Source organism: Microcaecilia unicolor, chromosome 5 (genome assembly GCF_901765095.1).
Source record: "Microcaecilia unicolor chromosome 5, aMicUni1.1, whole genome shotgun sequence".
NCBI lineage: Eukaryota > Metazoa > Chordata > Amphibia > Gymnophiona > Siphonopidae > Microcaecilia > Microcaecilia unicolor.
Window position 1 is genome coordinate 217,947,460 of NC_044035.1, and position 420,137 is coordinate 218,367,596.

At 45.2% G+C, this 420,137-nt stretch overlaps 1 protein-coding gene across 4 annotated transcripts; it reads right to left on the bottom strand.

Annotated features, from left to right (window-relative positions):
- Positions 1–84,457: 84,457 nt before the first annotated feature.
- Positions 84,458–366,536, bottom strand: PDXK (pyridoxal kinase). Of its 4 annotated transcripts, none has more exons than XM_030203775.1 (11): positions 366,173–366,536; positions 347,243–347,297; positions 287,307–287,411; positions 274,383–274,466; positions 270,452–270,498; positions 232,997–233,082; positions 193,648–193,693; positions 190,804–190,915; positions 181,821–181,957; positions 118,164–118,230; positions 84,458–84,725 (listed from the first exon to the last, which is right to left on the bottom strand). In XM_030203775.1, exons 1-11 carry the CDS (start codon positions 366,254–366,256, stop codon positions 84,613–84,615), a joined length of 936 nt encoding a protein of 311 aa, XP_030059635.1. In that variant the 5' UTR covers positions 366,257–366,536; the 3' UTR covers positions 84,458–84,612. The 4 variants fall into 4 exon arrangements, with proteins under 4 accessions (XP_030059635.1, XP_030059636.1, XP_030059637.1 ...); XM_030203777.1 differs by lacking the exon at positions 118,164–118,230 and adding an exon at positions 179,857–179,912 and having other exon boundaries at positions 84,675–84,725; XM_030203778.1 differs by lacking the exon at positions 84,458–84,725 and adding an exon at positions 179,857–179,912 and having other exon boundaries at positions 118,181–118,230.
- Positions 366,537–420,137: the final 53,601 nt, after the last annotated feature.

Consider the following 420,137-nt stretch of genomic DNA (forward strand, 5'->3'; position numbering starts at 1 on the left):
GCTATTTTAGCTGTCTGTGTCTTAGGTAGTGCAGGTCTTTATTAGCCCACGTAGGTTCCCGTCACTCCTTTGGTTATCAGAGCCAATATCTCTGCCACAGGTATTTGCACCAGGATGCAGGTCACGAGGTTGATATCATACAAAGTCTCTGGCTCCCCCGAGCCTTGCTGGATTTCTCAGGTCCTCTTACCAGTTGCCCCTCTTCCAAGGGTCTCCGACTCACTTCTGTTCTGTTCCCGCTTTCCCCGTACCTCTCGGTCAGGTGACGGTAGGAACCAATCAGGATCTTGTCCAGTTCAGTACATGGGCAAGAAGAGTTCTTTGTTTTGTGACCTTGGAGAACGGTAACTTCTGGAGCCATGTCTGCCTCCCTACTCCGCTCTCAGGGTGATAGAAGGGGGTGTTTAGAACACAGACTGTCCTTGGCTTTAGCAAGCCTGTCGGTGATTTTCCACAAGCTGAAGCTGGATCTTGCTGACACAGAGAGGTTGCAGCAGCCATCTTATTATACCAAGATGTCATAGGCTTGTATAGGCCAAGACCAGCTTAGGCTAGATCACAGGGAAATACCCCTACAGTAGATATGGAGACCGGCCGGGAGGTATGCTAGCACGATTAATCAAAGGAACCCGTAGGAAGTCTATTGTTGCTAGGCTGCACAGTCCAACTGGGAAATATACCTCTAGGCCACAAGAGATTGCAGATATTTTTAAACAGCATTTTGAAAGATTATACTCAGAAGAAAGCTTGGGATCGGGGATGCGCGATAAGATCAGAATATATTTACACCGGTCACCACTCCCACAGTTAGAGCAGGAACAGATAGATTTTCTGGATTCCCCTCTGAGTTCCAAGGAAGTGATGAAGGCCATACAAGCATTAAAGATGCACTCGGCTCCGGGCCCGGATGGGTTTTCCGTAGAATTCTATAAGATGCTTAAAATACAGGTAATAAGCCCATTGATGAGCCTCTATGAAGAGGTGACTGAGGAGGGACAGTTCCCCAGATACGCTAATGAAGCGTTGATTAGCTTAATACAGAAGCCAGGGAGAGACGCCACGGACCCAGCGGCCTATAGGCCAATATCATTAATAAATGTGGACATTAAAATTTTGTCGCGGGTCCTGGCAGAGAGGCTGGCACAAGTGTTACCATCCATAATAGGAGGAGAGCAAGTAGGTTTTGTCCGAGGCAGGCACTCTATGATTAATGTGAGGAAACTGATAGCAGCCATGATAGAAGCTCCTGAGAGGACACCTAAGGGCATAGTCATCAGCCTAGATGCGGAGCGCGCTTTTGTCATGGTGGTGTGGCACTTTATGTATGAGGCCTTACATTGGATTGGAATGCGGGGATGGGCTGTGAAAGTCGTACAGGCGCTATATGCAAACCCGAGGGCAAGACTAGTAGTGAATGGGGTCCGAACCGCAGAGTTCCAGATCATGAAAGGAACAAGACAGGGCTGTCCACTTTCCCCCTTACTGTTCTTCATAGCACTAGAACCATTATTATGTATCATTAGGAGAGTCCCAGGGATCAAAGGGATGCAGACGGGAGGAGAAGAAATAAAATTATTAGCATACGCAGATGACTTGCTGCTGTTAGTAGATGACCTGCAGCGTTCAGTAGCCTGTTTGCTGGGAGAGATTGGGCAGCATGGGGAAATCTCAGGATTTCGGCTAAACCTATCCAAGTCTCTGGCGCTCCCAATAACAGATACCACCAGACGTAAATGGGAAGGTCCCTTTCCCTTTAAATGGACAGAAGGAAAGCTGAAATATTTGGGGGTGGAAGTGTCAGTTAATTTGTCCATGCTATATAAAGAAAATGTACGGCCACTATTAGCAGATGCTAGGCATCTGATGGGTATCTGGAGCTCCTGCCCTCTTTCCCTGACAGGGCATATAGCCCTTTATAACATAATAGCCCCCAAATGGTTGTATAGGTTTCAGATGCTGCCGTTGCACCTGCGAGGGCGAGAGGAAAGGGAGTTAAAGGCAATGCTAAGAAAATTTTTATGGAATAATAAGCGCCCAAGACTCCCTCTGGAAGTGCTATATAAACCCAAAACGCATGGGGGCATGGGACTGCTCAATATTCGATACCTTACCATTGCTTGTACCATGAGGCACGTTACAGATTGGCTGGCGGGCAGTAGTCAATTTACGAACACACAGTTGGAAGCCTCACTCTCGCCTGGAACGCATTTGAGTTGTCTGCTGTATACCATAAAGAAAAGACCAGCGAACATGCCCGCCATGAACTGTTTCATACGCTCGGCCAGGGCAATGTGGAGGTGGTTGTGTCACAGACATTGCTTCTCGGCAGCAGCTACCCCTTTTGTCTCACTGTGTTTAAATCCTGAATTCCCAGCAGGGACCATGGGCAAAACGTTTGCACTCTGGAAGCAGAAGGGCATCTGCTACTTATATCAGCTGTTGAATGAAGAGGGACAACTCAAGTCTCTTGAGGAGATACAGAGAGAGTTTGATTTACCATCTGCAGACTTTTATGCGTATGCTCAGGTAAAACACTATGCGCACTCTTTGGGAGCGTTTAATTTAAGTGAAGATGTACAAGACACGCTTTCGACTGCGCTCACATTGGGATCTCAAAATACAGTACCTCTACGCTTTCACCACAGGCACCTCTTGGATACTACGGAGGACATTGACTATTGTACAACGGCGGGGAGCTGGACGCGAGAGCTCAGGATAGAACTTACAGTAGAGATGCTTCAGAACTTTCTGCAATCTATTTTGCACAGGGTCCCTTTCATCAGGCAGTGGGAACAGCAGTATAAGTTTGCCATGCGAGCATATATAGCCCCGATCAGAGCGCAGAAAGCGGGCTTTGGAACGGGAGACTGTCCTAAGTGTGAAGCAGGCATGGCAACCCTGGGACATGTGTTTTGGGCCTGCCCAGCCGTCAGACAGTTTTGGATACAATTGTTGACAGAAACTGGTCACTGGTGGAAGCAAAAAGTAGTGATTGATCCTCTGATTTTGTTTGACATATTCACTATGGAGAAGCCCATACCATCAGGATATGTCGGATTTTTACAAAAAGCAGTTTTGATTGGGAAGACAGTGATTTTACACAAATGGAGGGAAGAGCAAGCACCCACCAAAGAGCTGTGGAAGTAAAAAATGACAGAGCTATTGCACCCGGAATTATGTGGATATACTCTCTACAATGGAAGGGAGAAAGATTCGTCTGCCTTCAGGAAAGTGTGGGAGAGATATTGGAATACACTCCACCCCACATCAATGCAGCGAATTTTGCAAAAGCTGGCTGGTGGAGACCGACCCAAGAATAGGCCTACCACTGGGAAAGATAGCGGAGGATACCCTGACCACTCAGCCATTTAAAAGCAAGGGGGGGAGGGAGGGGGGTGGGAGTGAGGGAAGTTAGCAAGAGGGAAGGGAGGGGAGAAGGAAGGTGGGGTAGGGTTGGATGACTACTCCCAATAGAATAACTTTCACAAAATGTGCCAACTACAGGGAAGCCGCATTTTTATCTGTTTCACAGTATATTTGTTTTGTTATCATCAATAATGTATGGTAAATATAGAATTGATAAGGGATGTTAGTTGGGTAGTAGGGAGGAGGGAGGGTGAAGGGGAGAAAACTAAAACTATCTAGTGATCTTAGATCAATGGTAGGATTTATTGCATTTGTACTCCTTATAGAATTGTTGTGATGTTACTACTAATAAAAATGATTTAAACATAAATGCATTTATGCATATAGACGGTCAGAAATGGGGATTACCCTGCTTGAACACTTGGTAAATGAAGAGGGTGGTCTGTATGGCTTCCAGGACTTGCAGCAAAGACTCTCACTAACCAATAAAGATTATTATTCATATAGACAATTACATCGTTATTGGTTTTGTTTGGACCAGGCAGCCCTGGGCACGAGGATGGGACAGAGGCTTCGCGACTTCCTGAGGGGGGATGCACATGGGCAGGTGTCAATCTCGAGTTTGCATAGAGCTCTGGTGTCGCTCATTCCCCCATGCACATATGAGACATTAAAAGAGACATGGAGCAAAGATTTGGGATATGAGCTGAAAGGCATAAATTTTGCAAAATTGATAAAAGATATACCAAAGCAAGTAGGTGGGGCAGAGTTGCAGGAGATTCAATATAGGGTAATCCATAGGGGTACATAACACAGGTACAAGCGGTAAGAGCAGGATGGACACCTGATGCCCAATGCCCTAAGTATTGTAGAGACAGTAATACCTTTATGCATGCATTTTGGAGATGTGATAGAATAAAATTATTTTTGAGAGCGATGCAGAAATATCTTGAACATCTATTAGGGCAAAGATTGATACCTTCCTGGAGAGGAGTGCTTTTGAATAAAAGTGATGCTTATGGGATTTCAGACAAAAATATGGAGATATTTCTATGCAAGGCATATGCAGTGGGGAAAAAATGTATATTAAGACACTGGTTGCAGGTAGATCCACCCTCCTTTTGGTATTGGAGAAATAGACTGCATGAATTAATGCTTTGGGAGGCCAGGGAGGCCTCTGGCAATCCCAAGAAAAAAAAGAGGTTTATAGATATATGGGTTAAGTATTTGCAAAATATCTCCCACAAAGCAAGAAGTGCCGTGCTCAATAAAATTGTCACGCCCTAGCAAATGGGACGCTCAGCAGAAATGTACTCATGTATAAGACTGGAAAATTCCTGTAATAGCCTCTGGAAGGAATAGGTACCATGAAGTAAGAAGTTCAATGTGAAGCTGCTCCTGGGGGGGTGGGCAGGGGGGGAGAAAATGTAAAAATTTATATGATGCAGTTAAGATGTATGTATACACATATGACTTGTTATTATGATCACAAAGGGTTTGACTTTATTGCTTTTATTCAAAATGTTGAATCATCAATAAAAACCGTTGAAATGTAAATGCATTTATGCATTTTTATAATATACCACTGCATTCCACAAAACAAAAGGAGCAAGTTCCCACAAACCATCTTTCTGTTTTGATCTAGGCACAGAAAAAAAACAAGATTTTAAATGCTCACAGGTTTCAACCTAATTCATGTTTAATGTGTGATATAAATGGCATGGAGGAGTGGCCTTGTGGTTAGAGCACTGGTCTCATCATCCAGAGGTGCCTGGTTCAAATCCCACTGCTGCTCCTTGTGATCCTGGGCAAGTCACCTAGGGGCCCTTTTACCAAGCTGTGGTAAAATGCCTGCAGCAGTGTAGGCGCAATGATTAGGTGCGCGCCAGGCCAGTTTTTACCGTGTGTGCAAAAAAGGGTTTTTTTATGTGACGGGAAAAGGGCCTATGGGAAAACTGAAACCAGCACATATCTAAAACCAGCCTGAGCCCTTAATGCCACCCATTGATCTAGCAATAAGGGCTCACACGTGTGGTGACCAGTCGGCGTGCGCCAACTGCCGATTATCGCCAGAAACAACGTGCATGGCAGGAAATAAATCATCTAGGTGTTAATGGGCGCACACCAAATCTGAAATTACTGCCAGGGGGCGCGATGGCCTGGTGGTAGTCTCATTTGGGCACCTACCGCAGCTTAGTAAAAGGGCCCCTTAGCCCTCCATTGCCTCAGGTGCAAACTTAGATTGTGAGCACTCCTGGGCCAGGGAAATACCCAGGGTACCTGAATGTAACTCAACTTGAGTTACTACTGAAAAAGTTGTGAGGAAAATCCACATAAGTAGATAGATAGAAACTCTGAATGTTGAGCACCTGATTCTCATAACACAGTGTCTGTTTTAGTGGCCTTTTACCAGGAGAAAAAAAATCTCTGCACAAATATAACACCTGCTAGGGTGTTCCTTATAACCAGCCCATCCAAATGACACACTGATTACAATTTATAACAAATTACTACTCTACCTATTAAAAGTTAGTCCATCGTTATACTTCCTCTGTGCACATCTGTATGCTGTACAAGCTGGCATGTTTGAAAATATAAGTGAGATTAAATAAAAATGCTAACAACAATAAAGAATGACATCATGGATGCAGAGCTCATAGGTTTGTTTACTGCACGGGAAAGGGGAAACAGAGATTAACCTAAGTGGCTTTAATTTTTTAACAACATGCCGTCTCCTGTTCTCAATCAAACCTCCTTGTAGATGTCAGATGGTGGGGGGGGAGACAGAGGGAGAAATGCCTTTACCTTAAAAGATGTGTTTCTCCATAGAGGGCCCGGGGCAACATTTGCAATTCACATGTGGGTAGCATGCATCACAGAGCGGGCTATGGAGTTTGCGGCAGACAGCTTATCCTGCCCTGAGCCCTCTAGAGAGAAATGGAGTTGGAGATGTGGGGGCATGCCAGCATCAGGCATCAAGGACTACTGCATCAGAGTCAATGAAACTGGGGTTTTTCAGCAGCTATATTTTCATCGACCCTGATGCAGCAGTATATACAAAGTAATTATGCGAAATGCTGGCCATCATTGTTCCTGGGGATACAGAGAAGTTGGCTCACGAAATGCACTCTGAGATAAGTGTGTTTGTTGACTATCAGGGGCATAATCGAAAGAGAAGTGAAATTGGGTGGCAGAGCAGGTGGGGGGAAGAGGGGTTGGTGGTTGGGAGGCTAGGATAGGGGAGGGCAGACTTATACGGTCTGTACCAGAGCCAGTGATGGGAGACGGGACTGGTAGTTGGGAGGCGGGAAATACTGCTGGGCAGACTTATACGGTCTGTGCTCTGAAAAAGACAGGTACAAATTCAAGATATGAGTTTATCTTGGGCAGACTAGATGGACCATGCAGGTCTTTTTCTGCCGTCATCTCCTATGTTACTATTTTACTATGTAAGTGCACCCATCTTTCGGGAGATGGGCGTCCTTCTCTCAGGGTTGCCCAAATCGGCATAATTGAAAGCCGATTTTGGGCGTCCCCAACTGCTTTCCGTCGTGGGGACGACCAAAGTTCACGGGGGCGTGTCGGCACTGTAGTGAAGGCGGGACTGGGGCGTGATTAAGAGATGGGCGTCCTCGGCTGATAATGGAAAAAAGAAGGGCGTCCCTGACGAGCACTTGGCTGATTTTACTTGGTCCATATTTTTTCAGGACCAAGTCTCAAAAAAGTACCCGAACTGACCAGATGACCACCGGAGAGAATCGTGGATGACCTCCCCTGATTCCCCCATTGGTCACTAACCCCCTGCCACCCTCAACAAAACAACTTAAAATTTTTTTTTGCCAGCCTCAAATGTCATACTCAGGTCCATCGCAGCAGTATGCAGGTCCCTGGAGCAGTTTTAGTGGGTGCAGTGCACTTCAGGCAGTTGGACCCAGGCCCATCCCCCCTACCTGTTACACTTGTGCTGGTAAATGTGAGCCCTTCAAAACCCACCCGAAACCCACTGTACCCACATCTAGGTTCCCCCCTTCACCCCTTAGGGCTATGGTAGGGGTGTACAGTTGTGGGGAGTGGGTTTTGGGGGGGGGGCTCAGCACCCAAGGTAAGGGAGCTATGCACCTGGGACCAATTTGTGAAGTCCACTGCAGTGCCCCCTAGGGTGCCCGTTTGGTGTCCTGGCATGTCAGGGGGACCAGTGCACTACGAATACTGGCTCCTCCCATGACCAAATGCCTTGAATTTGGTCATTTTTTAGATGGGCGTCCTCGGTTTCCATTATGGGTGATAAACCAAGGACGACTATCTCTAAGTTCACCCATCTCGACATTTAGGTCAACCATCTCTAAAGTCGACCTAGATATGGAGATTTGGGCGTCCCCGACCGTTTTATCGAAACGAAAGATGGACGCCCATCTTGTTTTGATAACATGGGTTTTCCCGCCCCTTCGCGGCGCCATCATTACAGATGGGCACCCTTAAAGATGGTCATCCCTGTTCAATTATGCCCCGCCACATAATTATAGCTTGCACCTTTACTTTTGGACACTGAAAGTTTATTGATAAATTAGTTGAAATGGACATGTGGAGGGGCATAATCAAAAGGGACCACGTTTTGCTGAGGATGTCCTCGCAAAACGTCCTGGAGGGGCGGGGAAACCCATATTATCGAAACAAGATGGACGTCCACCTTTTGTTTCGATAATACGGTCGGGGACGACCAAATCTTGAAATTTAGGTCGTCCTTAGAGATGATCCTTAGAGATGGTCGTCCCTAGACTTGGTAGTTTCTGATTTTCGGCGATAATGGAAACCAAAGACGGCCATCTCAGAAATTACCAAATGCAAGCCCTTTGGTCGTGGGAGGGGCCAGCATTCCTAGTGCACTGGTTCCCCTGACATGCCAGGACACTAACCGAGCACCCTAGGGGCACTGCAGTGGACTTCAGAAATTGCTCCCAGGTACATAGCTCCCTTACTTTGCGTGCTGCTGAGCCCCCCAAACCCCACTACCCACAACTGTACAACACTACCATAGCCCTAAGGGGTGAAGGGGGGCACCTACATGTGGGTACAGTGGGTTTGTGGTGGGTTTTGGAGGGCTCACATTTACCACCACGTGTAACAGGTAGGGGGGATGGGCCTGTGTCTGCCTACCTGAAGTGCACTGCACCCATTAAAACTGCTCCAGGGACCTGCAAACTGCTGTGATGCAGCTGAGTATGACATTTGAGGCTGGCACAAAATATTTTGAAAGATGTTTTTTTGAGGGTGGGAGTGGGTTAGTGACCACTGGGGGAGTAAGGGGACGTGATCCCCGATTCTCTCCGGTGGTCATCTGGTCAGTTCGGGCACCTTTTTGTGGCTTGGTTGTAAGAAAAACAGGACCAGGTAAAGTCATCCAAGTGCTCGTCAGGGTCGCCCTTTTTTTCCATTATGGGTTGAGGACGCCATGTTTTAGGCACGCCCAAGTCCCGCCTTCGCTATACCTCCGACACGCCCCCATGAACTTTGGTCGAGCCGATTTGGGCGACCCTGTGAGAAGGACGCCCATCTTCCGATTTGTGTCGAAAGATGGGCGTTCTCTTTCGAACATATAAAGAGGAATCCTTCTCTTTCGAAAATGAGCCTGTTTGAGATGTACTTGTGTGGTATGGAAGGTTTTTGCAAATGATGATAAGCAGATCAAATATGATCATTTTATCTCTACAAGTTGGTTTGACTTGGAGCTCTTTGAGGCTTTTCCTTCCTAGTCTGGAATTGTTTAAATATACAAAAAAAAATTATGTTTGATTTGTAAATGTTTTTCCTTTTGTAAATGGTACAATTTTTGTATATTTTGATATGTTTTGATGTCACCACCCCCATTTTGATTTTTGTAGTGGATTTATTTATTTATTTATTCAAAACTTACTATTCTGCTTTAATAAACCAGCAGAACCAAGCAGTTTACAAACTTAAAACACAAATTAAAGGAACTACAATATTATGCTAGGAAAGATAAAAATACAGCCAGGCATAAGATAGGTTCAACTGTTAACATAAGGTGCTGTCCAGCCTGACCCAACCCGACTCAGGCTCCGAAGGCCTGCTGAAAAAGACATGTTTCAGAGCGAATTTCAGAGGGCTGGGGCAGTAAAATAAAAGGCACTGTGCCTTGCAGACTTATGTTGGGCAGCTCAAGGCCCTGGCAAGACCATACAATGGTCATTAACAGGCTTATTTTCGAAAGAGAAGGGCGCCCATCTTTCGACACAAATCAGGAGATGGGCGTCCTTCTCCCAGGGTCGCCCAAATCGGCATAATCAAAAGCCGATTTTGGGCGTCCTCAACTGCTTTCCGTCGTGGGGACGACCAAAGTTCACGGGGGCGTGTCGGAAGCATAGCGAAGGCGGGACTAGGGCGTGCTTACCACATGGGCGTCCTCAGCCGATAATGGAAAAAAATAAGGGCATCCCTGACGAGCACTTGGCCGACTTTACTTGGTCCATTTATTTTTACGACCAAGCCTCAAAAAAGTGCCCCAATTGACCAGATGACCACCGGAGAGAATTGGGGATGACCTCCCCTTACTCCCCCAGTGGTCACTAATACCCTCCCACCCTAAAAAAATGTTACAAATATTGTTTGCCAGCCTCAAATGTCATACCCAGCTCCCTGACAGCAGTATGCAGGTCCCTGGAGCAGTTTTAGTGGGTGCAGTGCACTTCAGGCAGGCGGACCCAGGCCCGCCCCCCCCCCCCCCACCTGGGAGCAATTTCTGAAGTCCACTGCAGTGCCCCCTAGGGTGCCCAGTTGGTGTCCTGGCATGTCAGGGGGACCAGTGCACTATGAATGCTGGCTCCTCCCACAACCAAATATCTTGCATTTGGTTGTTTCTGAGATGGGCGTCCTTGGTTTCCATTATCGCTGAAAACCGGGGACGACCATCACTAAGGACGACCATCTCTAAGGTCGACCTAAATGTTAAGATTTGGGCATCGCCGACCGTATTATCAAAATGAAAGATGGACACTCATCTTGTTTCGATAATACGGGTTTCCCCGCCCCTTCCTGAGGACACCATCAGGAAAACTTGGGCGCCCCGTTCGATTATGCCCCTCTAAGTGATCTAAGAACACGTGTTGGAGTGTAGGGAATGGTCAGGGTGGAAAGATATGAAAGGAAATACCTGCTTGTTGAATAAGGAGTGTGAGTGGACCTAGAAAAAGGTTGAATAACATAGATGATACAATGGAACCTTGGGGCACTCCATATCCAAGAGATTTACAGTAAAATTCTGAAGATGCAGTGGTAACGCTAAATAATCTGTCAGATACAAAGGATTTAAATACATTTAGCACAGTGCCAGTCAGATTCAGCATGTACAGTCAGGATAGAAGAGAATGGTGCCTTTCCACCCACCACAAATGGACAGACTATAAAACAACAGCGTGGATGTAGCAGATCAAAGTTTTACTTTCCATGCACTGAATGAACACTGATGACGGCTGCGCGATTGCAGTGGAAAGAGAGATCAACCAAGTACTTCCCTACTTGTAGTGTACTAGAAAGCCTCACTTCCACTCCAATATAATAAACAGTGCAATTTTTCCTAGCAAAAAGGTGCCGGTACTCAAATGCAAGGCCACACTCTTCAGGGGCGGGGTGATCACTGAGGGATCCACCCCACAATAGCCAAGTCCCCTGCAACCAGTCACAGAATCTATGACAAGGCAGAATTGGTGGGTAGAGCCTGAGCTCTTTCATTTAAAACTTGGGGTCCATGGGTCAATTTTAGCAGACAATGGAAAAGGTGCCTGTACTCAGTACCCCCAAGTACCCCCTCAAAAAAAAGCCCTGATAATAAACCTACCTCAAGATTTACAAACTTATAAAATCACTTGTTCTACCTTGAGTGAGCACTGAAGATGGCGGAGCGGGGCAGTGGAAACAAAGACTAACATACTGACTTCCTACCTACAACAAAATAATCAAGCTTGCTAACACTCCAGCCATAAATCCGCCATCTAAATTGCCAGTTAAGAGAAGAATAGAGAACTGCAGTGCAGGGTTGCGACTAGCGATCATCACTGCTTCTCCTATTCGTCATTCCTACCTCATTTCTATATCTATTGACCTTATAAAATGAATATAGTCAAATTTCTTTTAGTAACTTATTTATTTATGTATGTATTTATTTATTTGTTGCATTTATACCCCAACTCTTTCCCGCTCGGTAGCAGGCTCAGTGCGGCTTACATAGATGGAATTACATAGTATCACAGAAAGAACACAGCTGTAGCTATAGTAGATGTATGATGTGGTTGTTAGGAAATAGGTTGAGATAGGTGAAATGGGCAAGGGATGTAGGGGTAGGAGAGGTAGGAGTGGTGTAGAGTGGGTTCATAGGTTAAGTCTGGTCATTTGGGTAGGCTTGTTTGAAGAGGTAAGTTTTTAGCAACTTCCGGAAGAGTAGATGGTCGCTAACTGTTCCCTTCTATTGATCCACCTAACATCGTCCACTCCAATTACTGGAAACCACATTAAAACCATCATCCATAATCACCAAAGACTGACCAGACACCCCACTCCGCACCACAATAGCAACCATCAAAACAAAGGTAGAACTTCCAAAGATGGACAGTACCAAAAGAATGGCCTTAACAAATCTACCCCAACGAAGGAACGGGTACTTACAAAAATTTAAACTTTACCTTACTTAGAAGATCCCTTTCAAAATTTCCAAGTGGGCTATATTAATGCCAGATCTGCAGTCAATAAAGTAACAATAATCTCAGATTGGATCACCTCATAAAATCCCCTCCTACCCCTCCCACCGTGTCCTTTGCAGCTGGTGCTGCAGGGGAACTCTGTTGAGAGTCCTCCTCTGATGAGCTCCCACTCTCCTCCTCTGTGTCCACAAGGCAGCCTGCTACCTTGGTTGCCCTGTGGAAGTCTGGCCACCTTGCGGTCTGTGGCTTGCCCTGCAACCTGGGCACAGGACCCAGAAAGGGAGCTGGTGTGGTGGCTGTTGGACCAGTGGCTGGAGAGGCTCAGGATCTCAAGCTCCTCTTCTTTGCGGGTGGTTGCTGTGCAGTGGTGGAAGTAGACGCCACTTGTTGCTGCATCAGGGCTGTACTAGGTGCTTTCAGGTCACAGCTTAGGCCCTCGATGCTGTGCTCCAGCCATTGGAGCTGCTGTACTACTTCACGTTGGAAAATGAACAGAGCAGATCGTTAACAAGCAAAACGTAATTTATTAATAGAAAACAAATTGCAATATATGTATACACACAAACAGCCCAACACAGGCCGTGTTTCGCCCAACAGGGCTGCTTCAGGGGCTATAAGAAAATAATAAAAAAACATATATATTGTCTGTTATATTATCAAGCCACATATATACATGACATATATATATCCATAAAACTAAAATTATATAAAAAAATTATATGTAAAAGATTAATTTGTATAAAACAATTATTAATAAAAAAAGCTTATTATTAATAAGGAAGCACACAAATAAGGTATACACCAAAATCCCATCTACAAATCGTTGGCAAAACATACAGAACAGCTATGCCCTATAATGAAATCTGTAAAAAACATGACTGATAAATGTAAATGATATAATGACTCATATATAAAAAATATCTAAATTATAATGACTCATATATAAAAAAATGACCCATATATAAAAAAACATGTATAAACCACCATAGACAAAGGCACCCACCTATACGATAGTCCTTCGCTATCAAATGTGAAGGACAAATGTGAAATGTCCTGCCAATAACTGAAAAAAATCAAAAAATAAAGGACATAAACATGTGTACAAATAAAGAATCATAAAAATATATAGTAATTGATGAAAACATTTTTGACTCACATATAAAGAAGATCACTTTAATCTGAAAAAAACAGCTGGATCAGAGATGCCAAAACATAAACCGCTGACCTAATGAAACAAAAGTAAATTTAATAAACAAATAATAACAAATAATAAAAATGTAGACTCATGTTAGAATAACTGGTAACTTTTAAAATTCAGAGGGAGGGGGGCCTTGGAGCTGGGTGGGGGGCCTTGGAGCTGGTGGGTGGGAGGGAGAGAGAGAGAGAGAGAGAGAGAGACAGGCCTTGGAGCTGGTGGGTGGGAGGGATGGAGGGAGAGAGAGAGAGACTGGCCTTGGAGCTGGTTGGGAGGCCTTGGAGCTAGGAGGGAGGCCGGGAGGCCTTGGAGCTGGGAGGGAGGGAGCTGGGGAGCCCTTGGGATGGCCCAGGAGCTCGGAGGGAAGGGTGGCCGCCCTGGAGCTCAGAGGGAGGGGTGGCCGGCCCTGGAGCTAGGGTGGGAGCGGGGCTAGGATGGGGCCCCATCAGATTGGTCTGCATAGGGCCCCGCACTTGCTAAGACCGGCCCTGCTTTCAAATCATGCTATGACATCCACTAAGAGCAGGACCTCTGGCAGGACTACCATGAAACAGTATCCATCCCAGAAAGGGGGATAAAGAAGTGAGGCACCCTTCCCTGCCTTAGCTGTTGCAATATCAGCCATTCCTTTGCATATCATCTCATTCATCTCAGAGGAGGTTAGTTGGAAGTTGCAGCCATACTCATGGGAGGGTAGCTGCAACCTCAGGCCTTGATCTGGGACAGAGGTGTTATGACTTACTATTTGCCTATTAGCCACATGGAAATTTATATTATACATGACATTTGCATTATTAAATAAATACATTTACAAATGATTACAGGTGCCCTGTTTATAATACTTAGGCCGAGCCCTGAAGTGCTATCACATGCTTCGTATTATTTCCGGGCTCTCTCTCCATATTTGGCGGAATCTCTGCCTTAGGGATTCAAGATCCCTCCATAGTCCAAATCTTCTGCAAGATACAAGTTTGTACACCAGGAGTCAGGGGATGGCCCTTCTTGCCTTCACAACACAAATTCATTTGGAAGCCAAATTGGAGAGACACACAACGCTGATGGGGGGTGGGGGTGGGTGGAAGGGACATTACATTGGTACAGGTGATGTCATTGAGGTGGACACGAGGACAGAGATTACCGTTTGTGTGCAGTATTGTAGGGATGTGGGAATGGTTTTCCTTTCTAGTATATTGATTCTATTCATGAATGTGCATGTGCACATATCACAGATTACACTTGAATGCAAACTACAGTTAGTGCTTACATTGCTGAGGGAGCTCTTATGTGGTGCTACAGGAGGGGGACCTTATAGCCCATGAAATGTCTGTGAGCCTTAAATAACTGAACACAGAAATAAATGTAAAGAAACATCACATTTTTTAATTTTAGCTTTTTCTCTCTCTCTCTCTCTCATTTTGAGACAATGGTCATGCCTTAAATCTCTTTTAGCGGGTTTCCCTTAAAATTTGCTGTTGAACACGATAAGAGACGTTTAAATATCTCAAGGGCGTTTATGTACAGGAAGAGAGCCTTTTTCATCTGAAGGAGAGCTCTGGAATGAGAGGGCATATGACAAAGTTAAGAGGAGTAATCTAAGGAAGTACTATTTCACAGAAAGGGTGGTGGAAGCATGGAATGGCCTCCCGGTGGAGGTTGTGGAGTCAAGGACTGTTCCAGAATTTAAAAAGGCATGGGATAAGCATGTGGGATCGCTTAGGAGAAGGAAGAGTTAGGGGTTAGAAAGGATGGGCAGATTGGATGGGTCATATGGCCTTTATCTGCTGTTATGTTTCTATGTTTCTAATTCTTTGCAGACACAGAAATATCTTTTTATTGGACCAGTGTAAATATTTTCCAAGAATGTTACTGTATAAGAGTTTTTCAGGCTTTGTGGTTCCTTTCTATGTGCCAATTTTTCACCCTCCTTCATACAAAACAACATAATTCAGTTTTATTTTAATAACTATTGTGTTTTTTACTCTTTCAATTTTCAGAACAGGTTTGCCAAGAGCAAAGGTTCACTGACTGCGAGTTGTTTCCTACAGTATACAATGTCAAGATGAACTGTTGGTCAGAAGTGTTGGAGGCATCAGTAGAAGGTAGCCAGTCTGTGGGAACAATGCTTACTTTGTTTCACACCAATTCCAGTACAAGAAAGGAGGAACTTATTCCACTGGATCAGTGGAAACACAAACCATGGATCGTATCATCTGATGAACTTGACAGCACTTTAAAAAAGGCTATGGAAGATTTCAAGATAATGTAGAGTTTCCCATATGGGCAAACAGGTCATGGGGCCCATTCCAACATTTTATTTGCAAACATGCTTGTGAGGTAAACCCAAAACAGAACATACCTAATAGAGGGAGTCTTTTACTAAAGATTAGCTTGAGTTAACTGCAGCAAGGCCCATAGGAATAAAATGGGCCCTGCTGCAGATAACTCGAGCTAATCTTTAGTAAAAGATCCCAGAAATTGGAAAGGACCATAGAAGCACTTCAGTTAGCTAACTCCAGTATTTCAGAAGTAAGGCTTGTGCTGGGCAGACTTCTATAGTCTGGGTCCCATAAGTGACAGACACATCAGGATCAAGTACACATATTTTATATCACATTCATATCTTTTGTGATGAGTGTGGGTGCTGGGTATTGGGTTGAGGGGGAGAAGACATCTTAAGTTTGAAAGTAGCATGTAAAATGTTAACAATATTGTTGGGCTGTTGTATTGATAATGAATGTGACTGTGCTGTAGACATAATAAAACCACTTTTTGGACTATTGACATATTATGGTGGTATTGTGTTCCAAGACTGGATCGTATACTCATTTAACTGCCTATATGTGATTGGTAGGGTGGCAAATTGCTGACTTTGCTGTTGACGATACCAGTATTTAATCAAAAAGGAGAGTAACCTGTATGGGGTGGTGGGTGCTGCTCTGGCCACCTTGTTGGACAGACTAGATGGACAATGCAGGTCTTTATCTACTGTTGTTTACTATGTTACAATGAATGGAGGAGTGGCCTAGTGGTTAGGGTGGTGGACTTTGGTCCTAGGGAACTGAGGAACTGAGTTCAATTCCCACTTCAGGCACAAGGCAGGTCCTTGTGACTCTGGGCAAGTCACTTAACCCTCCATTGCCCCATGTAAGACACATTGAGCCTGCCATGAGTGGGAAAGCGCGGGGTACAAATGTAACAAAAACAAACAAAAAAAAAAGAAATAAAGTCAGAGGTACTGTTTCAGAAATAAAAGATAACTAATCCACAGTAAAAACTCTCTGCACAGCAGGGAAGAGCATCCTAGCTCCTGTTGTTTCTCATCCTAATTATAGAAGATCTTTCTCGCAGCAATACATCCACCAGTTTTAGCCTTGAAAAAGATATCAGCTGTTTATTCATCCACAACTGCAATGCCAACCTTCTATTGCCTGCTCTCAGAGACAGGTATAGAGAAATAAACAACAGTTTATGGGCACTGAGTCTGCATTGAAACCTTTGTCTGTTTTTTGTTGTAATTATTATTATTATTTCCCTTTGGGAGGCAGAGTCCACTTTTTTTTTTTTTTTTTGAAAGGCTTGGTATGCTATTGTAATGGAAAAGTAGGTCCTGTAAATCATAGATAGGATAAATCCCATAGGTACTGCAAACATCCAAAAATACATTCCAAAATTCCAGACAACTATGCTCCTATTTTACAAAAGAAAATAGATACATTAGTTTCAAACTGTGCTGTAGTATAAATACCTCAGGACTAAAGGGGAAATGGATTTTACTTCAATGTCTTTCTAATTCCCAAAAGACATGAGGTCCCAAACCCATTCTTCACCTAAGAAGCCTAAATTTGTCTGTCAAGAAAGAAAAATTATAAACAAGCACTCTTGCCTCTATTCTTCCTCTTCTCAGGAAGAACGATTAGTCAACCTCACCAGATCTAAAAGATGTGTACATGCACATTCCCATTCATCCAAGTTACTGGAAATTCCTTAATTTCACCATCATGGGAAAACACTTCCAATACAAGGTGCTGTCATTTGGCCCATCTTCTTCCCCCAGGCTGTTCACAAAATGTCTAATAGTGGTAGTGGATAAAAAAAACCCCAAGAGACAACTGCACCACAGAAAAGCTGGGGAAAAGGAAGAGTATAGACTACAAACTAAAAACAGAAAAGTATATTTATTGACTTTAAGGGCCCTGTTTACTAAGGTGCATTAGTGTTTTTAGCGCACCTACACTTAGCTCACGTGCTAGACATGAAGGCGCCTATAGGGCTATTGTAGGCACATACATGGTTAATGCGCATACATGGTTAACGTGCATTAGAAATGTTAACACGCCTATAACACTGCTTAGTAAACAGGGCCATAAGTGACCATATGGAACCCAACATGGTTCACTGACAAGCTGTGTCAGAGGTTAATGCAGAAATTTAAAACATACCAGTCAATATTCAGCCAGCAGCAGTCAGCATTTTTTTATGTTATTTGTAAATGTTGTTATTTATATATTTACAAAATATCACAAGCTAAACACTTGCAACAGAAACACAGATGCAATATACAAGAAATATTCAAAAATAAAATAACAAAGAAATATTTTATTAATCTTCCTTAGACCACAATAGCTGGGGGGTGGGGGGGGGGGGGGGGGGGAGAAAGAAAGAAAGTAAGGAGATACAAAAGGAAAAAAATGAAACCATAGTTTAGCTAGAAAGTATTATAAAAAAAATCCCATCAACTTCAAAGATCAAATCTTAAATAGGTTAAGCAGATCCTTTAATAATCCTTTTAAAATCTATAAAGGCTCTCAGCTGCTCTGGTTCATAATACAAGTATTTAACCCCCAGGTATTTAATAAGACATTTACAGGGATAAACCAATAAAAACTATACTTCTAGAGCAAGGTATCCTGTCTTTATTGCCAAAAAAACTTTTCTTCTTTCCTGAGTTTGTATTGTAACATCCTGATACACCTAGACTTTTTCGATGGAATAGTTTCTGGGAATTACGAAAGTACAACTTCATTACTGAATTAAGGTCCTGTTTGAAAACGAAGGAAGAAGAGTACATCTCTCAGACTCCTCAGATAAGGAAGATTCCAGGACGGCTGAAACATCCAAAGGTTCAGAGCTTATGTTCTGAAATGCATTTTTAGAAGGAATATAATAAACTTTAGATAAAGCTGCTGAAGAAAAACGCAAAACATCCACCAGGTATCTCTTAAAAGCCTCTATAGGAGAAATCCCTAGAGACTTCACAAAATTAAGGAACACAAGTTCAATCTTCTGTTACAATTTTCAATATGCTCCACTGTCCTATGTAAAGCCATTTTATCCTTCATAATGATTGCCATCCTACTTGCAGATCCTTAACTTCTTCCTTAAGAGTTTCTATTTGAATAGAAAATTCCTTCTTAGTACCATCTAAGGACTCAGTTAAATTGTCCGTTTTACTCACAAGAGCTGAAACATCCTTTGCAGTCTTCTCCACTGTTCCACTCAACCTCCGGAGAGCTTCCCATATGCTCTCCAAGGACACCGCTGATGGAGTTTTTGCTGGGCCTGAAGCAACTAGCATATCCCCCAAGAGCTCATATGTTCTGCCGACTCCTTGGGCAATCTCACCCCAGGGACCCATCCTGGGTCCTGCTCTTGCGATAGTTCTGCTGGGAAGGCACCAGAGATTGCCTGTTCACTGGTCAGACACGGCAGTGGTTCAAGCACCGGAGGGGAGAGTGCCACCTCTAATCCAAACACAGAGAACACTTCTTCTCCTTGTGAAGCCAGATTCACCTCTCCAGATCCAATTGGAGTCATCATGGCAATGCAGTCAATTGTTTACTGCACTGGTGAGGAAGTAAGTTAGACCAAGATATTAAAGGCCAGGCCTTCTCAGGGCACTGGCTTTGAATATCTAGGTCTGCTGGACTGCTCCTGGCCGCCCGCGCTTAGTGGATCATGGCAGAATATCAACTGGGACCCACATAAGTGCCTCTGTCAGTTTCTCGATTCCACCCTCTTCCCAAGATTCCACCCCCCTCCCTCGGCATGCAGACCCCTCCCTTTAGGGCTTATCTACATCCCTTGTGGTCCAGTGGGGGTATCACAAGAGAGGTCCCCACTCACACCTGATCCTAGTGGCTTCATGTGTTAAAATGGCTGTTGCAAGCTCTAGCAGTAGCCTGGAGGTACTATTGCTAGAGGTCAGCTTTACATCATGTGCTTAAACTTAGTATAGGAATCTGTTACCAGAGATTGATAATAGGATTGTGAAAAAATGTGTTAAGTTTAATTGATATTTTATGACAATGTATTAGACAATAAGAAACTGCTTCATAATAACTTGTTTAGGTTGGTTCATTCTTTAGATGATTAAGGGGTCCTTTTACTAAGATGTGCCAAAAAATGGCCTGTGCAGTTGTAGGCGCAAGTATTGGACGCGCGCGGGTCCATTTTTCAGCATGCCTGCAAAAAATGCCTTTTTTTGGGCCGAAAATGGACATGCAGCAAAATAAAAATTGGCGTGCGTCCATTTTGGGCCTGAGACCTTACCACCACCCACTGACTTAGTGGTAAGGTCTCATGCGTTAACTGGGCAGTAATCATCAGCATGCATACGCTGCCGATTAAAGCCCGGTTAGTGCCACATGGTAGAAAATAACAAATATTTTCTGCCACGTGTATTGGACCCATGTAAAAAGTGTAACTACAATCCTGGGCACACAGTAGCGGGGCGGTAGTTCCAAGCTGACGTGCGTTGGACCCGTGTAGGCACCTACACACCTTAGTAAAAGGGCCTCTGATTTTCATGTGGTCTTTTTACTACATTACTTGGAATTTGAGGGGTCCTTTTATTAAGGTGCACTGAAAATGGGCTGCACTAGTGTAGGCGCATGTTTCGGGTGCGCGCAGATCCATTTTTTCAGCACACCTGTAAAAAAGGCCTTTTTTAAAATTTTTTGCTGAAAATGGACATGCTGCAAAATAAAAACTGGTGCACATCCATTTTGGGTCTGCGACCTTACCGCGTGGTAAGATCTTACGCGGTAACTGTGCGGTAATTGTCTACTCGCGTAGAATGATGATTACCGCCCAGTTTCCGCCGCATGCAGGAAAGTAAAAATTAGTTTCCGGCGCACGTAGTGGACACGTGTAAAAAATGAAATTACCGCCCAGGCCACGCAGTAGCCGGGCAGGAACTCCAAACTGATACATGTAGGACGCGCCTAGGTGACTTAGTGAAAGGGCCCCTGAGGGACTCAGAATTGTCTAAATTTGGATTAATGTTTTCTCTATATTTACCATGGTGGTGTAACAATTGACAGAACTACTAATGGGATTTGGTAGCTTTTAGTGAAATAAAGTTGGTACTGGGCTTTGGAAAGCAGTCAGTTTTTAGTTACAAAGTTTTTCTACACTGCCATTACAATGCTACATTTGCTCTAGGCAACACCTAGTTTTTTTATAGGCTGCACCCCGAATATGAGGTCATCTTGTTAGTAACCTGTGGCACAAAAGCACCTCTATTGTTCAGGGGGTTTGTTGCCTTCATTTACACTTTGCTGTAGTGCTTGCACACCGAGATACTCTTCAACAGGACCGCTCTACCAAAATATAGTCTAACCGCGCTAGGGTACCATGAGCGCGTGATCTGTGCGTGTAATCTTTTTCTCCTGGGTGCAGTGCCCTCCACGCGTCTACTAAATTTAGTGTTTTTGCAAGGATTTTCAGTTCTCCCGCCCTCTGTCCAGCATAGTGTGCCGAAGTCGGATTTGAAGAGTCCTCCTTTGGGTCAAAAACTAAATTAAAGTCACCCATAACTAGTAACTTATCCATTCCATGTTGAAGACAGCGGCTTCCCAAGGACTGGTAAAATTCCTTATCACAGTCGTTGGGGCCATACACTCCAACTAACAGGAAGTTAAAGCCCTGTACCCACACCCGCAATGTAATGGTTCTACCATGCCCTCCTTTCTCCACCACCGTTACTTTACAGGCTAACCCTTTACGAAAAAGGACTGCTATACCGCCCCTGCGCCCCTTAGAGTCCATGGCATAACACTCCCCCACCCAAGATCTCTGCAACTTAGCATGTTCCGCTGCACTAAGGCGTGTTTCCTGTAAGCAAGCTATATCGGCCTTATGCCTTTTAGGGGTAGTCAATATTTTATTCCTCTTTATTGGGGATGTTATACCCCCCACATTCCAAGATATTATTCTAATAGGCATATCTCTTTATTGTTATGGATATTCCAACTGCCCCTGCTCTCTATACAAGTCAGATGTATGATTCTACAAGTGCCTAGTCCCAAGCAAGACCTTCACCTTCCACATGTTTGTATGTTCCACCTGCAGAAACACCCGCACGCTCCTAATGCTAAGAGTTAGGAAAGAGTCTCCCCTCACCCCCTCCACCCCCCTCCCGTTCCTTAACCTCCCCTACCATACAGATACCCTGCTTCATTCACATGATCTAGTCAGACGCTGAAGCTAAGACCCCAGTGCACACTAGAGACCCCGAACTCCATATTACAATGAAACATTATATATCATACATACATTTTACTCATATAACTTTGAAGGGGATGTGGCCCCCACTGAACGCTCCTCCACTTTGTCATTAAGTTCAATGTCAGACATCATCAAGAACTTTACTTTCCATTAAGCATTGTTTTGCAGATGCTGGTGTGGTAAAGGTCTGCCATGTATTGTGTACATGAACTCTCAGCTGAGCAGGATATTGTAGCGCAAAACGAACGTTCTTTTGTACCAGCTTTGAGCACAGCGCATGGTATTGCTTTCTCTTTTCCTGTACCAGCGTAGAAAAATCTTGGAAGATCAAGATGTTCCTATTATTGTATTTCAGCGAGTCGCGCTTGAGTTTAAATCCTTGGAGAATTTCAACTTTATGGCGATAATTTAAGATTTTTGCGATGACCACACGTGGGCGAGTACGATCTTCTGGTCGGCGGCCCACGCGGTGCGCCGTTCAATCACTAAGGGGCCCATCGTGTCTGTAAGTGCCAGTTCTTTAGACAACCAATTTTCTAGCCAGGTTTCTAGATTCCTCTCAGGCAGCGCTTCATCCAGACCAACAATCCGTATATTATTCCTACGCGCTCTGTTTTCATAATCATCAAGTAGATTCCTCTGTTCTTTTAGTTGGCAGCGCATAGTGGCAATATCCGGTCTGAATCCGCGCGAGTCATCCTCCACCGCCGAGACTCGCGTCTCCAGGTCTCCTACGCGGATTCCCATCCCATCCAACGCTGTCTGGTAAGACTCTAATTTGCTGGTGAGCGCTACCCACCTGGGTTCCCATGCTTTCTCAACCGCCGAAGTCAGTTGTGCTAACTGGGTTTCTGTAAATGCGGGTCCGGTAGCCCCAGCCTCTTCCACCATTTTAGCTTCCCCGCTACTCGCTTTACTCTTGTCTTTCTTCACCGATTTTTGAGCCATATCTGCCGGTAGTACTGTTAAGTATTTTTCCATATGATGGGGCGATTCCGTCGGTTCCACCACGATATTTATCACTTTAGTGGAGGTCGGGGTCTCGTAGCTTTGGTAGCACGCTGCTCCCTAGCTCATGACGTCACCGGAAGTCATGATTTTTTTGATTTAAACTTTATACGTTTATTTTATTTAGGATTCGGGGTGTTGATAGAGTCTGTATCTGTTGCACAGTTCTCTAGCATTATGGAGATGCATTCTTTTGAGCTCATTATGTTTAAATCTTAGCAAAGTTGCTCCTGTGTTTGAAAGCAGCTAGTAGAGTGCTTTTTGCTTTCAGTTTCATGTTGCTGCAGTGCTTGCAGGTAGAGAATATGTGATAGAAAATAAAAGGCGACTAGTGATCCTGGGAAGATCCAAGATGGTGGCGGTGTGAGCTGTCTCGCCCGACGCGTCTCTGAAGCAGTTACCTTAGTCGCTGTATCGAGCGTTTTGCCGGTCGGAAGGATGGGCAAAAGGAGAGGCAAAGTCCGGGAAGTTCCCTCTACCCAGGTCGGTGTGCCTCCGCTTGTACAGACAACGCTGGAGCAATTCAGATTGGCATCGGGTCCTGGGATGGTTTCTACCCCTTCTGTCGGAGCCGGCGCGTTGGCGTTGGACAACAGTGTAGACAGGGCTTCCTTAAGCCCTGTCGAACGTTTGGCGCCCCCACAACCCGGAAGAGAAAGTCTCTGTGCAAGCCCTGACGCCTCAGCCCGAAGTGGAGAGCAGTGCGAGCAGGGAGGGAGCCTGCATACGACGGGGAACATCGCTGATGGCTTGGAAATGCCAGAAATTTCATCTGCTCATATTGTTATTCAAACAGTGAGTATCCTGGAACAAGCTATCAAGGCCCCTCTACCGGTTTTTTCAGTGGGGAAAATGGTGAAACCAGCCGTAGTGACCTTAGAGTCACTCTGGGACCAAACTTCTACAATTTACTCAGCTCTAAAACTTTAATTTGTAAAAATGTGGAAACAATTAAAGTTTTATCTGAGTCTACATTGAAACAATTGCATATTAATGAATTCCAGGCATCTGAAGTTAAAAGACTGACCGAAAAGACTGAAAAAATGGAACTTGTGGTACAAACTTTAGTTAAGGAAAAGAATTTTACTTCAAGACGTCTGGAATACTTGGAAAATCAATCGAGGAGATTGACTTTGCGTTTCATAAATTTTCTTAGATCGCCTTTGGTTTCCCCAACTCAAATGGCAAAGAAATATTTGGTTGAGATCCTGGGAATGCCGGAGAACTCATTGCCACCCATAACTCGAGCTTTTTACCTTCAACCTGATGTTAAAAAATCAGAAAATTTACAAATTCAGGGAGCAATGGATCTCACTACATTCCTAGAATCCTCTCTTGAGGTTATAACACAAAGAATTACATTGCTTGTAACTTTTGCATTGGAAATGGATAGGGACGCAGTACTCAGACTTTCCTTAAGACACTTGGATACCATGTTTTGGGGTTCAAAGATTAGAGTTTTCCCTGACTTATCCAGGGAAACACAGAGGAGACGTAAGGCCTTTTTATTGCTACGGCCTAGGGTGGTAGTCATTGGGGCTGATTTTCTTCTGAAATTTCCCTGCATTTGCAGAGTAAAATTTCAACTTAAACAATATCAATTTTTTGACCCGAAACAGTTGGAGGATTTTTTAGTATGTAGAGAAGAAGTAAAAGTACAAGTTTAGTCACTTATGTAACACTGTATGACAGGCTGGAGTAAACCACTTGGGAATGATACAGCTTTTTTGATTTAGATGCTTAATAGTAAGTAGAGAAAGTTTCCTATTTCTTGGATCCGTTTCTTACTGTTGTGGTCGATGGTTTAAAAATTAATGGAGTAATTAAGTTTATTTTTGTTTCCTTCTTGATATATTGTGTAATTTGTGTGTTATCAATCATAAACTAATATGTTTGTTAAAAACTAATAAAGAAATAAATACATAAAAAAGAAAAGAAAAGAAAAGGCATCTTTGATGTTTACTGTAATTTACCATCAACTGCATCTGCGAGGTTCTTGTTAGTAGAGACAGTGCTGATGATACTAGTAGTCCATTCATTATGTTTCTGCCTTGATGGGTGTTTGATTTGTGCTCATTCCTGTGATTTTTCATTTAGGAATCAGCACAATACAGTGATAAATACTATGAGGCTCATTTTCAAAGTACATAAACGTACAAGTTCTTTGAAAATCAGTACCTGTATATGTTTTATTCTAGGAAAATACTTTATTAGTGAATGTGGATAAAAGTCTTTTTTTTTCTTTTGTGGAGAATATATGCTATATGAAATCATACAGTATGGGCCTTGGGGTCCTTTTACAAAGGTGCGCTGAAAAATGGCCTGCAGTAGTGTAGGTGCGGGTTTTGGGCGCACACAGAATCATTTTTCAGCACACCTGTAAAAAATGCCTTTTTGTTTTGCTGAAAATGGATGTGCGGCAAAATCAAAATTGCCGCGCGTCCATTTTGGGCCTGAGACCTTACTGCCAGCCGTAGACCTAGTGGTAAAGAATTTTGGCACTAATGACCTATGTGCATCAGATGCCATTTGGCATGCGTCCGCTACGCGCACCAAAAATAAAAATATTTTTCAGACGCGCGTAGCGGATGCACGCCAAAATTGAAATTACCTCAAGGGCCATGTGGTAACCGGGCGGTAACTCCAATTTGGCGTGCATTGTGCGCATGTAGGCGCCTACGCGGCTTAGTAAAAGGGGCCCTAAGTTATTATTTTACACAGTACTAAGAAGTCTTCAGACCTGACCAGAAACAATGTCACCAAAAACGCAGATCCCAAATCCAAATAGGAATAGGAATGTTCTTTAATAATAAAAAAAAATCAACAATGAATGTTCAAGCAATGGCTTATTTATTAACTGCCTATTAATAGCAGTACGGTGTTCAATAATTCTCTTATTAAGTGCACGCTTGGTTTTACCTATATACATAAGCTTGCTTGGGAAGGTACACATGTACACTACCTTTTTTGTTTTGCAGTTTGTGAAGTGTTTCAGTATAAATTGCCTACCTCTGACAGGATGTTTAATAGATTTAATCTTATTATTAACTGAACATATGGAACAGCTACCACAGGGGTAGTGTCTGTTAGGTGTTACTTTCTTGAAGGCCAGATTGCTGTCAAACATAAAGACATCAACGTATCTTTAAGTTTCTTGCTTCTTTTGCATGCAGTCATCAAATCATTGTTGGAAAAGGCATCAATTGTTCTAACAACCTCATTTGATAAGTGATTGAATTTTAACAGATAACCTTATTCTTAACTTCCTTGTTGTTTGTCCTCAAAAGTTCATCCCTAATTTTAGATTGTGCTCTTTTATAACACTCATGAATGCAATTAGCAGGGTATCCCTTCTCCAAAAATCCACATTTCAAATCTTCTACCCTTTCCTCATATGTAGATGTCTCTGAGCATAATGTTTTTTTATCCTTAAGATCTGAGGCTCTGATACTAAGAAGCAAACGTGGGCGCTAGAGGCCATTAGTGCTGGACTAGTGCCCATATTTGCCAGAACATCATTCTGGAAGGTCCTCAGCATGGGGAATAGTGAACATGTCAAGGGATAGTGCATCAAGCATGCAAATGCATGCTGATGAGCTAATTCCCTATTCCTCCCTGTGATCAGGCAGCACGCCAAACAAGGGTGCTTCTCCCACGGCAAACCGTATGCCAGCTTGGAGCTAGTGTTAGGGTTTGCCAGGGTATTGAAGAGGAATGGAGAGCCTCAAAGATGGGAGGACCTGGTAGTCCGGTGGATCCCAGGCCCCCCAAACATGTGAGGGCTTGGTAGCCAAGTGGACCCCAGACCCCCAAAGTCATAAATCTCCTGGCCAGGACCCCCAAAGACATAACCCCTCCAGCCAGATCCCTGACCCTTCCACCCCGAGGGCTAGCCCAGGTGGTCTACTAGTGGCCCCCAACCCCCTCCTATCTCAAAGAAAGAAAGAAAGAAAGAAAGAGGAACTGACTCCTTCCTACTTCTGGGTACCTCCTCAAAATGGTGGCACCTTACCTGGTGCATCCTGGGATGCACTGGGTGGGGCTTAACTACCATATATGGGAATTTCTCCCTTATATGGTAGTCAAGCCCCACCCAGTGCATTGCCATTTTGAGGAGGAACCTAGCAGGAAGAGGGAGTCCTAGTCCTGCCTCCTTTCTTTGAGGTAGGAGAGGTTTGGGGGGGGGAGGCACTGCTAGACCACCAGGGCTAGCCCGCAGAATGGGACCTGACCGGGGAGGGTTGGTTATGTCTTTGGGGGGTGGGGGGTGGGGGGCCTGGGGTCTACTGGATCACCAGGCACTCATGTCTTCGGGGGGGGGGGGGGGTTCATGGGGTCCACCAGCACACTAGGGCTTTAATTTTGTAATTTTTTTTTTACAGGGCTTTGACAGGTCAGGGCTATGCCTGGGCATGTGTTCAAGAGGTGTGTTTAACACACAGCTCTTGAGTGCATGCCTAGGCACAATTCTACTGCAGTTGTCCCTCATGCTGAACACTATGACTGCGCTTAAATTTGCATGTCATTAGCACTGAGCATGAGGGAGCTGCTCAGCCGCTCTGTTTGCACCGTATTTCTCCAGTGCTGTTCTGAAAAGTGCCTGAGTTTTGAGCATCTGGGTATGACTGTACAGTAAGTTATTTTTAAGAGATCTTCTATGGCAGCTGTCATAGTGTAACAATTTGTTGACATCCATTGGTTTTCTATATAGGTCAGTACTGAACGTCCCATCTCTACTGAAAATGAGAATATCCAAGGCAATATTCTCTCTACTGTAGTTCATTTGGAACTTAAGGTTCCTATCTAGGCAATCAATCCAATCAAAAAAAATCCTTTAACTCTTCTTCTGTGCCCTGCCAGATTATAAAAACATCATCAATGTACCTCTTCCAAATAAACAATTGTTCACGATATGGATGTGCAGTCAAAAAATTCTTCTTGAAATTAGCCATATAAAGATTTACAATAGAGGGCGCCATGGTGCAACCCATGACCGTCCCCCAAATCTTTTGATAAAAATATTTTATTGAAACAAAAATAATTCTGTTTGAGTTCAATTTCTGACAAGGGCATCAAAAATGATACTGGAATTCTTTTCAAGTGTGAATTATTACACAGGGCTTCACAAATAATCTTTAAAGCATCATCCTGTGGGATAGTTGAGAACAATGTTTCTGTATTAAGGGTTGCTAAAATGCATTCTTTCTCAACTCATATCGGAGGAATCTCTTACATAAAAAGGGATAAGAGTGACCAATGGTCGTAAACATTTGTCTATAAAAATAGAAAGTGGCTATAAATAGACTAATTTCTAGATAAAGTAGGCCTACCGGGGGGGGGGGGGGGGGGGAACCTTCAAAGATTTATGTATTATTGGAAAAACATATAAACTTGGAATACGCAGATGTTGGACACTCAAAAATTCAACCTCTTTACTTGTTATATAACCACTTGCTAAAATAAGAGTCAATGTTCTTTTAATATTATTATTAGCATTTGTATAGCGCTACCAGACGCACGCAGCACTGAACCCCTGATACAAAGAGACAGTCCCTGCTCAAAAGAGCTTACAATCTAAGTAATACAGACAAACAAGACAGTTACGGGTGAGGGAAGTAACGGGTGAGAAGGGAGGAAGGGACAAGGGGAGGGCAATTGTGGCTAGGAGCTAAAAGCAGCAGTAAAAAGTAAAAGTAAAAGTTGAATTTTTTTATGTCCTTGGCAGAAATTGCACTCACACAGAATTATTTATGTTTTAATGAAATATTTTATCAACAGATTAGGGAGATGGCCATGGGTTGCACCATGGCACCCTCTATTGCAAACCTTTTTATGGCTGATTTTGAGAAGAAGTTGTTGACTTCACATCCATATAGTGAACCATTGTTTATTTGGAAGAGATACTTTCACGATTTGTTTATAAGAGAATTATTTTTAGTTATTTATTTTATTTGTTACATTTGTATCCCACATTTTCTCACCTATTTGTAGGCTCAATGTGGCTTACATAGTACCGGGGAGGCCTTTGCAGGTTCCGATGTGAATAAATGCAGGGTGATGTTGTGGTAAGATCAAGTTCATTGAACACCATAGTGCAATTAATAGATAAGCCTTTGGTCGAACATTCATTGTTGATGGGGTTTTATAATAAAAAATATTCCTATTTCTATTTGGATTTGGGGTTTTGCTTTTTTGGTTATGATGTTATTTTTTTTATACATGTTCTGTAATGAAATGTCAGGGACACAGGATAATCAACAATGATAAAAACACTTTATTGCTGATACATGTAAGATCATGTATTGCCCGACACTGCACTGTGTTTCAGCACTAAGTGCCTGCCTCAGGGGTCAAAATGTGTTGTATCCAAGAGAACGTTTGAGTCATACTCTTGAGAACTCACTTTAATGAATGTCTGGCTGGTCTTCCTTAACCAGCCATGTCCAGGGATTTCTCCTCTCGTCCCTGCCCTCCCCTCTGCTCCATGTCCAGCAATTCTCCTTTGCCCCCTATCCTCCCCTCCCATCCATGTCCAGTGACTCGCCCCAGCCTCCACCTGCCCCCCTTTTCAGCCCCCAAGTTCCAGTTCCACCCGCAGCCCCACCTGCCTGCCCTCAGCTCCCTGACTTTCTGTTCCTGCCGCCCTGCGTTGAAATCTTTTATTTTACCTCAAGTCGCAGCGGCACCAGTGGCAGTGAAGGCAGTGAGCAGGCTCTCCTTCTCCTTCCCTTCCCTCTCAGTGTCCCACCTTCCTCTGATGTAATTTCCTGTTTCGACACTGAGAGGGAAGGGAAGGAGGAGGCAAACCTGACTACTGCTTTTACTGCTGCTGGCGCTGCTGCAACTTGAGGTAAAATAAATTTAAACGCAGGGTGGCAGGAACGGAAAGTCAGGGAGCTGAGGGCGGGCAGGTGAGCCGGCCCTGGGAAAAAAAGGTGCCGGTACGCTGTACTGGCACGTACCGGCACAAAAAAAGCACTGAGAATAAGTAACCACAAACTAAAAGTAGAAATATGTAGACAAAAATGAAATTGAACCTCCAAGAAGCAAGACTTTTTCATACAGTGCAACACCAGAGAAATAGAAACAGAGATGCATGTCCTTCTGTACTGAGCAGATATAAAGACAGCAGATGTAAATGTTAAAAGCTGACATATTCTAATTGCTACATTACAAATTAACAAATAAAATGAAAAGGAAAATAAGGTACCTTTGTTTGAACTACTAAATACATGTTTTGACTAGCTTTCTTATACCAAAATCTCCTTCAGGTCTGAAAAGTATACCACTGTTACAGTAAGCTTGTCTTGACTTAGGAAGGAGGTTTTGGCTTAAGAAAGCTGGTCAAAAAATATATTTAGTCCAATAAAAAAGTGTCACCTTCGTTTATGTTCTTTTATTTCTATATATTAATTTTTAAAGTGGACTAACACAGCTACCACATTCTTCATTCTAAATTAAAAATAAAATTATTTTTTCTCTCTTTGCTGTCTGGCCATTTAATTTTTCTAATTGTGTTGGCCCCAGTCTCTGGTTACTGCTTTCCTGTCTTCTTACCATTTTTTTCCCAAAGGTCTCCTGTCCATGTCATTTTTTATTTGCCACTGTGTTCTTCACCTATTCCACTACATTTATTTATTTTATTTTTATTTATTTATGTATTCTTGTATCCCACTATTTTCCAAAAACAAGTTTTGGTTCAAAAGTGGCTTACAAGTTACATTCTGGTCTACATTACAATGAATGTTTACAATTGTCTTCTGGCGGAGGTTTCAGTATTTAGGAAGTGATTAACAATTAAGAAACAACTAGAAGTGGGAGTTTACAGATGGGAAGCAGAAAGTTCTTTGACGTTTGGTTTCTTAGTTGTAGAATTTTTTGAAGAGGTGGGTTTTCTGTTCTTTTATGAACTGGAGACAGTTGGTGATGCTTCTTGTGATCCTTGGTATCAAGTTCCACCATTTGGATCCTAGGGGGCCCTTTTACAAAGGTGTGCTGAAAATGGGCTGCGGTAGTGTAGATCCGTGTTTTGGGCTTGCGCAGAATCATTTTTCAATGCACCTGTAAAAAATGCCTTTTTAAAATTTTTGCTGAAAATGGACATGCGGCAAAATGAAAATTGCAGCACATCCATTTTGGGTCTGAGACCTTACTGCCAGCCATTGCCCTAGCGGTTAGGTCTCACGTGGTAACTGGGCGGTAATGGTCTATGCGCATAGAATGATGATTACCGCCCGCGCGCCAGAAAATACCGCAAGGGCCAGCGGTAGCTGGGCAGTAACTCAAAATTGGCGCACATTGGGCGTGTGTAGGTGCCTACGTGGCTTAGTATAAGGGTCCCCAATTTGACCGCCCCTATTTGACTGACTGTACATTTGTCCTTTAGATTGTAAGCTCCTTGAGCAGGGACTGTCCTTCTATGTTAAATTGTACAGCGCTGCGTAAAGCGCTTTAGAAATGTCAAGTAGTAGTAGTAGTAGTAGTAGTAGTAGTCCCTGGGTAACTAAATCCATCCATGTACAGTGGGGGAAATAAGTATTTGATCCCTTGCTGATTTTGTAAGTTTGCCCACTGACAAAGACATGAGCAGCCCATAATTGAAGGGTAGGTTATTGGTAACAGTGAGAGATAGCACATCACAAATTAAATCCGGAAAATCACATTGTGGAAAGTATATGAATTTATTTGCATTCTGCAGAGGGAAATAAGTATTTAATCCCTCTGGCAAACAAGACCTAATACTTGGTGGCAAAACCCTTGTTGGCAAGCACAGCGGTCAGACGTCTTCTGTAGTTGATGATGAGGTTTGCACACATGTCAGGAGGAATTTTGGTCCACTCCTCTTTGCAGATCATCTCTAAATCATTAAGAGTTCTGGGCTGTCGCTTGGCAACTCGCAGCTTCAGCTCCCTCCATAAGTTTTCAATGGGATTAAGGTCTGGTGACCGGCTAGGCCACTCCATGACCCTAATGTGCTTCTTCCTGAGCCACTCCTTTGTTGCCTTGGCTGTATGTTTTGGGTCATTGTCGTGCTGGAAGACCCAGCCACGACCCATTTTTAAGGCCCTGGCGGAGGGAAGGAGGTTGTCACTCAGAATTGTACGGTACATGGCCCCATCCATTCTCCCATTGATGCGGTGAAGTAGTCCTGTGCCCTTAGCAGAGAAACACCCCCAAAACATAACATTTCCACCTCCATGCTTGACAGTGGGGACGGTGTTCTTTGGGTCATAGGCAGCATTTCTCTTCCTCCAAACACGGCGAGTTGAGTTCATGCCAAAGAGCTCAATTTTTGTCTCATCTGACCACAGCACCTTCTCCCAATCACTCTCGGCATCATCCAGGTGTTCACTGGCAAACTTCAGACGGGCCGTCACATGTGCCTTCCGGAGCAGGGGGACCTTGCGGGCACTGCAGGATTGCAATCCGTTATGTCGTAATGTGTTACCAATGGTTTTCGTGGTGACAGTGGTCCCAGCTGCCTTGAGATCATTGACAAGTTCCCCCCTTGTAGTTGTAGGCTGATTTCTAACCTTCCTCATGATCAAGGATACCCCACGAGGTGAGATTTTGCGTGGAGCCCCAGATCTTTGTCGATTGACAGTCATTTTGTACTTCTTCCATTTTCTTACTATGGCACCAACAGTTGTCTCCTTCTCGCCCAGCGTCTTACTGATGGTTTTGTAGCCCATTCCAGCCTTGTGCAGGTGTATGATCTTGTCCCTGACATCCTTAGACAGCTCCTTGCTCTTGGCCATTTTGTAGAGGTTAGAGTCTGACTGATTCACTGAGTCTGTGGACAGGTGTCTTTCATACAGGTGACCATTGCCGACAGCTGTCTGTCATGCAGGTAACGAGTTGATTTGGAGCATCTACCTGGTCTGTAGGGGCCAGATCTCTTACTGGTTGTTGGGGGATCAAATACTTATTTCCCTCTGCAGAATGCAAATAAATTCATATACTTTCCACAATGTGATTTTCCGGATTTAATTTGTGATGTGCTATCTCTCACTGTTACCAATAACCTACCCTTCAATTATGGGCTGCTCATGTCTTTGTCAGTGGGCAAACTTACAAAATCAGCAAGGGATCAAATACTTATTTCCCCCACTGTATATAGATTTGTATATTATGTTCCTGCAGTTGGGTAGGTGAAGAAGTAGGTAGCTTCTAGTTTCTGGGCTTGTGTTTCTTAGGGATAGTTCAATCATATCTATCATATATTCTGGGGTCATGCCAAACATAGTAGTATTTTGTATATGATGGTGCTAGCTTTGAAGATTAGTCTGGCCTTGATTGGCAGCCAATGCAGTGTTTTGAGCAATGGAGTGACTCTTTCATATTTTGACTTTTTGAAAATTAGCCTAGCTGCTGTGTTTTGGATGGTTTGCAGTGATTTAAGTGTGCTTTCTTTGCATCCTACTTATACTGCATTGCAATAATCTAGATGTGATAGTATTGTTGATTGTACTATTATTCGGAATGATTGTTTTGGAAAATAATCTCTGATCCTCCTCAGTTTCCATACCATTCTGAAGCACTTTGTTGTTACTGCTGATATTTGACTGTCCATTGATAAGTGTTTAGTTGTGTTTCTATTTGGTATGTTTGATGGTTGATAGTGAAGTTTTGATCTGTTCCTTTTAGATTTCTTCCATTTTTATTTTCTTTTTGCCTATCAATTCAAATTTCAATCTCTCTCTTTTTACTGTGTCTACCTGCAGTTTTCCATTTATTTCCCTCACTGGCCCTCCCATTCTTCTTCCCCAGTCTTTCAATAATTCTTTCCTCTTTCCCTCTGCCATCCAGAATCTTATCTTTCTACCTCTGCCATTAAGTATCTCTGTCCTCTATGTCTCTACCATCTGCCATCTAGCATCTTGTCCCACTCTCTCTCTCTCTCCCCCTGCCATTCAACATCCTCTCTCTTCTCTCTTTCCCCACCCTGCCATCCAGTATCTCCTCTGTCTCTTTCCCCTGCCCCACCATCCAGTATCTCTTCTGTCTCTCTACCCTGCCCCGCCATCCAGCATTGCCTCTGTCTGTCTGTACCTGGAATACAGCATTGCCCCATCTCTCTTCCTTCCCACCTTCCCCTGCACCATTCAGCATTGCCCTTATCTCTCTCTGTCTCTCCTCACATCCAGCATTGCTGTGTCTGTGTGTCTCTCTCACCCTCCATAGAGTATTGCTGGATGTCAAGGTGAGAGAGAGAGAGAGAGAGAGAGAGAGAGAGTCATCTCTCCCCCTAGCATGCAGCAGTGCCCCTGCTTCTCTGCCCCCTGCACCATTCAACATTGCCCCTCTGCCTATCTCTCTTCCCCCCATCCAGTCCTACCCCTCTTTCTCTCTCTCTCCTACCCACCTGCCCGCCATGCAGAAGTCTGTCCAGCCCATTCAACTTTGTCTCTCTCTCTCCCCCTATCCAGTATTGTCCCATATTTCTCTCCCCTCATCTAGTATTGCCTCTGTGTTCTCTCTCTCTCCTTTTCCCCCTTTCATCCAGTCTTACCCTGTTTCCCTCCCCATCCATGTACCGTCATCAAGCCGCCCAATTTTCCTCCGTCCGTCTTTCCTCTTGCAGCTCTGCCACCCTGAGCTAATAAATAACCCAAAGAAGATGCACAGGACCGCGGCTCTCTGCTTGCCTGCTACTGTTTTCCTGTGTCAGTCCTTCCTCCTCTCATGTACACTTCAGGGACCGGCACAGGAAACAATAGCCCCCTAAACCAAACTTCCTGAAGCCCAATTCCCAGATACTTCCAAACAACCCTGTTAAAGGCTTTTCCTGCTTCTATTGAGACCACCACCACCACTGTTTCCTTCTTTTGCTGAGTTGACCAAATTAACAAGGTCCTCCAAGTACTCCAGGAAACCAGGCGGGAAATAAAACCTATCTATATGTATCACTTTTGTAATTTCTGCAGCCAGATGATAAGTACATAAGTATTGCCATACTGGGACAGACCAGTGGCGTAGCCAGAAAACCAATTTTGGGTGGGCCTGAGCCCAAAGTGGGTGGCACAAAAGTTTCTCTGCCTCGCCCTACCTTCACCTCAAAATATAAATACTTTAGCTAATGAGGATCCTCAAACTCTGTCAGTTGAAGACTTCCTCTGAAAGTGGCCAGAACTTCCCTTTACCAAGCTTGGCAGGCAGCAGCAACATCCCTAAGCGACCAAAGCTGGCACCCCTTGCATCCTTAGTTGTCAGTAACTCAAAGATGCTGTCGCCAACTGCAGAGCTTGGTAGAAGGGAGCTCTGACTGCCTTTGTAGGATGGATGCTTGGGGAGCCCCACCAGCTATAAAGCAAGGGTAAGGGCCAATGTTAGACATGCTCTGACCCAGGTCAGAAAATAAAGGAGGGCACTCTCTCCAATCCCCTGTCTTCACTGCCTCCCTTCCGATTTCTGTACCTACCATTACTATCACACTGACAGACCCTCACCAAAAACAGAACAAGGGATCACAAGTTAGAAATAAAAATATTTACACAAAAATTGAATTGAGAACCCCAAGAAGTTAAACTTAACATGTACTACAACCCTGAAGAAATAAAAACAAAAATGCATTTCTGAACACAATGCAAAGACATTTGCTATGCACTTTTCACAAAGCTAACATATTCCATTTAAATATTCAAAATAAAATGCTTTTTTCTACCTTTGATGTCTGGACATTTTATTTTTCCATTATGTTGCTTCTAATTTCCTGGTGTCTACTAATTCTCCTTCAAGTGACTGCTGTGCATTTGTCTTTTCTCCTCTCTACTGTCTATTCCCTCACTACATCTACCTCTGACATACTGATCATTCCTTTTTAGCTGCTTCCTCTTTTTTTTTTTTATTTTCTGCCTCTCTGTCAACTCAAATGTTACTCTCTTTCTCGCCTTTCTCCTTCTTTTTACTTTACAGCTGCCTATCAGATCGTCATCTTCTTCTCTCACCCACTACCTCTCCCATTACCCAACTCACTCCTTCTCCAGCCATTCCCATTCATCTTTAATCTACTCCCCATTACTATATTTCTATCTTCTGTAATCACTATCCTCTCATCCATTTCCTTGCCACCCTCTTCCTCCCCCCCTCCAGCATCTCCCACATGGTTCCACTATTCCCAGCATCTTCCTCCATCCACCCTTCTAGCTCCCAGTCCCTTCTCTCCTCCCCATGGTCCAGCAGTTCTCCCTCTTTGTAGCTTAATCGCATGCTCCCTAGTCCTAGTATTTTTGGAAAGCGTAAACAGATGCTTCACGTCTACCCGTTCAACTCCACTCATTATTTTATAGACCTCTATCATATCTTCCCTCAGTTGCCTTTTCTCCAAGCTGAAGAGCCCTAGCTGCTTTAGCCTTTCCTCATAGTGAAGTCGTCCCATCCCCTTTATCATTTTCGTTGCCCATCTCTGCACCTTTTCTAATTCCACTACATCTTTTTTGAGATGCGGTGACCAGAATTGAACACGGTTGCACCATGGAGTGATAGAAAGGCATTATAACGTCCTCATTTTTGTTTTCCATTCCTTTCCTAATAATACCTAACATTCTAATTGCTTTCTTAGCCACAGCAGCACTCTGAGCAGAAGGTTTCAACGTATCATCAATTACGACACCTAGATCCCTTTCTTGGTCAGTGACTCCTAACGTGGAACCTTACATGACGTAGCTATAATTTGAGTTCCTCTTTCCCACATGCATCACTTTGCACTTGCTCACATTGAACGTCATCTGCCATGTAGACGCCCAGTCTCGTAAGGTCCTCTTGTAATTTTTCACAATCCTCCTGTGATTTAACGATTTTGAATAACTTTGTGTCATCAGCAAATTTAATTACCTCACTAGTTATTCCCATCTCTAGGTCATTTATAAATATGTTAAAAAGCAGCGGTCCCAGCACAGACCCCTGGGGAACCCCACTAACTACCCTTCTTCATTGAGAATACTGACCATTTAACCGTACTCTCTGTTTTCTATACTTTAACCAGTTTTTAATCCACAATAGGATACTACCTCCTATCCCATGACTCTCCAATTTCCTCTGGAGTCTTTCAAGAGGTACTTTGTCAAACGCCTTTTGAAAATCCAGATACACAATATCAACCGGCTCGCCTTTATCCACATGTTTGTTCACCCCTTCAAAGAAATGTAGTAGATTGGTGAGGCAAGATTTCCCTTCACTAAATCCATGTTGGCTTTGTCTCATTAATCCATGCTTTTGAATATGCTCTGTAATTTTAGAAGTGAGAACCCCAGACCTACTTCTTTTCAGGCCCTGCAACTCCATCCAAACCAGTCCGTGTGCAGAAACCAGTTGTGGCTCAGTTTCTGCTCTATCCATCTCTGGAAACAAATTTCTTCCCACCAAAATATAATCAATTCTAGACTATGTCTGGTGCACCCCCAAATAAAAAGTATAATTTTTCTGACTAGTGTGCAGGTGCACCCCCAAATAAAAAGTATAATTTTTCTGACTAGTGTGCAGCAGACACCATCCATTCATCATATGCAATATTACAAATACACTTTTCAAACTCTTTCTATGCCTTTGTGTTAGATCACCTCCCTCCTCTTCCCCCCCCCCCTTCCACCAATGATCAAACTTAGTTCTAATGTCAAATTAAAATCCTATTCAATATGTATAAATTCTGTTTGATGTGAATTGGGGGAGGTGGTGTTATATGAAAACCTTTTTGAACAACTAAGATAGGTGCTTTATATTGATCTTTAAATTAAAATTTAATATTATAATTGAAGAAATAGTTGAAAGATTAAAAGTGTTGGATCAATGAGGAATTTGGTCATTGTTGAGCAAAAGAGCTATATGTGCTCACGGGCCGTCTGAGGACCCATCTATTCTAATATTTCTATGATGGTACCTTATTAATATCCAATGTTTGGTGTACCGGTCCATCAGATTAAGAGAGACACTGGGGTGATATGAATTTATTTATTTGCTGCATTTGTATCCCACATTTTCCCAGCTATTTGCAGGCTCAATGTGGCTTACATTATATAGCAACTAGTGGAACCAAGCCCGTTTGAAACGGGCCCTAGGAAGGCTCTCGTGTAAGCAATTTTTCCTCTCTCCCCTGCCCTCCCCTCCATGTCCAGCGATTCTTTCCTCCCCTCCCATCCCCTCAGTGTCCCATGTGTGTGTGTGTGTGTGAGAGAGAGAGAGACAGAGAGAGAGAGAGAGAGAGAGAGACAGAAAGAGAGAGAGAGGTGCTAGGAGATCTTGTGACAGTGGAGGGTCAGTCGCTCCTTATAGCCAGTTAAGAGAGAGTGAGAGTGTGTGTGTGTGCTGGATTCTTTCCTCCCCTCCCACCCTCTCCGTGTCCTGTGTGTGTGTCTGATTAACATGGGCAAGATTTTTTTATTTCTGAGAGAGTGTGTATGTATATGTGTGTGTGAGAGAGAGACAGAGAAAGTGTATGTGTGTGTGTGTGAGCGAGAGTGAGTGTGTGGAAGAGAGAGACCAGTGGCGTACCTAGGGTAGTTGACACCCGGGGCCGGTCATTTTTTAACACCCCCCTCCAAAATCCAGTACGAGGCATGCCGAGAATACAAAACACTCAGGACCTATAGAGCAATTCTACCATACCCCATAAGCAGTCATTTCTACAAGTCACACAAGGAAAAGGAAAGCATCTTAAACACTACAGTGAGCACTAGAACATCAATTCACCTATTGTAAAACGAAACCAGACAGAATAATACAGATTGTAGATCCTGCACAGTCAATGCCAACTGAAAGCCATGTCTTTTTCACAAACACAGATACACTCTAATCCACTATAGAATAAGTAATAATAAACTTTCTATTTAGACAAAAATTAAACTGAACCCCCAAGATGCCAGACTCTGCATACAATGCAACACCACAGAAACAGAAAATGTCCCCTGGTACTGTGCAAAATATAAAGACAGCAGATGTAAATTTGAAAAAAAACTAGCAAGTACCAATCACCACTTTACAAATTAACGAATAGAAATAAAACAAATATAGAAAATAAAATAATACCATTTTATTGGACTAATAGATTTAGCTTTCAGAGGCCAAAACCTCCGTCCTCAGGTCAATACAGTATAGTGCTGTTACAGTATCCTATCCTGACCTGAGGAAGGGGGTTTTGTTCTCCAAAAGTTAGTCAAAATGTATTAAAATTAGTCCAATAAAAAGATTACCTTGTTTATATGTTCTATTATAAACATTTATTAACACAGCTACAATACTACTTTATCCTAAAGCAAAAAAACAAAAATATATATTTACAGTTTGTTGTCTCTGGTTTCTGCTTTCCTCATCTTCTTTTCACTGTCTTCCTTCCATCCAGCATCTGTCTTCATTCTCTCTCTGCCATCCAGTGTCTGCCCTCTCTGCTGTTCCCTCCATCCAATGACTGCCCTCTCTCCCTGCCTCTTCCATCCACATCTGCCCTCTATCTCTGCCCCTTCCATCCACCATCTGGCCTCTCTCTCCCCCTTCATTCACTGCCTGCCCTTTCTATCCCTTCCATCCACTCCACTGTCTGCCCTTTCTCTCTGCCCCTTCAATCCACCATTTGCCCTCCCTCTCCCATCCATCCAGGGTCTGCCCTCCCTCTCTCTCCCCCATCCATCCAGGATCTGTCCCCTCTCTCTCTGCCCCTTTTTTCAGCCCCCAGTTCCAGCCCCCTTATCCCACCTGCCCGTAGTTCTAGCCACAGCCCACATCTCCCACCTGCCCCCCTTTTCAGCCCCACTATCCCACCAGTCCGCAGTTTCAGCCCCAGCCCTTTTCTCTCACCAGTCCCGAGCTTCAGCCCCAGCCACTTCTCCCTGTCCCCTTTTCAGCCCCCAGTCCCCACAGTTTCAGCCCCTGCCCCTTTTCAGCCCCCCAGTTCCAGTACTAGCCTCCTTATCACCCCTACCCTTCTTTTCAGCCCCCAGTTCCATCCCCCTTCATCCACATGCCTTGCATTAGGGACCCCCTTTTCAGCCCCAGCCCCATTTTCTCACCAGCCCCAGGCATGGCCCCCATTTTCTTGCATGGCCCCTTCTCAGACCCCGTCTCCCCTCTGAACACCCCCACCCCAGTCCTCTTCTCCCCTCTGAGACCCCCCTCAGTCCCATTCTCCCATCTGACCCCACCCCCCGACCACCAGCTCCGTCGAGAGAAGACAGCCCTGTTCTCCTGCCACCACCCTGCCTTTCAAGAAAAATCAGCGAAGCAGCGTCGCAGGCAGGGCCGTGCCAACAGTAAGCGCGGTAAGCGCCACAGGGGGGCGCCTGCCTTCAAGGGCGTCGAGCTGTATTAAAAAAAAAAAAACCTTACTCCTCCACTCCATCCCCGATTCCCCGGAGCTGTAAATTTACCTCGCTCCGCCTCTGACATCTGCGCAGCATCAGTGAAAGCGCTGCCTGTCTGACGTCTCTCCACCAGCCTTCCCTTCGCTCGTTTGTTCCCTCTGTGTCCCGCCCTCAAGGAAATGACGTCAGAAGAAGGCGGAACACAGAGGGAACGAATGAGCGAAGGGAAGGCTGGTGGAGAGACATCAGACAGGCAGCGCTTTCACTGACGCTGCGCAGACGTCGGAGCCGGAGGCGGAGAGAGGTAAATTTAAAGTGCCGGGGAATCGGGGATGGAGCGGAGGAGACTCAGGCCAAACCCAACCATTTCCTCCATCGCGTCCCATACAGCAGCTTGGGGGAGCAACGCTTGGCTCTTTGGCACCGCCCAGCTCTTCATGTGCCTTGGAGCCAGGCAGGTCTGGGGGGGGGGGGGCACACACACGCCCCAACTGATAGTCTTCAGGGGGGCGCCAACTGATGGTCTGCAGGGGGGCGCCAGAGACCCTAGGCATGGCCCTGGTCGCAGACAGCGCCTCGCGTCTGCCCTACTTGTAAAAAAAAGCAAATCTCCTTCTCCTCGTCTTGACGTCTTCGTCGGGCCTTCCCTTACTACGTCCCGCCCTCCTCTGAGGTAACTTCCTATTTCCGCGAGGGCAGGACACAGTAAGGGAAGGCCCGACGAAGACGTCAAGATGAGAAGGAGATTTGCTTTTTTTTTTACAAGTAGGGCAGACGCGAGGCGCTGCCTGCGACACTGCTTCGCCAATTTTTCTTGAAAGGCAGGGTGGTGGCAGGAGAAGAGTAGCGGGCCGGGAACGGAGCACCCCCCCACACCCACTGACACCTGGGGTGGACTGCCCCCACCGACCCCCCTTGGTACGCCACTGAGAGAGACAGAGAGAGTGTGTGTGTCTGTGTGAAAGAGAGACTGTGAGAGTGAGTTAAGAGAGTGAGAGTGTGTGTGTATGTATGTGTGTCTGTGTGTGTGTGAGACAGAGAAAGTGTGTGTGTCTGTGTGTGTGTGTGAGAGAGACAGACAGAGAAAGTGTGTGTGTGTTTCTGTGTGAAAGAGTGTGTGCAAGGCTAGGGTCAAAATGGAGAAACAGGAGCAAAATTTGGCACAGCACAACACATCCATTTGAGCCAGTTCTTGCCAGAATATTCTGGAGGATTGGCCATAATTATTGTTGGGGGCGGGGAAAGGGGGTCGCAAGTTTGTATTGGTTTTTTTTTTCGGATACCTCATATTCTTGCACTGACCCTGCTCAATAGGCTGAATTTAATACACTTCCCCCTTCAAAAAAACTACCAAAGATATACCATATCACAACCTATACAATCACAAGTGCGCTAAGGAAGGAGGCTAATGGAGGAGAAAACGGATAGGAGAGATCTGTATGGTGCATTTCTGACCACAATCTCAAAGCTAAGCACGTCCTCTTGACACCAGTCCTCTCTCTCCCGCCAGTTTTTGTACAATGCTACTTCCCAGCAGTCCGAGTTCTCCAATCCCGATGTGGTACTACGATTTTATATACGCCCTCTGAGCCTTTAATGGGGAAATGGGGCTGAGCTTTCAGTAAAGGAAAGATTAATGCGCGTCGCTAGTCGACCGTCAGCTTCCAAGTCAGATGACGTCATTTGTTTTGTTCCTCGAAAGTTTGCTGCCCGTAGGTAAAATAGAGCGGTTCCTCGAACACGTGAAGCTGAGGAGTCCAGAGTGTATCCATTGATAAGTGATGCTTTTCTCAAACGTGTCTTAACAATGCAATATTGTGGGACTGTCGTGCTCGCTCGCGTTCTCTCCGCTGCCCGGCTGTTCTGGTTCGTCCTGCCTCTAAGCACGTCGACGTCGGGAGTGATCTGTGACGTGCCGCGCATGCGCAGAACAGCGCGGCACGTCGGTCACTCTTCATTTATATAGTAGGATGGCATCACCATTAACAGAGTAAGAGGTTCAGCATATTGTTACAATTAATGTAGGGTAGGTAGGGTAAATAAAATGATAATACATAACATACAAGTGAGAGTAGGAAATAATGATAATAATGATAATATGATAAATAATGATAATATGATAAAATAATCAAATCAGAAGGGATCAATATTGGTTGGTTCTGGTACAGATTAGGAAACAAGTCATTAAGGAGGATTCTTTTGTAAGTCTCTTTGAACAGGTACGTCTTCAGTAACTTCCGGAAGGTTGTCAAGTCATGCGTAGTTTTTATAGAATTCGGTAGTTTATTCCATAATTGTGTGCAGAGGTAGGCGAAGCTAGATGCATGTATTGATTTGTATTTAAGACCTCTGCAATTGGGGTAGTGGAGGTTTAGGAAAGTACGTGATGAAGTTTTGGTAGTTCGTGTTGGTAAGTCAATTAGGTCAGACATATATGATGGGGCCTCTCCATGAATGATTTTATGAGTTAAGGTGCAGATTTTGAATGCAATTCGATCTTTTAATGGGAGCCAATGTAATTTTTCTCTAAGAGGTTTGATGCTTTCATATTTTGTCTTTCCAAATATGAGTCTGGCTGCGGTGTTCTGGGCAGTCTGGAGTTTCTTAATGGTTTGCACTTTGCATCCTGCGTAAATGGAATTGCAGTAATCCAGATGGCTCAGTACCAATGATTACACCAGCTTGTGGAATATCTCCCTTTGGAAAAAAAGGTTTCACTCTTTTACGTTTCCACATTGCATAAAACATTTTCTTTGTAACATTTTTCACATGGCAATCAAGGGTAAGATTTCGGTAAATAGTAACACCCAGGAGTTTCAGGGTATCCGCAACAGGAAGAGTGTGGCTTGGTATATTTATATTGGTGTAATTGGTCTTGTTATACTGCGATGAAAGGATAAGACATTGCATCTTTTCTGCATTAAGTTTAAGCTGGAATGCATCCGCCCAGGAGTTCATTATTTGGAAGCTGTTATTAATTTTGTCTGCAATTTCTGATAAGTTGTTCTTAAACGAAATATATATCGTAATGTCATCAGCGTAAATATATACGGGTTTAGGCCTTGATTGGATAGTGATCTGGCCAATGGTAGCATCATTAACAGGCTTATTTTCGAAAGTGATCACTGGCCATTTTCCGACATAAATCGGGAGATGGCCGGCGATCTCTCAAAAGCAGCGAAATCGGTATAATCGAAAGTGGCTTTTTTGACAGCATAGCCGCTTTCCCTGTCGCCTCGCTGGTGAAAGCTCAAGGGGCGTGTCGGTGGCGTAGCGAAGGCGGGACTTGGGCAGGCATGGGCGTGGCTACCAGATGGTCGGCTTTTGCAGATAATGGAAAAAAAAAGCGGCGTTAAGCAGTATTTCGCCGGGTTTACTTGGTCCTTTTATTTTCATGACCAAGCCTCAAAAAGGTACCCCAACTCACCAGATGACCACTGGAGGGAATGGGGGATGACCTCCCCGTACTCCCCCAGTGGTCACCAACCCCCTCCCACACTAAAAAACTAAAACATTTTTTGCCAGCCTGTATGCCAGCCTCAAATGTCATACCCAGCTCCCTGACAGCAGTATGCAAGTCCCTGGAGCAGTTTTTAATGGGTGCAGTGGACTTCAGGCAGGCAGACCCAGGTCCACCCCCCCCCCCTACCTGTTACACTTGTGGTGCTAAGTGTTGAGCCCTCCAACCCCCCCCCCCCCAAAACCCATTGTACCCACATGTAGGTGCCCCCCTTCACCCGTAAGGGCTATGGTAATGGTGTAGAGTTGTGGAGAGTGGGTTTGGAGGGATTTGTGGGGCTCAGCACACAAGGTAAGGGAGCTGTGCACCTGGGAGCTATTTGTGTATTTTTTAAACATTTTTAGAAGTGCACCCTAGGGTGCCCGGTTGGTGTCCTGGCATGTGAGGGGGGCCAGTGCACTACAAATGCTGGCTCCTCCCATTACCAAATGCCTTGGATTTCACTGGGTTTGAGATGGCAGGCATTTTTTTCCATTATCGCTGAAAAACAAAACTGGCGATCTCAAACCCGGCGAACTCTGGCATTTGGCCAGGCTAAACCGTATTATCGAAAAAAAAAGATGTCCGGCCATCTTTTTCGAAAATACGGTTCTGGCCAGCTGTTGCGCCACCGCCAAAATAGATTGCCGATGATCTATTTCGCCGGCGACGTTCGATTATGCCCCTCTAAGTTAAAGAGAATTGGTGAAAGCGGCGATCCCTGAGGCACTCCACATCCAGGTCTCCATGGTGATGATATGATCGACTTAGATATCACCTGATATGTTCTTGTGGTTAGGAAGCTGTGAAACCAATTCAATACATTTCCGCCAATTCCAAAGTATTCTAGGATGTTTAAAAGAACACCATGGTTAACCATGTCGAACACGCTGGACATATCGAACTGGAGGAGGAGAACATTATTGCCAGTTGCAATAATTTGTTTGAATTTAGTCAGGAGTGTTATAAGAACTGTTTCAGTACTATGATTAGCACGGAATCCAGATTGGGATGCATGTAATACTGAGAATTTGCTTAAGTAATCAGTAAGTTGTTTAGTTACTAGGCTTTCCATTAACTTCACTACAAGAGGGATGGATGTAACTGGGCAATAATTGGTTATATCATTTAATTTAGATCATATATATACAGTGGGGGAAATAAGTATTTGATCCCTTGCTGATTTTGTAAGTTTGCCCACTGACAAAGACATGAGCAGCCCATAATTGAAGGGTAGGTTATTGGTAACAGTGAGAGATAGCACATCACAAATTAAATCCGGAAAATCACATTGTGGAAAGTATATGAATTTATTTGCATTCTGCAGAGGGAAATAAGTATTTGATCCCTCTGGCAAACAAGACCTAATACTTGGTGGCAAAACCCTTGTTGGCAAGCACAGCGGTCAGACGTCTTCTGTAGTTGATGATGAGGTTTGCACACATGTCAGGAGGAATTTTGGTCCACTCCTCTTTGCAGATCATCTCTAAATCATTAAGAGTTCTGGGCTGTCGCTTGGCAACTCGCAGCTTCAGCTCCCTCCATAAGTTTTCAATGGGATTAAGGTCTGGTGACTGGCTAGGCCACTCCATGACCCTAATGTGCTTCTTCCTGAGCCACTCCTTTGTTGCCTTGGCTGTATGTTTTGGGTCATTGTCGTGCTGGAAGACCCAGCCACGACCCATTTTTAAGGCCCTGGCGGAGGGAAGGAGGTTGTCACTCAGAATTGTACGGTACATGGCCCCATCCATTCTCCCATTGATGCGGTGAAGTAGTCCTGTGCCCTTAGCAGAGAAACACCCCCAAAACATAACATTTCCACCTCCATGCTTGACAGTGGGGACGGTGTTCTTTGGGTCATAGGCAGCATTTCTCTTCCTCCAAACACGGCGAGTTGAGTTCATGCCAAAGAGCTCAATTTTTGTCTCATCTGACCACAGCACCTTCTCCCAATCACTCTCGGCATCATCCAGGTGTTCACTGGCAAACTTCAGACGGGCCGTCACATGTGCCTTCCGGAGCAGGGGGACCTTGCGGGCACTGCAGGATTGCAATCCGTTATGTCGTAATGTGTTACCAATGGTTTTCGTGGTGACAGTGGTCCCAGCTGCCTTGAGATCATTGACAAGTTCCCCCCTTGTAGTTGTAGGCTGATTTCTAACCTTCCTCATGATCAAGGATACCCCACGAGGTGAGATTTTGCGTGGAGCCCCAGATCTTTGTCGATTGACAGTCATTTTGTACTTCTTCCATTTTCTTACTATGGCACCAACAGTTGTCTCCTTCTCGCCCAGCGTCTTACTGATGGTTTTGTAGCCCATTCCAGCCTTGTGCAGGTGTATGATCTTGTCCCTGACATCCTTAGACAGCTCCTTGCTCTTGGCCATTTTGTAGAGGTTAGAGTCTGACTGATTCACTGAGTCTGTGGACAGGTGTCTTTCATACAGGTGACCATTGCCGACAGCTGTCTGTCATGCAGGTAACGAGTTGATTTGGAGCATCTACCTGGTCTGTAGGGGCCAGATCTCTTACTGGTTGGTGGGGGATCAAATACTTATTTCCCTCTGCAGAATGCAAATAAATTCATATACTTTCCACAATGTGATTTTCCGGATTTAATTTGTGATGTGCTATCTCTCACTGTTACCAATAACCTACCCTTCAATTATGGGCTGCTCATGTCTTTGTCAGTGGGCAAACTTACAAAATCAGCAAGGGATCAAATACTTATTTCCCCCACTGTATTTATTGGAGCAAACCATTTCCCTTTTAATAATCCTTTCACTGCCAAACATCTATCCTCCTTATCCTTCCATACCCCTTCAATCTGAAATGGCAAATCATCCCAAAATAGTATGGCTACTCCTGCAGTATTTCCTTCCCATTGTCAGTCCCATCTTAATTATTCCACATTAAGCAATGAACCCTCACAAGGGGATTTTAGCAGTATATAAGTCCTAACTTGATTTGATTCCCAATTATTTGAGCTACAAAACACCTGCTTATACTTCATTCCTTGCACCAGCCCCTCCTCATCTCTTTTTGTAATATGTTTCCTGAAACATTGGTATCTTACATTGCAATCTCTGCAATTCTTTAAAATCTTGCTACTCTTGTTTGAATTAATCAATTTTCATTAAATAACCCATGCTCTCCCCCTTGTCTCCTCCTCACTTCTTCGCCCATTTCTCTAGTCATTCCACCCATTCCTTGAGCCCCCTCAATCACTAGCCTTTTGGTAGCCATAATCAGATTGAGTCCGCTCCTAGGAAGTCAATTTTGCCTCACTGCACTTGGGTTATTAATTTTCCTCCACAATTTATAAACCCTTTCCTCTCTCCAGTGTCAACACTCTCCCTAACTCTTCCCCCCTTCTCCAACCCATACACTCCCCTCATGCTCATCACCTATCTGTAATGTGTTTAAGGCGTTTTTATTTATATGTTCAGTGAATAATATCTTTCTTTTCTCCCATCCTGGTGAATTGACTTAGTTTTTTTTTCCTTCTTTAGCAACTCTTTTCTATCCAGTCATTTTCGTCTTCTGCACATACTCCAACAAGATCACTGCTTGATGATCTGCTGCTTGCACTGATTTTCCCCCTTCTTCTACAGTCTGGATTCTATATTCTTTACAATACAGTACAATATACTCTAGATCTTATAATCTGCAAGTAACATAAATATAGTTCAATGTGGTTCACAAAAAGAAACTAGTCCAATCACTAGGAATAAAAATAAAAGTAGACAGTTTGGTTAAACGTTAATGAAGGCATCAACAAATACTGAACATCCTTAACATATTGATATTTCAAATTATTTAAACTCCTCCTAATATAGCAGATATTTTCTAAATAACTAGGGGCCCGATATTGAGACCAGGGGAGTTAGCCCGACTAACTCCTGCAGTCAGCACTGAGCCTAGATATTCAATACTGGACTGTTTCTGATGACCGGCATTGAATATCTGGTTTATTTTTGGTCAGTTCAATACTCAGCGTTAGCTGGTTAAGGGGTCCTTTTACAAATGGTTTGCGGTAGTGTAGGCGTGGGTTTGGGGTTTGTGCCGATCCATTTTTTAGCATGTCTGTAAAAAAGGCCTCTTTTTTTTTGCCGAAAATGGATGTGCAGCAAAATCAAAATTTCTGCGTGTCCATTTTGGGTCTGAGACCTTACCGCCAGCTATTGACCTAGTGGTAAAGAATCTAGGCGGTAATGACCTATGTATGTCAAACACGCCAGAAAATAAAAAATATTTTCCAGACGCGTGTAGCGGACGTGCGCCAAAATTGAAATTACCGCAAGGAATACATGGTAACTGGGCAGTAACTCCAATTTGGCGTGTGTTCAGCACATGTAGGTGCCTACGCAGCTTAGTAAAAGGGCCCCTAAGTTTGAACCAGACAAAGACAGGTGTGGTATTCACACTGCCAAATATGGCCGCCAAACTTAGCCAGCAATGCATGAAAAATCAGCAATAGCTGCTATCTATGAATTTTCAGCGGGTCACGGCTGGCCGTGTCCTTCTGAAAATTCATCGTAGCCGGTTATGGGGCATTTAACTGGCCAGGTGCCGATCCTGGCTGGTTAAATACTGTTGAATATCGGAGGATAAGTCCAGGGCCACCAAGAGGGAGGGCAGGGGCAGTGAAATTCCCTGGGCCCCGCATCCAGGGGAAGCCCAGCACCAGAAGGTTCTACTTCCTTGGTCTGTCTTTCTCCTGCTCCTGTGTAACGGGAACCGGGTGACTGTATTAATGCGATAACCCAGGTCCCGGCACACAGGAGCAGGAGAGTGACAGACTGAGGAAGAAGTAGATGCAGGAAGGTAAGGGGAATGGGGGGGAGGGCAACAGTGGCCCGAGGGGAGGGGGCAGTGGCAGCCCTGCTCCATGCCTTGCTGGGTAGGTCTTCAAAGTCATTCTAAATGTCATAAAATCCATTATAGTTCTGATATTTATTGCCATTGTTTCACTACTCGAAAATGAAAGTGTGAGCAAATATCTTTTTTTTTTTATTGTTACATTTGTACCCCGTGCTTTTCCCACTCATGGCAGGCTCAATGCGGCTTACATATACAGGTACTTATTTGTACCTGGGGCAATGGAGGGTTAAGTGACTTGCCCAGAGTCACAAGGAGCTACCTGTGCCTGAAGTTGGAATTGAACTCAGTTCCCCAGGACCAGAGTCCACCACCCTAACCACTCCTCCACTCTTCTTATATCCAATACCATTAGGAGATGAAAAATTTAATCAAAAGTGATTTTTATGTAACATGAGGCTAAACCAAACAATAACCTATGGGTCAATGAGCATAGCCTGAAAATCACCCTTGCTTCAATAGGAAAGTGGTGTAACTTCTACAGTAAAGGAAAAGCCCTATCATATTTTCATGCACTACAAATTAATGTGGCTGCAGTGTTCTGCAATGTCTGTAACCTTTTCCATGTTTTTGCCATGCTTCTAATATCCAGAACATTACAGTAATTCAATTGACTGAAAACTGGTGATTGCACCATAATTTTAAATTGTTCAAATTCTAAAAATGTTGAATTTGCCTCCAGTTTTTTAGTCTAAGAAACCCCTTTTTGATTACTATATCTGTATATCCTAAGCCATAGTAATGTCTAATACTACTCATAAGATTTTTAAGGTGGATTCTAATGGAAACTTTAACATTAATTTTTAAACTAACATTGGGTTCCCATGACATTATGAATTAACATAGTAACATATTATATGATGGCATATGTTTCATATAGTTTACCCAATAAGGCGGCCAGAGCCATACCTTCCACTGCATGCAGGTTATACTCCATCATGATCAAATACTGGCATAACAATCAAGGCAGAATGGTTTTATAATTTTGAATAGTCACATTTATTGTCAATACTTGAATAAACCAGCAGTCCAACAATGTTGCAAACTGACATTTTACTTGCTATCAACCTTTTGGTGAATGTGACACAAAAAAAAAACCCAGCACATTTGTTCTTGATCTGCCCCTGTTGTCCTTGGGTTGCAGACTATAGAAGTCTGCCATCATATACTTTGTTAATCCATAATGTTATGGGAAGCCAATACTCCAAAGTCTACCACCCTGTAACCTCATTCCATGTTTTCTAGTTCTACTGCTTCCTCCAGGGTAAACATATTCAGGTATCTTCTCACATGGCTTTGGAGCAAACATACCATTTTTGCATTTCTTTGGACCGCTTCAAGTCTTATTATGTTCTTAGCTAGATACAGCTTGCAAAACTGAACACAGTACTCCAAGTAGGGCCTCACCAATGACTTCTATTAACACCTCTTTTCTTCTTCTGGTTATACCCCTCTCTATGCAGCCCAAGCATCCTTCTGGCTACAAACACTGCCTTGTCACATTGTTTCACTTTCTTCAGATCCTTAGACACTATCACTCCAGGATCTCTCTCTTGAACCATGATTGTCAGTCCCTTACCCCCTATCGTAGATCTCCTGTAGATTTCTACACCCCAAGTGCATCACTCTGCAGTTTTCTTTGCATTAGATTTTAACTGTCAGACCGTAGACCATTCTAATTTTTGTAGATCCCTTCTCATGTGTTCTATCCCTTCCATAGTGTCCACTTTGTTGGATATTCCTGTCATCTGCAAAAAGATAAACCTTTCCTTCTAATCCTTCGACAATGTCCTCACAAATATATTAAATAGAGTCGGTTCCAGTACTGATCCTTGAGGTACTCCATGTACCAAGCCCTGGTTTTATTTGCCTCCCAAGAGAACAAATACCCCTCTGTTCTGTTTCATACACCTGGCAGCTTCTTGTCTGCTAAATGATGCAGGGTCTCCTATATGCTTTACTTACTTTCCCTCTCATATCTCAAATTCATCAGAAGATAATTCAGGAAATTCTACAGTTAATCTAGTAGCCCTCATTTGGCTGAGACAACCTTGGTTTCCTCAACTCTGATTCACTTAGGAATCTCCCTGTCTCTAATAAGTCAGCAGAATAGGAAGTTTCTTTACATAAACATACAATCACTACGTTGGCAGCCTAAATGCTGAAACCAGAGAATTAGCTCACTTGCAATTCCCACTCGAAGTGAAAGAAATAATTCTTTCCTCCAGAAAACCTTTGACTAAATCATACAAGTTTAAAATTCTCACCCTGATACATCATGCCTTTTACATAGGGATACCAAGTGACTTGCATACTTATAGTCCTGCCCATACTCTTCGATCGTCTCAAGCTAGTTTATTAGTAGACCATTTAGGTTAAAAGCCACCTGAGAGAAGGCTTATGGCTGTATATTTCCTGTCCTGTGGAACTCATTCCCTTTCAGACATTAGGCGAGAGCGCTCACACAAGAGATTTAATCTAATCTAGACATTTTTATTCCGCTTTACTGAGGTGGCTCAAGATGAATCACAATCAAGATACAGACCAGATAGATAATCCCTCTTATAACAATATATTTCCATTATGGCTATCATAATTCATATTGAGTCTAGATACCTGTCAAATATAAGATAAAAAGAAAGCCTTTAACAATTCTCCTAAAGGTATGATAACAACTGATATTATGGATATTACACAGCAATTCATTCCACAAAGCTGGGCCCCTACCAATCAAAGTTTTCTGTCTGGTAGTCAATTGCTGGCAAGTTGATATAGCTGGAATCAGGGCATAATTTGTGCTGGAACAGCATTTCCACATTTCTTTGGGCTTAGGAAGTGATGTCACCACCTATGATTTCCTTCTCTCCCAGTAGTCGGTCTTCTTTTCCTTTTGTTCTTTCTCTAATACCCCATGGCATTCCTCCCTCCCTCCCTCTCCCCACCCCACCCCCATACCTTTTCAAAGCTGTCTTCGAGGTTGCTAGCAGCGAGCAGCGATTCACAATGCACTGCTCATGCTGACATCGGAGCCTTCTCTATGATGCAACTTCCTGTTTCTGTATAGGTAGGAAGGTCAGACATAAGGCTCCGATGTTGGCACGGGGAGGGGGTGGGGAGGGAGGGAAGCTGTCATGCATTAGATAAGGAACAAAAGGGAGAAAAGCCTGACTGTAGGGGGGGGGGGATAAGAAATGCAGGACTGATGGTGGGTGGAGAGGGGGAAAGGAGAAAAGCTGAACCAGTGGTAGGTGGGTGGGTGGGGCGGAGAGGAGAAAAACTGGACCAATGCTGGGGTGGAGGCTGGCTGGAGAAAGAGAAATGCTGGACCAATGGTGGGTAGGTAGGGGAGGGAGAAGGAGAAAAGCTGAACCAAAGGTGGGTGTGGTGGGGGAGAAGAAGAAAAGCTGGAGAAGTGGTGGGGAGGAGCAAAGCTAGACGATTGGTTGGTTGGTTGGTTGGTTGAATGCTGGGGGGTAAAGAAGGAGTAAAGGCTGGACCAATGGTGGATGGGAGGAAAGAAGGAGAAAACTGGACCAGTGGTTGGTTGGTGTGTGCGTGGGGAGAAGGAGAACAGCTGGATCGATGGGTGAGGTGTGGTAGGGGAGGAAAAATATTGGACCACTGGTTGGAGGGAGGAGAAATGTTGGACATGGAAGAGAAGGCATAATGAGGAAAAGGGGAGGGAAGAGACAGCGGGTTTCTTGATATGAAGTGGGAAAAAGTGGGGAGATGCTGACTATTGGGGGATAGGAGAAAAATGGGAGAGAAGGGGAGAGAGAGGGGGAGAGATGCTGACTATGAGGGGAAGGAGAAGAAAGGAATAGAGAGGGGGATTCTGACTGTGGGGGGAAGAGAGAGTGTTGAGTGCTGAGTTGTGACTTCTTGGGGTTACCAGTTCAATTTTTGTTTTCATATTTCTATTTCTAATTTGTGTTCTCTATTTGATCAGGGTCTGTCTCGCTCTGTTTCGCCTGTGACCAAGGTGTGGTATGTTGTTTGCATGTAATTTGTGTAGATATCTATAGAAATCCCACTTGTTCTGTGTGACCAGTAGTAGGTGTATTGGTGTTCTATTGCCAGTGTAATATTTGAAGTGTTGCCTATTCATAGGTAGGGTTCTTGCTATTTGAATCTTAGGAAGTTGTACTACTGTTGTATGTTAGGTTTGCTACATGTATGGTGAGTTGGATTTTTTTTTTCAGGTTTTGTATTTCAAAGTGTGCCTGGTAGTGGAGAGGTTTATGTTGCTGTTGCTCAGATGACATGAGAATCAGAATATTTTTTGTTTGGTGACTTCCAAGGAGAAATGTCAAACCTGTTGTTGGGAAGAGGTTGGATTTTTGTTGCTACAGAGCATGTTTACATTTAACTCATAAGAACTGCTGTACTGTGACAGACCAAAGATTTTTGGAAATGTAAGCATTCCTCTGCCTCAGCCCATCTTCTCTGCCCTGCAATGGCAAAAGGAAGCAAGTTCTTCAGTAAAAATAGACACTTGCTTCCTTTTGCCATTGCAGGGCAGTACTCTCCTTCATGCCACCTGGCTGCCCAAAATTTCTGAGGACAACATTATGGTTTCAAATGTGTAAGTGTTGAGAAAAACACTGATTAGTTAAAGATTTTGTTGATAAGGTTGCAAATTTGTACTACTGTGGGTGATATTCCTTAATAACTTTTTAAAAATTAAATATATGAATTTTACAAGTATATGTACATCCAGCTTCCTTTTAACCCACAAATGAAGTATTGTGGATGTAGGGGTAAGTTAACTGCCAGCCCTGGCCCCACCCACTTCTGGTCCTGGCCCCACCCACTGCTGAACTTCTGGGAGGAAAAGAAGGAAGGGGCTGGATTGAAGAGAGAGAGAGCTGTTGGACGTGGGAGGAAGAGAGGGCTGGAGGGAAGGGAGAGAGCTGCTGGACTGGGAAGAAGAGAAAGAGGGGCTGGATTGAAGGGAGAGAGGTGCTGGACATGTGAGGAAGAGGAGGTGAGGGTTTGGATTGAAGGGAGATAGGTGCTGGACATGGGAAGAAGAGGAAAAAGGGCTGAAGGGAGAGAACTGCTGGATGCAGTGACATAGCGAACAACAAAAACGGAAGATGTCCAGAAAGACCAAACTCAAATCACAGATGTAAAAAAGCCCAATTCATTTATTAAGACCCTACATGGTCCGTGTTTCGGCCAAAGAGGCCTTCTTCAGGGGTCTACAAATTGGCATATACAGATATTCTTCCAAAGGTTCTCACAAATTGAGACAAATCTCCAACGTTCTGAGGCTGCCTGGAACCGTGGAAAAGGCCACGGTTCCAGGCAGCCTCAGAACGTTGGAGACTTGTCTCAATTTGTGAGAACCTTTGGAAGAATATCTGTATATGCCAATTTGTAGACCCCTGAAGAAGGCCTCTTTGGCCGAAACACGGACCGTGTAGAGTCTTAATAAACGAATTGGGCTTTTTTACATCTGTGATTTGAGTTTGGTCTTTCTGGACATCTTCCGTTTTTGTTGTTTTCTTGTGTTTTTTTATAGGAGATTTGGACTCTCTTTGTTGTGGTTGCAGTGGCATAGCTACAGGAGGCCACGGGGGCCTGGGATCCCTCAAATTGGCTCCGGGGCCTCCAGTTTGGCTGACAGGGTTCCCTAACCCCCGCCAGCTAAGGCGTCAGTCCTGGTGCCCTGTCCTGTTTTTCAGCACCATGCATGCTCGTTTTAATGAGAGAAGGGAGAGAACTGCTGGATGTGGGCGGGGGCTGGAGGGAAGGGACATAGCTGCTGGACTTCTAGGAGGAAGAGAAGAAGGGGGGGGGCTGGATTGAAGGGAGAGAAGTGCTGGGCTTCTGGGAGGAAGAGGAGGAGGGGAGCTGGAGGGAAGGGAGGGAAGGAAGGAAGGGAGAGAGAGAGAGAGCTCCTGGAACAGTACAAGGGCGGAGGGAAGGGAAACAGAGATGCCAGACCTCATAGAAGGAGAGAGGGTGGACAGGCAGGCAATCAAGCAAGCAATCAAACCAGATGCTGGAAAGGGGGGAGAGGGAGAGAAGCTGGATGGGGATAGGGTTGGAGAGGAGAGAGATATACTGGTATGGGGAAGAGAGGGGAGAAGCTGGACAGGGAAATATAGGGACACAGAGAAAGGGAGGTACTGAACATAGGTGAAGGTAGAGGCACAGAGATGGAAGAAGATGGATAGTGGACATGGAGACAATAGAAATGTCAAATGTACAGGAGATCTTTGTCCAAGAGAAGACAGAGGGAAGCAGAAACCAGAGCCTGGGGCCAACATTATTTGAAAATAATCAGACAACAAAAGGTAGAAAAATAATTTTATTTTTCCATTTTGTGATTAGAATATGTCAGATCTGAAATGTACATCCTACCAGAAGCTGGTAGTAGATATGACCGGGGCCCAGTGCAGAAATTTGGGAGGAGACCCCAAAGCTTACTGCTAGGTGCACCTTATTCAGCTTCCAGCTGGCCTGTGGTTCTCTATGGCGAGGGGGCCAAGGGCAGTTGCCCTAGTTGTAATCTTTAACACCATCTGTGGCATGTGCTATCATATTTTGCACAGTGTAGGAGAAAATGCATCTCGTTCTATTTCTCTGGTGCTGTACTACATGCAAGTTCTGGTCTCTTGGTATTTCGATTTGTTTATGGTTTGTGGTCACTTATTCTGTGTTTGCCATTTTTGTTCTGTGTGTGTGACCAAAGTATTGTTTGCATTCATTTTCTATGTAGTATTCTGTAGTAATTTGGTTTGTTCAGCTTTTTCAATAGATTTATTGATATTTTAGAGCCCCACTGAAATATTTAGGGCCCTAAAATATCATAGGTAGGATCCTTGTTTTGCATGTATGTGCTGGCATGATAGATTTTCTCTAGGTACTGAGTGACTTTTTGTTTGATAGATTTTTGTACTATACAATATGCCTTGTTATTGAGATAACGGTAGCTGGAAGAATGGTCCAACGTTTGGCAATTAAAATTCAATGCGAAGAAATGCAAAGTGATGCACTTAGGGAGTAGAAATCCAAGGGAGACGTATGTGTTAGGTGGGGAGAGTCTGATAGGCACGGACAGGGAGAGGGATCTTGGGGTGATAGTATCTGAGGACCTGAAGGCGACGAAACAGTGCAACAAGGCGGTGGCCGTAGCTAGAAGATTGCTAGGCTGTATAGAGAGAGGTGTGACCAGCAGAAAAAAGGAGGTTTTAATGCCCCTGTATAAGACGTTGGTGAAGCCCCATCTGGAGTATTGTGTTCAGTTTTGGAGGCCGTACCTTGCGAAGGATGTTAATAAAATGGAAGCGGTGCAAAGAAAAGCTACGAGAATGGTATGGGATTTGCGTTCCAAGACGTATGAAGAGAGACTTGCTGACCTGAACATGTATACCCTGGAGGAAAGGAGGAACAGGGATGATATGATACAGACGTTCAAATATTTGAAAGGTATTAATCCGCAAACGAATCTTTTCCGGAGATGGGAAGGCGGTAAAACGAGAGGACATGAAATGAGATTGAAGGGGGGCAGACTCAGGAAAGATGTCAGGAAGTATTTTTTCACGGAGAGGGTGGTGGATGCTTGGAATGCCCTCCCGCAGGAGGTGGTGGAGATGAAAACGGTAACGGAATTCAAACATGCGTGGGATATGCATAAAGGAATCCTGTGCAGAAGGAATGGATCCTCAGAACCTTAGCTAAATTTGGGTGGCAGAGCAGGTGGGGGGAAGAGGGGTTGGTGGTTGGGAGGTGTGGATAGTGGAGGGCAGACTTATACGGTCTGTGCCAGAGCCGGTGATGGGAGACGGGACTGGTGGTTGGGAGGCGGGGAATACTGCTGGGCAGACTTATACGGTCTGTGCCCTGAAAAAGACAGGTACAAATCAAGGTAAGGTATACACATATGAGTTTGTCTTGGGCAGACTGGATGGACCATGCAGGTCTTTTTCTGCCGTCATCTACTATGTTACTGATGCAGGAATTACCACTATTGTTAGCAGAATTTGTGGTACTTCAGGAGTCAAACACCACACACCAGAATGAGAGAGAAGTCTTCTTTATTTTCCAGCAAAGTAGAACATCAGCGCTAGCTCTCTCCTTCTCTTCAGCTCTCTGTGTCTTCTCTCTCTGTGTCCTGCGTCTCCTGTCTCTCTCTCTCGTCTCTAACGTAAGCTGCTTCTGTTCTCATTTATATAGGGTCCTAAACCCCTCTAGCCCCCCTTTCTCACCAGATGGTAAAGAATAGATTGATTACCCTGTCTTGAACTAATTATCTCTACACATTTACTCAAAATATCAGTTACATAGGTTTCAGATATTTCCTAAACTGACCTATGACCTGGGGCCTCTCAAACTAGACAATGTGGCACCTATCTCCTGCATTTTATTATTATTAAATTCTCAGATTCCCAGCTAACTTCATACTAACTGGGCTCTGGCATTCATTAAGGGGCCAAGGGGCCAGTCTTGCTTAATGGCACACAGACATGGTTTGTTATTACTTTCAGAAGTCCAGTCCTACACTTAGCTATAATCAATCAAGGAGAAGAGTTGACTTTTCCTGACCTCTTTCACCTAGCTAGGACTGTGGATAATTCAAACCAGATGATGACCTCTTAAACTGCAGACAAATCTCACTTGAAAGTCAGACACTGAATTGAAAAGATATTTTACATAGAGAAATAGAACTTATTAATTAAACAGAATAAAACATATTTTAAAATAAGCAGAAATCAGAATTCCTTATAAGACAGAATCTAAATTATCACCTATTTCCTTCTCTCTAAACAGCATTCAACCTAATTGTCTAAAACTGCCTGCTTGCTGATCCCCTCGAGACTGTCCAGTATGCCTTGCTAAAATGGCATCCAGATGTGGTAAATAATACCTATGAACTAGCCTTAACAATCCATCACTCAAAAAGGGACAAAGAAAGTTTTATTTCTCTCTGACCTTTCTAACCTCTAGTCTAGTAAAAGCTAGACATTTGAGTAATTAAACCCAGATGGCATTCTACCACTTTCAGGCCTGAACCAAAGTTAAACAGAATTAACAAATTAATATGATTTCTCTGTCCAGGCTGCCTCATTACTATGTAAACAAACATTTTTGTATGGTGAGTTTTATAGGGACATGTCCTAGTTCTGCTCTGCATCCCCTGCTGAGGGAGGGCCACAGGGTTCTGTGGATACAGAATATTTGGAGGAATCATTTGTGTGTTGGAGGACTGTGGCTCAGTGAAAGATGAAGAGTGTACCCTCTTGTACTTCCCCTAGCTCTCAACATGGCCTGAAGCCACTGAAGCCAAGCACTGCTACCTCTTATCTGTCCGCTGTACTCCAACCCCGCTCGTGAGCCCTTGAGCCCAGACCCCCCCTCCCCCTCCCCCAACAGTAAAGAAGTCAAGGGGAGCCCAGGGTAGACTGAACCACAGTAGCAAGAGCCCGCCTTCAGTGTACTCACCAAGGACACCAGCTTCGAGGAGAGGAACAGGCTTTCTCACAGGTAGAGGACACAGGAACCAGCCGGCAGCAACCGGCACTCCCCACGGAACAGCAGGCACAGAGAAACTGGGGCAGCTAACCGTCTTCACCTGCACGTAGCTAACATTCAGTAAGAGTTGAGCCCTTACCTGCAGTCAGCCGGCAGGGCTTAGGAACTCCCGAACCAGCAGCAGCACTAGGAGAAGCTGGACCCCACTGAGAATCAGATCTGGGCAGACAGTACCCAGAACTAAACCAAGAAATACAAGCCAGAGGCAAGCTACTGGCTACAGCACACAAACACACTCAGAACCAGAGACCAAAGGGTTAACACACACACCAGCTACAGGAAAAGGGGAGGGGCCACAGCAGGGAAGAGAAAATACCCAGGAAGACAAACACTGCTCAGAAACCCAAAACTACACTCAGCTGCTCCCTCCCAGGGAAAACAACCAGAGAAGGGAAACGAAGAGAAACTAAACCCAGCACAGACACACAGCAAGGGAACACAGAACAGAGAGAGAAAGGGCAACACAGAATACCCCTCCTCCACAGCACAAGCTCTCAAACACAGATATCTAACAGGCTAAAGGCAAGCACATAGCTCAAACGCCAAAGCACCGTACCCTGGGCTAGCAGGTAACAAATAGACCCTGGATACTGACGTCAGCACTGCAAACATCAGCTACACCTCGAGCTGACCAATGACAGGTAAGTCCCTCCCAGATACTCTAGCAGAGATCTTCCCACCCCTCCCCAGCCTACTAGCAGAAACATAACATCACCTCATTGAAATATTAGGAGTGGGGTAGGTATGCGGTAGGGATAGGAGCATGGGCAGGGGCAGGGCATGGGTACATCAGGTGTTTCTCTAATGCCCACCCATCCAACCTGTTAGCCCACCCAAAAATTGCCTTCTGGCTACGCCACTGGCCCAAAGGTCTACTACTTTGAGGAAAATTGAATGATGTTATAATAGCATCTAGCGTATGTCCAACCTCGTGTGCTACCTTCATTTATGATCTGCAAATTGAATTTCTGTAAAAGTTACAGAAATTCTACTACTCATTTATCATCTTACATCTCTAGATGGATATTAAACTCCCCAGCAATAAGTGTACATTGACATTTAGAGGACTGCATTGAGCAGAGATCTTCAAGACTCATCTCCCAACTTCCTGGTGGCCTATATAAAACTAATATTCCCACTGCAGTCCCCTAAGAGGGTACTTTAACGACCATAGCCTCCATCTCATTTTTCTTAATTACCTCAACTGACTCCACCTGTAAAAGTTTGTTGTAGATAATTACTAGGCCCCTACCTCTTATGTTTTCTAGCAGCAAAATGAATTGCATAGCCATAAGGACACAATACATTCGCTATAACCTGATCAGCTTCATTTAGCCAAGTTTCTGACGGTAGGAAGAGACCAACTCGATTATCTGCCACAAGTTCTCTAATAATATCAGTTTTATTTGCTACTGACCTGATATTAATATACTAGATGGGTACTGGTAGCAAATCCTTTCTACACATTCAGGGGTCCTTTTACTAAGGTGCGCTAACAGATTTAGCATGCGTTAAATGATAAGATGCCCATTACATTTCTGTGGGTGTCTTATCATTTAGGGCCCTGTTTACTAAGCTGTGCCATAGGCATGCAAACTTTTTAGCGCGCACTAACGCTAAAGACACCCATAGGAATGGGTGTCTCTATCATTAGCGCACACTAATTTTTAGCTCATGCTAAAAGGTTAGCGCACCTACAGTGCAGCTTAGTAAACAGGGCCCTTAGTGTGCACTAAATCTGTTAGCACACCTTAGTAAAAGGACCCCCCTCAGCCTTTTAAGGTTTAATTTTTACAAGGCAATGCTTCCTTTTCTCATAAAATTTCCTAGAAAAATTTTGACTTTCATATTTACCACTATTATTTATTTATTTATTTTATTTATTTGCATTTGTATCCCACATTTTCCCACCTATTTGCGGGCTCAGTGTAGCTTACAATACATTGTAAAAATGGAAGTGCAGTTGGTTGCAGTACAATTATGGGTTACATTGTGAAGAATTATATAAGACAGAGTAAGTTCAAGATATTCTTAGGGGATCGAATAGTGGATTATAATGTGGGTGAGTTGAGAGGGGGGAAACATAGTCGAGGGAATAGGGAGGTCTGACAAATTTGGTCAGTAGGTAGGGTTTAAGAGTGGTGAGAGCGTGGGAGTAGAGGTTCAGAGAGTGTATTGGTGCGTGTCTATGAGATTGCATGGGCTTTATGTGTTTTGATCCTTGCCGTAGATTTTCTCGAAGAGATAAGTCTTTAGTAGGTCATTTTCAGGCTGCGGGGTAGTGTATTCCAGTATTGTGTGCTCATGTATGTGAAAGTCGATCCGTGCAGTGCTTTGTATTTTATGCCTTTGCACTTAGGGAAATGGAGATTGAGGAAGGTTCGGGACGATCTTTTAGCGTTTCTGGGTGGCAGGTCAATTAGGTCGGACATGTATGCAGGGGCTTCACCGTGAATGATTTTGTGGACTAAGGTGCATACTTTAAAAGTGATGCGTTCCTTGAGTGGTAGCCAGTGTAGTTTCTCCCGTAAGGGTTTTGCACTTTTGTATTTTGGTTTTCCGAAGATGAGTCTGGCTGCTGTATTCTGTGCTGTTTGAAGTTTCTTCAGTATTTGTACCTTGCATCCTGCGTATAATGAGTTGCAATAGTCCAGGTGACTGAGTACGAGTGATTGCACTAGACTACGGAAGACAGATCTTGGAAAGAATGGTCTAATTCTTTTCAGTTTCCACATGGAGTAGAACATTTTTTTTGTTGTGTTGTTTGCATGAGTCTCGAGAGTTAGGTGGCGGTCGATGGTGACTCCAAGGATTTTTAAGGTTTCTGAGATTGGCAGATTTAGTTTAGGTGTGTTGATGGCAGTAAATTATCCAGAACAACCTCAATTTCATGATTAACCAGCACACAGTTGATTAACTTATCCTTGGTATTATAATGACCCATATGATCAAGCTTGTTTTGTGATCTCTCTAAGGGTAGCCTCTTAGTCTCATTATCTCCCCAGTCTGGGACAAATAGACTCCATGGAGAAGGATTTCCTTTCCCCAAATAATCTAAACCCAAGTTACACTTACGAGACATAATAATAGAACCCCTCCACCCAACAGTAAATCCCATAAAAAAGATCCAATGGATCAATGACCATTTTATTTGTTTATTTAATTTATGTATTTTTTTACATTTGTACCCCGCGCTTTCCCACTCATGGCAGGCTCAATGCGGCTTACATGGGGCAATGGTTACATTTGTATCCAGGGGCGTAGCAAGACACCTAAGTTTGGGTGGGCCTGGACCCAAGGTGGGTGGGCATAACTCCGCCTTGTCCTACAAGTGATTTGGTTTCTCCCTCTCTCGCCTGCATGACATATGCTCTTTCAAACATCCCCTCTCCCCCATATACCTTTTAAATAGCAGATTTTCACCGGCAGCAAACAGTTGTTGGGAGTTTTTGGCTGGTGAGGCTTGGGGTCCCTGCCAGCCACATTATAGGTGTGCTGCTACTTGGTGGGCCTGAACCTAAAGTTGGCGGGCCTGGGCCCACCCCGGCCCACCCTTGGCTACGCCACTGTTTGTATCCCACATTTCCCCACCTATTTGTAGGCTCAATATGGCTTACATAGTACCGGAGAGGTGTTTGGAGACTCCGGTGTAAACAAATACAAAGTGGTGTTGTGGTAAGATAAAGTTCATGTGGCACAGCCATATTAGGGAATCGTACAATGGAAGAGTGTCCATTATGTACTTTAGTTTTCTTGTGGTTGCAGAGATCAGGCATTTATGTTGGATTGGTAGGGTATGCCTTTTTAAACAGGTTAGTTTTTAGGTTTTTCCGGAAGTTTAGGTAGTAGTACATAGTTTTCAAGGCTTTTGGTAGTGCGTTCCACAGTTGTGTGCTTATGTAGGAGAGACTGGATGTGTAAGTTGATTTGTATTTGAGTCCTTTGCAGCTTGAGTAGTGCAGATTTAGATATGTTCGTGTTGATTCGGATGTGTTTCTAGTTGGTAGGTCGATTAAGTCTGTCATGTATCCCACGGCTTCACCGTAGATAATTTTGTGAACCAGAGTGCAGATTTTGAAAGCAATGCGTTCTTTGATTGGGAGCCAGTGTAGTTTTTTGCAGATGGGTTTTGTGCTTTCAAATCGCATTTTTCCAAAGATAAGGCTAGATGCCGTGTTTTGAGTGGTCTGAAGTTTCTTTAATGTTTGTTCTTTGCATCCCGCATAAATTCCATTGCAGTAGTCTACATGGCTTAGTACCATTGATTGTATCAGGTTGTGAAATGTTTCCCTCAGGAAGAATTGTTTCACGCGTTTCAGTTTCCACATTGAGTGGAACATTTTCTTTGTTGTGGATGTCACTAGGCTCTCTAGTGTTGTGTTAGGTTGCGGTCCAATGTAACGCCGAGGATTTTCAGGCTGTCTGAGATAGGGAGGGTGTAATCTGGGGTGTTGATCATTGTGGGGTCGTCCGCATTGTGTTGGGATATGAGGATAAGACAGTGTGTTTTTTATTTGTTGAGTTTTAGTTGGAATGCATTTGCCCAAGAGTCCATGATGTTCAAGCTGATCTTGATTTCGTTGGTGGTTTAGATTTGTAAGGAATATATATTGTGACATCGTCTGCATAGATGAAGGGGTTAAGGTTTTGGTTGGATAAGGATTTGGCTAGTGGGGTCATCATTAGGTTGAAGAGGATCGGTGATAGCTGTAATCCTTGTGATACTCCACAGGCTGCTTCCTATGGTGATGATATGTTTGAGTTTGATTTTACTTGATATGTTCTTGTGGTTAGGAAACCCTTGATCCAGCTAAGTATGTTTCCACCAATCCCAAACTTATCTAGTAATCTTATTAATATATTGTGGTTTACCATGTCAAATGCACTAGAAAGTCGAATTGGAGGAGGAGGAGGAGGATGTTTTTGCCTATTTCCCGCTTGAATTTGGCTAGGAGAGTGAGTAGTACTGTTTCTGCGCTGTGGAGGGGGCGAAAACCTTACTGTGATTCGTGTAATATTGTTTATATAATCTGTAAATTGTTTGGCTACCATGCTTTTCATCAGTTTGACTGACAACGGGATGGATGCTACTAGACGGTAGTTAGTGATTCATTTGTTTTTTTCTTGGTGTCTTTTTGTATTGGGGTGAGTAGGATATTGCCATTTTCCTCAGGGAAGAGACCTTGCTGTAGCATGTAATTTAAGTGGGATGTAAGGTCTACTATGAAGCGGTCAGGGGAGGATTTCATTAGGTAGTTGGGACAGGTATCTAGTTTACAGTCAGTGTTGGAGAACCTGCTGATCACCTGTGCAACTGTATTGACGGTGAGGAGGGCATAATTTAACCAGGTTCGGTCAGCTGGGTATTCTCCAGTGGTTGGGTCCAACTCATTAAGGAAGTTTTTGATGTTGGTGTTGTCCTGAGGTAGCATGTTGTGTAGGTTTACAATTTTTTCATTGAAATATTTAGCAAGTTTATCTGCAGATGGGATGTCTGTATTCGATGTTGTGACCAGGTTGGTGTCTAGGAGTTTGTTCACGATTTGGTATAATTTCTTCGTGTCTTTGTAGCCTGTCCCTATTTTAGTTTTCTAGTATGATCTTTTGGCCTGTCTTATACCGCATTTGTACTTTCTTTGTGATTGTTTCCATGTGTTGAGTGTGTGTTCATCTTTTGTTTTTTTCCATGCTCGTTCGAGTTTTCTGGATTGTGTTTTTAGCTTTTTCAGTTAATCGTTGAACCATGGTATTGAGTTATGCTTACGTGAAGATCTTGTTCTTAAGGGTGCTATTTCATCTAGTATGTATTTGCATATTTTGCATTAAAATATACCAAAATAGGACCCACCTTCCATCATTACTATTAAAAGTAAGATAAAAATGGACAGAACAAAACCTACTAACAAGTCCATTAAAAAAAAAAAGTAGTGCCTTGATTGCCTTGGTCTGCACGCATAGGCGTAGTTTGACTGTTTCATTTGAGGGAGGGGGGGCAAAGGAAGGGGTGGGGCATATTAGCATATTCATTTGCATATATGTATATGCAAATTATGCTAATATGGAGGAGGGAAGGAAGGGAGCAAGAGCTGGCTTTTTTGGGGGGGAATAACCATAATGAATATGTATGAGATCTCATATATATACATTATGGTTATTCCCAAAAAAGCCAGCTCTTTCTCCCTCCCTTCCTTCCTTCCTTCCTTCTTTCCTCCTTACCCGGCACTCCCTCTTCCTCTCCAGTAGTATTTCCCCACCCCTTTCCCATACCACAGATGCACATTTCCAAAAGCTGACATATTCCAATTAATAAATTCTGAATAAAATAATTTTTTCTACCTTTTGTTGTCTTATCATTTCGTTTTTCACCACTTCCACCTCATCAGAGGTCACACGGGAGTTGCTGTCACCAGTACTGGAGATGCAGGTCAACGTGCCATCCAGGACGATGCTGGAGAAGGAAACATGGGGATAGTCTGGACAAAGCAATGATTTCAGCACTCCTATGATGTAGTGGTGCACAGCACCACCACATGACATGCTGGGTCAGGGTATAGCTTCCGAAAGGCAGCAACACAACTCTTCACATCTACAGATTTGCGCCCAAAGACGTACATGATGGGTAGCCTGGTGCAGGGGCTGAGACAGCCGGTCCATAATGTACCATAGCATTAGCTCCTACGTGTTCTGCGGCCACCTCATCTACACAGCAGCTGCTGTAGGAGGTGTCGCCAAGAATGTACACTTTGGTACCAGAAGCTTTTTCCAGTTTTGTTGCAACAGTGACTGAATCCACCAGCAGCTCATCAGGGAACTGGAGTGCCACCTTGCTATACTGATGCTGTGCAATGAATGTAGTTGTTCTCTCAATTTCATAAACCTCATCAAGCTCCTCAGGAACAGTCAGACTGTTGCCCACTGGTGTGGCAATCAGGGGCCGCTGGATTGCGTCTGCACCATCACTGCTGAACTGCACTGCCATGGATACCTCAGCACCACGTTTGTAGACTCTCCACTAATGAAGTGTGAAATCCGCCGTGTAGAAGCCGGAAACGAACAGCAGTGACTTAGTGCACACAGAAACCGCCGACTCCCTGTCTCCACTGACCGCCATCGCCTCACTCGGTACAAAAAAACTCTATTCCCGCTCCACCTCACGCTCCCTCACCGACCGTCAACAACATCGCAAGCGCGGGAGTCCCAGGACACAGCGGGCGACGCGTAAAAGCAGCAAGCAAGCAGCCAGGCTCGACTCCGTCCTTCGCTTCCTGAATCCTGCCCTGTCTGCGTCCCTCCTTCCTCTGATGTCATTTCCTTTCAGGCGGGCGGGACGCTGAGAAGGCAGGATTCAGGAAGCGAAGGGCAGAGTCGAGCCTGGCTGCTTGCTTGCTGCTTTTACGCGTCGCCCACCCGTTCGCCGCTGCGGGAAAGTAGATTGTCGTCTTAGTCATTTGGGGGGGGGCACTGCCCCCCCTCGCCCTCCCAGTCTATGCCCATGTCTGCACGAAAGGCCTTTTGGTGGGGCCCGCAGGCGAGTGACCCACCTTCTTCTCAGTCCTCTTGAACAGCTAATAACTCTGGCATCTGACGTCAGCATCAGGGTGAGGCTTAGTGCCACAGATGCAAGTATTTAAAAAATTGCAAGGGAGATGAAGGCAACTCCAGAGGGATAAAAAGATGGAGGAAAGATAACAGCAAACGCCTCCTTACCCAGCTGGACCTGGCTACACTGCCTTTCCAGGCAGCAGGGGTCAAAACTTGTCTTTATCAAATTGCTTATGGAGACCACTGCTCAACCTGTTCCTCATCTTTTTCTATTAATATGTACAGCGTCTAGGTAATATTTGTTGTACTACTACACCTCCCTACCTAAATGTTGCAGTTCTGTTGAACGCTTTTGTTGTTTTTATATCGATAATGTGAGATCCATTTTTTGTCCATTCCACATTGTAAACCGCCCTGTTACTTTTTGTTGAGTGGTACGTCAAATAAAGTAAACAAACTTAATCTCATATCCAATAAGTGCTGAATTTCACCTAAATTTATTCCACCTAACTAGAGCTGTTAAACTAGGCTTTCATTGTCAAATCCCCAAGTTGAGTTGCCAAGTTTTACATGAACAATCAAGGAGGACTGGAATCACTCTGTCTCTACAGAGAAGTTGTAAGAGTTTGGAATTTAGCTCTGTCACTGCAAGGAACTCCTCAGGCAGTTTATATCCCAGGAAACAAAAATGAAATAGTGGGTTCCCTAATTCAGGGGCCCTTTACTAAAGGGTTGCCGTGTGGCAACCCATTATTGCCGGCTCAACGCAGCCGCTGGTGGTAGTTTTGCCTCGAATGTGTACTATTTCTGGTGCTACGGAAAATAATTCTGTAGTTTCTAGTGCAGCACTAACTCAGTGGTAATCGGGCAGTGCCGTGCACTGCCCAGTTACCGTGAGAGCCCTTACTGTCACCTCAATGGATGGCGGTAAGTGCTCCCCCCACACATGGCCACATGGCAAGAATAATCTTACTGCATGGCCATGTCTTTTTTAGGGTTTAAAAAAAAATGTACTGTGTAAATAGGGCCCTAGTGCGCGGCAAAAACAGCCTCACCATAGGGCCTTTTTTAACCGCAGCTTGGTAAAAGGACCCCTCAATAATTAGACCCTCATGAATGGTCTTTTGAGGTCACAGTGCTTCACTACAGCTTTCAGGAGAGGGGCACACTGGAAGCGGATTTGCCCCCCCCCCCAAAAGAACACCAAATACCCTTAATTCAGTTCCAGGCACCTAGCTGCTGCTTGTCTACTACATGATGGAAGGTATTTAAGGGCTAGTTTTATTAATTCATACCTGGAATTGATTAGGTATGAATTTGTTTTAATTTTACTAATTTGTAGCTTAATTGCGTGCCCCCTAGTCCTAGTACTTTTAGAAAGAGTAAACAAGCAATTCACGTCTACTCGTTCCACTCCACTCATTATTTTATAGGCCTCTATCATATCTCCCCTCAGCCATCTTTTCTCTAAGCAGAGGAGCCCTAGCTGCTTTAGGCTTTCCTCATACGGAAGTCATCCCATCCCGTTTAACATTTTCGTTGCCCTTCTCTGTACCTTTTCTAATTCCACTATATCTTTTTTGAGATACGGTGACTAGAATTCCACACAGTCTTTGAGGTGCGGTCGCACCATGGAGTGATACAAAGGCATTATAACATGCTCATGTTTGTTTTCCATTACATTCCTAATAATACTTAACACACTGAGCAGAGGGGTTTCAATATATCATCAGCAATGACACCTAGATCAGTTTCCTGGTTGGTGACACCTAATGTGGAACCTTACATTATGTAGTTATAGTTCGGGTTCCTCTTTCCCACATGCATTACTTTGCACTTGTTCACATTTAACATCATCTGCCATTTGAATGCCCAGTCTCCCAGTTTTATAAGGTCCTCTTGTAATTTTTCACAATCCTCTTGCGATTTAACAACTTTGAATAACTTTGTGTCATCAGCAAATTTAATTATCTCACTAGTTACTCCCATCTCTAGATCATCCTATAATATAATTCTCATCTGTGCCTGGGACCGTGGATCCGTGGTCTGCGAGGCACCATCAGTGACGTCCCACCTCATGCCCCTCCCACACTCTGTGATGTTCTCCCTCATGCCCCTCCCACACTCCGCCCCCCTCCGCGTAACCTAACCGCTCTCACGCCCCTCCCACCCAGTTCAACACTTGACTCCGCCCTCAAAAAAACGCTGCCGCCCTCCCTCCCCAAGATTCGGCTGTCGGAGACGGAGAGGACGAAGAGGGAGGGCGGCAACACGTCGACCAAATGGATGCGGTGACAGGTGAATCGGAATACAGGGGGGAGGGAAAGAGCAGTGGGTCCGACCGTCGGAGACGACGAAGAGGGAGGGTGGCGAGGCAAGCAAGGAAGCACATTGGTTGATCTCTGTTTCCACTCCCCTATGCAGCCATCATTCCTATACACTACAAAACAAACAAAACTAGGAGCTGCTGCTTCACACTGTCGTTTTTACATTGAGGGAGGGAGGGGGGGCCCTGCAACTGGGAAAAAGGGAGGGAGGGGAGGTAAGCAAGGAAGCACATTGGTTAATCTCTGTTTCCACTCCCCTACGTAGCCGTCATTCGTATACACTACTAAACAAGCAAAACTAGGAGCTGCTGTTTCACACTGTCATTTTTAAATTGAGGGAGGAAGGGAGGGACGGATGCAGGGAGGGGGAGGGGAGGGGGGGACCCCCCAACTGGGAGACAGACTGGGGGGGCGGCCACCCTGGAACTGGGAGGGAGGGAGGGGGGACCCTGGCACATACTCTCATTCTCACACACACACTCGCACCCAGTCTCACTCTCTCTCTGTCACACACACACACTTGCACATTCACTCTCTCTCACACAGTCACTCTCACACACACTCTCTCAAACATACACACTCCGAGGAAAACCTTGTTAGTGCCCGTTTCCTTTAAAACAGAAACGGGCCTTTTTTACTAGTTTATAAATATGTTAAAAAGCAGAGGTCCCAGCACAGACTCCTGGGGATCCTCACTATCTACCCTTCTCAATTGAGAATACAGACCATTTAACCTTACTCTCTGATTTCAATCTTTTAACCAGTTTTTAATCTACAATAGAACACTACCTCCTATCCCATGACTCTCCAGTTTCCTCTGGAGTCTGTGCTGGGACTGCTGCTTTTTAACATATTTCTAAATGATCTAGATATGGGAATAACTTGTGAGGCAATTAAATTTGCAGACAACACAAAGTTATTTGAAGTTGTTTAATCGCAAGAGGATTGTGAAAAATTGCAAGACAACCTTACGAACGAGACTGGGAGACTGGGCATTCAAATGTTAGATGATGTTTAATGTGAGCAAGTGCAACATGATGCATGTGGGAAAGAGGAACTCAAACTATAGCTACGTGATGTAAGGTTCCGCATTAGGAGTCACCGACCAGGAGACGGATCTAGGAGTCATCGTTGACGATACTTTGAAACCCGCTGCTCAATGTGCTGCAGCGGCAAAGAAAGCAAATAGAATGTTAGACATTATTAGGAAAGGAATGAAAAATTAAAACGAGGATGTAATAAAGCCTTTGTATTGCTCCATGGTGCGACTGCAGCTTGAATACTGTGTGTAATTGTGGTCACTGCATCACAAAAAAGATATAGTGGAATTAGAAAAGGTACAGAGAAATGATAAAGGGGATGGGATGACTTCCCTATGAGGACAGGCTGAAAAGGCTAGGGCTGTTCAGCTTGGAGAAAAGATGGCTGAGGGGAGATATGATAGAGGTCTATAAAATAATGAGTGGAGTGGAATGGACAGACGTGAATCGCTTGTTTACTCTTTCCAAAAATACTAAGACTAAAGGGCATGCAATGAAGCTACAAAGTAGTAAATTTAAAATGAATCGGAGAAAATATTTCTTCACTCAACGTATAATTAAACTCAGAAATTCATTGCCAGAGAATGTGGTAAAAGAAGTTAGCTTAGTGGGGTTTAAAAAAGGTTTGGATATCTTCCTAAAAGAAAAGTCCATAAAACCATTGTTAAGATCGATATAGGGAAAATCCACTGCTTATTTCTAGGATAAGCAGCATAAAATGTATTGTATTGTTTTGGGGTCTTGCCAGATACTTGTGACCTGGATTGGCCACTGTTGGAAGCAGAATACTGGGCTTGATGGACCTTTGGTCTGTCCCAATATGGCAACACTTATGTACTTATGTAATAAATAATAAAATATCAGCTGCGTTTGATACAGTCAATCATACATTATTGCTGAAACAGTTAAACCAGATAGGATTTGTAGGACCTCTGTTTAAATGGTTCAGGGAATTCCTATCTAATAGGATTTACTCTGTAAAACAAAATAAACAACTCTAAATATTGGTTTCTGGAATGTGCGGTCCCTTGGTAACATAGTAACATAGTAGATGACGGCAGAAAAAGACCTGCATGGTCCATCTAGTCTGCCCAAGACAAACTCATATGTGTATACCTTACCTTGAATTGTACCTGTCCTTTTCAGGGCACAGACCATATAAGTCTGCCCAGCAGTATTTCCCGCCTCCCAACCACCAGTCCCGCCTCCCATCAGCGGCTCTGGTACAGACCGTATAAGTCTGCCCTCCCCTATCCTCGCCTCCCAACCACCACCCCCTCTTCCCCCCAACTGCTCCACCACCCAATTTCAGCTAAGCTTCTGAGGGACCATTCCTTCTGCACAGGATTCCTCTATGCATATCCCACGCATGTTTGAACTCCGTTACCGTTTTCATCTCCACCACCTCCTGCGGGAGGGCATTCCAAGCATCCACCACCCTCTCCGTGAAAAAATACTTCCTGACATCTTTCCTGAGTCTGCCCCCCTTCAATCTCATTTCATGTCCTCTCGTTCTACCGCCTTCCCATCTCCGGAAAAGATTCGTTTGCGGATTAATACCTTTCAAATATTTGAACGTCTGTATCATATCACCCCTGTTCCTCCTTTCCTCCAGGGTGTACATGTTCAGGTCAGCAAGCCTCTCTTCATACATCTTGGAACGTAAATCCCATACCATCCTCATAGCTTTTCTTTGCACCGCTTCCATTTTTTTTAACATCCTTCGCAAGATACGGCCTCCAAAACTGAACACAATACTCCAGGTGGGGCCTCACCAACGTCTTATACAGGGGCATTAAAACCTCCTTTCTTCTGCTGGTCACTCCTCTCTCTATACAGCCTAGCAATCTTCTAGCTACTGCCACCGCCTTGTCGCACTGTTTCGTCGCCTTCAGGTCCTCAGATACTATCACCCCAAGATCCCTCTCCCCGTCCGTGCCTATCAGACTCTCCCCGCCTAACACATACGTCTCCCTTGGATTTCTACTCCCTAAGTGCATCACTTTGCATTTCTTCGCATTGAATTTTAATTGCCAAACGTTAGACCATTCTTCTAGCTTCTTCAGATCTTTTTTCATGTTTTCCATACCCTCCGGGGTGTCCACTCTGTTGGAAATCTTGGTGTCATCTGCAAAAAGGCAAACTTTACCTTGTAACCCTTCGGCAATGTCACTCACAAATATATTGAACAGAATCGGCCCCAACACCGATCCCTGAGGCATTCCACTACTCACCTTTCCCTCCTCCGAGCGAACTCCATTCACCACCACCCTCTGGCGTCTGTCCGTCAACCAGTTCCTAATCCAGTTCACCACTTCGGGTCCTATCTTCAGGCCGTCTAGTTTATTTAAGAGCCTCCTGTGGGGAACCGTGTCGAAAGCCTTGCTGAAATCTAAGTAGATGACGTCCATAGCACGTCCTTGATTTAATTCTCCTGTCACCCAGTCAAAGAATTCAATGAGATTCGTTTGGCACGATTTCCCTTTGGTGAAACCATGTTGTCTCGGATCTTGCAACTTATTGGCTTCCAGGAAATTCACTATCCTTTCCTTCAGCATGGCTTCCATTACTTTTCCAATAACCGAAGTGAGGCTTACCGGCCTGTAGTTTCCAGCTTCTTCCCTATCCCCACTTTTGTGAAGAGGGACCACCTCCGCCGTTCTCCAATCATACAGTTGGGAATGGGTGAACTTATATTATCTTATGCTGATGACATTATGGTTTTGTTACCAGTACTACCTTTATATCAAGATTTGATTGCTTCTTGAACAGCTGGGATGAAGCCTAGGGAGTAGATTTATTGTAATGGCAGAAAGTTTACCCAACCACGAGAGTTTGGCTCTACCCCATTTTCTAAGTCCTCTGTTATCTTTCCCAAGAGTAGGCCATAGTTAACTTTGAAATGCACCTCAAATATGGCAGGTATACGCACAAAACACAGCGAAGGTGACAAACTCACAATGTGTAAGTAATCAAGGTGTCAAGTAAATCTTTAATAAGTAGGTAAATTCAAGACTTGAGTTGTGTTTTGGCCACAAGGCCCTCATCAGGAGTCTCTGGAAAAACCAATGTGAACACCACTAAAAATAGCACTTCTGGACTAAGCCAACTTGATAACTCTAAAAATGACACCACACACTTCAAATATAAAACCAATCTAAAATGAGGCGCCGAGTAATAGGTAAAAATTGGATGCACAGCCTTCTGTCAGCTACTGATTGCAACCAGTGCATGGCATTATTTTTAGAGCTATCAAGTTGGCTTAGACCAGCAACGCTATTTTTAGGGTTGTTCATGTTGTTTTTTCAGAGACTCCTGATGACAGCCTTGCAGCCGAAACATGACTCGTGTCGAGTCTTGAATTTTCCAATTTATTAAAGATTTGACTCCTTGATTACTTATACACTGTGAGTTTGTCGCCTTTGCTGTGTTTTGTACTTCTGGTGTAGTGTAGAGGACTGTTCTGCTTTTCTTTCTTGTTTGCCTGCAGGTTAGAGTATATAGTTACCATTATACTTTAATTTGGGACCTCCTTTGGACCTCGTCAGTTTCTTTTTCACTTCTCTCTGCAGCAACAAGAGACAATAATGATGTTATTTTTGAAAGAAAAACATTTTTTTTGTTTAAAGTGGATATCAAAGCACAATTTAGATTCTTTGTTGCTTGCAAAATTGTCAGTAGAGGTAGCAAACTCTGATAGCTTCCATTTTGTTCAAACACATCTTTACTGGTGAAGAAAATATTAAAAAGGTAAAATATTTTCTTTTTCTTTATAATAAATTACTGCTTTTCTGTTGTTCCCACTAGTTAACATACAATGAATGAGATGCATATGGGGCATGAGCTGTATTATGCATCTAGAGTATAAGCTGGACTAGTTTAAACAATAAAAAAACTATTTTGACTAATTGTTTCAAAGAGGTTTGCAACTTAGGGGGATATTTACTAAAGTACAGTAAGTGTTTGCACTTACTATACTTTAAGTACAATACTCATGGCAAGGTCAAGGCAAAGCCTTGGCAATAAACATCATGCATCTCTCTTGCATTTACTATACTGGGCAATTACCACATGTGCCATGTCTCTGCAAATAGCTTGGATACATCCATGCTATCTGCTGATGCATGTATTGCTGGCCCCAGTGCCAAAGAAACTATCCTTGCAGCACCACGACTCAAATGTTTTTTTTCATGAGGTGACGATAGGGGAAAAGGTGGATCTGTGGAGCTAGCTTAAACTGTGATCACATGAAAACAGCATGTTTGTGCAGTGGCTTCTGCACTCTCTTGCATTTTAATGTTTTTTTTCTATGTACCATTAAGTTAAATTAATCAAGAAGAAATGAAAGTATTACAAACCACACAAATTTTACTCTTAAGTAATCCTTGGGCGATGCTCTACTGCTTACGATATCTAAAGCCCAACATCCGAGAGAATGTTGGTAACAGCATTTCTGTTTGCTTCAATATGATACCTTTAGTTTAGGGGAAAAATGAAAACAAACTTCAATCTGTACTTTACTTCGATTCCTTCCCTTCTTGTCTCTCTTGTGAGATTGTAACTTTTTGAGTGTCACACTTTTAAAATCTGTTAAAAGGTTAAATTTAATCATTGAATTGGCCCTGTTCCGGTAAAAAGGGCTTGTCAGAAACAAAGCCCAATGGCTCATAGAGAGCCGTATGCTTAAAGAAAAAAATTCAAAGGGTTGTATATGACAAATGGGTTTTGGTTCAAAATTTTAGCACGTTGCCGTACAGCTACTGATCATACCCACACATCTTGTGTATTGTACTCAAAAACTTCTTTGCATGTGTTTTGCTTAACTTTATTTGTTAAAAATTTGTGCCTGTTTTTATTGTACTCATAATCTTTTTACTTGTATTTTACACAATGCTTCTTATGTTACAACAATTAGAGCAAGCAATCCATGCATAAAGTGAATGATACATACCTGTAGCAGGTGTTCTCCGAGGACAGCAGGCTGATTGTTCTCACGACTGGGTTGACGTCCACGGCAGCCCCCACCAACCGGAATAAACCTTCGCGGGCGGTCCCGCACGCAGGGCACGCCCACCGCGCATGCGCAGCCGTCTTCCCGCCCGTGCGCGACCGTTCCCGCTCAGTTGAATGACAAGCAAAAATGATGAAACGCAACTCCAAAAGGGAGGAGGGAGGGTAGGTGAGAACAATCAGCCTGCTGTCCTCGGAGAACACCTGCTACAGGTATGTATCATTCACTTTCTCCGAGGACAAGCAGGCTGCTTGTTCTCACGACTGGGGTATCCCTAGCTCTCAGGCTCACTCAAAACAAGAACCCAGGTCAATTGAACCTCGCAACGGCGAGGCATAACAGAAATTGACCTACGAAGAACAACTGAGAGTGCAGCCTGACCAGAATAAATTCGGGTCCTGGAGGGTGGAGTCGAATTTACACCCCAAACAGATTCTGCAGCACCGACTGCCCGAACCGACTGTCGCGTCGGGTATCCTGCTGGAGGCAGTAATGTGATGTGAATGTGTGGACAGATGACCACGTCGCAGCCTTGCAAATCTCTTCAATAGTGGCTGACTTCAAGTGAGCCACCGACGCTGCCATGGCTCTGACACTGTGAGCCGTGACATGGCCCTCCAGATTCAGCCCAGCCTGGGCATAAGTGAAGGAAATGCAATCTGCTAGCCAATTGGAGATGGTGCGTTTCCCGACAGCGACCCCTATCCTGTTAGGGTCGAAAGAAACAAACAATTGGGCGGACTGTCTGTGGGGCTGTGTCCGCTCCAAGTAGAAGGCTAATGCTCTCTTGCAGTCCAATGTGTGCAACTGAGGTTCAGCAGGGCGGGTATGTAGCCTGGGGAAGAATGTTGGCAAGACAATTGACTGGTTAAGATGGAACTCCGACACCACCTTCGGCAGGAACTTTGGGTGAGTGCGGAGCACTACTCTGTTGTGATGAAATTTGGTATATGGAGCATGAGCTACCAGGGCTTGAAGCTCACTGACCCTACGAGCTGAAGTAACTGCCACCAAGAAAATGACCTTCCAGGTCAAGTACTTCAGATGGCAGGTATTCAGTGGCTCAAAAGGAGGTTTCATCAGCTGGGTGAGGACGACGTTGAGATCCCATGACACTGCAGGAGGCTTGATAGGGGGCTTTGACAAAAGCAAGCCTCTCATGAATCGAACGACTAAAGGCTCTCCAGAGATGGCTTTACCTTCCACACGATAATGGTAAGCACTAATCGCACTATGGTGATTCCTTACTGAGTTGGTCTTGAGGCCAGACTCTGATAAGTGCAGAAGGTATTCAAGCAGGTTCTGTGCAGGGCAAGAATGAGGTTCTAGGGCCTTGCTCTCACACCAAACGACAAACCTCCTCCACTTGAAAAAGTAACTCTTTTTAGTGGAATCCTTCCTAGAGGCAAGCAAGACACGGGAGACACCCTCAGACAGACCCAACGCAGCAAAGTCTACGCCCTCAACATCCAGGCCGTGAGAGCCAGAGACTGAAGGTTGGGGTGCAGCAATGCTCCGTCGTTCTGCGAAATGAGAGTCGGAAAACACTCCAATCTCCACGGTTCTTCGGAGGACAACTCCAGAAGAAGAGGGAACCAGATCTGACAGGGCCAAAAGGGCGCGATCAGAATCATGGTGCCGCGGTCTTGCTTGAGCTTCAGTAAGGTCTTCCCCACCAAAGGTATGGGAGGATAAGCATACAGGAGGCTGGTCCCCCAATGAAGGAGAAAGGCATCCGACGCTAGCCTGCCGTGTGTCTGAAGTCTGGAACAGAACAGAGGCAGCTTGTGGTTGGTCTGAGAGGCGAAAAGGTCCACCGAGGGGGTGCCCCACTCTCGGAAGATCTTGCGTACCACTCTGGAATGGAGCGACCACTCGTGCGGTTGCATGACTCTGCTCAGTCTGTTGGCCAGACTGTTGTTTACGCCTGCCAGGTATGTGGCTTGGAGGAGCATGCCGAACTGGCAAGCCCAACGCCACATCCCGACGGCTTCCTGACACAGGGGGCGAGATCCGGTGCCCCCCTGCTTGTTGACGAAATACATTGCAACCTGATTGTCTGTCCGAATTTGGATAATTTGACAGGACAGCCGATCTCTGAAAGCCTTCAGTGCGTTCCAGATCGCTCGGAGCTCCAGGAGGTTGATCTGAAGATCCTTTTCCTGGAGGGACTACGGTCCCTGGGTGTGAAGCCCATCGACATGAGCTCCCCACCCCATGCGAGATGCATCCGTCGTCAGCACCTTCGTGGGCTGTGGAATTTGGAATGGACGTCCCAGGGTCAGATTGGTCCGAATGGTCCACCAGTGCAGTGAAGTGCAGCAACTGGTGGAGAGGCGGATGACATCTTCTAGATTCCCGGTGGCTTGAAACCACTGGGAAGCTAGGGTCCATTGAGCAGATCTCATGTGAAGACGAGCCATGGGAGTCACATGAACTGTGGAGGCCAAATGACCCAGAAGTCTCAACATCTGCCGAGCTGTGATCTGCTGAGACGCTCTGGTCTGGGAAGCCAGGGACAGGAGGTTGTTGGCCCTCACTTCGGGAAGGAAGGCCTGAGCCATCTGAGTATTCAGCAGAGCTCCTATGAATTCCAGAGACTGGGCTGGCTGGAGATGGGACTTTGGGTAATTTATCACAAACCCCAGCAGCTCCAGGAGGTGAATAGTGCACTGCATGGACCGGAGAGCTCCTGCCTCCGAGGTGTTCTTGACCAGCCAATCGTCGAGATATGGGAACACGTGCACTCCCAGCCTGCGTAGATATGCCGCTACCACCATGAGGCACTTTGTAAACACCCGTGGGGCAGAGGCGAGCCCAAAGGACAGCACACAATACTGAAAGTGCCGTGTGCCCAGGCGGAATCTGAGATACTGTCTGTGAGCTGGCAGTATCGGGATGTGAGTGTATGCGTCCTTTAAATCCAGGGAACATAGCCAATCGTTTTTCTGAATCATTGGCAGAAGGGTGCCCAAGGAAAGCATCCTGAACTTTTCTTTGACCAGGAATTTGTTCAGGCCTCTCAGGTCTAGGATGGGACGCATCCCTCCTGTTTTCTTTTCCACAAGGAAGTACCTGGAATAGAATCCCTGCCCTTCCTGCCCGGGTGGTACGGGCTCGACCGCATTGGCGCTGAGAAGGGCGGAGAGTTCCTCTGCAAGTACCTGCTTGTGATGGGAGCTGAAGGATTGAGCTCCTGGAGGACAATTTGGTGGCAGGGAGGCCAAATTCAGGGCGTATCCGCACTGCACTATTTGGAGAACCCACTGGTCGGAGGTTATGAGAGGCCACCTTTGGTGAAAAAAGTTTAACCTCCCTCCGACCGGCAGATCGTCCGGTACGAACACTTTGAGGGCGACTATTTTCCCATGGATCCAGTCAAAAGCCCGTCCCCGGCTTTTGCTGTGGAGGCGCAGGTGGCTGCTTAGGCGCACGCTGTTGACGAGAACGAGCGCGCTGGGACTGTCCCTGTGCCTGACGAGGCCTTCGAGCCGGCTGGGTGTACCTATGCTTGGTAAAGGCATAGGGCGCAGCCTGCCGGGCCCGGGAAAAACGTCCACCTGCTGAGGCGGATGCTGAAGGCGGCCGGTGGGAGAGCTTGTCGAGGGCGGTTTCCCTCTGATGCAGTTGGTCCACCAGCTGCTCGACCTTCTCGCCAAAAATATTATCCCCCCGGCAAGGGACGTCGGCCAGTCTCTGCTGGGTGCGGTTGTCCAGGTCAGAGGCACGCAGCCATGAGAGCCTGCGCATCACTATACCTTGGGCCGCAGCACGAGATGCCACGTCACAGGTGTCATATATACCCCTGGACAGGAACTTTCTGCACGCCTTCAGCTGCCTGACCACCTCCTGAAAAGGCCTGGACTGCTCCGGCGGGAGCTTGTCAACCAGATCCGCCAGTTGCTTCACATTATTCCGCATGTGGATGCTCGTGCAGAGCTGGTAAGACTGGATGCGGGTCACGAGCATGGAAGATTGGTAGGCCTTCCTCCCAAACGAGTCCAGAGTGCGAGACTCCCGCCCCGGGGGCGCCGAGGCGGTATCCCTCGAATCCGTGCCCTCTTGAGAGCAGAGTCCACGACCGCCGAGTCATGAGGCAATTGGGGCCGCATTAACTCTGGGTCCGAGTGGATTCTGTATTGGGACTCTGCTTTCTTGGGGATGGTGGGATTAGATAATGGTCTCAACCAGTTCCGAAGCAGTGTCTCTTTGAGGACATTGTGCAACGGTACCGTGGAGGACTCTCTAGGTGGTGATGGATAGTCGAGGGCCTCGAGCATCTCAGCCCTCGGCTCATCCATAGAGACCATGGGAAAGGGAATGCAATTAGACATATCCCTGACAAAGAGGCAAAGGAGAGGCTCTCAGGTGGCGAGAGCTTCCTCTCTGGTGAAGGAGTGGGGTCGGAGGGAAGGCCCACAGACTCCTCTGAGGAGAAATATCTGGGGTCCTCCTCCTCCCCCCACGAGGCCTCTTCCTCGGTGTCGGACATAAGCTCGTGCAGCTGAGTCCTCAACCGGGCCCGGCTCGACGTTGAGGCACCGAGGCCTCGGTGGTGTTGTCGAGCGGTGGACTCCCGCGCCGGCGGGGATGAAGCTCCCTCCATCGACGTCGACTCCACCTGCGTGGCGGTCGAGACCGGCGCCGCAAGCGGCGTCGGCGGCCTCGGCACCGGGCTACAGCTCGCCGGCGCCACAGTCAACGGCGCCGAGCCGGCACAGTCTGGCGCATCAGCCCTTCCAGGATCCCCGGAAGGATGGGTCGGAGGCACTCGTCAAGGCCCGCTGTCGGGAAAGGCGAGGGGGCCGGTAGAGGCGTCGGTGCCGGAAGCTGTTCGGGTCCAGGAGACTGCACCAAAGTGCTGGGACCCTGACGCGGCGGTACCTCTACTACAGAGGGGGACCTCTCCTCTCGACGCTGTCGCTTCCTCGGCGTCGACTCCTCTCCGGCGCTGGGAGCATCGATGGCGACCGATGACGGTGCTTCTTCATTTTCTTGCGGTGCCCGTCATTGGCGCTTGGTGGAATGGAGGAAGAGGAGGTCGATCCCCCTCGGCCTCGAGGGACCGGGTCTGACAGGGTTCGGTCCCGAGGGCCCTGGGTAGAGGGAGTGACCGGGGCCGATTGCCCACGCGGCCTCTCACCCCTGCCGTCACCGGAGGACCGGCGGGCCGACGGGACCTGTGCTCCTGGGGTCGATGCCATCGGTGCCGATTTCGTGTACATCGATACCGGTACCGAAGAACCGGCCGTCGATACCGACGAAGTCGACGTCGAGGGGCCGGCGCAAGTTCCAAAAAGACGGTCCCGAAGAACTTGCCTCGCTACTTGTGTCCGTTTCCGGAGACCGAGACACAAAGTACACGACTTGGTATCGTGCTCCGGCCCGAGGCACTGGAGGCACCAAGCGTGAGTGTCGGTCTGCAAGATATGCCGGCCGCACCGACCACACTTTTTAAATCCACTCGGGACCTTCGAGGACATCAACGGAAAAATCGCGTCAGCGAAATCAAAGTCGTCGATGGTGGAGGTAAAAATCACACCTCGAAAATAAATCAACCGCGCGGCCACAAGGCCGCAACGCGACGCCCCCGCTAAGAGACGAGGGAAAATCAAGTTCAGCGCGGTTTTTTTTTCAAAACTAAAGAGAAACGCGGCAACGAAAAAAATAAGAAGATTCGCGAACAACGCGATCCGGTTTCTGGGGCTGACCGAGAGACGAACACGGCTCTCTCCAGCGCGGAAAAGACTGAGCAGGAACGGTCGCGCACGGGCGGGAAGATGGCCGCGCATGCGCGGTGGGCGTGCCCTGCGTGCGGGACCGCCCACGAAGTTTTGTTCCGGTTGGTGGGGGCTGCCGTGGACGTCAACCCAGTCGTGAGAACAAGCAGCCTGCTTGTCCTCGGAGAAAGTATTGTTCTGTAACTATTTTTTTTAAAGCTTGCTTATCTGTAACCTTTTTATCCAGTCAATAAAAACATTCAGTAGTATGAAATGCTTTTTCCAAATGTCCGGAAGCTGCTATACATTTGATTCATGTGACCCACTTCCCTTTCTGGCTGACTGCTGCCTGCTGGGATGAGGAGGGGAGGGGGCTGCATGTAGTCTTCTCGGTTAAGGGAACTCCTCTACAAGCTTGTCTGTGTTTTGTATGACTTGTGCCGTAGCTCCTTACAAGTTGAGACAGAGAAATGGGGTTTGGAAAAATAAACAAACATAAAGCAGGCTATGCACATACTGCTATGCAAAATTCTCCTGGAGTTCTGAATTAAAGTCTTTACCCCTGAGGGTACTCCAGCGCACTGTTAAACAATACTTTTTAAAACAGCCCATATGAGAAAGAGAGTTTTGCAAAAACATGACACAGGGCTGGATAAGATGCATGGATATTGTTCATCTATAAAGGCAGCTTTTTTTTCTTTTGGTCTGGATGCAGAAAGGAGGTGGGGGGGGAAGTGAGGAGTGCATTCACTCTGCAGCTTAGTACCTCTCCACACTTATCTCTCCCTACACTCATCCCTGGGAACTCCGTTCACTGGGTAAATCTCTCTTATCTGCATCCTTCTCCTCCACTGCTAACTCCAGACTCTGGTCTGTTCCTTTTATCTTGCTGCACCATATACCTAGAATAGACTTCCTGAGCCGGTATGTCAAGCTCCATCTCTGGCTGTCTTCAAATCTAGGCTAAAAGCTACCTTTTTGATGCTGCTTTTAACTCCTAACCCTTACTCACTTGTTCAGTACCCATATTTTATCATTCCCACCTTAGTAATTCCCTTATCTCTTATTTGTCCTGTATGCCTGTCCTAATTAGATTGTAAGCTCTGAAAAGCAGGGACTGTCTCTTCATGTTGAAGTGTACAGCGCTGCGTATGCCTAGTAGCGCTACAGAAATGATAAAAAGGAGGAGGAGGAGGAGGGGGATTGGGGATTTCCTCATTCTCTCACACAATACAGCCCATTGCTCTGCCAACAGGGCTTGCTCCAGGGCAGTGTTTGGTTAAAAAAAAAAGGCTTTTTTTTTAGTATTAGGGGTGGAGAAGGGGGGCTATGGGGGTTATCAGCATGCACACACAGATGGCACAAGTTGTTCAAAGTTTTGTTAAAAAAAATAAAACCTTTTTGCTGCTAGCTCTGGACTGTTCAGAAAAGGAGCTTAAAAAAAAGCCATCATGATTTGAGAGATATTAGCAAAAGCCTGACAAGCCAGACCCGACTTGGGTTTTGTGAAGGTTATTTTAAAACAGCTTCATGTCTGCTTACAGAGAGAGACTCAGAATGCATGTTGTTTGCTGCTTCTTTCATCAGGGAAACTGATACATACTGATTTTTTTCTGAAAGGAAGGTGATGCCCTTGAGTCTATGGAATCAACATTTTTGCTGTAATGGACTTCTGCCCTGTTGCCATGTGTTATAAAACAGAGGAATGAAAAAACAAGTGGGGGGAGTGAACAGATTACAAAAAAATGGTTTAAGGACAGGGATAAAACAAACTGCACATGCTCCTCCGGGACTATAGGGGCCAGTGTCAGGGGCATAGACATCACTTCCTGTCACGTAACTCACCCAAGATGACAGCAAGTTGTGTGAAAAAGGACATGTAGGGGTGGTCCAGTACTTGCCGCCACCTTAAAAAGGGGCATGCCCTGGGTGGAATTATGACATTATTTCCTGCAACATCACCTGTCAAAAATATGCAAACTAGTTTTGACAAAAGCCAGTGAGGTAAGAAGACATAAGCATCGCCACACTGGGACAGACCAAAGGTCCATCTAGCCCAGCACCCTGTCTCCGACAGTGGCCAATCCAGGTCACAATCAACAGAAAAGATCCACGGAGCAAAGCATTTTGTACTGCTTGTCCCAGGAACAGTGGATTTTCCCCTACGTCCATTTAATAACATTCTATGGCCTTTTCCTTCAGGAAGCCATCCAAACCTTTCTTAAACTCTGCTAAGCTAACCGCCTTAACCACATTCTCCGGCAACAAATTCCAGAGTCGAATTATGCGCTGAGTAAAGAAAAATGTTCTATTTGTAATTATTTCACTTTTTTCCTTAAGGGCTCCCTGCTATATTTTTTTCCCAGTGACTCTACTGTACTTGGCTAATACCAATTCCTACTACTAAAGACTGCCGTTAGGGAACCCTTTGATAGTCTGTTTGCATTTGGAATGGAGCTTTGAGGAGACTGGTATATTTTAGCCACAAACCCAATGGAACTGTTTGTGCACCAGCCTCTAGGATATCCCTCAGCCCCACTACAGGAGAAAAAGGTGGAGAGGATAGTGTGTGTGATATAACATAAACATCCAACAGCTTCATGAAGAAAACCATAGAATCTGTCCATTTTTTTTTTAATTGTGAAAGAATGAAGATACTGAAAATAAGGAAAACAGCTTTTTATAGCATCTCACTATAGTGTTTAACTGAAAATTTTATTATCCCACAGTACAGAAATTAAAATGTATTCAGTACAATCATCAATAATTAACAGGCTACCAGATGAATTAACCCCATCAAACAGAGGTACAGCTAAAATACTGTGAGCAGTTAAAGTCCCTTCCTCTGCTAGTACATGGGGGCTTTGTACAGTACACTGGATATTTACTATTGACGACGAGAAAATTCAAGATTTTTAATTTAGAATGAGACATGATAATAAACAACAGAATCACAGCAGGTCACCTGAACAGATTTAGTTTCCCATGAACAATCTCACCCACTTCCCCCATCTAAAAATAGGATTCATATAGAGTAGGGGGCCATGATTGACCTGTGTCTTAAATCAGCAGAAGCTCTGAAGATTCTTAAGGAGAACTTATCTTGGATTAAAATAGTATACCCATGTTAAGAGTATCATGAGGACCTATATCTGGGAATAATTATTGATTACTTCTTAAAAAAAGAAATCCCACATGAAAGTTCTCTCTCATGTACCACAGAGGTCACCATTATCTTACACGTGCTTAATATAATCATTTTAAAGATAGAGCAAAAAAATAACCTTTTCTCTCTTTCTTGACCCTGAGGACAAATGTACTTTAAGATTTGCATGTTTGTAAAGGAAAATCCTTTATGCTGTCCCTTGTGTCTTACTGCAAATAGTAACACACTCTTTGCCATACTTTACTGCAAGGCAAGCTTATTAACCTTACCACAAATCTGGCAGTCTGCCATAATTCACAACTTATTATGAGTCTAATTAAGTACTCAACATTTATTTCATAGGGCAAAGGAAGAAAATCTTCATATTAATCCTGCGAGGTAAAGGAAGGAATGCTTGACATTAATCTGCTGACAAGGAACAGAAACTATGCGAGACTGGGAAGTCATAGCTAGTATGAAGAATGCTTTTTAAAGCATAAAAATATTAAGTGTGCCACTATTACATATCCTTGTTCACTTCCTACAGGGTACTCCATAGGAAAGGACATAGAAAATGTTATGTAAATAGAAGAACAAGATGGATACAAGACAAAGAACCAGCTACAGCATTCTCTCAAGCAAAATTGTTGACATAATTCCAGTTAAAAAAAAAATTTAGATCATGGTAGGAACCAAAACAGCAGAACGTAAGAATGAAGGGAAAAGAATTTGTGTTAGGTTCATAATTTATAAACACGCAATAAGATCTCCGCTCTTGTTCTCATTATCAGACTCAGTGCAGTATTTAAGGGGCTGATATTCAGCTGCCAGTGATATGCCCTGAAATTCAATGCCAGGCCATGTCTGGGCTTCAGCACTAAATTTCTGGGTTTGTGGAGCCAGCTTGTTCTATATTCAGCACTGAATTGGCTACGGGGCACCACATAAAGATAGGACTGACTTTTATGCGGTACTATTTATGCGGTTATCTGGCCAGTTAAGTGCTGAATATTGTCTCCTAGAATGTCCCCAAAATAGTCAAGTTCTGCATTAGGTATTAACTGAACATTTTCAGTGGCCCTAAATAGTTAAGTGCCGCTGAAGATGACTGGTTAGCCCTAAACAGGCGATTTAACCGGCCAGCAGCCGTTTCTGGCCAGTTAAATAGTTTTGGATATCAAATCTTTATTTTAGAAGGTATTGTAAAATTCTGAGTCTGAAGTACAGGTGATTAAGGAAAGAGCACTGACAAAGACACCTCTGACCTAGACTTACAATCTAATGTCTTAATCCCCACCTTCAGTTTCACTTCCACAGCCAGCTGAGTTTCCACTTCTATTCTCACATTAAGTTAAACCTTGAGTATGTGGTTGTGAAATGGGATCCTGTGACAAATGTACAGACAACTCCTTATTAAAGTTCATACTATTTTGGCACAAAATAATTTAGAAAATCCAAAACCAGTCATTTGCCTCTCAAAATACTGAGTTACCAGGCATGGGAGGTACCATCATCTTAATATAACCTGGCACTGGATGTGGAAGGTATCTCCCTCTCATTCTAAGAATCTAGCCAACTTGGTGATATTTAACTTCTGGTTTCAGAGAAGTAACGTCTTGATCCATTGTTGTCCTTCCTCTTCATATTTCAGATTCTTTAAAGTAAATAAATGGGAATCTTGCTGGCTCGAATGAATATGATGTATTTCTATCCATACAGGCAAGAGTGCAGGGACTGCAGGGGACTCTGGCACAAATCCAAGGCAAACACTGCACAGACAGGATGAAGAGAAGAGGAAATATGTGTTCAAAGGAGATACCCCCAACTTTTATAACACAGTTGCCTTGATTATCAGCTCCGGGTTTTCTATGTCCTTCTTGCTCTGCACCATACGTAGCTCCAGCTGAGCAGAGGATGGCTTATTCCCTTTCCCAGCCATTGCTGAAAACAAATAAATAAAATCTCAGGTCTCACGACTACTTGATCTTAAATTTTTAAAACAATACCAGTGATCAGGTGTCTATTGTAACTCCAAGCAACACAAGACAAGACTGCATATCACAGTACATCAGCACAGTATATTGGAGTTATTGTATGCAATACCGTGAACTAAGCCATGAAAATGTGCTAGCAGTAAGAGTCTTGCAATGCCCTGCACAGTTCACATCAGCCTGGCTGCTCTAATAAAAGTAAGATGCTTTATACACAGCAGGATATTTTTTGTGTGATCATTGGTTTATACTGTTATATAGTCCCTTGCCATTCTCCTCTTTACCCCTTTTTATATATAAAAATATGGTTTATACATTTCTATTAAAAATACGCTCCCATCAACAGATTCAAAGTGGATAATACACAATACAAATGATAAGTTATAAAAGAAAAATACAGGAACTAATTATATGTTTTAATGGGCAACCAATGCAGTTTCATCAAAGATCTTTTTGTTCCAGAATCATCTTCACTGCAGTATTTTGCATTACCTGTAATCTGGCAATCAGGTTTGCCAGAAGCAGACAATATAACCCATTACAGCAGTTCAATTTAGAAAGTATCATCGCCTTGACTAAAATTTAAAAATGCTTCTCTTCAAAAAGCAGAAAAAAATCTTCTAAGACAATGTAATTAAAAAAAATAGTTTTGATAACTGCATCGACATGTGGTTTCAAAGATAAGGATGTGTTTAAAATGACTCCAAGAATCTTAGAAGTATTTTCAGCTTTTAAAGTAAAACCATCAGGGAAAGACAATTCTGTAAGGATACTATGGCCTACTCGGTCTAACCAAAGTAACTTAGGGGTTCTTTTATGAAATGGCGGTAAAAGGTGGCCCGCGGTGGTGTCAGCGAATGGGATTTCTGCGCACAGAGGCCACCTGTTACTGCTGCTGGTAAAAAGGCCTTTTCTTTAAACGGCCAGTAAATGGCTGTGTGGTAATTAAAAAATTGCTGCACGGCCATTTACTTCCGGAGCCCTTACCACCTATTTAGGAGGCGGTGAGGGATCTGGTGCTAGAACATACAAGCATATTTTCTAGTGCCAGAAATGGCGCACGAGAGACCTGGAACTACTGCCAGGCTCTTGAGTGAGCCCAGCAGTAGAGCCACATCATCGAGCGCCAAGCCAGTGCAACCCCTACCACCCTTTAGTAAAAGAGCCCCATAATCTTGTCTCTATTAAATTTAAATCCATGCACTGAATTTTCTTATACACGATGTTATCAATGGTAAAGATAAATTTAATATATCCTGGATCGGTATTAATAAAAACATGTTGGCATATGAAAAATGTTTTTGACACAATAGACAAGAAATTATAAGAAAAAAAGATGCCATATAGTTCACTTTATAATATCTATTTTACCAAGGTGAAAACCTTGCCAGAAATTCCTAGTGAGTTCAATTTATATAACAACTAGTAAAAAAAGGCCCGTTTCTGATAGCAATGAAACGGGTGCTAGCAAGGTATTTGTTTTCTGCAATGAATGTTGTGAAAGGGATTTTTAGGATAATTGTGTTGTGTTGGTAATGAATAATTTACATTGTTTTATTATGTGCAATATGTTTTTTTTTTTTAATTTTGTTTTTTTGTAGTGTTGGTTGTTATTGTATTTGTAGGGTTTAGTAAAAGGAAGTTACATACCTGGGAGTCCAGTGTTCCAGATTTCTTGAGTTTTGTTCTGTGTTTCACAGTGTCACTCCGTTGTGGTTTCTTGTGTGTTAGGAGACATTAAGTTTGGCAGTTACATGAAGTGAGTTTGTGTGTGTCTAAGAGTGATGCATGGGAAGGAGTATGTGTGAGAGAGAGATGATGTGTGGGTAAGGGGCGTATGTGGTGATCTGTGAGGCGGCATCACTGTGTGTGTGACACAGAGAGTGTGGCTGTGTGTCACAGAGATAGTTCGTGTGTGTGTGAAAGTGAGAGAGGGTTGTGTTGACTGGGAGGTTGGGTGTGAGTGTCTGTGTTTGTGTGATTTTGTGTTTGTGCCTCAGAATGTCGTGGGGGGGGGGGGGGAATAGGGGGCGGGGTTGGTGAACTGTGAGGGTGTGGCGGGGGAGAGAGTGAGTGTCCATCTCTCCATGTTGTGCATCAGTGTGTGTGTGAGTGTTGTGTCACACAGGTAGTTTTTGTGTGTGAGAGTGTGTCTGTGTCACAGTTTGTGTGTGTGTGTGAGAGAGGGTGGGGCGGTCTGGGTGTTTGCTGGCAAATGTGTGTGTTTTTGTGATATTGTGTGTGTGTGTGTCTGACAATAACGGGGGGGGGGGGGGGGGGGGGGGCGGGGGTAGTGAACTGTGAGGATGTGGCTGGGTGCTTGGAGGGGGGTCAACGTATGTTGAGGGGTGGAGTGGGTTTTGACCGTGTTGTTGCTGGCTCGTATTAGTGTGGGTTTTTTTGGGGGGGTGGGGATGTGTTGTGCTGGCAAAGTTGGAGGAAGTGTCAGTTGTCTTTGAGGGTGGTGGTGAACTGAGAGGGTTTTGCAGGGGGGTCAGCGTGTGTTTTTTTTTGGGGGGGGGGGATTCATCTTCACTCTCATCGTCAGTGTTACGGCGGCTGGCAGCAGCAGTCCAAAGCGTGTAGACTCGGCCCTTTTCTCTCTCATGTCCTATTTCCGCACGGGCAGGACTAGAGCTGTGAGAGAGAGAGAGAGAAGGGCCGAGCTTGGACGCTTTGTTTAGCTGCTGCCATTCGCCGTAACACCGACGATGGAGAGGGATGGTGCCTGCAAGTGAAAGGGAGGTAGGGTGTAACGGGGGGACGACGACCCTTGAACGCGGGGGGAGAGGGTGGGGTCCTCTACGTCCAGAGGCGAGTCATGACGGGAGGGGGGAGAGTATGGGGGGATTGAACGGCGATTTGTGAGGGAGTTGGTCGGGGAGGAGGGGGAGATCCGAAGTCGGACAGGAGAGTGAGGTCTGTGGCAGTGTGCATTGGGGAGGAGAGTGGATGAGGGGGGCTGTGGCTGGGGCCCAGTGGCACAGCACCGGGGGGGGGGGGGGGGGGGGGGGGGGGTGTTGTCGAGTGTGTCTGTGAGGTGGGTTTACCGGCAGTGTTCACAGCGGTTGTGTGTCGTTGACGTTCGAGCACGCTGTTTGGCCTGTTTTTTCAGTCCGTTGGTGTGCCTCATGCTGCTTTCATGCGGTTGGTCAGTGTTGCTGGTGACGTACCAGGAAGTACTGACGTCAATTCATGAGATGGAGCGCACGAATGCCTCAATGTTTAAATGCCACAGAGTCAGCTTCAGAACGTTGGAGGTGCTTTTTATTATACAGGATATATTGTAATCTACATATCAAATGCTGCAGGTAAGTCAAACTGGAGAAGAATAGCAGTTTTGTCATGAGCAAATGTTTTAATCTTAGAAACAATAGCCAGTAACACTGACTTTGTATGTCCTGAATCCAAATGGCAGGGGATGTAGGCAATCAAATTTTGCTAAGAAATCTGACAACAGTTCTGCAACATAAGCCACTGCTAATTTAGCCACTAGAGGGATACTTGCTTCTGGTCTATAAACTCACTGGAAGAAATGATATTGTGAACTACTCAAAGAGATGTTTCTTTCAGGCATGGGGTGAGAGGGCAACTTGTGGGACTGTCTACAACCTTATTCTCTAGCGTTTATTATCCAGAGAATGAAGTCAGGGTTGAGCATACAACAGATAATGCTTTGGAGGAAAAAAGCCCCTCTTGGGGTAATTCATGTAGCTGCTGGAGGTAGGTGAATCAGAGGTGGCATCATCTGAAATGTTAAACAGTGGTCTTTTATTAGATCTATTGTTTTCTTGACTTTAGAGAGACTCTCTGCTATATGGCATACCTGTGAACTTCTCAAGACAATAAGGGCTGTCGTGCTAACCCGGTGGTAACTGTGGCAGCGTGCGGCGATACTAGATTACCGCCGTATTATCGCCGTGCAATCCATTTCTGAGGGGTTTTCTTTTTCTCCTGGAAATTGCGCACGCTCAGGGCGGGACTACCACCGGCAGCCACATTGGGCTGGCGGTAGTTCTGGAACAGCGAGCAGTAAGCCCACGTTGGGATTACTGGCACTCTGCAAAAGGGCCTCTATGTGCATAATATTTGATTAAGTATGTTCTGATATGCTATGTGGAAACTAAGGGGCCCTTTTACAGAGCGGCGGTAAGTCCAAAGTGGGCTTACTGCTCGCTCTTTCAGGGGTACTGTCGGCCCTACGTGGCTGCCGGCGGTAGTCCTGCCCCGAGCAAATGCCACGTAGGACCGGCAGTACCCCCAAAAGAGCAAGGTAATGATTATCATGCGCTAGACACTAGAGACGCCTTATGAATATATGGGTGTCTCTAGCATTTAGCGCATGCTTATTTTTAGTGTGGGCTAAAAACCCTAGTGTGCCTTTGTAAAAGGACCCTATAGTATTTTAAACAAAATTTGCACAGAGGCAGGGCCGTGCCAACACGGTAAGCGAGGTAAGCATGGCAGGAGGGCACTATCCTCTGGGGGGCGCCCCGCCACACCATGCTTACCTCGCCCTCTTCTCCCCAGATCCTTTTCCTTTTTTTTTGTTTAAATTTACCTCTGTCCGGCGGCAGCGTAGCGTCAGTGAGAAGGAGGCGGCGCTCCCCCGCCCCGACGTGTCTACTAGTCTTCCCTTCGCTGTGTTCCGCCTTCTTCTGATGTCAGAAATGATGTCAGAAGAAGGTGGGACACTTAGCGAAGGGAAGAAGACTAGTAGACACGTCGGGGCGGGGGAGCGCTGCCTCCTTCTCACTGACGCTACGCTGCCGCCGGACAGAGGTAAATTTAAACAAAAAAAAAAAAAGGAAAAGGATCTGGGGAGAAGAGGGCGGGCAGTGTAGCGATCGTTTTCGGGGGGGGGGGGGGGGGGGGGGGGGGGCGGGCCAACGGGGGGGGGGGGGGGGGGGGGCGCCGGAGACCCTAGGCACGGCCCTGCACAGAGGTCAGGAGCCAATACAACTCTGTAAATATAGATGTGATCTTCTTTACACTGATTAGCCTAGCTGCTGTATTTTGGATGAGCTGTAGCCTTCTAAGATTATCAATACATGACACAGTTAATTACAGTAATCCAAGTGGCTCGTAACAGCTGTCTGGACCATCTTAGTCAATTAAGAAGTGATTTCAACTGGCAAATCATCTGAAGCTGATCAAAACAAGAACACACAACAGCCCCAAATTGTGGAGATAACGATAAATGTTTTTCATAATTGAATTCTAACATCACAAATATTTATAAGACACATCAATAATAAATTATGTTTCCTGGAGATCCACATTGCTACTTTCTGAGTTTAAAATGAAATTGTACTGATATAGCTACTAGTCTCTAAAGTTCTGTTGTTGTTTTTTTCCCTTGGTTTCCGTAATTTTTATTGAAAAAACTGATAAGTACAAGGTGTCAAAGGCTCAAAACACATAGGGTCCTTTTACTAAGGTGCACTGAATAATGGCCTGCGGTAGTGTAGATGCGTGTTTTGGGCGTGGGCGTGAAAATTGCCGAACATCCATTTTGGGTCCGACACATTACCGCCAGCCATTGACCTAGCAGTAAAGTCTCACATGGTAACCGGGCAGTAATGACCTACGTGCGCCAAATGCCACACGTCCGATACACGTGTCCGAAAATAAAAATGATTTTTCAGACACGTGTATCGGACGTGCGCCAAAAATGAAATTACTGCAAGAGCCACGTGGTAGCCAGGCAGTAACTCCATTTTGGCACGCATAGATGCTTACGCAGCTTAGTAAAAGGGCCCCATAATCCAAAAAAGGTAAAAATAGCTTACTGCCCCACCTTTTGTTAACAAGAGAAATAACTACAAAATTATTTCTAATGAAGCATCCCTCCCACCCTGTCCCCTCCCATTAGTAACAACTTAAAAAGGTCTAAATCCAGTGGTGTTCCTTATGCCATGAGTTGGACCCCCCCCCCCCTCCCAAAACAAAACAAAAGACCTTCTGAGTTAATAATTAAGAATCCATCTGCGTGCCCTATGAAGCATCTCCTTCCAGATTGGCTCCCTTATTTTTTGAAACTTGATCCAACATCTAGCTTCATTCCAGCCCGCTCTATGCCTCTCAGAAACCATCATAGCACAGACCAGGTTCAAACACTGTGCCATATTTGGCGGGTCAACTACACCACTGCAAAAGTATACATTTCCTGGTGAGAAAGAACAGAAAGTAAAATTGATTTTCTGGAGCAGAGGTAGAGCGCCTGATAGCTGTGTCCTATATGGATTTTATATATATAAGACTCTAAGTACAGAATGATGTCCCTCAGTCCCAAGAACTTTGGATAATGCTATAAGACCAAAATAAATGGCCCAATGTGGCCCCATATAAGCCACATTTTATATATTTATTATCAGCAGCAATGCCCATTTTAAGAGCTCTATCAGGTGCAGTATAAACTTGAAAAGCAAACTTATAAATCTGTCCCTTAAGGTTAGCATTCACCACTTTGGCTAAAGGAGTAAAAACCAAACCTTTAAGCATTGTAGGAGTGACCACCAATCCCAAATCCTGAGTCCATTTTTGTTCCTAATATTCTAAAGAGGGTTGTTTAGCATGTAACATGTTATAATAAAAAGAAATTCTAGTCCAATCTACTTTAGCAAGTAAATAAGCCTCTTCAATTTGTTCTATTGCATCTTCTGTAAGACATTGGGAATGTAGAGAATGAAAGTAGTGTTTAATCTGTAAATTTCTGTGTTGGTCCATGTGCCTCAGTTGGAGGTCATCTTGTAAATGATTAAGAAGTTGCACCCGCCCATCAGCATCTACTACATGATGAACGTGTTACAGCATCCTGGTGCCCATCTTTGAAACACTCTACAGTGATACCCACTGGAAAGTTACTACAATTACACCCTATGGTCTGAATCTTGATTTCTCTGTATTCCTATGATGGTTTTTTTGGCTATATCTGTAAAATCTTCTATGATAGTTTCTGAATTCTGTATTTTAACAATTTAACAAGTGTTTGAGGAGACAGGATGAATCCCTTGTTGTTTTTACATTTTAACCTTGTTTTTCATTAAGTTTGTTTTGTTTTTACACTGGCAGATTCTTTCTGTAAGGTTTTTATGGGATGGCTTACCTGCATTTTTATCACGTTTTTGCTCTTTATTTTAATTTTTATGGGTTGGTAGATTCGATAATTGGTCATTTTCTTCTGTTTTTATTAGTTTTAGTACACTAAAATGTATTTAAGATATTCCTCGTGGTTTATGGAATTGTTTAGACTCTGAGGTTTCTTCTGTGGTTGGAACACATTGATGATGTCAGTGAAATGCACTGACATCACTGGAATGCACAGTATTGTCTTCAATGCGTTCCACTATGTTTTTTCTTTTTTAATCATTTCTGAGGACTTTAAAGATGTTTTTCACAGTGATTTTGGTTCCAATGGATTTTAGAACATCTCAAGATGTTTGTTTTGTAATTTGGGTCTTTTTTTTTTTTTTTTAGCAATGCAAAATCTCTAGTCCACATTGTTTTTTATCATCACATCATGAATATTTTTTAAGCAGCCAGTACTGTTTTTATCATCTTTCTACATATTCACCACTGTTTTTGTGTTGAGAATCACTTCATTTACCATAAAAGATGTTTTACATGGTTTTTTTAAATTCCATCATGGATAAATTACACTATTGTGCATATAAGTTAGGGTGTTACACTAACTGTTTTTCCTAACTACCTAACATTTCCAGGCACAGAAGCATGTGAGTAAACTTTTTTTTAATGCCTGATATCTTGTCCTTGAGATTTCTTCTAGCACATATTTGTTTTGAAACTATGGTGGACACTTATCTTTGTAAATCCAGTGCTTGCAAAGTTTGATCAGTTGGCCAAGATAACATCTGAAGTTTTACACCTGCTGAATAAGCCTCTCACCCACTTTATAAAGTTGTTTCAATGATTGTTTTTTACTGGGCAGTTCATTTTTAAATTGGTATTAAGTATTGATGGTTTCCATTTTTTAATACATACAGAGCTAAAAATTAGCACACACTAACACTAGACACACTCAGGAATATATGGGTGTACATAAGTAATGCCACACTGGGAAAAGACCAAGGGTCCATCGAGCCCAGCATCCTGTCCACGACAGCAGCCAAACCAGGCCAAGGGCATCTGGCAAGCTTCCCAAACGTACAAACATTCTATACATGTTATTCCTGGAATTGTGGATTTCTCCCAAGTCCATTTAGTAGCGATTTATGGACTTGTCCTTTAGGAAACCGTCTAACCCCTTTTTTAAAACTCTGCCAAGCTAACCACCTTCACCACGTTCTCCGGCAACGAATTTCAGAGTTTAATTACGCGTTGGGTGAAGAAAACTTTTCTCCGATTTGTTTTGAATTTACTACACTGTAGTCTCATCACATGCCCCCTAGTCCTAGTATTTTTGGAAAGCGTGAACAGACGCTTCACATCCACCTGTTTCACTCCACTCATTATTTTATATACCTCTCTCATGTCTCCCCTCAGCCGTCTCTTCTCCAAGCTGAAAAGCCCTAGCCTCCTTAGTCTTTCTTCATAGGGAAGTCGTTCCCATCTCCCCGCTAGCATTAGCTTGCACTAAAAATGCCAGCGTGCCTTAGTAAACAGGGCCCAAAGTGAATAAACATTCTAACATTGTCTTTTAAATATTTTAACATTTTTACATAATCATCTTTACATTTAAAAACTCAATACTTTATTTTAAATATTTGGAAAATATTTTAAAGAATATTTTAACACTTTTCCATCCTCTTATTATTTAAAAAGGCAAATTTTATAAGTCAATGCCATTGTTGCTTTACAGTTCTTTACTCTTTGATAATGTTGGTGCTTCTTAAAAGTGAAAACGTATATACAAAAGTTGGACAACAATGTAAATATGAGTACCTAGCTCAAGTGTTTTTTTATGATTCGGCATGCTGTTCGTGGATGAACCTGAGGACTTTTGGCAAAGGCATACATAGCTTGCACTTCACTGAAAGGTTTTTATCAACTTTATAAATGCAAAAAAGTTCTTTCAGCTACCAGAATCGAAGGCAGATTTTGAAGAAGTTGTTTCAGATATCGTTCATATTATTTACATAGTGCAATAAGGGGCCCTTTTACAAAGGTGCCCCAAAACATGGTCTGCGGTACTGTAGGTGTGTGTATTAGACGTGCGCTGGACCATGTTTTCACCATGTCTGGAAAAAGGTTTTTTTTGTGTGTCAGGAAATGGACGTGCAGCAAAATGAAAACCAGTGCCTGAGCCCTTAATGCCACGCACTGACTTTACGGTAAGGGCTAACGTGTTACCCATACGGTAACCATCCAGCACTCGCCAACTGCCGACCACTCAAGCAGTACAAAATTATTTTCTACTGAATGTTTTCAGCGCGTGCCAAATTCAGAATTATCTGCCGGGGCATGTGGTGCTTGGGTGGTAATTCCAATTTAGCGCATGCTGGATGCATGTAGGCACCTTTGTAAGAGGGCCCCTAAGTATGGACTGAAACACAAAATCAAGTGACTCAAAGAAGAAACTTCTAGAAAGCCATCACAGGAATATTTGGACTTATAAACACACAGTGACCATTTTACTGGACCAATCAGGTGCGTTTTAATGCAACTGTTGGTCCGCCATTGACTGGGATTATCCCCTCAAACTGCACAAAGACAACCGCCCTAATCCTGGATTAGTTGATACTTAGAAATCTAGTTCCACTCAGCCCACCAGCACTAAAAAATCTTCTATCAGCAACATGTGAGAGCAGACTTAGCTTTCAAAAAAGCGGCAATGGTGAGGCAACCTCAACAAAATTCTTGAATAATACTATCCAAAGAAATAACTCCAAATAACACTTAGGTCACAGATGAAAGTGAATATATTTGGGAAGTTCACCAATAAAGGTATTTTAAGGAAAATTGATGTAAAGTCTGGAGGTAAAAAAAGGACTTAGAAACTTTATACTTGTGTCCATGGTTTCAAAGTTTTCCCCCCTCAAATCCCAGCCAAATCCCTAGCACAGAGAGATCCTGAGGGCCATGAAACATTTTGGAATACTAGTAACTCTGCAGTAACAGTACCTCCCAGAGGAAGACATTGTATAGCACAGTGCAAGAGCCCTGACAGCTTCCATGCCTAAAAAAGGGGGCATATTTTGTGGAATGGCTGAAAATACAAAGCCAACTACATAAACCTATACAATACTCTTCGGGCAGCCTGCAAAGGCCAGGCAGTATTTGAAGTCTTTATAAGCAACTTGTGAGAGGGGACTTCAAAGTCTTTGTGAGAGCATAGATGACTGAAATACATTAGAGGCTCTGTACATGTAAGGGTTCAATCTAATTCTTCCTGAAGAATAATGTTAAATTACTTTGAACCACATATTTAATTTGTGTTCACTCTGACTGCATTTTTCACTACATAAAAATAAAGAAATCTTCATGCAAGCATTGTGTAGCTGTGCAGAATTTCCTGAGGGAGTATTCGATACTATGGAGATCCCACATGCATGATACGAGTACATAGGTGCCCAACATTTCAACAGGATCCTCAGTTTAATAACAAAAAAAAAAACTTAAAAGAACATTATAACCCACAATTCCTTAATTGCCACTTAGCAATGTGAATAAAGAGAACATCTTTGAACTGATTTATCCTCAAAATTTTGCTGCTCACTATGAAGTACAAATGCCATTATTCCAAAGAGGGGCCCATATTTCTAGAAATATATGATGCTTTCCTATGAGCAACCAAGTCATAACACTTACCGCTTTGGTGGCAAACTACGGAACACACAGTTAACTGGCACTGTGCAGCAACAGCAAATCCTCGGTAAACTGGCACTTTGCAGTAAGTCCCCCAAGTCCTCGCTTCAATAATTCAGCACAGCCACCTTTGCTCTCTGCCCAGACTGATGCAGCAAGGCTCACAATGACCCAACATGGGCGAGCAGCATCAGAGGTCAACTGTTCTACTGTTACGTGCATGAGCTGACCTGCATGTGCAGCGATCTTCTGGTTGCATGTGGAGGTCACCCCACGCCAGTAGATCAGGTGACCTCCGATGCCGCTGGCCCGTGCGTGTGTCAGCGTGAGGCCTTGCTGCATAAGCCTGGGCAGAGAACAAGTGTGGCTGCGCTGAATTATTGAAATGAGGAGGAGGCGATACTTGGACATCTTGGAAGATCTTAGGTAGCACTAGTGGTCACTGGGGCACATACACTCCACGGGAACCACTTGCTTCCTCTATCCCCGGGAGGAAAAGATGCCGGGTGAGTGTTGGCTTCTACCTTCTTACTCCTTTGTTCTTTGAGAAGCAAGGAAAAATACTGCTGGTAACATGAAAAGAAAACATCTTTCAATTACCATTCAAAATGTAATTAAATATAGTAACACCGTAGAGAGTATTTGATTACTCGGAAAAAGTAATCAATTACAGTAATGCTTAGCTACAATTGGGTGGCAGAGCAGGTGGGGGGAAGAGGGGTTGGTGGTTGGGAGGCGAGGATAGGGGAGGGCAGACTTATACGGTCTGTGCCAGAGCCGGTGATGGAAGGCGGGACAGGTGGTTGGGAGGCAGGAAAAACTGCTGGGCAGACTTATACAGTCTGTGCCCTGAGAAAGACAGGTACAAATCAAGGTAAGGTATACACATGAGTTTATCTTGGGCAGACTGGATGGACCGTGCAGGTCTTTTTCTGCCGTCATCTACTATGTCATCTACTATGTTACTATGTTACTAGTAATGTGATACCACACAACACGGACCATCAGATGGTACTGGGTGCAGGTGGCGACATCATAGCAGCTCTGGTTCCTAAGCAAGATCTTTTTCCAGCATGCAATTGCAGATGCAGGGCTGCAGAGTCATGCCTGAAAGCACTTTTGGTCACGCACGTTCAGAGCCACTTTGGAACATTTGGAAAAAAGAGGGTAGCCTTCATAAACTACAAGAGATAAAAGAAAGAGGAAGGCAGGCAACAATATCTGGAAAAGCTAAGAAAAGTTGGTAAAGTAGTCAGGAAAGCAAAGATGCAAATGGAAGAAAACAAATAACCAGTAAGGTAAAATTGGGGGGCATGTGATTATCTTAAGGTAGCCAAATGGTAGAAATGGTAATACCAAATGCCAGAAGAATGCTTGGGTGCATAGTGAAAGGCACAGCCAGTAGGAAAAGGTTGGTGATAATGCATCTGTATAAGTCTCTGGTAAGACCTCATTTAAGGTACGATGTACAATTCTGGAGACCCCATCTTTAGAATGGGGTCTTTAGGATGGAGTCAGTTCAGAGGGTAACTACTAAAATGGTCAGTAATCTTCATCATAAAGTTTATGGGGACAGACTTAAAGAACTCAAAATTTATATTCTGGAAGAAAGGCAGGAGACGTGAGATAGCGAAGTTACTTACCTGTAGAGGTGTTCTCCAAGAACTGCAGGACACATTTTACCACATATGGATGGTGTAATCTGACGAAGCCCCAGCAGAGATGCTCTAACCTCTAGAAGCTTCTGCCAGCCCCAACTGTGCATGTACCTTCCCATCTGCCTCAGCTGCATGGGACCAGGCAGTTGAATATAAAAGCTTAAAGAACGCAACTCGAAGGGAAGTTGGGAGGGTAAGTGGTAATGTGTCCTGCTGTCCCCAGAGAATACCTGATATAGGTGAGTAACTTCACTTTCTCTGAGGACAAGTAGGACATCAATTACCACACATGGGAATTCCTAGCTATCAGGTTCACCAAAAACAGTAGACAATAGGGGCTTGCAATAGGCAAGACCAACCAGAAACCAATTAAACTAAACTTTTATGCATGCTACTGTTGTGTAGTTAATCAGGCATCTGGGACCCAGCAGACAGGTGGGGTTTTCGGTTCAAAAAATCTATAAAGATCCTGTGGGGGGGGGGGGGGGGGGGGGGCTGTGTGGCCATTAGAGGCATCTATCAGGGGAAAGAGATGACATTTGTGAATTTATATGTCCCTAACTCAGGGCAAGCGGAGTATTTTAAAGGGATCAAAGTGGATCTACAAAATTTTGTCCATGAGGAAGTGGTGGTGGTAGTGGTGGGGAGGGATTTTAATGTGGCCCTGGATGCTTGTCTGGATCATTCTAAGGGAGGGGGGCCAATATAGAAGTGTAAGAACAAAACATGTAGCACTACAACCAAACACTATTCTACCTTGGGACCTGACTTTTCATAGACTTAGGCCATGTCAGTTTGTTCCTGTAATAGGCCTCAAGCACACTGAGGACACATCAAGGCTAACAGAGGCAAAACAACTGTTCACAACAACCGTTATTTACTGTACTGGGAATCTACATGGAAAAGAAGAAAACATTTAAGGCATCAAGAGCTGGGTCTTTGGGCCCCCCAAAGTCACAACATTGTAAAACCTCAGACTTTGTTATTCTAGTCAGCATGGCACCAATCCAGAGGAAAGGGTATAAGACTTTCTTTTCTAAGCTAATAGCTGGCTGGTTGTTATCTTGGGCAGTTCACACAAGAGCTGCTCTCAGCTAGGCTAAGCCAGCCACGTGATGAAGGCTCGTTAAAGATATGTGCCCTCCCCCCCTTCTCACTTGCATGCTCATCTGCCTAGGTAGAGTTACCATCTGTACCATCTGCGAGCCAGCCTGGGGTCTGTGCTGCTGCCTTGCCAGATCGTGAGGTGAAACCCATTTTCCAGCCTCTGTCTTCAGTCCCTGACTTCCTCCGGATTCAGTGTTCGCGATTGCTGTCATCTGTCAGGTTTAACTGGTTTCTCCTTAATGCCTGGGGTGTCAGGTATCCTATAAACTTTAGGACTAGGGCTAGTGTGTGTTATCTTTGCCTTGACAGGTACATGAAGTCATTGTTCTACCATCCCTATGGGTAATTCTGCATAAGTATTATCTCTGATTATATTTGCTATTTGCTGCCATTACCTTTAATAAAACAGCTTTTCTATTTTTCTAATACCTAAGCCTTGCGTCCTTTCCTCTCAAGAGTTCATCATTTAGACAATTCTGAATTTGAATTGCATGAATGGGAAGTTTGTGATCTAATCTCAGAGCACTAAATTACCGAAATACATTGTTGAAGTTTTGAAATATTCCTCTGACCTTATTCCTCCAATTAATTGAATTTTCTATATTCCAAACAAGAAAAAAATGGATGCAGATTTGGATGTGAATACTCAAATACAAAGGAAAGAGCCAGAAAATTTGAATGTGACTGATATGTTAGAACTTACATATACCGAAGAGAAAACGACATTGACCCAGACTATCTCCCACCTTACCTTCCTCTCTATCACCTATCTCTACCTACCTATCCACCCTATTACTACCCATCATTACTATGTTATACTTAATTTCCTACTTTACATAACAAAATTCTGTGTTACCTATGTAAGCCGCATTGAGCCTGCTTTTAGTGGGAAAGTGCGGGATACAAATGTAATAAATAAATAAACTTTCTATGTCAGAAGTTTCTGATCGTATGACTTTAATCGTTTCCTTCATATTTGAACAAGACTTAGAAGCAGTTAAACGCTTATTCTTTAGAAATTCTCAATCCTTATTTTATGGTGAAAAGATTTGGATGCATAAGGATGTAACCAGACAAATGCAGGATAGAAGAAGAGCTTTTCTTGCTATTAGGAAGAATGTTTTGGCATTAGGTGCTTCATTTTATCTTAATTATCCTTGCAAATGTGTAATAAAATATTCAGGTTTTAAATACAACTTTTTCTATCCAGAACAACTAAGAACTTTTGAAGAATCTAAGAAATTAGTAACAGCTTGACGTCTGAGATTGAGATTAAGATTATAAGGTCTGAGTAAAAATGTGCAAAACAATATTCACTCATGAACCTATTCCTAAAAGTTTTTCTCCTGAATAATATGTTAACTCCTCCCTTATTTTTGTGGTCTAAAGAAGATTAACAGTGTTTTTCTTTATTATCTTATTCCTTTAATTGCTGTTAAAATACAGAGAATGTATGTCTGTTTTGCTTATCAAATATTCACTTGTAATGTAAATTATAATTTTGCAAAATAAAAATTAAAAAAAAAAGTACTAAATTACCATTGTCATCTTTGTACTTCTCTCTCTTTGCCGGCCCTCTAATGAGGCACGGTTATTGTGTTTAGTCCCCATAGTAGGAGACACTGGAGGTCTTTGTTAGATCTAATGAGTAGCTTAGAGCTGTTGGATTGTTGGAGGCTTTTTCAGGGGACTCAACAAAACGATACTGCTTGGCAGCCTACCAGATAAATTAGTGCCCAATCCTATCCCCATAATGTATAACCCGTCTAGAAAACCCTGTACTAAGAAACAACCTAATTGTAATGTCAGATATCTGCTAGACAATGCTAATATATATCATCAGAACATTTCTATGGTTACAGACCAGAACCAAATAGCTAACATTCGACGGCCTAAAAAACCTCTCTACCTTTTGCAATTATCCAAACAATTCTCCCCTTTGGAACAAAGTCTCAACTCACGCCTGTCCCCGTCATTTATATCAATGCCAGGTCTGTGTGGAACAAGGTTCTCTTATTCAGGGATCTGCTAGAATCTTCAAATCTGGGCTGTTTATCTCAGAAACATGGCTCACAGAAGTTGATAATCTGATACTGCCCTATATCTATCCACCTGGTTATGGTATTCTTCATTCTACAAGACAGGGTAAAAAAGGAGGCGGACTTGCTCTTATTTTTAAGAGTTTTTTTTCACATGTCTTTAGTTAGTTCTGGGGTTTTCCCTGAACTAGAATACATGCTGTGCAAGTTCTGCAATGATTCAAAAGAGGCAAATCAAATTGCTCTGCTCCTCATTAACCATCCTCCAGGAGCTTGGTCCAAGGCAGAACTTCTACTTGAAGAGAGTATGTCCTCTGCCATGTCACAGTTTTCAAGGATTATTTTCCTGGGAGACTTACACTTAGAAAATGATGCAGACACTGATATCCACAACTTCAAATCATTTCTGAAGGACTGAGAACTAACTTCATTCTCAGAGGATGCAACTCATGAAAAAGGCCATATGTTAGACTTCATGACTTCCTGCCCTAATAGCTTGATTAGTTCATTCAAATGGAAGCCAGTACCATAGTCTGACCACTTCCAACTGGATTTCATCATTGATATCTGTATGTCAAGCTTAACCAGACACAAGTAATCGAAACTCATCTCAACCAGAAGTAAAATCAACAAGGACACTTTCTGGTCTGAGCTAACAGATTCCCTCACTACCGCATCTCCTACTCATGGTTCGATCAGATCCCGCCAGGACACCAAGGTGAAAGCCATACTAGACAAAATTGCTCCATTTACCACTAAAAAGATCAAGACATCCAGATATTTGCCATGGTTTACAGAGGAATTATTCATCCTAAAAAAGGAATGTTGACGCCTTGAAAAGTAATGGAAAAAGAACAAAGATACTACTGATAAATCCAAATGGAAGTCAGCTTTCTGATAAGGTGGTAGTGGATTCAAAACACCAATACTATAGCAGCACTAATAAGGATGAGCATTTACAGAAAACATGCTGATCATTTCGTGAACAAGATCCTTCAAATTAGGTCCAAACTATCTAAAGCTACACCAACAGAGGAAAATAGTCCAATCCGTAGATCGGCCTTAATCGCCGGAGATCCTACAACCCAAGGACTTAAAACTGATGGGAATCTTTTCAACCAGTAACAGTTGAGGATATAAGATCAATGCTGTTGAAATGCTCCCGAGCCAACTGCTCCCTGGATCAATGCCCAAAACATACTCAAATCCATCCTTATGGAAGCAGTAAACTGTTACTCGATAATCTCAATGAGCTGTAAAAATCTGGCTCTGTTCCTCCTAATATAGGTGAAATTGTTCTCTGGGCTAGACATAACGTTGCCTGCAAACTACCATCCAGTGGCAAGCATACCCCACCTACATTAGTAAACATCTCTCTTTATATCTGGAAAAATTCTCTATTTTACACTGGTCACAATTTGGCTTCAGATTGTCACATAGTACGGAAACACTGCTGCTAGTTCTAACTACATGTATCAAACAACACCTATGCAAAGGCGACCAAGTAATTCTTCTCCACTTTGATATATTGGCAGCGTTCGATGAGGTTGACCACACATTGCTAGTCGAACACCTGGATCAGATAGGAATAACAGGAACTGTGTTCAAATGGTTCAGTGAATTCCTATCAAATCAAAGCTATTGCCTCAATACACCTGGGACTTAATGAATTATTATTATCCTATGCAGATAACATCCTGCTTCTCTTACCAGTGACAGTTTCAAACATAGATCCAACTCACTCTGTAGCGAATGGTATGACTGCTGTTAGCACCTGACCAATAAACTGAAATTGAATGTGCAAAAAAACAAGGTCCTGTGGTTCCGAAATCAGGGAGTTGAGGTCCCATCATCAATATCTTTGACCAATGGTCAAATCTTTACAGTCGAATCTGAAACCAGAATACTAGGGACCTTGCTTGATTCTTCACTCACCTTCTCTTCCCATATTAACCAGCTATGGAAGAAAATACCATTCAAAATGAGACAGCTACTTCTACTCAGATCATTCTTCGACCAAAAAGCCTTTGCACTACTAGTCCAAATGTTAGTTCTACCTCGCTTGGATTACTGTAATGTTCTATTTCTTGGTATTAAGTGTCAATATCAGAAAAAATTGCAAATCATATAGAACACAGCTGCTAGGCTTATATACAGATTGAATAGATATACTAGAGTTTCAACTCATCTAAACAAACTACATTGGCTTCCCATAGCAGAAACACTCAGGTTCAAAGGTGCTTGTTTAGTTTTTCAAATCCTACAGGGCTTCACCTCTGAACTGCAGACTAAAACCGCTTCGCTATGTCTGGTACAGTCTAACAGACTGAAACAACTGATGCATCACCGTTCCAAAAGACAATTCAAAATCAGAAGATTTTCAGCTCTCTATTCCCCATTCTTGGAGTCAAAATATGGAACTCTCTACCTATTCCCATCAGAACAGAAAACCTCAACTTCAGGAAGAGGCTAAAAACCTTTCTTTTCCCAAAGATTGCTTCATAACAATCCAGCATGACTTCTACCTCCTAGTATCATCCATTATCCTTTCCTTAATGTTTTTAGTATCATGCATTACACCAATGGTCTCTAATGTTTCTCATATCTCACACTAACACTAGTTGCTTTTGTCTCACCCTGGAAAGTCAATATTAGCGGTATACAAGAATTGATTTGAATTGAATATGTATTCTTTGAGTCTCAACAATTGTCTGTTTTCCTTTAATGCTGAATAATCTGATTGTCAGGCTTCAATCCCTGCTGCTGTTTATATAGCTGAAGCTGGCTCTCCTTTACCATCGTAAGAGTTGGAAATAGCTCACATAGAATACATTTTATATTACTATTTCATTTGATTTTGTCTTTGGAAACCTTTCCTCTATATAGTGTCTTGGCTACTCCTATATTACTGAGGATTGATGGAGGATTTCTTTGATTTTCCTTATTGATATGTTCATTTTAATTATTTCCTGATTTTTTCACTTTGCTGTAGCAAGATTTATTGTATGGGATAACATTTTGAAAATTCATAAATATAAATTTAAAAAATGCTTTTACCATATCTACCTATAGATACTGTCATGAGCTACAGCCACAGTACCCTCTCAGGCAGCAAGGAGAGGGCTTTCCCCTTCCTCAGGGAAGCCTTCATCACTTTTTTGAACCTGTGCTTATGAGGCAAATGCTAAGGTTTGTCACCCTGCGGTCCCAGGGTCCTCTCCAACAGGGCTTCTATCCATGGGGGAGTAATTCCCAGAGCTGTCCACGAGTTCCCCGTAACGCCTCCGGGCCTCCAGACAACCACAAACGCAAATGTACTTCAAATTTGGGTTTATTCACCTTTGTATGGACAAGGCAAGGTAACATCACTTCCAAAAAAAAAGGGTCTTTCCTGGCTTCTCTGTAGGGACACCGGACCGTCACCTATCCCAGAGAAGGGCAGTTCACATCACAGTTCAGACCCCAGCAAAGTACTGTTCATGTCCCAGTTCAGCCCAGCAAGGTATTGTTCATATCACAGTTCCCAGCCCAGTCTTGGGGTAAAGGACTGCTCACCCCAGGCTCAGCCCTTACTGCTGGGCAAGATTCCTACCTTCCCCCACTCTTCCTCCTTTTGGTGATTGGAACAGCTGCTTAATTCTGCCTCCACGCTCTCTCAGCCTTGAGACCAGGCTAGCTATCAAGCCTTTTAGCTTCTTTCCTTGTACCTCTGCCAATGCAGTCAGATCCATGGGTTCATTTTCCCCTGGCTCCTCCACTGGTCTCTCCGCTCCTCTTTCTCTCTCCTCCTCCCAGTCCACTAATTCCTCTCCTTTTATCTCCCCCATCTGTTCCTCTTCCTCCTGATTATTTCTCATTAACCATTCCCTCCCTTCTCCCTCTGCATCCTGGGACTTGTAGTTTCCTTTCCTTCTCCCTTCCTTTTCCCTCGTGGATTGCTGGGGCTCCTGGGACCGCTAGTTTTCTTCCTCCCCTAGCCTCTGGAGATCCTTATACCTCCAGAGGGGAGTGACTCCTTTCCTCCTAGGCACCAGGGACTTGTAGTTGGGCACCGGAGGTGTACCTGCCTGGCTCCTTTCCTCATAGGTTGAGTCAGTAAGATACATGTTTAAAAAAAAATCTTAAGTATCACATCAAATATTCTCCCCTTCATAAGATTACAAGCAATCAGTCTCTAGATGTTTCCTACAATCATAGAATAACTGCCTCCCAAGCCTTACCATAAGTCACATAGTCCTGAATAATGACCTCCTCCCTACTTTGTGAAGTATTAACTTTTTCATCCAGGTCAAAGACATCTTGTTTAACCAACGTGATATCATGTTATAGGTCAAAATCACAGAAATAGGCCCATCAATTATTTTTGCAAAACCATGATTCTGAACTGACAATGCTTCCATATGGCTTTAAGTTTAAAATGGTTAGACCTCACCGATGCCATCAAAAAAGAAGTTTCCTCAGCTTCCAGCTGGGGCATTGAACCAGATATATTTGGTAAAGATAAGATTGAGAGCCACTTCCTTCACTGCTGAGGCTAGGAACACCCTTGCTGCTCCATTTCAGCTATTCTCCACCTCGCCTTCCTCACTGGCAGAAGCCAATGCTGCTGTGATCATGTCTTTACCTGTTGGAGATGCTTCCACAGGAAACTGAACTTCCATGTCTCCCAGTGGTCTCTTCCTGGGCTCACTCCTCTGGGCTCAGAATTAGATCTAGCCCAGGAGAAAGGATAATGTCTCCTTCTATACTCACTGGTCCAAACTGGTTACCCAGAGGATGAGAGTACAAAAGAATATATTCAAGAGTATTTCAAGAATAATGGAAATATGGAACAATGAAGTGGAGATGATAGAAACAAGGACACTATTAGGATTCAGTAAGGCACAAGACAAGCACTGAGGATCTCTGAGGAATAAGGAGGCATAGAGACTGGGCTGCTGGTTTGGATGGGCAGACTGGGTATTTTTTTGCTCCAATGATCTAGGCTTCTATGTAATTGAAGGGTGTGAAGGAAAGGGTTATCTGATAAGCCTGCTGATATATCTACTACTACTATTTAGCATTTATATAGCGCTACAAAGCGTACGCAGCGCTGCACAAACATAGAAGAAAGACAGTCCCTGCTCATAAGTGATGCATAAAAAGTGCTTTCCCCAAAGAGCTTATATAATGATAAGATAATTGAACAATAGGAAGCACTGCATAATGATGAAAATTCTGCTAATAGAAGTGACTGACCTAAAGTGATTGTCTGGTGTACCTGATCAAATCTTATGTGCACAATCATGCTCACACACATATTTTTGTGCTAAACACCATTTTTAAAAATAGCGAACTTACTTACCTGTAAGCAGGTATTCTCAGAGGACAACAGGCCAATTATTCTCACATGTGGGTGATGCCATCCACAGCGTGTGGAAACGCTGCCTAGCGTACTATCTTCTTAAGAGCTTGAGGCACTGTTCCCACTGTGCATGCACAGGTGCCTTCCCGTCTGAGTTGCGAGCATGGGACCAGTAGTACAATTACATAGCTAAAACTAAATTTAACTCCTAGGGGAGGTGGGAGGGTATGTGAGAATAATTGGCCTGCTGTCCTCGGAGAATACCTGCCACAGGTAAGTAACTTCGCTTTCTCCAAGGACAAGCAGGTCATATAATTCTCACAAGTGGGAATCCCTAGCTATCAGGCTCACCAACAACAACAACATCAGGACAACAGGAACTTGCAATAGTGAGGCCAATGAGTTCAATTAACCTGAAACTATATACACACTGGTTGAGAAGGTGCAGCCTGGAACAGAATAAAATGGGCCTAGGGGGTGCAGTTGGATTCTAGACCCCAAACAAGTTCTGCAGGACTGTCTGACCAAATTGGCTGTTGCGTCGGGTGTTCTGCTCAAGGCAGTAGTGGAATGTGAATGTGTGGACGGACCCTTGCAAATCTCGTGACATTATGAGAAATGACATGACCCTCCAGAATCAGCCTAGCCTGGGCATAAATGAAAGAGATATAGTCTGCCAGCCAATTGGAAAGAGTGTATTTACCAATAGCTACCCCCATCCTGCTGGGAACAAAAGGCCGGGTGGACTATCTATAGGGCTTAGTCCGTCCAGGTAGAAGGCAAAGGTTCACTTGCAGTTCAAGGTGTACAGTGTGCTTTTGCCAGAAGGGCATGAGATCTGAGAAAGAATGTTGGCAGAACAATTGACTGATTAAGATGGAATTCCGATACTACCTTAGGAAGGAACTTAGGGTGAGTGCGGAGAACTACTCTGTTGTGATTAAATTTCATGTAAGGTGGATCCGCTAGTAGGACCTGAAGCTCACTGACCCTGCTGAAGTGACTACCATCAAAAACAAGATCTTCCAAATCAAGTACTTCAGCGGACAGGAAGCTAGTGGTTCAAATGGAGCTTTCATCGACTGGGTAAGGATGATGTTGAGGTCCCATGACACAGGCTGAGGTTTGACAGGGGGCTCTGACAAAAGCAAACCTCGTGTGAATCGAACAACTAGAGGCTGTGCACACAGTGATGGTAAGCAGTAATTGCACTGAGGTGAACCCTTACGGAAATGGTCTTAAGATCAGACTCAGAGAGCTGCAGAAGGTATTCAAGTAGGTTCTGTGTAGGGAAAGAAAGAGGATCTAGGGCCTTGCCCTCATATCAGATGGCAGACCTCCTCCATTTGAAAGTATAATACCACTTAGCAGAATCTTTCCTGGAAGCCAGTAAGACTACTACTACTACTAAGACCCTGGAGACACCCTCTGGGAGATTCAAGGAGGCAAACGCTATGCTCTCTACATCCAGGCCGTGAGGGCCAGGGACTGGAGGTTGGGATGCAGAAGAGACCTTTTGTTCTGAATGATTAGGGTCGGAAAACAGTCCAATCTCCATGGCTCTTCAGAGGATAACTCCAGAAGTGTGAACCATATCTGCTTGGGCTAATATGGGATGATCAGGATCATGGGTCCCAAGTCCTTCTCGAGTTTCAGCAAAGTCTATCTATCCCTATGACAGGGATGGAAGGATATGCATACAGAAGACCTGTCCCCCTGCAGGAAAAAGGCTTCCAATGCTAGTCCTGATGCAACCTGAGCTTGGAGCAGTACTGAGGGGCTTTGTGGTTGTATTGAGTGGCAAAGAGATCCACCGAGGGGGTGCCCCACTCTTGGAAAATCTCACGGGCAACGCCCATTCTGAGTGACCACTCATGAGGCTGCATGACTCTGCTCAGGCTGCTGACCAGGCATGTGGCTCTGAGAACCCCAACTCCACATCCCGATAGCTTCTTGACACAGAGGGTAGGAACTTGTACCCCACTGCTTGTTGACATAATACATTGCAACCTGATTGTCTGTGAAAAGCCGATCTCTGAAAGACTTTATGTTTAAACTGTTTTATTAACGATTATCACAATACAAAGTAATGTAGAATATGCATATAGCATTGCTTGATATACAAAACAGCATTCTTGCAACATATTCAACTTCGCCAAACACTTTTCATCCCCATTTTTCTCCCCCCTCCCCTCTTAACGATTCCTTGGCCCATGTTAACATTAGATTTTAAATGACTCATGTTCCTAATATCATACACTTGAATACTTCATTAGGTAAGATAGTGCTTATCACAAATATCAGAAAATGAAACATTAAAGCTCTAGAGCATTGCCCGGCTTTAGCCATATACTTCACACTCAACCCCTCCCGCCCCCCACCCGGTCCCTCCTCCCCCTTGCAAGCAGATCCACTCTAGACTAATTTGCTACTACATGGTGCCCTAACTCTCCAATATACCGCTATTTATCAGGCATTGACAAGCAGACTACGTCCCCTTGGGCTGAGTATTTGCAGATATGGTGTCCAAATCTGTAGAAAGCGCACTCTACGTTTAGGCGATTGTTTGAATCCCTAGCCTCCCAAGAGGCCAGAAGATGCACCTGATTGCGCCAATGCCAGTAAGCTGGTCCTTCCGATGAGACCCAGTATTGCATAATGCATTTCCGCGCTACCAAGCTCAGCTTCCTGCATAACATTATAGCAGGGGCGCCTAATGGAGCAAACGCTCTTGGTTGATCCAACAGAAACTGCCGCTCCGTTCCTTGAACACTGTTCCCCAATCGAATCAAAAACCCTCTTACCCTCTGCCAAAACATGCGCACCTTGGGGCATTGCCATAATGCATGATATAGCGAGCTGGGACCCCCTCCGCATTTAGAACACCCCGAGTTGTCCGGCCCCAACATATGAGCCAGTTGTGTTCTAGACATATACCCCCGTAGGACCACTCTATAACCACACTCCCTCAGCCTCTCATCTGTTACCAACGCCCGGATGCCCTTCAAGGTGGCTGACACATCCCATGTTGCCAGGGAGGTCCCCAGATCTTGTTCCCATTTTCGCTTAAGATCAACATATTGCCTCTGGGACTTACGCCTAGCCAGTGCCCCATACAATGCTGATACAGATTGTTTCTCTATCTGTAACTCCTCAAAAAAACCCTTAGCAGCTCCCCCATCCGCCCTCTCAGGGGTACTTGGCTCAAGGATTTCACATAGTGTCGGACCTGTGCATAGGCAAATCTATTTCCCCAAGCTGATCCCACTTTATCCTGAATGGCGTCAAATGTTATCATTTCCCCATTGTCCAATAATAGGTGTTCCAATCTTGTGATGCCCAGCCCTTGCCATCTGCCAAATGTCGGGTTATCTATCCCTGCTTCAAAAACAGGATTGCCTACGATTGGGATTTGATCTGTAACGTGTGGGTGGCCCCCCATTTGCCGCATCCACCACTGCCAAGCCTCCCGAAGGGGCTGTAGTATTATACTTTTTTTAAATTTAGTAGGGAGCTGACTACGAGGTAAATGGAGCAATGCTAATATGTCATAGGGAGCAAAAAAAGCTTCCTCCAAGCCCATAGGTGTGTAATATTGTGTGGCATTCACCACATCACCTAAGTGGCGCAGCAAACACGCCTGATTATATAGAAACACATCCGGGATACCCATTCCCCCCTGTCTCCAGCTCCCTATTAACAGATGTTGGCTAACTTTGGGCTTTTTGCCTGCCCAACAAAATCTACCAAAAAGACGCATCATCCGCCTCAAATCAGACCGCGATAGGCGTATGGGTAAAGTTTGAAGAACGTACAACCAGCGCGGAAACAACACCATTTGTACTACATGTATCCGTCCCATTAATGACAGTGGCAAACTCATCCAAGAGTCCAATTTAGCTTTAGTATATTCCAGTAAGATTTTAACATTCAACTGATATAAATCTAATGTATTCATTGTGAGTCGGATTCCTAAATATTTAAAAGACTCTCTAGCCCATCTCAACGGAAATTCAGGGACCCAATCCCTCTGGTTCACCTCTGGCGAAGCCAGCGCTTCTGATTTGTCTAGATTAATACGGAAACCTGAGTAATCGCCATATTCACGAAAGGTTTCCAGTAACGTGTCTAAGGATTCCCTTGGGTTTATGAGATGTACCAAAATGTCATCCGCAAATGCTGCAATCTTAAACATGTGGGTCCCTAAGCCAACTCCCCGGATCAAAGGGTTTGCCATGATATCTCTGATAAGGGGATCTAAAACCAAAACAAAGAGAAGAGGGGACAATGGGCACCCCTGCCTTGTGCCCCTCCCAATACAGAAACTTTCCGATTCTATCCCGTTTACTCTCAGGGTGGCACATGGGTTGGCATATAAAGCATGAATTGCCTCAACAAATCTCCCTGAAAATCCATAATGTTCCAGCGTATCAAAAAGGAACTTCCAGTGAACCTTATCGAAGGCCTTTTCCGCATCAAAGCTGATCAGCAATGATGCTACCTTCGCCTGCGAGCTGTGTTCTAGTGATGTCAGTATTGCTCTCAAGTTTTTACTCACTGCTCTACCTCCCACAAATCCCACCTGACTTTCATGAATCAACCTTGGGAGCAGCCTCGCCAGTCTATTAGCCAAGATTTTTGCCAACAACTTGGTATCATAATTTAATAGGGAGATAGGCCGGTACGATGTCGGCTCTAGAGGGTCCCTCCCCGGCTTCAACAAGACTATTATTTGAGCCCTATTCAAGTCTGGGGGTAACCTCTGTCTCTCTATCAGTTGGTTCAAAAATCTAGTAATTGCAGGTATAACTCCTCCTTCCATTAATTTATAGAATTCTCCTCTTAAACCATCAGGTCCCGGGGCTTTTAGTCGCGGGCTGCGGGCAATAACTAGACTGACTTCATCCTCAGTAATTAATTGATTGAGACTGTCCAACTCTTGTATTGTAAGCTTTAGTAAAGCCAGATTTTCTAAATACATCTGATTTAACAGACCGTCTTCCTCTGGGGAAGCGTACAGCCCTTGATAAAAGGCCCGAAAAGTTTCACATATTGCTTTATCTGATGTGTGGAGCCCTCCCCCCCTTTGCCTCAGTGCCAAAATGTTCTTAGTCCCTCCCCGGGGGTTAATTATTTTTGACATTAACTTGCCTGCTTTATTACCGTGTTTATAAAGCATATATCTATAGTAGAGCTGTGACTTGTGTGCCCTTTCTTGCAAAAGTACATTTAAGGCGGTTTGAAGCTCTAACACTTGTTGTTTATCACCTATCGCGTGTGTCTCCCCATATCTCCTCCGTGTCTTACAAAGTTGGTTACTTAAACGCAAGATCTTTCTATCTCGTGTCTTCCTCACAAAGTGCGTGTGACTTATAACTTCGCCTCTAAGAACCGCCTTAGCCGCTTCCAAAACAAAACTGGGTCTTCTATGTGTTCTTGATTATGAGTGCTATATTCCGCCCAGCGAGCTTGTAATCTACCTTTAAGCACTGGATCTGAGCTGAGCTCCAGGGGAAATTGCCATTTATATTCCTGTGGGGTCGTACCACTTGGTATCCATTCTATCTTAACCCAGGCATGGTCCGACACCATGTACGGTCCTATCTCTGCTGTTGTCACTTCCCCAAACATCTGACGTGATGTCAGAATATAGTCAATTCTCGACTGAGTGGAGTGAGCCCGCGACAGGTGTGTATAAGTCTTTCTCACCTGGGTGCAGCACCCGCCACACATCAACCAGGCCCAGCATCTGGCTCAATTGTAAGAGGCCTCTATTATTATAACATGAAGAGGCCGTCTCCGGGGCTGATCTGTCCAGAGAGGGGTCCCAAGCTGCATTTAAATCACCCCCCAGCACTATAGCTGCGTGCGGTTGCCTGATCAGAAAATTAATCAAAGTTTGATAGAACTTCCTATCGTATTTATTTGGAGCATAAACATTACAGATTAGCAGTTTCTGTCTCCCAACTACCACTTCCATTATAACATAACGGCCTTCAGTATCAATCAGAAGTGGATTAATTACCGAGGCTATGCCTTTTCTAATTAGTATCGCTACTCCTCCCTTTTTACCTTGTGCATTTGCTGCTATACAATCCCCAACCCACCAGGTGCTGAGCTTGGCATGTTCAATCTGGTTCAGATGCGTCTCCTGTAAGAGTGCTATGTCTGCTTTCTGCCTATTTAGTTGTTGTAAAATCTTAGAGCGTTTGATTGGCGAATTAACTCCGCCTACATTCCACGTTAGTATTCTTACTCTTCTTGGATTTGAAGGTATGTGCCTATATCCACAGATGTCCACTGTTGTAATCGAGGGGGACATCCCAGCCTCTGCCCCCCCCCCCACTTGCACCTCCACTGTGCCAGCTTCACTGTTATGTTCTACATCCTTTCTAATTAAGACTTGTGTCCTGCTTGCATCCCTCTTCCCTCCCCCCCCCCTCCCCCCCCCCCCCAAATCCTGTATCCCTTATTCTCAGGTCCACCAATTAGGACCTTGACTTCCTTACGTCTCTCCCTCCCCCCTCCGCATTATACGTTACATTAAACATAACTTTCATTATCAGGCTGATCAGACACTTACGGGGTCTCACCCCTCTTACCAGGGGTTCAAACCGGTTCACCCACTGGCCATGTCTGCCATATAGTGTCTTAATCAACAGCACAAGATGAGAAAGAGAAAAAAAAAAAAAAAAGTCAAGTCTAACTCACAAACCATTGAACCTTAACTTTCCAACTGCAGCCATCTTGCCAAGCCTTCTGCTACTATAAGTGGTCCATCTTTGTTCTTGGCTGGGAGATTGCTGTATTGTCATATATTGACCAGTCAGGTCTCTGCTGACTTTTCCTTATAACATTACTCAGTGTTCTCAGAGTGTTCTCTTTTCTATGCTGTTCAACTTGCATCTGAAGATATTGTTCCCAGCTGTTGTAGAAATTCTTTAGCCGCCCCTGCCGTCTCATATGTCTTAGTAATACCGTTATGCGTGACCCGCAGTTTGGCAGGGTATTGTAGTGCAAATCTTATTTTCTTTTGAAATAGTGTTGAGCAAACCTCCGAAAACTGTCTCCTCCGTGTTGCTACCCCTGCTGAATAATCTTGGAAACATCTTACTGGGATTCCATCATACTCCAATGCTTTTCCAGTTCTCAGCAGCTTCATCACTTCTTGTTTTTGCGCATAATTCAAAAATCTTAGAATTACCACTCTTGGTTTATTGGTGCCAGTCATTTTCATCCCGATGCGATGAGCCCGTTCTATCTGTATTGGCCCCGAGGCTTCTGGGAACTGTAGTTCACTGGCAAACCAGCGTGCCAAAAAGACCTCCAAGCCCCGTTCGGGTAACGCTTCTGGCAGGCCCACCACTCGGATATTATTTCTCCTGGACCTATTTTCTAAGTCCTCAATCTTTTCCTCCATCGCCTGCAGCTTTTTTTGAGTTATATCTTGTATTGTCTCCACCTCCGTTACTCTATCCTCAATTTCACTCACACGTGCTTGAAAGCCTGCACAGTCCCGAGAAAGATCCGTGAGCTGTTCTTTTACCTTTTCCAGGTTAGTGTTTATGGGGGAGAGCCGGCGATCCAACATGTCTTCTAACACTGAGGACATTTCTGAAGTTATTTCGGCGATCCAGGCCGATGACACTGTCGGGCCCGGCGGGCTTGCGGGCGGCGCCATCTTGTCTTCTGCTCCTCTACCACGGAGCTTGTCTTTATGTATATTTTTCGCTGCCATCACGCCGCCAATTAATTTAAAATGTTCGTTGCCGGCCTCTCTAGCGATTCAGGCTGCGGCGAATTTCAATTTTAGATCGCGGTTTGTGAGCTGATCATGCGGAGGGGGGATTGAAGCCGGAGAGATCTTTTTTCTTCAACCCCTCGCGGTCATGACGTCACCGGAACTCTCTGAAAGACTTTAAAGCATTCCAAATTGCCTGAAGTTCTAGAAGGTTGATATGAAAATTTGTCTCCTCTGTCTGTTCTCCTCAAGAAAATTGACATGTATCAAATTCCAAGTACACCTGGATTTGATAGGCCACAGTTGCCTTATCACTCCTTGGTGGTTGAATCTGTGCTCAAACGAGCTAGGAGCACAAAGGATTTTGGCTTGGCTGTCCCAAGCAGAGAGGCCCAGATCCTGGATTCATTTGGTGTGTAAGATGTACAGGCCTTGATACTTATTTCCCATATACAGTCATTTATACCAGCTCTACATGAGCTTTTACTTGTGTCTTTTGTGTGCAGTCTATCTGATTTGGCAGACACGCTCCCTCCTGAGCAGGCTGAGCCATTTTGCCAGTTGCCCAAAAAGCAGAAAGCCTGTCATAAATTTCTGGCCAGGGGCATTTTTGACAGTTTTGATATAGCATCCAGGATCTCTGCCCAAAGTATAGTGATGTGTAGACTCTCATGGCAGGGAACAGAGAAGGGGTGGGGAAGATAGGCTCTATCCAAACAATGGGGGAGACGTATAATTTAATTAAACAATGATATTCATTGTTTAATTAAATTATATGTCTCCCCCATTGTTTGGATAGAGCCTATCTTCCCCACCCCTTCTCTGTTCCCTCCTATTTGTCTCGTGGGGATTAAGTGCACCTCCACACTTTGTGTGGTTTTTCTCTGGCTAGACTCTCATGGCTGCATGTCTGACTTGATCCCAGTGGTGTAGCAGAGGTTGGTGGATACCACTTGCCAAGAAGACAACCTTTTTGGGTAAAAAGGTGGTCACTGACCTTATCAAGACACATACTGATACAATTGATACCCTCTCCCGGTGAGCGCCTTCCTCCTCCAGGAGGTTTTCTAGCAAGTTGAAGTGAGGTACCTACTACTCTCAAAGGCATAGGTACACTCCTTCTAGCCCTGCTCAGTCAGCTCAGCCCCAGCATGCTCATTTCCGTCAACAGCATGCGCAAAAGGCCCACCGGCTCCCTAGTCAAAGCAGGGGATGAGGTTTTGACTGGCTTCAGGAGAGCATTGCCACCATCAAAGTGACCATCCTGGACATCCTTCTGGTAGGGGGAGGCTGTGTTTTTTCCAGGAAAGGTGGCCCCTTGTAACCTCCAACCGGTGGTGGTTACAAGTCCATCTTGGTTACACTCTGCATTGACAAAAGAAACCACCAAATTGCCCGCCAAGAGCATCTTACCCAAGCTCTCTGACCAGGGAGGTACTTGTAGAGGAGCTGTACGCCTTTTCTAAGCCCATTCAGTGGAACCCCTTCTACCAGGGGAAGAGGAGAAGGCATTCTATTACAGATACTTCTTTGTGCCAAAGAAGACGGGAGGAGTGCATCCCATGCTAGACCTAAGGGCCCTGAACAAATATCGGTCAAAGAAAAGTTCAGGATAGCTTTGCTGTGCTCCTTTCTCCCCATGGTTCATGATCAAGACTGGCTATGCTTTCTGGATTTAAAGGATGCCTACACTCATATCCCAGTGCTTCCCAGTCACATGAGGTATTTGGGTGTTGGATCGACTAGGATTCATCATCAACTACCCGAAGTCCCATCTACCACAAGTTCATAAATTGTAGTACATAGGAGCCCTGCTAGACATGGTTCAAGCTCAAGCCTTTCTCCCTCTGGCATGGGCAGACATCCTTGTTGCCATTTCTGATCATATTTGCAGCAGCCAGCAGGTCATGGCTTGTCTCCTGTTGACATAGCCTCCACTGTTAATGCCATTCCCATAGCACATCTCTATATGAGATCTTCCCGGTGGACCCTAGCTTCCCAATGGTCTCAGGCAATGGGGAATCTAGTGGATGTCATTTGGATCACCCCAGAACTGACTCAGACCTCTCCTCTGGTGGATAATTTGGTCCCATTTGACCTTGGGACTACCATTTCAAATTCCTCCATCCCAGATGGTGTTGACAATGGATGCATCCAACTTGGGGTGGGGAGCTCATTTGGATGAGCTTCACACTCAAGGTCTATGGTCTGCCCAATTCTTCACCTGAACATCTCAAAGAATCCTGTGAAGATGGACAGCCACAGCTTCTCTAGATGAGGAGTTGCAGTCTAGAACTCAAACATCTCAGCTCTGGGCTCATCCTCCATTTCCAACTTAAAGGGGAGGGCAGCCGCCATCTCCTTAACAAAAGCAGGGAAGGAGAGACTCTCAGGTGGAGACTTACACCTGTCCTCAGGAGGAAAGGGGTCTGATGGAATTCCACAGGACTCCTGCTCTGAGAACTACCGTGGATCATCATCAGACTCCCATAAATTGTCCAAGTCGCAGTCAGCAAAACACTCTGCATGGAAGGGCTAAGTCTTCCTCTGCCGAGAGGAACCATGTCCTCGCCTGGAATGGCACAGAGATGCAGGTTTGCCTCTAGACTCTGGTGAAGCTCCTCCATTAGGTCAAGGGTGTACTCGCATGGGCAGGTGTCGACACCGATGCCCTATGTGGCACTGGTGTCGGTGACTGCACCACGGGTTCAGAGTCCTGTGGGGTAGAGTCATGGCTGGTGAAAGTTCCCCCGGTGCCAATGGACTCTGCATCTGAAGTAGCATGGCTAGGATCTGTTCATCGAGGGCCAACATCAGTAAAGGCTGGGGTGCCGGTTTGGAGACTGCTTGTAGCATTGTCAGTGCCTTAGAAGAAACTGGGTCCCAGCTCCCAGGAGATTGGCACAAGGGCCCCTCTTCAAGAGCGGCAGCGCTCTTCCCGACACTGATCCTTCTGAGGTACCAAAATTCAATGCCCCAGAGCTCCCAGCACTGTGCATCAAAGGGGGACTGATGCTGGTGTTTCTTGGCCTTTGCCCTCGATGCTGATGAGGACGAAATTGAATCCCCACAACTCCTTGTCAGGTTCAATGCTGACTGGTCCCAGAGGCCCTGCACAGTGGTTGGTGCCAAGGTAGGTGGAGACTTACTCAATGCACGTCTATTCCCAGTGTCAGATACAGGCTTGGTAGCCATAGGGATTGATGCTGGTGCAGACGCCAAGGTCGATACTGATGCCAACCTCTAAGGTTTAGACCTGGCTCCAAAAAGTTTCTCTTTCTGAGCCTCTCTAGACTTCTGGGTTCTTTTCTGCATACGCAAACAAAGAACACAGTTAAGATGGTTATGGTCTGGACCCAAACACTTGATATACCAGGAATGGGTGTCAGCCCCAGATATGGTCCAATTGCACTGGGTACAGCGCTTGAAACCACTGGGAACTTTAGAGAAATGCTTCCCAAGTCTGGTCCTCGAGTACCCCTTGCCAGTCAGGTTTTCAGGATACCCACAATGAATATACATGAAAGAGATTTGCATATAATGGAGGAAGCATATGCAAATCAAGTTCATACATATTCATTGTGGATATCCTGAAAACCTGACTAGCAAGGGATACTCCAAGATTGGACTTGGGAAACACTGCTTTAGAGGACATGGAAGGGAAAACTGCTCAAGCAAAATCAAACTGCTCAATGGTTAGGGGAAAAAGGGGTATAAGCTCATTTGAACCTAGAAAAAAGCACAAACGGGCCTCCAGGAACAGCACAAAGGTAGACTTTATATTATAAACACCTGACATGGGCCGTGTTTCAGCATCCAAGTGCCTGTGTCAGGGGTTGTGAAAATAAATCCTATGATGGTAATGATGAAACAACACTCAACTTCTTTGTATTGCACAGACCTCGGTCCATCATAGGATTTTTTACGACCCCTGACGCAGGCGCTAGGATGCTGAAACACGGCCCATGTCGGATCTTTGTAATAAAGTCTACCTTTGTCCTGTTCCTGGAAGCCCGTTTGTGCTTTTTTCTTGGTTTGGTTTTGTGGTGTACTTGGAATCCTCTCTTTTACTCTCGTATCGCTCATCTGAAAAATACTCGAAGTATCCAAGCTGGTGCTCAGGCCTAAAAGGGCCTCTGGAGCCGAAAAATAAAAAACTTAAAAGTGAGGAAAAAAAAGTCCACTAAGGGTACTAGGAGAGTTGAACTAGACAAAAAGGTAGAAATAAAGTTTAAGGGGGAAAAACCGCAAGGGAAGGCACCTGAATCAAGAGAAAATATGAACGCACTAAAAAGTGAACTACAAAAACACAACCTCTTGTCTCCACGGATGAAGAAAGATTGATGGTCCTCGCACATGAGTCGGGTGGGAAAGCACCTGCGTATGTACGGTGGGAGCCTTGCCTCGAGCTCATAAGAAGACAGTACGCGAGGCATTTCCATACCGGGCGCCATGAATGACATCACCCACATGTGGGAATTATATGGCCCACTTGTCCTTGGAAAAGCTATTGCAATTTGCATGCATTATGTTACTGCATTGGGAGTTAACTCAATGAGTAAAAATATGCACTAAATTTAGTGGGGTTTTTTTTTTTTTTTTGCATTTTTCATGCATGAACACCCAGTCAATAAGTTCCTCATTTCAAAGTTCATGGTACAGTGTAATCATTAATATAAATCATGCAGCCATGGAACAGCTGTGTACAGGGGGGCTCTTTATCACACATTACCTTTTGCACTTCGAATTGTCCTTTGCAGAACAAGCTGCATAGCAGACACAGTCTTCTCACAGGCCATCTGCAATCCAGGAGAGAAGCAACGCATTATTGTTTCTCACACACCAGCCCACCGACACTTTATTAGAGCGTAAGAGGAGTTTCACAGCTACATAGAGTTGGAAGTATCATCACAAATCCTATCCTGTGATTTATTCTCAGATTGGAATTACTATCTCAATATCCAGAATTGATTTAAAATTAAAGAAATATATATTTTGATTCTTCACTTTAACTGGATCTTGGATAAAGAACCAATACATTTTTCAGACAGTATGTTTTGGAATGTGATTTACTGCTTCATCATAAATCAAGCCATAAATACAGTAATGATCTATGCAATACTGAGATTTTGCGAAAACTATAAAGATGAGCTGTTTTTGCACATGCACCTTAATTAATTACATTAGTACAGAGGAGGCAGTTGTTACCATGGGCTGGCAGGTTGCAGACCCTGGGTATGATAATTTCCCTTTGCAAAGTATGTGATAAAAAAGAAACCAGCAGCACTGCAGACCTCTAGATTTTCAAAGCATGTCGGTTAAATCCATGCACACCTGGGGGAATTCTGTGCAAAAGGTTTGAAAATGCTGCACACAATATTTAAAAATTCTGCAAAATTCTACATTGTTTAATTGTAGTGTTTTGCACACAATTTCTCCATTATAAGGCCTGAAATTCCCTCCTGCCTTTTCCCTCCTCAGGCTCCAGCCTCCCCAGTAGCATCTCTCATTCCAACTGCACTTCTCTTTCTAGCTCTCAGAAAGATCCCTAATTCTGCCCCAAAGTCTTCTCCCACATGCAATACTCTCAAGTGTCTTCCCCCCAGGCACACAACTTCACCTCTCATTGTTTCTGCTCCTCTCCCCAGCTATCATTCTGTTTCTCCCATCCTCAAGCTTGATTTCCACCCACACCAATGGCAAAATCTCAACTTGTTCATTCTCTACCCCATGGCATAATCTCAGCTTTCTCTGCCCCAACCCAAGAAAAATCCCCATGGCATACTCTCACCTTGCTCTGCCCCCCTCCCACATGGCACAATCAGTTTGCTCTGCCTGGCCCCCCTCTCCATGGCATACTCACCTTGCTGTGCTCCTTCCAACCTCCCCATAGCTCACTTATCTGGCACAGCTGCTCACTCCCCCTCCCCCGTAGAGACTGTGCAGCAGGTGGAGAAAATGAACCCCTGCATATCAGGTTACATTCCCCCCCCCCTGCCAGTTTAGATCCGATTGTATATATGAACTGTACATAGAATTTCAATTAGGAGTGTGTGGAACAGATATAGACATTTCAGCAAGATCATCCTCATAAGAGATTCAATCCTGTCCATCTAGGATAGACTCATCTCATCCTAGTGTGCTAACTCTTGTGATAGGGATTTCAAAAGTGGAATATAGTTATATTGGTACAGCTTAGGTGGGGTTTTCAACCCAGTCCTCAGGGCACAACCAGTCAGTCAGGGTTTTTAGGATATTCGATAGTCTGAAAACCCTGACTGGCTGGGTGTGCCCCAAGGACTGGGTTGAAAACCTCTGGCTAAGGTATATAGTAACATAGTAGATGACAGCAGAAAAAGACCTGCACAGTCCATCCAGTCTGCCCAACAAGATAAACTCATATGTGCTACTTTTTGTGTATACCTTACCTTGATTTGCATCTGCCATTTTCAGTGCACAGACCGTGGAAGTCTGCCCAGCACTAGCCCTGCCTCCCACCACCGGCTCTGCCACCCAATCTCGGCTAAACTGACATTCAGCGGCACTGCCCGGTTAAGGTAAAATTATGTATCATACCTGATAATTTTCTTTCCATTAATCATAGCTGATCAATCCATAGACTGGTGGGTTGTGTCCATCTACCAGCAGGTGGAGATAGAGAGCAATCCTTTTGCCTCCCTATATGTGGTCATGTGCTGCCGGAAACTCCTCAGTATGTCGATATCCAAGCTCCATCCGCAGGACTCAGCACTTAGAGAATTACACCCACAAAGGGACACTCTGCCCAGCTCACCACCGCCGAAACGGGGGAGGGGAATAAACCCAGCTCATCCCCACACAAGTGGGGGAGGGGAATCCGTCCAGCTCATCCCCGCGGAGCGGGGGAGGGACACCACCCCGCCGATGCGGGGGGATCTGGCTTATCCTGCAACCGCAACCGCGGGAGGAGCTGACTGACCCTAACACCGCTGAAGCGGGAGGGGTACAAAGCTGCCCTACAGCCGCACGAAGCGGGAGGGAGCGCCGGCAGAATTTAGGTCTCAATCCAGCCCCGTAAAACGGAGGGGAGAGGAATGCAGCAGCTCACTGTAACACAAACTCGTCTCAACTCTTGAAGAATCCAATTGAAAAAACTTGAACACGAAGTCCTCCTGAACAGGAACTGAAGACTAAACTTGAATCTGAAATGCAACCAGAATATAAACAGTACAGATATCTGGGAGGGGCTATGGATTGATCAGCTATGATTAATGGAAAGAAAATTATCAGGTATGATACATAATTTTACCTTCCATATCATCATGCTGATCAATCCATAGACTGGTGGGATGTACCGAAGCAGTACTCACCCAGGGCGGGACATTGAAATCCCTGACCGCAACACTGAAGCTCCAAACCGGGCCTCCGCCCGAGCAGCCACAGTCAAGCGGTAATGCCTGGAGAAGGTATGGGCCGATGCCCAAGTTGCCGCCTTGCAAATCTCTTCCAAGGAGACGGACCCGGCCTCTGCCATCGAGGCCGCCTGAGCTCTATTGGAGTGAGCCTTCAGCTGGATAGGCGGCACCTTCCCCGCGGCCACATAAGCCGCTGCAATAGCTTCCTTGACCCATCTTGCCACTGTAGGCTTAGCAGCCTGCAGACCCTTACGAGGACCTGCAAACAGGACAAACAGATGATCCGATTTCCGGAAATCATTGGTCACTTCCAAGTATCTGATGATGACTCGTCTCACATCCAGATATTTGAGAGCAGAGTATTCCTCTGGGTAGTCCTCCCTATGAAAGGAAGGGAGACAGAGCTGCTGATTCACATGGAAGCGAGAAACAATCTTGGGCAGGAAAGAAGGCACTGTGCGAATAGTCACTCCTGCCTCAGTGAACTGCAGAAAAGGCTCTCGACATGAGAGTGCCTGGAGCTCGGAAACTCTTCTGGCTGAAGTGATAGCCACCAAAAAGACTGCTTTCAACGTCAGGTCTTTCAGAGATGCCCTCGACAAGGGTTCAAAAGGCGGCTTCTGCAAGGCTCTTAGCACCAGGTTGAGATTCCACGCAGGCACCACTGAGTGCAGAGGAGGGCGCAGGTGATTAACTCCCTTGAGAAAACGTACCACATCTGGCTGCGAAGCCAGGGAAGCACCCTTCAGGCGGCCCCTGAAGCAAGCCAGAGCCGCTACCTGGACTTTAAGGGAACTGAGCGACAGGCCTTTCTCCAGACCTTCTTGCAGGAACGCCAGCACTGAAGAAATTGGAGCAGTGAAGGGAGAAAGTGAGCCTGCTTCACACCACGCTGCAAAGGTACGCCAAACCCTGGCGTAAGCAGTAGAAGTAGAGCGCTTCCTCGCTCTCAGCATAGTGGCGATGACCTTGTCTGAGAAGCCCTTCTTCCTCAGACGCTGCCGCTCAATAGCCAGGCCGTAAGACCAAAGGGGAAGGGATCCTCCATCACCACGGGACCCTGATGCAACAGGCCCTGCTCCACTGGCAGCCGCAGAGGGTCGTCCACTGAGAGACTGATCAAGTCCGCATACCAGGGACGTCTGGGCCAGTCCGGACCCACCAGGATTATCCGGCCCGGATGCTTTGCCACCCGGTCTAGTACCCTGCCCAACATGGGCCAGGGCGGGAACACATAGAGAAGCTCTTGTGTCGGCCACTGTTGGAGAAGAGCATCTACTCCCAGAGATCGAGGGTCCCGTCCTCTGCTGAAAAAGCGCGGCACTTGGCAATTGGCCGATGACGCCATCAGATCTAGGCTCGGCTGGCCCCAGCGCTTCGTGATGTCCAAGAACGCCTGAGCCGATAACTGCCACTCTCCGGGGTCCAAGGTATGGCGACTGAGAAAGTCCGCCTTGACATTCATGACTCCGGCAATGTGGGCAGCTGACAGCTGTTCCAGGTTTGCTTCCGCCCACTGGCATAGATTCATGGCTTCCTTGGCTAGAGGGGCGCTCTTGGTACCTCCCTGGCGGTTGACATAGGCCACAGCCGTGGCACTGTCCGACAGGACCCGTACTGGCTTCAACGCCAGTACCGGGAGGAACTCCAAAAGCGCCAACCGAATGGCTCTGAGTTCCAGGAGGTTGATAGACCACTTTGCCTCTGCAGGAGACCAGAGCCCCTGCGCTGTCCTTCCCAAGCAGTGGGCTCCCCAGCCCGTCAAAGAGGCGTCCGTCGTGACGACAATCCACTCCGGGGTCACAAGAGGCATCCCTGCAGACAACTTTGTCTGTGTTCAGCCACCAGCTCAGCGCCTTGCGCACTGCTGGGTCCAAGGGAAGGCGCACAGCATAATCCTCCGACACCGGAGTCCAGCGCTGCAGCCGAGAGTGTTGTAGTGGTCTCATATGAGCCCTGGCCCAGGGCACTACTTCCATCGTGGCCGTCATAGAGCCCAACAGCTGCACATAGTCCCAAGCCCGAAGCGGACAGGCTACTAGGAACTGGTCCACCTGAGCCTGAAGTTTGACAATCCGATTGTCCGGCAGGAACACTCTGCCCACTTGGGTGTCGAATCGAACTCCCAGATACTCCAGGGACTGAGTCGGGCGCAGCTGGCTTTTCTCCCAGTTGATGATCCACCCCAGGGAGCTCAAAAGAGCAATCACCCGGTCCACAGCTTTGCCGCACTCTGCATAAGAGGGGGCTCGGCTCAACCAGTCGTCCAGATAAGGATGGACTTGTACTCCTTCCTTTCGCAGGAAGGCCGCGATGACCACCATTACTTTGGAGAAGGTCCGCGGAGCAGTAGCCAACCCGAACGGGAGGGCTCTGAACTGGAAGTGTCGGCCCAGGACTGCAAAACGCAGAAAGCGTTGATGAGGAGGCCAGATGGGAATATGCAAGTACGCTTCCTTGATGTCCAAGGATGCCAGGAACTCCCCTGCCTTCACTGCCGCTATAACAGAGCGGAGAGTCTCCATGCGAAAGTGCCGAACTTTCAAGGCCCGATTGACCCCTTTGAGGTCGAGGATAGGCTGTACAGAACCTCCTTTCTTTGGTACCACAAAGTAAATGGAGTAACGTCCCTTGCCAAGCTGATTTTCTGGCACCGGAACGACCGCACCCAGGCGGATCAGATTGTCCAAGGTCTGCTGCACTGCCACAGCTTTGACCGGAGACTTGCAGAGAGAGAGTACAAACCCGTCTCTTAAGGGTCGGCAGAACTCTAGCTTGTAGCCGTCTCTGATGACTTCCAGCACCCAAGCGTCTGAAGTTACCCTGGTCCACTCGCCCAGAAACTAGGACAGGCTTCCTCCAATCTGCACTGGGCCATGGACCAGGACCCCGTCCATTGGGTACAAGACCCTGGGGGAGGACCGGAGGGCGCACCTCCGGGACGGCGGTCTCTGCGAAAGGAATGCTGCTTGGGGGAGAAATTCCTCTTGAAGGAAGAGGGGGCAGAGGAGCCCGACTTGCCCGGGCGGTACCGACGGGCTTCCTGAAACCGTCCTCTGGAGATACCGGGGCGAGCACTGGCCCGAGCCCTGACCTCTGGTAACCTCTTGCTCTTAGACGTGCCGAGATCGGTCACAATTTTGTCCAGCTCGACCCCAAAGAGCAGCTTGCCTTTAAAAGGCAACTTAGCCAGGCGGGACTTAGAGGCGTGGTCAGCAGACCAATGTTTCAGCCAAAGCCACCGCCGCGCAGAGACTGTCTGAGCCATACCTTTAGCCGAGGCTCTCAAGACATCATACAGTAAGTCTGCCAAATAAGCCAAGCCCGATTCCAGGGCCGGCCAATCAGCCCTCAAGGAAGGATCCGAGGGGGAAGCCCGCTGCACAATCGTGAGGCACGCCCTGGCCACATAGGAGCCGCAAACTGAGGCCTGCAAACTTAAGGCAGCCGCCTCGAAGGACGACCTTAAGGCCGCCTCCAATCTTCTGTCTTGGGCGTCCTTTAGGGCCGTGCCACCTTCCACCGGCAACGCCGTTTTCTTAGTCACCGCAGTGATTAAAGAATCCACGGTAGGCCAAAGAAAGGCTTTCCGTTCACTTTCAGGCAGAGGATAGAGGCGGGACATAGCCCTAGCCACTTTGAGGCTCGCTTCCGGGACATCCCATTGAGCCGAAATTAAGGTGTGCATGGCATCATGCACGTGGAAGGTTCTAGGCGGGCGCTTTGTCCCCAGCATAATGGCGGAGCCAACAGGGGCTGAGGGAGAGACGTCCTCTGGACAGAAAATCTTCAAAATGCTCATGGCCTGCACTAACAGGTTGGGCAAATCCTCTGAGCGAAAGATCCGCGCTGCAGAGGGGTCATCCGCTCCATCCGAGCGGGAATCCGTCTCCTCCAAGGAATCCCCAAAGGACCGTTGGGAGAACTCAGATACGCTGCCCTCATCTACATCAGAGAAAACAGAGTCCTCTAAGGCCTGGGAATCCACCCGAGGGCGTTTACTTCCGGGGGCCTCAACCCCTTTATCGGACAAGGGAGAAGGGGCAGCGTTTTGCATAAGGAAGGCCTGATGCAGCAGCAAAATAAACTCGGGGGAGAAACCCCCCAGACTGTGCACTTCAGCAGCCTGGGCCACAGCCCTAGACGTACCCTCAACCGGTGCTCGCAAGAGCGGGGGAGAAACATGTTGCACATCCAAGATGGCGTCCGGCGCGACACTCTGCGAAGGAGCCGCGCGGGAAGAACGGCGCTTAACTGTAGCTGCTTTTTTGCCGTCGCCCAAATCAAGGGCGGCCATGGCATTAACGTCTCCCAGCTCAAGGGCGGCCCAAGAAGAAGCCGTCCGAGCAGAGTGGCCGGCCAAGATGGCGGAGGCGAGCAGCGGGGGATCGGCGTTTATGGCGGGAAAAACCGCCGCACCGGAGGAAGACCCGGGACACTGACCGGCCTCCGAACTGACACCCAACAAGGGCGAATCAGACTTTAAGACCCCCGCATCCCCGCTAGAAGCGCACACGCGGTCCGGGGAGCGATTCTTCGCGCCCTCGCCCTCCGACGCCATAGGCCACGTGGAGATCGATCGGGGAACCCCCTGCCCGCTATAAAAAGGTAAAAATTACCTGCTTCTCGCTCCGAGCTGTAACGACCTGGTGTCCCAGTGAGTAGCTGCAATAAACGTTTAAATAAACGTCGAAATAAACGCCTTTAAGGACGTCCAAAAATTTTTTTTTTTTTTTAAACGGAGCCAGCGGGAGGGGGGAGAAAAGGAGGGACCTGGCGCCACCAGGTTTGCACTTGCTCAAGAAGAGCCCTCAACCCCAGGTACTCAACAAAACCTAAAAATTAGGCTTGGAGACCTAGCCAGAGCTGCTGCTGTGTGTGACCACCACCTGCTGAGATAGAGAACATACTGAGGAGTTTCCGGCAGCATATGACCACATATAGGGAGGCAAAAGGATTGCTCTCTATCTCCACCTGCTGTTAGATGGACACAACCCACCAGTCTATGGATTGATCAGCATGATGATATGGAAGTGCCACTTAAATATCAGCAGTTGGGCGGCCCCAAGTGATTTAAGCAATCCGGAGCCACTCCTGCTTACTTAGACCGCTTTGAAAAATTTTGAAGTGATTCGTTCCTCCCTGTTCGGCCATGGTCAGAACAGAACATATCTCCTGTTAAATTAACTGCCAATGATTTTTAGCTGACCCTTGCCATTTAAGTTAGTGTGCCATCTCCTCTGGAACAGTATGATTAAAGATTTCAGACTTAGTCAAGTTGATTTAGAAACCAGATACTCCCTCATATACCTTAAACTCCTGAACAGGAGGGGGGGGGGGGGGTTGGAGGCATCTTATAGTTTCTCCCTGCCACTCTTAACCTTTATCCTCTGAGTGAAGGGTTCTATAACTAAAGCAAATAGCAATGGTGACAAAGGACAACCCAATTGGGTCTCTCTCCCCATAGCAAAGGTTGGAGAATAAGTTCCATTTACTTTCAAGCAACCTAGGGGCTCACTATACACTGCCCTTATTCAATCTACAAGATCCCAATCCCACCTGCTCTAATATGCGAATTGGCCTACAGGAACCACAAAGCAAGTTATCTTTATCCTTTTTAATTATCTTAAACGCCTGCTGTCCCCATACATTAAGTTAACAAATCGCCTGCTTGAGTGACTTAAATCCTGCTGCTAGTGGGTCCACTCTCTAGTTTCTCTCTATCTAATCCATGAGCCTGCTCCATGGACAACTGGGGAAGGTTCACCCTGGCTAAGTATTCTTCCATCTCTTCTGAGGCAGGATCTGATTCAGGGCTGTACGGTTCCCTATAATACTCCATGAATCTTTCCTGTATTTTCCTATCTTCTGTCAGAACCTCCCCTTCTTTACTTTTAATACTGAAAATGTTGTTTTAAAATTTCCTGAATTTTCAACTTATGGAGCTAGTAATTTCCCAGCTTTGTTGCAGAATGCAAAATATTTCTGCCTAATCCTATCCAAATGGTACTGGAGGAGGTGGCCCAGTTGGAAGTCTTGCAGTTTCTTTCTTATATCTAAAAGCCTACACCACACCACCTTATTTTGAGAATTACCATTTATGGTGCTGCAATTTGGGTTCTGTTTTAGTCACAACCTTTTTTTAAAAAAATGTGTAGCCAAGGCTATCAACTTGCCTATAGAACTTCCTTTAACCTTTCCCAAATGCTCATCAGAGACACTACCCTTGGGCTATTAATACCCAAATATTCCTTAAGGTTCCCCCCCACCCCCCCAACTGTTTCACCACTTCCAGGTCATCATTTAAGCCTCCAGTATCTTGTACCTGTGCTGTGAGCCCACTGCATCCAGACCCACTCTGGAGCATAGTCCCACCAGTGGCATAGCTATGGGTGACACTGGTTGGGCTGGGGCACATCTACTTTAGAGCTCAGGCCCCCCAGCAACAGTACACCCTTCTTGCAGCTGGCAGGTGAACAGCTCCACATCCTTAACTTTCTCCCCTGCAGCTTGGTAGTCACTGACAGTTTTGGTGAGATGACACCAGCACCTGGTGCATGCTCAGTTCAGCTGGGGGGGGGGGGGGGGGGGGGGCAGACTGCTAAAAGGACATTATACCCACCCATTCTGGTAGTAGGCCTACTCAAAATTGGGGGTCTGGCTATGCCGCTAGTTTAGACTACACTCTGTAACATTCAAAACAATGTATTTATAAAATTTAAACGCTGCCTAACATTAAGCGGCTTACAAAAGAAATATATATAAAATTATTCACTCACAAACAAAGAATTAAATAAACATCAAAAAAATAAAAACAAAAAAGCTGTTTGTTTGAAAACCCAACAAAACATTTAAGAGCATACATCTTAGCATTCAGAAACATTTCAATATAACTTTTAAACATTCTTTTTATATGGGAACAACTACTACTTTAGACAACAAAACCATGTCAGTCCCTGCCCCCAGTTTTATGGTTGGTCCACTGCCAGATTCCAGTAGCATCCCCCTCAGCTCATTCAGAAACCCTTCCTGAACAGAATCTGATTAAAAAAAAAAAAAAAAAAAAAAAAAAAAGGAATGTAGCAGGTGGTTTGCAGATGCCAAAGTAGCAGAGGAAATAAGCAAACCAAAATATGTAGAAGTCTAAAAGAAACTTTAATTCAACAACCCTTGAGGATGTAACAAACAAATCACCTGACATGTAGAGTTTGTTTAACCAGTTTAGTGAAACCAGTGAAAAACACCTTTCTGATATTAATCACCCTGATACAACCTCTTAGTGGCTGAAACGTAGCCACATCAGGCGCTTTGTTTGTTACACTCTCAAGAGTTGTTGAATTAGTTTCTTTGGAGGCATATTTTCAAAGCACTTTGGGAGGCTAAGTTCCATAGGTTTCTATGGAACTTTGGGAGGCTAAGTGCTTTGAAAATGAGCCCCTTGGACTCCTACATATTTTGGGTTTGCTTACTTTGAGAATTTGGTATGTAAACAGTGACCTCGATCCCGAAATACACATTTTGGTACATATACATTGACCTCGATCCTGGAATATTTTTATGAAGTTGCATCATTAGAATCTTTACCCCCTCCCCATTCTTGTCTCTCAAGACGTTTGATGCAAAGAATCTGTGTGGATATTCCTGTGTTATGTAGAACTTCTCAAATGTATTTCTTGAATCTAACAAATATGAGCTCCATGCCTTTTCAAGTCCTGAAATAGCATGCTAGTTTTTTTTTTTTAAGGCAATACAACTTTTTGTTACGAAAGTAAATAGAGAAAAAGGAGACCATTTTGGTTCTCAAAAGAACATGATGAAAAGGTAAGAAAAAAATTGTTTGCACTCAAATAGCCAACACAGTAAAATGGGAGACAAGACATTTTTTTAGAAGATAAACAGAAATAAGAATGCAAACGAGGTACTCCTTGAATAATTTTCAGAAAACTATATTTATGAAGCAATGTGAAGGGACTGGATGGGATTAATCCAATTTGGGGAAGTTCTGCCAGCTCTTTCTGACCTTTTCAATGCCTTTTAGAGTCAGGAGTGGTCCTGAAGAACTAGAGAAGGATGTAGTCCTCCAGAAATGTGAAGTAAGGAGGAAACTGAGAACTACAAGCCGGTTAGTTTTACCTCTATGATAAGTCAATGACCACTATGATAAGTCAATTAATAGACACAATTGGAGAGGATAGTGCAGTTTCTGGAATTCAATGGATGGTTTTACTAGAGGTAGGTCTTGTCAGCTGAATCTGATTAATGTTTTTGCTAAACAAATACTTTTGTTCTGTTTTCACTGAAGAAAATCCTGGAGAAGGACCACGATTGATTGGCAAAAGTACATACGAGTATGGAGCAGATATAGCACCATTCACAGAAGCGAGTGTATGAGCAACTTGAAAATCTAAAGGTGGACAAAGCCATGGGACCGGACGGGATCCACCCCAGGATATTGAGGGAGCTCAGAGAGGTTCTGGCGGGACCTCTTAAAGATTTGTTTAATAAATCCTTGGAGATGGGAGAGGTTCCGTGGGACTGGAGAACGGCGGATGTGGTCCCTCTTCACAAAAGTGGTAATAGGGAAGAAGCTGGAAACTACAGGCCGGTAAGCCTCACTTCGGTTATTGGAAAAGTAATGGAAGTGATGCTGAAGGAAAGGATAGTGAATTTCCTGGAAGCCAATAAGTTGCAAGATCCGAGACAACATGGTTTTACCAAAGGTAAATCGTGCCAAACAAATCTCACTGAATTCTTTGACTGGGTGACCGGAGAACTGAGTCAGGAACATGCTATAGATGTAATCTACTTAGATTTCAGCAAAGCTTTTGAAATGGTTCCCCACAGGAGGCTCTTGAATAAACTTGACAGGCTGAAGATAGGACCTGATGCAGTGAACTGGATTAGGAACTGATTGACAGACAGACGCCAGAGGGTGGTGGTAAATGCTATTCGCTTGGACGAGGGAAAGGTGAGTAGTGGAGTGCCTCAGGGATCAGTGCTGGGGCTGATTCTGTTCAATATATTTGTGAGTGACATTGCCGAATGGTTAGAAGGTAAAGTTTGCCTTTTTGCGGATGACACCAAGATTTGTAACAGAGTGGACACCTCGGAGGGAGTGGAAAAAACATGAAAAAATATCTGCAGAAGCTAGAAGAATGGTCTAATGTTTGGCAATTAAAATTCAATGCGAAGAAATACAAAGTGATGCACTTAGGGAGTAGAAATCCACGGGAGACGTATGTGTTAGGCGGTGAGAGTCTGATATGTACGGACGGGGAGAGGGATCTTGGGGTGATAGTATCTGAGGATCTGAAGGCGACAAAACAGTGTGACAAGGCGGTGGCCGTAGCTAGAAGGTTGCTAGGCTGTATAGACAGAGGTGTGACCACAGAAGAAGGAGGTGTTGGTGCCCCTGTACAAGTCGTTGGTGATGCCCCACCTGGAGTATTGTGTTAGTTTTGGAGGCCGTATCTTGCTAAGGATGTAAAAATAATTGAAGCGGAGAAAAAAAAAGGCTATAAAAATGGTATGGGATTTGTGTTACAAAGCGCATGAGGAGAGACTTGCTGACCTGAAAATGTATACCCTGGAGGAAAGGAGAAACAAGGGTGATATGATACAGACGTTCAAATATTTGAAAGGTATTAATCCGCAAACGAATTTGTTCCGGAGACAGGAAGGCGGTAGAACTAGAGGACATGAAATGAGGTTGAGGGGGGGGGGGGGGGGGGCAGACTCAAGAAAAATGTCAGGAAGTATTTTTTCACGGAGAGAGTGGTGGATACTTGGAATGCCCTCCCACGGGAGGTGGTGGAGATAAACGGTAACGGAATTAAAAAATGCGTGGGATAAACAAAGTAATCCTGATCAGAAGGAATGGATCCTCAGAAGCTTAGCGGAGATTGGGTGGCAGCACCAGTGGTTGGGAGGCGGGGCTAGTACTGGGCAGACTTCTACGGTCTGTGCCCTGAAAATGGTAGATACAAATCAAGGTCAGGTATACATATAAAGTAGCGCATACGAGTTTATCTTGTTGGGCAGACTGGATGGACTGTACAGGTCTTTTTCTGCCATCACCTACTATGTTACTATCAGGCTTATTTTCGAAAGAGAAGGGCACCCATCTTTCGACACAAATCGGGAGATGGGCGTCTTTCTCTCAGGGTTGCCCAAAATGGCATAATCGAAAGCTGATTTTGGACATCCCCAATTGCTTCCCGTCACGGGGATGACCAAAGTTCCCGGGGGCATGTCAGAGGTGTAGCAAAGGCGGGACTGGGGCGTGCCTAACAGACGGGCATCCTCAAGCGATAATGGAAAAAAGAAGGGCGTCTCTGACGAACACTTGGCCGACTTTACTTGGTCCTTTTTTTTTTTACGACCAAGCCACAAAAATGTGCCCTAAATGACCAGATGACCACCAGAGGGAATCGGGGATGACCTTCCCTGACTCCCCCAGTGGTCACTAAGCACCTCCCACCACGAAAAAAAACTTTAAAAACTTTTCTCTTTTTTTTTTTTTTTTTTTAATAGAGGATGGGTGAAGGATCTCCATCGCTATGCCTCTGTCCCTGTGATGGCAGTTGAGGACGTCCTTTGCTATTTATTTATTTAGATTTTGCTCACACCTTTTTCAGTAGTAGCTCAAGGTGAGTTATATTCAGGTACACTGGATATTTCTATGCATCCGTTCCTGCGACGGCAGTTGAGGACGTCCAAAATGTGGATGTTTGTGAGAAGGATGTCCATGCCTGAATGTTTCTGTGAGAAGGACGTCCATGCCTGCTATGCCTCTGACACCCCCTTTATTTATTTGGATTTTGGATCTAAAGTAGCAGCTGTGGGATTTGAACCGGTGACCTCTGGATTGTAAGACCAGTGCTCTAACCACTAGGCCACTCCTCCAATCCACTCCCTTGAAATTTGGCCATCCCTGCGGAGGGGGGGGGGGGGGCAGTATGCAGGTCTCTGGGGGGAAGGTATGTGTGTGTCAGCAGAGGCATAACGAACGTGTGGACATCCTTCTTTCAAACATTTTGGACGTCCTCAACTGCCCCCTCCAACCTGTATGCTTCTACAGATTCTGGCTGTTAGTTTGCCAGTTCAAGTGGGCGAAGCTGGATCTCAAGTAATGCCTGTGGGTTTGAATGCAGAAGGATATTCTGGAATTCTTAGGAACCGAATGATATCTGGGACTGGTGACTCACTCCGGACTGCATTGGGAGTAAGTAACACAACAAGTTGACTCACTCCACACTGTATTGGGAGTGAGTAATGCAACAAGTATTGGAAGAGAATTAAAGGGATTCAGGAAACCTAACTGAAAATTAAGCTTGTGTTGGTTTTCGACGTAAATTGGAACTGATGGAAAATCATTTAAAAAATTGTAACCTTAGGTTCTTGCATTTCCCTAGAATTAATATGTTGCTATCAGGAGAACTATTTAAGAAATATATGTTGGATGTTTTAAAACTCACAAATGAAGCTCTTTCTCCAGTTAATAAAATTTATTATCTGCCGTATGCAAAGAGTCAACCTGTGGAATCTGAGGAGCCAGCATTTAGTGGAGGGTTGGAACTAGTTTCCCCAAACAGTTTAAATGTGACTGTGATACTGGAAACATCTTTGGATTTGGTTGATACTCATGCTACTCTATTAGTGTCCTTTGTGTCTGAGTCTGATAAAAATTTAGCACTAAAAATGTTTGTCAGAAATAGCGAATGCTACATACCTGTAGAAGGTATTCTCCGAGGACAGCAGGCTGATTGTTCTCACTGATGGGTGACGTCCACGGCAGCCCCTCCAATCGGAACACTTTCTAGCAAAGTCCTTTGCTAGTCCTCGCGCGCCGATGCGCACCCGAACCGGCTCGTGCCGGCCAGTCTCATATGTAGCAAGACAAAGACAAGGGAAGACACAACTCCAAAGGGGAGGCGGGCGGGTTTGTGAGAACAATCAGCCGGCTGTCCTCGGAGAATACCTTCTACAGGTATGTAGCATTCGCTTTCTCCGAGGACAAGCAGGCTGCTTGTTCTCACTGATGGGGTATCCCTAGCCCCCAGGCTCACTCAAAACAACAACCATGGTCAATTGGGCCTTGCAACGGCGAGGACATAACTGAGATTGACCTAAAAAATTTACCAACTAACTGAGAGTGCAGCCTGGAACAGAATAAACATGGGCCTAGGGGGGTGGAGTTGGATTCTAAACCCCGAACAGATTCTGAAGCACTGACTGCCCGAACCGACTGTCGCGTCGGGTATCCTGCTGCAGGCAGTAATGAGATGTGAATGTGTGGACAGATGACCACGTCGCAGCTTTGCAAATCTCTTCAATAGTGGCTGACTTCAAGTGGGCTACCGACGCCGCCATGGCTCTAACATTATGAGCCTTGACATGACCCTCAAGAGCCAGCCCAGCCTGGGCGTAAGTGAAGGAAATGCAATCTGCTAGCCAATTGGATATGGTGCGTTTTCCTACAGCCACTCCCCTCCTGTTGGGATCAAAAGAAACAAACAATTGGGCGGACTGTCTGTTGGGCTGTGTCCGCTCCAGATAGAAGGCCAATGCTCTCTTGCAGTCCAATGTGTGCAGCTGACGTTCAGCAGGGCAGGAATGAGGACGGGGAAAGAATGTTGGCAAGACAATTGACTGGTTCAGATGGAACTCCGACACAACCTTTGGCAAGAACTTAGGGTGAGTGCGGAGGACTACTCTGTTATGATGAAATTTGGTGTAAGGGGCCTGGGCTACCAGGGCCTGAAGCTCACTGACTCTACGAGCTGAAGTAACCGCCACCAAGAAAATGACCTTCCAGGTCAAGTACTTCAGATGGCAGGAATTCAGTGGCTCAAAAGGAGGTTTCATCAGCTGGGTGAGAACGACATTGAGATCCCATGACACTGTAGGAGGCTTGACAGGGGGCTTTGACAAAAGCAAACCTCTCATGAAGCGAACAACTAAAGGCTGTCCTGAGATCGGCTTACCTTGCACACGGTAATGGTATGCACTGATTGCACTAAGGTGAACCCTTACAGAGTTGGTCTTGAGACCAGACTCAGACAGGTGCAGAAGGTATTCAAGCAGGGTCTGTGTAGGACAAGAGCGAGGATCTAGGGCCTTGCTGTCACACCAGACGGCAAACCTCCTCCATAGAAAGAAGTAACTCCTCTTAGTGGAATCTTTCCAGGAAGCAAGCAAGATGCGGGAGACACCCTCTGACAGACCCAAAGAGGCAAAGTCTACGCTCTCAACATCCAGGCCGTGAGAGCCAGGGACCGGAGGTTGGGATGCAGAAGCGCCCCTTCGTCCTGTGTGATGAGGGTCGGAAAACACTCCAATCTCCACGGTTCTTCGGAGGACAACTCCAGAAGAAGAGGGAACCAGATCTGACGCGGCCAAAAAGGAGCAATCAGAATCATGGTGGCTCGGTCTTGCTTGAGTTTCAACAAAGTCTTCCCCACCAGAGGTATGGGAGAATAAGCATACAGCAGACCCTCCCCCCAGTCCAGGAGGAAGGCATCCGATGCCAGTCTGCCGTGGGCCTGAAGCCTGGAACAGAACTGAGGGACTTTGTGGTTGACTCGAGATGCGAAGAGATCCACCAAGGGGGTGCCCCACACCTGGAAGATCTGTCGCACTATACGGGAATTGAGCGACCACTCGTGAGGTTGCATAATCCTGCTCAACCTGTCGGCCAGACTGTTGTTTACGCCTGCCAGATATGTGGCTTGGAGCACCATGCCGTGACGGCGAGCCCAGAGCCACATGCTGACGGCTTCCTGACACAGGGGGCGAGATCCGGTGCCCCCCTGCTTGTTGACATAATACATGGCAACCTGGTTGTCTGTCTGAATTTGGATAATTTGGTGGGACAGCCGATCTCTGAAAGCCTTCAGAGCGTTCCAGATCGCTCGTAACTCCAGAAGATTGATCTGTAGATCGCGTTCCTGGAGGGACCAGCTTCCTTGGGTGTGAAGCCCATCGACATGAGCTCCCCATCCCAGGAGAGACGCATCCGTGGTCAGCACTTTTTGTGGCTGAGGAATTTGGAAAGGACGTCCCAGAGTCAAATGGGACCAAATCGTCCACCAATACAGGGATTTGAGAAAACTCGCGGACAGGTGGATCACGTCTTCTAGATCCCCAGCAGCCTGAAACCACTGGGAAGCTAGGGTCCATTGAGCAGATCTCATGTGAAGGCGGGCCATGGGAGTCACATGAACTGTGGAGGCCATGTGGCCCAGCAATCTCAACATCTGCCGAGCTGTGACCTGCTGGGACGTTCGCACCCGCGAGACGAGGGACAACAAGTTGTTGGCTCTCGTCTCCGGGAGATAGGCGCGAGCCGTCCGAGAATCCAGCAGAGCTCCTATGAATTCGAGTTTCTGCACTGGGAGAAGATGGGACTTTGGATAATTTATCACAAACCCCAGTAGCTCCAGGAGGCGAATAGTCATCTGCATGGACTGCAGGGCTCCTGCCTCGGATGTGTTCTTCACCAGCCAATCGTCGAGATATGGGAACACGTGCACCCCCAGCCTGCGAAGTGCCGCTGCTACTACAGCCAAGCACTTTGTGAACACCCTGGGCGCAGAGGCGAGCCCAAAGGGTAGCACACAGTACTGGAAGTGACGTGTGCCCAGCTGAAATCGCAGATACTGTCTGTGAGCTGGCAGTATCGGGATGTGCGTGTAGGCGTCCTTCAAGTCCAGAGAGCATAGCCAATCGTTTTCCTGAATCATGGGTAGAAGGGTGCCCAGGGAAAGCATCCTGAACTTTTCTTTGACCAGATATTTGTTCAGGGCCCTTAGGTCTAGGATGGGACGCATCCCCCCTGCTTTCTTTTCCACAAGGAAGTACCTAGAATAGAATCCCAGCCCTTCCTGCCCGGATGGCACGGGCTCGACCGCATTGGCGCTGAGAAGGGCGGAGAGTTCCTCTGCAAGTACTTGCTTGTGCTGGAAGCTGTAAGACTGAGCTCCCGGTGGACAATTTGGAGGTTTTGAGGCCAAATTGAGGGTGTATCCTTGCCGGACTATTTGAAGAACCCACTGATCGGAGGTTATGAGAGGCCACCTTTGGTAAAAAGCTTTCAACCTCCCTCCGACTGGCAGGTCGCCCGGCACTGACACTTGGATGTCGGCTATGCTCTGCTGGAGCCAGTTAAAAGCTCGTCCCTTGCTTTTGCTGGGGAGCCGAGGGGCCTTGCTGAGGCGCACGCTGCTGACGAGAGCAAGCGCGCTGGGGCTTAGCCTGGGCCACAGGCTGTCGGGAAGGAGGATTGTACCTACGCTTGCCAGAAGAGTAGGGAACAGTCTTCCTTCCCCCGAAAAATCTTCTACCTGTAGAGGTAGAGGCTGAAGGCTGCCGGCGGGAGAACTTGTCGAATGCGGTGTCCCGCTGGTGGAGCTGCTCTACCACCTGCTCGACTTTTTCTCCAAAAATATTATCCGCACGGCAAGGCGAGTCCGCAATCCGCTGCTGGATTCTATTCTCCAGGTCGGAGGCACGCAGCCATGAGAGTCTGCGCATCACCACACCTTGAGCAGCGGCCCTGGACGCAACATCAAAGGTGTCATACACCCCTCTGGCCAGGAATTTTCTGCACGCCTTCAGCTGCCTGACCACCTCCTGAAATGGCTTGGCTTGCTCAGGGGGGAGCTTGTCCACCAAGCCCGCCAACTGCCGCACATTGTTCCGCATGTGTATGCTCGTGTAGAGCTGGTACGACTGAATTTTGGCCACGAGCATAGAGGAATAGTAGGCCTTCCTCCCAAAGGAGTCCAAGGTTCTAGAGTCCTTGCCCGGGGGCGCCGAAGCATGCTCCCTAGAACTCTTGGCCTTCTTTAGGGCCAAATCCACAACTCCAGAGTCATGAGGCAACTGAGTGCGCATCAGCTCTGGGTCCCCATGGATTCGGTACTGGGACTCAATCTTCTTGGGAATGTGGGGATTACTTAATGGTTTGGTCCAGTTCGCCAGCAATGTCTTTTTGAGGACATGATGCATGGGTACTGTGGACGCGTCCTTAGGTGGAGAAGGATAGTCCAGGAGCTCAAACATTTCAGCCCTGGGCTCGTCCTCCACAACCACCGGGAAGGGGATGGCCGTAGACATCTCCCGGACAAAGGAAGCGAAAGACAGACTCTCGGGAGGAGAAAGCTGCCTTTCAGGAGAGGGAGTGGGATCAGAAGGAAGACCCTCAGACTCCTCGTCAGATAAATATCTGATGTCTTCCTCTTCTTCCCACGAGGCCTCACCCTCGGTGTCAGACACAAGTTCACGGACCTGTGTCTGCAACCGTGCCCGGCTCGACTCCGTGGAACCACGGCCACGGTGGGAGCGTCGAGAGGTAGACTCCCTCGCCCGCACCGGCGAAGCTCCCTCTGCCGACGTAGTTGGGGAGCCTTCCTGGGAGGCGACCGCAGTCGGTGCTGGAGACCTCACCCCGGGCAATGGGCCAGCCGGCGCCTCACTCGACAGTACCGGAGGCGCAAGCACCCCCGGTACCGAAGGGGTAGGGCGCAACAGCTCTCCCAGGATCTCTGGGAGAACGGCCCGGAGGCTCTCGTTCAGAGCGGCTGCAGAAAAAGGCATGGAAGTCGATGCAGGCGTCGATGTCAGAGTCTGTTCCGGGCGTGGAGGCTGCTCCGGGCTGTCCAAAGGGGAGCGCATCAACACCTCTTGAACAGAGGGCGAGCGGTCCTCTCGGTGCCGATGCCTACTGGGTGCCGACTCCCTCGGCGACCCAGAGCTCTCGGTGCCGACACGGGAAGGAGACCGGTGACGATGCTTCTTCGACTTCTTGGAACGAAGCATGTCACCGGAGCTTCCCGGCACCGACGAGGAGGACGTAGAATCCAGCCGTCTCTTCCTCGGGGCCGAGGCCGAAGGAGGTCGGTCTCGGGGGGGCTGTACCGCAGGAGCCCTCAGGGTGGGGGGAGACCCACCCGAAGGCTCACCGCCACCAGCAGGGGAATGGACAGCCCTCACCTGCACTCCAGACGAAGCACCACCGTCCGACGACATCAGCAGACGAGGAGGTCTCGATACCACCGACGCCGACGCAGCCTTCCGATGACGCCCCGATGCAGAGGGCCGATGCCTCGATGCACTCGGTGACGAAGATGAAGGTCTAGGCGCCGACGACGTCGATGCAGTCGATACTCCCGGTGCCGATGCCGACGAAGAGCCCGAGAACAAAATGTTCCACTGGGCTAATCTCGCTACCTGAGTCCACTTTTGTAAAAGGGAACACAGACTACAGGCCTGCGGGCGGTGCCCAGCCCCCAGACAATGAAGACACGACGCGTGCCTGTCAGTGAGCGAGATTACCCGGGCGCACTGGGTGCACTTCTTGAAGCCGCTGGAAGACTTCGATGTCATGGGCGGAAAAATCGCGCTGGCGAGGTCAAAACTCGAAATGGTGAAAAAGGCACCGCAAAATTTAGGGGGAAGAAAAACTTCGACCGAGGCCTAAATAGGGCCTACCCCGACGACGAAAGAAAACTTACCGGGGCAAAAACTGGAAGTATGGGAAGGGAGAAGACCATAAAGGTCTCCCTCCGACACCTTTTTTTTTTTTTTTAAGACACAGTCGATAAACGACGCGCGAGGTCAACTTTTTGGGGCGCGAACGGCGAAACACGACCGTACCGAGCGCGGACAAAAGAAGACTGGCCGGCACGAGCCGGTTCGGGCGGGAAGACGGCCGCGCATGCGCGGTGCGCATCGGCGTGCGAGGACTAGCAAAGGACTTTGCTAGAAAGTGTTCCGATTGGAGGGGCTGCCGTGGACGTCACCCATCAGTGAGAACAAGCAGCCTGCTTGTCCTTGGAGAACATATGATAATGTTCATGGGCCAAAACGTTTGGCATTTTCCTGACATTTGCAGAGAAACCCAAGAAAGTCACAAGTCCATTCTGGCTCTCTGTGAACAAGTCTTGCAAGCAAATGGTGAATTCTTTTTGCAATTTCCTTCTAAATGTTAGGTTAAGGTATAAAATGTATGATATGTTTTTTATTACCTGTACAGCTTAAAATAGTTCTTGATAACAAATGTTCATCCCAGATAAAATAAATGCGATTGCTCTGTCTGATTGGGTGTTTGGTTATTTTAGTGCTCAGGTAATTGCTATGATTAATTTTCCTTTTTTTTTTCTCTTAAAAATTACTGTTGGATTTCCTATATTGGGGACTGGATATTTGAAACTGTTTTTTATATTTCCCAAAATTGACAAACACTGCTTTGTTGTCCTATTTACTGAAGAAAAATTTTGTTTGCTTGTCACATCTTTCAATTTTAAATAAACAGAAAATAAAAAAGGAAGGTAACAAAGGTAGTGGTAAATGGAGTTCACTCTGAAGAAAAGGAAACAATGATGTGATACAGGGATCAATTCTTTGTCTAATTCTTTTTAACTGTTTTGGGGATTAGTTCTTGGTCACGCTCTTTTTAACATTTTTGTAAGCAATATTTGGATTTATTTGGATTTTGCTCACACCTTTTTCAGTAGTAGCTCAAAATGAGTTACATTCAGGTACACTGGGCATTTCTCTGTCCCTGGAGGGCTCACAATCTAATTTTGTACCTGAGGCAATCGAGAGTTAAGTGACTTGCCCAAGATCACAAGGAGCAGCAGTGGATTTGAACTGGCCACCTCTGGATGTCAAGAGTGGTGTGCTAACCACTAGGCTACTCCTCCACTCCATATTGCAGACAGGCTGGTAAGGTTTGCCTCTTTGCAGAGGATACCAAAATCTGCAACAGAATAATTTGAGATCCATTCCAAGTGTGAAGGAGCTTGTACTCATCAGATTCATGGGCATTCAGCTCATCTCTTGGGCAAAGTGGTGAAAGCTCAGACCCTTTCTCACCTCCTCCATGGGCCACTCCCTCAGTGAAAGTTGAACTGGCCACTCTCTGACTTCAGGCTCTGATAATTCACTGCGACTAATGGCTGAGGAAGAGGTGGTCTGAAGCAGCATACCCATTCACCACCTCTTCCTTCTGTTAGTTCTGACTAGACTAACTGGAAAGTGAGGAGTGAAGGAGATTTAAGGAGATAGATGGTGCCCCAGGGTGAGAAAATGAGGCCATGAGCCTGGGGAGGAAGGTGTCATTCTAGAGAGAGGAAGGGGAAGGAAGAGGACAGACAGAGATAGAGAATGAGTCTAAGGAAGAAGAAGTGGAAGAATGGATGGGTGAGTGGGGGGAGGGATGTGAGCAGAGAGCGAGGGGTCAGCATGGATATACAGAAAAGATGAACCAGAAAGGAGAGAAAGAAGGGATGAGCATGGGTGGGGAAGAATAGATAAGTGGTTCCACCTGTGGGAGGTGATCCTAGAAGTGATGACAGTGGATGAGTCTTGGGAGAAGAAAGGTTCAGAGAGAACAACCTTGATTGCTAGTTGATAGATGGGATGAATTTAGAAAGAAAGCCTGGGACCAAGGGATGAGTCTGGAAGAAGTGAGAATGATGGGATGAGTCTGGCAGGGATGGCGGAGGAGAGGAGTGGTTGAGTCTGAAAACAGGAAAGGGGAAGCCCCAGCCACTCAAATGCACTGCACCTAGTCACTCTCACCCACACCCCAACACCTCATATATACCCTCGCACTCATAGATAACCCCATGTATTCAAACACAGTACACTCAATCACTCGCTACCAATGCTGTCACATCTGCATTCACTCTATCAGTGATGAACATCTTTGAGCTTTTGCACAACAGATCTCGACCACAAACTGGGAGAGGTTCCCTGTTCTACTACTACTACTTATCATTTCTATAGCGCTACTAGACATACCTATAGCTCCTACTTCCAAGTTGCAAGCCTGTATTATCACAAACATGCTGAGTACTTCAGATAATAATTACTTATAAATATGTAAATCTAAGTTTTAAATCTTACAAAATTCAATAAATGTATTGCTTATTATATTTTTTTAGATGGGGTTATGTGGGGGCTACTGTGCTCCTGTAATTTGTGTGGTGCTTTGGAACCACCAAACCTCCCTTATATAATTGTTGTTCTCACGTCAGGGGCTGCCAAGATCCCCACTGTGCTTGGGGACTATAATGCTTCTGCCCTCTAAGTGGTACACAAGTCAGTTCATTTATTTCTGGAATCTGTGATTTTTCTCTAACTTTAAGTATAATTATGAGAAGGTCTGGGGGGGGGGGGGGGGGGGGGAGGGGAATTCAATGCTGCTCTTCTGTTGGGTGGGGCTAGGTCACCCAAGGGGAAAGATGGTATAGGGATCTATAGCAGTTCTTCTTGTTCTGTTTTCCCAATATGAGGTGTATAGCTGTTCTGCAGCCAATCTGTAATATTTGTAATGCAGCCTTTTCATAGACAAGATTGATGCTGTTTGAATTCTGTTAATGCTACTACAGCAGGTTTTCTATAGTTCCCAAACTGTGGGTCATGTCATCAGCGGATGGGGATGGGGCACAGAAGCAGGGCCACTCGCCCTCCCTCTTGATTTTCTTTGTGATGTATGCTCAACAGTGGCAGTCAGAATGGGGCCTGTAAGTCATTCAAAGGCCTCCACCTCCTCTTGTGTTAGGCTTCCTGTTAAGACTGGAAACCCATGCGGCATATAGCGGTTTGTGAGAACACACTGATGCATATGTGACTCTTGCCACCACCACCCCTGTTCCCTCTAAGCTGAGTGAGTATCCTTCTACTGCACTGCTTCCAGTAGGGGGTGGTGTCTTCCAATTGCATTGCTATCAGTATGGGGTGGTGTGTTTTCAATCACTATGGACAGGCAGGATCCCTGGAGTCCAGCAGTACTTGCTTGTCCCTCACTATTGAAAATGTGATAGTGAAACATCACCCCCCCAACTGGCAGGACTGTAGGTGGAGGTCTCCCGCTCAGCTTAGAGAGACCAGTGGCCACCACTGCTGCTGGCGCCTTCCTGTTTTGGATGGGAGGGGGGAGAGAGAGAGGAAGGAAAGTGGAAATCCGCTAGCTTGTTTTCATCATCCGGGGTCATATGAATATTTAGTTGTTAAAATAGGGTCATATTGGATAAAAGTTTATTTAGTTTATTTGGGCTTGCTTGCTATACTGCCTTTGCCAGCTAGCAGATCAAAGCGGTTTACACAAAAGGAGGAAGTTAAAAGCCTAGGCCCAGAAGGAAGCATGGAGGCCCAGAGTAGGAAGGAAGCTGTCTCATTGTATTTCATTTATTATTTCTTACATGTGTAATAACCTTGAATTCAATATAGAATCAAACATATAAACGGCGAGTGACCGAACTCACTCGCAAATGCGCAGTAAAGACCCTCTCTGTCCCGCCCCCGCGTCAATACGTGATGACGGGGGCAGGACAGAGAGGGTCTCTACTGCGCAAGGGGAGGGACGAAACCGCCGTCGCTACCGCTCCCCCCCCCCAAGGTCGCCGCCGCCACCCACTCTTCACCCGGGCCGGGCATTCGCTCTGCTATAGAAACAGCGCGGGAACGGAGCACACAGCTCAGCTGCCGTCGCCTTCCTTCCTGCCTGTGTCCCGCCCTCGCCCACGAGGGCGGGACATAGGCAGAGAAGAAGGACGGCAGCTCATCTGAGCTGTGTGCTGCGTTCCCGCGCTGTTTCAATAGCGAAGCGAGGGCCCGGCCCGGGTGGAGGCGACTCCGGGTGGGGGGGGGGGGGCGTAGTGGTGACCTCGGAGGGGTAGTGGCAAGCTGGGCAGCGGGGGGGGGGGCCTTTCAACCCCCCCCCCCCCCCCCCCCCGTCCTATACTAGCCCGTTTTTACGGGCTCAACGGCTAGTATAAAAGTAAACAAAAAATGAAAACATATTTAACAGATTAAGGGGTCCTTTTTTTTTTTTTTTTGTTACATTTGTACTCCGCGCTTTCCCACTCATGGCAGGCTCAATGCGGCGGGCAATGGAGGGTTAAGTGACTTTTACAAAGGCACGCTGAAAAATGGCTTGTGGTAGTGTAGGTGCGGGTTTTGGGTGTGGGCAATTCATTTTTTAGCACGCCTGTAAAAAAAGGCCTCCTTTTTTTTGGCCAAAAATGGATGTGCGGCAAAATCAAAATTGCCGCCCGTCCATTTTGGGTCTGAGACCTTACCGCCAGCCATAGACCTAGTGGTAAAGAGGCTGGGCGTAGCAGACGCGTGCCAAAATTGAAAATTACTGCAAGGGCCACGCGGTAACCGGGCGGTAGCTCCAATTTGGCGCGTGTTCAGCGCACGTAGGCGCCTACGCGGCTTAGTAAAAGGGGCCCCCTAAACACACACCCCATTCCATCAAGAACTGATAAAACAACTCTCATCAACAATACTTGAAAAAGTTACTTCATCTCTACAGTAAAAATACTTAAAAGCTAATTCAAATAAAAAGCCCGATGGGGGAAAAAAAGAGCACTTTTAGCTTCTTCCTAAAATTATTATTATTATTAGCATTTGTATAGCGCTACCAGACGCACGCAGCACTGAAGTACTTCAGTGCATAAAATCACCGGCAAAGAACTCTAAACAATGGGACCAGTCACACAAAAGACTGTAGTATGAATCTTACTCTGTCTCATGTCAGAGACTGATGGAGCAACTAGCATCCTTGTGCATTTAATCTCAGATTAATGGTAGATTTGTTACCTCTCAGCAAAGTGCACATATAATCAGATGTTCTCTCTAACAGTATTCCAGAAGAGATGCTGTGAGAAGACTTCCAGAGATGACATCATCTAATATGCACATTTTTTAGTATGCTCTATTTTTTGATGATTAAGTTTATTTTACATTTTGAAGCTTGTCCAGGTGTTTTTTTTTAAAGATTCTAGTTCATGCTAACCTTTTGTTACAGGCGGATTTAGACGGTTTTTGAAGAGATGACATCACCTAATTAAATATGCACAATTTTTGATGATTTCTTTGATTTTTAAGCTTATTTTATATTTAGCTTCTCAAGCTGTTTTTTTAGATTCTAGTTCATTTTAACCTTTTGTTAGAGGCTTGTTTTAGAGGTTTTTTTAAAAAGAGATTACATCATCTAATTTAATATGTATGTTTTTGTATATTCTCAAGTTTTGATGACTCTTTTGGTTTTTCAAGCTTATTTTACATTTTTAAGCTTGTCTAGCTGTTTTAGGTTTTGGAGGCTTTGTTTACCCTTCTTTTCTAATTTTTTTTTTGGAGAGAGTGACCTGCAACAGGTAGTTAAATTCAGCCTCTTGGCACAGATGCACACTGTATACTATTAAGAAAGGAGACAACATTCTTTTTATCTTGCTGCTAGCTGTGAGTATTTTGTGCTTCCACATGTGTCTTTTGACATGGCTCTCTTATTTGATTTTTTACATTGATGTCCTTTTTTTTTTTTTTTACTGTTCTTAGGCTGAGCTGTTTTCATTGTTACATCTACCAACTATTAGGTATTTGTGCCCTTTGGGACCCTAATAGGTATGTGTCCCTTTTCATGTTTTTAAGTTTTCAAAATGACTGAGTTTTATTTAGATACCATTTGGATTTCAATGTTCAGATGTCTATGATTTAATTAACATAGGGGCCATTTTACTAAGCTGCGTAGGCGCCTATGTGCACCCAACCTGCGTCAATTTTGAGTTACTGCCCGGCTACTGGGTGGCCCTTGCAGTAATTTCATTTTTGACACGCATCTACTATCTATAATTTTTATTTTCTGGTGCGCAGCAGAAACCAAGCAGTAATCGCCATTCTATGCATGTAGACAATTACAGCACGGTTAGCGTGTGAAACCTTACCGCTAAGTCAATGGCTGGTGCTAAGGTCTCAGATCCAAATGGATGCACACCAATTTTTATTTTGCCGCACGTCCATTTTCGGCAAAATTTTTAAAAAAAGGCCCTTTTAAAGGCGTGCTGAAAAATGGATCTGCGCGCACCCAGAACACGTGCCTGAACTAGTGCAGCCCATTTTTGGCACACCTTAGTAAAAGGGACCCTCAGTTCTTATGCATTGTTTTTATATTGTGCCTTTGAATTTATGTGTTGAGTGCTTGTGATTTTTATTATTATTAATATTACATATGTATTAACATTTTTGAATTATATCAATTATTACTATTTCTCTATTGAAAATTGATAATTTTGAGACAGTATTTTATTTTATGGTTTAATTATTATTCAGTTTTAATAAATGTGTTTTTTATGTTTTGCCACACAGTTGATAATCCCTGACACAGCCTCTAGAGAGGTGAAACATGGCCATGTCAGGTTGTGTTTTAAAGTGGCAAGAATAAAAGCCTTTTTAACTATTAGAAGATGTATATTCTGCTTCTGTGGACTGTATTGCTCTTTCTGCAGAATAGTTTTCCTCTTCTGGATTTCTTTGATATAATTATAGAGAAATTCAGGTACCCATTGTTAAGTATTGTTACCACAACGTATGGGACATTTATATGACTTGGAGGGCAGCTGCCCAAACCTCTTAGACTATATTATTTTTACTTTGTCTTCCTGATTTGCCTTGGCTTACCCATGACCCTTGTTCTACTGTGTAATTTAAATCTGGAATTTGTTGCAGTTAGCTTAGCAGGGTTTAAAAAAGGTTTTGGATAATTTCCTGAAAGAAAAGTCCATAAGCCATTATTAAGATGGACTTGGGAAAATTTACTGCTTATTTCTAGGATAAGCAGCATAAAGTCTGTTTTACCATTCTAGGATCTTGCCAGGTACTTGTGACTTGGATTGGCCCCTGTTGGTAATAGGATACTGGGCTTGATGGACCGTTGGTCTGTCCCAGTATGGCGATGCTTATGTTCTAAAACACGAACCAGCTCAATGTAAATGGAATATTATATGGTGAGGAAGCAGGAGCCAATGTAATCAATCTAAATGTGAAGAATATGGTAATTTAAGGCATATCCAACCACTAGCCGAGCTGTAGCATTTGTAATCATCTGTACAGCTTTAAGAACATATTTAGGCAAACCTAAATAAAAATATTACAATAATCAATGGAATTTTAGCCTGTGCAGCATCCACAATTTGAAAAAGGAGGATATAACAATCAACTTTATATGTTTTACACATAACTACCTATCAATACCAATATCAAGACTAAGGACTGCCAATGAGATAGGAAATTCCCCTCAAGACATTTTTTTCAGTTCAGTATCTTTGACTTTTTATAGATGAAACAATGAGAACTAAGTAGACTATCAGGCTTATTTTCAAAAGAGGACGCCCATCTTTCGACACAAATTGGAAGATGGGCGTCCTTCTCCCAGGGTCGCCCAAATTGGCATAATCGAAAGCCAATTTTGGGCGTCCCCAACTGCTTTCCGTCGCGGGGACGACCAACGTTCCCGGGGCATGTCGGAGGCGTAGTGAAGGTGGGACTTGGGCATGCCTAACACAGGGGCGTCCTTGACCCATAATCGAAAAAAGAAGGGCGTCCCTGACGAGCACTTGGATGACTTGGTCCTTTTTTTGTTACGACCAAGCCATAAAAAGGTGCCCGAACTGACCAGATGACCACTGAAGGGAATCGGAGATGACCTCCCCTTACTCCCCCAGTGGTCACTAACCCCCTCCCACCCTCAAAAATTTCATTAAGAATATTTTTTTGACGGCCTCTATGCCAGCCTCAAATGTCATATTCAGGTCCATCGCAGCAGTATGCAGGTCCCTGGAGCAGTTTTAGTGGGTGCAGTGTACTTCAGACAGGCGGACCCAGGCCTACCCCCCCCCCCACACCTGTTACACTTGTGGTGGTAAATGTGAGCCCTCCAAAACCCACCAGAAACCCACTGTACCCACATCTAGGTGCCCCCCTTCACCCATAAGGGCTATGGTAGTGGTGTACAGTTGTGGGTAGTGGGTTTTGGGGGCTCAGCACACACGGTAAGGGAGCTATGCACCTGGGAGCAATTTTTGAAGTCCACTGCAGTGCCCCGTAGGGTGACCGCTTGGTGTCCTGGCATGTGAGAGGGACCAGTGAACTATGAATGCTGGCTCCTCCCACGACCAAAGGGCTTGGATTTGATCGTTTCGAGATGGGCGTCCTCAGTTTCCATTATTGCCAAAAATCAGAAACGACCAAGTCTAAGGACGACCATCTCTAAGGTCGAACTAAATTTCCACACCGTATTATCAAAACAAAAGATAGACGTCCATCTTGTTTCGATAATACGGGTTTCCCCGTCCCTTCACGGGGATGTCCTACGAGCACGTCCTCAGAAAAACTTGGGCGTCCCTTTCGATTATGCCCATCCACGGGTCCTGTTTACTAAGCCGCGCTGTAGGTGCGCAAACAGCGCATGATAATGAAAGAGACGCCCATAGGAATACAATGGGTGTCTCTATTGTTAGCGTGCGCTAATTTTTAGTACGCGCTAAAAGATTGTGTGCCTACAGCGTGGCTTAGTAAACAGAGCCCTAAGCACTATACATATAGGGGAATCAGTAAGTAAATAAGTTGGATATCTGCCACAGCAGAGTTCAATAGTAGTATGAAAATAATCCTGAAACCATGTGCTGCACCACACATTACAACCTCTCTCCACATTAGAGTAGAAAAATGTTTTTTTCTCTTTGACAAAATACATATAGAAAAGTGACCATGTCACAGCATTATATCAAACTTTTTGACAAAAAAAAGATAACAGTCTGTTACTTCTCTTGGACTATTTCGGAATTGGTGGAACTGTACTGGAATGGATTAAGTGTTTTATTTCATTTAGATCCTATTGAGTGAAAATGAACTCAACCTTATCTTTTTCATAGAACGCAGTTTGCGGAGCCCCTCAGGGATCACCACTGTCCCCCATATTGTTTAACATAATGATGGCCCCACTAGCCAATGCCCTATCCAGGTTAGGTTTAAATCCTTTTATTTACGCAGATGATGTAACAATTTATATACCATTTAATAAGAATTTGGATGAAATTACCAATCAAATCACTCTTGGACTGTCCACAATGAACAAATGGGCCAAATCTTTCCACCTGAAATTAAATGCCAAAAAGACCCATTGTTTAATTCTATCATCGCAGTATAACAAATATAATCCTACCACTTTAAACACTCCCAACCTTTCTTTACCAATCTCAGATAGTCTGAAACTTCTAGGGATCACAATTGATCGACATTTAACATTGGAAACTCAAGTAACCAACACCATAAAGAAAATGTTTTATTCAATGTGGAGACTCAAGCGAATAAAACCATTTTTTCCTCGTGACGTCTTCCGTAATCTGATACAATCTATAGTTTAAGTCAGATGGATTACTGCAATGTTATATATGCAGGATGCAAGGAACAACTAAAGAAATTTCAAACGGCTCAAAATACTGCGGCTAGACTGATCTTTGGAAAACCCAAATTTGAATCTGCAAAACCACTTCGAGAGATTTTGCACTGGCTCCCCATTAAAGAACGAGTAGCCTTTAAAATTTGCACACTAATCCACAGGATAATCTTTGGTGAAGTTCCAGAATACATGCTCGAGTTGATTGGCTTACCACTCAAAAACAGATCTAATACCTCACGATCATATCTGAACTTACACTATCCAGACTGTAATGGCATTAAATGCAAATCAATTTACGCCTCTAACTTTACTTACATAGGCACTCAACTATGGAATGCTTTGCCCAAATCAGTAAAATCTACCCAGAACTATCTAAACTTCCGGAAATTATTGAAAACAGTATTGTTTAAGAAGGATTATTCCCCAGGTTTAACTTAACTCGAATTAACTCTTACTATAAATTAAGATCCAAGGACAATAACTATTTGTTACTATCTCTTGCCTTTTTGCTGTTTAATTGTTATGTTATATTTTATTCTCAAATTGTATAATTATTCTTATTGCACTGTAACCTTACTACAGATCTTATGTAAGCCACTTTGAGCCTGCGATCAGTGGGAAAATGTAGTAATAAATAAATAAATACATGAACTTCTTGCGAACATATCTGCTAATGGCTTCCATATTTCTTCCACGGATCTTAAGTGATGAATTTTACTTGCTGCTGCTGCTCTTTCATACCTACAACAAAATTGTACAGTATTCCAACAAAAAAAACAGTGATACTGTCCCCAGAACTTTTCTAATTGCCCAGAATTTGTTGCAAGGCTAGAGAGATCAAAATGTCAGAAGATAAGTTGTGGATTTTTAAGAAACGAATGGAAGATAATAACTGATAAAGTAGGGACACGAACTGAGGAAAAACATTTTCCAATTTTTGTCCAGATAGCTTGCCAAGAAGTATGAATATTGGGATAGACATACAGCCTATGAATTAAAGTTCCTCTAGCTTGGCCACAGTTCCAGCAGGATGCTGTCATCTTAAATACTGCCCTATTCATTTTACTAGGCGTCCAGTGCAATCTGTGTGCAATAAATAATAACATTTACTTCAGATTAGCAAATAAAGTTGACCTCTTTACTGATAACAAAAGCGCTCCCAGTCTACCTCTGATGAGGCAACTTGAGTCTACCCACATATTTTGTGCCCCTGGGATTTTGTAAACAGCAAATTGATAAACTTTGTAACGTAAGGAAGCAGTGTGACTGAAATGCTCACTTCTCGCAAGATCATCTAAAATACACAGGATGGTTTGGGCACCAATTTAAAGACATAAGTGGATGCAACAGAAGCTGGATCCATTGACAGTACACAGTGAGGCATATTTTCAAAGCACTTAGCCTCCCAAAGTTCAATAAAAACCTATGGAACTTAGCCTCCCAAAGTGCTTTGAAAATATGCCTCAGTATCTGGTAACACGTTAGTAGCTTGAACTGTAGAAAAGCTCACAAATCCTAAACTATCGACAAGTTGCCCAAAACCATTCTTGAGCCACATTTTCTAATAGATAACAAAATCTTCAACAAGGAGCGCTGCTAAATAGGTGCTGCCAGGCTAGCTACCATTTACAGTATTTGTCTATAGCCATCTGCTGCCTGAAGAGCACTCAGTGGTCATATAGAGGCTTAGGGGCTACTATGTCCCAAAAATATTCTAACAGAACAGAGCACACCACTGCTCCTTCACGCTGTAACCAGGTAGGCTCTTTGTCCTCAGAGGTCACAGAGTCCAGCCATCACAGACCATATTGAAGTAAAAAAAAAGCCTGATACACAGAAAATTCAGGAAGTCTCTCCCTCCCCCAAATTATTGCCTTCTTTAGTTTATTCCTTGTGGTTTTTGGAATCTTGTTCACCCAGAGAAACTGGAGTAAAATCATTTTGCATGTTTTATAAAACTCGAGGAGATACAGGAAAGGAGAAGTACTAAGCATATAGTTATCTTGTGGAACAACTATCATTTTTATGCATCCAGTTGACCCCACCATGTAAGATGTTTTGCAGACCATGTGCTCACTGACTGAATGAGCATCACTTCAATCTTCACCATTCCTTGCTTCTTATTCTCCTCAGCATCACCAGTAAAGATGAATCACAAAATACTTTATTCCAGTTGCTGCCCAACTGAAACTAAACTGGACTAATGACAGCATGCATGCAGCGCTCATTCAGCAGCACGAGCTGATTTTGCTTTAGTTGATGTTGTATCTCAAAAAAAAACAACAAAATGAGATATTATCCGACTATCAATGGCACCCTTTAGGACAGGAAGAGCAAGATATCATATGCATATGTGTCTAGTTTGCACTCTATTCCTACTACATGTATGCCTACAACTTCAGCATCTTAACAAAGTAACATAGTAGATGACGGCAGAAAAAGACCTGCACGGTCCATCCAGTCTGCCCAACAAGATAAATTTGCACACGATTTCCTTCCTAAGGAGGGGAAGCCAAAGACGGCTTCATACATGCAGACAAACTGCATGTATAATAGCAGTCTACAAGCTTAAATAAGTTGCTGTCTACAACCTTAGAAAAACACAAGTCCAGGTGAAAACGTCCAAGTGCTTGTTAGGGACGTCTTTTTTTTTTTTTTTTAAAGAGTATGGGTGAAGGACGTCCTTCGCTATGCCTCCGTCCCTGCAACGGGCAGTTAAGGACGTCCAAAATGTGGATGTTTCTGTGAGAAGGACATCCATGCCTTTGCTATGCGTCCGACACCCCCTTTATTTATTTGGATTTTGGATCACAAGTAGCAGCAGTGAGATTTGAACCGGCCACCTCTGGATTGCAAGACCAGTGCTCTAACCACTAGGCCACTCCTCCACTCCCTTGAAATTTGGCCATCCCTGTGGGGCGGGGTGTAGTTCAGGACGTCCAAAATGTTTGAAAGAAGGACATCCACGCCTTCGCTATGCCTCTGCTGACACACAAACATCTCCCCTCCCAGGGACCTGCATACTGCTACAATGGACCTGAGTATGACATTTCAGGCTAGCAAAAAAAGTTTTTAAAGTTGTTTTTTTGAGGGTGGAAGGGGGTTAGTGACCACTGGGGGAGTCATGGGAGGTCATCCCCGATTCCCTCCGGTGGTCATCTGGTCAGTTTGGGCACCTTTTTGAGGCTTGGTCGTAAGAAAAAATGGACCAAGTAAAGTCGGCCAAGTGCTCGTCAGGGACGCCCTTCTTTTTTCCATTATCGCTCAAGGACGCCCATCTGTTAGGCACGCCTCAGTCCTGTCTTCGCTACGCCTCCGGGAACTTTGGTCGTCCCCGCAATGGGAAGCAGTTGGGGACGCCCAAAATCAGCTTTCGATAATGCCGATTTGGGCGACCCTGAGAGAAGGACGCCCATCTCCCGATTTGTGTCAAAAGATGGGCGTCCTTCTCTTTTGAAAATAAGCCTGTTAATTGCAGAAGCTATTTCTGAGGCAATAAAATGGTGTGTTCAAGTTTGGCCTCTGTGTATTGTTTATCACTAGGTGCTCTAGATTCTCCAAAAAGGAGGCTTGATCTTCACTATCCATTAGCTCAGAAGGGTAGAGTAAGTAGTAATAGTGTATGAATTGAGCAGCAATGTCTTGGTCCACAGTACATGCTTTCCCGGCCTGATTCTTTAGCCCTATAATGCGTTTACTGATTCTTTTGGTCCTCAGTCTTTGTGCCAACAAGTGTCCAATCATATTGTCAGTTGCATGACAACATACCTTTTGAAGAACACTGAATGCCCTGCTTGCTGACTGAACAAGGGGTTGTAGATAAATTTCTGTTTTTGTGGGCTCTAGAAAACTTGTAGATTTTGATTTTGCACATAAAGATGCTCCAACTCATTGAACGCAAGCTACATATCTTTAATACTACTCTCGCAAACTTTATTTGACCAGGCCACATAGCTGATTTCACCATATATACCTGCCTTTTATGCTTCTCAGATTATATTTAGACACAGGGCATCTGTTATTTTATCATAATAATCTTCTGTGGCCTGCTGCATTTTTCATTTGCAATAGCTCTGCATTCAGGCTTCAGGAGGGAGTTCTACTCCGCCAGGTCAACACCTACAGCAGCATGGTCAGATATCAAGATGGGCCTTATAAATGGTTCATTAACTAAAGGAACCAAGTCTTTAGAAAGTAACATGTAATCAATTCTGCTGTATGTTGAGTAAGGATAGGAATATAATGTGAAGTTTCTTCCAGCTGGCTGTAAAATATGCCAAATATTGACCACTCCCAATCTATCATTAAAACTTTCAAAACTGGGCGTGTTCTGGAAGAGGATGGTCTGCATTTAGATTGCAATCCAAATGCTGGTCTAATAGAAGAATTCTGCGTCATCCACTGTAGGTACATAAACATTACAGATCAAGAGGAAGTGACGTCACGGGAGCAATGGCAGCTTAAATGCTGAGCTCCTGTCTGCCCATAGCAAAAACAGAACGATTCCCTACCGTACTCGAAAATTAAAAAACATCTACCGGAGGGCGCAGAGCCTCTGACAGTGCAGGTGAAAGGAAAACGGCTCCGATCCACTGTCAATAGCAAACTGTGAAGTTTTGCCCCGGGCGCGACGGAGAGGTGGAGGGGTGACGGAGGGAGAAACATCCATCGGCTCCGGTTTAAGCAGGCGAAAAGAACGCGGGAGAGCGGACCCATCAGCACGATTGAAAAACAAAAATAAAATAGCAACAAGGGAAAAAAAAAAAAAGCGATGGAGCCCAGCGCTACGACGCCAAGCCTCTCCCAATTCGCATATGCGGGAGCCACGAGGCAGAACAATATGGCGGCCAGTGGTGAGGAAATTGTAGCAAGCGGGGATCGAAAACGCAACCCCTCTACTGAAGATATGTTCCCGACGCCAGAACAAGTGAATCAAGAGGAGGAGTCCCTCCCAGAACTAAGAACTTTGCTGAATGAAATTCGCTCTGATTTAAAAGCTATGCGAGCTGACCTAGCTAAGATGGGGGCAGACCTCAGAAGCGAAATCAAAGAACTTGGGCACAGAGTGGAGGAAACAGAGACCAGACTGGAAGAACAGGGGGAGAATATGGGGGCCCTGGACCGGAGAGTTCATGATATAGACCTGGGGCATGAAGCACTAGCTGACAAGATTGAAGACCTGGAGAATCGCAGCCGGCGGAACAACCTCCGATTTCGGGGGTTGCCGGAGTCACCCACTTACCAAGAAACGGAAATGGTGGTACAACAGATAGTATGTGCATTGGTGGCAACTCCCGAACAGCCCCTGGAGCCTGAGCAAGTGCTATTGGACAGAGCTCATAGAGCCCTTGGGGCTACAAGAAACAATCTTCCCAAAGATTTGATTGCCTGTTTCCGGGATTATAAGCTCAAGGAGCGAGTTCTCCAAGCAGCACGCCAAAAACAAGATTTTAGATGGGACACATACAAAATCGAGATCTACCAGGACCTGGCGGCAGCAACACTGAGGAGGAGAGCAGACCTGAAACCGGTCACCAGGAGATTAAGGGAGATGGGGCTTCAATATAGATGGAGGCACCCGTTTGCTCTGGTATTCTATAAAGATGGGAGACAACATCAGGTGAAAACGCTAGCAGAAGCACGGGAACTGCTGCCCGAGGATATTCCAGTATCAGCATCCACGGATGTGGAAACGAGACGCTCCCAGACGAACATGAGAAATTATCCGAAATGGCAGCGAGTAGGCCGCAAACGCCTTCAACGCCAGCAATCAGCTGGACGCCTCACTTGAACACAAATGGCAAGGGTAATGTCAAGGACTGACATATTCAGTGGTTGATATGGTTAGAGATAAGGCTCTGTTTGGGGGAGCATAACATATAAGGGAAATTGGGAATCTGGAAGATCCACTCAAGCGAGGGGAGGGAGACAAGTAGATAAGGGGAAAGAGCAGAGGGGAATGATAGAACTACATAAAGATCGGGGAGGGGGAATCTAAAAAGGTAATGTCTAATTAGAGAAGGGCAAAGGGGGTCACTTCCTCTCTACAAAGCACCGTTTTTTTTTTAGATGAAACGGGTGCTCTGGATTTGGGGAAGGGAGCTGGGGGGGGGGGGGGAGGGAAGTTTAGAGGGGGGAGCGGGGGGAAGATAAACCAAAGGGGAGAAATACAGGATGGGGGGAAGGAAAAAAGGGGGACAGGATGTTATGATGTTACAGTATGGTGATAAATATATTGAAGGGTTATTATTACAAGTTGTAAAATGTTTAAATGTATAACACTAAATGTAAGAGGCCTCAATACACCGCAGAAACGTAGACAGGTGTTTAGAGAGCTGACCCGACAAAAGTCAGATGTTGCGTTTCTCCAGGAGACCCACCTGAGAAGAAACCATGAACATCTGATGAAACATAAGAGATATCCCACTGTTCAATGTGCTTCCAATAGGGCGAATAAAAAAACGCATGGAGTCCTGATAGCTTTGTCGGGATCCCTCCCATGGCAAGTACATACTACAGTGAAAGATAAAATGGGACGATATATATTGATGACAGTATCACTATATAAAGCGAATGCTACATACCTGTAGAAGGTATTCTCCGAGGACAGCAGGCTGATTGTTCTCACTGATGGATGACGTCCACGGCAGCCCCTCCAATCAGAATCTTCACTAGCAAAGTCCTTTGTTAGCCCTCGCGCGCCCGCGCGCACCGCGCATGCGCGGCCGTCTTCCCGCCCGAAACCGGCTCAAGCCGGCCAGTCTCATATGTAGCAATACAAAGAGAAGGGAAGACACAACTCCAAAGGGGAGGCGGGCGGGTTTGTGAGAACAATCAGCCTGCTGTCCTCGGAGAATACCTTCTACAGGTATGTAGCATTCGCTTTCTCCGAGGACAAGCAGGCTGCTTGTTCTCACTGATGGGGTATCCCTAGCCCCCAGGCTCACTCAAAACAACAACCATGGTCAATTGGGCCTCGCAACGGCGAGGACATAACTGAGATTGACCTAAAAAATTTACCAACTAACTGAGAGTGCAGCCTGGAACAGAACAAACAGGGCCCTCGGGGGGTGGAGTTGGATCCTAAAGCCCAAACAGGTTCTGAAGAACTGACTGCCCGAACCGACTGTCGCGTCGGGTATCCTGCTGCAGGCAGTAATGAGATGTGAATGTGTGGACAGATGACCACGTCGCAGCTTTGCAAATTTCTTCAATGGAGGCTGACTTCAAGTGGGCTACGTAGCCATGGCTCTAACATTATGAGCCGTGACATGACCCTCAAGAGCCAGCCCCGCCTGGGCGTAAGTGAAGGAAATGCAATCTGCTAGCCAATTGGATATGGTGCGTTTCCCCACAGCCACTCCCCTCCTATTGGGATCAAAAGAAACAAACAATTGGGCGGACTGTCTGTTGGGCTGTGTCCGCTCCAGATAGAAGGCCAATGCTCTCTTGCAGTCCAATGTGTGCAGCTGACGTTCAGCAGGGCAGGAATGAGGACGGGGAAAAAATGTTGGCAAGACAATTGACTGGTTCAGATGGAACTCCGACACGACCTTTGGCAAGAACTTAGGGTGAGTGCGGAGGACTACTCTGTTATGATGAATTTGGTGTAAGGGGCCTGGGCTACCAGGGCCTGAAGCTCACTGACTCTACGAGCTGAAGTAACTGCCACCAAGAAAATGACCTTCCAGGTCAAGTACTTCAGATGGCAGGAATTCAGTGGCTCAAAAGGAGGTTTCATCAGCTGGGTGAGAACGACATTGAGATCCCATGACACTGTAGGAGGCTTGACAGGGGGCTTTGACAAAAGCAAACCTCTCATGAAGCGAACAACTAAAGGCTGTCCTGAGATCGGCTTACCTTCCACATGGTAATGGTATGCACTGATTGCACTAAGGTGAACCCTTACAGAGTTGGTCTTGAGGCCAGACTCAGACAAGTGCAGAAGGTATTCAAGCAGGGTCTGTGTAGGACAAGAGCGAGGATCTAGGGCCTTGCTGTCACACCAGACGGCAAACCTCCTCCATAGAAAGAAGTAACTCCTCTTAGTGGAATCTTTCCTGGAAGCAAGCAAGATGCGGGAGACACCCTCTGACAGACCCAAAGAGGCAAAGTCTACGCTCTCAACATCCAGGCCGTGAGAGCCAGGGACCGGAGGCTGGGATGCAGAAGAGCCCCTTCGTCCTGCGTGATGAGGGGTCGGAAAACACTCCAATCTCCACGGTTCTTCGGAGGATAACTCCAGAAGAAGAGGGAACCAGATCTGACGCGGCCAAAAAGGAGCAATCAGAATCATGGTGCCTCGGTCTTGCTTGAGTTTCAGCAAAGTCTTCCCCACCAGAGGAATGGGAGGATAAGCATACAGCAGACCCTCCCCCCAATTCAGGAGGAAGGCATCCGATGCCAGTCTGCCGTGGGCCTGAAGCCTGGAACAGAACTGAGGGACTTTGTGGTTGGCTCGAGATGCGAAGAGATCCACCAAGGGGGTGCCCCACGCTTGGAAGATCTGGCGCACCACTCGGGAGTTGAGCGACCACTCGTGAGGTTGCATAATCCTGCTCAATCTGTCGGCCAGACTGTTGTTTACGCCTGCCAGATATGTGGCTTGGAGCACCATGCCGTGACGGCGAGCCCAGAGCCACATGCTGACGGCTTCCTGACACAGGGGGCGAGATCCGGTGCCCCCCTGCTTGTTGACGTAGTACATGGCAACCTGGTTGTCTGTCTGAATTTGGATAATTTGGTGGGACAGCCGATCTCTGAAAGCCTTCAGAGCGTTCTAGATCGCTCGCAACTCCAGAAGATTGATCTGTAGATCGCGTTCCTGGAGGGACCAGCTTCCTTGGGTGTGAAGCCCATCGACATGAGCTCCCCATCCCAGGAGAGACGCATCCGTGGTCAGCACTTTTTGTGGCTGAGGAATTTGGAAAGGACGTCCCAGAGTCAAATTGGACCAAATCGTCCACCAATACAGGGATGCGAGAAAACTCGTGGACAGGTGGATCACGTCTTCTAGATCCCCAGCAGCTTGAAACCACTGGGAAGCTAGGGTCCATTGAGCAGATCTCATGTGAAGGCGGGCCATGGGAGTCACATGAACTGTGGAGGTCATGTGGCCCAGCAATCTCAACATCTGCCGAGCTGTGATCTGCTGCGACGCTCGTACCCGCGAGACGAGGGACAACATGTTGCTGGCCCTCGCCTCTGGGAGGTAGGCGCGAGCCGTCTGAGAATCCAGCAGAGCTCCTATGAACTCGAGTTTCTGCACTGGGAGGAGATGGGACTTTGGATAATTTATCACAAACCCCAGTAGCTCCAAGAGGCGAATAGTCATCTGCATGGACTGCAGGGCTCCTGCCTCGGACGTGTTCTTCACCAGCCAATCGTCGAGATATGGGAACACGTGCACCCCCAGCCTGCGAAGTGCCGCTGCTACTACAGCCAAGCACTTTGTGAACACCCTGGGCGCAGAGGCGAGCCCAAAGGGTAGCACACAGTACTGGAAGTGACGTGTGCCCAGCTGAAATCGCAGATACTGTCTGTGAGCTGGCAGTATCGGGATGTGTGTATAGGCATCCTTCAAGTCCAGAGAGCATAGCCAATCGTTTTCCTGAATCATGGGAAGGAGGGTGCCCAGGGAAAGCATCCTGAACTTTTCTTTTACGAGATATTTGTTCAGGGCCCTTAGGTCTAGGATGGGACGCATCCCCCCTGTTTTCTTTTCCACAAGGAAGTACCTGGAATAGAATCCCAGCCCCTCTTGCCCGGATGGCACGGGCTCGACCGCATTGGCGCTGAGAAGGGCGGAGAGTTCCTCTGCAAGTACTTGCTTGTGCTGGAAGCTGTAAGACTGAGCTCCCGGTGGACAATTTGGAGGTTTGGAGGCCAAATTGAGGGTGTATCCTTGCCGGACTATTTGCAGAACCCACTGATCGGAGGTTATGAGAGGCCACCTTTGGTGAAAAGCTTTCAACCTCCCTCCGACCGGCAGGTCGCCCGGCACTGACACTTGGATGTCGGCTATGCTCTGCTGGAGCCAGTCAAAAGCCCGTCCCTTGCTTTTGCTGGGGAGCCGAGGGGCCTTGCTGAGTCGCACGCTGCTGACGAGAGCGAGCGCGCTGGGGCTTAGCCTGGGCCACAGGCTGTCGAGAAGGAGGATTGTACCTACGCTTGCCAGAAGAGTAGGGACCAGTCTTCCTTCCCCCGAAAAATCTTCTACCTGTAGAGGTAGATGCTGAAGGCTGCCGGCGGGAGAACTTGTCGAATGCGGTATCCCGCTGGTGGAGATGCTCTACCACCTGTTCGACCTTCTCTCCAAAAATATTGTCCGCACGGCAAGGCGAGTCCGCAATCCGCTGCTGGAGTCTATTCTCCAGGTCGGAGGCACGCAGCCATGAGAGCCTGCGCATCACCACACCTTGAGCAGCGGCCCTGGATGCAACATCAAAGGTGTCATACACCCCTCTGGCCAGGAATTTTCTGCACGCCTTCAGCTGCCTGACCACCTCCTGAAAAGGCTTGGCTTGCTCAGGGGGGAGCGCATCAACCAAGCCCGCCAACTGCCGCACATTGTTCCGCATGTGTATGCTCGTGTAGAGCTGGTAAGACTGGATTTTGGCCACGAGCTGAGAATGGTAGGCCTTCCTCCCAAAGGAGTCTAAGGTTCTAGAGTCTTTGCCCGGGGGCGCCGAAGCATGCTCCCTAGAACTCTTAGCCTTCTTTAGGGCCAAATCCACAACTCCAGAGTCATGAGGCAACTGGGTGCGCATCAGCTCTGGGTCCCCATGGATCCGGTACTGGGACTCGATCTTCTTGGGAATGTGGGGATTACTTAGTGGCTTGGTCCAGTTCGCAAGCAATGTCTTTTTTAGGACATGGTGCAAGGGAACAGTGGACGCTTCCTTAGGTGGAGAAGGATAGTCCAGGAGCTCAAACATTTCAGCCCTGGGCTCGTCCTCCACAACCACCGGGAAGGGGATGGCCGTAGACATCTCCCGGACAAAGGAAGCGAAAGACAGACTCTCAGGAGGAGAAAGCTGTCTTTCAGGGGAGGGAGTGGGATCAGAAGGAAGACCCTCAGACTCCTTGTCAGAGAAATATCTGGGGTCTTCCTCTTCCTCCCACGAGGCCTCACCTTCGGTGTCAGACACAAGTTCACGAACCTGTGTCTGCAACCTCGCCTGGCTCGACTCCGTGGAGCCACGTCCACGATGGGGGCGTCGAGAGGTAGACTCCCTCGTCCGCATCGGCGAAGCTCCCTCCGCCGACGTAGTCGGGGAGCCCTCCTGGGAGGTGGCCGCAGTCGGCACCGCACGCGGTACCGACGTCGGGGACCTCACCCCGGGCGATGGGCCAGCCGGCGCCACGCTCGACGGTACCGGAGGCGCAAGCACCGCCGGTACCGGAGGGGTAGGGCGCAACAGCTCTCCCAGAATCTCTGGGAGAACGGCCCGGAGGCTCTCGTTCAGAGCGGCTGCAGAGAAAGGCAGAGAGGTCGATGCAGGCGTCGACGTCAGAACCTGTTCCGGGCGTGGAGGCTGTTCTGGGCTGTCCAGAGTAGAGCGCATCGACACCTCCTGAACAGAGGGTGAGCGGTCCTCTCGGTGCCGATGCCTGCTGGGTGCCGACTCCCTCGGCGATCCAGAGCTCTCGGTGCCGACGCGGGGAGGAGACCGGTGTCGATGCTTCTTCGACTTCTTCCGAAGCATGTCACCGGAGCTCCCCGGCACCGACGAGGAGGACGTAGAATCCAGCCGTCGCTTCCTCGGGGCCGAGGCCGAAGGAGGTCAGTCTCGGGGGGGCTGTACCGCAGGAGCGCTCAGGGTAGGGGGAGACCCACCCGAAGGCTCACCGCCACCAGCAGGGGAATGGACAGCCCTCACCTGCACTCCAGACGATGCACCACCGTCCGACGACATCAGCAGACGAGGTCCCGGTACCACCGACGTCGATGCAGTCGCCCGATGCCTCAGCGCCGATGCAGAGACTCGATGCCTCGATGCACCCGATACACTAGCAGCCGAGGAAGAAGGTCTGGACGCTGACGACGTCGATGCACTCGATGCCCCCGGTGCCGATGCCGACGAAGAGCCCGAGAACAAAACGTTCCACTGGGCCAATCTCGCTACCTGAGTCCGCCTTTGTAACAGGGAACACAGACTACAGTTCTGAGGACGGTGCTCGGCCCCCAGGCACTGAAGACACGACGAGTGCCTATCAGTGAGCGAGATTACCCGGGCGCACTGGGTGCACTTCTTGAAGCCGCTGGCAGGCTTCGATGTCATGGGCGGAAAAATCACGCCGGCGAAATCAAAAGCCGAAATGGCGAAAATGAGCACCAAAACTTAGAGGGAGAAAATCTCGACCGAGGCCGAAAAGAGGCCTACCCCGACGACGAAAGAAAACTTACCGGGGCAAAATCTGAAAAAATACGGGAAGGGGCAAACGAAACCCGAGAGGGCTTCCGGAGCACTTCCCAAACAGTTTTTGAGGATTTTCCGAAGAAAAAACACGTCGAAAAAAGGACGCGCGAGGTCGACTTTCCGGGGCTCGACACGGCGAAAACACGACCGTACCGAGTGCGGACGAAAGAAGACTGGCCGGCTCGAGCCGGTTTCGGGCGGGAAGACGGCCGCGCGGGCGCGCGAGGGCTAGCAAAGGACTTTGCTAGTGAAGATTCCGATTGGAGGGGCTGCCGTGGACGTCACCCATCAGTGAGAACAATCAGCCTGCTTGTCCTCGGAGAATAAGCAATATACTCTAGTGTGCATGTATGCCCCTAACGTGGGGCAGAGAGAATTTTTAGATACAGTGGAAAAGGTGATAAAAGAAAATATACAAGGAGAATTGTTGGTGGGAGGTGATCTTAATCTCACGATAGATCCTAAACTGGACAACTCAGGAGGGAGGGTAGAATATGCTAAAGCAGATAGGAAAGCCCTCATAAGGTGGATGGCCCGATGGGACCTAGTAGACATATGGAGAGAGAGACATGGGACAGAGAGAGATTACTCCTTTTTCTCCCCCAAACATAGTACCTACTCACGAATTGATTATTGGCTAGGAGGCAGAGGGCTGAGAAATGATATCAAACTAGTGGAGATAGAGCAATGTAGCTGGTCTGACCACTCGATGGTGCTATTGGAAGTGGTGGGAGGGGGAGGGAAGGCAAGGAGGAGAAGATGGCGCCTAAATGAAACACTTTTGATGGACCCACAGAGTGTCCTAGAAATAGAAAACAATATAAGAGAATATATACAGTTCAATGATAATGAAGAGGTTAAACCGACAAGTTTATGGGAGGGTCTGAAAGTAGTTATTAGGGGCCAATGTATAGCGAAGCAAGCCTATATCAATAAGAAAAAAGCAGAGGCAGAAACTAATTTACGGAAACAAATAACGATACTAGAGAACATGCATAAGAAAGACCCAACAGATAGCAAAAAAATAGAAGAAATACGCCAACTTAAAGCTCAACTTAATGAAATACAACTGGCGGATATAGCCGGACAGTTAGAACAAGTACAACAGGAGTATTATGAATTTGGAAATAAAACAAGCAGATTACTGGCTAATAAGCTTAAAAAACAGGCACAGCGTAATTATATACATGGCATACACAACCTCTCAGGGGAGCTAATAACACAAACAGAGGAAATGGCAGGGGTATTTTGGGATTTCTATAATCAGCTATATCAAGCAGAACATGATACATCAAGGGAGGACATGGAACAATACGTGCGGGACCTGGGGATGATTAGAGTGACGGGAAGGGAGCAGGAAGCTTTATCAAAGGCCATAACATTAGAAGAGATAGAAGAAGCAATAGCAGATTTACCAAACAACAAATCCCCTGGGCCGGATGGCTTCCCTTCTAGATTTTATAAAAGATTTGCAAAATACTAGCCCCTGTACTACTGAAAGCTATTGCCGCCTTCGAGGAGGCACAAGAGTTGCCATACTCATGGAGGATGGCTGAAGTGACCATACTCCTAAAGCCAGGTAAAGATCCGTTACAGTGTGGCTCCTACCGGCCAATATCTCTCCTGAACACGGACTATAAGATTTTTACTAAAATAATGGCACGCCGCCTACAGGAGGTAATGCCACAATTGGTACATGAAGACCAGGCTGGCTTCATTAGGGGACGCCAAACACATGACAATACTCGGACACTGTTACACATCATACAACAAATACAGGATGAAAAAACACCAACAATAATATTCTCGGTCGATGCTGAAAAGGCATTTGACCGTGTAGATTGGGAGTTTCTCTTTACAGTAATACGTCAGATAGGTATAGAGGGACGATTTATGACATGGCTGCGCCTATTATACACGAAACCGATGGCGGTATTAAAGATAAATGGGACGCATACTAACATATTAGAGTTGCACAGAGGCACAAGGCAAGGATGTGCAATTTCACCATTATTATTTGCATTATCAATCGAACCCCTAGCTAGGATAATACGGGCACACAAAGATATAAGGGGAGTAGTACGGGGGCAAAGGGAGCATAAAATAATGCTTTTTGCCGATGACGTTCTCCTGACATTAACTCATCCATCACAATCAATACAAGAGACAATGAAGGTGATGACAAACTATGGAAGGATCTCAGGATTTAAAATTAACATAAATAAATCAGAAATATTAAATCTCACAACGCCACCTAGGGAAGTACAAGAGATAACAGATAAGTTTCCGTTCACATGGGCAACTAAGTCAATTCGCTATCTAGGGATACAGATTACCCCGGAAATAGGGGGACTATATCAAGCAAATTATCCCAAAAAAGTCAAAGAACTGTTTGAGGAAGTGGATAGATGGGAAGGACTCACTATATCATGGCTGGGAAGAATCCATGCTATAAAAATGATACTCTTACCAAAGATATTATACTTGTTCATGGCCATCCCGATACCTATCCCACAAAAGTTCTTCCAACAACTAAATAGGAAAATGTTTGTCTACATCTGGAGGAAGCGACCCCCCAGGGTAAATAGGGATATGATGTTTCAGCTGCCCGTGGAGGGGGGAATGGGAGTACCAAATTTCCATTTATATTATCAGGCAGCCCAACTAAGAATATTAGCGGAATGGACTCCTAGAAACAATAAAAAATGGCTACACTGGGAACGTTCATGGTTGAGTACCCGCTATATAGGAGATATACTATGGAGGGAGGGGACTGAACTTATGTCTCTAACTAAAAGGGTACCAGTGGGGATTGGTCTCTTACTGGAGACATGGTTACGGATACGACGAAAGATGTTTCCGGAGAAAAGGGGACTGGGGTGGGGATCTCAGAGGGGAGAAGGGGACTGGGGTGGGGATCTCAGAGGGGAGAAGGGAAGGGGAGGGGAGAAGGGGACTGGGATGGGGGTGTTCAGAGGAGAGAAGGGGACTGGGGTGGGGGTCTCAGAAAGCGAAGGGGAGAAGGGGACTGTGGTGGGGGTGTTAAGAGGGGAGAAGGGGGCAGATCCTAGATGAAAGGGGGAGCGAGAGGGAGGGCAGACCCTGGATGGATGGGAGAGGGAGGGCAAATGGTGGATTGAAGGGACAGAGAGAAAGGGCAGGCAGTGGATGGAAGGGACGGCAGAGAGGGCAGACACTGGATGGCAGAGAGAGAGAGAGAGAGAGAGAGAGAGAGAGAGAGAGTGAAGACAGATGCTGGATGGAAGGAAGACGGTGAAAAGAAGATGAGGAAAGCAGAAACCAGAGACAACAAACTGTAAATAAAATATATTTTTTTGCTTTAGGATAAAGTATTGTAGATGTGTTAAATGTTTATAATAGAACATGTAAATAAGGTAATCTTTTTATTGGACTAATTTTAATACATTTTGACTAACTTTCGGAGAACAAAACCCCCTTCCTCAGGTCAGGATAGGATACTGTAACAGCACTATACTGTACTGACCCGAGGACGGAGGTTTTGGCCTCTGAAAGCTAAATGTATTAGTCCAATAAAATGGTATTATTTTACTTTCTATATTTGTTTTATTTCTATTTGTTAATTTGTAAAGTGGTGATTGGTACTTGTTAGGTTTTTTTTTCAAATTTACATCTGCTGTCTTTATATTTTGCACAGTACTAGGGGACAGTTTCTGTGGTGTTGCATTGTATGCAGAGTCTGGCATTGGGGGTTCAGTTTAATTTTTGTCTAAATAGAAAGTTTATGATTACTTATTCTATAGTGGATTAGGGTGTATCTCTGTGTGTGAAAAAGACATGTCTTTCAGTTGGCATTGACTGTGCAGGATCTATGATCTGTACTATTCTGTCTGGTTTCGTTTTACAATAGGTGAATTGATGTTCTAGTGCTCACTGTAGTGTTTAAGATGCTTTCCTTTTCCTTGTGTGACTCGTAGAAATGACTGCTTATGGTATGGTAGAATTGCTCTATAGGTCCTGAGTGTTTTGTATTCTCAGCATGCCTAGTACTGGATTGGGGGGGGGGGTGTTAAAAAATGACCGGCCCCGGGTGTCAACTACCCTAGGTACGCCACTGCGCCAGGTACAAAATAAGTACCTGTATAAAATATATAAACTGCTTTGACTGTAACCACAGAAAAGTGGTGCTATCAAATACCATCTTTTTCCCTATTTAACATGCCATTTCCCCACCACCCAATTAAAATCAAACTGCAGGCAGCCCTGAGAAGGTATATATGGACCCCAAACAATCAAACTTCTTCCTGAACTTGAAAGTTAATGTGGCATCCTGAAATTCCAGAGGAAATGCCTTGGGGTCATGTAACTGAAAGCAGTAGTTTTTGGTTCTTTAGTTCATTGTTCTACAATTGTTGGTGTGCATTTGATGTACTACCTGCAGAGACAGAAGAACGAAAGGTGCTATGCATGCACTATCATTCAGATATTGACAGACTTCTGATGCAGGCGCTATCGCCGAAACACGGTCATGTCGAGTCTTTTTAACACACTGACTTTTCTAAATAAAATTATATTTGTCTTTACACCTTTGATTCCTTGTTTTGTTGGACCTCACTTTTTTTGGTTTTGGCTGCTGCTCACCGTGAGAACTTGTTGCTCCGTTACTCCTGTTGTAATCTTAGTGCACCTCCATAATGAGTGTATAAAAGTGTTATCCTTTGCTCTACATTTCAGACACAATGGGCACTGGCATGCACCCTGAGAGATATGCTTGTACTTGGGTAAAATAGGCATGTAATAGTATCTTAAAGTGATTCTCCTGTAAGTCAAAGCTGTACACTATTTGGATAAATTTCAACAAAGGAAGTCGTGATTGATCTATCCCTAAATCTCTGCTCCATTTTTCAGTCTAGAGTTGAAATTCTTTAGCTGGATATAACTCAAACAAAGATGTCTGGGAGAACAAGAATGAAGTCTCTTGTCTATATCTTCCTTCAGAAGTTTCCTAAGTCTGTGCCTGAATTGTAAGTTTAACACTCGTTGGTCCAGCAAAGTCAAAGCTGACAATAAGCAAACTAATCTCCTGGCCAGATTTTAGAGTGCCTCTGCAAATCTGCATGACTATTTAGAGATGAGGTATGACCACCAAAGGTGGAGGGACCCTCAAAACCTACGTAAAAGTAGTACAGCAAAAAAGGAGTAGGGTGGTCTGGCTCTTTCAACAACCCAGGGACACGTATGTGGTTACAAAGTCTTTATTAATGGTCATTAAATGACTTGACACAGCAGCCGGTTTTGGCGCTTGTGCGCCTGCCTCAGGAGCAAAAAACATACAAAAGTCATACAACAATCATATAAAAGGGATCATGTTTTTAAAAAATCATGTATGAAAAAAATCATATAAAAACCTGAATCATGAGTAACACCATATATATCAAAGAGAAGATTAAAATACAAAACTTTATATATAATAAATGATAAAAATAAAAGTAATTAGGCATTTCAAAAACATATTACTTATATTAATATTGTGACATTTAAAATCAAACATAACATGTAAAAACATGTAAAAACCTTTGACGACTTTAAAAGGGCTGCATATAAACCTTTTAAGATCACATGTTTAAAACAGAATTTTTATTATTTTATATTTATTATTATTTATATAAATGTGCTCTAGACTGATAACGACTAACCTTATGATGTTCCAAAAGATTTGAGAGAAAAACAGATATTCTTGTGTAATAATAAAATAATGGGATTTCAACAATCCTATAAAGAGAACAGCATAGAGATATGGATGACACTTTTGAAATGTGGAGAAGAGACAAAAGGTGGAATAAAAATATGCATATGTACCTCATGAATAACTAAAAAGATACATACAGTGGGGGAAATAAGTATTTGATCCCTTGCTGATTTTGTAAGTTTGCCCACTGACAAAGACATGAGCAGCCCATAATTGAAGGGTAGGTTATTGGTAACAGTGAGAGATAGCACATCACAAATTAAATCCGGAAAATCACATTGTGGAAAGTATATGAATTTATTTGCATTCTGCAGAGGGAAATAAGTATTTGATCCCCCACCAACCAGTAAGAGATCTGGCCCCTACAGACCAGGTAGATGCTCCAAATCAACTCGTTACCTGCATGACAGACAGCTGTCGGCAATGGTCACCTGTATGAAAGACACCTGTCCACAGACTCAGTGAATCAGTCAGACTCTAACCTCTACAAAATGGCCAAGAGCAAGGAGCTGTCTAAGGATGTCAGGGACAAGATCATACACCTGCACAAGGCTGGAATGGGCTACAAAACCATCAGTAAGACGCTGGGCGAGAAGGAGACAACTGTTGGTGCCATAGTAAGAAAATGGAAGAAGTACAAAATGACTGTCAATCGACAAAGATCTGGGGCTCCACGCAAAATCTCACCTCGTGGGGTATCCTTGATCATGAGGAAGGTTAGAAATCAGCCTACAACTACAAGGGGGGAACTTGTCAATGATCTCAAGGCAGCTGGGACCACTGTCACCACGAAAACCATTGGTAACACATTACGACATAACGGATTGCAATCCTGCAGTGCCCGCAAGGTCCCCCTGCTCCGGAAGGCACATGTGACGGCCCGTCTGAAGTTTGCCAGTGAACACCTGGATGATGCCGAGAGTGATTGGGAGAAGGTGCTGTGGTCAGATGAGACAAAAATTGAGCTCTTTGGCATGAACTCAACTCGCCGTGTTTGGAGGAAGAGAAATGCTGCCTATGACCCAAAGAACACCGTCCCCACTGTCAAGCATGGAGGTGGAAATGTTATGTTTTGGGGGTGTTTCTCTGCTAAGGGCACAGGACTACTTCACCGCATCAATGGGAGAATGGATGGGTCCATGTACCGTACAATTCTGAGTGACAACCTCCTTCCCTCCGCCAGGGCCTTAAAAATGGGTCGTGGCTGGGTCTTCCAGCACGACAATGACCCAAAACATACAGCCAAGGCAACAAAGGAGTGGCTCAGGAAGAAGCACATTAGGGTCATGGAGTGGCCTAGCCAGTCACCAGACCTTAATCCCATTGAAAACTTATGGAGGGAGCTGAAGATGCGAGTTGCCAAGCGACAGCCCAGAACTCTTAATGATTTAGAGATGATCTGCAAAGAGGAGTGGACCAAAATTCCTCCTGACATGTGTGCAAACCTCATCATCAACTACAGAAGACGTCTGACCGCTGTGCTTGCCAACAAGGGTTTTGCCACCAAGTATTAGGTCTTGTTTGCCAGAGGGATTAAATACTTATTTCCCTCTGCAGAATGCAAATAAATTCATATACTTTCCACAATGTGATTTTCCGGATTTAATTTGTGATGTGCTATCTCTCACTGTTACCAATAACCTACCCTTCAATTATGGGCTGCTCATGTCTTTGTCAGTGGGCAAACTTACAAAATCAGCAAGGGATCAAATACTTATTTCCCCCACTGTATATATATATACCTCATGAATAACTAAAAAGAGATATATATATATATATATATATATAGAGAGAGAGAGAGAGAGAGAGAGAGAGAGAGAGAGAGAGAGAGAGAGAGAGAGAGAGAGAGAGAGAGAGAGATATGTACCCCACTAATAACTAAAAACTTATTTATGTAATATGAAAGTATAATTGTGAAATAAAAAATGAAAAAAAAATTAAAGAATAAGATATTAAATAAATGGTAAAAAAAAAATTGAAAATAATAAAAATAAAAACAGACAACTAATGTCACTGCTATTGGTGAAAAATAAAAAATGGACAGCCATCCCTGCTGTTTTTAAATGAGATGGACCTCAGGCAGCACAACAACAAAATCAGTATCACAACAGATGTCAGTATCAAAAAAACAACAAAGGATCTTGTCTCTGGATATAAAAAAATTTCAACGTTTCTTGGAAGGATCTGTTATGTTTTACTACTGATCTGAGTAGCGATACATAATTAAATGCCTCCGTTCTTAAGATATATGTCATGTTTCATTTTTACTTAATTTTTATTTTCTATTTATTTATTTTTTATTTTACCATTTATTTAATATCTTATTCTCAAATTTTTTTATTTTTTTTTATTTTTCATTTCACAATTATACTTTCATATTCTGTTTAATATGATGTATTATGAATTGTGAATATTACTAATCAGTAATAGAGGTACTGGGGGAGAGAAGGCATTTGGTGTAGCTGCACCAGAGTGACACAATGGAAGAAGCCTTTCCTGCTGGATTCAAAAGTGACCTGCTGTTGATTTACTACTGACATAGAGGGGCATAATCGAACGGGGCCGGCCATATCTGGGGCAGACTCCTTAAATGGGCGGAGCCGGCCATCTTTTCTTTCGATAATACGGTTGGGGCCGGCCAAATCTCGACATAAATGTTGAGATCGCCAGGTTTGAGATGGCCAACTTTGGTTTTCGCCCATAATGGAAACCGACGCCGGCCATCTCAGACCCGGCAAAATCCAAGCCACTTGGTCATGGGAGGGGTCAGCATTTGTAGTGCACTGGTCCCCCTGACATGCCAGGACACCAACCGGGCACCCTAGGGGACACTGCAGTGGACTTCAAAAATAGATCCCAGGTGCATAGCTCCCTTACCTTGTGTGCTGAGCCCCCCAAAACCCACTCCCCACAACTGTAAACCATTACCATAGCCCTTAGGGATGAAGGGGGGCACCTAGATGTGGGTACAGTAGGGTTTTGTTTTGGGGGGTGGGGTTGGAGAGCTCAATATTTACCACCACAAGTGTAACAGGTAGGGGGGGATGGGCCTGGGTCCACCTGCCTGAAGTGCACTACACCCACTAAAATTGTTCCAGGGACCTGCATACTGCTGTCAGGGAGCTGGGTATGACATTTGAGGCTGGCAAAAAATTTTTTTTTAATTATTTTTTTTTTTGGGTGGGAGGGGGTTGGTGACCACTGGGGGAGTAAGGGGAGGTCATCCCCAATTCCCTCCGGTGGTCATTTGGTCAGTTGAGGCTCCTTTTTGAAGCTTGGTCATGAAAAAAAAGGGGACTAAGTAAAGCTGGCGAAATGCTCGTCAAGGCCGGCTTTCTTTTTTCCATTATCGGGCGAAGCCGGCCATCTTGTGAGCACGCCCCCATCCTGCCTTCATCACCCTACCGACACGCCCCCTTGAAGTCTGGCCGGCTTCATGACGGAAAGCAGTTGAAGCCAGCCAAAATCGGCTTTCGATTATACCGATTTGGCCGACTTCAGGAGATCGCCGGCCATCTCCCGATTTGTGTCAGAAGATAGCCGGTGATCTCCTTCGAAAATAAGCTGGATAGTGTCACCCTCCCCACCTCAAGGATTTTAAATTGCCCCGCCCTTGCATCACCCTAGCTCCACCTCAGCCCCAAACATCTGAGTCACTGACAGTCTATGTCAATAAGCAAATTCTGCACTTGACTCTTTAGTGACATAATTTAACATTGAAGCTGCATTTCACAAACCTCTGCTCACACTTCAAAGTTAGCCACAAGCTCATCACAATAAACCTCACTATCGAGGTCAAGGATATATAGTGCCCATTTTAGCTGTGTCTGTATCAAATTTTATTTAGCTTCTTAATTCTTCCATTTTTCAACTGTGTGTGTGATTGATCATTTTAACATGACAGTCATACATGCTGGATATAACAGGCCAGACTGTGCACCCAGTGCTTTCAATTGCAGTTGCAGGCTCAACAGTTCCTTTTGCCTCAGTGCAGTAGCTGCAATGAAGTCTTGCACTATTGTAAATTTATGGCCACTCACTGCTAGCGATGGTTGCCATCATTCTGCTTGTAAAATTACCTGAACCTATGAATGCCAGAACAGCTTTGCCACTACAGGTCTTGGGTGTGTTCGTATCCCACATCTACTAGCTGGAACTCTATGGGCCCTTACTATTTCCAGAGCTAGTGAGAAGAAGAGATTAAATTATTTAGGCAGCAAATTCTCTAGGTACTTGATCATGTTTTTTCCCTTATGACCTTCTACAAGGCCTAATAGCCAGATGCTGTTCTTGCAGCTCCAATTGGGAAGATCCTCCAGGCCACTATGCTGTATCATGGTAGTATTCTACAGTATTGGCTACTGCCTACTCTCCAATTTATGAAAACTCACACCTAGCTGTTTGATTCAGTTCTGCAATGCCTGTACCTGCTGTGCAAACGTCTACAAATCATACTTAATATCCCCATAGTCATTGAGTTGTTTTTGCATCATAGCTTTAATACTCAAAAGTTTCTCCATCATAGGGCTCAAGGTCACTGCTTGATCTTTACATATAATACCTTTCTCTGGTGTTGGGGTGGGGGATCTACTTTATGCCATTTTAGGCCAAATATCAATATAAAAGCAGATTCACCCTTGCTTGCTTGCCATCATTCTACAACTGTCTCACAGCAGGAAGAAATAGTGATTCTTGAGTGTGGAATGGTACCTTTTAAGGGTGCCTCACTGTAGATGAAACAGTTTAAGCAGCATCGCTCGCTGCTTCCCAGGCCAGGCCAGCAATGCGAATGCCCCCACCCATCTTGATCAATTAAAGGATGGTGTAACACAAAACAAATTTAGCCTGATCACCTCTAGAATTCTGAACTTCAGCAAATGCTAGCCACAGTCTTTGAAATTCTATACTATTTTTGACGAATTAATCCCTATAGCCTGCAAACATCTCAGAAAAAGGAAATGATTAATAGTGTTAAAGGGAGAGGAAACATCTAAAAGAACTAACAATGCTGAGTTATTTTCTGAACTATGTAGGTATTTCCTTTTTTTAACATTTATTACATTTTTAACAAAATAATACAGGAATAATTTCTTTACAGAAAACTATTTTGAGGACAAACAGACACACAAAAGTGCAACAATTTAAAGAAGAAAAAACAGAAATTTCTTAACAAATCATTCAAAGTCCACAAGGTTTGGGAGTCCAAGAGATCAAACAGTTTAAAGAAATGTTAACCAAGAGATGAAACAGTAAGAAATATTAACCAAGGCTAACAATAAAAGGAAATAAGTCCTACAAGCGAGAGGTAACAATACTCCTAGATGGGTATAGGTAAACAACAGTGCTACTCAAACTGCTTTCACAAGGTGAGACTGAGCTAAACCACCTGCTTCTACAACCTTGTTACTCAAATACATCACTAGTTGAGAAGGTTCAAAAAAAATAAACATGGAAACTTAAGCACAAAAAGCTCTAAACACTAGGGGCGCAGAAGCCAAAATTGCTTCCCATGCCACTGAGAGTCCTTAGCTATGTCAGAAAACATTCTTAAATTACAGGAAAGAAATGGGGAATTTCTATAGCAGAAATACAATCACAAAAGCCAGTCCCTATAAGGATCTAAGGCCAGTGTCACCACAAGAATAGTAGGTATAACCAGTTCTTCTCTTGAAGATTCTAGAAAACTCTAAGCTATCTTGAGAAATTGGTGGCAAAATGTCTTGACCTTCATTATCAGAGTAAGCATCTCACCTCCGGCAACCTCCAGCAAGCCATCCCTGGATGACAAACCTCGAACCACAAAAGCATCCATTGTAAAAGGAGATGCAATAGAGGTAGGTGAAGCCACTGCCACAACAGTGTTTGACTTCCCTCTCTTCTTTTTTGCAGACATAGTTCCAGGAAAGGCGCTCAAGAAGTAGCATCCTCCCCCTAGGATGCCATCTTGGACATGTAGATATTTTCTGACACTCTCAGAAAATGAAAACATAACAGCTTCAATCAGTAGTTTACTCGATAACCACTCTGGTTACTTTCAAGGATTCTGTGATCTTCAAGAAATCTACTAGATTGCACAGAACAGTTTTCTCAACAATCTTTGCCAACACCGGAAAGTTGGACACTACTCTACTGCTTGATCCAATAAGAGAAACAGCAGCAAGCTTAAGCTGTGTAGGATAACTGCCAGAAGACAGTAAATGATTAAAAATTACAATGAAAACGGACAGCAACAAGTGCTTTGACTTTACTTAGGAGCCATGGTCAGAATTCTTAACTCACTTCTGTTGACAACTTGTATGAGAGACTAAAGAGCTAGTCAAACTACCCTGAGCTCCAGAAGACCGATTGGCCAGGACAAGTCCACATGCCCTGGCAACACACTCTCCAACCATGTGAGTTGGCATCTATCATTAACACTATCCATTTGGGCAAGTACTGGCTTACTCCCTGAAGCAGACTGCAAGGCTGTAGCCACCAGCTCATGCTGACCTTCGTCTGATCTATCCATGATATTCAACACTTGAGACCCTGCATAATGGCTGATGAATGGTTGAATGTGAGCCTAATGTGACAGCTTGAGATCCAAGGTCACTGCCATGGATCCTAGAACTTTCAGCCAGCCCAAAATAAACCGTTCCTATATCGGTTTTGAATTTTGCTTCTAAGAATTCCAGTTCTTCAGTGGAAACAAAAGTGCTTTTGGTCAAACTGATCATCCATCCATGTGACAGATGAAGCTGAACTACCTGAGCCTTGGCTTTCTCAGATTCTTTCAGAGTAGGAGCTTGGATAAGCCAGTCATCTAAATATGGGTGTACTGTGATATCTTGTCAATGAAGATATGCCACAATCACAATTATTACCTTGGAGAAGTTTCTGGGAGCTGTTGCTAACCCAAAAGGCATTGCCCAGATCTAGAAATGCTCTCCCAGAATTGCAAATCTCAGGATTCTCTAATATGGCAGCCATATGCAGGTACGTTTCTTGGCAGTTTAATGGAGAAACTCTCCTGGTCTCACAGAATCAATCACCAATCTTAAGGTTACATCCTGACATTCTTGATCTTTAAGGCATGGTTTTACTCCTTTAAGATCCAAAATTGGATGAAAAGTTACCTCTTTCTTTGGGACAACAAAGGAGATTAAATATTTTCCTGTCCCTCTTTTGTTTTGAGGAGCTGGCACCATGGCTCCTAAATCTAAAAGATTTTGAAGCAAGATGAGAAAATTCCACTTTGTAACTATGGAATTATTGTGTTTTATTATCTCCAGAGCACACTGTTTGAATGCAATTTGGGTCAGAAACTTCAACATGCGACTACTGATCTGTTCCCGAGAACTGTGGACTCAAACTGAGTTGATCTCACGGCTCCAGTAGAATGAGGACCCTGGAACTTCCTTTTTTGTATCTGTTTGATAAGAAGTATTAGAGGCTTGAATTTCTGAACAGTGACAAGATACTGATTTTACTGGACTATGTTTTTTGGCCCCTCTAAATCTTTGTTGTGAAGAGCCCTACTTTGAAGGTGGCCTGGGTCTGTTTTCAGGCAACTTTTGTGGTTTGGTATTACCCAAATCTTTGACAAATTTCTCCATATCTTCACCAAAGAGAAGTTTACCTCTAAAGGGAAGTCTGCTGAGATGAGGTTTTGAGGCATTACTGGTGCTGGGCAAACTTCTACGGTCTACGCCCTGATTGTGACTGAATAGATATGGATGGGCTGGAATGTAAATTTTAAGGGGTTTGACATTAGCTTTAGAACTAAAGCCCATCTCGCCCGCTTGTATCTTACCCTCCACTATCCAAACTGCACTGGAGTCAAGTACAAAACTGCATACGCCACCTCCTTCTCTTTCCTTGAGACTCAGTTTTGGAACTCTTTACCAAGGTCCATCAAAACCACTGCAGATCATCCGACATTCTGGAAATCACTGAAGACCATGTTATTCCGGAAAGCCTACCCTGCTGGCTCTCACAGTGACTCCACTGCAGGAAGCCAACCAAACTGAAGACATTTGGACGTATTCCCTTCCCTAACAGCTTGCCCTCTATCGCTCTGCCTACCTATTTATCAGGTTTAAGATTGTATTTATATTCCCTTCCTTTATCTCTCTGTTCCTTCTACCCTCTCAGTTCTCATTGCATTTATTTTAATGGTTCATTGTAAGCCGCTTTGAGGCTGCAAAACTGCGGCAAAGGCGGGGTATAAATGATCAAAATAAATAAATAAATAAATAAACTTAGTTCAAGAACAGTGCTGGGCAGACTTCTACAGTCTGTGCCCTGAGAATGGCAAGGACAAATCAAACTCGGGTATAAAGTATGACATACCATGTAAAATGAGTTTATCTTGTTGGGCAGACTGGATGGACCGTACAGGCTTTATCTGCCATCATTTACTATGTTACTATGAGGCACTATCTGCAGAACAGTTCCATAATCAGAGAAGCCTGTAGGAAGAGACAAGCTAGTGCCATTCCCTTTGCATAAGTTTCTAACGAAATCATGAAGTGCATCTGCTATATAGGCCAAGCTTCTTTCCAAATTAAAGGTAACCAATGAACTTTGTTCCGCTTCTTAAAAAAAAAGTATCTGAACTCTGTTCTACGTAGAGAAGACAGGTTCTTGATACATAAGCAGTACAAACTAATACTTGAAGGCTCAGAGCTGCTTCATCAAAGATTACAGATGGAATGGTCATTAAATGATAAAGAGTTTGCCATGTGGAAAAAGGAAGATAATCTACAAGATTACTTGTCATCATTAAATAAAGAACAGGATAGGCTGGTGATGGATGAAATTAATAAATCATTGCTTGAATGCAGTAACATTAGATGAGGTAGAGAATACTAGATGAACATAAGGTTAAATCTTGTCTACTCAGTCTTGTTCCTGTTGGATATTTGTTATGAAGAAGTTAGTACTGTTACAAAAATTTTAGTGAATGCTTCCTCAACACAGTTATCTTTATCTTCTGTTTTAAAACACGCTATAATTCAGCCTATTTTTAAAGTTGAGAATGAGGACAAACTGCCCCGTACTTTCCCATCTTATCACTCAGTCTCATAAATACTATTTGTGGGAAAATTTATTGAGAAATTTGTCCATTGCGTTGTTGGATTTTATTGAAATGTCAGGAATATTAAGTACCCAACAATTTTGTAAGTCCCATAGTAATGAAACTGTATTGGTTTCTTTACTTAATGACATTCAACGTGGTCTAGATAAAGGAAATGATGTTCTTTTAATTTTATTAGACAGCAGCGTTTGATACTGTAAGCCATCAATTGTTATTAAAAAGATTTGGAAAACTGGGAATTGGGAAGACAGACAAAAAAGAAGCAACCCAAGCTAATGCTGTTTATTGGGATGGTCAGCTTTCTGATTCTGTGATTCTCACTAGTGGACTTCCACAAGGTTCAGTACTATCACCACTATTTTTTAATTTGTATTTATCTCCTGTGGTTGCTAATACAGAAAAATGTGGGCTCTCTTGTCATCCCTTATGCTGTTGATATACAATAATGGATGGAGATTGGTGAAGTCCAGCATATAGGTTTAATTAAATTGGATCAGTGTTTGCAGGAACTTTATAATTGGTTCCAAAAAGCAGAATTAAAGCTTAATTTGGATAAGACATACTATATGTGGTTTTGAGAGAAAATAGTATTTTGGGGTTGTCTCCTTCTAGAACTGGTATTCCCCCAACTTAAAAAAAATCAGTAACTTGGAATTTGGGAGTTTTGATAGTGATTTGGCATGTTTCATTCATTACATTGAACTTCCTGCTCATAATTCCAACCGAGGAACCAGGGACTTTCTCCTTATTCATTAACCCAAATGTAAGAAAATCTAATATAATAATTCGCACCTCCAACGTTCTGAAGCTGACTCTGTGGCAGCGTAGCAGTGAAGCCGTGTAGTATTCGTAGGGTTCGTAATCGCCCGCCCTCGAAACAAAGGCGACGTCAGAAGAAGAGACCAACCACAGGCAATCGCAATCGCTGTCAGTGCCCCGCTCTCTGAGGGCAGGGAAGGCTGCATGGTAATGTGACGTCAGAAGGAGAAGGGACCAACTACAGGCAATCGCGCTCGCTCTCACTGCCCCGCCCTCGGAGGGAAGGGAAGGCTGCATAGTAACGCCACGACCAGAGAACCACGATGGCGGGAAGCACACAAACCGCGTGACAGGAAAGTTGAACTGCGAGATATGGACAGTGCACTACAAATGCTGGCCCCCTACCACGACCAAATGCCTTGGATTTGGCCAGGTTTCAGATGGCTGGCATCAGTTTCCATTATTGGTGAAAACCGATGCTGGCCATCTCAAACCCGGCCATCTCTGACATTTGGCCGGCCCCAACTGTATTCCCATGACCAAATGCCTTGGATTTGGTTGGGTTTGAGATGGCCGGCATAGGTTTCCATTATCGTCGAAAACCGATGCCGGCCATCTCAAACCCGGCCATCTCTGACATTTGGCCGGCCCCAACCGTATTATTGAAACGAAAGATGGCTGGCCATCTTTTTCGATAATATGGTTCGGGACCGCTCTTCACGGTGCCGGCCATATAGATGGCCGGCGCCGTTCGATAATGCCCCTCCACGTGCATCTCTCTCTTCCACTCTCTGAAAATGAACTCCAAGGTACCGACAAAGGAAGAGGCAAGTGGAGAGCCCTTAAAAACATTAATGGCAGAAGGTCATTACCTTGCTAGTGCCCGTTTCATTTCAATGAGAAACAGGCTTTTTTTTACTAGTTATATACAAAATCGGTCCTTTCAGCTGACTTTTTGTATCAATGTACTAAGTGGTAGAATTCATTACCAAAAACATCAAAGGTATCGCAGATTATACGAGTTTCTGGAAATCACTAAATACCTTTCTTTTTAAAAAGTTCTTACTACATAAAAACGAATTTGAATCCAATCTTATACGGTCTTTGAATATTTCTGTATACCTTTATTAACACAAACTGAAATTTAATCAATCGTTCTGTAACATTGTGAAACAATTCACATGTTTTTCTGTTTTGACTTAAAAGATTTATCGTAAAATACATTATGCTTAATTGCAGTCAACTGCACTAATATTTGTATCTGTAAGCCACATTGATCCTAAACATTGGGAAAATGTGAGATATAAATGTCAAAATAAATAAATAAAATATGGCTGCTAGACTTTAATTTATAAAACAATCATATGTACAACCAGCTCTTACCATCATAATGGCAATCAAAACCCTGGGTTCTCCTGAGAACAGCCTGCTTAAGGAAACTGACCATGGGCGCCCGATATAAGAGGCTTGGGGAGGCTAAGCCTCCCCTGCTGCAGCAGGATGGATCAGCTGTGGAGTCCCGCTGCTCTGGGGGGTTTAAATTGTTGATTTACCTCCATCCTCACAGCAGGAGCTGCAGTGAAAGCCCGTCTCTAGCCTTGTGTAACCAGTTGTAGAAATTGGTTTATGGTTTAATTTGTTTACCTTACTGCTGAGAGAGCGGGGGGGGGGGGGGGGGGGGGGCGGTGTTGGCTGGAGGTGTCCTGGGTTGCCAGGGAGATATTTAACGAGGATGACTTCCTGACCTGCACATGAGCAGTTCATACCAAAGAGACTTGCACTGACACCCAAGGACAGATAGCAGCAGAATCGGATACTGGGCCAGCATGATTAGAAAAAGTCACCAGACAACAAAGGTAGAAAATATCATTTTATTTTCATTATAGTGTTTGGAATATGTCCACTTTGAGAATCAGGTGCTTAACATTAAAAGTTTATATTTATTTACTTATTTATGGCATTTTATCCCACATTAAACATGAATTAGGGTGTTTTGTGGCTCTACATGAGAATTGTGATGATATGATCCCTTGTTTCATATTGTTGACGGTCTGCATTTTCCGTATGAGTGGTATATTGGTGTATTAGGTTCTGCCCAGTGTAATATTTATGGTACACTAAGGTTCTGAGTGTGTTTTTGCACAAAGTTGTGCATAGTGTTTTGCAGTTAAACGATTGTGGTTAGAATATGCTTTGAGCAACCACTTTATTCTTTGACATATGATACATATCTAATATCTAACTTTAATAAAATGTATTAATTGTGACTTATTTATTTTTTCTGTGTGTTATCAGACAATTACGGATTTAAGCTCCACCCCTGGCCCCACCCCTAACCCCACCCCCTTTAGCCTCCCCAAACAGTTGGGCCACCGACCGCCTATGAAACTGACTTTTGAACAGTTCTCTGTGAGGAGGGAAGGTAATTATGCTGTTTAAGCTGCTCTAATCATGCAGCCAGCTCTGATAAATCATGAAGCAGAATGAGTTCGGATGTCTCTTTTTTTTCTTTTGAGTAGAAAAGAAAATTGCTGTAGAAATATAGCAGTGGAGGGGTGTGAGGGAAAAAGAGTAGAAATTCTCAGACTCCTCTAAGATGTTCCTTAAGGCTGCACAGTGCACTTATAGGGAACAGCTCACAAGTCTATAATCCCTGTCTCCATCTTCTGTCTGATGGATACAACCTAGAAGTTCTGGATTGGTCTGGTAAGGATGCTAAGGAAATAGATGTTAGAGCTGCAGCTCCAAAGTTCCTACAAAGAATTCAAGAAAGGGAAAGGGGAAGGGCATGGGGCTTGATATACCGCCTTTCTGTGGTTTTTGTAACTGCATTCAATGCGGTTTACATAGTATATACAGGTACTTATTTGTACCTGGGGCAATGGCGGATTAAGTGACTTGCCAAGAGTCACAAGGAGCTGCAGTGGGAACTGAACCCAGTTCCCCAGGATCAGAGTCCGCTGCACTAACCACTAGGCTACTCCTCCTTCTCAGATCATCCATAATCACATTAGCTTTCCTCATATATGGTGGAATCCTCAGTACACACACACAGTAACACAGTAAATGATGGCAAATAAAGACCTGTACAGTCCATCCAGTCTGCCCAACAAGATAAACTCATTTTACATGGTATGTGATACTTTATATGTATACCTGAGTTTGATTTATCCTTGCCATTCTCAGGGCACAGACTATAGATATCTGCCCAGCACTGTTTTTGTGCTAAAAGTTCTGAAGCTAATGTCAAAGCCCCTTAAAATTTACATTCCAGCCCATCCATATCTAGTCAGTCACGATCAGGGAATAGACCATAGAAGTCATGCCCAACACATGCTCCTGGGCATGTGATTCATAGCTTTCTTTTCAAATGCCCAGGAGCTTCAGAATAGGCGGAGACAAAGGGGATATCCCAGGAAAGTAGTCAGAACAGCATATAAGAGAGCTGCCAATGTTCATTGGCATTGGCTCCTTAGGGATAAACCAAGACAAGAAGAGGAAAGACTGACATGAGTATTGTCATACTCCACACAATCTAAGAGAGTTAGACAAATTATTCAGAAGCATTGGCCATTGTTAACTTTACATGGAATTACTGAGCCACCCTGATTTGCTTATAAAAGAGGGAAAACTTGGTAGAAATATTAACTAATAGTTATGAGTTACAGAAGGACAATCAACAATCTCATACCAAAGAAACGGGGCATGACAAGTGTGGTAGATGTGTATATTGTAGTTTTGCATGGATTACCTCAACAGTAATTAATCCAAAAACAGGGGGACATTTTACCTGAGATCCTCAACAGATTGTAACACCACTCAAGTTGTCTATGGTATCAAGTGCCCCTGTAATAAATGGTACATAGGGCAAAGTAATTGTTTAGCACGTTCGCTTTACCCTCATCACTCTTCCACATAGCCATTCTCATTATCTTTCAGTCTTGCAAAAACTAGCAAATCTCCTTGTTCCCGCTGCCTATGTATTTTTTGGTTAATATATTGTGTTAAATACTTATGTTTCTTTTATTACTGCAATATTTGTTTTGCTGTACACTACTTTGCTGTCTGTCATAATGAAGAGCAGTCTATCAAATGCAAAAATAAATAAATAAATAAATATGCTGTTGAAGTCTGTGAAGGTAATATAGACATTCCTTTTGTGTTCTAAACCTGGGCTCAGCTGGTCAGTTATCCCTAGGGCTTCATCACAGGCCCAGAACCTGAGCCACTTAATTAATTAGGAGGACAAGAATTAGCAAATGTTAAAGCAGGAAAGAAATCTAGAAGTAATAATCTCAAATGAATATTGAAGGTTACCAATCTGTGAAATAAAGCAACAAAACATGAGGAACTATCACCAAGAAAATGGAGGTAATACAGAGACCGTTTGATAACAGGAGATAGCATGAGCCTATCTGGCTCACTCTGTGGGCTGAAGCCAGTAGGCAAAGCTTGTCACCCTATCAATTTAATTGTTTTGGGTGTACCAAGATGGAGGCAGCTGCATTAGGGAGAAATAAAACCTCCTTGGGTGGAGACTAGCTTCAGCTTTCTGACATCATGCCATCTCCTGTTCTCAAACCTCCTTGTTTGAAACCAACATCTTGAGCACTGTGTTTGGTTCCATTTCTTGCCAAAGTCATTGAGAGGGTGGAATCAGTTCAGTGAAGGCCTACTAAAATGGTAGTTCTGAAATGCACACCCAATTTTAGAAAGACTGAAGACATTCAAAATATACTTCCTGGAAAAAAGGCAGTACAAGAGTATGTAAAAAGTATTCAAACAGTGAATTTAATAAATTACAGAAAAGTGCAATTTTCCATACCAAAAAGATATTCAAGGGCAAGGGGTAATGATTTAAGATGGAGGAAAGATGGCTCACAGGGAATACTTGTTTGCTGTAAGGGTGATATATGTCAGGAACAACATACCAAAAGAGATGGGAGAAACCAATACTATGACAGAATTTAAGCTTACTTGGAACATATATGGAAGACAGTGATAACAGCAGGGATGAGAGACATATGGGTAGCAGATGCTGTTAGTTTTCATTCAATATAGAAACTCGTATACTTTATCTAGAAATGGAAAGACAACACAACTGACTTGGGTAGGAAACACTGCAGACTGTCATGCTTGTACAGCAGACAGTGGGCTATATCCTTAGCTTAAGCTATCTAGTCATGATCAATTAGACACTTTGGGTTTGCCAATTGGTCCTTATCTGCCATCATCTATGTTACGATATTGAGACACACTGTTTTGTTAAATTAATTGAACAAGGGGTTTAGAATCCTGGAAAAAAGAATTCTAGTTCTTACAACACCTATCTCAGAAAGGAGTCAGGAACCAAGGCTCTACCTACCTTAACTATATGAGAAAAGAATAAACTTGGGCCCCAATATTCAAAAGCACTGATCTAACTGAATATCAGCGGGGTATTCCACCTAAGTCCATGGATAGTTGGCAATATACAGCTGCTATTCAGACAGCTGTGTGATTTAATTTAGGACAGCAAAAAGGCTGTCCTAAATTAAACCATACAGCTATATGGATAGAGGCTGCCTGTCAGTGTTCTCCAGCGCTGAACATATGTAATCTATTTAAACATCACAGCTGATATTTTAAAAAAAACAAAACAAAACACATTGACCATGGGGTTTAAATACTGACCAATAGGGTCCCAGATCATACTTTGTTTTTCCAAAACAGTAATCTACCTACAAATTATCAAATTCTTGGAATTTACCTCACCTTAAGGTTATTAGGATATTGATGAGTCCAGGCAAGGAGCATGGCAGCAAACAAATCTCCTGTGCCAACAAAAACAGCATCCACCTTGGGTATCTCCATGCGAATTCTCTCTGTCATTATGGTGCCGTTCACGTTAGCTGAAGGATGAAAGGAAGGCATAGGCCCCCAAAAACAAACAAAACTACAGATTACATGCAGTTCCTCCAGCTAAGCTGCATCACTGTACATAACAAAATACAGCACTTAAAGAAATGAATATACCACATGTAGACCTTTAAAAATATACTTTATAGGTTGCACTGACAGCAAAGAACAAAAGAGTAGATTTTCAAAAGCACTTATCCGGTTAGCAGATGCTGCTAACTGGATAAGTATCGGTGAGAGGGATATTCAGCAGCATCACCCAGACAATGCTGTTGTATATTTCCTCTGACTTGGCACTATCTGAGCAATCCCATATACATCACATTGCATTCTGGAGTTGGGGTCCTTCTGGGAGTGATGGCCGCAACAGGCAGGAGATATGAAAAATGTTTTAAAATGTTAAAATGTGTTATGTATAAGTTTATTTAATACTAGTATAAAAGGCCCGTTTCGGTAGGCAATGAAACGGGCGCTAGCAAGGTAATCCCCCCCCCCCCCCCGCAGTGTCCTTCCTGTCTCCCCTGCCCCCCTGCAGCCACCCATTTGGTCTCAGAACCCCCTCCCCACCAACCCTCCTCTGCCCCTGCAGCCATGCATGTGCAGCAGCCCTCCTCTCCCCCTGCCCCCCCTGCAGCCACCCATGTCCAGCAAACCTCCTCTCCCCCTGCAGGCACCCATGTCCAACGACCCTCCTCTCCTTTCCCCTTGCCCCCCCTGTAGCCACCCATGTCCAGCGACCCACCTCTCTTCCCTGCCCCCCCTGCAGCCACCCATGTCCAGTGACGCGCCGGGGGGAGGGTCTTGGGTGATGCGTTGGGGGGGGGGGGGTAGGGGCTTGGGTGTTGCGCCGGGGCGGAGGGGCTTGGCTGTTGCGCCGAGGGGGGAGCACTGAGAGCTGATTGGTAGGCAGGGGAGGAGTAGGGAAACACGCTTACTCCTCCCCCTGCTTGGCTCGCGGTTTTGCAGGGCAGGGGCTTGGGTGTTGCGCCGAGGGGGGGCACTGACAGCTGTTTCCCAGGCAGGGGGAGGAGTAGCCTCCCCTTGCCTTGGAATCAGCTGTCAGTGACATCACTGATGCAGTGCATTCTAAACTGCCTAGCAGACCACCTCCGAGGAAGCCATGGTCCCAGGCACATTAGAACGTTGGAGGTGAGAATTATTATATAGGATGGCTGGAGTGTCTTTAGCTTATGCTGAGTGTTTGTCTTGTGTTGTTTTATGCTGTAGCGGTTCCTTCTGACTAAGCAATTTGCAAAACTCTGCATGAGTTAAGGAAACGCCTTTGTGGTTTTAAGAAAATAGGCTACTGCAAAAAAATTTTCTGTAACAAAATAACACCCAAGAGAGGAAGTGACGTCACCGTCGGGGATGGAAGCCTGAATCCAGAGCTCCGTCGGGGCAGTGAAGAAATAAGCGCTATTTCCTGGTTCCCTAACCCCCGAGATTGGTGGTTTTGAGGTGAAAGATATAGAGAAGTAATGGCGACACGAAAGCGGCTGGAAAAATTCAAGTTCGCCGCGGCACAGAAAAACGAGGCGGCGAACACGAGCCGCTCCCAGCAGAAAGCTCACAACAAAATGGCCGCCGCGGATTCTGGCTCCGAAACGGAGGACCCAACAGATCAACTAGAAAGTGATACCGAGCTGACTAAACAAGAGGTAGCGAGGTGGTTTAAAGCCTTAAAGGCTGAAATGTCGGCGGTTCGGAAAACTATCCGTGAGGCGGTCACAGATATCCAAAAAGAGGTGAGAGAGATTGGAGGACGGGTGGAGCAGGTGGAAGAAGGGCTGGAGCACGTGGAGGGAGAAATGGAGGGCCTGCGTACTGCTCTCACGATCGTGCAAGCTGAAAAAGCAAAATTGCAATTACAGGTGGAAGATCTGGAAAATCGCTCCAGAAGGAATAATTTGAGATTCAAAGGGGTCCCGGAAACGGACCAGAATAAAGACTGTGCACAGGTGATTCGTGAAATTTGTGCCAGAATATTGGATATAAATTCTGAGGGGCAGACTAATATGGAGGAGTCTGAAATAAGATTTGATCGGGTACATCGAAGTCTGGGGCCCAGGAGAGACCAGCAACCCAGGGACATTGTTGTATGCTTTAAAGACTATACTATCAAAGACAAGATCTGGAAGAAAGCCAGATCCCAGGGGGAGTTACTCTGGGACAATAAAAAAATTCTGGTGTTTCAAGACTTAGCGCTGGGCACTCTTCAGAGGCGTAGAGAATTCAAAGACTTAACCACATATCTCCAGCAGTCTAATTTCAGATATAGATGGATCTTCCCTTTTGGCCTCCAGTTTACAGCGGAAGGTATCACCAGACGAGTGGTTACGCTGGGAGAGGCTTGGAAGGTACTTACAGAGCTGGGATATACAAATCTGCCTCCGGCAGCTTCGGAGGGGAGATCAAGTATAACAGCAAAGATAAAAAAAGAGTCATCCTGGCATAAAGTGCGCCCACGAAGAGAGAATACTTCACAGCTATCAACAGAGGAGAAAGTACCTTGAATGGACACGAGAGATACTCAGGATTTCAGTTACCTCAAAGGTTTCATGGGGTTTTGTTAAGAAAAAGATGTTATGCAGTTGGGGGGATTGTTCTGGAGTTGTTACAGGATGTCTATTTATTGTTTGAAAGGGCTCTGGGAACTCAGTAAAATCTGTGAAATATGGGGGGAGGGGACCGGGAAATGTTGTTGGGGGGGAAGAGGGCGATGAGCTCCGGCGGGGAGTGATTTCCTCATTACTAGCGGCTGGCGGCTAATGGCTCAGTCCAGCAGGGGGGGAGAGGGGGGGGAGGGAAGGGGATCAAGGGTCTTCACATTGGGTCATGGAATGTTAATGGTATGAACTCTCCACAGAAGAGAAATTTGATACATAGAGAATTGCAGAAACTTAAGTGGGATATTATATTATTGCAGGAAACACACATTCAGAAGAGGGATTTACACCTACTTAAACATAGGGGGTACAGCGACTGTATCTCACACTGTGATGCTAGAGGGGGCAAGGTGGGAGGATTAGTGATTTACATCCGTAGACACATCCCACTGGTCATAGAAGAAACATATAGGGATACTTTGGGAAGGTGCCTGGCGATTAGGGGTCAGCTGTATGGCAAGGAGGTGACCATAGTAAATATATACGCCCCCAACTCAGGACAAGGAGAATTTTTTACTCGGATTCATAAGGAGCTCTCCCAGTTCCAGAAAGGGGGGATGGTCCTGGGTGGGGACTTTAATACTAGCATGACATTAATGGATCATTCAAAGGGGCTGATGGATAAGTCCCCAGCACACTGTACACAGTTAAAATCACTTGTCTCTGACTTAGACTTAGTGGATGTATGGAGGCTGAGACACCCAGGCCAGCGGTCCTATACCTTCTTTTCTCATTCTCAGAATACTTACACAAGAATCGATATGGTATGGTGTAGCCGCCAGTTGTGGGATCAGGTGGTTGATTCACATGTTGGGTCCATTTCCACCTCTGACCATGCCCCCGTGGAGCTTGAGCTCAAAGGTTTGACTGAGGAAAGGCGCCAACTCTTTTGGAGATTAAACGAATCGATTCTTGGGGATAGTGGGGTGCGGGATGACATTCGTCGGGTCATTCAGAATTATATGTTGGTGAATGACACTGGCGAGGTTTTGGATGGCACATTGTGGGATGCCCTAAAGGCAGTGGTGAGGGGTCACTTCATCAAATGGGGAGCCCGGAAAAAGAGGCTACGAGAGAAGAGGGAGTTGGACCTCCGGGCACGATTAGTGAAATTAGAATGTTGTCACCAAGAGGGAGGCTCTGGGATAGTCCTGAAAGAATTAAGACAGTGTAGAGCAGAATTAGAGAAACTGCAGGTGGAACACGTGGAGTTTTTACATACAAGACTCCAACAGAAGTTTTATGAATTTGGAAACAAATCTGGACGGATGTTGGCTCATCTTTTGAGGCAGAGACAAAGGAGCCACACAATAACAAAAATAAAAGGGGCGGGCGATAAGATGTACTATAGAGATGGAGAAATCAGGGATCAGTTTGAAAAATTTTATCAGAAGTTATACAGCAGTGAGAGGGGGGCAGGGGGGGAAGAAATCAGGAGGGGTTTAGGAAAGCTGCATCTCCCAAGGTTATCAAGTTTGGAACGCAATCAGTTAGAGGCCCCATTTCGCCTTGAAGAGATCCAAAGGGTGATTAAGGGTCTCCAGGGAGGGAAGGCGCCCGGCCTGGATGGGTATTCTGCTCGGTTTTATAAGACTTTTGTAGGGGAGGTGGGGCCCATGTTGTTGAGGGTTGGGAATGCATGCCTGGCTGGCCAATCATTGCCGGGGAGTATGCATGAAGCGGGGATCTCCGTGCTTTTGAAACCAGGTAGAGACCCGGCGGTATGTGCCTCCTATCGCCCCATATCACTAATAAATCTAGATATTAAGATTCTATCTAAAGTAGTTGCTGATCGGTTAGGAAAGGTCCTGCCTTCATTGATTCATACTGATCAATCAGGGTTTGTCATGGGGCGGCAGGTAGCGGATAATATTAGACGCACCTTACATGTGATGTGGGTAGCCCAACAGAGGGGGATTCCAGTGGCCCTTTTGAGTACGGACGCAGATAAAGCGTTTGACAGGGTGGACTGGCCTTATTTATGGGAAGTTCTAGAACATCTAGGGTTTGGCCAGGGTTTGATAGGATGGATACAACGACTATATGAGAAACCAGTGGCAAGAATCAAAGTAAATGGGGGGTATACATCTGTTTTCCAGATTGAACGGGGTACCAGACAGGGGTGTCCGCTGTCACCGTTACTGTTCGCACTCTCGATTGAGCCCTTAGCTCAGAGGGTGCGTGAATCGGTTGACATTCCAGGAATAATGATAGGTGGCTCTGAACACAAATTGGCATTATTTGCTGATGATGTCTTATTTTTTGTAAATAACCCGGGGCTGCATCTTCCTATATTGATGGCAGAACTGAAGGAGTTTGGTAGGCTCTCGGGTTTTCAGATAAACTATGATAAATCTGACATGATTGGGGTATCCATAGCACAACCTAGGATGGAGGAGCTCTCTCGAAACTTTCCTTTTAAATTAAGGAGGGATAAAATTAAATATTTAGGAGTCCAAATACCAGCTCAGATTTCTCAGATATATCAGCTAAATTATATACCGTTATTCCGGCAAATACGCAAAGACATGGAGGGTTGGACGGGAAAGTGGTTGTCATGGTGGGGCAGGATAGCATCGATTAGGATGAACGTATTGCCCAGACTTTTGTTCTTGTTTCAAACATTACCGGTAGCAATCCCTGGGAGGGAACTGAGAACCCTACAACAGGCTATAGTGAAGTTTGTTTGGGGAGGGAAGGCCCCCAGGCTTAGCAGGAAGCTGCTCTGGCGTTCGACAGAGTTGGGTGGGAGAGGGGTTCCTAACCTCGAATGGTATTACTGGGCAGCACAAATGAAACTTATATCCCTGTGGGGTCAGGAGAAATGGTCAGTGGTGGCACACATGGATCAGGAGATGGTGCAGCAGCATAGCCTGCAGTCAGTAATATGGGCATCTTCTGCTTATCCTACTATTGGCAGGCTTACTACCAATCCGTTTGTTGGGCACTTGTTGGCACTATGGGGTTCCCTTAGGACACGCTTCTGGAAAACTAGAAAAACATCTACATACGCGTATATTCAAGGGGAACCTACTTTTAGAGTGGGGTTGGGAAATCCGGTAGCAAAGAGGTGGGCTGAGAGGGGCATATTGAGGTTTCGAGATTTATTGGAAGATGGGAAAATGAGATTGTTCACAGAACTCAAGGAAGACTATGGGGTTATGGACAGGGACAGATTCTTCTACTTACAGGTTCAACATTACATTTACACACAAGGATGGTTGAGAAACGATCCAGAGGACTATGAAGTCTTAGAAAACATGTGGGGCTCACTGGGAACAATGAAGGGAGTTATATCCCGGTTATATAAATTTATAAGGGGAGGGAGTTTTGAAAAATGTTTATATATGACTAAATGGGAAAGAGATTTGGAAAAGGAATTGACAGTTCATGAATGGAAGGCCATTATCTCGGAGGTCAATAAAGCATCAACATGCGTGTTATTGAAAGAAAATGCCTTCAAGGTACTCTCGAGATGGTATTTTACCCCATATAGACTACATATGATGTTTCCAGGGGCCTCCCAGTATTGTTGGAGATGTTCAACAGATGTGGGAACTTTTTTGCATATCTGGTGGTCCTGTGGGAAATTACAAATGTATTGGCAATCTATAACGGCAAAGATAACTGCCCATACAGGCAAAAACTTTTTGTGTGAGCCTCAATGGTGCCTGCTGGGCCTGGGGAACAGACGAGGAGTCAAATGGCAAAGACGTTTGAAGAGGATGTGCTTGACAGCTGCAAAGAGTGTCATTGCTCGGTTGTGGAAACAGCAAGCGGCACCAACAGAGCAAGACTGGACTCTAAAACTTTCTCTAATTGAGGAGATGGAGAAATTAACTGATAAACGGTTGGGAATTTATAACAGGCAAGATGAACTCTGGAAACATATTAGAGCAATGACCCAAGTGAGTTAGTAATAGGCGTTTGATGGGGGGGTGGGGGGGGAGGGGTAGGGGTGGGGGGGGAGGGGAAATGAAAAATTAAAGTTTGTCAATGTTCAATTATAGATTTACAGATGATGGACAAAAGAAAAGGTGTAAAGTGAGAGAAGTATAGAATTGTGTATCAGAGAAGAAATAGTCAAATGTCTACTGTGAATTAAGGAAGTAATGTTTATTCTGTTGTTTAACAATAAAAATTATTGAAAGAAAAAAAAAAACAAAATAACACCCAGGATTTGTTCCAGTCAGTAATGGCTAAGGATTGCAGTTGCGATCTTAATGACAAACAACAGTTACCATAGGATGGAGTTGTTTTTTGGGAAAAGAACTTGGTTACCGTCAATGAGTGACTGTGGATTCATCTGGGATGTGTCGCATATCTTCACCACTTTGTATGCTTATAGCATTGGATATTTGAAAAGTGAACTTCACCAACACAGAGTTAAAGAAGAATTGAACTATTTGGACATAACGTTCTTAATATGGACTTCCTGGAGTCTGTCAAAATATTCTTTAGGTAAGTATCTGTATGTACTTTGCTACAATGTATATATAATAAAAAAAAACTGCATGCCAAGTATTTTTTGTATGCTACTGAAAAAGTCCTTGTGACATGAAAGTGTCTTTGTTGTAGTTTCTGTATAAGAAGTGGTTGTATGGGGTACTCTTCAATTAAATTAAATATAAAGTGTGCTGCTCTTAGATAACTATCTGAACAATGCCAGGCTGTTGGAGGAGCCAGATTATCCTGTTTAGCAACCATATGCAGACTGCAAATCAGATAGCTAACCAGATAAAGGGCTAGATGCACTAAAGTTAACGAGCCAGCAACCTGGTTTTAAACTGATTCTAGCCAGTTTAACGTGCAAGTAGTAAACAGGGACATGCACAAAAGGGCATTTTCCTGTCACGGTAGCAGCTAACGAAAACGGAATGGAAATGATCCAAAGGCTATTATAATGAGCTGCACTACCGTTGCAAGGCTATTATAATGAGATGCACTACCGTTTTCCGATCCCCTTACCGTGGAAAACCTAACGGGAGGTCTACACCTCTCTTTGGGGCAAAGGAAAGAATCGGAAGAAAAAAAATGTTGTCAGGGATGTCCTTTTTGGACGTCCTTCACTTATTATTATAATAACAAAAAAACCCACTCCAAAAAGACGTCCTTTTTGGACATCCTTCACTGCATGATCCCGTTTAGCTCAGCTGAGAGAGACCTGGAGGTCTCTCAGCCAATCACAGCGCGTTTAGCTGAGCTAAACACGCTGTGATTGGCTGAGAGAGACCTAGGGGTGGAAGATGGACGGGTGTCAAAGACGTGGACGTCCTCAACTGCGCTCTGCTGCTAAGATCACGGAAGGGAGGAACCCGAGCCACATCGAAGCCTTCCTGCAGCAGGCCATGGAGGGGGTGAGCAGTGCAGTGTCTTCCTTTCCCGGGCGATACAGGGAGGTGCAGGGACGGCCACAGGCAAAGCGGAAAAGGCGGACGTCATCAGGGACGTCCTTTTTGGATGTATTTGGCATGCGCAGAGCAGCCAGCATAACGCTTGGCTGCTCTGCACATGTTCGACCGGCCGACTGGCTTCTGAGGGAATAGAGAATGCATAGCCGTTCCCTACCGATTCGCTATGGAATCGGTAAGGGAAGGGCTCTTCCGAGGACCTTAGTGCATCTACCCCAAAGTCATGACAGCAAAAATGCTGTCCCAACTTTATCAGGTTACCTAGCCAATTAATAGTCAGAATACGGTTGCTAACTGGATAGCATTTGCGGGTCAGCACTGAGAACAGATATTCACTACTAGCTGGTATCCTAGTACTAGAACTGAACATCTAGTTTTATTTTATCAGCAGAAGCTGGTGTTTTCCCTAAATGTAGACTTCCATATTTAATTATCAGGCAGAAATTCTTTACATATTCACCATTCACCACTCTAGATGCAGTTCCTCTAGCAAAGACTACACATCAACAAAAATACATTATATCTTCTCATGGAACACCTATTAAAACATTCATCACGTGCAACAAAAAACACATCACAAGAATTTACAAAAACACACATTATATGCAGCAGAGAATGCATGCTTTAAGCAGAATAAAGGTGCAGTTGGGTCACTGCTCAACTGTAATATCTCTAAGGCAATCTTAAGCTGGAGATAACCTAAAAACTAGAGAAAGATGTCTGAAAAGCTAGATCATCAGCTAAGATGCGATAGGTACTCACATTTCTTCTGACTTCCAAGGGCAATCAAGTAATCACTTCCTAATGGGGCTGGCAAGTCTGAGCTAGTGATCACCACGGTTTCTGGTCCCATGTCATGAAGCATGTCCATTACCTACTCCAGCAAAGAAAGATAACACAACAACAAAAGCATCTCTACGTGTAAATAATGGTATTTACACTATAGATCACATACATGTGTAAATGGCAGTTTTAGAAAGCCACAGTTTACATATGGAGATCTACACCATGCAGAGATTTCACAGGGGCATTGTGGTCTGTGTGTGGCTTAAAGAGGCCAAAAATCTACATATGAATAGGAATTCATGTACAAAAACATTTCTCCACTGCAGTTTTTACACCAGCTCAAATTTGTAAAAAGCGTTCATTTCCGTAAGGGCTTTACTGGAAGTATAAAGGGCATAATTCTCCTTAATCCCCAGGGTTAATTTCCACCCCCCAAAATGCAAAAACAACAAAAAAAACCCCAGATTGCAGTCTTAATATATAAACAATTGGCATTTATACATATAGGTTTGTAAAAGTGGCACTACCTACATGTAGAAATCTGCAAGATTGTGATTTCCATGTGGAAGCTATTTTGTGATGTTCGTCCAAAAAAAAACATTAAATTGCTTAGGGTCAAAAAACACATATTTTACAGAATTTAATTTTACAACACATTTGCATGGGAAATTTAACCAGAAAAGAGCGCCCAACTGTTGTACCTTTGGGTGTAATTTAAGAAATTCTTTACGGCGTTTTTGGGTTGCTTTAGAGATATCCGGATATATTCTTATTTTATAAGTCAAAAAAAAGTTGTTCTCTATGTATGAAATATTGCTTAAGAATCCAATCTCTGTCTGGTTGTAATACAAAAGAGACTATTAAGGTTGATGGTATTAAGCCTAAGTTATCATCTTCTATAACTTGTGTTAAGTTCAGTTCCAAGGTATCAAATGGTATTTCTGTTCCTGGATCCTCCAATTGTCCTTTCTCCTTTTTAAAAATATGGTAACAGGTAATATATTTTTGATATAGGAGGATATGCATTTTCTAGAATCTTCAGAACCTCATTTAAATATCTTTTAAAAGTTATTAACAGGGCTATCATAGCCTGTTTTGGAAAGTTTATCAATCTAAGAGTGTTAGACCTTTGTGCGTTTTCCAATATTTCTATTTTGTTCTGAAGGTATTGATTTTCTTTTATTAAAGTGGCTTGTACCTGTTGAGAGTGTTGGTATTTCTTTCATATTATTCTCCGTTGATTTATCCAACATTTGTAACTTTCCATCTAATACAGGTATTTTATTTAAATACGGTCTGAGACTGATCAACAAATGAGGAAAATTGCTGTGAGAACAAAGTTTCCAGTTTCTTTAGAGCCTCCCAAATGGCTTCCAAGGTTATATTGTCTGGTTTCTCCCTCAATAAAGACTTACTTGATGAATCTGCATATATGGTTCCTTCTATCGGCCCCGTTGCCTTCACCAGTTGATCTCCCGTCAGGATTTTCCCTTCCATTGTTTCCAGCACTGCTTGTGCGTTCTCTCTCAGCAGAGCTCCATTCGAGTTGGGTCCCGTGCCGGTAAACCCCTTCGCCTCTTGGGTACTAGGGGTTTCCCGGTCCCTTCTCGGCGTGTCTGCCGGCATGGGAGGGGCTGACCATTGTTCGGGGTGGTTCTCCTTCCCCTGCTCTCTCCGTAAGCGGAGCTCCAGCACCCGACATAATTCCTGAGCCAAAGAAACGCTCCAACGTGCCAACCGATGGCAGAACAGCAGCCGCAGGAATCACTCTCTGCCTGCCTCTTTTCTTTGGCATCTTAGGAAAAAGTTCAGAAGGAAATTAAGATAAGTGGAGAAGAGCGTCTTCTCAACGCTCCCTCCCTGTCGCCATCTTGCCTCCTTCGGGTTATGTTGACCATGGTTGAGTTTTCTAATGTTAAGAATTAACCTCATAGCAATGTTTTGTACAATTTGAAGTCGACGTAGTTCTTTAAGCCTGAGTCACTTATAGAGTGAGTTGTGATAGTTTAACTGGCTGATCATGAGGGCAGAAGGACAGATCAGAGAGTGGATACAGCGAATAAGTTGGAGTTTATAGAAGGAACGCTGAACAAACTGTGCGATTTGAGGCTTGAAAGAGAGACTAGTGTCTAGGAGGATACCAAGGATGCGTATTGTGCTATGGACCGCTATTGGAAACCACGGTACTGATTTAAGAAACCACAGTACTGACTTAAGATTTTAATTAACTTTTTTAGATTGGACTTCTCCTTCTATGTTTTCCTCACTTTTTCATCATCTTATTTTATTATTTTCCTTACTGCTGTCACTCTTTTGCTGGGGTGACTTCCTGAACTTACCTGCTTCTGTTTGCCAACTCCACTTACTAGTTTAGATGCCTAGATATATTGTCTGGAATTTCTCACTAAAGATTCTCTTTCCTGCCACAGAAAGATGTAGCCCATCATTACAGCATAGCCTTTTATTTTTCCTTATATTGTCCCATTTTTCTATGTATCTAAAACCTTTTCATTGACGCCAGGTTTTGAGCCACCTACTGAAGTTCTCTATATTACATAGACTTTCTTTTCCAATTCCATAGGCAGACAGTACTTTAGCCCCTCTCCCAGCTTCTGGGAAGCTGTCTGTGCTACAAGTGAGCTATTTTTGGTCAGGTCATTTGTCTCCAGATAGATTACATCAATTTTAGAATCCTTACTCTCTCTCCAATCACACTCAGTATTCGATTTGTATTCCTCATAGCTGAGAAACCTGATCAGTCTATAATAGAACATAAAACATTATGTGACATTTTCACAAAGCATTCATTCACTCACTCACCTCTAATGCCTCTTGCTGTGTGTGTATCTTCCTACCAGTAAGTAGCCTGTAATATATAAAAAAGGAAGCATATAGGCATTATTCATATTTCTTTTTCTCATTGTAAAATCAGGTTTTCCTTCACAGAATTGATTATTTGGAGGAGGATTCTATATAGTTTAAAAAAGTAATGGACTTCATCACCTTCTTAGGTATTATAGCTAAGAAAGCAGAGTTGCTTATTTCTAACAGGTGGTTTCTAAGGACAACGGGATACCAGTCCACATATATTAGGGATGTTATCAATGAAGCTTGGCACAGATCGCTTCCTTAGAATACTGTAGCGCTATATTCGTGCTCTTACTAAGTATATGCAGGAAGGTCTGAATGACTTGCCATCATATGGGACCCTCTTCACTTCTACATAGGAGGCAATTTTCAAAAACCATTTATCCATGCAAAAGTACTATCTGAAAACAACCTACCCCTTACTGCATCATTCCACAATATGCACACTTTAATCTGAGTGGAGTAGCCTAGTGCTTAAAGCACTGAGCAGACAACCAAGGAAGCTCAGTTCAAATCCCACTGCTACTCCTTGTGATCTTGGGCAAGTCACTTAGGGGCCCTTTTACAGAGCGGCGGTAAGCCCAATGCGGGCCCAACGAGGCTACTGGCAGTAGTCCCGCCCTGAGCATGCTCCATTTCTGGGGAAAAACAAAACCCCCGGAAATTGGTTGCGCAGCAGTAACCGGGTTAGCGCGGGAGCCCTTATCGCCACTTCAATGGGTGGCGATAAGGGCTCCCCACCGCATGGCCATGCGGTAAGAGTTCTCTTACCACATGACCACATGTGTTTGGGGTCTTTTTACCCACTGTGGTAAAAAGGGCCCTGGCGTGTGGGAAAAATGGCCCCAATGCTAGCGCAGGGCCCTTTTTCCCGCAGCTTGGCACAGATGCCATTATAGAATAACTAGGAAAAAAGGCCCGTTTCTGAAACCAATGAAGCGGGCGCTAGCAAGGTTTTCCTCGGAGTGTGTATGTTTGAGAGAGTGTGTGTGAGAGTGACTGTGTGAAAGAGAGAGTGAATGTGCGAGTGTGTGTGTGTGTGACAGAGAGAGTGAGAGACTGGGTGTGAGTGTGTCTGTGAGAGAGCGTGTGTGTGAGAATGAGAGTGAGTGCCGTGGGCCCCCCTCCCTCCCAGTTCCAGTGTCTCCCCTCCCTCCCTCAGAGTTCCATGGTCATCCCCTCCCTCCCTCCGAGTTCCAGGGTCGTCCCCTCCCTCCCTCCAAGCTCCAGGGTCCCTCTCTCCCTCCAAGCTCCAGGGTCGCCTCCTCCCTCCCTCCGAGTTCCAGGGTCGTCCCCCCTCCCTCCCGCCCTCCGAGTTCCAGGATCGTCCCCCCTCCCTCCGAGTTCCAGGGTCGTCCCTTCCCTCTCTCCGACTTCCAGGGTCGTCCTCCCTGCCCTCTCTCCGAGTTCCAGTGTTCCGCATCATTGTATGTATGTGTTTGTTAGCGTTGTTTTGGGAGGGAGGGGGTCGGTGGTTGTGTGTGTGAGAGAGTGAAAGATCATGTGTGTCACATAGATAGATTGTGTATGTGAGACTGTGTCTGTGTGTGTCTCACAGAGAGAGTTAGTTTGTGTGTGTAGTTCATAGAGTGTGTGGCTGACTGGGAGGTTGGGGACGAGTGTTTGTGTTTTTGTGTGTATGTCTCACAATGACAGGGGGGGAAGGGGGTCCGGTGGTGCTGAATGGAAAGAGTGTGGCATGGTGTTTGGAGAGGGTCAGCGTTGCTTGGGGGGGCAGGGGGTTGCGTTTTGGCCGTGTTGGTGGCTGGCATTATTGTGGTGCTGTTCAGGGTTTTTTTTAGGGGGGGGGGGGGTTGGGGGGTGTCCCGTGCTGGCAAAGTGGGAGGAAGTGGGGGTGGAGATAGCGCTGTTGGTGAGCTGGGAGGTGTGTCTTGTGTCAGGGAGGTGGGTTGAGAGGGACGCGGCGAGTGGTTTGGTTCATTGTGTGTTTGTGTGCTGGGAGGGTGTGTCGTGTGCGTGTGGGAGGGGGGTTGTGAGTGAGGCAGCGAGTGGCTTGCAGGGGGGTGGATCTTGTGCCTGGTTTTTTTTGGGGGGGGGGGGGGCTTGCTGGCAACATGTGAGGGTGTGTCGTGTCTGTGGGAGGGGGTTTGTGACTGAGGCTGTGAGTGGCTTGCAGGGGTGTGGAGCTTTTGCCTGCTTTTTTGTGGGGTAGTGGGTCATTGCTGGCGAGCTGAGAGGGTGTGTTGTGTGTGTGGGAGCGGGGTTGAGAGGGAGGTGGGTGAGTGGCTTGCAGGGGGGGTTGATTTTGCTTTCAGGGGGTGGATCTTGTGTCTGTATTTGTTTTGGGGGGGGGGCTTGCTGGCGAACTGTGAGGGTGTGTCGTGTCTGTGGTGGTGGTGGAGGGGGGGGGGGTTGACTGAGGCGGCGAGTGGCTTTCAAGGGGTTGGAGCTTTTGCCTGCGTTTTTGTGGGGGAGTGGTCCGTTGCTGGCGAGCTGGGAGGGTGTGTTGTGTGTGTGGGAGGGGGGTTGAGAGGGAGGTGGCGAGTGGCTTGCAGGGGGGTTGATTTTTTGTCTGCTTCTTGGTGGTGGTGGGTGTTAGCGTTGTTCGCGAACTGGGTGTGTCGTGTGTCTGGGAGGCAGGTTGAGAGGGAGGTGGCAAGTTCTTTGCAGGTGGGTGGATGTTGTGCCTGGTTTTTATTTTGTGGAGAGGGGCCTTGCTGGCAAGCTGGGAGGTTGTGTCATGTCTGTGGGAGGGGGGTTGTGGCTAAGGCGGGTTTAGAGGCAGGCGGCCAGTGGCTTGCAGGGGTTTGGTAGCAGTTCCGGCAGTGTTGGGGGTGCGGCGTAAGGTATCAGGAGTGGTTTTCTCCAGCAACGGTAGCGGTAGTGGTGAGGTTGTGGGTGTGTCTCTCTGAAAGGGGGGGGGGTACCCGGCGGTACCGGTTGTGTTGATGGCGGTTGTCTGTCTGCAACGGTTAAGTTCTGTGTGAGAATCTGTTTCTGGGCACGCGGTGCTGCTGTCGTGCGGTTGGTCAGTGCTGCGTGTGACGTACCCGGAAGCACGCTGACGTCAATTCAGGAGATAGATACAGCAGGAGCACAAATGCTTCAAGGCTTCACTTTCTCAGCTTCAGAACGTTGGAGGTGCTTTTTATTATATAGGATGTGTGGCATCAGCATCAAGTTCTAGAACTGCCCTTTGAGAATGCAAGTCCTCTGGGGACATGGAAATACCTAGTGTACTTGAATGTAATTTGCATTGAGCTACATACAAATAAATAAATAAATATTGTGGGCATAATTAGGCCAGTGGAGGAAAAGCAAGCAAATAGATTAGTACTTCCACCTATTTCTATAGTGGTACTATACATATGCAGTGCCATACACAAATTGTGGTACAAATGCCCTGTGTTACACAAAAAATAAAAACAAACAGTAGAATGAATGGAGGAAGAATGCTGCGCCATGACCAATATATACCATTGAGAACATCTGTTCCCTTAAAAAAGCCTTGAAGAAACATAGGTGAAACGGGACCCTGTCAGACCTTGAGTTAAGTGTGCTGTAAACGATAAAATTATGAAAATATTCAATAGTTTTGAAGAATAAAGAACAGTTAAACGACAAAAGAAAGAAAGAGTGGATGGAGGTTTTTTGAGCCAATGATGAGTTGAATAATCATACTGTGTTGATGAAGATATAAGTACCAGAGATTGCAGAGGCTTTTTCTTCCATTCTGCCGTTTTTTTTTTTGTGTAATACAATGCATTTGCAACACAATATAAAGTGTAATGAAAAGATTTTTCAATTAGTTTGTGGAGTGTTCTTGGGTTTGGAAGGGCCGTACACAAACACATAAGAGGCAGTCATGTTTCATAGAGCTTACAATCTATTCAAGACAGATTGCATTTGTAAATCTATAGGGCATATTTTGCACTTAAAACATCTTAAGTACAAAAAGTGCAATATGTGCAAAGTCTGTGCAGTAAATGTCAGGGGTGTACCCAGCATCTGTGGCTGCCCAAAAAAGAAAACGACAACCTAAATCGTGAACACTATACTTATACTCCCACCAATACCAAGCTGAACCGTTCATTCACATGCCCCTTCAGATACTTCCTTTCATATAACCTCCCCATCTCACACTCCTACAGGACCACCATACCACCCTTTCCCCATGGCACTTACTAGAGTAGCCCTGGTAGGTTAGTGGACAGAGCTTCATCCATGTCTCCAAAAGGCACTAAGTCCCAAAGCCAGGGAGGGTATGTGAAGGGGGGAGCTGATATGATCCCAGGAAGGAGACTGTGAAAGTGGTAATGAAACTGCTCTTTGAAGAGCACTGCTTTCACCTTATATTCTGCACTGCCACAGCTTCTTCATGCAACACTATATAAGAGTAATAGCCAGAGCTCCCACAAAACAGAATTACAAAGCAGGAGATACTACTACTACTATTTAGCATTTCTATAGCGCTACAAGGCATACGCAGCGCTGCACAAACATAGAAGAAAGACAGTCCAAGCTCTTTGAGCAGGGACTGTCTTTCTTCTATGTTTGTGCAGCGCTGCATATGCCTTGTAGCGCTATAGAAATGCTAAATAGTAGTAGTAGTAGTAATAGAAAGAATGTGCAAGTGCCTGGCATGTGGCAACTAAAAGGGAAAGGGTCAAGGCTAGGCTATTAAGAGTCATCCTGTTGCCCGACATGCACATTGTATTTCCAGAAGGTATCACTATGGTATTGAACAGCCATACATGCTATGATGGAATGTGCCATCTTCGCAGTAGGCCCTACAATATGGTATGAAGGATCTTCAAAATTCACTGTAACTCACTTCTCTTCCCCCCCCCCCCCCCCCCTCCAATGCAGATTAAGGAAGAAGTGAGGCAGGTACTTATGCCTGCATTACAGAAACTATTTGGAAAAGGTCTGGGTATAAATGGAGGAGCAAGCAGGTCATGGCCAAGGCTCCACATATGCCACCACTTTTAGAGAATAGCTAAATGAATGCATATATCCCCTGCAGCCTTTAGTCATTGCTTCAGCAGGTCACAGCACATCAACCACCAAACTGCCAGAGCGAGAGCTCCTTTCACTTGTATCGCTGATAGGACAATCTGCAACACCAACTACAAGTGACATTCTTGCCACCTCACTGCAAATCTCTCGATTCATTCTAGACTACTTACAACACTGATTTGCTCCCCTGTTCTTGGGGCAGGGGAACATCTTGTTGTTTTAATGGGACCACATAAAAGTCTGTCCTATTTTTATGTGCTACCTCATGGCCATTATTCACCTAAGCAGCTATGTGTTAGCTGGCTCAAAAACAACCACCAGCTAAAGACAACCAGATACTCAAAGCCCAGACAGAGGCCAGCTTTGAATATCCAGGAATAACTCTTGTTGGCGGTGAGCAAAATGCTCACCACCACAGGATGAGTATAAGGTCCTTCACTGCTAAATCTGTAAACTCAGCCAAAGATAACTTCTCCCTCTTTCATTCATTGACCAGAAACCTCACCAGAGATTATATTAGACCTACTTCTACAGCAAACAGCCTAGTCACATATTTTCATTTCAAGATTATCACTACAATCTTCCCTACCTATTAAAGATGCTAACCCTACCAGAGGAATGAAAAACACTGATATAAATGTAAACCTCAGTATAGGCAGCGCCATATGGTTGTTCCTCTTTTCAATTACAAATACTACCTTCTCTTTCTAATATTTTGTCATCATTGAGGACCACAACATGCTTGCAGGACTCAATTCCATCATCATGGATTACGCTCCCTATCCATGGCCTTCTTCCTGTTTCAGGGGGTCCTTTTAATAAGCTGCGGTAAGAGGGAGCCTGAGGTAGCCTGGCGGTAGTTCCGGATTGAGGCACGGCAAGCCAACCTTTTAGTGAAAGGGCTCCTCAGTTAGTTAATTTCAGCTTCTCCAAAACTAAGGAAAGCAGCAACAGCTCGTCCAGTCCTAAAGAAACCTATTTTAGATGCAACTTTGCTAGCGCACCATTGACCCATATCAAACATGTTTTATTAAAAAAGTTTGATATCCTGCTGTTTCTGCGCACAAAGGGAAAACGCACAAAATCAAGCCATTGGGATGTAGGAGGAGCCAGCATTCTTAGTAAACTGGCCACACAGACATTCCAGTAGAGCAGTGGGACACCCTAGGGGGCACTGCAGTGGACTTTGCATAAAAGCTCCCAGGTATAAGTACATAAGTAATGCCACACTGGGAAAAGACCAAGGGTCCATCGAGCCCAGCATCCTGTCCATGACAGCAGCCAATCCAGGCCAAGGGCACCTGGCAAGCTTCCCAAACGTACAAACATTCTATACATGTATTCCTGGAATTGTAGATTTTTCCCAAGTCCATTTAGTAGTGGTTTATGGACTTGTCCTTTAGGAAACCGTCTAACCCCTTTTTAAACTCTGCCAAGCTAACTGCCTTCACTACATTCTCCAGCAACGAATTCCAGAGTTTAATTACGTGTTGGGTGAAGAAACATTTTCTCTGATTTGTTTCAAATTTACTACACTGAAGTTTCATCGCATGCCCCCTAGTCCTAGTATTTTTGGAAAGCGTGAACAGACGCTTCACATCCACCTGATCCATTCCACTCATTATTTTATATACCTCTATCATGTCTCCCCTCAGCCGTCTCTTCTCCAAGTTGAAAAGCCCTAGCCTCCTTAGTCTTTCTTCATAACCGCACCACACCTAACTATACATCACTACAACAACCCTTATTTCTGCAGGTGTCACCTATATATGGGTACAGTAGGTTTTTGGTGGGTTCTGGGAGGCTGACACTTTCCACCACAAGTCTAATGGTTAAGAGTGGATTATGGGCCCGGGTCCCTTTCTTCACAGTGCACTACACTGACCACCAGGCTATTCCATGGACCTGCTTGCTGCTCTAATAGAAGTTGCCATAACATCTGAGGCTGTCATGTACTGTTTCTTTCACATATTGGGGTGGGAGGTCAGTGACCACTGGGGAGTAAAGGGGTGTCATTCCTTTATTCCACCAGTGGTCATTTAGGGAACCTTTTTGTGGCTTAGCCATTATTAAAACAGGGTCTAACTCAAAATGTCTTAGTCCTGGACATTTTAGTTTTATTCCATTATGGCAGAATAATGTCCACGTGTTAGGAATGCCCTAATCCCACCCCAACGGCCCTTGTGATCTGGACGTACTTCACATGACCTACATACATAAATGTCTGCAAAACAGATTTTGAAAATAGCAATTTGAACGTTTTGGCAAGCAAAATGTCTAAATTCTGCTTTAAGCCACTTTTTAAATGTTTTTTCTCTTTTGAAAATGAGCCCCAAATGAGCAAAACATCTAAATGATGTTTTTATGCCACTTTTTAAATGTTTTTTCTCTTTTGAAAATAAGCCCCAAACGAGCAAATATAAATTTACTCATATTACACCCCCCCACACAAACACACTTTTTCAAGAAATACTACTGGCTTCTCATTGAATGTCTAGACTCAAAACCCGAAGAATGCCCAACAGATCGATCACGGACCAACTTTGACATGCTCTCATCAAATGAAATCTCACATTGGCTCGGAAAATACACCAAATCGCATTGCAAATTAGACATTTGCCCTACTAGTCTAATAAGATCTGCACCCAAACAATTCAAAACAGACCTCACGAACCACGTAAACCACAGACTTCAAAATGGGCTCTTTCCCATGGACAAAGGAAACATCCTACTTACTCCGCTGCCTAAAGATACTAAGAAAAGCACAATGGACCTAACCAACTATCGCCCAGTAGCATCGATTCCACTCATAACCAAACTCATGGAGGGCATAGTGACGAAACAACTCACTGAATACCTAAATAAACACTCAATTCTGCACGAGTCTCAATCAGGATTTCGGTCAAGGAGTGGAGGAGTGGCCTAGTGGTTAGTTTGGTGGACTTTGGTCCTGGGGAACTGGGTTCGATTCCCACTGCAGGCACAGGCAACTCCTTGTGACTCTGGGCAAGTCACTTAACCCTCCATTGCCCCAGGTACAAATAAGTACCTGTATATAATATGTAAGCCACATTGAATCTGCTATGAGTGGGAAAGTGCGGGGTACAAATGTAACAAAAAAAAAAAAAATCACAGCACCGAAACTGTTCTAGTGTCTGCAATGAACTCATTCAAACAAGCAATTGCAACTGGCAACAACATACTCCTCCTACAGTTCAACATGTCCAGTGCCTTTGACATGATCAATCATGAAATACTACTACATATACTAGAACTTCGGAGTAGGAGGAACAGTTCTCAAATGGTTCAAAGGATTCCTGACCACAAGATCATACCAAGTAACAACGAACGCGGACAGATCACCCCCATGGATACCTGAATGTGGAGTCCCTCAAGGATCCCCCCCCCTCTCACCAACCTTATTTAACCTAATGATGATACCTTTAGCCAAACTTCTAGCCAATCAAAACCTCAACCCTTACATATATGCAGACGATGTCACAATTTACATCCCGTTCAAACATGATCTAAATGAAATCACCAACGAGATCAACCAAAGCCTCCAAATCATGCACACCTGGGCGGATGCATTCCAACTAAAACTTAACGCAGAAAAAACACAATGTCTTGTACTTACCTCACACAACACAAAAAACTTCTCCACCATAATCACACCATACTGTTGTCTTCCTGTCTCACAAAACTTGAAAATTCTTGGAGTTACCATTGATCGAAAACTCACTCTCGATGCCCATGTGAACAACACGACGAAAAAGATGTTCCACTCCATGTGGAAACTCAAAAGAGTAAAACCTTTCTTCCCGAGACACATCTTCCGTACCCTGGTACAGTCAATGGTAATAAGCTATCTGGACTACTGCAACGCACTATACGCTGGCTGCAAAGAACAGACTATCAAAAAACTCCAAACAGCCCAGAACAATGCCGCCAGGCTCATATTTGGAAAAACTAAATTTGAAAGTGCAAAACCCCTAAGAGAGAAACTTCACTGGCTCCCACTTAAGGAACGCATTGCGTTCAAGATCTGTACGATTGTACACAAAATCATTCACACAGACGCTCCAGTCTACATGCTAAACCTCGTGGACCTACCTCCTAGAAACGCCACAAGATCATCACGCAAATTTCTCAACCTACATTTCCCCAGCTGCAAAGGACTAAAATACAAGCTGATGCATGCCACTACCTTCTCTTACATGAGCACGCAGTTATGGAATGCATTACCTAAAGACCTGAAAACAATCGACGAAATAACTAACTTTCGCAAATCTCTGAAAACATATTTCTTCAACAAGGCCTACAAAGAGAACCTATAACCTCACTAATCCACCTCACCAACCCACCCAGTTATGAAAGTTCACCTTCTATACTTACCCTAATCACTTCCTTCTCTCTTCCCTACTTAATCTCTACACATTACTAATTGTATCTGATATCCTGTAATGACAATGTCATAACAATACTATGTAAGCCACATTGAGCCTGCAAATAGGTGGGAAAATGTGGGATACAAATGCAATAAATAAATAAATCCAGAATCAAATTTAAGGTGCTGATATTGATATTCAGGGCCTACCAAGTGGGTATACCACTAGACCTGAATTCACTAACTATTCCATATGTATTCTCCCATCATTAAGTGATCATAGGTTGCCAAGACCTGCACTTCTACAATTAGAATTTATCAGAAACAATGCTTTTTACTTTGTTGTTCTTTTATTCTGTAAAAACTACTCAATTATTCATAGCGAGTTAATCATTTTAAGAATTTGAAGAAATTTTAAGGTAGGGATCAAAACTTGGCTGTTTGGCCAGACTCATGGGCCCTAGGTGGATGAATACACTCATGAAACAAATCCTCTCTGTTGTATTGTTCTTCTACCTTTACTTCTAAGTCTGTGTTAGGATCTTTCCTTTCTGAAAATGTGCATTTCCTTTCTTTTCTTTAAATTTTATTGTGTAATCCGCTTTCACCTGCCCATCAGTAAAGGGTAGTATAAGTGAATCAAGTATAACTATAAAGGCTACTGATAACAGCCCTGTCACCTCCTGAGACCAGTCTTCCTCTCCCTGGGATGGCTTCTCTCCCTCCCTGTTCCTCTTTTCCTTCTCCTCACAGAAATAAAAACATCCAAATAAAAAATGTTTTAATATCTTTGTTGTCTCTTTTGTAGTAGAGCCACGTGTCCCCACTCCCTCTGCCTTGTCCACATGCAAACCCACTGGGAGATGGGAGACAGTCCTCCTCCATATCTAATGGATATAGCCCTATAGGACATGAGGCAACTCAAGCATGTTGCAAGTAATCCCTTTCCAAACTGATCGCACAGACTCTACATGGCTAACTCTCAATTTGGCTTCAATTCTGACCCATTTCATATGAACTTGTATTGAAGGAGGGTGACAGATGCAGAAATCTGTTCTTTCCCATGGTTCTTGTAAATATGACTATCATGCTGCTTTTCCTCATTTGCAAACATAGGGGTTAATTCAAAACTTTAGGCATGACCACGTACACCATGTCTATGGGTGATGTAAATGGTGTCATCTAAATGCAGCAGTTGGGCACATTAAATGCAACTATTCCATAAAGCGTATGTGTTAGTCAAAACGCCCTTGACATGCCCATTTCTCTCTCACATTAACGTTCCCTTTGCAGTTGCATGCAAGAGAAATTAGATGCTCCGTTTACAGAATAGGGCATGTGTAAGTTACATATGCAACTGATAATTAGTGCCAATTAAGGCTTGTTAATGACAATTAATGGCACATCTCCAATTATATGCCAATTTACTACCAATTAACTAATTATGTTACATGTGCAACCAACCCCACCCTATAACTGGGTAAGAAATTATACCCCTTTTAGGTGCCATTTATAGAATTTGTGGATAACTGGATAGTATCTGAAGGCAGGAATTGCAATGTTTAACCCACTGCTATCATCTAAATATATGTGTATATAGTCCACATCAACTCTGTTCATTCCACAATTGTCATCACTCCATTCACTACATTCTTTGCCCTCCTTGTATGGACATGTATGCCCCATGTCTATAACATGTCACACCAACCGCCATACTGGACCCTCCCCCTCTTAAACTATGGACACACATGAATGATAAAAATTCCTAAAAGGAGACCTTTATTTGTATAGAAACAGAGAAACAATCAGCAGAAAAAAACCACATGGTGTATCAAGTCTGCCCATCCATACCAATTACTAACCTCTACTATACGTTCATCTGCTTTAGAGATCCCTTTGTGCCTACCCCATGCTTTACTGAATTCAGATACAGTCATTTCCACCCCTTCCACTGGGAAGCTGTTCCATGCATCCACCATCTTTTCCACAAAGAATCTCCTTAGATTATTCCTGGGTTTATGCTCTTTAATCTTCATCCTGTTATGGTTAGTTTTGGGATGACTTTGGGCCTGTAGGCTATATGGAAGTTAAATTAGGTTTTTTTTTCCCTAGCTGTTCAGACTAAGCCTGAACTGTATTTTTAATATAATTAAGCTGTCAGCATTATAGATCCAAGCTGGTGTACCAAAGAGCATTGCAATGTGGAGCTGGACTGTTTATTCTAGGTGAGATCATGGGGTAAAAGAATGACGATACATTAGGTGACCTGAGTACAGCTGAGGAAATGACAATCCATCCCAATTATGCCCACCCAAGGTGGTGGTCAGAGGATAGATCTATGGAGACTTCCTTTGATGGACCTATCAGAAAATGGGTTGTATATGTATTAACTGACTAGGCCTTTGCATCACAGGACCAATCCCCATGACATAATTCTCAGTAAGTTGGACAAATCATGAAATGCCAAGATCCATTACTTCCATGTCAGCTGGATATGAGAGAGAGAGAGAGAGAGAGAGAGAGAGAGAGAGAGAGAGAGAGAGAGAAAGAGAGAAGAGGTGTGAAATGCTGCTTACAGTGAAAATCTGTTTTTAAATCAGACTGTTTTTGGAGCAGTACTGGTCTGACAGCAGCTAGCAAAGTCTAGGTCCATTCAAACAAAAAGGGGTAAGCTAGAGAAAATATGTAGTATTGACTCTGTGTGGAAACAGTAAACATCTTAGTGAGACACAGAGACTGTAAATATCTACATATTTTTTTAATCAGAACATTATTAAAATTGCTAATCAATCTAAGTAACTATTAATTTGAGTTAGATAAAAGCTATACAATCATTCCCAAGCAAAGTTTTATTCACTACTAGTAAAACAGGCCCGTTTCTGACACAAATGAAACGGGTGCAAGCAAGGTTTTCCTCGGAGCGTGAATGTTTGAGAAGAGTATGTGTGAGAGTGACTGTGAGAGAGAGAGAGTAAATGTGCGTGTGACAGAGAGAGATTGAGACTGGGTGCAAGTGTGTCTGTGAGAGAGAGAGTGTGTGTGTGTGTGTGTGAGAGAGTGCCAGGGGCCCCCGCCCCTCCCTCCCAGTTCCAGTGTCACCCCTTCCTCCGTGTTCTGGGGTTGTCGTCATCCCCCCCTCCAAGTTCCAGGGTCGTCAGACGCACACACACAAACAGATTGCAACTTGATCAGATCGTTCGTCCACGCTGTGCGGCCGAGAAGAGGACTTCGGCTGGCAGGGGTTGGGGTCCCCCGCCAGCACAGGTATGCGACGGCGGCGGGGGAGGGTTGGTGGCGGGAAGGGGGGCTTGAGAGGATCACGGCAGGGGGATCCAGGAGTCAGGAACTTGGAGGGGGGGTTTGGAAATCGGAGGGAGGGAGGGATTCTTCTGACGTCGCGTTACCATGGGCGGAGTGATTCTGAAGCCTACAAACACTACAGGGCTTCACTGCCACGGAGCCAGCTTCAGAACGTTGGAGGTGCGAATTATTATATTAGATGAGCATCTCTCACTTATATAAGGCATAGCATTAAGAGGGTATACAGGTACTGCCTATTAAGGTATAAACAGATCTTCTATACACCTCATTCTAGAGCTTTCTTATAACTGAAAGCAGCCCAACCCCTGTGCATTTATGCTATGGAAGAATTTAAATGTCCCTATCATATCTCCTCTCTCTCATCTTTTCTCCCAAAGTATATATATTGAGGTTTTTAATTCTATCCTCATAAGCTTTATGCTAAAGACCACTGATTATTTTAGTAACCACTCTCTAAGAGGAGAGGACTCTGTGTGGGCATACCGCCTGAAGGAGACTGAAAGTAACAATCTACTATTCTGTGTGGGTATACTGTGAACTGGGGCATCTGACATCTTCATAAGGTGCCACTTTCTTCCTTTTCAAAATCAAGCTGCCACTGTGACGCACGGCTGCAGGGCATGGCCAAAGAGGTGTGCCCTAAGGAGCACACCAAGCCCCCTGGAATATTAAGAGACATTGTATTTGTTAGCAATTTTAAGGAGCTGCTTTGAGATCTACAAAACGGCTGAGCCCTATTTTGTGACATTCTTGTGTATTTATGGGGAAGAAAAGGAAGAATAAGACCAAAGGGGTGGGTTCTTTTATACCCAAAATCATAGGTTCCACTGATAAATATTTGGTTTCAGGCACCAAGACTGGGGATTTCTCACTGTCTTCTTCCTTAGAGGGAACATCTTTGAGCCCTCTTGCCAGAACACTTCCTCTCCAGCTGACTTCACTGGTTTATTCACTGGGTAAAAGGGGCGATCAAGGAAGATAAAGACGTAGTGGAGAGATTGAATGAATTCTTTGCTTCGGTCTTCACTGAGGAAGATTTGGGTGGGATACCGGTGTCGGAAATGGTATTTCAAGTGGACAAGTCGGAGAAACTTACTGACTTCACGGTACACCTGGAGGACGTAATGGGGCAGTTCAGCAAACTGAAGAGTAACAAATCTTCTGGACCGGATGGTATTCATCCTAGAGTACTGATAGAACTGAAAAATGAGCTTGTGGAGCTACTGTTAGTGATATGCAATTTATCCTTAAAATCGAGCGTGGTACCGGAAGATTCGAGGGTGGCCAATGTAAGGCCGATTTTTTAAAAAGGTTCCAGGGGAGATCCGGGAAATTATAGACCGGTGAGTCTGACGTCGGTGCTGGGGAAAATGGTAGAGGCTATTATCAAAAACAAAATTACAGAGCACATCCAAGGACATGGATTACTGAGACTAAGTCAGCACGGCTTTTGTGTGGGGAAATCTTGCCTGACCAATTTACTTCAATTCTTTGAAGGAGTAAACAAAGGGGACAAAGGGGAGCTGGTTGATATTGTGTACCTAGATTTTCAAAAGGCATTTGACAAGGTACCTCATGAAAGGCTACAGAGGAAATTGGAGGGTCATGGGATAGGATGAAATGTCCTATTGTGGATTAAAAACTGGTTGAAGGATAGGAAACAGAGAGTGGGTTAAATGGGCAGTATTCACAATGGAGAAGGGTAGTTAGTGGGGTTCCTCAGGGGTCTATGCTAGGATCGCTGCTTTTTAATATATTTATAAATAATTTAGAGATGGGAGTAACTAGCGAGGTAATTAAATTTGCTGATGACACAAAGTTATTCAAAGTTGTTAACTCGTGACAGGATTGTGAAAAATTACAGAAGGACCTTACGAGACTGGGCGGCTAATTGGCAGATGAAGTTTAATGTGAGCAAGTGCAAGGTGATGCATGTGGGAACAAAGAACCCGAATTATAGCTACGTCATGCAAGGTTCCACGTTAGGAGTTACGGACCAAGAAATGGATCTGGGTGTCGTCGTCGATAATACACTGAAACCTTCTGCTCAGTGTGCTGCTGCGGCTAGGAAAGCGAATAGAATGTTGGGTATTATTAGGAAAGGTATGGAAAGCAGGTGTGAGGATGTTATAATGCCATTGTATCGCGCCATTGTGCGACCGCACCTTGAGTATTGTCTTCAATTCTGGTCGCCGCATCTCAAGAAAGATATAGCAGAATTGGAAAAGGTGCAGCGAAGGGCGACTAAAATGATAGCGGGGATGGGACGACTTCCCTATGAAGAAAGACTAAGGAGGCTAGGGCTTTTCAGCTTGGAGAAGAGACGGCTGAGGGGAGACATGATAGAGGTATATAAAATAATGATTGGAGTGGAACAGGTGGATGTGAAGCTTCTGTTCACGTTTTCCAAAAATACTAGGACTAGGGGGCATGCGATGAAACTACAGTGTAGAAAATTTAAAACAAATCGGAGAAAGTTTTTCTTCACCCAACGCATAATTAAACTCTGGAATTCGTTGCCAGAGAACGTGGTGAAGGCGGTTAGTTTGGCAGAGTTTAAAAAGGGGTTAGACGGTTTCCTAAAGGACAAGTCCATAAACCACTACTAAATGGACTTGGGAAAAATCCACAATTCCAGAAATAACATGTATAGAATATTTGTACGTTTGGGAAGCTTGCCAGGTGCCCTTGGCCTGGATTGGCCGCTGTCGTGGACAGGATGCTGGGCTCGATGGACCCTTGGTCTTTTCTTATGTACTTTATTCTACAGCTCAAAAAGGGCCAAATCAGGAGCTGTTGGGTTCTTCTTTTGGGTCTATGGCTTTACCAAAGGAAGTGATTTTTCCATCTGAATTGGTTGCTAATACTTTGTATTGTTATATTTTACTTCGTATGTACTTTTTGTATTCCGGTTTGAATACTTCAGATATTCTGACCAACAGGAATCCCCTTCAAAACACAAAGGGGATCCCTCAAGTCCAGGCCCGTATATAAAGAATGGGTGTCTGTGGCTCCGCAGAGCTTAGTCTCCATTCAGTTCCATGTTGGTCACAGAAGCTGAAACACAAGAGTTCCATAAATGTTTGCTCCATAACCGGATCCCTAGAGCCTGCATGTCAACCACATTATAATCCACTAGATGCCAGAAAATTGACTCAATGCTGATATCTCCAAGAGATCAGATATAGGCCAAGCTACACCACTGCATCCCATACAGCTTATCCGCGGATCCTCTTCATTTGAAGTCCAGATAGGAATCAGGCTGCCTCCTTTATAACTTGATGGCAGCCCAGTCCAGGAGGACGAAGGCAGTCAGACCACTCCACTATAGCGTTATATCTCACATAAGACAATCCTCCAACACTACAGGTCCTCAGCTTCTCATCTGTGTCTCTTGGTTGTGATTTAATGAAGCAATAAGTCTGAGAGCTTGGACATTAATGTTATATATGCTAGAACAATGTCAAGCCAAACTTGAAAATCAGGCACTCTCCTTTTGTGTTGCAGCCTCCAGGCCATCCACGTACTTTACTGCATCAAAGTACTGTACGTGTCCATTATACATGATCTTGAGTTTTGCCGGGTACAACAAGCTCAAACGCACCTGAATTTGGATTAGGCAAGTACAGAAGGGTAAGAAGGCTCTGAGTGCTAAGGAAACTTTATTAGAATAATCTTGGAAGCATAACATGCACTTGCTCTGATATTCCAGAGACTTCCTAGTACGAACAGTATGCAGTACCTCCATCTTGTGAGCCTGATTTAGCACTCATGGTTGGTCAGCTGGGTCTCTCTCCCCAAGCAGTGAGCCCTCTCTATTCAAAGCGGGCCTGCAGACTTCGTTAGAGGTAGTAACTTACTTAACATCATCTCTCATACTGTCACCTCCTCCATCTGTCATATCCTCAACTTCTTTCTCTCCACTGCAACTGTCCCTGACACCTTCAAGCACGCCGTAGTCACACCTCTCCTCAAAAAACCATCACTTGACCCTACCTGTCCCTCCAACTACCGCCCCATCTCCCTCCTACCCTACCTCTCCAAAATACTTGAGCGTGCCGTTCACAGTCGCTGCCTTGATTTTCTCTCCTCTCATACCATCCTCGATCCACTCCAATCCAGTTTCCGCCCTCTTCACTCGACAGAAACAGCACTCTCTAAAGTCTGTAATGACCTGTTCCTTGCCAAATCCAGAGGCCACTACTCCATCCTCATCCTCCTTGATCTATCCGCCGCTTTTGACACTGTGAATCATGACTTACTTCTTGCCACACTGTCCTCATTTGGGTTCCGAGGCTCTGTCCTCTCCCACCGCACCTTCAGTTCACTCTCACGGATCTTCCTCCACCCCTATCCCCCTATCTGTTGGTGTTCCCCAGGGATCGGTCCTTGGACCCCTTCTCTTCTCAATCTACACCTCTTCCCTGGGCGCCCTGATCTCATCATGGTTTTCAGTACCATCTCTATGCTGATGATACTCAGCTATATCTGTCCACACCAGACATCACCGCCAAGACCCAGGCAAAGGTAACAGCCTGCCTATCTGACATTGCTGCCTGGATGTCCAACCGCCACCTGAAACTAAACATGTCCAAGACCGAGCTCATCATCTTTCCACCAAAACCCACGTCTCCTCTTCCTCCACTTTCTATCTCAGTTGATAACACCCTCATCCTCCCCGTCTCATCTGCCCACAACCTCGGAGTCATCTTTGACTCCTCCCTCTCTTTCTCTGCGCATATCCAGCAGACTGCCAAGACCTGCCGCTACTTCCTCCTTAACATCAGCAAAATTCGCCCTTTCCTCTCTGAACACACCACCCGAACTCTCGTCCATGCTCTCATTACCTCTCGCCTTGACTACTGCAACTTACTCCTCACTGGCCTCCCACGTAGCCATCTATCCCCCCTTCAATCTGTTCAGAACTCTGCGGCACATCTCATATTCCCCCAAAACCGTTTTACTCATATCACCCCTCTCCTCAGGTCACTTCACTGGCTTCCAATCAGATACCGCATTCAATTGAAGCTTCTCCTTCTTACCTACAAATGCATTCAGTCTGCTGCCCCTCACTACCTCTCCTCCCTCATCTCCCCCTATGTTCCCGCCCGTAACCTCCGTTCACAGGACAAATCCCTCCTCTCTGTACCCTTCTCCAACACCGCCAACTCCAGGCTCCGCTCATTCTACCTCGCCTCACCCTATGCTTGGAACAACCTTCCAGAGCCCTTACGCCAAGCACCCTCCCTGCCCATCTTCAAGTCTTTGCTTAAAACCCACCTCTTCAATGCTGCATTCGGCACCTAACTCTTACCATTCACTAAATCCAGACTGCCCCAATTTGACTGCCCCTATCGGACTGTCCGTTCACTTGTCTCTTAGATTGTAAGCTCCTTGAGCAGGGACCGTCCCTCTATGTTAATTGTACAGTGCTGCGTAACCCTAGTAGCGCTTTAGAAATGTTAAGTAGTAGTAGTAGTAATCCAGGTTTCCAGAAAACTCCTGAGGTCACAGTCCACAACGGACTCAGGTAAACCCACCAATCTAAGACTGTTCCCGCATGAGTGATTCTCTATATCCTCCATTTTGTTTTCCAGCTCACGGATACGGTCAAGCATCGGGGGCCTCGCTGACTCCACTAACTGAACACTATCCTCCAAGGGCCCAACTCACTGCTGGACAGCTTGAAGCTCTGCCAAGATGGTCATAAAACGTTGTTCCATACCATCTTTGTCCAAAATTAGTTGTAGTTGCCTGCCAATTATATGTTCCAAGGCTGCCCGTACCTCTGTTGTCATATCCGTTGTTCATTCTGAGCTCGGTGTTGGAGATGGTGGAGTGCTCTATCTGCCATCTTAGATTCGCCCATCCGACCCTTCTCCTTCTCTCTCTTCGATAACGTTAGAGGTCATCCGCTTGTGAGAAAGATCTGAACAGAGGATGTATGCATCACACACATTTACCCTGACAAAGCAGGTAAAGAAATTGGGATAGTTTTGGCGTTTTCTAGTGCCAATGTAGCGATGGACCTCGGGGGCACCAATCCAGTGCTGCCTCACTGCTCCATGACTCAACCAGAAGTCATCTGGGTTAATGTTTAAGATGTTCATATACATTGTTGGAGCCCATAAAATCAAAGATATGTTGTTTTCTTGGGATTTTTAAAAACATAGTTATGATGTTTATTTAGTCCCCATGATGTGGGCTAATTTCAAAAGATGTTTATGGTCAGGGAAATTAAAATTTTTTCTTGGTTATTGTATTATGATATAGATATCTGTTTCCTTTTTGTTTCTTCTTGTAATTATTGGCAAACAAAAATTTCATAAATGCACATAAAAAGAAAGCCACTCTCTAGACTGACTCCATTCTGTTTTTATAGCTTTTTGAAGTTCTGATCTCCAGCACTCTACACAGTGCTCTACTTGAGGTCTCACCAGATACTTACACGGAGGCACTATCACCTCTTTTCCTGCTGGCAATTCCTCTCTTTATGCACCCAAACATCCTTCTGGGTTTCACTGCTGCCTTTCTTAATTTTTTGACCACCTTAATATCATCAAGTCACCCCAAGTCCTGATCTTTTTTTCTGTGCAAAGAAGTATTTCAACCCTCTAAAACTTACCACTCCCTTGGGTTTTTGCAGCCCAAATGCATGACCCTGCATTTTTTCGCATTAAATCTTATCTGCTAAATTCTAAAACATTATTGAAGCTTCACTATATTCCTCATGTTATTCATACCATATGGTGGAGTCTATTCTATTGCAGATTTTGGTACTATCCCCAAAGAGGCAAAATTTTCCAGATAGCCCTTTTGCAATATTGCTTACAAAATTGTTAAAAAGAACTGTATGAAGAAACCATACTTGCAACATACCACTGGTAGTGCCCTTTTCCTCAGAGTGAACTCCATTTACTGCTAGCTTTTGTCACCTTTCACTCAACCAGTTTCTAATACAGTAAGTTAGGTTAGGGCCCATACTGAAGGTACTCACGTTTATATAAAAATTGCCTATGTGGAACCATTTCAAAGGCTTTGCTGAAATCTACACATTTCCAGTGCCTTCCCTTGAGCCAACTCTCTGGTCACCCAGCCAAAGAAATTAATCAGATTTGTCTAACAAGACCTCTCTCTAATAAAACCAGGCTGCCTCGGGTTGTGCAGTACATTGTGTTGCAGAAACTGCACTGTCATCTCTTTTAGGAGCATTGCCATTAATTTACTTACCGCACAGTACAGACTAACTGGGCTTTAGTTCCCAACCTACTCCTTGCTTACACTTTCGTGAGAAGGACCACCACATTTGCCCTTCTCCAATCCTCCGGGCTCACTCCCGACTCTAAAGAAGCACTGAAAGGGTCAGAGAGCAGAGCTGCCAGAACTTCTGCTAAATTTCTTCAGTACCTTCAGATGTATCCCATCTAGCCCTATCATTTTGTTTACCTTTAGTATTGGTATGCCTTAAACACAGTCTTCTGAAAAGGTCTACCTCAGTTCCATTCCTATTTATTTATTTTCAGCACTTGATATACTACTACAAGTGATCCCTGAGACAATTATGCGGTTTACAATTTCTAATATTTGGGATTGTCTTCTGCAGTCCTACTCTTGGCCCTTCATCTATGAACATAAAACAAATATTTGTTGGTGTGCATTTCTGCTTTTTCCTCATCTGCTTCTTTATATTCCTCTCCTTTACCTTTAAATCTCAATACTACTTCCTTCTATCAATAACACATCTAACAAGTGCCCCATCCCCAAATTTTGTTGTATTGTTGGGGACTATTTTTAATTCCATTTGCATCTTTGCTTTCCTGACTCTTCATGAGCTTCTCTTAGCTTTTCCTGATATTTTTACATACCTTCTTCTTTCTGCAATCTCTTGTAGTTTATGAAGGCAAATTTCTATTTTCTTACCTTAAAACTGCCCCTTTCAGTTTTGACCACTGCTTTTCTATTTCCCCTAGATCAGTGATGGCGAACCTTTCAGAGCCCGAGTGCCCAAACAGCAACCCAAAATCTAATTATTTATCGCAAAGTGCCGGTACTCATTATGGGCGGAGTCACCACATATGACTCCACCCCTATGATAGCCACACCCCTTACACCAGCCATGGCGCATATAAACAGACATCATTGAAAATATTATACTAGTATAGGAGAAAAAAATAACATGATTTTCTTCCATTATAAATCATTTCTGTAAGCTGTTACAGCTCCAATATACCCAGTGCAAAATAAAACAGCAGATGTAAATTCTCAAATTGGACATATTCCAAACACTAAAATGAAAATAAAATGATTTTTTCTACCTTTGTTGTCTCTGATTCTGCTGCTCTCTTAACTCCGTTTCCAGGGCTTCCTTTCCATTTCTTTCTTTACTTTCCTCCTTTCTTCTTCATTTCTTGCCCTCCATCCATGTCCAGCCACCCTCCTCTCCCCTCCAGCCACCCATGTCCAGCCACCCTCCTCTCCCCCCTGCTTGCCCTCCCTCCCACCCAGCAGCACCCAGCTCCAGGCCTGCCTCCCTCCCTCCCAGCACCAGGCCACCCACCCACCTAGCACCAGGCCAACCTCCCAGCATCAGGCCTCCCTTCCACCCACCCAGCACCAGGCCTGCCTCCTTCCCATCCAGCACCCAGTAGCACCCAGCACCAGGCCTGCCTGCCTGCCTCCCTCCCAGCACCAGGCCTGCTTCCCTCCCAAACCGACGAAGCACCAGGCCGCCCGCCCTCCCTCCCAGCACCCAGTAGCACCCAGCACCAGGCCTGCCTCCCTCCCTCCCAGCACCAGGCCTGCTTCCCTCCCAAACCGACAAAGCACCAGGCCTGCCTGCCTGCTTCTCTCCCTCCCAGCACCAGCGCTCACCCTCCCTCCCTCCCTCCTCCCAGCACCAGGCCTCCCTCCCATCCAGCACCCAGTAGCACCAGGCCTCCCTCCCTCCCTCCCAGCACCCAGTAGCACCCAGCCTGCCTGCCTCCCTCCCTCCCAGCACCAGGCCTGCTTCCCTCCCAAACCGCCGAAGCACCAAGCCGCCCGCCCGCCCTCCCAGCATCAGTGCTTGCCCTCCTCCTCCGAAATTGAAAAGGCGTCGGCAGCTACAGCGAAACGCGGCATAGTCTTCGCTCGGCGCGCCTTTGCTTTGCTTCTGTCTCTCAAGCTCTGATCCCGCCCATGGGCAGATAAAGGGGAGCAACGGTAATTTGGGACAAGCAGCAATATCATAATGAAGCTATTAGACAACTGAGTGATCAGGTGGCATACAGGAAATTATCTGGAGATCCTATAGAGGCATTACAAGCTCGGATTAAAGGGCTAGTAACAGTTGCTATGAAGATCAATATGCTTACTTCTAAAGAAGGGAAATTTTTGATTGAGGAGAATCCTCAAACTCCTAAGATATACTTCTTACCAAAAATACATAAAAGTTTGGATTCGCCACCGGGTCGTCTGATTGTTTCCACTAGGTCATCAGTATTAGAACCGTTATCCATCTTTATTGATGTATTTCTGAAGAAACATGTATCTGAAATGAAGTCTTATTTGAAAGATTCTTCACATTTTTTAAGAGAGCTTGAAGAAGTAGATGGAATATCTTCAGATACAGTATTGGTGACACTGGATATAGTATCCCTTTATACGAAGATTCCTCAATCAGGAGCTCTTCAGATTATAAAAGATGTGGTGGAAGCGCAATCGGGACCTCAGCGGATATCATCTGAGTTTATTCTCTTGCTGGCAGAACTGGTGATTTCAAGCAATTATTTTTGGTTTGATAAGAATTTTTATCTACAAACCGAGGGAGTAGCGATGGGGGCGACTTTAGCCCCTTCTGTGGCCACCTTGTACATTACTCAGTTAGAATCGAAGAAAATTTATGGCTCTCAGTACTTTAAATTAGTATCTATGTGGAAACGTTTCTTAGACGATATTTTCTTTCTCTGGACTGGGTCAGAACAGATTTTGCAGGATTTTGTGGAATGGTTAAATACACTTGATGTCAATATTTCCTTCACGATGTCATCAAGCAAAGTAGCAACTGAATTTCTGGACTTGTGGGTATATAAGGAAGACAATAAGTTATTAACATCTCTATATCGTAAACCTGTTAGTAGGAATACGTTCCTATAGTTTGGAAGTTTTCATCCATATCAGTTAAAGTTTAATCTTCCAGTAAGTCAATTGTTGAGGATCAGGAGGGTCTGCTCCTCTGTTGAAGAATTTAAAAAAGTCAGTCACAAGAATTAAAATCGAGATTTCTGTCCCGAGGCTACCCTCGTGCTGCCATTAAAAAGGCATACACTAGAGCGAGATATGCTCATCGATCGTGGCTTTTGATGGAAAAGAATGTCAGTGTGGAAGCTGATAGTCTAACTTGTGTTTTACCTCTTACTGATATTAGTCAAAAGGTAGCACAGATTATTAAAGCCCACTGGCATATTCTCCAATTATACCCTTGCTTTATAGAAAGACCGATAATATCTTACACTAAAGGTAGATTTATTGGGGAGCGTTTAGCGTTTAAAAAGTTTTACGATCTAGAAGTACGAGCAGTGGGAGGTAATCATGGTACATGTGGGCACTGCCAGTGGTGCTCTTCGTCAATTACAGGTAGCTCTTGGGTGGCTCCGGGGAAGAATAGAACTTTAAAGTCTAATATGTACACGAACTGTGAGAGCAAGAATTCTGTGTATGTTATTGTATGTCCTTGTGATTTGATCTAAATAGGAAGGAGTTCAAGATCAGTTAGAACTCGTCTCACAGAGCATAAATCTCGTATAAATACACAAAACCTCCAAGCTCCTCTGGTAGAACATTGGCTCCAAATGAGACATCAAGTTGATGACATAAGGTGGAGGATTATTGAACATATTAAAGGGAAGAGAGAGGGAGAATCTACTGATAGGATCTTAAACTTTAGGGAACAGTGATATATCTATTCTTTGCAGACAGTTTCCCCTAAGGGATTAAATGGTGAGCTTGATTGGGCATCGTTGATTTAGGCTCTGTCCAATAGGAGCAGAGGGGGAGGGGCTACATACGTCATCAGGAGAGGGTATTTAAATTAATTGAAAAGACGCTGTCGCCATCTTGTTCAAATTATATAGGGCAGAGCTGGCGCTAAAATACTCCTAGGGTAAGTGTGTTTTAATAGTATTTTCCTTGCTTATATCCCATAGAAGTATAATTGGGTTATTTGCATTGGAGCTAACAAGTCTTTTTTGTGTTTATAGGGGTGGTCCTTGAGACAGCTCGGTCTTGGGCGAAACATATGTCGGGCATTTTACCCCCTGAGTTTGAGGATAGATGGACATTTAAAAGCTAAGTTAAATATATATATATAAAAGTCTTGGAAACAATTTATAGTTGACCTATGAAGATGATTGATGTTTAACGTCGCCATTACAATAAATATAATGGCAACGGACATCGCTGAGGTCATTTAATTATGAATGATTCAAGTGACAGTGGCTTGGAAGTTATACATTAAATCGTTGATAGTTGGATATACTGTAATTATTTCTGATACAAATATAAGACATAAAGCCTGCAAAGATTGTTGCAAACTTGTTATGTAATTTATGCAATTATTTGCCCTTCCGATTTCATCTACATTGGACACACTACTAGTAATATAAAACTGACTTACTGAACACAAAATGAAAATTTCAAATAGAAACCACTCTGCTCCATTAGTAAAACATTGTCTCCAATTTTGTCATACGTTAGATGATTTAAGATGGACTGTGACTGATCATGTACTGATTAAAGAATAATCAGAGACAATATAGTTTATGTCACAAAGAACAATGGTACATTTACACACTAAACACTTTCTATCCTGAAGGTTTGAACATTGAAATTGAATGTTGGTTCAAATTGAGTAATAATGGTGCTATGAATCATGTCGTTTTAAGATGTTGTTGCCATTTTCCTTTCAGCTTTTGAATTAGAAGAACAGAACTTGAAGAGAGATGGCATTTGGCTATTTATATCTTAAATTCCCGACTTCCTGGTGCAAATTAACAAAACATGATCAAGTCGAATGGGAATTCATTTAGCTAAGCTACTTTTGATTGATTAAAAGTTTAGAAAAGTGTTTTGAAAGACTGAAAACATTTTCAATATAGTTATCACAGAAAGCACTGTTTTTCACAATTGACTTTAGCACTTTATGGATTGATGATGATTTTTGGCCAAATGACAAGGAAAATGTGAGTCAGGCAAGTTGAAATCCATATCTCTATGATACTAAAATTAATGGTCAGATGTGGTGAAGAGCATTGAACACTCTTGTCTTGGGTATTTTCTTTATGTCAGACATACTGGGACCTGTGTTACCCAAAGAGTTCCACATTTCACTCATCTGCCCATAGAACATTTTCCCCAAAACCTTGGGGATCATCTAGATGCGTTTTTGCAAATGTGGAACAAGCAATGGATATCTCTTGGATAGCAGTGGTTTCTACCTTGCTAATCTCCTATGAATCCTGTTTTTACCCAGTCTCTTTCTAAAAATTCTGCAGGACATGAAACACCTCTTAGAATCCCCATGGATTGAATTTCCATGTGTAAAGAGGAAAAGGATAGTGATAGGAGTGTACTATCTTCCACCTGGTCAGGATGAACAGACAGATCTACAAATGCTATCAGAAACTAGGGAGGCTAACAAACTGGTGAACACAATATGAAGAAATCAAGGACTGTTTTATGGAGAAGCTGGTTCAGGAGCCAACAAGAGGAGGAAGAATTCTAGACCTAGTCTTTAGTGGAGTGCATGATCTGGTGCAGGAAGTTATGGTGCTGGGGCTGCTTGATAACAGTGATTATAACATGATCAGATCTGATATAAGCTCTGGAGTTAGTACGCACAGGAAATCCAATGTAAGCCACATTGAGCCTGCAAATAGGTGGGAAAATGTGGGGTACAAAGGTAACAAATACTTCAGCATTTAACTTTCAAAAAGGAGACTATGATAAAATGAGAAGAACGGTTAAAAAAAACACTTAGAGCAGCTGCAAAGGTCAAAAATTTACATCAGGTGTGGATGCTGTTCAAAAATGCCATCCTAGAAGCCTAGACCAAATATATTCCATGTATTAAAAAAGGAGGAAGAAAGGCCAAACAACAGCCAGCAAAGTTAAAAAGTGGAGGTGAAGGAAGCTATTAGAGCTAAAAAAAAAAAAAAAAAAAAAAAAACCTTTCAGAAAACGGAAAGAGGATCCGAATGAAAATAATAGGAAACAGCATAAGGAATGGTAAGTCAAATGCAAAGCCCTGATAAGGAAGGCAAAGAGAGACTTTGAAAAGAAGATTGTGTCGGATGCAAAAACACATAGTAAAAACTTTTTTTTTAAGGTATAGTAGAAGCAAAAAGCCGGCAAAAGAATCGGTTGGACTGCTAGATGACCGAGGGGTAAAAAGGACACTCAGAGAAGACAAGGCCATAGCGGAGTGATTAAATAAATGATTTGCTTCGGTCTCCACCAAGGAAGATGTGGGAGAGATACCAGTGCCGGAAACGGTATTCAATGCAGACGAGTCAGAGAAACTGAATCAGATCTCTTTAAACCTGAAAGATGTAATGGGGCAATTTGACAAACTGAAAAGTAGCAAATTGCCTGGACCGGATGATATACATCACAGAGTACTGATAGAATTGAAAAATGAACTTGCAGAACTATTGTTAGTAACATATAATTTATCTGTAAAATGAAGAATGGTACTGGAAGATTAGAGGGTGGCCAATGTAACACTGATTTTTAAAAGGGTTCTAGAGGTGACCCTGGAAATTACAGACTGGTGAGCCTGATGTCGGTGCCAGGCAAAATGGTAGAGCCTATTATAAAGAACAAAATTACACTAACTGATTTCACCACACTCTCTGGCAAGAAATTCCAGAGTTTAATTACACATTGAGTGAAGAAATATTTTCTCTGATTTGCTTTAAACCTTCCTAAAAGATAACTTCCTAAAAGAAAAGTCCATAAGCCATTAACAACATGGTCTTGAGGAAACTACACTACTTATTTCTAGGATAAGCACCATAAAATGTATTCTACTGTTTTGAGGTCTTGCCAGGAACTTGTAACCAGGGTTCGCCACTGATAGAAACAGGATACAAGCCTTGATGGACCTTCAATCTGTACCAGTATGGCAAACGCTTATGTTCTTATTGTGGAGTTATGATCACTGACCTTAGCTGAGGCTAGAGAAGCCTGCAGTTGTTTGGGTATTCTTCTGGGATGTTTTGTGATTACCTAGATGAATTGTAGCTGGGCCTTTGGAGTAATTTTGGCAGGCCAGCCACTCCTAGCAAGATTCACCACTGTTCCTTGTCTTTTCCATTTGAAGATAATGGCGCTCACTATGGTTCAGTGGAGTCCCAGAGCTTTAGAAATGGCTTTGTAGGGCTAATATGGTGATTAACTAATAATTACTCTGGTTAGAGTTTGTGGCTTGTCTCATCTGTTTGGAGTATGATTTTGCCGTAAAGCAGTCCCAATACAAAGAAAAGGGTTCTTCCGAAGGTTCTGCTGGCAATATAAAAGAAGAATGCCACACTTTGGAAAAGTGTTAGAATTTATTGGTAATATTAAAAAATATATACTTATATGTATATATAAAATAGAAGGTTAGATGTATTAGTATGACAACACAATAAGGAAACCTTAGCAGCAAAACTTATCACTACATGATAGAACAGTAGGGTAACAGAACTAGGCTCTTCAAAAAACAGACCAAAGATGTACAATATTCAAAATATGTTTATTGACAGAAGACTCTACAAGGTACCCTGTTTCGGCACTTTTTTGAAGAGCCCAGTTCTGTTGCCACTCATCTATCTGCTCCTGAGATTTTTCGTGGGACATCATTGTTCTCTTCCACCCTGGCAGTTTTACAGACGTACCGACGTGTCACACCAGGGCAAGCATGGACTAAGAGGTGGACGAGGGTTGAGCTCGCGAGCTGCTCCGGTGGTCCCCGGCGGGCGATCACCCTCACACGTGGACGACTGCGGCCGACCCAGCCAACAGCCAGACGCTGCATCTCATGGCTGTGCCGACGTGTCACACCAGGGCGAGCGTGGACCAGGAGGTGGATGAGGGTTGAGCTCGAGAGCTGCTCCGGTGGTCCCCAATGGATGATCACCCCGACCCAAACACCCTCACACGCAGGCGGCCGCGGCCGACCCAGCCAACAGCCAGACGCTGCATCTCACAGCTGTACTGACGTCACACCAGGGCGAGCGTAAACCAAGAGGCAGACAAGGGTTGAGCTTGCGAGCTGCTCCGGTGGTCCCCAGCGGGCGATCACCCCGACCCGAATACCCTCAAATGTGGACGACCGCGGCCTACCCAGCCAACAGCCTCACACTACCACTCCCGCGCGCCAATAGAGCAGCTGACGAGGAGCAACCGCGCCTGCCCGAGCGAGTGCGAACGGGAGAGAGCGCCGACCTCCCCAGAACGGATGAGGACATCCTGCTAGAAACACCCACGCAGGAAGGCAACCGCAGACAGTCCCCAGACGACAGTCGCTCCACTGAGCTTGGCCAGAAACGAGCGAGTCTAGCAGAGGTCGACTGCCACGGAGTTACCAGCTAGTCCAGCGGATCTGCCCACAGCAACGCCTGCACGAGCCAGAACCAAAGAAGCCACCTCGCAACACTGCCACCCGGACCCTGCCTGCCCCCAACAACTGAAAGCTAGAGGCCGACGGAACAACGGAATACTGCCGATCAGTCTCGCCACCCGGCTGCCGCCCCGGACACCCGTGGCCCATACTCCTTCCGCAAAAGGATCCAGCTCCAAGACACTATAAGACCTTCCCCTCTACGGATAAGTAGCTCCTGCTCTGATCTAAGCTTGTTTTCTTAATTTTTTACCTCTTCATATCCTTCTGTCATCATTTGCACTAAGTTTATAATAAGCCTTTGATAAGTTCGTGATAAGTCTCTCATTTTGCACTAATCCATCCTTTAGCCATTATTTGCACTAAGCTTGTGATAAATTTATAATATGTTTCTCACCTGCACTAAGCCTGTGATAAGGAGCTCACTTTATTGCTGAATGTGTATATCTTGATAACGAATGTGTATATCTAGCTACTGAATGTATATACCTTGTCGCTACTTAAGGTAACTCTTTTACTCAATCCACTGTTCCCCTACACCCCAACCCAACCACACCAACAAGAACAAACCCACTCCTAATCCTCATATCCCCCAGGGGAAAAAAATATCACATCAACATGATATTCCTAAAAATACTTATCATCCACTCATTCTCCTTCATTCATGCATCACTCAATGCCCCATCATCGGATAACAACAACATCATACCAGTTCTTCAATACCACAAAAGAGCAACTAAGCTTACCACATCCCCGCGAACCGACAACAACCATAGACGACCAACTAAACCAGAAACAATCTCATCTAAACCCAAACCACAAAAAGCGAGACAACTTATCAACATCCAACCATCACCCCAGATTGACGATATACACCTAACCGTCAGAGTGGGATACAGCAGTCAACAAAACTGAAATCATTACAGACTGGAAGGCATCAGACAATATTGATCTCCTATTCATCATGGAAACCTGGCTCTGTGACTCAAAAGATCCCATCATACTTGACCTATGTCCACCTGGATATAAAATCTCACACTGGACAAGAAAAGAAAAAAAGAGGTGGCGGTATAGCGCTCATCTATAGATCCAACTTCTCCACTGAACCCATCACAGAGACCATCTCACCATAACTTGAAATTGCTTCAATCAAACTTCACTGTCCCACACTAAACGACCATATAACCTGTATCCTTTTCTACAGACCCCCTATCAATTGGAGCAACAACCAATCCACCTTCATGGACTTTATCTCCAACACATGCATCAATAATTCCAATGTATTACTAATAGGGGACTTGAACCTACACTTAGAGGATCCCAACTCTGCCTATACTTGCGAATGTAAAGACTTTCTTCACCTCTGTGACCTCAACCTTCCTCCAACACAACCAACTCACATCAAAGGCCACTCACTCGACGTCATCTCTTACAAATTCTCTGCAGACCAAACCTTCCTCTTGTCCGATATCCACTGGTCTGCTACCCCCTGGTCTGAACATCACAAACTAACCCTCTCCTTACACTGGCATAAGAAGGGCCTACCTAAAAAACCTGATCCTATAACAATCAATACAAGAGGATGGATAGACTTCTGGCAACAAATCTACGACGGCAACTGGACAGCGCACCCAAACTCAATCCACTTCCTCACGGAATGGGATAACAGATGCAAACTGACGCTGGATGAAATTGCTCCACTACGCACCAAAAACATGCATAGGCATAACCCGTCACCGTGGTTTGACGACCTACGAAAAAACCTAAAATCACAGACCAGGAAGCTAGAGAAAACATGGAGTAAAACAAAAAACAACCTCACTCTCAATGCATGGAAACAATCTCAAAATACCTACAAAAATGCCATTAAAAGAGCCAAAAGATCCTATTACACACAAAAAATCACAACCTGCGGCACAGACATAAAAAAACAATATCAAATTATAAAGAATCTTCTTGACACCACTCCAGTCACATCCTCACCTTCAAACGGCCCAACAGCCGACCAACTGGCCAAGCATTTTATTGACAAAATCATCAAACTTCGCAACGTGATCCCCCTAGACACTGCTAACATAGATTCCTTTCTTGACAAATTAGATCCCAACATGGACAAAACTCCGGCTGACCGATCATGGTCAAACTTCACCCTCCTCACTACCGAAGAAGTCTACAAGACAATCTCCAAACTCTCCAAATCCCATTGCCACCTGGACTCATGTCCCAACTACCTAATGAAAGATGCCCCAGAACGCTTCATTACCGATCTTACCACCCATCTAAACTTCCTTCTTCAACAAGGCTCCTTCCCCACCGAGCATGGTAAAATACTTCTCACACCAATACCAAAAAACCCAAAGAAACCGGCAAATGATATCACCAACTACTGACCTGTTGCCTCCATCCCTCTACTAATTAAATTGATGAAAAACAGAGTGACCTCTCAAATCAGCGAATATATACAAAAATTCTCCATCCTACATGAGTCACAATCAGGATTCCGCCCGGCCCACAGCACAGAAACGGTACTACTCACCCTAATATCCAACTTCAAACATGAAATAGCAATTGGGAACAATATCCTACTTCTACAATTCGACTTATCTAGTGCATTTGACATGGTAAATCATAACATTCTAGCCCAACTATTGGATAAACTCGGAATCAGCGGTAATATCATTAAATGGATAAAAGGCTTTGTCACCACAAGAACCTATCAAGTTAAATCAACTTCAACAATCTCATCCCCCTGGTCGTCAGAATGTGGCATACCTCAAGGATCTCCTCTATCCCCGATCCTCTTCAATCTTATGATGATCCCCCTAGCCAAGTCCCTGTCCAAACATGGCCTCAACCCATTTATCTACACTGATGATGTCACCATATACATCCCCTTCAAAACCAATTTAACAGAAATTACTGATAGAATAACTACTGGAATGAACATTTTAACCGCTTGGGCCAACGCTTTTATGATGAAACTAAATAAAGAAAAAACACAATGCCTAGTCCTTTCATCCCAATACTCTACTCTCCTCCCAACTACTCTCAGTACCCCTGACGTTATACTCCCCATATCCGATAACCTGAAAATTCTTGGAGTGACATTATATCGCAATAATAGGTTCAAATTAGTGTGGGGGGGGGGGGGGGGTGGTTAAGCTATACGTTAAAGAGGGAATTGAGACAAACAAAATAAATATTCTAAATGAAAACAGATAACAGTGTATAATCCTTGTGGATAGAAATTCCATGTGTGAAGGGGAAAAGTATACAGGTAGAGCTGTACTCCGTCTCAGGACAGAATGCACAGACAGATGAAGAAATGTTTACAGAAATTAGGAAAGCTGGCAAATTGGGCAACATTATAATAATGGGTGATTTCAATTATCCCAGTACCAACTGGATAAATGCTAATTCAGAGAGCGCTAGGGATGTAAAATTCTTAGATTTAATGAATAACTGCTTCTTGGAGCAACTGGTCCAAGTACTGACAAAATGGGAGCTATTTTAGATCTATCCTTGGTTGAGTGCAGGACATGGTACGAGAGGTAACAGTGTTGGATCCGCTGGGAAACAGTGAACTCAATCAAGTTTGAGCTGATATCTGGAGTGAAGTTACTAAAGAAATCTACTGTAGCAACATTTAATTTTGGAAAGGGAGACTATGATAAGATGAGAAAAATGGTTAAAAAGAAGCTAAAAGGGTAGGCCGCAAAGGTTAGGACTTTAGATCAGGCGTGGACGTTGTTTAAAAATACCATCGTGAAAGCATCGAACAGATGTATTCCACATTTTAACAAAGGTGGAAAGAAGGGCAAATGACAGCCAGCGTGGTTAAAAGGTGAAGTGAAAGAGGCTATTAGAGTCAAAAGAGCATCCTTCAAAGAATGGAAAAAAGATCTGAATGAAGAAAATAAGAAGCAGCATATGCACTGTCAAGCTAGATGCAAAACATTCATCATGAAGAACAGAGTATGAAGAAAAACTTGCTGTGGAGACAAAACCCCATAGTAACAACTTTTTCAGATACATCAGAAGCAGAAAGCCTTAGAGGGAATCTGTGGGACCATTAGATCATGAAGAAGCAAAAGGGGCACTCAGGGAGGACAAAGCCATAGCAGAGAGATTGAATTAATTCTTTGCTTCGGTCTTTAAGGAAGACGATGTAAGAGATTGACCTGTACCGGAAAGTTTTCAAGGGTGACAATGCAGAGGAACTGAAAATCTCTGAGAACCTGGAAGATGTACTGAGACAAATAGACAAGTTAAAAAGTGATAAATCACCTGGACTGGATGGTATACACCCCAGGGTACTGAAAGCACTCCAACATGAAATTGCTGACCTGTAACCTGTCATTAAAATCATCCGTAGTACCTGAAGATTGAAGGGTGGCCAACGTAATGCCAATTTTTAAGAAGGGTTCTAGGGATGATCCGTGACATTACAGATCAGTAAGCCTGATGTCAGTGCCAGGGAAAACAGTGGAAACTATCATAAAGAATAAAATTACGGACAAATACACAAACAAGGTATAATGGGACACAGTCAACCTGGGTTAAGCCAAGGGAAGTCTTGCCTCATCAATTTGCTTAATTTCTCTGAAGATGTAAATAATGTGGATAAAGGTGAGCCGATTGATGTGGTGTTCCTCATAAGGGACTCCTGAGAAAATTAAAAAGTCATGGGATAGGAGGTAATGCTCTTCTATGGATTAGGAATTGGTTATTGGACAGGAAACAGAGGGTAGGGTTAAATAGCCATTTTTCTCAATGGAGGAGGGTGAACTGTGAAGTGTCACAGGGATCTGTACTGGGACCGGTACTATTTAACATATTTATAAATGATCTGGAAAACGGGATCACGAGCGAGGTGATTAAATTCACAGATGACACAAAATTATTCAAAGTTGTAAAAACACATGTGGATCGTGAAAAATTGCAGGAAGACCTTAGGACTGGAAGACTAGGCATCCAAATGGCAGATGAAATTTAATGTTTGTTTTGTTACATTTGTACCCTGCGCTTTTTACCCACTCATGGCAGGCTCAATGCGGCTTACATGGGGCAATGGAGGGTTAAGTGTCTCGCCCGGAGTCACAAGGAGCTGCCTGTGCCTGAAGTGGGAATCAAACTCAGTTCCTCAGTTCCCCAGGACCAAAGTGGGCAAATGCAAAGTGATACACATTTATTTATTCATTTCTATCCCACATTAGCCCAAGTGGAACGCAGGTTCAATGTGGCTTACAATATAAACATAAAAGAAAAGAAAAGAAAAGAAATAAAATAGAGTTACATTTAAAGAGTACATCATAAAAATATTATATAAGAAGTGATGGGGCAAATTCAGTGGGACATCAGAAAGAAGTGAAATATATGGAACTAAATAACATTGAGCACCGAGTTCTAACACTACTGAAGATTGAGCTAAAAAAGTAAGTTATTCATTGGGAAGAAAAATCCAAATCATAGTTACCTGGTGCTGGGGTCCACCTTAGCAGTCGGCATTCAAGAAAAAATCTAGGTGTTATTGTAAACAATACTCTGAAATCTTCTGTCCAATGTGAAGTGGCGGCCAAAGAAACAAACAGGATGCTAGGTATTATTAGGAAAGGGATGTAAAATAAGACCAAGAATATTATAATGCCTCTACACTGCCCCACGGTGCAACCTCACCTTGCATATTGCATTCAGTTCTGGTCGCTGTATCTCAAAAAACATATAGCTGAATTAGAAAAGGTTCAAAGAAGAGCAATCAAAATGATAAAGGGGTTGGAACTCCTCCTGTACAAGGAGAGGCTAAAGTGGTTAGGGCACTTCAGCTTGGAAAACAGATGGATGAGGGGAGATATGATTGCGGTCTATAAAATCCTGAGTGGTGTACAACAGGTAGAAGTGAATCGATTTTTCACTCTTTCAAAAAGTACAAAGACTAGGTGACACTCAATGAAATTACATGGAAATACTTTTAAAACAAATAAGAGGAAATATTTTTTCATGCAAAGAATAGCTAAGCTCTGGAACCCGCTGCCAGAGGATGTGGTAACAGCAGTTAATATATCTGGGTTTAAAAAATGTTTGGACAAGTTCCTGGAGAAAAAGCCCATAGTCCACTATTGAGAGACATGGGAAAGCAACTGCTTGCCGTGGATTTGATAGCATGGAATGTTACTACTATTTGGGTTTCTGTCAGGTACTTGTGACCTGGATTGGCCACTGCTAGAAGAGGGATACTGGGATAGATGGACCATTGTTCTGACCTAGTATGGCTATTCTTACGTCCTGTAGGCTGCCTAGAAAAGTCCTTTGGCTCCTTCTGTGTGCAGGTCTCTCCTTTCCCTCTCGGACTCCAAGCTGAAGTTTCCCAGCTGGCTCCTGGACAAGGCAGTGTACATAACATGCTTGCTCCACTGTGTCTTCAGTCTGTGTTTATTGTGGAAGGCCATCAGCAACGAAGCTAGAATGCACACAGTTCTTCTCTGGAACTATCTTAGTTGACACTAAGATGCAATCCAGTACTGGTTCTTACTTAGCAAGACATATATTCGTAGTTCAGTTCCTTTATGAGCACTGGGGACTTTAGCCCCGAGGGCCTACATGTTGACTAGTGAAATAATACCCATCAAAGAAAGGTATTTGTCTCTCAGTCTAACTGCCTGTGTAGCTCTTGTGTATAACTCCTTGAGTAGACTCCCCTTCTCACAGTCAGTGTCCCTCATATAGTCCATATCGTATCACATGTGTAATAGTTTTCTGACTGGATGAGCTGGGCAAAGACTGCTGGCATGAAGTGTGCATGTGGACAGCGGATGATAAAGCTTTGATCCACCAGGATCACTAAGCTAACAAGATGGTAACTGTCATTACTTTGGCAGAGGAATCCTATGCAGATGATATAATGAGGCCCTTGGCCTTGGGTGTTGGTCCTCCTTATCAGAGCTGGGTACTGCATGGTGCCTTTCACAATGCTACACTAGAAAATGGGCTAGTGGGCCTTTCCCATGTGCTAAGTCTATTTCTACTGCAGCCGTAAAAGAGGTAATTTTCTATTATATTTTTTTCTGACCATGTGTTAATATTAGCATCAGTGTGCAGCCATTTAAAAAAACTACTGTGGGAGTACTTATCTCCTTTTTAGGGGGCGCTGAGGACTCCAACCTTATGGATGTTCTAACAAATTAGATCGGAGGTAATGTCAGCGTGCTAGCACATCCACACCCATCCTCTAACCTTACTACACCCCTTTGCCCCACAAAAATACAAAAAATTAAACAACACACACAATGCGTGTGCAGGTGGCAAAATAAACGTAGAGTGCTTTAGCGTGACCGGCATTAGGTCATTTTTGCTGTGTTAGGTGTGCAATAGTACATAATGCAGCTTAGTAAAATTTCTCCTTTGTTCCTTAAATAAAAGTAGAAATAATTTTAAAACTGTGTTAACTGTTTGTTCAAGTTTCCTTTCTCCTTTTGTTCAATGATCAGAAATCATTCAGTGTGACAAATATGCAATACTAGAGGAAGTCAGGAGGGGAAAAACTTTTTCACATCTCTGTGTAAATTTTTTTCAAATAAATGAATAAACAAATCAAAGGGCTGTAGTGGCTTTGTACATTATTCTGCACAGAAGATAATGGATATGGCAGGTGGTGTATGAGGCAGGTATATTGACCTGCTTCCTGCTCCAGCTCCACTCTGACTTTCTCCAGCCAAGTGGTCCTCTTCTTTCAGATCCTTAAATTATACAGAAAGAAAAAAAAAAAAAAAAGAGCAATTTCAGTGTAAGAAGAACATGTTGGTAGCATGAAGCCTATGTATGAAATGGGCCCTCCTTATCTAGTGTGAGCCCTAAACCAGATCAGTGGCAAGTCTTTCCACCATTGTAGCATAACTTGACCATGCCTTCAGCGAATATAAAAGCAATGTATTGCAAATGGACATCCATATGGATCTCTGTATAGCTAAATATCACCCATTGTTTGCATAGGTGCTACGTGCTGCCAGCAACTGCTCTATGAACTCCATGAAGAGTCTAAGCATATATTTTGACCAACTGTGAGCTATGTGCCTATTTAGGATAACAGTTTGGTGTTACATCTTGGTCAAGCTGCATCCCTAGTTCTAAAATAGAGCTTACATCCTATTAAAACCCTCTATGTCCCACTTCCCTATCAACTCCCCTCCCCACCTTTGGCTTTTGAATGTATACACGTGTGGGTACTTACCTCTCAGAGGCAGAAGGAGCTCCTATTGATGAGGTGCACCCAGACTCTGCACCTCTTTCCTTTGTCTCTCTCCTCACAAGCTACTAGGGCAGCAGAAAGATGTCTTTAGACCCAAAATTTGGCTTTCATGCTCTAGTAGCCATGTTGCCTGTGTCTTGATGTCAGCACACTTATTACATATTTTACACAAATATTCATCTTTCTATGCACACTGTGGGGGGTAATTTCACAACAGAAAACTTATTTTATTTTATAAAAGAAAGGCACCTATGTACTTTTATAAAATGTGCTTTCAGAAGTAGCCCTAACAGCATCCAAATTCTTGTGCTAAAATTTGCTTTATGTGTACTCGTACTTGATGTAATACTCCTGGGAGAATTCTTGGGGCCGGGGGGGTGCAGGTCACAAAAACAGTAAAGCCAAATCGGCAGAGGAGGAGGAAGTGACACAATTAATACAGTCCACATAATCTTACAAATCTAATCTTAAGGCACAATCTGGACCTCTTCTTTCAATATTAGTCTCTTTAAAAATGGCTGTGGCATCTACGAGTCGGATATCACAGAGTCAGCTGACAGTGAATGGCCCATCACTTCACGCCAAAGTCATCCAATCCAATTCTTCATTGAATCTGTCCAGTACGACAGTACATAATTAAAAAATCTATCGCTGGTCCTTATAGTTTATTTATTGTTCATAATTCCCTCCTTACTACCCTCACAAAATCACATCTATAATATGCCAGCGTATGTCTGCCATTGTATGCTGGAATTGTAGCCAATTTGACAATAAAGGTGCTGTAGTGGTTTTTGTACTGATTTTCGATTTATGTTGCCAATACCATGAAATAAAAAGCATACTTGAGAGTGCGCTTTGCACATCATCATTTATTCCTACAGTATGCATGCAATGAACAAGATGACTCTTTAACATGTGTACTGCCCTATTCTAGATTGTCTTCAATAATTGCTGGGATTAACCATTGGCACCTGATACAATTATTATCACTCCTTTAAGGCCACCAATTATGGCATTACAGTGAAGCAAGTCAATTAGAGAATTACGGAAGCCCTCATAAGGTCGTAAACAATTTAATCCTATACATAAAGTTTATGGTCAATGTATATGGCGTCATAATATGATTGAAGGACAGGAATGACATGTCCCACTACAAATCGCCGCTTTACAGTGAGAGTAACTACTACCTGTGCTACTACCTACTACTACTACTTATTTCTATAGCGCTACTAGACGTATGCAGCGCTGTACATTTGAACATGAAGACACAGTCCCTGCTCAACAGAGCTTACAATCTACTACCTATGGGATGTATGCGATCATTTGTCCCTGTAATAAAGTATACATAAGTATAACGATTCACACTATTAAATTGAGTTTGAACGAACATAAAAATTGAGAATCAGTACGGAAACCACTATGGCACCTTCAGTGCCACACTGGCTACAATTCCAGCATACTATGGCAGACATATGCTGGCGTATTACAGATGTGGTTTTGCGAGGGCAGGACGGAGGGAATTATGAACAATGGTTAAACTATAAGGAACAGTGATGGATTCTTGAATTACATACCATCATACCAGACAAACTCAATGAAGAATTGGACTGGATGATTTTGGTGTGAGGTAATTCAAAATCAGCTGACTGTGAAATCTGACTCTGGTAGACGCCATGGCCATTTTTGAAGATACTGATATTAAAACATAAGGTCTAGATTGTTCTTTAAGTATGATGAGATTTTATAAGTGTAAGTGAACTGTATTATATAAATTGTGCAAGGAGTGCTGCTCTTCTTACATATGAAATTAACCCATTAGTGCCCAGTGTTCCCATATAGGATCAATTTGTTTCCATATGGCTTATTATGAATTCATTGGGCACTAATGGGTTAATAAAGTTTATGCTTCACAGGAATAATTTTCTATGAAGTGAACATAGTGCTATGTTCTACTCATAAGCTGAAGGGCCACAAAAAAATTTATATTTGAGTGAGAGTGTTTGGTAGTGGCATTCGTTATATAATTTGCACATATAATTCAACTACAGTTCAGTCCAAGCTATGCTCCTGGGATCCCGCATGCACAGTAGTACACATGCTCCTGTCAGCACATGTACTTTACATGTTTCGTATCCTCACATTATTTTAAAGTAGCCATTATCAACTTACAAAGTATACTTTACACATACAAACTGTATATGCATGGTTCTGGGGAGACAGATACATATTTTCTAAACAGAGTAACCCTTCAGTTTTTTAAAAATATAGGTGTAAATTTAGGATGCCCCTTTTCAGGCACAGTCATCTTACTAGCTAAGATACAGATTATATATGTATATATATATAAAATTATGCCCTAAAAGGCAGATTAGCACTACTGCCTTTATAGCTTATAAGTAGTTTTCAAATTTACACCCACATGACAAGTGTTAATTGAATATTCTTTTTAAAAAAAATGTACAAGAGACAGACTGAAGAAAAAAGAACTAAAATCTGAGCTAGGTAAAAAAAAAAAAAGAGCTAATTATAAAGAAAAAGGAAGCAAAGCTGAGTAAAAAAACTAAACAAAAAATATTGAAGCAAACAAGGCATAAGGAGAGAAAAATGTAGAAAAAGTACTAAGAGGAAAATGGAGAAAAGATTTTGACAGAGAAGCTAAATATTAGTTTTATATTTTAATCCTTTGTGAGTTGGCAGGAAGCTCAAACTTACAGAAATATTCTGTACTTACTCAGCTTCAAACTGGTTGGGAGTAATGATGTCTGCAACTGGTACCACTTTTTCTTTGTAGACAGGAAGGAGGTCCCTGGGAACATACTGAAGATGAGAGGAAATGTTAAGTGCACAGTCTAGAAGAGGCAATGCAACTAAAAAGTTCCAAGAACTACACAAGAACATAAGCTTTGCCATACTGGGACAGACCAAAGGTCCATCAAGCCCAGTATCCCGTTTCAAACAGTAGCCAATCCCAGCCCTTCCTGCCCCGATGGCACGGGCTCGACCGCATTGGCGCTGAGAAGGGCGGAGAGTTCCTCTGCAAGTACCTGCCTGTGCTGGAAGCTGAAGGACTGAGCTCCCAGTGGGCAATTTGGAGGTTTGGAGATCAAATTGAGGGAGTATCCTAGCTGGACTATTTGAAGAACCCACCTGTCGGAGGTTACAAGAAGCCACCTTTGGTGAAAAAACTTTAGCCTCACCCCGACTGGTAGATCGTCCGGCACGGACACTGTTATATCGGCTATGCTCGCCTGGAGCCAGTCAAAAGCCCGTCCCTTGCTTTTGCTGGGGAGCTGCAGGGGCCTGTTGAGGCGCACGCTGTTGACATGGACGAGCGCACTGGGGCTTAGCCTGAGCAGGCTGTCGGGAAGGTGGATTGTACCTACGCCTATTAGAAGCATAGGGAGCATTCCTCCTTCCCCCATAAAAACGTCTACCTGATGAGGTAGATGCTGAAGGCGTCCGGTGGGAGAATTTGTCGAAGGTGGTGTCCCGCTGGTGGAGTTGCTCTACCACCTGTTCGACCTATTCACCAAAAATATTATCCCCCCGGCAAGGAGCATCCGCTATCCGCTGCTGTACTCTATTCTCCAGGTCAGAGGCACGCAGCCATGAGACTCTGCGCATCACTATACCTTGAGCAGCGGCCCTGGATGCAACATCAAAAGTGTCATAAGCACCCCTGGACAGGAATTTGCGACACGCCTTCAGCTGCCTGACCACCTCCTGAAAAGGCTTGGCCTGCTCTGACGGGAGCTTATCGACCAAGTCCGCCAGCTGCCACACATTGTTCCGCAAGTGGATGCTCGTGTAGAGCTGGTACGACTGAATCTTGGACACGAGCATAGCAGAAAGGTAGGCCTTCCTCCCAAAAGAGTCCAAAGTTCTAGACTCCTGCCCCGGGGGCGCCGAGGCGTAATCCCGAGAACACTTGGCCCTCTTGAGAGAGACAACTGGGTCTTCATCAACTCTGGGTCCCCGTGGATCCGATACTGGGACTCAATCTTTTTGGGGATGGAGGGGTTAGTTAATGGTTTCGCCCAGTTCGTCAGCAATGTCTGTTTCAGGACATTATGCAGAGGAACAGTGGACGATTCCTTAGGTGGCGAAGGATAGTCCAGGACCTCGAACATCTCGGCCATGGGCTCATCCTCAGTAACCACAGGGAAGAGAATGGCCGTAGACATTTCCCGGACAAAGGAAAAGAAAGCTTTCTCTCTGGCGAAGGAGTGGGATCAGAAGGGAGACCACACGACTCCTCATCCGAGCTGGTAATTCTAGTTAGAAGAGTAGTAAATAATTCCTTCATTAATCTGGCAGGACAGGAGAGTTTGGCAAATTTCTTGGCTAGTTGCGATATTGTTTCTTCTATCATCTGAGAAAAAATATATCAAAAGTGATCTGTTGGACACCATCTTGGCTAGCCTCCTGGACAGTCGCAACTGATTCAATGAAGGCTTTAATCTCCTTGTTTAGGGAATTTTGGATCATAGTAATTTTGCCTTGAAAAAAACAAAAAAAACAAACAAAACAATGAAGTGGCCCCTCAGATGAAACAAGAGCCAGAGGCGGAGAATGTAGACGTCAAAGTTTATTCAAGGACCGGACATGGCCCATGTTTTGGTGTTCTTGCCTGCGTCAAGAGTCTAAATAATATTATAAAAACAATGTTCGGAATATCAAAAATGCATTATTCATAACACAAAACAATTTAAAACACAGTGAAGTAAAAAATAGATTAAAAATGATTGTCAGATACCAATAAAGATCTCAAAGTGGCTTCCCTAAATAATCAATCAGTTATAATTCCAATCCTCATTACAACGAACATCAGGAGAAGTGAGTGCTTTTGAAAAAAAATTCCAAGAATTGAATTTTAAAGTTGACCAGTTAAAAACAGATTTTGCTGAAAAAGTAATTGATCTTCAGAATAAAGCAGATTCTTTTCAAGAATTTAAATTTGGTTTGGTTAAAGACAATGCAGATATTCGAAGAAAGTTGGAACAAATTGAGAACTTTAACAGAAGATTAAATTTGCGTCTGTTGTATTTTCCCAAACTCCCGGGGATTAATCCTTATGACTTGTTTAAAAGATACTTAAATGAAGTCTTAAAAATGCCCCTGGAAGCGATGCCGCCTGTAAATAAGATTTACTATATTCCTAATCCCAGAGGAGAGAAAGGGAAAAAACAAGACGAATTACAAGCTAATTTAGACCTTGAAAATATTTCAGCAATACTAGAATCTACAGTGGACGAAAAAACAGAGCGGTCAACTTTGATAGTTTCTTTCATTTTTGAACAGGACTTGAATAATATTATGAGACTCTATTTTAAAAATTTACAAACTTCTTTTGGTGGGGTAAAAGTACAAATCTTCCCTGATGTTACAAAATCGACCCAGCAAAGAAGGAAAGCCTTTTTAGCATTGAAAGTAAGAACTTTAGAGATAGGCGGGTTGTTCTTTCTCGCTTACCCATGCAAATGTTTAGTTAGGCTGGGTCAGGTTAAATATACCTTTTATTCACCAGAAAGTCTTAAATCATTTCTAGATTCTAAGCAATTGTAAACAATTTAAGTAAATGGGAGTATTATGCCACCAAGTTTCTTCTGTATATAGAAATGAAAAATTCTTCCCTAACTCTGATTGCCTCATGATTTTAAATGGGGTCTAAGGAAGCATGATTATTTTGTTTGATAAGATTCTGAAAAGTATGTTAATATTTTCTCTTGCTTATTGTTTATATGAAGAGTTATAATACTTTGATTAACTAATTATTGCTGTATTTCAAAACAAGTGTATTCTTGTTAAAAGTGAAAATTAATAAACAAATTGAAATATAAATATAATTCCAATCCTAAAAAAAACTACAATGTCTAATACAATAAAATCAACATAAACAATTACAACAACTTATAAAAAGTATTTGTACAAGAAAAGTCAGCTAGAGGTCTTGCAGTAAAGATATCACAACCAGTGTCTAAAATATTTGATAATGCGGATGATAAAACATTGCATACAAGTTTGGCTCATGTTAACAAAGCAACTGTTACGATCTTAAATAAGTACATAAGTATTGCCATACTGGGACAGATCAAAGGTCCATCAAGCCCAGCATCCTGTTTTCAACAGTGGCCAATCCAGGTCACAAATACCTGGCAAGATCCCAAAAAAGTACAAAACATTTTATACTGCTTATCCCAGAAATAGTGGATTTTCCCCAAGTCCAATTTAATAACGGTCTATGGACTTTTCCTTTAGGAAGCTGTCCAAACCTTTTTTAAACTCTGCTAAGCTAACCGCCTTTACCACATTCTCTGGCAACGGATTCCACAGTTTAATTACACGTTGAGTGAAGAAATGTTTTCTCTATTCGTTTTAAATTTACTACATTGTAGCTTCATCGCATGCCCCCTAGTCCTAGTATTTTTGGAAAGCGTAAACAGAAGCTTCACATCTACCCACTCCACTCCACTCATTACTTTATAGACCTCTATCATATCTTCCCTCAGCCATCTTTTCTCCAAGCTGAAGAGCCCTAGCCACTTTAGCCTTTCCTCATAGGGAAATCGTCCCATCCCCTTTACCATTTTCGTTGCCCTTTTCTGCACCTTTTCTAATTCCACTATATCTTTTATGAGGTGCGGCGACCAGAATTGAATACAATATTCGAGGTGCGGTCGCATCATGGAGCGATACAAAGGCATTATAACGTCCTCATTTTTGTTTTCCATTCCTTTCCTAATAATACCTAACATTCTATTTGCTTTCTTAGCCACAGCAGAATTGAGCAGAAGGTTTCAACGTATCATCAACGACGACACCTAGATCCCTTTCTTGGTCAGTGACTCCTAATGTGGAACCTTGCATGACGTAGCTATAATTCGGGTTCCTCTTTCCCACATACATCACTTTACACTTGCTCACATTAAACGTCATCTGCCATTTAGACGCCCAGTCTCCCAATCTTGTAAGGTCCTCTTCATTGTTACATGATAATAAGTAAGACATCCCTCAATATGCCCTGACAAAGTCAAAAACTATTATCAAGTACATAATGGTGCCAAAAAAATGATAAAATATAAAATATAAATTTCACAATTAGTTCGCAGCTTTAGCAACACAATTAAATGATTCAAACCTAATTAAATTGTTTATCTATTTATGTGTCAACAAAATACAATGGAGCATATCTATAATCTAAAGATATAGTAAATGCACTAATATGTTTAGAAATGTTAAAAAAGGCTTTCAAACTTTTGTAACAATGTTAAGGAGTATATAATATGCTTACTAAAAGCATAAAACTCATTGTGCGAACATAACTCACTATCAAATTTAAATTAGTATGAGTCATTAAAACACTAAAAAAATAAGCATGCATAAAAATGCGTACAAACTCGGTTACAGTTCCATAAGCTAGCATTTAAGGGGTGGCGGTGGTGGGGGGTATCTTACAGTTACTATAGAATCAGGGTAAAGCACAGTTAATAGACACAAGAAGCCTCAGTTTAAATTCCCTGGCCTAATCTCTGATTTATAGGCCCTTGAACTAATTAGGATACATTTAATTAGGGCGGAGGGAAGTGACGTCACGCAACGAGATTGGAAGCTTAAAACCGAAGCTCCATCAGGTCGCTGTTTAAAGAAAAAAGCTTTTTTCCTGTGCAAAAACGCTGCCCCGAGCGGGGAACTGTGCATAGACTTTGTTTAAATCATGCCTACGCGAAAGGGGCTGGAAAAATACAAATTTATTGCCACTCCGGGGAAAAAAAACGACGGATAAGGTGGCGGGAGCGGCGCAGAGAGCCGAAAAGATGGCGGGAACGGCGCGGAGTGCCGAACAGATGGCGGAGGTCCCGGCGGAGAGGGCGATGAGGAGCGTTGCAGAAGAAGGGAGTCCCCGACAGCTGGCCACGGTGGTGGAGTTCTCTGGAGCACCGGAGATGGAGCGGAGTGCGGAGGGGCGCATGGTCAAGATGGCGGCTCCTCTGAACCTGGCGGGAGCAGAGCAGGCTACAGACAGCTCTCAGGAGGATGGATTATGCAGGTTGGAGGGGATTGGGACTGTTATGGAGGTAATACAAGTCCCTGAACAGAGGTTGGAGGAGAGCACAGGCGGGAGGGAGGCAATGAGCCCCAGCCCGGGGCAATTGCATGTGAGCCCCAGCCCAGAGCCATTGCATGAGACCCCTGACACAGGTCAATTGCATGTCCCCCCCAGCACAGGACAATTGCATGTGGTGGAGAGTGCCTCGGAGGGGACTGAAATGGCAGGAAAAGTAGTGGAGAAATGGTTTCAGGACCTGAAAGTGGATTTTGCAGGGGTCCGGAGAGACATTCAGGTGGCCATGAGGGATTTTCGGGCAGAGCTCTGTGACCTGGGTTCCAGGGTTGGAGAGTTGGAGGAGGAAGTGGACAGCCTTAAGAAGAATATGGGGGAAGTTAAAAGCAGGTTTCAAAAAGAGGAGGCAGACTGGCAAGGGATGAAGGATCAACTGGAGGACCTGGAGAATAGGTCTCGAAGGAATAATCTGCGATTCAAAGGGATTCCTGACCTAGAGATTTTTACTAACTGTGAAGTAGTAATCCAGGAGTTGTGCGAGTACATACTACATCCTGAAGGAAATGGTGAGCGGCAGGATTTCCATATACAAAGGGCACATCGAGTGGCGGGGCCCCGCCGGGATTCTAACCCAAGGGATATTGTGGTCTGTTTTGCGGATTTTCCTTTGAAAGAAAAGATACTGGCCAAGGCAAAAAAAATGGGAGAAATTAATTGGAAGAATTGTAAGATTGGGGTGTTCCAGGACTTGTCCGGGACAACGTTGCAGAAGCGTCGGTCCTTCAGAGAGGTTACCCAGTTTATGAGATCTAAAGGGATCAGATACCGCAGGCTTTTCCCTTTTGCTATGTGGCTAACTCTGCAGGGAAAATCGCGCAGGGTGCAGAATCCAGAAGAAGCATGGACAGCCTTGAAGGCATTGGGCTGCAGAGGGGTCCCAGGTCCTGTGGAGGAACGAGAGAAGGCCATGAAAAAGAGAAGGGCTCCAGAGTGACAGAGGGGGACGCCTGGGAATTTTCGGCAGAGGAAGATGGTGAAAGGACTTGTCAATGGAGTGGAGGGGATGTGAAGCTGGCAAAATCTGATTGAAGGGGTCTGGAAGTTGTATTAACTGTAGGGAAATACAGGGGTAATGGTTGTGTTGTGCAATGATTAGGGAGGGGTAATGTAGGAAGTAGATGGGGATGCATTAAGGGAGGGAGGTTAGAGATGTAAAGGTTGCTTAGGGGGTACTTCATTAAAAGAAATTTGGGGGGAGAGGGGGAATACAGGATATAATGACTGAAACATGGATGCAGCCCTAAGGGTGTGTGTCACTTACTTCAAATTGGCTGACTTGCAAAAGGACAGTTCAGGGGGGGATGGGGGGGGGATAGGGGAGGATGGGGAGGAAGGGGTGGAGCAAGGGTGGGACAGGAAGGGAAAGACAGGTGGGGAGTGGGGAAGGGAAAGGGGTCGGGGAGGACATGGGGGAGGGAGGGGGAGTTTTTGGTGTTGGGCACTTGAAATGTGAATGGATTAAATAATAGAGGGGAAAGGAGTAGAGTGTTCAAGGAGTTGGGGAGGTTGCAGTGGGGGATTACGTTCTTGCAGGAAACACATTTAAGACCTAGGAATGTGCATTTGTTGCAACGCAGACAATATAGAGAGGTACTGATACATCAAGGGGAGGGGCCCAAGAAGAAGGATGGGGTGGCTATTTTGATTCGTCATAATTGTGGATTCGTTCCCAAACAAGTGTTTAGAGATAAGGAGGGGCGATGTTTGGCAGTCAGAGGGTGGCTGCAGGGAAAAGAACTGACATTGATCAATGTTTATGTACCGAATGGGAATCAGAAGGATTTTTATAACAAGCTGGGGGAGGATCTAATGGATTTTGTGTGGGGGGGGGGGGGGGTCACGTGATAGGTGATAGTGGGGGGGGGGGGGGGATTTCAATATGGCACCAGATGCGAGATTGGATCACTCAAAGGGGGGAGGGATGCAGAGTAGGCCAGGGAGGGGTGCTCTGAGGCGATTCATGAAAGAGTTGGGGGTGGTGGATTGTTGGAGACTTTTACATGGCACACAGAGGAACTACACTTTCTATTCCCATGCAGCACAGAGTTACTCTAGAATAGATGGGATATGGATCCAGCGTAATGATTGGCATGGGGTGGAGGCGGCGGAGATTGAATCAATTTGTATTTCAGACCATGCGCCCACATGGGTTAAATTGAGGGGAGGTGTAGGAGGTGTTGGTAAGGGAATTTGGAGGTTGAATGAGACTTTGTTGGGGGATGAGAATATATGGGAGGATATTCGCCATACCATTCAGGAATTTATGCATTTTAATGACACGGGGGTGGTGTCTGATGGTATATTATGGGATGCACTGAAGGTTGTGGTGAGGGGGGTATTGATTAAATGGGGGGCCAGAAGGAAGAGGGATAGGGGACAAAGATCCTTGGAGTTGAGACAGAGATTGCTACACATTGAACAACTACATAAACGGAATCTGGGAGCTGGGCTTTGGGAGGAGCTTAAGCAAGCAAGAGAGGATTTGAAGCAGTTGCAAATGGAGGAGGTGGAATTCATGAGAACTCAACTTTGCAACAATACTTCGAGTTTGCTAATAAGTCTAGTACATTGCTAGCTAGATATCTCAAGGCTCGGAAGGGGCGCTTCCATGTGCAGAGGATAAGGGAGGAGGGGGGTGAATGGCAATATACGGACTTGGACATAGGGGAATGTTTTCTGAGGTATTACTCAGAGTTATATAGATCTTCTGAGAATGTCACAGAGGAGACTATGGTTCAGTATTTGGATCGCATCCCATTACAAAGGTTGGATGAGGGAGAGAGGACTCGTCTAGATGAGCCTTTACGTTTAGGAGAGATACAAGGGGTGATTAGACGGTTGCCTAATGGGAAAGCTCCGGGAGTAGATGGGTTCTCGGCCAAGTTTTATAAGAGTTTTGTGGGAGAAGTGGGGGATTTGTTAGTAAGAGTGGGCAATGGTGTGTTAGAGGGAAATAAGCTTCCGGAGTCCATGTCAGAGGCGGGAGTGGTGATCCTTCCTAAACCTGGGAAGGATCCAACGCTGTGTGGCTCTTATAGGCCCATTTCCTTATTAAATGTTGATGCTAAAACAGTGGCTAAGGTTCTAGCTAACAGGTTATCACGGGTGCTTCCGAAATTGGTGCATGCGGATCAAGCGGGTTTTATTCCCAGGCGGCAGGTAGGGGATAATGTCAGGCGCACTTTGCATTTGATTTGGGAGGCCCAAAAGAGGGGTGAGGATATGGCTCTGTTAGCAATCGATGCGGAAAAGGCCTTTGATAAGGTCAGCTGGATTTTCTTACGGGCAGTGTTACAGTGTATGGGTTTGGGAGGGGTCTTTTGTAGTTGGTTAGCGGCCTTATATGATCAACCTAAAGCGCGCCTTAGAATTAATGGGGGCTATACCAATTTTTCCCCAATAGGGCGCGGGACCAGGCAGGGGTGTCCGTTGTCCCCTCTTCTGTTTGCTTTCTACATGGAACACCCAGAGGTGAGGGAAATAAGGGCTGGAGGGAGGGATCATCAAATAGCCCTGTTTGCAGATGATGTGTTGTTGTATGTGACGGATCCGGAGCAAACGCTCACTAAAGTAGTGGATATATTGAGGGAATTTGAGAGTTTAGCAGGCTTGAAGGTTAATATGGACAAAAGCGAGTTGTTGGGGGTTTCACTGTCGGGATAGGAGGAAAAGAGATTGGCCGAAAGATTTGCTTTTAAATGGGCAAGGCAGAAGATCAGATATCTGGGAATCCAGATTCCCAGGGATCTGAATAGAGTGTTTCGTGTTAATTATGGGCAGTTAGTGGGGCAAATTGTCTAGATGGAAGGGTTTGTGGCTGTCCTGGTGGGGAAGGATGGCTGTGATAAAGATGAATATCTTGCCAAGATTGCTGTTTTTGTTTCAGACACTACCGGTGGAGCTTCCGCAAAAGCTGCTTAGGAAGTTACAAGGGATGGTGATGCAATTTATTTGGGAGAGTAAGCATCCTAGACTTGCAGGTAGAGTTTTATGGGGAGCGCTTGAGAGGGGTGGTCGAGCAGTCCCAAACATCGAATGGTACTATCTGGCTGCCCAGGTGAGGATGATTCTGGATTGGGAAATAGGGCCTAATAAGTCCGTGTGTCAGGTGGAGCAGTCCTATAGTACACTCAGGTCCTTGAGTTCATTCTTGTGGACCACGGAAGGGAAAAAAAAGACGGTTGGAGGAGTTTCGGAATCCGTTTCTGCGACAGTTGTGGGGAGTGTGGGAGCTAGTTAAGCGGAGGAGGGGACAGAGGGATCAGGTATCTACGCTATCATCTCTGAGGTGGGAACCTAAATTTGGGGCAAGGAGGGAGAATATCACCTTTGGGAGATGGGAACGATTGGAGCTGAAAAGCTTTCGTAATGTGCTGCATGGGGGTACAGTGAATAGTTTTGAGGAATTGAGTTCCAGGTATGGCTTGACAGAGGGGGATAGATTCTCATATTTGCAGATCCAACATTTTGTGGGGTCACTGGGGTGGAAGGAGGGTAAACCACAGGAGAAAGAAGAATTGGAAAATTTGTGGCTAATTTTGCAAAAGGTCCCCAGGCCTATTTCAGTGCTCTATAGATTTTTTAGGGGTAGTGACCCTCTGCCCTTTACTTTTCAGGGGGAATGGGAAAGCGAATGCTACATACCTGTAGAAGGTATTCTCCGAGGACAGCAGGCTGATTGTTCTCACTGATGGGTGACGTCCTCGGCAGCCCCTCCAATCGGAATCTTCCTAGCAAAGTCCTTTGCTAGCTCTCGCGCGGCCGTCTTCCCGCCCGAAACCGGCTCGAGCCGGCCAGTCCAGTATGTAGCAAGACAATACAGTTCAAGGGAAGACACAACTCCAAAGGGGAGGCGGGCGAGTTTGTGAGAACAATCAGCCTGCTGTCCTCGGAGAATACCTTCTACAGGTATGTAGCATTCGCTTTCTCCGAGGACAAGCAGGCTGCTTGTTCTCACTGATGGGGTATCCCTAGCCCCCAGGCTCACTCAAAACAACAACCATGGTCAATTGGGCCTCGCAACGGCGAGGACATAACTGAGATTGACCTAAAAAATTTACCAACTAACTGAGAGTGTAGCCTGGAACAGAACAAACAGGGCCCTCGGGGGGTGGAGTTGGATCCTAAAGCCCAAACAGGTTCTGAAGAACTGACTGCCCGAACCGACTGTCGCGTTGGGTATCCTGCTGCAGGCAGTAATGAGATGTGAATGTGTGGACAGATGACCACGTCGCAGCTTTGCAAATTTCTTCAATGGAGGCTGACTTCAAGTGGGCTACCGACGCAGCCATGGCTCTAACATTATGAGCCGTGACATGACCCTCAAGAGCCAGCCCCGCCTGGGCGTAAGTGAAGGAAATGCAATCTGCTAGCCAATTGGATATGGTGCGTTTCCCTACAGCCACTCCCCTCCTATTGGGATCAAAAGAAACAAACAATTGGGCGGACTGTCTGTGGGGCTGTGTCCGCTCCAGGTAGAAGGCCAATGCTCTCTTGCAGTCCAATGTGTGCAGCTGACGTTCAGCAGGGCAGGAATGAGGACGGGGAAAGAATGTTGGCAAGACAATTGACTGGTTCAGATGGAACTCCGACACGACCTTTGGCAAGAACTTAGGGTGAGTGCGGAGGACTACTCTGTTATGATGAAATTTGGTGTAAGGGGCCTGGGCTACCAGGGCCTGAAGCTCACTGACTCTACGAGCTGAAGTAACTGCCACCAAGAAAATGACCTTCCAGGTCAAGTACTTCAGATGGCAGGAGTTCAGTGGCTCAAAAGGAGGTTTCATCAGCTGGGTGAGAACGACATTGAGATCCCATGACACTGTAGGAGGCTTGACAGGGGGCTTTGACAAAAGCAAGCCTCTCATGAAGCGAACGACTAAAGGCTGTCCTGAGATCGGCTTACCTTCCACATGGTAATGGTAAGCACTGATTGCACTAAGGTGAACCCTTACAGAGTTGGTCTTGAGACCAGACTCAGACAAGTGCAGAAGGTATTCAAGCAGGGTCTGTGTAGGACAAGAGCGAGGATCTAGGGCCTTGCTGTCACACCAGACGGCAAACCTCCTCCAATGGAAGAAGTAACTTCTCTTAGTGGAATCTTTCCTGGAAGCAAGCAAGATGCGGGAGACACCCTCGGACAGACCCAAAGAGGCAAAGTCTACGCCCTCAACATCCAGGCCGTAAGAGCCAGCGACTGGAGGCTGGGATGCAGAAGTGCCCCTTCGTCCTGTGTGATGAGGGTCGGAAAACACTCCAATCTCCACGGTTCTTCGGAGGATAACTCCAGAAGAAGAGGGAACCAGATCTGACGCGGCCAAAAAGGAGCAATCAGAATCATGGTGCCTCGGTCTTGTTTGAGTTTCAACAAAGTCTTCCCCACCAGAGGAATGGGAGGATAAGCATACAGCAGGCCTTCCCCCCAATCCAGGAGGAAGGCATCCGATGCCAGTCTGCCGTTGGCCTGAAGCCTGGAACAGAACTGAGGGACTTTGTGGTTCACTCGAGATGCGAAGAGATCCACCAAGGGGGTGCCCCACGCTTGGAAGATCTGGCGCACCACTCGGGAATTGAGCGACCACTCGTGAGGTTGCATAATCCTGCTCAACCTGTCGGCCAGACTGTTGTTTACGCCTGCCAGATATGTGGCTTGGAGCACCATGCCTTGACGGCGAGCCCAGAGCCACATGCTGACGGCTTCCTGACACAGGGGGCGAGATCCAGTGCCCCCCTGCTTGTTGACATAGTACATGGCAACCTGGTTGTCTGTCTGAATTTGGATAATTTGGTGGGACAGCCGATCTCTGAAAGCCTTCAGGGCGTTCCAGATCGCTCGCAACTCCAGGAGATTGATCTGTAGACCGCGTTCCTGGAGGGACCAGCTTCCTTGGGTGTGAAGCCCATCGACATGAGCTCCCCACCCCAGGAGAGACGCATCCGTTGTCAGCACTTTTTGTGGCTGAGGAATTTGGAAAGGACGTCCCAGAGTCAAATTGGACCAGATTGTCCACCAATACAGGGAGTCGAGAAAACTCGTGGACAGGTGGATCACGTCTTCTAGACCCCCAGCAGCCTGAAACCACTGGGAGGCTAGGGTCCATTGAGCAGATCTCATGTGAAGACGGGCCATGGGAGTCACATGAACTGTGGAGGCCATGTGGCCCAGCAATCTCAACATCTGCCGAGCTGTGATCTGCTGGGACGTTCGCACCCGCGAGACGAGGGACAACAAGTTGTTGGCCCTCGCCTCTGGGAGATAGGCGCGAGCCATCCGAGAATCCAGCAGAGCTCCTATGAATTCGAGCTTCTGCACTGGGAGAAGATGGGACTTTGGATAATTTATCACAAACCCCAGTAGCTCCAGGAGGCAAATAGTCATCTGCATGGACTGCAGGGCTCCTGCCTCGGATGTGTTCTTCACCAGCCAATCGTCGAGATATGGGAACACATGCACCCCCAGCCTGCGAAGCGCCGCTGCTACCACAGCTAGGCACTTTGTGAACACCCTGGGCGCAGAGGCGAGCCCAAAGGGTAGCACACAGTACTGGAAGTGGCGTGTGCCCAACTGAAATCGCAGATACTGCCTGTGAGCTGGCAGTATCGGGATGTGAGTGTAGGCATCCTTCAAGTCCAGAGAGCATAGCCAATCGTTTTGCTGAATCATGGGGAGAAGGGTGCCCAGGGAAAGCATCCTGAACTTTTCTTTTACGAGATATTTGTTCAGGGCCCTTAGGTCTAGGATGGGACGCATCCCCCCTGTTTTCTTTTCCACAAGGAAGTACCTGGAATAGAATCCCAGCCCTTCTTGCCCGGATGGCACGGGCTCGACCGCAGTGGCGCTGAGAAGGGCGGAGAGTTCCTCTGCAAGTACCTGCTTGTGCTGGAAGCTGTAGGACTGAGCTCCCGGTGGACAATTTGGAGGTTTGGAAGCCAAATTGAGGGTGTATCCTTGCCGGACTATTTGCAGAACCCACTGATCGGAGGTTATGAGAGGCCACCTTTGGTGAAAAGCTTTCAACCTCCCTCCGACTGGCAGGTCGCCCGACACTGACACTTGGATGTCGGCTATGCTCTGCTGGAGCCAGTCAAAAGCTCGCCCCTTGCTTTTGCTGGGGAGCCGCGGGGCCTTGCTGAGGCGCACGCTGCTGACGAGAGCGAGCGCGCTGGGGCTTAGCCTGGGCCGCAGGCTGTCGGGAAGGAGGATTGTACCTACGCTTACCAGAAGTATAGGGAACAGTCTTCCTTCCCCCGAAAAATCATCTACCTGTAGAGGTAGAAGCTGAAGGCTGCCGGCGGGAGAACTTGTCGAATGCGGTATCCCGCTGGTGGAGAGACTCTACCACCTGCTCGACTTTTTCTCCAAAAATGTTGTCCGCACGGCAAGGCGAGTCCGCAATCCGCTGCTGGATTCTATTCTCCAGGTCGGCGGCACGCAGCCATGAGAGCCTGCGCATAACCCCACCTTGAGCAGCGGCCCTGGACGCAACATCAAAAGTGTCATAAACTCCTCTGGCCAGGAATTTTCTGCACGCCTTCAGCTGCCTGACCACCTCCTGAAAAGGCTTGGCTTGCTCAGGGGGAAGAGCATCAACCAAGCCCGCCAACTGTCGCACATTGTTCCGCATGTGTATGCTCGTGTAGAGCTGGTAAGACTGAATTTTGGCCACGAGAATAGAGGAATGGTAGGCCTTCCTCCCAAAGGAGTCTAAGGTTCTAGAGTCTTTGCCCGGGGGCGCCGAAGCATGCTCCCTAGAACTCTTAGCCTTCTTTAGGGCCAGATCCACAACTCCAGAGTCGTGAGGCAACTGAGTGCGCATCAGCTCTGGGTCCCCATAGATCCGGTACTGGGACTCGATCTTCTTGGGGATGTGGGGATTAGTTAAAGGCTTGGTCCAGTTCGCCAGCAATGTCTTTTTGAGGACATGGTGCAGGGGAACAGTGGACGCTTCCTTAGGTGGAGAAGGATAGTCCAGGAGCTCAAACATTTCAGCCCTGGGCTCGTCCTCCACAACCACCGGGAAGGGGATGGCCGTAGACATCTCCCGGACAAAGGAAGCAAAAGACAGACTCTCGGGAGGAGAAAGCTGTCTTTCAGGAGAGGGAGTGGGATCAGAAGGTAGACCCTCAGACTCCTCGTCAGAGAAATATCTGGGGTCTTCTTCTTCCTCCCACGAGGCCTCACCCTCGGTGTCAGACACAAGTTCACGGACCTGCGTCTGCAACCGTGCCCGGCTCGACTCCGTGGAGCCACGTCCACGATGGGGGCGTCGAGAGGTAGACTCCCTCGCCCGCATCGGCGAAGCTCCCTCCGCCGACGTAGTCGGGGAGCCCTCCTGGGAGGTGGCCGCAGTCGGCACCGCACGCGGTACCGACGTCGGGGACCTCACCCCGGGCGATGGGCCAGCCGGCGCCACGCTCGACGGTACCGGAGGCGCAAGCACCGCCGGTACCGGAGGAGTAGGGCGCAACAGCTCTCCCAGAATCTCTGGGAGAACGGCCCGGAGGCTCTCGTTCAGAGCGGCTGCAGAGAAAGGCATGGAGGTCGATGCAGGCGTCGACGTCAGAACCTGTTCCGGGCGTGGAGGCTGTTCCGGGCTGTCCAGAGTGGAGCGCATCGCTGTCCAGAGTGGAGCGCATCGACACCTCCTGAACAGAGGGTGAGCGGTCCTCTCGGTGCCGATGCCTGCTGGGTGCCGACTCCCTCGGCGACCCAGAGCTCTCGGTGCCGACGCGGGGAGGAGACCGGTGTCGATGCTTCTTCGACTTCTTCCGAAGCATGTCACCGGAGCTCCCCGGCACCGACGAGGAGGACGTAGAATCCATCCGTCGCTTCCTCGGGGCCGAGGCCGAAGGAGGTCGGTCTCGGGGGGGCTGTACCGCAGGAGCCCTCAGGGTAGGAGGAGACCCACCCGAGGGCTCACCGCCACCAGCAGGGGAATGGACAGCCCTCACCTGCACTCCACTCGATGCACCACCGTCCGACGACATCAGGAGACGAGGTCCCGGTACCACCAACGTCGATGCAGCTATCCGATGTCTCGGCGCCGATGCAGAGGGCCGATGCCTCGATGCACTGGCAGCCAAGGAAGAAGGTCTGGACGCTGATGACGTCGATGCACACGATGACCCCGGTGCCGATGCCGACGAAGAGCCCGAGAACAAAACGTTCCACTGGGCCAATCTCTCTACTTGAGTCCGCCTTTGTAAGAGGGAACACAGACTACAGTTCTGGGGACGGTGCTCGGCCCCCAGACACTGAAGACACGAAGAGTGCCTATCAGTGAGCGAGATTACCCGGGCGCACTGGGTGCACTTCTTGAAGCCGCTGGAAGGCTTCGATGTCATGGGCGGAAAAATCACGCCGGCGAAGTCAAAATCCGAAATGACGAATTTGGAGCACCAAAACTTTAAGGGAGAAAAATCTCGACCGAGGCCGAAAAGAGGCCTACCCCGAAAACGAAAGAAAGCTTACCGGGGCAAAAACTGGAAATACGGGAAGGGGCAAACGAAACCCAAGGGGGTTTCCGGAGCACTTTCCGAATGAAAGAAAACTTTTCCGAAGAAAAAACACGTCGATTAAATAACGGACGCGCGAGGTCGACTCTCCGGGGCTCAACACGGCAAAAAACACAGCCGTACCGAGTGCGGACGAAAGAAGACTGGCCGGCTCGAGCCGGTTTCGGGCGGGAAGACGGCCGCGCGGGCGCGCGAGAGCTAGCAAAGGACTTTGCTAGGAAGATTCCGATTGGAGGGGCTGCCGAGGACGTCACCCAATAGTGAGAACAAGCAGCCTGCTTGTCCTCGGAGAACGGGATTTACACTATGCATTCTCCGAGAGGGAATGGGAGGTGTACAAAAGCCTCCGTGTGTGTATTGGTGCAGGAGAATGCTTCTAAGGTTTTAACTAGATGGTACTACACACCGGAGAGGTTACAGAAAATGTACCCGGGGAGTACGGGGTTGTGCTGGAGATGTGGAACACAGAGGGGGTCATTTCTGCATATTTGGTGGACTTGTCCGAGGGTGGAGGTGTTCTGGCAGGGGGTTATGAAAGCACTTGTTAAAATAACTGGGCAATCGTTGGTTTGTGGTCCTAAGGAATGTTTGTTGGGCTTGTATAATGAACGGGGATCTTGGGAGTTTACTAGATGGCTCCGATGGGGGTATGCCGCAGCTAAGTGTCTAATAGCTCAGAGGTGGAAAAATCCAGACCCACCGACTTTAGGAGAATGGAAAAGTAAGCTGAGTCACCTTATACATATGGAACGCCTCACAGCATATCGTAGGGAGGGGTTAAAACGGCATACAGGGGGATGGGATTGTTTACAGAAAAAAATACGGGATATATAAGAAGCTATGTTTATGCTGTTATGTTATCAATAGTATTGTTGGGGGGGGGGGATGTGAAGAGGTAGGCCCCTGCATGGGCGGATATATGTGCAGTTTGTGCTACTGGTTTTGTTTATATTTGTGATTGGTGATTATGCTAAATCAATAAAAAGTAAACATTTAAAGTTTAAAAAATTTTTTAATTAGGGCATCACTATCAGCCAGTAATTAGCTCATAGAAATAGTCTACATAAATCCATAGAGGAGAACCTACTAAAAACATTGAATAATAATAGTAACATAGTCAATGACGGCAGATAAAGACCTGTACGGTCCATCCAAGATAAACTCATTTTACACAGTAAATCTTTATTTGTATACCCGAGTTTGATTTGTCCTTGCCTTTCTCAAGGCACAGACTGTAGACGTCTGTCCAGTACTGTTCTTGTACTAAGTTCTGAAGCTAACATAGAAGCCCCTTAAAATTTACAATCCAGCCCATCCCTATCTATTCAGTCATGATCAGGGCGTAGACGGTAGAAGTCTGCTCAGCTCCCGTTTTGTTTCCAATTACCGGCGTCGCCACCCAATCTCCGCTAAGATTCCACGGAACCATTCCTTCTAAACAGGCTTCCTTTGTGTTTATCTCACGCATGTTTGAATTCCATTACCGTTTTCATCCCCACCACCTCCCGCGGGAGGGCATTCCACATATCCACCACCCTCTCCATGAAAAAATACTTCCTGACATTAGTCCTGAGTCTGCCCCCTCCTTAAACCTCAATTCATGTCCTCTAGTTCTACCGCCTTCCCGTCTCTGGAAAAGGTTCGTTTGCAGATTAATACCTTTCAAATATTTGAACGTCTGTATCATATTGTCACGTCTGTGGCTGTGACCACCCTCATTCTTACCCTGTTTCGGGGAGTCAGTGGCTGTGCTGGCTTCTGCGTGTCTCTGTGTCTGTCTCTGTCTTAGTTTCTCTCTGGCTGTGTGTGCTGATTGCCCTACTGAACCTCACCTGTGTGGGCTATGCCTCTTCCAAGATGGCTGCCGACTCCTCTGTGCCAGTATCCAAGATGGCTCCCACTGTTCCTTCCTGTGGGCTGACTTCTCTGTGTGTCAAGCCTCTGTTTGGAGGCAAGGAGATTGCTGCAGCTGTGCCTCTGGTGTTGAAAGGCTTTATTAATCACTTAGAGCCTGCAGCCCTTGCCTTTGCATTTCGTCTAAGGGCCCTGGTATGTGGAGTGCTCTGTTCACTGCTACACTGTTTGCTCTGTGTATGTTTCCAGTGTATGACTTGTTAGCTTGGGCACAGCTTTGTTTGTTAGCTTGTGTACAGCTTTACTAGTTCTCCTGAGATTGCTCTGTGTATGTTCCTAGTGTATGACTTGTTAGCTTGGGCACAGCTTTGTTTGTCAGCCTGTGTGCAGCTGTCCTGTGTTTGCTTAGTGTATGTTTCTTGTGTATGACTGGTTTGCTTGGGCATAGCTTTCCTACTAGCTTATGTACAGTTGACTAGTCTTCTTGTGTTTAGCCTGCTGGTTTTCCGTGTGTGTTTTCTTTTGCTTCTGGAGCTTCAGCCCTTGTTCAATCTGTTGCCAGTACTCCTTGATACTGAGGCTCCAGCCATAGTCTTGTTCCTTGACCTGACCATTGCTTTGAACCTGCCTGCTGCTGGAACCCGGACATTCTCCGCCTGTCTGCCTTGCTTTTGCCTAGGTGCCTGGGGGCACTTCTGGATCCTGATTCCTGCTGTTCCTGATTGCAAGTTCCAGTTCCGGTCTTTCCTGTAAGTCCTGCCGGCTGCCCGAACCTGGGGGCTTAACCCTCGGGGAAAGGCGGCTAAGCGTAGCTGAAGCCTAGGTCCAGTGTGTTCCAGTCCAGCGGGTTCCGGTCCCGTGGGTTCCCGCTCCAGTGTGTTCCAGTCCAGCGGGCTCCACTCCAGTGCGCACCCGTCCGGTGCGTTCCAGTTCCATGTATTCCTGTGTAGAACTCCAGTCCGGGGTTCCGGTCCAGTCTTCTCTCATCTCTACCTTAAAGGTGATCTTGCCTGCCACTGCCGCTCCACGGTAGTGGCCCAAGGACTCACGAACCCAGTGCTCCCGGGGAAGAAGCCTGACAGTATGCCAAGGTCCTCGAGAACGCGACAGGATGCAAAGGCCATGAGTTCGGCGAGATCATCGGTCCAGCCGGGCTGCCTGCCCATGACTTCGTTCCCTATGAACAATCTGGGTTCCGACCCCGGTGTAGCTCCTGATTCCAGTTCAGATCCCAGTTCCGACCTGATTTTTTCTTTGGATTCGTTAATGACCCTCCAGGATTACCGGGTACAACTTTTGTCTGATCCAGCCCTGAAAGATACTCCTGAGGCAGCAGTGGAGAGAGAGCGCGTTTCTGGGCGAGGATTTTTTGAAGACCCAGTTTCCGCTATGGATCCCTCTACGAAGCTCTTCCTTTACCGCTTCCAACTTCTCTCGGTTCCAGCGCTGCGGGATACTCCTGAAGCTGAGGCCGAAAGGAGACGCCGGGGAATTCCTCCACTCCGGTCTCCTCAGCCTCCTCAGCCGAGCAGCCAGCGGTACCATGGTGGGTTAGCTCCTTTTCGGGATTCCAGTCCACCCGCGCTGAGTCCAGTCCAAGGAGAGTTTCAAGCGGAGCCTTTGAAGCCTCTAGCTAAGCCTCTGAGGTCAGCCCGAGGGACGGTCCTGGCCATGTCTCTGAGGTCAGGCCGAGTGAGGCGTCGGACCAAGCCTCTGATTCCAGTCCCAGTAGTGCCGTCACCCAGGCGCCTGAGTCCAGTCAAGGGGGTGCTTCATACCGAGTCTCCGCTGCCAGTTCAAGTAATGACTCCACTTAAGTCTCCGAGTCCAGTTCGAGGGAAGCTTTCGATCGAGCCTCTGATTCCTGCGCAAGTGGCGCTTCGGGCCGAGCCTCCAGTCCTCCTTCAAATGGCATGCCCTTTGAAACTTCTGAGTCAAGTCCGAGGGGTGCTTCTGACTGAGTCTCCAAGGCCTATGCGAGTGGCACTCCGGGTCAAGTCTCCAGTTCTTGTCCAAGTGACCCGTCCAGTCAAGCCACTGGGTCCAGTTCGAGGGGGGCTTCTAACCAAGCCTCCGGTGCCAGTCCACAGGGTGGTTCAGGAGGCACCTCCGCTTCCAGTCCAGAGGGCACCTCCAATCAATCTCCGAAGGCCAGTTCGAGTGGCGCTTCAGATCGAGCCTCCGATCCTTGTCCAAAGGGTGTTTTCGGCCAAACCTCAGTTAAAGTTCCGTCCCTGCCAGGAGGCAGAGGGTGCCTCGAGTTCCTGTTCCAGCCAAGACTCTGATTCTAGTCCGGGTCCCAGTCCCGGTTCAGAGCCTGTTCAGAGTTTCTGTTCCAGTCAAGACTCTGATTTCAGTCCGGGTCCCAGTCCCGGTACAGCTCCTGTTCAGAGTTCCTGCTCCAGTCCAGACTCTGATTCCAGTCCGGGTCCCAGTCCCGGTCCAGCTCCTGTACAGAGTTCCAGTTCCACTTCAGACTTGGATGCCAGCCCGGGTCCTAGTCCCGGTTCCGATCCTGACTCCAGTGGGGGCGGCCAGCCCATAAGTTTTGCTTCTATTACTGCTCTTGAGGATGAGATGACGTCCCAAGAGGACTGTGATAGACCTTGTTCTGATTCAGCCTTGGAGAAGAACCCCGAAGCTATAGCTGAGAGAAGGTGTGTTCAACGGCTTGGGGTCTGGAGAAACCCATTTTTTGTATTTCACCCTGCTCGCATGCTCTGGGGATACCATGGTCATTTCCCCTTGGACCCTGCTCGGCAGACGATTTCTGAAGCTAACGCTAGAGAGACATCCCAGTCCAGCCAGAGGGGTGCGTCCAGCCCGGCAGCTGAATCTCTTCTAAGTTCCAGTTCCAGCCAAGATGCTGAGTCCGTTCCGAGTTCCAGTGCCAGCCAAGATGCTGAGTCCGTTCCGAGTTCCAGTACCAGCCAAGATGCTGAGTCCGTTCCAAGTTCCAGTTCCAGCCAAGATGCTGAGCCTGCTCCGAGTTCCAGTTCCAGCCAAGATGTTGAGCCTGCTCCGAGTTCCAGTTCCAGCCAAGATGCTGAGTCCATTCCAAGATCCAGTGCCAGCCAAGACGCTGGGTCCATTCCAAGTTCCAGTTCCAGTCAAGCTCCTGACGTCAGCCCGGGCCCCAGTCCCGGTCTGCTTCTTGACTCTAGTCCGGGTCCCAGTTCCGGTTTGCTTCCTGACTTCCGTATGGGTTCCCTCAGAGAAGGGTTCCTCTTGAATTTTGTTCCTCTTGCGGTATCCAAGTTCCTGAGTGGGTCCAGCAGTGAGTCGAAGGAGCCTCCTGTTTACAAGCACCGTTCCTGCCTGCCAGTGCTGGACTTCCTTGTTGCTTCCAGTCCAGGGATCCATGTTCAGGTTTTGAGACCCATCAGGAGGTTTCACCACAGTTACTCCTGGACACCTGAACTCCTCGGGGAGACCGATAGGGGGGTCTTGAGGAGGGGGTCCTCTCACGTCTGTGGCCGTGACCACCCTCATTCTTACCCTGTTTCGGGGAGTCAGTGGCTGTGCTGGCTTCTGCTTGTCTCTGTGTCTGTCTTAGTTTCTCTCTGGCTCTATGTGCTGATTGCCCTACTGAACCTCACCTGTGTGGGCTATGCCTCTTCCAAGATGGCTGCCGACTCCTCTGTGCCAGTATCCAAGATGGCTCCCGCTGTTCCTTCCTGTGGGCTGACTTCTCTGTCTGTCAAGTCTCTGTTTGGAGGCAAGGAGATTGCTGCAGCTGTGCCTCTGGTGTTGAAAGGCTTTATTAATCACTTAGAGCCTGCAGCCCTTGCCTTTGCATTTCGTCTAAGGGCCCTGGTATGTGGAGTGCTCTGTTCACTGCTACATTGTTTGCTCTGTGTATGTTTCCAGTGTATGACTTGTTAGCTTGGGCACAGCTTTGCTTGTTAGCCTGTGTACAGCTTTACTAGTTCTCCTGAGTTTGCTCTGTGTATGTTTCCAGTGTATGACTTGTTAGCTTGGGCACAGCTTTGCTTGTTAGCCTGTGTACAGCTTTACTAGTTCTCCTGAGATTGCTCTGTGTATGTTCCTAGTGTATGACGTTAGCTTGGGCACAGCTTTGTTTGTCAGCCTGTGTGCAGCTGTCCTGTGTTTGCTTAGTGTATGTTTCTTGTGTATGACTGGTTTGCTTGGGCATAGCTTTCCTACTAGCTTATGTACAGTTGACTAGTCTTCTTGTGTTTAGCCTGCTGGTTTTCCGTGTGTGTTTTCTTTTGCTTCTGGAGCTTCAGCCCTTGTTCAATCTGTTGCCAGTACTCCTTGATACTGAGGCTCCAGCCATAGTCTTGTTCCTTGACCTGACCATTGCTTTGAACCTGCCTGCTGCCGGAACCCGGACATTCTCCGCCTGTCTGCCTTGCTTTCGCCTAGGTGCCTGGGGGCACTTCTGGATCCTGATTCTTGCTGTTCCTGATTGCAAGTTCCAGTTCCGGTCTTTCCTGTAAGTCCTGCCGGCTGCCCGAACCTGGGGGCTTAACCCTCGGGGAAAGGCGGCTAAGCGTAGGTGAAGCCTAGGTCCAGTGTGTTCCAGTCCAGCGGGTTCCGGTCCCGTGGGTTCCGCTCCAGTGTGTTCCAGTCCAGTGGGTTTCACTCCTGTATGTTCCAGTCCAGTGGGGCCACTCCAGTGTGTTCCAGTCCAGCGGGCTCCACTCCAGTGCGCACCCGTCCGGTGCGTTCCAGTTCCGAGTATTCCTGTGTAGAACTCCAGTCTGGGGTTCCGGTCCAGTCTTGTCTCATCTCTACCTTGAAGGTGATCTTGCCTGCCACTGCCGCTCCACGGTAGTGGCCCAAGGACTCACGAACCCAGTGCTCCCAGGGAAGAAGCCTGACAGTATGCCAAGGTCCTCGAGAACGCGACACATATCACCCGCTTCTCTTTTCCTCCAAGGTATACATGTTCAGATCAGCAAGTCTCTCCTCGTACGGTTTGCAACGCAAATCCCATATCACCTTCATAGCTTTTCTTTGCACCGCTTCCAGTCTTTCTACATCTTTAGCAAGATACAGCCTCCAAAACTGAACACAATACTCCAAGTGGGGCCTCTAATAATAATAGAAACAAGTGGGGCCTCTAATAGTACTAGAAACAAAATATTAGCATAGCATATAACTAGTAATCTTAGGAGACTTTTTATATATTCTCACTCCATTAGCAACTTAATTAAAGAGAGAGGGTGTGGTAGCCTTGTTAGTCCACTCTTAAAGGTTATCAATAGAAATCAAACAAAATAAAACATGGAAAAGAAAATAAGATGATACCTTTTTTATTGGACATAACTTAATACATTTCTTGATTAGCTTTCGAAGGTTGCCCTTCTTCGTCAGATCGGAAATAAGCAAATGTGGTAGTAGATAGTATATATAAGAGAAACATCAAAGCATTACTTTGACAGTCTGACAGAGTGGGAGGGTGGGGATATGCATGGGGACATCAAAGCATTCATTGATATTCTAACAGGATGGGTGTTGGTAGGTGAGAGGAGGGTAATAGAGAAATAAACAGAGAAATACAACTTTATGGTTTATAATGGGTTAGAAAACCCAGATCCTTATTAAGTCCTGTCTGTTGGGTGTTAAAATATTCAATCATTCTTATTTCAAAGGTCTTACGTTCCTGTATTGTTTTAAAATTGCCTTTCAGTATTTTTACTGTGAAATCACTGGTGCAGTGTTCTGGTCTTGTAAAGTGTTGGCCCACAGGGGTGGGGGCTTGACTGGCACCGGCTATTTTCATGTGATGTCTGTGCAGATTGAATCTTGTCTTAAGCATCTGGCCTGTTTCTCCAATATAGCATCCTTCGTTACATTTTTTACACTGAATTATATATACCACATTGGAAGATGAGCATGTAAAATAGTCCTTTATGTTGAATATTTTTCCCTTGTGAATGACTGTGGGGTCTTGTGAAATGTTTTGGCAAAGCTTGCAGCTGGATGTGTTACAGGGAAACGTGCCCTTTTCTTTTTCAGTCTGTGTTGGGAGTTTACTTCTGATCAGCTTGTGTTTTAAGTTTGGTGGCTGTCGGAAGTCCAGCACTGGTGGGGATGGGAATATCTCTTTCAGTAATTCATCCTCCTGGAGTAAGGGCTGTAGGTCTCTTATGATTTTCCTCAGTTTCTCCAGCTCTGGGTTGTATGTCACTACAAGGGGAATTCTGTCTGTGGCTTTTTTCTCTTTGTACTGTAGCAGATTTTCCCTGGGTGTTTTGAGGGAGGAGGCAATATTCTTGAAGATTATTTTGGGGTTGTAGCCTTTCTGTTTGAAGGATGCAGTCAGGGTTTCAAGGTGTCTGTCTCTATCCTCTGGGTCTGAGCAGATACGGTGGGGTATCCGTGTTTTATTTTGTTTGATTTCTATTGACAACTTAATTAAGAAATTAACAATAATAAGATGCAGGCAGCAGTCGAGCAGCGAGATGGGGGCTATCCAGTTTTTTGTATTGAGTGTCACATGTTTGATTATCTCCCAGTTAGTGAGAAGTTGTATGTGTGTACTCAGCACAAAGAGCTCCTAGCACTCAGGAACGGGTTCGATCTCTGGCAGCTAGAATAGTAGACTTGGAGGAGCTGAAGCAGACAGAGAGGTTTATAGAGGAGGCCTACAGGGATATAACAGAGAAGGCCCACTGCCAGTCTGGCAAACTCTGTGCTGAAATGGAGGAGAATGGTTTCCAGAAGGAACAGCATCACTGTGGAGTGGTAGGAGCTCTCCAGGGGACGTAATATCCTCCCACACCGAGGACGAGTCTCCAGGGGCTTCTGCCCAGGAAGGAAGGGTTAGGACGACCATTGTAGTTGGAGATTCAATCATTAGGCATGTAGATAGCTGGGTGGCTGGTGGAAGTGAAGATTGCTTGGTCAATTGCCTGTCTGTTGTGAAAATGGCGAAACTTGCAGCACCTAGATAAGATTTTAGACAGTGATGGGGCGCAGTCTGCTGTCTTGGTGCATTTGGGTACCAATGAAATAGGAAAATGTGGGAGGGAGGTTCTGGAAGCCACATTTAGGTTCTTAGGTAGAAAGCTCAAATTCAGGAGCTCCAGGATAGCACTTTCAGAAGTGCTTCCACACGCTGAAGAGACAGAATCCCAATGCATGGATGAGGCGATGGTGCAGGAAGGAGGGTTTTAGATTTGTTAGGACTCTGCTTTAGCTGCTGCCCTGTGTCATGGAGGTAACCTTTTCATCCACTTGGCCCCAGAGGTGGGTTCAGGCTGCTACTCTCACCCTCTTGTATATTTTAATATCTTCTTCTACCTCAGTCTCACTGCTTTTCTTCCTTCGAAGTCCATGCCATCCATCTATTCACTCCTCTACCTTTCCGAGTAGCAGTCATTCATTGAGCCCCTGATAAGCCCCTTTCTTCCTTTCTCATTGATTCTGACTCCTGGCTTTCCCTTCTTCTTGAACCTTTCATCTCCTTCCTTCATTCTTTGGGATTTTAACATTCATGTTAATGATCCCTCGACTCTTATGCCTCTCATTAACGCCACTGAGGTATTTAAACATCTCTATCATATCCCCTTCTCTCCCGCCTCTCTTCCACTGTATGCATGTTGAGGTTCATAAGCCTGTCCCCATATGTTTTATGACTGAGACTGCTTACCAATTTTGTAGCAACCCTCTGGACTGAATCCAACCTGTTTATATCTTTCCGTAGGTACAGTATCCAGAATTGTACACAGTACTCTAAATGGGGCCTCACCAGAGACTTATACACTATCACCTCTTTTTTTCCTGCTGGTCACCCTCTCCTTATGCACTCAAGCATCCTTCAGGCTTTGACCGTCACTTTTTCTACCTGTTTGAAGATCTTAAGATCATCAGACACAATCACCCCAAGTACTGCTCCTCTTTCATACACAGAAGCACTTCACCCCCTATATTGTACCATTCCCCTTGGATTCTTGTAACCCAAGTGCATGAACCTGCATTTCTTAGCATTAAATCTTAGTTGCCAATTATCGGACCATTCTTCAAGCTTCACTAGATCCTTCCTCATGCCATCCACACCCTCCAGCAGTGGCATAGCCACAGGTGGGCCTGGGTGAGCCAGGGCCCACCCACTTAGGACTCTAGCCCACCTAACAGCAGCACTCATTTTGTGGTAGCTGGTGGGGATCCCAAGCTCTGCCAGTTGAAGACCTCCCCCTGATGGTGCTGAAAACATTGCTCTCCACTTCAGCAGTCTGAGCTTCCTAAGCTGGCACCTGCACATGCTCAGTTTTCGGCGCTGCAGGCTGCCAAGGTGGAGAGCAGTGTTTTCCGCCAGCTGAGATATATTTTTAAGTTGGTGGGGGAGGGAGTAGAACACTTGGTGCCCACCCACTTGTTGTCTAGGCCCACCCAAAATCTGCAGTCTAGCTACGCCCCTGCCCTCCAGGGTGTCTACCCTATTTCAGAGTTTGGTATCATCCGCAAAGAAACAAACCTTACCAGACAGCCCTTCCGCAATATTACTCACAAAGATGTTAAAAAGGGCTGGCCCGAGGAACAACTCCTGCGGTACACCACTGATAACATCCCTTTCCTCGGAGCAAGCTCCATTTACCACTACCCTCTGTCTCCTTCCATGTAACCAATTTTTAACCCAGTCAGTCATTTTAGATCCCACACCGCGCGCACTCAGTTTATTTATCAGTTACCTGTATGGAACCATGTCAAAGGTTTTGCTAAAATCTAAGTACACCACATCTAGCGCACCTCCCAAGTCTAAACGTTTGGTCACCCAGTCAACGAAATCAGATTTGTCCAACATAACCTGCCTCTAATGAAGCCATGCTGCCTCAGGTCCTGCAGTCCATTCAATTTGAGAAGCCTCAAAAATCTCCGCTGTAAAAGCATTTCTATTAGTTTACTTACCACCGAGGTCAGGCTGACAGGTTTGTAAATCCCAACCTCCTCCTTACTTCCAGTCCTCCGGTACCACTCCAGACTCTAAGGAAGCATTGGAAAGGTCAGACAATGGAGCCGCCAGAACCTCTCCGAGCAGGGACTGTCTCTTACATGTTTAGTGTACAGCGTTGCATATATCTAGCAGCGCTATAGAAATAAATAGTATTAGTAGTAGTGGTCTTACTACTGGGTGCAATATAGCAAGTTTTACCAGTTAGTTCTGCAGGACTAAAGACTACGTCAACAGTTCTAAGAGAACAAAGACCTTTTAAAGTTGTAAATTCAGATCAGGCCTGGGAGATTAAAGGCTTCCAGTAATAGAAAAATCAAATAACTGTACTTCACAGTTTTGGTTTAATGCAACGAGAGTTGAGGAACTTAGTTTTAACAGAATCAGAATCTTAAAGATAGTTATGTAGTTAAAGATGAAATGTCTGTGTTAGAGTTAAGATAATTGTTCCATTCTGTGCTGAATTGTGCTGAGTACTTTGTGTTCTGTATTATTAATGTTCAATAAAAACTTCTAAAAATTAAAAAAAAAAAAAAAAGATGAAATGTCAACCCATAGACTTGAGGTTTCTGGTTCTGACATCTTTGGATGGTCCAGTTGATTCAGGTTGCTGTTGTTGTACAGGAAGAGGATTACATATAGACCCAGCTCAGATCACACAACGTAAGAAGAGTTGTTTATAATATGCAGGGCAGGTTAAAGTTTCCTTTCTTTAAACAAAACAAATAGAAGAAACTCGAAGTGAAACTGAGGACTGGTGCCTCAATATAGAATGAGCAGACATTTGTAAGAATTTGAGTTGTAAATAAACAAAAGTATATTTAATATAAGCTGCAGGAGCCTGATGTGAACACAGCCTAGCCCCAGTCAGTCATCCAGGTAGGGAAACATACGCACCCTCAAGTCTGTGTAGAGACAATGCAATGACTGCTAAACACTTTGTGAACACTCTTGGGTGCTGACATAAGGCCACATGTGATCCTGGAAGTGGTGCTTCCTTACTCAGAATCTGAAATACTTCCTGTGACTTGGATGTACCTGTTTGTGGGTATAAGCATCCTTCAAGTCCAGAGAGCATAACCAATTTTCTTTCTGAATCATGGGAATTAGAATGCCTAAGGAAACGATCCTGAACTTTGCTTGGCCAGGTAACTGATCAAGACCCTCAGGTCTAGGGATAGGATAAACCCCCTCCTCATCTTTTTTTTTTTTGGTGATCGGGAAGAACTTGGAATAAAACCTCTTCTAGTTTCCCTTGATGGAACAGGTTCAACTGCATTGGTCTGTAAGAGGGAAGAGAGATCCTTGGGAAGTAATTCCTGATGCTGAGAGCTTAACTTTGATGCTCTCGATGGGCAATTTGAAGGACATCTTTCCAAATGCAGACAGTAACCTACCTAGACAATTTTGAGATCCCACCAGTCTGACATTATGAGGCCACCCTTCTTGGAAAAAATTTAGCCTCCCTCCTATCGGAAGGTTGTCCAGAATGATTACTGAGATTGAGGTTATGCACTCCTAGAACCAGTCAAAAACTCATCCCTTGTTCTGACTGGGGAGCTGGTTGGAAAAGTTTTTTTTGTGGGGGGAGGGGGGGATACCTATACCTTTGAAAGTAGTAGGATCTGTTGTCCTCTGATTAAATACCTCCTGGAAAAGGTGGCCAAGCTGGGAGTAGGCCTGGATAGTGACTTCAGCATGTCAGAATGCTGCTTGATGAGATTAGCACCAAAAGGTTATCTCCATGGCACAAAAAACTGTCAGCTTCTCCTGCACTTCAGGCTTAATGTCTGAAGCCACAGCCAAGTGAGTCAGCTGATCTCAATCCCCACAGTTCAAACCCTTTCTTTACTGTAAATATCATAGATCATACTGACCCATGTATATTCCAGAGGTGACTAAGCATGTCAGCTTTCTCCTGAGGGAGAGTGTCAGCAAACCCTACCACACTGCGCACTATATTCTGCAAGTGCATGCTCATGGTAAGAAAGTATAGAGGATATAAGCACAGCATTCTGAAAAACCTTTTCCCCAAAGATTCCATGGTCTTCATCTCCCTCCACGAGGGCACCAAGGAGTGAATCTTTGAACTCTTGGCCCTTTTGAGAGTGGATTTGACCACCAGGTAACGGTGAAGCAGCTAGAGTTTCTTGAATGCCGGAGCCTTCTCGTTCATTTGCTCTACGGGGTAGGGGGCCTTTCACATCTTCAGCTGTACGTGTTTAAGAATCTTACACACAGTAGGAAGTCCAATGTTTCTGTCTTGGGCTCATCCTCGGTTTTCAACTGAACTGGGATGGATTTAGTCATCTCCCTAACACAATCAAAGAAAGAGCTCCTCTGGGGGAGATTTTTGCCTCTCATGTAGGGATCTGAAGGTAGACCATCGGACCCTTCCTCGAAGAAGACCTCTGACCTTCTCCAGATACCCAGAAGTGCTCAGAATCTGACTCAGAAGTACTCAGTAGGAAACTGAGTCTCTGCCTGCCTCAAACAACAGACATCATGGTCAGAGTGGGGCATGAGGTGTCGAGCAATTGGGGGTCTCTGGTAGATTAGGGAAGCTTCTTCCCCCAAAGGAGTGGAGATCGACATTATCACTGTACTGCCTCAGCAACAATGCTCTCAAAAGTCATAGATTCTTGTCGTGCAACTCCATACAGTTCTCAAATCTGCCCATGAGATACATCTGAGGACCACTACTGACAAAGATAAAGACCCATATGATCCATCCAGTCTGCGCAACAAGGTGGTTAGAGTCGTTCCCACCACTCTGTGTGGGCCCCAGTCACCCATGCTTAAATGGCTGTCAAGTCTCCACCAGGTTCCCCTAATGCTGGAGTTGCTGAATCATCTTTCAGTATTTTTCCATTTGCGGGACACAGACAGTAAAAGTCTGTCCAGCACTGGCCTCCGTTCCAGCTACTCCTACCCAAGGAAACACCACGTGTTTCTATCCTCTTTCTATTTCAGGTATCCCCTGTGTCTATGCCACTCATTTTTAAATTTGCTCACCATTTTTGACTCTAATACTTCTCCTGGAACAGCATTCCTGATGTTCACTACCTTCTCTGTGAAAAAGTATTTCCTGACGTGACTCCTAAATCTATCTCTCTGCAACCTCCATTCATGTCCTCTAATTCTACTGCCCCTATGTCTCTGGAAGAGGTTTGTTTGAATATTAATACGCTTCAAGTATTTAAGTGTCTGTAGCACATCACCTCTCTCCTTTTCTCCAGCGCATACATATTCAAGTCCTTCTGTCTCTTCTCATAAATCTTAAGGCACAAACCAAATACTATTTTTGTCACCTTTCTCAAGTCTTATGGCCTTGAAGAGATACAGCCTCCAAAACTGGACACAATAGTCCAAGTGGGGCTTCACCAATGACTTTTACAGGAGCATCAACACCTCCATTCTCCTGCTGGTTATGCTTCTCTGTGCAGCCTAGCATTCTTCAGGCAACCACCACAGCTTTGTCACATTGTTTAGCTACCTTGCGATCCTCAGACATTATCACCCCAAGGTCTTTCTCCTGATCCATGCATGTCAGTCTCTCACCCCTAGCATACACTGCTCTTTTGGAGTTCTATACCGCAAGAGCATCACTTTGCAGTTCTTTGCATTTTTTAAAATTTTTATTTATAAATTTTCAAAAACTTACAACACGTGAAGGCATATTTTCAAAGCACTATGTAACTTTGTAAGTCTACGTGCTTTGAAAATATGCTTACAAGTGAAAATGAAAAACGTTAACAACTATAATATTAAGTGTGGTTGAGGGACCAGAACAAACAAACATATGAGGCAACAAAAATAAACAAACAGTTTGGCAATCTAAGTGCTTTAAAACAATTACACAGTACAATTATTTAAGTGATAGGCAATTACTGAAGCATGTGAAAATTTGGGAGTGCTGGATATGAGGCTGGAGAAAAGTCTCACATTTTCAATGCTGAAGAAAGATGATTGTCCAGAAGAGGCCAGGATCTAAACGCTGCAGCCTTTTCGTACTGTCTGTATGCATAATGTATTCCACCACTCGTGGTATGAGATATTAGTATTGTCCTTCCAATGAAGAACCAGGTGTGGATGAACGTAGAATAATGATCTCATAAGTTATAGAGTCTGTAACTTTAACTGCCAAACATTTGACCATTCTTTTAATTTTTGTACATCTCTTCTCGTGTTGTCCACTCTGTTGCAAATCTAGGTGTCAACTGCAAACAGGCAAACTTTTCCATCTAATCCTTCAGCAATGTCACTCACAAATATGTTGAATAGAATTGGCCCCAGTACCAATATCTGAGGCACTCTATCCTCTGAGTAGACTCCATTTAACACCACCCTCTGCCATCTTGTCAGTCAACCAGTTCCCAATACAGTTCACCATTTTATGTCATAATTTTAGCCTCCTGAGTTTATGAGCCCCCTATGAGGGACTGTGTCAAAGGCCTTACTGAAATCCAAGTAGACTATATCTAGCCAATGTCCACTATCCAATTCTCTACTCATCCAGTCGAAGAAAGCAATCAGATTTGTTTGGCACGATTTCCCTTTGATGAAACCATATTGCCTTGGATCTTGTAACCCACTGGATTCCAGGAAACTCACTATCATTTCCGAGAGCAGCGCCTCCATAACCTTTCCAAACAATGAAGTAAGGCTTACCAGCCTAGAGTTTACCACTTCTTCTCCATCTCCACTTTTGTGAAGAGGGACTACATCTACTCTTCTCCAATCCTGCAGAACCTCCCACCATCTCCAAGGATTTATTAAACAAATCTTTAAAAGGACCCACCAGAACCTTTCTGATCTCCCTCAAGATTCTGAGATGGATCCCACCCAGCCCCATGGCTTTGTCCACTTTCTATTTTTAAAGTTGTTCATAAACGCTTTCTTCATTTTCATTGTCATCTTGGGAATCAGGAAGTATCTGGAATAGAAGCTCCAACTACTTTCCTAAGGTGAAACAGGTCCTATGACATTTGATTGTAGAAGGGAATGACTTCTCTCTGAAGCAGGTGGGCATGTGTGTGAAGAAGCTGAGACCAGATTTGGGGTCTTTCTGGCAGAAGTGACAGAAACCTATAATGATAGCCTGTTTTGAAAAACAAGATTTTCTTCCATTCCTTAAGAAAAACCTGTACATGACCCCCTATAGGTACAACAGGATGTATATTCTGTAAGGAAACTGGCTGTGATCAGAAGAGTAAAAAATGTCTACTTTAGTTGTCCTCTTTCTCATTGGTGAGGTTTAGCTAAAGATTGATGCTGGGCTTGCTACGGTATTCTGAAAAAGGACAAAAAAACCTCCTTTGATGGTAGAAAGTTGGCAACAGTGAGTTGTGCCAGTTCATCTAGAGAATAACAGATGATAGAACTATTGACGAAAGGTGCTCTAAAATAGAACAATGAGCTCTAATGGCGTCTACAATCCTTAGCCTTATCAAAAAGGGAATCAGTAGCGCATGATGCATCTGCTGAGTTACTATTGACGAAAGGTGCTCTAAAATAGAACAATGAGCTCTGATGGTGTCTACAGTCCTTAGCCTTATCAAAAAGGGAATCATTAGCGCATGATGCATCTGCTGAGTTAATATGAACATCTTCACATCTGCCAGATGACAGCCCTGCGAGTCATCTGGCAGTAATGGCAGCTGCTTTTTACACATGAAAATAGCATATAACCCTTCTAAAATCACTTTCATGGTGTACACGGCTAGACTGTAAACTCAAAAAGAAAGGAACTGTCCATTCTGGGGAAACTTCAGTAAAAGTCACCTAAAGTTAGACAATAAGATGCTGCGCGCTAAACGCAAATTCTATAAAGATAGTTCCACGTAGAACTGTCTTTATAAAATATTAGCTTAGTGTGCAATTTCACACCTAAATTTCGGTGAAAGCACTTATGCCAGCTAAAGGCTGGTGTAAACGCTTGTACCCAACTACTATCACTTAAGCATGCAAATTCAAATATTCTATACTGTGTGCCTAAATCCTTGAAATGCCCCTGATCCACCCATGCCCCCTTTGGACTTGCACGGAAGTTAGGTGCACAGGTTATAGAATAGGGGCGTAGGGCAAATCCACAAGTAACTACTAAATGCCAATTAGCATTTTTTTAACGACAATAACTTGTTCTAACCTAATTAGCCAATTAGTTTATGTGTGGATCTCTGGTCTGTATCCAACTTTGGGTGACGAACATAGAATCCGGCAATATATGTGTATATTCAATATATGTGTATATTCAGCTCTGGTGTCCAGTTATGGCCCAGTACTGAACACCTGGGTATAATAATGTTGAGTATTATTAGGAAAGGGATGGAAAACAAACATGAGGATGTTATAATGCTGTTGTATCGCTCCATGGTGCGACCGCACCTTGAGTATTGTGTCCAATTCTGGTTGCAGCATCTCAAAAAAGATATAAAGGAATTAGAAAAGGTGCAGAGAAGAGCGACGAAAATAATAAAGGGAATGGAACGACTTCCCTATGAGGAAAGGCTGAGAAGGTTAGGGCTCTTCAGCTTGGAGAAAAGGCGGCTGAGGGGTGATATGATAGAAGTCTACAAGATAATGAGCGGAGTAGAGCAGACAGATGTGAAGCATTTGTTTACACTTTCAAACAACAACAAAACCAGGGGACACAAGATGAAGCTAGAATATGGTAGATTTAAAACAAATAGGAGAAAGTTTTTCTTTACTCAGCGTGTAGTTAGACTGTGGAACTCGTTGCCGGAGAATGTAGTGACAGCAGCTGGCCTTATGGAATTTAAAGGGGGTTTGGACAGATTCCTGAGGGAAAAGTCCATTGAACATTATTACATTTTTTTTTTTGGGGGGGAGGGGTTGCTGGGTTCTTGAAGCCTGGATTGGCCACTGTCAGAGACAGGATGCTGGGCTTGATGGACCTTTGGTCTTTTGCCAGTATGGCGGTACTTATGTACTTATGCTAACAAAATAAATAACGAAGCAAAAACACAGAAATACAGGAGCAGATGAGACTTGGGAACTGGGAATCTAAATCACAGACTAAAATTAACATAGATAAGTGCAAAATGATGCACATAAGGAAAAACAATCTAAACTACTGTGGATATTTTCAAATCCTCAGCTTATTATACAACAACAGCTAAAAAAAGCAAGTAAAATGCCAGGAATTATTCAGAAAACAAACAACAAAAAAACAGGAATACAAAAATTTCCAATATCAGTTTAGTTTGTTATAAATTTTAACTGTAGAGCTGTATTTAATTTAAGAGCTCCAGTAGAAGAAGTAAGGTGTTTCTGGCTTAGGGTCTACCTGGTAGCCCAGTGGAACACAACAAACCAACTTGGTGTCCCAATTAAAACTGAAACCTAAAATATGCCATTTCTACCTCATCCTTAACAACCAAGCAGAAAGCACCAGTATGCTAGATCATATACTCTACCTCGTCGGTATCAATTTATGACAGCATGTAGTAGTGAAATCCCTGTATGGTACTGATGATTAGTAAAGCAGCATCTCCCCTTACGTTCCCGCCCGTAACCTCCGTTCACAGGATAAATCCCTCCTCTCAGTACCCTTCTCCACCACCGCCAACTCCAGGCTCCGCTCATTCTGCCTCGCCTCACCCTATGCTTGGAACAACCTTCCTGAGTCCTTACGCCAAGCCCCCTCCCTGTCTTCAAGTCTTTGCTTAAAGCCCACCTCTTCAATGCTGCGTTCGGCACCTAACCCTTACCGTTCAGTGAATCCAGACTGCCCCAATTTGACTGCCCCTATCGGACCGACCGTTCACTTGTCTATTAGATTGTAAGCTCTTTGAGCAGGGACTGTCTCTCTTTGTTAAATTGTACAGCGCTGCCTAACCCTAGTAGTGCTCTAGAAATGTTAAGTAGTAGTAGCATTCTGATTTACTTTAAATTCACAATGTGGAAATATCTATAAGCCCTTTTACTAAAGCTTAGCATGTGCTAAATGCTAAGAAGCCCATATGTATAAAATGGGCTTCTTAACATTTATTGAGTGCTAATTCCATTAGTGCATGCTAAGCTTTAGTAAAAAGGCCTTATGTTAGAAGTGGTTGCACAACCTTACAAATAATAAATGTCACTCACTAGGACCAGCCACTGATTTTCAGTGGCTTTATCTGGATAATGGTACTGAAAATCTTCATAGACCTTCCAGGTTCCATTCATATAGTGCCAGAGCTGCCTGAATGCAGAGCCAGAAGTTATCCAGGTAATGTTGATATTCAGAACCTGTACCTAGATAACTATCCAGATAAGTTAGGACAGCAATATAGCTGTCCTATGTTATTGAGTTTTATGGGTACTGGTGCTGAAAATAGGTGGTATCCAGACAGTTTCTGGTGGCTGCCTCACACCCTGATATTCAGCTCTGGTGTCCAGTTATGGCCCAGTACTGAACACCCGGGTATAAAGTTAAATACCACAAACAGTGTTTGAACTCAATGCTGACCGTGGCATTTACATATTGGATGTAAACTAATCACCATCTTAAATTTCTTAATTTTTGTACACTGCACATATTTTAGATTTTTAAAGATTTCTTCTGAAGCAAATTTCAAAAACTGGCCCTTAGAAGACCTGATAAAATTTCTCTAAATTACTCTAGTCTGTAATGGATTTAAACTGGAGCTGTGCACTTCACTTGAGAGCTCTACTTGAAGGAATAAGGTGGTTCTGGATCAGGATCTACTGGGTAGCTCAGTGGGATGTAAAGAAACAATCTGATGTCTCAATTAAAGGCTGAGGCGTCGATGCATAAAAGTCCCTGGAAACAACAGCTCGCTATTTCCACCTTGGTAACTTTTACCAAGATGGAAATAGCGTGCAATTCCCAAAGGAAATCACATACAAATGAGTTGCTTGCAAAAATAGCAAGCAGCTCGGTAGGGAAAAAGCCAGTGCGTGTGTACAGCAGCCACCTGCTAAGCAGCACCTGCTTAGAACAGCCTCCACTGCTTCACATCCCCCCTCTCTCTTTTTTAAAGAAACAGACAAGTGATCTGCTTTGCTGTCATATGTGTCAAATATGGTAGCAAAACAGATCACTCATCTGTTTCTGACGTGTAAAGCTGGTGTGTATGAAAGTCATGTATGGTAGTACTTTAAGCTGGCTGTGGAGGGTTTTCTGAGCAAATGCTGCTGGAGAGAAAGCTCCTGGAACACTAGTTAGAGGTGAAGCAGCCACGGCTGGTTCTCCCAAGGGTGAGCTCCCCCTGTGCGCCAGTTTGTCCACCCTCCCCCTTGGCCTACTACCCAGAACAAAAGCGAGGAAAGGAGTTGCAAGGTGACTCTAAAGTGATGCTTTCGCAGTGCAAAGTGAAGCAAAGCAGGACAATCAGAGAACCAGCAAAGATTGGGGGGGGGGGGGGGGGGGGGGCTCAGGAGGCAGCAAGAAAAAGGCACGAGAACCCACCCCCGTTCAAGGATATACAGAGCAAGCATTACGCCCAATCCTGAACGAGATGTGGGGGGGGGGGGGGGGGGGGGGGGAAGGAGCAGACCGCACATACCAATCGCCAAGGCAGAAGGGAATGGAGAGCAGATCCAGAAGCCACCGTCATGCTACGACTGCTCCAGACTGCCCGTAAAATTTCTCTCACTCAGAATGCACATTTACATACTAATTAGCTCACTGTAATAGTTTAGCATACAATTCAAGTTGGCTGCTACGGCAAACGGAAAAGGGCTCGCAGAACCCCTTTGTGCATTCCTCACTGACAACCGTGCATGCTAAACCGGCTAGAACCAGTCAAAAATCACATGTTGCTGCCCCGGTAATTTTTGTGCATCCTTAAGAACCAAGCAGAAAATACCAGCGTGCTAGATCCACCACCCCACCTAGTCCATATACCATAGCACCACAGTTTATGACAACATGTATCAGTGGAATTCCTATATGGCACTCATGATCATTAGGAAAGCAGCATCATGATTTACCTACATTCATAATGGTGGGAATATGTATGTTAGAAGTGGTTTCACAACCTTTCAAATACTAATATCTACCCAGTAATAAAATAAAAATCAGAACAGAAACAAGGAATTAACTATTTTAAATGTGAACTGAACTATCAAAAAACAATCGTGCCAGTAATTTTATTATCAAAACAATTACCATACATACTTGCCTATAGGTCGCCCCATCCCGACTTTTTCTCTTAATCTCTATGTCTATGTGAATGACTCGCGTATAGGTGCCCCCCCCCCCCCCGACTTCTATGGGTCCAGCACTTTCCTTCCATTCCCTACCCACGCTTACAAGTTCCAGCATTCACTCCCCCATCCCTAAGGCCTTTCTTGGTCCTATGAGCAGCAGTTGCAAGCATGGTAGCCCCCCTCCCTTCCCCAAGTTATTGCTTTCATTCATACCTGCTCCAGGAATGTGCCCTCTGCCTGTCATGAAATGTATCATGGGAGTTCCAGTGATGTACTTCCTGAATGAAAGCAGCAGCATGGGGAAGTTAGGAAGGGTATACTATGCTTGCAGAGTTGCTGCCGGTGGAACTGACATGGGTGAGAAGAAAAGGCTGGTAGACTCATGTACAGGTCATCCCCCAACTTCTGACCTTAAAATGATTAAAAAATTTTGTGACCTATACGTGAGTATATACAGAATTGTTTTGATAAGTTCTGTGATTTTGTCAGGAATAGTTTGGGAATATAATGCTCCTTATATACAGTAAGTTTCACAGTATATGAGGCTTTCAAGTAGGGAGCTTTCAGATTCTCAGCAGAAAGAATTTACCAACCATAGAGCCTTCTCCATTCCATTTGTCTCCCATCACCGGATCACAAACTGCAAGAGAGGAAGAAAAGTCACCTCAGAAACCAGCCAACAGAAGCTGGCCCCTGGTGCAGGAGACTCATATTTAAGGTTCCTGGTTTTTTTTTTTAGAACCAGCAGTGTATATGGACATCAGAGGTGATGTTTTCAGGCCCTGGAGAATTGGGGGGGGGGGGGGGGGGGGGGGGGGGGGGGGGTGACTGCTGCTGCCAGGAGGAACCATAGGCGCCCGGTATAAGAGGCTTGGACAGGCTAAGCCTCCCCTGCTGTGCTCTGAGGGGTTTAAATTGTTTTTACCTCCATCCTCACAGCAGGAGCTGCAGTGAAAGCCCTCTAGCCTTTTTAAGCAGTTGTAGAAATTGGTTTATGGTTTGTTTACCTTACTGCTGGAGAGCGGGGGTGGCTGGAGGTGTCCTGTGTTGCCAGGGAGATATTTAAGGAGGATGACTTCCTGACCTGCACTGAGGACAGATAGCAACAGAATTGGATACTGGGCCAGCATGATCAGAAAAGGTCACCAGACAACAGAGGTAGAAAAGATCATTTTATTTTCATTATAGTGTTTGGAATATGTCCACTTTGAGAATCAGGTGCTCAACATTAAAAGTTTATATTTATTTACTTATTTATGGCATTTTATTCCACATTAAACATGAATTAGGGTGTTTTGTGGCTCTACATGAGAATTGTGATGATATGATCCCTTGTTTCATATTGTTGACAGTCTGCATTTTCCGTATGGGTGGTATATTGGTGTATTAGGTCTGCCCAGTGTAATATTTATGGTACAGTAAGGTTCTGAGTGTGTTTTTGCACAAAGTTGTGCATAGTGTTTTGCAGTTGAGCGATTGTGCTTAGAATATGCTTTGAGCAACCACTTTATTCTTTGACATATGATACACATCTAATATCTAAATTTAATAAAAGGTATTGTGACTTTTATTTTTATTTATTTTTTCTGTGTTATCAATTATGGATTTAAGCTCCACCCCTGGCCCCACCCCTAACCCGCCCCCTTTAGCCTCCCCAAACAGTTGGGCCACCGACCGCCTATGGGAGGAACCCTCCTGAATTAAGAGTGGCATTTATGGGCAAGTCTGAGGAGACTTCTCTTTCAACCAGTGGCTAGCAAAGGAAACGGTCTCTGTCACTTCCTCCCCCCCCCCCCAAAAGCAAATCAGTATAAGGCTCAATTAACTGTATAGATCAGGATAGGCAACTCCAGTCCCTGAGTGCCACAAGTAGGTCAGGTTTTCAAGACATCCACAATGCATATGCATGAGATAGATCTGCACACAATTGAGGTAGTGCATGAAAATTTCTCATACATATTCATTGTGGATATCTTGAAAAACAGTTCTACCCATGGCACTTGAGGACCGGAGTTGCATATCCCCGATATAGATCATGTTATTTAGGAAGGAGAGGCATAACCAGGAAGTAGATCATAACAAAGACCACTAAAACATTAGCAGAAGGAGTGAGAAAACATAGGTGGCAGTTACCACATGTTCACAAAAATTTGCAATAGCTTACAAGGTAGATCAGGGGTACCCAACCTCAATCCTTAAGGACCACAATCCAATTAGGTTTTCAGGATTTCCCCAATGAATATGCACGAGATCCATCTGCATGCATTGCCTTCACTGTATGCAAACAGATTTCATGCATAATATAGAAATCCTGAAAACTTGACCTGACTAGGGCTGAAGTTGGAGACCCCTGAGGTAGAAGATGGGTCAGGCATTTCCTTCCTGTTAATGTTCTACTGGGCTTAAGAAGCTCAGTTCTGCATTTAAATTCAATTTTGATCTCTGGTTTCTCTCTCCCCTGGTGACTATCCAAAGCTTACTTAAATTCCTTCACAATTTTAGTCCCTACAACATCACTAAAGTCTGTTCTAGATATCCATCATCCTCTCAGTTAAAAAGTATTTTTTCACATCCCTTTTGAGCTGCCCTCCATTCCGCATTATGTGTCTTTATACTTACTCTATGTAAAATCATACCCACTGAATATTTGAATGCTACTGTCATATTTCCCTTTCCCTCATTTCTTCCCTAAGTACACTTTCAGCTCCCTAAAATTCTTCATGTAAGAACTGTAGTACATAGGAAACATCATTTTTATGGCTGTCAGCTGAATCACTTCCATCGTATCATTATCCTAGTGATATGGTCTTCAGACTGACATAGAATTCAAGTTGAAGTATCACCAGAGATCTGTATGCTGTACTTCTAATTAGGCACCCAAACATATTATCAGCCTTCCCGCTGTTTTGCCCCACTAACTGGTTACCTTCAGGATGTCAAGCATTAATGATCCCAAATGCTAAACTCATAAGCCCAAAAATTCATTGTTAGCAATATACTGCATCGTTGGCCATAATTATATACATGGAAGGATAAAGCTGGTATTTCCCCTGTATTTTAGGAGTCGACATTCTGGGTAAGAGCAGCTCCTACCCAGATTAAGTGCCGCTCAATGTGGCCAGCCCAGCAGATAGAGCCACTGAAAATCTTTACTGATTGCCCTCGCATCTATTTGGATAGTGTTGTGGTGGTTTGGGAGAACAGCCAATGCAGAGCTGGAAGTTATCCAGGTACTTCCAATATTCAGCGTCAACACCCAGATAATTATCAGGATACGTCAGAACAGCTATTTTGCTCTCCTAACATATCCTGATAGTTATATGGGTATAGGGGCTGAATACTGGCAGTACCAGTTAATTTCTGATGACCACCTTAAGCCCAGATATTATATTGTTTATATTTATTGTATTCATTGCCTTCATCCGTGCATGGCATGACGCTGAATATCTGGGTAAAGATTTAAACATTGTGATCAGCGTTTGATGTGAATGCTGACTGTGGTGTTTTTAATATTTTACATTCAAAATAGAATATTGAAAAGACAGCTGTAAAAAAGATTAAGATGAACAAAAGTTTCGAGTTGTAAATGCTCCGGAAGATTAAGAGGAGTGCTTTGATCATCCTCATTCCTTCCAAACTGCCACCTGGGTCAGTGCCTCCTCCAAATTGGCATTTGCTCCCTAGAAGTGGTTGGCTGGGCAATAGAGGGGCAGGATTTTGCTGTCAGAGGTGGGGCTTCATGTCAGGGAGTGGAATCAAAGGGGAGCTCTTAGCAAGTGGGATTGGAGAGCTTGTTCGTATATGGGGAGGGGAAATTGGAGGGTTGCTTCATGTCTGAGGACGGGAGATTGGAGGGCTGCTTCATGTCCGAGGTCAGAATCAGAGGGATTCTTCATGTGGGATCGGAGGGCTGATTAATGTCTAGGGTGGGGTAAATCAGATGGGAGAAGGGGTACAGATGAGGGAATGGGTGTGCCGCTGCATCAGTTCTTTATTTACTTCTTTTCAGTGTCCTGCACCACATTACATGTAGCACCTGATAGCATGGGTGCCTGTGCTATCGGGCACTACCTGTAATGTGATCCCTGTACAGTAACTCTGCCCTGAGAGGTAAATACAGGGCAGATGCTGACCAAGTCCCCTGCATTTACTACAAAGGTTCTGCACGTACCGCAAATTAGTTTTTGCGTTAAATGTAGGGTAACTGCAAAATTTACTTACTTTACTAAAAGGGTCCCTTATTTAATAAATGATTTCGGTATAATTGCTTGAATTTTGTTTACCACAACCAAAAGAGTAGTACATCAGAAGGAACAATAAGCATGGGACTGAGATAAAAGCAACTAATGGATCACACTTAGCACTGAGATCTGAATTAGCATTCCTTACTTACCTTCCTCTACATGCTTCATACTGTGAGACATGCACAACCCACTCTCTGCCTACATTAGTTTAAGGATGCCCTCCTCCACCACATTCTACTCTACTCCTCAAGATATGAAAGAATATCCACATCATTCTTACCATATACTAGCCTTGGATTCTGGCATTTCAACTCTTGCACTATATCCACCACCATTGCTAGGAAGGATTTGTCTCTGGTGTAACCTTTAGAAAAGAGAAAGAAATAAATGTAAAATTAATTAGCTGGGACAAAGATAACATCAAAAACCAAGAAAAAGAGGAAAGAATAGAGGATGGCAGCAGTGCAGAGGTGGAAACATAGCATCAATGTGCAGCAGTCAAAAAAGGCAAACAGACTTAAGAATTTGTCAATAAGAAACAGAAAACAAACCGTAAATATCATAATTAGGATGCTATTTTTAGGCGTCTATAAGTGTTAGAGAGGCTGACCAAAACCAGTGGTTTGGGTTCCAACTGAAACTGAATCCGCAACCAAAATTTGTCACTCTGTTTCAGTTGGAACCATGGTCTTGCACCCCTCCAAACTATACTCACCACCCTGAGCCAGCCTTCCCACCTGACAGAAAATCCATCCTCCCAGGTCAATCACCATCCGTAGGCCCATCTTCTAAAAGCCCTGGTGGTCTACTGTTATCTACTGCTCACTGTGCTGTTGTCACCTCTGCCTGTGCTCTTTCACCTCCCAGATTGCACCTCGCTCTTCTGCTCTAAGACCGCCGCAAAATAACAGTTGCTTACCTGTAACGGTAGTTTTCTGTGGACAGTAGACCTTGTAGCAACACATGTGAAGTTATGTAATGCTGATGTGACCGACTCAGTATTCTATACGCATAAACTCTAGATTCAAATCTGAGCATGCTCATGAATTCCCACCTTATTGCGCAGAATATATACCGTGGAACACTATAGACACCTCAGTTTAATGCAAAAATCGAACGCCGAGGGAGGGAGGGATTGTGTGGCTACAAGATTTACTGTCCACGGAAAACTATCGTTACAGGTAAGCAACTATTATTTTTCTATGGACAAGATCTTGTAGCCACACATGTAAGACTCCCAAGCTTACACAGGTAACATTAAATAACTTTTTAGGAAAAGTAAAAATGTATGGAGGAGGAGGCAAGGTATTGTTCAGATCGCATTATCAAGAATGGTCTGACCAAATCTGGAATCGTCTTGTGAAGCCACATCCAAGCAGTAATGTTCGGAGAAAGTGTGTATTGAGGACCATGTTGCTGCTTGGCATATATCCAAGATTGATGCTCTGTGAAGATGTGCAGTTGATGCAGACATAGCTCTAATCTTTTGAGCTGTGATACGAGGAATAGTCTTCAGATCTTGAAGAGAAGATTTTGTATAACAATAGTGCATACAATTAGCAATATATCCAAATAAAGTACGCTTAGAAACTGGTTGATAATGATCTGAGCGGTGAGAAAGGAATAGCTGAGGTCTATTTGGATAAGTCATTTATTGCAAATATATAGTAAGGGCTCTGGTGAAGTCTACAGTATGTAAACGTTGTTGTCTTGGTGTTTGGTGTGGTGGTGGATGAAACACTGGTAGTAAAATAGGCTGATTGATATGAAAAGCAGAAACAATTTTTGGTAGAAATTTTGGATGAGAGGAAGTGACGTCAGCGCTACGAGATGGCTGCCTGAGTGCGGAGCTCTGACATAGCCAGAGATATAAGCGATCTACCTCCCGAAAAACTAAGCGACTACACTCCAAATAAAGACTAATAAATGTCTAAGAGTATGGCGGCGTGAAAACGATTAGCAAAGTTTAAATTTTCGTCTGAGACGCCGGGAACAGGGAAGAGTGCAGGCTCAAGAATGGTGGCAAGAGGAGTCAAAATGGCGGGCGGTGATTCGGAATCATACCCAGACCCTGAGGAGCTATTCAAGCAGGAAGTCGAGCTCAGTAAGATGGAGTTTATCAGATGGTTTAAAGAATTAAAAGCGGAGATGATTACAACCAGGAAAAGCATTCAAACGGCGGTGGGAGAGCTACATGAGGAAAGAGATTGGCAACAGCGTAGTAGAGACTGAAGAGAAGGTGGAAATCATGGCCGAGGAGGTGCAAAGTCTACAGAAGGCACTTAAGAGAGAACAACAATCGAGAGGGGAACTAGAGCTACAGCTGGAGGACTTGGAAAATAGATCCCGTAGGTGCAACCTGCGCTTTAAAGGGATTCCAGAGGAGGATCAATTCAAGGACTCGATGAAAGTAGTTCAAGAAATCTGTGTGTTTATTCTGGGGGCAGGAAATAATGGAGAAGAGACGCAAAACCTCAAGCGTTACAAAATTGATAGGGCTCATCAGAGCCTAGGCCCCCAGAGAGGAGGGCAGCCCAGAGACATTGTAGCTTGCTTCCACGAGTTTGAAATCAAGGACGCAGTATGGAAAAAAGCCTGGGCTCTGGGTGAGATTACGTGGAAAAATTGTAAGCCAAGGTGTTCCAGGACCTGGCCAGAAAGACGCTGGATAACTCTATACTTGCAAAAAGCAGGACTGAGATATCGATGGCTATACCCGTTTGGAATGCAACGGTGGGGGGACAGAACCCGGAGACTACAATCATTGGAAGGAGCCTGGAAGACACTGAGTGATATGGGCTGCACCGATATACCTGGTGCAATGGACACAGAGCAATCACAGAAGCAAAGAACCCCAACGGCCGACAAGTAGGGCTGTAAAAAAGCGGGAGAAGAGAGGGGATGCGTGTCCCCGAAGGTGTCAGGTTCAGGACTTGAATTGAGCAGAAAAGACTGAGCATGGTGGATGGAGGGACATCAGGGATTCTTTGATACTAACGCTGCCTAAGACTGATTACTGGTAACAGGGTGACGGGAGACAGGTTGGAGGGACAATGTAAGATGGAGACATTGGAGAAGGGGGGAAGAGATGGGGAGGATGTAACAGGGGGGCGCATTTCCTCAGGGACAGAACTGGCAAAGAGGGACCAAGGCTGGTTGAAGGGGTCAAGAAGGGGAGGGGGCAGGGGGCAAGGGAGGGAAGGGAGAGGGATGGCGGGGGGGGGGGGGGGGTTACGGGTAGGGACATGGAATGTTAATGGTCTGAACAACCCCGGGAAGAGAAGTATTATATTTAAAGAGCTGCAAAGGTTAAAATGGGATGTGATATTGCTCCAAGAGACTCATATTCACAGACAGGATGAATCCTCGAAAAGGCATAAGAGACTGGGAGAGTGTTTTATGCTTGCAGATCCTAAGAGAGGCAAAACAGGGGGGTTGGTGATATATGTTAAAGAAAATCTGCGTTTTGAACTGGAAGTATACAAAGGGAGGGAGGGTAGATGTTTAGCAATCAAAGGAAAGATTTCCAACCAGCCCATTACATTTATTAATATATATGCCCCAAATGGAGGGCAGGGAGTGTTTTTTTTAAATATACGATCTGAACTGGGCTTGTTTGGAAGGGGCCAGATAATCATGGGGGGAGATTTCAACTTTCCGGCCTCAGGAGTAGACCACTCGACAGGGAAGGAATGGGGGTACACGACATATTAGGGGGAAATTTCTTAGATTAATGAAAGAGCTAGATTTGGTGCATATTTGGAGACTACAACATCCAGGGCAAAAATCCTTTTCATTTTATTCACACACCCAGCAGATATATACCAGGATAGACGCGATATGGTGCAGTCGCTCACTGGGGAGGGAAGTGAAGGATTCAAATATTGAAAGTATACATGCCTCGGATCATGCCCCAGTGTTGGGCAGAGGGGTGAGGGGGAATGTATGGAGGTTGAATGAAACATTGATAGAAGAGGAGGGGGATTGTCAAGAAGTGTGGAACATAATAACAGAATATCTGAAGTTCAATGATAATGGGAAGTCTCAGAGGGAATCCTGTGGGACGCCCTAAAGACTGTAGTTCGGGGTCATTTAATACTAAAGGGGGCCCAGAGGAAGAGGGAAAGGAAGGCACATGAAATGCTAATAAGGCAGAAGCTAATAAAGCTCGAGGCAGTACATCAAGAGAGAGGGACCATACATAATCTCACAGAGTTACTGGAATGTAGGACGGAACTACAAAGAATCCAACTGAGAAAGATGGACTATAATAGGAGAATGTTGCAACAAAAAATTTTGAATTTAGCAGTAAAATGGGGACTTTGCTAGCGAGGGGCCTACGACAAAGGCAAATAAGGAACACGATTACAAAAATTAAAACCCCGGGGGATGTGGTAGTCCATCAGGATAGCGACATCCAGGCGCAATTTGTGCAATACTACACAAAACTTTATTCTAAAGGTGAAGTGGCTTCTCAAGGGGAGATACAAGAATATTTACAGGATTTAGACTTAAAGAGGGTAACAGCTGCCCAAAGGGCTGAATTGGAAGCAGAGATAACATTGCCAGAGGTCCTTAGGGTCATTAAAGGGTTAAAAGGAGGGAAGGCGCCAGGCCTAGATGGGTACACGGGGAAATATTATAACATTTTTGGGCGGGAGCTGGCCCCTCTATTGGTGAGGGTGGGTAATGCTTCATTTTTCACTTTAGTAAGCCTTAACTCAATATGAAGATTCTTCCAGCCATCATTTGCCGTATTACATCTCTTTAACCTGTATTTTGAGCATTTGCTTGGTATCATTGCACATTAGGTACTATTTTATTGTCCCTTTTCATCATCTCTTTTATCATATGGTCCCTTTTCATCATCTCTTTTATCACACGGTGGTGGGAGGCAGGGATAGTGCTGGGCAGACTTATATGGTCTGTGCCAGAGCCGGTGGCGGGAGGTGGGGCTGGTGGTTGGGAGGCGGGGATAGTGCTGGGCAGACTTATACGGTCTGTGCCCTGAAGAGCACAGGTACAAATCAAAGTAGGGTATACACAAAAAGTAGCACATATGAGTTATCTTGTTGGGCAGACTGGATGGACCGTGCAGGTCTTTTTCTGCCGTCATCTACTATGTTACTATCCTATATAATAATTCTCACCTCCAGCGTTTTGAGGTTGCCTGGAACCGTGGTTTCCTGCCAGAACTGCTCAGGAAAGTGGAGTAGATAAAAGTGACATCATTCCTGAAGTGCCACTGATTGGCTGCTATGACATGCTGCAGGACATTCAATAGGCAGGAGTGGAAGTGAACAAAGCAAGTCTATGGTAAGCAAGGAAGCCCATTGGTTAATCTCTGATTCCACTCCCCACAGCAGCCGTCATTCCTATACACTCAAAAAAAAAAAAAAAAAAGGAAACCTAGGAGCTGCTTCTCATTGCCGTTTTTACAGCTTTTTCCACTGGACAAAAGGAGGGGGGAGACACACAGACTCCGCAAGTGGGGGGGGGGGGGGAGGGGGGAGACACACAGACCCCGCAAGTGGGGGGGAGGAGGGACCCTGGCACATACTCTCATTCTCACACACACACTCGCACCCAGTCTCACTCTCTCTAACATACACACTCTGAGGAAAACCTTGCTAGCACCCGTTTCCTTTAAAACAGAAACGGGCTTTTTTTTACTAGTGTTACTATATATTCACAATCTATTTATAGTTTCAGTTTTAATTAATGCACTCATGTGTTTTATAGATTTACATTGTCTTTTTATGGAAAAATTGGGAGTTACCTGATAATTTTCTTTCCTTTAGTCGCAGCAGATGAATCCAGGAACTGGTGGGTTATATTTGTCTACCACAGGGGAATAGCTATGGGTGGGCCTTTGCCCGAGGCCCACCCTAACTACCCCCAATCCAACATCCCTCTCTGCTTTTCCTCCCACAGGTCCAGGTCCGGCCGTCTGGGAGCCTTGCCTGCCTCTTTCTGCTCCTCCCCGCTGCTCCCGCGGTGTCTGTAGCTTTCTTTTTGGTCCATCGCTGGCAGCAATTCACACAGGCATTTCCCATGCTGCGTCCATCCGGCCCTCTCTGATGTAGGAAGCTGCATCAGAGAGGGCTGGATGGACACAGCAGGAGAAAAATGCCTGTGTGAATCGCTGCCAGGGACGGCCCAAAAAAGAAACTGCAAGCACCGCAGCAGCGGCGGGGAGGAGCAGAGTTGGCAATGCTTCCGAATGGCCAGACCCGGACCCATGGGAGGAAAGGGAGCAAGGGATGTTGGATTGGGGCAGGCTGGATTGGAGGAAGGCAGAAGTGCTGAATATGGGGGGGAGGAGGGAGGCTGGAGGGAAGGGACAGTGCTGCCAGACTCGTGGGAGGAAGGGGACTGGAGGGAAAGAAGAGAGCTGCTGGATGTGGGAGGAAGAGCGGGAGGGGATATGAATGGAAGGGAGAAAGCTGCTGGACATGGGAAGAAAAGGATGAAGGGCGAATGGGCGGGCAGGCAGGCAGGGAATCATGCAAGCAAACCAGATGTTGGAAAGGGGAGGGAGTGAGAGGGAGAGAAGCTGGATGGGGTAGGGTCAGAGGATAAATGGCACTGGAGATGAAGAGAGGGGAGAAGCTGGACAGAGAAATACAGGGTCACAGAAAAAGTGAGATACTGAACATGGAGGAAGACAGAGGTACAGAGATGGAAGAAGATGGATAGTGGACAAGGAGAGAGTAGAAATATCAAATGGACAGGAGACATTGGTGAGTGAGTTAAGAGAAGACAGAAGGATGTAGAAACCAGAGCCTGGGACCTACATGACTTGAAAAATAAAATGACCAAACAAAAGGTAGAAAAATAATTTTATTTTTCTATTTTGTGATTAGAATATGTCAGATTTGAAATGTACATCTTGCCAGAGCTGGTGTTAGATATGGCTGGGGCTCAAGGCAGATATTTGGGAGGGGACCCCAAAGCTTACTAACAGGCTGCATCTTCTTCATCTCCTGGCTGGCCTGGGGTTCTCTCTGGCTAGGGGGCCAAACACAGCAGCCCTAGTTGTACCCCCCTAACACCATTTTTTGCATGTGCTATTATTATATTTTGCACAGTATTTCTCTGTGCTGTGCTTAATGCAAGGTCTGGCCTCTTGGAATTTCAATTTAATTTGTTTATGGTTTATGGTCACTTATTATGTATTTGGCATTTGTGTTCCGTGTGTGTGACCAAAGTATTCTGTTAAGTATTCTATAGTACTTTGGATTGTTCAGTTCTCTTGATAGATAATATTTAGGGCATGTTTGGGGGAAGCATATGTGTGTTGGAGGACTGTGGCTCAATGGAGGATGAAGAGTGCACCCTCTTGTATTTCCCATAGCTCTGAATGTGGCCTGTAGCCACTGAGGCCAGCACTGCTACTCCCATTGAAGTTATTGGGAGTGGGGTAGGGCTTGAAGAAGGGCATGAGTGCATCAGGTGGCAGGTGTTTCTCTAGTGCCCATCCATCCAACATGTTGGCCCACCCAAAAATTGCCTTCTGGCTATGCCACTGGTCTATCAGCAGGTGGAGATAGAGAACACTGAAAGAAGGTAGTGACTTTGGACCTCCAGCTTCTTACCTCTTCAGTATAGATCGCAATCCAAAGCAGAGAAAAGAAGGAACACCAACAAAACTTTCCTCACAACAAAACTTATTCACCTAGCTGGAGTGAATAGAAACATCAAAGAAGGGAAATTCAGTCCTCTTCCCTTTTTTTTTTTTATTTACTAATCCAGATTTGACAAGAAATACTGGAAACTGAACAAAGAATGACAGGGAGGGATCCTGAATTCATCTGCTGCGACTAAAGGAAAGAAAATTATTAGCTAAGTCCTAATTTTTTCTTCCTTAGCCTCAAGCAGCAGATGAATCCAGGTGGTGGGATGTACCCAAGCACTCCCTAAACTGGGTGGGAAGCCGCCACTCCTCGCAAGAGGACAGCCGCCCCAAAGCGAACATCCTTTCGCACTGCCACATCAAGTCTATAATGCTGCACAAATCAGAGATGGGACGCCCAAATAGCTGGCCGACAGATATCCTGAATAGAAAAATGCTTGTCTCCACCAATGAGGACGTCTACGCTCACATGGAATGCACCTTTAAAGCCTCCGGCAGAGATCTACCTGTCACGATGTAGACAGAAATAATCGATTCCTTAAGCCAGCAACCTATCGTGGCTTTAGACACTGGAAAACCTTGACACGGCCCTGACAACAGAACGAAGAGGTGATCAGTGCAACGGAACTCGCTCAACATCTGCAAATACTGCAGCAGAACTCTACGGATATCCAAAGGCGCAGCTGCCAAAATGAATCCGGAAAGTCCTCCTTCAGAAAGGAAGGAAGGAAAAGAGGTTGATTCAGGTGGAAAGCAGAAACGACCTTAGGCAGGAATGAAGGCACCGTCCTGACTGTAACCCCGGATTCCAAAAACAGCAAAAAGGGATCCTGACAGGAAAGTGCCTGAATCTGACACTTTACACACCAAAGCCATGGCCATTAAAAAGAACATCTTGAGCATAAGATCTTTCTCCAAGGCCCGTCAAAGCGGCTCAAAAGGCGCCATCTGCATAGCACGCAGAAACACACCCAAACTCCAAGAAGGGCACAGGTTGCGGAATGGAGGGTGAAGATGCAAGGCCCCATGTAAAAACCGGATCACATCCAGATAAGCTGCCAGCGAAAATCCAGCCACACATCCCCGAAAACATGCCAACACCGCCACCTAAACCCGAAGGTAATTGTAAGCTAGACTTTTCTCCAAGCCCTCCTGGAAGAAGGCCAACATCTGCAATACCGAGGCCCATAACGCCAACCAAGCGTGAGCAGCACACCAAACCTCATAGGTTCGCCAAACTCGGGCGTAGGCCGTAATAGTGGACTGTTTCCGGGCCTGCAGCAAAGTAGCAATGACCTCGTCAGAATAGCCCTTCTTCCTCAATTTCAGCCTTTCAAGAGCCAAGCTGCAAGACCAAAGCGGCAGGGATCTTCCATAGCCACCAGACCCTGGTGTAGGTCTGGCAATGGAGGCAGCCGAAATGAAGCCTCCACCAGCAACCGCATCAAATCCACATATCACAGCCAGAATGGCCAATCCGGAGCCACCAGAATTACCAACCCCAGGTGAAGGTGAATCTGGTGAAGGACCCGTCCGATCAAGGGCCACCGTCCGATCAAGGGCCACGGTGAAAACACAAACAGGAGTGTTGTCGACGGCTGCGGTTGAGACAGGGCATCCAACCCTGCTGACCTGGGTTCCTTTCTTCTGCTGAAGAACCGTTGCACCTGGCCCAGCGCAGAATGCTGGCCGCCTCTGTGGCCAGCGCTGTACTCTGAGTGCCTCCTTGGCAGTTGATGTAAGCCACCGCCGTCGTGTATCCTCTCGCACTGAGGATGTGTTTCCAGGAGCTTCTGCCCAGGAGTTAAGGGTTTGGACGGCTGTTGTAATTGGTGATACGATCATTAGGCATGTAGATAGCTGGGTGGCTGGTGGATGCGAGGATCACCTGGTCACTTGCCTGCCTGATGCGAAGGTGGTGGACCTCATGCGTCACCTAGATAGGATTTAAGATAGTACTGGGGAGGAGCCAGCTGTCTTGGTATATGTGGGTACAAATGACATAGGAAAATGTGGGGGAGAGGTTCTGGAAGCCAAATTTAGGCTTTTAGGTAGAAAGCTCAAATCCAGAACCTCTAGGGTAGCATTTTCCAAAGTGCTCCCTGTTCCACATGCAGGGCCCAAGAGACAGGCAGAACTCCGGAGTCTCAATGCATGGATGAGGTGATGGTGTAGGGAGGAAAGTTTTAGATATTTTTTATTTATTTATTTAGATTTGCTCACACCTTTTTCAGTAGTAGCTTAAGGTGAGTTACATTCAGGTACTTTGGATATTTATCTGTGCCAGGAGGGCTCATAATCTAAGTTTGTACCTGAGGCAATGGAGGGTTAAGTGACTTGCCCAAGTTCACAAGGAGCAGCAGTGGGATTTGAACCGGCCACCTCTGGATTGCAAGACTGGTGCTCTAACCATTAGGCCACTCCTCCACTATATTATATTATAAAACATAATATAATGTTTTATATTATGAGTGTGACATTGTGATCCACTCAGAACTATGGATTAAGCAGAATATAAGTTTTGTAATAAATAATAAGTTTTTAAAAAGTACTGGAATGGTTCAGTCAGCACTTGTCACAGAAACACTCCTGCAGCCAAGATGAATGCAAAGAAATCACTAATTATTAAGAAATGGAGGCAGATGCAACTTTAGAAACAAGTCCGACAGTAAGAATGATGAGAGGGCATGGAGGTTTCTCTAAATTGGGAGTCCCCACACGACAGCCTCAGAGCACAATTTTCTGGCGCATCATACGTTACCTAGAGGTCGCAGTTTTCATTTGTTTTTCACGTGAAGTCAGGCAAGGCTGATGGAGTTCCCAAGTTTCAGCAGCCGAAGGAGAATGGCTCAGTGGAAACCCTGCAACTTCCACCAGCCCGGCAGTGCTATCCTTTAGTGCAGCAGTTTACTGAAGGTGTTTTTGGCTAATCTTACCCTTGAAGCAGTAAGAAATTTTAATACAGGAAAATCAGTGTTAAAGCCAGTGTGTTTTTCTAGCAAAAAAAGGTGCCGGTACTCAAATGCCAGGCCACCCTTCAGGGGTGGGGTGATCACTGAGATTAGGGGGGGGTCTAAATCTGGCTATCACCCTTTGCCCTTTTCTTTATAGGGATGCTCACATAAATAAGTCTACTGCATACAATGCCAGGTAACTATGACTGCAAATTTAATAGCAACGCAATGGGTTTAAAGTTTAGGAACAGTCATTGATCAAGATGAATAGTAAAACAGGGAACAGTGGAAGTAGCTGTGGATTCTTTGATGGATATACAGTAGTATTTACAAGAGTACTACTCTCAGTGGTGTGCTGGTAAAATGTTTAACATGCTCTCTCCCCGGTCCCCCTCTGCGCCCCCCCCCCCCAAAAAAAAAACTGCAGAGCTGGCTATAGCCGGGGAGAGAGCCTTGGGGGGGGGGGGGGGGGTGGCAATGCATTACTCCAGGAAAAAAAAAATTAAATGATCCCAGATTCCAATCTAATTCATGTTTTATGTGCAATAAAATGCCATAAATAAGTAAATAAATATAAACTTTTAATGTCACCTGATTCTCAAAGTAAACATATTCTAAACACTATAATAAAAATAAAATGATTTTTTTCTACCTTTGTTGTCTGGTGACTGTTTTTCTGACCATGCTGGCCCAGTATCCGATTCTGCTGTTATCTGTCCTCTTAACTCCGTTTCCAGGGCTTCCTTTCCATTTATTTCTTTCCTTTCCTCCTTTCTTCTTCATTTCTGGTCCTCAGCTTCTGCCTATTTTCTTCATCCATGTGCAGTTTTTCTCCTCTCTTCCTTTTCCCTCATCTCCTTCCTCACTCTTCCCTCCCCTCCATCCATGTCCAGCATTTCTTCTCTCTCCCCTCCTCTCCCCTGCCCTCCATCCACCCATGTCCAGCGACCCTTCTCTCTCCCTGCCCTGCATGCACCCATACCCAGTGACCCTCCTTTCTCCTGCCCTCCATCCACCCATGTCCAGCAGTGACCCTCCTCTCCCCTGCATGCACCCATACCCAGCGACCCTTCTCTCCCCTCCATCCACCCATGCCTAGCTTCTCCCTTCTCTCCCCTGCCACCCCTCCCGAGTTGTTCACCGGCGACTTCTCCTCCCTCCCTCCGGATCCGTTCCTCACCGACCTGTCCTTCTAATTCTTCGGGGCAGGCAGTCTTGCCTGCCCGCTACCAGCGCTGACTCTCCCCTGCCGTTTTGCGCTTCAAAATGGCCGCCGAGACTTCAGCAGAAGTCTCGCGAGGCCGCCTCTGGAAGTCTCGGCGGCCATTTTTAAACCGCGAACCGGCAGGGGAGAAGGGGAGAGTAAGTGCTGGTAGCGGGCAGGCAAGACTGCCTGCCCCGAAGAATTAGAAGAGTCAGGTCGGTGACGTGAGGGACCGGATCGGGCGGGCGGGAGGAGAGCTGGCTTGCACTAGGGAACAACCGGCTCGCAAGTCGGTACAAAATTTAACCGGCTCGTGCGAGCCGGCTCCAGCACACCAGATTACTCTCCTCCTTCTACAGACACTCGCCCAATATGCCCCACCCACTGTTCTGCTCTTCTAGGAAAGTACTCAGTACTCGTTGCCTGACAATGTGGTAAAAGCAGTTAGCTCAGCAGAGTTTTTAAATGGTTTGGATAAATTTCCAAAAAGAAAAGTCCATAAGCCATTATTAAGATGGACATAGGAAAACCCACTGCCCACCTCCAGGACAAGAAGCATAAAATCCGTTCCACTCCTCTGGGATCTTGCCAGGCACCCGCAACCTGGATTGGCCATTGTAAGGAACTGGGCAACATTCTGGGGAAGGGAGAGCCTATTCCAGAATGATGGGCTCCAACTTAACCAGGGTGAGACCAGGCTGCTGGCATCGGCAGTAGGTTTTTTTTTTTATGATGTATTTTACACATTTTAGTTATTGAAAAATTGCTTCATCCCAGTAAACAATACACCATAGTCACGTGTACAAACAGAAAATCGTTAACATGTACAACTATACGGTCTGTGCCCTGAAAAAGGCAAGGACAAATCAAACTCGGGTATACATATAAAGTATCACATACCATATAAAATGAGTTTATCTTGTTGGGCAGACTGGATGGACCGTACAGGTCTTTATCTTCCGTCATTTACTATGTTACTATATCCAATATCTTCAAACAACCCCCCACCTTTAACTCTCCCCATAACCTCCCCCCCCCCCCTATTTTCTATAGCCTATAACATCTTAACAGAATAGCGAGCATTTCAGGACAGGCAGAAAAATGTAGAGCCTAAACATTAGACCTAGGTGATTTCCAAGCCTCTTAAATATCCCACACTTTATCGAATTTCAGCAATTGGCCCTTATGTATCACTGGGTCATCTGGTATATACAGTCTAGCTTCTAAAAGACCTTGGGGAGTGCCGGTTGCATTGGCTGAAGGAGAATACGATGTGCATATTTTGAATATTGAAATACACACGTACGGTTTCTCCTATTTAAACAGAAACAGCATGCTTCGTTGTTGTGCATGTTTTCAAAAATAACTGCTTTTATATAGTTAACAGAATGTTTACTCATTCCTTTTTACCTGTCAGAGCGTAGTCATACTGGTTAACATTGTTCAATTTCAGACCATCATAGAGTTCATGAAGTTCACCTGCATTTAAAACTTGTCCCTTCCAATGTGTGTAACCTAAGCCAGGAGAAGAGAAGATTCATTAGCAATCAAAAAGGGGGGAAAAAAACCCCAAAAATGGTAGAAAAAAATAGACCATATGCAAGGAAAGATATGAAAGAAATTCTCTCTTTGCATTCCTTTAACTAAGGTGTGCTAAAAGATTTAGCATGCACTAACGAATTAACGTGCGTTAAATGCCATCCAGCCCATTTTATTCCTATGGGCTTCTTAGCGTGCACTAAATCCATCAGTGCACTTTAGTAAAAGGAGTCCTTTGAGACAAAAGAAGATAAAGCTTTACTTTAAGGGTTCAGAGTTAAAGATCTTCATAATTCAAAAAACAGCAAACAGGCCCATCAACAATGTAAGGAAATATGATCATACAACACCTCACCTAGAAAACGACCACTGGTTACCTGTACCTCACCGTATTACTTCTAAGATACTACTTCTGGTTTTTAAAATATGAACTTCCAGGGAGCCAGCCTCTCATTCCACCTAACACCCTATTATGGAATTCATTATTTCTCCACTTGAGTACTCAACCTTCTCTTGATTGATTCAAAAGTGATCTTAAGACTTTTCTTTTTAAAGATGCCTATTGTTCATATTACAATACATCTCCTCTTTCTCTGACTATAGCTTTGCTAGCTACGATGCCCAGATGCAAATTCCTGGGCACACATATGTTGACGTTTTGTGCTTCCCCCCCTACTTTCCTATTGACATTGTAGTTCTACCCTCCACCCTACATAGTCCTGTCTTGTTACGTTGTACTATCCCATCTTTTAGGTTCTAAGCCACCTAGATGGTTCGTCTGGTAGGCAGGATAGAAAATTCTGATAAACTTGAAACTTACTTCAAGTGCTAAGTTTGTGGGATAGATCAGGGAGGCAACAGAATGAGGGTTCAAAAGCACACAAATTCAAACAGCAAAACAAAGCACAAAAGGGCCTCCAAGATAGGGCCAATGGTGCAAACTTTAATAGAAATGACCTGACAAAGGCTGTGTTTCGGCGCCACAGGCGCTTGCCTCAGGGGCCCGAAGTTAAAATCCTGGATACAAGGCAATGGTCTCAAAGACAACCTTTTAATGCACAATGAATAGTCCCACAGATCAGGGAGGACATGCAAACACAGAACTCAATATTCAAAAAGGGTTGGGTACCTAAGTTAGGTTCCTATAGTTACAATAATTGGCAATAGCAAATGCTGAGCCTACACAGCTAACAGCTGCTTAAGCAGTGGTCTCCGATGAAAAAATTCATAAAAATGAAAAATTTCCTGTGCATTTAACTTAGAGCATCATCCTACGTTATCTGTTCTCCTGTTTAAAAGGTAATTACATCTACAAATCCACATTTTTAAAAACTGCCTAACACCCTGTCAATTTAGATTTTTTCCTTATTGAAATTAACTAGCTTTTCTGCCTTTAATCCGCAACTGTAAAATATTGTCCAGTTTTCTCCCAATATTAATTTGCAGCTTTTTTTTTTTTTTTTTTTAAATTTGACCGTGCTTTTATGTTTAAATCTTTTTATTGACTGAAAGATCAATACAAACAAGCAGAAAACTTCAACATGAACATTGCTCAAGTTCAAGAAAATCATTCAGCTTTCCACAGTCAATGAAATTTTCTTTTTTATCCCCAAACACCCCCACCCCGTCCCTTTTTCCCTCTACTTTAAAGTTAACGATTTTCATTGATGACAAGTCTAAAAGTACAGTTCCATCTTAACATGGCAGCATCAATGCAATTTACAGAATTCAGTGGAGCAACAGTTCAATATACAACTTACGTACAGTCTTCAAAATTTTTTATATATAACTGTTATCCCCTCCCTCCCCCCCCCCCCCTTGTTTCTATTATGGTGCTCTATGTTTAATTTTTTATTTGTGGTGAATCATTTTATTGATGATCAACAAAAGATATGAGTTAGTTCCTTTCTGAATCGATACGCAACACCAACTTGGCAAACTATACAGAGTACATCCTTGCTTTGTCATCATGAATTTTAATTTCCCCCCCCCCTCCTTCTTCCCCCCCCCCTTTTCCCCTTTTCCTTTTATAGGTAATCCTCTCTTAGGACCTCCATTTAGGCTTGATACTTATACATCTCATAAGATCTACTATTACTACAGTGCCCCAAAAAAAAAAAAAAAAAAAAAGTTCAGAGCCTATTTAATATTAAACTCCGTGCTTTAGGTGACAGCGACTGAATATATGGTTCCCACACATCTAGAAATGTCTTTCGTCTCTTGGGGAAGGATCCCACCCCCCTACGCTCCATAACCATGGTCTCATGAAACTTGTTCCTCCAATGCCAGTATTCTGGAGACTTCTCACTCTTCCATGCGCCCATAATAAGTTTTTTACCCACTATGCTGGCCTTGCGTATAAGCTGCTGAGCCCCTCTACCACAAACTCTAAATACTTCATATTTATCCAAAATTATTCCCAGTGGTGTAAACGGAATCTTATGCCTCACCAGGGATTCCAGATACTTGAATATCTGTTTCCAAAAGATCTGAATCATGCTGCACTTCCAAAGAGAATGAAAGAACGTGCCTTCTCCCCGTTTGCACTTGGAGCAGAATGGGTCCTCGACACCTCCAAATTTAAACACTTGGCTCTTGGCCATATATGCTCTAAAAATTATTCTATACTGGCATTCCCGCATTCCTGCATTTACAGAAATCTGCGGAATACGAGATATCAATTTCCGAAAATCCAGCTGTAATTGGGGTTGCTCTAGGTCCACTGCCCACCTTTGACTAATTCGTCCCATATCTTTGCCCCCCTCAAGTTCTCCCAGAGCTTTCTGTAATCCCGATACAGACAATCTATCTCCGGGGATGTCCCCAAAAAAAGCTCTTGATCTACGCCCGTGACCTCCCTCCAACTTACTGGGTTCCAATGATCTAACATAGTGTGTCAACTGATGGTATGCAAATAAATGTGACGGAGTGATGCCCACCCCCAGTGCTCCCAGAGATAAAATCCTCCCTCCAAAATCCAAAACGTGTTCAAGTCTAGTAATCCCCAGCTCTGCCCATCTACGAAATATTGGGCTGTCAGAGCCTGGTGTAAACTGTAAATTCCCCTGAAGCGGAAGTAAGTCGGAGGTATCTACTTCCAGACCCCACAGTCCATTTAGGTCCCTCCACACTTCTCTCAAGGGCCCCAGTAGTACGCTTCTACGCACATGCTCTGGTATTTCTCTTCCCGCGCAATGTAACAAATAATATGGATGAGTTGGACCAAAGTAATCAAATTCCATATTGCGCGGAGTGTAATCTTGCCTCCCCAACATCCAATCTCCTAGGTGTCTTAACAGACACGCTTGGTTGTATCTCCGCATATTCGGGAGCCCCAAACCCCCCTCTCTCCATGGTCCGAAGAGGCATTGCAATGTTACCTTGGGCTTCGCATTTCTCCACACGAACTTCCGCAGGTATCTATACAACTGGCGGAGATCTTTTTTCCTGAGTCGCAAAGGCAATACCTGAAATGCATATAGCCATTTAGGAAATTCCACCATGCGAAACAAGTGAACTCTCCCATGTAAAGTAAGCGGCAGCGTCTCCCATTGACCCAACCGACCCTTCATCTTATCTAATAAATTTGTGTAATTCAGTTGATATAATTTAGTCGTGCTCATTGCAACTCTCACTCCCAAGTACGGGAGGTACTCTGTAGCCCACTTGAGTGGGAACCCAGACTCCCATTCCCTCTTTACACTTGCGTGTGCTGTTAGTGCTAAGGATTTAGAGTAGTTAATCCGTAGGCCCGCAAAATCCCCATATTCCTGGAACAGTTCCAATAGTGCTCGTAAAGAACGACCCGGTTGTGTGAGATGGACTAATATATCATCTGCAAATGCAGAAACTTTGAATGAGGAAGCACCCCAGGTCACCCCCTCCACCTCTGGATGTGACTCGATCTCCCTAATTAGTGGGTCCAATGCGAGTACAAAAAGCAGAGGGGACAACGGGCATCCCTGCCTCGTACCCCTCCTGATTTTGAACAATGAGGATTGCTCTCCATTTACCCATAAAAACGCCCTGGGGTTGTGATAAAGCGCCCCCACCGCCCCTCGAAACATTCCCTCTATACCAACTCTTTCCATCACCTGAAACAGGAAGTTCCACACTACGCGATCAAAGGCCTTCTCTGCGTCAAAACTGACCAACAGAGAAGGCCTTTTCCTGGCCTCTACGATTTCAAGAGACGCCAACAGAGCCCTTACATTCCTCGCCACTGATCTACCCTTCACAAACCCTACTTGTGGGGATGCAATCAAATCTGGCAATACTCTAGACAGTCGATTTGCCAGGATCTTAGCATATATCTTAACATCGCAGTTTAGCAATGATATGGGTCTATATGACCCTACTTCTAATCCATCTTTCCCAGGTTTTTTAAACACTATCACTTTCGCTATGTTCATGGCATCCGACATTTCTCCTGTATTGGCCATCTCATTGTATAAATTTAACAAAGGAAGTGTCACCCGCTCCTGGACTATCTTAAAGTAGGCCATTGTATACCCATCTGGGCCTGGCGCTTTTTGTATCTTGCTTTGTTGTAATGCCAACATCACTTCACCTTCTGTTATTGGGCTGTTTAGATATTGCTTTTGTGAATCTGATATCTGGGGCAGGGTATGATTAAGCAAATAAAGCATACTATCTGGCACTATATCCGTGGGCTCCCGATATAAACATTCATAGTATCTTCTAAAGCGCTCCGTTATGTCTTTAGCTGTCCTAAGAAGTCGACCTCCCTCTTCCCTTAAACCCAAAATGCTCTTATTACCCCCTTCCCCTCTTAACAATCTGCCCATCAGCGCTCCTGCCTTATTCCCATGGATAAAGTATTGATATTTATAATACATATGCGATTTCTTTGCCCTCTGATGGAGCAATTCATTCAAGGCCTGTTGTGTGGCTAGTAGAGCTCCTTTCCCTTCCGGTGTCATTTTTGCCCCACATCGTACCCTTTGCCAACGGATCTCTTTTTCCAATCTAAGAATCTCCTTATCTCTCATCTTCTTGACCCTGGCTCTATAGGCTATGATCTCACCCCGTATCACTGCTTTGGAGGTTTCCCAATATAAACGAGGCTGATTTTGATGTTCCTTATTATGGTCTGCAAATTCCCTCCATTTCCCATCTATGTACTCCTTAAACTTAGAATCCCAGAATAATTCCAATGGAAATCTCCAACCCCCTCTACTCCCCACTACCCCTAGTCCTTGCATCTGTATCCAAATGAGCGAGTGATCCGATATTTCACACGGACCTATCTCTGCAGCTGATATTTTAGAAAATAGATCTCTGGAAATAAATAAGTAATCTATGCGTGACTGCGTGAGGTGTGCTCTAGACACATGCGTGTAATCTTTCTGGGTAGGATGCAAAACTCTCCATGCATCAATCAAGTCTAGTGTCTTGCAGAGAAAAGGCAGGCCCCCAGCAGCATGACCCAGATTCGTCGCCTGCACACCCGTTTTATCCATCTGAATATCGTATACTAAATTAAAATCTCCACCCAGTATGACGTTTTTCCCCTGATAGGGACTCAGCAGCTCTAGAAGAGTTTTGTAAAATTTTTTATCCCAGACATTTGGCGCATAAACATTGCAAAATACATATGTGACATTCCCCAACTCCACTTCAGCCAGCACAAATCTACCCTCTGGGCTCCGTTTGACTCTTGTGATTTGAAATTGCAGGCCTTTACGGAACATTATAAGTACTCCCCCTTTCTTGCCTACTGCCGGAGCGCCCACTACTTGTTCTATCCAACCTTTCTGAAATTTACTATGTTCCAATGCCGTCAAGTGCGTTTCTTGTAAGAACACTATATCCGCCTTATGACGGTTCATGGCTTGTAAGACTTTGGTGCGCTTGATGGGTGAAGAAATCCCCCCCACATTCCATGATATTACTTTAACCATACCTCATTTGTTCTCAAGCTTCCCATGTAGACTTGATTTTTAACACTTTGGTACGGGACACGCCCCCCAGCCCCTGGGCGTGCTCCCAAACTGAGGATGCACCACAGCGCTGCGGCCCAAATCTGCTCTGATGTGAAAGAACTGGCAAGACCAAAAAAAAAAAAAACCCATCCCCACAACCCTTGGCTGTTGATTCCCCCCCTTCCCTCCCCCCCCCTCCCTCCCCTTTCTCCCCCCCTCCCCCCTCCCTTCCACCCAAAACATTACTTGGGTCCTCTATGAGAACCGGTCACGTTCCCGCCCCTCCCCTCACCCCGCGACGTCTTGTATCCTATTAATTTATATGACCCCCTACTTAACATGCTTCTCCCTCTCTCGGGAGTGAATAACACACAGTCTCTCCCTCAATTCTCAACATAGGTCATACCTCAACCTGCATTTATAATGTTCAATGTAGCTGCAGGTTTGCGTTTCGGCCTTCTTCTTCTTTTACACTTATACGTGCTTCAGACAAATCTTTCTGTTCCTTTTTCCCCACTCAGTGCTCTGGACTGCTTCTGGGGTCCACAGCTGCGTTACTCTCCTCTGGGTGAATTGTCAACCTCTTAATAAACTCCTTTGCCTCCTCTGGGGAAGTAAAAACATGTAGCTTGCCATTATTCTGGACTCTCAGCTTGGCTGGAAACATCAGGGCAAAACGTGCTCTTTTCTCGTGCAATTGCTTGCAGACCTCTGAAAACCGTCTGCGCTGGGCTGACACCGCCGCCGAGAAGTCCTGGAAACATAGAACTGTTGACTCTTCATATTGAATCTTTCCCTTTTGTCTCCAGGCACGCAAGATTTCCTGCTTGTGGTCATAGTTCAGCACTCTGCAGATCACAATTCGTGGTCTCTCTTCCCCTTGTCTTCGCTGCCCCAGGCGATGCGCCCTTTCTATCTTAAAACAGTTCTCCAGTTGTTTCAGGGCAAGTGTCTGAGGCAGCCATTTTTCCAGGAACCCCCGAAGGTCCACCTCTCTCAGGGACTCTGGCAGTCCCACCAGCCTTAGGTTGTTGCGTCTGGACCTATTCTCTAGGTCCTCGATTTTTGCCTCCAGACTGTCCAGCTTTTTCTGCATAGCACTTTGGGCTGCCACTTGCTGTGTTGATTGGTCTTCTACTTCTGATAGGCGCTGTTGAAAGTGTTAATATATGGCCTAGCTTTAAGGCTACCACTGGAATAGTGATGGCCAAAGCTATGCAGCCTAGAACAACTGAAAAAAATACTGACTAGGCCAAACAGCAAGCAAGTGAATTAATATTTGAGAATCTGCAAAAAGCAGGTCTGAACAATGAGTCCTGATACAAACTTGGTACAACCTTTAAATCAAATATAGCACCTGTAATGAAAGATCAGATGAATAAAATGGAGCTTATTAGTTTTGGTATACAATGATACAGAGGTAATACAGAGTTCATGAGATGGTATGAAAAGTATTGCAGCCGGAAGATGAGAAACTGTTATCTCAACGCTTCCCAAAACATGTTGATAATTAGCAGTAGCTGAGAACGGAAGGAGTTGGGTACATCAGATAGCAGATCGCATGGGAAAGTATGCTCTCAGAAATTGCGAAATATTAGGAGCTAGGTATCTCACCATTCACTTCTATGGAGAGGATAGAGTATAAAAGATGGCAGATTTTGGCTTAGTTTGAGAGTCCTCTCCAAAGCTTCTGTCAGACGGCGAAGCCCTGTGCGGCTGAAACCAGAATCTGATGTCTGTATTTGTATCAACTTGAAGACTTGTGTTTGGGTAAGAAATAAAATGTACTTATCTATCTAAACCTATCTCTGTCTTTATTTTTATTGATTCTTTCTTCTCTTTACCTAACATTTAGTCTACAAGGCAGATCACATACAAGTGACACTCAGTCTTTGCAGAAACTTAGACAGATGTTTAGTAAGATTTATGTGGGAACATAAATGGCCCAGAATATACCTAGATCCAGAAAAACAGAAAGCAGTAGTTATGGGAATTAGTTTTCAATTACAGCTCCTAATGCCACCCCCTTATGATTGGGTGACAATGGAGGTTAGAGAAACTATACAGAACCTGATATATGAACTAAGTACCTTTAGTCCCCCGTGTGACGGAGTCAGAAAGAGGTCTATAAGAAGAGGTAATTAAAAACAAAAGCCTGCCATATCCGTTTTTAATCCCTCAAGTTTCCCGTCCATCTTCTCAATTTGATCGGAGATCCGTTGTAGTTTCCTGTCGACTGAAGCCTCTAGGTGGCTCGAGACTTCTGCTGCGATCTCAGCCGCCCAGACCGAACCAACCGATTCTCCCGAGGAGGCCGCGTCCGCCATCTTGTTCTCTCCCACGCGGCTCCTCGTCCCGTCTTTCCTGTTTGCTTTTGTTGCCATCGTGGTTAAAGCCGAGTTCGCGGCCGATTTATACTGCTGGTAGGTTCCCACAGCTTTCTCTGCGCTTTTTTGGAGGTTTTTTTTAGCTGATTGCGACGTCGCTAAGGGCAGATGTTAACGAGGGTCCGCGGAGCTCTAACGTGCGGCGTCCTCCCCTTAGCCTAGCATCACGTGACCTGTTCTTTAATTTGCAGCTTTAATAAGTTGCCTTACCTTTGGCCTGTACTTTGTAACAGCCGATATCTTTAATTCTTCAAATCTGCTTGTACCCAAAAAATGTTTAGTAACTGATCACCCAGACACCCTATAACTTGGCTTTTCTTAGTCTTCCTATGATGCATAACCAGCTTTCTTCAATTAAACTGAGTGATAATCAACTAAATTTACCTTTTCTTACTATTCTAAATCATACCAATTACAGTGACTATTATTAAGTGAAATAACTGTGGTGCCTTAGTCATCAGGAGGCTTACAGCTTAAGAGGTTTTCATTTATATTGAATCGCTTGAGGTCTACAAGATCAATACCGAGCCTTATATATTTCATAACTATTGCTCAAGCTGGCCTAGTGGCCTAGTGGTTAGGGTGGTGGACTTTGGTCCTGGGGAACTGAGGAACTGAGTTCGATTCCTACTTCAGGCACAGGCAGCTCCTTGCGACTCTGGGCAAGTCACTTAACCCTCCATTGCCCCATGTAAGCCGCATTGAGCTTGCCATGAGTGGGAAAGCGCGGGGTACAAATGTAACAAAAAAAAAAAAAAATATATATATATATTTCAGAACTATTGCTCAAGCTGTTTTATTATCTCATCTACATTATTGCAATTCTTTATACTGTTCTCTTACCTTACAGCTTTGAAGGAAACCAATTACTTCAAAATACTTCTGCCCGATTGATATTTTGTGCAAGGAGATATTCTGAAGTTTCTCCACTGTCAAATGATTTGCCGCATTGGCTTCAGATCAACAGCCATATCTTTTTTAAACATGTCTGGTGTACAAAAGTTTTTACAGTAGGTTAACTTAATCTTTTCTAACAGCAGACCTCCCATCGGGTATCCCAGACAAAGACATCAATACTTTCTTGGCAAACTCAAGCTTAAAGGTCAAAGATACACTCTTCCGATCCAGGTACAAAAGGGATTTTGGTGAGAGGGTCCGACAGACATGGCCTCAGAGCTTACCCCGATGACTCATGATCTCTTTGGGGAAACTAGAGGCCTCCTTAGGAGGGGGTTCAAGTACTCTGTATATAGCACCATGTCATATCTTGCTTGTGGCTTATTGTAAGCAAATCACTGAAACTGTCGGTCAAGTCTGGCTTTCTCTTCAGCTGGATGAAAATAATAGTAAAACACACCCAGTAATCCTTGCTAAGTATGCTGGAGAAGAGTTGCTCATCAGTAATGAGCTTCTCAAAAGACTTAGAATACATCCAGGAAGTATTCTGGACACCGGTTAGGTACCCTATTATATATGAAAGGATGAAGCAGGGTAAAGGAGACGCCATTCAAATTAATTTTCATAGCTCAGCGGATCCTTGTATTCTGGAGCTCAAATCAGACGTAGCTGCAAATCAGGAACTGAAGGACTACATGTGATATCCATCTGAAGGGATTTGACAGCAGATGTTGTACTTAATTCCCACAGTTAACAACCTGAAAAACGCTCCAGTTCCACAAGGTCTGTCTGAATGTATGTCTCAAACAAATGAGGTAAGTCACTCCTCATACCCTGGTTCACACTGGTCTCACCCTTGCAAACCGGCTGAGATATTACGAGGAAACAACAGCAGTGTACCTACTTTAGCAGCCATCTGGGGCAGAGCACCCCTCTTCTATGAGCCTAGCTGTCGGCTCTGCCACTCCCCTGCCCCAGAACAGGAAGTTGCAGTCAGAGGGGGCAGGGGACTGGCACAACCAACAGCCTCATGCCTGCTCCACCCAACCCCTTGCTGCCTGCATCCAGCGCGGACCACCCCCCACGCCCTGTCCTTGGTACTCTAGAGAGAGAAAGCTTGGGTGTAGTGGTTCAACTGGGAAGTACAAGGTAAGGTATAGCCTATCTGTTGAAACCATTCAACTTTTCGTTCATTTGTGAGACCCTCTTCTGCCAGTTTCAGACCAAGATGCTCCTGGAGTTTGTGAAGCAAAGGTTCGTGTTCTTTCCCATACCTAGTTTAAAGGTCAAGGCTGTTGTGAGAGTTTGTAACAACTACATGAAACTAGAAAATAAGAACTTCACTCAAAGCTTCTCCATTGTGAGGGGGCTCCAACAGCTTTTATTCCTTGGCTCCAACTGTCTTGTCAGATTGGGTACTTTAGTCAATTGTGACACCTAAGGGGGTCACAGGAGCGGTCACGTGGTGAACGGAGATTGGGGTTAGCCCGATCAGAGTCCAGGTATAAGGAAGGTATAAGGATTCCTGCCTGGGACAGCAGCAAGGCAGTGCTCATCTTATAGAAGAAAGCTGTATGACTGAGATCAATGGGGGAGGGGTGAATAGACTTTCAGAACACCACAGTAGCTAGAGCCTAGGGAATGGAGCTAGGACCTGGGAGTTATAGTCTAGCCCTATTCCCCATAGAACAGGGCTGATGATGATCTCCCTGAGACAGAAGGGCAGGGTTCAGAAAGCACCCGGTAGTCCTTAGCCCTACTACTAATCATTTCTATAGCGCTACAAGGCATACGCAGTGCTGCACACCATACACAAAAAAAGACAGTCCCAGCTCAAAGAGCTTACAATCTAGAAAAGACATGAGACAGACAGAACAATTAAGGGTAGGGGAATAAAGAGGTGAGGATAAAGGATAGGGCAATAAGTGAGGGTACTGAGTAAGAGAGTCATGGTTAGGAGTCGAAAGCAGTAGCAAAGAGGTGGGCTTTAAGCCTAGATTTGAAGACAGGCAGAGACTGAGCCTGACATACCGGCTCAGGGAGTCTATTCCAGGCATAGGGAGCAGCGAGATAGAAGGAACGGAGCCTGGAGTTAGCAGTGGGGGAGAAGGGGGACGACAGGAGATATTTACCCAGTGAATGGAGTTCACGGGGGGGAGTGTAGGGAGAGATGAGAGCAGAGAGGTACTGAGGAGCTGCGGAGTGGATGCACTTGTAGGTCAATAGGAGAAGTTTGAACTGTATGCGGAAGCGAATAGGGAGCCAGTGAAGCGACTTGAGGAGAGGGCTAACATGAGTATAGCGACTCTGGTGGAATATAAGACGCGCAGCAGAGTTTTGGACAGATTGAAGGGGAGAGAGATGGCTGAGCAGGAGACCAGCGAGAAGCAAGTTGAAGTAGTCTAGGCGAGAGGTGATAAGGGTATGGGTAAGGGTTTTGGTAGCGTCCTCGAAAAGGAAAGGGCGAATTTTGTTGATATTATACAGAAAGAAATGACAGGTTTTGGCAATCTGCTGAATATGAGCAGAGAAGGAGAGAGAGGAGTCGAAGATGACTCCAAGGTTGCGCGCAGACGAGACAGGGAGGATGAGAGTGTTATCTACCGAAATAGAGAACGGAGGGGGGGAGAGGAGAGGCAGGTTTAGAGAAAGAGTTTCTTCAGACAAAAGAAAGAGAGAACGGAGAGAGAAGAGAGGAGGGAACTCCCTAAGATCTGGCCAGTGAGAGTGCAAGCAGGTTCTCTTATCCCAGGCAGTGAGGACCCCAAAGCACCAACTGGACCAGACGAGTATTCCCTAAAATGTGTCGGGATATTTGTTTGTTGGGCAAGATACACTGAGAGTGGGAGTACATATGAACATAAGAGTAGCCATACTGGGTCAGACCAATGGTCCATCTAGCCCAGTATCCTGTTTTCCAAACCGTGGTCAAGCCAGGTCACAAGTACCTGGCAGAAACCCAAACTGTGGCAACACTCCATACTACAAATTTATTTGTAGCATTTATATCCCACATTTTCCCACCCATGGGCAGGCTCAATGTGGCTTACATCGGTTTAAAAAGGCTTACATCAGTGTAAAAAGGCTTACATCAATCTAGTAACAATCAGATACATTAAGGTTGAAGTAGTTGGTGAGTAAGGACAGAGTGGAAGAAAAGAGAAAAGGTGCAGAAGAGTTCAATACATCCGTATAACAGTAACAGTTCAGGAGTCACTAATGCAATGCGGGACTTTAGCGTAAGCTTTTCTAAATAAGGTGGTCTTCAGTGACATTCTGAAAATCGGTTGATCGTAAGTAGTTTTTACTGATTTGGGTAAACCATTCCACAATCGAGCGCTGATATAGGGAAATGTAGATGCGTAACTGGTTTTATACTTGAGGCCATTACATGTGGGGTAGTGGAGATTTAAGTACGAATGAGAAGATTTGTAAGAATTCCTGGGTGGTAAGATGGTAAGATTATACATATAAGCTGGAGCTTCGCCGTAGAGGATTTTATGCACCAGGGTGCTACGATCCTTGACAGGTAGCCAGTGCAGTTTTTCACGTAATGGTCTGGAACTGTCAAACTTCGATTTACCATAGATCAATCTTGCAGCTGTATTCTGGACAGTTTGTAATTTTTTGAGAAGCATTTCTGTGCACACTGCATAGATTCCATTGCAGTAATCAAGATGACTTAAAACTAGCGAGCGCACTAAATTGCGAAATACTTCTCTAGGAAAATAAGGTTTTACACGTTTTAATTTCCAAAGAGAGAAGGATACCTTTTTGACGGTTATATGTTTTAATTTCCAAAGAGAGAAGAATACCTTTTTGACAGTAGTGTTTGTTTGCTCCACCAGTGTTAGATTTCTATCAAGTACTACTCCTAGAATTTTCAGAGTCTCAGAGATTGGTAGGACAAGCTCAGGAGTAATTAAGGTGGAGGGTTTGAACTTGTTATAGAGTGAGGTGAGTAGAGGGCAATGAGTTTTCTCTGTGTTGAGTTTTAATTTAAAGGAGTTAGCCCAAGCACGCACGGTGTGTAATCCAAGTCTGATTTTGTCATCTATTACTGTTAAGTCGTGTCTAAAAAGAATATAGATTGTGATGTCATCCTTGTAGATGAATGGCTTGAGCCCAAGTTTGGATAGAGCTACGGCCAGAGGAATTAGCATTATGTTGAATAGTGTTGGGAAAAGAGGCGAGCCCTGTGGCACACCACAGTCGGCTGTCCAAGAAGGTGACAAACTTGCTTTGGAGTTGCCTTGGTAGGTTCTGGATGTTAAAAAGCCTTTTATCCATTTTAGTACATTTCCGCTGGTTCCAAAGTAATCAAGGAGCTGTAGTAGGATTGTGTGGTTCACCATGTCAAAGGCACTTGACATGTCGAATTGTAAAAGTAGAATGCTCTTTCCTACTGCTATTTTCAGTTTGAAGTTTGACAGGAGTGTGACGAGCACAGTTTCTGTGCTATGGAGTGCGCGGAATCCTGACTGTGATTCATTCAAAATGTTGTCCAGATACTCATTGAGTTGTATGTTCACCATGCTCTCCATTAATTTTACAAAGAGCGGAATTGATGCAGTGGGCCGATAGTTGGTAAGATCATTGCTTCTTTTCTTGGCGTCTTTAGGAATAGGGGTGAGTAGTATATTTCCATAGTTTTCAGGGAAGATTCCATTACTAAGCATGAAGTAGCGTCAGATCAGTAATGAAGCAAGTAGGTGCACATTTGAGTAAATAGTTTGGGCAAATATCCAGTTTGCAATATTTACTGGAAAATCTGCGCAGCTCCTGCTTAACAGAATCAACTGTTAGAGGTGTAAAGAGTGAAAACGTTCGATCAGCTAGATGCTCTCCCGGAACAGGGTCTAGGCCACTAATAAAATCACTTATTCCTAAATTGTTCTGTGGTAAGGAATTCTGTAACTTTATGATTTTTTTCTTTGAAAAACTTTGCCAGATTTGCTGCAGATGGGATGTCTGTACTGGTGGTTGTGAGTGTAGTGGTATCAGTTAATTTGTTAACGAAAAAGTAGAGTTTTCTCAGGTCTGTATAATCCGGGCCTATTTTGGATTTATAAAAGAGTTTTTAGATTGTCTAATAGCATTCTTGTATTTTCTGTGAGATTGCTTCCATGCACTGAGGTGTTGAGCATCCTTTTGTTTTCTCCATGCCCTTTCTAGTCTTCTCGAAATGGTTTTGAGTGCCTTGAGATCGTCATTAAACCATGGCGTTACGGCATGCCGTTTTGTTGTCCTTGTTCTGATTGGAGCTATGGTATCTAAAATTTTCATGCATCGCTCATCCCAGATGGAGAAGAAGTGTACCGAATCCACTGGTTCAGGCCAATATGACTCGTAGATTAACTGCCAAAATGCTGATGGGTCTATACGTCCTCTTGTACTATATGTTGTTTGGGTTCGGATGTTCTGCTGACCTTTTCCTGCTATGAAATGGTACAGCGTAACTGGTAGTGGTCTGACCAAGGGATTTCTGACCAATTTACACAGGGTAACTGCAAATTAAGGCTATCGGCCAATTTATGTGAGAGTAGGTCAAGTGTGTGACCTTTAGAATGGGTTGCCTGATGATTTCAATATGATAAGTCCTAAGAATGGAGAAAGTCCAAACAGTAACGCGTGTTGATTAAAGAAGAGTTTTCCAGATGTAGGTTTATACCTCCTAAGATGAGTACACTGGGACTTGCCATACATGTGTTGGAGATGAAATCCATAAAGGTAGGTTGAACTTCGTTCCAGTTGCTAGGTGGCCTATAAAACAGGATACAGGTCAGACGATCATGCAAGGCTTTATTATGGATTCTGATAGAAGCGATTTCTAGTTGCGGTGTGATGGATTCCGCTATGGTTTCTATGACGAACCTAGATTGATAAATAAGCACAAATCCCATGGCAAGCAGTTGCTTCCCATGTCTGTCTCAATAGCAGACTACAGACTTTTCCTCCAGGAATTTGTCCAAACCTTTTTTAAAACCAGATACACTAACCACTGTTACCACATCAGTTACAGAGCTTATCTATTTGTTGAGTGAAAAAAATATTTCCTCCTATTTGTTTTAAAAGTATTTCCAAGTAACTTCCTTGAGTGTCCCCTGGTCTTTGTTCTTTTGGAACAAGTAAAAAATCGATTTACTTCTACTCGTTCTACACCACTCAGGATTTTGCAGACCTCAATCATATTTCCCCATGCCATCTCTTTTCCAAGCTTAAGAGCCCCAACCTCTTTACCCTTTCCTTATACGAGAGGAGATCCATCCCCTTTATCATTTTGGCTGCTCTTCTTTGAACCTTTTCTAATTCCACTATATCTTTTTTGAGATATGGTTACCAGAACTGAATGCAATACTCAAGGTGCAGACGCACCATGGAGCGATACAAAGGCATTACAGTATTTTTGGTCTTATTCACCATCCCTTTCCTAATAATTCCTAGCATCCTGTTTGCTTTTCTGGCTGCGGCCGAAAACTGAACAGACTGTGGTTTGAAATACTAATGCAAGAGGAAGCTTGTATTTGTTTTCTGCCTAAAGCAATGAGGAGGATTCCCAGAGAGAGTAAAGAAGGCTTACTCTATGCTTCTGTAAAGGCTCCACAGGAGCAGAAGTTGGCATGAGGCATGGCAGTCCTTGAGAGAAGGGAAACCTGACCTTAAAAAGCTATTCCAGAAGTGGGTGAATATCATGTCCTAAACAGAAGAAGACTACCTGCTGTACATTGAGTCTGCAAATAGGTGGAATACAAATGCAACAAATAAACAAAATAAAATAAAATAAATAAATAAAAATAAACAAGCATTAGTGAATGTATTATCCTGGATACTGCTGGGCTAACTCCACTGCTTAAGTCTGCGTTTTATTGTGGGAAAAAGTATAATAAACTTGGCGTTGTTTGAAGCGGAAAGAGCGGTTTTTCTAAACTTGTTTATGGGGAAGGAATTATCAGTACCACGGCCGGCATGTCTATGACACAACCTAGTGAAAAATGTCCTCTGGAGTAGGATGGAAGAAAATCTTTAAAGTTTACCTGGGGTGCGCACGGAACTCTTGGCAAGTCAGACCATTTCATAAGTCTGTGAAATGGAAAATGCTATGGGGGTCACAAGAGAAGGACTTCACTGCTGCAAGGTCAAAAGGCTCTCAACAAAGGTAGCTTTTTCCATCCAAATTCATGTTTCTGGGAATTGCCATTGACCATCTGTACATTACCTTGTATGGACATAACTGAGACCACCATGTACTTACTAGTTACTATTCTGCTACTAGAAGCAATTACGATCCAAAAGGGAGAAGCAATAGGATTTCTGGTTGGGGAATCATTCACTGGTGTAGAGATTAATCTACCCATTATTGGTCCAGTTCACAGAATCTAGGGGGGGGGGGGGGGTAAGGTACAAGAATGTGTATACACTCCCCGTAAGAGTAACATAGTAAATGACGACATATAAAGACCTGAACGGTCCATCCAGTCTGCCCAACAAGATAAACTCATTTTACATGATATACCCGAGTTTGATTTGTCCCTGCCTTTCTCAGGGCACAGACAGTAAAAGTCTGCCCAGCACTGTTCCAGTACTAAAAGTTCTGAAGCTAACGTCCATCCATATCTATTTAGTCACGACCAGGGCACAGACCGCAGAAGTCCGCCCTGCACCGGTTTTACTCTCCAAATACCGGCATCGCCACCCAATAGAACTGAAAAATGAGCTTGCAGAGCTACAGCTAGTGATATGCAACTTATCCTTAAAATCAAGCGTGGTACTGGAAGATTGGAGGGTGGCCAATGTAACACCGATTTTTTAAAAAGGCTCCAGGGGAGATCCGGGAAATTATAGACCGGTGAGTCTGACGTCAGTGCCGGGGAAAATGGTAGAGGCTATTATTAAAAACAAAATTACAGAGCACATCCGAGGACATGGATTACTGAGACCGAGTCAGCACGGCTTTTGTGTGGGGAAATCTTGCCTGACCAATTTACTTCAATTCTTTGAAGGAGTAAACAAACATGTGGACAAAGGGGAACCGGTTGATATTGTGTATCTGGATTTCCAAAAGGCGTTTGACAAGGTACCTCATGAAAGGCTACAGAGGAAATTGGAGGGTCATGGGATAGGAGGAAATGTCCTATTGTGGATTAAAAACTGGTTGAAGGATAGGAAACAGAGAGTGGGGTTAAATGGGCAGTATTCACAATGGAGAAGGGTAGTTAGTGGGGTTCCTCAGGGGTCTGTGCTAGGACCGCTGCTTTTTAATATATTTATAAATGATTTAGAGATGGGAGTAACTAGATAGGTAATTAAATTTGCTGATGACACAAAGTTATTCAAAGGTGTTAAATCGCGACAGGATTGTGAAAAATTACAAGAGGACCTTACGAGACTGGGAGACTGGGCGGCTAAATGGCAGACGATGTTTAATGTGAGCAAGTGCAAGGTGATGCATGTGGGAAAAAAGAACCCGAAATATAGCTACGTCATGCAAGGTTCCACGTTAGGAGTTACGGACCAAGAAAGGGATCTGGGTGTCGTCGTCGTCGATAATACACTGAAACCTTCTGCTCAGTGTGCTGCTGTGGCTAGGAAAGCGAATAGAATGTTGAGTATTATTAGGAAAGGTATGGAAAACAGGTGTGAGGATGTTATAATGCCATTGTATCGCTCCATGGTGCGACCGCACCTTGAGTATTGTGTTTAATTCTGGTCGCCGCATCTCAAGAAAGATATAGTAGAATTGGAAAAGGTGCAGAGAAGGGCGACTAAAATGATAGCGGAGATGGGACGACTTCCCTATGAAGAAAGATTAAGGAGGCTAGGGCTATTCAGCTTGGAGAAGAGACGGCTGAGGGGAGACATGATAGAGGTATATAAAATAATGAGTGGAGTGGAACAGGTGGATGTGAAGCATCTGTTCACGCTTTCCAAAAATACTAGGACTAGGGGGCATGCGATGAAACTACAGAGTAGTAAATTTAAAACAAATCAGAGAAAATTTTCTTCACCCAACGTATAATTAAACTCTGGAATTCGTTGCCGGAGAAAGTGGTGAAGGCGGGTAGCTTAGCAGAGTTTAAAAAGGGGTTGGGCGGTTTCCTAAAGGACAAGTCCATAAACCGCTACTAAATGGACTTGGGAAAAATCCACAATTCCAGGAACAACATGTATAGAATTTTTTACGTTTGGGAAGCTTGCCAGGTGCCCTTGGCCTGGATTGGCCGCTGTCGTGGACAGGATGCTGGGCTCGATGGACCCTTGGTCTTTTCCCAGTATGGCATTACTTATGTACTTATCTCTGCTAAGATTCTGTAGATCCATTCCTTCTAAACAGGATTCCTTTGTGTTTATCCCACGCATTTTGAACTCCATTACCGTTTTCATCTCCACCACCTGCCGCGGGAGGGCATTCCACATATCTACCACCCTCTCTGTGAAAAAATACTTCCTGACATTACTCCTGAGTCTGCCCCCCTTCAACCTCAATTCATGTCCTCTAGTTCTACCATCTTCCCTTCTCCAGAAAAGGTTCGTTTGTGGATTCATACCTTTCAAATATCTGAACATCTGTATCATGTCACCCGTTTCTCCTTTCCTCCAAGGTATACATGTTCACGTCGGCAAGTATCTCCTCGTATGGTTTGCAACGCAAATCCCACACCATTTTTGTAGCCTTTCTTTGCACTGTTACATACAGTTCATCTGGCCTTATGACAGCAGGTCAACTCACGTGGAGATGGAGAAGGATTACCCGATTCTCTCACAGCCACATAAAACATCTGGATCTCCTGCTGCTTAATTGGAGGACTCGCCTAAGGTGGTACAGGCCATCAGCACTACCTCCCTACAAAAGCAAGTGAAGGAGAGTTTTGAAATATCACCCAACCATCCATTTCCTGGATTCAAAGAAACGGTCAAAGAACAAATTGCTATAACAGATGCATGTACCACCGAGATGGAGAGATGTCAGTTAAAGGAACTGATTTATCAGTACAAGGGCCTCTTTGCTGTTGATTCCTATAATTGTGGCTTGACGGATCTTCATGTCACTCACGTGCCCACCGCTCCTAACAGTGCAGCAATATAAAATTCCACTGATGTCCTATGAATCTGTACCTACAACTCACCACTGTGGCTCATCCTAAGAAAGTACAACTGGGAAATACAAAGCGAGATAGGACCTATCTGATGGTACCATATGACCTTTCACTCAGTTTCTAATCCACCACTTTTGAGTCCTAACTTCAGCCCGTAAAAGTGTTGAACTGGATTAGAAACTGGTTGACTGACAGTTAGAAGGGGAGGGGGGGGGGTATCATGGAATTCACTCAGAGAAAAGAAAGATAAATAGTGGAGCGCCTCAAGGATCGGTGCTGGTGTCAAGTCTATTCAATATGTTTGTGAGCGACATTGCTTTTTTTGCAGATGATACTAAGATTTGCAACAGAGTGGACACCAACAAAAGATACAAGATAAACTATGTTTTCAGCTGGTGGGGTTTGCCTATGCAAGTAACTTCAGAACAGCCCAATTTATAAATCAAGCAGGTATGGAAAGTACTGGTTGTGGAAAATAGGTATCCTATCATATATCATCCCCAGTCTTCTGGTCAAATCAAAGAGGCTAATAAAACTATATCATCATCTTGAAAAAGTATGTATCAACCTCCAGTATAGAGGCTGGGATATGAAGTTTCCATTGGCCACCAAAACTGCACATCACTCCATGGGAGTGTCACCATTTGAAATGATGATAGGTAGTGATATGATACTTCCTATCCATTTGCTTTACCGGGCTCAGGATGTAAATATTACCAGTACCACTGCAGCATATATTACTCACTTACAGTCAGGGGCAGACTGACTATTTGGGCAACCGAGAAGTACCCGAGGGCCCAGAGGCTCTAGGGGGCCCATAGCCTCTGCCCGGTTGCTCTTGCCTGCCACCACCGCACACTATAACCACCCTGGTGGTCTAGCGGCCGCTGCCAGTCTGCCACTATTCTTACCAGCGCCACCAATGCAGACATAGCAAGTCGTGGGCCCCCTCCTCTCAGGTGACTTTGCCATGCGTCTGGTCTGGCAGCATAGCAGAGATGCCTTAATCTCTGATTCGCTGCCTGCATCCTGTGCTGGCTCTTCGGTTTAAAATGGTGGCCGCAAACTCCAACGACTACCGTGAGAGGTTGCAGATGCCATTTTAAACTGTGGAGCCGGCGTGGGCTGCAGCAGCAGTTGGATCGCTGTTGCTCAGAGGCAGAATGGAAGAACGTGGGAAGGTGAGATTGGAGGGACACGCTGGGCATGGAGGAAAGTGGGAAGGGAGAATAGAGGGACACACTGATTAGGCAAGGAGGAAGGCGAGAATAGAAGATCAGGGTGACATTCTGGATACAGAGGAAGGTGGGAGGAAAGACTGGGGGAACATGCTGGATAGAAGGGGAGTTTGAGGGTATGCTGGGCACAGAGGAATGGGGGAGGACTCAGAGACTGGGGAACATTCTGGGTATGGAGGGGTTGGAAAGGGAGATTGAGGGACATGATGCAAGTGGAGATCATGGGACATGCCGGCCACAGAGGAGTGAAGGTGGAAGGAAAGATTAGGGAGTGGTGCTGGAGAGGAAGGAAGGTGGAAAGAGTTATCGGGGAGATGCTGGATAGGAAGAAAGGTGGAAGGGAAAACCAGGAAGAGATGCTGGGCAAGAAAGAAGGGAAGACAGGAGAGATATCTGGCATACTACTACTACTTATTTCTATAGTGCTACTAGATGTACACAGTGCAGTACACTTGATGGAAAGGAAAGAGGAGAGGGGAGATGTTAGAAATGGATGGGGGAAAAAGATGGAGAGCTAGACAGAAGCAGTAAAAAGAGGGAGCTGGAAAACTGGAGGATGAGGGAGGGATAAAATCTGAAATGCAAAAAAAATGTATCAGAAGATGCTGAGAATGAAAAAAATCAATGTCTGAGGGGAAGAAATTAAGAAGATAGGAGGAGAAGAAAACATGGCAAATGAACAGGAGGACCTGGACAACGATCTAAGAGATGATAAGGAGCAGAGACTGGGACCACTATGCTTAAAACAAATAAAATTACTAGGCATAAAGGTAGAAAAATAATTTTATTTTCCATTTATTGATTGTGGTGTGTCAGTTTTCAAAATTGAATCTGCTGTCTTTATATTTTGCACTGTATATAAGGAAATGCAACATTTTCTGTTTCTCTGGTGTTGTGCTGCATGTACAGGCTGGCGTCTTGGGCTTTCAAGCTAATTGTGTTTACATATTTCTACTCTTAGGGGCCCTTTTACTAAAGCTTAGTATGCGCTAATGGGAATTTGCGTGTGCTAAGTGCCCTGTGGCTCATAGGTATAAAATAGGATGTGCAGCATTTAGAACTGCTAATTCCATTAGCACTCACTAGCTTTAGAGAAAGGGCCCCTTAGTTTGTGGTCACTTATCTTGTATTTGTGTTTGTAGGTGTGAGTGTTGATTGCTTGATGGGACCTGTAGTAGTAGTAGTAATCCAGCTTTTTCAATTTTCCCAATAAGTGTATTGATGCTCTAGGCTCACCGCAACATTTCCTATGCTGCCTTTTTCTAGGAAGCTCCTTGTTGGTGCTGTTATGGAATGGTAGATTTGTGCCATACAGGTCCCGAGTGACTTTTGTAGGGTTTTGTATAAATTCATAACATGCCTGCTACTGGAGAGAGGTTATGTTGTTGTGTTCCTTAGATTAATGTTTGTTTTTCTCTTCTTCTCCTCAGTTATGTAGATTTTGTGATATTTGTCAATCTCTTTTTAAGTACTGTTTAGTAAATTTTCAAATAAAAAACAATTCTTATTAATTAGAATATGTCAGTTTTATTTTAAGAATGTAGATATGCTAGAGCTGGTTTAAGACTTGGCAGGGACCCGTGAGAAAAATCTCACTCATGTGGCTTTAAATCTCCAGCATTGCGGTGGTAAATCTCCAGCACTGGGATGGGCCACCCTTGGCATCTCTGCCGATGTGTTTTAAAAATGGCTGCCGAGACTTCTTGCAGAAGTCTTGCAAAATTGTCGAGACCCACAAGACTACCACAGGAAGTCTCGACAGTCATTTTGAAAACACAGCGCTGGGCAGAGTAGCGGTAGCAGGCGGGCAGGAAAGAGTGGGGTTCTTTCCTGCCCCCAAAGAAGCCACTAGATCACCAGGGCTCTTCAAGGTAAGGGCTACAGGGACAGCGGTAGTGTGTGTGTGTGGGGGGGTGCAGTGGTAGTGTGTGTGTGTGGGGGGGGGCAGCAGTAGTGTGTGTGTGGGGGGGCAGCAGTAGCGTCTGTGGGGGGTGGCGGTGGTGTGGGTGGGGGGCAGGGGCAGCGGTGGGAGGGAGCCCAGAGTACTCTCAGTGCCCAGGGGCCCAGAGTACTCTCAGTCTGCCCCTGCTTACAGCAACAAGTGTTTTTTTTTCTTTTACCTGGAAAAATCTCGAAAGTTCTTCTAGAGGCAAGAAAGCCTAATATGATTTGAAAATAAAAACTAAAGAATATCAAATTGGTGACAGAGGAGCAGCTTAAATAAGGGCAATCCTGTGCAGGATATCAAATAGCATACAAGACTTATTGCCAGTGTGAGTAATCTGCTTGCAGAAAAATACCTTCCATGTAAACAGCCTTTCTATAATCGTTCCAGTTGATATTCAGCCGTTGGTGGTCAGCGATTTTTTTTTTTTTTTAAACGCTGACTGTCAGTAGCTACATTAGCCCCAGATATTCAGTGCTGGGCCATGTGTGGGCACTAGCACTGAATATCCGGGACTAACTGGAAATCCAGTGGCCCCCAGAGATTATGTGGGTCCCAGCTGATACTCAGCCTGGGTCTGAATAAGAAAACTATGCTGGGCCCTGGCTGAATATGGGCCAAGACCTGCATAAATTTTAAAAAGTTACCCAGCCTCCCCATCCTCTTCCTACCCCCATTATGTCACCCCTTCCAATCCCCCTTCCCTGACCCAGCAATACCCCCCACTGCCATTATGGGCCTCCCCAGTCGTCCAGTGGGGGCTTTGGTGGGCAGGTGTGGCTGCCTCATCAAGATGACTGCCGCAACCTCTCCCAGTAGCCTCACAGTGCTTGGTCCGAGAAATGCACAGATTTTGGATAACAGTTTCTTTTCACCCTCCCCTTCAAATAACACCCTCTCTAACTGGGTAGGGATTCAGGGCACATTTATCAACTGGGGTTTTCTCTGTCAAAAAGTCCCCAAACTGGAAGTACTGATAAAACTTACTATTCACTAAATTCTTGTAGCCACTCATGAGACACACAAATGCCCTGCGGCAACAGGTCTTTGCAGAATCAAATTCCAGCTCCTTCCTTAACAGTTGAAAACATGAAGTTGAGACAGGGTGAAAGTCCCTAAGTAGGCTATAAGGTGACACTAGACCTTCTATAACCTTTGTGTGCAAAGCTTTCTTCCAACTCTGAATAATAGGAATAATCAAACAGTGCCCCTTCCAAGCCTGATATTCTTGTAAGTTCCACAAGTTCCATCAACTTACCGATTCTCCTATTGAGAAAGTAGCCAGATGTGCTTTTTCTAGCTGTACACAGTGTGTCCTAGGATCAACTTGGTAATATCCAGAAGTATTGTTGCCTCATAATACAGTTTCTGAGGCATATCCATCCTTCCCCCGCTATTCTGCATCTTCAATCACACAGTTAATTCTCCCTTTCTTATCCTTTCCTAATAAATATTTAAAATAAACCTCACCTATAACGGAATCTTTTCACAAGGATTGTGATTGGTAGACTCATAAAGAGAAAAAGTTACATTAGTAAAATAAGTATTTTAATAAGAGCAATACAGCCCCACCGCTTAAGAACTAAAGATTGCCAAATAGTAGCCAGATCCAGTTCTGTATTGTTCACTAGAAGCTGTAGTCCCATCCCTGGAGACTTACCAGCTTCATTGGGATTACTTCTCTCTATATGCTACTATATATTCGTCCTAGAGTTGTATTCTCTTTTCTGGAACCTTATCAGCTTCCTTGCACCTACTGTTACTCTATTTTCCACTCTGTATATATTCCCGGATTTGGTACTCTCCTCTCCGGAACCTGTAAACCATATTGAGCCTACTGCTATGCGGGAAAATGTGGGATACAAATGTAATAAATAAATAAATAAAATTCTAAACTCGTTACCCTTCCATAATTAAGAGCATAGAGTTCATCCAAACTGGTGGAAACACAGATTCCTAAATATCTTAGACTACCTTGAGCCACTTTAAAGGGAAAACCTGAACCCAACACTGCTGGTGACAGATTGAACAGTAAAGTCTCAGTTTTATCCATATTAATTTTAAAAACAATCACATGCAGCAAAGTGGGCACTGAGGTCCATAGAGTTTAACAAAATCTAGAGTAGAGTATCAACCGTGTAAAAAAATCTCTTGTGCTCTGCCCCCTGGACCTGCACTGGCACAATAGCAGCATTTGCCTGAATGTGACATGCAAACAGTTCCATGGCTGCAATCAGTAACATAGAGGAGAGGGGGCAGCCTTTACAGGTCCCTCACTACAGACAAAATTCTGCTGAACAAATCCTGTTCACTACTATTGAGCTCCTCGGATCATTATATGCCTGCACCCACGGTAAAAGTTAGCCCCCACTCCCATGCTGCACAATGTCTGAAACGAAAAGGCCCATTTGATCCGACTGAATGCTTTTTCACCATCCAATGCCACACGCAGAGTGGGAATTCTTTCTCTGGTGACTTCTTCCATTAAATCAATGAAATGCCTGACATTATCTCCCACAATCTGCCCTTTTTCAAAACCAATTTAATCCCAATGGACCAGATTAGGCAGAACTTCTTCAAACTGAGAAGGGCCAATACCTTTGCATATATTTTGATATCGATGTTGAGAAGTGCACATTTAGAATCACTCCTGTCAGGTTTTGACAACACCACCACATTTGCCCCTTAGATGGAAGGGGAAAGAGGTTTGTCGGACAACACATTGTTATACAGGTATGCTAGAAACTCTACATCATCATCGCTCATGATTTTGTACCATTTCCCCAGGCGGCCACTGTTCCTCACGGTCTTCCCTATTGGCAGCTCCTAAATAGATGCTCTGACCTCCTCTACCTCTGTCTGCCAGCTCCTTTGTACATCAGGAGAGGAGCTTCCAGAGTGCAGGCAGAAGATGCCTTTCAAACCACACACTGGTGGGTGACATCATTAAGTTGTGCCGCCTCCTGAGTTCTCCACCTGCTCCAATTCTTTGGCATGCCAGCTATTTGTACACCGGGAGAACAGTTTCCAGCGTGCAGGAAGAAAAGGGAGAAAGCAGCCTTTCAAACCAGACACTGGTGGGTAACATTAACAGTATTATTTAAATGTATGCTGCTTCCTGAGTTCGCCACCTTGCTCCGTCTGCCAGCTTTTTTGTACATACATCGAGAGAGCAGTTTCCAGAGGGTCCAGAGTGAATTCAGAAGAGGGAGAAAGCGGCCTTTCAAACCGGACACTGCTGGGTGACACCATCAGTGGCTTAATAACTAATTCAGAGACTGTATATGGTTCTATATTTCACAAATGATCTAAGGTTAGCTCTGCACGTCCCTTTCTGCAGTGCTTAGGTGGCACCTGGTAACCCTCAAGTCATTATAATTTCCTATACTGGTAATTTGTATTTTACTTCTTAACTCTATTCAAATGTTTTCTATATAGCTAGACATTTAGAACTTACCTAAACATATTCACAACACAATCCATTAAAACACATGGTGCTTGTAAATCAACTGAGAAATCTCTCTTCATCAGAATAAGATTATTTCTCAGTTATTATCCCCCTTAATTTCACTTCACATCCTTTAGTTCTCTCTATGCTTTCATTAAAGTACTGATCTATAACATTCACAATGGGCTCATTAAAAATATTACTACACTGGTTACTATAACTACTTATTTTGTCAAGGTATAACTCATTTCACTAAAGTTTTCAAAGCCTTCTGTAACATCTCAGTGATATATACTCCAAGACTATATCTACACTGAACACCAAATAGGTTCCAGCATAATCTATCCACATTAGAATCCAATCATGTGGCCCATAATGTTTTTAAACACAACACTTCCTATTACCCACTACAATAAAAAAAGGTTCAAAAATCACTCATAATAAGCGACAATTAACTAAAATCCCACTGTCAAACCTTGACAGGCACTCTTATTTACCTCTACCTATAGGCTATATTAACACTTGTTCAGTAGTTAACAAACCTGAAATCATTAAAAGACTGGATAAATGATGCTCAATTTGGTATAGCGCCAATTGCCGAAACTTGGTTACATACGAAAGATGATCCAATAATTCTAGATATCTGCCAACCTGGATATACCATTCTTCATCGCCCAAGAGTCAAGAGAAGAGGGGGCATCCTAGCTATTATGTACAAATTGTTTTTTGAGGTAAAAATAATTTCAGAATTGCAAACTCCTTAACTGGAAATAGTTACTTGCTCCATAAAAGATAATTCCCTAAGCCTATGTGCTTATTATTACTACAATTCCCTCCAGGAAGTTGGAACCTAGCAGAGGAAGAGCTAAATGAATTCATTGCCAATGCTTGTGTTAACATTGTCAATAATGTGATAGTTGATGATATAAATTTACATTTTGAGAGCATCAGAATACTAAAAACTTCCTTGATTTCCTCAATATGTGGCAATTCTCATTCTTCAATGGATTGCCCTCCCACACCAAAGGTTATCAATTAGATTTCCTAGCAACCAAATTCAGAGACCCAAGCAACTTTCTCATATCTGAACCTCTGTGGTCTCCAACTCTTTGCTCGGACCACCGTAATCTAACATTTAAACTTAACTGGAAAGAAAGTAATTAAGTACATCAAAACAGTCAATAATTCACATACCTTTAAAACTAGAAGTAAAACTGACCTTATTAACTTCTGGTCTAAAGAATAATTCAGCAACTTGTTCATTTCCAAATAATTCAGCAACTTGTTCATTTCCATTCCATCCACAAATTTCATTCAGCAATGGAATGATATGTGTAAAGTAGTTCTAGATGAGCTAGCTAGCACCAGTAAAAACGTAATCCAGACCTAAAAAGAATATATATCCTTGGATTAACTATCTTTTGTAAATGAAGCACAAATGCAAGAGACAAGAAAGAATCTGGATTAAAACTAAAACCACTGAACAATGAACTCATTGGAAAAAAACTCCTAAAAGATTACAAACATATGATTATTAAAGCAAAAACTATTAACAGGCGACACAAAAGTCAATCTAAAAAAACTATATACTTTAGTCAATAACCTATTAAATACTCAGCCTGTAACCAATACTAATAAACCTATTCCATCAGCAGATTAATTGGCAAGCTATTTCAAACATAAAATAATTAAAATTAGACAAGAACTAAATAACTCCTCTACATCAATAGAGTATTTCCTAAATCTGCATGCTCAATCACCCCTATGCTCTCAAACAGATAGAATCTTGTCTACATTTCATCCATTCACAACTGATCAGGTCGAACAATTCTTACAAAAATAAGCTAAATCACAGTGTTGACTTGACACCTGTCCTAGGGCCGTTTACTAAGCTGCTCTGTAGGTGCGCTAGCATTTTTAGCGGACGCTAATGCTAGAGACACCCATATATCCCTATGGGTGTCTTTAGCATTAGCACGCGCTAAAAACGCTAGTGCACCTTAGTAAACATGGCCCCCAGTTACCTACTTAAATCAGCCCCTACTTTATTCATCGATTATATAAATTCAAATCTCACATTAATGCTACCCCAGGGTTTATAGCCTTCTGAAAATAGCAACATTATCCTGACCCTCATCCCAAAGAATACCCAACCAGCCAAAGCGTAGTTTCCAATTTTAGACCAGTAGCTTCAAACCCTTTATTAGTAAAGGTAATGGAGGGACTGGTCACACATCAGCTAATGGACTAACTCCAACTCCACAAGTCACAATCTGGATGTAGACCTTCTTACAGTACTGAAACTGTTCTTACCATCCTCCTAGCCAACTTTACATGAGAACTAAGTACTGGCAATAAAATTATAATACTCCAATTTGATATGTCTAGTACATTTGATACTGTAAATCATAACATTCTTCTAAATATCATTGACCACTATAGGATCTGTGGAGCTGTTCAAAAATGGTTTTCTGGATTTTCAAAATCAAGATCATATCAAATCAAACAGGCATACTTTCTACACCATGGCCCTCTAGCTGTGGTGTACCGCAGGGTTCTCCTCTATCCCCTATCTTATTCAATATCATCATGATGCCCATTGGAAATTTACTGGAAAGAAATGTTCTTCCAACATTTATTTATGCCGATGATGTTACTATATACATCCCATTCACCAAGAATCTAAATGAAATTATACATAAAATTTGATTAGGTATAACACTGACGGAATCCTGGGCATCCAATTTCAAGTTAAAACTTAACACAAAGAAAACTAAGGGACCCTTTTACAAAAGTGAGCCAAAAATTGGCCTGTGGTAGTGTGAGTGCGTGTTTTGGACGCGTGCTGGACCATTTCTCCACCGCATCTGGTGCAGCAAAATTAAAACCAGAACGCGTCTATTTATGGCCTGAGCCTTTAACAGTACCCACTGACTTAGCAGTAAGGGATCACGCATTACCCGCACGATAACTGTCCAGCAAGCGCCAACTGCTGATTACTGCAGGGAACGCCCCTGCGGTAGAAAACAGAAAATTATTTTCTACCGCGGGTTTTCAGTGTGCGCCAAACTCTGAATTACCACTAGGAGAAAAGAAGGAAGACAGACAGTAAGTCCTCTCCTACCTGTACAAAGCCCATGTAAGCTCCTCAACCGCTCCTGCGGGAGGGAAATAACAGAAGGTTCTCTTTATGTTTTGAATTGTTTGCTTTTTTTTTTTTTTTTGTAGCCAAAAAATCAAATGAAGGAATCTGATAAAACTGAAACAAAACACTCAACCCAGAACAACAAAGGGTGGGCCTCTGGATCGATCTGTTGGTACTAATGGAAAGAAAATCATCAGGTAAGGACTAATTTTACCTTCCATAGCATCCCACAGATCAATCCAGAGACTTGTGGGATGTACCAAAGCAGTCCTCAAGTGGGGCGGAGTACTACAAGCTCAGCAGACAAAAGGTCTGCTCCCCCTGACATCAAAACCATTACGCCTGCATCTGCCATTCTAAAAATGGTGAGCCAGTTTGGCTTTGGAAACTGCACTACCTTCCTAAGGCCCCGAGCAAAGCATGAAGCAAAGATTTGACCAACGGAACTAGCTGGTCACTTCTAAATAGTATAGGAGTACATGGTGAACATCCAAGAAGAGGGAAGAGACAAAGGTGGAATGGAATGGAATGGAAGGTAGAAACCACCATCAGGATTTTGAACAGATGAAGTTGGGAGTTCTGAGACAGTGCCTGGACTGGATTGCTGAAGAAAGCTAGGCTATCCCAGACAATAGTCCTGGTGTCAAAAAGATAAGGGCGAGCCTGACCTGACCGAAATGAACGTGTAGACATGTTCTCAGGAAGACGCTGAGTCTATGAGTCACTCAGATCTTCTGCCAACTTCACTGAGTCCTTGCCCTGAAAAGGGAGCTGAACCAGCCGCTGTTAGAAGCTGCATCTGCCACCCAGCAGAGCAACCACATCAAATGACAGGCTGTGACCACCAAAATGTAGCACCCCACTGTGTGTCCCGCAGTTTGAGCTGGAAATCCGATTATCTGCTATTTATAGTGATACCAAATTTTCAGGATCATATCCTCCAGGCCAGAGGTGTGTACAATTCACTATCCATGTCTCTCACCCTCAAAGAATGAGAGAGGAAATAAAACTAATTGTAAGTTTTTTCCCTGATTTCTTTTTAAGGAAACCAAACTCAAGATGTTATGCAATATCTTTATTCTTTATATATATTTTTTATTAAGATAAATGTTTAAAACAGCTAGCATATTAGTGTATTAACCACTTCTTTCTCCTAAAAATCTGTGTATAAATATACCACCGTGGAATTAACAGAATTACTTTCATACCATTTTTTTTCTCTACAGGATAATTTCCAATAACAGATAACTGACTGGCATCAGATAAGTATATTTCTCTTTAACAACAATATATAACTATACTCTTGTTGAACTTTTAACCTTTGTCTTATATATAAAGAATCTGATTCTTTGTGAATCAGATATGTTTTTTACAGGATCTTCACTGTACAGGATTTTGGATGCCAATGCATCATCAGGTAAGTGTCTCTTTCCTGTTAGTAATTATCCAAAAATCACTTAGCTGTGGAAGATTTTATTCAGTACCTTAGACAGCGAACAACGAAGCCTTTCTTGCGTGGGGGCCCAGGAAACTTCTCAGAAGGCTGTTCTTCAGGATTTTCTTCTTCATCCTACTCCTCACTTAAAATAAAACAGGAGGCAACACCCTATCTCCCTATTTCTATAGAATCTATTATTCTATATGACATTTAAATTAATCAGTAGAAAAACTGTGGCCAAGACAATTATTTTAAAAAAAATAATTAAAATTTTCTTATCTTCCAGGCCTGCACTTACTTTAGCTTCCCTATCTTCCAGGAGTGGACAAGACATCACACTGCTGCACTGTTTCTCATTCATAGGCATGATCAAAAGCAGACGCCGGCGCTAGAGGCTGTTAGCACCATACTAGCGCCGGCATTTGCTACCGCCCCATGATCAGAGCACTCGAGCGCGTGAAACAACGCGCTCGAGGGCTCTTAGCGCAAATAGCCTACAAATGCATGCTAATCAGCGCTTAATGCATTCATCCCCAATGATCAGCATCCAGCGTGCCAAAGATTGGGTTGCTGGCCGCAACAAACCCTACGCCAACTCCGAGCTGGCGTTAGGGTTTGCAGATCATTGGGGAGGAATGGTGAGCCCTGTCCAACATGCATTTGCATGCTGGCAGGCCCCCGTTCTCCTCTACAGCAAACCTGCCAGCAAGTACAGTTGAGAACATCCAAAATTTGGCCGTTTCTGTGACGGGGCAGTCGAGGACGTCCAAAATGTGGACGTTTCTGCAATGGGCAGTTAAGGACGTCCAAAATTGAATGTTTCTATGAGAAAGACGACTTTCTCATAGAAACATCCAATTTTGGACGTCCTTAACTGCCCATTGCAGAAACGTCCACATTTTGGACGTCCTCAACTGCCCCGTCGCTATACCTCCGACACCCCCTTGAAATTTGGCCGTCCCTGCAACAGGGCAGTTGAGGCCGTCCATCTTCCGATTTAAAGATGGACGTCCTTCTCTTTTCATTGGTCTCCAGCCCAGACCTGTCAAACACGTGCGGGAGGATTGTGCTGAGCGCATCTTCTGAAATGCCTGCACATAAAACTGCCGGAATCGCATGCAAATCAGGCCCCAAGGGAGCGCCGGTGCTTCAGCCTTGCCATGTGCTGCGGCAGGAAAGATGGCATACCCAAGAAAACAGCTGCCTTGCACCCGCCAAAACGAGCCGGGAAGGAGCACAACACTTACGGAGTCGAGCTGTACAGTGGAGCTCCGGTACAGAAACAGTGAGAGCCGCTTTTGCTCTCCCCCACTGGTGCAGGTAGGGTAATGACTACTCACCCCCTCGGGAATCGCTATCACATGCCAAGTCGGTCCTCACACCACTCAGCCGGAACTGCAAACCAGCATCAGCTCCCCGCGCTGGACGAATCAGACTGAGAAGGGTTTTTGTTTTGTTTTTTTACAGTGCTCAAATGGCTTTTTCTTTTCTTTTTTTTTTTTTTTAAAGGCAGGAGAGGACGCCAGAGCAAAAGAAACTTTAGACTCTTTCTAAAGTCAGGAAAGTCAGACCCACAAACCACGGTCAGGCGGACAGGAAGGGAGGGACCTCGCACCACTAGGTGCAAGTCTCAGAAGCTCGACTCAACCCAGGGGGCCAGGCCAGGCGCCAATCAATCCAGAGTTGCATGGTTATGACCATCCACCTGCTAGATAGAAAGAATACTGAAGTTAAGGTGGTTGTACATGACCACATATAGTAAACCTCTGAAAATTTCTATCTCCACCTGCTGGTACAGGGACATAACCCACAAGTCTCTCGATTGATCTGTGGGACACTATGGAATTGACAGACTATTTTTCTTTTCAGTAACGTCTGTACAGGTTTATTTAAAAACTCTTTACCTTTGTTTGTAATTTTTTAGGCAAGCGGCCTAAACTAAATACCTTTTCAAAGGCTTCAACCACTTCACGACCGGTTTTTGTTTTTAAACACACGGTCTAAGCGTATTTTAACGTCGATAATCGTCAGTGTGTATTTTTAGCCGTAGTTAAAAGACAACAGAGACGACAGATCCACCGAGTCCGTTTAACATTGAGCGTCCACCTCTAAAACTATGGTTGTTTCCTTGCAAATGAATGTGAGCAGGTCGGTGTAAGGTATAAGGGTTTTGCTCCCTGAGCCATTCTTCAACCTGTATTCTATCAAGAGTTTTATTATGGGTTTTTTTTTAGGCCCTGCGTACAGGCGTGATGCCTCCTAAACTCCAGACTGCCTTCAGATCGAAGTAAATTCTGCTTATGATTTTCTTGTACTTGACTTCATAGGGCAGTGTGCATTTCAACACTAGTGCTATAGGGTGGGGGGGAGCCATATAAGGGGAGTGAATAGGGGGCATATGATTAGCCACACATTGCATATCTCTATGCACAGTAGCCTAACGTTCCTGGGAGGGGAGGAAAAAATTACCCGTGTATAATATATAAACCACTTTGATTATAACCACAGAAAAGCCATATATCAAACCCCATCCCCTTTCCCTTTGTTTGTTGATACGCAGGACAGAGGCAATCAAACCAAAGCACTGTGATCTTAAAAAGCTAAAAAACAAACAAACCCCAAAACAACAGCAGTTCACACTGAAGTATAATGGTTTCTTAAAAAAGCAAGGAGGAGATCCAAGATGGCGACTGTGTGACTGATGCTAACAGACGCGTTTTGAGACGGGCTCTAGCGGATCCTGAAAGAGCGTTTTTACCTGTCGGTTAGATGGGTAAGAGGCGAGGGAAAGTCAGGGAGACTTCCTCTCTCCCTGGCGGGAAACCTTCGCTCCAACAGCCGACGCTTGAGCAGTTCGGAATCGTGTCTGGCTCGGCGATGTTTTCTACTCCTGTTGCTGGAGTCAGCTCATTGGAGCTGACCGACAGTGTCGACGGGGCTTCTTTGAGCCCTGTTTTACGTGCAGTGCCCCCTCAACCAGGAAGCGAGAGTCTTCAGGGGAGTCCTGGCGCTTCAACTCCTGGAGGTGCAGGGAGCGTACAGGGAGGGAACCCGCCTGCAGCCGGTTCAACAGCTGAACGCTTCAATATACCAGAGAAAAGTGCAGCTCCTGTTGTGGTCTCTTCAGCTGTGAGTATCCTGGAACAAGCGATTAAAGCACCTATCCCGGTTTTTGAGGGGAATTTTGGAAAATCTGCTGTAGTGAGTTTAGAGTCACTTTGGGATCTGAACTTCACGACCCTCTCAACTTTGCAATCAGTGATATAAAAAAATTCTGAAACCATTAAGGTTTTGACTGAGACTGCACTAAAACAATTGCAAATTAATGATGTCCATGCTGCTGAAGTAAAAAGTCTGTTAAACTTGAGAAAATGGAACTGGTGGAACAATCGCTGATTAAAGAAAGAAACTTTGCTTCTAGACGCATGGAATATTTGGAAAATCAGTCCAAAAGACTTAACCTACGTATTATAAATTTTCCAAAATCACCTTTAATCTCTCCTCTACAAATGGTTAAGAAATATTTGGTGGAGATTTTGGGGATGCATGACACTTCATTGCCACCTATTACAAGAGCATATTATCTTCAATTTACTGGTAAAATACCAGAAAATTTGAACCCTCAAGATTCAATGAACTTGACAGCATTCCAGGAATCATCATTAGAAGTGGTTACACAAAGAACCACTTTGTTGGTAACATTTGCCTTGGAGTTAGATAGAGACGCAGTACTCAGGCTGTCTTTGAGACATTTGAATTCTTTATTTTTGGGTTCAAAAGTTAGGGTTTTCCCAGACTTGTCTAGGGAAACCCAAAAAAGACGTAAACTATTTCTTGTATTGCGTCCAAGAGTTTCAGCCCTTGGAGCAAATTTTTTGTTGAAATTTCCTTGTGTTTGTAGGATATTATTGCAAGCAAAACAGTATCAGTTTTTTTGAACCCAAACAATTGGAGGATTTTCTAAAAAGTAGAGAGGATATAAACGTGAAAGTTTAGACCTTAATGTAACACTGTATGGCAACTTGGAGTAAACCGCCAGAGCTTGGCGCAGTCTTTGGTTTATTAGGTATGAGGATAAATCTAGCTATTAGGGTTAGAATAATATATTTTTTTTTCTTGTTTTCTTGGATCAGATTACTTTGATTTTGTGGTCGATATTTGTGAATTTATTTCTATATTTTTTTCTATTTTACTTATGATGAAGATTTGCATATATTGTGTATTATTATTCAAGATTGAATATTATGTATTATAAAATTCTATTAAAAAAAAAAAAAAGCAAGGAGGGCCCTGCAAGTCTGCTTATCTGAAACACTAAAAAAACACTGTATAAAGTGGAGGAGTAGCTTAATGGTTAGTGCAGTAGGCTTTGATCCTGGCAACCTGGGTTCGATTCCCACTGCAGCTCCTTGTAACCTTGGGAAAGTCACTTAACCCTCCATTGCCCCAGGTACAAAAAACAAAACTTAGATTGTGAGCCTCCTAGGGACAGAGAAAGCACCTGTATATAATGTGTACAGCGCTGCGATGTCTAGTAGTGCTATAGAAATGATTATTATTAGTAGTAGTAGAAAGCATTTTTCTGTTTGACTGCAGCTGGTTAGGGAGTCTGTGTCAGGGGTCAAATGTGTAGTGACTTCTAATTCATGAAATGTGCAACGATGGAACTTTCTCCCTTGCACATTTGACTTGGCCCGTGTTGGGTCATTTATGGAAAATTGATATTCAAGTCATATGATTAAAGGAATTGTGTCCTGATTTTGAAGGCTCTTGGTGCTTTTTTTGTTATTTGGACTTTTATACTGCTTATCCTAGAAATAGGCAGTGGATTTTCCCAAGTCCATCTTAAAAATGGCCAAACCATTCTATCTTGCTAAGCTAACCTTCTACCACATTCTCTGGCAACGAATTCCAGAGTTTAATTACATATTGAGCGAAGAAATATTTTCTCCAATTTGTTTTAAATTTACTACTTAGTAGTTTCATTGCATGCCCCCCCCAGTCCTTGTATTTTTGGAAAGAGTAAACAAGCGATTCACGTCTACCTATTCCATGCCACTCAGTATTTTATAGACCTCTATCATATCTCCCCTTAGCCATTTCTTCTCCAAATTGAAGAACCCCAACCTTTTTTGTCTTTCCTTGAAAAAGGATGGCCTTCTGGACAACTGATCGCTGAAACTCTGTGAGGGATATAGGTCATCGATGCCATGTGGCCTGGCATTATCAGCATTCAACCAACTGATTTGCTGACTCCCTTGAATTTCTTTCACATTGCTGACTCTATCACATTTTAAATGGCATTCTAATCTTTATTTATTACTAGCAAAAAAGGCCCGTTTCTTTGAGAGATGAAACGGGCTCTAGCAAGGTATTTGTGTCCAGCGACCATCCTGTTCCCCGGCCCCCCCTGCAGGCACCCATGGCCAGGGACCCAGCTGTCCCCCAACCCCCCTCCAGGCAGGCACCTGTCCGCTGCTGTCGCTGGCGCTCCATCCCTCGGCCCCCCCCCTGTAGCCACCCATGGCCAGAGATCCAGCTGTCCCCCAACCCCCCTGCAGGCAGGCACCTGTCCGCTGCTGTCGCTCCATCCCCCGGCCCCCCCTGCAGCCACCCATGGCCAGGGATCCAGCTGTACCCCAACCCCCCCTCCAGGGACCTGTCCGCTGCTGTCGTTGGCGCTCCGCGATGCGGTGTGCATGTGCATGTGAAAAATGGCCAGCGAGGGGCAGGGGGAGATGGCGTTTCGTGGAGTGTGTTTGCTCCGCCCTCGTCGTCATCACGTTGTGACGCGAGGGCGGGGCACACACTCTTGGGCAAACCGGATATCTCGCCCCTTTCACACTTCTGGCTGGAGGCTTCATAGAATGTTGGTGTTGCCTTTTATATAGAGAGATAATTTTGTGCACCTCTTAAACCTGCTTGTCAGATTAAGTGGTATATCAAGTTCTGTATGGGTATTTCCCTGTGATCTCACCTGAGCTGGTCTTGGCTCATGCAAGCCTAATGCAGCCGGTTACAAACAAGATGGCTGCTACAACCTCTGACCTGAACCTTTCTGTGTCAGCGAGATCCAGCTTTTCAGCTTGTCGAAAATTACTAGCAGGCAGACCACAGCCAAGGACATTCTGTGTGACAACAACCCTGTTATCACCCTGAGAAGCTGAGAAGGGAGTGAGACCTGTGGCTCCAGAAACCCTGGTTAAAACCAGAGATGCAGACCAGAAAGTTACCATTTTCAAGGTCATAAAACAAAGGACTCTTCTTGCCCATGCAGTGAGCAGGACAAGCAGAAGACTGGTTCCCTACGGTCACCTGATGGAGGTACTGAGAAAGCGGGAACTGAAGTTGGGGTTGGTAAGGACTGTCAGGGAGAGTTTGGACTGACAAGAAAAGGAAGAAAACCTGAAACGCCTGGGAACTGCATATCTGGTGAGAATACATTTGGGTTCAGCTATACCAGCTCTGAAATACAGCACGGAGTGACTGACACCGGCTATCTGTAGAAAGACCCTGCACTACATCTAAGACTGACTCACTGGGGAGACAGCTCGAGTCTAAGAAGGAACCCGCATCTACTTCATCGTGAGGTGCCAGACAGCATGGTGAGATGCAGTGATTTACTTTCTATAGTCTGGGATTTGTGATTGGTGTTTATCTAGGAAAGACTGGTTACGTCATAGTCCTGGTCAAGAGATTGCTGCTAACCTTTGTATTTGGCATAAGAACCGTAGTTTAGGTTACAAATCAGGCTCATGTAATTATCTTGTAGTCCAGAAAGAATCATTGTGTATAGTTTCATTCCATAGCAATCTAGTTCTGTTTTATTATTAGCAAGTTCTCTATATATATTTTTGTATTTTGCTAAGCCTTGCTACAGAGTTATTCTATATTTGTATATCTTCTTTATCTAATACATCTAATATATATCAGCTGGCTTTAGTTTTGTTTCTCTCTCGAAAGCATTGGCTAGGTGCCAAGCCAGGTTCTATTCTTCCCTAGACAGAGTTCAGAATATTTTGCTTTAGCATAGTTCTGTAATTGGAACCTGGGCATAAATGAGTCTGTTGGGAATTGTTTTCCTATAAGAATTATTTATGACTACCTACAGTTCACAATAAACAAACATTGGAAACCAAGTTTGTTATCCTTTGTTATGGAAGAAAAGTAGTTGCTTGATTCATGTCTAGCAGGGCTACTATGAACTCCAATTTCTATACTGGTTTTAGATGTGACTTGTGATAATTTATGACAAACCCTAGCAACTCCAACAGTGAAACGGTTGAAGAAATAGATCTCTCTGTCCCTTCCTGAGTTATGTTTCAATCATTTTTATTGCAGACAGGTTAATAAACAGTGTACAAGTGTGCATAGTTCTTTAAAGGATTAACACCTGAATCAACACTACTAACAAAGGTGCACTACAACATGTCTACCTATCCCACCCCTCTGTCCCTTCCCGTCCTCCCCCCCTGAACTCCCCCCAACTCCACCCCCCTCCCCCCACCTCTATAAACCTACTATCAATCCACAGGTATTCAAAGTCTCTCGTCTACCTACATAGTCTCTCAATTTAGAATTTTGCTTTTTGCTGTTGGTTGTAGGGTATCCCAAAATTTTGCCCAGGTGGTTTCCAGCTTTTTGCCCTCCACAGAAGAGGTATCTGTAATTCCACATCTCTCCAGTTTTAGAAGCTCAATCATGTTTGACCTCCAAGCCCCTTCCTGAGTTATATGACTTCATGTTTATTACTAGTCTCGATATACTGCCTTTCAAATAACAAAGAAGTTTACAATCACTTATTAAAAAACAAAAAGGACAACTTCCAGTTGAGCCTCCATATGGAGCGGACATGTGTAAAAGTGCTCCATGTCCCTCCAAGCTCCACCTTGGTGTTTTTGTCTTGAAATTGTCTGACCGTAGGGTAAGCAGTGTAGGAAATCTTATCAGCACCTGTTTGGCATTGCATGATGCCCCACGTTCTTAAAACCAAGAGTAACACCTCCCACCCCCAATTAAAGAGATGTACTCCAGCAAGGCTCCAAAGCCGAGGGAGGTGGGTGACATGAGCCCCACCGGAAGTGTTCCTTTACCAGGACGGTCCCCGCGGCTTTCTCAAGTGATGCCGGGGAAGGAGGATGCACTAGCCATCATGTTGAAGGAATTGAGGGCTGCAAAATTTGAGAAATGGTTGTGGAGCAGCTGGATGTCAAAATTACAGCGCTCTCAGAGAAAACCAATAAAGTGGATACCTGGAGGGAGTAGAAACCATGAGAAGGGATCTCCAAACGCTGGAAGAATGGTCAAGACTCTGGCAGTTTTTAATGCAAAGCAGTACACAGTGATGCACTTGGGGTGCATGCAGAAATCCAAGAGATGTACCAGATAAGAGGGGAGAGATTGGTAAGCTCGGCTCAGGAGAGGGACCTTGGAGTGATGGTATCTCTGAGGATCTCAAGGTGATGAAACAATGCGACAAGGCAGTGGCCACGACCCAAAGGAAGCTAGGCTGCATAGAGAGGGGGTATAACCAGCAGAAGAAAGTAGGTGTTGATGCCCCTGTACAAGTTGCTAGTGAGGCCCCACCTGGAGTATTGTGTTCTGTTTTGGAGGCTGTATCTTGCTAAGGAGGTAAAAAGACAAAGCGGTTCAAAGAAAAGCGACAAGAATGGTATGGGGTTTGCGTAGCAAGACGTACGCGGAGAAACTTGATGACCTGAACATGTATACCCTGGAGGAAAGGAGAAACAGGGGTGATATGATACAGATGTTCAAATATTTGTAAGGTATTAGTCCACAAACAAACCTTTTCCAGAAAAGTGGAACTAGAGGACATGAATTGAGGTTGAAGGGGGGGGGGACTCAGAAATAATGTCAGGAAGTATTATTTCACCGAGAGGGTGGTAGAAACCAAGAATGCCGTCCTGCAGGAGGTGGTGATGAAAATAATAATGGAATTCAAAAATGTGTAGGATAAACACAAAGGAATCATGTTTGGAAGGAATGGATCCAAAGAAACTGAGCGGAGATTAGGTGGTAACACTGGTAATTGGGAAGCAAATCCAGTTCTGGGCAGACTTCTACAATCTGTGCCCCGATTGTGACTGGACAAATTCAGCTTCAGAAGTTAGAGAACAAGGCCAGTGCTGGAAAGACTTCTATGGTCTGTGCCCTGATCATGGCTGAATAGATTTGGATGGGCTGAAGTGGAGCTTTTCAGGGGATTCAACGACAACTTCAGAAGTTTTAGAACAAGGACAGTGTCAGGCAGACTTCTACAGTCTATGCCCTAAAAACAGCAAGCACAAATCAAGATCAGGTATAAATATATATATATATATACAGTGGGGGAAATAAGTATTTGATCCCTTGCTGATTTTGTAAGTTTGCCCACTGACAAAGACATGAGCAGCCCATAATTGAAGGGTAGGTTATTGGTAACAGTGAGAGATAGCACATCACAAATTAAATCCGGAAAATCACATTGTGGAAAGTATATGAATTTATTTGCATTCTGCAGAGGGAAATAAGTATTTGATCCCCCACCAACCAGTAAGAGATCTGGCCCCTACAGACCAGGTAGATGCTCCAAATCAACTCGTTACCTGCATGACAGACAGCTGTCGGCAATGGTCACCTGTATGAAAGACACCTGTCCACAGACTCAGTGAATCAGTCAGACTCTAACCTCTACAAAATGGCCAAGAGCAAGGAGCTGTCTAAGGATGTCATGGACAAGATCATACACCTGCACAAGGCTGGAATGGGCTACAAAACCATCAGTAAGACGCTGGGCGAGAAGGAGACAACTGTTGGTGCCATAGTAAGAAAATGGAAGAAGTACAAAATGACTGTCAATCGACAAAGATCTGGGGCTCCACGCAAAATCTCACCTCGTGGGGTATCCTTGATCATGAGGAAGGTTAGAAATCAGCCTACAACTACAAGGGGGGAACTTGTCAATGATCTCAAGGCAGCTGGGACCACTGTCACCACGAAAACCATTGGTAACACATTACGACATAACGGATTGCAATCCTGCAGTGCCCGCAAGGTCCCCCTGCTCCGGAAGGCACATGTGACGGCCCGTCTGAAGTTTGCCAGTGAACACCTGGATGATGCCGAGAGTGATTGGGAGAAGGTGCTGTGGTCAGATGAGACAAAAATTGAGCTCTTTGGCATGAACTCAACTCGCCGTGTTTGGAGGAAGAGAAATGCTGCCTATGACCCAAAGAACACCGTCCCCACTGTCAAGCATGGAGGTGGAAATGTTATGTTTTGGGGGTGTTTCTCTGCTAAGGGCAAAGGACTACTTCACCGCATCAATGGGAGAATGGATGGGGCCATGTACCATACAATTCTGAGTGACAACCTCCTTCCCTCCGCCAGGGCCTTAAAAATGGGTCATGGCTGGGTCTTCCAGCACGACAATGACCCAAAACATACAGCCAAGGCAACAAAGGAGTGGCTCAGGAAGAAGCACATTAGGGTCATGGAGTGGCCTAGCCAGTCACCAGACCTTAATCCCATTGAAAACTTATGGAGGGAGCTGAAGCTGCGAGTTGCCAAGCGACAGCCCAGAACTCTTAATGATTTAGAGATGATCTGCAAAGAGGAGTGGACCAAAATTCCTCCTGACATGTGTGCAAACCTCATCATCAACTACAGAAGACGTCTGACCGCTGTGCTTGCCAACAAGGGTTTTGCCACCAAGTATTAGGTCTTGTTTGCCAGAGGGATTAAATACTTATTTCCCTCTGCAGAATGCAAATAAATTCATATACTTTCCACAATGTGATTTTCCGGATTTAATTTGTGATGTGCTATCTCTCACTGTTACCAATAACCTACCCTTCAATTATGGGCTGCTCATGTCTTTGTCAGTGGGCAAACTTACAAAATCAGCAAGGGATCAAATACTTATTTCCCCCACTGTATATATATATATAAAGTATCACATCATACCTTATGTAATGAGTGTACCTTGTTGGTCAGACTGCTTGCTGCCCCAGTCCAACTGCCCCAGCGTGTTCCAGTCCGCCAATCCAGCGTCCCCCCCTGATTGCTCCAGTTCATCTGTTCCAGCCTGCTTGTTCCAGTCCGCCTGATCTGAACTTGTTTCAGTCCGCCTGATCCCAGCTTGTTCCAATCCGCCGATCCAGCTTCCCCCCTGCTTGTTCCAGTCCATCTGCTCCAGCCTGATGCTCCAGTCCAAATGCTCTAGTGTGTTCCAGTCCACCTGTTCCGCCTGCTCCAAGCTTGTTCCAGTCTGCATGATCCCAGCCTGTTCCAGTCCGCCGATCCAGCTTGCCCTGCATGCTCCAGTGTTCTGGTCCGCCTGTTCCAGCTTCTCCCTTCTTGCTCCAGTCCATCTGCTCCAGCCTGCTTGCTCCAGTACACCTGCTCCAGCCTGCCTGCTCCAGTACATCTGCTCCAGCGTGTTCCAGTCCGCCTGAACCAGCTTCTCCCTGCTTGTTCCAGTCCGCCGATCCAGCTTCCCCTGCTTGCTCCAGTGTTCCATTCCGCCTGTTACAGCTTCTCCCTGCTTGTTCCAGTCCATCTGCTCCAGCCTGCCTGCTCCAGTACATCTGCTCCAGCGTGTTCCAGTCTGCCTGAACCAGCTTCCCCCTGGCTTGTTCCAGTCCACCTGCTCCAGCCTGCTTGTTCCAGTCCGCCGATCCAGCTTCCCCCGCTTGCTCCAGTGTTCCAGTCCATCTGCTCCAGCCTGCTTGCTCCAGTACACCTGCTCCAGCCTGCCTGCTCCAGTACATCTGCTCCAGCCTGCTTGCTCCAGCTTCTCCCTGCTCGTTCCTGTCCATCTGCACCTGCTTGCTCCAGCTTCTCCCTGCTCGTTCCTGTCCATCTGCACCAGCCTGTTCCAGCCCACCTGCTAGCTTGTCAGCCATTGATTTACTTGCCTGCCTGCTAACTTGTCAGCCATTGACTTACCTGCTCTCCAGTTTCTCCCTGCTCGTTCCTGTCCATCTGCACCAGTATGCTCCAGCCCGCCTGCTAGCTGTTCAGCCACTGACTTACTTGCCTACCTGCTAACTTGTCAGTCATTGACTTCGTTCCTGTCCATCTGCACCAGCTTGCTCCAGCCCGCCTGCAAGTTGCCTGCTGCTAACTTGTCAGCCATTGACTTACCTGCTCTCCAGTCCATCAATCCCTTCAATTCCAAGCCTCCAATCCAGATATCTGCTCTATCTATCTGCTTCTCACCTCAATCACTACACATACACCTGTTACACCGCGATCACTACTTATGGCCCCTGTCCACATTCTCTTCCTTGCACTGTCCCTTCCTAATCTTTTTCCCCTCCCCTTACCGCTGTCTACCACTGGAACTCATTGCCCACCCGTGTTCCCTCCCGTCCTGCTCGCTACTGCATCCCTCACCACCTCACCTTCTCTCTTGGCCCCCTCCTCCTTCCTCGCTCTTAACCTTCAACACCTCCTTCCTGCCATTAACCCATCACCATTCCTCCTCAGTGCACCCCGTCTTCGTCGCCTTCATCGCCTGACTTCCCCCACCCTCCTCCGCACTCTCTTGCTCCTCCTCCTGCTATCCGCGGGAGACATTAATCCTAATCCAGGCCCCCCTAACCTGTCCTCCTCCTATCCATGCAAACGATTCCGTGATGTCTCCAATCTCGTTTCTATTCCCCTCCTCCCCCCTCTTCCCTCCCCTTCTCATGTGCCTTGTGGAATGCCCACTCGGTCTGCAACAAACTGCCCTTCACCCACGATCTCTTCATCTCTTGTTCCCTTCAACTGCTCGCCCTAACTGAAACCTGGCTCTCCCCTGACGACTCTGCCTCAGTCGCGGCCCTTTGTCATGGAGGTTATCTCTTCTCCCACACTCCCCGCCCAGCTGGCCGCGGTGGAGGCATCAGGCTACATCTCTCGCCCTCCTGTAGTTTCCAACCCCTCCTCCTACCGCAGTCTCACTGCTTCTCATCCTTTGACGCTCACTCCATCCGGCTATTCTACCCATTACCACTCAGAGTGGCAGTCATTTACCGCCCCCCTAATAAACCCCTCTCTTCCTTCCTCACCAACTTCAATGCCTGGCTTTCCGTCTTTCTTGAACCCTCATCTTCGTCCCTCATTCTCGGAGATTTTAACATACACATTGATGACCAGTCCGACCCTCACGCTTCTCAGTTCCTCACTCTAGCATCCTCCTTCAACCTCCAGCTTTGCTCCACCACCCCTACTCACCGAGACGGCCATTGTCTTGACCCCGTCCTCTCCTCTTCCGGCTCTCCCTCCAATTTCCATGTTTCAACTCTTTCTCTCTCAGATCATCACCTAATCACCTTCACACTTCTTCACCCCCCCTCAGCCCCATCCAACTTTAACCACTACCTCCAGGAATCTCCAGGCTATTGACCCTCCCACCCTATCCTCTAATATTTCTAATCTCCTCCCCTCCATCATGTCCTCCGAGTCTGTCGACAAGGCTGTCTCCGCTTACAATGCCACTCTCTCCTCTGCTCTGGACACCCTCGTACCTTCCACCTCCCGTCCCACAAAGCGTACTAATCCCCAGCCCTGGCTGACCCCTTGCATCCGTCACCTTCGCTCCTGCGCCCGATCTGCTGAACGCCTCTGGAGGAAATCTCGCACCCATTCAGACTTCCTTCACTACAAATTCATGCTATCCTCCTTCCACTCCTCCCTTTTCCTTACCAAACAGGACTACTACACCCAATTGACAAATTCTCTCAGCTCCAACCCCCGTCGTCTCTTCTCCACCCTTAACTCCCTCCTCAAAGTGCCCTCCGCTCCCACCCCACCCTCGCTCTCTCCTCAATCACTGGCTGATTACTTCCACGACAAGGTGCAAAAGATCAACCTTCAGTTCACTAGCAAGCCATCTCTTCTTCACCCTGCAACCCTCTCCCTCACCCAACCAACCCAGGCCTTTTTCTCCTCCTTTCCTGTCATCACCGAGGAGGAAACCGCTCGCCTTCTTTCCTCCTCGAAATCAACTACCTGCTCTTCTGATCCCATCCCCACCAACTTACTTAACATCATCTCTCATACTGTCACCCCCTCCATCTGTCATATCCTCAACCTCGCTCTCTCCACTGCAACTGTCCCTGACACCTTCAAGCACGCCTTAGTCACACCTCTCCTCAAAAAAACATCACTTGACCCTACCTGTCCCTCCAATTACCGCCCTGTCTCTCTCCTACCCTTCCTCTCCAAAATACTTGAGCGTGCCATTCACAGTCGCTGCCTTGATTTTCTCTCTCATACCATCCTCGATCCACTTCAATCCGGTTTTCGCCCTCTTCACTCAACAGAAACAGCACTCTCTAAAGTCTGTAATGACCTGTTCCTTGCCAAATACAGAGGCCACTACTCCATCCTCATCCTCCTTGATCTATCCGCCGCTTTTGACACTGTGAATCATGACTTACTTCTTGCCACACTGTCCTCATTTGGGTTCCAGGGCTCTGTCCTCTCCTGGTTCTCCTCCTATCTCTCCCACCGCACCTTCAGAGTTCACTCTCATGGATCTTCCTCCATCCCTATCCCCCTATCTGTTGGTGTTCCCCAGGGATCTGTCCTTGGACCCCTTCTCTTCTCAATCTACACCTCTTCCCTGGGCGCCCTGATCTCATCTTATGGTTTCCAGTATCATCTCTATGCTGATGATACTCAGCTATATCTGTCCACACCAGACATCACCGCAGAAACCCAGGCAAAGGTATCAGCCTGCCTATCCGACACTGCTGCCTGGATGTCCAACCGCCACCTGAAACTGAACATGTCCAAGACCGAGCTCATCGTCTTTCCACCAAAACCCACGTCTCCTCTTCCTCCACTTTCTATCTCAGTTGATAACACCCTCATCCTCCCCGTCTCATCTGCCCGCAACCTCGGAGTCATCTTTGACTCCTCCCTCTCCTTCTCTGCGCATATCCAGCAGATAGACAAGACCTGCCGCTTCTTCCTCTTTAACATCAGCAAAATTCGCCCTTTCCTCTCTGAACACACCACCCGAACTCTCGTCCATGCTCTCATTACCTCTCGCCTTGACTACTGCAACTTACTCCTCACCGGCCTCCCACTTAGCCATCTATCCCCCCTTCAATCTGTTCAGAACTCTGCGGCACGTCTCATATTCTGCCAGAACCAATATACTCATATCACCCCTCTCCTCAGGTCACTTCACTGGCTTCCAATCAGATACCGCATTCAATTCAAGCTTCTCCTTCTTACCTACAAATGCATTCAGTCTGCTGCCCCTCACTACCCTCATCTCCCCCTATGTTCCCGCCCGTAACCTCCGTTCACAGGATAAATCCCTCCTCTCTGTACCCTTCTCCAACACCGCCAACTCCAGGCTCCGCTCATTCTGCCTCGCCTCACCCTATGCTTGGAACAACCTTCCTGAGCCCTTACGCCAAGCCCCCTCCCTGCCCATCTTCAAGTCTTTGCTTAAAACCCACCTCTTCAATGCTGCATTCGGCACCTAACTCTTACTGTTCAGTAAATCCAGACTGCCCCAATTTGACCGTCCCTATCGGGACTGTCCCGTTCACTTGTCTCTTAGATAGTAAGCTCCTTGAGCAGGGACCGTCCCTCTATGTTAAATTGTACAGCGCTGCGTAACCCTAGTAGCGCTTTAGAAATGTTAAGTAGTAGTAGTAGTAGACTGGATGGACCGTCCAGGTCTTTATATGCCATTCTCTACTATGTTACATCAAGTGGCTCAACTTTATCCACAAGTTTATTCATGCCGAGCGGAATGCCCCAGATGCAGCAGACGACGAAGGACCGTTTCGCAGTGTTGCCCGGTCCCGAGATGATGTCTACTCCAACTGCAGGAGCCTGCACTTTGGAGAAGGACAGCAGCGTAGCCGGGGCTTCCCTTAGCCCCGTCATGCGTGCGGCGCCCCCACAACCCAGAAGGGAGAATCTTCAAGCAAGCCCCTGGAGAGAGACCAGGCTGAGCAGGGAGAGAGTTTGCAGGAGAGGAGAACTGGAGCTGAAAATTTGGAGGAACCAGAAATAACATCTACTCCTGTCGGTTCATCAAGGATAGTGAGTATACTGGAACAAGTTTCAAAAGCCCCTCTACCGGATTGTATAATGGGAGAGGTAGTGAAACCTGCCGTAGTGACTTTGGAGTCACTTTGGGACTTGACTTCTAAGACCCAATCTGCATTACAAACAGTAATTTTAAAAAATATGGGGAAAATAAAAATTTTGCCAGAGACTGCGTTGATTCAGTTAAAGTCTAGTGAAAGCCAAGCTTCTGAAGTTAAAAGACTGTCTGAATAAGTTGGAAAGCTTGAACTTGTGGAGCAAACTTTAGTAAAAGACAAGAACTTTACCTTAAGACGCCTGGAATATTTAGAAAACCAATCTAAGAGACTAACTTTGCGATTTATAAATTTTTCTCGGTCACTGTTGATTACTCCGATGCAAATGGTTAAAAACTATCTGACGGAGACCCTGGATATGCCTGAAAATTCATTGCCCCCAATATCTAGAGCTTATTATTTACAGACTGATACTAAAACATCAGTAAATTTACCAGAACAAGGAGCAATGAATCTTACCGCATTCCTAGAGTCGTCTCTTGAGGTGATAACACAAAGAATCACACTGCTTGTAACCTTTGCGTTGGAAATGGATAGAGACGCAGTTCTCAGATTTTCCTTTAGACACTTGGATTCCTTATTTTTGGGATCAAAAGTGAGAGTTTTCCCGGATTTATCCAGGGAAACTCAAAAGAGACGCAAGATGATGTTTTTGTTGTTGCGCCCGAGAGCTCTGGTGATTGGGGCAAATTTTCTTTTTGAGATATCCATGTGTATGTAGATTAATCTTGCAGTCTAAGCAATATCAATTTTTTGACCCAAAACAATTAGAAGACTTTCTAAAAAGTAGAGAAGAGGTCAATGTACAAGTCTAGTCACTTATGCAACGCTGTATGCAGGCTTTGAGTAACCCACCTGGGAATGTAGCTACTTACTTGATTTAACTTAATGTGAAACTGCTTATTTAAGCAGGGAATTTCTTTTTCTATTTCCTTCTTGGATCAATTTCATATTATTATGGTCATTAGAAAGAGTATTATTTTGTGTAGAATAATTATCTTGTAATTAATGGAACATTATTTCAATTAGTGTAATACCACTCATAAATGTTATATATGGTTAAAAAAAAAAAAAAAAAACCACAACCATCTATATGTTCAGTAGATTTGGGTTTTTTAAATAATATTTTCTATCATGTTGCCCAGCACCGATATCAGCATCAACCACTCTATAGTTTTACCAAATTACCCAAAGAACACTTCTAAAAATTTAGAGTTCCATTAACCACCTTCCAATCTTCAAATACCAAAGACAATTTTCATGAAAGTAGTTTGTAAAGCGAATGCTACATACCTGTAGAGGGTATTCTCCGAGGACAGCAGGCTGATTGTTCTCACTGATAGGTGACGTCCACGGCAGCCCCTCCAATCAGAAACTTCACTAGCAAAGGCCTTTGCTAGCTCTCGCGCGCCCATGCGCACCGCGCATGCGCAGCCGTCTTCCCACCCGAACCGGCTCGTGTTCGTCAGTCCCGTATGTAGCAAGACTAAGACAAGGAAAGACACAACTCCAAAGGGGAGGCGGGCGGGTTTGTGAGAACAATCAGCCTGCTGTCCTCGGAGAATACCCTCTACAGGTATGTAGCATTCGCTTTCTCCGAGGACAAGCAGGCTGCTTGTTCTCACTGATGGGGTATCCCTAGCCCCCAGGCTCACTCAAAACAACAAACATGGTCAATTGGGCCTCGCAACGGCAAGGACATAACTGACATTGACCTAAAAACTATCCAACTAACTGAGAGTGTAGCCTGGAACAGAATAAACATGGGCCTAGGGGGGTGGAGTTGGATTCTAAACCCCAAACAGATTCTGAAGCACTGACTACCCGAACCGACTGTCGCGTCGGGTATCCTGCTGCAGGCAGTAATGAGATGTGAATGTGTGGACAGATGACCACGTCGCAGCTTTGCAGATCTCTTCAATAGTGGCTGACTTCAAGTGGGCCACTGACGCTGCCATGGCTCTGATGTTGTGAGCCGTGACATGACCCTCAAGAGCCAGCCCAGCCTGGGCGTAAGTGAAGGAAATGCAATCTGCTAGCCAATTGGATATGGTGCGTTTCCCCACAGCCACTCCCCTCCTGTTGGGATCAAAAGAAACAAACAATTGGGCGGACTGTCTGTTGGGCTGTGTCCGCTCCAGATAGAAGGCCAATGCTCTCTTGCAGTCCAATGTGTGCAGCTGACGTTCAGCAGGGCAGGAATGAGGATGGGGAAAAAATGTTGGCAAGACAATTAACTGGTTCAGATGGAGCTCCGACACTACCTTCGGCAAGAACTTAGGGTGAGTGCGGAGGACTACTCTATTATGATGAAATTTGGTGTAAGGGGCCTAGGCTACCAGGGCCTGAAGCTCACTGACTACGAGCTGAAGTAACTGCCACCAAGAAAATGACCTTCCAGCTCAAGTACTTCAGATGGCAGGAGTTCAGTGGCTCAAAAGGAGGTTTCATCAGCTGCGTGAGAACGACATTGAGATCCCATGACACTGTAGGAGGTTTGACGGGGGGCTTTGACAAAAGCAAACCTCTCATGAAGCGAACAACTAAAGGCTGTCCTGAGATCGGCTTACCTTCCACACGGTAATGGTATGCACTGATTGCGCTAAGGTGAACCCTTACAGAGTTGGTCTTGAGACCAGACTCAGACAAGTGCAAAAGGTAGTCAAGCAGGGTCTGTGTAGGACAAGAGCGAGGATCTAAGGCCTTGCTGTCACACCAGACGGCAAACCTCCTCCATAAAAAGAAGTAACTCCTCTTAGTGGAATCTTTTCTGGAAGCAAGCAAGACACGGGAGACACCCTCTGACAGACCCAAAGAGGCAAAGTCTACGCTCTCAACATCCAGGCCGTGAGAGCCAGAGACTGGAGGTTGGGATGCAGAAGCGCCCCTTCGTCCTGTGTGATGAGGGTCGGAAAACACTCCAATCTCCACGGTTCTTCGGAGGACAACTCCAGAAGAAGAGGGAACCAGATCTGATGCGGCCAAAAGGGAGCGATCAGAATCATGGTGCCCTGGTCTTGTTTGAGTTTCAACAAAGTCTTCCCCACCAGAGGTATGGGAGGATAAGCATACAGCAGACCTTCCCCCCAATCCAGGAGGAAGGCATCCGATGCCAGTCGAACGTGGGCCTGAAGTCTGGAACAGAACTGAGGGACCTTGTGGTTGGCTCGAGATGCAAAGAGATCTACCAAGGGGGTGCCCCACACTTGGAAGATCTGGCGCACTACTCCGGAATTGAGCAACCACTCGTGAGGTTGCATAATCCTGCTCAACCTGTCGGCCAGACTGTTGTTTACGCCTGCCAGATATGTGGCTTGGAGCACCATGCCGTGAAGGCGAGCACAGAGCCACATGCTGACGGCTTCCTGACACAGGGGGCGAGATCCGGTGCCCCCCTGCTTGTTGATGTAATACATGTCAACCTGGTTGTCTGTCTGAATTTGGATAATTTGGTGGGACAGCCGATCTCTGAAAGCCTTCAGAGCGTTCCAGACCGCTCGTAACTCCAGGAGATTGATCTGCAGATCGCGTTCCTGGAGGGACCAGCTTCCTTGGGTGTGAAGTCCATCGACATGAGCTCCCCACCCCAGGAGAGACGCATCCGTAGTCAGCACCTTTTGTGGCTGAGGAATTTGGAAGGGGCGTCCCAGAGTCAAATTGGCCCAAATCGTCCACCAGTACAGGGATTTGAGAAAACTTATGGACTGGTGGATCACGTCCTCTAGACCCCCAGCAGCCCGAAACCACTGGGAAGCTAGGGTCCATTGAGCAGATCGCATGTGAAGACGAGCCATGGGAGTCACATGGACTGTGGAGGCCATGTGGCCAAGCAATCTCAACATCTGCCGAGCTGTGATCTGCTGGGACGCTCGTACCCAGGAGACGAGGGACAGCAGATTGTTGGCCCTTGTCTCCGGGAGATAGGCACGAGCCGTCCGAGAATCCAGCAGAGCTCCTATGAATTCGAGTCTCTGTACTGGGAGAAGATGGGACTTTGGGTAATTTATCACAAACCCCAGTAGCTCCAGGAGGCGAATAGTCATCTGCATGGACTGTAGAGCTCCTGCCTCGGAAGTGTTCTTCACCAGCCAATCGTCGAGGTAAGGGAACACGTGCACTCCGAGCCTGCGAAGCGCTGCTGCTACCACAGCTAGGCACTTCGTGAACACTCTGGGCGCAGAGGCGAGCCCAAAGGATAGCACACAGTACTGGAAGTGACGTGATCCCAGACGAAATCGAAGATACTGTCTGTGAGCTGGCAGTATCGGGATGTGTGTATATGCATCCTTTAAGTCCAGAGAGCATAGCCAATCGTTTTGCTGAATCATGGGAAGAAGGGTGCCCAGGGAAAGCATCCTGAACTTTTCCTTGACCAGATATTTGTTCAGGGCCCTTAGGTCTAGGATGGGACGCATCCCCCCTGTTTTCTTTTCCACAAGGAAGTACCTGGAATAGAATCCCAGCCCTTCTTGCCCCGGTGGCACGGGCTCGACCGCATTGGCGCTGAGAAGGGTGGAGAGTTCCTCTGCAAGTACCTGATTGAGCTGGAAGCTGAAGGACTGAGCTCCCAGTGGACAATTTGGAGACATGGCGGCCAAATTGAGGGTGTATCCTTGCCGGACTATTTGGAGAACCCACTGGTCGGAGGTTATGAGAGGCCACCTTTGGTGAAAAACTTTCAACCTCCCCCCGACCGGCAGATCGTCCGGCATGGACACTTTGACCTCGGCTATGCTCTGCTGGAGCCAGTCAAAAGCTCGCCCCCTGCTTTTGCTGGGGAGCTGTGGGACCTTGCTGAGGCGCACCCTGCTGACGAGAGGGAGCGCGCTGGGGCTTAGCCTGGGCCGCAGGCTGTCGAGAGGGGGGATTGTACCTACGCTTACCAGAAGAGTAGGGAAGAGTCCTCCTTCCCCCATAAAACGTCTACCTGAAGAGGTAGATGCTGAATGCTGAAGGCTGCCGGCGGGAGAATTTGTCGAAAGCGTTATCCCGCTGGTGGAGCTGTTCTACCACCTGTTCGACTTTCTCTCCAAAAATGTTGTCCGCTCGGCAAGGGGAGTCCGCAATCCGCTGCTGGATTCTATTGTCCAGTTCGGAGGCACGCAGCCATGAGAGTCTGCGCATCACCACACCTTGAGCAGCGGCCCTGGACGCAACATCAAAGGTATCATATACCCCTCTGGCCAGGAATTTTCTGCACGCCTTCAGCTGCCTGACCACCTCCTGAAACGGCTTGGCTTGCTCAGAAGGGAGCTTGTCCACCAAGCCCGCCAACTGCCGCACATTGTTCCGCATGTGGATGCTCGTGTAGAGCTGGTAGGACTGAATCTTGGCCACGAGCATAGAAGAATGGTAGGCCTTCCTCCCAAAGGAGTCTAAGGTTCTAGAGTCCTTGCCCGGGGGCACCGAAGCATGCTCCCTAGAACTCTTAGCCTTCTTTAGGCCAGATCCACCACACCAGAGTTGTGAGGCAACTTAGTGCGCATCAGCTCTGGGTCCCCATGGATCCGGTACTGGGATTCGATCTTCTTGGGAATGTGGGGATTAGTTAGAGGCTTGGTCCAGTTCGCCAGCAATGTCTTCTTTAGGACATGATGCATGGGTACTGTGGACGCTTCCTTAGGTGGAGAAGGATAGTCTAAGAGCTCAAACATTTCAGCCCTGGGCTCATCCTCCACAACCACCGGGAAAGGGATGGCCGTAGACATCTCCCGGACAAAGGCCGCGAAAGACAGACTCTCGGGAGGAGAAAGCTGCCTTTCAGGGGAGGGAGTGGGATCAGAAGGAAGGCCATCAGACTCCTTGTCCGAGAAATATCTGATGTCCTCCTCCTCCTCCCACGAGGCCTCACCATCGGTGTCAGACACAAGTTCATGAACCTGTGTCTGAAGCCGTGTCCGACTCGACTCCGTGGAAACACGGCCACGGTGAGAGCGCCGAGAGGTAGACTCCCTCGCCAGCACTGGCGAAGCTCCCTCCACCGACGTTGTCGTGGAGTCTTCCTGGAAGGCGGCCGCAAGCGGTACCGGTGTCGGAGACCTCACCCCGGGCAAGGGGCCAGCCGGCGCCTTGCTCGACGGTACCGGTGGCGCAAGCACCCCCGGTACAGGAGGAGAAGGGCGCAACAGCTCTCCCAGAATCTCTGGAAGAACGGCCCGGAGACTCTCGTGCAGAGCGGCTGTGGAGAAAGACTGGGAAGCCGATGCAGGCGTTGAGGTCAGAGTCTGTTCCGGGCGTGGAGGTGGTTCCGGGCTGTCCAAGGGGGAGCACATCGACACCTCCTGAACAGAGGGTGAGCGGTCCTCCCGGTGCCGATGCCTACTGGGTGCCGACTCCCTCGGCGACCCAGAGCTCTCGGTACCGAGGCGGGAAGGAGACCGGTGTCGATTCTTCTTTGATTTCTTCAAACGAAGCACGTCACCGGAGCTTCCCGGTACCGACGAGGAGGACGTAGAATCCAACCATCTTTTCCTCGGGGCCGAGGCCAAAGAAGGTCGGTCTCGGGGGGGCTGTACCGCAGGAGCCCTCAGGGCGGGAGGAGACCCACCGCCACCAGCAGGGGAATGGACAGCACTCACCAGCACTCCAATCGAAGCACCACCGTCCGACGACATCAGCAACAGTGGAGGTCCCGGTACCACTGACGTCGACGCAGCCTTCCGATGTCTCGGTACCGACGATGCAGAGGGTCGAAGCCACGATGCAGTCGATACCGAGGTCGAAGACTTTGATGCTGTCGACGTCGATGCACTCGATACGTCCCGTGCTGTTGTCGACGAAGAGCCCGAGAACAACACGTTCCACTGGGCCAATTTCGCTACCTGAGTCCTCTTTTGTAAAAGAGCACAAAGACTGCAGGCCTGTGGGCGGTGCCCAGCCCCCAGACACTGAAGACACGAAGCGTGCCCATCAGTGAGCGAGATTACCCAGGCGCACTGGGTGCACTTTTTGAAGCCGCTGGGATACTTCGATGACATGGGCGGAAAAATCACACCGGCGAAATCAAAATTCGCGATGATGACGAAAGGCACCAAAAATAAGGGAGAGAAAACCCGTACCGAGGCCAAAAAAAGGCCGATCCCGAAAGCAAAAGGAAACTTACGCTGGGGGAAAAACTGGACACACGGGAAGGGACAAGACCGAAAGGTCTCTCTTTTTTTTTCTTTTTAGCGAAATCGCTAAGACGCGCGAGGGTCAACTTGAGGGGCACAAAACGGCGGCAAAACACGACCGTCCCGAGCGCGGACAAAAGAAGACTGACGAACACGAGCCGGTTCGGGCAGGAAGACAGCCGCGCATTCGCGGAGCGCATGGGCGCGCGAGAGCTAGCAAAGGCCTTTGCTAGTGAAGTTTCCGATTGGAGGGGCTGCCGTGGACGTCACCCATCAGTGAGAACAAGCAGCCTGCTTGTCCTCTGAGAAACTAATGAATCTGCAGTTTCCTTTTTGAGAATTTTCAGCACTCTAGAGTGCATCCCATCCAGTCTAGGTGATTTGCTATTTTTTTTTTTTTTTTTAATTTTTATGAAGTCTTTATTGAATAATAATGCACAGAACCTGAAACAGAACACATCTTCCACATCGCATTACAAACCATTTGAACATAATACACTTCTTTTAGTGATATGGCGACCTAATGATACATAACTGAATAATGGTCTCAAGACCAATGATTTGCTATTTTTTAATTTGTCTATTTTCCCTACTGCATCTTCCAGGTTCACCGAGATTTCTTTCAGTTCCTTCCATCTTATCACAGCTAACCATGCCAGCAATGGTAATTATCTCTCTTACATCTTCCTCAGTAAAAACCAGTCTCTTTGCTACGGCTATGGCCTTGCCCTCCCTAAGTGCCCTTTTTACTTCTCGATTATCCAATGATTCAAATGACTCCTTACCGGCTTTCAAACTCACCCAAACAAGTTGCTATACGAATTTTGCCTTTATGGCAATCTTCTTATCAAATTCTCTTTTTGCCTGCCTTATCAATGCTTTGCATCTAGCTCGCCAGTATTTATGCTGCTTCACATTTTCTACAGTTTTTCATTTTATTTTAAAGATGAATAGTGTCTGTGTCTTAAAGATGACAAGCAAAACTTTTGAAGAATAATTTCTCTAGGTACGGGAACATAATAAATAATGATTGAACATTTACAGGCAAAACAGAAGGCCAGCATTTCAAAGGGATCTTTTATAGTGAGGAAAAAAATAAAACAAAGCTTTCTTAAAAGTTGGTTCTCAGTAGATTATGAGAAACCAAACTAACAAACCCTTGCTGAAAAAATGCTCAATTGTGTGCAAAAAATGGGAATGGCTGTAAAATATTCTGGCGAACTTAAACTGGCAGCAGCAGCAGTCTATCAGGACATCCATCTCCAAAGACAAAGGTTAAATAAAGAAAATGATAGGTCTAGTGCTACCTAAGTAGAAGCTTTTACCCAAAAGCAGTAAAAAAAACACCATATCTGACACAAAACAGCCTGACCCATTTATGTTGTTAACTGTAGTCTGTCTTCAAAGAAAGTGGGTAGCCTAGATGAACAGACTCTGATTTTACTATGGGAAAATTAGGTTCTTACCTTGATAATTTTCTTTCCTTTAGCCACAGCAGATAAATCTATTAACTGATGGGCTGTATCCGCCTACCAGCAGGTGGGGATAGAGAACACTGAAAGCACATGGTGTTCCAGGATGCCCAACCCCCTCTGCCTTCAGTATATGAAATTTCCAAAGCAGAGTGAATAAAAAAGGCAATATAATATAAACTTTCCTCACAGCGAACAAACACCCCAGAACCAGGGCAATAACCAAACAAAGGAGGGACGTTATCAACCTCCCGCAATAAAAACAGCATGTAGAAACTCTGATAGCTTGTCTTCAAGTACTCCTGATGAGGCACAATGCCTGTATGCAACATCTGTACAAAAACTAAAAAAAGTCAGTCATGGAGGGATCATGGATTCATCTGCTGTGACTAAAAGAAAGAAAATTATCAAGGTAAGAACCTAATTTTCCTTTCCTTGCAGTGGCGTAGCGAGGGCGGCTGACACCCGGGGCGGGTCGCCACTGCGCACCCTCCCCCCGGGTGCAGCAAATGTACCCCAACCTCGGCGCGTGCACCCCCCCACCTCGGAGCGCACTCTTACCACTGGCGCTCCGCCTCGAGTGCACGTCGTCTCTGGGAGCTGCGTTGGCTCTGCTGGTTCCATGCTCTCTCTGCCCCGGAACAGGAAGTAACCTGTTCCGGGGCAGAGAGAGCAGTGAACCAGCGGAGCTGACACCCCCCCAGCGGCGTGCACCTGGGGCGGACCGCCCCACCCCTTCCTACGCCACTGCTTCCTTGTCATCAACAGCAGATGAATCCATTAACTGATGGGATGTACCAAAGCACTCCCTAAGCAGGGTGGAACAGGCAACTCCGCGAGCAAGCACTTGCGCTCCAAAATGCACATCCTGCCGCGCTGCCACCTCCAGCCTGTAATGCCACACGAAAGAGAGCTGAGAAGCCCATGTAGCCGCACGACAGATCTCTAGACGAGAAAAAAAACACCCATTTCAGCCCATGAAGAGGACACTGCCCTCATAGAGTGCGAGTTAAACGCTTCAGGCAGCGACCGCCCTGAAAGCAGATAAGCCGAAAAAATGAGTTCCTTAAGCAATCGGGCTATAGTGGCCTTAGACGCCGGAAACCCCCATCGGGGACCTGCCAACAGAACAAATAAATGATCAGAATCCCTAACCTACTCATTTGACACCTGCAGATTCTGCCACAGAGCCCTGCGGACATCCAAAAGGCGCAATTGCCCAAAGGAGTCCGGAAACGCCTCCTTAGAGAAGGAAAGAAGAAAGATGGGCTGGTTGAAGTGAAAAGCTGAAACCACCTTAGGCAGAAAAGAAGGCACCGTACAAACAGTTACCCCAGATTCCGAGAACTGCAGAAAAGAATCCTGACAAGAAAGAGCCTGAAGCTCAGACACTCTTCTAACCGATGTCATTGCCACTAAAAAAAACTGTCTTGAGAGTCACATCCTTCTCAAAAGCCCGTTTAAGAGGCTCAAACGGAGATAGTAGAACGTCTTCAACATGAGCCCCAGGTTCCAAGCCGGACAAGGCGACCGCAAAGGAGAACGGAGACGAAGCGCCCCTCTGAGAAAACGGAGAATATCTGGATGAGCAGCAAGGGACAATCTGGAGACTTTCTCCCGAAGGCAGGCCAACGCTGCCACTTGAACTTGAAGGGAATTGTAGGCCAGGCCCTTTTGTAGCCCGTCCTGCAAAACGTCCAGTAAGAGCGAGACTGTCGCCAGAGTCAGCGTGATAGACTTTGGCGTACACCACGCCTCAAAAGTGCACCAGATCCAAGCATAAGTCGCAGAGGTAGACCGCGTGTGAGCCTGCAAGAGCATGGCAATAACCTTATTAGAATAGCCCTTGTCTGACAATTGCGCCCTCTCAAGAACCAGGTCGCAAGACCAAAGCGGCAAGAATCTTCCATAGTCACCAGACCCTGAACTAACAGGTTCAGAACCCGAGGCAAAGGAAGAGGTGCGTCCACCAGCATCCGCCGGAGATCTGCGTACCACGGACGCCTTGGCCAATCCGGGGCGATGAGAATCACCAATCTTCGGTGCAGATGAATCCGAAGTAGAACTCGCCCTATCAAGGGCCAAGGAGGGAACACATACAGGAGGCCCGAGGGCCAAGGTTGAGCCAGAGCATCCAACCCCGCCGAGCGAGGATCTCTACTACTGCTGAAAAAGCGAGGGACTTTGGCGTTTACGCTTGACGCCATGAGATCCAAGCCTGGAGTCCCCCATTTGGCACAAATCTGAAGAAAAACTTTGTCTGCCAGTTCCTATTACGCCAGGTCGATTTGATGTCTGCTGAGGAAATCGGCTTGCACGTTGCTCTGACCGGCTATGTGAGCCGCGGACAGCAGCTCTAGGTGGCGCTCGGCCCAGTCGCAGATCTGAGACGCCTCCGCAGCCAGGGCCTTGCACGGAGTGCCGCCCTGGCGATTGATGTAGGCCACTGCTGTTGTGTTGTCCGACAGAACTCGGACAGGAAGACCCTTCAGAGTCCTGTGGAAGGCCAGAAGAGCCTGAAATATCGATCTCAGTTCCAAGTGATTGATGGACCATCCCGCTTCCACGGTGGACCACAGACCCTGAGCATAGCATCCCGGCAATGAGCTCTCCAGCCCGAAAGGCTGGCATCCGTTATCACCAGACACCAAAAAGGAAGAGCCAGTGGCATCCCCTGCTGCAGCCTGCTGTCGGAAAGCCACCAATCCATACTGCGCTGGGCCGCTGAAAGCCACCGTAGTCTGCGTTCGTATTCCTGGGAAATCGGAGACCATTGCTGAAGCAGAGCAAGCTGCAGCGGTCTCATGTGAGTTCTCGCCCAGGGAACCACCTCTATGGTGGCCGTCATCAATCCCAGGAGCAGAACAAAGTCCCAAGCTTGAGGGCGAGGCATCCGCAGGAGCAGGCGGACCCAATTCTGAAGCTTGAGCCGCCAGCTGTCGGGAAGAAAAACGAACCCTCAAATACTCGAGAGACTCAGAGGGGATCAGGTGACTTTTGGGGATATTGACTACCCAGCCCAGAGTCTGAAGAACTGTAACAACTCTGGCTGTGGCAAGTCGACTGTCGTCTGCCGAATCCGCTCTGATGAGCCAGTCGTCGAGATACGGGGTTAACTCTGATACCCTCTCGCCTGAGAAAGGCAGTCACTACCACCATGACCTTGGAAAAAATCCGAGGGGCAGTCGCCAATCTGAAAGGCAAGGTGCGAAACTGGAAATGTTGGCTCAATACCGCAAACCGGAGAAACCGCTGATGTGAATATGCAAGTACGCTTCCTTGAGGTCCAGAGACATGAGAAACTCTCCTGGCTGTACCGCCGCAATGAAGGAGCGCAGGTTTTCCATGCAGAAGTGTCGCACTCCTAAGGCCTTGTTAACTCTGCGTAAGTCGAGGATAGGTCTGAACGACCCGCCTTTTCGAGGCACCACAAAATAGATGGGAGTACCGACCGCAGCCGCGTTCGGCGGGAGGAACTGGAACCACCGCTCCAAGCTTCAGCAAAACCTGCAAGGTCTCTTATACTGCCACCCACTTGACAATAGTGCCGCATTGGGACTCCAAAAACGCGTCTCCTACTGGGACGGCAAATTCTAGCCAGTAACCTTCTCTGATCAGGTCTAGGACCCACTGATCCAAAGTAATCTTGGTCCACTTCTCGAAAAAGAGGGAGAGACAACCCCCTACTACGGGAACCGACGAGTGGACCGGCGCCCCATCATTGTGGAGGACACCCCTGAACTCCTAGACGTTGCCCAGACGCCACCGCGCGGTTGTCCGAATGAAAGGAGTTCCTCTGCTGGAAACGGGTAGGTTGATCAAACCCCGCAGAATGCCCCGGGCAATACCTGCGAGCTTTGCAAAAACGTGGCCTGGAAGAGGAGGGAAAAGAAGGACTTTTGGAAGAAAGCCTCGGCCTATCCTTAGGCAACCATTGGGACTTAGAGTCCCCTAGGTCCTTAACAATCTTCTTCAAATCCTCCCCAAATAAAAGAAGACCCCAAAAGGGTAACCTCACCAGCCTTTGTTTAGAGGCCATGTCAGCCGCCCAATGCCGGAGCCAAAGAAGGCGGCGGGCAGCAACTGCCACAGACATCTGCTTAGCCGAAGCTCTGACCAGATCAGAAAGGGCATCAGCCAAAAAAGACAGGGCAGACTCCATACACGGGCCGACCTCAGTGAGGGAACCCGCTTCATCGGCAGGCTGCTCAACCGCCTGCTGTAACCAGGAAAGGCAGGCCTGGGCTGCATAGGAACTGCAAATAGCCGCCCATAAGGAAAGGCACGAGATATCAAAGGACCGCTTCAGCGCGGATTCCAGCCACCAGTGCTTCTTTGTTCTGTAACCCACATTTTTAATGTGTGCCTGGAGTTAGGTACACTATTTTTTTTCTGTGCCCCTCTATCCTTAAGTACTCAACTCTTTGTTACACTTTCTCATTGTGCCCTACCCTTACATCTACTTAGAAAACAACCCATTCCCTGGTAGCTCCCTCCAACCCCCAAAATAAGAAGAACTGTGGTTTGAGTGTGTGGGTTTTGTTTTGCTTTGTTTTTTTTACCTGTGTGGTTTGAAAACTGGACGGAGTTCACACTGTCAACTTCAAATCCCAAAACCTGGAACACAAAATAAAAGAAGATTTTTTTTTTCCCATTCAAAGCAGATTGCTTAAGCTACACTTATCTTCTAAGAAAAAGGAGACATATCTTTTTCCTTTGAAAATTAACTCACAGAAAGTTCACATATATATTTACATCTGCTATTTAGTAAGCACAATTTCCCTGTTTTATTTTATACATATACATGCATATTTCATTAAGAATGTGCATTTAAGAGCTAACTCCTCCCAAACCTCCACCCTCAGGAATGCCAATGCTCAGGTCAGATAAATTTATATAGTAGAATATAGCTCACATCTTTTCAGTAGTGGCTCAAAGCAAGTTACACTGAGATCCACTAGCAGTGGTGTATTTATTCAAGGTGTGTGTGTTGCATACAAACCCCTTGTCAGACCCAACCCCCCCCCCTCCCCCCGCACCTTAAATTCAACTCTACACCAGTCTTTGTCCAGGCAGTCTCTAAACCATCCCACTGACGCAACTTCCTGTTTTGTGAAGGGCGGGGCAGCTCAGAGGAAGTCCCAGTGCACGCTACAGGCAGCCTGTGAGTGCTGCTGCTGCCCAGGCAAAGACTGGAACAGAGATGATTTTAAGATAGGCAGGGGGGGGAAGGCGTGCGGGAGATGCAACCACTAAAAAAAAAAAAAAAAAAAATTCCTGGGATATCACTGTACACTAGGTATTTCCCTGACCCTGAACGGCTTGCAATCTAAGGGGTCATTTCAGTAAGTTGTAGCAAGAAGTGACCTTAGTAAGTCGTGGCACAGGTTTTTCCCATGCGCTAAGGCTATTTTTGCCACAGCCATATTAAATGGCCATTTTCTTAGACCGTGTATTTTATCGGGATTTTAGTTTTGATTTTTCTTGCTGTTTTCGGTGATTTTTGATTGAAGTTAATTAGTTCAATTTTTTTTTTCATTTCTAATTTTTGATTCACGGAACACATGTACATAAATATTGCCATACTGGGACAGACCGAAGGTCCATCAAACCCGGTATCCTGTTTCCAACAGTGGCCAATCCAGGTCACAAATACCTGGCAAGATCCCAAAACAGTACAATACATTTTATGCTGCTTATTATAAGCAGTGGATTTTCCCCAAGTCCATTTTAATAATGGTCTACGGACTTTTCCTTTAGGAAGCCATCCAAACCTTTTTAAAACCCACTAAGCTAACCGCTTTTACTACATTCTCTGGCAACAAATTCCAGAGTTTAATTACATGTTGAGTGAACAAATATTTTCTCTGATTAGTTTTAAATTTACTACTTTCTAGCTTCATTGCGTGCCCCCAGTCCTAGTATTTTTGGAAAGAGTAAACAAACGATTCACGTCTACCCGTTCCACTCCACTCATGATATTATAGACCTCTATCATATGTTCCCTCAGCCGTCTTTTCTCCAAGTAGAAGAGCCCTAGCCACTTTAGCCTTTTCTCATAGGGAAGTCGTCCCATCCCCTTTATCATTTTCATCGTCCTCTGCTGTACCTTTTTTAATTCCACTATATCTTTTTTTGAGATGCAATGACTAGAATTGAACACAATATTCGAGGTGCGGTCGCACCATAGAGCGATACAAAGGCATTATAAACATCCTCATTTTTGTTTTTTATTCCTTTCCTAATAATACCTAACATTCTGTTTGCTTTCTTAGTGGCCGCCACACACTGAGCAGAGGATTTCATCGTATCATCAACAATGTCTAGATCTCTTTCCCGGTCAGTGACTCCTAATGTGGAACCTTGCATTACATAACTATAATTCGGGTTCGTCTTTCCCACATGCATCACTTTGCACTTGCTCACATTAAACGTCATCTGCCATTTAGATGCCCAGTCTCCCAGATTCATAAGGTCCTCTTATAATTTTACACTGTTCTCTTGCAATTTAACAACTTTGAATAACTTTATGTCAGCAAATTTAATTACCGTATTTTTTGGACTATAAGACGCACTTTTTTCCCCAAAAATTTGGGAGGAAAATGGGGGGTACGTCTTATAGTCCGAAGGTAGATTTGGCTGGCTGGCTGGCCGCCCGCCGAGTTCGGGATCGCCCTCCCCCCGGCCCTGTCACCACTTCTCCGTACTCACGTCACGCGATCTTCCCTGGTGGTCTAGTGACGTCGGGGCAGGAAAGAGCCCCCTCTTTCCTGCCCAGCGCGCTGTTCTCCATCCTCCTGTATGCAGCCTGACGGTCTCGGCGAGATTCAAAATGGCCGCCGAGACTTCAATTCTCGGCGGCCATTTTGAATCTCGCCGACACCGTCAGGCTGCATACAGGAGGATGGAGAGCAGCGCTGGGCAGGAAAGAGGGGGCTCTTTCCTGCCCCGACGTCACTAGACCACCAGGGAAGATCGCATGACGTGAGTACGGAGAAGTGGTGACAGGGCCGGGGGGAGGGCGATCCCGAACTCGGAGGGAGGGATTCGGACAAGACGCACCGGAGCACCTAGGTTTTAGAGGAGGGAAAAAGGAAATTTTTTTTTTCCTATTTCCCTCCTCTAAAACCTAGGTGCATCTTATGGTCCGGTGCGTCTTATAGTCCGAAAAATACGGTACCTTGCTAATTACTCCCATCTCTAGATCATTTATAAATATGTTAAAAAGCAGCGGTCCCAGCACAGACCCCTGGGGAACCCCACTATCTACCCTTCTCCATTGAGAATACTGACCGTTCAACCCTTTAATGTTGTTAAACATTGTTTTGGTTATCACACAGATTTTTTCTAGAATACTATAAGTATTTATTATTTGTTACATTTGTACCCCACATTTTCCCACCTGTCTGCAGGCTCAATGTGGCTTACATGGTGCCGGAGAGGTGTTGGTAGACTCCGGAGTAAACAAATACAAATACTAGGTTAAGTTATGGTAGGAAAAGGTTCATGTGGTGGGACCACATGAAGGAGAACAAGAACAGAAGGAACTGTTTGGTGATCATTATGAACTGTAGTGTTGTGGTGTCACATAGTTCAGGCTTTTATGTTGGGTCGGGAGGGTATGCCTTTTGAAACAGGTGAATTTTTTCCTGAATTGGAGGTGATCGTACGTGGTTTTCACGGCTTTTGGTAGAGCGTTCCACAATTGTGTGCTGATGTAGGAAAAACTGGATGCGTACATAGATTTGTATTTTAGTCCTTTGCAGCTTGGAAAGTTGAGGTTTAGGTACTTTCGAGCTGATGCGGTTGTGTTTTTGGTTGGTAGGTCGATCAAGTTTGTCATGTATCCCGGTGCTTCGCTGTAGATGATTTTGTGAACCATAGTGCAGATTTTGAAGGAAATGCGTTCTTTGATTGGGACCCAGTGTTGTTTTTCGCGTAGGGGTGTTGTGCTTTCGAATCGTGTTTTCCCGAACATGAGTCTTGCCACCGTGTTTTGAGCTGTCTGAAGTTTCCTTAAGATTTGTTCCCTGCATCCCGCATAAATTCCATTGCAATAGTCAGCATGGCTTAGCACCATCAATTGTATCAGGTTACGAAATATTTCCCTCGGGAAGAATTGCTTCACACGTTTGAGTTTCCACATTGTGAAGAACATTTGTTGTGGATTTTACTTGGCTCTCTAGGGTTAGGTAGCAGTCCAATGTTACACCAAGGATTTTCAGGATCTCTGAGACTGGGAGGGTGTGATCTAGGATGCTGATAGTTGAGGTGGTTGTCCGTGCTGTATTGGGATGAGAGGATGAAACAATGTGTCTTTTCATTGTTGAGTTTTAGTTGAAATGCCTTTGCCCATGCGTCCATGATGTTTAAGGGAAAATTAGGTTCTTACCTTGGTAATTTTCTTTCCTTTAGTCATAGCAGATGAATCCATTATGAATGGGTTGTGTCCATCAACCAGCAGGGGGAGATAGAGAGCACTGAAAAACCATAGTGCCTCATGGCCAGCTAGCTCCATCTGCCTCTTCAGTATTTGAAGCTTCCAAAGCAGTGTTACACCGCAAATTAGCATAACATGAACTTTCCTCGCAGCGGATGAACGCCCCAGAACAGGAGCAATAACACAAAGGAGGGACGAACTCAACCTCCTGTAATAGAACAGAAATCCTGAAGACTGTTTTCCAACTTCTTCCAATGAGGGAACAAATCTACAGGAAAAACTGAACATAAAACAACATCAATCACACAATGAATCACTGAGGGAGGGCTCATGGAGTCATCTGCTATGACTAAAGGAAAGAAAATTACCAAGGCAAGAACCTAATTTTCCCTTCCTTGTCATCAAGCAGATGAATCCATTACGAATGGGATGTATTAAAGCAATCCCTAGATAGGGTGGGAACAAGCCACACCACATGCCAACACTTGTGCTCCAAAATTCACGTCTCTCCTGGCAGCCACATCCAGCCTGTAATGTTGGGCAAAAGAGAGCTTAGAAGCCCATGTCGCTGCACTGCATATCTCTTGAAGAGAGAGTGCTCCAGTTTCAACCCAAGAAGAGGAAATCACTTTTGTGGAATGTGCCTTGAAGGCTTCAGGCGGAGTCCGGCCAGACAGCAGATAGGCTAAAAAAATAGCTTCCTTGAGCCAATGGGCTATAGTGGTTTTAGACGCTGGAGACCCTCTGTGCGGACCTGATAACAGGACAAAAAGATGATCAGAGGTCCTAAAAGCATTTGACATGAGCAGATACTGCAACAGAGCCCTTCGCACATCTAGGAGGTGCAATTGCCCAAAGGCTTCTGGAAACTCCTCTCTGGAAAAGGAAGGCAGGAAAATAGGCTGGTTTAGGTGAAATGCTGAAACCACCTTAGGCAGGAAGGAAGGCACCGTACGTACCATGACTCCGGACTCTGAAAATTGCAGAAAAGGGTCTCAACAGGACAGCGCCTGGAGCTCAGACACCTGTCTCGCCGAAGTAATGGCCACCAAAAAGACCGTCTTTAGGGTCACATCCTTCTCTGAAGCTCGCCTTAGTGGCTCGACGGGCGAACACTGAAGGGTCTTTAAAACTAACCCCAGGTTCCCGGTCGGACACGGAGCCCGCATGGGAGGACGGAGCCGAAGCACCCCTCTAAGCAACCGTGCCACATCCGGATAAGCAGCCAGGGAGAGGCCTGCGACCTTCCCTCGAAAACATGCTAAGGCTGCCACTTGAACACGCAGGGAATTATAGACAAGGCCTTTTTGTAAACCATCCTGCAAAAAGTCAAGTATCGGCAAGACAGAAGCCCGCATAGGTGTAATCGCTTTAGCAGCACACCAAGCCTCAAATTGGCGCCAAATCCTGGCATAAGCCACGGAAGTGGAACGCTTGCGGACCTGTAGGAGAGTGGAAATGACTTTACTGGAATAACCCTTGTCTCTCAATTGCGCCCTCTCAATAGCCATGTCGTAAGACCAAAGCGGTAGGTGTCCTCCATGGTCACCGGTCCCTGTGACAACAGATTCGGTACCAGAGGCAAAGGAAGGGGAGCCTCTACCAGCATCCGTCGGAGTTCTGCATACCATGGCCTCCTGGGCCAATGAGAACCACCTCTCCTTGATGTAGCCGAATCCGCAGGAGTACTCGCCCTATCAAGGGCCACGGAGGGAAAACATACAGGAGGCCCTGAGGCCAGGGTTGAGCCAAGGCATCCAACCCCGCCGAGCGAGGATCACTCCATCTGCTGTAAAAGCACGGGACTTTGGCATTTGCGCTTGAGGCCATAAGATCCGCTACGGGCGTCCCCCACTTGGCACAGATCTGAAGAAACACTTCGTCTGCCGGTTCCCACTCCGCTGGGTCAATTTGATGCCTGCTTAGATAATCGGCTTGCACGTTGCTCTGACCTGCATGTGAGCTGCTGACAGAAACTGCAGATGTAGCTTGGCCCAGTGGCAAATTTGCGCGGCCAGTGCTCTGCATTGAGTGCCGCCTTGTCGATTTATGTAGGCCACTGCTGTCGTGTTGTCCGACAGAACTCTGACAGCCAATCCTTCCAGGGTCGAGTGAAAAGCCAGAAGAGCCTGGAAAATTGCTTTCAACTCCAAGCGATTGATGGACCACTCCGACTCCTCGGGTGTCCAGAGACTCTGGACATGCCTTCCCCGGCAATGTGCACCCCAGCCCTTCAGGCTGGCATCTGTTACCACCAGGCACCAATCGGGGAGCTTAAGCAGCATTCCTCACCGCAGCATGCTGTCTGAGAGCCACCACTCCATACTGAGCCGGGCCGCAGTGAGCCACGTGAGTCTGCACTGATAATCCTGAGACATTGGAGACCATCATTGAAGCAGGGAGCACTGTAGAGGTCTCAGGTGCGCTCTCGCCCAGGGCACCACTTCCAAGGTGGCCGTCATCGACCCTAACAGCTGGACAATGTCCCAAGCTCGCGGGGGCGAGGCATCCTCAGGAGCAGACGGACCTGGTTCTGAAGCTTGCACCGCCTTTGCTCGGGAAGAAAAACAAACCCCGAAGCTGTGTCGAACCGGACCCCCAAATATTCTAGAGATTGAGAGGGGGTCAGGTGACTTTTGGCCATATTGACGACCCAGCCCAGAGACTGAAGTACTAAGACCACTCTGGCTGTTACCTGATGACTCTCCTCTGTCAAGTCCACTCTGATGAGCCAGTAGTCTAGGTACGGGTGAACCCGAATACCCTCTCGCCTGAGAAAAGCAGCTACTACCACCATTACCTTGGAAAAGGTTCTGGGAGCTGTGGCGAGGCCAAAAGGCAAGGTCCGAAACTGGAAATGTTTTCCCATCACTGCAAGCCGAAGAAACCTTTGGTGCGGGGGCCAAATAGGAAAGTGCAAGTAAGCTTCTTTCAGGTCCAGAGACGTGAGAAACTCTCCTGGCTGTACCGCCGCAATGACGGTGCGCAGGGTTTCCATGTGAAAATGCCGCACTCTTAGAGATTTGTTGACTTCTTTTAAGTCGAGGATGGGCTGAAAAGACCCACCTTTTCACGGCACCACAAAGTAAATGGAGTAATGGCCGGAGCCGTGTTCGGCGGGAGGCACCGGGGACACCGCCCTTAGGTGAATCAAGCCTTGCAAGGACTCCTCCACCGCCGTCCGTTTGACAGCAGAACCACATTGGGACTCCACAAACACGTCTCTCACCGGGGTACTGAATTCTATTCTGTAGCCATCTCTGATCAGGTCCAAAACCCACTGATCTGAGGAAATCTTGACCCACTCCTCGAGAAAGAGGGAAAGCCGTCCTCCTATTGCAGGAATCGAGGAGAGGGCCGGCGCACCATCATTGAGAGGGTCGCCCTTGAACTCCAGGCCTTGAGCCGGTCGCTGCGGAATGCTTGTCCGAACGAAAGGAGTTCCTCTGCTGAAAGCGGGCACGAGAAGTGAACCCAGCAGAACGCCCTGGGCGGTACCTTCTAGCTTCATGGAAGCAAGGTCTGTAAGAGGAGGGAACCGCCTGACCCTTGGAGAGAGGCCTCGGCCTATCCTCAGGTAAGCGCTGGGGTTTAGCATCCCCCAGGCCTTTAACAATTTTCTCCAACTCCTCACCAAATAGGAGAAAGCCTTAGAAAGGCAACTGCACCAACCTTTGCTTAGAGGCCATGTCAGCCGCCCAATGCCGTAGCGATAGAAAGCAGCAAGCCGCCACCGCCACAGCCATCTATTTAGCCGAAGCTCTGACCAGATCATAAAGGGCATCAGCCAAGAAAGACAAGGCCGACTCCATCCGCGATGCCACCTCAGTAAAGGGCTCCACACCATCCCGGGGCTGTTCCACTGCCTGTTGCAACCAAGCGAGGCAGGCTCGGGCAGCATAGCAGCTGCATGCAGGCACCCATAAGAATAGGCCTGAAATTTCAAAGGGCCGTTTCAGAGCTTATTCCAGGCGTCAATCCTGCATGTCCTTCAGGGCGACTCCTCCTTCAACTGGGAGGGTAGTCCTCTTTGTCACAGCCGTGACTAGGGCATCCACTTTAGGCACTGCTAGGCGCGCCAAATGCTCCTCACTTAGAGGGTATAATTGCCCCATTGCCCTGGCGACTTTAAAAGGCCCCTCGGGGTCAGCCCATTGAGCCAAAATAAGCTCTTGGATGGAGTCATGCAAAGGAAAGGCTCGAGCAGGCTTCTTAGTACTTGCCATCCTCGGATTACCAGAGGAGGCTTCGCCACTCCCAGGATCTTCAATAGAGAGGACCTGCAAGGCATCAGAAATAAGAGCTGGCAGCTCGTCGCGGTGGAAAATCCTCACCGCAGAAGGATCATCTGGATCTGGTGGCAATCCTGCACCTTCCTCTGGCTCTTCAGACCACGAGGGCCTGCCAGACCCCTCAGAATCCTGACATCCCGACCACGGGGGGGGGGGGGGGGGGAGAAGAGGGGTGTGCCACTCTCTGAAGGGGAATTAACCCTTCTGCGCTTGTCTTGCGGCCGGCTGTCAGGGGAAAACGCGCCTGAAGGCAATCCGAGGCCGAGCTCCACCGGAGGGGGAACAGTTAGCAGGGCAGAATGAGACCCCCGCGGGAGAGCTCTTTTTAACATGAATGCTTTATGCAGGAGCAACACAAACTCAGGGGAGAAGGGCTCACCCTGGCCTCCCGGTTCCAGTCCAGGGATAGAAGCTCCCCTGTTAGCCTCCACACGAGGCTCCCCTCCAGTTTCAAACCCCTCTGCTTCTGCGGGGGTCGCGCCATGCGGCGCATCCAAAATGGCGCCCGCTGTCAGCTCCACTGAGCGGGAAGAAACATCGCTCACCATGCTCGTGTCGGCCCTGACATCTGAAGAGCACAATTTACAGGGCCCTGCTGCGGATCTGCGCTTGCCACAACGGGAACAGCGCTTAACAACCTCTGCAGCCAACGCAGAAAACGGCAGAAATTTCAAAATGGTGGATTCACGCTAAAAACATCCCGATCACGGGCCCTCCCCGGAGGAGCTACAAAACGCTCTTACCTCCCAGACCGAGTCCACAGAGCTCCGGTCACGCTGCACAATCAAAAGAAAACCTCTTTTCTGGAATCGCAGCACCAAAGCGAGACTCGACTTTTTATTTTATTTTTTTTTTAACGCTGTTAGGAAAGTTAGAGGCAACAGCACTAGAGGCAAATTTCCAACTCCGGAGGATCAGTAGAATGGGAAAGGCAGGGAAAGGGTGAACCTATATGCGTGCATCCACAAAGGAGGGTGTGGGGAAAAGACAGGGACAGGGCAAACCTATTTGTCTACATCCACATCGGGGGCTGGGTAAGGCAGGGAAAGGGTGAACCTATGTGCCTTTAAAGTGGAGCTGCAATAGCCCCCACCAACACCCCTGCTACCACTGGCCAAAGCACAGGAGCCACCCCAGGCAGATTTTTTGAAGGAGCTGAGTAAGCTGCGTCCACCCTGCTGAGGAGATAGAGAATACTGAAGAGGCAGATGGAGCTAGCTGGCCATGAGGCACTATGGTTTCTCAGTACTACTACTACTATTTAGCATTTCTATAGCGCTACAAGGCATACGCAGCGCTGCACAAACAGAAGAAAGACAGTCCCTGCTCAAAGAGCTTACAATCTAATAGACAAAAAATAAATAAAGTAAGCAAATCAAATCAATTAATGTGAACGGGAAGGAAGAGAGGAGGGTAGGTGGAGGCGAGTGGTTACAAGTGGTTACGAGTCAACAGCAATGTTAAAGAGGTGGGCTTTCAGTCTAGATTTAAAGGTGGCCAAGGATGGGGCAAGACGTAGGGGCTCAGGAAGTTTATTCCAGGCGTAGGGTGCAGCGAGACAGAAGGCGCGAAGTCTGGAGTTGGCAGTAGTGGAGAAGGGAACAGATAAGAAGGATTTATCCATGGAGTGGAGTGCACGGGAAGGGGTGTAGGGAAGGACGAGTGTGGAGAGATACTGGGGAGCAGCAGAGTGAGTACATTTATAGGTTAGTAGAAGAAGTGTGAACAGGATGCGAAAACGGATAGGGAGCCAGTGAAGGGTCTTGAGGAGAGGGGTAGTATGAGTAAAGCGACCCTGGCGGAAGATGAGACGGGCAGCAGAGTTTTGAACCGACTGGAGAGGGGAGAGGTGACTAAGTGGGAGGCCAGCAAGAAGCAGATTGCAGTAGTCTAAACGAGAGGTGACAAGGGTGTGGATGAGGGGTTTGGTAGAGTGCTCGGAAAGAAAGGGGCGGATTTTACGGATGTTGTAAAGAAAGAAACGACAGGTCTTGGCGATCTGCTGGATATGAGCAGAGAAGGAGAGAGAAGAGTCAAAGATGACCCCAAGGTTTCGAGCTGAGGAGACAGGGAGAATGAGAGAGCCATCAACAGAAATAGAAAACGGGGGGGGGGGGGGGGAGCGGGGAGGTGGGTTTGGGGGGGAAAATGAGAAGCTCTCTATCTCCCCCTGCTGGTTGATGGACACAACCCATTCGTAATGGATTCATCTGCTTGATGACAAGGAATCAAAGCTTCGGGAATGTTGCAACACACATCTTCTAAACTGTGATGCCAGATTCAGCATGTTGAGCAGTAAACAGGAACCATATAACTAGAATGTGAAGTCCAACTTAAAAATAATAACTTGAACAAAGTTCACACTGCAAAAGTGCCACATGAACTTACTGAGCTTATCCACAAATTCTTTCACTTGCTTCACTTCGGTCAAAGAGCAGCTTTCACCCCGATGACAGTTTCATAGTTTAGCTGGGTATGCCAAAGAAAACAATGTTATGGTCAAATAACTTGATGCACAGGGGGGCAAAGCTGCATCTCTGTTCCACTACCTTGGCCGAATAGTCCTGGAAACAAAGCACTGATGAAATCGCATGGCAAAATATAGATATTGGAATGAGAAGGGGAGACACACCGGGGTCCCACCTCAGTTTCCCCAGTATCAGTTCCCTTCTCAGGGGCATAGCTACAGGTGGGCCAGGCTCACCCAGTTTAAGCGCCGAAAAGTGCACAGCAACACTGCCACAGCCTTTCTGCCGTCGGAGCTCAGCCACTTCCGACCTGCTTTTAGGCAGTCAGCGCTCAGTGGCTCTTTCGGGCCTCTTCGGCTCCTCCTCCTCCTACCTGTTAAATGTTTTTGTTTTGGATAGGCCAGCGCTGCATTGCCATCCTGCGCTGCTCTCGGCTCTCGCGCTAACTCCGTCCTGTCCCGCGGCACTGCTCTGGTTTATTATTTTGGGAAGCTGAGCTCAGCTACATTGCCTTGCTCCCCGAGTGCGCACGGCACGATGGTGCTGCAGTGCTGCATGGGAAAGGCTGCCAGCTGTGTCGCAGGCGCGGCTCCTCCACACTGTGCCTGCCGGCTGGGTCTGAATAATATTATTAATCTTCATGAAACTCATGATCACAGCAGCTAAGCAGCTCTTCCCCATGGCCCCACATAACAGGTACAGGAGCCAGAACAGTGCTCTGCACCAGCAAGCAGTAGCACAGGTAAAATAAAAATACATATATTTTTTAATTTTAATGTGTCATGTAATGTGTACAAAGTGACTCTGAGTGTAATCAAAATGATGGCTCTGGTGGTGGGCTTCTGGGTGGGGGAACTCTTCACTGCCTAGGGCAAAAAAAAGGTATATTTAATCACTAAATAGCTCTGTTTTGCCCTAAGCAGTGAAGAACTCACCAGCAATAAATTTTAATAGTGCCCAGGTTAATTTTAAAAAGATTGTCTATTTCTTATGTTGTTGGTGGGATTTTGGGTGGGGATGGTCTCTGCAGTGCCTAGGTTAAAATATTTAAAAAGTGGAGGCAGTCTTCTTTGGGTGGAGGTGGGCTGTGCAGTGTCCAAGACATTTAAAAAAAAAAAAAGTCTTATATTTAATGCCATGGGGGTGGGTAGGGAGTAGGACAGGCTGATGCTAGGCTACAGGAAGGAGTGGGGTGGTAGGATAGGGCTGATATTTAACTATGGGATGGATGGTGGGGAAGGGTTGATACTGGGCTACAGGGATGGATGGGAAAAGTTGATGACAGGCTACTTGGATGGAGGGGGGGTAGGGAAGGGAAGGTCTTTGTAATATGTATTAAAATTATGCATGTTGAATTGTGATCCGCTTAGAATTGCAGAGATAGTGCGGCATAGAAATTTAGAAAATAAATAAAATTTTTAATTTTTAGTCCTTTGTTCTGTAAAAAAGTCTCAAACTTCTTTGGGTTACCCCATTCATGAAGCCCCCTGTGCTCACATGACCCAATTTCTGGGGGATAAAAAGCACAGTACAATATCCTTGGGTTCTTCCCTAACAATAAAATCCAAGAGAGCCCCTGACGCCATATCCCCATGTGGGCTAAGATAGGGCTAGTATGCAAAATACAGTATATAGCCTGTGAGTCCTGATGTTCAGTGAGTAAGGACAGGAGGGGAAAGCCCAGTGTACAAGCTTTCCAGCTGAAGCCATCCTGTGGGGACCAGGAGGCCCAGTAATACAGTTCCAAATTTGGTAGATCCATATTCCCCTCCTCAATGAACCAATTTAGCACTGAGACTAATGCATGGGCTCTTGCAGTGCCAAATAAAATTAGAAATGCACCCATTCACCCGTCAAAACACCAAATGGGCACAGTGCATGGTAAGTTAAATGCAATAACTGCGGTAGTATATTCATTTTGATAAGATTAATCCACCCCGCTCCACAAAACCCATCAACAAACGTAAATCAGCTCTAATTTTACCCACAAGAGGATTATAGCTGACCACACATAAATCCTGAAAACACGAAGGGACCAGGCTTCCCAATTATTTAAAAAAAAGACACCTTGCGAATTTGACAAAGAACTGGTGGGAATGTGCATCAAGATGTTAACAGAAAAGTTCTGATTTATCTAAGTTAAGCTTCTACCTAATGCATTCTTTCCCTTTTTTTTATTGCTTTTCATAATGATACATCAAATTAATGTTTCGAATAGGAAATGCAATAATGCTTTTACATAATTTTCAAAATTTTCAAAAAGGAAAAGAAACAAAGTCAAACTAAAAGCAATCATTAAATATCCCACATATTGGAGAGAAAGCTAAGAAGATATAAACCAGAGGAAACTGGTATTTAAAGAAAAACATTGAAGGAAAAACAATTAGGGTAACATTTAAACTCTAGCCCAGTTATCAGTGGATATAAACTGTCTCAGATAACTTATGCCTTTTTCTCTAAATGTCCCTTATTTTCCAGGGAAAAAAATAAAGCTGCAATGGCTAAAAAAAAAACAAAAAAACAACAAGTAAACAAACAAACAACACACACCACTTATAAAAACAAAACTACACATGGATATCTAAGAGAAAATTTAGCACCCATGTCTAACAAATTTTGGAGGATAGGATAGGAATCTTCTAGCTTGGCATTTTTTTCCATATATTTGCATTTATAATTTACAAAGTCAGAAAAACAACTTTGAAAGGAAATAATAACAATGTTAAATGGTAAACATGCCAATTAACATCATTAGCTAAATAAACAGAAGGAAAATAAAATAAAATTCTAGACTAGTTATTGACATCATTAGCTAATAGTTAGAATAAACAAAACAATATAGTCCACAAACTAAAGAGGAGGAACCAAGGAAAGCTCCATGAGGAAATGGAGAAAACAAGGATTAATAAAGAAAAAGAGCAGTAACCCTGCAGACTACATAAAATAACCTAGCAACTAGGATACACTTGAAGAAGCTACAGAAACCCCCTTACCTTCCAAAAAGAACAATAATTGGGCAGGTTCATAGAAAATATATCTTTTCCCTTCATAGGTAACAAAATATTTACAAGGAAAACGCAACTGAAAAACTACCCCCAATAAAAGAGTAGCTTCACTATATGATAGAAACTGCTTTCTCTTAAGTTACGTCCATCTTGAGACTTCTGGAAAAACTGATACTGTATCACCAGGATGGGCATGAGGTCTTGAGAAAAATGTTGGCAGAACAATTGACTGGTTAAGATGGAACTCAAGACACTACCTTAGGAAAAAACTTAGTGAATGTGCGGAGGACTATTTTGTGATGAAACGTATATACGGTGGATGAGCTACCAAGGCCTGGAGCTCACTGACTCTGGGAGCTGAAGTGACTATCACCAGAAACGCAACTTTCCAGGTCAAAAACTTCAGACGGCAGGTATCCAGAGGCTCAAACGGAGCTTTCATCAGCTGGGTGAAGATTACGTTGAGATACCATGACAACGGAAGGTTTGGTAGGGGGCTTGTCAACAAACCTCTCATGAAGCGAACAACTAAAGGCTGTATAGAGATGGATTCATCTCCCACACGGTGATAAGTGCCAACTGCACCAAGATGAACCCTTACAGAGTTGGTTTTTAAACCAGACTCTGAAGGTGCAGGAGGTATTCAAGCAGTTTTTGAGTAGGACAAGAAGAAGGATCTAAGGCCTTGCCCTCACACCAGACAGCAAATCTTCTCCATTTAAAAGAGTAACACCTCTTTGTAGAATCTTTCCTGGAAGCCAGTAAGATACGAGAGACACCCTCCAGCAATTCAAGGGATCCAAATTCAACGCTCTGAACATCCCGTAGTGTAAGTGGGAGGGGAGGAAGAAAGGAGACTGTATACGTGACACTCTCAAGCTCATTTTCAAAGCACTTAGCCTCCCAAAGTTCCATAGAAACCTATGGAACTTAGCCTCCCAAAGTGCTTTGAAAATATGCTTGCATATATGATAGGTGTGTGGTGCTGGAGGTGGGATAGCAATATACCCTATAAAGATATGTTGCCCCCTGTAACCAATAGGATATATTCTTTGCTGATGAGTTAGACCATGGGTCCCTGTCAGAAGTACATCCCCCAGGAAATATATAATTATATTCCCCCCCCCCCCCCTTCTGAGATTGTAAGTACTGAGAACTATTCCTTTGCAGCTGTAACTTTTTCTCTTTCTATTGTTCTTATATTGCTTAGAGACTTTTGCATAGTGATCTCTCCATAGTTTGTATGATTATTTGTTATACAGAACTGAGAATGTTATTTCCTGCTTAGCTACCTAATAAAAGATATTTCTTCTATTTTTTGCCTGATTCTTCTGTAGGGTAATTTACCTGAGATCTCACCTTTGCTGGTTTTGGCCTATACAAGTCTGAACCATTCTTTTACAACAATACGGACTCTTCAGCCAATGACCTGAATACATCTACAATCATCAGAAACCAGCTTGGTTACAAAGGAACATTAGTGCTCAGCACTGCAAGATGACTTCATCCAAGGACATTATGGGGCTCATTTTCAAAGCATTTGGACTTACAAAGTTCAATAGGTTACTATGCAACTTTGTAAGTCTAAGTGTTTTGAAAATGAGCCTCATTGTGTTGCAAACTGGCTGCTATCTCCTGGGAAGATTGTAGGAGAGAAACACAGGGCTCCAGGAGTATCTGAGCAGACAGGGAGGTTTGCTTGCCATCGATAGTAGAACAAAGGCTCGCTTCTTTACCATGAAGCTGGCTGGACATTATGTCATCGTATGTGATTGGTCCACAGGTATCACCTGACCCTTGGATACCAAAACGTTTGGACTGAGGAGAATCAGGGAGACAACCGGAGGATTTGCAGGTGAACAGAACGCTCGAAAGAGCCAGAGACTGATTTTCATAACACCAGTGAACTGCGTGCCTTGTAACCAACTGACAAGGCCTGCTCAGATACAACATCAGGCCTTATGTAAGACTGTGCCATTTGCATCCAGAATTCAAATCTAGGACCTTATTCCTGGGCTGAGAGACTCACTGAGAATTCAGCTCAAGTCGAGAGGAGAAATCCGCTTCAGAACCATTTGGAAGTCTTCTGAAAGTGCAGTTCTCCCAAACTTGAATTACCAACAACTTCCGAAAAAGAAACCGCAGGATAAATTGTGCGACCAAACATTTTAGCAAAAATATGGTGTGGGAGTTTTGCTCAATTAATAAATTCTCACAGCACTTTATGGAGAAGGTTTTAAAGAAGATATGCAATTTCAAAAATATGCACTTGTACCAGGGCCTTTTCCTCAAAACTTACTGTCCTCTGTGAGGTGCTGTAAACTCGGTTTCAATTGGCAACTTCCCATGCTTAATAAAAAGTAAATACAATGGCACTATCATGCATAATCTCTTGCAGGACCATTTTATGCAATGGGCCCTACAGTAGATGGCACATACTTTCAGTAAAATGGACCCTGATGAGTTTTTACAACTTATCATTTCTCACATATACATACAGCCCTAGTTAGAATAATACAAGAAGAACCAGTATTAAAAAATACTGCTCTGTAACCTGTTGCAACTTGACTCAGGGGAAATGGATATGCTCTCTCCTTCCCTCTTTAGAGCTGGTCCCAGTATTGGCCAGGATTAAACAAGGATTATAAAAGAATGGAATGTTCAGCTTAATTCTAAGCAATTTCAGGTCTAGGAATAGCAGGTGTCACTTAGAAACTAGCTATTATCACGGGTTTTATGTATGTGGAATGTCTTGCTTAGATAAAAATATGAAAATTACAGCTAACAATCAACCATCTTTGCAAGAACTTTAAGAAAGATGCTTCTCACATGCCCAAAACCAATTCCAGTGTCTTCAACAATGAAGTTGGCCTAATTCTCCACCAAACTTCCAACCACCCTCAGATTATTCATCACAGCATACTAAACAACCCATTTGCTTTCATCTTCTCCCTCAAGCCACATTTGGGAAAGGGAATGGAGACAGGATTAAGGAGGCTGAGGAAAAGTGCCCAGGAAAGAATCTGGACAGGTTACGGAGGTGGGAGGATGTGGTCTGAGAAAAGAAAAAATTGGAATGAGAGGATAAGGGAGAATGGGGGAGGTGACAGAATAATGGAAGACTTTAAAAAATGGCCAGGAAAAGAAGATTTTGGGAAGTGGTTGAGGAAGGGCAAAGGTCAAACGTACTTGCCAAGAGATTATATGCTACCATTGTCAGACCAACCTCTGTTCTCTCCTGACTTCCTCCCTAGTTCTGGCACGATCTATTGGCCATCATGATCTATCCTCCCTCACCCTGATCTCCCAACTTCCACCTTCCCCATACACTCACCATCTCACATCTAACCTTTTCCTTCTACCACATTAACCTATCCTCTCTTAACCAGTCATTCAACCTATGCTTGTCCTATTTCCCATCACCTTCTCACTCGTCTTTGCCCTTCCCCAATCCTTCTCATCCTGTCATCCCAACCTTACCTCATCCTCCTTCACCTGTTACCACTACCTCTACTCTCCAGTGACAGTCATCCCATCCTCCTTGTCCCTGTCAACCCAACCTCTGCCCTTCCCAATAATCTCCCAAATCCTGTCACCCCAAACTATTTTCCCCAACCATCTTCTCCATCCTGTTTGTCAAATTTCTGCCCTTTCCAGATCTCCCCATGGTCAGTCCATGTCAAGCGGACCAAGAGTCCCTACTCAACCATGTCCAATTTTGACAAAACTTTGTATGGATATTTTAGAAAAAGTCTCAAATTAAATTATGAAGAATTTCAGGAAAAAAAAGTCGTCGTTGCTTTTGGTCTGTGGCCTACAGTTGCATAACATTGCAAATATGAAGCGATGCAACAAAAATTCCAAGTTCATCATCATATATTTGAACAACTATGCAGTGGCTTGTAATTTAACCACCTGGGCAACCTTTTGCTGCTGAATGAGAATATTATAAGTCTTAAGTTCCCACTCTTAAATTTGTTTTTAAACATGAATCTATAGTACATTGAAAAATCCATGACATAATTTAAGACAATGTTTGGATTAATGTTCTTCAGCTGAAAAGGGCTTCAGGCAGATAATATGTAGCCAACTGTTTTTCCAAGATTGTTGTAATGTTAAGAAAAAACTATTTTTGTGTGCTTATTTATTGAGATGTACTCAGTTGAAAATGGGAAAAACATTTTTGCATAAAATGCTGCCCTATTTTCAGGTACCTATTTTGTACCTGGGGCAATGGAGAGTTAAGTGAGTTGCAGAGTCACAAGGAGCTGCAGCGGGAATTTAACCCTAGTCCCCTGGTTCTCAAGCCACTGCACTAACCATCAGACTAGAAAAAATGCTGTAAAACAAATGCCTCAAAAATTAAATATTCAAAGTCAGCACCAAAAATTTACCTAAATGGGTGAATTCTTGGCTGCTAAATTATGTTGTTCAAAGAAAATGTGACTGCAAACTTTGCACTTTTATTGTGCAGCAATGCATAACTGTGAAAGTTAAAGAATTAGGGTCACTAGAACAAAAGCAACTAGAAGGAATTTTATTCTAAAATTTTGCAGACTGGTATTTGAGACTTCCAAGAACACATACATGAAGTTTAATCAAAATTAAAAATAATTAAGTGGGGATCATTTCTAGAACTGGTCCACTTGTCATGAACTGCCCTGCCCTCCCTAATCTTCATCTTCCCTCTCTGTATCTGCCAGATCTTTGCCTTCACATGACCATCTCCCCAGTCCTCCCTCATGCTGCCATACCAATCTCCACCCTTTCCCAACTTCAGAGATGCCAAGTTACCCAGTTCCAGGCTGGAGATTGTAGAATAGTCCTGGATTTCTGACCACCTCAAGGGACTTACAGCACCGGTTTCAATAGGCACTAGAAGAAATCCCACAGTGCTTTGGGATTCTAGTTCAAAATCAGGGCTAGTCACAAAATCTGCACCCTAGAACTGGGTAAGTTGGCATCTCTGCTTCACACCCTTTTGCCATAACCTCTACCTCCCCCTTCCTTTACCTACCAACCCAAGGCCAGCGCTGGGGAGGAGTTGCAAACAGAACACTATGCCAGAAAGGAACCCAGCCTACCAAAATTGAAGGCAGCACAGCCTGCTGACAGGTTTGGGGCACCTTGCAAATTTCTGCCCTGGGCCCCAGCATGTCTAGCACTAACCATGGTCAGTTTCACCCTAACCATTTACCTCTTCCGACCACCTTCTGTCAACCTATCACGCAAAACTCTGGCTGCCCAGATCATTGTTCCTTGCCCTGCCTTCACCACGTCTTCTTACCTGCAAGGGGAAAGCGGCTGCTTTATTCCCGACATACCCGCGCACAACATGACTCTGAATGGATAACACCCGACAGTCCTCCATGCCGGCCAAAAACGAGGTCTGCGAGCAAGAACTACCCAGGCGAGAACAGACCCAAGCAAGGGAAAGGAGTCCGGAGCTGGCAGACGGTGACCTGGAAACAGAGAAGAGAAGCAGATGCCCACTCGCGAGGAACAGTGAAAAGAGCAGACGCACACTGAATAAAAATTCTCAACCCCCGCCAAAGAAGTAGAGAAAGGAGGAGCCACACGGCCGGATAGGATAATCAAAATAGAAAGAGAAAGAACCGCGCACTATACCCTCGAGATACGGGAATAGAAAATAGCGCAGGCACTGCCGTAGACACCTAAAAAACAGCGACGGGAGGGCCCAAGGCATAGTTACAGCGAAGGAGGTTCCTTGGTGACAGCGAGGCGGAGGCCGAGGCACCCAAATTAAGCAGAGATACACACAGGATTCGTAAGGTACCCACTGAGACTCTGTACTGGCAAAAGCCACGCACCAAATCAGAGACATTCACTGCGAAAAATCCAGAGACACCTGACTGAGGGCCAGATGCACTAAGCTTACTAGCCAGTTTAGCGCGCAAGTACTACTGCTATTTATCATTTCTAAAGCGCTACTAGACGTACGCAGCACTGTACAATTGAACATGAAGAGACAGGCCCTGCTCGACAGAGCTTAAGTAGTAAACCGGGATATGCACAAAAGGGTTCTCCGAGCCATTTTCCTGGCACGGTAGCAGCTAATGGAATGCAAATGAGCTAATTACTATTATAATGTGAATGCGATACGATGCACTACCGTTTCCGACCCCATTCACCGTGGAAAACCTAACGGGAGGTCTGCACCTCTCTTTGGGGCTGCTGTGAGCGGGACCCATGCAGAGGAGGACGCCCACTGCAAAAATCGGAAGAAAAAAAAAGTCCAAGTGCTCGTCAGGGACATCCTTTCAAGCTGACACCAGTGACAGCTAAACGCGCTGTGATTGGCTGAGAGAGACCTGGAGGGGCATAATCGAAAGGGACGTCCAAATAGTTTTGATTTGGACATCCTCGCACGTTCCGATCCCCGATTCCGGCATAGTCATTTCGGGCACATAAGAAAAACACATCCAAGAGAAGGATGCCCATCACAAAATCTGAAGGGAAAAACGTCCAAGTGCTCGTCAGGGTTGTCCTTTTTTTTTTTTTTGAGTGAGCAGAGCAGCCAGCATAACGGTTGGCTGCTCTGCACATGTTCAGCTGGCCGACTGACTTCCCCTCAGAAAGGAAATCGCGTGCAAATGAGCTAACAGTGAGCAGCTCATTTGCATGCGATTTCATTCATGTATGCCCGTTTCTTACCGATTCAGTAAGGGAAGGGCTCTTTCTGTGGAGTTAGTGCATCTGGCTCTGAGAATAGTTATTTAGGGCCTCTGAGACACTCATTGACTGATAGATTAGTGTTTCCCGTCCAATGTGCTGTCAGCTACAGTCATGCTTGCCACAGAAAAGTCGCCGCTGTCTGATGCTCTCAAAACCGGACCTTGGGCATCTGGCGCCTTAGGCAAACCTTCAGCTATATGCGCACCCCTGGTGCAGCGTATGGTGGTGCTCCCCTCCTCTGCCGTGGTTCAGCATCTCCCATTCCCTCGTCTACCTCTCCCATAGGCCAGCATCTTCTTCTGACTCCCTCTTTGGACGCTTTCAATGGAAGTAAAATCTGGACTGGCTTAATCTTTTTTTGTGGAGCCCTTAGGTCCTTGATAGGCCAGCATCTCATTTTCTCTTCCTTAAACCTTCCCTCCCTCTTGCCACCTCTGTGTCGACCAGCATTTTCCACCTCTTTTCTCCCTGCCCTTGCTGCTCCCTCCTTTTCCTTTCAGCCTCTGTCTTATTCTCAGGATTAGTGAAACAGGGAATGTGAGCACTGACTTACATTATGCACTGGGAGCAGCCAAGGTGGACAAGCTCCAGCAGTCACATGTAGCACCAAGGTAGCTTAACTAACAGATGGTTTCTCCCACCTCTCACCAATCCTTTCCTTGTGCTTGTATATAAAGATTCTCCTCTCTCCCCTGACTACCTCCGTCGAAGTGGCCACGTTATTGAAAGCCCTGCCCTGCCCTTCCCTTCGAGTTCATTCCCTCAGAGTCCCGCCCTCAGGAAAAAGGAAATGACATCAGAAGGCGGGACTCAGGGAATGAACTCACTAAGGGAAGGCTAGAGACGGGCAGGGCTTTCAATGACGTGGCCGCTTCGACGAAGGTAATCAGGGGAGAGAGGAGAATTGCTGGGTGGCGCAGGCAAACGAGGGCAGTGGTGGGAGGTGAGGTAAATGGGGTAAGCATGGCCAGAGAATGTGGTAAAAGCAGTTAGCGGAATTTGAAAAGGATTTGGATAGCTACCTAAAGGAAAAGTCCATTGGCCATTATTAGGATGGACTTGGGAAAGATCTGCTGCTTGTTTCTAGGATGGGCAGCATAGGATGTATTGTACCGTTTTGGGATCTTGCCAGGTGATTGTGACTTATATTGGCCACTGTTGGAAACAGGATACATCCATTTCTAGTTTTGCATTCCCTCTATAGATTGTTTTCCAGACCTGCAGAGAATTCAGAGGTGTCACGTCGATAGGTCTGCCCTGTCCTGCAGAGAACTTAAAGGCATCATGTGAAAACTCAGATTGCAGCTGCAAAACATCTACATAGCGAAAAGTGTTGTGTGATGTGAAGTGCCATCACATTTTAGACTTTAGGGTGCAGTTAAATCTCTCTACATTGTTGTTGGTCACAAAACGGCAGATTCCTTTTCGTTTCAGTAACGTCTGTAGAGGTTTCTTTAAAACTCTTTACCCTTGTCTGTCTGTCTGTATTTTTTTTTTTTTTTTTAGGTATGGGGCCTCAACTAAATATCTTTTCAAAGACTTCGGCCACGTCACAATTGTTTTTTGTTTTTAGCCACATAACCCGTAAGTATTTCATTAAGATGTTGATAATCGTTCGTATGTAACCATAGATGAAAGAAGACAGCGTTGACAGTCTATCAAATCTGCTTGCCACTGAATGTTCCACCTCTGGAACTATGGCTTTGTTTCTTTGAAAACAAATATGAGTAGGTCGGTGTAAGTTATAAGCATCTTGCTCCCTGAGCCATTCTTGTATCTGCTTTCTTTTGACAGCCTTATTATATTTCCTAAAGGCATTGAACAGAGCTGTGAAGTCTCCTAAACTCACTCTGGATCAAAGTAAATTCTGCTTAGGTTTTTTTTGTACATTACTTCCTATGGCAGTGCATGCTTCATTACTAGTGTAGCATCCTAAAAAAAAAAAAAGGATGTTTATAGTCATGAGGGAGAGGGAGTCTCAGGGTATCTTGGGGGGGGGGGGGGGGAGTCTGGACAAGGAATACAATAGAGTCTATAGACAGAGAGGATAATGGTACATAGAGCTTTAAGAAGCACCAGTAAGGCAGTGAACCTTTACCAACACATTAAATATAGGAAAACGAAGAGGATGGCTATGACTAGACCATGAAAGGATTACGAATGAGCATGGAGTATTTAAAAAGAGAGGGGGGGTGGGGATGAGTGGGAGGGGAGGAGGGAATAATAGTAACAAGGGGTTCAATCACGGAATAATGTAAGGTGTTACTATTGGAATTACTGTTTGAGTTTAATGTAACATGCTGACTATTGTTTCTTTTAGTGTACATGGCAAAAGTGAAGGTAGTAAGGGGGGAGGGGGATAAGAGAGGGTACTGTTATAAAACAAAAACCGATGATAGCAACTTAAGATTAATGTACATAAGAACGATAGCTTTACAATTTGTTGTGTATGTACTCTAATGGATGTGTTACCAGGTGGAATCATCAATAAAAATGTTGACACATAAAAAAGGATGTTTATTTTAAAAAGTCCTCGGTGCAAGGGGGAACTGTGTAAGGGGAGAGGGGAGGAGACAGCTGGATAGCTGGGCACTGCATCTCTCTATGTGCACAAGTTTGGGCTTTGCCAGTTTTTTTTTTTTTTAGTTGCCAGCATATAAAGTGTGAAATGTACTTCTAGTTCAGACATGTCTGGAATGAGGACTGGTGGCATAGCCATGGGTGGACTCAGGTGGGTACAGGCCCACCCACTTTGAATTCATCCCACCCAGCAGCGATGTGGCTGGTGAGGATGCCCAAGCACTGCTGGTGGGTGAGCTCTTGGGCCGCAGTTTGGCAAGTACTACCCACATAACCCAAAAGTAGGAGGGCCCCAACTAATGGCAGGCGAGTCACTGCTTGGGGAGTGGCACCTCACGAGTGGCTCTGAGAAGAGCCCTTGGGAGCAGGCCTGGTAGAACGAGGGCCTGGGGTGGCTCTGAAAAGAGCCCTTAGGGGCAGGCCAAGTGGAACCAGGACCTGGGGTGGGGGCAGGCCTGGTGGAACCGGGACCTGGGGTAAAGCAGGAAGAGGCTGAGGCTGGGCTAGGGTCAAGGCAGGATAGGGGGCAAGGGAAGACTGGAGGCAAGGGAGAAGAGGCGAGAAACAAGGCGAGGCAGAAGACTAGGCAGGGCTAGGGACAAGGCAGGGCAAGGCTAGGCAAGAGAAGTAAGGCTAGAGATAAGGGAAGGCAAGGCTGCAGGACAGGGCAAACAAACCATAAGACCTGTTGTGAAGGTAATGCTGGGAAGTCCAGTGTTGCACTAAATAGGCCCTGGCTGGTGATGTCATTGTCAGGCGCCCAGGCTGGTTTCTAGCTGCTGGCCCTTTAAATTTCAGCCTACAGTGGGCACTCGCACCTAAGGGAGAGAGGGACCAGCAGCAGTCAGATGGTGCCCCAGGGCGCATGGGAAAGCTACGCAGCTGACCTGCCACCCTGCAGGCAGAGCCGAGGCCCCTGGGAAAGCCTTGGAGTCGACCATGGCACTCTCGCCGGAAGCAGCAGGTGAGTCAGGGTGAGAGAAGGAGTCAGGACAGCTGTCACGGTAGCAGTTGTGAAAACACCCCCTCCTCAAAGGACCTCCACCCCTCGGTCTGGGTTTGGGATTGTGGGGAAACAGGCAATGGAACCTTCATAGGAGCAATGGGGCATGAACCTGGTTTGCTGGTTCCCAGGAATTCTCTTCAGGTACATAACCTTTCCATGCAATAAAGTACTGGAGCCTGCCCCACACCCTCCTGGAATCAAGGATATCCTGAACTTCATATTCAGTGTCTGGGTCTGTGGCAATGGGGGTCAGTGCAGGAGGTGTTCTACCTTTCCATCTCAATACGAACAGTTTGAGAAGGAACACATGAAATGTGTTATGAATAAGTATCTGAATATTGTTTACAAGCATAGAAAATCATGGTTCATAATTCATCTTCCAGATTCGTAACAGACTTAGAAGACTATTTGCAGTTAGTCTGTTCCTCAGTTTTGACTTCAGACTTTTTCAACAATGAATATTACATTCACACAGATAAGAGGAGCCAAATAATGAAGAAACTTTCTCTGTGATCATCGCACACACACAGGATAATTAGGAACAGTCTTCCAAAAATCACAGAAGCTTTCACAAATTCTATGGTGCTTCTTGAGTTCAATGTTTTCTTGCAGCTAAATGATCTCCAGCTCAAAATGATTGTCTGCCAGTCCCCAGTTACCTGCCACTTTAGAAATTAAATCTGGATCTGCAGCAAATAGATTCAGGACAAAGTCCAGTACAGATTCAGATTGTGAAAAGTCATAAACCAGTTTTTTTTTAATTCCTGCTGTAGTTTTCCCACCATGGCAGAAAAATGCCCAATAGCATTTTTAAATGCTTCTTCCTTCAGAGGTGGTGTGATATATTCACCAACATTTGCTTTAAATTGGGAAAATACTTAATTTCTCCTTCACCTAATTCTGATCGAAACATGTCCAACTTTTTAACAAATGACTTAGGGGGTCTTTTACAAAGGTACAGTAGCGCTTTTAGGGCATGCTAAATGCCAGAGGCGCCCATAGGAATATATGGACGTCTCTAGCATTGAGCACACGCTAAAAATGCTAGTGTGCCTTTAAGTTCTCTGCAGGACAGGGCAGACCTATCGACGTGACACCTCTGAATTCTCTGCAGGTCTGGAAAACAATCTATAGAGGGAATGCAAAACTAGAAATGGATGTATCCTGTTTCCAACAGTGGCCAATATAAGTCACAATCACCTGGCAAGATCCCAAAACGGTACAATACATCCTATGCTGCCCATCCTAGAAACAAGCAGCAGATCTTTCCCAAGTCCATCCTAATAATGCAAAACTAGAAATGGATGTGAAACATTTTGCAAATCACGACCACGTAAGACTGTTGAAAACAAAAGGCTTTTTTCAAAAGGGATACGAAGTGCCGTGAACTGATGAGATATTTATAGGGGCAGAAGTCTGTTTAAAAGATACAGAATTAAGATGGGGAAACTGTGGAAGGTTCTTTTCACCCCGAAGAACTATTAAACATCAATCCTCACACTGACAGGACCTACCGTATTGAAAAAGTTTTAGAAGTAAAAGGAAGGGGTCAAAGCAAAAAATGTCTAATGAAATGAAGAGGTTGGCTTGAGAAATTTAAATAGTTGGGTGCTGGCCAACAAGGTACAAGACATCTAAGGCTGTGCACGAGAACCAACATGGGCAATGAAGGGGTTCTACACTACAGTACCTAACAATGCCTCTGAGGAAATATTTCTGCATAACACCTGTTCTAATTTTACAGTTATGTTAGCAAGACCTCTGGATCTACAAGGCCTGTGGGAAGTGCGTTTGGTGGAAATACAATACCTGCACATGTGGAATGTAAGGACTAAGTTACAAATTTACCAAACCCAAAAGGGAATCGGTAAATGAGTAAGAGGAATAATTTATTACGTAACACTCTGGAAAATAATCTTAGAAATAATTTCTCACTCTAAATACAATCCGAATCCATAGTCCAAAATTTTATATGCACACTTATACTTTATACTGAGAGTAAGACACAAGGCTCTGATGTTGTTATGAAAAGATCAGCTGTTTATTATGACATAGCAAATAACAATAGATGTATTCAGAGACAATGAAGCATGCTAACCCAAAATGATGGTAACAGGGTCTAGGTTTAGCCAAGAAAGTGCCCACTCACCTAATCCCAAAAATTAGGACCCCAGGCACTGATAGGCAAACGAGATATCAGTTCAGACCTGACAGATGGCATCACTCATGGACACTGGATCAGGAAACAGCACATTACTCGATGGTGGATCAGGAACACCGGCACGTCGGATCAGGAACTCATGAACAGGCATATAGGCAGAAAGGAGGACTACCCAGCTGGGAAGTCTCGGGCAGCGATGCCTTCATCAGGTGGCAGGGCTCAGAGCCAGCTGAGGGCCGTTACAGAAGTTGAGAAGAGAGCGCTTGTGCCAACAAAGCTGATAACACCTTCAGGGAAGGGATTCTTATACCTTTCTTAGTGCCATTCGGTCTGAAGTTTGACATCCTGAAGTTTTAGTAGTGACATCCATGCTGATAGCAATGAAACAACAATAAGTTGTTATTGTCCAGTTCTGCCTTTTCCCAGACTGGATGGTTCCTCCTGCACTTGGCCTTCACACAGTATCAAGCCTCTGCATTACAGTGGCTTAGCTATGGGGGCCTGGGCCCCCAAAACTGGATCTGTGCCCCTGGTTTGGCTGGCAGGATTCCCTAGCCCCCGCCAGCTGAAGTGTTTTTTCCAGTTCTGGTCTCCAGTGATGCCACATTTCCTGCCCTGCTCTCTCTTCCTCTCACATCCAGCATGCTTGTTTTAGTGAAACTGAGCATGCGCGCATTCTCAATTTCATTAAAACAAGCATGCCGGCCGGGCATGATGTGAGTTGAAGAGTGTACAGAAAAAAACAGTACATAATTTGAGTAATGAGCGAAGGGTCTTACTGTTCTTAATACGCTGAGTTTTTTCTGCTGAGCATGTTGAACTCTTTCTATATCATAAAGAAGACATTTGATCTCTATATTTTCATTTTATAATAGATTGCTACTTGACCCCTGACGCAGGTGCTGTGCGCCAAAACACGGCCCATGTTGGATCTTTATTGAAGCATTGATCATTAAAGGAATTATGTCCCGTTTCTGAAAGCTCTTGGTGTTTTTTTCTGTATTTTTGACTCTGTCTTGTACTTTGTACCCTATGTGCACTGTGACAGTGAGGGGAAGAGAGAGCAGGACATGCGGTGTCGCCGGAGACCAGCACTGGAAAACGTTCTTCAACTGGCGAGGGTTGGGAACTCTTGCCAGCCAAGGCATGTGTGGCGATGACGGTGCTTCAGCTGGCAGGGGTTGGACTCCCTGCCAGCCAAGGTATGTGCAGCAGCAGTGGTGGGGGGTGGGGGTGGCAAGGCGGTGGTGGAGAGTGGGGGGAGGCAGACCAAAATGTGCCCCCTCAGCTTGGGCTCTGGCCCCCTCCCACCTCGAGGTCTGGCTATGCCTCTGCATCATTAAGTCTGGTGAAGGTCAGGTCTGTAAAAGGCAGGCTTATTTATTTATTTATTTTATTGCATTTGTATCCCACATTTTCCCACCTTTTTGCGGGCTCAGTGTGGCTTACAATAAGTTGTGAGTGATAGAAATACAGTTTGTTATTACTCGGTTATGGATTACATTGTGAGGAGTTAAGCAAGACAAACTCAGAGTATCATTAAGGAATATAACAATGGAAAAGAGCAGTGAAACAGCGGGAAACTAAAAGGGGTAGTACATAACAACAAGAAAGCATAGAGGCATACATTTTCTGTGAGTAGAAGTATGTGTGGTGAAATTACAGGGGATGAGAATTCAGAGTGGCTGTATTGAAACATTATTGAACCGTGGGTGTGGGCTTTATGTGTTTTGGTTCTTTCCGTAAGTTTTCTCAAAAAGATGGGTCTTCAATAGTTTGCGGAAGGTGGTTTGTTCGTAGGTCGTTTTCAGGTTGCGCGGCAGTGAGTTCCAGAATTGCGTGCTCATGTAAGAAAAGGTTGACGCGTGCAGCGCCTTGTATTTCAAGCCTTTGCAATTAGGGAAGTGGAGGTTGAGGAAAGTTCGGGATGATCTTTTAGCATTTCTGGGTGGTAGATCTATTAGATCAGACATGTAGGCTGGGGCTTCACCGTGAATAATTTTGTGGACTAATGTGCATGCTTTAAAAGTAATGCGTTCCTTAAGTGGGAGCCAGTGTAGCTTCTCTCGTAAGGATTTTGCACTTTCATATTTTGGTTTTCCAAATATGAGCCTGGCTGCTGTGTTCTGGGCTGTTTGGAGTTTCCTCAGTATTTGCTCTTTGCAACCTGCGTATAGTGAGTTGCAGTAGTCCAGATGGCTGAGTACGAGGGATTGCACTAGGCTGCGAAAGACGGATCTTGGGAAGAATGGTCTTATTCTTTTCAATTTCCACATGCAGTAGAACATCTTTTTGGTAGTGTTGTTTACATGGGTTTCGAGTGTTAGTGACTCCAAGGATTTTTAACGTTTCTGAGATTGGAAGGTTTAGTTTTGGTGTGTTTATAGCGGTGAATTCATTTGTGTTGTACTGGGAAGTGAGTATCATCAGGCACTGAGTTTTTTCTGCATTTAGTTTCAAGCGAAATGCATCTGCCCAGGTGTTCATGATGTGTAGACTTTGGTTAATTTCATTGAGGATCTCTTTAATGTCTTCTTTGAAAGGGATGTATATTGTTACATCATCGGCGTATATATATGGGTTGAGGTTATGATTTGATAGGAGTTTTGCCAATGGGATCATCATTAGGTTGAAGATGGTTGGTGAGAGGGGTGATCCTTGTGGTACTCCACATTCAGGTGTCCATGCAGCAGATGTGGTTGACTTTGATGTGACTTGATATGACCGCTGGGTTAGGAATCCCTTGAACCAGTTTAGGACATTTCCTCCGATGCCAAAATATTCAAGTATGTGTAATAGGATTTCGTGGTCAACCATGTCGAAGGCACTTGACATGTCAAATTGTAGGAGGAGTATATTGTTGCCGGTTGCAATCATTTGTTTAAACTTAGTCATAAGGGTAATTAATACTGTTTCTGTGCTGTGGTTCGATCGGAATCCTGATTCATATTGCAGGCTAGTGCTGAATTGTTGTGCTTTATGTAGGGTTTTAGCCTTACAGGGACAAGGTTACAAATGATCAACTTTATGTCTTGATGGTGCATAGCTTACCAGATGAAAAATATGCAGTACGGAGAGGCTACTATGCGACCGTGGAAGCTTTAACAGAGCGTATGAATGAGGACATTGCCAGTCGCTATGATAAGCAGCCTTTGCAAATCTCTTACGACCCCATCAGACGTAGAATCATAATGGGAAATATGGGCTCACCAGAGCTTATCCAAGCAGAGGATGAATTAGCAATCATTTTGGGGTTAGAACCTAATGGTTTTACTACTCATGCAAGGTTGCCCACTGACATCACGGGTAGTTTTAACACCTTGTATCTCTACACAGACATCATGGAGCATCAATTAGTAGCAGATCATTTTGTACCACTGCTGTGCAGTGTACTGGTTAAAGGAAAAAGTATTGAATTTGTCACCTTCACATATAATAAACCCTATTATGTCCCCATGAGCAAGAACCACATCGATTACTATCATCTTAGAAATAAAGATAGACCAGAACAGAGACGTCTCATTTCGCTACGGGAAGGTGATTCATAAGCTTCACTCGCAACCCCAGAAAGCGATCGTATTTTAACATGGTGGCGATTAAAACTTATAGTGACTCAGCAGCGTAAAGAGATTATTATATGTCCAGGCTAGTCACAGGCTCCCAGGCTTTTACAGATCACCGATTACAGAGTGGGGATTGGTGATGTGTTCGTAGTCTCTTTAGAAAAGTGCTACCGTGCAGAGAAGGGGCATTGAGATTGTTGAACGTCATGTGAAAAGAGTGGCCAAAAACATAGCCAAAGATGTGATGGGTAACATCACCACAGCTGTTCTGAATAATATGAATAATAACATAGAGCATATCGGCTCTGGACCAGCAGTCGTATAAAAAGCCCTTAAAAGTAAGAGAGAAGGGCAGATCCTTTTAGAATGACTGCCTGAACCCCTTAAAAGAAAGAAACCCAATTGTGTAGCATCTCAGAAGCCTAAGTGCAAGGCTAAGAAGAGAGCCGACACTACAGAGCCGGAAGATATATTTTGAGAAAAAAATCATTGCTTTTGTGCACGGCAGCTCAGAAGAATGTATTAAATCAGAATTGGACCTCTTTCAATTGTCACCCACACAAACCAGTATCAAAAAAAGCATTTATGTGGAAATACTGCCTTTACCTGCCTTATCAGAAACTGCTCCACTTGTCTTTTACATAGTCGGTCATGGGGAAGATTATTTGTAAGATTGTGAAAGAAGATGGATCAGACATCGAAGGGACGGCCAAGGACGGTAGTAAATTATTGATAGCTTCCCTCTTCAGCCAGCTGGATATCACGATCGGAGACATTCATCATTCAGAGCAACAACTTCTACCCTTATAAAGCCCTCTTAGAACTACTTCTCAATTACAGTAAAGGACTCCTCAAAACACAGTTTATGAGTGGTCTGTTTTATAAAGACTCAGCCAGGAGCCACAAGTTGATAGACCCTGGCAATGCCGATTTCAACAAAAGGGCATACTTTACAGCCGCTAGCCAAAAGGTAGAATTATTGGGTCATTTACACACTGATCTGTTTTTTTCTAAGAAAAACTTTTGATCAAGGGGGTAGATGTTGACAAGAAGAAAAGATGCCTTGTGTTTAATGAGCGGGGATGCCAACAAACACTACAAAGTATAGATCCTGTTGGCCATGTTCATAAAAGTTAAAGTGTCACTGGGGGTAAGGTTGGGTGACGCTGAAGCAATGTTGAAGGCCAATGTCAAGTATGCCATGAATCGTGTGGGGATGAAGGTGTTTAGCTGGAGCTCGCGTTACCAACTAGGAAAACCTCTTTCTGGGACAGTTGCCCAAACTCATCATCCTGGAGTTTGTGGATAATGATACTTTCAGCGGGTCCTACGATAAAAACCCCTTTAATTTTCAACATTACAATAGAAACTTTGCTGCTCTGTAGGTGGGTGGCGAACAAGTACCAGGAGGGTATTTGACAATGTAATAAAAATCAACCAGTGAAGGAATGTCCTGTTTGACTACATGTAAACAATGAACACTGTACAGATTTATCATTTTTAAAGGAGGACCCATAAGCCACAGAATTGTTTTTAAACGTTTTACCCAGTGATTGGTTACTTGGTACACATGTATCATGAAGATCATCAGCTTTAGTGGTAAATACCCACCTGCATGTCCTACCCGGCAAGCACTAGTTAGCCATCTATCTGAGTCTGAATGGCATCAGAGAGTTTTTACGGACACCACTCTGATAGTTTACTGTTTCCTAGCAGTATTATGGACTTTTTACAGAAGCACTGTGAAACTACTGTGCACCACACCAGACTGTTACAACACCCTCTATTGACTACCACTGCATATTTTACTTACACTACTGCTGAAAAGATTTGTCTTTTCGAAAATATGTTACAGTTATATTCTGAGGACCCTCTGAAAAATGATATAATGGTGATACAGTTTGTGAAAAATAAAAATCTGTTTTGTAACCTACAGAGATGTGTTTCAAATATAACCTCAATATCAGTTCCCCCCCCCCCCCCCTTTGATCATGTATATGATCACATATTCATGCCAAGTGGCCCAATTCAATTCTATTGAATCAGTATCTTAGTTCTAGGCTTAGGATATAAGTCTCAAGTTCTCTGCCATATACAGCAACAATAACTAAGCTGCACCTATAGGGTACTTTGAAACAGATATTAAAACTATTTAAGCTGGTATAATTCAATAATTTTCAGTAGCCCCTCCAGTGTAAACAAGGAATGGAAATACATCATAGTAAGCATTTTGACAACAGAATTATGGCAATGATGTTCATAATCATACTGACTAGGACACAAATAAAACATTAATCTAAAAACCTATGGAGACTAGATTCAAGATGGCGCCATGCATCTGATGCACGCTGAGCCTCTCCTCTCTTCTAACTTGATTTGATCTGACCACGATGCTGAAGCATAGGGGAAAGTCTGTGTCTAGAGCCTCACTGCGTCTGCCCATGTAGGCTATCGGCTCTTTAGAATCCTTTATGGTGAGGCCTGGAATTCTGATTCAGTAGGGAGGAAGCCTGCTGGAGACACCCGTGGAAGGTGGAGACCCTGTGGCATCTTTTGGGCTAGATGTCACCTTGAGCCCCGACTTTAGAGCTCCTCCCTCAGAGCCGCATACCAGCAGTTTGCCATTGTCGGCGGTACAGACTCCACTACAGGGAAGTATGGTGGAGCTTCAACGCCATGAGGCTCTTGTGATAAACACAGTGACTGCCATACCCAAAGGAGGCCGCCAGAGGGCGCTCTCCTACCGAAAGTCTGGAAAATGCCCTGATCTGGTCACTAGAGGGTTACCAGTGTAATGACCGGAAGGGACAGCTAGGGGGTGCTCATGGTATAGGACCTGCCCTTCCCTGAAGAGGTCACCAGGGGGAACTCTCAGAATAGGAAATGGAAAGTTGGAGAGAGTTCTGGGCTTGGACCTTTCTGGAACCAGGGGGAGGGGCCTAAAGAGGTGGGGAGGATAATTAGCCACCCTATAAAGAACACCCTCCAAGACAAGAGAGAGAGGGAGGAGATGGAGACCTGGAATGAATGAGGTCAGAGTGAGAAAGTGAAGGAAGAGACCTGCTGGAGGCGAACTTCTGGAAGCGGAGAGAGAAGGTTCCCTCAAAAACCCAGAAGGTACTTACCTGACTGTGGACATGTTATTAATGACACTGGGGATTATTTGAAATGGACTAACAGCTGTGGGGTGGAGGATAGGACTGTAGAGTTAGAGTGAAGAAAGTCCTATCCAGGGGTGGTGGCTGTTTTATACTGAGACCCAGGTCTCCCAAATAAGTGGGCTCAGTGGAGCAGAAACAAGTTGAAGGATAAGCTTGAAAGAACTTGTTCCCCACAAGACTGGAACTAATAAAGTGGATTTGCATTCAATGTAGAGTGAATTTGCATATTTGTGAAAGCAGAGGAACCAGGGCTATATTCCCCAAAGATGGTGTCAAGGGGCCCTGCCGGAGTACCAGAAGTGTGACCGGTTACCAGAGGGTATAGGAGGGAAGGATTCACAAAAGCGGTGATAACTGGGGGAACAGTCACCCTGAGTGAAGGAGGAGCCCCAGTCCTTGAGGTTAGGTGTACAAGCAGCCATAGAGGAGACCTTCTCTGAAAGCCAAGTGTCGGTAAGCCCTGGTGGAGAGCATGTGAGTCTGGACAGGAGCCACTAGAGGGCCTCAGCATACATGAGAGACCCCTGGGGGTTTATACTCTGAATCAGCCAGCATCGGACAAGGGATCAACAGGTGCTCTGGATTCCCAAGCTGAGGTAGTGGGAATTTCATCTATTGTGGGTATGTTGATTACTGCAGACAGTGAGCAGGAAGTAACCTTTAAAGTTCAGGAATTGGTACCTTGTCCACAGTACCCTTCTTTTTTTGCGTAGTAAACCATCCAAAGTGACCTTGGATAGTTTATGGGCTCTAATTGCAAACTTGGGCAAGGAGTTATGTTCCCAGGTTCAAAAATTGGAGCAACAATTTTCCTTATAAGAAAAGGTTGGAAACTGTTGACTCTGAACTTAAGCAATTAAAAGAACGGGTTGGAAAACAGGAGAAAAATATGGAAAATATTCAGAAGATACAGGCAATTATAATTAAAGGTATAACTGATCTTCGTAGGAAGGCAGAAACATTTGGGAATATAAGGAGAGCTAATAATTTGCGTTTTTTAAAACTTTCCTAAGGTCTTTTGGTTCAAGATAATTTACCTTTGGATGTCTCAGATATTTTAGAATCTTCGGACACTGAAACTGCGACACCGTCAACATTGCTTTCTACTGTTACCCTTGCCCCAGATAAAAATTGGTTGATGAAATTATTCTTTAAAAATAGAGATAAACCCTTTTTGGGTCTTAAAATCCAGATCTTTCCTCCCAGGGAGAAACTCAGAAGAGACGTCAACAGTTTCTATTACTTAAACCAGGTGTCCTTCAGATTGGAGCTACGTTTTATTTACATTATCCTTGTAAATGTGTAGTTAGGTACCAAGCTGTAAAATAATTTTTTTATGAACCTTCTCAACTCACTATTTTTCTTGCAGGGAAATGGATCGTGGGGGGTTGATTGTACCCTTATGATAGCTCTAAATTAAGGAAGGGAATTCCTTAATATCTCAGGTGTCAATTTTTTTTCCTAATTTCCTTTGGTAATTAATACTCTACTTAACTCTTGGATCTAGAGTTGTGGATTTGAGTTAAGCGTTCTGAGTTGATATCTTTCAAGATAAGAACATTTTTTCCTTGTTATATTATGTTGGATAGCCATACTTTTCTGTACAAGTGATTTACTTGGTTGAAAATTTAAAATGATGATAGATAAAACAAACATAGTAAAACATAGTAGATGACGGCAGAAAAAGACCTGCATGGTCCATCTAGTCTGCCCAAGATAAACTCATATCTTGAATTTGTACATGTCTTTTTCAGGGCACAGACCGTATAAGTCTGCCCAGCAGTATTTCCCGCCTCCCAACCACCAGTCCCGTCTCCCATCACCGGCTCTGGTACAGACCGTATAAGTCTGCCCTCCCCTATCCTAGCCTCCCAACCACCAACCCCTCTTCCCCCCACCTGCTCTGCCACCCAATTTCAGCTAAGCTTCTGAGGATCCATTCCTCTTTAATCCATTAATCTTTCAAGGGGTGGGCCAGTTCAATATCAGTCTACACGTTCTCCTAAAAAGGCTTTAACCAGTGCACACTGGGTTATTCTGGACTTCTTCAAGCAGTGCTTACAAATAGAGATGTCAGAGTCTGGGTTAACCATGCTGGAATCTCTTATGTTCTCACATTCAGCATTCCATTCCCTAATCCAGAAGCTTCTACTTCTGGAAGAGGAAAGTGGTTGAGCTTCATTTATAAGGCAGCGTCTGTTGCAGTAGCCATGGCTCCCATCTCATATCAGCAGGTGATATCCTCATTTTCTTCCTGCACTTGTCAGGTCTCATTTCAGCTGGGCAGTGAGGAGAACAGGGAGAGAGTCTCTTGAAATGGGTTGGGGTAGGGCTATGCAATAGAGGTGGGGTTGGGGCAGGGGCTATGCACAAGAAGCAAGGTTATGCAAAAAGATCAGGGCTATGACATCACATCAAATGGGGTGTGGTGTGGTGGGGAGTGGGCATGGGTTGGGTAGAGTGGGCATGACTTGGGCAGGTCCTTGATTCTAATTGGCTGATGCAACTGGACGTAGCTCACTAATGATAGGCGCTGAACAATAGCTGCAGAAGTTTATAGGCCCTTTTATTTCTCTTTCTTTTTTAATATCTCTGTTGGAATAATCCCTGTTTTTCTTGAGACAAGCATGTAATTGAGCTCACAAACGATAGGTGCTGAACAACAGGCGCAGAAGTTCACTGGCACTTTAAATTCTTGTGTATTGCAAATATCCTCTCGAGCAACTTTTCCTACGCTGCCCTCAGATGTGGGAAAAAAAACCTCTAGCATTGTGCATACATTGAAAAGCACTGTTTCTTTTTCTGCATTGTCATAGAATACTTAATGACCCCTTTGCCATACATTTTAATATTTGCAGCTGTGTATACTGCGTGAGTTAAAACTGCTCTCAACCCCTTTGTGCGTTGCTTAGCCAGTAGTGTGCACATATACCGCACGGTATTCATGTGGATAAGCTTGCGATAGCTTTCTGCAATATCCTCCCAGGAAGAAATACTTCTTTGACACACATACAACACACACAAATGGGAAAGTATATGCACAGATAAATTATTCATGAAATAGCAATCCCATAATTATGAAAGGCACAAGTATTGCTAAAATATTCCTTTATTTCAAACATTATCTGGGATAAATTAAATTGTCAACGAAACAACTATCTTTCGAAAATCTCTGAAAACATTCTTCTTCAACAAGGCCTACAATGAGAACCTATAGCCTCACTAAGTCATCACACCAACCATGTATGCCCACCTTTTATAACTACCCTAATCACTATCTCCCGTCTTCCCTCTTCCCTTCCTTGATCGCTACACATTACTAACTGTATTTGATATCCTGATATGACAATGTTATTAAATCTATGTAAGCCACATTGAGCCTGCAAATAGGTGGGGGAATGTGGGATATAAATGCAATAAATAATAAATTAAATTGTCTCTATATGACTTCTACATTTAACAGAGAAAGCAAACAAAATACTTTATCACTTGGCTTATTTGGTAACTTCACACTGTCACATAGGGTTCTATTTGACCCTTAAGACACTCCATTGTTTACAGGCTCTTTTTGTCTCAACTTATGCATATCAAATGGAATGCCAGGCAGGGCTTAGACAAAGTTTTTGCTCCAAGATACAAAGATAAGCAAATCACATTGTTAATTAACCAAAGGTAAACTTGTTTTCAGTCACAATAAAAGGTTTATTTTTTTCTTTACATACTGCATTGAAGTTAATTAGTAAACCTAACTATGGGACTAGCATCCCCCCCCCCTTCCCGTGTTAAACTTTTTCTATGTTCTTGCACACGCAAAGCTGTCTGACATTATCTAAGGTCCTCGGTATCTATTTTGCAATCTAAGAAAACCTGTGGAGAGTGTCTTCTTGATTTCTTTTTTTTTTTCCCCATTAGCTAGTCCAATCATTGCTAACATCATAACTGCCCTGTAAACATAATCCTGATTTTTGTCCTGTTGGATAATAGCATTTTGAACCTTAACCTTTTTTGTGTCAGATAAAATGTAAGTGGCTGTAGATAAATGGAACAGGGCAAAATTTAGCCTTTTCCAACTGCCCTACAAATTCAGACTTACCACAAAAACATACAATTTTTAATTACTTCTGGAAACCGCCTCTTGTTACGTAAACAGTCTGTTCTACAATATCCCTTTTATGTTTCAACGGTTTTTATTGATGACAAGTCAAAAAATTACAAATCCACCTTAACATAGTGGCGTCAATGCAATTTTACAGAGCTCAGTGTAGCAACATTTCAAAAATACAGCATTCCGTACAGCCATCAAATGTTTTATAACGTTTATCCCCCCCTTTTTTTAATCGTGTTCTCTGTTTAACTTTTAATGTTTCAACGATTGTTATTGATGAGATCACATGGTAGACAATTCCATATCAATCAATATAAATCTGATAACAAATACTTCTGTCATATATTTATGAACCTGAAACTTCTATCATCCAATTCCCCCCCAAAAAAATCTTTTCACCCCTTTTCCTTCCTTCTTTTCTTCTTAAAGATTCATGAATGTGTTCCTGTACTATTACAAGTCAATTGCATAACTATAACCAATAAACTTTTATATTATACCCCAATAATTATGTCTCGTGTTTCACTCTGTGTATTATTGCCTTGTTTATATCCCAACCGTATTTACAGGCGAGACCTCTGAATATGTTCCTTCAAAGGATTTGTCTCTGAGCTAATATTGCCCTTGACTCTCCAATATGCAAGGAATATTGCCCTTCCCGAAACTATACCCCCCTCCCCCTTTATTCTCTTGAACCATCTTTTCACTTCATGGTGCTATCTCTAACTCTCCACATGTTATAACTACCAGAGTGTAGGTTATCGTATCCTGCTTCCTTTGGCACTTTACATTTTCTGTGGCAGACCTCCCTAGTTGTGCATTCTCCAACTGACTGCCCCCACTGCAATGATACTTAGCTTCCCCCACCTTCCTCTTTATAGTACGGACAGATTATTGAGCACTGCACTTCTCGCTTTATTGGAAATACTTTGCAGATATCTGTTCCAGATGGAAATAAATGCTTTTCTTTTCTTTGGGGGTGCCTCGTGCTGCTCTAGCCTCCCATAACATCAACTCGTGAATACAATATTCCTTTTATTATTGTGCCATGATAGCCAAGTACTTTGAATTGACAGCCAGGTTAATTAATTCACACAAAATACTGTGACAGAGGGAAAAAAAGAGAGTTGTTTTTTTTTAAATACCATTTCAAACAAGGTTTTGTACTTTATTTTTTGGACCATTTTTGAAAAATAAAATCCAAATGAAAAATGTAAAAAATCAAGCCATTGGGATGTAGTAGGGGGCCAGCATTTTTATTAGATTGGTTCCCCAAACATCCCTAGAGAGAATGCACCCTAGGAAGCACTGCAGTGGACTTCAAATAAATGCTCCCAGATACACATCTCACCATTGCTCCCTTATCTCTGTTGAGCCCCCCAAAACCCACTACCCCCAACTGTACACCACTATAATATCCCTTATGGGTGGAGGAGGCACCTATATGAGGGTACAGTGGGTTTCTGGTGAGTTTATTTATTTATTTGTTGCATTTGTATCCCACCTTATCCCACCTCTTTGCAGGCTCAAAGTGGCTTACAATACATCATGAGTAGTGGAAGAATGCTAGTAGTTAAACATTTAGTATTGCAGGATCTTGGTCAGCATGATGATAATAAACAAACAAAACAAACAGAGTGATAATATACAAGCAGATATTATAAAACAGTTCTGAATATAGATGTGTGAGTTGTGTATATTCACAATTGTTGATCTTTGTGGTACGCTTTATTAAAGAGATGGGTCTTCAGTAATATGCAGAAGTTCGTTCTTTCGTGGATCGATTTCAAGCTGCGCGGCAGTGCGTTCCATAACTGTGTGCTCAGGTAGGTAAAGTTTGACGCATGCATTAGTTTGTATTTCATTCCTTTGCAGCTGGGGAAGTGCAGATCAAGGAATGTACGGGATGATCTTTTGGCATTCCTAGGTGGCAGGTCTATCAGGTCTGACATGTAAGCTGGTGCGTCGCCATGGATAATTTTGTGAACTAGTGAGCATATTTTGAACGTGATGCGTTCCTTGAGTGGGAGCCAGTGTAATTTTTCTCGTAGGGGCTTGGCACTTTCAAATTTTGGTTTGCCAAATATGAGTCTAGCTGCAGTGTTCTGGGCTGTCTGGAGTTTCTTGATTATTTGTTCTTTGCAGCCGGCATATAGTGCGTTGCAATAGTCTAGATGACTGAGCACCATTGATTGTACCAGGTTGCGGAAAACACTCCTTGGAGTTTTGGAGGGCTCACAGTTTCCACCACAAGTGTAACAGGTAGGGGAAGGTATGGGCCCGAGTCCACCTGTCTGCAATGCCGCTGCACCCACCTCTAGATTACTTCAGGAACTTGCATGCTGCTGTAATGGACTTGAGTATAACATCTGAGGCTGGCATGTAATGTTTTTAATCACTTTTTTGGGGGGGTGGGGGGAGTCAGTGACCATTGGGAGAGTAAGGGGAGGTCATCACTGATTCCCTCCGGTGGTCATTTAGGGCACCTTTTTGTGCTTTATTTGTTTTAAAAACAGGTCTAGCTCAAAATGTCAGTTTTAGTCCTGACCAGTTTTGTTTTGTTCCATTATGGCTAAAAAATGTCCAAGTCTTAGGAATGCCCAAATCTCACCCTAAACACTCCCCTGATATGTCCCTCGAGATTTGGGCACACTGAAGATGAACAGCATAGAAAAGCTTCTAAAAAATACGTTTTGAAAATATCAGTTTGGATATTTTGTGAGAAAAACGTCCAAATACTGCTTTATGCCACTTTTCAGACATTTTTCTCTTTAGAAAATGAGCCCCTTAGTTTCTTCTGAAACAATGTATTTTATTCACTATAGCAGTGTTGTTCCCGGATGTAGGGAGGAAAGAACATTGAAGCAGATCCTATATAATAAAAAGCACCTCCAACGTTCTGAAGCTGACTCCGTGGCACAAAAACCTTGAGCCATTCGTGCTCACCGTCCGAAAAAATGACGTCGGAACTTCCTGGTACGTCACCAGCGACACTAACCAACCAAAACAAAGCAACACGCCCCAAACAGCGTGCCCAAACATCAATGGCACAAAACCGCCAAGAAGAACAGTGCCGGTAAAGCACACAAAACCTCGCACACTCGAAAACAGCCCCCCCCCCCCCCTTGGCTTTGACAATCGACCCTCCCGAGATGCCACTGGACCATGTACCCCGGCAACAACCACCCTCATCCGATTATGGACACCCGCCCTCTGCTGTCACACTTCGGACCTCCCCCTCCTCCACCAAAACACTCCCTCCTTTCTGAATCGGCGAAAAAAACCCATAAATTATCTCCCCCCTCCCGTCACGACACGCCTCCGGGCGTACAGGACCCCACCCTCTACCCCCGCGCTCAAGAGTCCCTCCATAACACCTGACCCTAACTCACACTAGCAGCACCCTCCATCGACGGTGTAACGAAAAAAAAAACAACACAAGAAACAACACGGAAACAACCAACTCCACCCCTCAACAAACGCAGACCCCACTCCAAACAACAACACATTTCAACCACCCACGCCCCCCCCCCCCCACTGTCATTCACAAACACACACACACAATACACCCCTCCTCCACCCCCCCCCCCAAAAACACGCAGAAACAACTCCAAAACCACTGCAAAACCCTCTGAATTCAAAAACAATTCCTCATACTTTGACAGAACGACACAAAAAAAGCAAGCAAAAAACCAGCAACGACACAGACACAACCCACTCCACCCCTCAACAAACGCTGACCCCCCTCCAACCACCCTCACATTTCAGCAACCCACAGACCACCCCCCCCCCCAAACTGTCATGGACAGACACAAACACAACAGAAAAAAAAACAGCAACAACACAGACACAACCCAATCCACCCCTCAACAAACGCTGACCCCCCTCCAACCACCCTCACATTTCAGCAACCCACGGCCCCCCCCCCCCAACTGTCGTGGACATTGTATGAATGCTTACCAAACTCAACGCACACGCGCGGAGCCAAGTACACCCTCGCAACTCGCTCTCTACGGTGCTGATCAGCTGATCGACGCAGCACTGAGGCAGACTCTTCCCGCCACCAGCGCCACTATACATGGGTCCAGCGCTCATTCTCTTGCCGTGCCCACGCGAGACACCACAACAACGCACGCGCGCGGAGCCAAGTACACCCTCGCACCAAATTAGCTTCACACGGTTCCCTTTCCCCTTCCCCTTTCAGATATGCCCGCGTCTCGCCAAACACAGCACCGCGTGGGCCACATCAAAGAATCGACCGCAAATCAGGTAAGATTTCAGCCTCAGTCTCCTCCCAGTTCAACAGTATCCCCCCCAGGGGGGGAGAGGGGGTCCTGACACCAGAGGGGGGTGAGAGAGAGGGGTCCTGATACCAGAGAGGGGGAGGGGGTCCTGAGGCCAGAGAGGGGGGTGGAGGGGGTCCTGACACCAGAGGGGAGGGGAGGGGGTCCAGAGACATCAGAGGGGGAGAGGGGGAGGGGGGTCCTGAGACCAGAGAGGGAGGGGGGAGGGGGTCGACACCAGAGAAAGAGGGAGAGGGAGGGAGGGGGGGCCTGACACCAGAGAGGGAGAGAGGGAGGGGGCCTGACACCAGAGAGAGAGAGAGGGGGGCCTGACACCAGAGGGGGGGAGCCTGACACCAGAAAGGTGGGGGAGGTATCTCTGTCACACACACAAACTCTCTATCACACACTCTCTCTCTCACAGTCAGTGACTTTCTCTCTCTCACTCTCACACACTGTATCACATTCACTCTCTATGTGTCACACAGTCTCATACACTCGGTCTCACAGAGAGTCTGTGTCTCACACACACTCTCTCTCGCACACACTGTATCCGTGTGAAACACACTCCTTCTCTCTCTCACTCAAGGTGTATCACATACGCACTTGCACACACTCTCTCTCTCACAGACACACTTGCACCCAGACTCACTCTCTGTCACACACACACACTGGCACATTCACTCTCTCTCTCTCACACACAGTCACTCTCACATACATTCTCTCAAACATACACACTCCGAGGAAAACCTTGCTAGCGCCCGTTTCATTTGTGTCAGAAACGGGCCTTTTTTACTAGTGTTACAATAAAGCAGTAGTATTTAGTTTACAGAAATTTACAATACTAGATGGTAAAATACTATATGATTTAGTGCGTCTAGTGTATTTCTAGCACTTTTTAGCAATGAGATTACTACATGGTTTATCACGTTAAAAAATGCAATATTGTCAATTAATCCAGGCAAGTCTTACAGCAATACTTCATATTAAGAACTGCAAAGGAATCAAGTACAAGAACTATCATGGATCTAATTTCTCCTTCCTGGGCAGTCAACTCTGGAATGCTGTCCCCAGATCTATCCGATCAATCTGCGACTACCTACCCTTCCGGAAAGCACTAAAAACCCATTTATTCAAGCAAGCCTATCCAAACAATCCAGATTAATCTTATGAACCATCTACCTAACACATACCCCCATGATAACGACATTGACCCAGACTTCATCTCCCACCTTACTCCCCTCTCCATTGCCTTTTTCTACCTACTCATCTCGTCTGTTATTCTGGTATAATTAACTTTTACCCTCTTTAACAATATTCTGTATTCCTTTTACTATGTAAGCCGCATTGAACCTGCTTTGAGTGGGAAAGCGCGGGATACAAATGTAATAATAAATAAAAGAAATCTATTTCAGCTCAACAATGTTTTTATCACAGTGCTAACTCAACTTTTCCTTTCACAGGTTTCTTTGACTAACACAAATAACAGGTAAATTTAACTAAATCAGTGCAGCTTATATATAACCCTAGTAGGCCTATAAACCTTCTATTTAAACACTCTTTCCCTTTATAGAGCCACTTCTGGAACCTCCAGGTAAGGATGCAAGCTATGCAGTAACATTATCTTAAAAATAGTATTAATAAAATAAAATGAGCACTAATCACAGGAGCCAACTTTTCAAAATGATTGGGAGTGCTCAACTCAGTACTAGTAACCAAGTCCATAAAAATGAAAATAAAGCATGGTGGGTTGTGGCCACAACTGGCCAGGATGTCTTTAAATGCAGAGCACATCAGTTTGTGCACACACAGTGAGGACATATGGAGAAAAGAAGTGCAAAGGGAAGGATTGCAAGTCCTACCAGTCTCTCTTTCTCCCCTGTGACAACTCATTACCAGCTTACCATCCTCCTCCCAGCCCATCTACAACATACTCAAGCTATGCCTTCCTGTCCACCCTGGCCCATCTATACAACCCATATTCTCCCTCTTCCAGCCAGTCCTCAATAGCCCTTCTTCCCTACATAACCTGCGCACACTACTACTACTACTACTTAACATTTCTAGAGCGCTACTAGGGTTACGCAGCGCTGTACAAATTAACGAATAAGGACGGTCCCTGCGCAGAAGAGCTTACAATCTAAAGGACGAAATGTCAAGTTGGAGTAGATGAGATTTCCTGAGAAGAGATGTAGTGATTAGGTGCCGAAGGCGACATTGAAGAGGTGGGCTTTGAGCAATGATATGAAGATGGGTAGGGAGGGGGCCCGGCGTATGGGCTCAGGGAGTTTGTTACAAGCATGGGGTGAGGCGGGGCAGAAAGGGCGAAGCCTAGAGTTGGCGGTGGTGGAGAAGGGTACTGAAAGGAGGGATTTGTCTTGAGAGTGGAGGTTACGGGTAGGGACATAAGGGGAGATGAGGGTAGAGAGGTAAGGAGGGGCTGCAGATCGAGTGCATTTGTAGGTGAGTAGAAGAAGCATGAACTGTATTCGGTATCTGATCGGAAGCCAGTGAAGTGACTTGAGGAGAGGGGTGATATGAGTATATCGGTTAAGGCGGAAGATAAGACGTGCGGCAGAGTTCTGAATGGACTGAAGGGGGGATAGATGGCTAAGTGGGAGGCCGGTGAGGAGTAGGTTGCAGTAGTCAAGGCAAGAGGTAATGAGAGAGTGGATGAGAGTTCGGGTGGTGTGCTCGGAGAGGAAGGGGCGAATTTTGCTAATGTTATAGAGGAAGAAGCGACAGGTCTTGGCTATCTGCTGGATATGCGCAGAGAAGGAGAGGGAGGAGTCGAAGATGACACCGAGGTTGCAGGCAGATGAGACGGGGACGATGAGGGTGTTATCAACTGAGAATAGAGAGTGAAGGGAGAGAAGAAGTGGGTTTGGGTGGGAAAACAATAAGTTCAGTCTTGGCCATGTTCAGTTTCAGGTGGCGGTTGGACATCCAGGCAGCAATGTCGGATAAGCAGGCCGATACCTTGGCCTGGGTTTCCGCAGTGATTTCTGGTGTGGAGAGATAAAGCTGGGTGTCGTCAGCATAAAGATGATAGTGGAAACCATGAGAAGAGATCAGGGAGCCTAAGGAAGAGGTATAGATTGAAAAAAGAAGGGGCCCAAGGACAGATCCCTGAGGAACTCCAACAGAGAGCGGGATAGGGGAAGAGGACGAACCATGAGAGTGTACTCTGAAGGTACGATGGGAGAGATAAGAGGAGAACCAGGAGAGGACAGAGCCCTGGAACCCAAAGGAGGACAGTGTGTCAAGAAGTAGGTTGTGATTGACAGTGTCAAAAGCGGCGGATAGGTCGAGGAGGATGAGGATGGAGTAGTGACCTTTGGATTTGGCGAGGAACAGGTCATTGCAGACCTTAGATAGTGCCGTTTCTGTCGAGTGTAGGGGGCGAAAGCCGGATTGAAGCGGATCGAGGATGGCATGAGTGGAGAGAAAGTCAATGCAGCGGCTGTGAATGGCGCGTTCAAGTATCTTGGAGAGGAAGGGTAGGAGGGAAATGGGGCGGTAGTTGGAGGGACAGGTAAGGTCAAGTGATGGTTTTTTGAGGAGTGGTGTGACCACAGCATGCTTGAAGGTGTCCGGGACAGTTGCAGTGGAGAGAGAGAGGTTGAGGATATGACAGATGGTGGGGGTGATAGTAGGAGTGATGGTGATAAGTAAGTTGGTGGGGATGGGGTCTGAGGAACAGGTGGTGGATTTCGAGATGGAGAGGAGATGGGCGGTTTCCTCTTCGGTGATAGCAGGAAAAGAGGAGAAGGAGGCCTGGGTAGGTTGGTTGAGAGAGTGGGTTATAGGATGAAGAGGAGGAGAAGGTTTGGTGGTGAATTCGAGGTTGATCTTCTGGACCTTGTCACGGAAGTACACCATACACTTTCTTTTCTCCCAAACCATCCCCACTTCTTTATCAACCTCTCTCTGCTGTAATGACATCTTTGTCCTCTCCTTATGTTTTTCCCATATTTCTTTCTTCCAATATCTAGTTTGACTTTTGTTTTGGGGTAGAGTGCTTAATACACTGGGAGATCAGTTTCCAGCGTGCAGGCAGAAAAGGGAGAAAGCAACTTTCAAACCAGACACTGGTGGGTGACATCATTAACTGTATTATTTAAATGTGTGCTGCCTCCTGAGTTCTCTGGCTGCTCCAACTCCTCTGTCTGCCACCTTCTTTTGTACATCAGGAGAGCAGTTTCCATCATGCGGGCAGAAGAGGGAGAAAACGGCCTTTCAAACCTGACACTGATTGTGAGGAGAACCCTGGAGCATTTTCAGTCACGCACACTTTATTCCCACATGAGCTCTCCCTGAGCTCCAGCTATCCTGCTGCCATTACAGCTGCCATCTGTCTAAATTTGAACTGAGTCAGTGGTGATTGGACAACATCACTGGCAGCTGCTCTGTGTCCTGCCTCTGAGGAAACAGGAAGTTATGTCAAGAGGCGGGCCGCAGTAGGGAGAAGTGGCTAGTGCTGGTGGCAGGGCAGCCACCTAGGAATCTCTGCCACTGCTGCCTTGTGGAAAAGAAAAAAATAAGGTAAACATGGGGAAGTGGCTTGAGGAGGGAAGGGGAGATTTCCACCTGGGGTCCCTGCCTCAGTTGGCCTAATGGTAGGGCCGTACTGGTGACAGGGGATATACCCCTTGCACTTCCATCCCCACAATGCTGGCCCACTGTTCTTAACAATATATAAGTCTAATACACATTTTGAATGTTTATATTCCACATCCATTTCCAGCATGACAAGACACACTATCTTTTTTTCCATTGTGTGGTCAATATTCAAAAGGGTTTAACCAGGCAGAACAGGCTTCTGCCTGGTTAAACCCTGCTGAGCAAGCCTGCATTCGATATTCAGCAGCATTTAACTGGTTAGTGCCACTGAAAATGTCTGCTAATTGGCCATCCCCTAACTGGCTAGGTTAAGGGTGGGCAGGGGGTGGAGTTAGGGTGGAGCATCAGCTTACCCAATTAGCAGCAATTTTCAGGCTAACTGGCTAAATAACTGCATAAAGTTAGGACAGTAAAAAGCACTGGGAACCGGTCTGAATACTGGCCAGTGCCTGGTTAATTTCTGGGTCAGCGGGGATACCTAGATATTCAGTGCCAGGAGTTGCACGTGCCCCGGCATTGAATATCTGGGGTTAGCTCAGCCTGCAGCTTGAAGTGCATGCCAACTGCTTACCACCCCAGGCTCAATATTGAATCTCATATACTTTTCATAATAGTGAAGCCTCCTGTAACTGAACAGCTTTATGACTTTAGGATCCCTCTATGTGTAACCAAAAATCATACAGATGATTCTGAATGGCTAGAACAATGAAGAGCTCATCAGTGAGTGGAATGTAGGGAGAGAGACATTTGCAGAAAGCATCAGATAATGATTCAAAGAGCTACATTTAATTAAGACCTTCCAGAAGTGATACATCACCAAAAACACCCTGCTTTAACCGATCAGAGATGCAATGTAAGAGTAATCTATAATTCGTTCTCACATTCTTATAATTGGTGGTGTGAGCAGAGTTAACTTTTCAGTGTCACACATGGGTGACTTTAACTGTCAGGAGGAGTAGTTACAAGTGCAGATATGTTTGGATAGTTAAAGAAATAAAGGGGGAGATGATCAGATGGCCTCTAACCAAGTGGACTGACTCCAGACTCTGGCCTAGAGAATGACACATGGGGAAAAAGTTTGTCCCCTTCCCCATCAGCTCTGTCCTCATCTTCACAAGCCTCAAACACTTATGATTTTATATTTAAATCTTTTATTAAAGTATAAAATGAACAATATTCTGTACAACTGTTGTTTATAACTCACAAATAGAAAACAATAACAATTGTATATTCCACCTTATACTTGCAAGCACTCAGATCTGCTGTCATCAACATAAGTTTCGTTTCTCCCTACTGCGGCCTGTATACAGAGTGTATGAGCCTTGATCAGTATAAAGCAAATATTGTTATGCACTGCTTGTAAATCAGGTGACAAGGAGAAACATATGAGGAACTGAAGCTATGCGGCCCATATTTGACAGACAAAAATTGATATAACCTTGATGGTGAGTGAAACTGAGGACCCCCTCCAAAGAAGGAAATGTTTCCTGACAAATATGTGTTTAGAGAAGAAGCCAGGTATTTCATGCTAAAGCAAGTTGCATGCTGGGATCACGTGTATGGGGTAAGGGAATTGGCCAATGAGCACATAGCATGTGAATAGAAGCTGGAGAGGCTGGTAAAATAATGGCAATAACCTTTTTTGTATAATGAAGAAAACAGGAACAGAAAATTCCTTTTCAGGTACAAAAGTAAGAATAAGAGAAGTCACATGTTTTAGAAGAAATGAAACTTATCACAGTATAAAAGTACAGAATGAGAAAGCCATATTGAGCAGCCCTGTTGCTCAGCCTGAACGTCTTGTTGGCTGTTTAACAACAACTGCTCCAGGGGGATAATCACTTTTGTAATGACTTAGAGAAATAAAAATAAAGATTTTATTTTGTTGCACCTTATCTGAGTGTGATTGTCTCTCTTATTCCAGCCAAGGAGTTTATCTCTGAGGGCTGAAGTGTTTTTCCCTCCCAAGGGGCATGGAACAGGAAAAACACAATGAACAACTGAAATAACCCCACCACTCTCTATCCTTCCAGCCCCAGCAATATTTGACTTCTATTACCCCAAGGAACCTAATCCACCCTATTAAAATGTCCAGAGGGACAAAATACAATCTACTCTGTATGCCCTAGCAGGAGAGAAATATATGTCCTATGAAGCACTGTGATGATTTTTTAATCTGTGAATGAATAAGTCATCAACAATCTCAGAACTCAGTCTAGCTCTCCTGTCTTTCACAGTCTTCACACAATAGAAAACGTGCTGGTAGCAGGAATGCACAGGATCCCCCATTCACATTTTGCAAGTTTTGGCCAGCAGTTTTGCTTGTTTTTCCAAAAAATCAAAACATCGTCTGCATTTCTCGAACATAAATAACTGTCCAATTAATTAACAATAGCCTTCAAAGGAGGCAAAAGTTGCTCATAAAACTGCTAACATCCATATTAATTCTTTGGGGGGGGGAGCTTTCTGGGAATGTGGATTGTGGAGGATCCTGAGTCATTGATGTTGATGGATTCAAGCCTTCCATTTCTCTCTGGTTTTGGTACAACCTTCTCAAAGATTCAGTTGCCTGTGTTTGTACATAATCTGGGAAGATAATTGGATTCTTTCAGACGTGGGTATAGAAGAGAACCAACACTGTGTAGTGGATGAACAGGAAAATAAATGTCAGTTAAGTGTTGAAAATAATCCTTGATGTCAGCAACAATGGATGAATCTGTTGCAGTAACAGTAAGATGCTTAAGCAACTGGGCACATGATGGAAGGATGTTGCAGATGGTAGGAGTCTAATCAGCAGACAAGACTCTTGCTGTCACATCAAAGGCAGACAAATGCATATCATTTGACAGTGCTTCATTTACATCCAAAAGCATCTGCAATTTTTTTTATGATTGAATTCAGTTGCCAGGTGTCTAAGATGGTAAGTGTTTACATATTGATATTAGCATTTTATAGATGCTGGTTCTATCTAGTTGGAACAGTCAGTTTAAGGCTAGTCTCAGGCTTTTAGAGAATGTCATTGGGACAGTCCCCACAGGCTCTGTCCCTGTCCCCACAGGCTTTGTCCCCACCACATCTTGGGAGGTCTGTCCCTACCCCATCCCCACGGTTAACCATGTGGTTCACGAGTTAGTAAAATATCAACATCCATTTCAGGTGGTTTGCCATCAGTTAAGTAAATTGAGATTTTTATAATTATACTAAATTAGATTAGAAGGAAGGACCACAGGTGGGATGGTTGTGCCTGTGTGAGCTCTAATGGATGAGACAGCTAGGAAAGAAGTGGTTGAACTTGAACTGCAGGCAGTGAAAGATCAGCTGAGCATGCTAAAGGAATAGTTGAGGTCCTCTCAGACACATAGAGAGAAGATAGAGCAGCAGAATTAATTTTTAGTGATAGAGAATTCTTGCTTATGTAACCAAGAAATTTTTCTAAGAGAGCAAAAACATTTGCAGACAGTACAGGAGGATCACTAACTCAGAAGTATTACAGACTCAAAGTACTGAAGAAGGGTGTATTCAAATGGTTAGTTCACAATTCATATCATAGACAATTTGGAGGTAATATTTAAGCAGGTAGGGAAGATAAGCAGTGTTCCCCATACTTATGTCATAGAATGGGAATGTAGTAATATGAATGAGGATTGGGAGCAGAGCCTTTACAGAAATGGCCATTTATTATGGAACCCCTTCCTACTTATCGAATATGTTTATTCTGTACACTCTGACACATTCACTACGTTCTTTGGATGGTCACCGTTTCAGTGGCTATGACAATAACTTCAGAAATTTTAGAACAAGGCCATTACCGGTCAGCCTTTTATGGTCTATGCCCTAAAAAAGGTAAGGATAAATCAAGATCAGGTATACATATAATGTATCACTTCATACTATATGTAATGAGTTTATCTTGTTGGGCAGACAGGATGGACCATACTGCTCTTTATGTGCCACCATCTACTATGTTACTATCCAGCTTATTTTCAAAAGAGATCGCCAGACATCTTCCGACACAAATCGGGAGATGGCCGGCGATCTCCTGATCCCGGCCAAATCGGTATAATCGAAAGCCGATTTTAGCCGGGCCCAACTGCTTTTCATCGTGGAGCCGGCCAACCTTCAAGGGAGGGTACAGAAGGTGGGGCGGGGCAGGGGCGTGGTTACGAGATAGCCGGCTTCACCCCATGTAAGCCGCATTGAGCCTGCCATGAGTGGGAAAGCGTGGGGTACAAATGTAACAAAAATAAATAAAATAATGGAAAAAAGATGGCCGGCTTAGAAGAGCATTTCGCCGGCTGCACTTGGTCCATTTCTTTTTAGGGCTAAGTCACAAAAAAGTGCCCCAATTGATCAGATGACCACCGGAGGGAACGGGGATGACCTCCCCTTACTCCCCCAGAGGTCACCAATCCCCTCCCACCCCCCCCCCCCCCACCCCAAAAAAAAAGTTTTTTGCCAGCCTGTATGCCACCCTGAAATGTCATACCCAGCTCCTTGACAGCAGTATGCAGGTCCCTGGAGCAGTATTCAGTTGGTGCAGTGCATTTCAGGCAGTTGAACCCAGGCCCATCCCCCCCTACCTGTTCCACTTGTGGTGGTTAATGTTGAGCCCTCCAAAACCCACTGTACCCACATGTAGGTGCCCCCTTCACCCCTTAAGGCTATGGTAGTGGTGTACAGTTGTGGGGAGTGGGATTTGGGGGGCTCAGCACCCAAGGTAAGGGAGCGATGCACCTGGGAGCTATTTTAATTTTTAGAAGTACAGTGCCGGTTGGTGTCCTGGCATGTGAGGGGGGCCTGTGCACTACAAATGCTGGCTCCTCCCACAACCAAATGCCTTGAATTTCGCCGGGTTTGAGATGGCCGGGCCCGGTTTCCATTATGGCTGAAAAACGAAGCCGGCCATCTCCTCTACACCCGGCGATCGATTTAGCCGGCCCCCAACCGTATTTCGAAAATAGGGTTGGCTCTGCCCCCTTGCAGTGCCAGCCCCGAAGATGGCTGACCAGCTATTTGGCCGGCGCCATTCGATTATGCCCCTCCATGTTACTCTTTCTTCATCAAAACAGGCCCACTACAAAAGTACTAGATTGTCAGCATTCCTTTTCTAGCTCCTAGACTGTGGAATGATTTACCTAAGTATATTAGATCAGAATCCTCTTTTGTAAAATTTAAGTCCTACCTCAAAACATATTATTAAGAGTTAGCCTACGGATCCTTCAAGCTGTGATTTTTACTGTATTGATGAGCCTGGAAGACTGAGGAGCAGTCAACCCATCTATGTTCCTCCTCTTCCCTTTACCTGAGCCTTCCCTTCTCTTCCTTCTAGTTTTCAATGCGTTTTATTTCCTATCAAGAAATGGTGCTCCTTTCCAATGATTTTAAGAACCTTTTGTTGTTGATGTTGTTAACCGCTTTGATCAAACTGTGATAAAGCGGTATATCAAATGCTTGAATGAATATAAACAGCCACTCAGAGGACTGAAGGTTAAATAAAATACTTTACTAATATAAGAAGGTTCCAGCCTATTTCTTTCACAGGTATAATGAAATGAAACAAACTGGATTTAAGGATAATTTCCCTGTTGCTTGACCCTGGCAAGGCCACAGTGTGCATATTATTTTTCTTCAAAATAAATCAAAACCAGGCCTAACTGTGGCCTGGCATCCAGGATTAACATTTATCCAGTGTTCCAAGATAAAATTTGGCCTACATAAGAACGTAAGAATAGCCATACTGAGTCAGACCAGTGGTACATCTAGCCCAGTAACCTGCTTTCCAGCAGTGGCCAATCCAGGTCACAAGTACCTGGCAAAAACCCAAATAGAAGCACTCTTCCATGCTACCAATCCCAGGGCAAGCAGTGGCTTCCCCCATGTCCATCTCATTAACAGACTATGAACTTTTTCTCCAGGAAATTGTTCAAACCTTTTTAAACCCAGATACTCTAACCGTCGCAACTTCATTGAGTGTCCCCTGGTGTTTGTACTTTTTGAATGAGTGGAAAATCGATACACCTCCACCTGTTCCACACCACTTAGGATTTTGAAGACCTCAATCATATCCCCCCTCAGCCGTCTCTTTTCCAAGTTGAAGAGCCCTAACCTCTTTAGCCTTTGGTCAATCCTTTTTGAACCTTTTCTAATTCCACTATCTTTTTTGAGATACGGCGACCAGAATTGCACACAATATACTCAAGATGAGGTTGCACCATTGAGCGATACAGAGGCATTATAATATTTGTGGTCAAGGCCGACTCAAGTGACTGTTGTGCCCTGAGCCAACATTTAGTTTGCACCCTTCCCCCCCCCCCCCCCCCCCCCCCCCCCCGGCCTATCTTTAAAGGCAGTTTTCACCTCCTGAATACTGACAGTGTTTCACCTAATGCTACCCACATTAGCCTGTGTCTTCCCTCTACCGAGCCCCTGTGGAGACGGGAAGTTATGTCAAAGAAGGGGCCGGAGCGCAGCAGAAGGAAGATGCTGGGGCTGATGCAGATAGCGTTAGGTGAAACACTGTCTGTGTTTGGGAGGGGAAAACTGCCTTTAAAGGTAGACAAGTGAAGGTGGCCTGAGAGTGAAGGGAATGGGGTTGCCAACTCTTTTTTTCCCTGTACATGCATGCAATGCAGCTAGATAAGTTCTGATCAGCTTAAGCTATAGGGCCAGTGATATAGGCTCAGGCATTTGGCACCCTTTAGCTCTGGTTCCCTGCGCCAGAGCCTCATCTGGTCCATAGGTTGTCGGCCCTGTTTTCAGTCTTATTTTGAATCCCTCTCCTAATAATTCCTAGAATCCCACACACTGGGCAAAAGATTTCAACGTATTGTCTACAATGACACCTAGGTCTTTTTCTTGAGTGCTGACTCCTAAAATGGACCCTAGCATCAAATAACTATGATTTGGATTATTTTTCCCAATGTGAATCACTTTGCATTTGTCCACATTAAATTTAATCTGCTATTTGGATGCCCAGTCTTCTGGTTTCCTAAGGTCTTCCTGCAGTTTTTCACAATCTGTATGCATTTTGACAACTTCGAATAGTTTCAAGTCATCTGCAAATTTAATCACCTCGCTTGTCATTCTGATTTCCAGATCATTTCCTATATAATAATTCTCACCTCCAACGTTCGGTCTCTGCCTGGGACCGTGGCTCCGTGGTCTGATTCCGGCAGTGGATCAGTGACATCATCCGCATCACACAGCCTCTTCTATCGCTTCTGTTTCTGCTGTTCGGAGAGAAAGAAGAGGCTGTGTGAAGCGGCGTCCCTACAGTGCAGGAGGTAAAAACGTGCAGGAGGTGGGGAGGGGGGTACTGAAACAACAGGGGAGGGAAGGGGGGGTCATGAATGACACGGGGGGAGGGAAAGGGGGTCCTTTCTCTTCTCTTTTGGCTGTTCGTGCAGTCCCGCCCTTGAGGGCGGGACCAAAGGAACAGCTGAAACAGAAGCGAAAGAAGAGGCTGTGTGAAGCGTGCGGGAGGTAAAAATGTGCAGGAGGTGGGGAGGGGGGTCCTGAAACGACAGGGGAGGGAAGGGGGGGGTCATGACCGACAGGGGGGGAGGGGGTCATGAAACTACAGAGGGGGGTCCTGAAATGACACAGGGGAGAGGGGATTCCTAGAAATCAACTGGAAGGGTAGGGGCAGGTCCTGGATCAGGGGGTAGGGGGGATGGGAAGAAGGGAGAGGGGAAGAGGAGGAGGGGGTCCTGGAACTCAGAGAGGGGGGAGAAGCGGAGTGGGAAGGGGAGAGGGGATGGGAAGAAGTGACAGGGGGGTCCTGGAACTCACATGTGAAGAAGTGGGAGGGGTTTCAGGAACTCAGACAGGGGGGGAAGGGGGTTCAGCAAACTCTTGGTCTCGCTGTGTCTCACATATGCACTCGCACACACTGTCATTCTGACACACACACACTCTCTCACAGACACAATCACACCCAATCTCACTCTCTGTCTGACACACACAGGAGAGGAATATAAGAGAGTTCTTTTGGAAGGGGGGGTCTGGGTAGCTAATGGGGTCAGGGGAGTTGGTGCTGTTCAGGGGAGTGAGTGGGGCAGAGCGGATGAGGGTGTGGATGTGGGGGAGTCAGAGTAGGATGTATGGTTTGAGGAGGGTAGAAGGCAGGAGGAGAGGAGGCCTTCCTGGGGAGGGGGGAAGGGGTTGGGGGAGGGCTTGTCCACTGTACAGGAAGGGGAGACCACCATAGTAACTCATGCTGGATTGAGGAATGCCTGGGGGGTTTGGCTGGGAGACGCCTTAAGGGCAGCTACTGTGGAAACAATATTTAGTAGAAGTCTGTGGAGATCAATCTTGTATGGCTAGTCTGAAAGTTGTTTCCTTAAATGTAGACGGAGTTCACTCACCGATCAAACGATTTAAAATACTGCAGGCGCTGCGAAAACAACAAGCTGACGTTGCGCTGTTGCAAGAAACGCATTTAGGGAATGCTGAGCATGTCAAGTTACGTAGGGACTGGGTGGGGGAAGTGTACTATGCCTCTTATAATAGCCGACAAAGAGGAGTAGCAATATTAATAAAAAAGAACATGGCATTTGAAATGCATAGAATGTATCAGGACCTGGATGGCCGCTTTGTGATAGTGGGCGGGCCTCTTGCAGGGAAAGAAGGTGGCCTTATGTAGTATCTATGCGCCCAATATATATTCCCATAAGTTCTTTGCTCTGCTAGCTGCGAAGCTCATCACCTTTGATGACTATCCGCTAATATTGGGGGGAGACTTCAATATCACCAGTGGCCCACTAATAGACCGAAAACGGCCAGGTAAGTGAGTAGGGATCATGAGGGGAAGGGGGTGAATTTTCTAGTTAATGAACTGGGAGTGATCGACGTCTGGAGGCTTCTGCATTTAGAAGAAAAGGAATACATATTTTTTCTCACCCACATGGGGTCCATGCGCGCCTTTATTTATTTATTTATTTATTGCATTTGCATCCCACATTTTCCCACCTCTTTGCAGGCTCAATGTGGCTTACAATACATCATGAATGGTGGAATTATATAAGAAGATAGACATTTAGTATTACTTCTAAGCCAATCCCTGGTGAGAGTGACAGAACAAGCGGAGATTAGAGAGTCTGTCATCTCAAACCACGCTCCAGTATGGGTTCAAGTTAGGTGGGGAGAGAAAGCGGGGACGAATAGATGGTGTATGAATCCTGCTCTGTACCAAGACCCAGCCTTTTGTACGTATCTTAAGCAAGCATGGTTCGATTCTGTAGAGGAGAATAAAGATCAGCCGGTAAATGATAGAGTGTTCTGGGAAGCAGCGAAAGCAGTGGTGCACGGGAAGATGCTGGCGTATACTGCAGCCCTTAATAAAAAGAGGGATAAGGAGCTCCACACCTTATGCTGAAGGGAGCGAGGAGAGATCTTGTTCTTTCTCCCTCTGAGGCAAATAGGAAAGTGTATATGGAGGTGAGGAAGCAAATGCAGACAGTATTAGATGCTAGAGCGGTATACGATATTAGACTCTACAAATACCGTATGCATAGGTGGGGCAACAAAACTGGCAAACTCTTAGCGTCCCTGGTTAGGCAACAGAGTGGAAAGAGCTATATAGGCAAAATAAAGGATGCACAAGGTAAAGTCCAGGTGGGGAGGGAGGAGATACAGCAGGAGTTTGTCCATTTTTACTCTTCACTGTATGGGAAGGGCTCTTTTTCGGAGAAGAGTTGTGAGAGTTGTGAGAGTAGGTTGCCAATGTTGGCGGCGGAACAGGTGGCTGGTCTCAATGGGCCGATTAGGGGTCAGGAAGTGCAGAGAGTTATAAAACAGTTAAAACTAGCAAAAGCTCCTGGACCAGATGGACTGGGAACAGAGTTCTATAAGATCTTGCAGAATGAGATTGTTCCTTCGTTTGTGGCCATGTGCGAAGAAGTGTGTGAGTCGCAGAATATAGGCACAACTCTGAATCATGTGTACATCACGGTATATTACCTAAGCCGGGTAGGGATGCAGAGTTAGTGGGCTCCTACTGACCCATATCATTGTTGAACCAGGACATTAAAATCATGGCGGCAGTACTGGCGGCTGGGCTAGGCGAAATGGTGCCGCACCTGGTTCATAGCAATCAGGTGGGTTTTGTGAAGAGATGATTTGCGGCAGCCAGCATACTGAAGGTTAGCCAAATTTATTTGGAAGGTAGCAAGGAAGCTGGGGATAAGATTCTGGCTAGCTTAGATGCCGAAAAGGCCTTCGACAAAGTAGTGTGGGAGTATCTGTTTTGGGTGCTCCGAAAGTATGGGATCGTAGGAGACTTCTTGGAGTGGGTCCGAGGGCTATACAGTAATCCAACTGCCCAAATCATGATAAACGATATGCTAACACCTTTAGTGCGCTTGGGAGGAGGCATCAGGCAAGGGTGCCCACTGTCGCCTCTTTTGTTCATTCTTACCCTTGAACCGCTAGCGGCTAAAATCAGACAAGAGCCGAATCTGAAAGGTGTGCAGGTAGGAGGCAGGGAATACCGCATAAATATGTTCGCTGATGACATGTTGTTGCTAGTTGACAATGCATCGGCAGGTATTTTTCAAGTAATGGAGATTATTAAGAAGTTTGGACAGTTTTCATGTTTGAGCATCAATTATGGAAAATCTGAGGCGCTGCCGATTAGCAACCCCTGCGCCTGTGCATGGATGTCAGGTTTCCCGCTGGTGTGGGCTAGGGAGGGGATTAAATATTTGGGGGTATACTTGAGTGCGAACACAACGTGGGTGTACAAGAGAAATGTGGTGGACAGATTGGAAGCCATTAAGAAGCTCTGTTGGAAATGGAAAGATTTGCCAATTAGTTTTATGGGACAAGTGGCTTTAGTGAAAATGGTTTTGCTCCCTAAAATATTGTACCTACTCCAGATGGTGCCATTATGGGTTCATAGGAAAGAGGAAAGCCAGTACCGTAGCATAGTTATGTCCTTCATATGGCATGCGAAAAGGCCCAGAATCTCATTTGCTAAGTTTGCAATGGATAGAGCGAAGGGGGGTTTCCGGTTGCCTGATGTTAGGGCATATAATGTAGCAACGCTGATGCGCTGGATTCATGAGCTTCACTCTGGGGAGGAGTCCTTTTCACCGGTGGACTTCTGGAAGAGCTGGTGCGCTCCGCTGGACCTGTTTCGGCAAATGCTAGCAGTCGGGGAGGAGTTAAGATGAACCCATACCTGGCAGCAACGCGGAAGGCTTGGAAGTGGTGGAGAGAGTTGGGGGGAATAAGGGGGCAGCGGACCCATTCATGACCTTGACAGGAAACATGGACTTCCCGGCAGGTTTGGGAACAACTGTGTTTCGTGAATGGCGAATGAAAGGGTGTAGATATATAGGGGAGTTCCGACAAGTGGGAGAGCAAATATTCCCAACGTTTGAATAGATCAGGTGCGCATAGAATATCCCAGGTACCCAATTCTTTGCTTTTTTGCAAGGTAGAGACTACGTACTGTCTCTTGAGCGAAAGAACGGGGAACATGTGGTTTTTGGAAGACTGGATTCGGTGTTTCTACAGCTGCCGCCCACATTAAACAAGCTGTCACAGTGGCATCAGCTTATTCGGGATAACAGGAAAGCCCCATATCTTCAGCAATTAGCGAACAATTGGAGCAAAGACATACAGTGGTGGAAATAAGTATTTGATCCCTTGCTGATTTTGTAAGTTTGCCCACTGACAAAGACATGAGCAGCCCATAATTGAAGGGTAGGTTATTGGTAACAGTGAGAGATAGCACATCACAAATTAAATCCGGAAAATCACATTGTGGAAAGTATATGAATTTATTTGCATTCTGCAGAGGGAAATAAGTATTTAATCCCTCTGGCAAACAAGACCTAATACTTGGTGGCAAAACCCTTGTTGGCAAGCACAGCGGTCAGACGTCTTCTGTAGTTGATGATGAGGTTTGCACACATGTCAGGAGGAATTTTGGTCCACTCCTCTTTGCAGATCATCTCTAAATCATTAAGAGTTCTGGGCTGTCGCTTGGCAACTCGCAGCTTCAGCTCCCTCCATAAGTTTTCAATGGGATTAAGGTCTGGTGACTGGCTAGGCCACTCCATGACCCTAATGTGCTTCTTCCTGAGCCACTCCTTTGTTGCCTTGGCTGTATGTTTTGGGTCATTGTCGTGCTGGAAGACCCAGCCACGACCCATTTTTAAGGCCCTGGCGGAGGGAAGGAGGTTGTCACTCAGAATTGTACGGTACATGGCCCCATCCATTCTCCCATTGATGCGGTGAAGTAGTCCTGTGCCCTTAGCAGAGAAACACCCCCAAAACATAACATTTCCACCTCCATGCTTGACAGTGGGGACGGTGTTCTTTGGGTCATAGGCAGCATTTCTCTTCCTCCAAACACGGCGAGTTGAGTTCATGCCAAAGAGCTCAATTTTTGTCTCATCTGACCACAGCACCTTCTCCCAATCACTCTCGGCATCATCCAGGTGTTCACTGGCAAACTTCAGACGGGCCGTCACATGTGCCTTCCGGAGCAGGGGGACCTTGCGGGCACTGCAGGATTGCAATCCGTTATGTCGTAATGTGTTACCAATGGTTTTCGTGGTGACAGTGGTCCCAGCTGCCTTGAGATCATTGACAAGTTCCCCCCTTGTAGTTGTAGGCTGATTTCTAACCTTCCTCATGATCAAGGATACCCCACGAGGTGAGATTTTGCGTGGAGCCCCAGATCTTTGTCGATTGACAGTCATTTTGTACTTCTTCCATTTTCTTACTATGGCACCAACAGTTGTCTCCTTCTCGCCCAGCGTCTTACTGATGGTTTTGTAGCCCATTCCAGCCTTGTGCAGGTGTATGATCTTGTCCCTGACATCCTTAGACAGCTCCTTGCTCTTGGCCATTTTGTAGAGGTTAGAGTCTGACTGATTCACTGAGTCTGTGGACAGGTGTCTTTCATACAGGTGACCATTGCCGACAGCTGTCTGTCATGCAGGTAACGAGTTGATTTGGAGCATCTACCTGGTCTGTAGGGGCCAGATCTCTTACTGGTTGGTGGGGGATCAAATACTTATTTCCCTCTGCAGAATGCAAATAAATTCATATACTTTCCACAATGTGATTTTCCGGATTTAATTTGTGATGTGCTATCTCTCACTGTTACCAATAACCTACCCTTCAATTATGGGCTGCTCATGTCTTTGTCAGTGGGCAAACTTACAAAATCAGCAAGGGATCAAATACTTATTTCCACCACTGTACATATGGCATTGGCAGGGGCGTAGCCACGGGTGGGTCTGGACAGGCCCAGGCCCACCCATTTTCCCTCCAGGCCCGCCCATCCTTCGCATGCTGTCGCTGCCCTTTTGTCCCGCGGAGGCAGCGTTCAGCATTTCCTTCCTGCCCTGTCTTCTCCCCAGGCTCCGCTGCATCGTCCCGGCCTGCAAGTGGAATCGTTTTCCTTTTCGGCCGTCGCGCTGCGCTGCCATACACACAGGCAGCTTCGCTCCTCCCCCGCCGCGTCCATTCTGGCCCTCTCTGATGCACTTCCTGTTAGGGCCGGATGAACGCGGCGGGGGAGGAGCGAAGCTGCCTGTGTGTATGGCAGCGCAGCGCGACGGCCGAAAAGGAAAACGATTTCTCTTGCAGGGACGATGCAGCGGAGCCTGGGGAGAAGACAGGGCAGGAAGGAAACGCTGCCTCCGCGGGACAAAAGGGCTGCGACTGCGCGGGAAGGATGTGGATTTGCGGACCTGGGGGCAAAGTGGCTAAGCTGCTGGGACATGGGAGGGAGAGGAGGAAGGGACTTGAGGGAAGGAAGAGAGAGCTACTGGGACATGGGAGGGAGAGGAAGAAGGGACTGGAGGGAAGGGAGAAGCTGCTGGGACATGGGAGGGAGAGGAAGAAGGGACTGGAGGGAAGGAAGAGAGAGCTACTGGGACATGGGAGGGAGAGGAAGAAGGGAAGGGAGAAGCTGCTGGGACATGGGAGGGAGAGGAAGAAGGGACTGGAGGGAAGGGAGAAGCTGCTGGGATATGGGAGGGAGAGGAAGAAGGGACTGGAGGGAAGGAAGAGAGAGCTACTGGGACATGGGAGGGAGAGGAAGAAGGGACTGGAGGGAAGGGAGAAGCTGCTGGGACATGGGAGGGAGAGGAAGAAGGGAAGGGAGAAGCTGCTGGGACATGGGAGGGAGAGGAAGAAGGGACTGGAGGGAAGGGAGAACCTGCTGGGACATGGGAGGGAGAGGAAGAAGGGACTGGAGGGAAGGGAGAGAGCGTCTGGGACATGGGAGGGAGAGGAAGAAGGGACTGACGGGAAGGGAGAGCTGCTGGGACATGGGAGGGACTGGCGGGAAGGGAGAGAGCTACTGGACATGGGAGGGAGAGGAGGAAGGGACTGGAGAGCTGCTGGACAAGGGAGGAAGAGGAAGAAGGGACTAGAGGGAAGGGAGAGAGCTGCTGGACATGGGATGGAGAGGAGGAGGGGATTGGATGGAAGGGAGAGAGCTGCTGGACATGGGAGGGAGAGGAAGAAGGGACTAGAGGGAAGAGAGCTGCTGGACATGGGAGGATAGGGAGAGAAAGAGGGGAGATGGATGAAAGGATGCAGAGAGAAAGGGGAGAAACTAGAAGGATGTGGAGAGGGGGAGGAGACTGAACAGAAAAGGGTAGAGAGATAGACACTGGATAGAAGGAGAGGGGAGATAGAGACACTAGATGGAAGGATCAGGAGAGAGGGTAAATGAGTGGAAGGATAAGGAGAGAAAGAGGGAAGACACTGGATGGAAGGGTAGGGAGAAAAAGGAGACGCTGGATGCAAAAGAAAGAGGGGAGACACGAAGGATGGGGAGAGAAAGAGGGGAGCTGCTGGATGGAAAGAGGGAGAGGACAGAGTAGGGAAAGACTGGAGAATAAGAGGAAGGGGCATGTGGCGAACAAGGGTGAGGAAAAGATGAAAAGCCATAGGTGATGAATGGACAGGAAACCCTGGCAAGAGAAAGACGAAGGAAAGCAGAATCTAGAGACTGGGAGCAACACAATGAGAAAAAGTAAATGGCCATTCAACAAAGGTAAAGAAAATATTTATTTTTAATTTAGGATAAAGTAATATGGTACCTGTGTTAATAAAGTTTCAGAAACCAATACTTCCTTCCTTAGGTCAGGAGAGGATACCGTAACATCATTATACTGACCTGAGGCAGGAGGTTTTGGCCTCTGAAAGCTCACTGAAAAGTGTGACTAAATATTTCCTGGGGGAGGGGGGTAGAGAGAAAATTTTGTGCCCACCCACTTTGTGTTCAGGCCCACCCAAAATTGGCAGTCTGGCTACGCCACTGACATATGGAAAACATGAGTAGCATGAACCCAACAGCTTTTATGTAGAATTTCACAACTTCCACATATGAATGGCAGTTTTTACACACATAGGACTAGGTTTTATATATGGCGCCGGAAAAGCTAGCATGGAAAAAAACATGTTCAGCGCTTGTTAGGCACGTGTAGTGCTTGAACCTGCAACTAAATTTAGGCGCAACCATTTACGCCAACTAAAACCTGGTGCAGATCAGGCATATTCTATAACAGTGCATGTAGTTTTTAGGACCTCCCACAACCTGTCCATTCCCCTCCCATGGCCACAGCCCTTTTTGAGATCCACACATTAGAATTTTTGCACATCACTTTACAGAATATGCTTAGAAAGTTGCAAACGTAAATTCAAATTAGTGCCAATTAATACTGATAATTGTTATTGGCCAATTATCGGTGCAGATTGATTTGTTAAACAATTAAGTTATATGAGCAATTTGACCACACTGCCAAATTTGCGTGCACAACTTTAGTCATCTATAGAACCTGGGGCATAGTCATTCCATTTTATAAACCTGTGCATATAAGTGCCACTGATTAAATAGAGAGGACACAACTTTTTTTTTTTTTTAATTTTTCTGAAACCTGAATGGGAGATAAAGATTTTATATGCCTTTACAGAAAGACCCCAGAAAAGCATTGCATAAAGAAATTAGCACATTAGTGAACCTTGGTTTTCAAACTGGGATCCTCACTGCATTTGAGAGAGATTTTTTTAATAGTCACATATCCTGTCATTCCAACCATATACATATTACCAATAATCCATAATTTTGTATCAGCCCATCGGGTAGACCAGTGTTTCAGATATCAGATCTATGTTAGAACCTTTATCAATTTTCACGGATATAATTTTGAGGCCCTTCATTTCAGAAATGGATTTTTATGTGAGAGGTTCTACGCATATTAATCTTTTAGATGAGTTGATGATGATGATACTTTGGACCTTATTTTAGTGACTTTTGAAATAGAATCTATTATTAGAACTATGTTGAATCAAAGAATTAAGAATACCCCTTAAATTTAGGGGCCCTTATACTAAGCTGCACATACCTAATACAGCTTAAAATGGCATACCATGGGATGTGCTCAGGCATCCTGTGGTAAGTGCCAAACGTGTGTTTGCTATCTGCGCCCTAAAAATATTTTTTTAAAAATTTTGAGGGGGCATGTCTGAGGGGCAGAGAGTGGGGATTTCTGTGCTAATCAGTTGTGCACTAACTGGTTAGCACAGGAATACTATGTGAGCTCTTACAAAATGGGTGACAGTAAGTGCATATGGGCCTAAATTGTTTTAATGGCCATGTGTTAATGCAACATTAGTGCATGGCCATTAATACAAAAAAATAGAGAAAGGCCATTTTTATGGCTGTCGTAAAAATGGCCAAGCGCATATGAAAAATCTGTGCAAAGACACACTAAAGCCACTTTTTGTCATAGCTTAGTAAAAGGGCCCCTTACGGTAGAGCTTGCTTCTATTGCTCTTGCAAAAATTTATTTTTGCTTTCAAAGTAATTTTTAGCATTAAATCTTCGGAGACCAGTTTCAGAAATAGAGGGAATCAGATATGTTGTGGCCAGTATGATGCGATGAGAATCATGGTTCTCTGATCCTGTTTTGAGTTTCAGGAGGGTTTTCATTTTGAGAGGCACTGGAGGATATGCATATAGAAGACCCTTCCCCTGAGGAAAAAGGCACCCAAAGCTAGTCTACTGTGAGATCCTAGTCTGCTGCAGAACTGCGGGGCTTTCTTGTTGAGATAAGTGGCAAAAAGATCTATCAAGGGGATTCCTCATTCTTGAAAGATCTTCCTAGCAAATCCCATCTTTAAGACCACTCACATATTTGAATAAACCAACTCAGTCTGTTCACCAATTGTTTTTCCCTGCCAGGTAATGGCTCTGAGCACCATCCTGTGGAAGATGGCCCATATCCACATCCTGTCTGCTTCTTGATATAGAAGTATGAACTCGCTTTTTGACACAGTACGTGGCAACATTTTGTTTGGATCAGGACAATTTGATTTGCAAGCCGATTTCTGAAAGTCTTCTTGAGTAGAGAGATGTATTTGATGTTTCACTTATATATACTGTCATCTACCAACATTTGCTTATTTCTGATCTGACGAAGAAGGTAAAATTATGTATCATACCTGATAATTTTCTTTCCATTAATCATAGCTGATCAATCCATAGACTGGTGGGTTGTGTCCATCTACCAGCAGGTGGAGATAGAGAGCAAACTTTTGCCTCCCTATATGTGGTCATGTGCTGCCGGAAACTCCTCAGTATGTCGATATCAAAGCTCCATCCGCAGGACTCAGCACTTAGAGAATTACACCCACGAAGGGACACTCTGCCCAGCTCACCACCGCCGAAACGGGAGAGGGGAATTAACCCAGCTCATCCCCACACAAGTGGGGGAGGGGAATCCGTCCAGCTCATCCCCGCGGAGCGGGGGAGGGACACCACACCCGCCGATGCGGGGGGATCTGGCTTATCCTGCAACCGCAACCGCGGGAGGAGCTGACTGACCCTAACACCGCCGAAGCGGGAGGGGTACAAAGCTGCCCTACAGCCGCACGAAGCGGGAGGGAGTGCCGGCAGAATTTTAAGTCTCAATCCAGCCCCGTAAAACGGAGGGGAGAGGAATGCAGCAGCTCACTGTAACACAAACTCGTCTCAACTCTTGAAGAATCCAAGTGAAAAAACTTGAACACGAAGTCTTTCTGAAGTAACTGAAGACTAAACTTGAACCTGAAATGCAACCAGAATAAAAAACAGCACAGATATCTGGGAGGGGCTATGGATTGATCAGCTATGATTAATGGAAAGAAAATTATCAGGTATGATACATAATTTTACCTTCCATATCATCATGCTGATCAATCCATAGACTGGTGGGATGTACCGAAGCAGTACTCACCCAGGGTGGGACATTGAAATCCCTGAACTCAACACTGAAGCTCCAAACCGGGCCTCCGCCCGTGCAGCCACAGTCAAGCGGTAATGCTTGGAGAATGTATGGGCCGATGCCCAAGTTGCCCCGCGGCCACATAAGCCGCTGCAATGGCTTCCTTGACCCATCTTGCCACTGTAGGCTTAGCAGCCTGCAGACCCTTACGAGGACCTGCAAACAGGACAAACAGATGATCCGATTTCCGGAAATCATTGGTCACTTCCAAGTATCTGATGATGACTCGTTTCACATCCAGATATTTAAGAGCAGAGTATTCCTCTGGGGAGTCCTCCCTACGAAAGGAAGGGAGACAGAGCTGCTGATTCACATGGAAGCGAGAAACAATCTTGGGCAGGAAAGAAGGCACTGTGTGAATAGCCACTCCTGCCTCAGTGACCTGCAGAAAAAACTCTCGACATGAGAGTGCCTGGAGCTCGGAAACTCTTCTGGCTGAAGTGATAGCCACCAAAAAGACTGCTTTCAACGTCAGGTCTTTCAGAGATGCCCTCAACAAGGGTTCAAAAGGCGGCTTCTGTAATGCTCTTAGCACCAGGTTGAGATTCCACGCAGGCACCACTGAGTGCAGAGGAGGGCGCAGGTGCTTAACTCCCTTGAGAAAACGCACCACATCTGGCTGCGAAGCCAGGGAAGCACCCTTCAGGCGGCCCCTGAAGCAAGCCAGGGCCGCTACCTGGACTTTAAGGGAACTGAGCGACAGGCCTTTCTCCAGACCTTCTTGCAGGGATGCCAACACTGAAGAAATTGGAGCAGTAAATGAAGAAAATGAGCCTGCTTCACCATGCTGCAAAGGTACGCCAAACCCTGGCGTAAGCAGTAAAAGTAGAGCGCTTCCTCGCTCTCAGCATAGTGGCGATGCCTTGTCTGAGAAGCCCTTCTTCCTCAGACGCTGCCGCTCAATAGCCAAGCCGAAAGACCAAAGGGGAAGGGATCCTCCATCACCACGGGACCCTTATGCAACAGGCCCTGCTCCACTGGCAGCCGCAGAGGATGGTCCACTGAGAGCCTGATCAAGTCCGCATACCAGGGACGTCTGGGCCAGACTGGACCCACCAGGATTATCCGGCCTGGATGCTTTGCCACCTGGTCTATCACCCTGCCCAACATGGGCCAGGGCGGGAACACATAGAGAAGCTCTTGTGCCGGCCACTGTTGGAGAAGAGCATCTACTCCCAGGGAGCGAGGGTCCCGCCCTCTGCTGAAAGAGCGCGGCACTTGGCAATTGGCCGATGACACCATCAGGTCTAGGCTCGGCTGGCCCCAGCGCTTCGTGATGCTCAAGAACGCCTGAGCAAATAGCTGCCACTCTCCGGGCTCCAAGGTATGGCGACTGAGAAAGTCCGCCTTGACATTCATGACTCCGGCAAAGAGAGCCGCTGCCAGCTGTTCCAGGTTCACTTCCGCCCACTGGCATAAATTCATGGCCTCCTTGGCTAGAGGGGCGCTCTTGGTACCTCCCTGGCGGTTGACATAGGCCACAGCCGTGGCATTGTCCGACAGGACCCGTACTGGCTTCAACGCCAGTACCGGGATGAACTCCAACAACACCAACCGAATGGCTCTGAGTTCCAGGAGGTTGATAGACCACTTGCCTCTGCAGGAGACCAGAGCCCCTGCGCTGTCCTTCCCAAGCAGTGGGCTCCCCAGCCCATCAAAGAGGCGTCTGTCGTGATGACAATCCACTCCGGGGTCACCAGAGGCATTCCTGCAGACAACTTGTCTGTCTGCGTCCACCAGCTCAGCGCCTTGCGCACTGCTGGGTCCAAGGGAAGGCGCACAGCATAACCCTCCGACATCGGAGTCCAGCGCAGCAGCAGAGATTGTTGTAGTGGTCTCATATGAGCCCTGGCCCAGGGCACTACTTCCATCGTGGCCGTCATAGAGCTCAACAGCTGCACGTAGTCCCAAGCCCGAATAGGAGAGGCTACTAGGAACTAGTCCACCTGAGCCTGAAGCTTGACAATCCGATTGTCTGGCAGGAACACTCTGCCCACTTGGGTGTCGAATCGAACTCCCAGATACTCCAGGGACTGAGTCGGGCGCAGCTGGCTTTTCTCCCAGTTGATGATCCACCCCAGGGAGCTCAAAAGAGCAACCACCCAGTTCACAGCTTTGCCGCACTCTGCATAAGAGGGGGCTTGGATCAACCAGTCGTCCAGATAAGGATAGACTTGAACTCCTTCCTTCCTCAGGAAGGCCGCGATGACCACCATTACTTTGGAGAAGGTCCGCGGAGCAGTAGCCAACCCGAACGGGAGGGCTCTGAACTGGAAGTGTCGGCCCAGTACTGCAAAATGCAGAAAGCGTTGATGAGGAGGCCAGATGGGAATATGCAAGTACGCTTCCTTGAAGTCCAAGGATGCCAGGAACTCTCCTGCCTTCACTGCCGCTATAACAGAGCGGAGGGTCTCCATGCGAAAGTGCCGAACTTTCAAGGCCCAATTGACCCCTTTGAGGTCGAGGATAGGCCGTACAGAACCTCCTTTCTTTGGTATCACAAAGAAAAAGGAGTAACGTCCCTTGCCAAGCTGATTTTCTGGCACCGGAACGACCGCCCCCAGGCGGATCAGATTGTCCAAGGTCTGCTGCACTGCCACAGCTTTGACCGGAGACTTGCAGGGAGAGAGTACAAACCCGTCTTTTAAGGGTCGGCAGAACTCTAGCTTGTAGCCGTCTCTGATGACTTCCAGCACCCAAGCGTCTGAAGTTATTGTGGTCCACTCGCCCATAAACGAGGACAGCCGTCCTCCAATCTGCACTGGGGCGTGGACCAAGGCCCCGTCATTGGGTACGAGACCCTGGGGAAGAACCGGAGGGAGCACCTCCGGGACGGCGGTCTCTGCGAAAGGAATGCTGCTTGGGGGAGAAGTTCCTCTTGAAGGAAGAGGGGGCAGAGGAGCCCGACCTGCCCGGGCGGTACCAACGGGCTTCCTGAAACCGTCCTCTGGAGGTACCAGGGCGAGTACTAGCCCGAGCCCTGACCTCTGGTAACTTCTTGCCCTTAGACGTGCCAAGATCGGTCACGATTTTGTCCAGCTCGACCCCAAAGAGCAGCTTGCCTTTAAAAGGCAATCTAGCCAGGCGGGATTTAGAGGCGTGGTCAGCAGACCAATGCTTCAGCCAAAGCCACCGCCGCGCAGAGATTGTCTGAGCCATGCCTTTAGCTGAGGCTCTCAAGACATCATACAGCAAGTCTGCCAAATAGGCTAAGCCCGATTCCAGGGCCGGCCAATCCGCCCTCAAGGAATGATCCGAGGGGGAAGCCCGCTGCACCATAGTCAGGCACGCCCTGGCCACATCGGAGCCACAAACTGAGGCCTGCAAACTTAAAGCAGCCGCCTCAAAGGACGACCTTAAGGCCGCCTCCAATCTTCTGTCTTGGGCGTCCTTTAGGGCCGTGCCACCTTCCACCGGCAACGCCGTTTTCTTAGTCACCGCAGTGATTAAAGAATCCACGGTAGGCCACAGAAAGGCCTCACGTTCACTTACAGGCAAAGGATAGAGGCGGGACATAGCCCTAGCCACTTTAAGGCTCGCTTCCGGGACATCCCATTGAGCCGAAATTAAGGTGTGCATGGCATCATGCACGTGGAAGGTTCTAGGCGGGCGTTTCGTCCCCAGCATAATGGCAGAGCCAACAGGGGCTGAGGGAGTGACGTCCTCCGGAGAGGAAATCTTCAAAATGCCCATGGCCTGCACAAACAGGTTGGGCAAATCCTCTGAGCCAAAGAGTCGCGCTGCAGAGGGGTCATCCGCTCCATCCGAGCGGGGATCCGTCTCCTCCAAGGAATCCGCAAAGGACCGTTGGGAGAACTCAGATACGCTGCCCTCATCTACATCGGAGGAGACAAAGTCCTCCAAGGCCTGGGAATCAACCCGAGGGCGTTTACCTCCGGGGGCCTCAACCTCTTTACCTGACGAGGGAGCAGGAAGGCCTGATGCAGCAGCAAAATAAACTTGGGGGAGAAACCCCCCAGACTGTGCACTCCCTAGACGCACCCTCAACCGGCGCTCGCAATAGCGGGGGAGAGACATGCTGCACATCCAAGATGGCGTCCGGCGCGACACTCCGCGAAGGAGCCGCGCGGGAAAAACGGCGCTTAATTTTAGCCGCCTTTGTGCCGTCGCCCAAATTAAGGGCGTTCATGGCATTAATGTCTCCTACCTCAAGGGCGGCCCAAGAAGAAGCCGTCCGAGCCGCGTGGCCGGCCAAGATGGCGGAGGCGAGGAGCGGGGGATGGGCGTTTATGGCGGGAAAAACCGCCACGCCGGAGGAAGGACCGGGACACTCATCGGTCACAAAACTGTCACCCGACAAGGGCGAATCAGACTTTAAGACCCCCGCATCCCCTCTAGAAGCGCCCAAGCGATCCGGGGAGCGACTCTTTACGCCCTCGCCCTCCGACGCCATATGCCACGTGGAGATAAATCGGGGAACCCCCTGCCCGCTATAAAAAGGTAAAAATTACCTGCTTTCCGCTCCGAGCTGTAACGACCTGGTGTCCCAGTGAGTAGCTGCAATGAACGTTTAAATAAACGTCGAAAAACGCCTTTAAGGACGTTCAAAATTGTTTGTTTTTTTGTTTTTTTTTTTTAACGGAGCCAGCGGGAGGGGGGAGAAAAGGAGGGACCTGGCACCACCAGGTTTGCACTTGCTCAAAAGAGCCCTCAACCCCAGGCACTCAACAAAACCTAAAAATTAGGCTTGGAGGCCTAGCCAGAGCTGCTGCTGTGTGTGACCACCACCTGCTGAGATAGAGAACATACTGAGGAGTTTCCGGCAGCACATGACCACATATAGGGAGGCAAAAGTTTGCTCTCTATCTCCACCTGCTGGTAGATGGACACAACCCACCAGTCTATGGATTGATCAGCATGATGATATGGAAGGGCTACCTTTTGAAAGCTAATCAAAAAATGTATTAAGTTATGTCCAATAAAAAAGGTATCATCTTATTTTCTTTTCCATGTTTTATTTTGTTTTATTTCTATTGAAAATCTTCTGAACATTCCAAATAGCTCTTAGTTCTAGGGAGGTCTTTTACTAAAGCTTAGCTTGAGTTATCTGCAGCAGGGCCCATAGGAATAAAATGGGCCCTGCTGCAGATAACTCGAGCTAAGCTTTAGTAAAAGACTCCCTAGGAGATTTATTTGGTGATATCTCTCCTGAGCCAGTCCCCTAGCCCAGGTTGGGTGTATCTGTCCTAACAGTCTTGTGGGATTGAGAATTTAAAATGACAGTCTCTTGTCCAAATTTGCTGAGTATTAGCCATCAAGATAGGGATTCTTTCAGAGGAGCTGTGACAGAGCTTACACCCTGAAGGTTCCTTGTAGCCTATTAGGAGGACAGGGTCTGTTGAGACTGCCTCATGTTGAGACATGCCATGGGAATAACATGGACAGTGGAGGCCATGTGGTCTAGCAGTCTCAATGTCTGTCGAGCTAATACATGCTGACTCTGGTGTATCTTCTGAACCACAGAGGTGAGTGCTTGTATTCTCTGCAGTGGGAGAAATGTGTTTGCTTGAGTTGTATCTAGCAGGGCTCTGACGAATTTCAATTGTTGGAATGGGCTGAGGCGGGACTTGAAGTTACTAGAGTAAATAACCCTCAGCACTAGAATGGTTCTGTGCATTGATTCTTTTGCATCTTTCTCTGATGTGCTCTTGACCAGCCAATTGTCAAGATGGGGAAACAAGTGACCTCCCAGTCTCCACAGAGACACTGAGACTACTGCAGTGCTAGGTACTTTCTGAAAACCATAAGTGCTTGCATCTCTCAATCTTATTGTGGTTTGCTGGCAGAAACCCAAATAGTAGCAACATTCCATGCTACCAATCCCAGGGCAAGCAGTGGCTTACCCTCATAGTTATCTCAATAGCAGACTATGGACTTTTCCTCCAGGAACTTACACACTTAAAAAAACAAAAACACAGCAAAGTACAATGAGATTGAGAGATGCAAGCTGAATGGGACTACAATGTATGTCCATTGGAGCCGACTCTGTGGGTGCTGTGAGTGCTTGAGCACCCCCAATATTGAGAAAATTCCTTGTATGTGTCCAGGGAAGGGTCATTTCCATTGGGCTTAGCACCCCCAATCATTTTGAAAAGTTGGCTCCTATGTGTATGTCCTCACTGCTCCAAGGAAAACTGATGACTAAGCTGGTCCCTTGGGATAATAGTGGGTGGTCTGTGCAGTGAGCCACTTCTAGAATGGATGCTGGGGAGCATTTCCTGTGCCGGGCTTCGTCAGATGACATCACTCATCAGTGAGATCTATTGTCCCAGTTGCCTAGATATTTAAAACGTTCTTGTTTATACCTGGTTTGGAGCCACGTATTGAAACTAGCTGTATAATGCAGCTTCTCTTCCTGTTTACTATGAAGAGGTAAAACTACAGGTTTAAGTCCCTCTGAGAAAATTTGGAAGTCTCTCTGCACTGTTTCTAGCAAGATCATTTGTTACCAGATGGAAAATAAGAAAAAACTCAATATTTAAAGGCACTTATGAGAGTAGTAGTTTTTTTTTCTTGTCACTTTACAGCATTCTTTTCTTGTCCTGTTTAGTTTTACAATCCCACTTCTGTACATCCTCATTTAATTGAAGTACCTTGAAAATAATCTTGTAATCTTAAAACTTTTCTCTTTAGAGATGCTTTCCAATTATGATCCCCCTCCTACTTAGTCCATTAGTGAGAGGAGTCAGCGCCAGGCTACTTATCTTCTTTCCTAAGATATATTGTATTTCATTTCTTTCTTTTTTTATTTTTATTGTTGTAAACCACTCTGAATCATAAAGGGCGGTAAATCAAATATTAATAAAACATGACACCTTGAAACTTTATCTTCTTATCTCTTTTTCCTTTGTTCTTTCACCTTTACCAGCCTAACAACTTGCCCTGCTTTTTTCAGCTTTATCAGATATTCTTCTTTGTCCTCTTCTTTTAGAGATCCTTTGTAATTTTTGAATGCTAATCTTTTTCCTCTTACTTTTTCAGCCCTTTGGAGAAAACATACTTTTTTCTTTTTAGAACTGTACCTTTAGCATGTTGAATGTTATATAATTTATGCCATTGATGTTTATTCCAGGGGCGTAGCTAGGGGTGGGCCTGGGTGGGCCCAGGCCTATCCAATCTCAGCTCAGGCCCACCCATTTTTATAGCAGCTGAACAGCCACAGCCTTAGTTTCTGCCATCCAGGGGCGAAGCTATGGGTGTAGGCAGTTTTTTTCTGGGTGTCAAAGGAAGGGGAAAGGACTTCAAAGGTATTTTACCTGTTTTGCTTAATCAGGCATTTACATTTTTTATAAAGCAAAGTATGTGCCACTGCTGTAATCATACTGCAGGATCCTGTTATGTGTGTTGACGTATTTGCATTGTAGTAGACTTTTATCTGGTCAAGTTTGATATGGCATAATGTAACTATATTTAAAAATATTGTTATTTCCCCATTAAGTATGTATGTGGTTTATGTTGATGCAGGGCAGCTGTTGGGCAGACTACTTAGAAATCCATTATCAAGTGCATTCTAAGGCATTATTTTGTACTATCCCAAGAAACACTACTCATACATAGTGCCCACCCATATTAGCTCTGAGCCCACCCAAAATTTCAGGTCTGGCTACGCCACTGGTTTATTCTTTCTTCCAGAACTTCCAAGGTTAAAAATTGAATAAAAGTAGGGGAAATATGCATACTATAAAGTTACTCACAAAAAGCTTTCAACAGGGCACCTACACCTGCTCCAAAGATTGTGTAAATTTGTACATGCTTTCTACGTGTGTACACACATAGTTTATATAATATATGCAAATATTGCAACCACACCCCTGGAAATACCTACATGCAGATTGCATAAAAACAGGGGCACATTTTCTGTATGCCTAGTTTTCATGTGTTTATACCACCCATCCCCCAATTTGATAAGAGCCCTTTTCCATGTCTAAAATAGGCTTTACTGTGGAAAAAGGTTTATAAAGTTATCTCAATGACGGACAATTATGTAAGCTGAATGCTTACATTTACGCACCCATTGCACTTTTTTAGATTGTAAGCTCTTTTGAGCAGGGACTGTCTCTCTCTATGTTGGATGTTAAGTGCTGCGTGCATCTGGCAGCGCTATACAAATGTTAATAATATTAATAATAATATATCCATGTTATGTGCACATATATGTGCTAGCAGAGTGGCTAAGTGCTATTTTGCAAATACCCACTTACATAGTATGTATTTGCAAGGGGGCTTAGGTAGGGATGAAGCTTGGGTGGGACATAGGTGGGGCTCCCACTTATACATATAACTTACATTTAGGGCTAATGTAACTGCAATTGCCTAAAAATATCAATAGAAACAAAACAGCGAAGATGACAAAAAAATTAATTAAAAAGGATGATGCTCCAGGTAAAAATCCAATCAAAAAAACAATATTAGTGGTCGATAGACAAAAATAAAAATATATAAAAAGTACAATGGGATGGTCGATGTGCAAAACTCGACACAGCTGTGTTTCGGCCTTTCGGGCCTGCATCAGGAATTGAAAATGCTTGGGAGAACACGAAATTTGGTAGACGCGTGGCGGGCACTGCACCCTGGCGAGAAGGATTATACACATAGATCACGTGCGCACAGTACCCTAGCGCGACTAGATTATATCCTGGTAGAGCGATCCATGTTTTCGCAGATATGGGCAACCCATATTGGACCAGAAGAGATATCAGACCACGCTTTGGTATGGCTGGACCTTGAGGCACCCGGGGATAGAGTTGGGGGGGG

Bases quoted from the DNA above. Each gene is read 5' to 3' on its own strand.
- PDXK (XM_030203775.1), bottom strand. From the start codon at position 366,256: ATGGAGGACTGTCGGGTGTTATCCATTCAGAGTCATGTTGTGCGCGGG. The intron at 347,298-366,172 runs GTAAGAAGACGT...TTTGTGTTCCAG, and splicing joins CAGCCGCTTTCCCCTTGCAG to GTTTTGGGATTTGAAGTTGA. The intron at 181,958-190,803 runs GTGAGTACCTAT...TTCATCCTTCAG, and splicing joins CCTTGGAAGTCAGAAGAAAT to CTAACGTGAACGGCACCATA.